The sequence below is a fragment of the Ranitomeya imitator genome, chromosome 8 (genome assembly GCF_032444005.1).
Source record: "Ranitomeya imitator isolate aRanImi1 chromosome 8, aRanImi1.pri, whole genome shotgun sequence".
Taxonomy (NCBI): Eukaryota; Metazoa; Chordata; class Amphibia; order Anura; family Dendrobatidae; genus Ranitomeya; species Ranitomeya imitator.
In genome coordinates, this window is record NC_091289.1 from 194,441,308 (window position 1) to 194,914,613 (window position 473,306).

The 473,306-nt window shown below is 46.7% G+C and overlaps 4 protein-coding genes and 1 long non-coding RNA gene across 10 annotated transcripts; 2 read left to right on the forward strand and 3 right to left on the reverse strand.

The window, feature by feature from the left end:
• Positions 1 to 7,890: 7,890 nt before the first annotated feature.
• ST6GALNAC5 (ST6 N-acetylgalactosaminide alpha-2,6-sialyltransferase 5) lies at positions 7,891 to 132,714 on the forward strand. The gene is made up of 5 exons (XM_069738307.1): positions 7,891 to 8,133; positions 9,435 to 9,632; positions 94,793 to 95,202; positions 124,282 to 124,389; positions 131,822 to 132,714. Exons 1-5 carry the CDS (start codon positions 8,119 to 8,121, stop codon positions 132,051 to 132,053), a joined length of 963 nt encoding a protein of 320 aa, XP_069594408.1. The 5' UTR covers positions 7,891 to 8,118; the 3' UTR covers positions 132,054 to 132,714.
• On the reverse strand, positions 106,352 to 230,220 carry PIGK (phosphatidylinositol glycan anchor biosynthesis class K). Of its 2 annotated transcripts, none has more exons than XM_069738305.1 (11): positions 230,080 to 230,220; positions 225,994 to 226,047; positions 223,770 to 223,861; positions 216,748 to 216,883; positions 206,529 to 206,640; positions 205,954 to 206,050; positions 202,557 to 202,674; positions 201,817 to 201,927; positions 196,571 to 196,743; positions 176,980 to 177,058; positions 106,352 to 106,754 (listed from the first exon to the last, which is right to left on the reverse strand). In XM_069738305.1, the coding sequence occupies exons 1-11, from the start codon at positions 230,158 to 230,160 to the stop codon at positions 106,719 to 106,721; spliced, it is 1,089 nt and encodes a 362-aa protein (XP_069594406.1). In that variant the 5' UTR covers positions 230,161 to 230,220; the 3' UTR covers positions 106,352 to 106,718. The 2 variants fall into 2 exon arrangements, with proteins under 2 accessions (XP_069594406.1, XP_069594405.1); XM_069738304.1 differs by lacking the exon at positions 106,352 to 106,754 and adding an exon at positions 140,184 to 141,255 and having other exon boundaries at positions 230,080 to 230,214.
• Positions 230,221 to 230,253: 33 nt separating this feature from the next.
• Positions 230,254 to 391,688, forward strand: AK5 (adenylate kinase 5). Of its 2 annotated transcripts, XM_069738313.1 has the most exons (16): positions 230,254 to 230,379; positions 232,754 to 232,810; positions 234,522 to 234,638; positions 270,242 to 270,428; positions 270,749 to 270,916; positions 278,201 to 278,370; positions 278,459 to 278,572; positions 294,549 to 294,740; positions 338,519 to 338,609; positions 343,562 to 343,638; positions 355,790 to 355,832; positions 357,096 to 357,131; positions 380,647 to 380,810; positions 384,771 to 384,887; positions 385,547 to 385,738; positions 390,113 to 391,688. In XM_069738313.1, exons 3-16 carry the CDS (start codon positions 234,621 to 234,623, stop codon positions 390,179 to 390,181), a joined length of 1,638 nt encoding a protein of 545 aa, XP_069594414.1. In that variant the 5' UTR covers positions 230,254 to 230,379; positions 232,754 to 232,810; positions 234,522 to 234,620; the 3' UTR covers positions 390,182 to 391,688. The 2 variants fall into 2 exon arrangements, with proteins under 2 accessions (XP_069594414.1, XP_069594413.1); XM_069738312.1 differs by lacking the exons at positions 230,254 to 230,379; positions 232,754 to 232,810; positions 234,522 to 234,638 and adding an exon at positions 240,031 to 240,552.
• On the reverse strand, positions 318,773 to 353,019 carry LOC138648489 (uncharacterized). Its single transcript, XR_011315112.1, has 3 exons — positions 352,901 to 353,019; positions 352,210 to 352,298; positions 318,773 to 318,833 (listed from the first exon to the last, which is right to left on the reverse strand). It is a non-coding gene; the product is annotated as an uncharacterized lncRNA (long non-coding RNA).
• Positions 391,689 to 391,804: 116 nt separating the features above from the next.
• Positions 391,805 to 427,881, reverse strand: ZZZ3 (zinc finger ZZ-type containing 3). 4 transcript variants are annotated; one of them, XM_069738308.1, is made up of 12 exons: positions 427,794 to 427,881; positions 412,118 to 413,571; positions 401,159 to 401,297; positions 399,549 to 399,696; positions 399,285 to 399,394; positions 398,649 to 398,717; positions 398,281 to 398,382; positions 397,694 to 397,789; positions 397,031 to 397,180; positions 396,731 to 396,865; positions 395,345 to 395,445; positions 391,805 to 393,099 (listed from the first exon to the last, which is right to left on the reverse strand). In XM_069738308.1, the coding sequence occupies exons 2-12, from the start codon at positions 413,518 to 413,520 to the stop codon at positions 392,955 to 392,957; spliced, it is 2,598 nt and encodes an 865-aa protein (XP_069594409.1). In that variant the 5' UTR covers positions 413,521 to 413,571; positions 427,794 to 427,881; the 3' UTR covers positions 391,805 to 392,954. The 4 variants fall into 4 exon arrangements, with proteins under 4 accessions (XP_069594409.1, XP_069594410.1, XP_069594411.1 ...); XM_069738309.1 differs by lacking the exon at positions 427,794 to 427,881 and adding an exon at positions 416,803 to 416,865; XM_069738310.1 differs by lacking the exon at positions 427,794 to 427,881 and adding an exon at positions 416,408 to 416,497.
• Between the last annotated feature and the right edge of the window lie 45,425 nt (positions 427,882 to 473,306).

Genomic DNA, 473,306 nt, shown 5'->3' on the forward strand with positions numbered 1-473,306 from the left:
GCACGGCTGGCACTCTGGCTGACAGGCGGGCACGGCTGGGACACAGGCAGGCAGACGGGTACAACAGAGACACTGGCGGACATGGCTGGCTCTCTGGTAGGCAGGCGGGTACGGCTGGAACATAGGAAGAACCGGTAGGGACCGGTCTGCAGGCAGGTATGAGAAACAGGTTGGAACCTGTTCACACAGGAAGACCAAGTAACAAGTAGAAGGGGGAACTAAGAGAAGAGAAGGAGAAGGCAGAGCCAAGGGCGGAGCCAAGAGCGGAGACGCTGGAGGCGGAGCCAAGAGCGGAGACGCTGGAGGCAGAGCCAAGAGCGGAGACGCTGGAGGCAGAGCCAAGAGCGGAGACGGAGCCAGATAGTACCGCAAAGAGCGGAGCCAGATAGAACCGCAAAGAGCGGAGCCACAGAGCAAAGCCAGAGAGTGCGAAGCAAGGTCTGAGTGCAGAGCCGCAAGAGTGCGGAGTGTAAGCAGACAGAAAACACAAGGAAAGACAAAGCAGGGAAGGAAGCCACAGACAAGGAGACCGAGAAAAGACAAAGTACAGACAAGGCAATAGAACAAGACACAGGGACAAAGACACAGGGACCAGGATATTCTGCCTCCTGGAGGGCGAACTACAAGATCAAGGCAAAAGCACAGAGAAAAGCCCAGAGGGAGTAACTCAGAGCAAAGCCAGGCAAACTCAGCAGCTAAACACTAACTGAGCTAACACATTGCACAGGCCCAGAGCACAGGGTGGAGCTGCACTATATACAGGAGGCCTCTTGGTAATTGGTCAGAAACTGATTAGACAGGTGCACCTGATTCCTATAAGAACCAGAGTTCAGGCGCCGGCCCCCTATACACATAGCCATGAGGCATGCAGAGAGCAGAGACACAGAACATGGAGCTGGCATTAAAGAGAAACCACATCATGGCCTGGAGCAGTGGGTAAGATAGTGTGAGAGATGTGAGGCCATGCTACGATGCCAGCAGAGTTGTTACACTGAAGCGGTTTCCATTTAGAAAAACTCAATTTTTTTTTTCACTCCTCCAAAAAACTCCATGTGAAGATTATCTGGTTATGATCTGCAGATATCGTGATAGTGAGAGAAGTTTTGTTACAACTTCTAAGGGTAGGTCCGCACGGTCAGTATTGGGCAGCGCTTTGGACGCAGCACATGTCCGCTCCGTCTGAAGCGCTGCTGGCTATTGAATGCAGGTGAATCCTCTTGTCATTGAACCGTGCGGAATCAGCGCGTCCTATACATTGTAAGGGTGACCTTTATCTTGAAGAGACTGAGCGTCTCCTCAACATAAATTGACATGCTGCAGTCTGGAAAGACGAGCCGCATGTCCGTCTCCGCAGGAAAGCCACGGGCGCCAATGCATGCATAGTGGACATGCAACATCTATGCTGTAACAGTATGCTGTAACATCTGGATGCTGCAGATTGGACGCTGCGGATGCATGCAGCATCCAGCCCACAGCGTTTGCTGACCGTGGGAACATACCCTAACAATGAGGCCACAGGACAAGTGGTGATACAGTCACATGCAGGTCCTGCAGACACAAGCCTGGTTGTGACAGTGTGCTTTTTAATTACATGTTGTTTAGCAGGGTCATTACATAAAAACCTCACTGTCTCACCCTGGAAAAATCCGACCAGTCACAGGATCTGCAAGTGACGTCTTTAATCGAGTTTTGCTACGTGAAGATGTTTCATCAAAAGGTGTTTTTCCTGAAACGTCGTCATTGTCATCTTTTAGGCCATTTTTGTGGCGTCTTTGCTGCCGGTGTCTTCTTTTATTTTGACTTTTGTATATAAACCAGAGGAGTCCGGTCGTGGCTTTTGGAAACATGAAGCAGTTAATAGCGAGTCGTCCTTATATTTCATGGCTTCATCCTTTGGTATTTTTTACTGAGAGATGTTTTTGGCAATATAAAAAGTCACGGATCAAACAAGCCCGCTGAAATCAATGGGTCAGTAATAAGCAGATACCACCCAGATGGCACTTCTCGGCTGCTGACGACACTCGGATGACAAACAGAAGAAGCTTGGGAATGATTTTTGTTTTCTTTTTTTTTTGCATAGTTGAAAAACTTTGTAAGAAATGGACACACAGACCAACAATGGATGAAAATCTGTTCCAAGACACCGACGTTCAATTGTTTTGTTCTTCTTCTGTGCAAAATGATCAATGTCAGAATGGGTTCTAGGGTCAAAATTCACAGGACTGGTTTTATTCTAGTATACAAAAAAATAATGGACGGCTTATTATAGGTGTATTGGATCTGGGTTTCTTCTATGTGTTTTTGGTTCTTTGTTGTGTATCTATCTGTTTTTCTCGCTTGAAAAAAAAACTGTTTAAGGTTTCCAAAGATTAAGTGTGATATCTACATGAATCAAAACTGGACTTGTGTCCATTGATCCGGGAAAGACCTAGGCGTGCGAAAAAGCCCATGGACTATAATGGGTTTATGTTATATCTATGCGTGCAAAAAAAGAGAACAACACGTGACAATCAGAAGTCCATGGAGCCAAACACAAGCTGAAAATCATTAACAAAAGGTTAAACAAATATCATTCGCGCCCGTGGTCTGGACGCTCCTCTATGCAGTGGTTTTCCTTGTTTTTATTGGGATGTGCACATTGTGGATTCATAATGAAGGCGGCAAAACCACGAAGGAAGGAAGGAAAACCCATGGAATAAAGAACCACGTGTGCAACAAAACATAATGGCCCCAATTCATCATTGCTGTTACGCCAGTTTTCTGGTTTGCTCCTTTTTAGTGGCTTTAGTACTTGCCCCCATATTCTCTATACGTTTTTCACCGCATTTTAAATTCTTTTCTTCCCCAGATGTTTTGGACAGATTCCTGAAATGCAATTTTTACCAAATGTCGCATATTTTATGCATCTCACTGCAGCCCACCTGCCCCACCGTGGAGTTCAGCTCATGGGGGAGTTTTCAATTTAGAGCGTTTTTGTAATTTGTTAGAGGATTTGCAACTTTTGATGCAGAAAAAATAAAAAAAAGGAAAGAGAGGGAACCGGTTGTGTGACCCTGGCCTCTATCAGGAAAATAGGGTCGATTGTGCTAATTGCGTTTTGCTCACAGTTTGATGACCGTGAGATACGATTTTCTCGGATGTGGAGAATAAAAAATGATTCTCCATCTCCTCCATTCTGTTGGATGTCGTCTGAGTGTGGTCTGATTATTTCCATGAACCTTACAGACAGGAATGAGTGCGATCCGACGATCAGATACAACCTGTGAATGCTGCAATAATTTCCACGGACCGACCTGCGCGGAGGAAATGATCGGACATGTGCACGACCCCATAGAATAACATGGGGATCAATGCGATCTGTCAAAACGATGGGTGGCACGCGTCTGATTATTACGGTCGTTTGCACCAGCCTTATAGACAAAAGTAAATAGCATTCTTAATTTTGGGCCATTTCATGAACCACGTGCGCCATTTTTAATAATCTAACAGCAGTCAATATCACAGGACAAAAAAGACACGTGACGTCAATAAATTGCAAACAACAAATCGGGGTCATCATGATTTACACCTCAGATCCCTCACCATACCGTACCCTCTTATTACACCCGTCATTCTCTCGGGTCGCCCCCAGTTTTGGCTTACAGTCATCTCACCATTAGGTCATTTGTGGAATCGCCAACATTCAGAAAGTGTCTGCGCCCCTCAGTGCCATACGGCGTCCATGTAAGCTAATGTGTGTGTGGAAATGTAGACAGAAAGCAGAGATACAGGGGGTACAGAAAGTATTCAGACCCCTTCAAATTTTTCACTCTGTTTCATTGCAGCCAATTGGTAAATTCTAAAAAAAAATTTCTCATTAATGTTCACTCTGCACCCCATCTTGACTGAAAACAAACCAAATAAAGACATTTTTGCAACTTTATTAAAAATGCAAAACTGAAATCTCCCATGGTCATAAGTCTTCAGCCCTTTGCTCAGTATTGAGTAGAAGCCCCTTTTGAGCTCGTACAGCCATGAGTCTTCTTAGGAATGATGCAACAAGTGTTTCACCCCTGGATTTGGGGATCCTCAGCCATTCTTCCTTGCAGATCCTCTCCAGTTCCGTCAGGTTGGATGGTGAACGTTGGTGGACGCCATTTTCAGGTCTCTCCAGAGATGCTCCATTGGGTTTAGGTCAGGGCTCTGGCTGGGTCGGTCAGGAATGGTCACAGAGTTGTTCTGAAGCCGCTCCTTTGTTATTTTAGCTTTGTGCTTAGGGTCATTGTCTTGTTGGAAGGTGAACCTTCGACCAAGTCTGAGGTCCAGAAAACTCTGGAAGACGTTTTCATCCAGGATATCTCTGTACTTGGCCTCATTCATATTTCCTTCAATGACAACCAGTCGTTCTGTCCCTGCAGCTGAAGAACACCCCCATAGCATGATGCTGCCTCCACCATGTTTCACTGTTGGGATGGTATTGGGCAGGTGATGAGCAGTGCCTGGTTTTCTCCAAACATACCGCTTAGAATTATCACCATAAAGGTCTATCTTCATCTTATCAGCTAGAGAATCTTATTTCTGATAGTCTGGGAGTCCTTCATGTGGTTTTTAGCAAACTATGCGGGCTTTCATATGTCTTGCACTGATCAGAGGCTTCCGTCGGGCCACTCTGCCATAAAGGCTCCCCCGGAAGAAGGCACCACAGAGGTCCAGGTATTCTCCAGGTAATTATTACTATTTTGCTGCTACTTTTTCTTTTGCTCTGCACTTTCTCTCCTTGATGTGGTATACAGCCCTCTTGGACACTTGTTATACTTTTTTGATCTGGTTATTTTCCAGGTTACATTAACAGATCTGTTATATTGCACTTGTGCATTTGCACTTTTCTGAGCTAAATTGTTAATTTGTTATATACCTGTCGGCTACCTGACTCTGACTGTGGTCCCACCCTTTTTGGCTTACCTCTGTTTTATCCCTATTTATTGTTAGCTTAAGGCCAGTTTCACACGTCCATGTCTCCGGTACGTGAGGTGACAGTTTCCTCACGTACCGGAGCCACTGACAACGTAGACACATAAAAATCACTGCATCTGTTCAGATGTCAGTGATTTTTTGCGGACCGTGTCTCCGTGTGCCAAACACGGAGACATGTCAGTGTTCATGGGACCGCACGTATTACACGGACCCATTAAAATCAATGGGTCCGTGTAAAACACGTACCGCACACGGACGTTGTCCGTGTGCAGTCCGTGTGCCGTGCAGGGGACAGCGCTACATTAAGCGCTGTCCCCCCCACTGGTGCTGCGATTCATATCTTCCCTGCAGCAGCGTTTGCTGCAGAGAAAATGTGAATAATAGTGTTTAAAATAAAGATCTATGTGTCCCCATAGGGGTGGAGCCGCATATTCATTACTGTAATTGGCGGCCCCACGTGACCGCATACAGGAGAAGATGCGGCCAGTCCAGGAAGCAGCGACAGCCAACGAGGGAGGCGGGTGAGTATTTTCAGAACAGCGGGGGGCGCACAGAAGGTGGGAGGGCGGGGGACACATAGATCTTTATTTTAAACACTATTATTCACATTTTCTCTGCAGCAAACGCTGCTGCAGGGAAGATATGAATCGCGGATTCAGCACGATGCAGGGGACAGCGCTAAACTTTAGCGCTGTCTCCTGCACGGTGCGTGTGGTACCCAGTGGGCACACGGGCGCTGCACGTGTGCCACACTGATGTGCCACGTGAGCACACGGACACGGATAACTCCAGTACCGATTTTATACGGTACTGGAATTATCTGGACATGTGAAACTGGCCTTAGGCTGTGTGCACACGTTGCTGTATTTTCGCGTTTTTTCCCGATAAAAATGCTATAAAACCGCAAAAAAAGCATATAATAAGCATCCCATCATTTAGAATGAATTCCGCATGTTTTGTGCACATGATGCGTTTTTTTCCGCGAAAAAAACACATCGCGGTAAAAAACGCAGCATGTTCATTAATTTTGTGTTTTTTTTTTTGCGGATTTCCCACTACAAAATGCATTGGGAAATGTCTGGGGAAAAAAAAACGCATCAAAAACGCATGCAGATTTCTTGCAGAAAATTTCAGGTTATTCTCAGGAATTTTCTGCGAGAAATCCTGAAGGTGTGCACATAGCCTTATGGTTTTATATATTTTGGTTTCAATAAAGTTCTATATTTTATTATTACTTGGTTCTTCCTTGGTGCTTCTTCTTGTATGATTTTCATTAATTTTGGCACTGAACCTACTTTACCTATCCTTGCACTTACACATTGAGTTGTGGCCTTTATATAGGCTTTGCTCTCTGCCATAAAGGCCTGACTGGTGGAGGCTGCGGTGATAGGTGACTTTGTGGAGCTTTCTCCCATCTCCCTACTGCATCTCTGGAGCTCAGCCGCAGTGATCTTGGGGATCTTCTTCACCTCTCACCAAGGCTCTTCTCCCACGATTGCTCAGTTTGGCTGGACGGCCGGGTCTAGGAAGACTTCTGGAGGTCCCAAACTTCTTCCATTTAAGGATTATGGAGGCCACTGTGCTCTTAGGATAAGTTCACACAGGACTTTTTTGCTGTGTATTTTTGCTGCGTTTTTTATGCTAAATTAGGTGCGTATTTGGTGCGTTTTTTGGGTAAGTTCACACAGGACTTTTTTGCTTCATATTTTTGCTGCTTTTTTATGCTAATTTTCAGCTGCTTTTTACAGTACCAGCAAAGCCTATGAGCTTTAGGAACCTTTAGTGCTGTAGAAATCCTGTTGTAACCTTGGCCAGATCTGTGCCTTGCCACAATTCTGTCTCTGAGCTCCTTGGCCGGTTCCTTTGACCTCATGATTCTCCTTTGGTCTGACATGCACTATGAGCTGTGAGGTTTTATATAGACAGGCGTGCGCCGCTCCAAATCAAGTCCTATCAGTTTAATTACACACAGCTGGACTCCAATGAAGGAGCAGAACCATCTCAAGGAGGATCACAAGGAAATGGACAGAAAGTGACTTACATATTATTGTCTGAGCAAAGGGTCTGAATACTTATGACCATGTGATATTTCAGTTTTCCTTTTTTAATAAATTTGCAAAAATTTCTACAGTTCTGTTTTTTTTCAGTCAAGATGGGGTGCAGAGTGTACATTAAGGCTATGTGCACACGTTGCGGATTGGGGTGCAGAAATTTCTGCACAAAATCCACATCTCCTGGCAGAAAACGCAGGTGCGGATTTTGTGCGGATTTGATGCGGATTTTGTGCAGATTTTCTGTATTTTAACCCCTGCAGATTTCTATAATGGAAGGGGTCAAAAACGCTGCAGTTCCGCACAAAAGAAGTGACATGCTTCTTCTTTTGATCCGCAGCGGTTTTCATATGAATTTTTCCGCACCATTAGCACAGCATTTTTTTTTCTATTGATTTACATTGTACTGTAAATCACTTTGCGGATCTGCAGCGTTTCTGCGGGAAAAAACCGCTGCTGATCCGCAGTAAATCCGCATCGTGTGCACACAGCCTAATGAGAAAAAAATGAACTGTTTTGAATTTACCAAATGGCTGCAATGAAACAGAGTGAAAAATTTAAAGGGGTCTGAATACTGTCCGTACCCGCTGTATATATAACAAACACAGAAATAAATCATACTGATACAAAGGAAATAAACCAATGTACATGTAAAGGCGACACAAGAAAGAATAGACTAATATTGATGTTTAGAAATTCAGACATAGTAACTAATCTATTCACATTTACATGCAAATATCTCTTCTTCTTGGTGTAGAGGTGATCAGTCCATGTTGACACAGCAGCCCTGGTACTACAACTCTCAGCAGCCTCTCCTGTATGGCCGGCACTAGGACCCCGCGGGCGCCGGCTGGCAGCAGCGCTGGGATCAGACAGCACAGGGTCCAGTTTGAATGTGTCTGTGATCAGAGCAGCAGCAGCAGCTCGGGCTGAGGGCTGCTGTGCCCACTGTGCCCCCTGCTCTGCCTGTGCCCCCTGCCCACTGTGCCCCCTCCCCAGCTGCCGCCTGCAGGAGATGTCACAGCATCTGCACAATGGCAGCAGACAGGACCACGGAGCCGGCTGGATGCCTCCAGTAGCTGAGGACGCCTGATCTGCTGGTACAAGGCACACGATGAAGACTCTGCTGGTAAGTCACTACTGCACTCAATCCTCTGCTGCCCGGAGGGTGCTGCTCTGTGGGTGCTGGGTGCTACCCTATGGTTGCAGGTGCTGCCTTATGGGTGAAGGTAGCTACCCTGTGGATGCTGTCCAGAGGGTGCTACCCTGAGGGTGCTGCCTGGAGGGTGCCGGGTGCTACCCTGAGGGTGCTGCTCTGTGGGTGCTGCCTGGAGGGTGCTGCTATCTGGGTGCTAGGTGCTGCCTGGAGGGTGCCGGATGCTACCCTGTGGGCTCTAGGTGCTGCCCTGAGGGGACTGCTCTGTGGGTGCTGCTCTGTGGGTGCTGTGTGCTGCTCTGTGGGTGCAGGGTGCTGCCCTATGGGTGCAGGGTGCTGCCTTATGGGTACAGGTAGCTACCCTGAGGGTGCTACATTGTGGGTGCAGGGTGCTGCCCTGTAGGTGTTGGGTGCTGCCTGGCAGGAGCATTGGCCACAGCTGTTTCATGGCCAAACCTTTCCAGGACCCCTTGTGAGTGCAGACAGTGGGGGGCCGTGTACTGTCTGAGGGGGGATATATAGAATAGTAGCCTCTATGCTGCATCCACTTACAAGATCTCCCAGGTAAAGCCCTGAAAGATTTGCTGATACTTGTAGTTCCACCTCAGCTCCAGACATGTTTGCCTCTTGGTGTCCAGATGTATATAAAACTTGTGTGACTACTATGGTGCAAATTACCCCCGGGCTGTCGGCGACCAAAGTGCAGTCACTTTCCGTGGGAAGTTCACCTGGGAGTTGTAGTACCATGCACCTAAAATGTTGGATAACTTTTCAGTGGATTTACGATGCTTATAGATGGGGGTCACTCTTACTGGGGTCTAATCCTCATAAAGGGGGTACACAGAAGAGATACAAAGTTTTCAAATCTTCACTTTTTTTTTCTTAATACTGGACACTGTTGTCTTATATGAAGCCATAATTGTGGATTTAATATTGGGGTCCCCGACTGCAGATCACTTTCTATTGTAGGGTATTGGGGGGTTTAGAGTTTGACTTCGTAAAGGGGCAGATTTCTGGCTCCCGGCGTTGATGGGCAACAGGAATTAGGAAAGACATTAGAGATAGCCATAGTTGTGGTGGTCCTCCATGAGAACATGTTGCAATAATTCTTTCTGGCCCCCAGATTAGGTGGCCGCCCCCAGTAGGGGGTTTAATAGCATGGTGTGTATCGGAGCCATGTGCCCGTGTGTACAGCTGCCCTGTAGGTGCCCGGTGTTACGCCCGTAGCATCAGTCTGTACATAATAGCAGCTAACAGTGCTTCTTCTGTTGCAGCGCCATGGGCTGGCAGTATTGCTAGCGCTCAGCACCATGTGTACCAGTCTGGTGATCATGTACAGCAGTATGGGCAGCGTGAAAGAACAGAACCCTCCACAGTCATCAGCAGCCACGGGGAAAGAGGGCAGGATGAGCAGCAAGGAGGGCACCCCGAGCCCTGTGCTGGAGGGGTACATCAGCGTCTCAGACCACAAGGTAAGGAGGAGATACACTTATCCCAGGCTGGCAGTCTGCCAGGCGGCATCTTTATGTGCTGCTCGCATAGTGATTAATGACCCTCGCTGGCACTCTCCAGCTGGGGGGGGGCACTGCCGCCTCGATAGGCGCTGTATAACAATATTGATTAGAGATCTGACACGCAGAGAAACTTGTATATTGGCAGCACCAGTCACGGGTGCCACGTTAGGATCTCGCATTTATCGGAGCCACTGGCCTTTATCTGGGAGGCAAATGCTGCATTAAATCTCAGCATTACTGAAGCCGCTTAATCTCCCAGACAGAGAGCGGTGCAAAAAAAAAGCAACAGGGATCTTCTCTGCGATATAATTCTGTCGCTCACCATTATTTGATTTTCCCCACCTCCCTCTGCTCCGTGACCCCAGGGACCACCCACACTTCTTATTCACTATGACAGCCTTCTGTTCAGACGAAAAGGGGACATTCTTGGTGTGAGCGCAAATCTCCACTTTTTTTTGATACTTTGTTTTTGGAGCAATAAATGTAGCATTTGATGATTGCTTGGAAGCGGGGATTGTGTGCGGCCGTCATCTATCGCAAGGCGCCGAGCACTAATGTATGGAGTCAGTGTCGGACTGGAGCACCTTGGGCCCACCAGAGAAGATCATTCCCACACTATGTAGCTACATAGAAATAAATACAAGACCACCAATTGTGAGGTAAAACACGCTAATATCAAGGTATAATATAAGGTAGTATACGTCTTAATTATGTACCATGGGTTGGAGTAGCCAACTCATAGAATATAAAGTAGGCCCCCATAGGGTACAATGCATCCCCCTCATAGTATATAAAGTAGCCCCCTCATAGAATATAATGCAGCCCCCATAGAATATAATGTACCCCCCATAGAATATAATGCAACCCCCTCATAAGGTATAATACAGCCCCCCAGAATGTAATGTAGCCCCCTCAGAGTGTAATGCAGCCCCTCCATAGAATTTAATGTAGCCCCACTCATATAGTATAATGCAGCCCCCCACAGAATATAATGTATCCCCCTCAGAGTATCATGCTGCACCCCTCATAAGGTATAATGCAGCTCCCCCCATAGGATATAATGCAGCCCTCCCTCATAGGGTATAATGCAGCCCCCTCATAGGGTATAATGCAGCTCCCCCCAAGGGAATAGTGCAGCTCCCCAATAGGGAATAAGGCTTCCCCCATCATAGGGTACAATGCATTTCCCCCCATAGGGTATAATGCTGCCCCCCATAGAGTATAATGTATCTCCCCCATAGGGAATAATGCTGCCCCCCTCATAGGGTATAATGTAGATCCCCCCCAGGGAATACTGCTGCCTCCATGGGGTATAATGTAGCTCCCCCATAGTGAATAATGCTGCCCCCCTTATAGGGTACAATGAAGGTACCCCCATAGTGAATAATCCTGCCCCCCTCATAAGGTACAATGCAGCTCCCCCCATAGGGTATAATGTATCTCCCCCATAGGTAATAATGCTGCCCCCTCATAGGGAATAATGCTGCCCCCCTCATAGGGTATAATGTAGATCCCCCATAGGGAATACTGCTGCCCCCCATGGGGTGTAATGTAGCTCCCCCCATAGTGAATAATGCTGCCCCCCATGGGGTATAATGTAGCTCCCCCTTAGGGAAAAATGATGCTGCCCTTATAGGGTACAATGCAGCTACTCCCATAGGGAATAATGTTGCCCCCTCATAAGGTACAATGTAGCTCCCCCCATAGGGTATAATGTATCTCCCCCATAGGGAATACTGCTGACCCCCATGGGGTATAATGTAGCTCCCCCCATAGTGAATAATGCTGCCCCCCTTATAGGGTACAATGAAGGTACCCCCATAGGGAATAATGCTGCCCCCCTCATAAGGTACAATGCAGCTCCCCCCATAGGGTATAATGTATCTCCCCCATAAGGAATAATGCTGCCCCCGTCATAGGCTATAATGTTGCCCCCTCATAGGGAATACTGCTGCCCCCCATGAAGTATAATGTAGCTCCCCCATAGTGAATAATGCTGCCCCCCATGGGGTATAATGTAGATCCCCCCCCCAGGGAAAAATGATGCTGCCCTTATAGGGTACAATGCAGCTACCCCCATAGGGAATAATGTTGCCCCCTCATAAGGTACAATGTAGCTCCCCCCATAGAGTATAATGCATCTCTCCCCATAGGGAATAATGCTGCCCCCCTCATAGGCTATAATGCTGCCCCCTCATAGGGAATAATTCTGACCCCATAGAGAATAGCACTGCCCCCCTCATAGGGTATAATGCTGCCCCCCTCATTCCGGCGGCAGCTCTGCTCCGATGTCAGGAGCTGTGCTGCAGTCGGCCTCGCACACAGCAGGTATGTGATGAAGTGACGTCATCTCCCACCCACATTGTGTCAGAGGCGAGGGTAATGATGGGAGAGGGAGTGTCATCTGACGCTCTCTCATCCATTAATGCGTGCTGGGGGCCGGCACTGGCGACGGGTCCCCCTGCCTTACGGCCACGTGGGCTGGCGGCCATTGAGGGGGCGGGCCCTGGTCTGCGGAGCCTGATAGTGGGCAGTGTTAGCTGCAGCATGCGGCAAACGCTGCCCGCTATTATAGTTAAATGAAGTCACTCCTCTCCACGCCCATGGTTGTGTGGGGAAGCGTGAATATTCATTTCACTTTAGCAGCAGGAACAAGCTTAGGCTTCCTGTCACCCGCTGCTGCTCCGCTGGCATCGGGGGCCCTATAGCAGACACCCCACTCTGGGGCCCCTGGAGCAGCGGGGGCCCTAGGCAGCTGCTGGCCCTGTATGCCAGCAGGTGTCGGCCTGGGCCCACCGGGGAATCTTCCGGTTCTCCGGTGGCCCAGTCCGACCCTATGTGGAGTATTCTGAGTCATGGCGAACCTTCTCCTTTCGGAGTGGGATGTGATAGACCACATCTGTGTGCACTGATGTTATGTGGCACTGTTCACATTTTTCAGAGCACTTGGGTAAAGAGACCACGATCTCGGGCTTTCAATCAACAATTCCAGGTCATTGTGGAGTATAAAACACAGGTGTAAACGTATTAACAAGAACGAACAATAGTTTGTAGGTTGATACATTTGTTGCAATATCTCCTAAGCCACGCCCTTTTTACAGAAGAATCTTCAATATGGCGGAAGCCGACAGCTTGGAGAAACTTCTGCTTTATGGTTTCATATGACATCGTGTTCTAAATTGTTATTGGCTGAATTCATTATATTTACAGATTTTTGTTTACTTAAAGATTAAGACAGAAATGTAATACGTTTAAAGGTGTGATTTCATAAAGAGACCTTATAGTGAGTTTCTACTGAGAATCCAATGATTGCTATACGTTCATCAGAAGAAATGTTTAGCGATCAGCCAAATCGCTGGAGGAAGCTACAATCAGCTATTTAATTCTCTTACAGCGACCAGTACAGGTGGAAGGTGGTATTACATGTGTCCCTTTTACATAGATGGTCTTGGAGAGACTTTTCCTGGTGTCTGCCCATTCTGGCTCCTAGAAGGGTCTCCAATCAGCTACAGGGCATGCAACTGGGTTTTTGTAATGAGACCGCTCGTTATAAATGAGCGTCCTCGTCATAGATGATTTCAGTTGATGAAAATGGCTGATTCCACATAAACAAATGTTCATTGTCCGTGTAATTTTTTGGGGATAATCAGCCACATTTACCGTACTTTGATTTTTTTTTTTCTGCATTGGGTGTCAAACGGCCAATTCTGAAGTTTTACTTTTACTAGCAGCTTATGGGAAATTCCACTTAAATGTTAAGTCATAGACCTGTCAGAAGATATTTTTGTATTGGGTCCATTAGCGGGGGCCAAAGTGCTCACAAGCCTTCTGATTATTTTCTTTCTAAATTCGCTATACGGTTCCAGAGATATCGGCCTTTTTACTGCTAATAATTTTGGTCTTTACTAATAGGGCAGTGCTCACAGGATCCTCGGGGGCTGTCTTCAGGCTGCTCTGCTTTATTACCCTGGCATGCCCCTTCTAAAGACCATACAAATGACACCAGCATATATAAAGGCCCATATCTCAGGAATTGTATGACGGATTTAAAAAAAAAAGCAAGGAAAACCCAATGCCCGGAAAAGTCAGGGGAACAGCAGGAATAGAATAAGATCATAAACTGGACCCTTCTGACATGATGACAAATCCCCTTTGTAAAGAGACAAATGGGTGAGAAAGAGATTGAGATAGTCAACAGTCCTAGAGAAAGACTTGGAGGTCCAGACTATATTGTGACTTGTCTATATGATGTCAGTTATCAGAGCAGTGGAGATCCATACTGAGTAAACACATGTTTGTTCCTCCTGTCCGCCCCTCGCTTCCTTTCTTTGTTGCCTTAATTTCCTTGCTTCCACAACATCCTTTTTCACCATCTTCCCTGCTTTACTTATTTGGGTCCTTCCTTCCTTATAAATTTTTCATTGTAAAATTTTAAAAAAGAAACATGTAACAAAATTAAAAACAGCATATCCCACAGCCACCCCCATTTCCGTAGATGACCATATCTGGTTGCTGACCCTTCACATAAAATGTGACATATATTAGTAACGATATACAGAAAAGTCACATTATACAGCAGTAATTGACTAACTATAGAATATATGAAATATAAGATATTCATGTATCTGAATATATATGAGGCAAAGATAAGAGAACTCCTCTGAAACCCTGCAATGTCTTTTATGAACTAAATCCTAGTTAGCGAGAAGGAGACTTATTGACATACAGTAACACACTCTCCAAACTCGCCATCTTTTGACCAAGCACTTCTCTTCTTATATACTCCAAGCTCTGATTTCACTCTATTAATTCATGCCCAACCATTTTTTCACCAACTTTCGTACTTTACTTATTTTACTCCTTCCATCCAACTGTGCATCCCTTCCTTCCTTCCTTCCTTCCTTCTTTCATTCCTTCCTATTTTCCTCTAGTAACTCACTTCCCTTTCCTTCATTACTTCCTCCAGTTCCTCACTTCCCTTTTCTTCATTCCTTCCTTTTTCCTTCATTCCTTCCTTTTTCCTTCCTTCCTCTAGTACCTCACTTCCCTTTCCTTCCTGCCTTCTTTTTCCCTTTCCTTCCTTCCATCCTTCCTATTTATAGTCCTTCACTTCCCTTCTGATTTCTTTTCACTTCTCTCCCTTCACCCTCCCTTCTTTTACTTCAAACTTCTATCTCTCACTTACTTTCCTCCCGTCCCTCACTTCTCGTTCCTTTATTACTTCCTCCAGTTCCTCACTTCCCTTTCTTTCATAACTTCCTCCAGTTCCTCACTTCCCTTTTCTTCATTCCTTCCTTTTTCCTTCCTTCCTCAAGTACCTCACTTCCCTTTCCTTCCTGCCTCCTTTTTTTCCCTTTCCTTCCTTCCATCCTTCCTTTTTATAGCCATTCACTTCCCTTCTTATTTCTTTTCACTTCTCTCCCTTCACCCTCCCTTCTTTTATTTCAAACTTCTATCTCTCACTTACTTTCCTCCCGTCCCTCACTTCTCGTTCCTTTATTACTTCCTCCAGTTCCTCACTTCCCTTTCCTTCAGATCTTCCTTCTTTCTTTCCTTCAATCACTCACTTCCCTTTCTTTCATAACTTCCTCTAGTTCCTCACTTCCCTTTTCTTCATGCCTTCCTTCTTTCTTTCCTTCCTCCAGTGCCTCTCATCCCTTTCTTTCCTGCCTTATTTTTTCCATTTTCCCGCCTTCCATCCTTCCTTCCTACAGTCCTTCACTTCCCTTTTCTTCTTTCTTTTCACTTCTCTCCTTTCACCCTTTCCTTCTTTTTTCAAGCTTCTATCTCTCACTTACCTTCCTTCTGTTCCTCAATTCCCTTTCCTTCCTCCCTTCTTTTTTCCTCCAGTCGTTCACTTGCTTTTCCCTCCTGCCATTCTTCTTTCCTCCAGTCCTTCACTTATTTCCTTCCTTTCTCTTCTTTCTGTTCCCCCTCCCTTTCTTTATTCCGAACTTCTATCTCTCAGGGTATGTTTCCACGACATACTCCTTGAGTTTTTGCTGCGGATCGGACGCTGCGTACAGCCGCAGCATCCGATCCGCAGCGTCCAGATGCTACAGCATAGTGGAGGGGACTTTATGAAATCCCATCTTCACTATGCGTACAAACACGCAGGTGTTAGACCTGCGTAACCGGACATGTGGCGCGTCTTTATAGACTGCAGCATGTCTATTTATCTTGCGGAGACACTCAGTCTCTGCAAGATAAATAACACAGTCTATGTATAGGATGCGGTGATTCCGCATGTGTTCAATGAACACATGCGGAATCACTGCGCCTACAAAAGGGGGCTGGGCTTTGGGTGGAGAGGGGTATCTGCTGCGTCCAAAGCGCTGCCAATACGCCCCGTGGACACATAGCCTCACTTCCCTCCTTTCCGTCCTTCCTTCCATCCCTAACTTACCGTTACTTCTTTTTCATTTCCCTCCTCTCCCCTCCGCACTCTGTGTTTTTCAGAGTTTCCTTTGTTCTTTGCTTTTTCTCTTCTTTCTTCTCCATCTTTTTCTCCCTCCATCCTTCCTTCTCTCTGAGGTGTAGGAGCTTTGCTTGTAGCCCATTACCGGCTGTTGCTTCTGTTCTGTTAGCAGCTTCCTCTCCGATCGGGTTCGTGTTTCCTTTATACACTTTGTTTGGAAGTTACATTGTAGCTACTTATGAGTAAATAGATCATATTCTGTAACATTCGCCAGCACTTTTGACAATTCACATCCATTAATCCTGAAAGCAGAAAAGTGCTGTAACCTGCTGAGACCTGAGGCTGAGCCCGAGCTGAATGCAGGAAACAGACAAGGGGGAAGTATGGCTTAGAAAAAATGTAAAAAAAAGAGATAAAAAGAAATATAAAAATGTGGTTGAATCCAGCAAACACACAATGGAGCAGCAATGTCCTTGTACTATAAAGCAAAGACTCAGCGCTCTGTAATTTAGGACCCATCTTCAATAGCCTATAGCAGGGTCGGGGTCGGGACCCCTGCGGTGAATGGGTGGGGTTCAGCTGCTGCCGCCCCCTGGTACAATACTCAATGGCATGGTTGTCCCATGGATAAATGGACACATTATTATGCTAATTCTATTTTTGAAGGTTGCTGTTTGTAGCTTATGGGGCATTTTTCCATATCTTTTAATTACTGTAAGAAAAACTTCCCAAAATACAAACTTTTCTGCAACAAGAATTACTCTTTGGTGTGAAGCCTCTTTGGAGCAGCGCAGGGATCAATACAGAATCTATTACCTACCCAAGGGAATACCTATAGACTCCATAGTGAAAAGCCACTCTCAGGTTGATTAAAGCCTTAATACTCTATTACGGCGATTCCCATCAGTTGGTGCGGGATTGTGGCTGTGAATCACTGCGCTGCCCCCGTGGTTGATGGCGCGGGCTCGGCTGCTGGACACGTGTTTTACAGTGACCGGTCAATGTGAAGGTGAATATTTACAATAAGACGCTTCCCAGTTTGTACAGTGAGATCTATCATTTTGGGGATTGTCGGGGCGCAGGTCGGGAGTCTGGCCGTGTTACACGTGACCCGTGCAGTCAGGTTCTTCCTACGTTCACTCCACTTTTATAATTTAGAGAATTGCATAAAGGGCAGTGACCTTCACTGAAAATTGGATGCGAGTGCAGCAGGCGTTTGGCGTCCAGGCCCCTGTTGCTGACGAATCCACTTTCCAACAATCTGATTCTCTTTTAGTTGAAATGAAACAATAGATAAAGACGAAATTGCTAAATACAGAGAAGAAGCTTCTAGAATTATCTGATAAAGACAAGTGTGACATTCAGGAGTGAGTAAAGGAGAAGAACCAGATGGCTTCCAATACAGTATAGTCTTAATTTTCCATCATACGCTTTTTTCTCCTCCTATTTAATGTATTTTAAAGCAGATCTGTTTCTACCTTCCACAACACAAACTGAGCACATTAGATAAATGGCTATATTAGACCTGGTGAGGCTGGAGTACTTACTACGAATGTTTGTGTCAGGATGGCTGTATTATCCTTATGTTAACATGAGTATTGTGTGTCCAGTTACATCTCATTTTAGTACCAGTCATGAAACATTTAAAAAAAAAAGGATTGTAAAGCCATTCTGACCTAGATTGTTTCAAGGTAGGTATTTTTTTTTATTATTATTTTTAACCCATTCTGAGCATTTTCAGTCTTTTTTTTACTTTGAAATTGTAGGATTTTAGGGGAATAGAAAAACTCCATATCCCCCACTTGTCTCCATACCGCCATAGACCAATCATTAAAATTCTGGCTATTTGTAGCCACCACTAGAGGGAGCCCCAACTAAAGTCAACAATCTGTATGCATTAAACTCCAATGCTCCCTCTAGTGGTGGCTGCAGGAATCGAAAATGTTATTAGAGAGAATTTAGAGTTCGGTAACAATAAAGCAGAACTCCAGCTTCTCATCATATATAATGGAATTAATCCGGACAGAATTTTAGACCTAAAAATGACAGCGCTCACGTGGATATGAATTTAAAGGGATCCTATATACTAGAGGAATATGGAGGGAGGGGGTTGTTTTTGCTCACTTTGATTTGTAGTTGAGGAGCCCGGTAAGTGATTTTGCATTTTGATTAGGAAATAGCTCTCTCTGATGATCAGGTCCTCAGGATTCATGTGTAATTATAATAGTATTTGTTCCGTCCACTTATCCCCGATTTGTAGCTTTATCGTTCTCCACTTGCAGCAGTGTCCAGATCACGTACTGTTACTTTACATTTATGTGATTGTTTGTATCTGCGGAATGTATCAGGTTATGGTTGGGATATTTCATTATTACGAGCTCCGGTCAGAATGACGATGATTTACACAAGAGCAGAAGGAACAAAACAAAGACGTTGGTTCAGGTTTATCGGTCAGCGACTAATGGATGGCGGTACGTGACGTTGTAACGTGATGATTTTCGGCATTGTTTCTCAGGATTGTTATTTAGTTCATCACTGGACGGATTCCCGTAGTCGTAAAATGATGTGATGTGGAACATTAGGCCGATGTGAGATGAAGACGCTTCTGGCAGCAGTTTTCTGATTATAGCGGAAGAGTCTGCGGATTGTGACACCGGAGCCGGCGCCCGCAGAGATCGAGCTTACAAACATAGTGATCAAGGACGGAAACGCATCAGCCGCTCCCGGCGAGCGCGCGCTTTACTCTACCGCTCGAGACAGTTCTGCAGAGTTTATTGTGAAGGAAAAACTCCAGATGTAGCAGTGCTGATTGTGTTCTTGGGTGCTGTTATTCTAACTACAAAAAAGTGATGGATTATTCAAACTTTAGGACATAGTCACTTCCAGGACTCTTATTTCATTCCTGCTTCTCTAACGTATTCCTTTTTGTTTTTGTTTTTTTAAGCCACCATATTTTTCCAGACATAAGTGACTTTTTATCTCCGGCTAGTTTTTATGGTCTTTACAAAGGAGGTTTTTACCCTAGGCATTACACACTTGTGTTGCAGGTGGTTGGACAGAGGGTTGTGGACCCCCAAACTGTTTTGTTGCTACTTTCGCACCCATGTAGATGCTGCTGCAATTGGCATCTAAATGGTTAAATGGCAGCTCTTCGAATTCGCTCCCAACTTGTGACATACATATACAGTGCCTACAAGTAGTATTCAACCCCCTGCAGATTTAGCAGGTTTACACATTTGGAATTAACTTGGCATTGTGACATTTGGACTGTAGATCAGCCTGGAAGTGTGAAATGCACTGCAGCAAAAAAGAATGTTATTTCTTTGTTTATTTTTTTAAAAAATTGTGAAAAGTCTTTTCAGAGGGTCATTTATTATTCAACCCCTCAACCCACCAGAATTCTGTTTGGTTCCCCTAAAGTATTAAGAAGTAGTTCAGGCACAAAGAACAATGAGCTTCACATGTTTGGATTAATTATCTCTTTTTCCAGCCTTTTCTGACTATTTAAGACCCTCCCCAAACTTGTGAACAGCACTCATACATGGTCAACATGGGAAAGACAAATGAGCATTCCAAGGCCATCAGAGACAAGATCGTGGAGGGTCACAAGGCTGGCAAGGGGTACAAAACCCTTTCCACGGAGTTGGGCCTACCTGTCTCCACTGTTGGGAGCATCATCCGGAAGTGGAAGGCTTATGGAACTACTGTTAGCCTTCAACGGCCTGGACAGCCTTTGAAAGTTTCCTCCCGTGCCGAGGCCAAGCTTGTCCGAAGAGTCAAGGCTAACCCAAGGACAAGAAGGAAGGAGCTCCGGGAAGATCTCATGGCAGTGGGGACATTGGTTTCAGTCAATACCATAAGTAACGTACTCCACCGCAATGGTCTCTGTTCCAGACGAACCCGTAAGGTACCTTTACTTTCAAAGCGTCATGCAAGGCTCGTCTAAAGTTTGCTCATGATCACTTGGAGGACTCTGAGACTGACTGGTTCAAGGTTCTCTGGTCTGATGAGACCAAGATCGAGATCTTTGGTGCCAACCACACACGTGACGTTTGGAGACTGGATGGCACTGCATACGACCCCAAGAATACCATCCCTACAGTCAAGCATGGTGGTGGCAGCATCATGCTGTGGGGCTGTTTCTCAGCCAAGGTGCCTGGCCATCTGGTCCGCATCCATGAGAAGATGGATAGCACGGCCTACCTGGAGATTTTGGCCAAGAACCTCCGCTCCTCCATCAAGGATCTTAAGGTGGGTCGTCATTTCCTCTTCCAACAAGACAACGACCCAAAGCACACAGTCAAGAAAACCAAGGCCTGGTTCAAGAGGCAAAAAATCAAGGTGTTGCAGTGGCCTAGTCAGTCTCCTGACCTTAACCCAATTGAAAACTTGTGGAAGGAGCTCAAGATTAAAGTCCACATGAGACACCCAAAGAACCTAGATAACTTGGAGAAGATCTGCATGGAGGAGTGGGCCAAGATAACTCCAGAGACCTGTGCCGGCCTGATCAGGTCTTATAAAAGACCATTATTAGCTGTAATTGCAAACAAAGGTTATTCCACAAAATATTAAAACCTAGGGGTTGAATAATAATTGACCCACACTTTTATGTTTAAAATTTATAAAAATTTAACTGAGCCACAAAACTTTTTGGTTTGTAAGATTTATGCATCTGTTAATAAATCCTGCTCTTGTTTGAAGTTTGAAGGCTCTAACTTATTTGCATCTTATTAAACCTGCTAAATCTGCAGGGGGTTGAATACTACTTGTAGGCACTGTACATCTTGGTGCAGGTGGGTGTTAAAGGAGTTCTCCGGCCAAGAAAAATCTTGAAAAATCAGTTGGTTAAAGAAAGAATACTTCTCACCTTTTTACCGATCCCTTGTTGCCCCTGATCTGATGGTTCTCAGATACACATACAGATGTGTCCAGCCTTTTACGTGTTGTACATTATCACAACGTGCTATCAAAACCCCTTAACATCACAACCACTGGGCGGCCACATACAGGCACATATAGCATAAACCTGTCCCAACAGAATTAGAATGGGTGTCGTAGAGCTAAATGAAAATCCATACAGACCTCTCCAGGGAGGGGACATGTCCCCCTCATATTGAACATGTGGGAAGAGAGAAAGAACTTACACTTCAACCTCCATGGAAGTATAACTCCACATTGAACATTTGGGATTAATTATAGCTGGGGAGAGAAAAACTAATTATAATTAGAGAAGAGAAAGAGAGCTGATACTTCAATTTCCATCTAAGTGGGAGCCTCCTGCAGTGACCAGGTAATTGCAGCAGGGAGATGTGTTAAGGAAAAAACATCAAGTCTGAGATTTCTTAATGCAGTGGCAGGGAAGTACGTACACTTCCAAACCAAAGAGCTTCCTCCGATCAAAGCCCTGATGAAAGACTCTTCTTAGATTTTTTAGAGCCAGCGGTCAGTGATGAATATTGGGGTTTGCATCGATCCGGTATTTAGAGGAAATATATTTTCAGCATTATAGTAAAGGGGCGAACATAGCCCATTCACTCACATCACCATAAGGCCATTCTAACCCCCTCCAACTTAATATCTACCGATAGTGCTATCCAGGCCATGTTTCATCTCTATAGACAGATAAAATCGCGATAGGAAACGCAACGACCATATCTTCTGCCTGGGACCTACAGGGACGAAGCTATCCTGTAAGTTGGGGATGTCATGGAATTCTCAAGGCCGAGTACATCCCACAACCAGCCCCATGAGAGCTCTGCAATGGGAGGTATGTGCGCATAACCTTGAGCTAATAAAAATGAGTTTGGGTGTTTCTCAGTCGGAGTGGTTCCCTCCATAAACATGCGAACCATTCCTGCAACATCCAGTTTAGTACTTCTCTTCATTATACCTTTTTATTCTATGTGATTGTATATATCATATTGTTTTGTTCTCATTTTGTATCATCTTGTATATTTTTATAAATGCTGTCTATCTTTTTGGGTTAAATATATAAAATGTAATAGCTTCATTCCTCTTGTTCTGTAAACCACACCCCTGAAGCCATACCCTACCTGTAATGGGTGTCCAATCAGCTAATAGTTATTTTGTTATTGTGTAGTTGGCAGTGACCGTACTGGGGGTATATAAATATACTTCATGCTTTAGAATCGGAGGTGTACAGTATATACAATATGCTTACTGTTAGTTCCCCAATATCCAACCTAGCAGTGGAAGCAGCCACGGCCTCGTCGATCACTCATCATTCAGTTGTGTACACATAGGGGCAGTATTATAGTAGTTATATTATTGTACATAGGGGGCAGTATTATAGTAATTATATTCTTGTACATAGGAGCAGTATTATAGTAGTTACATTCTTGTACATAGGAGCAGTATTATAGTAGTTATATTCTTGTATATAGGAGCAGTATTATAGTAGTTATATTCTTGTACATAGGAGCAGTATTATAGTAGTTATATTCTTGTACATAGGGGCAGTATTACAGTAGTTATATTCTTGTACATAGGGGCAGTATTATAGTAGTTATATTCTTGTACATAGGGGCAGTATTACAGTAGTTATATTCTTGTACATAGGAGCAGTATTATAGTAGTTACAATGCTTTACGTTGGGGATAGGATTACATTTTGTTAATTAGTGTGCCGACTTCTTATAAAAATGACAGCAGATCAGGGTTGTCACTTTTCTTCCTTCATTTCTTGCATAAAGTACCATGCTCAGCAGTGAGCAAAAATAAGCCTAGAAGAAAAGGTCTAGATCAGATGATTATAACTCAAAAATATTTCACGGATCCGCACATTCCTAAACCAAGAATCCGCAAAGACCCTAGTCCATGCCCTCATCATCTCCCGTCTTGACTACTGTAACCTCCTGCTCTGTGGCCTCCCCTCTAACACTCTCGCACCCCTCCAATCTATTCTAAACTCTACTGCCCGACTAATCCACCTGTGCCCCCGCTATTCCCCGGCCTCTCCCCTCTGTCAATCCCTGCACTGGCTCCCCATCACCCAGAGACTCCAGTACAAAAGCCTAACCATGACATACAAAGCCATCCACAACCTGTCTCCTCCATACATCTGTGACCTCGTCTCCCGGTACTCTCCTGCACGCAACCTCTGATCCTCACAAGATCTCCTTCTCTACTCCCCTCTTATCTCCTCTTCCCACAATCGCATACAAGATTTCTCTCGCATATCACCCCTACTCTGGAATTCTCTACCACAACATATCAGACTCTCGCCTACCATCGAAACCTTCAAAAAGAACCTGAAGACCCACCTCTCTCTCTCGCGGGCAGGGTCCTCTCTCCTCCTGTACCAGTTGTGACTTGTATTGTTCAAGATTATTGTACTTGTTTGTTATGTATACCCCTCCTCACATGTAAAGCGCCATGGAATAAATGGCGCTATAATAATAAATAATAATAATAATAATAATTATAAAGGTTGAGAAAGAAAAAGCAAAAATGGAGATGCCCTTGGCAAAAAAATTGTGATTTTGTAAAACTTTGACAGTTATTTTGGCCGTAAGTAGATGGTGGGCAGCTTACTCGCACTCGCGCCTTGGTTAGCGTCGCCATCAGTACTGATGAAGAAAGAAAAGAAGCGATTCGGGAAGGTTACGCTCTTCTTGTGAAATTCACTTATGTGATAAATGAAGAAAACCACTCGCCTCTTTACAGCACATGGCGGGTCACTGCCTCATGCGTATACTGTACGACAATGTATCAAATCTATAAATCTATATATATTTGCATATAGATGAAAGACAAACTTGGGTTCATGTGGGGCGTTACTGGTGCAGCAGGAACCTGCGCCATTACATCATCCCCAAACCACAGCCAAAAATTAGTGCTAGTATAGTTGGGCTTAAAAGGGTTTTTCTAACTGTTGCCACTTAATGATCAACTGATCGACACTGATCTTTCAATTTTACACTGCAGCGGCCCCTAATGGAAATATTAAGTATTACATGCCAGTCATTCAGATAACCATGTGGAACGTTTGTTATCCGGGTTTGCCGCTTTTGGAGGGTCAAGCTGAGCTGAGTATCCTATTTTTTTCTTTTGTAACCCTTTTCCTGTCCTAAAGTGAATCAAGCAAAATGGCGCATTTATGCTTAATTTAATAAAAAAAAAAAAAAATATATATATATATATATATATATATATATATATATATATTTTTTTTTTTTTTTTTTTTTTTTTTTTGTAAGTCACAGCTTCATCTCCCGTCAGAAAGGGGTTTTGAATAATTCTGAGGTCTTGGAAATGATGAGGGGTAGTGTTCATTGGAAAGGTAGGGGTGTGAATACTTTATTTATTTTTTTTAGGCATTGTATACCTTTCAGGTCTGTGATGGGCCATGTCAAAGCCAGCAATTACAAAATATAGAGAAAAGCAGCAGGAAGATGATGGCGCTAGGTAAATAGGAGATGTCGCCGGGTGTAATTGGGCACTTACACACCCAGCAGGAGCGTATTGATTAGAAGATTGGAGCTGGGAAGGTCTGTCAAAAAAATTCCTGGGGTCCATTGTGTATTCATGAACAATGCAATGAAGCGTCAACATCTCCGAGGAAGGAACAGAAGTCCCAGCCACCACTTGTGTCTTGGATTCATCACACTCCTCTCTAATTATTGTCGGCCTTTTCTCTTTTTCGTAGTTGTTTTTGACCCGTTTCCAGCTCACACCAGGGGCGCGCTGCCAGAAAACGCTGCATCCAAGAGAGTTGACAATTTGCGACTTTGCAGTTGATGCACACAAATAACACGGCGTTAATTATTCATTGTCATCAGAGCAAAAGAGCTGAACGGATATTAAATGTAAGGAGAAGCTAAAGCATTAAAGGGGAGCTCCACCTGTGATGGAGTCAGCAGAGCTGGTCTCGGGGGGGGGGGCTGCAGTTCCGCTTCTGTAGTGTGTCCGCCTTAATGCACTTTTATTACTTATTGTATGGGTAGATTGCGCCATTAGACTAGTGGTGGACGACTTTTGGCACCGATGCTCCGATTTTTGGAGCAGAAAATGAGCAGAAACTCAAAATCCCCCAAATCTTTCACTCCAAAAACTCAGCAAAAATACTCAAGACTTACCGTAACTTTCATTTGTGCGAATTCCTTTTATCCCCTATCTATTGGATAGTCTGCTCGATACCCACAATGGACCTGATGTGCTTGTTGGCTTCACTATTTCTGCATTAGACCCTTCTTGCAGTTTCGGTCATTTCCATCGGACTCCATGATGAAAACCTACCGGACCCTATTAAGGTCACTAGGAGCATCGGCCGCTGATTGTTTCCGACCTCCAGCATCAGTTCTGATATTCTGTTCTGTGTTTGATAATGCAGGTGTGAATGCGGCCCCTGTGCTTTTCCCTATGACAGTTCTGATTGACGGCCCCATCATGATTAGCAGAGGTTTGGTTTCCATAGTTGTGAGGAATGGGACGACTCCGATGACCCAGAATCAGCCGATCGGCCCCGGGTTACATTTCTGTAACTGCAGACTTTGGGGTTGGCAGCTTCATCTGTCGTTACTTTGTGGGATACAATGTGCACCTTGTGGCGCCGCTGATCATTCTGATAGTTACGCCAGGAAATCAATATCAATCTGAATGTTGGAAAGATCAATTTGCTTCTTGTTTGTACAAAGTCCTGCGGGGCCGAGTGTCCGGAGCCGGTAACACAAGATGTCATTTCATTATCCGTTGTCAGAGCTCAGACGTTGGAGTGTAAGTTCTCCGGATGCAGAGACGCAGCTGTCATGTCTGTGCAGAATAATAATAGTAATAATGGCTCCGAAAATGTTCATTTCATTGGGGTCTGTGAATTTTACCCAGGTTATATCCACTGCACGTATACGATGATCTAACTGACGTCCAGGGTTATAGATGATCTTAGTGGCTGATGGATCGGTGAAACTCTCCTACAACAACTCAAAAATTCTGTTATAAATTATTTAAAACCAGTTTCCTAAACTAGACAATGTATCTCCGATGTTCAGCCGCGGCTGCATGTTTCTCCATCCTGGAACCTAACATTGATGATTGCAGCAATTTGCTGGTGCCGCCAGCATTGGGAAGTGTAGTGCCCCATTAGGGCAAGCAAAGTGCGCATTTGTAATAAAAGGGACGGTGGAGCTTATTACGTCTCCATTATCGCATGATATGAGTTTGATGGGGTCTGTTAGGGCGTAATGACACCCATATTCCCACAGTCCGCCCCGTGACTGATGCTGTCATAGCCCTTTAAATACAATTACATTACTCGGACGCCGAGCCTCCGAGGGTTTATTGGCTCCTCTGTGTTTTTCTATTTAGAACGTGTTATTACCTCCATCTAAATGTGATAGAAAGTATTGTGCGAGCCTCGGCCGCGATGCCGAATGAGAATGTGCCGTATTCTGCCCATGGCGACACGAAGGTCAGCAGCAAACACAATAATAGTAATTAGGTTGACACCGAACATCAATTTTAAGTGTATTATCCAAAGAGGAGCGAGTCGGTGACAAGTGTACCCGGGTAACGCGCATTTATTGAATGAAGGGAACACTTACGGCAGAAGCCCCTCCACATCCAACGTGACGGAGGAGCCGGACGTGGGGAGAAGCCGCGGACATTATGGCAGCGATTATTTTTAGACCTTCATATTCCTGCACCAGAGTCTTTGTTCTGTATATCGCTGCCAAAAAAAAACCTGGAACGGCAGAAAGAAATCAGCTCCGCGGCTCATTCATAGTAATGACTCGAAATGGATTTCTGAAGTAATGATTAATTAAATCTCTCATCCTGCCGATGCATCTCCTATGTATTTTTTAAATTATGGAAACTTGGTGAACTCTTTCACATTAAGTGTTATTCCCAAAATAACCAAATTATCCTCTTTTTAGGCTACGTTCACATTTGCGTTGCTGGGCGCAACGACGGCGACGCAACGCAACCAACAATGCAAATACACAACGCAGCGTTTTGCGACGCATGCGTTGTCACAGGATCGTACAGAGCAGGATTTCGGCGCAGGAAAAATGCTGCAAGTAGCGTTTTCTGCGCGCTCTCTGTGTGTCATTATGACGCATGCATCGCAAAATGCAATACAGCGCATACCGGCGCGTGTCCATGTGCCCCCCTTGTTAAAGATAGGGGCGCATGACGCATGCGTCGTTATGCGTCGCCGACGCTGCGCCCAACACCGCAAATGTGAACGTAGCCTTCATGAGTAGGGAATAACTTAATGATCCCCAGGGGTCTGACTGCTGCGACCCCCAAGGATCCTGAGATTGGGGATCTAGAACACTGAGAATGGGGCTCAAGGTGCGCATGCTCAATATATGCCCGATTCATGGACTATGGGACTCTGTGGCAATGTAGAGCCCAGTGATGTACATGATGGGGGATGTCCAGAGACTCCACAGTAACAGGATTGTAGTAGAGCCCAGCATTGTAGCAGAGAGGAGTATGTTCGTAGGCTTTTGGAAGGACTAACTAATGATGTCCGTTAGAATTTGTGTTAACCAATTCTTGGGACACGGTCCATCGGCCACATCTGTGATACGTGGCATTTGGATGGAAGCTATAAGGATCAGTCCTGCCTCCAGGTATCTGTAGCATTTATATTATTGTTATGGCGTGATGTAATTTCGTGCAAGGCTGGGTAATCATAAGAAGAGCCGCGGATTCCGTCAGGAGGAGCAGCTCTCTGGGCTCCCACCCGGGAACCACAGATTAAGGACGTGGCTGCTGGACCGAGTTCAGGGATTGATTTGTAGTGGCTTAGATGTCTATTACCTAAATACTCAGGCAGCATACCGGGAACTGAGCATGCCAGTAAGGCGTAGAAGTATGACTTCAGAGGTGGGCATCAGGTCATCATGATTAACCTGACAAATAGGACCAGAGAAAGCCACTAGGGGGGAAAGACCGAGAGGCTGGAGCCGGGAAAGGTGGGAAACAAAGGGGCTGTCTGTGGAACCTCCAGAGATAAGTGAGGGTCCTGCACAGATGACCCCTGTAATATCTCAGAATCCTCGAATACGAGGAATTCCATCATATTTATATCTGATTTCTATTCTCTCCAGCACAGAGCAAGGTAAATGCAGCTGAGGTGTCGGAGTATATGGAGATGAACCATCACGTGGTGACAGTGACACGAAGCACCACATTAATCGGAGTTCTGCTCTGCAGGATGATACTGTATCATCAGACAACATTTTCATGGTGACAGGTTCCATGTATGAGTCCACTCCAGCTTTACGGAGAAGATGTCTTCTCCTCTGATCATCAAAAAACCCAGACAATGCTGAAATGAGATTCGCCCTATTCTTACTTTGTGTCCACTTTTAGCCATAGGATTAATCTCCCGGATGGAGCAATATTCCTGGGCAGTTTATCCTTCCATGCTGGATACACTCTATGCGGCACTTCGTGTAATGGACCTGAAGCTTTGTTAAATATCACGTTACATTGTTACATTTTCTTACAATAATTGAAATTTGTGATTTGGCTTAAAAGTAGCGATAATCAAATATGTTTCATAGACTGATCAGTATTTTGGGGTTGGTTGGAGGCCACCAGTCTATTAAGAGGTTGGTTCATCTATGTCTTATTAGAGGGGGACTAGTCAGCACATTTGGACCTGTGTAATTCCTTTTTCCCCCTAAGGTGGTGCTGCATTCTCCAGGTTCCCCTGCAGATTACCAGTGATCGCTCGGGTCCCTTCTGACGAACAGCGGATGTCATCTGATCAAATTCTCACATCGTCCGATTCTGTAGGAGTCGGATTAACCAGACTTTATTTTGGAGAGATTTTGTGTTTCGCCGTTCTTCCTTTTTTTATTTTTTATCTCGTTTACTGTTGTAAATGAAACAGACGGAAAATGTAGAAAATTTCAGCTCCATTAAATTAGGATGTGCATTTGGAGACAGTTTACCAACAGCAAGATGAGGGATCGTAACCCGCAACGCTGAACGAGCAGTAATTAAGATTCCGGCGCGGTGCTCAGACGTACCACTATTCACTTAGCACCGCGGTAATTGCCGCAGCAGAGGCGCTAAAATCTCGTCATTAGACTGATTCATCGGGTGTTTTATTAAATCATTCTGCTCGGTTTCATTGATGGCGACATTTTATTTTCCGTTGGTTTCCTATTTGTCACTCGGTTACGTGTTTATGAGTTGCACTCCGATATTATGTATTGGAGGCTGGAATGTAGCAAAGAATCCTGTATCTGAGTGCGGAAACATTTGCAGTAAACTTATATTGTGTGAGGAATGAAGTAACTATGTAAAGTCTTCCAAACTCTTCTACCGTTTATTGTATGCAGCTCCCATGACAGACCTATATGTCTCTATGGTTATATACTAAGAGCCAAGCATGTAGTATGATCCTGCAGTAGTGGCTCATAGGCTTCAATGCAGAATTGCCAACAGGGACCACATCAGTCCCCTGGTCTTTAATATTATTGGTCTTTACTAGGGTTGAGCGAAACGGGTCGAACATTTTCAAAAGTCGCCGACTTTTGGCTAAGTCGGGGTTTCATGAAACCCGATCCGACCCCTGTGCGGGGTCGGCCATGCGGTACGCGACTTTCACGCCAAAGTCGCGTTTCAATGACGCGAAAAGCGCCATTTCTCAGCCAATGAAGGTAAACGCAGAGTGTGGGCAGCGTGATGACATAGGTCCTGGTCCCCACCATCTTAGAGAAGGGCATTGCAGTGATTGGCTTGCTGTCTGCGACGTCACAGGGGCTATAAAGAGGCGTTCCCGCCGACCGCCATCTTACTGCTGCTGATCTGAGCTTAGGGAGAGGTTGCTGCCGCTTTGTCAGAAGCAGGGATAGCGTTAGGCAGGGTCCATTAACCACAAAACCGCTTGTGCTGCAGCGATTTGCACTGTCCAACACCACCCTCGGTGTGCAGGGACAGTGGAAGTTTTTTTTTTTTTTTTTTTCCCCTCAGCGCTGTAGCTCATTGGGCTGCCCTAGAAGGCTCCCTGATAGCTGCATTGCTGTGTGTACGCCGCTGTGCAAACCAACTGCTTTTTTCAAAGCACAAATCCTCTTGTTCCTTCCTTTCTGCACAGCTATCTTTTTTGTTTGTCCACACTTTTTATTTCATTTGTGCATCAGTCCACTCCTTATTGCTGCCTGCCATACCTGGCTGAGATTACTGCAGGCAGGGAGATAGTAGCTGCCTGCCATACCTGGCTGAGATTACTGCAGGGAGATAGTAATTGTAGGACATTCCCTGTTTTTTTTTTTTTTTTTTTTTTGGTGGGAGATTAAGATTGGCAATTTGGCATTTCTGCTAGAGTGCCATCCCTGTGTGTGCCATCGCTCTCACATAGTGGGCCATAGAAAGCCTTTTCATTTTTCTGTATTTTTTTTTGTGGGGTGTATAAATTCTCCCTGATAAAAATACAGTGGGAGATTAATATTGGCCTTTGGGCTTGTGTGCCAGTCCTGAGTGTGCCATCTCTCTCACAAATAGTGGGCCATAGAAAGCCTATTTATTTTTTTTTTTGGTTTTATAAATTCTCCCTGAAAAAAAGGGAGATTAATATTGGCCTCTGGGCTTGTGTGCCAGTCCTGAGCGTGCCATCTGTGCCAGCCCTGAGCGTGCCATCTCTCTCACAAATAGTGGGCCATAGAAAGCCTATTTAATTTTTTTTTTTGTTTTATAAATTTTCCCTGAAAAAAGGGAGATTAATATTGGCCTCTGGGCTTGTGTGCCAGTTGTGAGCGTGCCATCTGTGCCAGTCCTGAGCGTGCCATCTCTCTCACAAATAGTGGGCCATAGAAAGCCTATTTAAATATTTTTTTGGTTTTATAAATTCTCCCAGAAAAAAAGGGAGATTAATATTGGCCTCTGGGCTTGTGTGCCAGTCCTGAGCGTGCCATCTGTGCCAGCCAGCCCTGAGCGTGCCATCTCTCTCACAAATAGTGGGCCATAGAAAGCCTATTTAATTTTTTTTTTTGTTTTATCAATTTTCCCTGAAAAAAGGGAGATTAATATTGGCCTCTGGGCTTGTGTGCCAGTTGTGAGCGTGCCATCTGTGCCAGTCCTGAGCGTGCCATCTCTCTCACAAATAGTGGGCCATAGAAAGCCTATTTAAATATTTTTTTGGTTTTATAAATTCTCCCAGAAAAAAAGGGAGATTAATATTGGCCTCTGGGCTTCTGTGCCAGTCCTGAGCGTGCCATCTGTGCCAGTCCTGAGCGTCCCATCTCTCTCACAAATAGTGGGCCATAGAAAGCCTATTTTATTTTTTTTTTGGGTTTCAGAAATTCTCCCTGGAAAAAAAAAGGGAGATTAATATTGCCCTTTGGGCTTGTGTGCCAGTACTAAGCGTTCCATCTCTCTCTCTCTCTCAGTCAGTGGGCCATAGAACGCATATTTTTGGTTTTATTTGTTTTCTAAATTCTCCCTGAAAAAATCATTTTATTTTATTTGGTTTCTAAATTCTTCCTGATAAAATCATATTTTTTTTATTATTTTTATTTCTAAAGTCTCCCTGAAAAAAAAAAAAAAAAAACAACCAAAAAAACAGTGGGAGATTAATATTGGCCTTTCTGCTTGTGTGCCAGTCTTGACTCCTGGGTGTGCCATCTCTCTCTCTCTCTCTCTCTCTCTCTCTCTCCAATTGTGGTCCATAGAAAGCCTATATTTTTTTTCCTTGATTTGGGTTCTAAAATCTACCAGAGAAAATAACTACATCAATCATTGGTAGAAAAATATTGGCCTCTGGGTTTGTGTGCCACTCCTGACTCCTGTGTGCGTCATCTCTCAGTCAGTGGGCCATAGAACGCCTATTTTTGGTTTTATTTGTTTTCTAAATTCTCCCTGAAAAAATCATTTTATTTTATTTGGTTTCTAAATTCTTCCTGATAAAATCATATTTTTTTTATTATTTTTTTTTCTAAAGTCTCCCTGAAAAAAAAAAAAAAAAACAGTGGGAGATTAATATTGGCCTTTCTGCTTGTGTGCCAGTCTTGACTCCTGGGTGCGTCATCTCTCAGTCAGTGGGCCATAGAACGCCTATTTTTGGTTTTATTTGTTTTATAAATTCTCCCTGAAAAAATCATTTTATTTTATTTGGTTTCTAAATTCTTCCTGATAAAATCATATTTTTTTTATTATTTTTTTTTCTAAAGTCTCCCTGAAAAAAAAAAAAAAAAAAAACAACCAAAAAAAACAGTGGGAGATTAATATTGGCCTTTCTGCTTGTGTGCCAGTCTTGACTCCTGGGTGTGCCATCTCTCTCTCTCTCTCTCTCTCTCTCTCTCTCTCTCTCTCCAATTGTGGTCCATAGAAAGCCTATATTTTTTTTCCTTGATTTGGGTTCTAAAATCTACCAGAGAAAATAACTACATCAATCATTGGTAGAAAAATATTGGCCTCTGGGTTTGTGTGCCACTCCTGACTCCTGTGTGCGTCATCTCTCAGTCAGTGGGCCATAGAACGCCTATTTTTGTTTTTATTTGTTTTATAAATTCTCCCTGAAAAAATCATTTTATTTTATTTGGTTTCTAAATTCTTCCTGATAAAATCATATTTTTTTTATTATTTTTTTTTCTAAAGTCTCCCTGAAAAAAAAAACAAAAAAAAAAAACAAAAAAAAAACAGTGGGAGATTAATATTGGCCTTTCTGCTTGTGTGCCAGTCTTGACTCCTGGGTGTGCCATCTCTCTCTCTCTCTCTCTCCAATTGTGGTCCATAGAAAGCCTACATTTTTTTTCCTTGATTTGGGTTCCAAAATCTACCAGAGAAAATAACTCCATCAATCATTGGTAGAAAAATATTGGCCTCTGGGCTTGTGTGCCACTCCTGATTCCTGTGTGCGTCATCTCTCACTCAGTGGCCCATAGAAAGCATATAGTTTGTTACATTTGTTTTCTAAATTCTCCCTGCAAAAATCTATTTTTTTTTTTTTGGGGGGTTTCTAAAGTGTTCCTGAAAAAAATAAAAATAAAAAAAAAATAATAGTGTGACATTAATATTAACATTTGTGCTTCAGTGACAGTCCTGCGTGTGGGGCATCTCTCTAATTTGCAGCCACCAAAAACAGAGTGTGTAACATTGGGCCTGATTTTCGCTGTGGTCTCACCAACCTGTAAAGGGGTAGCTAAATCATACTGAAGTTATAGCTCACCGTGTAAGTTGTGTGACTGCAACAAATAACGTTAGTTTGGTTACGTTTTTAAAACAATGAGGAAGTCTAGTGGAAGAGGTCGTGGCCGGGGGCGTTCATTGTCAGCTGGTAATGAGGGTAGTGGTAGTGGTGGAGCATCAGGTGGTCGTGGGGGAAAAAATATTGCACCTAAGTCTGGAGCTGTGGAGCCAGGTTCGTCGTCCGGCTACACAAGGCCTCGAACGCTCCCTTTTCTGGGATTAGGAAAACCGCTTTTAAAGCCGGAGCAGCAAGAGCAAGTTTTGGCTTATCTTGCTGACTCAGCCTCTAGCTCTTTTGCCTCATCTCGTGAAACTGGTAAAAGTAAAAGCAGCGCGTCGTTAGTGGATGTTCACGGTCAGGGACAAGTCACTTCCTTGTCCTCTTCAGCAAAAACAACAACAGAGAAGAATGCAGCAGGCGACACAACGGGTTACTCCATGGAGCTCTTTACACATACCGTCCCTGGCTTAGAAAGTGAAGCAGTTAACAGTCCATGCCCATTACAAATTGAATCTGACATGGAGTGCACTGACGCACAGCCACAGCCAGACTACTATGCTGGTCCTTTGACTCAGACCACAACATTGCCCTCGCAGGGTGCTGATCAAGAATCAGACCCTGATGAGACTATGTTGCCCCATCACGAACGCTATACCACCGAACGACACGGTGACACAGACGAAGTTGCGCAGGAGGTACAAGAAGAGTTATTAGATGACCCAGTTCTTGACCCCGATTGGCAGCCATTGGGGGAACAGGGTGCAGGCGGCAGCAGTTCTGAAGCAGAGGAGGAGGAGGGGCCGCAGCAGGCATCAACATCGCCACAGGTTCCATCTGCCGGGCCCGTATCTTGCCCAAAACGCGTGGCAAAGCCAAAACCTGGTGGAGGACAGCGTGGCCATCCGGTTAAAGCTCAGTCTGCAATGCCTGAAAAGGTATCCGATGCTAGAAAGAGTGCAGTCTGGCATTTTTTTAAACAACATCCAATTGATCAGCGCAAAGTCATCTGTCAAAAATGTTCTACTTCCTTAAGCAGAGGTCAGAATCTGAAAAGTCTCAATACTAGTTGCATGCATAGACATTTAACCACCATGCATTTGAAAGCTTGGACTAACTACCAAACGTCCCTTAAGGTTGTTGCACCCTCGGCCAATGAAGCTAGTCATCAACGCAACATCCCTTCCGGCAGTGTAGGACCACCATTTAGCGCACCACCTGCTGTATCTGTGCAGGTATCTTTGCCAGGCCAAAGCAGTCAGGGTCAGGGAATCACCAGTTTCGTAGTAGGAAACACTGCATCTAGGGCACCGGCGGCAACAATACCATCTCCCACCGTCTCTCAGTCTGCCATGTCCACCGGCACCCCCGCTAGTTCCACGATCTCCAGCTCTCCAGTCCAGCTCACCCTACATGAGACTATGGTTAGAAAAAGGAAATACTTAGCCTCGCATCCGCGTACACAGGGTTTGAACGCCCACATAGCTAGACTAATCTCGTTAGAGATGATGCCCTACCGGTTAGTTGAAAGCGAAGCTTTCAAAGACCTGATGGACTACGCTGTACCACGCTACGAGCTACCCAGTCGACACTTTTTTTCCAGAAAAGCCATCCCAGCCCTCCACCAGCATGTTAAAGAGCGCATCGTCCATGCACTCAGGCAATCTGTGAGCACAAAGGTGCACCTGACAACAGATGCATGGACCAGTAGGCATGGCCAGGGACGTTACGTGTCCATCACGGCACACTGGGTAAATGTGGTGGATTCAGGGTCCACAGGGGACAGCAAGTTTGGGACAGTTCTGCCTAGCCCACGGTCTAGTAAACAGTTGTCTGTAGCCGTTCGCACCCCCTCCTCCTCCTCCTCCTCGTCCTCCTGCAGAAGCAAGAGCTCGTCCACAGACCGCAGTCGCACAAACACTCCATCCGCACCTGCCACTGTTGCACACCAGGTCTCCCATTATGGGGCAGCTACTGGCATACGTCAGCAGGCTGTATTGGCTATGAAGTGTTTGGGCGACAATAGACACACCGCGGAAGTTCTGTCCGAGTTCTTGCAGCAAGAAACGCAGTCGTGGCTGGGCACTGTAGATCTTGAGGCAGGCAAGGTAGTGAGTGATAACGGAAGGAATTTCATGGCTGCCATCTCCCTTTCCCAACTGAAACACATTCCTTGCCTGGCTCACACCTTAAACCTGGTGGTGCAGTGCTTCCTGAAAAGTTATCCGGGGTTATCCGACCTGCTCCTCAAAGTGCGTGGACTTTGCGCACATATCCGCCGTTCGCCTGTACACTCCAGCCGTATGCAGACCTATCAGCGTTCTTTGAACCTTCCCCAGCATCGCCTAATCATAGACGTTGCAACAAGGTGGAACTCAACACTGCACATGCTTCAGAGACTGTGCGAACAGAGGCGGGCTGTTATGTTTTTGTGGGAGGATACACATACACGGGCAGGCAGTAGGATGGCAGACATGGAGTTGTCAGGTGTGCAGTGGTCGAAGATTCAAGACATGTGTCAAGTCCTTCAGTGTTTTGAGGAATGCACACGGCTGGTTAGTGCAGACAACGCCATAATAAGCATGAGCATCCCCCTAATGCGTCTGCTGATGCAAAGTTTGACGCACATAAAGGATCAGGCGTCTGCACCAGAGGAAGAGGAAAGCCTTGATGACAGTCAGCGATTGTCTGGTCAGGGCAGTGTACATGACGAGGTACCGGGCGAAGAGGAGGTGGAGGATGAGGAGGATGATGGGGATGAGTATATTTTTAATGAGGAAGCTTTCCCGGGGGCACGGGAAATTGGTGGCGTGGCAAGGCCGGGTTCTGGTTTTTTGAGGGACACAAGTGACGTAGATTTGCCTGCAACTGCCCCTCAACCAAGCACAACCGCAGATTTGACAACGGGAACTTTGGCCCACATGGCGGATTATGCCTTGCGTATCCTCAAAAGGGACACACGCATTACAAAAATGATGAACGATGACGATTACTGGTTGGCCTGCCTCCTTGATCCTCGCTATAAAGGCAAATTGCAAAATATTATGCCACATGAGAACTTGGAACTAATATTAGCAACAAAACAATCAACTCTTGTTGACCGTTTGCTTCTGGCATTCCCTGCACACAGCGCCCGTGATCGTTCTCACACGAGCTCCAGGGGCCAGCAGACCAGAGGTGTTAGAGGGGCAGAAATCAGAAGTGGCGTTGGACAGAGGGGTTTTCTGACCAGGTTGTGGAGTGATTTTTCTATGACCGCAGACAGGACAGGTACTGCAGCATCAATTCAAAGTGACAGGAGACAACATTTGTCCAGTATGGTTACAAACTATTTTTCATCCCTTATCGACGTTCTCCCTCAACCGTCATTCCCATTTGATTACTGGGCATCCAAATTAGACACCTGGCCAGAATTGGCAGAATATGCATTGCAGGAGCTTGCTTGCCCGGCAGCTAGTGTCCTATCAGAAAGAGTATTCAGTGCTGCAGGTTCAATACTAACAGAAAAAAGGACTCGTCTGGCTACCCAAAATGTAGATGATCTAACCTTCATTAAAATGAACCACAACTGGATTTCAAAATCTTTTGCCCCACCCTGCCCGGCTGACACCTAGCTTTCCTATGAAAAGGTCTTGCCTGTGGACTATTCTGAATGACTTTTCCAATCTCGTAATTTTCTTCACCTGATTGTCCAGCATACGACATGTTTCCACCTCACGAAATGGCCAAACTCCCCACACGGGGCCGTGCTATCGCCACTTTGCGCTTGGACCCTTGAGAGTGCTGTTTGTCTGAAGAGGTGGGTGTGGCCGCTTTTGGTCGACGGCACTGCCACTGGGTCCCTCATAGTACAATAAAGTGTCTCTGGCGGTGGTGGTGCGCACCCAACGTCAGACACACCGTTGTAATATGAGGGGCCCTGTGCCTGTACCGCCGGCCACAAGACAGTTCCCCCCCCCAGCTCAAACAGTGCTCTACCACTAGCAAAATTATCTCTCACAGCTTCACCAATGTGTAGTCTAGCCGCTGACATCCTTCAATGCCTGGCACTGACAATACCATTGTTTTGACATTTTTGTTATGTTAGGCCTTCGAAGCCTGTCTGCGGTCCCTTCTTTCTACAACTACTACACTGACCAGGCCACTGCTGGCCGTGTTACCCTGGAACCAATTTAAAAGTGCCTACAGTCAGCCCAATTTTGTTATGTTAGGCCTTCGAAGACTGTCTGCCGTCACTCCTTCCACTAGACTTCCACTGACCATACACTGCTGCCCATGTACCCCTGGAACCAATTTAAAGTGCCTACAGCCAGCCCAATTTTGTTATGTTAGGCCTTCGAAGCCTGTCTGCGGTCACTCCTTCCACTAGACTTCCACTGACCAGACCACTGCTGCCCGTGTACCCCTGGAACCAATTTAAAAGTGCCTACAGCCAGCCCAAGTTTGTTATGTTAGGCCTTGGAAGCCTGTCTGCGGTCACTCCTTCCACTAGACTTCCACTGACCAGACCACTGCTGCCCGTGTACCCCTGGAACCAATTTAAAAGTGCCTACAGCCAGCCCAAGTTTGTTATGTTAGGCCTTGGAAGCCTGTCTGCGGTCACTCCTTCCACTAGACTTCCACTGACCAGACCACTGCTGCCCGTGTACCCCTGGAACCAATTTAAAAGTGCCTACAGCCAGCCCAAGTTTGTTATGTTAGGCCTTGGAAGCCTGTCTGCGGTCACTCCTTCCACTAGACTTCCACTGACCAGACCACTGCTGCCCGTGTACCCCTGGAACCAATTTAAAAGTGCCTACAGCCAGCCCAAGTTTGTTATGTTAGGCCTTGGAAGCCTGTCTGCGGTCACTCCTTCCACTAGACTTCCACTGACCAGACCACTGCTGCCCGTGTACCCCTGGAACCAATTTAAAAGTGCCTACAGCCAGCCCAAGTTTGTTATGTTAGGCCTTCTAAGCCTGTCTGCGGTCCATTCTTTCAACTACTACTACACTGACCAGGTCACTGCTGCCCGTGTACCCCTGGAACCAATTTAAAATTGCCTACAGCCAGCCCAATTTTTTTATTTTAGGCCTTCGATGCCTGTCTGCGGTCCATTCTTTCAACTACTACTACACTGACCAGGTCACTGCTGCCCGTGTACCCCTGGAACCAATTTAAAATTGCCTACAGCCATGTGTTATTATTTTAGGCCTTCGATGCCTGTCTGCGGTCACTCCTTCCACTAGGCCTCCACTGACCACACCACTGCTGTCCGTGTACCCCTGGAACCAATTTAAAATTGCCTACAGCCATGTGTTATTATTTTAGGCCTTCGATGCCTGTCTGCGGTCACTCCTTCCACTAGGCCTCCACTGACCACACCACTGCTGCCCGTGTACCCCTGGAACCAATTTAAAATTGCCTACAGCCAGCCCAATTTTTTTATTTTAGGCCTTCGATGCCTGTCTGCGGTCCATTCTTTCAACTACTACTACACTGACCAGGTCACTGCTGTCCGTGTACCCCTGGAACCAATTTAAAATTGCCTACAGCCATGTGTTATTATTTTAGGCCTTCGATGCCTGTCTGCGGTCACTCCTTCCACTAGGCCTCCACTGACCACACCACTGCTGTCCGTGTACCCCTGGAACCAATTTAAAATTGCCTACAGCCATGTGTTATTATTTTAGGCCTTCGATGCCTGTCTGCGGTCACTCCTTCCACTAGGCCTCCACTGACCACACCACTGCTGTCCGTGTACCCCTGGAACCAATTTAAAATTGCCTACAGCCAGCCCAATTTTTTTATTTTAGGCCTTCGATGCCTGTCTGCGGTCCATTCTTTCAACTACTACTACACTGACCAGGTCACTGCTGTCCGTGTACCCCTGGAACCAATTTAAAATTGCCTACAGCCATGTGTTATTATTTTAGGCCTTCGATGCCTGTCTGCGGTCACTCCTTCCACTAGGCCTCCACTGACCACACCACTGCTGCCCGTGTACCCCTGGAACCAATTTAAAATTGCCTACAGCCATGTGTTATTATTTTAGGCCTTCGATGCCTGTCTGCGGTCACTCCTTCCACTAGGCCTCCACTGACCACACCACTGCTGCCCGTGTACCCCTGGAACCAATTTAAAATTGCCTACAGCCAGCCCAATTTTTTTATTTTAGGCCTTCGATGCCTGTCTGCGGTCCATTCTTTCAACTACTACTACACTGACCAGGTCACTGCTGCCCGTGTACCCCTGGAACCAATTTAAAATTGCCTACAGCCATGTGTTATTATTTTAGGCCTTCGATGCCTGTCTGCGGTCACTCCTTCCACTAGGCCTCCACTGACCACACCACTGCTGTCCGTGTACCCCTGGAACCAATTTAAAATTGCCTACAGCCATGTGTTATTATTTTAGGCCTTCGATGCCTGTCTGCGGTCACTCCTTCCACTAGGCCTCCACTGACCACACCACTGCTGCCCGTGTACCCCTGGAACCAATTTAAAATTGCCTACAGCCAGCCCAATTTTTTTATTTTAGGCCTTCGATGCCTGTCTGCGGTCCATTCTTTCAACTACTACTACACTGACCAGGTCACTGCTGTCCGTGTACCCCTGGAACCAATTTAAAATTGCCTACAGCCATGTGTTATTATTTTAGGCCTTCGATGCCTGTCTGCGGTCACTCCTTCCACTAGGCCTCCACTGACCACACCACTGCTGTCCGTGTACCCCTGGAACCAATTTAAAATTGCCTACAGCCATGTGTTATTATTTTAGGCCTTCGATGCCTGTCTGCGGTCACTCCTTCCACTAGGCCTCCACTGACCACACCACTGCTGTCCGTGTACCCCTGGAACCAATTTAAAATTGCCTACAGCCAGCCCAATTTTTTTATTTTAGGCCTTCGATGCCTGTCTGCGGTCCATTCTTTCAACTACTACTACACTGACCAGGTCACTGCTGTCCGTGTACCCCTGGAACCAATTTAAAATTGCCTACAGCCATGTGTTATTATTTTAGGCCTTCGATGCCTGTCTGCGGTCACTCCTTCCACTAGGCCTCCACTGACCACACCACTGCTGCCCGTGTACCCCTGGAACCAATTTAAAATTGCCTACAGCCATGTGTTATTATTTTAGGCCTTCGATGCCTGTCTGCGGTCACTCCTTCCACTAGGCCTCCACTGACCACACCACTGCTGCCCGTGTACCCCTGGAACCAATTTAAAATTGCCTACAGCCAGCCCAATTTTTTTATTTTAGGCCTTCGATGCCTGTCTGCGGTCCATTCTTTCAACTACTACTACACTGACCAGGTCACTGCTGCCCGTGTACCCCTGGAACCAATTTAAAATTGCCTACAGCCATGTGTTATTATTTTAGGCCTTCGATGCCTGTCTGCGGTCACTCCTTCCACTAGGCCTCCACTGACCACACCACTGCTGTCCGTGTACCCCTGGAACCAATTTAAAATTGCCTACAGCCATGTGTTATTATTTTAGGCCTTCGATGCCTGTCTGCGGTCACTCCTTCCACTAGGCCTCCACTGACCACACCACTGCTGCCCGTGTACCCCTGGAACCAATTTAAAATTGCCTACAGCCAGCCCAATTTTTTTATTTTAGGCCTTCGATGCCTGTCTGCGGTCCATTCTTTCAACTACTACTACACTGACCAGGTCACTGCTGTCCGTGTACCCCTGGAACCAATTTAAAATTGCCTACAGCCATGTGTTATTATTTTAGGCCTTCGATGCCTGTCTGCGGTCACTCCTTCCACTAGGCCTCCACTGACCACACCACTGCTGTCCGTGTACCCCTGGAACCAATTTAAAATTGCCTACAGCCATGTGTTATTATTTTAGGCCTTCGATGCCTGTCTGCGGTCACTCCTTCCACTAGGCCTCCACTGACCACACCACTGCTGTCCGTGTACCCCTGGAACCAATTTAAAATTGCCTACAGCCAGCCCAATTTTTTTATTTTAGGCCTTCGATGCCTGTCTGCGGTCCATTCTTTCAACTACTACTACACTGACCAGGTCACTGCTGTCCGTGTACCCCTGGAACCAATTTAAAATTGCCTACAGCCATGTGTTATTATTTTAGGCCTTCGATGCCTGTCTGCGGTCACTCCTTCCACTAGGCCTCCACTGACCACACCACTGCTGCCCGTGTACCCCTGGAACCAATTTAAAATTGCCTACAGCCAGCCCAATTTTTTTATTTTAGGCCTTCGATGCCTGTCTGCGGTCCATTCTTTCAACTACTACTACACTGACCAGGTCACTGCTGCCCGTGTACCCCTGGAACCAATTTAAAATTGCCTACAGCCATGTGTTATTATTTTAGGCCTTCGATGCCTGTCTGCGGTCACTCCTTCCACTAGGCCTCCACTGACCACACCACTGCTGTCCGTGTACCCCTGGAACCAATTTAAAATTGCCTACAGCCATGTGTTATTATTTTAGGCCTTCGATGCCTGTCTGCGGTCCATTCTTTCAACTACTACTACACTGACCAGGGCACTGCTGGCCGTGTACCCCTGGAACCAACATCAGAAAATATAAAAATAAGTATTTTGCTTATAAAAAAGAAAATACTGGTGAGATATCAAATGCAGACATTTTAACATTAAAAACAAACACACAACTCTAATCTGGTACAGTACTAAAAATGGCCACCAGCTACAATTACTTTCTCCTGCAAGTAGTTAACTGAAAGTTTTTTTAAATTGAAAACACACATATGGCATCCACCGAGTGTTGTCCTGTCGCGTCTTCTTTATATTATTGCCGAGAAGATGCAAAATAATGAAAATAATAAAATCATTAATTACCAAAATAATAGAGAAAGTCAACACCACATTGCAAATAAACATTCATTCCAAATAAAGAAGCAGGGCGCGTCCGAGGGTGAGTATATACCTAATAAGAATATAATCACCCTCGGACGCGCAATGCTTATTTCCAACAGCCTTCCTTCCTAAGAATCAGCCCTTCCGTCGTGTAGAGAGACGTTGTGTTACACTCCAAGGTGTTCCCCAGGTTGCCTTTCCTGAGCTTCGATCTTCCGGCTCTCGTTTAGTAGTTCTTGGAAACTACTCTGCATTAGGCCTTCAAATTGGGTATGGGGTGTAGAGAGATGGTGTGTTCCACTCCAAGGTGTTCCCCAGGTTGCCTTTCCTGAGCTTCGATCTTCCGGCTCTCGTTTAGTAGTTGTTGGAAACTACGCTGCATTAGGCCTTCAAATTGGGTATGGGGTGTAGCGAGAGGGTGTGTTACACTCCAAGGTGTTCCCCAGGTTGCCTTTCCTGAGCTTCGATCTTCCGGCTCTCGTTTAGTAGTTCTTGGAAACTACACTGCATTAGGCCTTCAAATTGGGTATGGGGTGTAGAGAGAGGGTGTGTTACACTCCAAGGTGTTCCCCAGGTTGCCTTTCCTGAGCTTCGATATTCCGGCTCTCGTTTAGTAGTTGTCGGAAACTACGCTGCATTAGGCCTACAAATTGGGTATGGGGCGTAGAGAGAGGGTGTGTTACACTCCAAGGTGTTCCCCAGGTTGCCTTTCCTGAGCTTCGATATTCCGGCTCTCGTTTAGTAGTTGTCGGAAACTACGCTGCATTAGGCCTACAAATTGGGTATGGGGTGTAGAGAGAGGGTGTGTTACACTCCAAGGTGTTCCCCAGGTTGCCTTTCCTGAGCTTCGATCTTCATGCTCTCGTTTAGTAGTTGTCGGAAACTACGCTGCATTAGGCCTACAAATTGGGTATGGGGTGTAGAGAGAGGGTTTGTTACACTCCAAGGTGTTCCCCAGGTTGCCTTTCCTGAGCTTCGATCTTCCGGCTCTCGTTTAGTAGTTGTTGGAAACTACGCTGCATTAGGCCTTCAAATTGGGTATGGGGTGTAGCGAGAGGGTGTGTTACACTCCAAGGTGTTCCCCAGGTTGCCTTTCCTGAGCTTCGATCTTCCGGCTCTCGTTTAGTAGTTCTTGGAAACTACACTGCATTAGGCCTTCAAATTGGGTATGGGGTGTAGAGAGAGGGTGTGTTACACTCTAAGGTGTTCCCCAGGTTTCCTTGCCATTGCTTCGGTCTTCCGACTCTCGTTTAGTAGTTGTAGAAAAGTACACTGCATTAGGCCATACAAAATGGGTATGGGGTGGAGAGAGATGGTGTGTTACACTCCAAGGTGTTCCCCAGGTTGCCTTTCCTGAGCTTCTATCTTCAGGCTCTCATTAAATTGTGGTTAAATGGAACAACTGCATTTGGCGTACTAGTTGGTTTGGGGCCTACTATCGGTGTCTGCCACTCCTTGCTGTTCTCCTCCACTGAACAAAGCTGTGCCGCCTGTTTACTACGGTTGCCAATTTTGAACTGCATTTCGACTACTTACTGATTTGGCCCTACTCTCTGTGTCAGCCTCTCATTCCAGTTGTCCTCCACTGCAATGCCCCCTGGTTATTCCTGTGTTACCAATTTTGAACTGCATTTAGCCCACTTTCTTCTTTGGGCCTATATCTGTGTTTCCACTTCATCGTGCCCATTGCCCAGCCAGTGATAGATGAGTCTGCTGGTACATTGACCCATAACGCAACATTCCCCGTGCACGCTACACAACAACATTGTGACCCTGCTGAAAGTCAGGTTGCTCTTCCCGCATACCATACCACCTTACACGGGGACAAAGAGGAAGGTGCAGATGAAAGTGCAGGTTCCTTCATCAGGTGGGGGGAGGAATACTAGTTGGCGACGTCACTGGCACAGGGCCTCTCATAGTACGCAAAAGTGTTGCTGCCGGTGGGAGGCGCCCCCGCCGTGCAAACACACCGCTGTACTTTGAGGGGCCCTGTGCCAGTGCCAATGCCAACGAGTGGGCCCCCCCTGCTTGCTCAGGTTCACAGCACTTGCAAAGTTGAAATACTTACCTCTCCCTGCTCCACTGCCGTGACGTGGTCCAGATTTCCTGGGCCCACTAATTACTTGAACCAGCCCTACCCCCCACAACTTTAGCCAAATGACCCCCAATTTCAAATGCCTTCCAATTATTATAAGGTAAATTACGCTTGACAAGCTTCATTAAGAAGAATGGATGGTTTTGACATTAAAATGGGCACTCTAGGTGTTTTCCTGGCCCCCACTCACTGCCGACTATGCTGCCCCATTGACTTGCATTGGGTTTCGTGTTTCGGTCGATCCCGACTTTACGTCATAATCGGCCGATTTCACTCGACCCGACTTTGGACATAGTCGGGTTTCGCAAAACCCGGCTCGACTCTAAAAAGGTCAAGGTCGCTCAACTCTAGTCTTTACAACTGGTCCTTCTGAGCCCGAGCCCACGCGCATCTGCAACCCGTGACCTGTGCAGAGCTCATTGTGCAGGGAGGAGGAGGAGGTTCGCTTTGACCTCGCAGATTGTGAATGATGAATCCTATGTTATTTATATATACATGTTACCTGTCATGGTAATCCTGCCTGTGATGATAATGAGGCTTCTGAAAATTGACTTCAATAGAAAAGATAGGGTCAGCCTAATTTGGAGCTTCGTGGTCAGAACGAAAGCTGCAAGGTGTCAGGAATCTTTTTATTTCCTTTATACAATAGATAATTTTCTGATTCCACATTCTCTTTAAGGCTATGTGCACACGTTGCGGAATGGGGTGCAGAATTTTCTGCAAAAAATCCACATCTCCTGGCAGAATCCACAGTTGCAGATTTGCCGCGGATTTTATGCAGATTTTGTGCGGTTTTTATGCGGAATTTGAGGATTTTGTGCAGATTTTGTGCGGTTTTTACCCCTGTGGATTTCTATAATGGAAGGCTGCAGAAACGCTGCAGATCCGCACAAATGAAGTGACATGCACTTCTTTTAAATCCGCAGCGTTTCCGCACTGATTTTTCCGCACCATCTTGCACAGCTTTTTTTTTTTGCATTGTACTGTAAATCACAGTGCGGATCTGCAGCGTTTTTGCGTGGAAAAATCTGCTGCGGATCCGCACTAAATCCAAATCATGTGCACACAGCCTTAAGGGGAAACATCTCTGTAAGAAGGCTTTTTATGCAGTGAAATAGGTTTTCTGTGGATCTTGCTGAAATCATTCCCCCAGTTAATTACGGGATGGTTTTGGGACTTCACCTGAGAGTCTGATCAGCACATGACCAGGACAGATTCTCCCTCTCAGTAACTAAGCAATGACAGCAAGCAGAGATCTTACACCTGAATATCTCCCACCTGTTACTGAAATAACATAAACTCGTGGATACCCTGCACATTGGGACAAAGGGAATGTGTCACTTAGATTTACTAATCACAACCAGATACTGATGCATATCTTTTTTTCTGATGTTTTTATATTTTGTACATCATGGGGGAGGGGTCACCATCTCATCTTAGCCAATAGGAATGTGTTCTCTGGAGGTGTGAGATTGTTGTGAGCATGCTCCGTGACCTGCACAGAGGCCATTGTGCAGGGTGGGTGTGCAGGTGAGCTATCACATCATCTGTTATCTTCTATGTGAGAGTGTTTATGGTTTGCTTGGTGACCTGTGTAGAAGCCATTGTGCAGGGAGGGGAAAAGGGGAGCTGTAACCATCAGTAATAGACTTTTATGGGCATACTCGGTGACCTATGCAGCGGTCATTGTGAATGGTGGATCCTGTGTTATCTACTGTATATAGAGGCGTTATCATTCATTGTACAGGAGGAGGAGGTGAGCTGTGACATCACCTATTGTGAATGGTGGATCCTGTGTTGTCTACTGTATATAGAGGTATTATCAGTCATTGTACAGGAGGAGGAGGTGAGCTGTGACATCACCTATTGTGAATGGTGGATCCTGTGTTGTCTACTGTATATAGAGGTGTTATCAGTCATTGTACAGGAGGAGGAGGAGGTGAGCTGTGATATCACCTATTGTGAATGGTGATACAGGAGGAGGAGGAGGAGGTGAGCTGTGATATCACCTATTGTGAGTGGAGGATCCTGTGTTTTGTACTGTATATAGAGATGTTATCAGTCATTGTACAGGAGGAGGTGAGCTGTGACATCGCCTATTATGAATGGTGGATCCTGTTATCTACTGTATATAGAGATGTTATCAGTCATTGTACAGGAGGAGGAGGTGAGCTGTGATATCACCTATTGTGAATGGTGGGTCCTATGCTATATACTGGTGTTATCAGTCATCTTATTCATGTCTGTGATGATGAGACTGATCAGAAATGATCTTAACACAAGGAGGGTCTGTCTATTAGGCTCATTGTCTACAGGGAAAGCTAATATGATTTCATGATTTTTTTTACATATATATTTTTTTACATATTGTAGTTTATGACTTGGGAAAATTAGAAAAGTAAAAATACTAAACATTCTTAAAGGATAAGTTTAATTTTGTGACATATTTTATGCATAACGATTGATGCTTCACACTTCAGAGCAGTGTTTTTACCAATCAGTGGAAGTCTCAAAACTCACACAGACACCGATCAGCTAAACTATGCAGCACCTGTTACATAAAAAAAGGTTTACACATTGATAAAAACTTTATTCAGATTTTTGTCCAGATTGGAAGGGGATCTTAATTCCTGGAACCGTGGTTTGTCCGGGTTAACATCCTCAAAATGACTGTATTGCCTAGTCGTCTATATTTACTACAAACTATCCCGATATATATCCCATCCTCTTTCTGGATGAGGGTCCAACATAAATTCAGTCAATTTGTTTGGTCTGCGGGACGCCCAAGAATTCGTAGTACTGTTTTGGTGCTTCCAAATGATTTAGGGGTGTAGGTTTGCTGGACTGCCGAAAATACTATCTGGTGTCCGCCCATGCAAGAATCTTAGATATTCTGCCCTGCAGAGAATCCAGACTGTGGGTATGTATGGCCTACGAGTCTTGTCATACATCAGTTTCCACTCTACCATGGACTTGGCCTATTTTGGCCTGAAATAACATCCCTATTCCATTTTTGTTTCAGGCAAACACTGAAAACTGTCCACATTCCCAGTATAATAATAATAAATAATAATCTTTATTTTTATATAGCGCTAACATATTCCGCAGCGCTTTACAGTTTTGCACACATTATCACCACTGTCCCCGATGGGGCTCACAATCTAGAATCCCTATCAGTATGTCTTTGGAAATAAAGGGAATTCTAATTGACCTATTAGGACCTTTTATCCCCAATAACGGATAACCCAACATTCCCATCCGGTGTCTCCTCAAGCCTTTTTCTGGGTAGCTCCAAGAGGAAACTCCATGCGTCTTTATCCTGTGGCCCCTGGGGGTGCATTGCTTCCCCTCCTCAACTATTCTAGGTGATCGTCCACAGATTATATTCTTTTGAATATATTCAACTAGGGCATTTTTTTTCTCTACATTTGCCAATCATTTAGAATGGGTGCGCCCGCTTTCTTCATTTTAATCCCTATATATGGCTTCCACTAACCCTGTACACACAATCTACGATATCTATAAGCTTCTGTTGGATAGTGATCCGGATATGCTTCCCCCTTATTGTAAGGCCGTGGGAAAGGGAGCTCCATCCATCCTTTACAAGAGAACGATGGTATAAATGTTTCCATCTCTCTCACTAAAGCTCAGGAAACTAGTTATAAAATGGTATCTAGATGTATCGTGTTCCTTCGGTTTTACATAAATGGTTTTCGGCAGTATCCAACCTGTGCTGGCGATGTGGGGCCCATGTGGGTTCGATGTTGCCTATATGGTGGGCATTCCCGGCCTTGGCGGGCTTCTGGGAAGATGTTCTTAAAGTGATTGAAGACATGACGGGGGTGTCAATCCCTAAAAGCCCGGAAGCAATTCTACTATTTGTTTCCCATGCCTAAGAACGCTGTTAAGAAATCGTTATTGAGGCCCCTTCTTCAGGCCGCTAAGGTGGTAATTCCACGACACTGGAAGTCCTTAGACCCGCCATCGCTGGAGGAATGGTTCGGGGAGGTGGCGGGAGTTCACCGGATGGAATCCCTGGTAGCCCATACACACGAGGCAGCTAACACGGTGGCTGCAAAATGGTTTCATTGGGAATCTTTCTTATCCTCATCGATGTACCAAAGTATCCCAAGATAATTGCTACCTTATCCTTCTACCATATTTGATATGCCGGTATCAGTACATACTCCGTCTGCCTTAGTGATTTGTCCTCATGGTCCCTATAAACATTTCTTCTCTTTTCCTTCGTGTTATTTAGTTTAACAGGTTGTCAATTGTCTTTTGCAAACTACTGTTGATACCGTGTGGAGTTGTTTGTTTTCATGTAACTAAACAATTCTGTATTTTAGTAGTTACTATGCCATATGGTGTGTGCGTATGAACCTGTTGATATGTTTGTTTTTGTTGTGTATTATAAAACAATACAAATTTTGAATAAGAAAAAACTTTATTCAAACTTGGGGTCATCAGACTTGTCCATTTCACAGTCCCTCCTAGTTTCCCCATAGTCTGCCCCCTGAGTTCTCGGCACTGCCCTTATGGTGGGACACGTGTATCCCCTCCGTCCTTCGCGCCTCCATGAACGTCTTGTAACGATCCGTGAAAGTGGGAAATGACAAAGCATCAGGCGCACGCGGATTATATCATGAACTTCAGTATCGCGCTGAGACGCTTCTTCTCATAATCCATCTTGTGCGGCTGGTTGTATAATCGTCCTACACGAGCGGCGAGATTCACTTGCCAGTTTTATCTTCCTCGTACTCTGGACTGACTCTGCTGTGATGGATAAAATCATTGGGAAACTGACATTGTATGGAAAAAAAAATCTGCAACATATAAATATGGAATAAGACTATTAGTGCACGATGTCTCCGCATCCCATTATTATGGCATAAAGGATCTGCAGGACGGGTAATTTCCAGACACAATGACAAGCATTAGCGCGGCTTATATGTGCCGCTAAGTGTTCCCGAGTCTTTTCAATCCGTCTCTGGCACAAGGGGAAAAAAAGGTAAGAAATTTCCCTTTGTGCTGTTCTTCTTTGATCTATGTAATTATGCAATTGCTTTTGAAAGCGTGCCATCATCCGGTGCCGCCCAGAAAGTTGTCAGAGTTGGCTTCTGTTTGTGTCTCTGCATGAGCTGAAAGAGAGAGCAGGGAATCGCCAGATGTGAAGGATCTGCCGAAAGTGAGCGTCCAGATGTGAGAGCGTCCAGATGTGAGAGCGTCCAGATGTGAGAGCGTCCAGATGTGAGTGCGTCCAGATGTGAGTGCGTCCAGATGTGAGTGCGTCCAGATGTGAGTGCGTCCAGAATCATACTGTTATCTACTATATATAGAGATGTTATCAGTCATTGTAGAGGAGGAGGAGGTGAGCTGTGACATCACCTATTGTGAATGTTGGATCCTGTGTTATCAGCTGTATATAGAGGTGTTATCAGTCATTGTACAGGAGAAGGTGGTGAGCTGTGACATCACCTATTGTGAATGCTGGATCCTGTGTTATCTACTATACCATTGTGCTCAAAAGTTTACATACCCTGGCAGAATTTTTGCTTTCTTGGCCTTTTTTCAGAGAATATGAATGATGATACCAAAACTTTTCCTCTACTCATGGTTAGTGGTTGGGTGAAGCCATTTATTCTCAGACTACTGTGTGTTCTCTTTTTAAATCATAATGACAACCCAAAACATCCAGATGACCCTGATCAAAAGTTCACATTCCCTGGTGATTTTGGCCTGATAACATGCACAGAAGTTGACACAAATGGATGTGAATGGCTACTAAGGGTAACATCCTCACCTGTGACCTGTTTGCTTGTAATCAGTGTGTGTGCATAAAAGCTGAGTGAGGGATCCAGACAGACTCTTCCATCTTTCATCCGGCCACTGACGTTTCCGGATTATGAGTCATGGGGAAAGCAAAAGAATTGTCAGCGGATCTACGGGAAAAGGTAGTTGAACTGTATAAAACAGGAAAGGGATTAAAAAAAATATAGGTTTTGGATGGCTTTTTATGTCATTGTGATGGTTTTGAACTGGAGTCTCTGGGCTTTAGGAAGCCAGTGAAGGGCTTGGCATAGGGGAGAGGCTGGGGAATAGTGGGGACACAGGTAGATTAGTCGGGCAGCAGAGTGTAGGATGGATTGGAGTCGTGCCAGAGGGGAGTACAGAGAGTAGGAGGTTGCAATAGTTAAGGCGGGAGATAAGGGCATACACTACTGTTTTTGTGGTGTGGCGGTCTAGGAATGCGTGGATCCGGGAAATATTTTTGAGCTTGAGATGGCAGGAGGAGGCAAGGGCTTGGATATGTGGCTTGAAAGAGAGGGCAGAGTCGAGGATCACCCCGAGGCACTGGGCGTGTGGGACTGGGGAAAGTGAGCAGCCATTGACATTGATGGATAGGTCTGGTGGAGGGGCAGAGTGAGATGGGGGAAAGATGATGATTTCTGTTTTGTCCATGTTCAGTTGTAGAAAGCGAGCAGAAAAGAACAAAAGAAGGCTGAAATAGCAGACAGACAGTGCAGGATTTTGGTGGGTAAGAGGTGAGGTCAGGTCCGGATAGGTAGATCTGCGTGTCATCGGCGTAGAGATGGTACTGCATACCGTGGGATTCTATGAGCTGTCCAAGGCCGAAGGTGTAGATGGAGAAGAGTAGGGGTCCTACAACAGAGCCTTGAGGAACACCGACTGACAAGGGGCGAAGTGAGAAGGTGGTGTGGGGGAGGGAGACACTGAATGTTCGGTCTGTCAGATATGACGAGATCCAGGATAGGGCCAAGTCTGTAATGCCAAGAGATGAGAGGATCTGTAGCAGAAGGGAGTGGTCCACAGTGTCGAAGGCAGAAGACAGGTCCAGGAGAAGGAGGACAGAGTAGTGTCGCTTGCTCCTGGCAGCTAATAGGTCATTGGTGACTTTAGTTAGGGCAGTTTCAGTTGCATGGTGGGGACGGAAGCCAGATTTTTACCGATCAAAGAGGGAGCAGGAGGAAAGGTGGGAGGACAGTTCAAGATGGACCTGTTGCTCCAGTAATTTGGAGGCATAGGGGAGAAGAGATATCGGGCGATAGCTGGACACAGATGATGGGTCGAGGGAGGGCTTTTTGAGGATGGGTGTGATCTTGGCATGCTTGAAGGATGAGGGGAAGACACCTGTTGTGAGTAAGAGGTGGGTTAGGGTTGGGATGAAGACTGTGGAAAGGTTAGGGATAAGGTGGGAATGGGAGCGGGTCGAGCGTGCTGGTGGTGAGGTGTGATCTTGACAGGAGGGTGGAGAGCTGATCTTCTGTCATGGTTGAGCAGCTAAGAGGGGCAATGGGCGCTGTGGGCCAAAGCTTTCTCTGATCGTATCGATCTTCTGTTTAAAGAAAGAGGCAAAGTCTTCAGCAGAAATGAGAGGGTGGTGCAGGGGGACGGAGTAGAGAATTGAAAGTGTTGAAAAGCTGTTTAGGGTTGTGAGATAGGGAGGATATGAGAGATGAGAAGTAAGTTTGTTTTGTGGCAGTGAGCATGGACTTGAAGCTGGCGAGGGACTGCTTGTACGCAGAGAAGTGGTCGGCAGAGCGGGATCACTTCCATCTCTGCTCAGCGATCCTGGAAGCCCGTCTCAGTTTTTTGGTCGGGTTGGTCGGCCAGGGCTGCCTGTTGAGTGTACGAGTTTTGCTATGCATGAGCGGGGCGGCCGAATTGAGTGTTACTGTTATTGTGGTGTTATAAAAAGTGGCGGCGGCATCTGTCATGAAGGAAGGCTATGTCTGTAAAAGGGAGATGGGACTCAGAGAGTGATTGTAAGTTGAAATGTTTGAGATTTCTGTGACGGTGAGTTTGTGGAGTGGGGGTTGCACACTAGGAGAGGAGAGGGAAGAGAATGGCAGTAGGTTGTGGTCAGATGGGGAGGGGTGAGTTAGTGAGATTAGTAAGGGAGCAGAGGCGGGTGAAGATGAGGTCCAACGTGTGGCCATCTTTGTGAGTGGCCTCAGAGGACCATTGAGTGAGGCCAAAGGAGGCAGTGAGGGATAACATTTTAGAGGCAGCTGAGGTGGAAGTGTCAATGGAGATATTGAAATCACCCATGAAGATAGTGGGGATGTCAGCAGAGAGGAAATGAAGTAGCCAGGTGGTGAAATGGTCGAGAAAGGTGGAGATGGCTAGTTCTGGGGGGTGGTAGATGACAGCCAGCTGGAGGTTGTCTGAGCAGGTGTTCCTTTCGGCTCTTCTCTGACGACTTGAGGACCACGCCCACTTGGCTATAAAGGCTAGATGTATGCACAATAAGGAATAGAAAAGAACAGGAACAAAAGAAAAAAAATCTGATTCAGTAGAACAGCTGCATTTTCACCAGGTGAATCAAAATTCATATTTCTGGTAATTCCTCTGGAAAACCTTCACATGGGAAATAAAACATTGCATGCAATTCATTGATGTTTGAGCTGCTGAGTTCTCCAGAGACAGAAACGTTGCGGCCACTCTCCATTCTGGCTTTGGTCCTTAATGAGGACCTCTCACTGTTTATTAAGAATACCCTAATAAAATATTTAATAACGTGACTTTTTTTTAATTATTATTATAAACCGCAAATCCCATTTAAGAGTCTCAGGGGGCAACGAACCGTTATAAGGAACTTTTCACATTCGACTACAAGGTCCTCACGTCCCGTGGATAATCTATTATTCCCTTTCTTTGCGAGAAATTCACTTGGAGGAACTTTCAGTAAATGGATCCTTTTGTGCTGCCTTCGCTTCCTATAGCCGTGACTCTGTAGATGATGGTAGTTGTCAAACTGTCACCTATCATTACTTCTAAAGTTCCATGACACGGGGAAAGATCTGCGCAGGTGACCCCCTCCTCTCGCCATTACGGCAAAAAATTACATTTCAATGCCAAGTTTGAAAGTAGAAGTGCTTACCATAGCAACAGCACGGCGGACCCCGAATGACCCGCAAAAATTTGCCAAAACTTGTATTTTTTTTTCAAGGTTACCTTTAAAGTTTCCCCTGGACGTCAATATGTCCTATGTTATAAAACACACATTTGTCAATTTTTTTTTTTTTTCCTAGCCGTCAGTGTGTTGGAAGTTAATTTATAGCCCCACGGGGACTTTTTAGGATCTGTCAGGATGTGAAACAATTGCGGGGCCGTATCTGAGTGGAAATTTAACGGCCCCAATTCCAAATACTCATTTTCCTGTCTTAAACAATTTGTGCAAACTGTGCAGTGAAGCCTCAGCGGGGACGAGTACTGATGGGCCGGGCAGCGCAAGGTCATCTCTCTCCGCAAAGGATCACACTCCGCAGAAAATGTTTTCTGTAAAGTGTTTCCAATAGAATTTAGATTGTGTAAGTTGTCGAGTTTGATAGATAATATAATCATTACTGCCGCAATCTCACCACTATCCAGCGCTCTGTCATTAAAGTGGATTTTCCACCTGTCGTTCTTATAACACTGGAGCGATGGCATTTCCGAAAGCTGAGATGTTCGCTGACTTTAGAATGAAAAAGTAGCAAATAGTTGTATACTAATGGGTAACTTTCATTAAAACCATAGTGGTGTTGAGACCGCAACAAGCTGGAATATGGGACAGGAATAATGAGGTAGGGTATTCATATAAAGTACGTAATATACTGCACATACGGGAAAACAGAGAACGACCACAGAAGAAAATAAATTGATCATAAAATATATAAAAAGATAAAGATAAAGGGGTATGATAAAAGTAATAGTGTTGTGGTCCCTATATAGATTATATAAGATATAGAAGACAAGTGGGTGATCAGTTTGTAAGAAGAGGTAATATTATAAATGAAGAATAAGTACACTGCATGTATCAGAAGAGAGACATACCACAAAGGGGAGAGCAACACATGAATAGGGACCTAAAGACTCAGATGTACGTTTCGCCCTTGGCTTTCTCAAGGAGTGTCTCAAGTTTCGCCCTTGGCTTTCTCAAGGAGTGTCTCAAGTTTCGCCCTTGGCTTTCTCAAGGAGTGTCTCAAGTTTCGCCCTTGGCTTTCTCAAGCTGGAATATAGTGTAGATGCACGAATTGCCAATGTGGGATGATCTCTTTTCCCAAGCTAAATCCAACAAAAATAAAGGTGGCTTCAGCATCCACAATTGCTCAGAAGGTAAAGAAGCATCAAGGTCTTGTATTTCTTGCGTTATGGTGGAGGTCCTTTATGGCACATTTAACACTAAAAAAAAGTAACATTTTTGCTAAAAGAAAATACATTAACTGCCAACATAAGTTTGCCGAAATAACTTGATGGCACTGCCACATGTTTTTTGTTAACTCTTTATGAAAATCCAAAAAGACGTTGACTTCAGGATCTAATAATGACCAAATTGTTTATTATGGCATCGCAAATCCAAAAACTGCGGCAACGTTTACACCTCTGGGTTATCATCAAGCTTGAGAAAACTCGCATCTATACTAGGGACGGAAACGCTGCTGCTGTTTCAGTGTTTATATAAAATGTTCTCCCAAAAACACTCGGGTCTCCGCAATTGTCAGCGCCAGTGTTAGCGAGTCTCTGCTTATAAAAAGTGGATGGATGATAAGTCCGACTCCTGCGGTCACCTCCCCATTTTCTTCCACAATGTTAAAGGACTTGTAGTGATATCAACAAGTTTTTCGTGACCAATCTGATATTGTCTGTCAATGGATTTTTTTAAGCAAAAATAATTTAAAAAAATAGCAATAGTAAGAAAATACAAGACCTTGGTGCTTCTTTCAGTCTTCCGGTTCCTGATTGGTGGAAGAGGCTGCTTTAGGGTCATGTGGAGCCCCCGAGGAGTGGGCGGAGGTACTACGAGGTCTTAGGGAATGGCAACGTTTGATTATGAATAAGTTTTCAAAAACCTCACTGCGTGGGGGCCGGGAGGGGAACATTGTCACGTCACTTCTTTCGGGAAGATTCCTTGTAGAATCTACTTCAAAATTGATACTGTCAAGTCAAAAAACTGCAAAAACACCATGTGGAAAAATACTCTTAAAAAATGATTTAGAGAGAAAAAAAACTGCGTTTCCTGAATTGGGTTACTCTTTGTCACTTGGGAAAGCGCATCCGATTTTTCTGCCTCTGAACAAACCGTTTTTAAGTTTCAACGTGCTTATTCCTTTGTTCCTATGGGAAATAAGAAGTGCTCTGTAGCATCGGGGGAGTTTGTAAAGACAAATGAATTGTTCGTCTGACATCTGCTTAAAGGGGTTGTTGCATAAATATCATTTATGTCACTACAGTACAGGGGGTAAATTAATGATCGCAGGGGGTTTGACTTCTGAGACCACCATGGATCATAAGGACACAGTTGCAAACTTCCCTGTGTAAATGGAAAGATCTATGGGTTGCATATGCTCACTACAGCTCCATTAGCACAGGGACCCCTTTTCTCAGGATTAGTAGGATTCTTCAGCAGGCGGACTGTGCAATCCTACATTTATCTCTTATCCTGTGGAGCCGACACAGATCTTGATCCCTATGGCCCATTCTCCGTACAGCATCATGATGTATGTGTGGGCAATATAAGTGGGCTACAATAACCCCACTGACTGCAGCCAACATAAGACGACTGAGTGTGCAGATGAGCAAACACTCAGTAAATCTACCCCAAGTCATTATACCAGGACCTTCACCGATCGTGGCAAATGTAATTTGCCTTTGCTAATTGGACCCGTGGGATGAGGCCAAACGGATGACTCAGGCGGTAGGTGCGGGCGGCGACTGCAAGATAGAATAATTTTTATGTATTTCTTTTTTTTTAAAAAAATGTCATTTACCGTCGATAGAAGTCTCAGTGATGGCTGCGCCCCGTAAGTGAAGTCTGTACGGGAAGCATGGACGGGTTAAGGTCATTAATTGTATTCCTGATTACATTGTGGCCATCCAGACAGTTGTTGTTTTCCAATGCATCGCACGATGTGAATAATAATTTTACGTGTCGACGCAGGAAGCTACTTTTGAAAATTATTTCCTGAAGATAAAAACCTTGATGGGATATTTATCCTGGACATGGCAGTGATTTGAGATTCCCTTCATGGTTATACAAAAAGCAGCAGAGAAGGGGGATTCTCCTGGGGGGTCAGGATATCCGGTTATGGATGGGGGTGTACAATCTTCTCGAAGTCTCAGTAAACTTCTTTTGAAATTCCGTTGAGCAGCTGAAAAGCTCTAAGGAAATCACTGAGAATTTGTCTACATGTCAATCAGGTATTGTGAGTAATTACCTGAATGTCTGGATCGTCGGAGGCTTCATCATCTTCATGATGGCTCATTGTTGACAGGTTTCAGATCTTCAGAAAATGAAGCCTTAACCGAGAACACCATGGGTGATGTCCTCGTAGCCGTCGGGATGACCATGACGGTTGAATTGACTTACGTTGCGAACTTGGTGGACACTGGACCAGTGCCAGGGGCCTGCAGGTCTAAAATGTCCTAAAAGGACAAAGCAACCGATCCTACTACTAACAACATATGGGAGACATGGTCTATGTAAGATATTGCTTACCTAAGTAGTCATTAGCACCTGCTGTAGTTATTGGATGGCAAGTGATGTCTTTGTTACTTTGCCCCTGCTATATGTGAGTATTGGTCTTTACCGTTGGCTCTGTTCTTACTGGGCTCTTACTGCGAAAGCTCCTCTGCCACCAATATGTAACCATTAGTGATGTGTGAACATGCTCGGATAAAGCAATCCCTGCATGTGTTGCAGCTGTCGAACTGCCGTGAGACATGCAGACGCGGGGACTCGGACATATTCTTCGATCACGTCGAAGACACTCTGTTAGCACCTGAGCATGCTTGAATAACAACTTATCCGAGCATGTTCGATCATCACTACTAGTAAGTAACCATCATCGTGACCTTGGCATCATCCTGCAGTAAAGTCCATGCCTCCTTGCAGGAGTTCAGGGTAAGTACCCTGTAATCCCTTAGATTTCTTTCCAGTCCATCCACCACCAAACAGATTATGCATGGTGCCTTGCGTGGAGTTCTACCATTGAGGGTGCTAGTATTTGCTGCTGGTCGAGTAGCTCTCCAGACCAGGAGGACGCCAACTAGCAAACCAAAAATGGAAAAAGACCAGATTTGGTTGGCAATGCCAGTCACAAATCCATACATACTTTTTTTTTGGCCTCACCTCTTCTTTTTTTCCCATGATTCACGTCTTTGGATAGAACGGACCTCTTTGTCGTGTGCTCTCAAATAGAAGTATAGGTAGCTCCCGGGAAGGTCATATCATTAGTTTTTTTTTAATTCTTAGGGATTGTCCAGTTGATCAGTGTATTTGGTGGTGTTGTGATGCCCTTCTTGACCTTCACTTTTGTCTTTTTTTATGGAATGGTCCTAGAGCATACTTCGGAATGGTCCCAGGAGAGTGGCCATAAAAGAATTGGAGCTTGTGAAAGCCCACCCATTAGTGGGGGGTTCTGTATGGTTTGGGCCATATTGGGGTGGGGGTTAAATGTCCCAATTTTGCCTAATGGATTATTAGTGCACCAATTATACAGCCACCGATGGTTAACTTCCAAGTAGACATGCCTGGGATGAAGAGCTAGTAGTTGTCCGAAGTTCCTGCTGCCCAAGTGCCTCCACGTAAAGAGTAACTGAACTCTAATTTTTTAAATTTATTTTTAATAATTTTGTCCAAAACGGAAAGGTATGAAACTTTGTAAATCACATTTTTTACATTTTTGTAAAAAAAAAAAGGAAACATTTGCAACCTCAGCTTGGGAATACTGGAGTGCAGATGATGGCAGTGATGGGTCACCTCACCACCTGTGTAAAACTCTGGGTTAATCTGCAGCAGGGTACTGTTCTGATAATAACAACACTCAGAGGAGGAGACAGATGCTGACCCATCACCACCATCATCTGTAGTCCAGAGGAGTAGGTTCTGATAGCCGTGCAACTGAAGGCAGGGAAATAGACTATGGGATGTAACCGCTTACCTTAAATTATTTATTTTTACTAGAATGAAGACAAATCCCATAATGGTAAAGTAATTTGCAAAGTTTCATAACTTTCCATGATGGACCCAAATATTAAGGCTATGTGCACACGTTGCAGATTATTTGCAGTTTTTTAGCGTTTTTGCGCTATAAAAACGCTATAAAACCGCAAATAATCTGCATACCTTAAGCATCCTATCATTTTTAATGAAATCCGCAACTTCTGTGCACATGATGTGCGTTTTTCCGCATGAAAAACGCATTGCGGAAAAATAATGAACCTGCTCATTAATTTTGCGTTTTTTTTCGCGGTTTTCCCACTGTCTAATGCATTGGGAAATGTCCGGAAAAAACGCGCAAAAACCGCGCAAAAAAACGCATGCGGATTTCATGCGGAAATCTGGCAGAAATGTCCGGATTTTCACAGGAATTTTCTGCATGAATTCCTGAACGTGTGCACATAGCCTAAATGAAATTTTTAGGACGATTCCAGTACTTTGTAGGTGGTGGGCCCCAGAGCAGACTTGTCGTTGGATCCCATAGTCATTGCCATTATATTGAATTACAAATCGATGCCCAGAACGCTCCCCTCGTTGTATCCTTCCGGTATCCTTCACCTTCAGGACCGTCTCGTGAAACTGATGTCTCGCTGTTCTCTTATTTGCAGACATAAATCTCCCACCAAGACCACTAGTTCTTAATTGACCGCCCTCTATACTTTGCAAGAATCCACATCGTCCGGGAAAACCGCTTAAGAGACTGAGATGTTTCAGAGCACGGACCCCGCTGGGTTACTTCTCCAGGGGGCAGTTAGTAGAGAGGGAAGATAGTCCCAAAGTGAACATCTAAAACAAATCTCTCTCCTGGAAATACCGCACTTTCTATTTCAGGCGGAGGACGAGGTGCTGACCTTTCAAAGCTGCTCTCAAATATATAGAATATATTTTAATTCCCGGCCACCTTTAATCTTCCAGGAGAGCAGTCACGTATTATTGATCTTGAGTTTCATAAAAATCCGTGTTATCCTTTTTCATAAGATCCGGCGCTGCAGACGTCTTCTCCACATACAGGAATGTATTCACCGGTGGATTTCTTATTAACCTCTCCCTATGACAAGACAATGAGGTTTGGAGGGTTTATAAATTACATCACCAAAGGCAGCCAGGGATTTGAGGAATATTTTATTTCTAGATATATTGTGTCTTGTGTAGTTTTTTTACATTCAGCTAATAGAAATAATATATTTTATTGTGATTTTTCTTTAGAGTTTTTCTCTAGACCACCAGGGACATGTAAATCTCTGTACGACTTGAGGCAAAGGGATCTTTAGACCACCTGAGGCATATTAGTCCTTAAACCACCAGGGACTTTTGGCTTATTAGACCTTATCTGAACCACATGGAGTGTGTGAATCTTCAGACCACCAGGATCATCTGGATAACTGAACCACATGGAGTGTAGGAATCTTCGGACCACCAGGATCATCTGTATAACTGAACCACATGGAGTGTGTGAATCTTCAGACCACCAGGGGCATCTGGATAAGTGAACCACATGGAGATTGTGAATCTTCAGACCACCAGGGGCATCTGGATAACTGAACCACATGGAGATTGTGAATCTTCAGACCACCGGGGGCATCTGGATAACTGAACCACATGGAGTGTGTGAATCTTCAGACCACCAGGATCATCTGTATATCTGAACCACATGGAGATTGTGAACCTTCAGACCATCAGGGGCATCTGGATATCTGAACCACATGGAGTGTAGGAATCTTCAGACCACCAGGATCATCTGGATAACTGAACCACATGGAGTGTAGGAATCTTCAGACCACCAGGGGCATCTGGATAACTGAACCACATGGAGATTGTGAATCTTCAGACCACCAGGATCATCTGTATAACTGAACCACATGGAGTGTGTGAATCTTCAGACCACCAGGGGCATCTGGATAACTGAACCACATGGAGATTGTGAACCTTCAGACCATCAGGGGCATCTGGGTATCTGAACCACATGGAGTGTAGGAATCTTCAGACCACCAGGATCATCTGGATATCTGAACCACATGGAGTGTAGGAATCTTCAGACCACCAGGATCATCTGGATAACTGAACCACATGAAATATGTGAATCTTCAGACCACCAGGGGCATCTGTATAACTGAACCACATGAAATATGTGAATCTTCAGACCACCAGGGGCATCTGTATAACTGAACCACATGGAGTGTGTGAACCTTCAGACCACCAGGTGCATTTACTGGTTTCTACAATTTAGTTCCCCATTTGGTGACTTGTAACGTGGCTCGATGCATTCATCTTCATGCACTTTTCTGTTATACATGGAACATTATCATACACTTCTTCCTCCCCTCCTGGAGTCACTATCGCTTTCCACTTCACTTAGTCCTTCTGCCTCAAGACAGCCCAGCACGCTCTCCCGGGAGCCACCTTGACAATAATAGCGGCACTAAAGTCCAGCAAGCAACAGTCCAATACTTCCTTCCATGGTTCCACATCCTTCTCCTCTTAGGGGAGTTTTCTATGCCTATATGGCGGCTACTTATCTTTCTGCTTTATTTATTTATTTTACTTCAAGGGGAAATGTAGCAACACTTCCACCTCTGTAGAGCTGTCTACTGGTTCTATGCTCCGTTCCTTGTTGCCTAGTGTCCACCATAGCCTCGGATTTATCATTCAGGAGGCTTCTTGTACTTGGCACCACCTCATCACAGTTTTTTGCACTTGTTTTGGTGTGTGATCAGTTCATATCCCGATTCCTCGATTGTCCATGACTTGTCTAATTTTCCTTGTTTTTCCAACAATCCAGCCACTCTGATAATCAAACATGTAGTTCCAACACCAAACTACAACATCTCGAAGAATTTCACAAGACCAGACTAAGAAGCCTTAGCAGAGAAGATCAGTGAGAATTTCTAGCCTGGGATTTTATTGTTTCATGGTAACTTTTCCCGACACTCGAGAGCCGACCTGTCATGGCAGCTTCTAGCCGTCAGCAGACAGAAAACTTCTTCTTTTCATTTTTATGAAATCTGACATTTCAAACACGAATGCTCGGAATTAAAAGGCAATATTTCACTTTCTTCATCTTCTCACAGAGTGTTAGAAATTAGCTGAAAGTGTTGATGTTCTGTGTGGGAATATTGATTCAGACGTGTTTCTTCAGGCACGTGTGAGAAGAAATCTGCCAAGAAAGATAAGATTCGGCACTAATACCATTCTCAGAAATCTTGATATACAAAGTACTATTCTGGTGCAACAAAAAGTTGTGAAGGACGGATCAGTTTAGCACCGTTCCTGTGCAGACCGAGTTTTATGGGGCAGCTAAAAAAAACCAACAAGTTTTCTAGTGAAAACTACTGCAAGAAATGCTCCTTCTTTGGGAAGGTTTTAAATGTTCTTGATTCCTGAATCCTTTTGGAAGTTTTCTTTTTTTTTTTTCCCTGGAGAGTTCCTTCGAGCCTTTTAATTGGTCAGTGCCTATTTTGGAGCAGATTTCTTCAGGATCTGCTTCAATGAAGTGTCAGGCACTATCTTTTTTTTAAATCCAAAGTGAGAAAGAAGCACAACATATGCGAAGCCAAGAATAGCTGATTCTATCCAGTATTTTTGTAGCGTTGTTTTGTTTTTGTGTGGATCTGCTATTAAATATATCTATTAAAAATCCTGTTTGCATATAAACTATTGTTTCTAAAGTGGCAGTGATCCCCCGGCTTTACCTACCGGTACATCTGAATTCGCTGAAGATTTGATAACCTTTTTGAGTCCTTAAGGCCTCCTCGTTTAATGTGAGAATCTCAGAAGTTCTGGGAGAGTTGGCGGACGTGTTGTAGGGGAGTAAGCCTTTTATGGTGGTTCTCTGTTTTTCTACTTTCTACGGTTTTGTAGTCTTGATGGAAACTGAAGTCATTAGTGCCATAGTGATATTTTGGGATGTAGCTCTAGAGTTTAGGTTAATGGATAATGTTCCTCTGGATATTTGAAGACCACACACACCTTGGCTGATAGACTCATTGGAAGTATCTTCAGATGTAGCCAACAATAGTCCAATAAGTTGCTCCATTGTACCACAGCCATCAGTTTGTACACGCTGAAAGGGCCAAACAGTTTTCATAAAAACCGTAATACCCTGACCATCTCTTGATACATCATGGTTTTTTCATGAAGTCTTCTTCCAGTCTTCCATGTTGCTTAGGTCAATTTCAAGGTTGATGTTTGTTCCTAAAGTGCTATATTGATGGAAATTGACATAACACGGTGGACTGGTCTGGATCCGATCACTGTTTCACCCAAGGTTTATCATCCGGAACTGAACATAGTCATGGACTCCATGTTGGGAGCTCTATCTGTACTGTAGACTTCTAATTCCTGATTTCTCGGGTGACTTATTGGCCGCTCTCCGCTGGGTGAAAATCATTAAGCTAACACGAGGTTCAAATTACCTGTACGACTTTGATAAATCGAGAAAAAAACTAATTAGCCGAGGCAGGTGAACAATGGCGCGCGCTCAAAGTATAACCGGGAGTAATTGATCTATTTGTAGTGACCATTTTTCAAATGAAACAAGAAGAATCAACAGTCGTGGCGGCAAATCCCGATGCTCCAATCTGTGCGTGTAAAGGGGAAAAAGCAAAGGAGGTGGGAAAAAATACAGAAGAGCGAAAAAATAGGAATGAGAGGACATGACGAGCTCATTAATTAGCACTTTCTGTCCAAATTATATCCTTGGATTAGGGAGCCATTTGCTTTGTAGAGTAAGGTGGTGAGGTTGATATAGGAAAGAGGAAGCTTAAGATGTTGTGATCTCCTCTTTACAGTTCTTACAACACTAGCAAATAAGGGTACGAAGAAAGAAAGATCACAGAATGAAAATCGTGCGAAAAAAGTTCAAAGTCTCCTTGCCCCTGAGAGTCAAGGGTGTGGAAGCATCAACCAGCACCAGGAAGCGGACTTTACCGAGTAACCAAAGTTTTTCTTAATTATTGATCATCCTTTGTAAAGTTCTGAATGTTTCTAATTCAATTTATTACCTAATCTTGCTCCCTTCTTTAACTAGGCGCTGAAAGTGCTGGTTTATCTGCCTAGTTCATTCCGTCTTAGCAGCTGATTTGAACTACAGGTTTAGCACAGACTTATTTATGGCAAGCGATCACTCATTTTAAAAGTAGTTGCTGCCACACTTACTGGACTCTGATCATGTCCAGACCTGTAGGTGAGCGCAGTATCAGACCAACTGAAATGTCATGAATAAAAAGTCTCTAAAACTGTTTCGTTTTCTGGAAATGTGTTTGGCGAGATAGCCACAGATTCCCTTCAAGGAATAATCTACTGATATAAGCACCCACCCCCAAACAGCATATACGATCGTGCAGGTCTTTGAAAGATAACTTCATCGACCCCTGTATATCTTCTAATTGCTGGTGCTTTCCCAAGAAATTAGCATTTTAAGCCACATGTAAATGAGTTGCTAAGTGCTCTGGGTGTGACAGAGCACTTCTCAAGCTTCTGCCTCACTAGGTTGCTTCTCTGCCCAGTTCCAGCCTCTTTAGCTCGATTAATACAGTAGCTTACTGTCTGTGTGACATCAGGTGCCAGGCAACGGAATCAGACCATGAGCGATCGATCAAGCTAAAGAGGCTGCTGCTGGGCAGGGAATCGACTTCAGAAGACGGAGACTGTTTAAGTGCTCTGTCACACCCAGAGCACGTAATGCATCATCTGAATATGAATGAAAATGCTGATTTATCAGTAATGCAGCAACAGATAGAAGATATAAAGGTGTCACTGGATTTGGCTTTCAAAGACCTGCATGCCCATATGTATGTGTGGTTTAGGGGTGTTGAATTTACTGCTTTGCATTCTCTTCTTCTGGTTATTCCTCCTGGAAATGTATGACTAAATAGACAACCATTCTCCTTGTCACTAGGGTGGGTGTGTCACTAGCGCTGATTGGACACTTTAGTAATTCTCCTCATTGAATAGTAACATCCTGCTGTCAATTTATTCATGTTTTTTCCAGGAGGAATAGCACAGGAATGGCACACTGCAGGAATAGATACTCCAGAATTGTTCTGTTTAGTGAGGCGGACCTGTCAGGAGAGCTGCCCGGTCCTCATCTAGATGTGTATCCCCCTCCCCCGCTCTTAATTATATATGAGGTCCTCTATAATGAACAGGAGTTTCTACGTTTGTTGTCGCGGACTGTACATTACTCAATATTTTTTTTATTTTTTTTTAAACTCGTTTTATTGAAGGATTCCACAATATAAGATAACAAACATATAATATCATAGCATCAAAGTAATCCACATCTCAAAATTAAATTGGCATAGATATGACAGAATAGCTTCAATAATAAAATATATAAGCAAACAAACAAATAGAACATAACACTCAGTATAATACATTTTACCAAGAACTGCACTTCCTAATCAACGGGTCTTCAACAAGCGGTTTTAAATTCGCATCAAGTCAGGTTATTATAGACATTTGTTAGTTCTCCCACACAGATCATCACATTCCCCACCTAGAATAGGTATACACATCAGGGGGGACTATATCGCGAGATTGAAGAGGCCATAGCGCCAGGGGTCAGGGGCGTCCACGGCGAGTCACACCACCTTTCCCAAATCTTCTGAAACTTCTGAGGACATCCTCTGTTTCTATATAGTATGTTTTCATAAGGAATTATATCATTCATAAGCTTCTTCCATTGATTAATCGAGGGAGATTTCCCTCCCATCCACCTCAATACTATCGCTTTCCTAGCCAAAAATACAGCCTCCCTAAGAAATATTCTATCATGGTGGGCCCACATCTCTTCATCCACGGCCCCTAGAATACACAATTCCGGTCCAGATTCGATCGGTTATCCCCATTATCTGCTCCAATGTATCTACAACCTCACACCAATATCTCCGTATAATCCTACAGTTCCAAATGAGGGGCCAGAAGTCGGCCCCGGATTCCCCACATCTGTGACAATTATCAGTCGCCCCTCTACCAAGTTTATGTAGTCTACTTGGGGTCATGTAGGATTGGTGAAGAATATACAACTGTATTAGTTTATTATTCGCAGCAGGTGATACCAACGTATTTGCCTCCAGGATATCACTCCATTGCTCATCAGTAATAGATGGAATTAAATGTCTCCATTCACTCTCTACAGCGAGCTGAGCGGATGCGATTTTAGAGTTTAACAAAAATGTATAAAGGGCGGATATTACTCCTGTGGGTCCCTGGGTCGATAGTGTTCCTATCAGAGGGTATTTAGATATTCTCATTCTAGGATACGGGAACTGGTACATTATGGCATGTCTTAGTTGCAAATATCTATAAAAATCTTTATGGGAAAATTCCGAACCTGACCTCCGCCCCATCCAAGAATGGAGATCATGAGTTCGGACCCCCCAATATCAGTGTCTGACCCCACAAATTCTCCGCCTCCAAAATCTTGTAGAAATCCTTCCCAGAAAGCGAGAGCCGTTATGTTAGAGGAACGACTCCACATTAATGTCTATGGATGTAGGATGGGAGGTGAGGAAAGCTCCCGGAGGTGGAGGTGGGGGCATGATGGCCGTATTGCCTATCTTCCTTGGACCGTTATCACATTATTACACTTTTCTCTCCATTTTTAAGTATTCTCCGATTTTTCAGCTCATTGATCCATGAAGAGGGTGGGATCCGGTTACTTCAGGTCACAATAATGTTATAAAGCGATTAGTACCGGCCCCGGCGCCATCATCCTGTCTTGCAGGATTATTTCTGAGTGCAAAACAATTTTGAACATTAAGAAATCGTCTTCTCGGATAATTATAGGAAAAGTGAGCGACAACCAATATGGCCGTGACGGCATCCCTACAGGGGTTCACGCGCGGCCTTCTCGTACTCTTGAGCTCCAGCGCGTCACAATAAACAGAAACCCTCAAGTAAGTAACGTAGATAAATCTGACCCCAAATAACAGGAGCCTCCTGCCTTAATAACGTCATTAGTTCCCAGCGGGTTGACGGCCAAATAGCGCACAAATATCTGCTCACAAGGTATGCGGTGGCGGGTCAGCGGTGCGGACGCCCTCGCAGTATAATACACGGCCGCGAGCGCTTTATGTCAACGACTCGGGACAATGCAACTTGAAATCTCTTTTTTTGGAGCCAAAATTATTCTTCTCTTCAGGAGCCGAAGCTCATTTACTTTAAGGCCCATGTACGCGGCCATTTCAGTAATTGCTGTTCTTTATAGAGAAATACCAAAGATTAACCCTGAGCGTTGTGGATTTGCGTGATAGTTGTGGAACGACAGAGCTGAGTATGTAAACTGACATCTTGGATTAGGGAGAGATGAGTAACATGAAGATAAACGTTCTCCTCTCGTTTTATCCCAAGGTGGGTCAAGAACCTGGATTTAAAGGGGTTGTCCTCCCCTGGGCACAGTGGTTGTTTTCACTTAAATGCATGAATTTGGGACTAGAAAAATCATATTTGCAATTTGGTAAAAATAAAAATGTTGCATTATTTGGCTTTTGCACATTCAACTTTGATGTGGTCTGTGGACATAAATCGGCCGAGAGGAGCTCAGAAAAGACAGATGAAGAATTAGAAGCTCTCCTGTTGGACTGTGCCAGCGAGCTCACTGACAGATTCTCAGATAACTTACTGTGCAGCTAGTAATAGTACAGGACGTGCAAACGTTTTAATAAAGACCAACTAAAAAATATTTTTAGCCAAAAAAAAAAATTGTTACCAAAAGGAGGACAAACCCTTTAAGCTATTCTTGCTAATTTTTTTGATCAGGAGACTAGAAAAAGTCCCTGCAAGCAAATTGCTGTTTCAACTCCTCGTTGTGAAGCCACAACTTTCCATGCCACGTTTCTCGCCACCTTGAATGAGAAAAACGCTACTATGGGAGGTTTTAAGCAGTTTTGCTTGGGCCCAGGAAATTTGCTGACTCTTCTGGAAGTCCTGGAGGCTTCCCCTTATACCGGGAGAGTTAGCGAGTAAGATAAGCTGGCCGTGAACATTAATGTCCACCAAATGCTCCCAACCAAGGCGTCCCCACTTTTCCCCTGAGGGCAGAAGTCGGGGAAACAAGGTTCATGCATGGTGGATGTCATCACCATGGTGGATGTCATCACCAATCCCTTTGTTTTTGGACCCTGCCAGAGACGTCTTGCAGCTTTTCGGAATACATGTACGCTGAGATATATGGTGTATGGGGGTGTTTGGGGAAAATAATGCTGATTACCATCCAGTTGGAATGGAGATGAGGGTCGTCCATATTACATAAAGCTGCTGGTGTGGATAGGACGCCAGAAGAAGGATGCACAAGGTTGCAGATGGTGGACTATCTGCAACCGGAGGCTGCCCTAAGTTTACATGTCATCGTGTTGAGACGTGATTATTAACAATTTGCATAATATAGTTTAATGCACAATAGTCCCCTCTGAGGGCACGTCTCGCCACCATTCGCACAAGTTCTCCTCTCCACTTAGCCGTTAAGTCCCAGAAACCATTTTGCAATCCATTTATTGAGCTGGCGGATTCGAGCCATCCACGGAAAGAATGTGCAAATTGCAGGATGAAGGCGGCCGGTGCATATTCCTCCAGGCTTCATATCAATGAGAATAATTGTGTCTCTGTCATCCAGAACCTCGGCTTCCAATCTTTATATCTTCACATGCAGAAGGCAATTGCTCTACCTAACAGGATCATTGTGTGATCTCTGTCTCGCCGTGTCAGTCAGCCGCACAACTCCGTCGTACCAACTATTTTGTTTTTTTTTCTTATGTCAGAAGCAAAAAGAGATTTGTGTGATGAGTGGAGTCTGCGTCCGTGCGCTATTAGTTCATGGCTTCTCTAGACAAAATTGTGAAGGGTTTATTCCTGCGCGCCATATCTGCTGCGGAATCTCCTCTGCTAATTCCTCAGCGGCGGATACATAACCTGTTCTGAAGTTTGCAACTTCATAAGCAGAAATTAAAGGGAATTCACCCGTAGGATTTATCCCATCAATCCGCCCCCAGTGCTGCATCTGCCTCACAGAAAGCCCGAAAGTCGTCCTTCCCTATCACCGGAATCCATCAAGGCAATCTTATTAAAATCGTTATTTAATAACGTCACTCAGCATTATATAATGTTCCTCCACTTCGCACGGGGGGGGGGGGGGGGGGTTGGGGTTGGGAGGGAGGGGCGGGCTGGAGGTTGCCTCGTCCTGGATCAATCACAGCAAATCTGCAGGAAGGATATATATCTTGGTACCATGTTAGCCAGTAGATAGAAAAATATGTAGAATTGAGAGTCCTCAGTGGTTGATACCTTTTAATGGCTAACTGAAAAGATGGTAACAAATTGCAAGCTTTTGAGACTACACAGGTCTCTTCATCAGGCAAAGACTAAAAGAAATTCTGAAGAATCACATATTTATGCTCAACACAGCACAAAAAAAAATAAAAAAATAAACCATGGATAAGACAGGTGACATGAAGCAGAATTACCATGACTGATAAACAGTTATGTCCATAAATATTGGACCAGTTCTTAGATAAGGAATGTTTTATTGTCCTCTGATTGGGGTCTGGTTCTGTTGTGATGACCCCTCATAGTCTGAGGGGCAAGTTCCTTAATTGATGTAAAAAGACATAAATCCATGCGACACATTCATTCCTGCAGTAAGACTGTCAAAGGTCGTCATCAGCTTATATTCCCAGACTCTTCTGTCTCTCTGAGATTTGAAGTTACCTTTTAACACAAGTAATTTCATGTCCATAATGTTAAGATTTGGGAGACAAAAATGTATGGCCACAGGTAGATCCATTCTTTTTTTCTCTTATTGTGTGGCGATGAGAACTCATTCTTGTTCTCAGCTTTTGCCCTGTCTTCCCCACATACAGACCCCCAGTTGGACATTTAGTACAAATAATTAGGTACACCACATTAGAAGTGACGCAGCTGAAAGTACCTGGTATCTTGTAGAAAGTACCTGGTATCTTGTAGTCCTGATGTGAATTGGGGATCTTTATCTTGTCCGTGGTCATTATAAATGGACAGGTTTTACATTTTTTCTGATTGCAAGGAAAGAGAACAGGGAGCTTTTGTCAATGATGCTTCTTAGATTTTGGGGCTGCCTAAAACACAGTAGTGGGGGGTCTGGAAAAATGGATTGTAATTGGGCATCTTTTTGTAGTAAAGGTTGTAATTTCCGTGCAGCTTTCCTTAGCACCTCCAGATTGGATTGTAGGTAACTACTAGAGGCACCCGGTTATTTTCTTCTTTAGCTTTGTAATGTAGCAGGTGATTCCTTGATATTCTGGTGGCTCTTGTGATCTGGTTTTCAATTGTTCTTGGATGGTAGCCCTGATTCAAAAAGGTCTTTCTGAGGCGACCAAGGTGTTCATCCCTATCCATTGGGTTGGAACATATACGATTGTATCTGATGGCTTGGCTGTAGACAATAGAGTTTCTTATGTGTTTTGGATGGAAACTGTCCCATTTAAGGTATGTTGGACGGTCGATTGGCTTCTGATACAGGGATGTCTCTATTTTATTGTTCTGCAGCTTAATGATGGTGTCCAAAAAGTTAGTCAGTACAGGAGTAGTTGAGTGTCAAGTTGATGGTAGGATGAAATTGATTAAACTGGTCATGGAACGTCTTTAGCTGTGGCTCAGACTCCGTCCAGATGATTAAAATGTCATCAATGTAGCGGTAGTACGCCAGAGGCCTGATGAGACATGAGGACAAAAAGTTGCTTTCAAGCTTGGAATAAGCTTGGAATAAGATAAAAATAAGAATAAGAGAAAAAAAGAATGGATCTACCTGTGGCAATACATTTTTGTCTCCCAAATCATAACATTATGGACATGAAATTACTTGTGTTAAAAGGTAGCTTCAAATCTAAGAGAGACAGAAGAGTCTGGGAATATAAGCTGATGACGACCTTTGACAGTCTTACTGCAGGAATGAATGTGTCGCATGGATTTATGTCTTTTTACATCAGCTAAGGAACTTTCCCCTCAGACTATGAGGGGTCATCACAACAGAACCAGACCCCAATCAGAGGACAATAAAACATTCCTTATCTAAGAACTGGTCCAATATTTATGGACATAACTGTATGGACATAACTGAATTACTCATGGTAATTCTGCTTCGTCACCTGTCTTATCCATGGTTTGTTTTTTGTTTTTTTTCTGTGCTATGTTGTGCATAAATATGTGATTCTTCAGAATTTCTTTTAGTCTCTGCCTGATGAAGAGACCTGTGTAGTCTGGAAAGCTGCAATTTGTTACCATCTTTTCAGTTAGCAATTAAAAGGTATCAACCACTGAGGACTCTCAATTCTACATATTTTTCTAGCAAATCTGCAGTAATTACATTGAAGGGGGCTTCATTGACGTCTGAGCAACTTCCCATTATCCTGCTATAGGAAAAAGCATCTACTGCGCATACACAAGATCTCCAGGGCTCATCCCGCGGACAGGTTCTCTAGCGGGTAATCCCCAATCCATAAAATAGTGTATAGTTTACTGATCGCTGGGGGTCCAAGCATTGCACCCCGCAGTAATCCCGAGAACTGAGTGCTGCAAAGTCCCATCGTGAATGGAGTGAAGATGCACAAGCTCAACCCCTGCTCCTCTCATTGTCTATGGGACTGACGAGTAAAGCGCTGTTTCCTGCAGTCCCATAGATGGTCAATAAGCGGAGGTCAAGCTTGTGCATCTCTGCGCCATTCAGGGTGGGATTTTATAGAGCACATTCTTAGGATTGATGGGGACCCCAGTAATCAAATTCCCAATGATCTGTAAGATATCCAGTATCCTAGGGATTAGAGATAAGATTTGAGTCTGAGAATACCCCTTTAAAACTCCTGATCCCCAGGGAGCAGACGTGGGTGACACGAGCTCCCTGGATTTCTACACTTGGGGACCCCATAACCGTGTCAAAGCCCCGGGGAACCCGGCGATTGTGAGCCCTGGGAGTCTCCAAACAGACTCAGCCTAACTTCAGCGCCGAGAGAAGGCGCCGGCGGGAGCACGCAGCACCACAGCCGGACGGCGCCATCACAGATCCCTCCTGCAGCCCGGCAGTGAGGGAACCCCTGCAGCGGAGGAGCGGCACACAGCAGAGCCCCAGAGCGGTCACGGAGCAGTGAGGCAAGGAGGGGGATCGCGGCGCTGAGCGGCTGGTCCGGTGAGTCGGGGAGCAGTGGCGGCGCGGGGGGAGACCGCGCACACACCAGCAGGCAGCGCACAGAGGTAACGGCGGTCCGGACCACTCACCCAGGAGAGACTACCACGCCGCCCGTGCCTATCGTCCCCTCACTCCCACCTCCTCTGCCCGAGCCCTGCCGGACGTAGGTGAAGAGTCACGATTCCCCTGACCGCTGTCACCAATTGGTCAGGATTCCCACCGTGACCGTCACCCCTACGTCACGGATTGAGGTGACTTTAGGCCAACAGACGGCTATCACATGTGCAGGGGGGCTTATCTTAGTTATCCCTCCACTCCACGATGTGATGAAAAACCACACACAAGGCTATTGACCTCTTAGTTTACAGCAGGGGCTTATTCTAGGTATCCCACTGCTTTCAATATACCACAGACTGCAGGGATTTATGTATATCCCGCTTACAGTTCCACTTAACACTTGCAGCTCTCTGGCGCCCCCCTTACTCTCAGGTCAGATTAGGTACTGCACCCTGGGTAATTAGTCGCCAGAAAGGCTGCCTGCTATGTACTGGCTATTGGGCACACTGCAGCGACGCGATAACTACTCCCACTCAGGCAGGAACAATAATTAGCAATGCCGCAGTCGCTTCAGCATAACCCCCAAAAGTCAGCACACTCTCGCTGCCACCAGCTTCGATTAACCCCTTCCCGACCTTTGACGCCACGTAGGCGTCATGAAAGTCGGTGCCATTCCGACCCATGACGCCTATGCGGCGTCATGGAAAGATCGCGTCCCTGCAGATCGGGTGAAAGGGTTAACTCCCATTTCACCCGATCTGCAGGGACAGGGGGAGTGGTAGTTTAGCCCAGGGGGGGTGGCTTCACCCCCTCGTGGCTACGATCGCTCTGATTGGCTGTTGAAAGTGAAACTGCCAATCAGAGCGATTTGTAATATTTCACCCATTATAACGGGTGAAATATTACAATCCAGCCATGGCCGATGCTGAAATATCATCGGCCATGGCTGGAAATACTAGTGTGCCCCCACCCCACCCCTCCGATCGCCCCCCCACCCCCCCCGATCTGGCCGGTACACTGCTCCGGCTCCCCTCCGTCCAGTGCTCCACTCCCCCCCGTGCTCGTGTCCGCTCCCCCCGTGCTCCAATCACCCCCCCGTGCTCCAATCACCCCCCCTGCACTCCGATCCACCCCCCCCGTGCTCCGTTCCACCCCCCCGTGCTCCATTCCAGCCCCCCCGTGCTCCGTTCCACGCCCCCGCGCTCCGTTCCACCCCTCCCGCGCTCCGATTCCCCCCCCGTGCTCCGATCCCCCCCCCCGTGGTCCCCCCCCACCCTATCATACTTACCGATCCAGCCGTGGTCCCGTCCGTCTTCTCCCGGGCGCCGCCATCTTCCAAAATGGCGGGCGCATGCGCAGTGCGCCCGCCGAATCTGCCGGCCGGCAGATTCGTTCCAAAGTGCATTTTGATCACTGAGATATAATCTATCTCAGTGATCAAAATAAAAAAAATAATAAATGACCCCCCCCCCCTTTGTCACCCCCATAGGTAGGGACAATAAAAAAATAAAGAATTTTTTTTTTTCCACTAATGTTAGAATAGGGTTAGGGTTAGGGGTAGGGTTAAGGTTAGGGTTAAGGTTAGGGCTAGGGGTAGGGTTAGGGGTAGGGTTAGGGCTAGGGTTAGGGCTAGGGTTAGGGTTAGGAATGTGCACACGTATTCTGGTCCTCTGCGGATTTTTCCGCTGCGGATTTGATAAATCCGCAGTGCTAAACCGCTGCGGATTTATGGCGGATTTACCGCGTTTTTTTCTGCGCATTTCACTGCGGTTTTACAATTGCGATTTTCTATTGGAGCAGTTGTAAAACCGCTGCGGAATCCGCACAAAGAAGTGACATGCTGCGGAATGTAAACCGCTGCGTTTCCGTGCAGTTTTTCCGCAGCATGTGTACAGCGATTTTTGTTTCCCATAGGTTTACATTGAACTGTACACTCATGGGAAACTGCTGCGGATCCGCAGCGTGTGCACATACCTTTAGAATTAGGCTATGTGCACACGGTGCGGATTTGGCTGCGGATCCGCAGCAGTGTTCCATCAGGTTTACAGTACCATGTAAACATATGAAAAACCAAATCCGCTGTGCCCATGGTGCGGAAAATACCGCGCGGGAACGCTGTGTTGTATTTTCCGCAGCATGTCAATTCTTTGTGCGGATTCCGCAGCGTTTTACACCTGTTCCTCAATAGGAATCCGCAGGTGAAATCTGGACAAAAAACACTGGAAATCCGCAGGTAAAACGCAGTGCCTTTTACCCGCAGATTTTTCAAAAATGGTGCGGAAATATCTCACACGAATCCGCAACGTGGGCACATAGCCTTAGGGTTAGGGTTGGAATTAGGGTTGTGGTTAGGGTTAGGGGTGTGTTGGGGTTAGTGTTGTGGTTAGGGGTGTGTTGGGGTTAGGGTTGTGATTAGGATTATGGCTACAGTTGGGATTAGGGTTAGGGGTGTGTTGGGGTTAGTGTTGGAGTTAGAATTGAGGGGTTACCACTGTTTAGGCACATCAGGGGTCTCCAAACGCAACATGGCGCCACCATTGATTCCAGCCAATCTTGTATTCAAAAAGTCAAATGGTGCTCCCTCACTTCCGAGCCCTGACGTGTGCCCAAACAGTGGTTTACCCCCACATATGGGGTACCAGCATACTCAGGACAAACTGCGCAACAATTACTGAGGTCCAATTTCTCCTGTTACCCTTGTGAATCTAAAAAAATGCTTGCTAAAACATAATTTTTGAGGAAAGAAAAATGATTTTTTATTTTCACGGCTCTGCGTTGTAAACGTCTGTGAAGCACTTGGGGGTTCAAAGTGCTCACCACATATCTAGATAAGTTCCTTGGGGGGTCTAGTTTCTAAAATGGGGTCACTTGTGGGGGGTCTCTACTGTTTAGGCACACCAGGGGCTCTGCAAACGCAACGTGACACCCGCAGACCATTCCATCAAAGTCTGCATTTCAAAAGTCACTACTTCCCTTCTGAGCCCCGACGTGTGCCCAAACAGTGGTTTACCCCCACATATGGGGTATCAGCGTACTCAGGAGAAACTGGACAACAACTTTTGGGGTCCAATTTCTCCTGTAACCCTTGGGAAAATAAAAAATTCTGGGCTAAATAATTATTTTTGAGGAAAGAAAACGTATTTATTATTTTCACGGCTCTGCATTATAAACTTCTATGAAGCACTTGGGGGTTCAAAGTGCTCACCACACATCTAGATAAGTTCCTTTCAGGGTCTAGTTTCCAAAATGGGGTCACTTGTGGGGGGTTTCTACTGTTTAGGCACATCAGGGGCTCTGCAAACGCAACGTGACGCCCGCAGAGCATTCCATCAAAGTCTGCATTTCAAAACGTCACTACTTCAATTCCAAGCCCCGGCATGTGCCCAAACAGTAGTTTACCCCCACATATGGGGTATCACCGTACTCAGGAGAAACTGGACAACAACTTTTGGGGTCAAATTTCTCCTGTTACCCTTGGGAAAATTAAAAAATTCTGGGCTAAATAATTATTTTTGAGGAAAGAAAACGTATTTATTATTTTCACGGCTCTGCATTATAAACTTCTATGAAGCACTTGGGGGTTCAAAGTGCTCACCACACATCTAGATAAGTTCCTTTGGGGGTCTAGTTTCCAAAATGGGGTCACTTGTGGGGGGTTTCTACTGTTAAGCCACATCAGGGGCTCTGCAAACGCAACGTGACGCCCACAGAGCATTCCATCAAAGTCTGCATTTCAAAACGTCACTACTTCACTTCCGAGCCCCGGCATGTGCCCAAACAGTGATTTACCCCCACATATGGGGTATCAGCGTACTCAGGAGAAACTGGACAACAACTTTTGGGGTCAAATTTCTCCTGTTACCCTTGGGAAAATAAAAAATTGCAGGCTAAAAGATGATTTTTGAGAAAATAATTTTTTTTTTTTATTTTCATGGCTCTGCGTTATAAACTTCTGTGAAGCACTTGGGGGTTCAAAGTCCTCACCACACATCTAGATTAGTTCCTTTGGGGGTCTAGTTTCCAAAATGGTGTCATTTCTGGGGGATCTCCAATGTTTAAGCACACAGGGGCTCTCCAAACGTGACATGGTGTCCGCTAATGATTGGAGCTAATTTTCCATTTAAAAAGCCAAATGGTGTGCCATCCCTTCCGAGCCCTGCCGTGCGCCCAAACAGTGGTTTACCCCCACATATGGGGTATCAGCGTACTCAGGACAAACTGGACAACAATATTTGGGGTCCAATTTCTCCCATTATCCTTGGCAAAATAGGAAATTCCAGGCTAAAAAATCATTTTTGAGGAAAGAAAAATTATTTTTTATTTTCATGGCTCTGCGTTATAAACTTCTGTGAAGCACCTGGGGGTTTAAAGTGCTCAATATGCATCTAGATAAGTTCCTTGGGGGGTCTAGTTTCCAAAATGGGGTCACTTGTGGGGGAGCTCCAATGTTTAGGCACACAGGGGGCTCTCCAAACGCGACATGGTGTCCGCTAACAATTGGAGCTAATTTTCCATTCAAAAAGTCAAATGGCGCGCCTTCCCTTCCGAGCCCTGCCGTGTGCCCAAACAGTGGTTTACCCCCACATATGAGGTATCGGCGTACTCGGGAGAAATTGCCCAACAAATTTTATGATCCATTTTATCCTACTGCCCATGTGAAAATGAAAAAATTGAGGCGAAAATAATTTTTTTGTGAAAAAAAAGTACTTTTTCATTTTTACAGATCAATTTGTGAAGCACCTGAGGGTTTAAAGTGCTCACTAGGCATCTAAATAAGTTCCTTGGGGGGTCTAGTTTCCAAAATGGGGTCACTTGTGGGGGAGCGCCAATGTTTAGGCACACAGGAGCTATCCAAACGCGACATGGTGTCCGCTAACGATGGAAATAATTTTTCATTCAAAAAGTCAAATGGCGCTCCTTCCCTTCCGAGCCTTACCATGTGCCCAAACAGTGGTTTACCCCCACATGTGAGGTATTGGTGTACTCAGGAGAAATTGCCCAACACATTTTAGGATCCATTTTATCCTGTTGCCCATGTGAAAATGAAAAAATTGAGGCTAAAAGAATTTTTTTGTGAAAAAAAAGTACTTTTTCATTTTTACGGATCAATTTGTGAAGCACCTGGGGGTTCAAAGTGCTCACTATGCATCTAGATAAGTTCCTTGGGGCATCTAGTTTCCAAAATGGGGTCACTTGTGGGGGAGCTCCAATTTTTAGGCACACGGGGGCTCTCCAAACGTGACATGGTGTCCGCTAAAGAGTGGAGCCAATTTTTGATTCAAAAAGTCAAATGGCGCTCCTTCCCTTCCAAGCCCTGCCGTGCGCCCAAACAGTGGTTTACCCCCACATATGAGGTATCAGCGTACTCAGGACAAATTGGACAACAACTTTCGTGGTTCAGTTTCTCCTTTTACCATTGGGAAAATAAAAAAATTGTTGCTAAAAGATAATTTTTGTGACTAAAAAGTTAAATGTTCATTTTTTCCTTCCATGTTGCTTCTGCTGCTGTGAAGCACCTGAAGGGTTAATAAACTTCTTGAATGTGGTTTTGAGTACCTTGAGGGGTGCAGTTTTTAGAATGGTGTCACTTTTGGGTATTTTCAGCCATATAGACCCCTCAAACTGACTTCAAATGTGAGGTGGTCCCTAAAAAAAATGGTTTTGTAAATTTCGTTGTAAAAATGACAAATCGCTGGTCAAATTTTAACCCTTATAACTTCCTAACAAAAAAAAATTTTGTTTCCAAAATTGTGCTGATGTAAAGTAAACATGTGGGAAATGTTATTTATTAACTATTTTGTGTCACATATCTCTCTGGTTTAACAGAATAAAAATTCAAAATGTGAAAATTGCGAAATTTTCAAAATTTTCGCCAAATTTCCGTGTTTATCACAAATAAATGCAGAATTTATTGACCTAAATTTACCACTAACATGAAGCCCAATATGTCACGAAAAAACAATCTCAGAACCGCTAGGATCCGTTGAAGTGTTCCTGAGTTATTACCTCATAAAGGGACACTGGTCAGAATTGCAAAAAACGGCAAGGTCTTTAAGGTCAAAATAGGCTGGGTCTTGAAGGGGTTAAACGGGTCCGAAGCTAACCCAACACAACAGTAACAGTAGCGTATTTCTCTTCAGAAGACTTAGGGTACGGTTTCATCCCAAACCTCACCACAATCTTTATCCCAACCCTAACCCATCTCTTCAACCTATCACTAACAACTGGTGTTTTCCCCTCAAGCTTTAAACATGCCTCCATCACACCTGTCCTCAAAAAGCCCTCTCTTGACCCATCCTCTGTATCTAGCTATCGCCCTATATCACTTCTCCCCTATGCCTCCAAACTACTGGAACAACACGTTTACCTTGAACTGTCCTCCCATCTCTCTTCTTGCTCCCTCTTTGACCGCCTACAATCTGGCTTCCTGTCACACCACTCCACCGAAACTGCCCTAACTAAAGTCACCAATGACCTCTTAACCGCCAAGAGCAAGCGACACTAGTCTGTCCTCCTCCTCCTCGACCTGTCAGCTGCCTTTGACACAGTGGACCATTCCCTATTATTACAAACCCTCTCGTCCCTTGGCATCGCAGACTTGGCCCTATCCTGGATCTCATCATACCTAACAGACCGGACATTCAGCGTCTCCCACTCACACACCACCTCCTCACCTCGCCCCCTATCTGTCGGAGTCCCACAAGGTTCAGTCCTTGGGCCCCTTCTCTTCTCCATTTACACCTTTGGCCTGGGACAGCTCATAGAATCTCATGGCTTTCAGTATCACCTCTATGCTGACGACACACAGATCTACATCTCTGGACCAGATATCGCCTCCCTTCTAACCAGAATCCCTCAATGTCTGTCCACTATTTCATTCTTCTTCTCCGCTAGATTTCTGAAACTTAACATGGACAAAACAGAATTCATCATCTTTCCCCCATCTCACGCGACCCCCCCAACGAACCTATCCATTACAGTAAATGGCTGCCCACTCTCCCCAGTCCCACAAGCTCGCTGCCTCGGGGTAATCCTTGACGCTGATCTCTCCTTCAAACCACATATCCAAGCCCTTTCCACTTCCTGCCGACTTCAACTCAAAAATATTTCACGAATCCGTTCATTCCTCAACCATGAATCTGCAAAAACCTCTCGCCTTGACTACTGCAACCTCCTGCTCTGTGGCCTCCCCTCTAACACTCTCGCACCCCTCCAATCTATTCTAAACTCTGCTGCCCGACTAATCCACCTGTCCCCCCGCTACTCCCCAGCCTCTCCCCTCTGTCAATCCCTTCACTGGCTCCCCATTACCCAGAGACTCCACTACAAAACCCTAACCATGACGTACAAAGCCATCCACAACCTGTCTCCTCCATACATCTGTGACCTCGTCTCCTGGTACTTACCTACCCGCAACCTCCGATCCTCACAAGATCTCCTACTCTACTCCCCTCTTATCTCCTCTTCCCTCAATCGTATACAAGATTTCTCTCGCGTATCACCCCTACTCTGGAACCCTCTACCACAACACATCAGACTCTCGCCTACCATCGAAACCTTCAAAAAGAACCTGAAGACCCACCTCTTCAGACAAGCCTACAACCTGCAGTTACCACCGATCGACCAAACCGCTGCATGACCATCTCTACCCTCACCTACTGTATTCTCACCCATCCCTTGTAGATTGTGAGCCTTCGCGGGCAGGGTCCTCATTCCTCCTGTACCAGTTATGACTTGTATTGTTTAAGATTATTGTACTTGTTTTCATTATGTATACCCCTCCTCACATGTAAAGCGCCATGGAACAAATGGCGCTATAACAATAAATAATAATAATAATAATAATAATAATAAAGAGCGGAGGCTTGCGGGACATTATAGCAGGAGCAGTCCCTGTTCTTCCTCCCCCACCCTTGAGCCTGTATTTTGGCGCCAATCGCCGCCATTAAAAGCAGGAGCGGGAACAGCTCCTCCACAGTGACGTCACACAGCCCTGGGAGCAGCATCGGTCTGGAGAGATTATACTGCGCCGCCAGAGCCCTGGTTTAACCCCTGAACAGCTAACCAGAGAGGATACTGGCGGTGAGAGGTAAAGATCTTATCATCCCAGAGGGCTCACGGGTCTGCCATTGTCCAGCAGCTACGGAACTATCACGCCGGTATCTATTAACCCCGGCGTTCCCACGCTTCATCTCCCGCTCCTCTGCAAAAGGTAACCAGGCACCTTCCACCTTCCTCTGCGGGGGTGAGCGGGCTCGGGAGGGAAGAGAACCCTGCGATCACCGGGAACACGATCATCGGCAGTAGGGGCGATAAGTTCCCCTCCAGGAGACACTAGTAGTTGGGTCACAAGCCATATAAGACCTGAGGCCTGTAGAGCACTGCTGACGCCCTTAAAACGCGGCACCTCTTAGCTGCAGAAAGCAGCAGGCTGCAACTTATAACTGGGGCTGATAAAATTAAGCTTGGTAACATTAGCTTTCAGACTGCACTACTACCCCTCACATATAACCTGTCCCGCAACTAAGTGAAGTGAATTAGGTGATAAGACTGTATTGACGGGGCGCATGCGCGGGGTCCAGCAATGACATATATGTTGTGCTGAGCTCTGCTACCCGTCGGACCCCATTTAACCCTTTCCAGCGACCGGAGCACAGTAAATATTCTCCCTGCCCGGGGACAGCGTATCTTTGAGAGTGAGACGATCTGCAATGCCAAAAAAGGGAAGCACGACACAGCCAGCAGGCCGCACCATTTCAGATCTACTTATGAGCGGCACCCCATCCAAAATGGCTGCAGCAGCTAATCCTCCAATAACCTCTGCAACCCAAGGCGACGGGAGCGCAGAGCAGGATGACATTTCCCCACAATCGGATGCGATGATCTCAACGGCTGCCCTCACGAGATCACTGCAGGAGACCTTTAGAGAGGAACTCAGAACCGCTATGCAGGGTATCTCATCCCAGTTACAAGATTTAGCCCAGCGCACAAACAACCTGGAGGAAATAATGGAGGCTGTCTCAGATGCGCTAGAGGAAGATCAGGAAACTTTCAAGCTACAGGCTGACCGCATTTCTGAGCTAGAATTAAAATGTGAGGACTATGAGAATAGATCTAGAAGGAGCAACATACGAATTAGGGGCCTTCCTGAACATGTTGTTGCCCTTAAAGATACAGCAACAGCCCTTTTCACGGCCCTTTTACCGGACCTGGACCCGACCCTTCTCCATATTACAAGAATACACAGGGCACTGGGCAAGCCGCGGTCTAATGATATGCCAAGAGATGTAATACTAAAAATGCATTATGAGGAGACACGCGATCAGATCTTGCTGGCAGCTAGAAACCACCCTATCTTACCCGGCCTACCAGACTCGGTACACATCTACGCGGACATTGCACCCTCCACACTGGCCAGGAGAAGGGCCCTCAGGTCAATTACGGCCTCGCTACAAGAAGCTCAGGTTAAATATAGGTGGGGCTTCCCATTTGCCCTTATCTTCACCTTCAAATCCCAACTCTATACCTGCCGGTCACTAGAGGAGGGAACTCAGGCCCTAATTAGGGCTGGTATCGCACTATCCTCAGAGACATCCTCACTCCCACAGAGAAAGCCCAGGCCTGTAAGGGAATGGAAGAATACCCCCAGAACAAGAAGTCAAAACACTCAAGTCACTTGACTCGCATAACCCAGGGCTTGACATCCTCAAAATTCTCTCTGAGTCCCTGGGTTCTGTTGTGGGACCAGATGTCGGTTCTGACCAGCTCTGAAACTGGGTCACTTACCTAGCAGCTAATGCTCGGTCTATTTACAGTTGTACTATTTATTATTATATTTTCAAGCATCCTAATCCTTATTCCTTTCCGCCTATCCCTCCCCCCTTTTCCTTTCCCCTCTTTATCTCTCCCCCCCTCTTTCCTCTCTTCCCTTTACTATAAAGTCAATCTCAGATGATTCAAGGGTTGGGGTCCTCGGGGTCGCAACATGCTGCCCAAACTCGGTGAATCTTGGTGTCCTTCTTAATATGGGACTCCAGATCGCCGCATCTTGTGGGCTCAATGCCCTTTGGAAAATTTATGTCATGTTCTGCGTCAATGTCTTCCCCCTGTTTGTCTCTTCCCTTTTGTTTCCACATAGAGATTATTGCTGTGGTGGTGAATTTGTGGGTCGGGGTCGGGTGGAGGAAGATGGTTTGCCTCTTATTAGCAGTGTACACTTAATTACCAGAAATGAGCAGTACTTAACCTATCTCGGCATTAATCTAACCTCCCATAGGTCGACTTTATTTAAATGGAACTATGCCCCCTTAATTGGAAATCTCAAATCAGACCTCTCCAGATGGTCATCTATGTCCCTATCCTGGTTGGGTAGACTTCACGCCATTGAGATGATCTCCTTACCACGTTTTCTGTATATTTTCCGCTCTTTGCCCATTCCTTTACCCTCCAAAACGTTACTAGATATACATAACACGATCTCCAAATTTATATGGCAGGGGAAAAGACCTAGGATAAGACTAAAAACCATGTTTATTAATAGAAGACGAGGAGGTATGTCTCTGCCCAACTTCAATTTATACTATAGAGCGGCTCAATTAGCTCAACTAATAAGTGCCAACGCGGACAAACATAACACACCCAGATGGGTGAATCTCGAATCTCACCTCCTGACCCCATTCTCCCTACCAGGCCTCATGTGGTCTTTGCAGAAACTCCCGAGGGGGCTCCACACATCAGCTCCATTCACAGCACATTCCCTGATGCTATGGAGAAAGGAAAGATTTAAACACTCTCTACAATCCAAAACTTCCTTAATGACGCATATTTTTCATAACCCAGCTTTTCTTCCAGGGTTGGAACCTCGCCCTCTCCACTGGTGGATATCTAGGGGTTTAATTACCCTCAAAAATCTTACATCGCCTTTTAACATCCTACTCACCAAGCAAGAGTTTATCCAAAAGCACTCCCCACCAAATTCTGAAATTTTACATATCATCCAAATCTTTCATTTTGCTGAACAAATTTTAGGACATGGTGTCACTCACCGCTCATCAGGTTATGAGCAAATGTGTTTGTATGACCCATTGGGCAAGGGAGCTATCTCTTTTATATACTCAACCCTAAATGCAATATCAGAGGAAGTAAAACTCCAATATATGATTCAATGGGAAAGAGACTTTAATAAGATAATGTCCCCATTGGAGTGGCAAAAATGCTGCTGCTCTCTCTCCAAGGGTAGTCTCCAAACCTCATTAGTTGAAACATCCATCAAGCTCCTACATAGGACATATTTGGTCCCGAGCAAATTACATGCCATCTACCCAAATATGTCGGATCGGTGTTTCAGGGGGTGTGGAGCCCTGGGCGACTTGAAGCACACGTGGTGGGATTGTCCGGTTGTTTCCACTCTTTGGTTAAAGATTAAATCTATTGTAGAGGAGCTTTATGGTGGGACGATTCAGTTAGATGCAACGGTGTTCCTGTTGGGGGCCAAACACTCGGGCTTCTCCAACAAACTCCATAATCTAGTCAACCAGCTGTTCCTCGCCACCAAGCTACACATTGCAACAAAATGGAAAACAACTACCCTATCTTTTTCCTCAGTAATCGACAAAATGAACACCATCATGCTATTTGAACGAATACAAGCTACAAGAGACGACGCATGGGAGCCATACTATCAAATATGGAGGCCGTGGATCGAAAGGAACTCTAGTAGTAATCTCGACCAAGTTTTATCATTATCACTATGAGACCAACTTAATGCCAGATTAACCATATGGACCCGCCCTTTATACCCGACTATTGATGATGCTCTGATACAGTAATGGATCTCTTACCCCCCTCCCCCTTGTCTTTCTCGACCACTTGTCTTTGTCTGCGTGTATAAATGTATTGTCTAAATGTTCCCAAGGGTAATTTAGAATTTGATTATGCTTCTGTATATTCCCCTGCGCGGGATATTGTTGTGTATCTTTCTTGGTTTTTCTTTGAAAAATAAAAACAAGTTGAAACTAAAACTCCTGATCCCCAATGCATAGTCTTCTGCCATACTAGAAATTTATTTTTAATGTTCTACCGTCGCTGCAGATGCTGAACTCAGGATTTAGAAAGATTCTGTAATGGGAAGTGACATGTAAATCACATCAGTGGATAAACGAGTTCGATCGGACAGAAAGTCATTAACCCGTAGATCTGATTCTCGAGAACATGTCACATTCTAGCATCGCTGTTTGGGGAAATATTCCCGTGGGAATACAGAGACTCTCGATAACACTTGAGTAGGCTGGAGGACGAGTTAGAGGGTCACATCATAATTTCCATTTTGTCAGAATATTCCATACTCCTTATTAAGCCTTCATGCAGCATAGATACCGCGGTGGAGCACAGTCCATTGTGACAGATCAAAGCAAAGTTTCCAAAAATGTTGAGTTGGGGATTATTTTTGGGTTTGTGTTTTGGAGCCGTCTCTATGGAGTGCATTCGACCACTATCCAAACCTTTTCTGACTTAAAAACTGTGGTGGTAAATTTATATTGTCATACCCAGGACTGAGTATAGGTAGTTAGGAGGGGAATACGTACCAGAGGGGTTTGGGGGATGGTGAAGACCAGAAGTGGCCTGGCGTCCTGGAACATTTGTGGACTTAGATCGTCTACTGTCTTCTGCCATCATCTACTGACCAGGAACCCGTTCAGGCTGCAGCGTAGGACATGGAGGTGGATTTTATTACTTGCCCCTCTTTGAGATTCTCTGGCTCCTCCACAGTAGTTATTCAGCCCCAGATTGTGTTTCCAGTATTTCCATCCACGTGTCTCCAGCAGTCTGTAAAATCAGTGTGGTCAGGAAGGGTCTTTTGTATCATGGAGGGTGAAGGTCTGTGCACGGCAGTCTCCATCAGTCCTATAGACAAAGAGCGGACTTCACCGCCTGTGACCACAGCACTATTGTAACATGGCACTGACACCGGTTCTTGACGGTGACAGTCCATGGTGTGTAAGTGTGATGATTGCAGGGTAAGTCCCTGCAGCACAGTGGTGGAAGCCCATAGACGGCGTGAGGTGCCTGCGGAGTCTCTGTGGTCTTTTGCGTTGCAAGGAATCAAGTGTCGGTCCACATTGGGTAAGGATGTGGTGAAAATGACCTGTAGCCACTCAGCCACATCACACAAAGTCTCTGCCCACGCCTCGGCTCCACGCCGGTGTCCTATTTCCAGGGAGAGATTCAGGGTTCTTCGCTGCTATCTCACGGTGTCACACACGACTCTCCCAGACTGTGAGAAACACATCAGTATAAAGACTGGGCCCCTTCTGCAACCTGCAGCATGCCATTCACCAGCCCCTGGTCCACCCATGTACAAGCAAAAGCACCCTGTAGCTTCTAAGGAGCAGATGGCGACACCTCACATATGTAATCGGGGACTCATGCTGGCGGTAGGGAACCCGATGACAGACCTGTATTTGGAGGACATCTCAAGCCTATAGTGACGTGAGAGACCCTGACGTGGCATCAGTTTAGCTGGTATCTTTTATCTAGTGCAACTGTTGATGGACAGACATGGACATATCGCCACCTTCTGATATCGCGTATGTAGCCTCAGGTTGTGATCGCTCAGACTTGTACCATCAGTGTGTGACAGGGGGCGAGGTGACATGTGAAGTGACGGGGTGAGGTGACGTGGCGAGGTGACGTGAAGGGATGGGGTGAGGTGACATGTGAAGTGACGGAGTGAGGTGACGTGAAGGGACGGGGTGAGGTGACATGTGAGGTGACGTGACGAGGTGACGTGATGAGTGAGGTATTGTGTGTGAAGTGACGGCAAGGTGAGGTGAGTTGACATGTGAAGTGACGGGGTGAGGTGACGTGTGAAGTGACGGGGTGAGGTGATGTGTGATGGGTGAGGTGACGGGGTGAGGTGACGTGTGATGGGCGAGGTGACGTGTGAAGTGACGGGGTGAGGTGAGGTGACGGGATGAGGTGACGTGTGATGGGCGAGGTGACGCGTGAAGTGACGGGGTAAGGTAACGTGTGATGGGCGAGGTGACGTGTGAAGTGACGGGGTGAGGTGACGTGTGATGGGCGAGGTGACGCGTGAAGTGACGGGGTGAGGTGATGTGTGAAGTGACGGGGTGAGGTGACATGTGATGGGTGAGGTGACATGTGAAGTGACGGGGTGAGGTGATGGGTGAGGTGATATGTGAAGTGACGGGGTGAGGTGACGTGTGATGGGTGAGGTGACGTGAAGTGACGGGGTGAGGTGACGTGTCACCGGCAATCATTATTTAGGATATAATGACTATCTACAGCTAATCAGAGGACGTGACGACTCCGGCTGATAAATTCATATTTTCCTCCTGGTTTATTCTTCCGCAGAGCTGGTTGTCATGACGACGCGGCGTTGTTTCTCCGGAGTCTCTGTGTGGAGATGGCGTCCTGAGGAGTGTCGGTGGCCGCCCCATCCACATTCACCTCACAGCAGTAGTGGCCCCTCGTGACGCGAGCGCTCCGGTACCTGATGGACCGTGACATAGCGCTGCAGCGTCCATCTGTGCAGTCGCCTCATTTCTCCACAGACACAAACCTCCTCCTTTATCTACAAAACGGAAACTTTACATTTATTATTTCTGATGTTTTTTTCCTCACGCAAAAAACAATCTCCTGTTCTGGAGGAAGTTGTTTCGTTAGACGGATCTGATATCTCGCACCCGTCCAGTCACGAGGGGATAAATGTTTCCCAAAATGATCCAATCCATAGAATAACTCTGACTTTCACCCTTCCGCTTCTTTGGGCCTTACACATTTTTTTTTAGGTTTTTTCATTATTGTGCTCCGGGGAGCAATTTTTGAAGTTTTACTTTTCGTGTTCACCACATGGTAGAAATGACGTCGCCTTTATTCTGCGCGTCCTTCCCATTACAGCGATGCTAGTGAGACTTTACCTCTGGCATGGACATCCAGGACTGGCGGCCATTGTCACTCCTCCGGCTGTGGCCTCTGGTGGCCGCTTTCATAATGGATGTAGGGATCCTATTTTTAACAGTCATGACGCCCAAACAGCCATAAAAAAGTCAGCGCTCCTTAATTTTAGAACTTTTGTATATTGTCTATATTAAAAAATCTACCATATTTTTTTTCTTCAGCTACAATGCAGAGCTATGTGTCTCCATGGTAACAGACTACAAACAAAACCCTATGTAGTCGTACTAAATGTTATCTATTAGTAGGGTAAGAAGAAGGAGGGAAATGGGAGAGAGTAAAAGGATCAGACCACACAGGCTTGATTTGTAGTCTGTTACCATGATGATACATCAGATTGCTTAGGAGCTGTATACACCAAACGGTAGAAACCAGTGAATTGAGGCTGTTTGCAAAAAAAGTTCAGTTTTTTTTATATTGGACAATAAAAATTCGTAATGAAGGTGGACATGGTTTTTAGAGCAGTTCAGCAGCACGGACTCGCTTGGTGTAACTTTGATCCGATTACTTTTAAGGCCGTATCAAGATGGCGTTTTTATTTTAACGGTTTGCATCATTATTCAATTAAGACGGTGACGTTCCCCTCCGAAGGAAACAATAGAAAGTCGATTCACATTGATTTAATTTCACTTGCAATTTGCTTTCCTACTTCAGTTGAGACAAACCCGTAGGTTAGGACCGGTGCCAGCCACATTGTGGGCACGGTGCTGTACCGATCAATACGGAGCTGTGTGATTAGATGCCAGCACATTATTTGCTGGAGTTTTGTTCTCCAAGGACCTCGTTTGGCCGCTGATTACAGCCTCTGCTTCTGAAATTCCCAGAACTGTTTCCCTTTTTGCAAACAAGTTAGACCCCCGAGTGGTAATCGCCTCCTCATAATACAAGTAAAAGCTAATAAATGCCTTTTGTAATTTACTTAGAGATTTTCTTCACCTACTTACATCATGTGCAACATTTTGTGCTGGTACATTTTTTTAATGTACCTTTACTACAGTCGGGACTTAGTTTTTTCTGATACAAAATTCCAAATCTTCTGCTTGCTCTTCATGAAAAATATTAAAATCTGATCTTCCTGCAGCCACCACTAGGGGGAGCTCACTGTATAGCCTGTATGCAGGGAGCTCCACCTAGAGGTGATTATAGCAACTGCCTTGTAAATCCCACTTTTAGGCAATTTGGAGTCTGAGCATAAAATCCAGACCCCACATTTACAGTGGGAAACAGAAAGTGATCAACCGCACTGTGTACAATTATAGAAGCGTCTCTCCCGTCCTCATGGATGAATCTGCATTAAGGTGGCGGATGGCTAAAGTTGTACCTTGAGTCTTATGCTTCTTGTTTCTTCTTCTCCTAGCAGAACTTATCACTTCTTAAATAGCTAAAAACATGGAATCAGAATTGCATCAGCCCATACCTCCTGACAGTCACCACTGGGGGGGCGCTTACTACTTATAGGTGTGATTGAAGAAACAGCCGCACTCAAAATATGGGTTTTTAAATACATAACATAGATGAAATTTATTGAAGTCACGACAGTAATATTAAAGTGTCAAGGTAAAGTTTCGACCCCGTAGTGGGTCTTTATCAAACCTCACTTTAAGGTAGAGGTAATTATAGGGAGAAGAGTCCGGAGCGAGGAGATGCCTGTGCTGAAGCACATGACCACAGGCGTCTCCTCGCTCCGGACCCGTGGTCCCTCCCCGTGCTCATCACCACAGGCGTCTCCTCGCTCTGGACCCATGGTCCCTCCCCGTGCTCATCACCACAGGCATCTCCTCGCTCCGGACCCATGGTCCCTCCCCGTGCTCATCACCACAGGTGTCTCTTCGCTCCGGACCCGTGGTCCCTCCCCGTGCTCATCACCACAAGCATCTCCTCGCTCCGGACCCATGGTCCCTCCCCGTGCTCATCACCACAGGCGTCTCTTCGCTCCGGACCCGTGGTCCCTCCCCGTCCTCATCACCACAGGCGTCTCCTCGATCCGGACCCGTGGTCCCTCCCCGTCCTCATCACCACAGGCGTCTCCTCGATCCGGACCCGTGGTCCCTCCCCATGCTCATCACCACAGGCGTCTCTTCGCTCCGGACCAGTGGTCCCTCCCTGTGCTTTGCCAGACTCTCTTATTCAATATCAATAGCTCTCTTTAGGAGCCCCTACATTTTTTCCACTGTGGTGTCTTCTCCCTCTACCTTAAAGTGAGATTTGATAAAGACCAACTACGGGGTCGAAACGTTACCTCGACACTTTAATATTACAGTGGTGACTTCAATAAATTTCATCTATGTTATGCATTTGAAAACCCACATTTTGAGTGCGGCTGTTTCTTCAATCATTTGATTCGACTGGATCCACTCCAGTTTTAGCCTGCACCTGCCTATTTTTAACAGAGTGCACACCATTTTCCTATAATTGCTACTTATAGGGGCACTTACTTCTTACAGGTATATATAGTGATCACTAGGGGGCACTTACTTCTTACAGGTAAATATAGTCACAACTAGGGGGCACTTACTTGTTACAGGTATATATAGTCACCACTAGGGGGCACTTACTTCTTACAGGTATATAGTCACCACTAGGGGGCACTTACTTCTCACAGGTATATGTAGCCACCACTAGGGGGCACTTACTTCTTAAAGGTATATAGTCACCACTAGGGGGCACTTACTTCTTACAAGTATATATAATCACCACTAGGGGGCACTTACTTCTTACAAGTATATATAGTCACCACTAGGGGGCACTTACTTCTTACAGGTATATATAGTCACCACTAGGGGGCACTTACTTCTTACAGGTAAATATAGTCACAACTAGGGGGCACTTACTTGTTACATGTATATATAGTCACCACTAGGGGGCACTTACTTCTTACAGGTATATAGTCACCACTAGGGGGCACTTACTTCTTTCAGGTATATATAGCCACCACTAGGAGGCACTTACTTCTTAAAGGTATATAGTCACCACTAGGGGGCACTTACTTCTTACAAGTATATATAATCACCACTAGGGGGCACTTACTTCTTACAAGTATATATAGTCACCACTAGGGGGCACTTACTACTTACAGGTATATATAGTCACCACTAGGGGGCACTTACTTCTTACAGGTATATATAGTCACCACAAGGGGGCACTTACTTCTTACAGGTATATATAGTCACCACTAGGGGGCACTTACTTCTTACAGGTATATATAGTCACCACTAGGGGGCACTTACTTCTTACAGGTATATATAGTCACCACTAGGGGGCACTTACTTCTTACAGGTATATATAGTCACCACAAGGGGGCACTTACTTCTTACAGGTATATATAGTCACCACTAGGGGGCACTTACTTCTTAAAGGTATATAGTCACCACTAGGGGGCACTTCTTACAAGTATATATAGTCACCACTTGGGGGCACTTACTTCTTACAGGTATATATAGTCACCACTAGGGGGCACTTACGTCTTACAGGTATATATAGTCACCACTAGGGGGCACTTACTTCTTACAGGTATATATGGTCACCACAAGGGGGCACTTACTTCTTACAGGTATATAGTCACCACTAGGGGGCACTTACTTCTTACAAGTATATATAGTCACCACTAGGGGGCACTTACTTCTTACAGGTATATATAGTCACCACTAGGGGGCACTTACTTCTTACAAGTATATATAGTCACCACTAGGGGGCACTTCTTACAAGTATATATAGTCACCACTAGGGGGCACTTCTTACAAGTATATATAGTCACCACTAGGGGGCACTTTTTCATTATACAATAAGACATATTATTAGGTTATAACACCAAAGAGCTTAATCCTCTTTGTTTTTGAGCTTGACGGGTGGTCACAAAAGTTGGACCCCCACAGCTCATAATATAATAAATCCCAGCGATATGCCTAATCATTGTAATAACATACACCTTTAAGATGAAATTGATATAGACATAGACAGCCCTTTTAATCGCTTTATCTAGATTTCGATCACACATCAAACTGAGCCTGATATTCCTCCTGTCGGTGTGTAGCGGGTGTCGGCACAAGGATCGGCCCTGTTGTCGTTCAGTAGGACTGATCATTGGCGCTTCTGCTCAGGCTCCATGTTGCTTATTTCCGTTGCACATTTTATTTTCCCAGCGCTAATAATAATCCGTCTGGATTTCTTCCATGCATGTGGACGAGGTTATGGGACCTTGCATGAGGATGGACATCGGCTCCGATGAGTGTGAACGGGGCCTTATGTCTGTACGTTCCGCTCACAGATCCACGACGGCCGCCGCAGATTCAAGAAACTTCAGGAAAGAGCAAAAGTGAAGTTGAGTATTTATCGATTTGTCCGTTTCCTCAAAGGGAAATTATATTGGACTGAAACCATTGCAAACATTTAGCCCAATAAAAGCTGGGAATTAGATCCTGTGTTGAGCGCGGCCGCCGGTGACAGCAGAGCAGGGATCAGGGCAGGCGCGTCCGGCGTCATTGATCTCTTGCAGGAGGCCTGATGAACACCGAGACGTTCTGGTTACAGGTCCGTCTCTAAACCAGACGGCACTGACCCAATGGCCGCTGCTCAGAGACCCCCATCCTCCATCATAATGATCTGTCGGTGCACATTAGCCGTGTGTTGCACATTAGTCGTGTATTTCACCTTGCGCTCACGCGTTTCTCTTGGCTGATTGCTGCCGCTGCTTTGACCATTACTCTGGTTGATGGCTTTAGGTTATTTTTGTGTCCTAACTCCCACTCCAATAGGGCCGTGATTGATACTGATCTTTCTCTGCGGACACTTTTATTGGGAGCAGAACAGAACGGGGCTCGGTAAATCTGAGCTTTATAGGTGCTTACGGCTTACAGGACCGTCATCCATCTTTTGTAGGGGCGGCGGAGGGAAGGTCGTTACCCTACAGTCCTCACTATTGGAAAGAAGAATAAGATACAATGGCCCCGGCTGCTGGGATCACACGAGGGTTCAATCGATGTCCCCGGACTGGTGGCAGCTTATTAACAAGGTTTATAACGCTCCTGAGTCAGCCGGGAATTGGCACGGACAAAGCCGGAAATGACAGAACGATGGAAAGTCAATCAACTGAGGGCAAAGTGCTCATGTGTCTGGGGTAGAAGCACGTTAGGTGGACCTGACATTAATGCGTGACCGCAGTCATGCATGTCGTCAGGCGCACGAACGCGACTCATGGCTGTCACGGTGCTCTGTCCCTTTATAAATTCCCAATCTTCCTCCTCATTGGGTTGTGCAAAACTGCATTCAGATGGAGCTTATCTTAATTATATGGGTCCAATGTAAGGGCATTTGTAATGTTTCTAAGCATTATCGGCACAAGCCCCCACCCCAAGAATCAAAAAATTCATTTCCCTGTTTTTCTCCTCCATACAGCCCTGACCACCAAGACAACTTCTTCCAATCCAGACATCTCTTTACATAAAAGCCCCCACAAAGTAAAATTACTATTTTATGTCTGTCTCTGTGCCCCCAAAAGTAATATACTATCATTGAATCTCTATATTGTAACAGCACCCCCTCTATGCCCCCTTACAGTAATAATACCCCCTTTGTGCCCCACAATAAAAGTGTCATCACAAACTAATAATGGCAATTTTGTGTCCCATCTTACCGTACTCTGGAGGAACTAGTTTCCTATGTGGTGGACGTGGCTCCCTGTTCTTCCATAGTATTTGTGGGTATCTACATTACCGAGGTATCCCGGTGCCACAGATATCCCTGGTTCCCGGACCGCCATTACCGCAGATGTAAGGTTCGTCAGCCCTATGCTGGAATGGAAAATCTGCGCCCCCCTATAAACTGCATGGGATGCGGCTCTGCGTGGTTTGGAGTAACCCCTTGTATTACTGGTTTCTTTGAAATGCATGAATGGCCCCTGAATTTAGCATTTGGTTCCCACAGATGTAACAGCTTCGGTCACTAATATGTAATGTGAAGTAGGTTGAATCAAAGCAAATAGCCCGGCTCAAAAGATTTGTCTGAGATTAGAAAATAGTGTTTTATTTCCGCTAGAAATGGCGCCTCTCCTAATCATGGCAGCATTTGGTATTGCAGCTTGGCTCTTAATAATACCAGATGAGGGCGCTGTTTCTATGGGAAAAGAAATGACTTGTTCTTTTGTTAGAAATCCCAATTGTTCCGATGATCGTTCGTCTCACAGAGATCTCCCCCAAACACTTTGCTTTCTGCCCAGATCACAGTTGCCATTTTTCTCACTCTCGTACGTTACCATCGCCCCTCGATATTGGTGAATCCCGCTATGGATGTGGCTCGAGTGATTTTTTTTTTTTGGTAGAAATCCTCTCTTCCTTTCTTGAAGTGTCGCTTCTTCCCGACTTCCCCCTGTGACTCGACAACAAATAAAAATTAGTGTCTCTCCGTGTCGTACGAGTCTGTTCATTAGCGAAGATGTCAAGAGTCTTCCTTGCAAATGAAAACGGGGAGACGATTCTGTGTACGATGCTGATTGCAGCGGCTGCGACAGAAGTAAAGGAAATGGTTTAATTGCAGGATTTTCTTGAAGACGCCAGAAACGACTTGAAAGTGACATTTTTTGTGAGAGCCGCGATGTCGGGGATAATTGGACTCTCGTTGGATTGATGGGGATTCTCGGCTTTTTCTTAGAAGCTGATCTGATTATTTTTGGCTTCGTCTTAGATGAGAATTAAGAATGTGTCGGCAAACAAGGACTGATGTGAATGCGCGTTATGTCCGGACCCGCGATCGGCACAGATAATGGTGGCGTTAGGCCGAGGTCTGGTGTCCGGAAATCATCCGTCCAAATCGGATCCCGCAGTAATCCGTTATCTCGGTGGGACAGACACAACTTTTTTTTGTCTTTCTATAAAACACATTGTTGCTGGATCTTTTTTTTTTCACCCTGAAGTCTATGGAAATGGATCACTTCAACAGTCGTCCATTATTCTTCCTTTTTGCCACAGGTCTCGGTTGTGTTTTTTTTTTGGCTTACTGAATCTGTCTCAGGCTGGTTTCACATTTGCGTTTTTTGCCACTGCGTTTTAGCGCAAAAAAAGCATGCGTTTTTTTTTCTATACTTAACATTAAAAACGCATGCGTTTTTTGCATGCGTTTTGCCGCGTTTTGACGATGCATGCGTCGTTTCTATTCTTGCGTTTTGTTGCGGAAATGCAACCTGTAGTAATTTCTAGCGGCGTTTTTTTGCCGCAAAAAAAGTATTGCTGTCTATGTAAAGGCATGCGTTTTTAAGCACATGCGTTTGCATGCGTTTTTAAACGCATGCGTTTCAATAGAAAAACACAAGAATACACACTGATAAGTCACCCCCCAACCCTAACCCTAGGGATCCTCACCCTAACCCTAGGGATCCTAACCCTAAGGGTTAGGATCCTAACCCTAAGGGTTAAGATCCCTAGGGTTAGGGTGAGGATCCCTAGGGTTAGGGTTAGGATCCCTAGGGTTAGGATTCCTAGGGTTAGGGTTAGGATCCCTAGAGTTACTAGGGATCCTAACCCTAGGGATCCTAACCCTAACCCTAGGGATCCTAACCCTAACCCTAGCTATTTCTGTTTATAGTGGGTTTTCTAGTTGATTTTGATGATTGGCAGCTGTCACACTCTTCTCATCATGCGTTTCAAAAACGACACTGGGTCAGTTGGACCGTTCTAGGCTATATCACGAGGATAACTAGCGATTCGAGATGAGCGATTATTTTGAAATCTGAATTTGACAGTTTTGTCAAATTACTTCCAAAGATTTGATTTGCTCCGAATCACAAGTAATGTAAATACCCTGCAAAGATGCATGTAACACTCTGAGGTTTACTAGGACTGTATCAACCCCTTTCAAGCTTCAACCCAGCCTTAATAATGTCAGTGATTTCCACATATCTGGATATGGGTAAATGGACGGTAACCTGTCCTGTCACACTCTCTGTATAGTTTATTCAGTGTTTTATGGCTTTCTCTTCCTATCTGCATGGCTGAGTGGTGACGTCCTCTTACTATCCAGATTCACCACAAAATGTCTGCTGCATTCCCTGCCTCGGCTTTTATACAGGCTGTCATAGTCGCTCTTGATTGGAAATAGATTTCATGGTCAATTTAATTGTATAATATGTCCCAGTATTCAAGGGTCTGTCTCCGTAGCGGGTCGGTCCCTCTAGTTTTTGCAACCGAGATCTATGTGTCTGATGCCGACTCCACAGGGGATAAATGTATTTTTCATTTTAGTTGAAACTTTATTGGGGAGGAAGATTATTCGCCTTTATAATAATTTGTGTGTTCCTAATACCCGGGGGACATTTCTGTTACCTCAATTACAGGGTGCAGTTTTGGAGCTTTGAGATCCGAGCGCTTTCCCTGCGGATTTACGTTTTACTATTTGTTTTCACTGCTGCAATCTTTTCTTTCCACAGCCCCTGAGAATGCACTGCAAGAGTTGTGCACTGGTCACCAGCTCGGGACACCTGCTGGGCAGTAAACTGGGGCATCAGATTGACCAGACGGAGTGTGTGATCCGCATGAACGATGCCCCCACCCGGGGCTACGGACAGGATGTGGGCAACAAGACCAGCCTGCGAGTGATCGCGCACTCCAGCATTCAGCGGATACTCCGGAGCCGCAACGAACTTCTGAACATGAGCCAAGGCACCGTCTTCATATTCTGGGGGCCCAGCAGCTACATGAGACGAGACGGCAAAGGATTAGTTTACAACAACCTGCAGCTCATCAGCAAGATACTACCTCGACTAAAAGTCCACATCATCACCCGCCACAAGATGCTGCATTTTGATGAACTGTTCAAGAAAGAGACCGGAAAAGACAGGTAGGAAAATTGTGGAAAAAGAAAATATTGTTTTGTTTGACATTATTATTTATTTTTGTTGTTGTCGTGTTGGGAATAGGATTTTATGTCAGGTCAGGACACATCAGGCCCAACGTCATAGGTGGTCATTGTAACCAGCTTTAAACTTTACATAAATCAATAGTACAAGTGAATGCAAGAAACTTGCTGAAGATAACACAGGTTGGCAACTCACTGAGGAATCAGATTACAGCTGCCTATTTAAGTTTATGTAGAGAGGACGGGAGTGAAACTATGCTGCTGCTTTCCGGTAAGTGTTTTATCCACCGGGGTGCTGGATTCATAGCTGCACTGCTCAGCATTGCTGTATAATGTCCTCCACGTTGCAGGTATCAAGCGTTTTATTTAACCCCAGAGCTGGATTCACATTTGTACTGCTCAATATTTATGACTAATGTCCTCCATGCTGATGTTCTCTAGTAAATATTTTATCTTACCCCAAATCTGGATTCACAGCTACTCCATAGTACTGCTATATGTCATTATCCCATGCTGATGCTCACAAGTGTTTTATTTAACCCCAGAGTTGGATTCAGATCTGTACTGCTCAGTATTTCTGTATAATGACCTCCATTCTGCTGAAGATTTTGAGCATGTACCATATAGATCACAAAGAACAGGAATCCCACTGGTCTGTGTGTGCTGTGTATGCGAGGCACCAAAATAGCTCACCTCCACCCACCAGCCCAGAAACAGCCGAAAACTGGAGGGGGAAACTGGTGAAAGTGCAGGATACAAGTAATATCGCATTCAAACAGTCCCTCACTACTTTCAAGACCACACTCGCCACAGCAAAACAAACCTACTTCTCATCTCTCATATCCTCTCTGTCTCACAACCCTAAACAGTTATTCAACACCTTCAACTCTCTCCTCCGTCTCCCAGCACCTCCTCCCTCCCCACTCATCTCAGCTGAAGACTTTGCCTCATTTTTCAAGCAGAAGATTGAGAACATCAGAGACAATTTTAGTCGACAACCCCCAGAGCCCTTCCTCCCAATTACGCAGCCCTCCACCTCCAAAAACCAACTTCTCCACCATCACAGAAGATCGACTCTCCACTCTACTCTCAAGATCGCATCTCACCACCTGTGCACTTGACCCGATCCCATCCCACTTCATCCCAAACCTCACCACAGTCTTCATCCCAACCCTAACCCATCTCTTCAACCTATCACTAACAACTGGTGTTTTCCCTAAAGCTTTAAACATGCCTCCATCACACCTATCCTCAAAAAGCCCTGTCTTGACCCATCCTCTGTATCTAGCTATCGCCCTATATCACTTCTCCCCTATGCCTCCAAGCTACTGGAACAACACACCTACCTTGAGCTGTCCTCCCATCTCTCTTCCTGATCCCTCTTCGACCGCTTACAATCTGGCTTCCGGTCACACCACTCCACTGAAACTGCCCTAACTAAGGTCACCAATGACCTATTAACCGCCAAGAGCAAGCGACACTACTTTATCCTCCTCCTCCTCGACCTGTCGGCTGCCTTTGACACAGTGGACCATTCCCTATTATTACAGACCCTCTCATCCCTTGACATCACAGACTTGGCCCTATCCTGGATCTCATCATACCTAACTGACCCAACATTCAGCGTCTCCCACTCACACACCACCTCCTCACCTCGCCCCCCATCTGTCGGAGTCCCACAAGGTTCAGTCCTTGGGCCCCTGCTCTTCTCCATTTACACCTTTGGCCTGGGACAGCTCATAGAATCTCATGGCTTTCAGTATCATCTCTATGCTGATGACACACAGATCTACATCTCTGGACCAGATATCACCTCCCTACTAACCAGAATCCCTCAATGTCTGTCCACTATTTCATCCTTCTTCTCCGCTAGATTTCTGAAACTTAACATGGACAAAACAGAATTCATCATCTTTCCCCCATCTCACGTGACCCCCCCAACGAACCTATCCATTACAGTAAATGGCTGCCCACTCTCCCCAGTCCCACAAGCTCGCTGTCTCGGGGTAATCCTTGACACTGATATCTCCATAAAACCACTTATCCAAGCCCTTTCCACTTCCTGCCGACTTCAACTCAAAAATATTTCACGGATCCGTACATTCCTCAACCAAGAATCTGCAAAAACCCTAGCCCATGCCCTCATCATCACCTGCCTCGACTACTGTAACCTCCTGCTCTGTGGCCTCCCCTCTAACACTCTCGCACCCCTCCAATCTATTCTAAACTCTGCTGCCCGACTAATCCACCTGTCCCCCCGCTATTCCCCGGCCTCTCCCCTCTGTCAATCCCTTCACTGGCTCCCCATTGCCCAGAGACTCCACTACAAAACCCTAACCATGACGTACAAAGCCATCCACAACCTGTCTCCTCCATACATAGTAACATAGTAACATAGTTAGTAAGGCCGAAAAAAGACATTTGTCCATCCAGTTCAGCCTATATTCCATCATAATAAATACCCAGATCTACGTCCTTCTACAGAACCTAATAATTGTATGATACAATATTGTTCTGCTCCAGGAAGACATCCAGGCCTCTCTTGAACCCCTCGACTGAGTTCGCCATCACCACCTCCTCAGGCAAGCAATTCCAGATTCTCACTGCCCTAACAGTAAAGAATCCTCTTCTATGTTGGTGGAAAAACCTTCTCTCCTCCAGACGCAAAGAATGCCCCCTTGTGCCCGTCACCTTCCTTGGTATAAACAGATCCTCAGCGAGATATTTGTATTGTCCCCTTATATACTTATACATGGTTATTAGATCGCCCCTCAGTCGTCTTTTTTCTAGACTAAATAATCCTAATTTCGCTAATCTATCTGGGTATTGTAGTTCTCCCATCCCCTTTATTAATTTTGTTGCCCTCCTTTGTACTCTCTCTAGTTCCATTATATCCTTCCTGAGCACCGGTGCCCAAAACTGGACACAGTACTCCATGTGCGGTCTAACTAGGGATTTGTACAGAGGCAGTATAATGCTCTCATCATGTGTATCCAGACCTCTTTTAATGCACCCCATGATCCTGTTTGCCTTGGCAGCTGCTGCCTGGCACTGGCTGCTCCAGGTAAGTTTATCATTAACTAGGATCCCCAAGTCCTTCTCCCTGTCAGATTTACCCAGTGGTTTCCCGTTCAGTGTGTAATGGTGATATTGATTCCCTCTTCCCATGTGTATAACCTTACATTTATCATTGTTAAACCTCATCTGCCACCTTTCAGCCCAAGTTTCCAACTTATCCAGATCCATCTGTAGCAGAATACTATCTTCTCTTGTATTAACTGCTTTACATAGTTTTGTATCATCTGCAAATATCGATATTTTACTGTGTAAACCTTCTACCAGATCATTAATGAATATGTTGAAGAGAACAGGTCCCAATACTGACCCCTGCGGTACCCCACTGGTCACAGCGACCCAGTTAGAGACTATACCATTTATAACCACCCTCTGCTTTCTATCACTAAGCCAGTTACTAACCCATTTACACACAATTTCCCCCAGACCAAGCATTCTCATTTTGTGTACCAACCTCTTGTGCGGCACGGTATCAAACGCTTTGGAAAAATCGAGATATACCACGTCCAATGACTCACCGTGGTCCAGCCTATAGCTTACCTCTTCATAAAAACTGATTAGATTGGTTTGACAGGAGCGATTTCTCATAAACCCATGCTGATATGGAGTTAAACAGTTATTCTCATTGAGATAATCCAGAATAACATCCCTCAGAAACCCTTCAAATATTTTACCAACAATAGAGGTTAGACTTACTGGCCTATAATTTCCAGGTTCACTTTTAGAGCCCTTTTTGAATATTGGCACCACATTTGCTATGCGCCAATCCTGCGGAACAGACCCTGTCGCTATAGAGTCCCTAAAAATAAGAAATAATGGTTTATCTATTACATTACTTAGTTCTCTTAGTACTCGTGGGTGTATGCCATCCGGACCCGGAGATTTATCTATTTTAATCTTATTTAGCCGGTTTCGCACCTCTTCTTGGGTTAGATTGGTGACCCTTAATATAGGGTTTTCATTGTTTCTTGGGATTTCACCTAGCATTTCATTTTCCACCGTGAATACCGTGGAGAAGAAGGTGTTTAATATGTTAGCTTTTTCCTCGTCATCTACAACCATTCTTTCCTCACTATTTTTTAAGGGGCCTACATTTTCAGTTTTTATTCTTTTACTATTGATATAGTTGAAGAACAGTTTGGGATTAGTTTTACTCTCCTTAGCAATGTGCTTCTCTGTTTCCTTTTTGGCAGCTTTAATTAGTTTTTTAGATAAAGTATTTTTCTCCCTATAGTTTTTTAGAGCTTCAATGGTGCCATCCTGCTTTAGTAGTGCAAATGCTTTCTTTTTACTGTTAATTGCCTGTCTTACTTCTTTGTTTAGCCACATTGGGTTTTTCCTATTTCTAGTCCTTTTATTCCCACAAGGTATAAACCGCTTACACTGCCTATTTAGGATGTTCTTAAACATTTCCCATTTATTATCTGTATTCTCATTTCTGAGGATATTGTCCCAGTCTACCAGATTAAGGGCATCTCTAAGCTGTTCAAACTTTGCCTTCCTAAAGTTCAATGTTTTTGTGACTCCCTGACAAGTCCCCCTAGTGAAAGACAGGTGAAACTGCACAATATTGTGGTCGCTATTTCCTAAATGCCCAACCACCTGCAGATTTGTTATTCTGTCAGGTCTATTAGATAGTATTAGGTCTAAAAGTGCTACTCCTCTGGTTGGATTCTGCACCAATTGAGAAAGATAATTTTTCTTGGTTATTAGCAGAAACCTGTTGCCTTTATGGGTTTCACAGGTTTCTGTTTCCCAGTTAATATCCGGGTAGTTAAAGTCCCCCATAACCAGGACCTCATTATGGGTTGCAGCTTCATCTATCTGCTTTAGAAGTAGACTTTCCATGCTTTCTGTTATATTTGGGGGTTTGTAACAGACCCCAATGAGAATTTTGTTACCATTTTTCCCTCCATGAATTTCAACCCATATGGACTCGACATCCTCATTCCCTTCGCTAATATCCTCCCTTAAAGTGGACTTTAGACAAGACTTTACATAGAGACAAACCCCTCCTCCTCTCCGATTTTTACGATCCTTTCTAAACAGACTGTAACCCTGTAAGTTAACTGCCCAGTCATAGCTTTCATCTAACCATGTCTCGGTTATTCCCACTATGTCAAAGTTACCTGTAGATATTTCTGCTTCTAGTTCTTCCATCTTGTTTGTCAGGCTTCTGGCGTTTGCGAGCATGCAGTTTAGAGGATTTTGTTTTGTTCCAATCTCCTCACTGTGGATTGTTTTAGAAATGTTCTTACCTCCCTTCTGAGTATGTTTTCCTGGGTCGTCTTTGTTCGAGTCTAATGTTTTTCTTCCCGTCCCCTCTTCTTCTAGTTTAACGCCCTCCTGATGAGTGTAGCGAGTCTTCTGGCGAATGTGTGTTTCCCAGGTTTCTTGAGGTGTAGTCCGTCTCTGGCGAGGAGTCCATCATACCAGTAATTCACACCGTGGTCCAGGAATCCAAATCCTTGTTGTCTGCACCATCGTCTTAGCCAGTTGTTTGCATCAAGGATCCTGTTCCATCTCCTGGTGCCATGCCCGTCTACTGGAAGGATAGAAGAAAAAACTACCTGTGCATCCAGTTCCTTTACTTTCTTCCCCAACTCTTCAAAGTCCTTGCAGATTGTCGGTAGGTCTTTCCTTGCCGTGTCATTGGTGCCAACATGTATCAGAAGAAATGGGTGGACGTCCTTGGAGCTGAAGAGCTTTGGTATCCTATCGGTCACATCCTTGATCATCGCACCTGGAAGGCAGCATACTTCTCTTGCAGTTATGTCCGGTCTGCAGATGGCTGCTTCTGTGCCTCTCAGTAGTGAGTCTCCCACCACCACCACTCTTCGTTGCTTCTTGGCTGTATCTGTGACCTCGTCTCCCGGTACTTCCCTACACGCAACCTCCGATCCTCACAAGATCTCCTTCTCTACTCCCCTCTTATCTCCTCTTCCCACAATCGTATACAAGATTTCTCTCGTGCATCCCCCCTACTCTGGAACCCTCTACCGCAACACATCAGACTCTCACCTACCATCGAAACCTTCAAAAAGAACCTGAAGACCCACCTCTTCCGACAAGCCTACAACCTGCAGTAACCACCGATCGACCAAACCGCTGCATGACCAGCTCTACCCTCACCTACTGTATTCTCACCCATCCCTTGTAGATTGAGAGCCCTCGCGGGCAGGGTCCTCATTCCTCCTGTACCAGTTATGACTTGTATTGTTTAAGATTATTGTACTTGTTTTCATTATGTATACCCCTCCTCACATGTACAGCGCCATGGAATAAATGGCGCTATAATAATAAATAATAATAATAATATAATAGCCATAAATATATATATTCCTCATGTACACACACAGGGCAATATGTTCTTAAAAATCATCCGAAACTACCCGCATGCTTTAAATAAAGCTTAAAGGGGTGGTTCAGGTTTGGGACAAAAGTCTGAAATCACCCTTATAGGGCATATAGTCATGGGCTGTCTTTATGAGAAAACCCCTTTAAGTCTATATCCAGCGTGTGCAGCTACTTTGTAATTCTCTAATTTATAGTGTGTTACTATGGAAATATATAAGTTCAGATAGGAGCTGCATGCGCAGAATAACAGCACAGATTTTGTAATCTCAATTTACAAACTTTCTTAGTTATTAATTTCAGTTACACCTGGCAAGTAAAACAAGATGGTTGTCATTATAGGGTTACTAGATGGTGGCCCGATTCTAAGACATCGGGTATTCTAGAATATGCATATCATAGTAACATAGTAACATAGTTAGTAAGGCTGAAAAAAGACATTTGTCCATCCAGTTCAGCCTATATTCCATCATAATAAATCCCCAGATCTACGTCCTTCTACAGAACCTAATAATTGAAAAATCCGATAAAAAAATGTACACAAGAACCAAAGATATAGAAATGTAAATTTTATTGAAAAGACAACAAAAAAAAACAAAAAATACAAAAGTACAAAAAATACCAACATGTAGGCATTAGAAAGTGGGAAACCAAGATATGGCATAGGGACCCACCATGTTATCAACAAGAGGTACTATTCAGGAGCCAAATAAACCAATATATTGCACATGATTGCTCTCTAAGTCCAGTGAAAACGTCTCTTAAACATGAGACACTAATAGAAAGGGTACCAATATTAATGTGCAAATAATTACCTCTGGTGGGTGCCAACGCCTGCCCCTACGCACGTTTCGGCAAACAGCCTTCTTCTGGGGGTGGCATCATACCAGTAAGAGTAAGGTTATATAGTTTCCAACAACCAATCACAGATGACATAACGAATGAACAATAAACAATACAACCTAACAAACCCTCTCTATGGCTAAGAACCCGCCGGGACTTGATACTGCATTCATTAAAACTCACTAGGGGAGGTGTGGAATAGCATCTGTGTGCACACCAATAATAGAGCTAGACTGCATGTCATAATTAGGTATCCGCCCATCCACCATCACATACCATGGGAATGGGTAGTACCTTATAAGACTAAAGGCCAATCGAACAGCAAGAGGTGTGTCCACAACCTAGATCATAACAAAATACGCCCCCATAAGCAAATAGTGCTTATCACGCTATGGAGAAATAACAGAGACAGGGAGAATACATAAAGTAGTGCTGCAGATATTAACGGCGCAGACCGCCCCGTCCGATGAGGAGAGAAACAACGAGGAGCGCGTCAGTGTCGGCGATCCGGTCACGAACCGGACCCCGCCTACCATGGCAGGCGTCAGGTCACATGACCGGAGCGCCGAGTAAAAAGACACGCCCCGCGATGCTCCCATACCGCAACGACGCCTGCGCACTATGAACAACGCTAAAAAGATATATTGCGAAAATGCCCTTACAACATATACACTAACAGTCGTATCCCAATCACTCACAGTCATGCCGCTAAAAATACAAAGTGAACACAGTGCTGAGTGGCATATAATAGAAATATAAGTACCGTGCTACTATAAACGTAACAAATATCTAAAAGTCTTATAGTACGGGTAAGGGGCATAGACCGTACTGTGCTGGGAGCTAGGGGTGACCGGATCGCCGACACTGACGCGCTCCTCGTTGTTTCTCTCCTCATCGGACGGGGCGGTCTGCGCCGTTAATATCTGCAGCACTACTTTATGTATTCTCCCTGTCTCTGTTATTTCTCCATAGCGTGATAAGCACTATTTGCTTATGGGGGCGTATTTTGTTATGATCTAGGTTGTGGACACACCTCTTGCTGTTCGATTGGCCTTTAGTCTTATAAGGTACTACCCATTCCCATGGTATGTGATGGTGGATGGGCGGATACCTAATTACGACATGCAGTCTAGCTCTATTATTGGTGTGCACACAGATGCTATTCCACACCTCCCCTAGTGAGTTTTAATGAATGCAGTATCAAGTCCCGGCGGGTTCTTAGCCATAGAGAGGGTTTGTTAGGTTGTATTGTTTATTGTTCATTCGTTATGTCATCTGTGATTGGTTGTTGGAAACTATATAACCTTACTCTTACTGGTATGATGCCACCCCCAGAAGAAGGCTGTTTGCCGAAACGTGCGTAGGGGCAGGCGTTGGCACCCACCAGAGGTAATTATTTGCACATTAATATTGGTACCCTTTCTATTAGTGTCTCATGTTTAAGAGACGTTTTCACTGGACTTAGAGAGCAATCATGTGCAATATATTGGTTTATTTGGCTCCTGTATAGTACCTCTTGTTGATAACATGGTGGGTCCCTGTGCCATATTTTGGTTTCCCACTTTCTAATGCCTACATGTTGGTATTTTTTGTACTTTTGTATTTTTTGTTTTTTTTGTTGTCTTTTCAATAAAATTTACATTTTTATATCTTTGGTTCTTGTGTACATTTTTTTATCGGATTTTTCATGAGGTTTTTGTACTGAACCGTTATTTAGTCCATTTTCGTTAAATAGGTTTTGGTTTCTACTTAGTTTATTTAGCTTTTTGCTTTATGTATAGACATTCCTATTTTTTTGATTCAACCCTTTTGCTTTCAGAACCTAATAATTGTAGGATACAATATTGTTCTGCTCCAGGAAGACATCCAGGCCTCTCTTGAACCCCTCGACTGAGTTCGCCATCACCACCTCCTCAGGCAAGCAATTCCAGATTCTCACTGCCCTAACAGTAAAGAATCCTCTTCTATGTTGGTGGAAAAACCTTCTCTCCTCCAGACGCAAAGAATGTCCACGTAGTATATTGCCCAGCCACGTAGTATATTGCCCAGTCACGTAGTATATTGCCCAGTCACGTAGTATATTGCCCAGCCACGTAGTATATTGCCCAGTCATGTAGTATATTGCCCAGTCACGTAGTATATTGTCCAGTCACGTAGTATATTGCCCAGCCACGTAGTATATTGCCCAGCCACGGAGTATATTTCACAGCGACGGAGTATATTGCACAGCCACGTAGTATATTGCCCAGTCATGTAGTATATTGCCCAGTCATGTAGTATATTGCCCAGTCACGTAGTATATTGCACAGCCACGTAGTATATTGCCCAGCCATGTAGTATATTGCCCAGTCACGTAGTATATTGCCCAGTCACGTAGTATATTGCACAGCCACGTAGTATATTGCCCAGTCATGTAGTATATTGCCCAGTCACGTAGTATATTGTCCAGTCACGTAGTATATTGCCCAGCCACGTAGTATATTGCCCAGCCACGTAGTATATTTCACAGCGACGGAGTATATTGCACAGCCACGTAGTATATTGCCCAGTCACGTAGTATATTGCCCAGCCATGTAGTATATTGCCCAGCCACGTAGTATATTGCACAGCCACGTAGTATATTGCACAGCGATGTAGTATATTGCACAGCGACGGAGTATATTGCCCAGCCACAGAGTATATTGCACAGCGACGGAGTATACAGCATAGAGCCATGTAGTATACAGACTTAAAATAAAAAATAAACATATACTCACCCTCCGTTGAAGTCCTGGCCCTGTGTGCGGTGCACGCGGCAGCTTCCGGTCCCAGGGTTGGTATGGGCGCAGGACCTGTGATGAGATCGCGGTCACATGACCGTGCCGTCATGGCAGGTCCTTGTCGCATACCATCTTTGCCACCGGAGCCTGCCGCTTGCATGGACTGGTCACCGGAGCGTCGCGAGGAGCGGGAAAGGCGGGGGAAAGTGAGTATATGATGATTTTTTTATTTTTTTTATTATTTTTAACATTAGATCTTTTTACTATTGAGGCTGCATAGGCAGCATCAATCGTAAAAAGTTGGTCACACAGGGTTAATAGCAGCGTTAATGGAGTGCGTTACACCGCGGCATAACGCGGTCCAATAGCGCTGCCATTAACCCTGTGTGAGCGCCGACTGGAGGGGAGTACGGAGCGGGCACTGACTGCGGGGAGGAAGGAGCGGCCATGTTACCGCTGGACTGCGCCCGTCGCTGATTGGTTGTGGGCGTTTTGCCACGACCAATCAGCGACTTGGATTCCATGACAGACAGAGGCCGCGACCAATTTATATCTGTGACAGAAAGAAAGACAGACGGAAGGACAGAAAGACGGAAGTAACCCTTAGACAATTATATGGTAGATAAGAGATGAAAATGAGAAAGCAAAAATGTGAATGGTTTTCCTAAAGCAGCGCCACTCCTGTCTGTAGGATTGGTCTGGTATTACAGTTTTGCTCCATTAAAGTGATTTGGGCTGAGCTGTGATGTCACATACAACCCATGGACAGGGGTGGTGCTGTTTTTGGAAATCAGACACCAGGTTTTTCTAATTGTGTGCGGCCCTTTAAAGATATTTGAAGGATTTTCCCAGGTTGATGGTTTCAGTCCATGAATATCACCCATAGTCCTTAGTAAAGAATGTGTCTAGATGAAAAAACTGATACAATCCTGCCCAGTCATGTGATACAATCGTGAACGCCCCGCACCGTGAAGTTGAGCGATGATTGCGGTGATCGTTGATGATCAGTCCTGGATCTTTTTCCAGCCAAGAGCTGAGATCCTCCAGAAGTCGCGGGGTTAAACAATCTTCCAAAGAAGCAAAGGAAAGTGACAAAATTATCGGAAACAATTTTACTCGTCAGAATTGATAATGAGCAACAGAATGAAGCAACACGAGACTGGTGTGACCCTCGTGCAGCCCGTCGCCCGTCAGTCACCGAGAAGCGCTGATTTTTCATCCGTTTTAGATTTACGCCGAGTCTTGATTTACATTAATATTCAAGTGGAATTCGCAGGACGGGATTTTAATTATTGAAACAGAAAGTTTCGCATTCAGGCATCTCTATATCGGGGAGGTTTCCGGATGGATACATCTATTAAGATTTGCTGTTTATTAGGCTCAGCGTTCAGTTTATGTTAATTATGGTGATGCCAGATGGGCACCGAGGAACGATCGCCCCGAGATCCCAGGGTCCGTTCTTAGAAATCATCCTTCCTCCGTCGTCTTAAAGGAAAACTGACCCTGAAATAAACAATAAATAAAGAAATCTGGTTACACACTGATTCTAAAATCATGCAGAGAATGTGTCCGATTAAGTAACAGTTAGTGCCCGATTCATTATTGCGTTTGCACCTTTAATTGTCCATTTATTTATTTTTTTTGTGGGGGGGGGGGTGTCTGTTTTTAATTTGTTCGTTATTGTTCTCTTAACCGTCACCTTCTTATCTTTTACATGTTCTCTTGGATATATTTTTTATGTTCTGTATTCTTGGCCAGATTTGAGGTTTCCAGATGTTTTCAGCTGAATCATCGATTGAAACTTTTTAAAAAGTTACAAAACTTATGTCTGAAATGTTTGGTTAAAGTTTCCGACATTTTAGCAGAACATCCGGCTGTTTGCTGCAGAATGATGGAAATGGCCAGAATGAAAAGCATTTTTGATTTTGTGCAATTTGTTGATGGTTTTTGCGAAGGAAAGAAAAAAGAAAACCTAAATTAAAACCACAAGACAAAAACAGAAAATGCACTTAAAAAAAATCAAAACAAAACCGCAAATGATGAATTAAGCCCTTAGACTTCTAGAGATCCCACAGAAAACAAAGGGGTTAATGTCCACCTGGTCTGTCCCATCTTCAGCTGGTGGCTCAGTAAGCCCTGTCCCCTTCTTAGCCAAGGAGGTGGGACTTAACATTTTGTCGCACACAGTACAGATGGGGGAGGATACTGCTGTGGTCCGTTATCTTACAGCCGCACCCAGGACAGGGAGAAGAAAGCACATGCCACCTGTCTTTGATATGTAATCTTCACCACTCACCCCTTTATGTGGAAGTGGCCCCCTTTATGCTCCTCCTCTCCTTTATTTATTTTAATTGAAAACATAATATAAATAAAGGAAAAGGAGGAGCTTAAATGACGGCTCCGATCAGGAGCAGCGCTGATCATGTCCCTTAGACAACTGACGGCCAAGTTCACAAATCCGATGCTTGTACACATGTCCTGGGGGCACCTCTCTGGGGGACCTCATCAGCACCGGTCACCTCCCCATGTGGAAGTGTCACGGAGGTAACTCTTTAAGAAGGGAAATGCAGGATTTTTTTTGTGTTTTGTTTTTTGAACAGTGGAGATGTCGAGGCTTAGAAAACTGTTATGTAGGCAATCCAGTGACACAGTGTGCCAGCAATCAGAGCACATACAGTGATCTGACAATAACCCAAAAATAATAGAACGAGCTCTGAGACGTGGAATCTCTGTAGACCGCAATACCTGAACCTATCCTAAACACAACTAAAGGCAGCTGTGGATTGCGCCTGACAATACCTATGCAACTCGGCACAGCCTGAGGAACTGACTAGCCTGAAGATAGAAATACAAGCCTGACTTGCCTCAGAGAAATACCCCAAAGGAAAAGGCAGCCCCCCACATATAATGACTGTTAGCAAGATGAAAAGACAAAACGTAGGGATGAAATAGATTCAGCAAAGTGAGGCCCGATATTCTAGATAGAGCGAGGATAGCAAAGAGAACTTTGCAGTCTACAAAAAACCCTAAAGCAAAAAACCACGCAAAGGGGGCAAAAAGACCCACCGTGCCGAACTAACGGCACGGCGGTACACCCTTTGCGTCTCAGAGCTTCCAGCAAAACGAATTGACAAGCTGGACAGAAAAAGTAGCAACAAAAGCAAAGAAGCACTTATCTAAGCAGAGCAGCAGGCCACAGGAAAGATCCAAAGCACAGATCCAACACTGGAACATTGACAAGGAGCAAGGAAGACAGAATCAGGCGGAGTTAAATAACAAAGCAGCCAACGAGCTCACCAGAACACCTGAGGGAGGAAGCTCAGAAGCTGCAGTACCACTTGTGACCACAGGAGTGAATTCAGCCACAGAATTCACAACAGTACCCCCCCCCCCCCCTTGAGGAGGGGTCACCGAACCCTCACCAGAGCCCCCAGGCCGACCAGGATGAGCCACATGAAAGGCACGAACAAGATCTGGAGCATGGACATCAGAGGCAAAAACCCAGGAATTATCTTCCTGAGCATAACCCTTCCATTTAACCAGATACTGGAGTTTCCGTCTAGAAACACGAGAATCCAAAATTTTCTCCACAATATACTCCAATTCCCCCTCCACCAAAACCGGGGCAGGAGGCTCAACAGATGGAACCATAGGTGCCACGTATCTCCGCAACAACGACCTATGGAATACATTATGTATGGAAAAGGAGTCTGGGAGGGTCAGACGAAAAGACACAGGATTGAGAATCTCAGAAATCCTATACGGACCAATAAAACGAGGTTTAAATTTAGGAGAGGAAACCTTCATAGGAATATGACGAGAAGATAACCAAACCAGATCCCCAACACGAAGTCGGGGACCCACACGGCGTCTGCGATTAGCGAAAAGTTGAGCCTTCTCCTGGGACAAGGTCAAATTGTCCACTACCTGTGTCCAGATCTGCTGCAACCTGTCCACCACAGAATCCACACCAGGACAGTCCGAAGACTCAACCTGTCCTGAAGAGAAACGAGGATGGAACCCAGAATTGCAGAAAAATGGAGAGACCAAGGTAGCCGAGCTGGCCCGATTATTAAGGGCGAACTCAGCCAACGGCAAAAAGGACACCCAGTCATCCTGATCAGCAGAAACAAAACATCTCAGATATGTTTCCAAGGTCTGATTGGTTCGTTCGGTCTGGTCATTAGTCTGAGGATGGAAAGCCGAGGAAAAAGATAGGTTAATGCCCATCCTACCACAAAAGGCTCGCCAAAACCTTGAAACAAACTAGGAACCTCTGTCAGAAACAATATTCTCAGGAATGCCATGCAAACGAACCACATGCTGGAAGAACAAAGGCACCAAATCAGAGGAGGAAGGCAATTTAACCAAGGGCACCAGATGGACCATTTTAGAAAAGCGATCACAGACCACCCAAATGACTGACATCTTTTGAGAAACGGGAAGGTCAGAAATGAAATCCATCGAAATATGTGTCCAAGGCCTCTTTGGGACCGGCAAGGGCAAAAGCAACCCACTGGCACGTGAACAGCAGGGCTTAGCCCTAGCACAAATCCCACAGGACTGCACAAAAGTACGTACATCCCGTGACAGAGATGGCCACCAGAAGGATCTAGCCACTAACTCTCTGGTACCAAAGATTCCAGGATGACCAGCCAACACCGAACAATGAAGTTCAGAGATAACTTTACTAGTCCACCTATCAGGGACGAACAGTTTCTCCGCCGGACAACGATCAGGTTTATTCGCCTGAAATTTTTGTAACACTCGCCGCAAATCAGGGGAGGTGGCAGACACAATGACTCCTTCCTTGAGGATACTCGCCGGCTCAGATGAACCCGGAGAGTCGGGCACAAAACTCCTAGACAGAGCATCCGCCTTCACATTTTTTGAGCCCGGAAGGTACGAAATCACAAAATCGAAGCGGGCAAAAAATAACGACCAACGGGCCTGTCTAGGATTCAAGCGCTTGGCAGACTCGAGATAAGTAAGGTTCTTATGATCAGTCAATACCACCACGCGATGCTTAGCTCCTTCAAGCCAATGACGCCATTCCTCGAATGCCCACTTCATGGCCAGCAACTCTCGGTTGCCCACATCATAATTACGCTCAGCAGCCGAAAACTTCCTGGAAAAGAAAGCACATGGTTTCAACACTGAGCAACCAGAACCTCTCTGTGACAAAACCGCCCCTGCTCCAATCTCAGAAGCATCAACCTCGACCTGGAACGGAAGAGAAACATCTGGTTGACACAACACAGGGGCAGAACAAAAACGATGCTTCAACTCCTGAAAAGCTTCCACAGCAGCAGAAGACCAATTAACCAAATCAGCACCCTTCTTGGTCAAATCGGTCAATGGTTTGGCAATGCTAGAAAAATTACAGATGAAGCGACGATAAAAATTAGCAAAGCCCAGGAACTTTTGCAGACTTTCCGAGATGTCGGCTGAGTCCAATCATGGATGGCTTGGACCTTAACAGGATCCATCTCGATAGTAGAAGGGGAAAAGATGAACCCCAAAAATGAAACTTTCTGCACACCGAAGAGACACTTTGATCCCTTCACAAACAAGGAATTAGCACGCAGGACCTGGAAAACCATTCTGACCTGCTTCACATGAGAGTCCCAATCATCTGAGAAGATCAAAATGTCATCCAAGTAAACAATCAGGAATTTATCCAGATACTCACGGAAGATGTCATGCATAAAAGACTGAAACACAGATGGAGCATTGGCAAGTCCGAACGGCATCACTAGATACTCAAAATGACCCTCGGGCGTATTAAATGCAGTTTTCCATTCATCTCCTTGCCTGATTCTCACCAGATTATACGCACCACGAAGATCTATCTTAGTGAACCAACTAGCCCCCTTAATCCGAGCAAACAAGTCAGATAACAATGGCAAGGGATACTGAAATTTAACAGTGATCTTATTAAGAAGGCGGTAATCAATACATGGTCTCAGCGAACCATCCTTCTTGGCTACAAAAAAGAACCCTGCTCCCAGTGGTGATGACGATGACGGGCGAATATGCCCCTTCTCCAGGGATTCCTTCACATAACTGCGCATAGCGGCGTGTTCAGGCACGGATAAATTAAATAATCGACCTTTAGGGAATTTACTACCAGGAATCAAATTGATAGCACAATCACAATCCCTATGCGGAGGTAGGGCATCGGACTTGGGCTCTTCAAATACATCCTGATAATCAGACAAGAACTCTGGGACCTCAGAAGGAGTGGATGACGAAATAGACAAAAATGGAACATCACCATGTACCCCCTGACAACCCCAGCTGGACACCGACATAGAGTTCCAATCCAATACTGGATTATGGGTTTGTAGCCATGGCAACCCCAACACGACCACATCATGCAGATTATGTAGCACCAGAAAGCGAATAACTTCCTGATGTGCAGGAGCCATGCACATGGTCAGCTGGGTCCAGTACTGAGGTTTATTCTTGGCCAAAGGTGTAGCATCAATTCCTCTCAACGGAATAGGACACCGCAAAGGCTCCAAGAAAAACCCACAACGTTTAGCATAATCCAAATCCATCAGATTCAGGGCAGCGCCTGAATCCACAAACGCCATGACAGAATACGATGACAAAGAGCATATCAAGGTAATGGACAGAAGGAATTTGGATTGTACAGTACCAATGACGGCAGACCTATCGAACCGCTTAGTGCGCTTAGGACAATCAGAAATAGCATGAGTGGAATCACCACAGTAGAAACACAGACCATTCAGACGTCTGTGTTCTTGCCGTTCAACTCTGGTCATAGTCCTATCGCACTGCATAGGCTCAGGTTTAATCTTAGACAATACCGCCAAATGGTGCACAGATTTACGCTCGCGCAAGCGTCGACCGATCTGAATGGCCAAAGACATAGACTCATTCAAACCAGCAGGCATAGGAAATCCCACCATGACATCCTTAAGAGCCTCAGAGAGACCCTTTCTGAACAAAGCTGCCAGCGCAGATTCATTCCACAGAGTGAGTACTGACCACTTCCTAAATTTCTGACAATATACTTCTATATCATCCTGACCCTGGCACAAAGCCAGCAAATTTTTCTCAGCCTGATCCACTGAATTAGGCTCATCGTAAAGTAATCCGAGCGCCAGGAAAAACGCATTGACATTACTCAATGCAGGGTCTCCTGGCGCAAGAGAAAATGCCCAGTCCTGAGGGTCGCCGCGCAAAAAAGAAATAATAATCAAAACCTGTTGAATAGGATTACCAGAAGAATGAGGTTTCAAGGCCAGAAATAGCTTACAATTATTTTTGAAATTAAGAAACTTAGTTCTATCACCAAAAAACAAATCAGGAATAGGAATTCTTGGTTCTAACATAGATTTCCGATCAATAGTATCTTGAATCCTTTGTACATTTGTAACGAGATTATCCATTGAAGAGCACAGACCCTGATTATCCATGTCCACACCTGTGTCCTGAAACACCCAAATGTCTAGGGGAAAAAAAAGACTGAACACAGAGCTGAGAAAAAAAAAATGTCAGAACTTCTTTTTTCCCTCTATTGAGAATCATTAGTTAGGCTCCTTGTACTGTTATGTAGGCAATCCAGTAACACAGTGTGCCAGTAATCAGAGCACATACAGTGATCTGACAATAACCCAAAAATAATAGAACGAGCTCTGAGACGTGGAATCTCTGTAGACCGCAATACCTGAACCTATCCTAAACACAACTAAAGGCAGCTGTGGATTGCGCCTGACAATACCTATGCAACTCGGCACAGCCTGAGGAACTGACTAGCCTGAAGATAGAAATACAAGCCTGACTTGCCTCAGAGAAATACCCCAAAGGAAAAGGCAGCCCCCCACATATAATGACTGTTAGCAAGATGAAAAGACAAAACGTAGGGATGAAATAGATTCAGCAAAGTGAGGCCCGATATTCTAGATAGAGCGAGGATAGCAAAGAGAACTTTGCAGTCTACAAAAAACCCTAAAGCAAAAAACCACGCAAAGGGGGCAAAAAGACCCACCGTGCCGAACTAACGGCACGGCGGTACACCCTTTGCATCTCAGAGCTTCCAGCAAAACGAATTGACAAGCTGGACAGAAAAAGTAGCAACAAAAGCAAAGAAGCACTTATCTAAGCAGAGCAGCAGGCCACAGGAAAGATCCAAGCACAGATCCAACACTGGAACATTGACAAGGAGCAAGGAAGACAGAATCAGGCGGAGTTAAATAACAAAGCAGCCAACGAGCTCACCAGAACACCTGAGAGAGGAAGCTCAGAAGCTGCAGTACCACTTGTGACCACAGGAGTGAATTCAGCCACAGAATTCACAACAGAAAACCCATTTAAATACCCTATACAAGGTTGTCGCCTTTCATCTACCATGCACAATTCTCTCTTTGGAGGACCCCACGTGTCCGTGCAAAACAAGGACGAGCTTTGGACGTCAATGAGAACAGCGCAATGCCTCATCTTCCCTATGGGGGCGCTGCAGGAAAGCTGAGCACTTGCTGCCAGGCTCCCCCGGCCGATCACTGGGCTTCTCACTAGCAGGAGAACCTGTAATTGGATCATGATTCTGAGACGTTCTTTCCTTTTCCTTTCTGTTTTTTTATATCCACAAACTAAAAAGTAAATCTTACATTCTGTACACAATGCATGTAATTAATGTAAATGTGGGAAGAAAACATAATCACCAGGATTCTCAAGCCAATAATCTGGAAAGGAAGAAATCTAATTTCAAGGTGACGTTATATTATTGTACCTTGATATAAAGTGGTATCGGATGTTTGCTCTGTGGATTATACTTATTGGATCTGAAGCCGAGGACGTCGCTTACCTGAGGCCGGAAATGACCGGTGACTGGACACCTGTTTGGCTACTTTCACAATAGCGTCGGATTCGGCCCGTTGCAGTGCGTCGGGCCGAGATTCCGACGCTAGCGTTCGACACAACGGGTGCAGTGGATGCATTTCTCCGGCGCATCCGCTGCCCCATTGTGAGGTGCGGTGGAGGTGGGGGCGGAGTCCGCCACAACACGGCGCAACCGTCGCACGACGGTTGCGACGTGTGTCAATACGTCGCAATGCGTCGGTAATGTTACTCTATGGGGCAAAAACGCATCCTGCAAACAACTTTGCAGGATGCGTTTTTTCCCCTAAACGACGCATCGCGACGTATTAAAAAAAACGCCAGTGTGAAAGTAGCCTTTGCTGATGGTCATTTAGTAGCCAAATCACGACCACGCTACTGATCTATAGTAGATCGAGCTGTGCAGATATTGTTTCATTGTTCCTGGCAGCACATGTCCTGTTCACGTCGAGCAATAATCTTTCTCGGCAGCACATTGCTCAATGTGAACAGGACATGTGCTGCCGAGAAAGATTATTTTTAAGCAAGCTCAGAAATGATTTTCTTGATAAACGTGTGTTTTGCTTGTTTGTCGGGTGATCGCCTGCCTGCTTACACTCCCAGATTATCGAGAAATGAGCGCTGCTGGGAATGTTCGTTTACTACAGCCTGCCAGTGTAAAGGGGGTCGTCTACCCTTTGGGGGCATTTTTGTTTTATACTTGAATTCATCTAATTGGGATTAAAAATAAGCCTTGCAAATGGGTTTTATTAAAGCTTTTGCACCTTTTTGCTTTCTTTAACTTTTGTGCTGCACGGTCTATAACTTTTATCTGTCTTTTCTTTGAACTTTGATGTGTTCTGTAGGAATAAATAAGCCGAATGTGCAAAGAATGTGTCAAATCAAAGCGCCAAATGTTTAAAGAAACTCAATTGCAATAATGAATTTTCATCCCTAAATTGATGCATTTAAGTAAGAAAAAAAGTGTCCCTAAAACGGAGAATCCCTTTAAGATGAACGAAGCCCAAATGACGTGGAAAGTAGAAATCTATCGTCTTCAGGAGGGATGATGATATCTTCTGCTAACGTGAAACGCGTCGGCACAGATGAGTGATTCGGGTGAACGCTCTCGTTGCGGATTTCCATGACTGATGTGAGACTAATAAGAACGAGGGGAAAAAACGGAGGCGATGTAATAACCGGGGAGGAGTATAGACACGAGGGTCCCGTGCATTGTTAGATGTCTGGAGGCCATTCTCCCGCTCAGTGACCATCCCGGTTATGGTGGTCTCCTCCGCTGCCTTTGACTCCCGGCATCTTCATCATCTCTTTATTCTCGTAGTGTAACCAAACCCATCGCTCTGCTGCCGATAAATCGATGCACGATAATATTTATACTCCTGTTAGGAGCGACCAGCGGAGACGAGACTTGAAAAACGATGCCTGATAGTTTCTCCCATCGTATATGTGTATTCGTGGCATTAGATGTGAACGCTGGGGGAAATAAATCAGGCGGAAACATTAGGAAAAAAGTGTCCCAATATTTGACAGGTTCCATGTGATTTGCATCTTAGGAGATGGAAAGGAAAAGCGAATTTCTAAACATTTTACTAGCTCCTGAGCTGTGAAATGGCGCCACTCCCAGCTGTAGGCTGAGACTGGTAGTGCAGCTGACGAGATTGCCATTCCCAAACAGGTTGGTAAAAACTAAAGGGTCATTCTCGTTAAATTGATGCTTTGGGGAATGTAAGGAAACGTTCACAAATCGGGTTTACCGTCGGCAGATCTGATAGTATTTGCTTCCGGATCTGCAGATGAAAATCCGTTGTGCTGCGGACCTGCAGGGTGACGAGCTGCCGAATAGCGAGCAGATTATCCTGAAGCTTTGGGGCTGTTTTTTTTCACCTTCTAGAACCTTGCACGCCACTTTGTTTTTTGCTTTGTTTTCCTCCTCGAGGGTGCATTTCTTTTTTTTGGGGGTGTAAACAAAAATTGGCACTTGCATGCACGCCAAAATCCATGTCCAATCCTGAACATGTGAACAGATCCTAAGGTGGGGAACTTAAAGGGGTTGTCTACTTTTGGAAATGTATTTTCTTTTAGGGAGCTCAGCATTATTGGATTTGAGTGTGCTGACTGCGTCTCTCGCTCTGGAGGTGCCGGCATGCCCATGCATCACATTCATCTCTATGAGCTGCGTGTAATGCTCCATGTCGTCTGTGGGGGCGCTGCAGGGAAATTGAGACACTGCTGGATTGTTGTTAATTGACAAGGGGGAGGGGCACCTTCTAATAGAATGAGCGGAAGGCGCTTATGAAGGCTCCACGATGTAGTCTGAGGAACGTTCTAGCGATTATAAATAGGAACATGAAACCCGCCCCCATACCACCTGGAAACCTCTACTTAGGGGTGCGGGGATTGTGTAGACGTCTCCCCTCTTTTCACATCACAATATTAATTTTCTAACACGGTCTCTGAAAAATTGGGACAATTCGGGCAAATTTGGAACAGTTGACGGTGCATTATATCAAAGTTGGAATGCATGGAGCTGTATGCGGGGATATTGTGGGGTCTGTATTGTTACTTTGTAACTCTGGGGTCCTGAGTTTGTATCTGAGAGTATGTGAGGAAACGGACAGGAGAAGCCCCGATGCCAGAACAATGCATGGGCCCTTTGCACATCCAATAGCTCCTCATCATGCAAGCTTCCACCTGTCTTGGAGGTAGAGGTGGCCCCGTTACCTTTTGGGCTCCTCTTCCCGCACCGATCGGTCCCAACTCCCTGTCATTAGATACATTTCTGTGGGACTTGATTGATCTTCTGATCTTCGCCCGGATTCCCCGCCATGCACTCGTCCATCGGCTGTGCAGATTTGTTTTCCGAGGGACCAGAACTTTGCCGTTCTCCTGCGTGTCCCATAGTAATGTGTGACAATGATTACGCAGCATCACGTTGTACGGATCTCGGCTCTGAGTGCACAGATTACCTGGCGGATCGCTGAGGCCGGCGCTGCACCGCGCAGTCTCCCACCCAATTAATGGCTAAATTATTCTGTTCGAACATGAAAGAAAAAAATTCATTAATATTTCCAGAATTATGTCCTGAGCAAAGCAGAGCTGCGCCCCCGGGGTTCCGCTAATTTACAGCAGGGTGCACTGACTTTTCTATGAGACTGATATGGCAAGATAATGCATGTGTAATCTCATTAATCCGTCACAATCGCTGATCCGGTTCTCATGCGATCCTGGCGCTCAGCTAATTGGAAACTCGACTCTACAACAGCGGGCGGCGAGCTCTTAAGGGGGCAGATAATTAGATATTATGAAAAGCTTTACGTTTCTCTTATATATTTAATGTATTAACTCCTTGCAGTATCCAAAATTTCTGCTTATTATCTTTTAAAAGAAAGTTTTATTGTAGTTTGCCCCATAAAATACACTCTATGTAGGAAATTATGTGCCACTTCCAGGGGCCACAGGTTTTACCCCAGGGGCGTTGGGGCCAATTTATATATTTTAATATCATAAACTATCCTAAAATTATGAATCTTTATTAATACATAGAACCTACACGTTGGTTCACACCACAAAAGGGACAAAAAAAATGTGCTCAAAACTCAACACTCAGTTTAAAAATGGGGTATGCTATGTATCCCTAGTGAGTACTACACTCACAGCCTGCCTATCTGTGGAGGTTGGCACCCTACAGGGGAACGTACTGGCGCCCCCACTCCGCGGTGGCTGTCCCTGGATAACTGATGTACCCTACGATAGCCTCGGGACACCCACTACCCACAGCCTAGGGCCCACTGCAGGCTAGACAGAGATACTCCTACACTAAGGGAACACTAGATCCCCACAGAATAAAAACACATGTGCGCATTTATGGGTGACACTGCTCTATTGGTTCAGCCATAGTTAGTGGGATCTGCCACATCTGGCAGAATGTACCTATATAAGACTGTGCCCCAATAAGTACTCCCCAGTAATACGTAAATATCTGTTTGCCTTATGTGTTCTTCACATGTGTTTTTATTCTGTGGGGATCTAGTGTTCCCTTAGTGTAGGAGTATCTCTGTCTAGCCTGCAGTGGGCCCTAGGCTGTGGGTAGTGGGTGTCCCGAGGCTATCGTAGGGTACATCAGTTATCCAGGGACAGCCACCGCGGAGTGGGGGCGCCAGTACGTTCCCCTGTAGGGTGCCAACCTCCACAGATAGGCAGGCTGTGAGTGTAGTACTCACTAGGGATACATAGCATACCCCATTTTTAAACTGAGTGTTGAGTTTTGAGCACATTTTTTTTGTGATTTTTGTCCCTTTTGTGGTGTGAACCAACGTGTAGGTTCTATGTATTAATAAAGATTCATAATTTTAGGATAGTTTATGATATTAAAGTTGAGATCCTAATTGGTATTACATTGTTTTCTAAAAATTTGGGTAATTTATATACCCCAGGGATTGTGGGGCTGAGTGTAAAAACAGAATTCCGTGATTGCCGTGCGGTCCAGGACTATTCTCCATATAATATCACTCTAGTTTTGCTCATGTGCTGGATGCACAGCTGCACTGCTCGTTCGAGGACACTGCTCTGATAGCTGCACTATGATTAGCCATGCAGCCGTGTGTCCATCGCATGATCAGGATGGAGTAATATCCGATGGTAGAAAGCCATGAAACCACCTTTAGAATGACAAAAAGTAGACATCCTGAAAACTGAGGAATTGATACAGAACAAGTCCTTGTTCTAGTCCCTGAGCACCGAGTGTCTCAGAGCGTTACAGGGAAATACTGGGGAGGTAGCAAGTGCTGAGCCAGCGTCAATGCTCCCCTGTCCTGAGGGACGTGGCAGGAGGACCCCACCGATCAGTAAGTGGATTCATTCTGGAAATTTTTCAGTCAATGTTCGCATTGACGGGTATTTTACGCCCTGAAAATACGGTAAGTAAGATGTGTGCTGGCGGGGTCTGTGGACATCACACTTCTGCCCCACATTCAGCAATTGGTATAAAAAGCTTCTCATGGGGTTCTGTTGACCTGATGGACACCACAAGAGCTCATTTTTTGCATTATTATCCATTGTGCAGCAATATGACAACATTACATTCCTCCTTTCATGGCAACCTGTGAGCTTCCAGCCCCTCTGAATCGCATCCGAGCGCCACCCTAGTTCTGCAATCTTCTCCTTCTCGTGGCTTTCAGATACCTAAATACTTTTTATTCATATGCAATGCAAATGACTTGGGACTAGTCCAGCGGGGGCGTTGATTTCCCCAGACTAGTCCTGCCCCTCATCTTGTTAGCACGACATCCCAAACATGACTGACTGGATTTTCAAGAGTGACATGAATGTCAGCTCCTTACAAATCTTGGGCACGTACGCAGTCTTCTGCCTCCCTGGAATTGAAGCCAGGTGTACGCTCCCCCGCTCCATCGGCGCATGCCCAGCGAGGTTGAAGGCCGCAACGGGCCAATGGTGACATCTCTCTTGCAACTCATCCCAGTTGGGTAGAGGACTAGTCCAGGTAATCGGCGCCCCACTGAACTAGTCCTGAGTCATTTGGCGGTAGAGACACGTTGGTGGATTTGCCGGGCTGGGGCTGCTGACCGTTCCCCTTTTCAGTTTTATAGGAAACTAGATGGTGGCCCGATTCTAACGCATCGGGTATTCTAGAATATATATGTATGTATATAGCAGCCACATCGTATATAGCACAGGCCACGTAGTATATAGGAGCCATGTAGTATATAGCAGACAAATACTACGTGGTCTGTGCTATATACTATGTGGCTGCTATATACATACATATTGTAGAATACCCGATGCGTTAATACAGGCCACGCAATATATAACAGTGGCCACACAGTATATAACGCAGCCACGTACTATATAACAGCCCACGCAGTATATAGCAGCCACGCAGTATATAACACAGGCGACATAGTATATAACACAGGCCACACAGTATATAACACTGGCCAAGTAATATATAGCACAGCCCATGCAGTATATAACACTGGCCACGTAATATATAGCACAGCCCATGCAGTATATAGCAGCCATGTAGCATATAACAGTGGCCACGTAGTATATAGCACGCAGTATAGAACATAGCCCATGTAGTATATAGCACAGCCACGTAGTATATAACACTGCCCACATAGTATATAACACTGCCTACATAGTATATAACACTGCCTATGTAGTATATAGCACAGCCGCGTAGTATATAACACTGCCCACATAGTATATAACATTGCCTATGTAGTATATAGCAGCCACACGGTATCTAACACAGCCCACGTAGTATACAGCAATGTGGGCACCATATCCCTGTTAAAAAAATAATTAAAATAAAAAAGTTATATACTCACCCCTGGGATCCAGCGAAGCTCCGGCGATACACGCGCGGCTGCCGCCATCTTCCGTTCACAGGATGCATTGCGAAATTACCCAGATGACTTAGCGGTCTTGCGAAACCGCTAAGTCTTCTGGGTAATTTCGCAATGCATCGCCGGGAATGGAAGATGGCGGCAGGCGCGTGCAGCTCGGCGGACTACGGAGGGTGAGTATAGCAGGTTTTTTGTTTTTTTATTATTTTTAACATTACATTTTATTTACTATTGATGCCGCATAGGCAGCATCAATAGTAAAAAGTTGGAGACACACAGGGTTAATAGCGGCGGTAACGGAGTGCGTTACCCGCGGCATAACGTGGTCCGTTACCGCCAGCATTAACCCTGTGTGAGCGGTGACTGGAGGGGAGTATGCGGGCGACAAGCACTGACTGCGGGGAGGAAGGAGCGGCCATTTTCCTGGACTGTGCCCGTCGCTGATTGGTCGTGGCTGTTTTGCCGCGACCAATCAGCGACTTGGATATCCATGACAGACAGAGGCCGCGACCAATGAATATCCGTAACAGACAGGTGGCAGTGACCCTTAGACAATAATATAGTTGATTATCGCTGATTGTTGATTCTTGCTGTCTTGACTTCCATCTTGGCTGGTTTACCTGCGGCCAGTCCTGACCCCGCAGCCTGCTCTCCACCCGTGACTGGCGGTTGCTAGCCTCACCCTTGCTCCGTCCAACCACCTGTCCTGACTCGCGCCTTGAAACAGCAAATTCGGAATGATTCCTATCTACGGGTCGGCCGGTGCTAGCGGATACTGCACAAGGGGTTGCAACCTGGCAAATTGCCTTTGGGGCGCTCACACTTTTTCTACCCTTACTCCATGGCGGCGGAGAGCAGTCTGTAGAACCACAAATCCCAGCAGATATCGGCCTTTACAGCTGCAGTGTATAATCTGTGAATTATTCTGTGTGTAATCTCGCAGTAATACTTGTCTTTATCTCTCGAGCACAGAGCATTTCCGTGGATATAGACACTAATGTGGAGAAAATTCCTTCCATGCGGAGTAATCACAGTCTTCAGGCCATTCGCTAATTCAGGGGTTTTCATTTGAACGTCGTGTTTTTATTCCGTCTCCCTATAATTTGGACGGCAATGGCGGCATGTGGGGTGTAATATCATTAGAGGGAAGAACTGGCATGTTACCATCCCCCGCACTCGCAGCTATCAGCACTTGTCCGAGCAGCAATCAGGCTTCTGGAGGGTTTCTGGAATTGCGTCATTCTCAATAAGGGCAAGAAAATACCGCACATGTATGATAACGCCACGTGGGGTGACGTCCAAACGGCAGAAGGTGAAAATGATATTCCAACCGGTCGCAGAGACATGAGAAGTGCCGCGAGGGATCTCCGACCTCCACTGATTTCTTGAATGAAAAGGATTGATCTTCAGAATTAAATCATCAGGCTTCCAACAAATATTTCATAAATCCATAGTAGAGGTGAACATAGTACATTTTGTAATATATCTTATAAAAGAAATCTGCTTCTTTCTCCACTTATGAGCCACTTCCTCAACTCACCACAGATTACAGCCATCTATTGATGTGGGGTCGAAAGGAGTAAAAAGAGAAAAAAGCAGGGAGACACACAAATAAAGCCGGTGGTTGATAGTAAATGTTTTATCTCATCTAGTGCTGGATTCACTGTTGCACTGCTCAGTACTTCTGTATGATGTCCTTCATGCTGCTGTTTTCTAGTAAATGTTTTATCTTGCCCAGTACTGGATTTAATGTTATTGTTCAGCATTACTGTAAAATGTCTTCCATGATGCTGCTTTCTAGTGAGTGTTTTATCTGTGCTGTGCTGAAATCACAGCTACCATGCTTATTACTGTGGTGTTAAGTCTAACAAGTCATTGCCGCTTTTTAAAAGTGTTTCATCTCATGCCAGAGCTAGATTGACAGCGCTCAGTACTGCTGTATTATGTCCTCCATGCTGCTGCATAGTGACAGGAGAGCAGGAATCCTTCATGTCTTTATGTGCTGTGTATGGGAAACATCATAGCAGCAAGTCTCCACTCACCAGCTCAGAGACGACTGAAAATTAGGGATAGAGCCTGCAGAGCGGAAACTGTTGTAAAATGCTGGCTACAAGTCATATAATGGTGTTATATGTCCACACAGGACGGCTGACTCTGATGCTTTCTAATACTGTAAATCTGACTCTGCCTGCTACTATTGGTGTGGACGGCACTTTGTCAGTATCCAGCCTATTGCAGAACATCAGGGGTTTCATCCTTTTATAGAAACATCTGATACTGAAGATTACAGACAGCACCAAATGCAAATTTCTCTATCGGAAGGTGATTTGGACTGATTTTCTCAATAAAACGATCGCCTAATTTTAGCAAGAAGCTGAATGGGCTGAAGCATCATGTTACTGGGAGAACTTAGAACCAATATCAAAGTGAACATAAAGCGATGATAACAAAATTAGTAAAAAAGTATAATTTTATTGAAAAAAATAAAAATAAAAAATACACAAAGGAAAACAACCAACAGTACTACACCAAATTACAAAGAATATATTGAATGAGGAGACCAGATCCATATAATATAAAAAATACTAGAAAAATATATGACCCTCCAAAGTGCAAAAATAGATGGCACCAGATAGGCCATCTATCTCAATAAAGTGCACATGCATACATAATAAGTGGTCTAACCTAGACCAAACAAGTGCATAAAACTCTGGAAAAATACTAGTACCAGTGTGAAGATGATCTGTGACCCTCAAGGACTCCGACTCCAACGTACGTTTCGCCTAAGTGGCTTTTTCAAGGAGAACTTGCAGCAAAGGCAGTGTCCTTGGAAGGAAGCAGGATGGGGCACCTATTGAAATGCATGGTTGGCCATTGTGTGCATAGGCTAGTAATAAGGTCCCTGATTTTATCATTGTGAATATGGCATTTGGCTTTGAGTTCTATGATAAGTAGCATGGACTTTTATAGGGTCTCGTAGGTGGGGTTGCGGGACTGAACTGCTTTCAATGTTTGGTTTAATAGCAGTTACTGAGAGCCACCACTAGGGGGAGCACACTGCAAACATTTCTGTAGCTCCAGGTATAACTCATGTACTTGGCTCCCTCTAGTGGTGGCTGCTGGCATCCAGAATTCTGTCTTGTATAAAGTCAGACTCTGCCCCCCGTACAGAACAAGGTCAATAGTACAAAAATCTGATCTAATTGAGAAGCGACGCTCATTCTGTGCTTCGTTATGAGGCCCTATATTATTATATGCGCTTTCCCTGATGTTGAGATAGACACAACCTTACACACTATATGGGAACGGATAATGGATGTCAGAAAAGCCTTTTAATGGAAATGTCGGCTGCACTGATATTCTCTGATACATATGGAAAGTTGTCACTTGTTTTATCATTTTGCTAACATTTATGTCAAATTTTTGACCTAAAAATGGAGATAGGTGACAGCAGAGTATAGACGTGGATATATTAGTGTCATCGTACATCTCCACATGCTACAATGTGAGTATCTGATAGGATTTTCCAAATATGTCTACGAAGTGCTGCAAATTATGGAAAATGTATCAATGGCAAAAGTAAAATAATGTAGAAGTTCAGTGCAAGCACCAGGATGCGGCTTTATTCTTGGCAGAACAGCGGCATTATTATCAGCCGAGGACGTGGATTCTCCCATCTGCATCGTACCAGTGCCGAGGTCTGAACACGGCTTTTGTCTCGTCCACAGTAATGATGAGCGGTGATTTATATAATCCCATATTCACTGTCATACATCTGCGTCTTCTCCTTACAGGAAGGTTTCCAACACGTGGCTGAGCACCGGATGGTTCACCATGTCCATTGCGCTAGAACTCTGCGATACAATCAATGTGTACGGGATGGTGCCGCCAGATTTCTGCAGGTAAATCTCCTGTCTGGGAAATGTAATATTCTAGATATCGATCTGGACAAAATTCAACTTCGATGCAAAAATCCTTTATTCCCCATTAATAATAAGTGAAATATAGCTGTGTGTAAGTGTTGGGAACACGGTGGGGGTAGTAGTAGTAGGATGATGTTGGGGTTGATGGGAAGAGTGGAAGGAAACTCATCATTGCTGCATCATAAACCTGATGAGGGTGATGTTCTTGATTTTAAATCCTTTCTCTCTTAAATTTTCAAAGTAATTTGATAGTTAAAATTGTCTCCACCACCTAACGGGACTGACCGCTCCTCAGTGTCCCTCCTCCCTGTTGCTTCTTAATCTTTGCTCACCTAGCCAGACTGACCGCTCCTCAGTGTCCCTCCTCCCTGTTGCTTCTTAATCTTTGCTCACCTAGATGGACTGATTGCTCCTCAGTGTCCCTCCTCCCTGTTGCTGCGTAATCTTTGCTCACCTAGACGGACCGACTGCTCATCAGTGTTTCTCCTCCCTGTTGCTGTGTAATCTTTGCTCACCTAGCCAGACTGACTGCTCCTCAGTGTCCCTCCTCCCTGTTGCTGCGTAATTTTTGCTCACCTAGCCAGACTGACTGCTCCTCAGTGTCCCTCCTCCCTGTTGCTGCGTAATCTTTGCTCACCTAGCCAGACTGACTGCTCCTCAGTGTCCCTCCTCCCTGTTGCTGCGTAATCTTTGCTCACCTAGACGGACCGACTGCTCATCAGTGTCCCTCCTCCCTGTTGCTCTGTAATCTTTGCTCACCTAGCCAGACTGACTGCTCCTCAGTGTCCCTCCTCCCTGTTGCTGCGTAATTTTTGCTCATCTAGCCAGACTGATTGCTCCTCAGTGTCCCTCCTCCCTATTGCTGCGTAATCTTTGCTCACCTAGCCAGACTGACTCCTCTCTGCTAGTGTGAGTGACATCCATGTCGCTCCCTGTTGCTGCTAAATCTTCACTTACATAGTCTTATTGATAGCTGCTTGTACATCCCTCCTCCCAGTTTAGATCTCACTGCTACAAGCTGCAGCTGTCAGTCAGAATGGGTGGGCAGCATGACACCCACCCAGCCTGAATGGCATCAATTCAATATTACTTGCAGCTTGTTACTATGTGACCTCTCAGCAGGGAGGAGGTACATTGAATAGCTGTTGGGCTGGGTGGATGGAGACCGAGTACACTTGGGTTTATGAACTTATCCCTTTTACAGCAGGACCCATAAAATGCTGATTATGCAGCCATTCTGACATGGATTTTCACAAAAAGTACACCAGCCTCATCATGTCCAACAGTCTATTTAACAATGTATGCTGTTTGTATCATGAAATCCGGGGACACATTGATTTCAAAGGAGTTGTTCCAGCTTTGAAATAAACCTGAAAGCACGAACTTATGCTAAAAATAAACACCCGATCAATGTCTCCACACTCCTTCGCTTTCCACCAAGTTTTCTTTATTTTGCTGCACTAATGAGATGCTGTACATACCAGTCAGCGCTGCAGTCAATCACTCGCTGAGACCAGCTATTGGCTGCAGGGGTCACTTGGATATTCAATATGTCATTAATGCAGGAATGTGAACTCAGACAGGTGCGGACCGCGGGAGCAAATTTAAGGCGAGTTATGATTATTTTTTTCATTTAAGCAAATATTAAAGGTCCTGAAACCCCTTTTAATGTGGGTGAAAATGTTACCTGCTGCCAGTTGGCACACATGAACATTGTGTGCTGCCATCTGGTGGCAGAAATGAAGACTAGCCTGGAGACAAATGCCAAGCTGATACCTGGTGCTGCCTGGGGAGATTAATCGTCAGGTGATTACTTTTATTTTTTTTTAAGTATTTGGCTTACACTTCTATTTATGACAATAGACATTGTGTAAATGTACCAAAGTTTATCACATGATACATATTGATGAACGCCGAGTTATTAATTCCTTGCAAAAAAAAAACCAATGTAGCAACTTTTTTAAAAAGTTGCAAATAATTAATGCCATTTGCCCAGCAGGAAAAATTTACATAAATTCCACAAAAAGGCAAACGTTGTAATTAAAGGTTTAACCCTTCGATCACCACAGATGCACTTTTTTGCAGTGGTCATCAATGGACCTTATGCCGCTGTCACCTTTTTACAGCAGCGCTTTCAGAATAAGATCGATCTGCAAAAAGCACTAAAGTTTCACAGCCAATGTCGTCCCCAATGTAAAAACAACCAAAAAAAAACCTACAAATTGTAAAAATATAATGCGTTTTCTACTCTTAACAATAGTCGGGTAACACAATTGTTACATTTTTTATTACTTAGTATTGTATGTAACTATGTATAACTTTACATTTATACATTGTATGTCTGATGCCATAAAAAAGCAAAACTGTCCCCGTGTGTACATTGGGGTCTGTAGTTTTGCAAATAATGTGTTAAAGGTTTATTCTCCTACATTCTTCTGAAAAAAATAACAACACAACCATTATAAATCAAAACTGTCCTGGAGTGCAGGGAAAGGGTTAATTAAAACTAGTTGAAAAATATAGAAAAAACCTCTATAGTGGTAAAAAATAAAGTATCATCTGAAAATTGCAGCTCTGAAAAGAATCTGGAGCAGTTGCAAACCTTGTCGATAAGTGATCTGGACTCCGATCAGAATTTTACCTCTCGGCCGCTTCGCTTTGATCCTTATATTTTCATTTTCCACCACGGTTTCTGCAGCCGGAGCGCGGTGATAGGTTTCTGCAGCAGAGGCCGAGGTCTCAAAATGACATTGATCAAAAAGGACCAAATCAATGTATGACTTATTCCGCTCCTGTGAGTCATTAGACCGGGGGCTGCACACACTTCCATTTCCTCCATAACTTGCACTAGATTGGTTTCCCATCGACTGAAGGCGGTGTAATCATTGTCCGGCCGCCATCTGAGCCGTCATGATCTCTGTATTAATCCTTATTTAGGACGCTTCCTCGCCAAGATTAGACTTTAATGGTTGTCAACTATAAGTATTAATTAGGATAGAACCAATTCAGTTTAATCACCGCCATGGAACTAAGTGGAAATCTTATCTGTTCATACGAAGGACGTCTCAAAGGTATAAGACCTAATGGTGTGAAGTCAATGAAGCAGCGGACGAGCGGCGCGGGGAGAGATGAGGATGTAATACATCTACCAATACATCCTAGTGGGAGGACGGACGCATTGACCTGTTGTCTAGGACCGGCCCCGATGCATGGGGCATGGACAACCGATTGGGATATTGGTACATCTACAATACCATTTGATTTATATTCATTCAAAATGCAAAAATATATTCTTTTTTTTTTCACTTTTTCTGCCACATATCATCATAACCGAACCTATAAATTAGTGGTGGCTATTACTGCTATTCGCTGTTTAACCCTGCACATTCACTTAGGGCTGTGGCTGCGTATTACGGTCCTTTGCTGATAAGACCTGCGTCCATACAATCAGCAGGAAAAGCAGCTGCGTTCTTTGTGATTAACTGGTTAAATATTTTTTTTTTTTAAATCACATCATATTTATGATGATTTTGAGTTATTAAATCTGATTTTTATCAACACTGCTTTAAAAAAATAAATAAAATCTGCCAGTTGCCCTTGGAATCTGACAGCGATGCAGCGCCAGTCTGATGTCAGACATGTGATGTACAATGTCACGGTCATCTGACCTCCCATGATGCTCTGCTTTCTTTGGACCGGAAATTGTCAGAATTTCCTATTTTATGATTAGGTCAAAATCTCTCTTTTCTCACCCTCTATGATACTAGTTCCGAGCACTGTTTGGATTATATATAATTGGTTCGTTATTAGGTTTTCTAATTTTTCAGTGGATATTTTACATCAGGTCGAGCACATTTCTGAGCTCACTTTTCTGCCGGCAGTAGTTGCAGGAGTACCTATAGCTAACACCTCCCTCTCTGCCTGCGGTAGTTGCAGGAGTATCTATAGCTAACACCTCCTTATTACTGTCTGCGGTAGTTGCTGGAGTATCTATAGCTAACACCTCCTTATTACTGCCTGCGGTAGTTGCTGGAGTACCTATAGCTAACACCTCCTTATTACTGTCTGCGGTAGTTGCAGGAGTACTCATAGCTAACACCTCCTTATTACTGTCTGCGGTAGTTGCAGGAGTATTCATAGCTAACACCTCCTTATTACTGTCTGAGGTAGTTGCAGGAGTACTCATAGCTAACACCTCCTTATTACTGTCTGCGGTAGTTGCAGGAGTACCTATAGCTAACACCTCCTTATTACTGTCTGTGGTAGTTGCAGGAGTACCTATAGCAATCTCCTCCTTATTACCGACTGCGGTAGTTGCAGGACTACCTATAGCTAACACCTCCTTATTACCGACTGCGGTAGTTGCAGGAGTACCTATAGCTAACACCTCCTTATTACTGTCTGCGGTAGTTGCAGGAGTACCTATAGCTAACACCTCCTTATTACCGTCTGCGGTAGTTGCAGGAGTACCCATAGCTAACACGTCCTTATTACTGTCTGCGGTAGTTGCAGGAGTACCTATAGCTAACACCTCCTTATTACCGACTGCGGTAGTTGCAGGAGTACCTATAGCTAACACCTCCTTATTACCGTCTGCGGTAGTTGCAGGAGTACCCATAGCTAACACGTCCTTATTACTGTCTGCGGTAGTTGCAGGAGTACTCATAGCTAACACCTCCTTATTACTGTCTACGGTAGTTGCCGGAGTACCAATAGCTAACTCCTTATTACTGTCTGCGGTAGTTGCAGGAGTACCTATAGCTATCTCCTCCTTATTACTGTCTGCGGTAGTTGCAGGAGTACCTATAGCTATCTCCTCCTTATTACTGTCTGCGGTAGTTGCAGGAGTACCTATAGCTAACTCCTCCTTATTACTGTCTGCGGTAGTTGCAGGAGTACCTATACCTAACTTCTCCTTATTACCGGCTGCGGTAGTTGCTGGAGTACCTATAGCTAACTCCTTATTACTGCCTGCGGTAGTTGCAGGAGTACCTATATCTAACTCCTCCTTATTACTGTCTGCGGTAGTTGCTGGAGTACCTATAGCTAACTCCTTATTACTGCCTGCGGTAGTTGCAGGAGTACCTATATCTAACTCCTCCTTATTACTGCCTGCGGTAGTTGCTGGAGTACCTATAGCTAACTCCTTATTACTGTCTGCAGTAGTTGCAGGAGTACCTATAGCTAACTCCTCCTTATTACTGTCTGCGGTAGTTGCTGGAGTACCTGTAGCTAACACCTCCTTATTACTGCCTGCGGTAGTTGCAGGAGTACATATAGCTAACTCCTCCTTATTACTGCCTGCGGTAATTGCTGGAGCACCTATAGCTAACTCCTCCTTATTACTGTCTGTGGTAGTTGCAGGAGTACCTATAGCTATCTCCTCCTTATTACCGACTGCGGTAGTTGCAGGAGTACCTATAGCTAACACCTCCTTATTACCGACTGCGGTAGTTGCAGGAGTACCTATAGCTAACACCTCCTTATTACCGTCTGCGGTAGTTGCAGGAGTACCCATAGCTAACACGTCCTTATTACTGTCTGCGGTAGTTGCAGGAGTACCTATAGCTAACTCCTCCTTATTACTGTCTGCGGTAGTTGCAGGAGTACCTATACCTAACTTCTCCTGATTACCGGCTGTGGTAGTTGCTGGAGTACCTATAGCTAACTCCTTATTACTGCCTGCGGTAGTTGCTGGAGTACCTATAGCTAACTGCTTATTAGTCTACGGTAGTTGCAGGAGTACCTATAGCTAACAACTCCTTATTACTGTCTGCGGTAGTTGCTGGAGTACCTATAGCTAACTCCTTATTACTGTCTGCGGTAGTTGCAGGAGTACCTATATCTAACTCCTCCTTATTACTGCCTGCGGTAGTTGCTGGAGTACCTATAGCTATCTCCTTATTACTGTCTGCGGTAGTTGCAGGAGTACATATAGCTAACTCCTCCTTATTACTGCCTGCGGTAATTGCTGGAGCACCTATAGCTAACGCCTCCTTATGCAGTAGTTGCAGGAGTACCTATAGCTAACTCCTCCTTATTACTGCCTGCGGTAGTTGCTGGAGTACCTATAGCTATCTCCTTATTACTGTCTGCGGTAGTTGCAGGAGTACATATAGCTAACTCCTCCTTATTACTGCCTGCGGTAATTGCTGGAGCACCTATAGCTAACGCCTCCTTATGCAGTAGTTGCAGGAGTACCTATAGCTAACTCCTCCTTATTACTATCTGTGGTAGTTGCAGGAGTACCTATAGCTAACTCCTCCTTATTACTGTCTGCGGTAGTTGCAGGAGTATCTATATGTAACTCCTTATTACTGTCTGCGGTAGTTGCCAGAGTACCGATAGCTAGCACCTCCTTATTACTGCCTGCGGTAGTTGCTGGAGTACCTATAGCAAACTCCTCCTTATTACTGCCTGCGGTAGTTGCAGGAGTACCTATAGCTAACTCCTCCTTATTACTGTCTGCGGTAGTTGCAGGAGTACCTATAGCTAACTCCTCCTTATTACTGTCTGCGGTAGTTGCAGGAGTACCTATAGCTAACACCTCCTTATTACTGTCTGCGGTAGTTGCAGGAGTACCTATAGCTAACTCCTCCTTATTACTGTCTGCGGTAGTTGCAGGAGTACCTATAGCTAACACCTCCTTATTACTGTCTGCGGTAGTTGCAGGAGTACCTATAGCTAACACCTCCTTATTACTGTCTGCGGTAGTTGCAGGAGTACCTATAGCTAACTCCTCCTTATTACTGCCTGCTGTGGCTTCTTACATGCCTGTAGGCCACGTCTCCCTTCCTGCAGTAGTTGCCAGAGTCCCTCCTTCCTGCCTACACTGTGTATGATTACTGATTCTTTTCCTCAGACTGTATTTTCATATACCGTTTTTATCATATACATTTTATTTTGCTTTTTTACTTTCTTTTTTTTAATTTTTTTTACTACAACTGAATTTATCTTTGCATTTCATATTGTGAATTCCTTAGGATCCGGTGTTGCATTTGCTTCCTGCTTAGGATTCCGTGTGTGAATAGGCTCCACTTCTGTCTTAATATGCTGCTATATGCCTGACTGGCCGGATATTCATCACTCGCTGCAGATATTGATTCAGGATGTAAATTTTTAGGTTCCAGATTATGATTACAGTTCAATATTATTATACAGCTGGACGGCCGTCTTCCCGAGGCGTGTACGTCAATATATCATCTTTCCCTGAGGAAAATGGGGGGAAATGGCACAAAGCCCCCCTGGTCTGGAGCTTGGTAGAGTGGTGGGGGTAACCCAGCTGGGACCTCTAACGGTTAGCACTTATCCAGTGGAGTACCCCTATAATCTACGGTTTGTCTTTTGACCACCTTTGTATTGATTGATCATGAGGTTTCCAGGCATTTGACGTTCCTGTTCTTCTCCGCAGGGCTGCCAACCACACGTCCGTACCTTACCATTACTATGAACCTCTGGGACCAGATGAGTGTACCATGTACATCTCCCACGAACGAGGCCGTAAAGGAAGCCATCACCGCTTTATCACCGAGAAGAGAGTTTTTGCCAACTGGGCACGGACCTTTAATATTCATTTCTTTCAACCGGACTGGAAACCAGGATCCCATTCTGGAAGACATGGACCACCAAAGCCGATGTTCTGAGGAGTCTTACAAAAATAGAGCTGTCACCCAGACCTGCGTGAAGGCGGCCATGATGAACCAAGGCTGTCAGTGCACCTAGAACCAGGGCCGCTGTAGTCAGTGGTGCGTCGTGTAGTCCGAGATAATTCACCAAAACTAAACAGACCGTAATGTAAGAATCTGGCTGCCCACAGAATAGGTGAAGACTGAAAAGCTCAGCACTAGGTAGATTCAGCCCAACACACAGACAGATCAGGCTGCCGGCAGCCACCACTAGGGGGAGCTCACTGCAGACATCACATGCAAAAAAATAAGTGAACCCTTTGGAAGTATGTGAAGTGCATACTAATACGATAAGATACGGTCTGACTGCGCTTCTTTATAATTGTGACTTGGAAAACAATCTGATAATATGGACAATTAATGTTTTTTTTTAATTTTTATTTTTTTTAGAATTAATGTATTTTAACCCCTTAGGGATGCAGTAATTTTTTGTGCTTTTTTTATCTCCTTCCATGAACCTTTTCTCATTTTCCATACACCCAGCCATAGGCGGACTTGTTTTTGGAAGACAGCTTGCAGTTTTGAATCACTTTTTATAATCCTGAAAAAGGAGGAACAAATTCCAAGTGCAGTTTGAGGGTGAAAAAAAAATAAAATCACCTCGGTTCGTTTTTTTTTTAATTATTGTGATCATTCTGTGGTAACAATGTCCAGGTCCTACGATTCTCCAGGTCAGTGCGATTACGGCGATACCAGACTTGGATGATATGTAATATTTTCCTGGTTTAATTATATATATATATATGTGTGTGTGTATATATATGTGTGTATGTGCGTATGTATGTGTGTATGTATATATATATATATATATGTGTGTATATATATATATATATATATATATATTTATATATATATATATATATATATATATACATATATATATATATATACATATATATATATATACATACACACATACATACGCACATACACACATATATATACACACACACATATATCTATCTATATATATATATATATATACACACACACACACATATATCTATATATGTATATACACATTTTGTTTAGTTGAACTTTGGTTTATGTCGAAATTTTCCACATATTTAATATACTTTGATTTTAAAATTTTAGATTTTTTTTATTTTTTTGCAAAATGATTGCTTGTTCTGTATACTCCGATCCTAAAGCAATCTCCTTCACCAACAAGATGGCGGTGATGGGGGGGCTTCATTCTGCTCCTCGTGCCCATTTGGACTTCCACCCATTAGAATGTGACAATCAGAGATGGTCATAGCCTGTTCCCACCCTGTAACCTGATGTACGACGTGCATATACGTCTGGTGTCAGGAATATGTTAATTGACCTAACTTGTAGTTCATAGTCAAGGGACCTTTCTAACAAGTAGGGACTGTCCAAAGCAGGAAGACCACCGACTAGTGACGAATGCAGAAATGGAGCGGATTCCAAAGACTTCACTTACTGTTTCTGTACATTAAACTCGGTCATCCAGTATGCAGTAGGCTCCTGAGCTCCCCCTAGTGGAGGATGCAAGCAGTCAGATTTTTAGGCCATGTTCATGCCTCAAATTTACAGCAATTTCCACAAGTAAAAGGGGTTTTCAAAATCCCATTAGGAAAAAAAATCCACATGAAAATGAAATCATGGTGCAAATTTTAAATCTCCACCTTGCTCATTCTTGTGTGGATTTTCCCCTAATCAATGCTGTGTAATAGAGTAAAATTAATTTGGCAAGAAACACATGTGGATAATTGGATCTGTGGATTTGTTCCCAATTTTTCACCAATTTTCTGCAGTGTGAACAATTCCGTATTAGAATTTATGTTGGACTGTGGGGGAGGCTGCAGCCGTACGGCATCATCCACAGATGGTACTGAACGTCTGAATGCTCTGGTTTTTTTTTCTGGATTTTCTCACTTCAGCTTGAAAAACAGCAGAAGAAAATGCATTTATAAATGTAACAAATAAGACCGCCTCCAAAAATGACTGTGAAAACATTGAAAAAAGAAATGGGGTGTGAAGGAAGGAATATAAGCGCCGACTCCATATAAATAGTGATGTGGTATTTGATGTGTCCTGACCAGTGCCTAGTTGGGCGGCCTCCCTCGCTGGGTGGCCTCGCTCTCCCTGGTTGGGCTTCCTCCCTGGTTGGGCGGCCTCCCTCGCCCTGGCTGGGTGGCCTCGCTCTCCCTGGCTGGGCTTCCTCCCTCGCCCTGGCTGGGCTTCCTCTCTCGCCCTGGTTGGGCGGCCTCCCTCGCCCTGGCTGGGCTTCCTCCCTCGCCCTGGCTGGGTGGCCTCGCTCTCCCTGGTTGGGCGGCCTCCCTCGCCCTGGCTGGGTGGCCTCGCTCTCCCTGGCTGGGCTTCCTCCCTCGCCCTGGCTGGGCTTCCTCCCTCGCCCTGGCTGGGCTTCCTCCCTCGCCCTGGCTGGGCTTCCTCTCTCGCCCTGGTTGGGCGGCCTCCCTCGCCCTGGCTGGGCTTCCTCCCTCGCCCTGGCTGGGTGGCCTCGCTCTCCCTGGTTGGGCTTCCTCCCTCGCCCTGGTTGGGCGGCCTCCCTCACCCTGGCTGGGTGGCCTCGCTCGCCCTGGCTGGGCTTCCTCCCTCGCCCTGGCTGGGCTTCCTCCCTCGCCCTGGCTGGACTTCCTCCCTCGCCCTGGCTGGGTGGCCTCGCTCTCCCTGGTTGGGCTTCCTCCCTCGCCCTGGCTGGGTGGCCTCCCTCGCCCTGGCTGGGCGGCCTCCCTCGCCCTGGTTGGGCACTACATGAAAGCACTTTCCTGTAGCTGGAGCCAAGTTTATCTTGCAAACATTGGATGATCGAAGCAAAACCCGGAAATTGTGTAACAAACATGGACCCCGGCTGGTGATGACGGCATTAACCATCCAGAACTCCTGTAAATATCCCGATGGCCGAGACGTTTAATCCAGGACTTTTATAACAAGTCATTTCTTACTTATTGCGGCACTTTCTCGTAGATACGGCTGTTCGATTTCACAGAATTGTTTTTCAGTTGTGACTTTTTTTCATAATATATTTTGTTTACTGTAATCTTCTGATCCTTCTGTAAATAAATTGCGGATATTTTCTCTACTCGTCATAAATGCATCTTAATGTAAATTACCAACTGTTGTCACACGGAATATTAATTAGTTCACATGAAAGGGTAGTATATACTATACATGGTGGCCGAAATGCAGATTTCAGGGGCCCCAGGCCCCATACATACAGTAGTGTTCAAAATAATAGTGTGTTCACAAACGTGAGATATCGCAATCTCTTAGTTTATAATTCCAGCACTGGGAACATTGCACACTGTTCTCTAATTCAAAACAAAGAGAAATGTAGATAATTTTTAACTACTGTATTTTTTGGATTATAATATGCACTTTTCCCCAAAAATTTTTTTTGGGGAAATAGGGGTGCGTCATAATGCAGATATACCTTATCGGCACGCCGCTGCGGGTGTCCAATGCTGCTACTGCGCTGTGGCTGGCGGTTTTGCGGGGGGATCTGCCGACATTTTGTGAAAGGCCAGAGCACCCACAGCTCCGTGGTTTCCTTTGCGGTGGACTCCGGGGGCGGCACATGCACAGATGGAGATCTCAGCACCAAGATCTCGGGAGTTCAGATGTCTGCTGCTGCGCTGCATCCGGTACTGCATCTGATGCTGTTGTCTGGTGGTGCTGCGCTGCGTCCGATGCTGCTGTGCTGCACCCGATGCTGTTGCTGTGTCTGGTGCTGCTGCGTCGAGTGGTGCTGCGCTGTGGCCGGTGCTGCTGCATCTGGTGGTGCTGCACCGATGCTACTACCATGCTGCGTCCAGAGCTGGTGCTGTGCTGTGGCTGGTGCTGCTGCGCTGCATCCGGCGCTGCACCCAGCACTCCTGCATTGAGTCCAATTATGCTGCTTTGTCCAGTGCTGCTGCGCTGCATCTGGTTCTGCTGCACTGCGTCCGATGCTGCGCTGCCTTCAGCGCTGCTGCAGTGTCCGGTGGTGCTGCTGCACTGCATTCGGGACCACGTCCGATGGTGCTGCGCCTGGCGCTGCTCCGCTTCATCTGACGCTTCTGCGCTGCTTCCGCATCCAGTGCTGCTGCGCTGTGTCTGGAACTGCTGCCACTGCACCCGGCGCTGCTGCGCTGCATCTGGTGCTGCTGTGTCCAGTGGTATTGCTGCGTCCGGTTCAGCTGCACTGTGCCCAGTGCTGCTGCGCTGCATCCGATGCTGCTGCTGTCTGGTGGTGTAGCTGCATCCGATGCTGCTGCTGTCTGGTGGTGCAGCTGCATCCGATGCTGCTGCTGTGTCCGGTGGTGCTATGCTTCACCCTGTGCTGCTGCGCTACCTCCAGTGCTGCTGCTGTGCTGCATCCGGCGGTGCCGCTGCTGCGTCCGGTGCTGATGGTGCTGCTGCGTCTGTTGCTGCTGTGTCCGGTGGTGCTGCTGCACCCAATGCTACTGCGTTTGGTGCTGATGCAAGGCACTGCGTTTGGTGCTGATGCAAGGCACTGCGTTAGGTGCTGATGCAAGGCACTGCGTTCGGTGCTGATGCAAGGCACTGCGTTCGGTGCTGATGCAAGGCACTGCGTTCGGTGCTGATGCAAGGCACTGCGTTCGGTGCTGATGCAAGGCACTGCGTTCGGTGCTGATGCAAGGCACTGCGTTCGGTGCTGATGCAAGGCACTGCGTTCGGTGCTGCTGCAGCACTGCGTTCGGTGCTGCATCCTATGTTGCGCTGCTACAGCGCTGCGTCTTGAACTGCTGCTGCGCTGCCTTCGGTGATGCTGCTCGGCCCGCTGATGCTGCGCTGCATCCGATGCTGCTGTACTGCGTCCAGTGCTGCTGCGCTTTGCCAGGTGCTGCTGCGCTTTGCCAGGTGCTGCTGCTGCGTCCGGTGCTGCCGCTCTGCTGTGTCCGGTGCTGCTTCTGTCTGGTGCTGCTGCGCTGCATCTGATGATACTGCTGTGTCCAGTGCTGCTGCTCTGCATCTGATGATACTGCTGTGCCCGGTGGTTCTGCTGCATCTGGTTCAGCTGCTGCTGCTGCCCAGTGTTGCTGCTACGTCCGTGCTGCTGTGTCCAATGGTGGTGCTATTGCGTCCGGTTCAGCTGTGCTGCATCCGGTGCTGCTGCGCGTCGTCCAATAATGCTGCTGTGTCCAGTGGTGCTGTTGCTGCGCTTCACCAGGTGCTGCTGCTGCGCCTGGTGCTGCTGTGCTACGTCCAGTGCTACTGCTGTGCTGCATTCGGTGCTGCTGCGCTGCGTCCCACGCTGCATCGCGTCCGATGATGCTGCTATAGAGAAAAAAACACCAAGAGCACAGCTATGGTATAGAACAATAAGATATCCCAAACGGGGTGCAAACAGTGGTAAAAAGTCGAATGTTAAGATTAAGGAAAGTACCACTGTAAAAATGCACACCACGCAGAGCATACGAATATCAAAACAGAGAAATTTCCTCCTAGTATACCCTGGTGGGGTACATCTCTTGGGCAGGATATCAGGCTTAGCATTAGCAGTCCCATGAGCCATTAGATGTGTAGGTTTTTGTTCGGACTGTGTACTGCATATACATATTCTTGTGTGGATTTCATTGATATGGACTAGGTCTTTTTGTGGTTTCATTTTTAAATATGGTTTAACATGTATGTGATGTGCTAATAAAAATTTCTCGGTTTTTGATATTCGTATACTCTGCGTGGTGTGCATTTTTACGATGATGCTGCTATATCCAGTGCTGCTGCATCTGGTTCTGCTGCACTGCGTCTGGTGCTGCGCTGCCTTCAGTGCTGCTGCAGTGTCCGGTGGTGCTGCTGCACTGCATTTGGTGCTGCGTCCGATGCTGCTGCGCTGCTCCGCTTCATCTGACGCTGCTGCAGCGCTGTTTTGTGCCCGACACTGCTGCGCTGCCTCCGATGCTGCTGCTGTGTCCAGTGGTTCTGCTGCGTTCGGTTCAGCTGCATTGCGTCCAGTGCTGCTGTGTCTGGTGTTGCTGCTGCTTCGTCCAGTTCAGATGCTGCTGCATCCGGTGGTGCTACGCTTTGCCCTGTGCTGCTGTGCCACCTCCAGTGCTGCTGCGGTGCTGCTTCCGGTGGTGCTGGTGCATTGCGTCCAGTGCTACTGCACTGCGTCTGGTGCTGATGCAGCACTGCGTTCGGTGCTGCTGCTTCCGAAGCTGCTCCGCTGTCAGGTACTGCATCCTATGATGTTGCTGCGCTGCTTCCGCTGCTGCACTGCGTGCGGTGCTGCTGCATCCGGTTCAGCTGCTGCGCCCAGTGCTGCTGCGCTGTGTCCGGTGGTGGTGGCTCTCGGTTAGAGAGGTAGGAGCAGAACCAGGAGAGAACGGTGTCCTTGAGGCCGATGGAGCGGAGCATAGTTAGGAGGAGCTGATGATCCACAGTGTCGAGGGTGGTTATAAATGGTATAGTCTCTAACTGGGTCGCTGTGACCAGTGGGGTACCGCAGGGGTCAGTATTGGGACCTGTTCTCTTCAACATATTCATTAATGATCTGGTAGAAGGTTTACACAGTAAAATATCGATATTTGCAGATGATACAAAACTATGTAAAGCAGTTAATACAAGAGAAGATAGTATTCTGCTACAGATGGATCTGGATAAGTTGGAAACTTGGGCTGAAAGGTGGCAGATGAGGTTTAACAATGATAAATGTAAGGTTATACACATGGGAAGAGGGAATCAATATCACCATTACACACTGAACGGGAAACCACTGGGTAAATCTGACAGGGAGAAGGACTTGGGGATCCTAGTTAATGATAAACTTACCTGGAGCAGCCAGTGCCAGGCAGCAGCTGCCAAGGCAAACAGGATCATGGGGTGCATTAAAAGAGGTCTGGATACACATGATGAGAGCATTATACTGCCTCTGTACAAATCCCTAGTTAGACCGCACATGGAGTACTGTGTCCAGTTTTGGGCACCGGTGCTCAGGAAGGATATAATGGAACTAGAGAGAGTACAGAGGAGGGCAACAAAATTAATAAAGGGGATGGGAGTAGTACAATACCCAGATAGATTAGCGAAATTAGGATTATTTAGTCTAGAAAAAAGACGACTGAGGGGCGATCTAATAACCATGTATAAGTATATAAGGGGACAATACAAATATCTCGCTGAGGATCTGTTTATACCAAGGAAGGTGACGGGCACAAGGGGGCATTCTTTGCGTCTGGAGGAGAGAAGGTTTTTCCACCAACATAGAAGAGGATTCTTTACTGTTAGGGCAGTGAGAATCTGGAATTGCTTGCCTGAGGAGGTGGTGATGGCGAACTCAGTCGAGGGGTTCAAGAGAGGCCTGGATGTCTTCCTGGAGCAGAACAATATTGTATCATACAATTATTAGGTTCTGTAGAAGGACGTAGATCTGGGGTTTAATTATGATGGAATATAGGCTGAACTGGATGGACAAATGTCTTTTTTCAGCCTTACTATGTTACTATGAATGCGGCAGAGAGATCCAAGAGAATTAGCATGGAGTAGTGACCATTAGATTTAGCTGTTAGATCATTAGAGACTTTAGTGAGGGCAGTTTCAGTAGAGTGTAAAGAGCGGAAACCAGATTAAAGAGGGTCGAGAAGAGAGTTATCTGAGAGATAGCGGGTAAGACGGGAGTGGACCATAAAAACATGGCTGTCTGAATGAGGTCTAAGTTGTCTTCAGAAAAAGTGAACTGATTTTAGTTTTAAATAATATCCACCAAGGCCTAGGGGTGAGCGGACCCATAGAACTTCAGGTTCTGGTACCTGACCCAAACCTTATTCCAAAGCGCTGTTCAGATACCAGAACTGTACACAAACTTGAACCAGAATCCCACTGAAAACTATGGGAACCCGAACTTTTGAGCTGGAAAACTCTCTCCTCCTGGGACTCTGACCATTGCCACAGTCTTCCGGGAGAAGTCAGTGTTTGGCTTACAGAACCGGACACGAACTCTCCGGTACGAGCCCCAAACTGTCAAGTTCAGGTTCGCTCATCTCTACCAAGATGACACAATTCAGGCCCTGTCACCTGGGTGGTGTCATTGTTTGGTACACTCCTTGTAAGAATAAACCCTAGACACACACGTACATTTATAAAATTGCAAAAAACACAGAATAAACGTAATCCCAGTTTATTTTACCACCACCAGAAGAAACACGAGGTGGAACACCAGAGCCAATGACGAGACATTACGGTAAGCAATATGGAAGCGCCTGCCCCGAGCTGCCCGCGGGAGCTGCTGCCCCGGATCATGAATTCGTACAGCGGCACTTTGCTGCCCTTGGGTTGTGTCCTTGCAGATTCAGCATCTTTCACCTGGTCTTCTTACAGACTGCACTGTTTGCACCAGAAAACCCTCATATTTCCAGAGGAGAGCACTAAAAGCAAACAGGAGCAGTAAAAATGCTTGAGGAGGCAAAACGCGCTGGACATTGGAGTTTGATGAGCAGCGAATAAATCAACTGAGGTTTTCCACGGGCGGCTAAGTCTTGCTTTAAATTCTAATTGCGCACCAGTTCCTAGATACATAATTACCTCGGGTTCTGGATTGATCCGAAATGCTGTACTTAGCATGATAAATCAATATTTCTATTTTTGTTTCTGCTGAGAAAGCTCTGGATACACTGTGCCAACAGCGTGGAAATGTACAGAAAGGCATAAAATACGGCTTTGGCACGAGAGCGACTTTCAGCTCGACGGTCTCCAGCACCTATAAAACCTTTTAATTGACTTATTTATAAATTAAGATGGGGGCGGATTTCTTACATTTATCCTTTATATTATGACTGTACACAATAAATTATGGTTTGCTGCCAGGGAAAGTATCACTAAAAGCGACCGTTCTATAGTCTGATCGAGTGGTCATCACTTCCAAGTAGGGTGCCACCCATTAGTTTCCGGGTGTTCGAGACTTCTCAGCCCAGAGCTTAGGTGGTCTTACGACTTATCTTTTTCTCTTTTCTCTTGGGTTTTGTCCTCAAGGTAATCTTATATTAGAAAGCAGCAGAGTAGACCATGGCCAGGATCTCAGTGCCGAGTCCGCCTGGGCCCCCGTGGTCGTTGTGCTCCTCTAGAACACGTGCTTCATGTGTTTAATGCCGTAGGTTCTGAAGAAGACGAGAAGAATCAGCGCCCAGAGGCCAAGGATAAACCCTCCAGGCGGGTGCCATTCCTTTGGTTTTGGTTTCTGGAAAACAAAAGAAACGCCATTTTAATACATTATTAGGCAGAATGCCATCTGTGTGGTCAGATCTTTCCTGAAGGTCGCAGTCCAGCGTGGTGGTTCTCACCTTCTGCACCGGCGCACTGGGCTTGTATGGGACAATGGCCAAAGGCGTGGAGGTTGCGCCCCATGGATTTGTATTTGCAGTTTCCTCTCATATTGAAAACATAAAGATTTGTGACTTAGGAAATTGCCCCTCGTTTGTTCCATATATCGATAATTAGAGATTAGTGACCCTGCTGAAAACAGGGACTGACGCGTGCAATGACAATGTCTGTACACTGCTGCACAATATGGAGGAGCTGTCTAAGCAGAGAGAAGAAAGATGCATGTGTGGGTTGTGTCAAAACCATCCATCATCCCTGAAGTCAGAACCTCAAGGTTCCGAGATGCTGAGATCTAGGATGCTGTTTGTTGCGGACTTCACAGAGCTGCCACACATTGCAAAATGGTGACTTTGCAGAGGGAATAACAAAAAATAGACCAAGATTGCAAAAAAACAAAACAAAAAAAAACGCACACAATCATGAGTTACCATTCTGCTAAAAAGAAAATAATCATCTAGGAAGTATGAAGGCAAACAGCATCCTGGATCTCTGATAAGTACATCTTGGGGAGAAGTTCATTAAAACTTCCTGTGAAATGATTGGTCGTTGTCGTTTCAACAAACTTTGCAAAATTCAATAATAAAAGCAAATATAAGAAACTTTATAACCTATTAGGGAAATCTGTATCTTTCTCCACTTACGAGCCACTACTCCCTCCCTCTCCTGAACTCATTGCTAAAATACAAAAGCACGATTAGTGAGGGATCAGATTACACCCTAGTGGAGGGGAGGAGCAGGAGGAATGAGCTGAGAGAGAAAGAGAATAGAAATCGATGCTCTGTGTGTTTCACGCCAGTGCTGGTCTCACAGCTACAATGCTTAGTACTGCTATAAAACATCCACCATATTGCTGATTTTTACGAAGTCTTTTCTCACACCTCAGAACTATATAAACAACACTTGTCTGTTATATAATGCTCTTCATGCTGTTGCAGCTTTTTATGAAGACTCGGAGATTTATTCACATGTGCACTGCTCAGTACTGCTGTGTAAGGTCCTACATGCTACCAATGCTTTTTACTGAATGTTTCAGCTGACTTCATAACTGGATTCACAGGTACACTGCTGTGTAACATCCTCAATGCTGCAGCAGCTTTCTACTATTTTTTTTATCTAGCCTCACAGAAGTATTCACAAGTACACTGCTAAGTACTACTGTATAATGCCCTCCATGCTACTAATGCTTTTTAATTAATGTTTTAGTTCACCCCAGCACTGGATTCACAGGTACCCTTCTGTATATTGGTTGCAGTTTTCTACTAATTGTTTTATCTAATCCCAGAGAAGTGTTCCTGCAAGGTCAGGTTCCCTACTTATCCCATGCATTAAAGGGAGTATCTGTGGATGGTGCCAGCACACATCCGTGCTGCATATAACCCCAGAGAAGTATTCACAAGTACACTGCTCAGTACTGCTGCATACTGTGATCCATGCTGTGGCTTATGAACATGTTCTACATAGATATCAGTGATTCCTGCTCTCCTGTCTCTACGTGTGCCTGTACTGGAGACTTCATAGCAGCTAGTCAAAATTGAAAATTTGAGAAAAGTGAAAAAAGGAAGGATACAAGTCATATAATGGCCATAAATGGTGTAATGACTCATGTATACATGACAGCGTCTTCTGAAAGGTTATAATAAAATGCTGATATGTTTTACAGATTGGCTGGCGTAACCCTTTACCATCAATTACTATTGTGTTTTCTAGGGCGGACCAGCTCCGTGCGCTCAACACTCGATTGTTCCTCCCGTTACTTTTACATTGAGATTAAGTTCTCTGGTTCCATTAGGGTTATTATGAAAATTCAGCGTTCCACCTCTTCAGTTTAATGGGTTCTGCAGACTGAAGCGTTGAGCTAATGAAATTTCACTGTGCAGAAGCAAACAAGGTGAAGTCTGCACTTAGCCCAGAAATCTCCCTGTAATTATTAATTCCGCAAAAAAAACAAAGAAAAAAAAAAGTTGCCGTTTATTCACTAAATCTCCTCATATTTGAGTCATCAGTTGAAGATGGATGGAGATCATTAAATACATCAATCCATCCCAGGGAAAACAAATTCGACTTTTTCTTAGGACATGAAATGTGATGAAAGAAGCGTTTGACAGATTAATGACGAGACGAGAAAACAGAAGGGAAGACGCTTAACTCATCAGTCTGGGTTACATCTACTCAGCGGCAGCGGGGATTGTGTCATGGACGACCTTATAGTCATTCATGGTCTACCACAGATTATTAAGAACACCCCCCCTCTTCAAAAAATATATATCTTGGTCATGAACAGTCTCATTGTGTGACCTTTCTGACATTTTGTACCTTGAATAGTTCATTATGGAGAAGTCTTCACTGGAGAAAATTATCTTCTATTTATGCGCTCAATGCCAGTCTGCTGCATCAACAGCTAACAAGAAAGCGTCTCGTTGGAAAAGGCACAAGTTCATAATTAAAAAAAAAAAAAAAGGAGGGGAAAAAATTAAAAATTATGGAAGATCTGACTGATAAAGATTTAACAGGGAGTAAAAACCGCTAATGGCTGAAAGGATGGGTAAAAATGGCCTCTGCAAAAAAAATAAAATAAAAAAAATAATGTGAAAAAGGATTCTTTTTGTGGGCCCCGATAAAACAAGTCTGGAACTGCTTAATATTTGATCTTCTAGGCACTGGGTCACTGCCAGGGGTGTTTGACAACAACTTTTTCCCCTATTGGGAAGAAATAAGCATAAAGATTTGGAGCACCGTGGTCTGACGTCCATGTTGGTACTTCATGGTATCCGAATCAGGGTCTGTTACCTGAATGCTGGCACCCTGAGTGCCTCTGGCATTTACATGGTTACTCCAACATCATGAGCAGTGTAACTGTGAATCCAGCACTGGGGTGAAATAAAACACTTAATAGAAAGCAGCAGAATAAAGACTTTATATGACGCAGCGGGACCTTGTAGATGCCAACGACAAAGTTTGCAGGACCCGGGGGTCTGGCTGCCACGGAGTATCGACATGAATGCCAGAACGGGGTCCTTCAAATCTTTTCTTCTCATCACTACACAACACATGAAAGTGTGGATGAGCCAAGAGTTCGTATGAGCGAAAATAGAGATAGCTGTGGGACTTTTACCATTGGACGGAAAGCAAACTGATATCTTATGGTGCTGACCAGCACATCATCTACATTGGGTTGTACTATTGCCAAACCCTCTAGAACCTGGGTGCAGAATGACAAAGATGGACACCGCATCCCAACCATCAGCAGAAGGCGTCCATCAGGTGAAACGAGTCACATCTACTCCTCTATTAATCAAGAGCCATGTAAGGAGCGATTCTTACGGTAAAGGAGGCTTCATCCAGACAGGCGCCATATCATCACAACTCCAGACTCGCCTCAATCGGACGCACACGGATGGGCCTTTATGCCGGGGTCTCACGTGAATAAAAGTCTAGGCTCAGACTCATCAGCTCTGCAGAAACCCCTCGTCTAAACTCCAGTAATGACCCTACTGTCTGCAGACGGCAGCGTTCGCTCTCATCAATCGTTCCTCGGAGACAGATTCGCACTAAGAGCTGACGACAGAGAGGCCTGTACAGGGAAAGTGTCACCAGAAGGCGGCCGGATGGTTACGTCACAATGTTGGGTTACGTGTATTGTAAAAACTATTTAGGCTATTTTTTCATGTTATAATCTAAATTAAAAATCAACATTTAGTGAACTTGCAATTTTCACATTAGTCTAATAAAGCCCCAGTGTCCAATTTCCTGTCTTTCCATGAAGAGTTTTCAGCAGGTTCCTTATCAGCAAAGGTACGATCACAACAGATAAAATATCTCTATATACAGCTGATAACACAGGATCCACCCTTCACAATAGGTGATGTCACAGCTCACCTCCTGCTCCTGTACAATGACTGATAACACCTGTATATACAGTAGATAACACAGGATCCACCATACACAATAGGTGATGTCACAGCTCACCTCCTCCTCTGTACAATGACTGATAACACCTCTATATACAGTAGATAACACAGGATCCACCATACCCAATAGGTGATATCACAGCTCACCTCCTCCTCCTGTACAATGACTGATAACACCTCTATATACAGTAGATAACACAGGATCCACCCTTCACAATAGGTGATGTCACAGCTCACCTCCTCCTCCTGTACAATGACTGATAACACCTGTATATACAGTAGATAACACAGGATCCACCATACACAATAGGTGATGTCACAGCTCACCTCCTCCTCTGTACAATGACTGATAACACCTCTATATACAGTAGATAACACAGGATCCACCATACCCAATAGGTGATAATAGCTCACCTCCTCCTCCTGTACAATGACTGATAACACCTCTATATACAGTAGATAACACAGGATCCACCATACAAAATAGGTGATGTCACAGCTTACCTCCTCCTCCTGTACAATGACTGATAACACCTCTATATACAGTAAATAACACAGGATCCACCATACACAATAGGTGATATCACAGCTCACCTCCTCCTCCTGTACAATGACTGATAACACCTCTATATACAGTAGATAACACAGGATCCACCATACACAATAGGTGATGTCACAGCTCACCTCCTCCTCTGTACAATGACTGATAACACCTGTATATACAGTAGATAACACAGGATCCACCATTCACAATAGGTGATGTCACAGCTCACCTCCTCCTCCTGTACAATGACTGATAACACCTCCATATACAGTAGATAACACAGGATCCACCATACAAAACAGGTGATGTCACAGCTCACCTCCTCCTCCTGTACAATGACTGATAACACCTCATTAGGGCAGAGCTGTAATCTGTGCTCAGAGTTTGGTTCCCGTACCTCCGGGGAGTCGGTGGTAGTTGGGTACACCCCTTTCTTACAATTGGTGGAGGCTGCAGCTCCCTCCCCTTTCTCAACAGCAGCTCCGCCCTCACAGACTGTCCGCCATGTGTATCCACCCGCACAGGCTGGGAAGGACATCAGTGCAAGGAGACCTCACGGCAAGGGGGCGGAATAATAACCCACCAGTGAGAATGAGAAAATGATGTACAGGACACAACCCTCGGTAAGGGAAGCCTGGCCAATCATGGGGGGGAACAGAAACGGCACACAAATATGACCCTGCTCCTGCCAGTGTCACACTACTGACCTAACGCATCGTGGTAAGGATGGCGTGACTATACGTGATATGCCACGGTGAGAAGGTAGACAGATGGCGGATGACGCTGGTGCAGACAGTACGGTGCACTAACACTGCCGTGCTCTGTGACATCATATGTTGGAGTGACATCATACATTCACTGCCATCAGGTCTATAGACTTATCCTTGTGCTTTGTGTTATCAAATAATCTCCAGAATTTGGCTCCATCTCTGCCCGGCGACCCCGCACAGCACCAGGCATAACGTACAGTAGACCATCGGCTGCCCACCACGTTACCCTGACTACGCTCTCCGGCACTGCAGAGTCCTCCGGCGCTGACGCTGTGATCCGTGTCTCACTCCTCTTTGATGTCTGCAGTGAATCGGTCACTGGTTCAAATGAATGGGAAAGCTTCAAAATGAAAACCTGCGAGACAAGCTGCAGCCTGCGACCGAGCCGCTACTGTACAAAGATACAGTCACCGAACATACCCGCCGAGGAACAGCAACAACAGACTCCACAGAAAGAGGACCAAAGCCGCTCACTAAGAAGAGACGAAGGTATAAGGCATAAATTACATTCTGGAAACAGTAACACATGGGCACTACATTAGTACATAATACAGGAATACATCCTGTATTATACTCCAGAGCTGCACTCACTGTTCTACTGGTGTATTCACTGTGTACATACATTACATTACCGATCCTGAGTTACATCCTGTATTATACCCCAGAGCTGCATTCACTGTTCTGCTGGTGCAGTCACTGTGTACATACATTACATTACTGATCCTGAGTTTCCACCTGTATTATACTCCAGAGCTGCACTCACTATTCTGCTGGTGCAGTCACTGTGTAAGAAGGAACATAAACCAGCTCACCCATGATTCAGCAACCAAACCTCGGGAGCACGAACCCGCTGTGTCCAGGCGTGCAAGATCCAAAAAAAGAGAAATGTCCAGCTTCACCGAGTCCGTAAAAAGGCGATTTCTTTATTAAACTTTAAACATGGAGGATACAGACTTCAGCACAACCATATGGGTAAGAATCTCAACGCGTTTCTGGAGACTAGGCTCCCTTAATCATGACACTGTGTACATACATTACATTACTGATCCTGAGTTACATCCTGCATTATACTCCAGAGCTGCACTCACTATTCTGCTGGTGCAGTCACTATGTACATACATTACATTACTGATCCTGAGTTACATCCTGCATTATACTCCAGAGCTGCACTCACTATTCTGCTGGTGCAGTCACTGTGTACATACATTACTGATCCTGAGTTACATCCTGCATTATACTCCAGAGCTGCACTCACTATTCTGCTGGTGCAGTCACTGTGTACATACATTACTGATCCTGAGTTACATCCTGCATTATACTCCAGAGCTGCACTCACTATTCTGCTGGTGCAGTCACTGTGTACATACATTACATTACTGATCCCGAGTTACATCTTGTATTATACTCCAGAGCTGCACTCACTATTCTGCTGGTGCAGACACTGTGTACATACATTACATTACTGATCCCGAGTTACATCCTGTATTATACCCCAGAGCTGCACTCACTATTCTGCTGGTGCAGTCACTGTGTACATACATTACATTACTGATCCTGAGTTACATCCTGTATTATACCCCAGAGCTGCACTCACTATTCTGCTGGTGCAGTCACTGTGTACATACATTACATTACTGATCCTGAGTTACATCCTGTATTATACCCCAGAGCTGCACTCACTATTCTGCTGGTGCAGTCACTGTGTACATACATTACATTACTGATCCTGAGTTACATCCTGTATTATACTCCAGAGCTGCACTCACTATTCTGCTGGTGCTGTGTACATACACTAGATTCCTTATTTCAGCACTGTATGGCGGTATTGTATGATACATTACAGTGCTACCATATGACCTGAGCGCTGCATGATGCAGGTAAGTTGTGATTCTGGGTATTCGGGGCCTCGTCCGACCCCAGACGCTCCACAGTGCAATGTATTTAATGTGCCGCTCCAATAATCGGCCTTTTTGGCGTCTGATGCCGGGGTTGCAGTAGTCAGTGAAGCTTGGGAGCGCCATCCATCACGGCGGCAGTGGAAGCCTCTGCGCTCATTACCCTAAGCCAAGCTAAGACTTCGGCTAATGACTTAAAAAAATGCCTTTTCCTCCCTATAAATATTCATTTTTTATGTGGACGGAGTAGATTACGGAGAATGGGCACACGGCCCAGCTTTTCTTCCACTCCTGTGTGGGATTCAGGATTACGTCTCCATGGAGCGCGATCATTTACACTAGATCAGGTCTTTATATAAATGCAGAGCGACAACTGTGCTGCAACACATCAACGCACTACAAATGCCAGCAAACTATGAAAAGGGGCATTCTGATAACATAGCAAGGTGAAGTTGTAGGATAGCTCAGAAACCCTACACGGCACCTTAAAGGGGTTGTCTCATCTTCTTAAATGGGTAAAATTGCAAAGTGTTTGTGAAAACAAGCAATTTTTCAGATTATTATTAACACTCCTCTCTGCTCTCCAGACCAGAGGGATCTTTACTGGTACAGTTTACTGCCCGTAGTCTAAGGCTATGTCCACACGTTGCGGATTTGACGCTGCGGATCTCCAGCTGTTTTCCATGCAGTGTACAGTACCATGTAAACCTATGGAAAACAAAATCCTCAGTGCACGTGCTGCAGAAAATATCGTGTGGAAACGCTGCGGTTTATTTTCTGCAGCATGTCAATTCTTTGTGCGGATTCCGCGGCGGTTTACACCTGCTCCATAATAGGAAACCACAGGTGTAAAAACGCAGGTGAAATCCGCACAAAATCCGCAGAAAAATCCGCACTGGAACCCGCAACGTGTGCACATACCCTTAGTCACCGGCCACCACTGCAGTCCATCAGCGGTTGGTGGCCGGTCTCCTAAACAAGGATAGCGCTTACAAGCCCTTTTTTACGCAGCTTGTCAGCGCTGCTCTGAAGTTGGACAGTTAGCTGGATACTGTCAGGTTGAGTGCGGAGGCAAAGATACCTGTGCTAGCAGCATTGGAGAGCAAAGTTTGGGGGTCAACCATGGGACTGGTCTGAACTGTCAATCATTACAATCGCAGCATCCCCTGCAGGAAGGTGGGAGGGAGGGGAGCGGCGCCTCCTGAAGACCAGGGGAGCGGCGACTCCCGAAGACCAGGGGAGCGGCGACTCCCGAAGACAAGGGGAGCGGCGACTCCCGAAGACAAGGGGAGCGGCGACTCCCGAAGACAAGGGGAGCGGCGACTCCCGAAGACAAGGGGAGCGGCGACTCCCGAAGACAAGGGGAGCGGCGACTCCCGAAGACAAGGGGAGCGGCGACTCCCGAAGACAAGGGGAGCGGCGACTCCCGAAGACAAGGGGAGCGGCGACTCCCGAAGACAAGGGGAGCGGCGACTCCCGAAGACAAGGGGAGCGGCGACTCCCGAAGACAAGGGGAGCGGCGACTCCCGAAGACAAGGGGAGCGGCGACTCCCGAAGACAAGGGGAGCGGCGACTCCCGAAGACAAGGGGAGCGGCGACTCCCGAAGACAAGGGGAGCGGCGACTCCCGAAGACAAGGGGAGCGGCGACTCCCGAAGACAAGGGGAGCGGCGACTCCCGAAGACAAGGGGAGCGGCGACTCCCGAAGACCAGGGGAGCGGCGACTCCCGAAGACCAGGGGAGCGGCGACTCCCGAAGACCAGGGGAGCGGCGACTCCCGAAGACCAGGGGAGCGGCGACTCCCGAAGACAAGGGGAGCGGCGACTCCCGAAGACAAGGGGAGCGGCGACTCCCGAAGACAAGGGGAGCGGCGACTCCCGAAGACAAGGGGAGCGGCGACTCCCGAAGACCAGGGGAGCGGCGACTCCCGAAGACCAGGGGAGCGGCGACTCCCGAAGACAAGGGGAGCGGCGACTCCCGAAGACAAGGGGAGCGGCGACTCCCGAAGACAAAGGGAGCGGCGACTCCCGAAGACAAGGGGAGCGGCGACTCCCGAAGACAAGGGGAGCGGCGCCTCCCGAAGACAAGGGGAGCGGCGACTCCCGAAGACCAGGGGAGCGGCGACTCCTGAAGACAAGAGGAGCGGCGACTCCCGAAGACCAGGGGAGCGGCGCCTCCTGAAGGAAGGGGAGCGGCGACTCCTGAAGACAGAGCATGGAGCAAACCCTTGTGTATCAGCAATGGGGAAAGGAGAGGATACATCTATATTACAGTCTAAGGGAATGAAGACATAACGCTGCATATGGGACAGATGCCGCATACGTCTGTGGTTAGAATGCAGCTGCTGTTGTTCTCTTATATCAGCCATTTCAGACTCATGGAGGGATGACCCTCACAGCTCACAAAGGTAATGCAGCACTTGGGCACTTCTGGCGCAGACCGTCCAGGCCCCCGGAGAAGCATCAATGTGTCCTTCATTGGTACAGAAGTGGCAGCGCATTTCAATAGTGTCAGGATCGGCTTCAAAATTACACAACTCCAGTGTTGTGGACGGTATGACGTCTGCATTTTTTAGTGTTATTTTTATATTAATTATTTGCTGTAATTTTAACAAACTTTAACATATAAGTGAATATAAGAAACTCTGAAATATATATTACCATAGAAAACAGGTTTTTCATTCTCCACATACAAACCTTTTTTCCCACTGCCACCTGACCACATTCATTCTGAAACCCTGCAAACATTCATCATGATCAAAACAAGGAGCATTGCCAGAGTACAGCTGCCTATTGTCGTCTATGAAGGAAGCCACAGAGGCAGAGTGAAAAAGAGAAGCACAGACATGCAGATGGTGCAGGTACTTGCTGGTAAATGTTTATATGTAGAGCTGGATTCACAGCTGAAGTGCTCAGTACTGTGGCTGGATTCACAGCTACACTGCTTACTACTGCTGAATGAGGTCTTCCAATCCTTTATTTTTTAACATCTAGTACATAGGGACACAAGAATCCCTTATGTCTGTATGTACTGTGTATAGAAGCTATGTTAGGAGCTAATCTCTACCCGCTAATTCAGAAACAACTGAAAATTAGAGCCTGCAGAGAAAAAAACTGGTGAAAAGTACAAGTCGTGTAACAACAGCCAGGAAGGGTGTTTATTCATCCTGCACACAGACAGGACAGTTTATTCTGAAAATTCACCTGAAACTATAGGTAAACTTTAAACATGAGGGCAGGACATGCATGCCTAGCTTGCTCTTCTGACAGGCAGGGGACATCAGATGACCACTGCAACCAATCAACAGAATAGACGTTCTGCCCATGTGGATGAAGAAGCTGCAGCCGCTGATTGCCTGCAGCCATGATAGAAGAGATACGAGGAGCCCAAAGACGGATGCAGGCAGAAGAACGGAGAAGCTTTGCTATTCCGGTAAGTAACATAGTAACATAGTAACATAGTTAGTAAGGCCGAAAAAAGACATTTGTCCATCCAGTTCAGCCTATATTCCATCATAATAAATCCCCAGATCTACGTCCTTCTACAGAACCTAATAATTGTATGATACAATATTGTTCTGCTCCAGGAAGACATCCAGGCCTCTCTTGAACCCCTCGACTGAGTTCGCCATCACCACCTCCTCAGGCAAGCAATTCCAGATTCTCACTGCCCTAACAGTAAAGAATCCTCTTCTATGTTGGTGGAAAAACCTTCTCTCCTCCAGACGCAAAGAATGCCCCCTTGTGCCCGTCACCTTCCTTGGTATAAACAGATCCTCAGCGAGATATTTGTATTGTCCCCTTATATACTTATACATGGTTATTAGATCGCCCCTCAGTCGTCTTTTTTCTAGACTAAATAATCCTAATTTCGCTAATCTATCTGGGTATTGTAGTTCTCCCATCCCCTTTATTAATTTTGTTGCCCTCCTTTGTACTCTCTCTAGTTCCATTATATCCTTCCTGAGCACCGGTGCCCAAAACTGGACACAGTACTCCATGTGCGGTCTAACTAGGGATTTGTACAGAGGCAGTATAATGCTCTCATCATGTGTATCCAGACCTCTTTTAATGCACCCCATGATCCTGTTTGCCTTGGCAGCTGCTGCCTGGCACTGGCTGCTCCAGGTAAGTTTATCATTAACTAGGATCCCCAAGTCCTTCTCCCTGTCAGATTTACCCAGTGGTTTCCCGTTCAGTGTGTAATGGTGATATTGATTCCCTCTTCCCATGTGTATAACCTTACATTTATCATTGTTAAACCTCATCTGCCACCTTTCAGCCCAAGTTTACAACTTATCCAGATCCATCTGTAGCAGAATACTATCTTTTCTTGTATTAACTGCTTTACATAGTTTTGTATCATCTGCAAATATCGATATTTTACTGTGTAAACCTTCTACCAGATCATTAATGAATATGTTGAAGAGAACAGGTCCCAATACTGACCCCTGCGGTACCCCACTGGTCACAGCGACCCAGTTAGAGACTATACCATTTATAACCACCCTCTGCTTTCTATCACTAAGCCAGTTACTAACCCATTTACACACATTTTCCCCCAGACCAAGCATTCTCATTTTGTGTACCAACCTCTTGTGCGGCACGGTATCAAACGCTTTGGAAAAATCGAGATATACCACGTCCAATGACTCACCGTGGTCCAGTCTATAGCTTACCTCTTCATAAAAACTGATTAGATTGGTTTGACAGGAGCGATTTCTCATAAACCCATGCTGATATGGAGTTAAACAGTTATTCTCATTGAGATAATCCAGAATAACATCCCTCAGAAACCCTTCAAATATTTTACCAACAATAGAGGTTAGACTTACTGGCCTATAATTTCCAGGTTCACTTTTAGAGCCCTTTTTGAATATTGGCACCACATTTGCTATGCGCCAGTCCTGCGGAACAGACCCTGTCGCTATAGAGTCCCTAAAAATAAGAAATAATGGTTTATCTATTACATTACTTAGTTCTCTTAGTACTCGTGGGTGTATGCCATCCGGACCCGGAGATTTATCTATTTTAATCTTATTTAGCCGGTTTCGCACCTATTCTTGGGTTAGATTGGTGACCCTTAATATAGGGTTTTCATTGTTTCTTGGGATTTCACCTAGCATTTCATTTTCCACCGTGAATACCGTGGAGAAGAAGGTGTTTAATATGTTAGCTTTTTCCTCGTCATCTACAACCATTCTTTCCTCACTATTTTTTAAGGGGCCTACATTTTCAGTTTTTATTCTTTTACTATTGATATAGTTGAAGAACAGTTTGGGATTAGTTTTACTCTCCTTAGCAATGTGCTTCTCTGTTTCCTTTTTGGCAGCTTTAATTAGTTTTTTAGATAAAGTATTTTTCTCCCTATAGTTTTTTAGAGCTTCAATGGTGCCATCCTGCTTTAGTAGTGCAAATGCTTTCTTTTTACTGTTAATTGCCTGTCTGACTTCTTTGTTTAGCCACATTGGGTTTTTCCTATTTCTAGTCCTTTTATTCCCACAAGGTATAAACCGCTTACACTGCCTATTTAGGATGTTCTTAAACATTTCCCATTTATTATCTGTATTCTCATTTCTGAGGATATTGTCCCAGTCTACCAGATTAAGGGCATCTCTAAGCTGGTCAAACTTTGCCTTCCTAAAGTTCAGTGTTTTTGTGACTCCCTGACAAGTCCCCCTAGTGAAAGACAGGTGAAACTGTACAATATTGTGGTCGCTATTTCCTAGATGCCCAACCACCTGCAGATTTGTTATTCTGTCAGGTCTATTAGATAGTATTAGGTCTAAAAGTGCTGCTCCTCTGGTTGGATTCTGCACCAATTGTGAAAGATAATTTTTCTTGGTTATTAGCAGAAACCTGTTGCCTTTATGGGTTTCACAGGTTTCTGTTTCCCAGTTAATATCCGGGTAGTTAAAGTCCCCCATAACCAGGACCTCATTATGGGGGACATTGTGAATATTGTTTTTTTTTTGGTTTGTTTAGAAGCATCTAGGGCCGATACCTACAATTTTTAAAAGGATCAAAGTTCTCCTTTAAGAGAAGACGACTTGAGTTTTCCTGAATTCCTTTTTACAGTCTATCTGACATTTGTTTGAGGAGCCGCGTGCTCTTTAATGAACTGATCACATCTCCAGGCCCGAGCGAAGAGCGCAGATTGCAAATACATTTTTAAATTATAAAATCAATTTTTTGTCTTCAGAAGAAAAAAAAAACCACAACTGAATCAACAGAAGAGCTTCGCTCTCTCTCCAGAACGGGGGAATTGTAGTTAGATCGATATTACTGAATTACTAACATTAAAAAACAAATAAGGGAAAGTTCCCCCGGTGAGCGGAGAACAGCGGCGCAGCACAAACCAGATCTAATTTCTTTGCACATATCAAAAGGAGAAACATTTTTAGCATAAATTGAAGTCTTAGAACACGACGCGAGCGCCGCACCGTAATTACTATATATTATATTCCGGCAGCAGGTTTATTCGACAGGACAGAAATCGACCTTCATTTTAATTAGAGCGAGTTTACTGCGTGAAGGGGAGGGGGCCAAAATCAAATTTACTCATTAAACAGGTCTCCGTCAGATCTCCGGATTTTATCAATATTTACTTTTCTCATAAAACGGCAATTCTGGGGCATCGGTTCCTCTGTTATTCCTCCTGGAAGTCAAGAAAAAAAGTCAGCACTTGCCGGACAATGGCTAAGAGGGTAGTGCCGTTCTCTACTGATAAGACCAATAGTCGTAGCACTTTTGGAATAGGAATAGTGCCACATTTTTCTGTAAATATGAAAACTAATGTATGGTATCAGCGATATCAGTGGCATCTGTTCCTCACCCCCGTCGTTCAGCAGCTTTGTTGCCGCTTTAGTGCATACTAAAAAAAAGGCGTCTGCAGCCGCAGCATCTCTATGAATGTGAATGATGACATGCACTAAAGTGGGGGAAGGATGGGGCATCAAGAACAATATGTCTGATCACAGCACCCAGCATAGCAGCCACATCACAGAAAACTAGTGCATTCACTAATTCAGAAAAACTACGCACGTACACATCCCAAACATTCCCGCCTGTACTAAAGTAACACACAGAACTTTGTGCAAAGACAGTATAAATAGTCAGCATCATAGTACAAGTGAGAAGAAACTCAGAATAACAAACTATTTTTCTCCATCTATGAGCCACTTCTATCACTATCATCTCCTAAACTCAGCATTTACAGCTCCTTACTAAATCTCCGGAGAGGGGAGGGGATGGAGAAAAGTAAGAGAAAACGCACAGACAGTGCCGCTTTAAAGTAATGGTATATTTCACCCCAGTCCTAGATTGATCACTACATTTCTCAGCAGTGCTATACAATTTCCTCCATGCTGGTGCTTTCTAGTAAGTAAGTGTTTTATGTCACTTGAGTGCTGTATTCACAGCAACACTGCTTAATACTGTTGTATAAAGTCCTCCATGTGGCTTATGAATGAGCTACATAGAGACAGGACAGCAGGAATCCCTCATGCCTGTGTGTGCTGTGTATAGGAGGCATCATCATGGCTGTGACCATCCACTAACTTGAAGACAACTGAAAATTATGATGTCTGCAGAATACATGTCACATAAGGGGCAGATAGTGTAATCCTTCATGTGGATACACGACAGCTTTTTCTGAAAAGTAAAGGAATGGGCAGGTTCCCTTGTAAGTGGTGGTCTCATAGGTGTCCACATATGAGGGTCACAGAGGGGGTCCCGGCTTGCAGGGACGCTGTGGCACACCTAGCATGTATATGTTTTACATGAGTGGTTGGATGTGATCCTACATTAGCCGGCAGCGGCCTCTGTAGGAGGCAGACATGGTGATAACCGCTGTTTGCTAAATTAGACAAGTCGGCCCCTTAAGAGCGACACTCCCTTTAAGTTTATGTAACCTTAAAAGTTTCATTTTATAGTGCAGAATATTTAATAATCTGGTGCCTATTAGACCCTACTGATGCCAGATTAAAGGAATATTACTATATTTGGTCACTGTGTGGGAAATACACAGGAAGAAGAATATTTTTAGGCATCAAAGCCTGGAATAAACTCTCCCAGGTCCCGGTGTACATAATTAGGCTCATGTAGAGCCATCGCCTAAAGGCCTACAATACACTTCAGCGTAAAACGTGACAAATATGCAGTGTACAAAGCGTCAAGAGGATGCCCAAGGGGTTAACAGCAGGAGGCTGAGAGATTAATCATCCCATAGCAGGAACACACAGCCCCATGTACAGCGGTGCTGGAGAACAAGGACGCGCTGCTGGAGAATACGGATGTCATGCTGGAGAACAAGGACGCGCTGCTGGAGAATACGGATGTCATGCTGGAGAACAAGGACGCGCTGCTGGAAAACAAGGACGCGCTGCTGGAGAACACGGACGCGCTGCTGGAGAACACGGACGCGCTGCTGGAGAACACGGACGCGCTGCTGGAGAACACGGACGCGCTGCTGGAGAACAAGGACGCGCTGCTGGAGAACAAGGACGCGCTGCTGGAGAACAAGGACGCGCTGCTGGAGAATACGGATGTCATGCTGGAGAACAAGGACGCGCTGCTGGAGAATACGGATGTCATGCTGGAGAACAAGGACGCGCTGCTGGAGAATACGGATGTCATGCTGGAGAACAAGGACGCGCTGCTGGAAAACAAGGACGCGCTGCTGGAGAACACGGACGCGCTGCTGGAGAACACGGACGCGCTGCTGGAGAACACGGACGCGCTGCTGGAGAACAAGGACGCGCTGCTGGAGAACAAGGACGCGCTGCTGGAGAACAAGGACGCGCTGCTGGAGAACAAGGACGCGCTGCTGGAGAATACGGATGTCATGCTGGAGAACACGGACGCGCTGCTGGAGAACACGGACGCGCTGCTGGAGAACAAGGACGCGCTGCTGGAGAATACGGACGCGCTGCTGGAGAACAAGGATGCGCTGCTGGAGAATAAGGACGCGCTGCTGGAGAACACGGACGCGCTGCTGGAGAACAAGGACGCGCTGCTGGAGAACAAGGACACGCTGCTGGAGAATACGGACGCGCTGCTGGAGAACAAGGACGCGCTGCTGGAGAACAAGGACGCGCTGCTGGAGAACAAGGACGCGCTGCTGGAGAACAAGGACGCGCTGCTGGAGAACAAGGACGCGCTGCTGGAGAACAAGGACGCGCTGCTGGAGAACACGGACGCGCTGCTGGAGAACACGGACGCGCTGCTGGAGAACACGGACGCGCTGCTGGAGAACAAGGACGCGCTGCTGGAGAACAAGGACGCGCTGCTGGAGAACAAGGACGCGCTGCTGGAGAATACGGATGTCATGCTGGAGAACACGGACGCGCTGCTGGAGAACACGGACGCGCTGCTGGAGAACAAGGATGTGCTGCTGCACTGCTCACTCCAATGTATGGAGCATTGATCCAAGTCCCCTTATATAGTGCTGTCTTCTGATGCACGGCTCCGCAATGTATTATGTGCATGTAGCGATGTATCAGCCGCCACCACCTTAATCTTGTACGGAGATATATCCCACGCTGGCGGGATCTTACTGATTATGCCAAAAAGTGCTGCTCCTGCAGAATTATTATTATTATTATTATTGTGAAATATTTATGTGCTGGGACCCGGGGAGCAAACAGGAATCACAGGACTCAATGTATCAAAGTTTAATGTTCATTATTCCAAGTTTACTTTAAGATTTTGTGAAAAAGGATTCCTCAACATCTGTACTAGGCATCGCAGAGGGGCCTAAAAAAAGAAAAAATTGTGATTGGGGGCCACATCCCCCCACTAATTGTAGCAGCAAGGTGAACAGAACTTGAAAAGTAAAAAGATTGTGTCTCTTGAACACAGTATGCAACGTTGTCACAGTGCAGGGAGAACGCACGCGGCGAAAACAGAGCTGGGCGAAAGCAAGCGGCAACGTCACAGTGCAGGGAGAAAGCACGCTGCAACGTCACAGTGCAGGGAGAAAGCACGCGGCGAAATCACAGTGCAGGGAGAAAGCAAGCGGCAACGTCACAGTGCAGGGAGAAAGCACGCGGCGAAATCACAGTGCAGGGAGAAAGCACGCGGCGAAATCACAGTGCAGGGAGAAAGCAAGCGGCAACGTCACAGTGCAGGGAGAAAGCACGCGGCGAAATCGCAGTGCAGGGAGAACGCACGCGGCGAAATCACAGTGCAGGGAGAACGCACGCGGCGAAATCACAGTGCAGGGAGAAAGCAAGCGGCAACGTCACAGTGCAGGGAGAAAGCACGCGGCGAAATCACAGTGCAGGGAGAACGCACGCGGCGAAATCACAGTGCAGGGAGAACGCACGCGGCAACGTCACAGTGCAGGGAGAAAGCACGCGGCGAAATCACAGTGCAGGGAGAACGCACGCGGCGAAATCACAGTGCAGGGAGAACGCACGCGGCAACGTCACAGTGCAGGGAGAAAGCACGCGGCAACGTCACAGTGCAGGGAGAAAGCACGCGGCAACGTCACAGTGCAGGGAGAAAGCACGCGGCGAAATCACAGTGCAGGGAGAACGCACGCGGCGAAATCACAGTGCAGGGAGAAAGCAAGCGGCAACGTCACAGTGCAGGGAGAAAGCACGCGGCGAAATCACAGTGCAGGGAGAACGCACGCGGCGAAATCACAGTGCAGGGAGAACGCACGCGGCAACGTCACAGTGCAGGGAGAAAGCACGCGGCGAAATCACAGTGCAGGGAGAAAGCACTTGTTGTGTTCCTATGCAGTTGGCGGCAAGCAAAACAATGCATCCACATACATCCGCATGTCCTGTGTACCCAATGTTAAAGATAGGTACGCAGGACACATGCAGAAGTATGCAGAAGTAGGCGGAGCATAGGCAGGGCTTAACAGAGGACGTACGCAGCCCTCCGCAAGGCAAATGTGAACTTAGCCTAAGTGATTAATACTTTGCAGTTAGTAAACTACAGCAGCACTTTGACAAGTGACACATCCCTGAATTCTGAGCTTCAGCCTCTATCTCCTGCTGTCCTCAGATTACATAGTAAAACCTGCTGACAGATTCCTCTTAAGACATCGACATCTGACCTCTATCAAATGCAGCTGATAATATATGTAACAAGTGTCTTCGTCTCTCCGCTTGTATTCAGATGCCGGCTGTGTGGACGCGCTGTCATCCGGTGACGGGTGGATCCTCGGGAACGTTCTCCGGGCCATCAGAACAGATGAATGTTCCTATAAGAAGCTTTATAAGTAACATTTAACACGGTGGAAACTCCAGATAATCAGCAGTGAAATGTCAAGTGCACCCGAGAAGCCGGTAAACGCTGCTACCTGCATAATGTGGAGGCCGCGGGAGGCACCAAGGACCTGACTCCACATCTCCTGAGCGGGTGGATAAATATTTGGGCAGATAAAACATAACTAACTCTATCCTTCCTGATTCCTGACCCCGGGACACCAGGACCCGACATTTTCTTGCAGCACAACACGTTAGGAGCAGATAAGATCTGTGCAAATCAAAAGTCAATTAAAAAGCCTCCATCTACACGCTGATCGGAGGCAGGATCTGCAATCTCCGGCCTGTGGAGCAGCAGTAATTAAAAACTAGGCTCAGATAACGATGTCGTGCGCATTAAAGGGCCGGCGACCGCGCAACACCCGTCACCCCGTACCGAGGAGAAGACGACAGCAGCACTTAGGGAGGGTTCACTGCCTGGGTTTCCTTTAGTGAAAGTTGTGAATTTCAAGAGTCCACTACTAATATATAAGAGTTTGTAGCAAATATTCTCTATATAATTCATAGGCGAGCGCAGGTTTACAATAAAATAAAGAATAAAAAGTCACCTTCACCTGTTAAAGTCCTGGACAATCCCTTTAAATCTACAGCAGATAAATAAAATTCACATCAACCTCGCGCACAATTTCTCCATCGAATTGCATCAGATTTTCTGTGGAACATTTCTGCTGCAGGTCCAATAGACACAGACTCATGGGGAATCACGATCTGACGGATATAAGTAGTGACCAGATTTGACCAATCTCATCCACCATTATTTGCCAGAACTGGAGCCGATTCTCACCGCTGGTTTTAACAATTTCACTGTAGAACGGGAGAAATCTGCAAAGAAGATTAAAGCAAATTCTAGGGCGGATTCAGCGGGAAGGTGGCGCCCAATATGGCGGAAACATTTTACCACCGGTGTTACAATCGATTAATAAATACTGCGGATTGTGAATGTGCCCGAGCAGATCTGTGCAGACGCCACGTGACGCGTAGCTCACCTACTGATGCAGATGGCAGCGGGTTTGGACAACCCCTTTAAGGCAGCCTATTGATTTCAATGACAACGCTGGCATCTTTAACGTCTTTATGGTTACACGCTGGGGCCTTCTGTACAAACCATAGAGCCCCGTTGTGGCGTCTGCATTGTTGGCGATACGTGCTGCGGAGGAGCAGCGCCGGAGCTGCACAGTTCTCTCTTTTGCAGAGGGCGAAGTTCGGACCCATGTCCGCAGCATAAAGCGACGCGCTGCCAATCTCCAGCTCGCTCCTGTGTCTCAGCTGCGGATTTTTTTGCCTGAGATTTCCTATAATCTCATTCTCTAGGCTGCAGATAAAAAGCAGCGAAAACTTTTCTGTACTTTTGCACTGAATGAACTTAGCCTTAAAAAAAAAAAAAAAAAAAAAAAAAAAAATGAACATGTCGGCGGTTTGAAGACATAAGCACTTTATGAAGGTCTCTGCTGGGATAAATAACCTTCCCTCTAATGGAGGACATTTGCATGCGAACGCTTTCTCCGCTCTCGGCAGGTTAAGCACTCGGCGTTTACGGCCACATTTGCTGCTCAGGAGACCGGAGACGCCTGCTCTCCGCTGATTACGGGAGCGCGCGTGTTCGGCTGATGCGCTGCCTCTAAGCTGGCGGCGTAGATGGACCTGTGCGCGGCCGCCGGAAACGCTGCTAGAGAGCAAGACTTAATCCTGGACGCCATATTAACGTCACCTTGTGAAGAGGAGTAAGGCTGTGTGCACACGTTGCAGATTTACCTGTGGAATTTTCTGTGCAGATTCTGAATTTCTTGGCAGAAAACGCAGGTCAGAATCTGCTCCTAAAAAAACCCTCAAATATTCCGCTGCGCCCCAAGAGCGCTCACAAAACATCATCCATCATGTTCAGATCAGAAAACAGATGTCAGAAACAAAAGCTCATTAATTAAGGAACATTAATTACACAAATAACGCCGCCGCACATCAAAGAGCCAGAAAAAGGAAGATCCAGGATCACCTGCTGCTCGGAGCGCATTAGAAATGACGTCCAACTGTACAGGAACAAACCGCTGGGTAGAAAAGGTTTCCGGCCTCTGTGCAGGGAGGGAGGTGAGCTGTGACCAGCACCCATTACCTTCAATGGAAGACTGTGTGCATGCTCTGTAACATGCATTTAGGTCTCTGAGCAGGGAGGGGGAAGGTGAGCTGTGACGAGAACCTACTACCTTCAATGGAAGGCTATTGTGTGCATGTTCTGTAACATGCACTTAGGTCTCTGAGCAGGGAGGGAGGAAGGTGAGCTGTGATCAGCACCCACTACCTTCAATGGAAGACTATTGTGTGCATGTTCTTTAACATGCAATTGGGTCTCTGAGCAGGGAGGGAGGAAGGTGAGCTCTGACCAGCACCCATTACCTTCAATGGAAGACTGTGTGTGCATGCTCTGTAACATGCACTTGGGTCTCTGAGCAGGGAGGGAGGGAGGGAGGAAGGTGAGCTGTGACCAGCACCTACTACCTTCAATGGAAGACTGTGTGTGCATGCTCTGTAACATGCACTTGGGTCTCCGAGCAGGGAGGGAGGGAGGGAGGAAGGTGAGCTGTGACCAGCACCCATTACCTTCAATGGAAGACTGTGTGTGCATGCTCTGTAACATGCACTTGGGTCTCCGAGCAGGGAGGGAGGGAGGAAGGTGAGCTGTGACCAGCACCTACTACCTTCAATGGAAGACCGTGTGCGCATGCTCTGTAACATGCACTTGGGTATCTGAGCAGGGAGGGAGGAAGGTGACCATCATCATTATCCCCCACTGGAGTGTGTTGTGAGCATGCTCTGTGATCTGTGCAGATTTCATTGCACAAGGAGGGGAGATGAGCTGTGATTGGCTATGATCTTCAGTTGCACTGTATTGTGGGCATGCCCTGATCTGTGCAAATGTGATTGTGCAGGGAGGTGGAGCGGGTGTGCTGTGATCACTGCCTATTATCCTCTATTGGAGCGTGTTGTGGGCATGATCTGTGCACAGGTATATGGGCAGAGAAGAGGAGGAGATTCTTTTTGTAATGCTGTGATCCTTTGTTGTCTGCATCCAGTTCTTATTTTTTTTAGGTGATGTCTGGCTCCATGAGATGAAAATTAAACTTCGGTCTTTGCTTCCAGTATATACTGCACAAGCTAAACAGTGATATGGACAGAACAGCCTGTAGTGAGGGCTCAGGGACGGAAACTGACTTTTTTTTTTTAAATATCAAGACAATAAAAGTATAAAAAAAAATTCTAAAAAAAAAAAGAATCTATAATATCAACTATTATTGTTAAACTTATTTATTTTTATCTATTTTTTTAAAGGTGGGCATCTCACAGACACATCCTGTAAGGACAGGAATCCCAAGGCGTCTGTGGAATATTCCCCTGTCGGGGGCACCGGATCCCCACTAACCAGCAGTGCCGAACTTCTTATGACCCAGTCTCTTTAGAAATAACAAGTGTACATGTTTGCCCCTTGAAAGTGCGGATGACATCTCCATAATGCGGACACCCAGCGGTGTGAGTGCGCGGCTCTTGACACTTGTTTTATCGCGTTCTGCGGCAGAAATAGACATTAATTACAGTGTTCTCCGGGACACGACCATTTTAGAACGTGCGACTCGTGGAGGCAAAATTGAAAAATTAACATAATAGGCTTTTGACACTTTCCTGCTTAAGCAAAAATTAATTCTATCTCCCAATTTCGGTGCAAAGTCTTTCTAATTTCTCTAATCTGAAGTCCCCGTGGGAGGGAGCGCGATGCTTTCAAGCAGCTCTTCCTTTTTTTTTTTAATTATGTGCTTTATTTGATGGAAGACGGAATCACTAAGCCTCCCTTTGTGCTTCTTTCAGGCGTCCTCACTGGAAATATAAGTTAATTTAAAGCAAATGAAGTTTTTAGACAGAATATATTATGTTACATAAAAGGATAGCATTTGTACAGAAACTATTTTTCTTTCATGCACCTTCCCTGGTTCGTCGTCCCAGAGACGTTTTTTTTTCTGGAAACGTCAGCGCTTACGGCTCAGTTGGGACGAGACGGTTCTAGATGCAAAAGGGGTGAAACATTGTGTCAGCGCATTGAGGAGCAACGGACCGACGTCTGCAGCATCGGCTGATCGTGCTCGTCGGCCGCAGCGTTTCTCTTACCACATTACACACGGGGACGCTGTATCTGCGGACGAACGCTGTAAGTTTAGCGGAGTGTCACCGATCAGTAAGGATTACCAGATGAGTGTGCAGCATTCACACAAACGCACTCCCGATAGTTCAGTCACAAGACGCACGGTGGGGCAGTGATACGTATGAGAAAATACGGTTATTTTTAATAGTACATAAGACTGCTTTCCCAGCGCACACGTGATCACGAAATCAGCGTTACCATAAGCTTAGTATTAATGTCTCTTCTAAAGAGGGGGTGCGCTAGCATATTCTACAAGGGCTGTTCAGGAGCGCATCGCTCCTCGTCCTCCCAGCTTCCTCCTTGCTGGGGGGCAGCACGCTCCTGAATGATTGACAGGACCCGTGGTATGGTTGTGCTGTAGGTCTGAACTGTGCGCACACCCATGCCACAAGCCTCATGCTTTTCCTCTGTAACATGGGAGCAGGGCAGGGATCACTGGAGCCACCAAGATCCCGCCAGATTCAGAGGAGCACTTCTAGGCTGTATGGCAAACAGCTTCTAAGTGCCGCCCTTTAGCATGGGAGACCGGCCACTGCTGATAGACTGCAGAGGTGGCCAGGAACTGAGGCAACGAGCACTAAACTAAAGGATTCAAAATCCCTCTGTTCTTTAGAACAAATATAATTTCTAATAAGAGGTAAATATATAAGCATTTTGCTTTCTGTTTTTTTTTTTCTTCTTATAAGCAATTTTACCCATTTAGGATTATGAAGGAAGCACAGCCCGGCAATGAAGCCAGGACAGGTGAGCAATGCTCAATGAGTGTAGGAGCAGATGGAACCTGCTGCCGAGGAAGAAGAAAGCAGAGTCCAGCTCTGGAGCCAGGACAGGAGAGCAATGCCAACAAGCGTAGGAGCTGATGGAACCTGCTGCCGAGGAAGAAGAAAGAGTCCAGCTCTGGAGCCAGGACAGGAGAGCAATGCCAACAAGCGTAGGAGCTGATGGAACCTGCTGCCGAGGAAGAAGAAAGAGTCCAGCTCTGGAGCCAGGACAGGAGAGCAATGCTCAATGAGTGTAGGAGCAGATGGAACCTGCTGCCGAGGAAGAAGAAAGCAGGGTCCAGCTCTGGAGCCAGGACAGGAGAGCAATGCCAACAAGCGTAGGAGCTGATGGAACCTGCTGCCGAGGAAGAAGAAAGAGTCCAGCTCTGGAGCCAGGACAGGAGAGCAATGCTCAATGAGCGTAGGAGCAGATGGAACCTGCTGCCGAGGAACGAGAAAGAGTCCAGCTCTGGAGCCAGGACAGGAGAGCAATGCTCAATGAGTGTAGGAGCAGATGGAACCTGCTGCCGAGGAAGAAGAAAGCAGGGTCCAGCTCTGGAGCCAGGACAGGAGAGCAATGATCAATGAGTGTAGGAGCAGATGGAACCTGCTGCCGAGGAAGAAGAAAGAGTCCAGCTCTGGAGCCAGGACAGGAGAGCAATGCTCAATGAGTGTAGGAGCAGATGGAACCTGCTGCCGAGGAAGAAGAAAGCATGGTCCAGCTCTGGAGCCAGGACAGGAGAGCAATGCCAACAAGCGTAGGAGCTGATGGAACCTGCTGCCGAGGAAGAAGAAAGAGTCCAGCTCTGGAGCCAGGACAGGAGAGCAATGCTCAATGAGCGTAGGAGCAGATGGAACCTGCTGCCGAGGAAGAAGAAAGCATGGTCCAGCTCTGGAGCCAGGACAGGTGAGCAATGATCAATGAGTGTAGGAGCTGATGGAACCTGCTGCCGAGGAAGAAGAAAGCATGGTCCAGCTCTGGAGCCAGGACAGGTGAGCAATGATCAATGAGTGTAGGAGCAGATGGAACCTGCTGCCGAGGAAGAAGAAAGCAGGGTCCAGCTCTGGAGCCAGGACAGGTGAGCAATGATCAATGAGTGTAGGAGCTGATGGAACCTGCTGCAGAGGAAGAAGAAAGAGTCCAGCTCTGGAGCCAGGACAGGAGAGCAATGCCAACGAGCGTAGGAGCTGATGGAACCTGCTGCCGAGGAAGAAGAAAGCATGGTCCAGCTATGGAGCCAGGACAGGTGAGCAATACGCAACAAGCGTAGGAGCTGATGGAACGTGTGGGCAGGGAAGGAGGACACAGCCCGGCAATGAAGCTAGGACAGGTGAGCAATGCCCAATGAGCATAGGAGCAGATGGAACCTGCTGCCGAGGAAGAAGAAAGCAGAGTCCAGCTATGGAGCCAGGACAGGATAGCAATGCCAACAAGCGTAGGAGCAGATGGAACGTGCTGCCGAGGAAGAAGGAAGCAGGGTCCAGCTCTGGAGCCAGGACAGGAGAGGAATGCCAACGAGCGTAGGAGCTGATGGAACATGTCGGCAGGGAAGGAGGAAGCAGAAGTCCAGCGATGGAGACAGGAGAGGCGAGCAACGGCCAACAAGCGTAGGAGCAGACAGAATCTGCAGGTGAGGAAGGAGAGCACAGCAATAGAGCTGGGACATATGAGCACTGCCCAGCGAGCATAGGAGCAGATGGAACTTACCACCTAGAAAGGAGGAAAGAATGAAGAGCCCTGTGCTAGCGCCACGACATGTAAGTAAACGCCTACATTTCTACAACAGCTCCTGAATACCTAGAAAAGCTGTAACTGGGCCCAGTCCACTCTGGCCAAGGTGTGAGGTTTCCAATGTAGGATCAGGAAATGTCTGCAGCAGAAGCGGTAATTGCAGCTGTAGTTGTTGTCGCCAAACTTTCCCAGAAACAGACATGCGAATACCATTATTCAAATGTAGCAAAAGAAAGGCTTTCCCCCCCCAACTCTTTGAAGAAGTCAAGTCTATATTAGCATATGTTGTTGCTGCAGTCACTTTATCTCTGCACGGCGCAGGTTTTGTAAGTCACCAGTGCAGGATTGTAAGTGAGAGCAGCGTAATGAAGCACGCGGTTATTAGTTCATTACGCTAAATATACGGCTTTGACATTTCATGCGAGCGACACATGGAAAGGTTACCCGACGTTTTCCTCTTCGTGGTGATGGCTTCTGGGGAACCGTTCCGTGAAGATCCTATTTACTTATTCCTGGCTACCCGCAAACTATTTCATCGCTCGCACTTGTTGGGAGCGTATCGACTCCATGCCTCCAACACGGTGTAATTCATTTAGTCGGAGTCCGGCGAAGAGACAGAATTGTTAATGTGTCATTTACAGCTCTGAGACATGGAGGACGGGGCCGGGGACACAAGAAACACTCCATGTCTGAAATCACAGGTAAATGACAAAAATAAAGTGTCTGCTAAGGGGGAACTCTGCGGTCGAAAACGTCATATTTCCAAATGAAATTCAAGTAAATGTATCCATCACTCGCATTACTCATCTTCTACGGGTTCCAGGATTCAGGGGATTTTCTCCTCCGCTCACGGCTGAAGGTAAATTCTGAACATTACAGAATCATGGCTGCTACAACAACAGCGCCTCCCCAGTCTGCAGGCTGTGTGTGGTACTGCTAAACAGTGGTACATGTGGACGCGACCTATCAGGGAACAAGGACTTCTACTCCTGCCTCTTCCTCTCCAGAAATAGGCGACAACTGAAAACGACAGACTGCAGTAAACAGAGCAGTTTCCCTTTAGGTACGTGTCCCTTTAATTAGAACACAAAGCTAAAAAAAAAAAAAAAAACACATAGAACAAAATGAGGCATTATCCACCAGTAAACAATCCGTCCTGCCATAGCCAGAAATTGTCCAAGGGTAGATCGAACTATCCTCAATGACAATGAATATCCAAAGGGCATCCAGCCCGACTGCAGCTCCTGATAAGTCCCATTATCTCTGCTCATCAAGCGCAGCACATTGGCCCACGGCCACCAATGAAGTTAATTAACCTAATTCCCCAACCTTTCCCTGCATCTACTAAAGAACCAAAAAAGCTCAAAGGGAAAGTCTGAAAGTGGAGACTGCAGTAATACTGAGATTATGGGGCAGATACGACATCACAAGCGACACACATGACCGCGGCGCAGAGCGACCCATGTAACACCAGAACCGCTCCGACAGCCAATCACATCCGGAATGACCCGAGGAATGGATACAATGTCCACGATGACTGACGAGGGTTAGTGCAAATGTCCGAGGAGCAAGATCACCCTTAATAGGCATCTTAGACACATATTATTACACAAAACTGATCTTTATCAACAGTAACTTCTATTACATCCTGTATTATACTCCAGAGCTGCACTCACTATTCTGCTGGTGCAGTCACTGTGTACATACATTACATTACTGATCCCGAGTTACATCCTGTATTATACTCCAGAGCTGCACTCACTATTCTGCTGGTGCAGTCACTGTGTACATACATTACATTACTGATCCTGAGTTACATCCTGTATTATACTCCAGAGCTGCACTCACTATTCTGCTGGTGCAGTCACTGTGTACATACATTACTGATCCTGAGTTACATCCTGTATTATACTCCAGAGCTGCACTCACTATTCTGCTGGTGCAGTCACTGTGTACATACATTACTGATCCTGAGTTACATCCTGTATTATACTCCAGAGCTGCACTCACTATTCTGCTGGTGCAGTCACTGTGTACATACATTACATTACTGATCCCGAGTTACATCCTGTATTATACTCCAGAGCTGCACTCACTATTCTGCTGGTGCAGTCACTGTGTACATACATTACTGATCCTGAGTTACATCCTGTATTATACTCCAGAGCTGCACTCACTATTCTGCTGGTGCAGTCACTGTGTACATACATTACATTACTGATCCTGAGTTACATCCTGTATTATACTCAAGAGCTGCACTCACTATTCTGCTGGTGCAGTCACTGTGTACATACATTACATTACTGATCCTGAGTTACATCCTGTATTATACCCCAGAGCTGCACTCCCTATTCTGCTGGTGCAGTCACTGTGTACATACATTACTGATCCTGAGTTACCTCCTGTATTATACTCCAGAGCTGCACTCACTATTCTGCTGGTGCAGTCACTGTGTACATACATTACTGATCCTGAGTTACCTCCTGTATTATACTCCAGAGCTGCACTCACTATTCTGCTGGTGCAGTCACTGTGTACATACATTACATTGCTGATCCTGAGTTACCTCCTTTACCTCCTATATTATACCCCAGAGCTGCACTCCCTATTCTGCTGGTGCAGTCACTGTGTACATACGTTACATTACTGATCCGGAGTTACATCCTGTATTATACTCCAGAGCTGCACTCACTATTCTGCTGGTGCAGTCACTGTGTACATACATTACATTACTGATCATGTGCTGATACTGGGTTACATCCATAACTGCCGTGACACTACAACTCCCAGCACACCCTGCCAGCCGCAGGCTCTCTGCCTTCCATATAAAGCAGCTGGTGTTATTCCCCCGGTATCAGAGTTGGGCCATCAGTAAATCACTGCAGAACAATGGCCGTGGTGTGATGTTCCCTCCCGTGACCGTTTCATATTTATTCCTGCTATTTGCTGCACTGTGGTGGGCTCGTATATCACGCCATATCTCTCCTAGGTGTGAGGTGCCCACTCCTGGCATTAATACAAGTTGACTCTGTTCTGCCTTTAAATCACATTTTTCTATGGTGATCGCACGGATGACTTATTGTGCCGCTCTCCGCTCTCCATAAATCACAAGAATTGCTCAAAAGCTGCTTAAATAGGGAACGGGACAATTTGTGCTGCACGGAAGAGACTGGAGATTGCAATAACGATATATTTATGTCCTGTACAAAAGCCTTGTATTACAATGAGCGCGACAGCATCAGACAAAGGGCGGAAAGTGTTGTATCAGTCATTGCACAGGAGGAGGAGGTGAGCTGTGACATCACCTATTGTGAATGGTGGATCCTGTGTTATCTACTGTATATAGAGGTGTTATCAGTCATTGTACAGGAGGAGGTGAGCTGTGACATCACCTATTGTAAATGGAGGATCCTGTGTTATCTACTGTATATAGAGGTGTTATCAGTCATTGTACAGGAGGAGGAGGTGAGCTGTGTCATCACCTATTGTGAATGGTGGATCCTGTGTTATCTACTGTATATAGAGGTGTTATCAGTCATTGTACAGGAGGGGGAGGAGGAGAGCTGTGACATCACCTATTGTGAATAGTGAATCCTGTTATCTACTGTATATAGAGGTGTTATCAGTCATTGTACAGGAGGAGGATGAGGTGTGCTGTGACATCATCTATTATGAATGGTGGATCCTGTGTTATCTACTGTATATAGAGGAGTTATCAGTCATTGTACAGGAGGAAGAGGTGAGCTGTGATTTCCACCTACTGTGAATGGTGGATCCTGTGTTATCTACTGTATATAGAGGTGTTATCAGTCATTGCACAGGAGGAGGAGGTGAGCTGTGATATCCACCTATTGTGAATGGTGGATCCTGTGTTAACACCTCTATATACAGTAGATATCAGTCACTGTACAGGAGGAGGAGGTGAGCTGTGACATAACCTATTGTGAATGGTGGATCCTGTGTTATCTACTGTATATAGACGTGTTATCAGTCATTGTACAGGTGGAGGAGGTGAGCTGTGACATCACCTATTTTGAATGGTGGATCCTGTGTTATCTACTGTATATAGAGGTGTCCTCAGTCATTGTACAGGAGAAGGAGGAGGAGGTGAGCTGTGACATCACCTATTTTGAATGGTGGATCCTGTGTTATCTACTGTATAAAGAGGTGTTATCAGTCATTGTACAGGAGGGAGGTGAGCTGTGACATCACCTATTGTGAATGGTGATCCTGTCTTATCTACTGTACATAGAGGTGTTATCAGTCATTGTACAGGAGGAGGAGGAGGAGGTGAGCTGTGACATCACCTATTTTGAATGGTGGATCCTGTGTTATCTACTGTATAAAGAGGTGTTATCAGTCATTGTACAGGAGGGAGGTGAGCTGTGACATCACCTATTGTGAATGGTGATCCTGTCTTATCTACTGTATATAGAGGTGTTATCAGTCATTGTACAGGAGGAGGAGGTGAGCTGTATCATCACCTATTGTGAATGGTGGATCCTGTGTTATCTACTGTATATAGAGGTGTTATCAGTCATTGTACAGGAGGAGGAGGTGAGCTGTGTCATCACCTATTGTGAATGCTGGATCCTGTGTTATCTACTGCAGTGTTTTTCAACCAGTGTGCCGCGACACATGGTCGGGTGTGCCGCGGGGGAACGGGAGTCAGCTGTTCTCTGTGCCGACTGTCAAGCTGACAGCCGGCACAGAGAAGCTGCAGCGCGCCGGCTCCCGGAGATCAATTGTACTCGCAGACATCTACCAGCCGCGAGTACAATTGAGGCTCTGACCGCTGGGTCAGAGCGACGCCAGCAGCGTGATCAAGTCATGTGATCACGCTGCTGACGTCACTATCCGGCACAGGAGAAAGAAGAGACTTGGTGGTAAGTGCTCCTGTGCTGTGGAGCTGAAGACACCGAAGATTCAGCGTGGGGTGGGTTTATGGGGAGTATGTGGGGGGATTTATTAAGTGTGTGGGGGGATTTATTAAGTGTGTGGGGGGATTTATTAAGTGTGTGGGGGGATTTATTAAGTGTGTGGGGGGATTTATTAAGTGTGTGGGGGGATTTATTAAGTGTGTGGGGGGATTTATTAAGTGTGTGGGGGGATTTATTAAGTGTGTGGGGGGATTTATTAAGTGTGGGGGGGGATTTATTAAGTGTGGGGGGATATTTATTCAGTGTGGGGGGATATTTATTCAGTGTGGGGGGGGATTTATTAAGTGTGGGGGGGGAATTATTCAGTGTGGGGGGGGGATTTATTCAGTGTGGGGGGGGAATTATTCAGTGTGGGGGGGGATTTATTCAGTGTGTGGGGGGGATTTATTCAGTGTGGGGGGATTTATTCAGTGTGGGGGGGGATTATTCAGTGTGGGGGGGGATTTATTCAGTGTGGGGGGGAATTATTCAGTGTGGGGGGGGATTTATTCAGTGTGGGGGGGGGAATTATTCAGTGTGGGGGGGGGAATTATTCAGTGTGTGGGGGGGATTTATTCAGTGTGGGGGGGGATTTATTCAGTGAGTGGGGGGATTTATTCAGTGAGTGGGGGGATTTATTCAGTGTGTGGGGGGGATTTATTCAGTGTGTGGGGGGGATTTATTCAGTGTGTGGGGGGATTTATTCAGTGTGTGGGGGGGATTTATTCAGTGTGTGGGGGGATTTATTCAGTGAGTGGGGGGATTTATTCAGTGTGTGGGGGGATTTATTCAGTGTGTGGGGGGGATTTATTCAGTGTGTGGGGGGGATTTATTCAGTGAGTGGGGGGATTTATTCAGTGTGTGGGGGGATTTATTCAGTGTGTACGTGGGGGGGGGGGGCTGGAATTTATTTAGCATGTGTGGGGCAGGGTGCATTTATTCTGTGTGGAAGGGGATGGATTTATTCTATCGGAAGGGCAGTGGATATATTCTGTGGGGGTGAGTGGGGAGATGGGGGTGGACACAGTAGCGAGGGGAAAAATGTGTGCTGACAGTACTGGGAGCAACGGTGATGGGATGTGTGAGGACAGTATGGGGAGTCGGGGGAATGTGTGAGGAGGAAATATGGAGAGAGCAAAGGGGTATGTTAGCGGGGGGGGATGTACAGGAGGAGGCTATTAGAAATGTGTGCAGACAGTATGGGGGGATGAAAGTGTGAGTGGACACATAATAGATACTGAGTAGTGTGAGGGTAACAGCCAGGAGGAGACAGTATGCCAAGTAGGAGGAGTGTAATGAAGGGGCACAGTAGAGAGACTGGGCTCTCTATGAGGGACACAGTATGAGAAGGCAGTGTGAAGTATGGAAAAGAGAGAGAGGGCAGTGTGGATGGCATGTACCATAAGAGGGACAGTGAGGGTCATATTATGTGCTGGGAATAAAGTGAGGGGCAATTATTTACTCAGGGGCTCAGCCTAGGGCAGATATTGTTATTCCGGAGCATTATAATAACACTGCTGTCTTTAAGGGTGTTGTGTCGGGATGTGCTGCAGAAGACAGGAGAAGATGGAAGTCTGCAGAAACGAGCTCTGCCGGTGGATGAGAAGAGTCATCATGGCATCTGGACGAGGTGAAGATGAAAAGAAAGAGGCGACTCCACAAACAACGTCATCTATCAGGTACCTGGATGTAAATGTGGTTTTTTTGTGATACTAATTCTCATTTTTATTTGTTAGGAACATTAAAGGGGATGTCCAAGGTTGTGATGAGTCTGCAGTCCTACTATGTGACTGCAGACTTCTGAATTCTCACAGTGCGCACTGCTATCATAATTCTCTGATGTTGGCGATTTACATACATGCGGTCACGTGCTGACTAGACATGTGTGGCCTCATTCAATGAAAATGAATTGACTGAGGCCGGACACGTCTAGTTAGAATGTGGCCAGAAGTATCCAAATCACATACTTGTGCTGTCATGACCGTCCACTCTGGCCACCGGCAAGGGAGAATCCTGAAAGTGTGCAGTGCTTGCGCTGTGAGAATTCAGAAGCCTGCAGTCACATAGAATGACTGCAGACTTTCATCTCAAACCTGGACGCACCATTTTGTGCCATTTTGGTTGGTGGTGTGCCTCGGGATTTTTTTAAGTATAAAAAGTGTGCCGCGGCTCAAAAAAGGTTGAAAATCACTGATCTACTGTATATAGAGGTGTTATCAGTCATTGTACAGGAGGAGGAGGTGGTGAGCTGGAGTGGGCTACAGGACGGCCAAGAACAAGAGGACTTGGGTCCTGCCAGTGCTGCTGCTGCCGTTCCTTCATCCTCATCAGATGAGGAGTTTGATTTTGACAAGTATTTGGACGACATGGAGCAGGCAAAGCGTTCCTGCAGGGAAAAAGATTCCACTCCCATAGAAAACAGATTGACCATATTTCAGCAACATGTTTCACTTGCTCTCAAAGAAGTAGAAGAGTTCAATCAAAACTGACTGTGCACGAGGCGATTCCTCTACACCCTGAAATTGTTAGAGATGTCGCCCATGTGGTCACTGCTTTACCACAAACCTAAGTTAGTGTAGAGAGGTCGTTCTCCAGCCTTAAAATCATTAGGTCAGATGTGAGGTCATGTATGGAGGAGGATCTGATGGAGGCGATACGATTTCTCAGAACAAATTCATAGACTGCACAAATGTTATTTAGTACGTTTTTGTTGAAAACTTTTTTTTAACACTTACTGCAGAGTGTGTAATAAATTGTAAATATGAAGGTTTTTTGTTCTAAAGTTGTATTCCAATAAATATATTGTATGTTCTATCTAAATGGCTTGATTATTGTATCATAATAATGATTAAAAGCCTGATGTTACCATTTTACCACAGTAAATTAAACATGAGACATGTATGAGGGAGTCGGAGTCATGGAAATTGAGGAGTCGGAGTTGGAGATTTAACCTTACCGACCCCACAGCCCTTGCCATGAACAACACATCCATTAGCCATCTACAGTCTTCCATTCTACTGGATCCGGCAAGAAAAAAACCCCTGATTATTATAAACTAGATGGTGTCCGGATTCTAAATCATCGGGTATTCTAGAATATGTATGTATATAGCAGCCACATAGTATATAGCACAGGCCACGACATATTGTAAAATACCCGATGCGTTAATACAGGCCACGCAGTATATAACACAGGCCAAACAGTATATAACACAGGCCAAAAAAGTATATAACACAGGCCAAAAAAGTATATAACACAGGCCAAACAGTATATAACACAGGCCAAACAGTATATAACACAGGCCAAACAGTATATAACACAGGCCAAACAGTATATAACACAGGCCAAACAGTATATAACACAGGCCAAACAGTATATAACACAGGCCAAACAGTATATAACACAGGCCAAACAGTATATAACACAGGCCAAACAGTATATAACACAGGCCAAACAGTATATAACACAGGCCAAACAGTATATAACACAGGCCAAACAGTATATAACACAGGCCAAACAGTATATAACACAGGCCAAACAGTATATAACACAGGCCAAACAGTATATAACACAGGCCAAACAGTATATAACACAGGCCAAACAGTATATAACACAGGCCAAACAGTATATAACACAGGCCAAACAGTATATAACACAGGCCAAACAGTATATAACACAGGCCAAACAGTATATAACACAGGCCAAACAGTATATAACACAGGCCAAACAGTATATAACACAGCCCAAACAGTATATAACACAGGCCAAACAGTATATAACACAGGCCAAACAGTATATAACATTGCCCACAGAACAACAATGTTAAAGAAATGCATCCAGCAGAGATGAGTTTTTGAAAAACGGACTAAAAAGTTGTGTCGGCAAAACTTTTTTGCCAACAGATTGCTGCTGGATCTGTTCTAACAGATCATTACTGGACATGTGAGCATAGCCTTATACGAGTCAGAGTGAAAATAGAAAAAATTACAGGATTTTTTTTTTTAATATAGACAGCAATGTGGGGAAAAAAAAAGTTAAATATAGCGCTCCATCGTATAAAAGTCTGGAGAGGATCCTACGCTTTACAGGTAATATACAAAGAGCTTAAATAACACAAGAAAGATACACATGATACATCAGTAGAACAAAAAGTTCTGTACATGCCACAGCGGTTGCTATGGAAATGGGATTAAATGAAGCGATATCTGGCGAGATGTATCTCCAACAAAAATGACAAGTTTAGCTCGTGTAGAACAGGATATTTCACTGCTCGTCGCTGTACAGTCCGGGCTCTGAAGCCGCCAACAAAGGAACAAGAACTGGAAACCGTTATACGGCCCAGATGTGCTAGAAGCGTCCGCATACATGGAGTGTGCACGGAGGAGGACGACACGTCAGGAGGCAGACAGGTCGGGTCATACACTAATCACATTATGGGATGTCAGGAGGCAGACAGGTCGGGTCATACACTGATCACATTATGGGATGTCAGGAGGCAGACAGGTCGGGTCATACACTGAGCACATTATGGGATGTCAGGAGGCAGACAGGTCGGGTCATACACTGATCACATTATGGGATGTCAGGAAGCAGACAGGTGGGGTCATACACTGAGCACATTATGGGATGTCAGGAGGCAGACAGGTCGGGTCATACACTGAGCACATTATGGGATGTCAGGAGGCAGACAGGTCGGGTCATACACTGAGCACATTATGGGATGTCAGGAGGCAGACAGGTCGGGTCATACACTGATCACATTATGGGATGTCAGGAGGCAGACAGGTGGGGTCATACACTGATCACATTATGGGATGTCAGGAGGCAGACAGGTGGGGTCATACACTGAGCACATTATGGGATGTCAGGAGGCAGACAGGTCGGGTCATACACTGAGCACATTATGGGATGTCAGGAGACAGAGACAGGTGGGGTCACACACTGATCACATTATGGGATGTCAGGAGACAGACAGGTGGGGTCACACACTGATCACATTATGGGATGTCAGGAGACACAGGTGGGGTCATACACTGATCACATTATGGGATGTCAGCATACATACAGACAGGTGGGGTCACACACTGATCACATTATGGGATGTCAGCATACATACAGACAGGTGGGGTCACACACTGATCACATTACGGAATGTCAGGAGACAGACAGGTCGGGTCATACACTGAGCACATTATGGGATGTCAGGAGACAGACAGGTCGGGTCATACACTGATCACATTATGGCATGTCAGGAGACAGAGACAGGTGGGGTCACACACTGATCAGGGGCCATGATTATGTTCCTTCCTTTGATTTTCGGGGCGATTGTTCCTACTGCCTGAGTTGATCAATGATTCTCATTTCCATTGACCGGTGATTATGAATTACACATTATCAATCCGGAAAGTTTATTTTTTAACTTGAATTTTTTGGGCATCAAAATCCAATGTGGGATTTTTATGTTCCTTGAATACGTTTTCGGAGTTGTGCACTTCGTATCCAAGATATAAAAACTGTGAATAAAATTTACGGACCAGAAACTGGGAAAAGCGATTTCCAAATGCAGATTGGCGGACAATGAAGTCTTACCTGGTGTATAATGTCGGCCACGGACAGTTGGTTGGCGTATGCCACCAGCTCGGTCATCGCAGACTCCACGGGGAAATCTCTGTAATAAAAAGAAAAGACAGAAATAAAACCGTGAAACTTAAGGCACAGGACAAGTTGCGTTAAACAGGGTGGTCCGGTCACGTCTGCAGCAGCGTCACAGCCTGGCCAAGCAGCACCTGGGCTTATCTGTCACCGCGTCCCCTTTAAGGGTAAATTCACAAACCCATCTGTTGCAGTAATTTCTGTCGTTGCTCTATTCATCTGCACTGGGTTTACAAAAAACTATGTAACTGCTGCAGAAATGACCCCATTCAGATGAATACAAAAGATCTTCAGTCGCAGAACTTAATTCATCTGCCATGTGTGAATAGTCCCTAAATAATAAAATAGTCACAGTGCCATCCGGAATACTCAGCCTTTATTCCTTCCTACAATACGATCCGCTAAAAGCAGCAAATAAAACACTAAAAATAGAATATAAAACACTCGACTGCTGGTGTCCACGGATTAACAATTAGCAGCCGGCGAGCGTGCGGTCACTACACACGACACGCTCCCCCGCGAGGCTCGAACATGGCCGTGGGCATTTCACAAGTCACTAAGTAACAGCTGGTTATTGGGAACAATGTCACAAGTCATCAACGCTGCAAAGAAGCTGCAACAACAGTATAAGAAACAATATAAAAATACATCACAATAATAACAATATCCACGGCAGCATTCTGGTATATAACAGTAGTAAGAGGGGATGTATGCACAGCACAGGATATACTATATACAACACAGGGCATACAACGTATACAGGGATCTCCCCCTAGTGGTGGCTGCAGACAGGATCTTATCATGTATCTCTGTATACAGGGAGCTCCCCCTAGTGGTGGCTACAGACAGGATCTTATCATGTGTCTCTGTATACAGGGAGCTCCCCCTAGTGGTGGCTGCAGACAGGATCTTATCATGTATCTCTGTATACAGGGAGCTCCCCCTAGTGGTGACTGCAGACAGGATCTTGTGTATCTCTGTATACAGGGAGCTCCCCCTAGTGGTGGCTACAGACAGGATCTTATGTATCTGTATACAGGGAGCTCCCCCTAGTGGTGGCTGCAGACAGGATCTTATCATGTATCTCTGTATACAGGGAGCTCCCCCTAGTGGTGACTGCAGACAGGATCTTATGTATCTCTGTATACAGGGAGCTCCCCCTAGTGGTGGCTGCAGACAGGATCTTATCATGTATCTCTGTATACAGGGAGCTCCCCCTAGTGGTGACTGCAGACAGGTTCTTATCATGTATCTCTGTATACAGGGAGCTCCCCCTAGTGGTGGCTGCAGACAGGATCTTATGTATCTCTGTATACAGGGAGCTCCCCCTAGTGGTGACTGCAGACAGGATCTTGTGTATCTCTGTATACAGGGAGCTCCCCCTAGTGGTGGCTACAGACAGGATCTTATGTATCTGTATACAGGGAGCTCCCCCTAGTGGTGGCTGCAGACAGGATCTTATCATGTATCTCTGTATACAGGGAGCTCCCCCTAGTGGTGACTGCAGACAGGATCTTATGTATCTCTGTATACAGGGAGCTCCCCCTAGTGGTGGCTGCAGACAGGATCTTATCATGTATCTCTGTATACAGGGAGCTCCCCCTAGTGGTGACTGCAGACAGGTTCTTATCATGTATCTCTGTATACAGGGAGCTCCCCCTAGTGGTGGCTGCAGACAGGATCTTATGTATCTCTGTATACAGGGATCTCCCCCTAGTGATGGCTGCAGACAGGATCTTATCATGTATCTCTGTATACAGGGAGCTCCCCCTAGTGGTGGCTGCAGACAGGATCTTATGTATCTCTGTATACAGGGAGCTCCCCCTAGTGGTGGCTGCAGACAGGATCTTATCATGTATCTCTGTATACAGGGAGCTCCCCCTAGTGGTGGCTGCAGACAGAATATTATCATGTATCTCTGTATACAGGGAGCTCCCCCTAGTGGTGGCTGCAGATAGGATCTTACCATGTATCTCTGTATACAGGGAGCTCCCCCTAGTGGTGGCTGCAGACAGGATCTTATCATGTATCTCTGTATACAGGGAGCTCCCCATAGTGGTGGCTGCAGACAGAATATTATCATGTATCTCTGTATACAGGGAGCTCCCCCTAGTGGTGGCTGCAGATAGGATCTTACCATGTATCTCTGTATACAGGGAGCTCCCCCTAGTGGTGGCTGCAAACAGGATCTTATCATGTATCTCTGTATACAGGGAGCTCCCCCTAGTGGTGACTGCAGACAGGATCTTATGTATATCTGCACACAGGGAGCTCCCCCTAGTGGTGGCTGCAGACAGGATCTTATGTATATCTGTATACAGGGAGCTCCCCCTAGTGGTGGCTGCAGACAGGAGCTTATTTTGTTAATCTAATATAATTAGTATACCACGTTAGTGCATTTCTGTTTTTGGAGGGTTGGAAGGATAAAGGAGACTGTGTGACAGGCTGAATTACTGCAAGTAGACACTTAATCGTCTGTAGGCGAAGCTCAGGAACCTGACACCTGGATTTTCAACAACTCAATCCATAGTGAAGTAGTTTATCATCGCAGACACTTGAACACTCCAGAAAACACAAGTATCCCCCAAGAATCAATTTATCCAGTGATATATCCGCCAAGGTTCAGCTTATCCTATAGGCACCCGGCTCGCGTTCTGTTTGCTCTCGCGTCTGTGCATGGAGCCTAATTAAAACCAGACATATTCACATAAACAGCCTCATTAAATCGTGTGCTTGAAAGCAAACCACGTCAATAAAAGTGAATAAATTCATCCCTTATGGTTTATTAGAAGAGCAGCAGACAGGGGGGCACATTCATACAGCTACAATTTATTACCGCCGTATGGGCCACGGGGTTTTATGCTGATTTTGTTCTATTTTACGTGAACACTAATTTAAATGTTCTGAAGTGCAATTGTGTAACTTTTGGAAGGACCAGGATAGTTAATGTCAAACTCATACATGGAAGTAATTCAAGAGCTTCTATAGAATGGAAATATTAGGGTCAAGGATTGCTGAGGGGACATACTGGGGCAGCAATGTACCGGTCAGACTTAGGCATGCATGCGATTTAGAGCCAGGGTCCAGAGGAGGCTTGGACCACGTTCCATCACACTGTCCCAGTGTTTACCTGCAGTCACCACTAGGGGGAGCTCACTACATAAGGATTTGTGCCATTGAGATCAGCACTAGCTGTACAGATCCTCTTAGCTCCCCCTAGTGGTGACCAAAAGCTGCCAGAATGGCGTCATGTGAAAGCATCTGTAACCAAAACGATTCAATTAAGCTCAAATTATCAAGCGTTCAAAGTACCACATCTTTTCCCAGTATCATATGGCAGGGGATATACAATAAGTTTGTCGGCCAGTCCTGCTATAATCAGAAGGTTTGGACAACGTTTCTCAATATGGTGAACGTTCGTGCACCTTCCGCAGCTGTCAGACAAATGCTTGTGACCTCCACATACACATGAACGCTTGGTAAAGGCAAACGTGCATGTGTTTTCAGTGGGTAGAGGGAAAGAGCCTCTGCCAGGCAGCTGTTGGCAGCTTTTCATTCTTATTGGGGTTAGAAACTACTGGAAACGGACACCCTAAAATAAAAAATAACGTATCTCCGGCACCGGTTCTGCTGCGCCAATGTCAGCACTGTGTCCCTGCATAACAGTCAGCAGCCGCTGATCGGCTGCAGCGTTCAATATTCCATCAGAGCAGAAGTTACTGAATGCTGGAGCTGATCCAGCCACTAATCGGCCACTAGGAAGAAGACCACGCCGACATTGGAGGAACAGAGCCGGCCCAAGAGGTCAGCAGGACCAGGTACGAGGACTCGGGACTGGTACATCCTCCAATGGAGACTGTTGGAAGGACAGTGCTGGAGCGGGGGGTGGATATTGGAGGTAAATATGCCTTTTTTACATTATAAGCATCCCTGGAAACTACTAACTTTTAAAGACAACCCCTTTAACGTAGCCATACACATTAAACGTTGATCGTTAGAAAAACCCCTTTAACACGTGAGTGATGAACATGACTACACATAGGTCTGTTTAGAAGCTGTGCACACAGAAGCATATGAAGATTCTTATGTCTCCATGGTGACAGACTACATGTTACTTCTGTGTGTAGTCTGATCCTGCAGTCGCATACTACCTCTGTCCTGAGACTTTAGGGGTCTCTGCTGCTTGTTCACAGAAGGTCAGAGTCACGTACATAAGTAGTATATAGCAGTGAGGAGACTTGTGCAACGTCTTGTGTAAATTATGAGAAAGGGTAGAAAGAAGGTAAGAGGATACGGGGAACACCCACTGAGCACTGAACTTGCAGCTCCACAAGCAGGAAGAGCAGCCGAAACCTGGCTCCAGGCATAGAACCATGGCAAAGAAGCAGATACATGTCATGTACATGAACGTCTACATTAACTGGACTCCTTAGCGCCCCTCGCCACTGTATGGTGACATTCAGGTATGTCCAATTGATCCTGAATTGTTCTGCGGGATGACGATTTAGCCTTATGTGGCGTCTTTAGCCTTATGTAATTATTTCCATCTCTCCTTGTAACACTCAGATTGATTTGATTTCGAGAAAAAAATTGCACTTTTTAGATGTGAAATCTTAAAAAGCCTCCGACTGATCTCATTGCCTTGTGTTATTTTATTAATGGAAGCCGCCATCATTGAAATGTATTAGGCGGTTAAAAAACAGGAATACCAGGAGGGGTTTCTATCTGCGCTAAAGCCTCGTTGTGTCTGATAAATATTTGCTGTAGCAGGAAAGTCTGAGAACTGCAAACGAAATATGAGCTAATTACACAAAGATCTTCCGGACAGAATGGAAAAACCCTGGCGGCTTCCTATCATGTGTATCTGCAATACCATGTGCCGCCTCATGGACAAGTGGCGCTGTTTATCTAACCCATTAAGGCCACGTGCACACGTTCGGAAAAATCCGCAGAGGAATCCGCGACTGATTTCGGTAAATTTGATAACCCGCACTGTGGATTTACCGTGATTTTTTTTTAGCGGATTTTGTGTGGATTGCACCTGCAGATTCCTATTATGGAGCAGGTGTAAACCGCTGCGGAATTCACACAAAGAATTGAGATTCTGCGGAATAAACAACGCTACGTTTCCGTGCGTTTTTTTTCCGCAGCATGTGCACTGCGGATTTTGTTTTCCATAGGTTTACATGGTACTGTACGCTGTATGGAAAACAGCTGCGAATCCGCAGCGGCCAATCCGCTGTGGATCCGCAACGTGTGCAGATCCTCCTGTAACAGTTGTGACTTCTATTGTTTAAGATTATTGTACTTGTTTTTATTATGTATACCCCTCCTCACATGTAAAGCGCCATGCAATAAATGGCGTTATAACAATAAATAATAATAATACCCTTAATATAAGGAATTGCACTGCCATTTTTTTTTCTTAAATGCATATATTTTGGGCTACAAAATATTTTTCCATTTGGATTTCATTAAAAAATTTTTTATACCGTTTGGCTTTTAGTTTCCCTGATTACTGCTATTGCTGGCTGCAGAATTAGTTAACTGAGAATCCATCAGTGAGCTTGTGCTAATAGAGATTGTGTTGGTTTGGCTCTCTTGGCTGCACACGGAGATAGACACAGGTACACTGTCTCTTTAAATCTTCCTCTGGTTTATTATAAACATGCGGCATAAACCAGTGTGAAGTGAAAATAAACAGGCAAAATAGGAAAACAAAACAACATGGTCTCCAGTCTCTGTACCACGGGGATCTGCCCGCTCAGGATATCACAGCCAGGTTCAGTACGGGTTAATACAAACAGTTCTCTGGAGCGGCCATCTCCAGACACACTGAACGACTCAGAAGGCCGACTATTTACCTTCTAAACCCCACCCTGGGGAGGAGATAAGGTGAACAGCCTCCCTCCTGCTCATGAGCTGTTCACCTAAAAGCCTAGCCCTTCAAATGACCAATTAACCCCTCTCAGCACTTGGGTGCTGGAGCCAACTTCTAGGTTTCAGATCACTGAAGCCAGCAGCCTCAGTGACACATCTCTCCCCTCCAGTACTTTGCCAGTGATTTTGTCACAAGAGTTAATATCTGTTTGATCTGTGTCTGAGCTCCTCTATGGTTTATGACCACAGATCACAGAGCGGAGCTGAACTTTGATGTGTTCAGAAATCATTCATTTCACTCCTTCAGCAGCTAAAGGGAAACCCAGAGCTTGGAAAAGCCATCAGGTGCAACAATTAATAGAAACTTTTAAATTTACCCCAATAATCCATGCATTTAAGTAAAATATATATAAAAAAAAAAAAATTAGGTGTCCTTTAAAAATTCATCTTTGCTTCCATTTCCTGAGCAGCAGGATCCAGTTACTTGTGAGCAGCCAGGCACAAAAATATTGCCACATTACCAAAAGTCCTAAATGAAGAATTAGCTGAAAATGATTGCATTAGATATACCACAACCACATTGTCAGGCAAATAAAAAAAAAAAAAAAGAACAAGGACTGAAAAAAAAAAAATGGTATAAAATGGCATAAAAGTCTTAATTTAATTTGGGACAAAATAATAAAAAATACAAACTTTTCTATAAAAAAAAAAAGTGCACAAAACAAATGACGCATTGGGCCAATAAGCAGATATTTCCGGTCTTCTGTAGCGGTACTTTGTATCACCTTATCTTGAGTTATGTTTCCACAGTCAGGAAACCTTCAGTATTCGCTGCGGATTGGACGCTGCATACATCCGCAGCGTCCTGATGTTACAGCATAGTGGTAGGGATTTTATGAAATCCTGTTTCCACTATGTGCGCACGGCTGCATCCGGCGGCCCTGCGTAACCGGACATGTGGCGCGTCTTTCCAGACCGCAGCATGTCTATTTATCTTGCCGAGAGGCTCCGTCTCCACAAGATAAATAACACAGTCTATGAATACGATGCGGTGATTCCGGATGTGTTCAATGAATACATCCAGAATCACCGTGCGTACAACAGGGGGTGGCGCTTTGGGCGGAGCGGGGTATCTGCTGCATCCAAAGCGCAGGGATTCCTGACCGTGGAAACATACCCTAACAGCTTTATAAACCAGAGCAGCATTCACAACTCTGCAGGCTGAATGGTGCAATGAAAATCTATCTGCATCAGAGTTGTAAGAAGGAAGCTGCCTTAACTATTGGCACATGCGGTCAGCCAGCGTCATAGTGCTGATACCATGCAGACATTGGAAGCTTTTGTCTTTGCATCATCACTTGCGTCAGGGTCCGGGCTTTGCTCCTTAAAGGGTCAGTGAGCTGCTCCCATCACTGATGATGCACCCATCGGGCACAAGCCGGAAGTGCAGCTGCCGGGAGGGTTGGTGAAATGAGAAGCGCGGGGAAGGAGGGGTTCTGGTACCCAACCTGAAGTTCGGGTGTCTCTCTAACGCACTGTCCGGCATGAACCCTAAAGTTTTACGTTTGGGTTCGCACATCTCTAATAATTACATCTGCACGACCATTTTGTAGGGTTATCCCCACACTTGCATTATTCTTACACAGTACAGTATCGGCGTATCTATAGTAAGCAGGAGGATTCTTTATTGTACTTTTGTCTTATTTCCTCTCCATTTTCCCTACGAACATACAGTGACACATAACCAGTGCCGTCCTCATGTTATGGGCTAGATCTACGTTCCCAGCAGCACCCGGCTTCTTCCGAGTGCTCCAGGCCCCTCACTCTGCTCTCCTAGATCACACTACTAAATGGTGTGAGCTGCCTGTAACATTCCACATTCTATATGTATAGACCATGTATCAGTTTTTAATAGATCAATGCATTAAGAGATTTTATTCCCTCTTTTTCAAACACGTGCTCATTATTGTTCACGTTATTTCTTGTTGCTGACTTTCAGTATCTGTTTGCAGACACTGCTGTGCAGAATCTAGTCGTCCGGTCGTGTTGTGAGCGGGCATTGCGGTGTATGAGTATTCGCTTTTGCAACTAGTATGTGCACAGTGGTTTCTATATAAGAAGGGCAAAGCTTCAGCGCAGGAGCGTGCAATACATTCTGGTGCCTTCGCTTATAGTGGGTATCATATCTTTTTGGATTCTACTGGGACAACACATATCGGTGGATGTTGGACATATGGTGAGCTTTGTTTTGTTGGTGGTCAGAGGAACTTACGCAAATCGCTTGTTATTTCTTTATCTTTTCTCCATTTTCCTTGAAGATCAGTCATTACTAACTTGTATGCTACTGCCATAAAACACATCCAGGGCTTAGATTGCCCCTGATGAAGCCACTGCTGGTGGCGAAACGCTTATGGTTTCAGTTCCGTGCCCTTCCAGACGCATTATATGCATTTATGTCATCTACTTGGCGTCCTATCTAATTTTCTGCTGAAATTCGCCATCGGTCCGCCTCTGTACCTGTCTAGTCATACAACACTGTTTTTTTTCTACATGTAATTTTACTGTTTTCAGTTTTTTTTTACTTCTGGTATTTTTCTTATTTTACATATGGATTTATCCGGAATGTAGGACCATTGATTTTGAGGAGTGTAGAACGCCCTGTGGTCCATTTTATATTGGACCTGGGCGAGCTGTTGTACACACTACTGAGTCTTTTCATGTCAGTGTTGCTTTTCTACATCTTAATACAGATTTATTCTTTTCTGTTCAGGATCTGCGGTTCTGGTTTGGATGGGTCTTTCCTGTTGTATAGTTTGTGTACTTTCTTTACTTGTTCTCACATTTTCTATATTCCTTCGTACAGGGGTTGTGCACATCTGTTTGAGGCCGGGTGCAGACTAGTATTCGATATTGACGATGTTTTATTCTGGAGGATAAAATGTTTGGTCGCTATAAAAGCTGCAGAAAGCGACATTTCTGCCGAGCAGCCTCCTCGCTGCTCTTGTACTTGAACCTCCCGCTGTCATGAAACATATTCGGCCACTTGAGTTCACTCGCTGCAGAGCTGAGCACTGCTCCTGGTTCTGCTCCTGGTTTCTTCTTAGAGAAAAGCGAGATGTATTTGCGACAATCTGAGGGCATAAAGCTTCTCGAGTGATCAGAATGGGTTTATAGATGCGGGAGAATGGTCTCAGCACTGCAGACATGTCCGCACTTCACATTCCCAGTGGATTCATATCCAGTCCAACAAAGCAAATATTGTATCGCAGAGACGGATTTCATCTGCGCCAGTAATCATATTCTACAGAGAGAGTACAAAGGAGGGCAACAAAATTAATAAAGGGGATGGGAGAACTACAATACCCAGATAGATTAGCGAAATTAGGATTATTTAGTCTAGTAAAAAGACGACTGAGGGGCGATCTAATAACCATGTATAAGTATATAAGGGGACAATACAAATATCTCGCTGAGGATCTGTTTATACCAAGGAAGGTGACGGGCACAAGGGGGCATTCTTTGCGTCTGGAGGAGAGAAGGTTTTTCCACCAACATAGAAGAGGATTCTTTACTGTTAGGGCAGTGAGAATCTGGAATTGCTTGCCTGAGGAGGTGGTGATGGCGAACTCAGTCGAGGGGTTCAAGAGAAGCCTGGATGTCTTCCTGGAGCAGAACAATATTGTATCATACAATTATTAGGTTCTGTAGAAGGACGTAGATCTGGGTATTTATTATGATGGAATATAGGCTGAACTGGATGGACAAATGTCTTTTTTCGGCCTTACTAACTATGTTACTATGTAATTTTCATCAGCTGCTAATCCTTCATATCTGAATGTGCTCGGCCCATCTCTATTCTGGAACTCAATATTTAGAGTCTACAGATTGATGAGGGTCAGGAAAATGTGGGGGAAGATTGGGCTGTGGTTACATTGAAGCAAGAAATCATTTATGTTTTAAATAACAATCTGCAGTCACCACTAGGGGGAGCTCCCTGTGTACAGAGATACATGATAAGATCCTGTCTGCAGCCACCACTAGGGGGAGATCCCTGTATACAGAGATACATGATAAGATCCTGTCTGCAGTCACCACTAGGGGGAGCTCCCTGTATACAGATATACATGATAAGATCCTGTCTGCAGCCACAACTAGGGGGAGCTCCCTGTATACAGAGATACATGATAAGATCCTGTCTGCAGACACCACTAGGGGGAGCTCCCTGTATACAGAGATACATGATAAGATCCTGTCTGCAGTCACCACTAGGGGGAGCTCCCTGTATACAGAGATACATGATAAGATACTGTCTGCAGTCACCACTAGGGGGAGCTCCCTGTATACAGATATACATGATAAGATACTGTCTGCAGTCACCACTAGGGGGAGATCCCTATATACAGAGATACATGATAAGATCCTGTCTGCAGCCACCACTAGGGGGAGCTCCCTGTATACAGATATACATGATAAGATCCTGTCTGCAGCCACCACTAGGGGGAGCTCCCTGTATACAGAGATACATGATAAGAACCTGTCTGCAGTCACCACTAGGGGGAGATCCCTATATACAGAGATACATGATAAGATCCTGTCTGCAGCCACCACTAGGGGGAGCTCCCTGTATACAGATATACATGATAAGATCCTGTCTGCAGCCACCACTAGGGGGAGCTCCCTGTATACAGATATACATGATAAGATACTGTCTGCAGTCACCACTAGGGGGAGATCCCTATATACAGAGATACATGATAAGATCCTGTCTGCAGTCACCACTAGGGGGAGCTCCCTGTATACAGAGATACATGATAAGATCCTGTCTGCAGTCACCACTAGGGGGAGCTCCCTGTATACAGAGATATATGATAAGATCCTGTCTGCAGCCACCACTAGGGGGAGCTCCCTGTATACAGAGATACATGTTAAGATCCTGTCTGCAGACACCACTAGGGGGAGCTCCCTGTGTACAGAGATACATGATAAGATCCTGTCTGCAGCCACCACTAGGGGGAGATCCCTGTATACAGAGATACATGATAAGATCCTGTCTGCAGCCACAACTAGGGGGAGCTCCCTGTATACAGATATACATGATAAGATCCTGTCTGCAGCCACAACTAGGGGGAGCTCCCTGTATACAGAGATACATGATAAGATCCTGTCTGCAGACACCACTAGGGGGAGCTCCCTGTATACAGAGATACATGATAAGATCCTGTCTGCAGTCACCACTAGGGGGAGCTCCCTGTACACAGAGATACATGATAAGATCCTGTCTGCAGTCACCACTAGGGGGAGCTCCCTGTATACAGAGATACATGATAAGATACTGTCTGCAGTCACCACTAGGGGGAGCTCCCTGTATACAGATATACATGATAAGATCCTGTCTGCAGACACCACTAGGGGGAGCTCCCTGTATACAGAGATACATGATAAGATCCTGTCTGCAGTCACCACTAGGGGGAGCTCCCTGTATACAGAGATACATGATAAGATACTGTCTGCAGTCACCACTAGGGGGAGCTCCCTGTATACAGAGATACATGATAAGATACTGTCTGCAGTCACCACTAGGGGGAGATCCCTATATACAGAGATACATGATAAGATCCTGTCTGCAGCCACCACTAGGGGGAGCTCCCTGTATACAGATATACATGATAAGATCCTGTCTGCAGCCACCACTAGGGGGAGCTCCCTGTATACAGAGATACATGATAAGATCCTGCCTGCAGTCACCACTAGGGGGAGCTCCCTGTATACAGATATACATGATAAGATACTGTCTGCAGTCACCACTAGGGGGAGATCCCTATATACAGAGATACATGATAAGATCCTGTCTGCAGTCACCACTAGGGGGAGCTCCCTGTATACAGAGATACATGATAAGATCCTGTCTGCAGTCACCACTAGGGGGAGCTCCCTGTATACAGAGATACATGTTAAGATCCTGTCTGCAGACACCACTAGGGGGAGCTCCCTGTGTACAGAGATACATGATAAGATCCTGTCTGCAGTCACCACTAGGGGGAGCTCCCTGTATACAGAGAGATATGATAAGATCCTGTCTGCAGTCACCACTAGGGGGAGCTCCCTGTATACACTTCTTCTCCACGGTATTCACGGTGGAAAATGAAATGCTAGGTGAAATCCCAAGAAACAATGAAAACCCTATATTAAGGGTCACCAATCTAACCCAAGAAGAGGTGCGAAACCGGCTAAATAAGATTAAAATAGATAAATCTCCGGGTCCGGATGGCATACACCCACGAGTACTAAGAGAACTAAGTAATGTAATAGATAAACCATTATTTCTTATTTTTAGTGACTCTATAGCGACAGGGTCTGTTCCGCAGGACTGGCGCATAGCAAATGTGGTGCCAATATTCAAAAAGGGCTCTAAAAGTGAACCTGGAAATTATAGGCCAGTAAGTCTAACCTCTATTGTTGGTAAAATATTTGAAGGGTTTCTGAGGGATGTTATTCTGGATTATCTCAATGAGAATAACTGTTTAACTCCATATCAGCATGGGTTTATGAGAAATCGCTCCTGTCAAACCAATCTAATCAGTTTTTATGAAGAGGTAAGCTATAGGCTGGACCACGGTGAGTCATTGGACGTGGTATATCTCGATTTTTCCAAAGCGTTTGATACCGTGCCGCACAAGAGGTTGGTACACAAAATGAGAATGCTTGGTCTGGGGGAAAATGTGTGTAAATGGGTTAGTAACTGGCTTAGTGATAGAAAGCAGAGGGTGGTTATAAATGGTATAGTCTCTAACTGGGTCGCTGTGACCAGTGGGGTACCGCAGGGGTCAGTATTGGGACCTGTTCTCTTCAACATATTCATTAATGATCTGGTAGAAGGTTTACACAGTAAAATATCGATATTTGCAGATGATACAAAACTATGTAAAGCAGTTAATACAAGAGAAGATAGTATTCTGCTACAGATGGATCTGGATAAGTTGGAAACTTGGGCTGAAAGGTGGCAGATGAGGTTTAACAATGATAAATGTAAGGTTATACACATGGGAAGAGGGAATCAATATCACCATTACACACTGAACGGGAAACCACTGGGTAAATCTGACAGGGAGAAGGACTTGGGGATCCTAGTTAATGATAAACTTACCTGGAGCAGCCAGTGCCAGGCAGCAGCTGCCAAGGCAAACAGGATCATGGGGTGCATTAAAAGAGGTCTGGATACACATGATGAGAGCATTATACTGCCTCTGTACAAATCCCTAGTTAGACCGCACATGGAGTACTGTGTCCAGTTTTGGGCACCGGTGCTCAGGAAGGATATAATGGAACTAGAGAGAGTACAAAGGAGGGCAACAAAATTAATAAAGGGGATGGGAGAACTACAATACCCAGATAGATTAGCGAAATTAGGATTATTTAGTCTAGAAAAAAGACGACTGAGGGGCGATCTAATAACCATGTATAAGTATATAAGGGGACAATACAAATATCTCGCTGAGGATCTGTTTATACCAAGGAAGGTGACGGGCACAAGGGGGCATTCTTTGCGTCTGGAGGAGAGAAGGTTTTTCCACCAACATAGAAGAGGATTCTTTACTGTTAGGGCAGTGAGAATCTGGAATTGCTTGCCTGAGGAGGTGGTGATGGCGAACTCAGTCGAGGGGTTCAAGAGAGGCCTGGATGTCTTCCTGGAGCAGAACAATATTGTATCATACAATTATTAGGTTCTGTAGAAGGACGTAGATCTGGGGATTTATTATGATGGAATATAGGCTGAACTGGATGGACAAATGTCTTTTTTCGGCCTTACTAACTATGTTACTATGTTACTCGCCGTCTGTAGCCGTATATCGTTGTCTGTAGCCGTATGTCGTCGTCTGTCGCTATCTGTAGTCACGGATTACGAGGTCGATGGAGCAGTCTCCAGCTGTAGTCGCCAACATGAGGGCAGCTCACAGCGTTGTAGCCATCAGCCGCCATCTCAACTCCACATAGGACAGATTATCGGGAAGATAATGGTCATAGATGGGGGTCACATCGACCCCCACAGCTTCTATCACATGAGGTCAGCCCCAATTGGTGGTAGTAATATTATATACGCTGCTCACCTCTGGTGTCCTCTGGTGTCCATTGCACTAGGAGATACAGCTCATGCACAAAAGTGGCGCTGGTGGACCAAAGCGCAGAGTTGCCTCCTTTGCCACCTAAACATGGTCACTGGTAGAGTTCTTAAGGTCTTCTATGGCCAGGACATTGCCTTACTGACCACCACCAGGTGGCACTAGAGAGAGAGGCAGCTATATAAGAGCAGGGTCTGGTGTCTGGGGGTCAGCAAAGTGCAGCATGTAGAGCCCTGGGGAGGATGCATGCAGAACTGACTGCACGGGTCAATGGACGCTGCAGATTGCTGCGCACTTACACCACTGGCTCTGCTCGCTGGATGGAGAGCTCAGTCCCGGGACAGGTGAAGGGCCCACACCCCTCACACATTAATGCCGTATCCTGTGGATAGAGGGGACACTAGAGACGCAGTCACTATAGGATGATATAATAATATGGCGATAACCTAACTGCTGATCTGGTGAATTACAAAGACAAACTGCTAAGGTCCGATCCAACAAGTCCTATAAGGTGTGAATATGGAAGAACACGGATAATGTGTTAGTGGTGCGCCCCCTACAGGTCAAAGTCAGAAATGCAGGACCAAACAACGGTGTAACTAGAGAAGAACCGAGTCCGATCTGCAGATGCAGGAGAACAGGGCGTCTCACGGACCGGACACACGGATCAGTCTTTAAAACTGCTATCTGCACAGATCTACGAAATCCTATATGTCCAAGAATAAAACACGGAAACACACGGGCCTGTAGAACAGATGTGTGAATGCGGCCTTAGGCCGCCGTCACACTATCAGTATTTGGTCAGTATTTTACATCAGTATTTGTAGCCAAAACCAGGAGTGAGTGATAAATACAGAAGTGGTGCAGATGTGTCTATTATACTTTTCCTCTATTTATTCCACTCCTGGTTTTGGCTACAAATACTGATGTAAAATACTGACCGAATACTGATAGTGTGATGGCAGCCTTAGACTGTACGGCAGGATGTATAATCGGATTTATATGGTTCACACGTTTTTTAGTGGAAGGTTGTGCGGTCGTCAGTGGTGTAACATGGCGGAGGGGCGTACAGGGCGCCAAATCTTATGGAAGTGCAACATCTCTAACATACTTACATAAAATCAGAATAATAACATAGTAACATAACATAGTAACATAGTTAGTAAGGCCGAAAAAAGACATTTGTCCATCCAGTTCAGCCTATATTCCATCATAATAAATAAATCCCCAGATCTACGTCCTTCTACAGAACCTAATAATTGTATGATACAATATTGTTCTGCTCCAGGAAGACATCCAGGCCTCTCTTGAACCCCTCGACTGAGTTCGCCATCACCACCTCCTCAGGCAAGCAATTCCAGATTCTCACTGCCCTAACAGTAAAGAATCCTCTTCTATGTTGGTGGAAAAACCTTCTCTCCTCCAGACGCAAAGAATGCCCCCTTGTGCCCGTCACCTTCCTTGGTATAAACAGATCCTCAGCGAGATATTTGTATTGTCCCCTTATATACTTATACATGGTTATTAGATCGCCCCTCAGTCGTCTTTTTTCTAGACTAAATAATCCTAATTTCGCTAATCTATCTGGGTATTGTAGTTCTCCCATCCCCTTTATTAATTTTGTTGCCCTCCTTTGTACTCTCTCTAGTTCCATTATATCCTTCCTGAGCACCGGTGCCCAAAACTGGACACAGTACTCCATGTGCGGTCTAACTAGGGATTTGTACAGAGGCAGTATAATGCTCTCATCATGTGTATCCAGACCTCTTTTAATGCACCCCATGATCCTGTTTGCCCAACTGCACAACTTTATTTTTTTTTTCTCCTGAAACTAAACAAAATGTTTACAGATAAAAATAGATGGAAAGAGGGAAACTATGACTATAATATTCTTAAAATTTGAATAAATATGACTGTGGTGTAAGGCGTTCAGCACTGGATTGGTGGAAAAGACTCAAAACACTAGTGTCGTCCTGTGCCGGCAGCCTGCACTGCCCCACTAGTGGGCTCACTGGTACGTGCAAGACTGTAATGCACCACCAGAGGGCGCACAGTAACAATGATGGGAAATGTCTCGATCTCCCCGATATTCAGTGCATCACAGGATAAATTATTATTATTTATATAGCACCAGTAATTCCATGGTGCTGTACTTGTGAAAAGGGGTTACATACAGGGTTATAGATATCGTTAACAGTAAGTAAATTTACAGTGACAGACTGGTACGGATAAATAATAATAATAATTTTTATTTATATAGCGCCAACATATTCCGCAGCGCTTTACAAATTATAGAGGGGACTTGTACAGACAATAGACATTACAGCATAACAGAAATACAGTTCAAAACAGATACCAGGAGGAGTGAGGGCCCTGCTGCTCGCAAGTTACAGACTATGAGGAAAAGGGGAGACACGAGAGGTGGATGGTAACAATTGCTTTAGTTATTCGGACCGGCCATAGTGTAAGGCTCAGGTGTTCATGTAAAGCTGCATGAACCAGTTACCTGCCTAAGTATGTAGCAGTACAGACACAGAGGGCTAATACTGCATAAAGTGAATGAGAACATGATGCGAGGAACCTTTTTTTTTTTTATTATAAATAGGCCACACAGGGATCGTTAGGTTAATACATTGAGGCGGTAGGCCAGTCTGAACAAATGAGTTTTTAGGGCACGCTTAAAACTGTGGGGATTGGGGATTAATCGTATTAACCTAGGTAGTGCATTCCAAAGAATCGGCGCAGCACGTGTAAAGTCTTGGAGATGGGAGTGGGAGGTTCTGATTATTGAGGATGCTAACCTGAGGTCATCAGCGGAGCGGAGGGCACGGGTAGGGTGGTAGACTGATACCAGAGAGGAGATGTAGGGTGGTGCTGAGCCATGGAGTGCTTTGTGGATGAGGGTAGTAGTTTTGTACTGGATTCTGGAGTGGATGGGTAGCCAGTGTAATGACAGGCACAGGGTAGAGGCATCGGTGTAACGGTTGGTGAGGAATATGATCCTGGCTGCAGCATTCAGGACAGATTGGAGCGGGGAGAGTTTGGTAAGAGGGAGGCCGATTAGTAGAGAGTTACAATAGTCCAGACGAGAATGAATAAGTGAAACAGTCAGAGTTTTTGCAGAGTCGAAAGTAAGAAAAGGGTGAATTCTAGAAATGTTTTTGAGATGCAGGTAAGAAGAGCGAGCCAGTGATCGGATGTGGGGGGTGAATGAAAGGTCAGAATCAAGGATGACCCCAAGGCAGCGGGCATGTTGCTTTGGAGTAATGGTGGAACCGCACACGGAGATGGCAATGTCAGGCAAAGGTAGGTTAGTAGAGGGAGAGAACACGAGGAGTTCAGTTTTTGACAGGTTTAGTTTCAGATAGAGGGAGGACATGATGTTAGAGACAGCGGTAAGACAATCACTGGTGTTTTCTAAAAAGGTCGGTGTGATATCAGGAGCAGAAGTCTATAATTGGGTGTCGTCAGCATAAAATGATGGACGGCTGCAGATTGTGTCCATGGAGAAAACCGACAGCACTTGTGCAGTCTGACTTCTGTCTTAGAGGCGCAATGGGTTTATTTTTGACTCCTTATTAAAGTCTGACGTGGTTTTTTTTTTTTTATCTTCCATCCTCACATTCCAGGAGGTTGGTTGTTTCATTGTCTACGCACACGTGGCCTTATGCAATTATTATTATTATTATTTTTTTTTTTTTTACTGGACGGGTTATATTTGTCAGTGGCAGCATTTTGAAGTACGTATAATTTATTACTAAACTTGAACTTTTCGTGGGTAGAAATAAAATAATAAAAAAAAAGTAAAATTCTGGAGTCTTTTTTCAGGTTTTAGGCTATTCAGGCATTACCTAGATTCTGTAATTTTTTATGTTTTGCTACTTATGTACAAGAAAATCACTTTCTAACAAGACTATCCCCCCATCATGGTCTGAGAGTCGTGTCGTTCTCATTTATCGGCTTGCAGTGAGACGTATGGTCCATCAGGAAGCCGAGCCACTCGCTGGACTATATAGAAACACAAACATGGCAGTCATGGGGGGCCATCAGACCCTGACAGCCATAGTAATCCACTGGCACCCATAACAATGGAGGGGATTGCGCTATGGGTGATCAAATGGGTGCGAGGGCTCGTCACAGCGTCACGTCAGCATCTAAATGGTTAAACTGGTCCCAGTAAAAAGTGACGACCGGCTGCAGAGCCTTGTATTGCCAGGTCACAATGGTGGCGCTGCTAGAAGAAAACTTAAAAGACACCGCGCTACATGAGCATTGTGCCCTCTTCATGCGCAATCATTGGGGGGCTCAGAAGTTGGACCCCCATCTGTCAAAGTGAGAGCATATACAAGCTGAACCATCTCTTCATAACATGGAAATCCCAGAGTCTATTTTTTCCTGCAGCTCAGTGTCTTCTAGTCTTTCACAAGATTAAACCTTCTGCAAGCAAATGCTTATAATGAATGCACAATGTCAGATGTGATCCATACAGTCTGAATCCTGACGACCTTCGCAGCGCAGCTTTCCTCTGAGGATGATCGGCAGGTTTCCAGGTGTGATGAGACCCTGCGGGCGCCTCTAACGTTACCTCTGGCAGGTAAACCCGTTGTATATGTTATAGCGCCACCAGAGATGAAATCTCATTCACAAGCTGCAGGTAAACTCCAGTGTAGATGACCCTGCAGTGCAGACACCTCACAATGTGGATTTATGCAGGGAAATCTGCCCCAATAAAAGGTACATTAAGCCACGGCAGGTTCACTATGGATATGACCCATACAGACAAGCCTTAAATGCAGAGGCAACAAGTTGCAAACTTATTTCTATTAAGATTTTGCAAATCCAAGTTGAATCTGGGCCAAAATACATGATTTTAACATAAAATGCTCCCTGTAATTTGCAAAATACCCTTTTGTGAGATGCAAAGTCAAATATCTTAATTCCTTTCTATATGGATCCATTCATGCTGCTATTGAGAATTTATCATCTCACCTTTCTTTGGTAAATGCAATACAGTAATCCACCACAAGAGGGCGCACAGAACCAATGTAACTGATGGTGAAGTCCAGCGTCTCTTTCTCCCCCATATTCGGTAATGACCGCCGCACATCGCCGTTTACATCTATGTATAAATACTTGGATTTTCACTGATCCCGTTGTTCATGAATCTGACTGTACATCACTTCTGTGTTCTGGAGCCTCAATTCCTATTTCTAGGGTACAAACTACTTGGTGTGATTTTTTTTATGCTCATGCAATCCCCACCACATGGCGCATATTTTGCCGCAGATTATTGGACATCCTCAGTCTAATATTTTAGACTGCAAACTTTCTCCACTTAGGATTTTGCAGCAAATCTGCATCTAAATCCACCTGCTGATTTTAATGCAGATTTTCAACAAGGAATAAAATTGCAAAGTATAAAATTATTTCACGGCAAGAATAGAGCGGCCTATGAAGAAAAAATGCCTAAATATACCAGAACCCACCGTTAACATGACAGACCCTGTTAGTGAAATGGGATGCAGGCGTACCTCGGCTTCGCGGCCTCCGGATGGGGCTGGAGCGTTACGGTTTTCTCGGTGAGCTCCACTTTCCTCACGCTGCCGAAGAAATCAGTAATAAGAACAGTCTGCGGGTCTCTCTGGAAGAGGTTGGTGCGATGGCCCGGCGTAGAAACACACTGGCTCTTCGGGCAGACTTGGAACTACAAAGAGAAAAACAGCATAAAAAAAAAAGACATCAAAAGATGGAAACATCAGCAAACAACAATGACCACTGGGACACAGAAAGCTCATAGTTCTAGAACTTTATTAAAAAAAAGTTTTTACCAAGCTACAGTTCACCTATGTCACCACCAGGGGGCGCTGTTGTACTGTTTAACAGGAGAATTTGATGGTGGAGATTGGAGCTGCAGGTCAGATCGCAAAAAGATTTATACAAACATTGGTTGTAAAACACAATGCTGGGAGCTTTTTGTAATGATCCATCCAAGTCTTGTAGCGATAAAGGGTTTCTCTGCTGCTATATATATATATATATATATATATATATATATATATATATATATATATATATATATATATATATCCATTATTAACCTAAGTGAATGTAGTAGACCACTTTTAGAAAGAAAAAAAAGTTGCAAATTATGAGGTTTCATTTGTATACAAATTTGCAACTTGTTCTACAGTCTCCAAATTCACAATCAATAATTTAGCGATTGAAATGCATCAAACAAATACAAATAAAAAGTATGCAACTTTGCAAGAGAACATCTTGATTAAATCTCCCGTGAGCCTTGATAACCACAAGCTCCATCCGATCCCTCCGTACGATCCGCCCGCCACCCACATTCAGTAGGACAGATAACTGCACCGTGTGTTTGCAGTCTGCTACTATGAAGACACATACGTCTGCACGGGAGCTGCGGACAGAAAACATCAGCAGATTTTTTATTTGCGATTATTTGCTTCATTCTATATTTTAGATGCATTGGAGCGGAATGATCGCGCTGGTGGAAAGGAGAAGACGACCCTTAATATCCGGACCCCCCACCAATGACAAACTAGCGGGCACAATGGTCAGAGTCCGGGGGACACTGGGGCAGTGATCCACTCCACAGGCATTTTATGGAGATTTTAATACGACCAACCTAGGACGTAAAGTACCAGCCACAACTTTTGTTTGGACATGTAAAATGTTATGTCAGCAGAACTACTCTCACTGCGCAATGTGTCTCATCGCCGCTCAGTTGTGACCATCTCTCCGACCAGCCGTCCCCCTCATGTTCTCCTGTACTAACAGGTAGTCAGACTCATGTGCACCTACAAACTGACGCCACCAATCAGATCCCTCCAAGCAGCTCTCAAACTCCTCGCCTCCTGCCGAGCTCTGCCCCTGTATGTACCCAGCAGCTGACAGAGAGAAACCCATCACAAGCAGGAGGCAAAAGCTGCATCACACTCAGTAAACAGACCCAGGACAGCAGCTCTCACCAAATTATCACTTACTGCAATAACACAGGAAGAACAAAAGCAATGTGAGGAGATTCTGCCACACTGTCACTATTACATATGAGCAAGAAAGTGATCATAATAACAATCTTTATTTATATAGCGCCAACATATTCTGCAGCGCTTTACAGTTTAGTAGTTCATACACAACAGTTATAAGTAACAACGTTCAAAATAATTCGATAATTAAAGCAAAATAAGCCGCCCCTGCTCGTGAGAGATTACAATCTACAATGGTGGGGGAGACCAGGTACAGGGGCTTATTTACAATGATGGTGCAGCCATCCTGACGGAGTGGGGGATAAACGCTGCATGAGGTGGTCATCAGCCAGTATTTGTGGTGCTATTGGGTGCGGTGGAGTTTGATGGCGGATTATTCTCAGATAGTGAATGGGCCACACACACACACACGGACTTTGATTAGGAACGTGATAGGCCGCTCTGAACAGATGTGTTTTGACGGCACCCCAAAAACTATGTAAGTTGTGGATAGTCCTAATATCTTGGGGTAGAGCATTCCAGAGGATTGGCGCAGCACAGGAGAAGTCTTGGAGTCGGGAGTGGGAGGTACGGATTAGTGCAGAGGTTAGTGGAAAGTCATTTGCAGAGCGCAGTGGTCTGTTAGGCCGATAGACAAATGAGGGAGGAGATGTAAGGGGGGCCGCACTGCGGAGAGCTTTATGGGTGAGAACAAGTACTTTGAATTGTATCCTGTAATGAATGGGCAGCCAGTGTAACGACTGGTGAAGAGCGGACGCGTCCGAGTAACGATTAGCCAGTAGGACGACCTGGCTGCTGCACTAAGGAAGGACTGGAGAGGGGAAAGTCGAGTGAGGGGGAGGCCAATTAATAGAGCGTTGCAGTAGTCCAGGCGGGAGTGGATCAGGGCGACAGTGAGGGTTTTTGTTGTTTCCATGGTGAGAAAAGGGCGGATTCTAGAGATGTTCTTTAGGTGTAAGCGGCACGAGCGGGCAAGAGATTGTATATGGGAGGTGAAGGAGAGATCGGAGTCAAACATAACACCCAGACAGCGCGCCTGCTGCCGGGGTGTTATTATGGTGCCACCCACGGAGAGGGAAATGTCAGATTTAGGGAGGTTAGTAGATGGTGGGAGCAGAAGAAGTTCAGTTTTGGAGAGGTTGAGTTTCAGATAGAGAGCGGACATGATGTTGGAGACTGCGGACAGACAGTCAGTGGCATTCTGTAGTACAGCGGAGGTAAGGTCAGGGGATGACGTGTATAGTTGTGTCATCGGCATAAAGATGGTACTGAAAGCCAAATCTGCTGATGGTTTGTCCAATTGGGGCTGTGTAGAGAGAGAACAGAAGGGGGCCAAGGACTGAGCCCTGAGGTACCCCGACAGCGAGAGGAAGAGGAGATGAAGTGGAGCCAGAGAACAGAACACTGAAGGAGCGGTCAGAAAGATAGGAGGAGAACCAGGAGAGAGCAGTGTCCTTAATGCCTAGTGACTGGAGCCTAGAAAGAAGGAGAGGGTGGTCAACAGTGTCGAAAGCTGCAGAAAGATCGAGGAGAATGAGCAGAGAGTGGTCACCGTTACATTTTGATGAGACTCCACGTTGCTATTATATAGGAGCAAGTGCAATGTGATGAGACTCCGCCCGCTATTATATAGGAGCAAGTGCAATGTGATGAGACTCCGCCCCACTATTACACAGGAGCAAGTGCAAAGTGATGAGACTCCGCAAGCTATTACACAGGAGCAAGTGCAATGTGATGAGACTCCGCAAGCTATTATATAGGAGCAAGTGCAATGTGATGAGACTCCGCCCCTCTATTACACAGGAGCAAGTGCAATGTGATGAGACTCCGCCCCTCTATTACACAGGAGCAAGTGCAATGTGATGAGACTCCGCCCCTCTATTACACAGGAGCAAGTGCAATGTGATGAGACTCCGCCCCTCTATTACACAGGAGCAAGTGCAATGTGATGAGACTCCGCCCCTCTATTACACAGGAGCAAGTGCAATGTGATGAGACTCCGCCCCTCTATTACACAGGAGCAAGTGCAATGTGAGGAGACTCTGCCCCGCTATTACACAGGAGCAAGTGCAATGTGAGGAGATTCCGCCCCGCTATTACACAGGAGCAAGTGCAATGTGATGAGGCTAGACAGACATCTGGCAGTCTTTTCTCTAAATGTGACTGAACCCAAATATTCCGGGTGTTTTCTGGTTTATTTACGGCCAGGTGCTTACACAGCGGTCACTTGGGCTCTGCAGGCCTCACAGTTTAGACCACTGATATATATTCAGCTTTATCCCCTAACCTTCCTCTAAATCACAGATGACGTGTTCATGGCCGGGCGCCCGGACTAAGTTGTCACTTTATTCTTAATAGTCGTTCCAAAATCCTAGATGAAGTAAAGCTGCAGATTTACGGGCAGATCTGAGCGGCGGTACAGACCTGATGCCCCTCGCAGGGGTCGTAAATACTTAAAGCCATAAATGACCTTTTGCTCCGGACATGCTCATTGTTAGTTATTGGGGGCTGTACGGTGAGGGTCCACTGTGGGAATCCGCTTAGAAGATTAATGGTGGTTTGATCGTTTGATATCTCTTTTTATTTGACAGCGCTCGGCAGGATGTCTCGCCAGGCGCTGGGGGTCTCTTTTCTTCCCCGCCATGTTCAAAGGCTGACAGCTAAGAGCAGTTTCTCTATGCCGTCTCATGTGCAGCACTGAGGTGCGTCCCCCGCTTTTATCTCCGCTCCTCGCCTCTTCCTGCATCAGGAGGTAAAGTCAATGTGTTTAAGAAGAATAAATGAGCAGCGTACAGTCAGCAGCAGGGGCTGGAGACGGGACGGCCCGGTACTGATTCTGGGGGTGTAATGGAGTACCACCCACCATCCTGATGACCAGTTTTGGCATATCCGTTCACTTCCACCATAGACCTGACTGTATCACATTGTGCCGTTCCTCAGAATTACACGTTTGCTTATATTTTTTTTGCCATTAATTGATCTATGAATCCCGTAAAATAAACTACAAATAATAAAGCATTCATGTAGAACGAGGTCAGGGAGACAGAAGAGCCGGCGCCTGTTTACACCTCCGCCTGCAATTCTCGCATTGGCATTTCATTAGAGATCTGCGAGATAACATAAAACCTGTCTGTGTGGGCTGCGAAATCTGCCCGAGCCAAGCGGGTGCACAGCGGCGGCCTCGACAGATCGGCAGAGGCGACAGGAGCCCGTGTCATCGTACCGCAGACACCGCCGCAGCATCGGTTAACCCCTTCAGCAAAGAAATCGGATGGGAACAAGAGAGCGCAAAAGATCTCTAGAAAGTTTTTACTCTGAACCGATGTCATTGTCAAGATTCACAGCAAACTTATCGCCCACGATAGCCAAATAATGGCCCAAGTCTTGTATCCAACTTTGCAAGAAATCCACCTTCAAATGCAAAAAGACTCATAGTAACCCTCCCGAATTGCTCAGATTATATAGGGGATCCCCAAAAGGGTCATCATTGTCAAAGTCCAATGATTAAGTTTTTTCCTTTCATGGAATAACTGCGGTGTAATAAATGTCTGACGCATCCATTCCTGAAGCCAAAGGAGAGACCCACCAATGTCCGGCCACGAGTCAGCGGCCGGGGACCCCTATTTTAACGATAGGTGGTAAGATTCCAGCAACTATTCGATATCTATGACATATACCGATCTGTAACACAATGAATAGCAAAATCCCAATATCAGAATCAGGCTGGATCTCCGGTCACAGAGCAGAAGTGGTGCGGATCTTACCAGGTCGTTCATGTTGTTCTGACTGGCCGGGTGGATTTCTTCCAAAAATTCCAAAACGTAGAAAGTGTATCGGTCCATGAGGTGAACCCCGATGGCCATATCTGGCTGGTGCTAAAGATACACAAAAAAAATTAATTAAAAATGATAGGAGAAAAATATATATCAGTTGTCAAAGTGCACAGTCCACAGGATAGGCGATGACTTACTGATCGGTGGAGGACCGACCGCAGGGATCAGCAATAATCGGCAGATCGGGGAACTTTAATCCCAGTTACAAAATGGTGAGTCAGGTCCGACGTCCTGAACACCGCCCAGTTCATTCTCTATGGGGCTGTCGGAAAAAGAGTGCAGCGCTGGGCAGCAGACAGGGAATGAACGGAGCAACAATTGAGCATGCTCACTGCCGCTCCACCCCGCTGGGGATAACCGTTCCTAGTTCTTCTGATTGGTGCAGGTCCGAGCGGTCAGCCCCCCACAACCTCTTACTGTGACCCTGCACCCCCAACAACCATCGGTTTTATGTGTGTAAATCAGTGAGCATCGCCAATATAAGGGACACAGAGCAATCCTACAGCGGATTCTCCAAGACTCCAACATATCTACACTACCCAGCGGTGGTGCAGGAACATAGACTGCTCGCAATACAAAGCATAAGTCTAATTCAGGAGTCTCGGGAAGTCGGGAGAGCGGCCCGGAGGCACCTATAGCGCCATATAGAGAGGGGGAGGGGAGGTACTCACAGACAGAGAGTCTTCTCCAACCTGACTGCTGGCGAGGGCGATGATATTAGGAGAGTAAAACCTCTCGTACATGGAGGCTCCCTGACACGTATCGATTATAAACAGCAATTCATTGTACCTGAAAAGAAGAGCAGAGATCAGTATAGGAGAGCGGAAGATACCACAAATACTGCGCCATCCTCCTGTACAGAGGGGCAAGGTCACATTTCGGGGGTCAACACGCTGGCACATTACAGAACTGCATTAAGGTGGTGTCCGGACCGATGACCGCTGACAGACGTATGCTCCTGTGCTGACACGTCCCCGGCCCACCCATCGCTGATCTCCGTTCCCTTGACTCCTGCTATTCATACTGACACCAAGCATTAGTGGAGCCGGGGGACCGATTCACAAATGGGACCCCCACTGATCCCAAAAATGGGAGACCCTCGTATGAGCAGAGCAGTGCAGCATGGCTGACAAACAGTCCATTAACTTCTATGGGATTGACAAAACGGCCATCTCTACCATAGAAGTGAACGGAGCAGTGGTCACGTCCGAAGCACCGTAACATTCCCACAGGGAACGGATTTTGGGCATCAGTGGGGTCCCAGCAATTATACATTTAGCATCTGTCCTGAGATTTATGTGAATGTAAGTTCCCAGGAGGAATGCTGGATATAAACGTATAACCTTCACATAATGTGTACACTACAAGTACAAGTCATGAGGGATGGGGCAGAGGATAGAATGGAGTCATCCATCCTGGGTATTAGTGGGATAACCTCTCTAAGTTCACAGTGTTTTCCCTTCTTTTCCGTAGAACGGGCCATAGATATATGACAGATGCGGAGTTCCCGTGCGGCTCTCCATTCATTTCTACCGGAGCACGTGCCTTCTGCAATTTTCTGAGCTCCCATAGGAATAAATGGAGACAACTTTTCACGCACGTCCATATTCCTACTGAGAGGGGCGACTGGCGGACCCCGTTTTGAGGCCGATTCTGTCCCAGTGCTGGGACCACCATCTATCATGATTTTATGGCACAACTTGTGTATATGGCACATTGTACAAGGTGGGAGAAAACTTTTATTGCTGACATTTTAATTAGGTGATTTTCCCATCTGTCTCATTTAGTTACGGTTTTGTTTTCATCTCTGCTGGCTGTCAGTGAATTAGGATTATTGAAGGTCAGAGCTTTAAATTTGCCACAATTGTATCCAATGTAGAACACAATAAGGGAGGTGAAAACCTGCACTTACACATTGTTGCAAACTATCAGAGGAAGTAACAGGATTTTCCTAAACAGGATACAATTGTATCCTCACATTAAATTAATGGGAACCTGGTTACACATTGTTTCATTTCTATGCCTTTTCTGAGAAGAGAACCGCAAGAGTGAGCTAAAGGAGCAATGTACTGCAGGATGGGGCTCTATAGAAGCGGAAAAGAAAATATACAGCAGAATAGCGCTCTGTATAGAGGGGTCAAGAGGAGAGATACCGCAGGATGGGCTCTGTATAGAGGGGCCGAGAAGATAGATACCACAGGATGGGGCTCTTTATAGAAGCTGAAAAGAAAATATACAGCAGAATAGTGCTCTGTATAGAGGGGCTGAGAAGATAGATACCGCAGGATGGGGCTCTTTATAGGAAGAAAATATACAGCAGAATAGCGCTCTGTATAGAGGGATCAAGAGGAGAGATACTGCAGGATAGTCTCTGTATAGAGGGGCTGAGAAGATGGATGCCGCAGGATGGGGCTCTTTTTAGGAAGAAAATATACAGCAGAATAGCGCTCTGAATAGAGGGATCAAGAAGAGAGATACTACAGGATGGGCTCTGTATAGAGGGGCCAAAAGGAGAGATACTACAGGATGGGGCTCTGTATAGAGGGGCCGAGAAGAAAGATACTGCAGGATGAGGCTTTGTATAGAGGGGCAGAGAAGAGATACCACAGGATGGGGCTCTTTATAGGAGCTGTAAAGAAAATATACAGCAGAATAGCGCTCTGTATAGAGGGGCCAAGAGGAGAGATACCACGGGATTGGGCTCTGTATAGAGGGGCCAAGAGGAGAGATACCACGGGATTGGGCTCTGTATAGAGGGGCAGAGAAGAGATACCGTAGGATAGAGCTCTGTATAGAGAGGCTAAGAGGAAAGATAATACAGGATGGGGCTGTAATCAGGAGCTTAATAAAAAAAAAAAAAGATGCTGCAGGATAGGGCCTTGTATAGAGTAGCAAAAAGAAGAGATATGCAGGATGGGGCTATAAACATCCTGCAGGTGAGGGCTTAGGATAGAGTAGCTGAGAGAAGATATACTGAAGAATGGGGCTCTGTATAGAGTCGTTCAAATGAAAGATATACTGCAGGATGTGGCCTTGTATATACAGGAGCTCAGAGGAGAGATATACTCAAAGAGGGGGCTCTGTATACAGGGGATGAGGAAAGATATACTTAAAAATGGGACTGTATACAGGGGCCAAGAACAGAGATACACTGTATGAACTTGTATAATAGGAGCAAACAAAAGATATATTGCAGAATGGAGCTTTGCATAGAGCATAGAGGGCCTAACATTAAACGATTTGTTGTCTTCTGCTGAGAAACCACTGATGTGAAACAGCAAATGCCACTCTACTAATAAAAGAGTATAATCTTCTGCCATATGCATCAGTAACAGGACAAGGCGAAAACTAGAACATTTAAAAATAAAAAATGTGAATAATAATAATTAAAAAAAAACACAAATAAAACAGATTTTCTGAAACATTCCCTTTAATAAAAAAAAAAAAAGGGGGGGGGGAGACAACATAGTTCCATCCAGAACATGTTAGCGATCCGCTTAATGTTTCTATGACAACCTCGGATTCAATTATCATTCTCACGAGGACGGTGAAGGTACAGAAATAGCATCTGTTCACATTGTGACCACATGTAACAATGGATGGTGCAGTCTCCGTGCATCTCAGCCAGTGAATCTAATCCGGACCTGGACACTTCATATAGAAATAATGGAATCTGGCAGGAAGGGGAATCTGCCGATTCTTTACATTAATGTTTAAAGGGGTCTTGTGTTTTAAAGGGGTTTTCTGGGCTCTAGGCACATTTACTCTACGTGCGGATACGTGTTTGTCATTATTGCTGCAGGTAATAAATCCCTTTTTGATGACACAATCTATCGCTGTGCTCCAGACACCGACCTGTCCATGGTAATAACCCCGACGGTGCACACCAGCTCCGTCACTGCTGCATTTTGTTGGATTTGAATTATTTGTGTGCAAAATGAAAAGTGCAATAACATTTATTGGAAAAGAGATTATGTTTTAATAAAACTATCCTCAGCAGCCGCTCCGGGAGGTGAGGAGCGCGAGCTGCGAGGAGGTTATTACGCCTTTATTTTATTTTTTTTATACCTTCTTTTCTGCCACATTTGTTCGAAAGCATCTGCCAGCTCCACGTTGGTAATCTCTTCAGAATCTTGGAATTTCAGGAAACCGTTTCCTCCGTGTCCTGCGAGAGCCCAAAAATCGTGATGTAAGAGGGACAGACAAGGAAAACAGAGGACATGGCACAAGTCACACTGCAGCTAAGAGTCTCTGCGACCGATGGGATTCACCAGCTGACTGCTCGCTGTTCAGGGGCAGCATAGTAGAACAAGCAACACAAAAAATGGCACCATTTAATAGACGGAAGCGGACAACACTGCGGACACTTTGCTAATGAATACACCGGAGTCAGGGACCCCTCTTACCCCCTCCTCGCTCTGATTGCTGGGTGCTGTGTATGCAAACACAACGGAGGCCATCACCCTCATAGCGGACTCCTAAACAAAGTGTCCAGAGTATTCTCCAACCAATTTAATTAGCAAAACAACAAAACATTTTTTGAGCCTTTTTAGCCAATAGGAAAGCAAGACCCGTCTTACACTATGCTGCATTACCTAGGAGAGGGACCTATAGTAGTAAAGACCTTAGTAAAAAGCTATTACCAGTCATGTAGATGAGAATATTACTCCGATCATCAGAGAGGAGCCGCTTTAGTCGAGGTGTGCTGGGTGGCAATCTGCCGGTCAAGACTCTCAGAAAATTTTCGACAGTCACCTACACAAAAAAAAAAAAAAAAAAAAAAACAGATAAACTTCCAGGAAGGAGACACATGATATGATTCTATATGCAGTCACCACTAGGGGGAGCTCCCTGTATACAGAGATACATGATAAGATTCTGTCTGCAGTCACCACTAGGGGGAGCTCCCTGTATACAGAGATACATGATAAGATCCTGTCTGCAGCCACCACTAGGGGGAGCTCCCTGTATACAGAGATATATAAGATCCTGTCTGCAGTCACCACTAGGGGAGCTCCCTGTATACAGAGATACATGATAAGATCCTGTCTGCAGTCACCACTAGGGGGAGCTCCCTGTATACAGAGATACATGATAAGATCCTGTCTGCAGTCACCACTAGGGGGAGCTCCCTGTATACAGAGATACATGATAAGATTCTGTCTGCAGTCACCACTAGCGGGAGCTCCCTGTATACAGAGATACATGATAAGATCCTGTCTGCAGCCACCACTAGGGGGAGCTCCCTGTATACAGAGATATATAAGATCCTGTCTGCAGTCACCACTAGGGGGAGCTCCCTGTATACAGAGATACATGATAAGATTCTGTCTGCAGTCACCACTAGGGGGAGCTCCCTGTATACAGAGATACATGATAAGATCCTGTCTGCAGCCACCACTAGGGGGAGCTCCCTGTATACAGAGATATATAAGATCCTGTCTGCAGTCACCACTAGGGGAGCTCCCTGTATACAGAGATACATGATAAGATCCTGTCTGCAGTCACCACTAGAGGGGAGCTCCCTGTATACAGAGATACATGATAAGATCCTGTCTGCAGTCACCACTAGGGGGAGCTCCCTGTATACAGAGATACATGATAAGATTCTGTCTGCAGTCACCACTAGGGGGAGCTCCCTGTATACAGAGATACATAAGATCCTGTCTGCAGTCACCACTGGGGGAGCTCCCTGTATACAGAGATATATGATAAGACCCTGTCTGCAGTCACCACTAGGGGAGCTCCCTGTATACAGAGATACATGATAAGATCCTGTCTGCAGCCACCACTAGGGGGAGCTCCCTGTATACAGAGATACATGATAAGATCGTGTCTGCAGCCACCACTAGGGGGAGCTCCCTGTATACAGAGATATATGATAAGACCCTGTCTGCAGACTCCACTAGGGGGAGCTCCCTGTATACAGAGATACATGATAAGACCCTGTCTGCAGCCACCACTAGGGGGAGCTCCCTGTATACAGAGATACATGATAAGATTCTGTCTGCAGACTCCACTAGGGGGAGCTCCCTGTATACAGAGATACATGATAAGATCCTGTCTGCAGCCACCACTAGGGGGAGCTCCCTGTATACAGAGATACATGATAAGATCCTGTCTACAGTCACCACTAGGGGGAGCTCCCTGTATACAGAGATACATGATAAGATCCTGTCTGCAGCCACCACTAGGGGGAGCTCCCTGTATACAGAGATACATGATAAGATCCTGTCTGCAGTCACCACTAGGGGGAGCTCCCTGTATACAGAGATACATGATAAAATCCTGTCTGCAGCCACCACTAGGGGGAGCTCCCTGTATACAGAGATACATGATAAGATCCTGTCTGCAGCCACCACTAGGGGGAGCTCCCTGTATACAGAGATACATGATAAGATCCTGTCTACAGTCACCACTAGGGGGAGCTCCCTGTATACAGAGATACATGATAAGATTCTGTCTGCAGTCACCACTAGGGGGAGCTCCCTGTATACAGAGATACATGATAAGATCCTGTCTGCAGCCACCACTAGGGGGAGCTCCCTGTATACAGAGATACATGATAAGATCCTGTCTGCAACCACCACTAGGGGGAGCTCCCTGTATACAGAGATACATGATAAGATCCTGTCTGCAGTCACCACTAGGGGAAGCTCCCTGTATACAGAGATACATGATAAGATTCTGTCTGCAGTCACCACTAGGGGGAGCTCCCTGTATACAGAGATACATGATAAGATTCTGTCTGCAATTACCACTAGGGGGAGCTCCCTGTATAGAGATACATGATAAGATCCTGTCTACAGCCACCACTAGGGGGAGCTCCCTGTATACAGAGATACATGATAAGATCCTGTCTGCAGTCACCACTAGGGGGAGCTCCCTGTATACAGAGATACATGATAAGATTCTGTCTGCAGTCACCACTAGGGGGAGCTCCCTGTATACAGAGATACATGATAAGATTCTGTCTGCAGTCACCACTAGGGGGAGCTCCCTGTATACAGAGATACATGATAAGATCCTGTCTGCAGTCACCACTAGGGGGAGCTCCCTCTATACAGAGATACATGATAAGATCCTGTCTGCAGTCACCACTAGGGGGAGCTCCCTGTATACAGAGATACACGATAAGATTCTGTCTGCAGCCACCACTAGGGGGAGCTCCCTGTATACAGAGATACATGATAAGATTCTGTCTGCAATTACCACTAGGGGGAGCTCCCTGTATAGAGATACATGATAAGATCCTGTCTGCAGCCACCACTAGGGGGAGCTCCCTCTATACAGAGATACATGATAAGATCCTGTCTGCAGCCACCACTAGGGGGAGATCCCTGTACACAGAGATACATGATAAGATCCTGTCTGCAGCCACCACTAGGGGGAGCTCCCTCTATACAGAGATACATGATAAGATCCTGTCTGCAGTCACCACTAGGGGGAGCTCCCTGTATACAGAGATACATGATAAGATTATGTCTGCAGTCACCACTAGGGGGAGCTCCCTGTATACAGAGATACATGATAAGATTCTGTCTGCAATTACCACTAGGGGGAGCTCCCTGTATAGAGATACATGATAAGATCCTGTCTGCAGCCACCACTAGGGGGAGCTCCCTCTATACAGAGATACATGATAAGATCCTGTCTGCAGCCACCACTAGGGGGAGATCCCTGTACACAGAGATACATGATAAGATCCTGTCTGCAGCCACCACTAGGGGGAGCTCCCTATATACAGAGATACATGATAAGATCCTGTCTGCAGCCACCACTAGGGGGAGCTCCCTGTACACAGAGATACATGATAAGATCCTGTCTGCAGCCACCACTAGGGGGAGCTCCCTGTATACAGAGATACATGATAAGATTCTGTCTGCAGCCACCACTAGGGGGAGCTCCCTGTATACAGAGATACATGATAAGATCCTGTCTGCAGCCACCACTAGGGGGAGATCCCTGTACACAGAGATACATGATAAGATCCTGTCTGCAGCCACCACTAGGGGGAGCTCCCTGTATACAGAGATACATGATAAGATCCTGTCTGCAGCCACCACTAGGGGGAGCTCCCTGTATACAGAGATACATGATAAGATCCTGTCTGCAGTCACCACTAGGGGGAGCTCCCTGTATACAGAGATACATGATAAGATTCTGTCTGCAATTACCACTAGGGGGAGCTCCCTGTATAGAGATACATGATAAGATCCTGTCTACAGCCACCACTAGGGGGAGCTCCCTGTATACAGAGATACATGATAAGATCCTGTCTGCAGTCACCACTAGGGGGAGCTCCCTGTATACAGAGATACATGATAAGATTCTGTCTGCAGTCACCACTAGGGGGAGCTCCCTGTATACAGAGATACATGATAAGATTCTGTCTGCAGTCACCACTAGGGGGAGCTCCCTGTATACAGAGATACATGATAAGATCCTGTCTGCAGTCACCACTAGGGGGAGCTCCCTCTATACAGAGATACATGATAAGATCCTGTCTGCAGTCACCACTAGGGGGAGCTCCCTGTATACAGAGATACACGATAAGATTCTGTCTGCAGCCACCACTAGGGGGAGCTCCCTGTATACAGAGATACATGATAAGATTCTGTCTGCAATTACCACTAGGGGGAGCTCCCTGTATAGAGATACATGATAAGATCCTGTCTGCAGCCACCACTAGGGGGAGCTCCCTCTATACAGAGATACATGATAAGATCCTGTCTGCAGCCACCACTAGGGGGAGATCCCTGTACACAGAGATACATGATAAGATCCTGTCTGCAGCCACCACTAGGGGGAGCTCCCTATATACAGAGATACATGATAAGATCCTGTCTGCAGCCACCACTAGGGGGAGCTCCCTGTACACAGAGATACATGATAAGATCCTGTCTGCAGCCACCACTAGGGGGAGCTCCCTCTATACAGAGATACATGATAAGATCCTGTCTGCAGTCACCACTAGGGGGAGCTCCCTGTATACAGAGATACACGATAAGATTCTGTCTGCAGCCACCACTAGGGGGAGCTCCCTGTATACAGAGATACATGATAAGATTCTGTCTGCAATTACCACTAGGGGGAGCTCCCTGTATAGAGATACATGATAAGATCCTGTCTGCAGCCACCACTAGGGGGAGCTCCCTCTATACAGAGATACATGATAAGATCCTGTCTGCAGCCACCACTAGGGGGAGATCCCTGTACACAGAGATACATGATAAGATCCTGTCTGCAGCCACCACTAGGGGGAGCTCCCTATATACAGAGATACATGATAAGATCCTGTCTGCAGCCACCACTAGGGGGAGCTCCCTGTACACAGAGATACATGATAAGATCCTGTCTGCAGCCACCACTAGGGGGAGCTCCCTGTATACAGAGATACATGATAAGATTCTGTCTGCAGCCACCACTAGGGGGAGCTCCCTGTATACAGAGATACATGATAAGATCCTGTCTGCAGCCACCACTAGGGGGAGCTCCCTGTATACAGAGATACATGATAAGATCCTGTCTGCAGCCACCACTAGGGGGAGATCCCTGTACACAGAGATACATGATAAGATCCTGTCTGCAGCCACCACTAGGGGGAGCTCCCTGTATACAGAGATACATGATAAGATCCTGTCTGCAGCCACCACTAGGGGGAGCTCCCTGTATACAGAGATACATGATAAGATCCTGTCTGCAGCCACCACTAGGGGGAGCTCCCTGTATACAGAGATACATGATAAGATCCTGTCTGTAGTCACCACTAGGGGGAGCACCCTCTATACAGAGATACATGATAAGATCCTGTCTGCAGTCACCACTAGGGGGAGCTCCCTGTATACAGAGATACATGATAAGATCCTGTCTGCGGCCACCACTAGGGGGAGCTCCCTGTATACAGAGATACATGATAAGATCCTGTCTGCAGCCACCACTAGGGGGAGCTCCCTGTATACAAAGATACATGATAAGATCCTGTCTGTAGTCACCACTAGGGGGAGCACCCTCTATACAGAGATACATGATAAGATCCTGTCTGCAGTCACCACTAGGGGGAGCTCCCTGTATACAGAGATACATGATAAGATCCTGTCTGCGGCCACCACTAGGGGGAGCTCCCTGTATACAGAGATACATGATAAGATCCTGTCTGCAGCCACCACTAGGGGGAGCTCCCTGTATACAGAGATACATGATAAGATCCTGTCTGCAGCCACCACTAGGGGGAGCTCCCTGTATACAGAGATACATGATAAGATCCTGTCTGCAGCCACCACTAGGGGGAGCTCCCTGTATACAGAGATACATGATAAGATCCTGTCTGCAGTCACCACTAGGGGGAGCTCCCTGTATACAGAGATACATGATAAGATCCTGTCTGCAGCCACCACTAGGGGGAGCTCCCTGTATACAGAGATACATGATAAGATCCTGTCTGCAGCCACCACTAGGGGGAGCTCCCTGTATACAGAGATACATGATAAGATCCTGTCTGCAGCCACCACTAGGGGGAGCTCCCTGTATACAGAGATACATGATAAGATCCTGTATGCAGCCACCACACATCCTAGCGATACAAAATAATTTTGAAAGTTAGGCATACCCTTTAAAGAAAAATCGAAGCCTCGGACTTTACTCACCCTCCTCAGGTCCAGCGTGGGGTCTCTCCCTCGGCCCCCGGTGTCTGCTATTGTCCGCAGGCTAACGTCACACTGACAGCGCTGCAGCCAATAACTGAGCTCAGCGGCTTTGCAGGAGTTGATGGATTGCGCTGCTCAGAGCCCGTCAGCGCTGCAGACAATAAGGCACTGGCAGCAGCGGCAGAGACTCAGCTCTGGATTTGGAGAGCGAGGAAAAAAAGCATTGAGAGATTAAAAATAAATGACACGCCAGGTGGGGGGAGAGGGGATTTGGAAAACCAGTAAACCCCTTTAATAAGTAACTTTACTTGATTATTACATTTGAGAATGATTGCACTGCACTTGACACAGTGTGTCAGATTCCATTCTTTGAGGATGACCTCCCTATAAATACATGGATTTTTTTATACATATATGTTAGCCACCTTAGGGAGAGACCCAAGTTGGGCTAAATGTAGCGGGACGAAAGAGACCGAAAAGCCCTCTACTTAAAGGAAATACATAGTGGATGCTTTCCTGAAACGGAAAGTACTTGCAAGCAGCATAATACAAAGAATAGCAGGTTTACCCAGAATCCTTTGCAGTAGGCGGAGCTATGCAAATCATCTCTTTCCACCCCAGTCTAATCCACAGCGCTTGGAACCGCCAAGCGTGCAATGCTGCGGATTAGTTTCTAACTTTACACAGCCAACCAATTCCTACCTGTGAACACGTGTTTCGGGCTTTAGGCCCTCATCAGCACAGGGCTGGAATTGGTTGGCTGTATGGAGTGGGGCTCGGTGAGCAAGCGATACATATATACTAGCCACCTTAGGGAGAGACCCAAGTTGGGCTAAATGTAGCGGGACTATGGATTTTTTTTATATAATTTTTGCAATTGAGTGCCATAAGGAATTTTGCACTTTTTGTTTTCAATAGTTTCTGTTGACGGAGGATCCATCAGTGAGCTCTGTGCTGACTGACAACTACATAAAAGTTCAGCTCAGCTCCGATGTGGTCTGCGGTGATAAATCAGTAGAAGGATTTCACTAAAAGGGAAGGAAAAAAACAACCTTTTCATCAGTGCAAGTTTACTGACGGATTCTCAGTTGGCTCATTTTACATCCAGCAATAGAAAGAAAAACAGAAAGCCTGTATCAACTAAACGCTGCAAAATTGTTAATGAAACCCAATTGCAAAAAAATATTTTTGGCCCAAAATACGTGCATTTAAGTAAAAAGAAAATCCCCTCAAGGCGTCCATAGCATTTTAATTGCTATTTAGATAGAGGTTAATAGAAAAACATAACACGAGAAGCTAATCTCTCTGTCCGGCACCTGGACTAATGGGTGTGACTCCAGGGAAGGAACGAGCAGAGGGGTCTGCGCCTGCAGAACCGGTGACCCCCAGGACCACATTATGCACCACTTCTATGGAGGGCGGTAGGCCAGGACGCTCATGGCGGCCCACGACGGCCCTCCAGCACAGAGTTGAAGAATGTGTCAGTCACGGACGTCTCATATCGAAGCTTCGCGCTGCAATTGCTGCACATACAATTACACACAGATGAGAAAGGCGTCAGATGCAGAAATCAGCGAGTCAGGGACGGGGTGGGCGTCCTCACTGTCACTTTTGCCATTTTCAAAAGAAAGCAAACAATGTGGGAGGGAAGAGGTTTATTTTTCCATTGCATTAATAGTGCTGAAGTTTTCACCTCTCGCTGTGTGGGGGGAGGAGGATTAGTAAAAGAAAGTTGAGTAAATCGGATTTTCGGCAACGCTCGTCACACGTGGATAAGAGGCTTTAGAAGATTTGGTGCAATGGAGAACACAGGAGGTGAGGACACCACCCACCCGCACTTATCCCAGGGACACGGCCCCAACAGGAGGAACAACTCTACTCCGATAATACCGAGCAGATTAAGGAAATCACTTAAAGGGATATTCCCCATGTTAAGAAGTCCTGGGGGATGCAGCATCGGGTTCTGGCGTCTGTTTGTCGATGATTGTCTGGATTTCTATTATATGCACAGATTGTCTTGCACAATAGACAGAGATGAAATCATCCCACTACATATAGATCATACAGGTCTGATAGGAGAGATGGCGTCCCAGGAGCACGGCACCATCCCAGCCAATGGCTCCACGTTGCATCTTTCTGCAGATAACTTGGCTGTGACCCGTCTGTGCCAGCAAAACGGTGAACAAGGTGCACTGCTTGATCAGCAATGCAGGAGATCGGTGGAAGTCTAACATATGGCGGCTCAAAAAAAAAAATTCTTCTCATTGTGTAGTGGTCGTTCTACTGAAGTGAATAGGAGCTGAACTGCAGTGACGGGGAGCGGGCGCTACACTGTGACAGAGCTGCATTATCATGGCTGTGAACAGCTTCTACATCCAGAGCAGAAAACAGCTCATCAGTGGAGGTACCAGCTGTTGGACCCCATGGATCTGATATTTATGACCTATCCTAAACATCAGGCATTAATATCCCCCATACCTGGACACCCCCATTAAAGGGAACCTTTCATGTGATTCACGCAGCCTGAAACACGAGAAGAGTCAGAATCCGGCTGCGTTATTTCAGCCAGGTAAGTTTTATTCAGAGAAAATAAGGTCAGCTGAGGGCTGCGTGTCTCGGAGACTAGTCCAAGCAGCCGGTCTCAGGCGACTTCTCTCTGCCCTGCTCCGCTAGACTGAGCATTATCTCCCTGTGTGAATAGAGACCGGTCAGTCCAGCGAAGCAGTTCGGGCAGGATCCATAAATGACTGGCCTCTTCAACTAGTCACTGAGGCACAGTCCACGGAGGAATTTACAAAGTGTTTTCTCTGAAATGCTGCAGCGTAAACCGTACACAGCGGCAATAATGCAGCCAGGCTCCGGTTCTTGCTGCCTGTGGTTTGGGCAACGTGAATCAGATGAAAGGATCCCTTTTTGTATCGTATCCACCTGTCCTGTCCAGTAATCAGATGTGGTGAAGTATATCGTGGCACAGCTGCGTCGGTGCTCAAGATAGGTTTCCCACACTAGTAAACATATAATAGGTAAATAACTTGGCACTCAACTTGTGAATGGTGATGATATTAAGAAATGGATTTTTATTACTTGAATAGCAGTCCAGATTAAACGTTTCGGTCAAACATTAGACCTTCTTCAGTAAACCGACGGCTTATATGACGGCAAGTGTAGAATATCACGTTGATGCACACCACTCGCCCATCTTATATTGGAGCGGACTTTACAAGTGTGCCCACTCTATGAGGACTCCTAAGGAGCTCTAATCAATAGACTTCACACCATAACTCCAGCATTTTATGCCAGAATATAAGAGATCCAGACTCTTTCTTTTCTATGCTATTACATTGGGTATCACCCTATCTCCTGAAACTACAGTGAAGATACCCAGCTTCTTGCTCACGTTGAGCTACCTATACTAGGGAATTCATTTCACCTTAGAGGTCCGTTTGAAACCACATCATAGGACCTAGTCTACATCCAGTGATATTCTACACTTGCCGTCATATAAGCAGTCGGTTTACTGAAGAAGGTCTAATGTTTGACCGAAACATTTAATCTGGACTGCTATTCAAGTAATAAAAATCCATTTCTTAATATCATCACCATTCACAAGTTGAGTGCCAAGTTATTTACCCATTACCTATTACAGTAATCAGATGTGGACTTTTCCAGCACAAATCCACACAAAGTCCACAGCATGTCCAAGATGTGCAGAGATGAAGTTGGGAGCAGCACTCCTTACTGTGGGGCAGCAAAAAGCAACAACATGTGCAAGATAAGGAACAGGATGATCGAGGCCCGGGAGGTGCAGCAAAGTGCATGACTTCAGTGCAGTGTCCACGCCCACTTGTCTTTTCCCAGTGCATTAGCATACAGTCAGTGACGTGAATTTTAGTGATGTTGCTGTACCTAATAAAACGGACACAAAAGGACATGCAATGAGGCCCCACGATGGCTCCGGGAGCTCGTCAAGCCCCGCAGCGGCTCTGGTATCGTGGGCTCGTCAAGCCCCGCGGCGGTATCGTGGGCTCGTCAAGCCCCGCGGCGGTATCGTGGGCTCGTCAAACCCCGCGGCGGTATCGTGGGCTCCTCAAGCCCCGCGGCGGTATCGTGGGCTCCTCAAGCCCCGCGGCGAGTCAAGGTGGTAAAACGACCTGAAAGTTTCCCTACAATAAAAAGACAAGTGTCCGCTCCAATCCCAGAACAATGTGATCTTTACCTCGTATCCCCTGTAGTCGACCTCCACGTTATCTCCATAGACATTCAGCTCCATGTTTTTGTGGCTGAACACGGTCGCTGGTTTCGGATTCCTGGGGTTACACGCCATGTCATCAGCAAGCATTAGGATGATGTGGCTGTAATAGGCAAAAAGAGAGAGCGTCATCCAAATATGCCAACACATACATCTTACAGGACAACCAGCCTGCATATTAAGGGAATGTAACAAGAAAGAAGAGGAAGCGAAGGACTACAAGGTCCAGCCCTGGAGACAACAGCCTCTCCATTATCAACACTAACAGAAGCTTCTATATCCGTTGCCTGCTCGTTAAGCATTCAGAATTTTTGATTATTGCACATGATGATTATTCTTGAGAACTGGCATTTTTACCCCTTGAACGGGATTCTATATTTGCTCCATAGAAGTTGGAGCTATATTTCTGGCACACAGCACCAAACCCCTTGTGAAGGTCAATAAATTCTGTGAACCTGCATCAACCACAAGAGGGAGCTCTGGAGCAGATTGTATACTCTTCATGCACTGCACTCAGTACCACAGTCAGCCATTTACTATGTATAGAAGGGGAATTTGGAGCTTTGTATCAGAAACAATTCTCTGAGCAGTATACAGAGTTATAGAAATGAGTTTTGGACTTAATGACATGATATTAAGGTGGACAACATTCTCTTTTTAAGCCATGTTGGAGAGCAATCAAGGCACACGTTATTGTGAATGGTGTAATGGCTTTTCCCACATCCACCATGTCTGGAGTCCTCTGGACAGGACAACAGAAGAAAAGAACAGAACAAAGTAAATATCTTCTAACCTTCCCGTCTCACAAAGAACATAATTCAAACACCAATCCAGCCGCTGCAACCACCGCACACAGAAAACGTAGATTAATCTAACAGGTCAGCTTATAAAATATACATAAAAAATGAGACTTAAAGAGAATGTATTAAAGAGAACATATTGTGAGGATTGTCATCCTGGGAACGAGGCCGTTACACGTTTCTTATCCCGTTCACCTGCACAATAAAGTGTCTGGAAGGCGAAATCACAAAAGGTAGGACGTTACTTTCTAATAGTAATTACCGTAAAGCAGATTTGGTACATTGGCCAGTGATTGGGCGGGCGGGCTAGTAAAGACTGTGGTGAACCAGGCACTTGGAGGAATATTCCCAGTGCCGTCACAGTATATGGCGAGGATGTGCCACCACCATCATCCGCAGGATCCAGGGACACAAGAGGTGCAGTGTCAGCATCGCACCCGTCTAAGATTTCCCTGCAGAGCAGCGCTCCCGACCTCCCGGGTGTGCAGAGACCTGCAGGGTGGCAGAGTGACCAGGCTGTGCTGCACTTTTGGAAAAAAAAGAAAAAAAGAAGGTTTGCACTCACCCAGCCTGGTAAAACAATGAAGTATTTATTAGGACATGTGCCAAATGGACAAGGAGATCATGTTGACCACAGGATTCAATCCTCTGGTCAACATGATCTCCTTGTCCATTTGGCACATGTCCTAATAAAGACTTCATTGTTTTACCGGGCTGGGTGAGTGCAAACCTTTTTTTTCTGGATTTCATGCACTTTTTTGGTTATGCACCCTGGGCGCCCGTATGTGGAGTAGTTGGTATTGGTACTGGCATAGCAGCATAGGACACGCTGATAGATGATCACGTAAGGCAGCAGTGCGGGTATTTTTTTCTTTTTTTTCACTGTGCTGCACTTTTCCCTGCAGAGCAGCGCTCCCAACCTCCGGGGTGTGCAGAGGCCTGCAGGGTGGCAGTGTGACCGGGCTGTGCCTCATTCTTTCCTGCACAGTAGGGATCCCGACCTCCTGGGTGTGCAGAGAAATCGGCAGTGCCACTTTTCACCTGAAGGGCACCAGAGCGACCCTATAAAAGACTCAAGTTATACAGAGGCAAAGATGAAAAAAGTCGCTTAGAAGATGCAGCCGAGGTCTCAGGGGCCATAACATTGGCTGCACCCAGCAATATAATGCTCCGATAGGTATTAGCGAGCGGGTCAATGGACATCATCTGCAGATATGAACATGGCAGCATTGGTATCTGGCGCATGCCCTGCCATCCTACCTCCAAAAAACAAGCACAGGTTAACTAACATCCTATGAAAAGTCTACAGGATTTACCCCAATTAGAAGGCTATGGCGTACCCTGTGGAGGCATCAGCTGCATCTATAGGATAACGACTGATGCGGTTATTACTGATTGGGATTTACACCTCTCCTTTGAGTGACTACATAGTGGGGTTGTCCATTATGTAGATCAGTGGTCCCCAACCTTTCTGGCCTTGAGAGCCACATTCAGCTTAGCGAGAGGGTCGCGAGCCACATTCTGCACTGATAGAGGGTCGCGAGCCACATCTAGCTCCCACCCCCTTCATAGTAGTGTCAAGCAAAGCCCCCATTACAGGTATAATGATAACCAAAGCTTTTCCACAGAAATCACTCCAGAGCAGTACACTGAGATTCAGGGGTTCCCACAATACCCCCATTCAGTATTCTCCCAACACACTGTCACATCCAGCTTTGAAACCTCCTCTAACAGGTAGTATAAACCTCCAGCGTACCATACCTAAAACATCCCAAAACCTCCAAGACCAGTAAATGTGCATCCAGATCTGCAATTCTGTGCAGGGCTACTAAAAGAACTCACCATTTTGAGATGTGGTCTTCATACCTGTTTGATAGACCTGGACCTAATGCATCAAGCTGGCAGACAGTCGCGAGCCACAATTCATGGGGCCACGAGCCACATGTGGCTCCCGAGCTACGGGTTGGGGAGCCCTGATGTAGATGATCTATGCTCAGGTCCGACACCTCTGGCAGGAGCTGGGTGTGCACAGTGCCGCACACAGTGTTGTGGCCATTCTCAGTACTGCAGCTGCAGAACGGCCACTGCACAGTGTGTGGCACTGTGCTGGTCAGCTCTGCACCATGTGCGCTGCTTCTGCTCGGCCTCCTGGACTATGGACATAAAAGCTGCGGTCATCAATGGTTGCCTTCTGTTAAGATCTATGGAAATTTGAAGGTATGTTCATATGTGGGGGAAAGAGACGTGTATGGATTCTGTCGCAGAAATACAAAGATAATTAAAAAAAATAAATAAAATCCACGAGCATCACATGCCAATCCTGCTGCTGTTTTTACTTTAAGCATCTGCAAAAGTGCAAAATCTGCCGTGAAAATCTGTGCAAAGAATTACACATGAAGCAGATTTAATAATCCACAGAGGACGGATTTCTGTGTGGAAATTATCTGCACCATGCAGACGAGATTCTGAATCCCACTTACTTTGCTGCTGCTGTAACCCGCTGCGGACTTTCTGCCTCCGAATCCCCTAATCTGCAGTGTGTGAGCATTGTGGTTCCTGCAGCGGCTGAAATAGTCGGCACTCGTCCTACGTTGGAGGGTCCCTACTGTTAAAAGGGGTCAATTTATGAAAACAACCCCAGTGTATATACCCTGGCGGGGCATCAGGAGGTCATCACACAAGGTGGTCCTGAGCTCATGATCCCCCTCTATGAGCAATTCACAATCTAGAAGACGTCTGACGTTATACGAATGGCTGCCATATAATACTGCATTCTGCTTGCAGCGGCTGCTACAGTAAAAATTCCAATCTGTCTGCACTTTCCCAAGGCAAAAAATTGGCTGTTTGTGGGGGTACCAGGAGACATTTTCTAAAAAAGGAATGTCTCTGATAGAACAATGCCTTTAACAAAGCTTCATCCGGGCAGCTGCTTTTCCATAGGTTCATCGGCCGCGGTCAGGGCAGGACCTGCCAGGCTGCGGTCAGGGCAGGACCTGCCAGGCTGCGGTCAGGGCAGGACCTGCCAGGCTGCGGTCAGGGCAGGACCTGCCAGGCTGCGGTCAGGGCAGGACCTGCCAGGCTGCGGTCAGGGCAGGACCTGCCAGGCTGCGGTCAGGGCAGGATCTGCCAGGCTGCGGTTAGGGCAGGATCTGCCAGGCTGCGGTCAGGGCAGGACCTGCCAGGCTGCGGTCAGGGCAGGACCTGCCAGGCTGCAGTCAGGGCAGGACCTGTCAGGCTGCGGTCAGGGCAGGACCTGTCAGGCTGCGGCCCCTCGATGCCGGCAGCGAGCCGATGGAGGACGCGTCAGGCATTTGATCTGGTAAGACTTAGAAATGAAAACACCGTACATAAGTAACACGCGTCCTCAGGAGTCGGCTGCCAGATTCTGAGTCACCTTTCATGTGAATACCCGGGGGAAGAGAAGCAAACTCTTTTCATCTGTTGATTTGCGGATAATAAAAAGGAATGTACTGTACTTTCTGTTCCAAAAATTATTCCACAGCAACACAAACCTTAAAAAAAGGTGTTTCCGGCATTTATGTGACCGCCGGTGACTTTGGCTGTGGCCCCCATGTATTTTCTCCTCTTTTACATCCATTTATCTCCTTGCGGCTCATAATGTGCAGATAAATGGAATCTCAAGGTGACATTAGAATAGGAAATTGCTAATAAAGCGCCGTCTTCTACACGGACATCACTCGTATCTGTGCAGGATCACGGCTTGGCATGCATTAGGGCCACGGCCACCAAACAGACTCACTGGCTGCAGCCAAACTACAATCCCCAGCATGCCCTGCTTCACCATAGCATGTTCAGAAGCAGGGGCGGGCTGGGCCAGGTGGCAAAGGGGCATGTGCCCCCCCCCCGGAATCAGAAGGCAGATGTGCAAGCAAGCAGCAATGGAGGAAATACATTTCCCAGACTCCAGGCAACACTATAGCACGGCCATATATATCTCCTATTACCTACTATATAGACATCTATGGAGCTTGGCTAGGAGCATTGTTTAATTAACCCCTTGCCTCCCCCAGGAAGTAACCGTACGCCCTAGGGAATGTCCTAGTGCATGGCTTGGGGGCTCTCTTACATAGCCGGCAACGGCCTCTAGTGATTGGACTTAGCTCTGATCTCTGCTGTTTAGCCAATGTAGCTTAGCTGGGAAGGACAGGGTTAAATTCCAGCTCTGCAGAAAAAAAAAAATCCCGAAACCAACTAAACTCTATTATCACTTAAATGGTTCCCTCCTGGTGGGGTGTCTGTGTTTTGCCTGCAAATTGCCCCTCCTGCTAAACTAGTGCAAGTGATCAAAGGATCGCAGGTTCATGTGAAAAATCCAGTAGTTAAAAGAAAAGCTTTTATAAATACTGTATTTAAAAAGCAGAAAAGTTTGAATCGTTCCCGCTTTTGTTCAGTCCAAAAATAGAAAAGATTAAAATATAATATTTGGTACTACCGTGAGCATAAAAGTCTGAGCTATTAAAATATATAATTATTTAATCCATAATGTAAAACATCAGAATTGATGCTTTTTGGTCACCACACCAACCCCTAAAAAATGCAGTAAAAAGCAATCAATACGCTGTATGCACCCGTAAACGGTACCAAGAAAAGCATCAGTTCACAGAGCAAAAAACCCTCGCACAGCTCCATCCACGGGAAAAAAAAAAGTTACAGATCTCACGAAACACCAATAAATCAAATTTTTGGGGTACAAATTTCTGAATTTATTTTAACCACTAAAATATATTAAAGATAAAAAAAACACAAGTTGGAATCACCACAATCACACTGCGGTACCAAGTCTTTATCGCAGAATAACAAAACCCCAAAACAAGGGCTAACCTGCAATTTACCAATTTCATTGCACTTTTTGTTGTTTTTCAGTAAATTGTATTGTAAAACAAACGGTGTCAAAACTACAAGTGAAAAAAAACACAAGCCCTCATACGGCCAAGAGGTCGGCTCTTGGAAGACAACGTGGGAGAAAGAAAGTGCAAAAATAAAAACTGTCTTTATCCTTAGGGGATTAAAGGAGTTTTCTGTATATTTTAGAGCTCTACCTTATTCCATTCATCCAGCAATCCCCAGAGCAGGGCTTTGCAGTGTGAATGGGGCCGAGGTGTTGGCCGTCTCCAGTCCATTCATTCCCTACGGGACAGCGGAGTATAGCGATTACCCTGTAGAGAATGAAAGGAGCACAGAGGTGCAGGATCGGCTGCCACTACATTCAGATGGGGATTACTCCTTTAAGGAAGGGAGATAAACAGCTGCTGCAGAACACCTCTGGAACAGAAAGAAAGGATCAGAAAGGTTAAGATCTGACCAGTGATAGGGGTCATTGATATCATCTGGATGATTATGACCAGTGTAAAGCAGATCTGTCTCCAGGATATGACGCCCTATTAATTAGCTCATGAATACAGCCAGCTCCCTCGATTATTTTTTTTATCAGTCGTTTTTGGCACCAAATTCTCACTCCAGGAATAAAGTAGTTGAAGCATCCAAAAGAACGTGTGGAGGCTTCATGTCTTATTTCCAGCAATAACTTGTGCCAGCTTTGTTAGAAAAAAAAAAAATGCACAAAATTGAAAAAGCTGAAAAATGAAAATATAGACGGCAGCACTATTTATCCAGTGCATGGCTGCGCTCGTGTGTTTTTTTTTATCTTTCGCTCTACTGTCACCTGTCAGTAACCACAAGGTGTCAGATAGATGGGAGTCCGGCTCCCCACCAGCTGCCATATCCAGGAAGAGAATAAATGGCGGTGGTAATGTAGGTGCACACCAGGACCCCCATGCTGGAGATAGGTGGGACCCGGCAGGAAATATCATAGATTTATGGCATACGCTGTGGTTAAATATCGAAAGCAGGGCTGATGATGGATCTGACCAGGACCCGAGGAAAGAAAAGAGTCCACATGTCCTTAATTTCAGAGGATGAAGCCAGAAAACATTCACTGGAACCAGTGGGGATTGGTTCTCACATATTATTCGGCCCTATATCATTAAGAAATTAGTAAGAATATTGAAAAGAACATTGTATTGCAATATTGCCCGCTGAAATAAGAGACAATCGCAACCCAGAGGTGATATATCCATCACTGTATACACATTACCATTACCTACAAAGACAGCATAGGTTTTAGTGACAAATGATGTATATGCAGAGAAATGATAAGCTCGCTCTCACCTGTCGGGGATTCCAAGTCTCTTTACACTTCTGTACACGGAAAGAGTATTTGCCACATGTCGGTAATTGAACCAAAATCGAGAAGTACAAACCTGAGAAAGAACAATAGTGCCAAGGATTAGCAATACCACAAATATAAGCAGCAAGAGCCCAATATGTAGAATACAAGAACCCTGATACTATACATCAAGTGATTGATTCAGCACATTGTAGAGCACCGAGGCTCCGCCGCCGGCACCGAGGCACCACCGCCGCCGGCAAGGACTGACAGCAGCCCTGCTCTTAGTAACCTGATGTTTACCCTGGTTACCGGCATCGTTGGTCGCTGGAGAGCTGTCTGTGTGACAGCTCTCCAGCGACCAAACAGCGACGCTGCAGCGATCGACATCGTTATCGGTATCGCTGCAGCGTCGCTCAGTGTGAAGGTACCTTTACACAATCTGTTTGGTCGCAGAGAGGATGGAGTGAAAGTTCTCTGAGGGATCAGATTGCAGCTGCCCATTAGGTCTATGGAAATTGGAGAGCCGAGTGAAAAAGAGGCAATCACAAGCAGATCTGCGCTGCTGCTTTCTAGTAATTGTTTTATATCACCTCAGCGCTACATTTTCAGCAGCACTTAGTACTGCTGTATGATTTCCTGCATGCTGCTGCTTCTGTAGAAAGAATAATGGTATGCACTCTGATCAAAATAATTTGAGGTGCTGGTAAGACAGACCCGAAGGCCCAAAGAGTCATATAACCAAAAAGCCGCTCTCATACTCTATCACATCGGACTGTACAGAACCCTGGGTGCAGCGGTCACAGCGGGAGCCAAGACATCCAGCATCCCCCACTACCTCAGTGCATCCTACTATACTGGGCATATATGCACTCTGGCTCAAGGACAATACAGGTCCGTCACGTCCAGTCCTGTCTTACCAGTAAGGGTGTGTGGACTCATTAACTCCCCTCCCCCCCACATCTATTGCACCATTTTGAATTCCATACGGAAGTACTGCAGCTCCAAACCGTAACAGGCTCAGCTTATGCGTTACAACGCCACTATTTGCCATTTGCTTTCATCTCTATGCACTTTATTGCTGATGACACCTTAGGATTTACGTTAAAAAGAATGCCCACCTGCTTTCCTTTTCTGCCATTTGTATACGCACTTCTGGAAAACCAAGTAACCCCATGAATAAGACCCTGGTGAGTCGAAACGTTGGGTTTGGTCTAATCTGAATTTATTGTGCTTCATTCTATTTCATGGCAACTTTTTTTTTGTAATAAACTTGTTGAACACTTTTTGCATCATATAGAGTCTGAGTGTGCGGTAATTTTTTGGTTATATACTGCTGCTTTTGAACATGTGCTACATAGAGAAAGGATTCCCACATATCTGTGTGCGCCGTGTATGGGAGATATCACAGCAGCTAGTCTTTGCCCCAAATAACGGCATTCAGTGCAGCTTACTACAGTTTTTTTTCCTTCAATATAGGTGCAGCATTGGTTTATATAGTTTTATAGGTAACAATATAGATCGGTATTGCAGCCATTTCCATCTCAAAATCTCATCATCTACATAGCGTGCCCTAAGCTCCTAAAGAAAGAGACATGATTAGTTACTGCATGGGAACCTGCACATGATGGCTGTGGGTGCAATACCAGTGAATTGCAAGGATGAATGATGGGGCTCCCGGACCAGTCCGGTTACACAAGGGGTTGAACACTGTTTTTTCACTTGTGATAATGCAATGATTGAAAATGTTCTGTGGCGCTCAAAAAGAGGAGCGCTTAATAGGTAAGTAATGCTTCTTATATTAAAACAACTTTTTGAAATTCCCAGACAAAACACCAAAAAACAGGCAAAGATGCTTACCTGTCTAAATAGGCCTCAATACAAATGCACAAGCAGGGTGCAGCGGACCCAAACAAAATAGAAAGTGCACAGGTGCAATACCTAATGAAACAGCCAGCCTTCAATAAGGGTTTGGCCGTGTGGTACACCAATGCACTAAGATAAAATACTCTGTATGTGGCGTGTTCACAAAATTCCCAGACAAGCCAAATTTAAAGGATTGTTCCCAATTTGACAACACCATCCACTCCAGCAACTCTGTGCCAACAGAGGGGATCCTGAGTGATTGGCATGACATAAGAAAATGGCGGAGACGGTCCCTTTAAGCATGTGTAAAGATCTACAACATCATAGCCTCAATGAAAGCAAGAAAAACATAACACTTACCAAAACTGCCCAGTTATTTGTGTGTCCGCTTCTGAAGAAGTGTTCCGCCTTATTCTAGAAATACAAGACAATACAGGAAAGTTACATCACCAAAACCATTTAGAGTTCAGCAATTTCAAGAGGCGCCTGCAGGTTAACAGAGAATTTCTACCATTAGTTAATAATAAATGAATCTCCCTTCGAATGGAAGTAATCACAAATCTAGACACTAGCGGACCCACAAGGCTACCAGTCAATCACCCCAGGTCCGGCTCCTAGACCGCTGCAGTGGAAGTTGTGGACATTCAGTCACATCCTCAGCAGGAGAAAGGTGCAATTCCATGTCAGGGTCAGGCATCAAGATAAATGGCCGCCGATCTAATACAAGAACAGCTCGTACTGTGGATGCTCAACTAGAGTTATTATTTCCTCTGGCTTATAGAAGGGGAGTTTGAGTGGAGGACCCCTTTATGATATCCTTATGCCCTATAGACAGGGCTTACCGTACTTTATGACACTATTCCATCAAAATAGAGCGCTCTCATAAAATGTATACAGTGAGCCTGCATTAGCTGTGATGGAGAAGGAGGTTGGCTTAGCTACTGAACAGTCAGCCCCCTTCATCACGCGACGCCAAGTGCTTTGGAGTCAGCAAGCAAAGGTTCCAACCCCTTCACAAATGGCCAAAAAATAGTAATACATTTACTGAAGTCAAAGAGTGACATCACTGTATCATTTTATTTTTTATAAACAGGGACATTAGATAATAGGACCTAAATTAAAGTGATTAACATTTATAAAATTGTCTAAGGACTGACAAAAATAATAATTTTACCAAAATAATAAAAAACTATAAAATTATATTCTTTTTTCTCTTTAGCTAGAGTTGAAATCGTTACCTTTTTATCAACTCTAATAAATAATAAACTACGGTAGTTCAGACTCCACAGCCCTGGTACAAACACAAAAAAAAAGAAGCACAGGGAGCCCTCTGCCTGTGACACGATGACTGAGGAAGAGGAGAGTCCAGCACCTGCAGGGGTCCAGACAAGGATGAATAGTGCAAATTTGATAAAGGATATTTCTATTTTTTTTTTTTTTACATTTGAAGTACAATATATAGATGGTTTCAGATAGGAGGACTTCAATAATGACCACTAATAAACATTGTCACAGAAATTGGCTCAGCAAGTCAGTCGTATCCAGAAATAAAGCCTCCGGGTTATAAGCTCGGATTTTTAGAATTCACTGTAACACCGGCTGATCATCCAGAATTTCTGAAGTCAGATCTGTGTCAGTCATCTCATAGATGGGGGCAGATAGTTCAACTGCACTGTCAACAATTCAGATGAAAAGCAAACTAATAACAGTAATAATAATAATTATTAGTTCTACAGGAACAGAGTTGCTGTATGCTAGCAGCTGGTGAATAAAGGGGTGGGTTAAAGGGTTATTAGCAACAAAGTAAGCGGGTTAGGGACCCCCAACAATTGGGCTCTGCATAGCCACATCCTGAATGGAGCACATACTTGCCGCCGCTCCATTGATTCTCTATGGGAATACTGGAAATAGCGGCTCGCTGCACTTGGCTTTCTCCAGCAGTCCTGTAAACAGGGAACGGAACGGAGCAGAGGCTGAGCGCATGCACCTCTGATTCACTCAGAATGGGATCAGAGACTTATTCTTGACATCATGGGGTCCAAGTGGTCAGAGCCCCGTCCCCCACTATACACTGGAGAAGCCTGGATGTGCAGGGAACGCTCTGATTTTAGAATATATCGACTGCCAGCAGATTGGGGGCAGACTACAGTCACTGTCCCATTCATCTGCAGAATTATAAGCACCTCCTGAAAATAAATAAAACCTTGAGAAGAACCGAATAAATGCACCAAATCCACCAGACGCATCTTGACCATCGGCAGATTTTTTATCCCCCCCGACACAAAGGTTGAGTTGCTGCCCACAGTCCTGCATGTACAGACCTGGGCCAAGCTGCAGTGGCCTGTTGGGGGTCCCTCCGGCACTGAGCCCCCAGCCCATTCACCTGTCCTGAGGCCACAAACCTCTCCTCTGTTCTGATATTTTGTTACAATGTATAAATCCAGAGTTGATAGTGAACTAGACACAAGTGTAACAAACCCTCAGCTGTAAAAACAACCAAAAGCTGGAGGGCACTATTGCTAGGGATCTCCCATTACATGCTAAATAAATGTGACACAAGCAAGCAAAAGAAAAGTAGCATGGATACAACAGGGATGACCTAAAGAAAAAATATTACAAAAAATGTAAACTTTATTAAATAATAATACACAACACTGCAAAAGTTAAAATTGCAAACCGCAAGCAAGACTAAACATTGACCTATAATAGGGTCATGCCCCTGCCACACCTCAGTAATATGAAAAACAACAACCCCCACATCAAGCCACATACAAGTCAGTGTCAAAACTGACCCCCAAAAACATGCCAAGATAGAACAAAGTCACGCTGTATAAATAACGCAACTAAGCAATAAGGCACGACTCCATAGACCGTAATGGTAAATGGACAGACAGTAAGAAATAATAAATAATCCACTCCTCAGATGAGCAATATTAACAGATTTCGTTTGTGAGACTTGGTATGTTGTTAACAGAAAAATGTCTGCTAAAAAAAAGCCCCCAGAATACAGAAGCAGTAGAAGCTCATATCAGGGCTGTGGAGTCGGAGTTAGTTTTGGTTGGAGTCGGTAGAAATGTACCGACTCCAGCTTTAAAAAAAATGTATTAATAATTCATAATTGAACTTTCATATGAATTTTATAAATGTTACTCAAATATATATGTTCTATCAAACTATGAACAACAGTGATAAGCAAATAAGAACACATCCAGTACATTTCAGCAGAATTTTTCATGTGCACTAAAAGAAATTGAGAAATTTGACCGTTCATCAAAAATAGCAGTGCAACAAGCGATTCCTCTGTATCCTGACATTGTCAGAGATGTTGCCCGAGTGGTCACTGCTTTGCCACCAACCCAAGTTAGTATAGAGAGGTCGTTCTCTGCTCTCAAAATAATTAGATCAGATTTGAGGGCATCCATGAAGGAGGATCTGACGGAGGCAATACTTTTTCTGAGGACAAATTTATAGATTTCTTCTTATTAACTGCATAACAGTGTTTATTGCATATTTACTTACAAGAGTTTAGAAAAGTTTAGCAAATAAATTTTATATGTTCTAATTGTATTCTAATAAATATAGTTTTTGCTCTAAGTGGTCTAATTACTTATATGATGGTGAGAAACTGAATAAGCACCATGTTAATATTTGACAACAACAGTAAATTTATTGTTACGAATTGGCCATTTATGAAGGAGTCGCCACTGTGGCTTACCAACTCCACAGCCCTGGCTCATATCATCTAAGCCTAGTGCATAAACAGCCCCTATAGAAAGAAACGATAATCCATTGATAAGGCATGTAATCAGAGCAAACCTGCACATATCAGAAGAGGCTTGTGTCATATAAATGGGAGGCAAAGGGGAAAGCCCGTACAACCTGGGCCTGTGGATGGAATCTGCGCAAAGCGATGCCGCTATGGAACATCGGTGCGACAAGACATAAGAAACATGAGGGAGGCAGGGGCACTGAAATGCCCAACGCGTGTCGCCAGAAAGCCTGGCTTCTTCAGGGGCTGAGTCGCTGCCCACAGTCCTGTGTGGCCTGTTGGGGGTCCCTCCGGCACTGAGCCCCCCGCCCATACACCTGACCTGAGGCCGGGAGCACAGGCTTCTCCTCTGCTCTGGTATTTTGTTACAATGTATAAACCCGGAGCTGATAGTGAACTGGACACAAGTGTAACAAACCCTCAGCTGTGAGACGTGTGAGGTCTGCACTATGCAGATAGCTATATTCCCAGTCACACATCCCCTTTAATTATAGGGGTTGTCCATGTTTGGGGGGCTGACCTCGTGCCGCTGCCACCTGGGTGGTTACTTTGGGCACCAGCACCCCCATGTCAGGCACCGTGTGATGTCTGCACAATGAATGGCCGGGACCCGCTCTGTCTGTCTGTCTGTCACCTCACAGCGGCACACATTACATATAATGGCGGCCTCCTCTCACCTCCGCATACTGAGCGCTCACTCCGAGGACAAGCAGCAGCGCACACAGCAGCGCCCGGCACCCGCAGCTGAGCGCCGCCATCTTCTCTCCTGGCTCCTAGGTGACAGGAGGCACTTCCGCGTCACGTGACTCGCTGAATACGTCACGTGACTTGTTGTCAAGCTACTACCCAGCGCAGTGCATGCCGGGTAAGGAAGCTGATATCGATGCTTGTGACTCTTGGTCAGGACTCAGGAGGCGTCAGAGGAACAACTAGTCCCAGAATAGAATATGAACCTTTACTTCACCTGTAAAAATATGGTCAGTTTCATATGAGCGACGCGTGAAAAACAGGACAGGAATTAGTGTGGTTACTCCCCAGCAACCAATCGGATATAGGCTTTCATTTTATAATTTTCTGAATAGGAATAAAAAATGTAATTGGGTTGGCTGTAATGAAGCTGTTTCCACTAACAACCAATTATATCTAGGCTTTCATGGTGGGTTCTGCTGTATGAGAAATGTTTTCTGGTTGGCTGTTAGGGGCAGCAGCTTCATTGTATCCAATCAGATTGCAGCATTGGTTTTGTCATTAGTTGTATAAGAATGAGAGCTGTAATCTGATTGGCTGTAATCTGGTTGCTAGGGGAAGTAGCTCCTTTGTCTTTCTGCCAGTATGTGTCCATGGGCGCTCGCTGGAGATACTAATGATCAATGGCCGATGGGCACTTTGACGGCACCTCTTCAGTTTGGGGTTTGCAGCATCCATTAGGCACCAACAACTAACCTGATCTCTGTGATGGAAAAGTCACACCTTGCAACCAAAAGTCTTAACAGGTTTTGATTTTTCATGACTGTAAGCACAGGGACTCCCAAGAATCCAGACCCCTCTGTCCCCCTCCTTCAGACCCCTGTGTCCCCCTCCTCCATACCCCTGTGTCCCCCTCCTCTATACCCCTGTGTCCCCCTCCTCTATACCCCTGTGTCCCCCTCCTCCATACCCCTGTGTCCCCCTCCTTCAGACCCCTCTGCCCCTCCTCCTCCAGACCCCTCTACCCCCTCCTCCTCCAGACCCCTCTGCCCCCCTCCAGACCACTCTGCCCCATCCTCCAGACCCCCATGTCCCCCTCCTCCTCCAGACCCCTCTGTCCCCTCCTACTCTAGACCCCTCTGTCCTCCTCCTCTAGGCCCCTCTGTCCTCCTCCTCCGGACCCCTCTGTCCCCCTTCTTCATACCCCTCTGTCCCCCTCCTTCGTACCCCTCTGTCCCCCTCCTCCAGACCCCTCCTCCTCTAGACCCCTCTGTCCTCCTCTAGACCCCTCTGGCCTCCTCTAGACTTCTCTGTCCTCCTCTAGACTTCTCTGTCCTCCTCTAGACCCCTCTGTCCTCCTCTAGACCCCTCTGTCCTCCTCCGGACCCCTATGTCCCCCTCCTTCGTACACCTCTGTCCCCCTCCTTCGGACCCCTCTGTCCCCCTCCTCCAGATGCCTCTGTCCCCCTTCTCAGGACCCCTCTGTCCCCCTCCTCCAGACCCCTCTGTCCCCCTTCTCCAGATTCCTCTGTTCCCCCCCTCTGGACCCCTCTGTTCCCCCCCTCTGGACCCCTCTGTCCCCCTTCTCCGGACCCCTCTGTCCCCCTCCTCCAGATTCCTCTGTCCCCCTCCTCCAGACCCCTATGTCCCCCTCCTCCGGACCCCTGTGTCCCCCTCCTTCATACCCTTCTGTCCCCCTCCTTCATACACCTCTGTCCCCCTCCTTCGGACCCCTCTGTCCCCCTCCTCCGGACCCCTCTGCCCCCCTCCTCCGGACCCCTCTGTCCCTCTCCTCCAGACCCCTCTGTCCCCCTCCTCCAGATTCCTCTGTCCCCCATCCAGGCCCCTCTGTCCCCCCCCCCCTCTGGACCCCTCTGTCCCCCATCCAGGCCCCTCTGTCCCCCCCCCTCCGGACCCCTCTGTCCCCCTCTTCCGGACCCCTCTGTCCCCCCCCTCCGGACCCCTCTGTCCCCCCCCCTCAGGACCCCTCTGTCCCCCTCCTCAGGACCCCTCTGTCCCCCTCCTCCGGACCCCTCTGTCCCCCTCCTCCAGACACATAAAGCAGTAAATAATTTCCAATGGGATTACAGGATTGGGCATAATGAAATCCATATTACTTATCAGTCCCATCCCCCTCAATCAGCAGGTCAGGTTAACTTTCTTCTAAAGTCGTGGCCATCGACCTTTGCCTGTTGAAATACTACAAGTCCCCTCATTCCCGGACAGCCTATAGATCCACCAGTTCTAGGTATCTGGGCTTCTTACATCGTTCCTGTCCACAGTCCTGAAATCTCACATTACTGTAAATGATTGCTGCCATCACTGACTGCTCCATACAAATGGGGGCGTTATAGAAAGGGCTGAGACCACCGATATACACAGCGGCCCCAGTGCAATGATTTCGGTCCTATGTACCTTAATCTGGAGGCTTCATGGTCATTTATCGGGAAATTGACCACTAATATGAGGGGTGTAAAGCGGCCGCTTCCCGTGATGTTATCTGAGCTTTCCCTGGCAGTCGTAGGTGAAGGAAGCAAATGTCAATGCTGAAAAGCAGAGATAAGATCTGCAGTCAGATGGATGGGGGAAACTCATTTTATTGCAGAATTTTATGTTATTATTTTTTTATTTTATGTTTAATTAATTAAATTCTCAATTCTGTAGATGATTATGAGAACCAAGAGAAGAAAAAAACAACAAACTGGTCAAGATAAATGTGATGTAAGTCATAAATTCTTTATTAATCGGACGCATTTACTTTTACGGTACAGTGTTGCAGACATGCTCTGTGCAGGGGTTATTATGCAGGGAGGGAGAGGAAGGGAGCAGCGACATCACATAGTCTTCTAAGGGAGAGTGTTGCAGACATGCTCTGTGCAGAGGTTATTATGCAGGGAAGGATAGGGGGTAAGCTGTGACATCACATAGTCTTCTAAGGGAGAGTGTTGCAGACATGCTCTGTGCAGAGGTTATTATGCAGGGAAGGATAGGGGGTAAGCTGTGACATCACATAGTCTTCTAAGGGAGAGTGTTGCAGACATGCTCTGTGCAGAGGTTATTATGCAGGGAAGGATAGGAGGTAAGCTGTGACATCACATAGTCTTCTAAGGGAGAGTGTTGCAAGCATGCTCTGCAGAGGTTATTATGCAGGGAGGCGGAGGAGGGGATCTGTGACATCACATAGTCTTCTAAGAGAGTGTTGCAGACATGCTCTGTGCAGAGGTTATTATGCCGGGATGGGGAGGAGGTAAGCTGTGACATCACATAGTCTTCTAAGGGAGAGTGTTGCAGGCATGCACTGTGCAGAGGTTATTATGCCGGGATGGGGAGGAGGTAAGCTGTGACATCACATAGTCTTCTAAGGGAGAGTGTTGCAAGCATGCTCTGTGGAGAGGTTATTATGCAGGGAGGGAGAGGAGCTGAGCTGCAGCATCACCTATTATCTTTTATGGGAGATGGTTGTGGGCATGCTCAGTAATCTACAGTCATTATCATCTGAACTAAACAAAAGTCTAGGAAACCTTGGAATAAGCGGCCAAAAAAAACAACCCAATTATATAAAGGCCAGGGGCTCCAATAGCAAATATAGCTCAGACAAAATCGAGGAGTCGTACATCCATCAACTATATAAAATTCCAACTTTTATTAGAATGACACGAAACCTTGGAATAAGCGGCCAAAAAAAACAACCCAATTATATAAAGGCCAGGGGCTCCAATAGCAAATATAGCTCAGACAAAATCGAGGAGTCGTACATCCATCAACTATATAAAATTCCAACTTTTATTAGAATGACACAAAACAATAATTATCAGAGTAATGATGAAATCCGATTCAGAGGTGAAGACTTGACCATGAACAATGTGGTACAATGCACTACGGAGGGGCGAAAGCTGCAAAAAAGCCAAAAATAAGTCCATGCCAGAGATTAAACACATAGTGATAGACATAACTGAAAGAAGGACTGAAATGACCAATGATCAGGGAGTAATGTAAAAATTCAAAGCCGCAGTGTACGGTCACAGAACTGTTTATTACCCAATGCTCCCTGTGCTGCACAACGTGTATAACCCGACCCCTGAGGAAGCCGTGAAACGCCTGTCGGATTTGTACACGCACGTGGTGCACAGGGAGCAATGGGTCAGCGACATTCTCTGACACAGTGGAATTGGATTTAGGTTTCTTGATAAATAATGTTATTTTCATGCACTGTTACTATTTATTCACTGCAGGGTATTTGCTTATTTTGTTTTTATCTTCGGTTTTGTCCAATTATAATAAACCGTGTTAATAAGCCATAAATCTCGGATAATATCCAGTTTGGGTTTAGCGGTTTTGTCTCTTCTTTGCCTTTCGTGTCTTCTCTTTCTCAGTCTTTCGCTGTCTCGTCGGATATTCCTCACACCTGTCTCTTCTACTCCTGTGTCTCCAGGTAAATCGTCAGCTAGCGGCGATCCGTCTCCTCTGAACAGAATAATGGGTCCGCTGCAGTGAAGCACCGAGGCTACGGGCCGGACGGTCCTGGGGCTTTATGGATACAACATCACGGGTAACGCCAGCTTTTAAGAATATATAGGAGATATTGCAAGTTCCGCTGTTTCCGTATCCGCCTTAATTTCTATATGGGTTATGGAACAGGCATAGCTCCGTATTCTCAGCTTCTTTTGTAGCTTTACATCCAGTGGTCGGGAGCCTGGACCGAGGGGTCACTGCTTCAGCCACGAAAGGCCGAGATAAGAAGAATCTTCTAAGATCCACATCCATTTTCTATAGCTTTCAGCTGACTTCTATCTCTCCCAATTCCTCCATACAAATACCAATATTCTTTATTCTAAAACTTTCTTTATTATAAAGTTTTCATCAAGTGAAAGGCCCCCATAGACACTAGGTAGCTGTTGGGCAAAGGTCATTCAGCTCTTGGCTATCCCTCCTGATTCCCCCCGCTTCCAGACTCCTCTGTCCTCCTCTGTTCTCCTCTATTCTCCTCTGTTTTCCTCCCCCAGGCTCCCCTGTTCTCCTCCCCCAGGCTCCCCTGTCCTTCTCCCCCAGGCTCCTCTGGTTTCCTCCCCCAGGCTCCTCTGGTTTCCTCCCCCAGGCTCTTCTGGTTTCCTCCCCCAGGCTCTTCTGGTTTCCTCCCCCAGGCTCTTCTGGTTTCCTCCCCCAGGCTCCTCTGTCCTCCTCCCCCAGGCTCCTTTGTCCTCCCCCAGGCTCCTCTGTGCTCCTCCCCCAGGTTCCTCTGTCCTCCTCCCCCAGGTTCCTGTGTCCTCCTCCCGCAGGTTCCTCTGTCCTCCTCCCCCAGGTTCCTCTGTCCTCCTCCCCCAGGTTCCTCTGTCCTCCTCCCCCAGGCTCCTCTGTCCTCCTCCCCCAGGCTCCTCTGTTTTCTTCCCCCATGCTCCTCTGTCCTCCTCCCCAAGGCTCCTCTGTTTTCTTCCTCCATGCTCCTCTGTCCTTTTCCAGGCTCCTCTGTTTTCCTCCCCTAAGGCTCCTCTGTTTTCCTCCCCTAAGGCTCCTCTGTCCTCAACCCCCATGCTCCTCTGTCCTCCTCCCCCAGGCTCCTCTGTTTTCTTCCTCCATGCTCCTCTGTCCTTTTCCAGGCTCCTCTGTTTTCCTCCCCTAAGGCTCCTCTGTTTTCCTCCCCTAAGGCTCCTCTGTCCTCCTCCCCCAGGCTCCTCTGTCCTCCTCCCCCAGGCTCCTCTGTCCTCCTCTCCCAGGCTTCTCTATCATCGTCTTGTCTCCAGGGAGATCTATGGGATTGGCCATTGGAAATCCCAATCCTGAATCTGTCTGTTCCGCGATATTATTTGTCGGGGGAGAGTCCGGAGACCCCCATACACACCAGACTGTCTGCTGATCCCGCTAACATCGGTGGGGTCAGCTGACTTTAGTCTATCCTGTCAGCCCCGTTACTGTCTCCGCCATAGATGACTGAAGTGAGAATAATGATCTTTTCGGGTTCCCATGGACCTTGGATAACTCTGCACCGGCCGCTATTTGTGACCTCCGTCCCTCTGCCATCTTAATGAGTGAAGCTGATGGAGAGGCGGCCGGGGTAACGCTGCTCTTCTCCCACTGAGCCGGCAGTTGCCTTGGCAGTGGAGCCGCTCTGTGCATCTCGCAGCTTGGCTCAGACAAAGCCTCCTCCGATCCATTCTCCTCACTGCCAGCGATGAATCAATGCAGGATCATCCTCTGTGGATCCCTCCTAGAGCACGTGGCAGATCTGACTAATGAGCCTTCCATCTTCTTCTAGAGTAAAGTCTCATTTCCAGCTCCAATATCAGATGCCGCTCCTGTTTCTTCTCATTTCGGGACGTGGAGAGTTATTTGGGGCATTAATTTCCTGCCGCTAAGTGTTGTCAATCCCAGTGACAGCAGAAGGTTATGGGACGTCCTGCTGAGATGCCTCGTCTGGGGGGCCTGTCTAAAATCCTGGTTGGGGGCCACACAAGCTTCTTTTCCTCATACCATCCCCTCTATAGGTATGCATGAAGAGTCATAGTCACAAAAGCTCCTCGTCACCTCTAGTATAACATGTCTATCTGGACATAATCTACATGAAGTAGCTATAGAGGGGGCACAGGTAAAAGGTGCCACTGGCCCTGATGCATATTAGGGCCCAATGAGATATCACTGGTATTGTACTTTTACATACGATATGGCAAAAAGATTTGGGTCACATGTCTTAATCATTGATTTCCAGTCTCTCCCATTGTCCCCAGTGTATAACCTCCAGCCCCATCGTCCGCAGTGTATAGCCTCCGGTCTCATCATCCCTGGTGTATAACCTCTGGATCTGTCATTCCTGGTGTATAACCTCTGGCCCTATTGTCCCCTGGTATTTAACCTCCAGCCCCATCACTCCCAGTGTATAATCTCCGGGCCCGTTACTCCAAGTGTATAATCTCCGTGCCCGTTACTCCCAAGTGTATGCAGCACTCTTGGTTTCCCTTATGTGATCTATATACAGCAGTCTTGGTGTCTATTTTCTGATGTATATACAGCAGTCTTCATATATCCTTTATGATGTATATACGGCAGTCTTGCTGTCTCCTATTTGATGTACATACAGCAGTGTTAGTGTCTCCTATGTGATGGGTATACAGCAGTCTCGGTCTCCTATGTAATGTATACAGCAGTATCGTGTCTCATGTGATGTATACACAGCAGTCTTGATGTCCCTTATTTAATGTATGTACAGCAGTCTTGGTCTCTCGTGTGATATATAACAGAATCGTGTCTCGTATGCGATGTTTCTACAGCAGTCTTAGTGTCTCCTATGTAATGTATGTACAGCAGTCTTGATCTCTCCTATGTGATTATATATGGCACAATCGTGTCTCCTATGTGATGTATATACAGCAGTCTTGGTGTCTCCTATGTGATGTATATACAGCAGTCTTGGTGTCTCCTATGTGATGGGTATACAGCAGTCTCAGTGTCTCCTATGTAATGTATGTACAGCAGTCTTGGTCTCTCCTATGTGATATATATGGCACAATCGTGTCTCATATGTGATGTTTATCCAGCAGAATCGTGTCTCCTATGTGATGTATATTCAGCAGTCTTGGTGTCTCCTATGTGATGCATATATAGCAGTCTTGGTGTCTCCTATGTGATGCATATACAGCAGTCTCGGTGTCTCCTATGTGATGTATATTCAGCAGTCTTGGTGTCTCCTATGTGATGTATATACAGCAGTCTTGGTGTCTCCTATGTGATGTATATTCAGCAGTCTTGGTGTCTCCTATATGATGTATATACAGCAGTCTTGGTGTCTCCTATATGATGTATATACAGCAGTCTTGGTGTCTCCTATGTGATGTATATACAGCAGTCTTGGTGTCTCCTATGTGATGTATATACAGCAGTCTTGGTGTCTCCTATGTGATGTATATACAGCAGTCTCAGTGTCTCCTATGTAATGTATGTACAGCAGTCTCGTACCTCCTATGAGATATATACTGCAGATCTCCCACTGCTTCTCGCTGTGATGAGACCTGCAGTGTAATATACATCTGTGTTCGGTACAACCGACTGCTGCGATCAGTTCTTTACAACACTTCTAATCGCAAAGAGTCGCCTGCGCTCCTGACAGATGCAACCTGGAAAAACAGTTGTAAGCAGCAACATGAGTCCCAGCAAACATCACTCGTCTCACCACAGAGAAGCAGCCGTCACATTTAGGGGGGAGGTCATTAAATGTTTGACCAAATACAGCAAGATACATTTCAAGTTGATAATTTTCTACGGCCGCAAATAATGGTATAAAGATCCAAATGGTTCATGGCAGAAAAAAGGTTCCAGCCCCGTGTCCTGGAGGTAGTGATTGTGCTCCGCTTTCATTATTCAGTACGTGGATAAACGCTCCTTGACGGATCTTCTCGTCCACTGCCCGATATAACCTGAGCAGAATAAACCTTATGGACAGATGAGACGCCGAAGATACCTGCTACCAATTAAGATTGGAACTGAAAGGGTCAGCGGCAGATGATAGGAACGTGGTTCATGAAGGAGGAGGGAAGGGGTGTAATATATCCTGAAATAGCTCTTAAAGAGTGTACGCTGCTTTAATTTTTTTTTTCATAAACCAATATTACTTGTGAAAGCAAGAAACTTTGTATTATATTTCATCAGAAAAATCAGCTTCTTTCTCTTGCTGGACCCATTGTTCATACCTGATAGGAGCAGAGCAGTGACCCCCGATAGCAGCAGATCAGTGACCCCCAATTAGGGCAGAGAATTGACCCCCGATGGGGGCAGAGCAGTGACCCCCGATAGGGATAGAGCAGTGACCCCCGATAGGGACAGGACAGTGACCCCCGATAGGGGCAGAGCATTGACCCCCGATGGGGGCAGAGCATTGACCCCCGATGGGGCAGAGCAGTGACCCCCGATAGGGGCAGAGCAGTGACCCCCGATGGGGCAGAGCAGTGACCCCCGATAGGGGCAGAGCATTGACCCCCGATGGGGCAGAGCAGTGACCCCCGATAGGGGCAGAGCAGTGACCCCCGATAGGGGCAGTGCAGTGACCCCCGATAGGGGCAGAGCAGTGACCCCCGATAGGGGCAGTGCAGTGACCCCCGATGGGGGCAGAGCAGTGACCCCCGATAGGGACAGGACAGTGACCCCCGATAGGGGCAGTGCATTGACCCCCGATGGGGGCAGAGCATTGACCCCCGAAGGGGCAGATCAGTGACCCCCGATAGGGGCAGTGCAGTGACCCCCGATAGGGGCAGAGCAGTGACCCCCCGATAGGGGCAGTGCAGTGACCCCCCGATAGGGGCAGAGCAGTGACCCCCCTGATAGGGGCAGGACAGTGACCCCCGATAGGGGCAGAGCAGTGACCCCCGATAGGGGCAGTGCAGTGACCCCCCGATAGGGGCAGTGCAGTGACCCCCCGATAGGGGCAGAGCAGTGACCCCCCGATAGGGGCAGTGCAGTGACCCCTGATAGGGGCAGAGCATTGACCCCCGATAGGGGCAGTGCAGTGACCCCCGATAGGGGCAGTGCAGTGACCCCCGATAGGGGCAGAGCAGTGACCCCCCTGATAGGGGCAGGACAGTGACCCCCGATAGGGGCAGAGCAGTGACCCCCGATAGGGGCAGAGCAGTGACCCTCGATAGGGACAGGACAGTGACCCCCGATAGGGACAGGACAGTGACCCCCGATAGGGGCAGAGCAGTTAGCCCCGATAGGGACAGGACAGTGACCCCCGATAGGGGCACAGCAGTGACCCCCGATAGGGGCAGAGCAGTGACCCCCGATAGGGGCAATGCAGTGACCCCCGATAGGGGCAGAGCAGTGACCCCCGATAGGGGCAGTGCAGTGACCCCCGATAGGGGCAGAGCAGTGACCCTCGATAGGGCAGAGCAGTGACCCCCGATAGGGCAGTGCAGTGACCCCTGATAGGGGCAGCACAATGTACATGAGCCATCCTTAGTGGAATAGTTCTTGGCTTGTCGTTGGAATAGCTCTTGGCTGCTCCTAATCGTCTTGCCATGCCAGTGTATGGACGTGGAGGAGCTTTCCCCGGAGAGGGCAGGGACCTGGCACATCCTGGGTCTGGGGAGCCTGTGTGATCAGTGGCTCAGCTGCTGTTCAGCTGCTTACATTGCAGGCAGTGCACATTGTGTGGATGAGGACGGCAGGCGGCAGCCCCTGTGTGCAGTCATTGGGCTGGTGCTGGTGCTGACACTGGGAGGATTGTGAGTCAGGGAGGGCTGTGTCACTGGGACGAGGGGAGGACTGGCAGCTGAGCGCTGGGATGTCTGTGCACTGATCTGAAGAGCCGACAGTTCATGGTCATTGATGCCTGGACACTGGTGACACCGAGCTGAAGACTTGTGGCGGGGACAGTAGAGGACTCCTCATCATCACCATCATCATCATCACTGTGTGCAGACATGAGCAGCACTGACCCCAAGGAATACCTGGCCAGGAGGGAGATCCCGCAGCTCTTCGAGGTAAGGATCTCCTGTGTCTGCAGCCATTGTCTGTCCCATTAGTACATAATATTGCATTACACAGGATCGTGCTCCTGCCCTGGAGCATTATAAGGTATTGTGCGCTTCTATTATAATCCCACAGTGTGACACAGCGCTGCAAATGTATCAAGTCTGGTGCCCAATTCTGCATATTATATCATGCCAGTATCTGCCACATTGTATCCCGGGTGGCATCTCTGTGCCAATATACACGACTTGGCAGCACTATGACAATGTAGTTTATCTAGTACCAGTATAACAATGTAGCCCAACTAAAGTACCGGTGTACAGTACCGCTATGAAAGTGTAGTGTCCTATATAATACCACTAGGATAGTGTAGCTTCCTATATAATACTGTTATGATAGTGTAGCTTTCTTTATATAGTACCGCTATGATGGTGTAGTGTCCTGTATAATACCACTATGATAATGTGGTATACTATGTTATACCACTATGATAGTGTAGTGTCCTATATAATACCGCTATGATAATGTAGTGTCCTATATTATACCGCTATGATAGTGTAGTGTCCTATATAATACTGCTATGATAGTGTAGTGTCCTATATAATACTGCTATGATAGTGTAGTGTCCTATACAATACCGCTATGATAGTGTAGTGTACTATATAATACTGCTATGATAGTGTAGTGTCCTATATAATACCACTATGATAGTGTAGTGTCCTATATAATACCGCTATGATAGTGTAGTGTCCTATATAATACTGCTATGATAGTGTAGTGTCCTATATAATACCGCTATGATAGTGTAGTGTCCTATATAATACCACTATGATAGTGTAGTGTCCTATACAATACCGCTATGATAGTGTAGTGTCCTATATAATACTGCTATGATAGTGTAGTGTCCTATATAATACCACTATGATAGTGTAGTGTCCTATATAATACCGCTATGATAGTGTAGTGTCCTATATAATACCGCTATGATAGTGTAGTGTCCTATATAATACAGCTATGATAGTGTAGTGTCCTATATAATACCGCTATGATAGTGTAGTGTCCTATATAATACTGCTATGATAGTGTAGTGTCCTATATAATACTGCTACGATAGTGTAGTGTCCTATATAATACTGCTATGATTGTGTAGCTTCCTATATATAGTACCGCTAGGATAGTGCATCTTCCTATATATATAGTACCGCTAGGATAGTGTAGCTTCCTATATAGTACTGCTATGATAGTGTAGCTTTCTATATAGTACCGTAGGATAGAGTAGCTTCCTATACATACTGTAGCACCGCTATGACAGTGTAGCTTTCTACATATAGCACCGCTATGATAGTGTAGCTTCCTATATAGTACCACTATGATAGTGTAGCTTCCTATATAGTAGCACTAGGATAGTGTAGCTTCCTAGATATAGTACCGCTATGATAGTGTAGTGTCCTATATAATACTGCTATGATAGTGTAGTGTCCTATATAATACTGCTATGATTGTGTAGCTTCCTATATATAGTACTGCTAGGATAGTGCATCTTCCTATATATATAGTACCGCTATGATAGTGTAGCTTCCTATATATATAGTACCGATAGGATAGTGTAGCTTCCTATATATATAGTACCGCTAGGATATTGTAGCTTCCTATATAGTACCGCTATGATAGTGTAGCTTCCTATATAGTACTGTAGGATAGAGTAGCTTCCTATACATATTGTAGTACCGCTATGACAGTGTAGCTTCCTATATATAGCACCGCTATGATAGTGTAGCTTCCTATATATATATAGTACCACTAGGATAGTGTAGCTTCCTATATATAGCACCGCTATGATATTGTAGCTTCCTATATATATACTACCACTAGGATAGTGTAGCTTCCTATAGATAGTACCGCTATGATATTGTAGTTTCCTGTATATAGTACCGCTAGGATACTGTAGCTTCCTATATATAATACCGCTAGGATATTGTAGTTTCCTGTATATAGTACCGCTAGGATATTGTAGTTTCCTGTATATAGTACCGCTAGGATAGTGTAGCTTCCTATATTGTACCGCTAGGATAGTGTAGCTTCCTATATATATATATATATAGTACGGCTAGGATAGTGTAGCTTCCTACATATAGTACCGCTAGGATAGTGTAGCTTCCTATAGATAGTACCGCTGGGATAGTGTAGCTTCCTATATATATAGTACCGCTGGGATAGTGTAGCTTCCTATATATATAGTACCGCTAGGATAGTGTAGCTTCCTATAGATAGTACCGCTGGGATAGTGTAGCTTCCTATAGATAGTACCGCTAGGATAGTGCAGCTTCCTATATATATAGTACTGCTGGGATAGTCTAGCTTTTTATAGTACCGCTGGGAAAGTGTAGTTTCCTATATATATAGTACCGCTATATGCTGTCTTCCTTGTACTTTTGTAACAATGTATCAGTTACAGAATCAATGTAGCTGAACTCCTGGTAAATAGCTATCATGTACCCGTGTCTCCTTCTAGTAAATCCCCTGCAGCTGTAGATTTCCGCTTCATGTTGGATAGATTAATACCAGAGTAATCCTTGTGCCATAGTGAGCGGCGGTTGCCAGTGCAGTGTGATGCGCCATCTGATGCCGTCGTTGTACACATTTATACATCTGCTCCACATTGTGCGCAGCCGGCGTCCGTGCCCACCACATTCTGCCTTACCTGCCTGAGCAGGATCCATCTCCGCGTGATGCGTCGTCCTCTGCGCGGGTGGAAGACGGGATCATTAGGAAACAACATGTTTGTCTTTGGTGTTCCCAGTTTCTCCCTGTGATTGTGGTTTATTGTGTGCAGAGCATTAAATCCCCAGTGTCCACAATGAGTGCGGTGCCAGGATCCCGGGACGTACCGGTGTGCCCGTGGTGCTCCATCATTATTGGAAATCACTAGCACCGAGGCCGGGACGCCATTCGTGGCAATATCAGGGGTCCTGGGCACTAGAGGTTAGTACTGACCCCGTGTGTGGAGTCAGGGAGGAATCGTTCCCCATGTATCTAGGATGGTGAGAAAGCTGGCAACTCCCGCTGGAGCTCTGATGACAATATTGTTGTCACCATCTTTCCCAAGATCCGATATAACTAAGAAATTTCGGAATGTTTAAGACTAAGTTCACTTGTGGCTTTTTTTATGCTTTTTTTTTTTTTTGCATGAAAACCGCAGGCTACAGTCAGAAAACTGCAGCGGAGATTACATGCATTTTTTGTGATCTCAATGGGGAAAAACTTCAGTAAAAACTTCAGTAAAAACTGAAAGAATCAACATTTTGCTTTTTTTTTCTTGGTCTTAAAAGCGGCAGACAAAAAAATGCAATGTGCAAATGAGATTTTTGGAAATATTTTTTCATTTTGCCGTTATTATAAAATGTTTTTTTTTTCCACTAAAAAAATCATGCGGAGAAAATTACATTGATCGTATTACATGCAAACAAGTCATGATACTCTAAAAAGTTTGAAAAGTTAAGGTTTGGGGAGAGACCCTGTTCCTGATAGAGTGACCCCAGAATTTATGTTCTTGGCATAAATGTGCGACAGGCAGGTCCTACATATGGGCCCAGTACTGATCTGCAGAACAGGGGTCCCTCCGATCCATACAAGGGGCATCAATGGGCCACCATATTACAGGGGCATTACTTCTGGGGAAGAATATTTCCAGAATACGATGAGACTTCAGTCCAAGGGAAATCCCTTCTTACCTCTCTAATCTCTTACACTGCCATGTGTGCAGAATTATAGCTCTTTTATATGGAGGCGTAATACCGCCATGTAGTGACCATGTTGGATAACACAACTTTCCAGGAATCAGATATAACTAAAGGAGGAAATCTGAAATATAACAAATTACTAAAATAAATCTTATTTTCCTTACTTTTGTGAACTTTTTGACTTCTACTGGTTATCATTGCTTCCTATAACCGCCATAGAATACACTTGGCTGTAATGTAGGACCCTATGTGTTATCGGTCCTGGTGTAACACATCTTATATCTGTATAATACCCTCGGTAATAATAACAGCAGCTTACGATAACTTATCCGGCTGCAGACTCCCCTCCCTGGGGGATGAGTATAATTCTGTCCTGTAGTCACATACTGTCACATTATAACGCCATCTGTGGCCGTGGTGCGGTAAATATAACGGAATAACTCGTCCGTATCATTAAGTCCATTCTGTGCCACAAATATCGCGTACCTCGCCCATTCTCCATGGTGAATAGACTAATGGGGCCTCATTGTCGGCTTTCTATTACCCAGAGCTGTAAATAGCCGCAGCGGCGGATTCTTTACCCGGTTCTTAAAAATTCTACCTATCTTTTGATCTCTCTTCTTGACTCGCTTTCACGAATGTAGGAGCAAAGTAAAGATTTCTCTACTTAATTGCAAGTTTTGAGCCCGGATCAATGCGTCAGTGAGGTCAATGTATCTGTGCGATGTAATTACAGAGGGCGCGGTCCATCCGAGACATGGAGCCCGAGGGGCCCCAACTAACCTTCCTCAGGAGTGCACTGCCATGAGTGATAGTGATGATGTTAGTTGGGCGTCTTCTTGGAAGTTGAAGATTAAATTATCTTTAAAAGGGCTAAAAAATGGGCCAATGCAAAAGTTTGGGCACCCTTGTAGACTTGTGTGCTCAGATAACTTTGACCTTAACTTTTGACCTTAATTAGCCTGTTAAGGTTATGGCTTGTTCACTACCCCCGCTTGACTCCAAAAGACCTTCAGAAGGATTTGGCAGACTGTGGAGTTGTGGTACATTGTTCTACTGTTCAGAGACGCCTGCACAATAATAATAATTTTTATTTATATAGTGCCAACATATTCCGCAGCACTTTACAATTAAGCGGGGACATGTACAGACAATAAATTCGCTACGAGTTAAGACAATTTAACCAGTGACATTAGGGCTGAGGTCCCTGCTCGCAAGCTTACAATCTACAAGGAAATGGGGGGACACAATAGGTGAAAAGTGATTGTTATTTCAGGTCTGGCAATTATAATAAATAGTGATTTTCATATAAAGCTGCATGATCCGGTCATCAGCCCGTGTGTTTAAGTGCAATAGTCAAGTATCAAGTGCAGTTATCGTGTGCATAGAGGGTGTGGAGACAGATGAATAGTAGGGGGCAGATTCAGAATAATATTTGGAAGGAGGGAACAGGACAAAGTTAGTTTACTGAGTAGTTGATGTGGTCGGCTTGTTTGAAGAGATGGGTTTTTAAAGCGCGCTTGAATAGGTCGGGGTTAGGTATCAGTCTGATCGTCTGGGGAAGAGCATTCCAGAGAGCTGGCGCAGCACGAGAGAAGTCTTGGAAACGGAGGTGCGAGGTTTGGATTACGGGGGATGTTTGTCTTAGGTCATTTGTAGAACGGAGGGCACGTGTAGGGTGATAGACGGAGATGAGAGAGGAGATATAAGGCGGTGCAGAACTGTGGAGAGCTTTGTGGGTGAGAGAGATGAGTTTATACTGGACCCTGTAGCGATTGGGTAGCCAGTGTAATGACTGGCACAAGATGGAGGCATCGGTGAAGCGGCTGGACAGAAATATGACTCTGGCTGCCGCATTCAAGATGGATTGCAGAGGAGAAAGTTTGGTAAGAGGGAGACCGATCAGAAGAGAGTTGCAGTAGTCCAGACGGGAATGAATAAGAGCGACAGTAAGAGTCTTAGCAGTTTCAAAGGTGAGAAAAGGTCGGATTCTGGAGATGTTTTTAAGATGCAGGTGACAGGAGCGAGTGAGTGATCGGATATAGGGAGTAAAGAAAAGTTTGGTGTCGAATATGACCCCAAGACAGCGGGCATGCTGCTTGGGCGTTATGGTTGAACCCTTCAGGGTAATTTCGATGTTGGGTAGAGTGAGGTTAGTAGAAGGGAGAAACACAAGAAGTTCCGTTTTGGAGAGATTTAGTTTCAGATAGAGGGAGGACATGATGTTAGAGACAGCAGACAGACAATCCTTGGTATTTTGAATTAGGGTAGGGGTGATGTCGGGGGAAGAAGTGTATAATTGGGTGTCGTCAGCATAGAGATGATACTGGAACCCAAATCTGCTGATTGTTTGTCCAATAGGGGCAGTATATAGAGAGAAGAGGAGGGGGCCCAGGACTGAGCTCTGCAGAACCCCGATAGTAAGGGGACGAGGAGAGGAAGAGGAGCCGGCAAAAGATACAGTGAAGGAGCGGTCAGAGAGGTAGGAGGAGAACCAGGAGAGGGCTGTGTCCTTGAGGCCTATGGAGAAGAGCATAGTGAGGAGGAGCTGGTGATCCACAGTATCAAATGCGGCAGAGAGATCCAGGAGAATCAGCAGAGAGCAATGACCTTTGGATTTAGCTGTTATTAGGTCATTAGAGACTTTAGTGAGGGCAGTTTCAGTGGAGGGTAAGTAGCGGAAACCAGATTGTAAGGGGTCAAGAAGAGCGTTATCCGAGAGATAGCAGATTAGATGGGAGTGGACCAAGCGTTCCAGGAGTTTAGAGATGAAGGAAAGGTTAGAGACAGGTCTGTAGTTAGTGCAGTTCTGGTCCAGGGATGGCTTTTTAAGTAAAGGGGTTATGATGGCATGTTTAAATGAGGAGGGAAAGATACCTGAAGAAAGAGGTTAAATATTTTAGTCAGGTGAGTGGTGACCACTGGTGAGAGAGACTGCAGGAGAGGTGAAGGAATGGGGTCACTATTGCAGGTTGTAGGCCGGGCAGAAGTGAGGAGCTTGGAAACCTTTTCTGAAACAGGCTCAAAGATGTCTAGTGAGCTTGAGGTGCGGCAGGGAAGGGGATCCAGGCACTGAGAAGATTGGGCTGAGATATCCTGATGGATGTGGTTGATTTTTCTAGGAAATAAGTGGCCAGATCCTCACCGCTGAGGTTGGTGATGGGGGCCTGTACTTTAGGTTTCAGGAGGGACTTTAAGGTTTCAAAAAGTCATTTTGGGTTGTTAGATAGTGAAGTGATGAGTGTGGTGAAGTAGGATTGTTTGGCCAGTTGAAGGGCAGAGTTATAGGTTTTGAGCATGAACTTATAGTGGATGAAGTCTTCTGCTAAGAGAGATTTTCTCCACTGCCGCTCTGCACACCTTGAGCAACGCTGAAGAAAGCGTGTTTGCATAGTGCGCCAGGGCTGCCGTTGTCTGTGTCGGGCCTTTCTGCGTGTAGAAGGTGCTGCTTCATCTAGGGCATTCTTCAGTGTATTATTGAAGTGTGACAATGCTAAGTCTGGACAGGAGAGTGAGGAGATGGGGGCTAAAGATGTGTGGAGGTTGTCCATAAGCTGCTGGGTATTAATGGTACGTGTATTCCGATAAGTGTGGTAAGTGGGGGTGTCCCAGGTGAGGAGACATTCTTGACAGAGAAGGAAAGAAGGTTGTGGTCCAAGAGCGGGAGTAAAGTCATGCAGCAAGCCGGGACGAGAGAAAACCAGGTCCAGAGTATTCCCGTCCTCATGTGTAGGAGAATTAGTAGACTGTGAGAGGCGGAATGAAGAAGTTAGAGAAAGAAGATGAGAGGCAGATTGGGAGAGGGGATCATTGATCGGGATGTTAAAGTCTGCCATGATGAGGGCGGGGATGTCACAGGATAGAAAGTGAGTAAGCCAGGTGGCAAAGTGGTCTAGAAACTGGCGGGAGGACCCTGGAGGGCGATAAACAACCACCACTCGCACGGAAAAGGGCTTAAAGAATCTGACGGCGTGGACTTCAAAGGAAGGAAATGTAAGTGAGGGAACCGGGGGGATGACCTGGAAAGCATATTGTGATGAAAGGAGCAAACCAACATCTCCAACCTGCCTGTTCTCAGGTCTGGTGGTATGTGAAAATTTTAGCCCACCAAACGAGAGAGCGGCAGCGACGGTGGTGTCTGAATGCTGGATCCAGGTTTCTGTAATAGATAGAAGGTTAAGGGAATTAGACAGGAAGAAATCGTGAATGTAAGTAAGTTTGTTACACACAGACCGTGCATTCCAGAGAGCACAGTGGAAAGCCATAGGAGAAGGCATGCACTGAATGTTAATAAGATTAGCAGGGTTTCTATATGCAGCTGGAGGAGAGTAATGTATACTGGTGGAGGGAGGCCCAGGGTTGGGGGAGACGTCGCCTGCAACTAGTAAAAGGAGAAAAAAACAGAGCTGGTGGTGGGATTATTTGTATGAGCATTTTGAGTGCTGCATGGAGGTATTGGATGCTTGGAGTGGGTAAGAAATGTCAGTAGAGCCTGTTGTGAATTCTGTGGATGAGTTCACTTCTGTGGTCACAAGTGGTATTGCAGTCTCTGGGCTTCCTCCCTCAGGTGTTTTGGTGAGCTCGTTGGCTGCCTTGCTATTTAGCTCCACCTGAGTCTGTCTTCCTTGCTCCTTGTCAATGTTCCAGTGTTGGATCTGAGCTTCTGCATCTTTCCTTGGGCCTGCTGCTCTGCTAGATAAGTGCTTCTAGTTTGTTTTCTGTTTTTTCTGTCCAGCTTGCTATTAACTTTTGCTGGAAGCTCTGAGAAGCAAAGGGGTGCACCGCCGTGCTGTTAGTTCGGCACGGTGGGTCTTTTTGCCCCTTTGCGTGGTTTTCGTTTTAGGGTTTTTTGTAGACTGCATAGTTCTCTTTGCTATCCTCGCTCTGTCTAGAATATCGGGCCTCACTTTGCTGAATCTATTTCATTCCTACGTTTGTCTTTTCATCTTGCTAACAGTCATTATATGTGGGGGGCTGCCTATTCCTTTGGGGTATTTCTCTGAGGTAAGTCAGGCTTGTATTTCTATCTTCAGGCTAGTCAGCTCCTCAGGCAGTGCCGAGTTGCATAGGTAGTTGTTAGGCGCAATCCACTGCTGCTTATAGTTGTGTGAGGATAGATTAGGTACTGCAGTCTACAGAGATTCCACGTCTCAGAGCTTGTCCTATTGTTTTTGGTTATTGCCAGATCTCTGTATGTGCGCTGATTACTGCACGCTGTGTTGCCTGATTGCCGGCCATAACAGTACAAGGAGCCACACCAATGATTCCCAATAGAGGGAAAAAAGAAATCCTGACATCATTTTTTTTTCTTAGCTCTGTCTTCAGTCTTTTTTTTCCCCTAGACATTAGAGTGCTTCAGGACACAGCTGTGGACATGGATATTCAGGCTCTGTGCTCCTCAATGGATAATCTCGTTGTAAATGTACAAAAGATTCAAGATACTATTGATCAGAAATCGATGCTAGAACCAAGAATTCCGATTCCTGATTTGTTTTTTGGTGACAGAACTAAGTTCCTGAGCTTCAGAAATAATTGTAAGCTATTTTTGGCCTTGAAACCTCATTCTTCTGGTAATCCTACTCAACAGGTTTTGATTATTATTTCTTTTTTGCGCGGCGACCCACAGGACTGGGCGTTTTCTCTTGCGCCAGGAGACCCTGCATTGAGTAGTGTCGATGCGTTTTTCCTGGCGCTCGGATTGCTTTACGATGAGCCTAATTCAGTGGATCAGGCTGAGAAAAATCTGCTGGCTTTATGCCAGGGTCAGGATGATATAGAAGTATATTGTCAGAAATTTAGAAAGTGGTCAGTACTCACTCTGTGGAATGAATCTGCACTAGCGGCTTTGTTCAGAAAGGGTCTCTCTGAAGCTCTTAAGGATGTAATGGTGGGATTTCCTATGCCTGCTGGTTTGAATGAGTCCATGTCCTTGGCCATTCAGATCGGTCGTCGCTTGCGCGAGCGTAAATCTGTGCACCATCTGGCGGTATTGTCTGAGAGTAAACCTGAGCCTATGCAGTGCGATAGGACTATGACTAAAGTAGAACGGCAAGAACACAGACGTCTGAACAGACTGTGTTTCTATTGTGGTGATTCTACTCATGCTATTTCTAATTGTCCTAAACGCACTAGGCGGTTCGATAGCTCTGCCGTTATTGGTACTGTACAGTCTAAATTCCTTTTGTCCATTACCTTAATGTGCTCTTTGTCATCGTATTCTGTCATGGCGTTTGTGGATTCAGGCGCTGCCCTGAATCTGATGGATTTGGATTATGCTAAACGTTGTGGATTTTTCTTGGAGCCTTTGCGGTGTCCTATTCCGTTGAGAGGAATTGATGCTACACCTTTGGCCAAGAATAAGCCTCAGTACTGGGCCCAGCTGACCATGTGCATGGCTCCTGCACATCAGGAAGTTATTCGCTTTCTGGTACTGCATAATTTGCATGATGTGGTCGTGTTGGGGTTGCCATGGCTACAAACCCATAATCCAGTATTGGATTGGAACTCTATGTCGGTAACCAGCTGGGGTTGTCAGGGAGTACATGGTGATGTTCCATTTTTGTCTATTTCGTCATCCATTCCTTCTGACATCCCAGAGTTCTTGTCGGACTTTCAGGATGTATTTGAAGAGTCCAAGTCTGATGCCCTACCTCCGCATAGGAATTGTGATTGTGCTATCGATTTGATTCCTGGTAGTAAATTCCCTAAGGGTCGTTTATTTAATTTGTCCGTACCTGAACACACCGCTATGCGCAGTTATGTGAAGGAGTCCCTGGAGAAGGGACATATTCGCCCATCGTCGTCACCATTGGGAGCAGGGTTCTTTTTGTAGCCAAGAAGGATGGTTCGCTAAGACCGTGTATTGATTACCGCCTTCTTAATAAGATCACTGTTAAGTTTCAGTATCCCTTGCCATTGATTTCTGACTTGTTTGCTCGGATTAAGGGGGCTAGTTGGTTCACCAAGATAGATCTTCGTGGTGCGTATAATCTGGTGAGAATCAGGCAAGGAGATGAATGGAAAACGGCATTTAATACGCCCGAGGGTCATTTTGAGTATCTGGTGATGCCGTTTGGACTTGCCAATGCTCCATCTGTTTTTCAGTCTTTTATGCATGACATTTTCCGTGAGTATCTGGATAAATTCTTGATTGTTTACTTGGATGACATTTTGATCTTCTCTGATGATTGGGAGTCTCATGTGAAGCAAGTCAGAATGGTTTTCCAGGTACTGCGTGCTAATTCCTTGTTCGTGAAGGGATCAAAGTGTCTCTTCGGTGTGCAGAAAGTTTCATTTTTGGGGTTCATCTTTTCCCCTTCTACTATCGAGATGGATCCGGTTAAGGTTCAGGCCATCCAGGATTGGACTCAGCCGACATCTCTAAAAAGTCTGCAGAAATTCCTGGGCTTTGCTAATTTTTATCGTCGCTTCATCTGTAATTTTTCTAGCATTGCCAGACCATTGACCGATTTGACCAAGAAGGGTGCTGATTTGGTTAATTGGTCTTCTGCTGCCGTGGAAGCTTTTCAGGAGTTGAAGCGTCGTTTCTGCTGTGCCCCTGTGTTGTGTCAACCTGATGTTTCTCTTCCGTTCCAGGTCGAGGTTGATGCTTCTGAGATTGGTGCAGGGGCGGTTTTGTCACAGAGAGGTTCTGGTTGCTCAGTGTTCAAACCATGTGCTTTCTTTTCCAGGAAATTTTCTGCTGCTGAGCGTAATTATGATGTGGGCAACCGAGAGTTGCTGGCCATGAAGTGGGCATTCGAGGAGTGGCGTCATTGGCTTGAGGGTGCTAAGCATCGCGTGGTGGTTTTGACTGATCATAAGAACCTTACTTATCTTGAGTCTGCCAAGCGCTTGAATCCTAGACAGGCCCGTTGGTCGTTATTTTTTGCTCGTTTTGATTTTGTGGTTTCATACCTTCCGGGCTCTAAAAATGTGAAGGCGGATGCTCTGTCTAGGAGTTTTGTGCCCGACTCTCCGGGGTTATCTGAGCCGGCGAGTATCCTCAAGGAAGGAGTCATTGTGTCTGCCATCTCCCCTGATTTGCGGAGAGTGTTGCAGAAATTTCAGGCTAATAAACCTGATCGTTGTCCGGCCGAGAAACTGTTCGTCCCTGATAGGTGGACTAGTAAAGTTATCTCTGAACTTCATTGTTCGGTGCTGGCCGGTCATCCAGGAATCTTTGGTACCAGGGAGTTGGTTGCTAGATCCTTCTGGTGGCCATCTCTGTCACGGGATGTGCGAGCTTTTGTGCAGTCCTGTGGAATTTGTGCTAGGGCTAAGCCCTGCTGTTCACGTGCCAGTGGGTTGCTTTTGCCCTTGCCGGTCCCGAAGAGGCCTTGGACACATATTTCGATGGATTTCATTTCTGACCTTCCCGTTTCTCAAAAAATGTCGGTCATTTGGGTGGTCTGTGATCGTTTTTCTAAAATGGTCCATCTGGTGCCCTTGGTTAAATTGCCTTCCTCCTCTGATTTGGTGCCTTTGTTCTTCCAGCATGTGGTTCGTTTACATGGCATTCCTGAGAATATTGTTTCTGACAGAGGTTCCCAGTTTGTCTCGAGGTTCTGGCGAGCCTTTTGTGGTAGGATGGGCATTGACCTATCTTTCTCCTCGGCCTTCCATCCTCAGACTAATGGCCAGACCGAACGAACCAATCAGACCTTGGAAACATATCTGAGATGTTTTGTTTCCGCTGACCAGGACGATTGGGTGTCATTTTTGCCGTTGGCTGAGTTCGCCCTTAATAATCGGGCCAGCTCGGCTACCTTGGTCTCTCCATTTTTCTGCAATTCTGGGTTCCATCCTCGTTTCTCTTCAGGACAGGTTGAGTCTTCGGACTGTCCTGGTGTGGATTCTGTGGTGGACAGGTTGCAGCAGATCTGGACTCAGGTGGTGGACAATTTGACCTTGTCCCAGGAGAAGGCTCAGCTTTTCGCTAATCGCAGACGCCGTGTGGGACCCCGACTTCGTGTTGGGGATCTGGTTTGGTTATCTTCTCGTCATATTCCTATGAAGGTTTCCTCTCCTAAATTTAAACCTCGTTTTATTGGTCCGTATAGGATTTCTGAGATTCTCAATCCGGTGTCTTTTCGTCTGACCCTCCCAGACTCCTTTTCCATACATAATGTATTCCATAGGTCGTTGTTGAGGAGATACGTGGCACCTATGGTTCCATCTGTGGAGCCTCCTGCCCCTGTTTTGGTGGAGGGGGAATTGGAGTATATTGTGGAGAAGATTTTGGATTCTCGTGTCTCTAGACGGAAACTCCAGTATCTGGTCAAATGGAAGGGTTATGCTCAGGAAGATAATTCCTGGGTTTTTGCCTCTGATGTCCATGCCCCAGATCTTGTTCGTGCCTTTCATGTGGCTCATCCTGGTCGGCCTGGGGGTTCTGGTGAGGGTTCGGTGACCCCTCCTCAAGGGGGGGGTACTGTTGTGAATTCTGTGGATGAGTTCACTTCTGTGGTCACAAGTGGTATTGCAGTCTCTGGGCTTCCTCCCTCAGGTGTTTTGGTGAGCTCGTTGGCTGCCTTGCTATTTAGCTCCACCTGAGTCTGTCTTCCTTGCTCCTTGTCAATGTTCCAGTGTTGGATCTGAGCTTCTGCATCTTTCCTTGGGCCTGCTGCTCTGCTAGATAAGTGCTTCTAGTTTGTTTTCTGTTTTTTCTGTCCAGCTTGCTATTAACTTTTGCTGGAAGCTCTGAGAAGCAAAGGGGTGCACCGCCGTGCTGTTAGTTCGGCACGGTGGGTCTTTTTGCCCCTTTGCGTGGTTTTCGTTTTAGGGTTTTTTGTAGACTGCATAGTTCTCTTTGCTATCCTCGCTCTGTCTAGAATATCGGGCCTCACTTTGCTGAATCTATTTCATTCCTACGTTTGTCTTTTCATCTTGCTAACAGTCATTATATGTGGGGGGCTGCCTATTCCTTTGGGGTATTTCTCTGAGGTAAGTCAGGCTTGTATTTCTATCTTCAGGCTAGTCAGCTCCTCAGGCAGTGCCGAGTTGCATAGGTAGTTGTTAGGCGCAATCCACTGCTGCTTATAGTTGTGTGAGGATAGATTAGGTACTGCAGTCTACAGAGATTCCACGTCTCAGAGCTTGTCCTATTGTTTTTGGTTATTGCCAGATCTCTGTATGTGCGCTGATTACTGCACGCTGTGTTGCCTGATTGCCGGCCATAACAAGAGCCTCAGAGTTATACATGGGAGAGGGGGAAGGGAGGGGTGGATATGGAGAGAGTGCACAGAATGTGTTAAATACAAACACAAATATGGCTTTCATGAAAGAGTCATCAGAAGAAAACCTCTCCTGCGTCCTCACCATAAAATTGAGAAGTGTGCAAAAGAACATCTAAACAAGCATGATTCATTTTGAGGACAAACCTTGTGGACCAATGAGGGTAAGGTGGAAAAAAAGGACACAGAATTTCAGGAAAAGAGCATTTCGCCGACCATTAAGCATGTGTGTGGATCAATCATGCTTTGGGGTTGTGTTGCAGCGAATGGTACGGGGAACATTTCACAGGTAGAAGGAAGAATGGACTTAATGAAATTTCAACAAATTCTTGATACAAACATAACACATCTGTAAAAAAGCTGAAGGTGGAGAGAGGAAGAGGATGGCTTCTACACATGGATAAAAATCCTAAACACACTTCAAAATCAACAATAGACGACCTCAAAAGGCGCAAGCTGAAGGTTTTACAATGGCCCTCACAGTCCCCTGATGTGAACATCATTGAAAATCTGTGTCTAGACCTCAAAATAGCAGAGGAGGCAAGACGCCCCAGGAATCTCACAGAACTGGAAGAATTCTCCAAGGAATTCAGGATGAAAATCCCTCAAAACAAGAACTGAAAAACTTGTCTGGCTACATAAAGCATTTACAAGCTGTTATACTTGCAACAGAGGGCGCTACTAGGTACTAACCATGCAGGGTGCGCAGATTTTTGCATTGGACCATTTTCCTTTTTGCAATTTTTTAAATGTAAAAGATGAAAATATATACGTTATATATTTTTACCTAAAAAACAAAGGGAATGTGTCATCTGTAACTTTAGGCCTTTTAGATCATTTCGGCTTCCTCTTGCTTCACTGTTCACAATAACAGTAATTTTGATCAGGGGTGCCCAAACTTGGACATTCACGTTGCCCATTTTTTTTAGGCCACCCATTCCCTATAGCGGCCAGGTTCGGTCTGGAAATTGTATAAGACTAGGATGTCTTTCCTTATGAAGCCCATCAGTCTGCAAAATAAAAAAAAAAAAAAACAGCCTCGTGACTAGTCCCAGAGAACATAATGCGCCCGTGCGCTGTCAGGTCTCTACGACACAGACAACTGACGAGTTTACTGAGGATTCTCCGTAGATTTCATCCGATACAAGTAGTAAAATCCACATTTAAAAGCGACGTATTTCCACATCAAATGAGCTTGCTAGATTTCCTGCATGAAAAATTTACAAAAACCTCATCCTGAAAATCCCAAAGGTAAAGTCTCAGATCTGCTGTGTGTAAATCAGCTCTGAAGGTTTCTCCAAGAACGGATACGGATATAAGTAAGAATACGCCGCTACGGAGGCGGTCAAAGGCTGCAATACAAATTGGGCTGTTTGAAAATCTGCCCCACAGGTCGGTGTTATACATTCTGCATCTTGTGGATTAGACCCTTCTGTCATCTCCGTCCACCCTGATTTTTTTTTTTTTGTGCGTGTGCAAACACGAATGAAAAATGCAGCATTTCGGTTATATGAGCGTTTACATGGACGTATTTAGAGGCCGTGCTTTTATAGTTTAAAGGGTTTCCAGGATTTATGGAAAGTGCAACAATTGGGTTTAATAAAAAAAGAAACTACACTATATTTCCCCCTGCTCCAGCACCCAGTTAGCAATCCCATGACCGCTGCAGCTAGTCTCTGGCCTCAGTGGTGATGCGCCGTACATGCAGGCATCATCACTGAGGCAGCGGTCTTGTAAATTATATGCGGTATGTGGTCGCTGCAGGAAGTAAGCTAAGCGAGGACCACCAGAGACGCAAGCTAGACCTGCAGGGAATTGAAGATTTCTTTAATTGCCCTTTTCCAGTTTTTGTCTAGTTTTTCAGTAATTTGAAATATTCCGTTACATTTCCACACCGTTCCTCTTACCCGGCGTCTCAGGAACCTTTCGCAGTATTTTTCATGACGGTCGATACTGCGATGTTACTTACTAATAAGGCCCTGTAGGCATATCTTTCCAGACAGCAGGGATCCGGCGCTGATGTAGCTCCGCGCCTCCGGCGGATGACATCTGAGAGGAAGGCAGGATTTAATCACAGTTCTCATGCTGAAGAATGGAAATATACTGTCAGGTAAATCAGGTAATATCTGACCATGCTGCCAGTCATTTCGAGCCTGAAACTGTGTAAACTCTACAAAAGTTTCATGAAGTGAACATCCAACTTTTACCATCATCTACTTATCAGGCCCATCAATCTATTCTGATTAGTTACTTAACATTTGTCCATATGAGTTCTGCATAGAAATAGAAGTAGAAAAAGTCAGAGAAGTGAAGAGATACACTTAGTCCTGTGCTGCTGCTAGTAAATGTTGTATCTCACCCCAGTGCTGGATTCACAGCTACGCAGCTCAATATGTCCTTGCTGCTGCAACTTTCTAGTAAGTAGTTTGTCTCACCACAGAGGTGGATTCACAGGTACTTTGCTCGGCAATGCTATATAATGTTCTCCTTGCTGCTCCAGCTTTCTAGTAAGTACCGTAGTTTGTCTCAACAGAGCTGGATTCACAGTTACTCTGCTCAGCAGTGTCATCTAATGTCCTCCATGCTGAGGTAGCATATGAACATGTGTTATACCCCAGGCATAAAGTCGCACCAGCCCCGATGCACAGTGCAATGTAGCTGCAGGGGTCAGTATTGGGACCTGTTCTCTTCAACATATTCATTAATGATCTGGTAGAAGGTTTACACAGTAAAATATCGATATTTGCAGATGATACAAAACTATGTAAAGCAGTTAATACAAGAGAAGATAGTATTCTGCTACAGATGGATCTGGATAAGTTGGAAACTTGGGCTGAAAGGTGGCAGATGAGGTTTAACAATGATAAATGTAAGGTTATACACATGGGAAGAAGGAATCAATATCACCATTACACACTGAACGGGAAACCACTGGGTAAATCTGACAGGGAGAAGGACTTGGGGATCCTAGTTAATGATAAACTTACCTGGAGCAGCCAGTGCCAGGCAGCAGCTGCCAAGGCAAACAGGATCATGGGGTGCATTAAAAGAGGTCTGGATACACATGATGAGAGCATTATACTGCCTCTGTACAAATCCCTAGTTAGACCGCACATGGAGTACTGTGTCCAGTTTTGGGCACCGGTGCTCAGGAAGGATATAATGGAACTAGAGAGAGTACAAAGGAGGGCAACAAAATTAATAAAGGGGATGGGAGAACTACAATACCCAGATAGATTAGCGAAATTAGGATTATTTAGTCTAGAAAAAAGACGACTGAGGGGCGATCTAATAACCATGTATAAGTATATAAGGGGACAATACAAATATCTCGCTGAGGATCTGTTTATACCAAGGAAGGTGACGGGCACAAGGGGGCATTCTTTGCGTCTGGAGGAGAGAAGGTTTTTCCACCAACATAGAAGAGGATTCTTTACTGTTAGGGCAGTGAGAATCTGGAATTGCTTGCCTGAGGAGGTGGTGATGGCGAACTCAGTCGAGGGGTTCAAGAGGGGCCTGGATGTCTTCCTGGAGCAGAACAATATTGTATCATACAATTATTAGGTTCTGTAGAAGGACGTAGATCTGGGGATTTATTATGATGGAATATAGGCTGAACTGGATGGACAAATGTCTTTTTTCGGCCTTACTAACTATGTTACTATGTTACTATGTTACAATAAGGATGAGGGTAAAAAAGTGGTCCCACAGCCGTGGAAAACCTGAGAGAACCACAGACAACACAGCGCAAAGGTAACCCAAGAGTGACCTAATGATGATGGAAAATAACCTGAACAGCCAGTGGAAGGAACAAGGCAAAATGGCAGGAGGACCCAACGCGTATCGCGGTTGCTAAGACCGCTTCGTCAGGGGAAGTAACTTACCAGTGCCAGCGGCGCCCTTTTATATTAAGATACACGGTCCTGAGTGGGCACTGGTGTGTGGCTGTTACCGGCCAGAAACGGAGAGGCCGGAAGTGAATCACAGGGGGAGGTAAGATTCACCAGCACAGTTGCGCGTGCGCAGGGAGCGGAAAAGTGCACGAAGAGGGCAGACGTCTCTGCCCACATTGTTCTATTGCGTATGCGCCGATCAGAGACCGGCGGTCCGCAAAAGAACAAGAAAATAGTGAGTGCGGGAACAAGAACTCTTGAGAGGGGACCAAATGGCGCCATATTAGATACGTATATAGAGGTTGGTAGCCAAGTAAAGAAGGTAAGTATAATGAAATAGCCCTGTTTAGAGGACAAAAGAATCTGAAAGGAAAGTCATGATTAAATTGGAAACGAACAGCCAAATAATATTAGATGAAAAAACCAAACTATGTGCACAAAAATAAAGAGTGCAAGAGAATAAATAAAAAAATCTAATAAGATAAATGAACAAACAAATAAACCAAACCAATCTATATGAAAAAATATATAAAGAAAAAAATATACCGTACATGATGTGCAAAAAAGTAAAGAGAAATAGAAAACAAAAAAACAATATACATCCAAAAGCCTATGATGAACAGCTTTGCAACAATAATAAAGGCCACAAACACATTTATTTCCCCCACCATAAATCTTCCCTTTTCGATGTGGGCAAAACTTTAAAACATTGTCGCGTTTCCCATCTGGATCATTGGACAGATCTGTGTTCACCTTGTATTTATACCTAGTAATTAGGTCACCCCTAAGGCTTGTTTTGATGGACCTTTTACACTTCACAGTCACCCGTTAACCCAGAAATGTCACCTCTGATATGTGCTCTTCACTCTGAGCTGCAGTGAGATACCTTCTCCACAACACTGTCACATCCGCACATCGCCAACCGAGACAAAGCAAGTGCAGAATCAAGTTTCCAAGGTCACTCAGCTGTCTTCATAGAAAAGACAGCATGGTGTGGGAAATCTGCAAATGTAAGAGAATGGATCATTTAATCTGTGCATGCCGAAAATGTGAAATTACCATCGCTGAAAAGACAGAAAACTGAGGATGTCAGTACAAAAATAGATAAAGTCGCTATGGAGCTGTAAGCACTTCGTGAGCCGCCTTATGGTGCATACATACAACATCCTATCCTTTCAAAGCAGTGCTTCTGGGGTACAATATCACAGTGATCTGACACCAAAAGCAACATGCAGCAACTTATATATATTCATAATCATGGTGTCATGTCTGTAATTTGCATGCCTCCTCAGCGCCGTCCTACTCACTGCGCTAATCGCTGTGCTCCACCCAGTGTCAGGCCATCGCACTGAACTGCCTCTTGCAGCACTCCCATATCTGCTGCATTCCCCTGTTGCTGCAGAGCCTCCTCACAGCTATAGGGAGGCCCAGCCAGACTCTGCAAGAATTTAACCCGCAGTGTCCTGCAGAGTTTTGCTTCCCTGGCCTATCCATCAAGGGGATATATTAGGCCCCTCCTCCCTCCACACCTTGACTGAACTTAGATCCTAGTTGCAATGCATTTCTATTATCCTGTCAAGGTGCATTATATTTTTGTCTCTCCTGTTAGCGACACTGCTTGTTTCCGCGTCTTGAAGAATCTTTCCACTTCTGACCTCGACTTTGTAACTTGATCCTATGCTGCCTGCCCTGTCCTCGGACTGTCTGACTCTGTCTGTGCCCACTGTGCTTCGTCTTTTGCTTCCGCCCCTTAGGTTAGCTGCTGTAAGTCCTGGGACTGCCCTGAAGTGGTACCTGATGACTACCCTAACGGCCCGAGCCTAACCTCATCATCAGAGGCTCTAGCGAAGACCAGGTAGTCACTTAGTCACTGCCTTCCAGGGTAAGCACTGCCAGTGGTGCAGTGGGTCCACATGGATTCTCTAGGAAATCTGCCACAGTGATCCAAAATGGTACAGGACATATATGCACTAATACTGAGCCGTGTAACTGTGAATCCAACATTTAAATGAAATAAATTGCTAGAAGCGGTAGCACGATCTGCCTGTGTCTGCCAGGTCTCTCGCTGCTCCTCACTTCTCCTCCTCCCTCCACTCTCCATATTGTGTGTAGTTTTTACCAAGAAGGATTTGAGTATTTCAGAGTGAAAGTTGAGTTTCGTAGGAGAAGTAGTGGAGGCTCATAAGAGGAGAAAGAAGCAGATTTCAAAGTCTCTTGAACTATTGATTTATGCAAAATTTGTTGAAACATCATCACCATTTCCGCAGTTATACCAGGCACTACTTTAGCTTCCTTTGTCTCACAGTATTACTTACTGTATGCAGGTGAGACTTTTCTGCACATTTGCTTGTCTTTTAGTTGGTTACATTATCAGCCCGGCATTGTTATGTAGACAAGATGTAAGGATGGGCAGAATATGGTTACCAACATAACCCAGACCTGGGCGATACTGGTAATAATGGAGGATCGACACTTGTAATGACTGCTCAGAAGTGACATCGCTAATGATGGGGGTAGAGAAGGTGAGGACGCGACGTGTGCACCCACTGCAAACACCAAGGAGGAAAGAAGTAGAGAAACCAAAGAAGATGCGAGAATGGTGCCGGAGTCATGTTTGGAATCTAAACGCAAATATGTATGTTTTTATTATTAAAGGTTATCTCTGATCCTCAGCTTTACGCCTGGCATTCCTCTGCTGACAATTACCTTTCAGTAAAAGCTTTTTAATTTTCTGGATGACAGCAACACTGACAATCCTTCCCACCAAGACGACATGGCCTTGAGCGGTATTGTTGAGTTGGCCGGCGTGCGTTGTGTCGTGTTCGTGTTGTGCTGTTTCGGTTGAGTGCATCGGGTTCTTTGCTGTTGGTTCTGTATATAATAGTGAACAATGCAAGCCGCACTTTATGGTATATGTCAGCATCGATTTATAGCAGGGAAAGGTATATAAACATGATTGATGCAGGAGCTATTGTGCACAGGTTCATTGAGGTCACTTGTCATCGGTGCTGGACGCAGACCTAGGCGGGTCTGGGGAAGAAAGCAAAAGCTAGGAAACGTTGGCACCTTTTGATCGGGTGCAAAAAATAATAGAGATTGTTCGTTAAGTGTGAGACTGAGAGCAGTCATCCAGGGGTGCTCGGCCTGGAGAAAGCGCAAAGCGAGGCCAAGAGAAACGCTCAAAACTGCTGTGCCATTAAACCACCACGGAGAGGTCGATGGAGAGAGTAAGGCCGGGATCACACACACGCGAGATACGGCCGAGTCTCGCATGTGAAAACCCAGCTCTGGTGCTGGCACTCCGGAGCGGAGCGTGCAGCTCCATGTATTGCTGTGCGGTTCCACGCTCCGCTCCGGAGTGCCGGCGCCAGAGCTGGGTCTTCACCTGCGAGACTCGGCCGTATCTCGCGTATGTGTGATCCCGGCCTAATGGTAATGGTGAGATGGAAATTTCATTCTCCAGCATTGATGCAGTAATTGAGCCCAACCAAGTATGAAGTCCATTTACTGAACATACATTTCAGTAGGACAACATTTCAGATTTTACAATGATTTTTTCAGCCTGGTGTTATAAAGTATTCTAATTTACTGACATAATGACTTTTGGGTTTTCATTGGCTGTCGGCCATAATCATCAACATTAACAGAAATAAACACGTGAAATAGATCACTCTGTGTAATGACTCTATATATGAGATTCACTTTTTGTATTGAATTGAAGAACTGAAATAAATTAACTTTTTGATGATATTCTAATTTTATGAGAAGCACCTGTAGCTCACGGTGTTCCGCTATGTTGGTAAAGTTATAGACACTGGGCAAGTAGACTCCCTGACGTAACCCGCAGCGTGTGATCGCTCCAGCTTGCCCTACACCTGCCGGTGGTGAGATGATTGCCTCAGGCTGCACTCACAGTCTTTATTACTATATGTGACGTAGAAAAGGGAGACTGTGGTCTTCAGAGGCAACGTGTGTTGTGTATTGTTAGGCTATGTCTGTTATTGAAGAAATTCGCTTAAGGTTCGTGTGAAAGAGACATTTACTGTTTAATTGCAACTGCAAACCTCAGTGCCTCCTCGTAACTTAACCACCAAGCCCAGTGCCTCCTAATAGCATAACCGCCAACCTCAGTTCCTCCTAGTAACCACCAAGCCCAGTGCCTCCTAATAGCATAACTGCCAACCTCAGTTCCTCCTAGTAACAACCAAGCCCAGTGCCTCCTAACAGCATATCCATCAAACTCAGTGCTTACTAGTAGCCTAACCGCCAAGCTCACTGCCTTCTAATAGCAAAGCGTCAAGGTCAGTGCCTCCTAATAGCAAACCCACCAAGCTCAGCTCTACCTAGTAGCTTAGCCACCAAGCTCAGTGCTTCCTAATAGCTCAACTACCAAGCTCAGTGCCTCCTTGTAGCGTAAGCGGTAAGCTCAGTGCCTTTTGGTAGCATATCACGAAGCTCAGTACCTCCTAGTAGCATAGCCACTAAGCTCAGTGCATCCTAATAGCATAGCCATCAAGCTCAGTGCCTACTAGTAGTGCAACAGCCAAGCTCAGTAACTTCTAATAGTGCAGCTGTCAAGCTCAGTGCCTCCTAGTAGCATAGATATCAAGCTCAGTTCCTTCTAGTAGGGTAACTGCCAAGCTTAGCGTCTCCTAGTAGCGTAACAGCAAAGCTCAGTGTCACCTAGTCGTGTAACTGCCAAGATCAATGTCCCCTAGTAGCGTAATGGCTAAGCACAAAGTCGTTTAGTGGTGAAACCACCAAGCTCAGTGCCTCCTAATAGCGAAACCACCAAGCTTAGTGCTTCCTAGTAGTGAAACCACCAAGCTCAGTGCCTCCTTCTATTGCAGTGTTCCCCAAGTCCGGTCCTCAAGAGCCACCAACAGGTCATGTTTTCAGTATTTCCTTAGTATTGCACAGGTGATAATTGCATTACCTGCACAGGCAATAATTCAATCACCTGTGCAATACTAAGGAAATCCTGAAAACATGACCTGTTGGTGGCTCTTGAGGAGCGGAGTTGGGGAACACTGTTCTAGTGTAATCGTAACGTCACTGCCTTCTAGTAGCATAACTGTTATGATCCGGTGACCTAGGAGCTGCATGAGAACATTCACTGGAGAAAGTGGCCACTGTACTGACCGCAAACCTGAACTTAACACCGCTACTAGAAGTAGCCGTGGAGTGTACCTAACACACCTAGACACCTCGTCATAGCCGGAGGACTAAATACCCCTAAAGATGGAAATCGGAATACTGTCTTGCCTTAGAGAAAATCCCCAAAGGATAGACAGCCCCCCACAAATATTGGCGGTGAGTCGGAGAGGAAAAAACATACACAGGCAGAAAAAACAGGATCTAGCACAGGAGGCCTCTCTAGCTAGATAGGACAGGATAGGACAGAGTTCTGTGCGGTCAGTATTAAAACCCTTCAAAAAATCCACAGCAGAATATACAAAAAACTTCCTACATCTAACTAAAGATGTAGGAGCGTATATCTGCAACTCCAGTGAAACCAATCAGACTGAGAAAACACAGACACAGTCTAATCTGGACAAAAGAAAAACAAACGAACAGTACTGAAAATAAGCACACTGCATGTGTTCCACAGGAAAAGAAACAGACACTTATCTTTGCTGAACTGGTAGATAAGCAGGAGAGGCCAGGCAGAGATCCAACACTTCCAGAGAAACATTGACAACTGGAAAGGGCTAAAGGATCCTGCGCACCTAAATATCCCAGTCAGAATTGTAATTATCCGATACACCTGTCCAGGACTGCGAGTCAGAGACAGCTGCATTCCCACCAACAACCACTGGAGGGAACCCAAGAGCAGAATTCACAACACAAAACCACCAAGCACAGTGCCTCCTAGTAGTGTAACCACCAAGCTCAGTGCCTCCTAGTAGTATAACCACCAAGCTCAGTGCCTCCTAGTAGTGTAACCAGCAAGCACAGTGCATCCTAGTAGTGTAACCACCAAGCTCAGTGCATCCTAGTAGTGTAACCATCAAGCTCAGTGCATCCTAGTAGTGTAACCACCAAGCACAGTGCATCCTAGTAGTGTAACCACCAAGCACAGTGCCTCCTAGTAGTGTAACCACCAAGCTCAGTGCATCCTAGTAGTGTAACCACCAAGCACAGTGCATCCTAGTAGTGTAACCACCAAGCACAGTGCCTCCTAGTAGTGTAACCACCAAGCTCAGTGCATTCGAATTGCATAACCCCCAAGCTCAGTGCTTCCACGCACCATAACTGCCAAGATCAGTGCATCCAAGCAGTGTAACCATCAAGCTCAGTTTTTCTTTGTAGAATAACCGCCAAGCACAGGGTCTACATTCTGCTCTGTATCCATTCAACTCGTACTTGATCTGAAAGACTGGAATCACTTAAATCAGGTGCCTGATTTAGGATCAAAGCCATATACAGTTTCTTACACGCTCATGCATAGCTACACACACAGACTGCATGTTTAATTAACTTTTTTTTTATATAAAAAACACAGATAAAATCTACTAAGATTAAGATCTAAAAGTGCAAAATATATTCTAGAGCTCTAAAATTAATAAGTAAGAAAGTTGCATATTTTCTTGATTCACTTGATCGGATTACTATTCCACAAAAAAATAACAAAAATATCTTAAAAAAAAAAAAGGGAAAAGTTCCCGTATTCACTATGAGCTTTGCACATGAATTTCTTCTTGTCACAGAACTCTTTTTATTTCAGCACAGTAGATACAAAAGGTTCTCCACTCCAATTATAAAAGACTTGATTTAGATGTATTCATAGAATTAAATATAATCGTCTCTCTTGCTGTTTTTTTTTTTTATAAAATGGAGCTTATTCTTTGTGTGAACAGCATGATGAATATAAGTTGATTTTTCTTTCAAACAAAAAAGTTATTCACTTTAGGCCGTCCCGCCCCTTTAAGAGAACAAAACTGCTGAGTGTCTGGCAGTATAGTTTATACATGCATTAGAAACTCATGTATGTGCTCATGAACGGATAAAGGCAGCAGGAACTCGTGTATGCGCAGATACTGGCAGCAGAAACTCGTGTATATGCAGATACTGGCAGCAGAAACTCGTGTATATGCAGATACTGGCAGCAGAAACTCGTGTATATGCAAATACTGGCAGCAGAAACTCGTGTATACGCAAATACTGGCAGCAGAAACTCGTGTATATGCAGATACTGGCAGCAGAAACTCGTGTATACGCAAATACTGGCAGCAGAAACTCGTGTATGCGCAGATACTGGCAGCAGAAACTCGTGTATATGCAGATACTGGCAGCAGAAACTCGTGTATGCGCAGATACTGGCAGCAGAAACTCGTGTATATGCAGATACTGGCAGCAGAAACTCGTGTATATGCAAATACTGGCAGCAGAAACTCGTGTATACGCAAATACTGGCAGCAGAAACTCGTGTATATGCAGATACTGGCAGCAGAAACTCGTGTATGCGCAGATACTGGCAGCAGAAACTCGTGTATGCGCAGATACTGGCAGCAGAAACTCGTGTATATGCAGATACTGGCAGCAGAAACTCGTGTATATGCAGATACTGGCAGCAGAAACTCGTGTATGAGCAGATACTGGCAGCAGAAACTCGTGTATGTGCAGATACTGGCAGCAGAAACTCGTGTATATGCAGATACTGGCAGCAGAAACTCGTGTATATGCAGATACTGGCAGCAGAAACTCGTGTATACGCAGATACTGGCAGCAGAAACTCGTGTATACGCAGATACTGGCAGCAGAAACTCGTGTATGAGCAGATACTGGCAGCAGAAACTCGTGTATGAGCAGATACTGGCAGCAGAAACTCGTGTATGCGCAGATACTGGCAGCAGAAACTCGTGTATGCGCAGATACTGGCAGCAGAAACTCGTGTATGCGCAGATACTGGCAGCAGAAACTCGTGTATATGCAGATACTGGCAGCAGAAACTCGTGTATATGCAGATACTGGCAGCAGAAACTCGTGTATGAGCAGATACTGGCAGCAGAAACTCGTGTATGAGCAGATACTGGCAGCAGAAACTCGTGTATGTGCAGATACTGGCAGCAGAAACTCGTGTATATGCAGATACTGGCAGCAGAAACTCGTGTATATGCAGATACTGGCAGCAGAAACTCGTGTATGTGCAGATACTGGCAGCAGAAACTCGTGTATATGCAGATACTGGCAGCAGAAACTCGTGTATATGCAGATACTGGCAGCAGAAACTCGTGTATATGCAGATACTGGCAGCAGAAACTCGTGTATATGCAGATACTGGCAGCAGAAACTCGTGTATGAGCAGATACTGGCAGCAGAAACTCGTGTATACGCAGATACTGGCAGCAGAAACTCGTGTATACGCAGATACTGGCAGCAGAAACTCGTGTATGAGCAGATACTGGCAGCAGAAACTCGTGTATGAGCAGATACTGGCAGCAAAAACTCGTGTATGAGCAGATTCTGGCAGCAGAAACTCGGGTATACGCAAATACTGGCAGCAGAAACTTGTGTATGCGCAGATACTGGCAGGAAAAACTCGTGTATGAGCAGATACTGGCAGCAGAAACTCGTGTATGAGCAGATACTGGCAGCAGAAACTCGTGTATACGCAGATACTGGCAGCAGAAACTCGTGTATGAGCAGATACTGGCAGCAAAAACTCGTGTATGAGCAGATTCTGGCAGCAGAAACTCGGGTATACGCAAATACTGGCAGCAGAAACTTGTGTATGCGCAGATACTGGCAGGAAAAACTCGTGTATGTGCAGGTACTGGCAGCAGAAACTTGCACATGAGCAAATACTGGCAGGAAAAACTCGTGTATGTGCAGACACTAGCAGCAGAAACTCGCATTTGTCCAGATACTGGCAGCAGAATCTCGCGTATGCACAGATACTGGCAGCAGAAACTCGCGTATGCACAGATACTGGCAGCAGAAACTCGCGTATGCACAGATACTGGCAGCAGAAACTCGCGTATGCACAGATATTGGCAGCAGAAACTGTTGTATATGCAAATACTGGCTGCAGAAACTTGTGTATGTGCAGATACTGGCAGGAAAAACTCGTGTATGCGCAGATACTGTTAGCAGAAACTTGCGCATGAGCAAATACTGGCAGGAAAAACTTGTGCATGTCGAGACACAAGCAGCAGAAACTCCCATTTGTCCAGATGCTAACAGCAGAATCTCGCGTATGCACAGATACTGGCAGCAGAAACTTGTGTATGTGCAGATACTGGCAGCATGGCAGCAGAAACTCGTGTATACACAAATACTGGCAGCAGAAACTTGTGTATGCGCAGATACTGGCAGCAGAAACTCGTGTATACGCAAATACTAGCAGCAGAAACTTGTGTATGCGCAGATACTGGCAGCAGAAACTTGCGCGTGAGCAAATACTGGCAGGAAAACTCATGCATGTCGAGACACTAGCAGCACATTTGTCCAGATGCTAACAGCAGAAACTCGCGTATGCACAGATACTGGGAGCAGAAACTCGCGTATGCACAGATACTGGCAGCAGAAACTCGCGTATGCACAGATACTGGGAGCAGAAACTCGTGTATGAGCAGATACTGGCAGCAGAAACTCGTGTATGCGCAGATACTGGCAGCAGAAACTCGTGTATGCGCAGATACTGGCAGCAGAAACTCGTGTATGCGCAGATACTGGCAGCAGAAACTCGTGTATATGCAGATACTGGCAGCAGAAACTCGTGTATATGCAGATACTGGCAGCAGAAACTCGTGTATGAGCAGATACTGGCAGCAGAAACTCGTGTATGAGCAGATACTGGCAGCAGAAACTCGTGTATGTGAAGATACTGGCAGCAGAAACTCGTGTATATGCAGATACTGGCAGCAGAAACTCGTGTATATGCAGATACTGGCAGCAGAAACTCGTGTATGTGCAGATACTGGCAGCAGAAACTCGTGTATATGCAGATACTGGCAGCAGAAACTCGTGTATATGCAGATACTGGCAGCAGAAACTCGTGTATATGCAGATACTGGCAGCAGAAACTCGTGTATATGCAGATACTGGCAGCAGAAACTCGTGTATGAGCAGATACTGGCAGCAGAAACTCGTGTATACGCAGATACTGGCAGCAGAAACTCGTGTATACGCAGATACTGGCAGCAGAAACTCGTGTATGAGCAGATACTGGCAGCAGAAACTCGTGTATGAGCAGATACTGGCAGCAGAAACTCGTGTATGAGCAGATACTGGCAGCAAAAACTCGTGTATGAGCAGATTCTGGCAGCAGAAACTCGGGTATACGCAAATACTGGCAGCAGAAACTTGTGTATGCGCAGATACTGGCAGGAAAAACTCGTGTATGAGCAGATACTGGCAGCAGAAACTCGTGTATGAGCAGATACTGGCAGCAGAAACTCGTGTATACGCAGATACTGGCAGCAGAAACTCGTGTATGAGCAGATACTGGCAGCAAAAACTCGTGTATGAGCAGATTCTGGCAGCAGAAACTCGGGTATACGCAAATACTGGCAGCAGAAACTTGTGTATGCGCAGATACTGGCAGGAAAAACTCGTGTATGTGCAGGTACTGGCAGCAGAAACTTGCACATGAGCAAATACTGGCAGGAAAAACTCGTGTATGTGCAGACACTAGCAGCAGAAACTCGCATTTGTCCAGATACTGGCAGCAGAATCTCGCGTATGCACAGATACTGGCAGCAGAAACTCGCGTATGCACAGATACTGGCAGCAGAAACTCGCGTATGCACAGATACTGGCAGCAGAAACTCGCGTATGCACAGATATTGGCAGCAGAAACTGTTGTATATGCAAATACTGGCTGCAGAAACTTGTGTATGTGCAGATACTGGCAGGAAAAACTCGTGTATGCGCAGATACTGTTAGCAGAAACTTGCGCATGAGCAAATACTGGCAGGAAAAACTTGTGCATGTCGAGACACAAGCAGCAGAAACTCCCATTTGTCCAGATGCTAACAGCAGAATCTCGCGTATACACAAATACTGGCAGCAGAAACTTGTGTATGCGCAGATACTGGCAGCAGAAACTCGTGTATACGCAAATACTAGCAGCAGAAACTTGTGTATGCGCAGATACTGGCAGCAGAAACTTGCGCGTGAGCAAATACTGGCAGGAAAACTCATGCATGTCGAGACACTAGCAGCACATTTGTCCAGATGCTAACAGCAGAAACTCGCGTATGCACAGATACTGGGAGCAGAAACTCGCGTATGCACAGATACTGGCAGCAGAAACTCGCGTATGCACAGATACTGGGAGCAGAAACTCGCGTATGCACAGATAGTGGGAGCAGAAACTTGCGCATGAGCAAATACTGGCAGGAAAAACTCATGCATGTCGAGACACTAGCAGCAGAAACTCGCATTTGTCCAGATGCTAACAGCAGAAACTCGCGTATGCACAGATACTGGGAGCAGAAACTCGCGTATGCACAGATACTGGCAGCGGAATCTCGCGCATGCTTAGCAGTTCATGCTTTGGGAATTCGCACGTATTTCATATTGGAACGATTCACTGTCTTTGTATCTCAGACTTTCTAAGCAGACGGTCCTTTCCCTTTATGAATTAAGTATTTTCATCACTGAATCTTATGGCCGTCCTTCCTGGATAGTAATTTTTGCCTCCTATCATCATCATAAATTCCATCAATGTGAAGATTCATTTTTTTCTCTCTTTTTTTATAATCACATTATCTCACATTTTGTGTGTTAATCTTCATAGTATAGAAGCGCCAATATTTGCAGATTATCATGGAGGCATGTAACGTGATCAGTGTTCACGCTAAATATCTTATCCCAACTATTCAGGGGCTTCTGAATGGATTAATGTACTACAGACCCGAGGATCCAGTGGATTACTTGGAAAACTGTCTACAAAAAGTAAGGGAATTGGGAGGATCGGAAAAAGTCAAGTGGGACACGTTTGTGGGACCAGACAAAAGAAATTTACCCCCGCTCAATGGTGGACAAGCGCGAAGGACGTTCCTCAGAAATGGTGAGTAATAGGCTAAGGTTTAACCTCGGTTTCCATTTGGGAATAACATTTTCTGGATTCCAACCCAAAAATGCAGCAGGTAGCAACATTTAGATTAATGTGCCAAATCTGAATTTTTACTTTGCAAATCCACAGCAGATTCTGAAGCAGATTTTTGCGGAGTACATACCTTGAGGCGGGTGTCAATAGAGCTCTGCACAGGGCACCGTTAGGCAGAAAAACTGCGCTGTTCTGAGAACTTTACACAGGTTTCTTTTACAGTATTTTGTGTGTTCGGGACATACCGTATATACTCATTCACTATTGTTCTCTTTTCTCAGTGTTGCCAGAAAGTTGTAATTTTCCTTATCGGCGGTATGACCGGCTGCCTCCTATTCACCAGTTCTCCATAGAAAGTGACACTGACCTCTCCGAGACGGCGGAGCTCATTGAAGAATATGAAGTTTTCGACCCCTCGAGACCGCACCCCAAAATCATTCTGGTGATCGGTACGTGAGCGCCTTTTCCACTTGAAGTTTTGGGGTTTATCAGAGATTTTGTTTTGTTTTAAATGAACGTGGTTTAAATGAGAAAAATATTTTTTTTCTAATCTAGAAAATGTTTTTTTTTTTCTGGAGATTGCTGAGGCTGTCTGTTGCTCTGGAGGACCCAACATGTTCATCTGTTACATGGACATCCCTTTGATTTCCATAAACACAGTGTAGTGCTTCATCTTTCCTGCGGGGGTGATGTAGGCAAACTCAACACTTGTTACTACGCCCTCCCACAAGGAACTTACTAAGGAGGTGATCAGAGGAACCACTGCGCTTCAATCTCGTCTACGTGACGCCACCCGAGGTCCTCGTCACTCGTCTAGATCTAAGTTGGGCGGTGACTGCTGCCTCCTGGCAGGACGAGGCCTAATCCTATTACACTGTGTAGATTGCTCTAATTTAATGACATCTCACACAACTATTCTGGTTCCACTTTAATCAAATGATATATGTGTGCGAAATTATCCTAAAAGCAGCTGCAATTAGTGCAAAATTCTCAGTTTCCCTCATTGAAGAAGCACAAAGCTGAACATAGAAATTATAGACACATCACTATATCTCTGCAGTGGATTTTTCTATAATTCATTGTTTTGTGTAGATATTTTCGTAGATTATTGCATGATCCAGGACACCCGTATAGGCAGTCAGGCTCCGTCATCAGGCTGCAACATGCAGCCAAAACCGTGGACAATGGACGCAGGATTTTTGCTCCTCTACTGTTATGTTGATGACCTATTCCAAGGATAGGTCATCAGTATCAGATCTGTGGGGGTCCAACATCTGGCACCCCCACTGATCAGTTGTTCTCAGTGCTGTTAGGGTACTACCCTCTGTAAATGTGCACCTCCCACACAGTGAGGATCTGATCTGCAGTACCCAGAGATAGGTCATCAATAAATAAGTCCAGTTCAGCCCCCTTAAAACCAGATAGTGTTATCTTAGTGATACTTTAATATTAGCTTTTTTATCTTACGTTTTCTAAATGTAGCTTTAACTTAGAGGTTTACTGCAGCCTTATCTGCCATAGGGATCAATAGTCTAGAGATAATCACTGTCTTCTATGGGAGAATGTAGTGGGCGGTACCTGTGCAGAGCTTAGTGTGCAGGGAGGCAGAGGAGAAGAGCTATAACCATCATCTATTATCTTCTGTGGGAGAATGTAGTGAGCATGCTCTGTGACCTGTACAGACCTTATTCTGCAGGGAGGCAGAGGAGAAGAGCTATAACCATCATCTATTATGGAGAATGTAGTGAGCATGCTCTGTGACCTGTACAGACCTTATTCTGCAGGGAGGCAGAGGAGAAGAGCTATAACCATCATCTATTATGGAGAATGTAATGGGCATTCTCTGTGACCTTCGCATAGCTTACTGTGCAGGCAGGCAGAGGAGAAGAGATATAACCATCATATATTATCTTCTATGGGAGAATGTAATGAGCATGCTGTTTGACCTGTGCAGAGCTTATTGTGCAGGGAGGCAGAGAAGAATAGCAATAACCATCATCTATTATCTTCTATGGGATAATGTAGTGGGCATGCTCTGTGACCTGTACAGACCTTATTGTGCAGGGAGGCAGAGGAGAAGAGATATAACCATCATCTATTATCTTCTATGGGAGAATATAGTGAGCATGCTCTATGACCTGTGCAGAGCTTACTGTGCAGGGAATCAGAGGAGAAGAGCAATAACCATTATTTATTATCTTCTATGGGAGAATGTAATGGGCATGCTCTATGACCTGTGCAGAGCTTACTGTGCAGGGAGGCAGAGGACAAAAGCCATAACCATCATCTATTATCTTCTATGGGAGAATGTAGTGGGCATGCTCTGTGACCTGTACAGACCTTATTGTGCAGGGAGGCAGAGGAGAATAGCAATAACCATCATCTATTATCTTCTATGGGATAATGTAGTGGGCATGCTCTGTGACCTGTACAGACCTTATTGTGCAGGGAGGCAGAGGAGAAGAGATATAACCATCATCTATTATCTTCTATGGGAAAATGTAATGGGCATGCTCTATGACCTGTACAGAGCTTACTGTGCAGGGAGGCAGAGGACAAGAGCTGTAACCATCATCTATTATCTTCTAAGAGAGTGTGTAGTGGGTATGCTCTTTGACCTGTGCAGAGGTCATTATGCAGAAAGGGGAGGAGATGAGATGTGATATCACCTGTTGTGAATGGTGAATCCAGAGATATATGTATAATATATATATATATATATAATTTTAACATTAAACTTGATAGTTTGCTGTTGGCCGGGGTTGTCACTGATTTTGATATCAGGGCCATTTTACTGTAGTGATGGCGGTTTTTGCAAACTAGCACTCTATCATTGTCTATGGGGCTGCCTGTGGCAATAACTTGCAAAAGTTAGGACAACCCCTTGATAGCGACTGCCCACTCAGAAACAGGTCTTGCCCGTGTGCCCTATATGAATATGGAAGTCATAAAGGGGTTTCCATATGTCGCCTAGAGAGAGAAATGAATGCTTTTAAGGACGCATTGTCTATGGAGCCACCACCAGGTAAAGGGGTAGTCTTATATAGAACACCCCTTTAAGTCTTTCTTCGCGCAAGAATCTTTCATTTCCATATTAATTCTGTACTTACGAGTAACCACTGACGACCCATGTGGATAGGTTTGCAGCGTCGAGAGAAAACAAATAAAGTGTTGGTGTGAACGTCCTCACCATAAGGCTCAGGTATAGGAACCGCTGCCAACACACACAGCTCTGTAATCCCCCAGACCGGGTGTGTAAAGTTCTGCTGCATTAAACCATCAAAGCACAAAAAGTATCTGAACCCTGTAAATGTTTAATCAGCAGCAATTAAAAAGTTCCTGACACATCAATGTGAGAATCGCCCTTGTGCCACCGCTGCTAATTAAATATGAGTGCACAGCGGGAGCCTGCCTGCCCCGGGTCAGGGCGCCCTGGTCGCTCACAGAAGGTTTCGCACATCACTTTCTTCTGTGACCACAGTGGCGGATCCTGCTGTGAAGACATTTGTGTGGATCAGCAGAGCAGATGGAAGATTTATGCAACTTTTTGTATGATGTATTTAATACTGAATATTTTTAGGAGTGTGTTGATTTTGTGTGAGGCAGTGACCTGTCCGCTCATCATTTATTTTAGTGGGGAAATGGCTGTTTGATTAAATGCAGTGACATATAAAGGATGGGGATAGTCATCCGTATGGCAAATCAAATGATGGTAATGATGACAACAGCAGAAGATGAGTGTGCTCCTTTTGTGGGAGACAGTGACCTGTCCCCACCCATTTGATTATGTTAAAGAGAGAGGGCTGCATGTGACGGGGACAGTGACATTGAATAGGCATAGATAAAAGCCAATGTCCTCAATAATATGTGCCAAAAAGCAGCAGAGGATGAGTGTGCTGACCTTGTGGGAGGCAGTACCCTGTTCATTCATATGATTGCCCGGTCTGACAAATGTAGCATGTATTATACAGTGTGCGACAGAGCAGGTAATGGAAAGTATGACTGCAGCAGTAGAGGAGTGTACAGACTTTGTAGGATCAGTGACCTGTGATTTTATCAGAAAATATGTGAAAGAGGCAACATTGTGAAATCAAGAGGAGGGAAAACACCTAGATTGTGGAGATTGTAGCAGCAGCAGGAGATGAGTGTGTTGACCTTGTGAAAGACAATGACCTGTCCAGTGAAGTGATTGTCTAACACTAGATTTGGCAGCACAGTGCCAGGAAGAGTCAGCGGTTAGTATAAACATGAAGGTAAATATTGACGGTTGTGACAGCAGTGGAAGGAGAGTATGCTGATCTTGCAGGAGGCAGTGACCTGTCTGATTATGTAATTTTGTCAGTGAACTCAGGATTTTTGCGACAGCGGCAGTGCCATGTTGTGAGAAGAGGAAAGTCACAGAATAGAAGCATTATGCATTATGGAGCAGCACAAGCGCAGAGTATTTCGGAGTCTGAGTGCGCTGATCACGGGGGATACAGTGACTTGTCCGCTCACGTCTCTGTTAATGAAGGCAGAAGTGAACGTGACCACACATTGTGCTTAATTAATTTCTTGATATTGAAGTCTCGTTTGACATCGGGTAATTAGCCGAGTCCAAATTGATTTAGTCATAAAGCTACCGATTAAGACTTGAGCAAATGCTCGGAGCTGGATGACGTCTCCTGAGGAAGCCGCACAAACCACAGCGCAGGTGATTGTGGAAAAACGCAGTAAAATCCGATCAGCCGTGCGAGGACGGCAAATAAGAGGACAAGAAACGGCTTATGATAGCAAGGATCCTCCAAGATGGTGAACGAGGAAAGGTTTTACTCCAGAAATTGGATTATGGCCCAAACTTCCCCATGTTACACCATCTGCAAACTTTTCTATCTGCAAATTGACTTATTGCAGATTTTAGGTTAAAGGGGTTTTCCATCTCGTACATTTTCAGCAATATTTAGATAATTAGTAGTGCTCCACTATATCCGGCAGTCCCATAGACAATGAGTGGAGCGGAGGTCAGGCATTTGCATCTCCACAACATGCAGGACTGGGTGGCAGAGTCCAGATCCCGGGATCTTCAGCCCCGTTCTCAGGATCGCTGCAAGGTCCCAGCAGTCAGACTGTCAGCGATCTATACGTTATCCCCTGTCCTCTGACTTTGGGAAGGTTTTGTATGAAATGTAAATTTCATATCCAGCTTCATCACCTCCATTAGTCCCGGACTAGACGGCGAGATATGTTCAATGTCACAGAAGTGATTCAGGTGATGTAGAGCGATGTATGCATTAACCGATCTCATGGATGGGTGTCGTGCTGCACATTGTGTGGCTCATATAAATCGTGTGCATCGCCGGTACCCTGGGACGCAGGGAATTTAAATGGGTCCGTCAGGTGGTTCATGCTGCCAAAATCGCAGCCAGGTGTATTATTGTAGCAAATGACGATGAAGATCCACCTCCGCCACCCGGCCGGCTCACCCCAGCACCACTATATGTGATTGACTGATCTCTCCACATGTCACAGCGCAGGTTGTTGTTTTTTTTATTACATTTTATTACTTTTTTAATATGACTTTTTTTCTATTTTTTTTTTATCTGGCACATCCCTTTTATGCAGATTTATATGGATATTGCAGATAAATGCAGGCCCAAGCTCAGTCCATGGAAGCAGGGTCCTACTAAAATTTTGTCTATTTTTTACATAAAAGTGCCCATTTAAGCTTTGACCTCCTGTAATGGAACAGAGCTTTTATTCCATGAGGGAGCTGTTAATCAAGCTGGGTAGATGGAGTTTCAGTAGCAGCAGGGAGGAGGCTTATTGAGGAGCTCAGTGTGTGGAGAAGTGTCTCTGACCACCTAGCCTGACTGTCAGCTCCTCAGTGTCCCTCCTCCCTGCTGCTGAATCTCTGACCGCCTAGCCTGACTGTCAGCTCCTCAGTGTCCCTCCTCCCTGCTGCTGAGACTCTGTCCACCTAGCCTGACTGTCAGCTCCTCAGTGTCCCTCCTCCCTGCTGCTGAGACTCTGACCACCTAGCCTGTCAGCTCCTCAGTGTCCCTCCTCCCTGCTGCTGAGACTCTGTCCACCTAGCCTGACTGACAACTCCTCAGTGTCCTTCCTCTCTGCTGCTGAGACTCAGTCCACCTAGCCTGACTGTCAGCTCATCAGTGTCCCTCCTCTCTGCTTCTGAATCTCTGACCACTTAGCCTGACTGTTAGCTCCTCAGTGTCCCTCCTCCCTGCTGCTGAATCTCTGACCACCTAGCCTGTCAGCTCCTCAGTGTCCCTCCTCCCTGCTGCTGCCAATTCTCCACCTACCAAGCCTGATTGACAGCTTCTTCGTTTCCCTCCTCAGGGTCCTTCCTCCCTGCTGCTGAGACTCTGACCACCTAGCCTGACTGTCAGCTCCTCAGTGTCCCTCCTCCCTGCTGCTGAGACTCTGTCCACCTAGCCTGACTGACAGCTCCTCAGTGTCCCTCCTTCCTGCTGCTGAATCTCTGACCACCTAGCCTGACTGACAACTCCTCAGTGTCCTTCCTCCCTGCTGCTGAGACTCAGTCCACCTAGCCTGACTGACAGCTCCTCAGTGTCCTTCCTCCCTGCTGCTGAATCTCTGACCACCTAGCCTGACTGTCAGCTCATCAGTGTCCCTCCTCCCTGCTGCTGAGACTCTGACCACCTAGCCTGACTGACTGCTCCTCAGTGTCCTTCCTCCCTGCTGCTGAATCTCTGACCACCTAGCCTGACTGTCAGCTCCTCAGTGTCCTTCCTCCCTGCTGCTGAATCTCTGACCACCTAGCCTGACTGACAGCTCCCCAGTGTCCCTCCTCTCTGCTTCTGAATCTCTGACCACCTAGCCTGACTGTCAGCTCCTCTGTGTCCCTCCTCCCTGCTGCTGAATCTCTGACCACCTAGCCTGACTGTCAGCTCCTCAGTGTCCCTCCTCCCTGCTGCTGCCAATTCTCCACCTACCAAGCCTGATTGACAGCTTCTTAGTTTCCCTCCTCCCTACTGAATCAGGCCAGTTGGATGAAGATTCAGCAGCAGGGAGGAGGGACACTGAGGAGCTGTCAATCAGACTGGCTGGGTGGAGATTATACAGCCATTTTGGCATGAATTATTACAGTAAGTACACCAGTTTCATCAGGTGTAAGAGATCTATTTAATAAAGTATGCAGGATGTGTTTCTTATTATCACGTTGGGTGCACGGGGCTTGTTCTGGATCACACATATACAGACAAATCCTATTGTACACAGGTATTACCTGGCATTGCCCTTAGGGTACCGTCACACAGTGGCATTTTGATCGCTACGACGGCACGATTCGTGACGTTCCAGCGATATATCCGTGACGTTCCAGCGATCTCGCTGTGTCTGACACGCTCCTGCGATCAGGGACCCCGCTGAGAATCGTACGTCGTAGCAGATCGTTTGAAGCTTTCTTTCGTCGTCTAGTGTCCCGCTGTGGCAGCATGATCGCATGGTGTAACAAAGGTGTGCACGATATTGTATACGATGTGCGCATAGTAACCAACGGCTTCTACATCGCACATACGTCATGAAATTATCGCTCCAGCGTCGTACATTGCAAAGTGTGACAGCAGTCTACGACGCTGGAGCGATATTGTTACGATGCTGGAGCGTCACGGATCGTGCCGTCGTACCGACTATTTGCCCATCAGTTTCTGCAAGTTATAATCCTTCTTATTTGAGTGTTTAATTGTAATCTAATGAGTATTTGTTACTTTTAGGTGGTCCCGGAAGCGGTAAAGGGACCCAGAGCCTGAAAATTGCAGAACGCTATGGATTTGAATACATATCAGTGGGCGAACTGCTGAGAAAAAAGATTCACAACACGAGTAGTAACAGAAAATGGAGCCTAATCGCGAAGATAATAACCACGGGCGAATTAGCCCCCCAGGTACGGCCGCAGCCCCTCGGCCGCTCCATACCCCTAAGGCATTCCCCGCACCATTCACATTTCCTTTCTCTCCTCCGCTCTCTTATAGGAAACCACAATCACTGAAATTAAACAGACATTAATGCAAATTCCAGACTCGGAGGGCATCGTTATAGACGGATTTCCCCGGGACGTGGCTCAGGCGCTGTCCTTTGAGGATCAGGTAAGGACCTTTCTCATCCGCTTATTCTGGAGGGATCTAATTTGTGATGTGAGATTCGCTGCAGGAAACAATCAGGTTCTGCTCTGATAATCGCTTTACCAACAGGGAGAGGCGAGATTAATCTTCCCTTAATGATGTTTCCTTTTGTGGCCTGAGTTATTGAATCGCGGGTAATAGGCTGATTGTAACATTGCCAGCGAGGGTCCCTAAAGAATGAGGCGTGAGATAAGTAGCGGACGTGCATCACATGCCAAGAGAAGTCAGTCAGTGCGGAGCTGTCATATGCAGAAAAATGACATTTCAAGGTGCGATCTCTGGTTGTTATTACTCTCTGTCCCAGGCACATATTTTGGATCTGATACTACAGGGAAGGGACACTTTTCTGAATTAAAAATTCACATAAATCAATAGTACAAGTGAACATAAGACACTTCATAATGTATTTTATCAGAGAAATCTGCCTCCGTGAAGATGGAGTAGAGGGAGAGAGAGAGGCTCAAAGATACTAAAAATCGGCAGCACAGGGTGTAATTATTTATGCCTGTTCAGTGCTAGTTTCACAGTTACACTGCACAGTACTTATGTAGAATGTCCTCCATACTTCTGTTGATCTCCGCTCTCAGCAGTGTTGTATTCACCACCACACTGCTCAGTACTGCAGTATTAGCCTACAGCCTGCAGTGATCCTTAGTCTGCTGAACCGCCGCACGACCAGCTCTACCCTCTCCATGTCTATTGTGCTTGTTTATATTTGCCCCTTTCATGTGTAAAGTGCTATGGCAAAAATGGCGCTATAAATATGTAAAATAATAATAATGTCCTGCATGCTGTAGCTTCTTTGTAGTGTTATCGTAGATTGTGATAACTCGCGGGCAGGGTCCTCTCTCCTTCTGTGCCAGTCATGACTTTTATTGTTTAAGGTTACTGTCCTTGTATTTTATTATGTATACCCCTCCTCACATGTAAAGCACCTTGGAATAAATGGCGCTATAATAAATAATAATAATATATCACTCCAGAGTTGTGTTCACAGCTACACCGCTCAGTAGTGCTATATAATGTACTCCATGCTGCTGCTTTCTAGTATGTGTTATATGTAGTTCCAGTGCTTTATTCACAGCTACAATGCTCAGTATTGCTATATAATATACTCCAGGCTGCTGCTTTTTAGTAAGTGTTTTATTTTGCCACAGTGCTGGATTCACACCTACACTGCTCAGTACTGCCGTATAATGCACTGCATGCTGCAGCTTCCTAGTAATTATTTTATGTAACTCAAGAGCTGGGTTCACAGCTACACTGCTCAGTATTGCTGCATACTGTTTTCTAGTATCCTATTGTTTCTGAACACTTGCTACATAGAGACAGAAGAGCAGTAATCTCTCATATTATGTCTCACCTGGTGATGACTGATGTAGCAGAGGTGGGACAGAAATGACTGGGAGGATTGGCAGAATTGCTGCAGTATCTGATGTAGCAGAGCGGAGCTTGTAGTGATGGTACAGTGTAGCAGCAAGACAGAAGAGATGGGGCCAGGAGACGTATCAGTTACATAATACCTGCATTTCTGCAGAAACGATAAGTGACAAATTCAGCTCTACTACACCAGTATACAGAGCCAAGGCTGCATGTGTAATAAGCCCCTGTATTATTGCAGGAGGATGTGGCTTTTTAGTTTTGCTATTTGGACTGGATAACCCCTTTATGTGCGTGTAATCTATAATGAGGACATATGGATTCATGTGCAACATCTGCTCCTGTAACAATGGGCACTTCCATATTGTCAGCTAACAAGCGAAGGAGCTAATTGTGACATTATTAACGGTAATTTAATGCGGAGCAGAACTCCTGACTGCGGCCAAGAGCGAAATAAGCCGAGTCATGTGGGCGAGTGAGGAGGAGACGGGCACCTGTCGGACGGATTGTTGGTGTTTTCATGATGCCAGCCCACAATAATGATGGCTGCTCCGCACTCCGCACCCGTCTGTCTTCACCAGGCGGAGGTCACTTACCGCCAGTGACCGGCACCGATCCTCATCCCAACAGGCGGGTGCCCACTAAAGTAAAGGTACCTTCACACATAACGATATTGTTAACGATATCGTTGCTATTTGTGACGTAGCAACGATATCGTTAATGAAATCGTTCTGTGTGACAGCGACCAACGATCAGGCCCCTGCTGGGAGATCGTTGGTCGCTGAAGAAAGTCCAGAACTTTATTTCGTCGCTGGACTCCCTGGAGACATCGCTGGATCGGCGTGTGTGACACCGATCCAGCGATGTCTTCACTGGTAACCAGGGTAAACATCGGGTAACTAAGCGCAGGGCCGCGCTTAGTAACCCGATGTTTACCCTGGTTACCATGCTAAAAGTAAAAAAAAACAAACACTACATACTTACCTACAGCTGTCTGTCCTCCAGCGCTGTGCTCTGCTCTCCTCCTGTACTGTCTGTGAGCCGGAAAGCAGAGCGGTGACGTCACCGCTCTGCTTTCCGGCTCCCAGACAGTACAGGAGGAGAGCAGAGAAGCAGAGCGCAGCGCTGGAGGACAGACGGCGGTAGGTAAGTATGTAGTGTTGGTTTTTTTTTACTTTTAGCATGGTAACCTGGGTAAACATCGGGTTACTAAGCGCGGCCCTGCGCTTAGTTACCCGATGTTTACCCTGGTTACCGACATCGTTGGTCGCTGGAGAGCGGTCTGTGTGACAGCTCTCCAGCGACCAAACAGCGACGCTGCAGCGATCCGGATCGTTGTCGGTATCGCTGCAGCGTCGCTAAATGTGAAGGGGCCTTAATGCATCGCTCTCATCTCAGCCTCCAGGGATGTGCCAGGAATCTCAAGACTTCAAATCTCAAGATCAAAGGGACATTGTGGGAATTGGGGAGATAATGTGTCCGCCGCTCTGAGCCAGATTGTCATCAGGCCACTAAATATTTGCAATCATTTCCTTTCCTGGATGTGGAAAGTTGTTGAACGTGTGAAGAATCTGATGGATTTTCAATTTGCTCTTTTTCTATGAGAAGCCTGCAGACCGAGGGCTGCCGGATAACACGCAGGGGGAGAGCTGATAGCATTGGACTTAGGATATTCATGTGGACAAGAACACATTTTAGTGGAAGACGAATGCAAGACAGTAAGACGTGCTAAAATACCCAAGATTAAATAATGCTGTGATAGCAGTCTGATATACTAGGGGCCACTAAAATACCCAAGATTAAATAATGCTGTGATAGCAGTCTGATATACTGGGGGCCATTGTAGGGATTGTCCAGTCATTTATAAATGAAAACCTGTGTTACTGTCACGAGGGTGTTACGTCCCCCTGGAAAATCTGGAGCTAGAAGGTCACATAGGGTAATGAATTGCAGGTCTTCTTTAGAGATGGTGTGATTAATGTCCTATTTTAAATGGATTTCCTTTCCTTCAGTGCTGAGAGGGTTAAGGACTCTTTCCTTGCTGGCTGAGACCATACAGCCTGGTTGTTCTCAGTTGCAACTGCTTATCATTTACTCCTTCTATATATACACGGGCTCTGGGCGTTTAGTCCTTGCAGGTGAAAGATTTGTCTTCCTGTGCTGAGTGCTAAAGCTGATTGGTTGGAGTGGAGCTGTAGCAGAAGTGTTCTGTGGTTTGCTGTAGTATGTGTGTGTTCATCTCCTGGTCCCTTTTCCCATTTAGTTTATTCCTCCCTGTCCCTATCCTCCTCCCTTTTGCATGATAGAGGTTTTCTGTTATCCCTGATTTGTCTTTTTGTCTTGTTTCCCTTATATTTCTGTCCCAAACCTCATGAGATGGGGAGTGGACAGAGTAGGGTTTAACAGGACCCATTGCAAGGTCGGAGACCCAGGCCTTTCTACCTTCAAGAGTACTCCTCGGGACAGGGATAGTTAGGGTCCCAGTTCCAAGGACAGTTTGAGGCCCCTCTTCCATATCGAAGACCGTTACAGCGTGACAGTTATATAGTAACTAGATGGTGGCCCGATTCTAACGCATCGGGTTTTCTAGAATATGCATGTCCACGTAGTATATTGCACAGCCCACGTAGTATATTGCCCAGCCACGTAGTATATTGCCCAGCCACGTAGTATATTGCACAGCCCACGTAGTATATTGCCCAGTCACGTAGTATATTGCCCAGCCACGTAGTATATTGCCCAGTGACGTAGTATATTGCCCAGCCACGTAGTATATTGCCCAGCCACGTATTGCCCAGCCACATAGTATATAGCACAGCCCACGTAGTACGGTATATTGCCCAGTCACGTAGTATATTGCCCAGCCACATAGTATATTGGCCAGTCACGTAGTATATTGCCCTGCCACATAGTATATTGGCCAGTCACGTAGTATATTGCCCAGCCACGTAGTATATTGCCCAGCCACGTAGTATATTGCCCAGCCACATAGTATATTGCCCAGTCACGTAGTATATTGCCCAGTCACGTAGTATATTGCCCAGTCACATAGTATATTGCCCAGCACAGGGCCACGTAGTATAGAGACTTAAAAAAAAATAAATAATGATATACTCACCTATAGCCCGTTGAAGTCCTCCTATACTCACCCTCCGCCGCCTTTGCCGCTCCTCGCCACGCTCCCGGGACCGCTCCATTGCAAGCGGCAGCTTCCGGTCCTAGGGCTGGTGTGAGCAGGACCTATGATGACGTCGCGGTCACATGACCGTGACGTCACGGCAGGTTCTTGCCACAGACCAGCCCTGGGACCGGAAGCTGCCGCTTGCAATGGAGCGGTCCCGGGAGCGTGGCGAGGAGCGAGAAAGGCGGCGGAGGGTGAGTATAGCAGGTTTTTGGTTTTTTTATTATTTTTAACATGACCTATTTTTACTATTGATGCTGCATAGGCAGCATCAATAATAATAATAATAATAATAATAAATAATAATTTTTATTTATATAGCGCCAACATATTCCGCATCAATAGTAAATAGTTGGGGAAACACAGGGCTAATAGCAGCGGTAACGGAGTGCGTTACACCGTGGGCCGTTACCGCTGCCATTAACCCTGTGTGAGCGGGATTACGGAGCAGGCGCCGGGCAGTGAGTGCAGGGGAGTAGGGGAGGGACTAATCGGACTGTGGCCGTCGCTGATTGGTTGCGGCAGCCATGACAGGCAGCTGCCGAGACCAATCAGCGAACGAATAACCATGACAGACAGACGGAAGTACCCCTTAGACAATTATGTATATAGATATGTGTAGGTCTGCCTCATTTTTAAGCTACATCCCCTCATTTGGAAAGCGTTGGGTGCTATCCACGTTGTGCACACGTCCATATTTTGTCATCATATGGAAAAGCTTGGGACCAGAAACATCCCACCGCCTTCTTCATTGAAGCACACTATGCCTCCCCGCTGCCCCTGCGCTATCAGCAACTCAGCGGAGGCATCATGCTGTGTGATTCAGTGGATAAGAAGAGGGACTTATCTGGTCACAGGCCTCTCCACCTGCCAGCTTCTTATGGACGAGGGTGTTTAGACGGCATAAATAGTGCTCACCTACTACACAAAATAGTACAAAATCTACATACTACAGGGAAGCACTTTTATTTATCAGAGAAATCTGCTTCTCTTTCCTCTAATATGCATTTTCTTCACCCAGCCTCTTCCTGAATGGACCATTGCTCTACAAACATCAGCTTAAAACCACCTTAGCCAAAACAAGAAAGACTGCTCACTCACTGAGGGATCAGATTACAACGGACTATAATGTCTATAGCGTTGCTACTTGTGTTTTATCTTGCCCCGTAGTTGGATTCACAGGTACACTGCTCAGTACAGTTGCATAATGTTCTCTAAGCTGCTGCTTTCCAGTTATTTTATTTTGCCTCAGTGCAGGATTCACGGCTACACTGTCCCACACTGTTGTATAACATCTTCCATGATGCTGCTGCTTTCCAATAAGTGTTTTATTTCACTCTAGTCTGGATTCACACCTACATTGCGTAGTACTGCTGTATATTGTTCTCTACGATGCAGCATTAGAGTTAGTGTGTTACATCCTCCAGAAATGGATTCAGAGGTACACTTTTCTGTACTGCTCTGTATTGTTGTTCATGCTGTTGCTTTCTAGTGTTTGGTTTTTTTTTTCACATCAGAGTTGGATTCACATCCACACTGCTCAGAACTGCTGTATACTGACCTCCATGATGCTTCTCATGAACATTTGCTACATAGAGACAAGAGAGCAGTAATCTCTCATTTCTAAATATGCTGTGTTTGGGAGAAATCATAGCAACTATGGATTTCCTTCCAAAACTTATCACAGAAAATCCCGACCAGTTATGGCACATGTTAACCCTTTATATTATCAGCTCCAAATTTGCCAGATTGGCCTTTGATTGGCTGCAAAATGGGCAGCACAAATCTGCATAAAAAAATTAACCATGTGTATTTGGTCTGCTTGGTCATTATGTTACAGATTAATTCCATTGACATTAATTAGGAAATTAAAATCTGCAGTCACATCTGCTAGTGATGTAATGTTGCTACAAATTAGCCGGCAAAAATCCACAAGTTCAGATTTCCCTGCGGGCTGTTTGCAGATTTGCTGCGGTAATCATCCTGTACTGATCCACCTCGGCTGGGCCGGCCCTCGCTCATCAGTCGTGTATATATTATGGACACATTTCCAGTAATCGCCCGTGTTCTCTTTTGTTTGCCACTTGGTAAACCATGGAGGAACGGTGATTTCTATCTCTGCTCCTCAGCGTCATTTCCCTGCATGTGGCTCCTGTCTATTTGCTGCTCAGAGCTGTCAGCAGGATGTCCGCTTTATAGAAGACGGTATTCATGCTCTGAAATTACTTTGCCCGAGAGCTTCTTCCTGGGTGGAAAAGCCTTAAAGGCTATAGGCACTATTCAAGTGGAAAAATAATTTTACGTATGCTATTGGTTACTATTAGTTAACGCAATTTCAGTACGTTTTAGTCTGCAATGTTTAATTTCAGACCCCCTATTGTCCAGTTTGCAGACTGATACAAAATGTAATATTTTGAGTTGTGTGTTTGTATGTCTGTCCAATAAATGAAGGCTGGAGGTGATGTATATGTGTCTTTCCCAGTAATATAGGCTGGATGTGAGGTCAGTGTCTTTCTCCGAGTAATATAGGCTGAATGTGAGCTGTGTGTCTCTCCCAGTAATATATGCTGGATCTGAGGTCTGTGTGTCTCTCCCAGTAATATAGGCTGGATGTGAGCTCTGTGTGTCTCTCCCAGTAATATAGGCTGGATCTGAGGTCTGTGTGTCTCTCCCAGTAATATAGGCTGGATGTGAGGTCTGTGTGTCTCTCCCAGTAATATAGGCTGGATGTGAGATCTGTGTGTCTCTCCCAGTAATATAGACTTGACGTGAGGTCTATGTGTCTTCCAGTAATATAGGCTGGATGTGAGGTCTGTGTGTCTCTCCCAGTAACATAGGCTGGATGTGAGGTCTGTGTGTCTCTCCCAGTAACATAGGCTGGATGTGAGGTCTGTGTGTATCTCCCAGTAATATAGGCTGGATGTGAGGACTGTGTGTCTCTCCCAGTAATATAGACTTGACGTGAGGTCTATGTGTCTTCCAGTAATATAGGCTGGATGTGAGGTCTGTGTGTCTCTCCCAGTAACATAGGCTGGATGTGAGGTCTGTGTGTCTCTCCCAGTAACATAGGCTGGATGTGAGGTCTGTGTGTCTCTCCCAGTAATATAGGCTGGATGTGAGGTCTGTGTGTCTCTCCCAGTAATATAGGCTGGATGTGAGGTCTGTGTGTCTCTCCCAGTAATATAGGCTGGATGTGAGGACTGTGTGTCTCTCCCAGTAATATAGGCTGGATGTGAGGTCTGTGTGTCTCTCCCAGTAATATAGGCTGGATGTGAGGTCTCTGTGTCTCTCCCAGTAATATAGGCTGGTTGTGAGGTCTGTGCATCTCTCCCAGTAATATAGTCTGGATGTGAGGTCTGTGTGTCTCTCCCAGTAATATAGGCTGGATGTGAGGTCTGTGCGTCTCTCCCAGTAATATAGGCTGGTTGTGAGGTCTGTGCATCTCTCCCAGTAATATAGTCTGGATGTGAGGTCTGTGTGTCTCTCCCAGTAATATAGTCTGGATGTGAGGTCTGTGCGTCTCTCCCAGTAATATAGTCTGGATGTGAGGTCTGTGTGTCTCTCCCAGTAATATAGGTTGGATGTGAGGTCTGTGTGTCTCTCCCAGTAATATAGGCTGGATGTGAGCTCTGTGTGTCTCTCCCAGTAATATAGGCTGGATGTGAGGTCTGTGTCTCTCCCATTAATATAGGCTGGATGTGAGGTCTGTGTGTCTCTCCCAGTAACATATTTCAAAAAACCTGATCTGCACATCCAAACATAGACACAGTGTGAACAGGTGCTGAACCCAGAGTCGCCAACTCGTATATAATCAAACAAATAGGGCAGCACACTGCAGCGCCAAAACATGTAAACTTGAAAACACGAAATTTTTTTAAACTGCATTACTGCACTAGAAATATGAAAAATGAGAGCTTTTAGCGCATAAAAATGGCCAATTTTATGTGTACCTCGTAGCCACGTTACGGCATCTCTCTTATACGAGGTCCTACTCTAAACCTACCTCTCTGAGAATAAACGTCTCCATCTGAATGGGTACATGTGAAACCTCTCCTTGGACTCAAATTCTCTCTCACTGTGGAGGGGTATTGGACCAACTATAATTAAAACACCTGAAGCTAGGAGGCAGGGAGTGCACGATCAGAAGGCTAGAGAATACATTTCAAAAAACCTGATCTGCACATCCAAACATAGACACAGTGTGAACAGGTGCTGAACCCAGAGTCGCCAACTCGTATATAATCAAACAAATAGGGCAGCACACTGCAGCGCCAAAACATGTAAACTTGAAAACACGAAATTTTTTTAAACTGCATTACTGCACTAGAAATATGAAAAATGAGAGCTTTTAGCGCATAAAAATGGCCAATTTTATGTGTACCTCGTAGCCACGTTACGGCATCTCTCTTATACGAGGTCCTACTCTAAACCTACCTCTCTGAGAATAAACGTCTCCATCTGAATGGGTACATGTGAAACCTCTCCTTGGACTCAAATTCTCTCTCACTGTGGAGGGGTATTGGACCAACTATAATTAAAACACCTGAAGCTAGGAGGCAGGGAGTGCACGATCAGAAGGCTAGAGAATACATTTCAAAAAACCTGATCTGCACATCCAAACATAGACACAGTGTGAACAGGTGCTGAACCCAGAGTCGCCAACTCGTATATAATCAAACAAATAGGGCAGCACACTGCAGCGCCAAAACATGTAAACTTGAAAACACGAAATTTTTTTAAACTGCATTACTGCACTAGAAATATGAAAAATGAGAGCTTTTAGCGCATAAAAATGGCCAATTTTATGTGTACCTCGTAGCCACGTTACGGCATCTCTCTTATACGAGGTCCTACTCTAAACCTACCTCTCTGAGAATAAACGTCTCCATCTGAATGGGTACATGTGAAACCTCTCCTTGGACTCAAATTCTCTCTCACTGTGGAGGGGTATTGGACCAACTATAATTAAAACACCTGAAGCTAGGAGGCAGGGAGTGCACGATCAGAAGGCTAGAGAATACATTTCAAAAAACCTGATCTGCACATCCAAACATAGACACAGTGTGAACAGGTGCTGAACCCAGAGTCGCCAACTCGTATATAATCAAACAAATAGGGCAGCACACTGCAGCGCCAAAACATGTAAACTTGAAAACACGAAATTTTTTTAAACTGCATTACTGCACTAGAAATATGAAAAATGAGAGCTTTTAGCGCATAAAAATGGCCAATTTTATGTGTACCTCGTAGCCACGTTACGGCATCTCTCTTATACGAGGTCCTACTCTAAACCTACCTCTCTGAGAATAAACGTCTCCATCTGAATGGGTACATGTGAAACCTCTCCTTGGACTCAAATTCTCTCTCACTGTGGAGGGGTATTGGACCAACTATAATTAAAACACCTGAAGCTAGGAGGCAGGGAGTGCACGATCAGAAGGCTAGAGAATACATTTCAAAAAACCTGATCTGCACATCCAAACATAGACACAGTGTGAACAGGTGCTGAACCCAGAGTCGCCAACTCGTATATAATCAAACAAATAGGGCAGCACACTGCAGCGCCAAAACATGTAAACTTGAAAACACGAAATTTTTTTAAACTGCATTACTGCACTAGAAATATGAAAAATGAGAGCTTTTAGCGCATAAAAATGGCCAATTTTATGTGTACCTCGTAGCCACGTTACGGCATCTCTCTTATACGAGGTCCTACTCTAAACCTACCTCTCTGAGAATAAACGTCTCCATCTGAATGGGTACATGTGAAACCTCTCCTTGGACTCAAATTCTCTCTCACTGTGGAGGGGTATTGGACCAACTATAATTAAAACGCCTGAAGCTAGGAGGCAGGGAGTGCACGATCAGAAGGCTAGAGAATACATTTCAAAAAACCTGATCTGCACATCCAAACATAGACACAGTGTGAACAGGTGCTGAACCCAGAGTCGCCAACTCGTATATAATCAAACAAATTGGCCATTTTTATGCGCTAAAAGCTCTCATTTTTCATATTTCTAGTGCAGTAATGCAGTTTAAAAAAATTTCGTGTTTTCAAGTTTACATGTTTTGGCGCTGCAGTGTGCTGCCCTATTTGTTTGATTATATACGAGTTGGCGACTCTGGGTTCAGCACCTGTTCACACTGTGTCTATGTTTGGATGTGCAGATCAGGTTTTTTGAAATGTATTCTCTAGCCTTCTGATCGTGCACTCCCTGCCTCCTAGCTTCAGGTGTTTTAATTATAGTTGGTCCAATACCCCTCCACAGTGAGAGAGAATTTGAGTCCAAGGAGAGGTTTCACATGTACCCATTCAGATGGAGACGTTTATTCTCAGAGAGGTAGGTTTAGAGTAGGACCTCGTATAAGAGAGATGCCGTAACGTGGCTACGAGGTACACATAAAATTGGCCATTTTTATGCGCTAAAAGCTCTCATTTTTCATATTTCTAGTGCAGTAATGCAGTTTAAAAAAATTTCGTGTTTTCAAGTTTACATGTTTTGGCGCTGCAGTGTGCTGCCCTATTTGTTTGATTATATACGAGTTGGCGACTCTGGGTTCAGCACCTGTTCACACTGTGTCTATGTTTGGATGTGCAGATCAGGTTTTTTGAAATGTATTCTCTAGCCTTCTGATCGTGCACTCCCTGCCTCCTAGCTTCAGGTGTTTTAATTATAGTTGGTCCAATACCCCTCCACAGTGAGAGAGAATTTGAGTCCAAGGAGAGGTTTCACATGTACCCATTCAGATGGAGACGTTTATTCTCAGAGAGGTAGGTTTAGAGTAGGACCTCGTATAAGAGAGATGCCGTAACGTGGCTACGAGGTACACATAAAATTGGCCATTTTTATGCGCTAAAAGCTCTCATTTTTCATATTTCTAGTGCAGTAATGCAGTTTAAAAAAATTTCGTGTTTTCAAGTTTACATGTTTTGGCGCTGCAGTGTGCTGCCCTATTTGTTTGATTATATACGAGTTGGCGACTCTGGGTTCAGCACCTGTTCACACTGTGTCTATGTTTGGATGTGCAGATCAGGTTTTTTGAAATGTATTCTCTAGCCTTCTGATCGTGCACTCCCTGCCTCCTAGCTTCAGGTGTTTTAATTATAGTTGGTCCAATACCCCTCCACAGTGAGAGAGAATTTGAGTCCAAGGAGAGGTTTCACATGTACCCATTCAGATGGAGACGTTTATTCTCAGAGAGGTAGGTTTAGAGTAGGACCTCGTATAAGAGAGATGCCGTAACGTGGCTACGAGGTACACATAAAATTGGCCATTTTTATGCGCTAAAAGCTCTCATTTTTCATATTTCTAGTGCAGTAATGCAGTTTAAAAAAATTTCGTGTTTTCAAGTTTACATGTTTTGGCGCTGCAGTGTGCTGCCCTATTTGTTTGATTATATACGAGTTGGCGACTCTGGGTTCAGCACCTGTTCACACTGTGTCTATGTTTGGATGTGCAGATCAGGTTTTTTGAAATGTATTCTCTAGCCTTCTGATCGTGCACTCCCTGCCTCCTAGCTTCAGGTGTTTTAATTATAGTTGGTCCAATACCCCTCCACAGTGAGAGAGAATTTGAGTCCAAGGAGAGGTTTCACATGTACCCATTCAGATGGAGACGTTTATTCTCAGAGAGGTAGGTTTAGAGTAGGACCTCGTATAAGAGAGATGCCGTAACGTGGCTACGAGGTACACATAAAATTGGCCATTTTTATGCGCTAAAAGCTCTCATTTTTCATATTTCTAGTGCAGTAATGCAGTTTAAAAAAATTTCGTGTTTTCAAGTTTACATGTTTTGGCGCTGCAGTGTGCTGCCCTATTTGTTTGATTATATACGAGTTGGCGACTCTGGGTTCAGCACCTGTTCACACTGTGTCTATGTTTGGATGTGCAGATCAGGTTTTTTGAAATGTATTCTCTAGCCTTCTGATCGTGCACTCCCTGCCTCCTAGCTTCAGGTGTTTTAATTATAGTTGGTCCAATACCCCTCCACAGTGAGAGAGAATTTGAGTCCAAGGAGAGGTTTCACATGTACCCATTCAGATGGAGACGTTTATTCTCAGAGAGGTAGGTTTAGAGTAGGACCTCGTATAAGAGAGATGCCGTAACGTGGCTACGAGGTACACATAAAATTGGCCATTTTTATGCGCTAAAAGCTCTCATTTTTCATATTTCTAGTGCAGTAATGCAGTTTAAAAAAATTTCGTGTTTTCAAGTTTACATGTTTTGGCGCTGCAGTGTGCTGCCCTATTTGTTTGATTATATACGAGTTGGCGACTCTGGGTTCAGCACCTGTTCACACTGTGTCTATGTTTGGATGTGCAGATCAGGTTTTTTGAAATGTATTCTCTAGCCTTCTGATCGTGCACTCCCTGCCTCCTAGCTTCAGGTGTTTTAATTATAGTTGGTCCAATACCCCTCCACAGTGAGAGAGAATTTGAGTCCAAGGAGAGGTTTCACATGTACCCATTCAGATGGAGACGTTTATTCTCAGAGAGGTAGGTTTAGAGTAGGACCTCGTATAAGAGAGATGCCGTAACGTGGCTACGAGGTACACATAAAATTGGCCATTTTTATGCGCTAAAAGCTCTCATTTTTCATATTTCTAGTGCAGTAATGCAGTTTAAAAAAATTTCGTGTTTTCAAGTTTACATGTTTTGGCGCTGCAGTGTGCTGCCCTATTTGTTTGATTATATACGAGTTGGCGACTCTGGGTTCAGCACCTGTTCACACTGTGTCTATGTTTGGATGTGCAGATCAGGTTTTTTGAAATGTATTCTCTAGCCTTCTGATCGTGCACTCCCTGCCTCCTAGCTTCAGGTGTTTTAATTATAGTTGGTCCAATACCCCTCCACAGTGAGAGAGAATTTGAGTCCAAGGAGAGGTTTCACATGTACCCATTCAGATGGAGACGTTTATTCTCAGAGAGGTAGGTTTAGAGTAGGACCTCGTATAAGAGAGATGCCGTAACGTGGCTACGAGGTACACATAAAATTGGCCATTTTTATGCGCTAAAAGCTCTCATTTTTCATATTTCTAGTGCAGTAATGCAGTTTAAAAAAATTTCGTGTTTTCAAGTTTACATGTTTTGGCGCTGCAGTGTGCTGCCCTATTTGTTTGATTATCTCCCAGTAACATAGGCTGGATGTGAGGTCTGTGCGTCTCTCCCAGTAATATAGTCTGGATGTGAGGTCTGTGTGTCTCTCCCAGTAATATAGGTTGGATGTGAGGTCTGTGTGTCTCTCCCAGTAATACAGGCTGGATGTGAGCTCTGTGTGTCTCTCCCATTAATATAGGCTGGATGTGAGGTCTGTGTGTCTCTCCCAGTAACATAGGCTGGATGTGAGGTCTGTGGGTCTCTCCCAGTAATATAGGCTGGATGTGAGGTCTGTTTCTCTCTCAGTAATATAGGCTGGATGTGAGGTCTGTGTGTCTCTCCCAGTAACATAGGCTGGATGTGAGATCTGTGTGTCTCTCCCAGTAATATAGTCTGGATGTGAGGTCTGTGTGTCTCTCCCAGTAATATAGGTTGGATGTGAGGTCTGTGTGTCTCTCCCAGTAACATAGGCTGGATGTGAGGACTCTGTCTTCCCTTTCTATATTGCGGATATCTGTCCTTCCCTGCTACTTTCACTAACACTGAGAGAAGACAGCAGAGCATTGATAGAGCTGTCATTAGCAGGACCTTTAATAGATGTTCATCAGTTATTGCAGCGCACTCGGCTTCGTACTGAACTGCCACAGGAAAATGGTAGAAAATTTTACTAAAGACTATTCGGAAAGTTTCATAGCTTTTACATTTAGAAAGCAAATGAACAATTTATAAAAAAAGTCTGTGTGAAAGCGATAGCCTTTAAAACTCTGATTCTGAAGATGAAAAACAACAAGTATCTTGAGGACACGGTGGCCCTGACAGCGCCCAGACCTCACAAGTGTCCATACAGCATGTCTTCTCTCCGGCGGGGGAGGTTGGTAATTGCACAGTGTGTTAAGTGTGCAGAATTCATCACTGCTCTTCCTATGGACAATCAGGACATTTTGGAAAATAATATCTGAATACGGAGCAATTGACACCACTGGAATCTATGAACACAGATAATTGATTGATGATACATATTACTGCACTTATTGGACAACATCAGATTGGTCCCAACTATTGTGTTCTTTTATCTGCCAGATCCACAGTTGGAGATAATGCGGTTTTGTGGAGCACAGACGGTCTGTGAAGGGGCCACAGTATATGTTGGAGCACAAATGATTGTTCCTTTAACATGTACCTGTTGTTTCTAGTGATTTTTTCAGAGTAAGCTGTAATGTGTGCTCATGAGGCATAACCCTATTCTTCACCATTTATATGACTCGTATCATTGTTCAGCAATTTTCCCGTTTACAGACTCTCTCTAATTTTCAGTTGTCTCTCAGCTAGTGGGAGAAGACTAGGCAATATGTCTTCCATACACAGCACACACAGACATGAGGGCTTCTTTCTCTCTTGTCTCTTTTTAGTAAATGTTCAGAAGGAGCAACACAAAGGTGAGATAAACACTTACTAGAAAGCTGCAGCATTACACAGCAGTACTGAGCAGTGTAGCTGTGAATTTAGTACTAGGATGAGAAAAACAATTTACTAGAAAGCTGTGGCATTACACAGCTGTACTGAGCAGTGTAGCTGGGAATTTAGTACTAGGGTGAAAAAAACACTTTACTAGAAAGCTGTGGCATTATGCACCAGTACTGAGCAGTGTAGCTGTGAATTTATTACTAGGGTGAGAAAAACAGTTTACTAGAAAACTGGGGCATTATGCATGAGTACTGAGCAGTGTAGCTGGGAATTTGGCATTTGGGTGAAACAAACATTTTCCAATCTGTTTGTGTCTTGCATTTTGTCTTCTATCTCTCAGCTCCTCTCCTTTCTTCACTCTCCCCTTTTCGTAGACTTCAATAGGAAACTGTAATCTGATCCCTTAGTACATTGGGAATCCATTTTAATTTTGACCAAGATTATTTATTTTTTAGCGTGAATGATGAATTCAGGAGATGGTGAGAAGAGAAGTGGCTCATGAGTGGAGAAAGAAGCAGATTTCTCTGATGTTATGAAGCTTCTTTTATGACCTTGTTGTTAGGATACAGTTTGTTAAATAAGACCGTGACCTTTACTGTTTTGCTAGATTTCTGGGGCTTTGTACGACCATAATTCCCATTTATGATACTGGGAATCCACTGCTAGCAGATACAATAGTGGGATCCATTGGGCTCCATAGCGCCACCCTGTGGCTGTGCTCCCTGACAGGACAGTGTCCGTGATCACACTTGGATTTCACTTATATATTGTTTCTTTTCCTCTCCGTTTCTCCATTTCTTCTTGTCTTGTTTCCCCTCAGATCTGTACTCCGGATCTCGTGGTTTTTCTTGCTTGTGCCAATCACAAACTGAAAGAACGGCTGCTGAAACGCGCGGAGCAGCAAGGGCGTCCGGACGACAACCTGAAGGCTATCCAGCGGAGATTAATGAACTTCAAGCAGAACGCAGCCCCGCTGGTCAACTACTTCCAGGAGAAGGGTCTCATCATCACGGTAAGGAGCGGCGCACAATGTCAGGAAGCTGCCTAGAAAGCACTGTACAATTTTGTCGTGGTCACCCAGTGATTGGGGAGGATTGATTTTTCTGGAACTTCCTGCAGACTTTTACTTCACAGGATCCTCCGTCACCGTCATCATTACTTGTCACTACTGTGCACTAAGTGTAAGGAGACGTGTGGGGCCACGCCAGCCATTATGGCCCCTATGTGTGAGATGGCACCACAGTGTAAGTGAGCGCTATGGAAGCAGCAGCATCACAATACTGGACTTGTGTTTAAATATTCCTCACGGGATAATCCAAAGCAAGACCCACGTGCACGCTTAGCTGAAGTGAGCGTGCACGCGTGTGGTGTCAGGAGCGGCAGCTGTCGGCAGAGTGAGACTTTCACAGATCTCTATAGGGCGGCCGCACTTACAAGGGGAATGCTAACAACTTATATCAATACTTCCAGGAGGAATAACAGAGGAACGGCATAGACTTCTGAAAAAAGATATCAGAATATGGAAAAAGCGATTAGATACTAAAGCGATGATGGCAGGAAGGATGACGGGTCCTCTTAAAGGTGTTGTCTCCCCGGACGATGGCAGGAGGGATGACAGGTCCTCTTAAAGGTGTTGTCTCCCCGGACGATGGCAGGAGGGATGACGGGTCCTCTTAAAGGTGTTGTCTCCCCGGACGATGGCCGGAGGGATGACGGGTCCTCTTAAAGGTGTTGTCTCCCCGGACGATGGCAGGAGGGATGACAGGTCCTCTTAAAGGTGTTGTCTCCCCGGACGATGGCCGGAGGGATGACGGGTCCTCTTAAAGGTGTTGTCTCCCCGGACGATGGCAGGAGGGATGACGGGTCCTCTTAAAGGTGTTGTCTCCCCGGACGATGGCAGGAGGGATGACGGGTCCTCTTAAAGGTGTTGTCTTCCCGGACGATGGCAGGAGGGATGACAGGTCCTCTTAAAGGTGTTGTCTCCCCGGACGATGGCAGGAGGGATGACGGGTCCTCTTAAAGGTGTTGTCTTCCCGGACGATGGCAGGAGGGATGACGGGTCCTCTTAAAGGTGTTGTCTCCCCGGACGATGGCAGGAGGGATGACAGGTCCTCTTAAAGGTGTTGTCTCCCCGGACGATGGCCGGAGGGATGACGGGTCCTCTTAAAGGTGTTGTCTCCCCGGACGATGGCAGGAGGGATGACGGGTCCTCTTAAAGGTGTTGTCTCCCCGGACGATGGCAGGAGGGATGACGGGTCCTCTTAAAGGTGTTGTCTCCCCGGACGATGGCAGGAGGGATGACAGGTCCTCTTAAAGGTGTTGTCTTCCCGGACGATGGCAGGAGGGATGACAGGTCCTCTTAAAGGTGTTGTCTCCCCGGACGATGGCAGGAGGGATGACGGGTCCTCTTAAAGGTGTTGTCTCCCCGGACGATGGCAGGAGGGATGACGGGTCCTCTTAAAGGTGTTGTCTCCCTGGACGATGGCAGGAGGGATGACGGGTCCTCTTAAAGGTGTTGTCTCCCCGGACGATGGCAGGAGGGATGACGGGTCCTCTTAAAGGTGTTGTCTCCCCGGACGATGGCAGGAGAGATGACAGGTCCTCTTAAAGGTGTTGTCTCCCCGGACGATGGCAGGAGGAATGACGGGTCCTCTTAAAGGTGTTGTCTCCCCGGACGATGGCAAGAGGGATGATGAGTCCTCTTAAAGGTGTTGTCTCCCCGGACGATAGTCGGAGGGATGACGGGTCCTCTTAAAGGTGTTGTCTCTCCGGATGATGGCAGGAAGGATGATGGGTCCTCTTAAAGGTGTTGTCTCTCCGGATGATGGCAGGAAGGATGATGAGTCCTCTTAAAGGTGTTGTCTCCCCGGACGATGGCAGGAGGGATGATGGGTCCTCTTAAAGGTGTTGTCTCCCCAGACGATGGCAGGAGGGATGATGGGTCCTCTTAAAGGTGTTGTCTCCCCGGACTATGGCAGGAGGGATGACGGGTCCTCTTAAAGGTGTTGTCTCCCCGGATGATGGCAGGAAGGATGATGAGTCCTCTTAAAGGTGTTGTCTCCCCGGACGATGGCAGGAGGGTTGACGGGTCCTCTTAAAGGTGTTGTCTCCCCGGACGATGGCAGGAGGGATGATGGGTCCTCTTAAAGGTGTTGTCTCCCCGGACTATGGCAGGAGGGATGACGGGTCCTCTTAAAGGTGTTGGCTCCCCTCACCTCTGGCTCACAAGGCATAAGGGGCTGCGAGGATGACATTATTATCCTCCCACCTTTTACCATAGGGAGGGTCTGACCTTCCGTGCTTCACACTGAGGGGGCTTGCGGACTGCACCAGTAGAGACCAGAGCCGCCCTCGTTTCGTATCCCAGTTTGCAGATGTAATATCGGTGTGACCCGGTAAGGGCTGAATCGGAGGAATATTAATTCTTTATTATCCATGTAATTAAAATGACCTCGCAGTCGTTCGATTCTTCGACCCATTAATGGGATTTGGGGGGGCATCAGTCGGTCTTCGCCGAGGTCGGCAGATGGAAGGAGATTCATTCTTCTGGAAAACTTTTAATTGCTTTTTTTTTTTCTCCCCGGTGACGCACTTGCAGCTGAGTTCGCCTTGTGTGATGTGATTTTGTGTGATTCATTTGCGCTATTCTTCCTCGCCATCTGCTGTGTGGGGATCTTTTAAAAATAAAGTTCGGCTCCTCAGATTCACAGTCCTACAGTAAATGCAGTTTGCTGATTTTCTTTTCTTTGATTCTGTAAAGGATTTTTACGCCGATTAAAGATTTTGTCAGCGCCGAGTTATCAAGGGCAACCAGTTACACTGCAGTTATAGCGGTGCCGCCCCTGGAATTGGGAATATTGTCAAATTCTGCAATTGGGGCGCTAACATCCTTACATGTGTGTGTATATACAGTCATGGCTGAAAGTGTTGGCACCCTTTTAAACTGTGCCAGAAAATGAAATAATTTTCCCAGAAAATTATTGCACTTTCACATGTTTCGTTATTCACAGGTTTATTTACTTTGTGTGTATTCGAACAACACAAAAAAAACAGAGAAAAAATAGGCAAATTGTACAGAATTTCACATAAAAGTGCAAAAATGGTCTGGACAAAATTGTTGGCACCCTCAACTTAATATTTGATTGCACCCTTTGGAATAAATAACGGCGATCAATCGCTTCCGATGACAATCAACAAGCTTCTTACACCTCTCAGCTGGATTCTTGGACGACTCTTCTTACAAACTGCTCCCGATCTCTCATATGTGAAGGCGTCTTCCACCAACAGTAATTTTTAGATCTCTCCATAGGTGATCAATGTGTTTTAGATCCGGGCGCATTGCTGCCACTTCAGAACTCTCCAGCACTTTGTTTCCATCCATTTCTCAGTGCTTCTTGTTTGGGGTCATTGTCTTGCTAGTAGACCCTTGATCTAGGATGCAAATCCAGCTTTCTGACACTGGGCACTACATTGCGACCCAAAATGGTAATCTTCAGATTTCATGAAGTTAAGGCACCCAGTGCCAAGGGCAGCAAAACACCCCCAAAACATACTTGAACCTCCACCATATTTGACTGTAGGTAGTGTTCTTTTCTTTGTAGGCCTCATTGTGTTTTCCATGAACAGTAAATTGATACTTTGCCAAAAAGTTCAATCTTGGTTTCATCTGTTCACCAGTCCCTTTCCCAGTAGGATTGTGGCTTACTCACGCACATTTTGGCAAACTGTATTCTATCTTTTTAATGTCTGTGTCAGCAGTGCGGTCCTCCCTGTTATCCTGTCATAGTGTTTCAGTTCATTAACATGTGAACGGATAGTTTCACTGACTTTCTGACATTGATGCATCCTGAGCCTGCAGGACAGCTGGAATTTCTTTGCACCTTGATTGAGCCTTATCCACCATCAGGACTATCCTGTGTTGCAGGGAGATTACAGAGCCATGGGTTGTTAACCTCTTGATTACGTTGTGCACCGTGGACAACAAAACATCAAGATCTCAGGAGATGGACACCTACGGTATGTGATACTGGAGCTGCACCTGTGGTACGTGAACCCTGACACCGCATCTATGGCACTAGAACCCTGAAGCCGAACCTGCGGTACCTGTGTCTGACACCGCTCCGGCTGTACCTGACCCTCACAAACTGAATCCTGAAGTCACTCTGGCGGTACCTGATCCTGAACATACACCTGCGGTGTCCAAACCTGTAAACATTCCGGCGGTACTTGATCCATTGATCCAGCACCAGTGTCTGTCCAGGTTAGCAGGCGTACTGTCAGAGCCTGTTTCACTATCCGACTCCTGTCCTGACTGGCTACTCCGAGCACAGAAGATGAGAAGATCCCTTTAACAACAAAATCTAAAAAAAAAAAATTAAATATATACAAAATAGAAAAAAAACACACAATTATTTTCTTACTTTTATCCTTGTGGCTCTTGGAATCTTAACTCCACATGGACAGAAAAAGGAGCCAACGACAGGTGTGAATGAGGCCCGAGTCTACGCCGGCCCCTTATGTCCAGCTTTCTCTAGATTCCTGCACAGCTTCTATTCACGTAGCGGTATTGTTTGCCTTCATGTTGCTCTGTCTTCTTGGGATGAAGTTATCCCTCTTGGTCAAATTTACATACGTTTTTCCAAAATCCTTTTGCCCCAGACTTTGTTGTTCTCCCAGCTTGTCATGCACCTCCCTTGTTATTTTTTGTTTTTCCAACATTATTTTTTCCAACAAGATTTGTTTTGATTTTTGCTTTTTTTTTTTCGACTTGTGAAGCTGCAGAGTCTTACAGTACAGCAAGCTTTACAGGGGACTGTATAATGCGTTCCTTCATGCGGAAAAGCTCAGCTTAGAAAAAGCAAGAAAGCTCGACTCCAGATGATGCTCTAAAGAAGCTCCTCGTGTCATCTGGCGGATGTTGTGAGAAAGGTCTGGTCCAAGAATGGGCGAAGATGCCAAAGGAATTAATGATTTACGGTTTTCTATTCATTAATTGAGTTAAATACTTTGAATAGAAATGCAGGATCGGACGTGTGGAATGGGTTGATAATTCTGCACCTGCTTTGATGAATCCACATTTATTTATTGCCTGCTGGCCATGTCCCGGGATGTCATTCGCTCCATGCACCTTCCCATGTGGAGGTGAGCAGTTCTCTAAAGTTTATGTCCAACTTAACTTGCTCTAATGCATTAAAAATATTAAAGAAAAATCTGTAATTTAGCATTTTTTGTAAATCTATCGTTTTATCAATATGAATACTTGGAGAGCTAAGGAATGACTTAAAGTAACAAAGGGCACAGAAACACCACTGAAAAAAAAAACATTAAACAGTTACAAATTAATCAGTGAACCATCTGAAAAACCCAATAACTGCAGTAATGTTCAAAATAGTATGTAGAATATGACCATAGATATGCAGTTGTACACCCATGAGTGCTCTGGGAGCTTAGGAAGTACTCGAATAGAATATCGGTAATTGCATTAGCTGTTGCTCAAGATGAAAATAACATCTCCCTAGGACATTTATACAACCTGAGCTGAATGAGGAGCCCTCCAATTAATGCAATTTTTATTTTTGGATCTGCTTTAGTCAAAATGATTTGCCCACCCTCTGAAACCTTCTATTAGTTTTTACAGAGCCTATTACAATTAAAGATTTTATTTTGCATGTAAAACATTGATACAATGAAGAGGGGGTTTTCCACTTTAGACCTCTTTAGTTATTTGTGTGGAAGATGCAGCATTCAAAACAAAACGTAGAGCATAGGTATGTAATTTTACACCTATGAATACTTGGAGAGCTTAGTAACTTAAAGTAGTAAAGGTGACAGAAATGCCAAAGTGGAAACATTAAACAGTTACAATTAAATTAGTGAACCATCTCAGAAACCTTGAGTCCTTCACAACACACTTGCAGCCATTGTTGCTTTTCACTAAAAGCCTGAAGTCTTAATTATGGATCTCCTCTAATTTCACTCATTCCCAACTTTAATTTTTTTTATTTATTTATTTTCAGCAGCCCCTTTAAACTGGGTTGATACTGCAGGGCCTGTCCATCTGGGGCACAAAAGGCTTTTAACCGCCCATTTAGCAATGTTGAGATGCAAATATTAACATTTTAGCATTGAAGTGTGCACGCTGCTGAGAATGTGTAATTAGTATGCAAAGAAAAAATATTGTCAGCAACAGAAACTTGCACACACTCTACATAGTGAATATGTAATTGCCATCAAGTGCCAGAAATCTCACCAAATATTTCATGTGTAGAAAGGTTACTCAAGGAAAAAGCTCAGGAATAATCAGCGTTACTTCTTGTACTTAGGATTTAGTGAGCTCCTTCCAAACCTTTACAAACCGTATTGATTCCGATTCTCTGAGCGTTTATTTTATCAGAAATTACTGAGCTTGACAGTTTCCATTTCTACATGAAGTTTATTCAGTGGATAGAAATAGTTTCCACTTCTGAAGTTTGTTTATTAAGAACTGATGTATGGCACAAAGCAATATGTAGAAAATGAACGTATATATATATATATATATATATATATATATATATATATATATATATATATATATATATATATATATATATATATATATATATATATAGAAAATTATACACCCTTGCATACTTGGGGAGCTTGGGAACTTCTCAAATTGAAGGTCTGTAACATCAATAGAAAACTAATTGTCAGATTTCATCAGACATTAATTCACCAAAGTGTACACCACTATAGAAAATAGATATAAGTAATAAGGAAAGGGGAAAAGAAGAATAAAGTATGTGAATAAATTAAAATATAACTTTTTTTTTTCTAATATAAAAAATGGTAATAAAATATCATACACCCAATTGAGAGTAGTGTATATTGGATCGCTACTGTGTGTATATTATATTATAAATTAGACAGTTGTGATCTACTAGTCCCGGTGGTGTGCCCTGGACTGTATATATGAGTATTTTTCAATAAGTTCCTGACCAATGTCCCTTATAATTGAAATGTCAGGGTTTAAATATGACAGATTTAATGAATAATATAGGCCTAGGGTCATATCAATTGAGTGACTACGAGAGAGGGTTATCACTCATGTTGGGTGTTCAGAGTCTTAAAGGGAACCTGTCAAGGGAAGAAACAGCGATGTCACCACGCCCACCTGACCTGACCAGCCTGATTGACAGGCGAAAACGGTGACTTTGGTAATGTATTTCGCAGCATAGGTGGGGAATCAGGGTACACTACATACACTATTGTAACGCACAGCGCAGGCCCTATTTAACAGTATTTTTATCTCAATCTGAAAAAACGGGGTGACAGGTTCCCTTTAATAGAATGAATGTCTGAGCAAAACACCTACTAGGGTTATAATGGCCTGAGAGGATACTCTGAAAGCGTCACAGCGCTTTAGACCGGTATTCCGGCGAAACGCGCGTCAGGGACACATATGTGCCAGGTGTAAAACTAGGGTCAGACTCATGCTCCCAAGAGAGGGGGTTTAGCAACACAGTCATAGTGGGTGGGCTACAGCCTCGGCATCTACCGGCACTCTATCATATAGTGTGCCTGCTCATCCATACTGAGTGCTCTGTAATGCATTTGTAGTTGGATTTGTTTTAGCCTTCCCATTTGTTTTAGCCTTCCCTTATTTTTTTCTTTTGTGGACAATTGTTTTTTTAAAAAGGACATCCGAAAAAAGGCACCTTGATTGTAACTTGTAATGGATCCATGAACGGAGAAACCTGATATAAAAGCCCTGAATCACAGTTTTTTTTTTTTTTTTTTTTACCCCTTTGATGGAATTCCATTTTGTTGGTTCTGTTACTTTTATCTTGTCAGAACATATTGCTCTTGATATTATCTTTTGTAAATGAAAAAGTTATTGCAGTCTAGAAGAATATTCTGAAGTTCATTTCCAACAACTGCAGTAGTGTTCAAAACAAAATATAGAAAATGAATGTAGAAAAAGTAATTTTACACCCATGAGTGCTCTGGGAGCTTAGGAACTACTCAAATAGATTGTCAGTAATTACATTAACTGTTTTTTCAAGATGAAAATAGCATCTGTCTAGGACATTTGTGCAACCTGAGATGGCTGAGGAGCCCTCCACTTAATGCAATGAGAGTAAAAGTTTCCTTTTTGGATCTGCTTTAGCTAAAATGATTTACTTATCTTCTCAAACCTGGTGTTAGTTTTATATTCACAGAACCTACGCAGCTAGAGATTTTATTTTGCATATGAAAAAGTTGATGCATTGTAGAGAAAGATTTTCCACTTTAAACATGTTTAGTTATTGGTGTGGCAGACATAATGAGCAAAATGATATGTAGAACATAGGTATGTTATTTTACACCTATGGATATTTGGGGAGCTTAGGAACTACTCCAATAGAAAGCCCTTAATGTCATTAACTGTTACTCTATGAGGAGCCAACTTATTGGTAGCAAATTATTTTTGTTGGCTACTTCTTTCAAATATTGTTACATTTCATTTTAGCCTGGTTTTAACTAGTAGTATGGTCATTATTATCACTGGTATATAACTTGCACGCTTTTTGGGGGCATTTATTTATATGCCGCAGCCTCTCAATAGAGGGGATTTAGGTGAATTGTAAATAATGCTCTTCCTCCATCTAGATGTATTTTCTCTGCAATATGTTAATGGGTTAACTTTAGTTTCCAACTTTATCTGCTTGTGATGTGAGTTACAGATCTAGCCTGATAATGCTAAGAATCCTTTGTGAACATTTCCATCAGATGAAAGATCTTGTCTGATTATCGTCAGGAGCCCACGCTGTATCAGCTGTCAGCCTCCCAGAGCGGATCCATTACTGAATTTCCCTACAATAGGGCAATTATTGGGATAGGAGATTATTCTGTCCTGTTTAGAATGGTTGACGTCAAACAGAAGTGGATTTCCGGGTGCAATTCTTCTTGTAAATATTTTATTCTGGGTCTCGTCCAATTCACCTATCTATTAGTGGTGACTGCAAGATTCCCGGAAGTCCATCAGAACAAGCAGCCCTGTCCCTTTCCCTCTATCCTCAAGACTGTGGCTAAGAGCGAGTTAAAGGGGATGTCCAAATTTACAAGAAAAGCAAACTCTCACAATACAATGAAATAATAAATAATGAAATGATACCTCCCCTTACCGATTTACCCCAACATTCCCATCCAATTACTTTATTACTCCGCTGCTGGTCTGGACAGACGTGATCCACCAGCGAGTGATTGGCTGTAGCAGTCACATGTGCGTTGGGGGCGAGCCGGAAGTCCAGAGCCCAGAGGACCCTGGAAGTGTTGGGACTGGATCACTGGGGGATCAGTAAGGTGTTTTTATTACTTTATTGTTTATTATTTTACCGCATTATAAGAATTTTTCACATCTAATCTTATAGTTGTTGGCTATCCCCTCTCAATTCCAAGTCTTCCCTTGTTGCTGCTGAGAACAATGGACGGTTTCACAGGTTTGACTTCACCTGGAATAGCCCTTAAAGTTTTTTTTTTTTTTTTTTTAATGGAAATCACTTTGGAATTAATATACAGAATTTGTGACTGTTCTGGGGGTAACAAAGAATTCTGCAATTTGAGAACAGAGATACAGGAATCCTCCCAGTGATCCGGTACATATACAATGTTAGCTATGAGATTGCTGCCAGCGTCCCGAATGTAATATAATCCGCTGGAATTGGAGGCATAAATCATGGCGGCCACTTGTCTGACTGCATTAGTGACCTTTTTACTGCCTTCTTCTGTCCAGTTGTTTTCCTTTAATTTTTGCCTTTTATGTGTGTACGGCTTTTACAGCTGCATTATCGTGCGTCATTCCTAAAACGTTGTGATAGCTAACCGATTTCTGCAATCTAACATACCAGTTAGTGGGGGATCGCCCGTCCTCTGGGATCTGATGGTCTCATGATGACTTGTATGACTGACTCATAGCTGGCGGGTGACTAATCAGGACCAAGCAGTGATGCCAGTGATATGGATTCCGTTTTGTGCAGAATGTCACATTATCACATAGGTTCAACAGTTCTTTGTGGTGTTTTATTTTTAGTCTAAATAGGTCTAACTAACATTTTTTTTCCCCCCAAGATGCAAAGTGATTTAGATTTTTGCTGCCTGTAACCACCACTAGGGGGAGCTTGAGAGCGGACTGCAGACAGGTTCAGTGCTGAATTGAATGGGAGCTGCAGAAACGTGCAGGGATCAGGTTCCCGCTCACAGCAGCTGTATACAAAGCTGCAGGCAGAGATTGTAGGAAGTAAAAATACATTTTAAATGACATCTACTCTTGTTGAATTCAATACAGGGAAACTATGCGCTCATTAATTTTTGCTCTAGATCAGAAGTGATCTTTGTTGTGTCCGGAGATGCTTCCAATAGGTTGCGCCATAAATATGACTGCTCAGTTCATAAGATAAACTGACCCCTATATGTCGACCAGGAAGGGGGCTGTTATGGCTGGCAATCAGGCAACACAGCGTGCAGTAATCAGCGCACATACAGAGATCTGGCAATAACCAAAAACAATAGGACGAGCTCTGAGACGTGGAATCTCTGTAGACTGCAGTACCTGATCTATCCTCACACAACTATAAGCAGCAGTGGATTGCGCCTATCAACTACCTATGCAACTCGACACTGCCTGAGGAGCTGACTAGCCTGAAGATAGAAATACAAGCCTGACTTACCTCAGAGAAATACCCCAAAGGAATAGGCAGCCCCCCACATATAATGACTGTTAGCAAGATGAAAAGACAAACGTAGGAATGAAATAGATTCAGCAAAGTGAGGCCCGATATTCTAGACAGAGCGAGGATAGCAAAGAGAACTATGCAGTCTACAAAAAACCCTAAAACGAAAACCACGCAAAGGGGCAAAAAGACCCACCGTGCCGAACTAACAGCACGGCGGTGCACCCCTTTGCTTCTCAGAGCTTCCAGCAAAAGTTAATAGCAAGCTGGACAGAAAAAACAGAAAACAAACTAGAAGCACTTATCTAGCAGAGCAGCAGGCCCAAGGAAAGATGCAGTAGCTCAGATCCAACACTGGAACATTGACAAGGAGCAAGGAAGACAGACTCAGGTGGAGCTAAATAGCAAGGCAGCCAACGAGCTCACCAAAACACCTGAGGGAGGAAGCCCAGAGACTGCAATACCACTTGTGACCACAGAAGTGAACTCAGCCACAGAATTCACAACAGTACCCCCCCCTTGAGGAGGGGTCACCGAACCCTCACCAGAACCCCCAGGCCGACCAGGATGAGCCACATGAAAGGCACGAACAAGATCTGGGGCATGGACATCAGAGGCAAAAACCCAGGAATTATCTTCCTGAGCATAACCCTTCCATTTGACCAGATACTGGAGTTTCCGTCTAGAGACACGAGAATCCAAAATCTTCTCCACAATATACTCCAATTCCCCCTCCACCAAAACAGGGGCAGGAGGCTCCACAGATGGAACCATAGGTGCCACGTATCTCCTCAACAACGACCTATGGAATACATTATGTATGGAAAAGGAGTCTGGGAGGGTCAGACGAAAAGACACCGGATTGAGAATCTCAGAAATCCTATACGGACCAATAAAACGAGGTTTAAATTTAGGAGAGGAAACCTTCATAGGAATATGACGAGAAGATAACCAAACCAGATCCCCAACACGAAGTCGGGGTCCCACACGGCGTCTGCGATTAGCGAAAAGCTGAGCCTTCTCCTGGGACAAGGTCAAATTGTCCACTACCTGAGTCCAGATCTGCTGCAACCTGTCCACCACATAATCCACACCAGGACAGTCCGAAGACTCAACCTGTCCTGAAGAGAAACGAGGATGGAACCCAGAATTGCAGAAAAATGGAGAGACCAAGGTAGCCGAGCTGGCCCGATTATTAAGGGCGAACTCAGCCAACGGCAAAAATGACACCCAATCATCCTGGTCAGCGGAAACAAAACATCTCAGATATGTTTCCAAGGTCTGATTGGTTCGTTTGGTCTGGCCATTAGTCTGAGGATGGAAGGCCGAGGAGAAAGATAGGTCAATGCCCATCCTACCACAAAAGGCTCGCCAGAACCTCGAGACAAACTGGGAACCTCTGTCAGAAACAATATTCTCAGGAATGCCATGTAAACGAACCACATGCTGGAAGAACAAAGGCACCAAATCAGAGGAGGAAGGCAATTTAACCAAGGGCACCAGATGGACCATTTTAGAAAAGCGATCACAGACCACCCAAATGACCGACATTTTTTGAGAAACGGGAAGGTCAGAAATGAAATCCATCGAAATATGTGTCCAAGGCCTCTTCGGGACCGGCAAGGGCAAAAGCAACCCACTGGCACGTGAACAGCAGGGCTTAGCCCTAGCACAAATTCCACAGGACTGCACAAAAGCACGCACATCCCGTGACAGAGATGGCCACCAGAAGGATCTAGCAACCAACTCCCTGGTACCAAAGATTCCTGGATGACCGGCCAGCACCGAACAATGAAGTTCAGAGATAACTTTACTAGTCCACCTATCAGGGACGAACAGTTTCTCGGCCGGACAACGATCAGGTTTATTAGCCTGAAATTTCTGCAACAGTCTCCGCAAATCAGGGGAGATGGCAGACACAATGACTCCTTCCTTGAGGATACTCGCCGGCTCAGATAACCCCGGAGAGTCGGGCACAAAACTCCTAGACAGAGCATCCGCCTTCACATTTTTAGAGCCCGGAAGGTATGAAATCACAAAATCAAAACGAGCAAAAAATAACGACCAACGGGCCTGTCTAGGATTCAAGCGCTTGGCAGACTCAAGATAAGTAAGGTTCTTATGATCAGTCAAAACCACCACGCGATGCTTAGCACCCTCAAGCCAATGACGCCACTCCTCGAATGCCCACTTCATGGCCAGCAACTCTCGGTTGCCCACATCATAATTACGCTCAGCAGCAGAAAATTTCCTGGAAAAGAAAGCACATGGTTTGAACACTGAGCAACCAGAACCTCTCTGTGACAAAACCGCCCCTGCACCAATCTCAGAAGCATCAACCTCGACCTGGAACGGAAGAGAAACATCAGGTTGACACAACACAGGGGCACAGCAAAAACGACGCTTCAACTCCTGAAAAGCTTCCACGGCAGCAGAAGACCAATTAACCAAATCAGCACCCTTCTTGGTCAAATCGGTCAATGGTCTGGCAATGCTAGAAAAATTACAGATGAAGCGACGATAAAAATTAGCAAAGCCCAGGAATTTCTGCAGACTTTTTAGAGATGTCGGCTGAGTCCAATCCTGGATGGCCTGAACCTTAACCGGATCCATCTCGATAGTAGAAGGGGAAAAGATGAACCCCAAAAATGAAACTTTCTGCACACCGAAGAGACACTTTGATCCCTTCACGAACAAGGAATTAGCACGCAGTACCTGGAAAACCATTCTGACTTGCTTCACATGAGACTCCCAATCATCTGAGAAGATCAAAATGTCATCCAAGTAAACAATCAAGAATTTATCCAGATACTCACGGAAAATGTCATGCATAAAAGACTGAAAAACAGATGGAGCATTGGCAAGTCCGAACGGCATCACCAGATACTCAAAATGACCCTCGGGCGTATTAAATGCCGTTTTCCATTCATCTCCCTGCCTGATTCTCACCAGATTATACGCACCACGAAGATCAATCTTAGTAAACCAACTAGCCCCCTTAATCCGAGCAAACAAGTCAGAAATCAATGGCAAGGGATACTGAAACTTAACAGTGATCTTATTAAGAAGGCGGTAATCAATACACGGTCTTAGCGAACCATCCTTCTTGGCTACAAAAAAGAACCCTGCTCCCAATGGTGACGACGATGGGCGAATATGTCCCTTCTCCAGGGACTCCTTCACATAACTGCGCATAGCTGTGTGTTCAGGTACGGACAAATTAAATAAACGACCCTTAGGGAATTTACTACCAGGAATCAAATCGATAGCACAATCACAATTCCTATGCGGAGGTAGGGCATCAGACTTGGACTCTTCAAATACATCCTGAAAGTCCGACAAGAACTCTGGGATGTCAGAAGAAATGGATGACGAAATAGACAAAAATGGAACATCACCATGTACTCCCTGACAACCCCAGCTGGTTACCGACATAGAGTTCCAATCCAATACTGGATTATGGGTTTGTAGCCATGGCAACCCCAACACGACCACATCATGCAAATTATGCAGTACCAAAAAGCGAATAACTTCCTGATGTGCAGGAGCCATGCACATGGTCAGCTGGGCCCAGTACTGAGGCTTATTCTTGGCCAAAGGTGTAGCATCAATTCCTCTCAGCGGAATAGGACACCGCAAAGGCTCCAAGAAAAATCCACAACGCCTAGCATAATCCAAATCCATCAGATTCAGGGCAGCGCCTGAATCCACAAACGCCATGACAGAATATGATGACAAAGAGCACATTAAGGTAATGGACAAAAGGAATTTGGACTGTACAGTACCAATAACGGCAGAGCTATCGAACCGCCTAGTGCGTTTAGGACAATTAGAAATAGCATGAGTAGAATCACCACAATAGAAACACAGTCTGTTCAGACGTCTGTGTTCGTGCCGTTCTACTTTAGTCATAGTCCTGTCGCACTGCATAGGCTCAGGCTTACTCTCAGACAATACCGCCAGATGGTGCACAGATTTACGCTCGCGCAAGCGACGACCGATCTGAATGGCCAAGGACATAGACTCATTCAAACCAGCAGGCATAGGAAATCCCACCATTACATCCTTAAGAGCTTCAGAGAGACCCTTTCTGAACAAAGCCGCTAGTGCAGATTCATTCCACAGAGTGAGTACTGACCATTTCCTAAATTTCTGACAATATACTTCTACATCATCCTGACCCTGGCATAAAGCCAGCAGATTTTTCTCAGCTTGATCCACTGAATTAGGCTCATCGTAAAGCAATCCCAGCGCCTGGAAAAATGCATCAACATTACTCAATGCAGAATCTCCTGGTGCAAGAGAAAACGCCCAGTCCTGTGGGTCGCCGCGCAAAAAAGAAATAATAATCAAAACCTGTTGAATAGGATTACCAGAAGAATGAGGTTTCAAGGCCAAAAATAGCTTACAATTATTTCTGAAGCTCAGGAACTTAGTTCTGTCACCAAAAAAACAAATCAGGAATCGGAATTCTTGGTTCTAGCATCGATTTCTGATCAATAGTATCTTGAATCTTTTGTACATTTACAACGAGATTATCCATTGAGGAGCACAGAGTCTGAATATCCATGTCCACAGCTGTGTCCTGAAGCACTCTAATGTCTAGGGGAAAAAAAAGACTGAAGACAGAGCTAAGAAAAAAAAATGATGTCAGGATTTCTTTTTTCCCTCTATTGGAAATCATTGGAGGGCTCCTTGTACTGTTATGGCTGGCAATCAGGCAACACAGCGTGCAGTAATCAGCGCACATACAGAGATCTGGCAATAACCAAAAACAATAGGACGAGCTCTGAGACGTGGAATCTCTGTAGACTGCAGTACCTGATCTATCCTCACACAACTATAAGCAGCAGTGGATTGCGCCTATCAACTACCTATGCAACTCGGCACTGCCTGAGGAGCTGACTAGCCTGAAGATAGAAATACAAGCCTGACTTACCTCAGAGAAATACCCCAAAGGAATAGGCAGCCCCCCACATATAATGACTGTTAGCAAGATGAAAAGACAAACGTAGGAATGAAATAGATTCAGCAAAGTGAGGCCCGATATTCTAGACAGAGCGAGGATAGCAAAGAGAACTATGCAGTCTACAAAAAACCCTAAAACGAAAACCACGCAAAGGGGCAAAAAGACCCACCGTGCCGAACTAACAGCACGGCGGTGCACCCCTTTGCTTCTCAGAGCTTCCAGCAAAAGTTAATAGCAAGCTGGACAGAAAAAACAGAAAACAAACTAGAAGCACTTATCTAGCAGAGCAGCAGACCCAAGGAAAGATGCAGTAGCTCAGATCCAACACTGGAACATTGACAAGGAGCAAGGAAGACAGACTCAGGTGGAGCTAAATAGCAAGGCAGCCAACGAGCTCACCAAAACACCTGAGGGAGGAAGCCCAGAGACTGCAATACCACTTGTGACCACAGAAGTGAACTCAGCCACAGAATTCACAACAGGGGGCTGGCTTGGACTTTAAAATAAGCTCTGAGCCCACCACCTTTCCCGTCATAGCCTATGCGTGGGGCCTGGTTAGCTTATGAAATGAGCCGTCTCCACACCCTGCAATGAGGACGTACCAACATGGAAAACGCTCTCCTGTGCCTGTGTAGAGGATTGAGCGTACTCGACCACTTATTAAAAGTACCGAACCTACACTAGTATCCTAACCTTCAATATAGAGTGTATATGAACAGAGAAATCAATTAATACCCGTACAAAAAAAATAGATAAAAATATATTTGTGTTATTGACATCGATTAAAAACAATTTACAAAAATCAATCACATAAAATAACACAAAAACCAGGTGAGCACCGACACCGCACTCCTGGATATATAAGCAAAACAATACAAAATAATTAATATCTAAGCATTGAAGCCGGATACTCATAAAAGAAAAAATTAAAGCACCCAAGGTCATCAAAGATTAGTGAAAAAGGCAGAGGGTGTAAGTACATACAGAGTGGTATCCATAGCACACCACCTATAAGAAAGGCACCCAATGCTTGTTTCGCATCAAGCTTCGTCAAGGGGAAGCTAATATTATGTTTACAGCATTGAGGACCTCGGACTTTCTGATTTCTTCTTTTATGATTATCCGGCTTCAATGCTTGGATATTAATTACTTTCTTCTTTATTGTTTTGCTCGTACATCTAGAAGTGCGGTGTCAGTGCTCACCTAATTGTGTTACTTTATGTCTCTGATTTTGTGTCTTTCAATTGTTTTTAATCATTCTCAACAATACGAGTATATTTTATCTATTTTTTGAGCTTTGCATATTTTTTTTGTACAGAATATTCAGAATCTTTTTAATCCAGTTCCCTAGATGGCGGAAGCTATTTGATCCTTGGTTCGCTTGCGTTGACCTGTCCGGCCGCCCATGAATGGTTTTGATCCCTGGTCTGCTTGCGTTGACCTTTTCCTGCCACCTATGAATGGTTTTGATCCCTGGTCCGCTTGCGTCGACCTGTCCGTGCCGCCCATGAATGGTTTTGATCCCTGGTCCGCTTGCGTTGACCTGTTCGTGCCACCCATGAATGGTTTTGATCCCTAGTCTGCTTGCGTTGACCTGTCCGTGCCGCCCATGAATGGTTTTGATCCCTGGTCCGCTTGCGTTGACCTGTTCGTGCCACCCATGAATGGTTTTGATCCCTGGTCCGCTTGCGTTGACCTGTTCGTGCCACCTATTAATGGTTTTGATCCCTGGTCCGCTTGCGTTGACCTGTCCGTGCCGCCCATGAATGGTTTTGATTCCTGGTCCGCTTGCGTTGACCTGTCCGTGCCGCCCATGAATGGTTTTGATCCCTGGTCCGCTTGCGTTGACCTGTCCATGCCGCCCATGAATGGTTTTGATCCCTGGTCCGATTGCGTTGACCTGTCCGTGCCGCCCATGAATGGTTTTGATCCCTGGTCCACTTGCGTTGACCTGTCCGTGCCACCCATGAATGGTTTTGATCCGTGGTCCACTTGCGTTGACCTGTCCGTGCCGCCCATGAATGGTTTTGATCGCTGGTCCGCTTGCGTTGACCTGTCCGTGCCGCCCATGAATGGTTTTGATCGCTGGTCCGCTTGCGTTGACCTGTCCGTGCCTCCCATGAACGGTTTTGTCCCTGAGACATATAATTGGCCATCGTAGATTGTTCTGAGACGGATGAATTATCCTGAGCGGCTTCTACGCTGCAGCTCCGGGCAGACTGCCTCCTGTCTCAGGACATTGCTGAATATTACAAGATTAGGATTACTCTCCTTTTTTTTTCTTTTTTGTCCTTTCTGTGAGTTTTTCTTGTTATCCGTGTTTGGTGGAGGAGCAGCATTGTGTTTGCATTGCACTCGCCTCCCCTCATCCCCCGCATGAACTGCAGGTAGTGATCTCTCGACAACTGTCCTGTGTCATTTTACAGGCTGCGCACTGGCAGCGTTCATCACCTCTGCTCCCGTACTGTTCCCGAAAATTATTTGAATACAATTAAAAAGTGTAAGGAGGTTTATGTACTGCAGCGTATTCCACATTAGATGGAGTCATCTGTGGCTTTAAGAAAAGAAAAGAAAGATGGAGAAACTAACTGGACATATTTGCCTTGATTTACGTTTACACAACCGTATTTTTGGTCTGGATACTTTCCTTGGGAATAAAAACTGACTTCACTCGGACCAGTGTTAATTAGTAGGACTGTACAGATGACCTTTTTTTCATGCGGACCAAATGGCTGCATAAGAATAATCGCAGCTTGCACTTAGTGTTCTCCATATTTTGGATGATTCTCATCCATTTAAGTTTATGAGTGTGAAAATAAAAATCAGAATTTATTTGGAAAACCTGTGGATTTGTTCACACGTGGTGGAAGCTCTGCAGGGTTTCTGGCCAAATTCGCGGCTTTAGAGAAGAAGCAAAGTGACAGACAAATCCACCGCAGCGATGAGTAGAGTGAACGGCGTGGAAAATCTGTAGGAAGATCCGCAGCAAATTCTCATGTAATAACCGCAGATTTTGACACGGATTTCTAGCGGCTCTGCAGTGGAGCAGTGGGCACGTGTGACGGTGTCGCTGGGGGTTTCTCGCGCAGTGAATGTGCTGTGGATTTCGGCTGCGTTTTACTAATGAAAGCAGATTATAAGTGAGATATCAGGAAAGAGAAAATCCGCAGCATAATTATCACCAAATAAAACCCACCGCATGTCAATTTAATGGGGGCGGCGTGTAACGGAACCACATAATCTACAGCAAACTCTTCTATACTATTGACCGCTGCAGTATTTCTATTCCAGAGCTTAAGTCTGGTGTGAACGTGGCCTTAATGTCCTGAAACACGAATAATAAAACAACCAATCATGTCTAAATGGCATTCTCTGTTATTACAGGAGGCCGGGATCTGGAAACAATCCGCTACATAGTATCATCAGGAATATTCCAGGACTTTGTATCAGTGCGTGATGGATACAATTATCGATCACATCCGCGTGATGATTTGTGCAGAACGTCTCCACTGGGATGGAAATGAGCTCAGCTGCGCCTCCTGCCAGCTGTAAATGAGTTTCTTTGCATTAGGAAGATTCCAGGTAGCAATTAGCGGTAATTAGCTGTATGGCTCCTGCAGACGCCTGGAAGCTCATTTCCTTCACGAAGAGGGAAGCCTCCGCCTGCGACTGTGGAGGACGAGAAGCTCAGAAGATCTGCGGAGGCTGCAGAATCATCCTCTGCTGGACGCCAGCCGTCACCTCGTACTGTCCAGGTGATGCTCGGTGACAGTGATGAGGATCCACCAACCCAGAAACCACAGCCCCGTCTGGGACGCCATCCCTCAATGGCCGAAATATGGGTATTTGGGGCCGTCTTCTGCTCCTTTGGAGATGTGCACACGGAGGGTTTTGGCTTCACAAAAATGCCTGAAAAATAGCTTAAAAAAAGCTTGAAAGTCGCTTCTTATTCATTGTTAATATACGACTGCTCTGCTGTTCACATTTTCAGTCTTTTCCAATGTTTTTTTTTTCTGCTTTTGGGTTTTGAAGAAAGACCTAATTGGAAAAAGGAAAGTGCATGTCAGTTCTGGGAACCTGTCATCAGGATGTTATATCCTCACTAATAATAATGGCCCTTTAATGCTGATTACATCTTTACCTTCTTGGTAGGATTACAGAAATCCCTCATTTACATCATGCGCTATTGATCTGCAGGCTCAGTGGGGCGATCACCGTCCTGGCAGTGCTCCTGCCTCACCCCCTAATTCCCCGACCATCCGCGGCCTCTGGTCCATGATAGACCGGTCCCTCTTGTCTCCGAGATCTGCCCCCATGGCCGGCATTTTGTGCAGGTGCTGTCATTGCCCGGTGTCATCTCCTCAGACGGGAAGGTGCATGCACAGCAATCTCCTGATGACATTGCATATGCCGGACTATCGATCTTCCAACCCTTCTGATGATCACTTTCCTTTAAAGCGACATTTGATGAGATTTGCTTTTAACTTGGCCCAAATCAGAAGGCAGCAAAAAATATCTTCAAAACTTCTTTACATAAAAGGGGAGAGACCTGTCAATCAAGCTGGTCTGGTTGGGGGTCAGTCGGAGGCGCCTCTCTCCTCGTACTCCCCTTGTTTTCCAAGCTGTGTAATTTCTGATTTTTAAGGATCATTGGTCTACACAGATAATGCTGTCGCTGGCATATTGGATGCAGTCAGTCTCCTTCTCTACCAGATGCGTTTTGAGGGCATGTTGTGAATTTTGGCATTTAGAAGTTTGGATTTCAGCATTCCTTGGCAACATCTAATTGGAAAGGGATGTTTATTCTCCAGCAGCACTTACGGCCTAATAATATATTACCTTCAATGTATAAACAGTAAGCTGCTCAATTGCCCGCAAAAGGCGGCCAGAATGTTATCACTAAAAGTGTAACTGCAGCTTCAGACAGCATCCTACAGGTCAGAAATTGTGATCGGTGGCGGTCCGAGTGCTGCAACCTGATCTGGTGAAGGAGCAGAGGCTGAAGATGGATCTCATAGACCCTCAGAGAGGAGCCACATGATGGAGCAGAGGCTGAAGATGGATCTCATAGACCCTCAGAGAGGAGCCACATGGTGAAGGAGCAGAGGCTGAAGATGGATCTCACAGACCCTCAGAGAGGAGCCACATGGTGAAGGAGCAGAGTCTGAAGATGGATCTCACAGACCCTTGGAGAGGAGCCACATGGTGAAGGAGCAGAGTCTGAAGATGGATCTCACAGACCCTCAGAGAGGAGCCACATGGTGAAGGAGCAGAGGCTGAAGATGGATCTCACAGACCCTCAGAGAGGAGCCACATGGTGAAGGAGCAGAGTCTGAAGATGGATCTCACAGACCCTCAGAGAGGAGCCACATGGTGAAGGAGCAGAGTCTGAAGATGGATCTCACAGACCCTCAGAGAGGAGCCACATGGTGAAGGAGCAGAGGCTGAAGATGGATCTTACAGACCCTCAGAGAGGAGCCAAATGGTGAAGGAGCAGAGTCTGAAGATGGATCTCACAGACCCTCAGAGAGGAGCCACATGGTGAAGGAGCAGAGTCTGAAGATGGATCTCACAGACCCTTGGAGAGGAGCCACATGGTGAAGGAGCAGAGGCTGAAGATGCATCTCACAGACCCTCAGAGAGGAGCCACATGGTGAAGGAGCAGAGTCTGAAGATGGATCTCACAGATCCTCAGAGAGGAGCCACATGGTGAAGGAGCAGAGTCTGAAGATGGATCTCACAGACCCTTGGAGAGGAGCCACATGGTGAAGGAGCAGAGTCTGAAGATGGATCTCACAGACCCTCAGAGAGGAGCCACATGGTGAAGGAGCAGAGGCTGAAGATGGATCTCACAGACCCTCAGAGAGGAGCCACATGGTGAAGGAGCAGAGTCTGAAGATGGATCTCACAGACCCTCAGAGAGGAGCCACATGGTGAAGGAGCAGAGTCTGAAGATGGATCTCACAGACCCTCAGAGAGGAGCCACATGGTGAAGGAGCAGAGGCTGAAGATGGATCTTACAGACCCTCAGAGAGGAGCCAAATGGTGAAGGAGCAGAGTCTGAAGATGGATCTCACAGACCCTCAGAGAGGAGCCACATGGTGAAGGAGCAGAGTCTGAAGATGGATCTCACAGACCCTCAGAGAGGAGCCACATGGTGAAGGAGCAGAGTCTGAAGATGGATCTCACAGACCCTCAGAGAGGAGCCACATGGTGAAGGAGCAGAGTCTGAAGATGGATCTCACAGACCCTCAGAGAGGAGCCACATGGTGAAGGAGCAGAGGCTGAAGATGGATCTTACAGACCCTCAGAGAGGAGCCAAATGGTGAAGGAGCAGAGTCTGAAGATGGATCTCACAGACCCTCAGAGAGGAGCCACATGGTGAAGGAGCAGAGTCTGAAGATGGATCTCACAGACCCTTGGAGAGGAGCCACATGGTGAAGGAGCAGAGGCTGAAGATGCATCTCACAGACCCTCGGAGAGGAGCCACATAGTGAAGGAGCAGAGGCTGAAGATGGATCTCAGAGAGGAGCCACATGGTGAAGGAGCAGATGCTGAAGATGGATCTCACAGACCCTTGGAGAGGAGCCACATGGTGAAGGAGCAGAGTCTGAAGATGGATCTCACAGATCCTCAGAGAGGAGCCACATGGTGAAGGAGCAGAGGCTGAAGATGGATCTCACAGACCATTGGAGAGGAGCCTCATCCCCATTGATCAAAACTCCTCACTTGTCTCTGCAACACATCAAAAAGTTTTCTGAAAGTAAAGTTACACTTTAAAAGTTAGGTTAGAAAATAGTTCTCTGACATCCAGCAAGGCATATTAAAGAGGTTGCCCTTTTTAAATGCTCTTTTAGGGTATTATGAGTGAAAAGAGTGTGATCCACACTCTGTATTTGTACCCATTAGCCAGAGCGTCTTGGAAGCTTGGATGAGCGGGTCTGTCCATGCATGCATCCATGCGTCCATGCATCCTCCCATTGATTTGACTGGATGCTGTGTAACACTTCGTCTTCCTTTTGGGGGCGCTGCAGGGATGTTGAACCTTTGCTGCCAGGATTCTCTACAGATCATAGGAGGTTCTAACAGTGGCACATCCTGTGGTCAGTTTATCATTAGAGGGACCTTTCTAATGAAAAGGCATTTTCCAAAGTTGACAACCCCATTTAAGGAATTAATTAGCTCAGAATTTGTACCTAAATATCATTTGCATATGAATAATTATGGTAAGGACACTAAGGGACTGCGAGGGGTGCACTTATAAAACTTTCTGGTGCTGGCTCATGTTCCATCATCATTATGGACAACTCTGATCAGCTTACCCCTGATAGAAAGTTTATGAGAACATTGTAAAACTTTTCCGGGAATTTCTAATTTTCCCGTATATAAACCCCCCACCCAGCTACACTAGTGGATGGGAAGCTATTAATCGCTACATTGTATTTTTATCATCCTCATTACCTTCTAACAAGGTGGTGCAGCAATCTTACAAGTGTCCAATTATAATGATACAAATCCGCTATAACAATACCATTTACATAATGTCCTCCCAACAGGCCCGTTCACAGGACGTCGTTATCTCTGCCCTACATAACGGTTGGATCATTATTCAGAAATCGATATTCATAAAACAAATATTTAATTGTTGTGTACAGGGCCCCGCGCTCCTGAGAACTCTCGCCCCTCGCGGACGGCAATAGATGAACTCCCAGGGTAAAATACTAAAGAGCGAGCTAATTACTGGAAGCACAACCAAACCACTTTGATCCTTTGCCTCTGCATCATTAATAAATATTCTTATACGATCACTAACGAGGGCTGATTACCATGTCTAATTATAGGACTGGCGGTGAAAGACGGAGGAGATGTGCTAATGATCGTTATATAATTGCCCGTATGCTCGGGCCCGATAACGTGCAGGAATGTTTCTGCCGTAATTGGCCGAATCTGTTCTCGATAGAAGGACGGGTCAGCTCGCGGGGTTTATTTCATGGCTCTGAAAAGCTTATTATTTTTTAACTTGACAGTACGAAGAATTCGGCTTGTCTCCCGGGGTCTCCGTGTAAAAACTTCACCCGCTTACAATGATTGTACATTTACAAGAGACTTATAGGCGCCCTTCGGGCATTCGTTTGACGCACTTTGGAAGCTGGAAGCGGCTCCATGTTTTCGGTTTTTATTATTGTAAAGCGACACGAGAGATAAAATGTAAACGCTCTCCAAGGATGTGACCGGAAACGCTGCTTTCTTTGGAGACTTTTTTTTGGAGTCTTGTGATCTTGTGCCCATAAAAAGTGGCATCAGATATAGGGCAGATTTACTTAGGAGGAATGTGCCGACAGCGGCCGCAGTTCGGATGGAGACATCTGTCTTAGTGACCCTTTTTAAAAGAAGTAGAAAGCATGGTAGATGTTATTTCTATCCTTTTGTATAGCAAAGTTGCCTGAAAGACACAAACCGAAAAAAAAACACTTTTAGCCTCCATCTGTGCTCAGCCTAATCCTAATAGAGAGGAGCAAGACCCTGGTGCCTCAGATTCTATGGCGGCTGGACCGGAGCCTCACCTCCTTACTAAAATTCCATGCCGGCTTGGCACAACTACTTGTGTGCGTCACACCACAACTAAGACGTCGCACCAGGCCGAATAATCGAAGAGACACCGGGGACGCTGGCAGGGATGAGGCGGATCGCGCGGCTCCCATCCAGCGGTGCCGCGGTTCTGCATATCAATTTACTCATCTCTACTGTTTAATAATAGATTAGACACTCGGAAAAAGTTCTTCATGATACAACCGGCACATCTTTAGTCACTTTTGTCTATCTTACTTTTAAACCATTTTTTTTTTCACCAAAATTTTGGTGCATTTTATGCTACACCCCTTCTCCGCTAAGCCATGCCTCGTCAACGAGCGCAGCGCAAAAAGTCATTAAAACGCTTCATAAATGTGACGTGCCGCACACGTGCCAGAGTTTTGCCTCATTTTGAGTTGTAAATCGGCTACAAAGCGTTCGCTCTTAAAAGGGCAGAGTGAGTATTCCAATGATTAAAAATAACGAAGTAAACGAACTAAGAAATATTCTAGTGTTCCTTGTTGGTCTTTGTTAACTTCCCTTTGCTGATGATGTCCTGTATATCCATGTGACCCCTTCAGCCAATCACTGCTTCAGCAGGGAAGGCTAGCATGCACCTCCCGAGACCACTGTGGACAGTGATTGGCTGCAGCAGTCATGTGGATGTACATGATGTCATCCGTGCAGGAAAGTGAACAAAGGCTGGTGTAGACCACCAATGGAAAACTGGGGATTGAATAGGTCATTTTTTATATTGTTTTTATATCTCAACAACACCTTTTGGATTCTGACATCTTAAAAGTTAATTTTATTTTTCACATTAATTGTTATTGCAAAGCTTTGACTCCACCCTTTGTATCCTTTCATTATCCTATAAAAGCATGCAGACTGGTTTATAAGGTTGGATGGATCCAAAACATTTTTGCAGTCGAGTCCACACCTGGGCAGGTGATATATGTCGATTTGTCAGTAATTGGGTTCAGGAGTTTTATTTTTTGGGCTCCTTGGATTTATGGCGCTCTGGTATAATGTTTGGTTTCATGCCTTTCTCCTCCGACCTCAGAGGTGACGATTACTAACAGCGGTCAATTATAAATGTCCACACTCCATCGTCGGAGGACACTGGAAAGTCTGGTGCAGACAGCGACAGGTCCAGAAAGTTTTGACACTTGATTGGGAATGATCAGACGAGGAAAGAACTTTGTCATTTGTTGCAAGGGATTAGTATCGTCTTTATCAGGAGTAAAATGAAACATTGTCATCACTGTTCCCCAAGAATGAAATTCCTTTGTCACTTCTTGTAATTCCGCACGATCGCTAACTAATGACTTGAAAAGTGGCCGGGTTTCTGCAGAGCAGTACAATATCGTAAAGGTCACTGACGATCTGCCGTAATGGAAAGCTGACCTTATTACTGCAAATACTTCAGCAGGTTAAAGAGGGGAAAGTATTCTAATACAGCAGTAGAGAAATGCCGTCGTCTCGTCTGACAGGTCCCTCCAGGTGTCCTGTAAATTACTTTAGTTATTAGTAGGTGCCGTTTTCAGATTCTTAGGTTCTGGGGGTCAAGATTGGGGCTGCGTGATTCTGTCACTAACCTGTAGCTACAAAGATGCCTTTGTCAGGGATGGTTTGATCTATGATGTGCATCATGGTTGATAAGCAGGCGGGATAGTAATTTGTGAGTTTGGCAATGTTTCGAGATTGCAGCAACAAGTATTTTCATTTTGCCCTCCGTCCACAGTATGCCTTTTATGCTGCCTAGCCTTTGGTTGCAAAGAGTAATCTCCAATGGTGTTATGTAATTTTCCCCTTCGCAGGCATTATCTTTCATTTTCATTAGTCTCTGGTCTAATGGATAAAGACCAGCAGCTATGAAGTCTCCCATACACAGCACAGAACACTTACATGCGGGATTTCTGCTTATTTCTCTACATAGCAGATGTTCAGAAGTAGTAGCAGTATGGAATACATTATACAGTAGTTTTGAGCAGTATAGCTGTGAATCCAGCTCCAGGTTGAGTTGAACACTTGCTAGAAAGCCAAAGCATAGAGGGCATATAGCAACAGTGAGCAATGTAAGTGTGAATCCAGCGCTGGACTGAGATGCACGCTTACTAGAAAATAGCATGGAGAATATTTACAGCTGTACTGAGCAGTGTAGTTGTAAATCCAGCACTGGGGGCTGAGTTTGACACTTAGTAGAAAGCATCATGAAGAGCATATACAGCTGTGCTTGACAGTGTAGTTGTGAATCCAGCACTGTGGGGTGAGATTGACACTCAGTAGAATGCAACATGGAGAATATACAGTGCCTTGAGAAAGTATTCGCCCCCTGGAACTTTCCAATCTTTTCTCACATATCATACTTCAAACATAAAGGTACCAAATGTAAATTTTTGGTGAAGAATCAACAATAAGTGGAACACAATTGTGAAGTTGAATGAAATTTATTGGTTATTTTAAATTTTTTAGGAAATTCAAAAACTGAAAAGTGGGGGGTGCAATATTATTCGGCCCCTTTACTTTCAGTGCAGAAGTTCATTGTGGATCTCTGAATGATCCAATGTTGTCCTAAATGACTAATGATGATAAATATAATCCACCTGTGTGTGATCAAGTCTCCGTATAAATGCACCTGCTCTGTGATAGTCTCAGGGTTCTGTGTGAAGCACAGAGAGCATCATGAAGACCAAGGAACACAACAGGCAGCTCCGTGATACTGTTGTGGAGAAGTTTAAAGCCGATTTGGATACAAAATGATTTCCAAAACTTTGAACATCCCAAGGAGCACTGTGCAAGCGATCATATTGAAATGGAAGGAGTATCATACCACTGCAAATCTACCAAGACCCGGCCGTCCCTCTAAACTTTCATCTCAAACAAGGAGAAGACGGATCAGAGATGAAGCCAAGAGGCCCATGATCACTGGATGAAGTGCAGAGATCTACAGCTGAGGTGGGACAGTCTGTCCATAGGACAACAATCAGTCGTACACTGCACAAATCTGACCTTTATGGAAGAGTGGCGAGAAGAAAGCCATTTCTCAAAGATATCCATAAAATGTGTAATTTAAAGTTTGTAACAAGCCACCTGGGAGACACCAAACATGTGGAAGAAGGTGCTCTGGTCAGAGGAAACCAAAATTGAACTTTTTAGCAACAATGCCAAACGATATGTTTGGCGTAATGGCAACACAGTGCATCACCCTGAACACACCATCCCCACTGTCAAACATGGTGGTGGCAGCATCATGGTATGGGTCTGCTTTTCTTCAGGAGGGATGAGGAAGATGATTAAAATTGATGGGAAGATGGATGGAGCCAAATACAGGACCATTCTTGAAGAAAACCTCTTGGAGTCTGCAAAAGACCTGAGACTGGGACGGAGATTTGTCTTCCAAAAAGACAATGATCCCAAACATAAAGCAAAATCTACAATGGAATGGTTCACAAATAACCATATCCAGTGTTAGAATGGCCAAGTCCAAGTCCAGACCTCAATCCAATCGAGAATCTGTGGAAAGAGCTGAAAACTGCTGTTCACAAACGATCTCCATCCAACCTCACTGAGCTCGAGCTGTTTGCCAAGGAAGAACGGGCGAGAATTTCAGTCTCTCGATGTACGAAACTGATAGAGACAAACCCCAAGCGACTTGTAATCGCAGCAAAAGGTGGCGCAACAAAGTATTAAGTTAAAGGGGCCGAATAATATTGCACGCCCCACTTTTCAGTTTTCGAATTTCCCCAAAATTTTGTTCAACTTCACAATTGTGTTGTTGATTCTTCACCAAAAATTTACATTTGGTATCTTTATGTTTGAAGCATGATATGTGGGAAAAGCTTGAAAAGTTCCAGGGGGCCGAATACTTTCGCAAGGCACTGTATACTGCTGTACTTGGCTGTGTAGCTGTGAATCCAGCACTGGCATGAGATGAAGACTTATTTGAAAGCAGTAGCATAAAGGACATTATGCAGAAGGTACAGAGTAGTGTAGCAATGAAGCCAACTTTAGGGTGTGATAAAACACTTACTAGAAAGTAATAAGATAGGTCTGAGATAGGTCTGCTCCTTCCCATCCCCATAGAGTTAAGTAGGCAGCAGCAATCTATTCTCTCAGAGAGCTGGCTGTCTCTCTCATCTTGAGCAGGACGGATATTTAGCTGTTTTCAGAGTGAGATGTGGGGAGAAGTGGCTCATAAGTGTAAATTGAAGCAGATTTCTCTTGTAAACTATATTTCACGTTTCGTATAATTGCTTGTACTATTTAATTATGCAACATTTGTAAAATACAAGTGACCATTGAAAGAAGCTTTGGAAATGGGGGTCGGCTGGAGGAGTAATGAGGCAGCGGAGCGTCCGGCCGACACCCTGCATCTTGTATGATGGGAAGTGACAGCGCAGCTTCAGCGAGGTGACACTGCAAAATGTCACAATGTCTCCTACATGTTGATGTGCCGATGACTCCGTTCTATGGAGAATCCCAGCTTATATGAAGGGAATCCATCACTCGGGGAGTTTTGTTGAAGTGCTGGTTTATATGAAAGCTGCAGGCGCATCTCTTACTGACGGACGACAGATCGATGGAGGAATTCTAGAATCTCTAGTTATCATACTCGGTCTTGGCAAACACTATCCTCCTCGTAAATCCTCTGATGCTGCAACGGCAAAGACCAAAGTGAGGAATGGATTCTAGATCCCCTGAATCCTCATCTCGTCAGGAACCGTGAAGTGGCCTACTATTCGCTGTCATACCGGGAGTGCTGCCCCATCAGTCTTTTCACAGAGCGCAGCATGCACGCTCTACTCCCCATGTATTCTCAATAATTCATACACAAGTCTCCCGACAATAGAACCGAAGGGGTATTTCACTCTGCGGATCGCTTGTCCCCCATTGTTATAGCGAATAGCAGGAGTCTCGGCACCGAGATACCAATCAGAGTGTCAGTTGTAAGCAATTTCCCTCTTCACAAATGAGTCTGTAGGTTTCATGCTATTCTCCTAGCACCTGGACAAGGACGAAAAAAAATGGCTGAAGGAGGGAAGTGATGGGCGACAGAGCTAATTCAAGAAACAACCTATAAAATAGCAATGCAGTATTCACAAAAACTGCGAGAAGAATCAGGAGGAAATCCCAAGACGTGAGCAATCCATAAGGTAGACGCCAAAATGGACACGTATGTATTGTAGGAATCATGGACTATGGCCAAGTCCGGTGCTGGGACTTGTGAAGCAGCTGAGCACTACAAGGACCTTTATTATTATTATTTTGCATTGCTTATATAGCGCTAATATGTTCCGCAGAGTTGTACATACATAATCATCGCTGTCACAATCTACATTCCCTATCAGTATCTGGGAGGAAACCGGAGAACCCGGAGGAAACCCACGCAAACACGGGGAGAACATACAAACTCCTTGCAGATGACGTCCTTTGTGGGATTTGAACCGAAAAGCGCTGCAAAGCAACAATGCTAACCACTGAACCACCATACAATGCTAGCCACTGATCAACCGTGGCATGAAATACACGGAGTTATTCAAAGCAACGTTGGTTCATCTCGCCACAGTGGATCCACTGGTGTCTCCAGCACAAAGGTGGGCACCAAAGTTCCAGCAGGAAACACCCCTCATTAGGAAGTGACTGCATTTCTAGGTTGATTCACAAATAACAAATTCGAGTTCCTATGTTCATTCAGTAAACGTTGCTCCGTCTTGATGATTTTGGTGAGATTGCGAGGCCATCTATTGTCTATGGGGTCACAAGACTTTTCCCAAATGTCAGGAGAAAGAAGAGCCGGGCCAGACATGTTGCCAGCCAGAGCCAGACAACTCAGCACATCCTTTGTCCCAGCGGGCGATGCGTCACTGGTGGAAGTAAATGGCAGCTACTTGTCTCTCTTTCCCCATTGAAAACTCGTCGCCTCCTTCCCGCCAGCCTAGCGGAGTGGGCTTAATGATGGTGGACTTCTAATAGCCATCAGCCACCGGAGTGTTTGGTCTGAAGATATCTTGGGAGCATGGAGATCTTTACCATGGGAAAAAAAGAATACGATGCAAAAGAAGTGGAAGGTCACAAGTAGTGGAGGTGGAAGGTCACAAATAGTGGAGGTGGCCTTCAGAATAAGTTCTTCTGGTCGGCCACAAAGTAACCCAAGTGGAGTCTGCACAATTCCTGGCAATGTAGAGAGTTGACTGCGAAATCTTCACCTTGCAAATTGCATTGTCTGTAACTGGAAACCAACCCCAACCGATCACTATTACTAAGAGAAATCTTTGGAATCTTATTTAGCCCCCACTTCTGATGAATCAGTTCTCGTATTGTTTCCAAATCTTCTAGACGTCATTAGATACGTTGTGTGAATGGATTAATACGAAAGAAGTGCCGATGGCGAGAAAGCTGAGGTTTAATGGCGGCCCCATCTCTGGGGAAAGCAGGAGAACAGAAGATCCAGGGACAGACACGTCTCGTCCTTCTCTCTGTAGGCTTCATTCTGATATTTCAGGTAATCTGGATTATGAAGAAAGAGTCAGTTATACTGAAGACCTCAGTGGTTTGTAGCAAGACTCAGATCTCAGATCTCAGCACCATGGACACCGTTGCACATTTCTGTTCACAGTATCATCATTGAGCTGTTGTTTTTTTGTGAGGGTGATTATCGGAGAATCCGAGAAAGAAAGGTTCAAATGTACAAATTCAGGTGTAGCTCTGGTAACAGTTGTATTCATGAAACCGTATCGTAGGCTGAAAAGGGGGGATGAATGATTGCAGGCTCAGATATGTAGCCTGCAACCATAGAGACGCATAAGTCTGCGTGAGAGCTGCATACAGTAAGTCAAATCAGAATTTTATTGATGACTATTTGGTAAGTTACTTGCATTTATTTTAGGTGCATTGGAGCAATAAAAAAAAAATTGGGTTAGCAAAAGTCTAGAATACAAGGCCTAAATCGACGATCTCCAGCCATTGGAAACCCTCAGACTGTCAGCGCAGTCAGTGAGTTGGAGCCTTAAGTTGAAGGAAAGGATTTGATGGTAGAAGACTTTGAAGTCAGATGTTCTCGTCTTGTGGGTCAGAAGTGTCAGGAATCGGGCCGGAAAGGACTGTGTGATAGATCACCATCCAGCTCCTTATTACACTAGGCTCTGAGCAATCTTCTCAGTGTGGATTCTTCTGCTGCATACTCTATGAAATACTCCATTACTGATTTGTGCGTTTGGAGTGCGGAGCGTTATGTCCTTCTTTCAGGACTTTCCAGTATCAGCCTGTGGCTACAAGGAGCACCGCTCTCTCCCTGGAGGACCCAGCGTGCCCGTACATTACACCTGCTGTCCACTGCTGGCATGGAGACAGTGTAATGCCTTATCTCACCTGTAGAGGCGCTGCTGGATTATGGCTCCCCTGGTGCCAGGTCCTGCACACTGTACATCTAATTGCTGGGGATATAAAAGAAACACAGGAGAAAACACCAGGTATATATATATATATATATATATATATATATATATATATACAATATTACCACTGAATAGTGGATATACCCTATGCACAGTACCACTACTATACCCAGTCACCACCTGACGAAGGAACTCTTGGGTCCGAAACGCGCGTCGGGGTGCACATCCTCACACATTTTGGCGGTCCTGGTGATATCCCCCCAGTCTTTAATAGTAAGTAGTATCTGTTCATTCATATATTCATCACTGTCCTGAATGGATAGTACATGGTGTATCTGGCATACCTCATTATAACTAGCACGCTGCACTTTTCTTTTATAACATTAGCTATATGTGAGCTTTCACAATTAATATTGTTTACTAGCACAGTGCACTTTCCTATAGGGTCCTCCCACTTTTATTTACACTTAGCACGTTTTGGCCAGTTAGATCTGTATGTGCTAGTCATTCTGTGGACAGATATAGATATATTTTTTAACATACTCTTTCAATATAATTTTTAACATATATTGCTTGCCTTTTACCTACTGGGGTATCCAGATCATATAGTGTTATATCTTATTACATTTTTTTGACCTGCCCATTTGATTTATAGTTGAGGTTTTTATGTGCCCATAAATTAATACAAGTACACATGTATTATATATGTAGATATATATATATATATATTTTTTTTTTATATTCTATGTAATATTTTAATTTTTATTTTTGTCTTGGCTGCTGTTGCACAACAATAAAATTATATATTTTAATATTCCCTGCTATCTTTTGTATCCGTTGGTCTGATCCATATTTTGGTGTATGCTATCTAATTGCTGGGGAGCACAGCAGAGGGACATCCTGAATAAAAGAGATTGTCCAAACTGGATAGCCCCTTCAATCATTGATTGACCATTGTGTCTGTCGCCTTACAAGACTGTCAGATCGCTGCGGGAATTCCCATGTAGATTCATTTACTGCGGCTTGGAGCATTACCCTGCAAGTATTCAAGTTAACTGAGGTCCTTGAAATACTTTCCGACACATATCGGAGAGTCCTGAGTGTGCGCCCCGGCCCCCCTGAAATCTATATATTCTTCAGGCGCGTGCACAAGAGGATTTATCCTCAGATGGCGCTTTCTAAAAAAAAACTATTCACCTACAATGTGAACTACTAGTAATATTGCAGTATTGCAGCGGCCATTTTTACCATGGTGGAAATGAACATGTACATGACATCTACGCTGTCCAGAAAACATTTAATGAACTTCCTTTGATGAGTTTGTTGTTGGCGTGGCGGCACTCGTCACTGAGGGTAGAGCAGTTGCATCCCCCGCGCTGTTGATCCCTCGCTTTGTTGTTTCCCCGCACTATTGATCCCCCGCACTGTCGATCCCTCTGCGCTGTCGATCCCTCTGCACTGTCGATCCTTCCGCGCTGTCGATCCCCCGCGCTGTCGTTCCCCCGCGCTGTCGTTCCCCCGCACTGTCGATCCCCCGCACTGTCATTCCCCCTTGCTGTTGTTCCCCCGCGCTATCGATCCCCCACACTGTCGATCCCTCCGCTCTGTTGATCCCCTGTGCTGTCAATCCCCCGCACTGTTGATCCCTCCACGCTGTCTATCCCCCGCGCTGTTGATCCCCCTCGCTGTTGATCCCCCGCACTGTTGATCCCCCGCACTGTTGATCCCCTGCACTGTCGTTCCCCCTCACTGTTGTTCGCCCGCGCTGTCGTTCCCCCGCGCTATCGATCCCCCGCACTGTCAATCCCTCCGCTCTGTCTATCCCCCGCGCTGTCAATCCCCCGCACTGTTGATCCCTCCGCGCTGTCGATCCCCTGCGCTGTCTATCCCCCGCGCTGTCGATCCCCTGCGCTGTCGATCCCCCGCGCTGTCTATCCCTCGCGCTGTTGATCCCCCGCGCTGTCGATCCCCCGTGCTGTCGATCCCCCGTGCTGTCGATCCCCCGCGCTGTCTGTCCCTCGCGCTGTTGATCCCCCGCGCTGTCTATCCCCCGCGCTGTCGATCCCCCGTGCTGTCGATCCCCCGCGCTGTCTATCCCTCGCGCTGTCGATCCCCCGCGCTGTCGATCCCCCGTGCTGTCGATCCCCCGTGCTGTCAATCCCCCGCACTGTCGATCTGCTCTTATTCCCCAGAGCATATGGATATTCTATAATTAAGGGTATGGTGGAGAGCTTGACATTAACATTTATTAAATTATTATCACGCTGTCGGCGTCTCGCTGTAGCTGGTTCTCGGAATATACGGTAGTTTTTCTTGAATTAACCCCTTAATTCTATCTGTACCCAGAAAAACATGACTGATTATTCCCAAAAACGACATGGCCGTAAATCCAGCGCAAACTGCTTCGTGGTCATCACCAGCCCCAGGTGCCAGGAAGCCATCAGTCTTCCATTCAAGGATGACTGAGAACGGTAATTGGCTGCAGTGGTCATGTGACTAGAACAGAGCGGATGTTCAGAGCTGACGACGCTCCATTCTATTCACCTGACCGCTGCAGCCAATCACAGACCTCAGCAATCCTGTGACAAGAACAGTGATGTTGTAGCTTCCTATAAAGACGACCTTCCGCTGGATTTTTTAATTCAACCTGAATCCCTCATCCAAATGTCGCGGCTCCACTGATTCTGGAACCGTTTTTCTTCTGTGCCCCCCATTCCAATATTATGCCCCCTGGTAATAAATGGTACAAATGCGATCTGACAAGTGATTTTGCCGATAAATGCCACGAAAATTGTTTCTTTCTTTTCTCGTAACTAATAATGTCCGAAGGTTTGTAGTTATTACTGTGCTGATAATACGGCGAGGTGTATTATGCTGTTCTGCAGCAGCTGAGGTGTATTATGCTGTTCTGCAGCAGCTGAGGTGTATTGTGATGTTCTGCAGCAGCTCAGGTGTATTGTGATGTTCTGCAGCAGCTGAGGTGTATTGTGATGTTCTGCAGCAGATGAGGTGTATTATGCTGTTCTGCAGCAGCTGAGGTGTATTATGCTGTTCTGCAGCAGCTGAGGTGTATTGTGATGTTCTGCAGCAGATGAGGTGTATGATGAGGTTCTGCAGCAGCTGAGGTGTATTATGATGTTCTGCAGCAGGTCAGGTGTATTGTGGTGTTCTGCAGCAGCCCAGGTGTATTGTGATGATCTGCAGCAGCTGAGGTGTATTATGATGTTCTGCAGCAGCTGAGGTGTCTTGTGATGTTCTGCAGCAGCTGAGATGCTCTATACATATACTATAGATAATCTGTTGTTTTCCTGGTATTTTCTGTGATATTCTCTTTGTATCTTACTTTAGCACGCAGCCTGGTTACAATGTATCAAGGTCTCTTCTAGTTGCTGGTTTCTATGGTGACAGCAGATTAGTTTATGCAGTTATTAACAAGCAATGAACTATTTCAACCAGTACATTATTCACAGAACCAATGCTGCCCCCCATCATCCCGCTCTTAGGGGTACTAATGGGTGGGTGGAATTTGGTCGTGTCCATGTAAAGGGTCAGGGACCAAATCTAAACAATTAGGTGGGTCAGATTATAACTACAGATTGTGTGTTGGACACTGGATGATTTTTGGAGGATCAATTTGGCCCTGAAAACAGATCCATTTTGCTCGATCATGTCCTTAATTAGGATCTAAATGTTTCTTGATGATCCAGGGAAGATACATCACAGTAATGGAAACCGTCCGTTGTTATTATTAGCTAGAAATGTTGTCCTGTGGCCCGGGGTCTGCAGCAGTTTACAGGGGTCTTCTTTAGTTTAACAGTTCATGGTGGCTACAGACAGACCTGTCACATCTTGTTCTGTAGATACATGGAATGTTCAGATGTGAGATGAATACATGAAATAATTACTTACTGTATCTGTATGTTCTCTGCCTCGATAGCGAACCATTGTGGTGTAAAGTCACAGTTCGGTCTGAAATGTTTTTTAATGACCTCAGTAATATGCAGCTATAGATAATAGTTGCATTACAGGGAAGATGGGGGGTTACAAACGTGAATGCTGCATCCAGGCTTTCCCAAAGCGTACCTGTCAAAATAAGCTATCGAGTGCATGTAGGAAGAACACTATTTCACACCATTAAATGTCTTGTATCCTGTATTTTTCATCCGTTCTATCTTTAATTTGGGACCAGTTGAAATTATGTCCCCCCATACATATAACACTCAGACATGATAGATTTTTCCTCTCCTTTCTCTTTATAAACATACACACAGAAGCAACAGCATGGATGACATTAAAACACCAGTACTAAGCAGAATAGCTGTGAATCCTGCACTGGAGTGAGATTAAATACTTATTAGATTGTGTGCAGTAGTAATGAACAGTGTAGCTGTGAATCCGGAATTTGGATAAGATATAGCACTTAGTTGAAAGCAGCAGCAGCATGGAAGACATTATACAGTAGTATTAATCAGTGTTGCTGTGAATCCAGCACTGATGTGTGATAAAACACTTTCTAGAAATTAGCAGCATATGGGACATTATAGAGTACAGCTTTACATGTCTAGTGTAGCTGTGAATCCAGCACTGAGGTGAGATAAACACTTACTAGAAAGTAGCAGCCCTTCCTGTGAGTCTCCTGCCTACCTCTCATTCTGCTCCTGCTTTCTTTATAAATTTCATAGACCGTTGTATTATGGCACCTCAGTGGGCAGGCACGCCATACATTCCCCTAAGAACGCTGATGTAAATAGTTAATTTCAGAAACTTTCTGGGCTGGTGAACTTGTCGCTTCTTGTTTTCTACTCGGAGTAATTCTGATCCAGATGCTCCGTTGGTGATGGCGGATAGTCTGGAGGACTGATGCATGTTGTGCTGCCTTGTACTCGTCCCCAGAGATCGGATCCTGGGGATTTTCTATCGGGCGGTGTCTCAGGATTTCGGCAGAGGTTCGCTGCATTGTTCTCACCTCCACCCATTCATAATGCACTTGACATAATTCTGCTCCATTTACCAGTAAAGATGATGAATGGATTCATTGCTGGTGGTAAAAATAAAAGCCTGACCGAATACCGGGTTGTTATATTCAGGGCACAGTCTCGCCCCTCGGGGGGATCTGCGGCTTTAGGAGACATGATCCGAGTCATACACTTGATTCTATTTATATGAGACGACGGCTCATTGTAAGATCGATAGGACAAGGGGTTCATGCTGCGGAGGATTGGCGCTCCGCTCGCTAATCTTCTGCGCTTGTATCAATACACAACGTTATTGATTGTCACCGGGGTCTCGTGGGTCTCATTGAATATTTTCACGTGGTTTGGATATAGAAAGTAGGTTTTCCAGCTCACAATTTTCTTTCTGCTGTTATAATCAATGTAGAATCTTTGACCTTTTGACTATATAAAGAATGCAGTACTGTAATAAGCTCTAGAACCGCAAATCAGACGCTTCTAGGACCCCCAGTGAAGACCCTAGACCACAGATGGAGCATCCAAGAGCAGAGGAATATAGATATGGTGTATAGTTTTATGGGAAAAGATTTATTAACTTTATAAAGTATTCACTGAGATCTCTGCTCTCTATGATTAGGAGTCCAGTGGGTGGTCTTCAGTGACGGACAGCCCCCTTTTTAGCTTTTTAGAGGAGGAGGTGAACCAAGCCAAGGATGCTTCCACTTGATGAGAATGAGGATCCATAAGTAAAATACTAATTATGTTATTGTAAAGACTCTGGCATAGAGTGCGTCACATTTGACACATAAAAAACATATAAAGTTCTATAAAAACCATGAGAAACACAACGAATTTAGGGTGTATAGCCTTCACATAGCCTTACCCAGAGGATGGCAATCCCATAGCCCTAAGTTATCTGACAAGCCAAAAGCATGCAGAGAAAAGAGGAGACCTTATACCAAAAATCAAAATGTGACATCCCAGGTCTTACTCAGGCCATAGGGGCAGAGCTATAGGGGTCCGGTGTCGGCAGGGGTCCTTCTTGCCATAAGCTGAAAAAAAACCTTTTCTGACCTAAATACTTGGTTGTATCCAGTCTACGCAATGCTATAAGCTGATACAATGTATAATTATACGTACAATGTATCTGACTGTCAGACCATAAGGTCTGAACATGGATCAGGTGTTGGATGCCGATGGACACATCTGTTCTGGCCTCATCCGCTCAGAGCTCGGCGAGTTATTTCTAGGGGAGTCAGGCTGAAGGCTTCTTATCTTCATAATGATCCTTCATAAGGGACATGATATGAAAATAGAAAAGGAACATACAATCACTGTCGGCCATCTCTTCTCCCCATCGTAAGAAACTTATTACATTGTCCGAGTACGTCATAACGAAGTAGCGAAATCCTGGTGGACACCAGTTCAATCGACGTCATGTAGATCTGATGATTCCTCCTGAGAACGATTAATTCCCATTAAGTGTCACCCGATCCTTGTGCCGCTGCACAGATTCAGTCCCTTACTCCAGGTAATGTAATGATTTTCTTCATTGACACTAAGGTAAAATCTCCATGGAAAGAAAGGGAAGGAATATCCATGGCAGGTTTTATGAGAGACATCTGGGGCATCTCGTTGGCCGGCAGTCTGGGGGCATCTCGTTGGCCGGCAGTCTGGGGCATCTCGTTGGCAGGCAGTCTGGGGCATCTCGTTGGCAGGCAGTCTGGGGGCATCTCGTTGGCAGGCAGTCTGGGGCATCTCGTTGGCAGGCTGTCTGGGACATCTTGTTGGCAGCAGTCTGGGGAATCTCGTTGGCCGGCAGTCTGGGGGCATCTCGTTGGCAGGCAGTCTGGGGGCATCTCGTTGGCAGGCAGTCTGGGGCATCTCGTTGGCAGGCAGTCTGGGGCATCTCGTTGGCAGGCAGTCTGGGGCATCTCGTTGGCAGGCAGTCTGGGACATCTCGTTGGCAGGCTGTCTGGGACATCTCGTTGGCGGCAGTCTGGGACATCTCGCTGGCAGGCAGTCTGTGACATTTCGTTGGTGGCAGTCTGGGACATCTCGTTGGCAGGCAGTCTGGGACATCTCGCTGGCAGGCAGTCTGGTACATCTTGTTGGCGGCAGTCTGGGGAATCTCGTTGGCTGGCAGTCTGGGACATCTCGTTGGCGGCAGTCTTGGGCATCTTATTGGCAGGCAGTCTGGGGCATCTCGTTGGCGGCAGTCTTGGGCATCTTATTGGCAGGCAGTCTGGGGCATCTCGTTGGCAGGCAGTCTGGGACATCTCGTTGGCAGGCTGTCTGGGACATCTCGTTGGCGGCAGTCTGGGACATCTCGCTGGCAGGCAGTCTGTGACATTTCGTTGGTGGCAGTCTGGGACATCTCGTTGGCAGGCAGTCTGGGACATCTCGCTGGCAGGCAGTCTGGTACATCTTGTTGGCGGCAGTCTGGGGAATCTCGTTGGCTGGCAGTCTGGGACATCTCGTTGGCGGCAGTCTTGGGCATCTTATTGGCAGGCAGTCTGGGGCATCTCGTTGGCGGCAGTCTTGGGCATCTTATTGGCAGGCAGTCTGGGGCATCTCGTTGGCAGGCAGTCTGAGACATCTCGCTGGCAGGCAGTCTGGGACATCTCGTTGGCAGGCAGTCTGGGACATCTCGCTGGCTTGCAGTCTGGAACATCTCATTGGCGGCAGTCTGGGGCATCTCGGCATGCAGTCTGGGACATCTCGTTAGCGGCAGACTGGGGCATCCCGTTGGTAGGCAGTCTGGGGCATCTCGTTGGCAGGCAGTCTGGGGCATCTCGTTGGCAGGCAGTCTGGGACATCTCGTTGGCAGGCAGTCTGAGACATCTCGCTGGCAGGCAGTCTCAGACATCTCGCTGGCAGGCAATCTGGGACATCTCGTTGGCAGGCAGTCTGGGACATCTCGTTGGGAGGCAGTCTGGGGCGTCATGTTGGCAGGCAGGCTGGGGCATCTCGTTGGCAGGCAGGCTGGGGCATCTCGTTGGCAGGCAGGCTGGGGCATCTCGTTGGCAGGCAGTCTGGGACATCTCGTTGGCGGCAGTCTGGGGCATCTCATTGGCAGTCAGTCTGGGGCGTCATGTTGGCAGGCAGTCTGGGGGCATCTCGTTGGCGGCAGTCTGGGATGTGTCTTTGTTGTAGGCATCAGGATGAAGTTGCACCTTGGTGGCAGCCACCCTGCAGGCACCGCTATGGTAGAGGTCTTTGTTTCCAGGCCATGTGGTCAGGGGGGGGGGGGTAATAGAAGTAGTGTGTAGGAACATCTTTTGGGAAACTTATTGGAGGCTTGTGGCTGGAATAGACAATTGAAGAGAACCTGTCATTTGCTACAGATGTGTCACCTTTTCTATAACTGGTGTACATGCCGCTGTTCTCCTGAATCCGGAGTCATGGCCTCCTCTTCGGCCGGTGTGCACGTATAGCTTTTGTTAGGTTCTCGTTAAGAGCTTGCAATAATAAACATTTGGTTGCGCATATATTTTGGGGTTGTGTTAGATTTAAAAAAAAAAAACCTGTCTGCTTTCATCCAGAACCGGTGACCTTAAAGAGGTTGTATGAAATAAGAAACGCACGTCTTACTTATTGCAGAAACAGTGCCTCTCCTGGCCATGGCGGAGTCTGGTATTGCAGCCCACAATGAGCTTCTGTCCTCAGAGAGCCCTCTACGGTTACTCTTCCCATCTGGGGGAACCTTTCTTTTCCAGTATTTTGGCCTTGTGTAAAACTCATTTTGGTGACGTTGTTTTCGTGTTTGGAGCCTCGTGTGATATGAGGAATATTACAGTTTCTGCCTCCAGGCGCGGAAACTTGATGGAGTAAAGTCTGAGCAGTAATCCAGAGCTTTTACCTTGTCAGTCAAGTGTTTGTGGGATAATGGGGGATTTGGTCTGAAGCCGCTGCCGGGATTAAGTGCTCGGCGCGTCACAACCCCACGCTGTATACAGAGGTATTCTATGTATAAGGCTCACGCTGGCTGATCTAAGGCAGATGCTTCACTTGCCTCATGGCTGAAGGTGCGATATTAAGGCACTAATGGTATTTATCTGTAGGTTTGAAGCAGAAATCAGGAAAAAGAAAGTTATTTATGTGTCTGAATGTCATTGAAATGAAGGAAACGCTAAAGACCCTACACATGAGATGATGGGACCAACAGCTGATATGATGGGACCAACAGCTGAGATGACTGGGACCAACAGCTGAGATGACTGGGACCAACAGCTGAGATGATGGGACCAACAGCTGTGATGACTGGGACCAACAGCTGAGATGATGGGACCAACAGCTGAGATGACTGGGACCAACAGCTGAGATGATGGGACCAACAGCTGAGATGATGGGACCAACAGCTGAGATGATGGGACCAACAGCTGAGATGATGGGACCAACAGCTATCTCTTTTGAGACCCCTCATACACAGGAATATCCGAACACTCCTGCATTCTGTATCACAAAACCACTGCTGGACTCCTCCAGACTTTTGTATCTTCCTCCTCCCCTCCAGACTCTTCTGTCCTCCTCCCGCCAGACTCCCCTGTCCTCCACCCTCCAGATTCTTCTGTCCTCCTCCCTCCAGACTCTTCTGTCCTCCTCCCTCCAGACTCTTGTCCTCCTCCCTCCAGACTCCTCTGTCCTCCTCACTCCACACTTTTGTCCTTCTCCCTCCAGACTCTTGTCCTCCTCCCTCCAGACTCCTCTGTCCTCCTCACTCCACACTTTTGTCCTTCTCCCTCCAGACTCTTGTCCTCCTCCCTCCAGACTCCTCTGTCCTCCTCACTCCACACTTTTGTCCTCCTCCCTCCAGACTCCTCTGTCCTCCTCCTTCTACTCCCTCCAGACTCTTCTCCTCCTTCTGCTCCGTCTAGACTCCTCTGTTCTCCTCCCTCCACACTCCTTTGTCCTTCTCCCTCCAGACTCCTCTGTCCTCCTCTTCTTTCCAGGTTTCTGTGTACTCCTCCCTTCAGACTCCTCTGTCGGCCTCTTCTCTTCTGGCTTCTGTATCCTTTTCCCTCCAGATTCCTCTGTCCTCTTCCTCCTCCCTCCAGACTCCGCTGTCTTCCTCCTCTCTCCAGGCTCCTGTGTACTCCTCCCTCCAGACTCCTCTTCATCTCCTATTCTTTCCAGGCTCCTCTGTCCTCCTCCCTCCAGACTCCTCTGTCCTCTTCTCTCCAGGCTCCTGTGTACTCCTCCCTCCAGACTCCTCGGTCCTCCTCCCTCCAGACTCTTCTGTCCTCTTCCCTCCAGACTCCTCTGTCCTCCTCCCTCCAGACTCCTCTGTCCTCCTCCCTCCAGACTCCTCTGTCCTCCTCCCTCCAGACTCCTCTGTCCTCCTCCCTCCAGACTCCTTTGTCCTCCTCCCTCCAGACTCCTCTGTCCTCCTCCCTCCAGACTCCTCTGTCCTCCTCCCTCCAGACTCCTCTGTCCTCCTCCCTCCAGACTCCTCTGTCCTCCTCCCTCCAGACTCCTCTGTACTCCTCCCTCCAGACTCCTCTGTCCTCCTCCCTCCAGACCCCTCTGTCCTCCTCCCTCCAGACTCCTCTGTCCTCCTCCCTCCAGACTCCTCTGTCCTCCTCCCTCCAGACTCCTCTGTCCTCCTCCCTCCAGACTCCTCTGTCCTCCTCCCTCCAGACTCCTCTGTCCTCCTCCCTCCAGACTCCTCTGTCCTCCTCCCTCTAGACTCCTCTGTCCTCCTCCATCTAGACTCCTCTGTCCTCCTTCCACCAGACTCCTCTGTCCTCCTCCCTCCAGACTCCTTTGTCCTCCTCCCTCCAGACTCCTCTGTCCTCCTCCCTCCAGACTCCTCTGTCCTCCTCCTCCCTCCAGACTCCTCTGTCCTCCTCCTAGATACTTCTGACACTTTTTGGGTTGTGCCTTCTCCGGTGTTGGCTGAACCCTTCCACGCTCCCCTACACCCATACTTGCCTTCCACATACAGAGAGGAGACGTAGCTGTCAGACGTGTCTGTGGAGGATTTTCTCTGCTGAGGGTCTTCTTTTCCCCCATATCTGGAATTGTAGAAGTGTTAGATCCCTCCATGCACATTAGGAAATGATCACGTCCGGCTGACATTAATATTATGTGTGGTTCGTTTTTCCTCTACGTCTGCTCTTTTTTTTTGCCATTTTGTAGTCAAGTTTTTGTACTTGTCAAGTCCCCTGGGAAAAAGGAAACCTCTGTAGATACCGAGAGGCGCTAGGAAAACTGAATCCCAACATCAGGGTTTCTTCTGGCCCGGCTGCACTCGGGGGGCAGCGCTCCTGCACTCGGGGGCAGCGCTCCTGCACTCGGGGGGCAGCTCTCCTGCACTCGGGGGGCAGCGCTCCTGCACTCGGGGGGCAGCGCTCCTGCACTCGGGGGGCAGCTCTCCTGCACTCGGGGGGCAGCTCTCCTGCACTCGGGGGGCAGCTCTCCTGCACTCGGGGGGCAGCGCTCCTGCACTCGGGGGGCAGCGCTCCTGCACTCGGGGGGCAGCGCTCCTGCACTCGGGGGGCAGCGCTCCTGCACTCGGGGGGCAGCGCTCCTGCACTCGGGGGGCAGCGCTCCTGCACTCGGGGGGCAGCGCTCCTGCACTCGGGGGCAGCGCTCCTGCACTCGGGGGGCAGCGCTCCTGCACTCGGGGGCAGCGCTCCTGCACTCGGGGGGCAGCTCTCCTGCACTCGGGGGGCAGCTCTCCTGCACTCGGGGGGCAGCTCTCCTGCACTCGGGGGGCAGCTCTCCTGCACTCGGGGGGCAGCTCTCCTGCACTCGGGGGGCAGCGCTCCTGCACTCGGGGGGCAGCGCTCCTGCACTCAGGGGGCAGCTCTCCGGCCCTCCCAGATGCCAGTTTCAGAAAGTAGGGGTAACATCCTGCTTCTATAGACCACGTGAGCCGCAACGGTGGCCTCACTGGGCATAAAGTGACCTCTCAACTGATAGAAATGTCATTTTTTGATCAGACGACCCAAAGAAGCTTTTTGCCTTCACCTTTCCCCATCCACAGTCACAGCAGCCATACCTTCATGTTCCCATAAACGTCACTATAGACGGTTGTTTTTTTGTGAGATGCGTTGTCGTTTGTTTTAGGCGCCATTTCACCATTCACTAACAGAAGCATTACTTTTATATTCACTTTTATTAGGAGTTAATTGGAGAATCAAACGTTTCCTAGAATCGCACTCGGCTGTAATTCATGGTCTTCTCTCGCTGCTTCTTTCCAGTTTGACGCGGACAGGGACGAGGAAGACGTCTTCTTCGACATCAGTGCGGCCGTTGACAATAAGTTATTTCCAGCTAAGGAACCTGTAGCCGGTGAGTAAATCAGATTGATTATTTTATCACTGCAAATGTTTTATTAATTGATTTATTAATTGCTGTAAAATGATATTATGAATCGATAATCATGGATCTGTTTTGTTATTATTTGAAGGGGACGTTTGGGAAGAATGTCAGGTTTTGTGTCATATGGTCTAATAGCATTCATCCACTGTACAGCAGACTGCCTCTCTGTGCTGCACTGACTTGTGCATTGCAAAATAAACAGCGCAATGGAGCAGGGATGCAAGAGGAAGATGTGCTGTCATTTAGAGGCTGTGTGCACATTGAAGGCTGATAACGGCAATGTATGAGTGAACCACCGCCCAAAAACACTTTTTTATTGTGATTTTTATATATTTAATAACAGTCCATGCTGCTGTTTGCTAGTAAGTGTTTATCTCACTCCAGTTCTGGATTCACAGAAACACTGCTCAGTACTTCTGTATAATATACTCCATGCTGCTGTTTACTAGTAAGTATTTATCTCATTCCAGTGCTGTATTCACAGTGATAAGTGCTTCTGCAGAATGTACTCCTTCTGCTGTTTACCAGTAAGTGTTTTTATCACTTCCGTGCTGGAATCACAGATACACCCCTCAATACTGCAGTATATTGTCATCCATACTGCTGTTTACTAGTAAGTGTTTATCTCACTCCAGTTCTGGATTCACAGAAACACTGCTCAATACTTAAATATACTCCATGCTGCTGTTTACTAGTAAGTATGTATGCCACTCCAGTGTTGTATTCACGCTGCTAAGTGCTTCTGCAGAATGTACTCCATGCTGCTGTTTACTAGTAAGTGTTTTTATCACTTCAGTGCTGGAATCATAGATACACTGCTCCGTACTGCCATATAATGTCATCCATGTTGATGTTTGCTAGTAAGTGTTTATCTCCTTCTAGTGCTGGAATCACAGATACATTTCTCAGTATTGCAGTAAACTGTCATTCATGCTGCTTTATAGTAGTAAGTGTTTATCTCACTCCAGTGCTGGAATCACAGATACACCGCTCAGTACTGCAGTATAATGTCATCCATGTTAATGTTTGCTAGTACATGTTTACCTTACTCTAGTGCTGGAATCACAGATACATTTCTCAGTACTGCAGTAAACTGTCATTCATGCTGCTTTTTACTAGTAAGTGTTTATCTCACTCCAGTGCTGGAATCACAGAGACACTGCTCAGTACTGCTGTATTATGTCCTTCATGGTGTTGCACTTGTAAATAAAACTGCATAGTATGCATGGACATGAGGGGGTAGAGCCTGCAGAGGGGAAAACTCCTGGAAAGTGCAGGATACAAGTCATATAATGGTCAGAATTTGTGTTATTAATGTACACACTTTCTGAAAAGTCGCCTAAAGTGACAAATGCAGTTTAATCCTAGCACGCGAGCCTGGGACTTGTAGTGCTCAAGTAAAGCCTGGATCACATTCCGGCACGCCCAGTAATCTGGCATGGTGGTGAAGCCCGCTTTGCGCTGGATACACGTCCTTGTGAGAAGATCACTCTGTGACACTTTACTGACGCTCCCCGGTTGGCGGCATTGATCGCCGGCTCCGCCATCCATGACATCCTTTCTGCAGCACATGAACAATGCGAGATACCACACAGGAGGCGAAATCTGCATTATTATTTTAGCATTCAGCTCTGAAGGTTTGTAACCTTGGTTGTCAGGAGCAACCATGAAAACCGACAATCCAGACGGAACATTGCTCCATTAACCCTTTCCTGGCAATTCGTATGATGGAATAAATAAATGAACCTCCGCTTGGTCACCTACCTGAGACACGTCCACCTGTTGTTAAACTACAACTCCCAGCATGCACTGAGGATAGGGGTCAGAGGGCCCTTGAAACCATCAAAACTCAGTAATAAACAAACCTAAAAAAATTCCAACCAGCTTAAAGGGATTGTCCAAGGAAAGTAAGTAATTTAATGGTTGGTGGCGGTCTGACCACTAGTATCCACAATGAGTGGCAGACCGGTCATTGATACACTCGTTACAATGTAGCAGCAGAGCATGCGACCGACCATTGCACCATTCTGTGTCTACGGAGCTGCCGGAAAAGCCAACACTCGGCATGGAGTGGTGGTCGTCTGACGCACCGCCGCTCTATTCTAAAAGTGCCCCATTCTGCTGCTCGGTGGGAGTACCAGCATTGGGACCCCCTTACCCAGTCCCTTCTGGTCTCGACTAACTGGAACTGCCCACTGCCGCCAATGCCGGACTGGTAGAGCATTGCCAACCATTTATGATGTGTCAAGACAGGAAAGTAGAGGCCATCAAGGAGCGAGTATTCATCGGTTTGTGGGCTGCTGGCGGGGAGGGTATTTCCAATGTTCCTAGTTTTATTTAATCCATTCTGAACTCCACTATTTCATTAAATCCATCTTATCTAAAATTCTGCAAAAACCTGGTAAGGACGATCCCTTCCAAAAAGGTGATTGATAATGAGCTGATCATAACATGTTTTCTATTCTGACCAACTGATCAGCCATGAAGAAACCAGGCGGTAAGCGTTCAGTTTCCCTGCAGCGCCCCCGCAGGAGAAATGAAGCATTGCACAGTGTCCATTTGCATCAATGGCTGCCTGTGTTATACAGGACAGGACCAAAATTCCCAATAGAGTGCAGAATAATTGGTTTTCGAGAGCAGACAACACGTCCGGTTATTTACGGCCCCGCTCTGGTGTACAATACAAGAGTAGATGAGGTTCTGAGGATGTGGAGGACTCACGTCGTGATGAACGAGGTCCATCCTTCAATGACCCGGAGCTCTCCGCAGACTGTGCTCCCGCCTGGCGCTGACCTTGTATATCGATTGTGGTCAGTTCATGATGATGATTCATTGCAGAAGTTTTATTATAACAACTATAAGATAATAAAACAGCAACGACGTGACCTCCCTGGATCCTCGGGTCCATCGTGTCATCTGAGGACAGTCGTGATTCCTAAGGCAGACACATTGTATTAATAATTTACCTGGTGGATTGTAAATCTTGGTAAGTAGTGAAGCCTGCGCCATCTAGAAGAAGGATGTCCTCAACGGCCAGAGATGATGGACCCGTAGGTCAAAGATCCGGTCATTAAATAATATTACATATGTGAAGGATCGGGCTCTGGAATTGCAAACATATTTTAGTGCAGAAAGTGCTAGAATTGAAGAAGAGGTTTTCTGAGATTAGTAAAAAAAAAGTTCACGCTGCCCCATGGTCTCCATCGGTGGCACATGGCCCTGCAGCCACCAGAGTGGACCCTGTGGACAGTATCTTGCTGTGACTGGAGTGGGCGATCACCAGGAATAGGTTTGGTGTTCTTATGACTTGACCTCCAGAGAAAAAGATTAATTATTGAGGTTGGGGTGAGCAGGGGCAGTAAAGGGTCCCAATGCAAACATTATGAGTAGGACCATTGCCCTGGTAATAAGTGCTCACTTTCTTTACAGCACCCCCCGCAGGGGAAATGAAGCATTACACGGTGCCCGTGAGTCTCCTCTTGGTTTTGTCCTCGATGCCCTGGTTGTATAGTCTGACTGCGTTCGTGCCTCCGCATCATGGCACGGCGCCATTGTGCATCCCCCACGCTCCTTCTCTTTACCACGGATCTGACGATGGAACGTATAATCTGCACGTGAATTTCCTTGGCGCATTCTCCTGTTGTGCTTTATTGCAGGATATAATTATGGATGAGGAAATAACCGTTTATTGCTCTGGTTGTCGCTGCGGCCTGTTGGGCAGACGGCGTCGCCTCGTTGGCATCTGATAAATGTTAATAAGTTTTCCCGCTCGTCTGAATCCGTCATACGCGACGCTAATTGTTACTTTATAACGGTATCAGCCTCCCAATAGCGACTGTGTGAGAAATGAGTGCGTGCGGGGAAAATAATTAGAAATTAATCATCGCGCAGGATGTGGAGGAGAAGACGGAGCACAGGAACTTGGTAAAGTTTTTGCACCAGGTTTTTTGCTAAAGAGGTTTGCAGGCATTGTCTAGAGAGATCTATCAGTAGGCCGATCTGCTTTGCTCTGGTTCGCCCTCTTCTGCACAGGTTCCCCACAACTCTAACATTAATCAAGCTTCACTATGGAGACCATGAACCCACCAACCATTCATGCTAACCTAAGGATTGTGCTGGAGAACTCCTCAACTGTCTTAGATGACATTGCTGGGAGGACAAAGAGGAAGGTGCAGAATACAAAACAACGCTTAATGTATCCTGACGTTTAAAGGGAATCTGTCACCAGGTTTTTGCTATGGAATCTAAGAGCAGCATGATGTAGGGGCTGAGACCCTGATTCCGGGGATGTGTCACTTACTGGGCTGCTTGCTGCAGTTTTGATACAATTTCTGTTGTAGATATAGCGGTGTTCAGAATGTTGAGCTGTGTATAACCCCACCCACATTCCTGATTGGCTGCTTCCACTGCCCATTGTCAGCAAGCTACCAGTCAGTGGTGGGGGCGGGGTTACACAGATTAGTGGACTGCCTGGCACGTGACACCTAGTCCTGCAGTGATGATCTCCTGCTGATTTGTATTGAAACTATAGCAAGCTGCTCAGCAAGTGACACATCCCTGGAATCAGGGTCTCTGCCTCTACATTTTGCTGCCATCATATTAAATAGCAAAAACTGCTGACAGATTCCCTTTAATTAGGAGGGTCTGAAACAATCATGGAGAGGCACCGCCTGTTGTATGACACGTAATGGAGGTCACACAAGGAAGAAGTTATGTAGGTGCTGGACCACCTGAACTCACACGCTATGTGGGCAAGTTGTGACTGCAGTATGTGGGGGTTTATCCGCCCCTTATTTTCCCCAATTATAGATTATATTGGTAACATTTTTACTAGACTGTCCCTTCATATAAATGAGTGTAAACCGCCACTATGTGCAATGAATAATGCTGCAACATTGACCTCATGTTTGTTCTGTCTACAGGACCCAGCGAGCTCGACCTCAGCCTGATTCTAGACATCGGGGAAGGAGCCGAGGCCACAGCACCGTTCGACGACCAGGTAAGAACAGTTTTGCTCTTTCGCCTCCTATAATTGTACACTACATGTAGATTTGGATTAGTTTTTCTTGTGTTTTTCTCCATTATTCCCCTTGGTAATGTATGAGTAAGTTGACATTTAGGCGTTACCATTCACCTTGGTAATTGATCGGGTTGTTAAGTTGTCTGCCACTGTCCTTCCTGCACACGTGTAGTATCATTATCTGAGAGATCATGTGTGTTCTTCACACCTGCAGCAAGTGTTTTGATTTCCTGCAGTGCCCCCACAGGAGAATGTAAGTATTACAGCCTCGTTATCCGCCTTAATGGGCTGTCAGTGTCTTGCATGGATGTGCAGGGTCCTCCAGAGATAGAGATGGACTTTGTGGCCCCTCTGACTTTTGGTGGACCCACTTCTAATAACTCAGACACTTTGTAGCTTCTGTTCTCAGGCTAATTAGTGGAGGCTCCTAATGAGGGTCTCATTAACTCAATAGGGTATGTCTGTCGTGCAGAATTGACACATGACTGCAAAACACTTTTAGGACTGGAGTAAGGACTGATGTTGCCGAGCACTGGAAACATTCGGACGGACGAGGCTCTGTTCTTGGGTTCGGTGTGAATATTCAGCCTATATTCTTAAATGTAGTCATGATTTTTGCAGCCCCACCTGCCAAGGCTGAATCTAGACATTAAGGAAGAGAAGACTTATTTCCCATCGCCTGTTACATTTGAAAATGAGGAAATGTTGTAACAAATTTTCTTACTATTTATGAAGGGTTTGCAGGTCCTCCTCCCTCCAATATAATATGGGTGCAGAAGAGGGAAAACGCACGATGGCGCGAGTCTCGTCTGCAGAAACGGTCCGGACAGTGAAGTCTTGTACATGTTCACTGGGCGCCTTGTGCTCCTCCACCTGCAGCCAAATTATCTCTGGGAAATTGTTAATAAAATGGCTTCAACCAGTCGGTAAACACAACCATAGTCTAATAAGGGTGCTTTCACATCGGGTCTAGTACGCGCTCAGTGCCATTGTCGGGGGCTTGTGTCCAAACCCTCGCTCCTTCTCTGCAAAACAGAATTCGGATGTAGGCGCCGGCGGGGCCACAGACTATAATGGTGTCAGCATAGCGAGCGTGCGCTCTGCCGTGCTTCATTTTCGGGAGTGTACGCCTACTGGAGGAGGACGCTCACACATAGTAGTAGACTTCATCTGAGTGTCTGGAGCCCAATAAATAATACCGCTTATCGTACGCACCACTTACCGCTACACTATCAGTCCAGCAGATTACTAAAGTGAATCGCCTAACCAAGCAGTACAGACAGGGGATGAGAAAGAGGCGACCGGGAGGAGAAATCCCGTCCTCCGCGCTTCATCGAGAGACAATGACACAAGAAGGGGAGAAGGAGAGGGGTTTAGTTCTGTTCTTCATTGACATGGACTAGTCTCTGAGCAGCCGGTGGATGCGGCAGTGCTGGATGGTCACACTCACTGCGCAAACTCATAGGGTCCCAGGCCTCCTGGGTGGTCCCACCTGCATGACCCTCTAGGAGTAGTCCGTACAGCACCGAGTGGCACGGTGGGCACCTCCTGGGTACAGAGTCTTATCTACCAGGCCCTGTGCCAAGCGGCGATCCTAAAAGATGTTTCCTCCACCATGAACAGTAGCGGGCTATGCATTATGTGAAGGGAGGAGGACATTAGATCCAGAGGCCATGGTGCCACTCTGCTGTCTCCTAGACAGCCAGAAGACGAGCTCCGCACAGTGGGTTTCATCCCCGGTGTTCCTCCATCTACAGCCATATTGCGTCCAGGGAGAAGGATATAAACCAGGGGCCATGGCTTCACACATGGCAAAAATGGTGCAGGAAATCCATGCACTAGTTCTTTCTGGCTTTCCAGAGGAGTCTGGAGACCAGCGCATGTGCAGTGGGTATAGTCTGCATGCGCGCCAATTATGCATGCAGAGGACCGTCCGGGGAGCGCTCCCAAACTCAACAGAGCCGCACACTTTTCAGAGTGTTTATTCCAATCTCCCCTTCGCCATCTTGGCTCAGACTTTGTCCAAAATTTACTAACATTATTTCCAAAACTTTGGAACAGACCCGCCGAATTTGGGACAGTTGGTCACTGAGCATCCGAGATTGCGGATGGATGTCTCGTCATGAGCAGATGGAGCAGAGGCAGGTGTGACGTCGCCGATTGCAAACACGGCACAGAACTAAGGCTTCTATCACATTTCCGTCAGTAGTCAGCCGTCACAAAGCGTCGGCGCGACGTACCGATGGACGTTTGGGAAATAGTGGCAGCGGATGCAGTGTTTCAACGGTCCGCTGTCTGGAATGCTAAAGTCTAAAATCCCGGGGAGGAGCAGACGACGGTCCGCCAAAATGCACAGGATCCAGTGCATGACGGACATAACGTGTGCCCATACGTCGCTAATACAAGTCAATGGGAAAAAACAGGATCCTGCATGCAAATTTGCAGGATCCTGTTTTTTCAGAAACCGACGTATTTCGACGTGTGGAGAAAGACGGAAGTGTGAAAGAAGCCTTATAAAAATACTGAATCCTTCAGTCGCCTTTACAGTGATGAACACTCGCTTTCCGTTATTACGGGGATTTATTTTGCATTCTTTTTAGGCACCACAGACTTTACCAATGTTCATTTTTAGGATAGAAATATTCACCGCACTCATCAGCCGCACAGATTCTAAATTATTAAGGCTTCACTTGCCTAGATATTTAATTTTAGATCAATTACGACTTTCCCTTTTACCGGGAGCTTTTTATAGGTCTGCCTAGTTGGCCTTGTTTTAGTCTAAAAATTCAAGTTTAATTAACTGATTAAAGGATTTATTTTTTACATTTTTTTTCCTACTTGCACTGACTATAGAACATGCAACTTCCCAAATTCTGCAGGTCTGTTAACAGTACCTGCGAGATGAGGAGTAAAGCAGTTACCATGGCAACCTGCGTCCGGACGGAGAAGAGTTAACTCTGTCACATGAGATCTTTCCCCCCCCCGCACTGAAGGACTCTGCTTGTTTGCAGTTTCCCCACGATGTGGGAGAATGGCCCGAGGGGGCGGTGACGGGGCGAGAGGTATGTGTCGGCTCTCGTCTGCCGAATCGGACTCTCCGAAAATGTGCAGTCATAATTGGATGAGTTTGGTTATAATTCTGGCGGGGTATTAACCCTACGATCAGTTACACATCAGATTGTGGCCATACAGAGTGCGGCAGTCAGTGGTGAAGAGACTGCGCGTTCCGGGTTGGTCCACCCTTAATCCGCGGCTATGCTGCACTGTGGCGGATGTAGCCTCTGCTCATGGCCGGCGACTCATGGCTATATACTAGTGTAACTCTAGGCTGAAATGTTATCAACTTTTTGGGTCCGTTAGTACCGTATGGTCCAGAAACTCTGGTGCGCCTGATACTGCGATCGTTACACCGCTGGACTGGGGAGCTGTATCACATTACTTTCCTTTCTTTATCAATGTGATAGTGGGAGTTGTAGTTCCATAACGCCTGGAGAGCCAAAGATTGGAGAGCACTTGTCTGTATGGTACATCAGCCGCAGTACAGCATCATGGTAACATATGGACCGCAGTACAGCATCGTGGTAACACATCGACCGCAGTACAGCATCGTGGTAACACATCGACCGCAGTACAGCATCGTGGTAACACATCGACCACAGTACAGCATCGTGGTAACACATCAACCGCAGTACAGCATCGTGATAACACATCGACCGCAGTACAGCATCGTGGTAACACATCGACCGCAGTACAGCATCGTGGTAACACATCGACCGCAGTACAGCATCGTGGTAACACATCAGCTGTAGTACAGCATCGTGGTAACACATCGGCCGCAGTGCAGCATCGTGGTAACACATCGGCCACAGTACAGCATCGTGGTAACACATCAGCTGTAGTACAGCATCGTGGTAACACATCGCCCACAGTGTAGCATCGTGGTAACACATCGACCGCAGTACAGCATCTTGGTAACACATCGCCCACAGTGTAGCATCGTGGTAACATATGGACCGCAGTACAGCATCGTGGTAACACATCGACCGCAGTACAGCATCGTGGTAACACATCGACCGCAGTACAGCATCGTGGTAACACATCGACCGCAGTACAGCATCGTGGTAACACATCGACCGCAGTACAGCATCGTGGTAACACATCGGCCGCAGTACAGCATCGTGGTAACACATCGGCCGCAGTACAGCATCGTGGTAACATATTGACCGCAGTACAGCATCGTGGTAACATATTGACCACAGTGCAGCATCGTGGTAACACATCGGCCGCAGTACAGCATCGTGGTAACATATTGACCGCAGTACAGCATCGTGGCAACACATCAAGTGCAGTACAGCATCGTGGCAACACATCAGCCACAGTACAGCATCGTGGCAACACATCGACCGCAGTACAGCATCGTGGCAACACGTCGGCCACAGTACAGCATCGTGGTAACACATCGACCGCAGTACAGCATTGTGGTAACATATTGACCGCAGTACAGCATCGTGGCAACATATCGACCACAGTACAGCATCGTGGCAACACATCGGCCACAGTACAGCATCGTGGTAACACATCGACCGCAGTACAGCATTGTGGTAACACACCAGCTGCAGTAAAGCATTGTGGCAACACATCGACCGCAGTACAGCATCGTGGTAACATATCGACCGCAATGTTGCATCGTGATAACATATCGCCCACAGTGTAGCATCTTGGTAACACATCAGCTGTAGTGCAGCATCGTGGTAACACACCGGCCGCAGTGCAGCATTGTAGTAACACGTCGCCCACAGTGTAGCATCGTGGTAACACATCAGCTGTAGTGCAGCATCGTGGTAACACACCGGCCACAGTGTAGCATTGTGGTAACACATAGGCTGCAGTGTAAAATCGCGGTAACACGTCAGCCACAGTGTTGCATCTTGGTAACACATCATCAGCAGTAAAGCATAGTGGTAACACATTGGCCGCAGTAAAGCGTAGTGGCAACACATCGTCCACAGTAAAACATAGTGGTAACACATCGGCCGCAGTAAAGCATAGTGGTAACACATCGGCAGCAGTATAGCATCGTTGTAACACGTCGGCCACAGTGTAGCATCGTGGTAACCGGTCGACCACAGTGTGGCATCATGGTAACACATCGTCTGCAGTAAAGCATAGTGGTAACACATCAGCCGCAGTATAGCATCGTGGTAACAGGTTGGCCACAGTGTGGCATCATCGTAACACATCGTCTGCAGTAAAGCATTGTGGTAACACATTGTCCGCTGTAAAGCATCATGGTAACACATCGGTTGCAGTATAGCATAGTGGTAACACATTGGCCACAGTGCAGCATTGTGGTAAGACATCAGTCCCAGTAAAGCATAGTGGTAACACATTGGCCGCAGTAAAGCATAGTGGTAACACATCGACCGCAGTAAAGCATAGTAGTAACACATCGGCCTCAGTAAAGCATAGTAGTAACACATTGATTGCAGTATAGCATAGTGGTAACACATTGGTCACAGTGTAGCCAGGCCTTTACCTGTCCTACACTCACAGATGGCCCCGGGCCGCTCACTCTGTCGGGTTTCACTGCTTGTTTCCGCCTTTCGGTACTTTCCTGCTTTTCCATATAAATGAGCGTGTTACGTGGGAGTAAATCCCCGAGGAGGCGATGGATCGAGGATTTTGTTGTCAGAATGGAGCAGAATTGCGTCTTGTGTCGGGGATGAGAGGGACACGAGCGTTACTGAACACAGTGGTCAGAAATGAGATGACAGTATAAGTGTCTGTGGTGTAATTGTTCCCGTCCTCGGGGCGATGCGCAGGGAGCGAGGCGGTTACATGACTGCTGTCTCCCATGTCTGGTACACAACGAGACGTTTCTTACCTCTTCTCGGGATTTACCTTTGGGGGGACGGGCTCTTCTTAGGGGGGGTCTTTTTGGCAATTCTCCATGGGAAAAACTATTCAAATTAACTTGTTCCTATAAGAAGGGTAGCGGTCTGCCATTGCTGCCCCCGGGGGGTAACTACCTGGGGGAGTCAGAGCCCACAGCCCTTCTGAAAGCCTCTCATTCATCATCTGGACAGCGCCCCCCGTGTTATTCAGCTCAAACTGCAATTATTTCTGATATAAGGGAAAGTTCATTTTCATCTTATTCCATTTTCCCGGTTCCTGAACAATACAATAATATATTTTTCTGCCGGCGCTGAGCTTTGTGGAGCAGCAGGTCGCCACTTAAGTCTGCTTGTGCAGATGTAAATGATATTTGCAACCCCTGGCCTCGGATCTATCCCGAGCGCTACGTGCTCCTGCAGCCGGTGAATTTATTAGAACTGCTTAATTCTGCAGTGAGAGAGAAAGAGGAACGGCTGGAATATCACGGCCGACGTTCTATGGAACTTGGCATCTGCCTCCGCTGGAAGTCAGACTGGGCGGAAATACAATACTCCGTGATCTGCCACATGGGGCACCCTACCGTGCTGGAGTCACCCTACGGTTCTGGGTTCACCCTACCGTGCTGGAGTCACCCTACCATTCTGGGGACACCCTACCGTGCTGGAGGCACCCTACCATTCTGGGACACCCTAGCGTTCTGGAGGCACCCTACCATTTTGGGGGCACCCTACGGTTCTGGGGGCATCCTACGGTTCTGGGGGCACTCTACCGTGCTGGAGGCACCCTATCGTTCTGGGGGCAACCTACTGTTCTGGGGACACCCTACCGTTCTGGGGGCACCCTACCTTTCTGGGGGCACCCTACCTTTCTGGGGACACCATTCAGTTCTGGGGGCACCCTACAGTTCTGGGGGCACCCTACCGTTCTGGGGACACCCTACGATTCTGGGTTCACCCTACCGTGCTGGAGTCACCCTACCATTCTGGGGACACCCTACTGTACTGGAGGCACCCTACCATTCTGGGACACCTTAGCATTCTGGGGGCACCCTACCGTTTTGGGGGCACCCTACGGTTCTGGAGGCACCCTTCGGTTCTGGGGGCACCCTTCGGTTCTGGGGGCAACCTACTGTTCTGGGGACACCCTACCGTTCTGGGGGCACCCTACGGTTCTGGAGGCACCCTACTGTGCTGGAGGCTCTTCCATTCTGGGGACACCCTACAGTTCTGGGGGCACCCTAGAGTTCTGGTGGCACCCTACCATTCTGGGGGCATCCTACCATGCTGGAGGCACCCTACCGTTCTGGGGGCACCCTACGGCTCTGGAGGCACCCTAGCGTTCTGGGGACACCCTACGGTTCTGGGGGCACCCTACCGTTCTGGGGACACCCTACATTTCTGGAGGCACCCTACCGTTTTGGGGGCACACTACCGTTCTGGGGACACCCTACCCATCTGGGGGCACCCTACCTTTCTGGGGACACCATACAGTTCTGGGGGCACCCTACAGTTCTGGGGGCACTCTACCGTTCTGGGTACACCCTACAGTTCTGGGGACACCCAACCATTCTGGGGACACCCTATTGTTCTGGGGGCATCTTACCGTGCTGGGGACACCCTACCTTTCTGGGGACACCATACAGTTCTGGGGGCACCCTACCAATCTGGGGACACCCTACCATTGTGGGGGCACCCTATTGTGCTGGGGGCACCCTACCGTGCTGGGGACACCCTACCCTTCTGGGGGCACCCTACCGTGCTGGGGTCACCCTACCGTTCTGGGGACACCATACAGTTCTGGAGGCACCCTAGTGTTCTGGGGGCACCCTACCGTTCTGGGGACACCCTACCATTCTGGGGACACCCTATTGTTCTGGGGGCACCCTACCCTGCTGGGGGCACCCTACCGTGCTGGGGACACCCTACCGTTCTGGGGACACCATACAGTTCTGGAAGCACCCTAGTGTTCTGGGGGCACCCTACCGTTCTGGGGACACCCTACAGTTCTGGGGACACCCTACCATTCTGGGGACACCCTATTGTTCTGGGGGCACCTTACCGTGCTGGAGACACCCTACCTTTCTGGGGACACCATACAGTTCTGGGGGCACCCTACCGTTCTGGGGACACCCTACAGTTCTGGGGACACCCTACCATTCTGGGGACACCCTATTGTTCTGGGGGCACCCTACCGTGCTGGGGGCACCCTACCCTGCTGGGGGCACCCTCCCCTTCTGGGGGCACCCTACCGTGCTGGGGGCACCCTACCGTTCTGGGGACACCATACAGTTCTGGAGGCACCCTACCATTCTGGGGACACCCTATTGTTCTGGGGGCACCCTACCGTGCTGGGGGCACCCTACCCTGCTGGGGGCACCCTACGGTGCTGGGGGCACCCTACCATTCTAGGGGCAGAGCAGAGAATCTGGCTTCCTTACTGAATGTGTGTAATGGTGGGAAGGTGGAGGAGCTCAGGTCGCAGTAGCGGCGGATGCACATCTGTCTGAGGTTATGTGTGACATAGCGCCTCCTCTCTATTCATTTCTATGTAGTTTAGCTGTAATACTAGACACAGCCCACAGAAGGAGCGGCCATGTACAACCCCTTTAAATACTCTCCTTATGCTCGGCATCCTATTTATGCAGTTCCCTGTTACCTCAAAGTCTCCGACGTTCCCGAGATGACGACTCTCCAAATGTATAGTTGTAATTGCAAAAGGCCCAACTAGGGAGAAAGCTGAAGAAACTGGAGATGGAAGAAAATGAAAAGACGTTTTTTTAAAGACGACCTGTCACAATCTATAAATATATCATTTACCTGGTGTAAACGCCGTTGTTCTCCTGAATCTGTCGATATTTTTCTTTTCTTCCTGCACCTCTCCATTCCTGAGATATGGCCTCCTTTTTCCTTTGTATAAATCTAGTCAATTTAGCCAAGAGGGTGCGGTCTTCTCTAGAACCACGCCCAATTGGAAAGACTATATTTACATACCAGGAAGAAGGGGCCATATCTCAGGAACGGAGAAGAGCAGGAAGAAAATAAAAACATCTCCGGATTCAGGAGAACAGCGGCATTTACACCAGGTACAAAAATACATATTTATTGCAAGTGACCGGTCTTAAAAAGGTGGTCTTCGCCTGGACTATTCTTGTTAAAGAGGTTGTGCTGCTAAAGCAGAGCACCCTTATTCACTGAAAATCCAAAAATAAGTATCAGGGGTCGTCTTAACAATTCAACACTCAATTATGCTGATCATCCTGAGCCTCCTGCTTCATGAGCAGTATGCCATAACTACAGAATGGCAGAACTATTGTATGATTTGATAAGACTACTCCTTTATTACTTACGTTTTAACATTTGTCAACGTCTTCGAGATCTTGGATTGCTGCCGGTGAAATGGTTTTAGTTCTCTCCCGCGGCATCGGGGGGAGTAGAAGCCGCAGAGCGAGGAGTCGTCTGTTCAGTGATTGCACCTGGATGACATCAATCCTAACCACATTGTCATTTTCCGGACCATTGGAATATCTGATAGTCCAGAAGATCTGCAAATCCTGCATGTGACGTGTCTTGTGGCTTTTCTCAGCGCGGCGTAGCACAAGGATATATTTATTACCAATGTTCCAACTCTTTACGAGAAATGTGCGAATTTTCTGCCAGATGGTGACTATATTTAGGGAGGGTTCGGGAATGGAGCCATAAAATCTCTTAGCATTTATTACCTTCTTCCAAAATGGATTGATGTGCGGCCGCCGCCAAGAGACGAGCAGATAATCCGGATCAGCCTGGTGACATTTGTACAATTCCTCCGTCCCATCTGGCAGGAATGTGTCCGTCTGAGTCTTGTCTGCCTTTCACATCGCCTTTGTCCTGGGGCCGCGGGTTTAACTTCTGCTCTATTGTCACCCTGTCAGGTTGAACATGATGCCTGAAATGCAGGCGGACGGTTATAGGGCAGGAGATGAGCAGATTAATACATAGTGTTGTGCGAAAAGATTCAGGATCACTTTTATGACTACTCTTTCTATGTTTAAGAGTCCAGTGGGCGGTCCTACTCAGTGATTGACATCTAGATCTCTATGGCACTGCACAGCTGTCAATCACTGGGTTACAGGTTTAGCACCATCAATCTGAGGAATACGAAAAGGATTTGTTCTCTATAGAGGACTTTGATCCAAGAAATCCTCTTACAAATATCTACCTATTTTTTGGTGGGGGTAATTAGCTTCTCTGTGGGGTATTACTCCTTCCCCATTCCTTTCCCTTTTCTTTAATTTTCTTTTCCCTTTGTTTTCCCTTTTACTTTTCCTTCTCCTTGTCATTTCCTTCTCTATTCCCCTTGCTTTACTTTTCCCTTTCCCTTCCCCATCCTCATCCTTCTCTTTATCTTTCTTTTCCTCCCCCTTTACATTTCCTTCCCTTCTTCTCCTGCCTTTTCTTTTCACCTTTCCTTCCCCATCCCTTTCCTTCCCTTTTACTTTATCTTTCCATTTCTTCCCCCTTCCCCTTCCCTTTCCCTTTCTTTCCCTTTTCTTTCCTTATTTTCCCCCCTTCGTTTCCCCTTTCCTTCCCTTTTACTTTATCTTTCCCATTTCTTTCTCCTTCCCTTTCCATCTCTTTCGCTTTCCCTTTCTTTTCCTTTTCTATTCCTTTTCTTCTCTTCTTTTTCTTCTCCACTTTCTTTCCCCATCCTTTTCCTTCCCCTTCCCTTCCTGTTCCCCTGCCCTTTCATTTCCTTCCCTTTCCCTTTCTTTTTTCTTCCCCCTTTACATTTCCTTACCTTCTTCTCCTTCCTTTTCTTTTCACTTTTCCTTCCCCATCTCTTTCCTTCCCTTTTACTTAATCTTTCCCTTTTCTTTCTCCTTCCCCTTCCCTTTCCCTTTTCTTACCTTCTTTTCCTTTTCCACTTTCTTTCCCCATCCTTCCCCTTCCCATGCCCTTTCCTTCCCTTTTACGTAATCTTTCCCTTTTCTTTCTCCTTCCCCTTCCCTTTCCCTTTTCTTACCTTCTTTTCCTTTTCCACTTTCTTTCCCCATCCTTCCCCTTCCCATGCCCTTTCCTTCCCTTTTACGTAATCTTTCCCTTTTCTTTCTCCTTCCCCTTCCCTTTTCTTACCTTCTTTTCCTTTTCCACTTTCTTTCCCCATCCTTCCCCTTCCCATGCCCTTTCCTTCCCTTTTACGTAATCTTTCCCTTTTCTTTCTCCTTCCCCTTCCCTTTCCCTTTTCTTACCTTCTTTTCCTTTTCCACTTTCTTTCCCCATCCTTCCCCTTCCCATGCCCTTTCCTTCCCTTTTACGTAATCTTTCCCTTTTCTTTCTCCTTCCCCTTCCCTTTCCCTTTTCTTACCTTCTTTTCCTTTTCCACTTTCTTTCCCCATCCTTCCCCTTCCCATGCCCTTTCATTTCCTTCCCTTTCTCTTTCTTTTCTTTTTCCTTTTTTCTCTATTTTCAGTTACTGTTGCGGTTTCTGGGCACTTGCAGGAAACAATGAGCCATGAAAAAACAGAAGCTGCAGGCTTCAACACTAGTTGGTTAAAGGGGATGTTCCGCTAAATATATTCAGGATAGGTGATAAGTGTATGATCACCGGGACCCAGCTTAGCCTGAGAACAAGGGTCCCGAAGTTCCATGTGTCACAGGAGCGATGGTGTACATGGCTAACCACTGCCCCATTCACTTCTATGGGACTGGCAGACATCACCCATCAATCCCATAAGAATGAATGCATGCTAAGTACCACTAGATTCACACAGGGTACTATGTGAGCCCCCATTATATGGAGTGATGAGGGGGTCCGATCAGTTGGACCCCTGAACAATTGTACATTTATCACTGATCCTGTGGATACAAGCACAGTATTTCTACTCCTGATCTATTGACTTTACAGCTTTCTATGTTAAAGGGAGTGTGGCACAACCATTTATCTAATTCGGTGCCATATTTTCCCTTTTTTGTATCTAAAGTACAGTACTTCATATATGATTACTCCGTGGTATGGTGAGATCACAGAAGTGACGGGGACGATACTGTGGCCATCTCCCCTCCATCTTCTCCTCCACCTTGGACAATTGTCGCCTTTCTTTCATATTTCGCATTAGCACATGGTTCCTGTGTCACATTGTATCCATTTCTACTCTAACTTTCATTCCCTCCGGTTGTAAATCTGTGTATGATTGTGGCTGATTGCCGGAATTTCCATATTAAAATGTCATTTTTTTCCTTTTATTTCTGCTTCCCAGAATGAGGATATTGTGCGCAGTTTTGGAGATGATTATCTGAGAGGTAAGTTCTCAGCCGAAATCTTCGACCGCTTCAAATGTAATTTCTCAGCTGAGTCAAATCAATTAGGAGGTTTCGAGTAGCATTGAAAACAAATGGTGGCGGAGATTAAATGGGGGCGTTTTATTAAAAAATGACAAAGTATTGGAATCCGGTTTTATTTATTTGTATTTTTTTTTTTAAATGTACTGGTTTTTTTTTGTTAATATTCATGTGACTGGGAACATACAAAACAAATGAGCAGTTCTCACACTGGCCACTAGAAGGAGCGATGAGCCGGCACTTCCTGCTCTCTGTATCAGACTGGTCAGCTTTACTGTGTATACAGGAATAGGATGAGCAGAGTCATGTCATAGTTATCATAGTTATTTTTAGGGGCTGTTCACACTGTGATCCCTCCAAAAAAATGCAATAAATACTGTAGATAAAATGGTATAAATAAAAAGGATAGCTCACCATGTGAAAAACAAGCCCTCACACAGTTCCGTCTGTGGAAAACTAATAAAAAAGTTACAAGTCTCAGAAAACAAGACAAAACCAAATCATTATTATTTTAAAGTTCTGATTTTTTTTTGTTGTAACAATTAAAATATGAAAATAAAAACCTTTAGTTTAGTATCGCATTAACCGTACTGATCTGGGGAATCATTTTGTCCGGTCGTTTTTACCACGTAATGGACACATTAGAAACAAACTCCCCCAAAAAACAAAGACAGAATTACACTTTTTTTTCACTGCACTTGGGAGCATTTTTTCTCTTTTCAGTGCATTTTATGGCAAATTGAATGGTGTCATTGAAAACATCCCATCCAACAAAAAGACCCTTGTACGGTGATGTCGAGGGAAAAATAAAAAGTCACGGTTCTTGGAAGAAGGGGAGGAAAAAAATTGAAAGTGGAAAAAAAAATACCTGGTTCATAAGGGGTTAAAGGCAAACACTAATTACAATGAGCACAGAATAAAGACAAATTAGGCGTCAGTAATGTAAAACACAGGGACAGAATAAAGACCCCCCCTATGGTGAAGGGGAGCAGGATGCTGCAAGGACCCGACATGCCAGGGACCACTCAGGAAGACCCCACTATTGTAATAGCACATGGTATGTGGGGGCCCATAGTAGGTATTAGGGCCTGAGAGCTCCAGGTAGGGCTATGGAAACAGCCGAGGGCAGAAGAGCACGGACCGATGAAACACAAGCACGTGAGGCCGGCCGTGGCGCCGCTAATAGTCATTGATTCTTATGGTTCTTGTTTGTTTGTTTTACAGAAGAACTGAAGAAGACAAAAGTCATCTATGTGATGGGTGAGTTCCCCTAAATGTCGTATTAATCTGGAGGTCGAGGTCACACGTCAAATGCGTGATGTGGATTTAATGCCCGGATTTTGGTGCAGGAGATCCTCCGCACAATACCAGCGAAGAGCAGGAGAAATCACCAAGTCTCGCCTACGGCTTGTGGGCCGGTCTGCGCGGTGGATTTGTAGATCTGCAGATTCACTCATTTCTTTGTGCGGATTTCACCCATTGAAATCAAAAGGATGAAATTGCACCATTTACGTTTAGTCAGTTGTGTATTCCGCTTCTCAGACCTGACTCCCATATTATGTCCGCTGGAGTTCTGGCCAAGGCCGAGCCCCACTGGCCACACGTCATCTGTGTATCCCGCACCCATTCCAGTCCTTTGTATAGCGTATAGCAATCTATAACCGCCCTGCAGTATCTGGGAATGGACGCCGAGCTTTGTGCATCGTGTGAACTTCTCCTTATCTTGTCAGTTGTGTATTCTGCATCTCAGACCTGACTCCCATATTATGTACACTGGAGTCCTGGCCAAGGCCGAGCCCCACTGGCCACACGTCATCTGTGTTTCCTGCACCCATTCCAGTCCACTGTATAGCGTATAGCAATCTATAACCGCCCTGCAGTATCTGGGAATGGACGCCGAGCTTTGTGCATCGTGTGAACTTCTCCTTATCTTGTCAGTTGTGTATTCTGCATCTCAGACCTGACTCCCATATTATGTACACTGGAGTCCTGGCCAAGGCCGAGCCCCACTGGCCACACGTCATCTGTGTTTCCTGCACCCATTCCAGTCCACTGTATAGCGTATAGCAATCTATAACCGCCCTGCAGTATCTGGGAATGGACGCCGAGCTTTGTGCATCGTGTGAACTTCTCCTTATCTTGTCAGTTGTGTATTCTGCATCTCAGACCTGACTCCCATATTATGTCCGCTGGAGTCCTGGCCAAGACCGAGCCCCACTGGCCACACGTCATCTGTGTATCCCGCACCCATTCCAGTCCACTGTATAGCGTATAGCAATCTATAACCGCCCTGCAGTATCTGGGAATGGACGCCGAGCTTTGTGCATCGTGTGAACTTCTCCTTATCTTGTCAGTTGTGTATTCTGCATCTCAGACCTGACTCCCATATTATGTACACTGGAGTCCTGGCCAAGGCCGAGCCCCACTGGCCACACGTCATCTGTGTTTCCTGCACCCATTCCAGTCCACTGTATAGCGTATAGCAATCTATAACCGCTCTGCAGCATCTGGGAATGGACGCCGAGCTTTGTGCATTCTTAGTGCTATGATGTGCGGTGAATGCGAGGACTGTCAGCACTTAACCTGCAGGATACAGAGGACTTGGCGATTGTTTTCCCTACTCACATTGTACATGTGCAAACATGACGTCATAGTGCAACATCGTGCACAAGCCCTATAGAGCTCGTAACCAGGTCACAATCACACCGTGCATGCCCTGCACATATGGTGCCGGCAATGTGCATAAACCTGTGCAGCACCAACAGGAGGATCCGGAATGTCGCAGGGTGAGTGCCGGAGGTTTATGGTCGTTGCTGTAGTTTTCGGTGCACTCGTTTTTTTTACACGTGGCTCATCTTCCGCTCCACAGTAAATGCCGCAGCATGAAAATAGATTATTAAAGCATCCATCATCTCATTATTATTTCATGAAAATCAGTCCAGGGAGATTCAGGACTTTATGTTATACTTGTTGGAAGTTTCCATTCTGTTGCAGTTTTGTGCCGTGTTGGGAATAAATCACGGATAAATATTCCGATGTGGCGCAGGTCACGCGGAGTATGCGCTATTCCCGCGGGGATATGCGACATGCAGAACGGTTGTTATATCTTTATAATGAGTTACAACAGCCATAAACAATATCAGCAGCGGGATCTGATGAGCAAAGTAACGAGAAGACACCGGGGGTTATTGTACCGGGGGGTACGTGATGGAGAATGGGGCGCCATGGGGGTCCGAAGAAAGTGACTGCTTGATTTATTACCCTGGTGGCTCCTATTACAGGACAGTACCAAAATCATAAATAGAATCAAGGAATCAACATCAAAGAAGTGAACATATATTCCCTTCAAAACATATCTTATTTAATAATGCAATGATTAAAGAACACCTGCTTTTGTTGTGACGGCTGCTTTTTTCATCATGGCATCTGATATCATTATAGTGACCTCCTGATGAACCGTTACAGCGGGGAAACGCGTCGGGGGGCATTCTACACACGATACGTGAACCTTTGTTTGGGCATTTTTCGTATCTGTATATTTTGCCTATAATCCATAATAATCCGGGCAGCTATTATTGATTTGCCATTGGTGATTTCGTTGGAACGCTGATCAGTGTGTGGAATGATAATCTAGCATTATCTTTATCTTTCCTGTTCTACGTTATACCTGCATGCTTTGTATACTGTATTATATCGTTTCCTGCTATTTTTTTCATCTCTTTCCTATATTATTATTGTTTTCCCACCTGTATTGGTAGGATGAGATAGGGGAGTGAGGGATCGTCTTCGTTGAGTGGGGGCGCCAAACTCGTTATTAAGGTGCCAACCTCCACAGTTAGGCTTATTGCAGGGTTATTGTAGACTTTGTTTGGTTGGTTTATTATTGGTATTTTACCAGATTTTTAACTGGGTAGGTGTTTTTTTAACATTGGATTATTAAATAAAGTATGTTTTAAGCAAGTTTTCCCCCCTACAGAGGATAGAGAGGTCTGTAATTTTTATCGTAGATGCACTTCACCTGTGAGAGACAGAATCTAAAAATAAAGTCCAGAAAATCACATTCTATGATTTTTACATAATTAATTTGCATTTTATTGCATGAAATAAGTATTTGATACAATAGAAATCAGAACTTAATATTTGGTGCAGAAACCTTTGTTTGTAATTACAGAGGTCGGACGTTTCCTGTAGTTCTTGCCCAGGTTCGCACACACTGCAGCAGGGATTTTGGCCCCCTCCTCCATACAGATCTGCTCCAGATCTTTCAGATTTCGGGGCTGTCGCTGGGTAACATTGAGTTTCAGCTCCTCCAAAGATTTTCTATTGGGTTCAGGTCTGGAGACTGGCTAGGCCACTCCAGGACGTTGAAATGCTTCTTATGGAGTCTCTCCTTAGTTACTCTGGCTGTGATTTGTGTCATTGTCATGCTGGAAGACCCAGCCATGAGCCATCTTCAGTGCTTTACTGAGGGAAGGAGGTTGTTGTCCAAAATCTCGTGATACGTGACCCCATCCATCCTCCCTTCAATACGGTTTAGTCGTCCTTTTCCTTTCCAGAAAAGCACCCCAAATTATGATGTTTCCTCCACCATGCTTTACGGTTGGGATGGTCCTTTTGGGATTGTACTCATCCTTCTTCCTCCAAACACAGCGAGTGGAGTTGATACCAAAAAGTTCTATTTTTGTCTCATCTGACCACATGACTTCTCCGTTTCTCCTCTGGATCAGCCAGATGGTCATTGGCAAACTTTAAACAGGCCTGGACATGTGTTGATGTGAGCCAGGGGACCTTGCATGCCCTGCAGGATTTTAATCTATGACGGCATAGTGTGTTACTAAGGCCGGGGTTACACTTGCGAGTGCAAAGCGAGAAACTCGCACGAGTCTCACATCAATACCCGGCACTACCGCCGGCACTCGGTAATGGAGCGTTCAGCTGCATAGAAGTACATGCAGCCACATGCTCCAGTCCCGAGTGATGGCGGTAGTGCCGGGTATTGATGTGAGACTCGTGCGAGTTTCTCGCATTGCACTCGCAAGTGTGACCCCGGCCTTATAGTAATGTTTCAGACTGGGGTTCCAGCTCTCTTCAGGTCATTGACCAAGTTCTCCCGTGTAGTTTTGGGCTGACTCCTGACCTTTCTCAGAATCCTCCTTACCCCATGAGGCGAGATCTTGCATGGAGCCTCAGACCAAGGAAGATTGACAGTCATCTTGTGTTTCTTCCATTCTCTAATAATTGTGCCAACAGTTGTTTCCTTCTCACCATGCTGCTTGCCTATTATCCTGTAGCCCATCCCGGCCTTGTCCCTGGTGTCCTTAGACAACTCTTTGGTCTTGGCCATGGTGGAGAGGTTGGAGTGTGTGGACAGGTGTCATTTATGCAGGTAACAAGATCAAACCAGCAATTAATGCAGGTAATGAGTGCAGAGTAGGAGGCTTCTTAAAGAAAAACTAACAGGTCTGTGAGAGACAGAATTCTTGCTGGTTGGTCGGTGATCAAATACTTACTTCAAGCAATAAAATGCAATTAAATCATGTAAAAATCCTACAATGTGATTTTCTAGATTTTATTTTTAAGTTCTGTCTCTCACAAGTGAACCTGCGATAAAAATGACAGCGCTCTCCGTTCTTTGTAGGAGGGAAAACTTGCAAAAGAGGCAGAGTATCAAATCCTTATTTTCCCCACTGTATCTGTCTGTCCTCTGTGCACAGAACCTTTTACTTTCATTGATCCCCTGAATGATCCTTTCCCCTTTAAGACGCCTTTAAAATAGTTTTGTTCCGTTTCTAGTTGTAACATTTTCTATTTTCTTACGTTTCTTTTTCATGTAATTTTGATGAAATCGGGGGAAAGTGACAGCAATCACTTTTTAGGTCAAGTCGCAGCGATATTGAATAATGGATGTTGTGATTTTTGTACCTTTTCTTCAAATTCGTTTTGCTTTAAAATGCAAGAAGAAGATAGACGATAATTGTAGGTAGAAGAGCCGGCAGATGGCGGAGCGGAAAATAAGCTTGTGGGGATTATATTTAGAGTTTTTCCCTGAACAGATACAGGATTAGTGCAGCGATTGGGGGAGGGGTGTGAGCGGCACAGATAGGCATAGGAGGACCCATCATGGCCTCCACTGTGGGCAAAAAGACTAAATCACTGGATAAAGTACCGTCCCCCATCTTTTGTTTACTATGCCTTCTATTTCAATATCTCGCCATTTTCATGACCTCTGCTCGCTGTCAGTGAATTAGATTTTTTTTTCTAACATCCCACGATTGAAAACTTCACATCTGAGATTGATACAAATGTATCTACTGATACTCTAGAATAGACAATCCTCTGTGATCTGAAGAGGCTGAACCCCGAGGTGATACATTGTATCTGCACCAGTACATTAAGGACAGGAGAGCGATATGTCCCACAGTAATGGTACAGGGGGTAATGCCGATGTGAATAGTGCTAGCATGGGGGTTTATTAGTGATGGGGTCCCCTCCAATCCAGGGGTGCAGCACTGATCTCCAGCTCCCTTCCTGACAATGTTCATTTTTGCATTTTTTTTTCCTATTGAAATCAAAGCGACTTAACATCAAAGCAAAAACAGTACCAAAAACGCAACAAAAAAATGTCCAGTTTTTACATTGGTTTTCTGGACATAAACTGCATTTTTCATGCAGAAACAAAAAAAAACGAAAACCTGAAAACGCTATGTGGGAACAAAAAGGGCTCAAAAGTTTCTGTTCTCAGACAACAAGCAGACGTCTGAAAATAAAATGGCGCTGAAACATTATGTACGCCAGGGGTGTCAAACTGCATTCCTCGAGGGCTGCAAACAGGTCATGTTTTCAGGATTTCCTTGTACTGCACAGGTGATAATTTAATCACCTACACAAATAATGAGTTGGTGATTAAATTATCACCTGTACAGTACAAGGAAATCCTGAAAACATGACCTGTTTGCAGCCCTCGAGGAATGCAGCTTGACACCACTGAAGTACGCTACAAAGATGCAACGTTTTCCATTACCGACACTGCTGGTAAGAGAAACAATAGACACAATGCCATAGGTGACTTCAGGATATTGACGGCTGATTCCAAGTGTTGTCCGGAAGAATTCTGAACGCTGCTCTGAATGTGACAAGTGCATACAGGATCAGCGTATAAGGAGATCCCAGATCAAGGTCTTAACTTTGAAAGGATTGTTGAGGACGACTCTGAAGACGATTTTCACTTTTGTACAATCCATCTTCTCTCCTTGCGACCCCTCACTGTGAGCGGATGATAGATCGCTGCTCGGCTCCACTCCGCCACCGCGGCTTCTGGAATTAGGAATTACAGAGACACAAACGGAAATTGTCTATAAAGGAACCTTCAAAAGAGGAGACACATAGAGAACGGGATGTGCAGAGCATCGTGCCTGAGCGGCTATAGGCGACATCTCTACAGCGATCAGTCATTGACTATTGGATTGTACACAAGTAACAAAGACCAGAAATACTAATGGCGTCCGTCCTCCATGTCCTGCATCGACCCCGACATTTATACTGCAGATACAGAGTCTGATTCCTTTCTTGCTTGTATTATACCATGCTCTAATCTTTATTAATATTTCCCTGCGACTAATTGGTGTGGACCCTAATTAGAGACACCTATAGATCCTTCTCACAACAGTGAGTGCAGCTCTGGGGTATAATACAGGATGTAACTCAGGATCAGTAATGTAATGTATGTACAAAGTGACTGCCCCAGCAGAATAGTGAGTGCAGCTCTGGAGTATAATACAGGAGGTAACTCAGGATCAGTAATGTAATGTATGTACAAAGTGACTGCCCCAGCAGAATAGTGAGTGCAGCTCTGGAGTATAATACAGGATGTAACTCAGGATCAGTAATGTAATGTATGTACACAGTGACTGCACCAGCAGAATAGTGAGTGCAGCTCTGGGGTATAATACAGGAGGTAACTCAGGATCAGTAATGTATGTACAAAGTGACTGCCCCAGCAGAATAGTGAGTGCAGCTCTGGGGTGTAATACAGGAGGAAACTCAGGATCAGTAATGTAATGTATGTACACACTGACTGCACCAGCAGTATAGTGAGTGCAGCTCCGGAGTATAATACAGGAGGTAACTCAGGATCAGTAATGTAATGTATGTACACAGTGACTGCACCAGCAGAATAGTGAGTGCAGCTCTGGAGTATAATACAGGAGGTAACTCAGGATCAGTAATGTAATGTTTGTACATAGTGACTGCACCAGCAGAATAGTGAGTGCAGCTCCGGAGTATAATACAGGATGTAACTCAGGATCAGTAATGTAATGTATGTACAAAGTGACTGCCCCAGCAGAATAGTGAGTGCAGCTCTGGGGTATAATACAGGAGGAAACTGAGGATCAGTAATGTATGTACAAAGTGACTGCCCCAGCAGAATAGTGAGTGCAGCTCTGGGGTATAATACAGGAGCAAACTCAGGATCAGTAATGTAATGTATGTACACACTGACTGCACCAGCAGAATAGTGAGTGCAGCTCCGGAGTATAATACAGGAGGTAACTCAGGATCAGTAATGTAATGTATGTACATAGTAACTGCACCAGCAGAATAGTGAGTGCAGCTCTGAGGTATAATACAGGATGTAACTCAGGATCAGTAATGTATGTGCACAGTGACTGCACCAGCAGAATAGTGAGTGCAGCTCTGGGGTATAATACAGGAGGTAACTCAGGATCAGTAATGTAATGTATGTACACAGTGACTGCACCAGCAGCATAGTGAGTGCAGCTCTGGGGTATAATACAGGATGTAACTCAGGATCAGTAATGTAATGTATGTACACAGTGACTGCACCAGCAGAATAGTGAGTGCAGCTCTGGGGTATAATACAGGATGTAACTCAGGATCAGTAATGTAATGTATGTACACAGTGACTGCACCAGCAGAATAGTGAGTGCAGCTCTGGGGTATAATACAGGATATAACTCAGGATCAGTAATGTAATGCGTGTACACAGTGACTGCAGCAGCAGAATAGCGAGTGCAGCTCTGGGGTATAATACAGGATATAACTCAGGATCAGTAATGTAATGTATGTACACAGTGTCTGTACCAGCAGCATAGTGAGTGCAGCTCTGGAGTATAATACAGGAGGTAACTCAGGATCAGTAATGTAATGCATGTACACAGTGACTGCACCAGCAGAATAGCGAGTGCAGCTCTGGGGTATAATACAGGATATAACTCAGGATCAGTAATGTAATGTATGTACACAGTGACTGCACCAGCAGAATAGTGAGTGCAGCTCTGGGGTATAATACAGGATGTAACTCAGGATCAGTAATGTAATGTACCGTATGTACACAGTGACTGCACTAGCAGAATAGTGAGTGCAGCTCTGGAGTATAATACAGGATGTAACTCAGGATCAGTAATGTAATGTATGTACACAGTGACTGCACCAGCAGAATAGTGAGTGCAGCTCTGGAGTATAATACAGGATGTAACTCAGGATCAGTAATGTAATGTATGTACAGTGACTGCACCAGCAGAATAGTGAGTGCAGCTCTGGGGTATAATACAGGATATAACTCAGGATCAGTAATGTAATGTATGTACAGTGACTGCACCAGCAGAATAGCGAGTGCAGCTCTGAGGTATAATACAGGATATAACTCAGGATCAGTAATGTAATGTATGTACACAGTGACTGCACCAGCAGAATAGTGAGTGCAGCTCTGGAGTATAATACAGGATGTAACTCAGGATAAGTAATGTAATGTATGTACACAGTGACTGCACCAGCAGAATAGTGAGTGCAGCTCTGGAGTATAATACAGGATGTAACTCGGGATCAGTAATGTAATGTATGTACACAGTGACTGCACCAGCAGAATAGTGAGTGCAGCTCTGGAGTATAATACAGGATGTAACTCAGGATCAGTAATGTAATGTATGTACACAGTGACTGCACCAGCAGAATAGTGAGTGCAGCTCTGGAGTATAATACAGGATGTAACTCAGGATCAGTAATGTAATGTATGTACAGTGACTGCACCAGCAGAATAGTGAGTGCAGCTCTGGGGTATAATACAGGATATAACTCAGGATCAGTAATGTAATGTATGTACACAGTGACTGCACCAGCAGAATAGTGAGTGCAGCTCTGGAGTATAATACAGGATGTAACTCAGGATCAGTAATGTAATGTATGTACAGTGACTGCACCAGCAGAATAGTGAGTGCAGCTCTGGGGTATTATACAGGATATAACTCAGGATCAGTAATGTAATGTATGTACACAGTGACTGCACCAGCAGAATAGCGAGTGCAGCTCTGGGGTATAATACAGGATATAACTCAGGATCAGTAATGTAATGTATGTACACAGTGACTGCACCAGCAGAATAGTGAGTGCAGCTCTGGAGTATAATACAGGATGTAACTCAGGATCAGTAATGTAATGTATGTACAGTGACTGCACCAGCAGAATAGTGAGTGCAGCTCTGGGGTATAATACAGGATATAACTCAGGATCAGTAATGTAATGTATGTACAGTGACTGCACCAGCAGAATAGCGAGTGCAGCTCTGGGGTATAATACAGGATATAACTCAGGATCAGTAATGTAATGTATGTACACAGTGACTGCACCAGCAGAATAGTGAGTGCAGCTCTGGAGTATAATACAGGATGTAACTCAGGATAAGTAATGTAATGTATGTACACAGTGACTGCACCAGCAGAATAGTGAGTGCAGCTCTGGAGTATAATACAGGATGTAACTCGGGATCAGTAATGTAATGTATGTACACAGTGACTGCACCAGCAGAATAGTGAGTGCAGCTCTGGAGTATAATACAGGATGTAACTCAGGATCAGTAATGTAATGTATGTACACAGTGACTGCACCAGCAGAATAGTGAGTGCAGCTCTGGAGTATAATACAGGATGTAACTCAGGATCAGTAATGTAATGTATGTACAGTGACTGCACCAGCAGAATAGTGAGTGCAGCTCTGGGGTATAATACAGGATATAACTCAGGATCAGTAATGTAATGTATGTACACAGTGACTGCACCAGCAGAATAGCGAGTGCAGCTCTGGGGTATAATACAGGATATAACTCAGGATCAGTAATGTAATGTATGTACACAGTGACTGCACCAGCAGAATAGTGAGTGCAGCTCTGGAGTATAATACAGGATGTAACTCAGGATCAGTAATGTAATGTATGTACACAGTGACTGCACCAGCAGAATAGTGAGTGCAGCTCTGGAGTATAATACAGGATGTAACTCAGGATCAGTAATGTAATGTATGTACACAGTGACTGCATCAGCAGAATAGTGAGTGCAGCTCTGGGGTATAATACAGGATGTTACTCAGGATCAGTAATGTAATGTATGTACACAGTGACTGCACCAGCAGAATAGTGAGTGCGGCTCTGGAGGATAAGTAATGTATGTACACAGTGACTGCACCAGCAGAATAGTGAGTGCAGCTCTGGAGTATAATACAGATGTAATTAAGGATCAGTAATGTAATGTATGTACACAGTGACTGCACCAGCAGAATAGTGAGTGCAGCTCTGGAGTATAATACAGATGTAATTAAGGATCAGTAATGTAATGTATGTACACAGTGACTGCACCAGCAGAATAGTGAGTGCAGCTCTGGGGTATAATACAGGATGTAACTCAGGATCAGTAATGTAATGTATGTACACAGTGACTGCACCAGCAGAATAGTGAGTGCAGCTCTGGAGTATAATACAGGATGTAACTCAGGATAAGTAATGTAATGTATGTACACAGTGACTGAACCAGCAGAATAGTGAGTGCAGCTCTGGAGTATAATACAGGATGTAACTCGGGATCAGTAATGTAATGTATGTACACAGTGACTGCACCAGCAGAATAGTGAGTGCAGCTCTGGAGTATAATACAGGATGTAACTCGGGATCAGTAATGTATGTACACAGTGACTGCACCAGCAGAATAGTGAGTGCAGCTATAGAGTGAAATATTGAATCTAACACACGATCACTTCCATATTAGCTCCTCAAGCTCATAAAAATCACGGATGCATCAAATTCTTTTTGTGTACAGTGAAAACAGTGGTCAGTTTATTTTTTTACATTTTTTTTATTGTAGAGTTATCTGCTTATTTGTGATGTGCCATAATGCTCGCATGAATTGCACGTAGCTTGTGGTGAAGTTCTCGGCAGGTGTCGGAAAGAGAATTATATCGGTTTCCGGGCCGTGAAGTGACTATTATTCTCTTAGACAGAGCAGTGAATGGTGATATAACGACTATTGATCTGTGTGGGGAAAGGTCAGAGAGAAATCTAATAGGACTGGAGGAAGGAACGCTGCAATAAAGGCAACTGTAACTGTAACAGAACTGTTACTACCAAGTATTGATGTGCTGTAGATCTGCTCTGATTCCACAAGTTACAATGTTAACCCCTTTGGGATGGAGCCCATTGTTGTGTTGTTTTGGTTTTTATTCATCCCAATCTAGGAGCCTTTTTTTTAGTCCTCTGTTGATAGTTTACAATTTTTTATTTTTTTTTGCTTTTTGAGCCGATTCTAAAACTTTATATGCATTTGGTCACTTTTCACGGGATCTCCCAACGTGCATCATCCAGAGAGATATCAATAGATGTGAAGGCAGTCGCCTGTCTGGTCAACCTCACAGAGATGGGAGAATCTTTCTGGAATACTTTGTTTCATTCATAAAAAGAAGGAGTGCAATGGCCAAGATGTCTAGAAGTTGTGAAGGACAGAAATCTGCAAAGTCAAGAACTTGAACGAGGAGGTGGACAAATCATTGTCAAAGTCTACAACCAAAAGACGCTTTCATTAATGTAAATCCTGCTGGTTTATCTCAGGATACGACCTCTGGTAACCACTCAGGAACGGGAAGAAAACGTTTAAAAAAATGAAGAGTCTAGGGATGAATGATCTACGGGAAGGGTGGGGGAAGTAAAGGAGGCATCGCGCGCATTTCTGTACATGATGTACATACAGTACAGACCAAAAGTTTGGACACACCTTCTCATTTAAAGATTTTTCTGAATTTTCATGACTATGAAAATTGTACATTCACACTGAAGGCATCAAAACTATGAATTAACACATGTGGAATTATATACTTAACAAAAAAGTGTGAAACAACTGAAATTATGTCTTATATTCTAGGTTCTTCAAAGTAGCCACCTTTTGCTTTGATGACTGCTTTGCACACTCTTGGCATTCTCTTGATGAGCTTCAAGAGGTAGTCACCAGGAATGGTTTTCACTTCACAGGTGCGCCCTGTCAGGTTTAATAAGTGGGATTTCTTGCCTTATAAATGGGGTTGGGACCATCAGTTGTGTTGTGCAGAAGTCTGGTGGATACACAGCTGATAGTCCTACGGAATAGACTGTTAGAATTTGTATTATGGCAAGAAAAAAGCAGCTAAGTAAAGAAAAACGAGTGGCCATCATTACTTTAAGAAATGAAGGTCAGTCAGTCCAAAAAATTGGGCAAACTTTGAAAGTGTCCCCAAGTGCCGTGGCAAAAACCATCAAGCGCTACAAAGAAACCGACTCACATGAGGACCGCCCCAGGAAAGGAAGACCAAGAGTCACCTCTGCTTCTGAGGATAAGTTTATCTGAGTCACCAGACTCAGAAATCGCAGGTTACCAGCAGCTCAGATTAGAGACCAGGTCAATGCCACACAGAGTTCTAGCAGCAGACACATCTCTACAACAACTGTTAAGAGGAGACTTTGTGCAGCCGGCCTTCATGGGAAAATAGCTGCTAGGAAACCACTGCTAAGGACAGGCAACAAGCAGAAGAGACTTGTTTGGGCTAAAGAACACAAGGAATGGACATTAGACCAGTGGAAATCTGTGCTTTGGTCTGATGAGTCCAAATTTGAGATCTTTGGTTCCAACCACCATGTCTTTGTGCGACGCAGAAAAGGTGAACGGATGGACTCTACATGCCTGGTTCTCACCGTGAAGCACGGAGGAGGAGGTGTGATGGTGTGGGGGGCTTTGCTGGTGACACTGTTGGGGATTTATTAAAAATTGAAGGCATACTGAACCAGCATGGCTACCACAGCATCTTGCAGTGGCATGCTATTCCATCCAGTTTGCGTTTAGTTGGACCATCATTTATTTTTCAACAGGACAATGACCCCAAACACACCTCCAGGCTGTGTAAGGGCTATTTGACCAAGAAGGAGAGTGATGGGTGCTACGCCGGATGACCTGGCCTTCACAGTCACCAGACCTGAACCCAATAGAGATGGTTTGGGGTGAGCTGGACGCAGAGTGAAGGCAAAAGGGCCAACAAGTGCTGAGAATCTCTGGGAACTCCTCCAGGATTGTTGGCAGACCATTCCCGGTGACTACCTCTTGAAGCTCATCAAGAGAATGCCAAGAGTGTGCAAAGAAGTCATCAAAGCAAAAGGTGGCTACTTTGAAGGACCTAGAATATAAGACATAATTTCAGTTGTTTCACACTTTTTTGTTAAGTATATAATTCCACATGTGTTAATTCATAGTTTTGATGCCTTCAGTGTGAATGTACAAGTTTCATAGTCATGAAAATACAGAAAAATCTTTAAATGAGAAGGTGTGTCCAAACTTTGGTCTGTACTGTACATTTCAGCAGGATGTGGACCCTTCAACCCTCAATATGCTGACTAAACCAAGGAGCGGAGAAGTTTTTACCGACTTCACATTAGAAAACACGATCTTTTCACCACCATTTTGTGCCTTTTTGCTGACTTGGGTTTCTTTTTCAATGTGTGCAGGATTTTACAGGAGGGGTAAGTATTTCTGAGATGATCATCAGGACAGATGACATGATATTGATTTTCCTTAGGTTTCCATGTCTCACAAGGCAATGGACGTCTCCCTAGCTATGCCTCTGATGTGGGGAGACCCGATGGGGATTTTAGGCTCCATTTCTAGTACCTGTACTATGAGGATGGACACTGCTCAGTGTATGTGGGACACAACGTGTCCGACCACTGACAAGTCAAGAAGAAAACCTGTGACTGCTGGCTGTATTCCCAAGCATTTCATTTGCCAGACAAAAATAGGAAACCTCCCCATCGAATACTGAATATAGATTCTAACAGATTCTCAAGGCGAAGAAACTAATATAATTTTGTACCAGTGCCAGGGGCCTGGGCTACAGATCTTAGTAATTGAGGATTCTTTCCAGTTACTGCATTTTATAATTGGAATTTTCTTTTTTGTTTTTAATAGAAACATCAATATAGATTTGTGAATATCAATTTACCTCCTACGAGGAGCGTGCCTAATGCAGAATGTTCTCAGCTTGCCATCAAGTTGTTTTGTTTTTTTCCTTATGGATCCAGATTTAGCAGTATTGAAGATTATTTTATGCAAAATGTTTAATTCAGTGGACGACTTGAATCCTATATGATGACGATGACTGTGAGGACCCTGGTATCCATCCAACCACCTAAGAGGGTCTAGGAAGAAAAGTCAGATGTCACACGATCTGTTCCAGTACTTTGGCCAGTCTATGGACTTCCCAACACTCTTGCTAAGTTGACATTTTATTGTGTCGTCAAAGACTCAACTCAGATTGGAGAACTTACTAAATTGCTGCATGGTCGTCCACCTTGGTGGAAGCTTTTAAAAAAAGGACCATCCAACTCTCTACCAATTGTAGATGTCAGGAGATGGAAGGACCTGTTATGTTAGATTATAAAATTCCTGTCATGGCTCTGTTGTCGGGTGTCCCGGGACCAGGGGCTCCTTCCCTGTCCCTAACAAGAGGGGCACCCTAACTCGCCCTGTTCCCAGGATTACTTCTTAAGGTGAAGACACCAGGGCCACGTCCCTTGCCTTAGCTCCTGAATCTGCCCTCAGTCTGTACCCTTCCCTCACCCAGGAAAGAAAGGAGTAGTAGTGTACTGTAATACATCGGGGAGTGGAGGATGGGGTTAAACCAAAGTAGGAGAAGAAAGGGAATTATCACACACTCAATAGAGAAGTCCATGTATGGGTAATTATTCGTCTGCACACTGGTAAATGGGTCAGATCATTCTTGACTTAAGCATAAGGTGAAGAAAACACTATTTAGCGCCGAGTATAAAAGAATCACATTTTTACTTTCCTATTATTATTTTTTTACCAAATGAGAATTACATATATAATTTAGTTATGATGAGCGAACTATTAATGGCGTGTTCATAACACAGCGCTCATAGGACTGTGACTGGTCACAAATGTTTACATCCATTGGTTATATTATGTCCCACACTCCAATCACATCCAAAGCTGCATTCAGAATTACTTTGGCTTCCTATTAGCTCTGAGGCTGCAGCACCAAACCAGAAGTCTCGACATTATTAGAGAATTTCGTCTTTCCATGAGCTATCCAGCTTTAGTGTAATGTAACAAGTGGCGAGGGCTTCCGGACTGCTTACATTACAACACTATGAAGGGGCTCCAGGATATGAAAGAAAACATCCCGAGGTGCAGGGCACTGGATTAGTGTAACGTAGCAAGAGTCCCTCCAGAACAAAGCCTTGTTTAAGCTCATGACACTGGAATCACTGGACAAATCACTGTGTACAGGCAAACCTGCAGAGTAGACATCAGGTAGGGCCAACTCAGCACCCGCTGCAATCAATCCATGCCTTAAGACCTTACAGGCAGCCACCAGCTCCATGACCAGCCTCTTACCAACAAGATAGCTCGAGAAACAGTTACCACATTGTAGCCTAGACGTATGGCATCTCCAACTCCACACACAAGGCAGCTGCCGACCCTACTATAGACCCAAATCTTTGCCAGTGATGCTGTGATTAGAGCATCTTACACCACACTATCGAGCTGTGACCTATAATTCCCACTGCCCAGTTCAGTATTGTCATTGCACCCAATGACTGCAGATCTTAGTGATAGAACTTACTAAAACTGCTGTTGAAACTGGGAAAGCCTGGATAAAGTATATACTTTCTGAGACTGATTGAGACAATGATCCAGCCTGAGACTACTGCTGAGACTGGGAAAGCTGGAGTACAGCACAGTGATGATCCATCCTGAGACTCCTGCTGAGACTGGGAAAGCTGGAGTACAGCTCAGTGATGATCCATTCTAAGACTACTGCTAAGACTGAGAATGCTGGAGTACAGCCCAATAGTGATCTATCCTGAGACTGGTGCTGAGACTGGGAAAGCTGGAATCCAGCTTAGTAATCATCCATTCTACGACTACTGCTAAGGCCTGGGTCACACTTGTGAGTGCAATGTGAGAAAATCGCGCGAGTCTCTCGCTTCAATACCCGGCACTACTGCCGGCACTCAGGACCGGAGAGTTCAGCTGCATAGAAATACAGTCCCTTACGAAAGTATTCGGCTCCCTGGAACTTTTCAACCTTTTCCCACATATCATGCTTCAAACATAAAGATACCAAATGTAATTTTTTGGAGAAGAATCAACATCAACTGGAAGACAATTGTGAAATTGAACAAAATTTATTGGTTATTTAAAATTTTTATGGAAATTCAAAAACTGAAAAGTGGGGCGTGCAATATTATTCGTCCCCTTTAACTTAATACTTTGTTGCGCCAGTTTTGTGCATCGAGAGACTAAAATTCTTGCCCGTTCTTCCTTGGCAAACCGCTCGAGCTCAGTGAGGTTTGATGGAGGTCGTTTGTGAACAGCAGTTCTCAGCTCTTTCCACAGATTCTCGATTGGATTGGGGTCTGGACTGTGACTTGGCCATTCTAACACCTGACAAACCAAATAATATCCCAAACTGGACCATGAAGGAACTACATAGAGAACACCAAGAGAGAGCCAAAACCTTCACAAAAAGGGCCAACAACTATGTATAAAAATACAAACTTTATTGAATATGCATAAAATAAGTAAAAACAAGACAGTGGTCACCAGTGCAGCAGCAAGGGTGGGACTCACTCGGGGACAACCGCAATACAAACAGCATACATGAAAAAAATAATAAACAATAACAAAATCTCCAAACAGTATAGAGACTAACCAACTATACAATATAGGTGAACATGCAACAAATATATATATTTTAATAAAGTGCAATGATATACATAATAAACAGCACTAGTATGTGCTAACGTAGGCAAAGGAAATAAATAACTAATTCATTAAAGAGCAATACATGTAGCCATAGTATAGGTAGAAGGTATAGTTACCATGGAGGAGCACCCGGGGACCCACCACACCCGACGCGCGTTTCGCAATGAAATGCTTCGTCCAGGGGTGGTTGGGTACTGGCCAGAGGGTGATTATAAAGAGGTCATGACCAATGAGGGGAAAGAAAAGTAATAAAAACAAGTACCAGCACCTGGGAGAGAGGCGTCCTGATAATAGCAATGTGAGCGCGTCCGCACGATTCAAACGGAAGTGGAAATGACAACGCCGAACCGGAACAAAGCTACCGCGCAAGCGCAGAGAACCTAGCAACCGTTGGCATGACACTAATGTTGGTATAGGCACTTACATAGACAGCGTCCTAAGAGTATCCAGCGCAACACGAACATGTAAGCATGAAGGGGCCGGAACCGGAAGTGACGGCACCGACTAATCTGAAAACTAGAGCGCAGCCGCATAGCACATAACAACCGTTGCCATAATAAGCGGAGGCTGCATAGCATGAAGTGAAGATACAAAGCGGACGTGACCACAAATGCAGACAACACACGCAGACATATATAAAAGACATGAAAGTACAAACATATAAGGGCAGCAGACAACAAGTAATAACATACAAAATGACTGACATAGCATATCCCACTGAAACAAAGTGTGTAAAACCATGATACAATATAAAAGGAACGCACTAAAGCGTATGTAAGACCTAAACAAAAAAGACATGAAACAGATAACAAGCAGATGTACACACCTGGGATAACAGGGGAACACCTGCAGTATCTATAAAATCACACCATATGCAATAAATACAAGGGTACCGAGTGATTGAAAGAGTGAAACCAAATTGAAAGAGTGGAACCATATTGGTATCCACACAAAAAAATAAAGTGTGAATATATATATATATCAAGTAAGAATATGGCAATGAAACAATAAAAGAGTAAATAATGGCAAAAAGAAAAGAAAAATAAAGTGTGTGGGTGAAAACGTGTAACATAACCATAACAAAATGACAACATCAAGGGAGCCAATTTAGTTGCTAGAGTGTCTCGCAGTATTAATATTGAAGTATCAAGGGACCAGACGTAGCTTGATGTGGTAATTCCAAAAAGTATCCAGAAAGTCCCAAGAGAAGGAAGCCAAAATCAACAATCCCAGGACAGAAGGTACACTGGACATGACCATAATCAAATAATAAACCTAAGAAAAAAGAAAAAAGAAAGGAAAATGACTAAAAAAATATAAAAAATATAAAAACAACTTTATTAAAACGGAACCAGATAAAAAACAACCAACAGAAAACAGCATTAGCATACAGATCTGCTACTACGTAAATACCCAAACAATGTTATTATACTGGTAGAAAAGGAACAAAACTATTGTGGTCATTAAGGCCATACGGTGTTATGGTATTTAATTTATGTATCCACTTTGATTCACGTTGGGCCAAAAGTCTTTTCCAATTTCCGCCACGAGGACCAATGAAAATACGGTCAATACCCTTAACCATTAGTCCAGTGGGATCACACATGTGGAAAGACTTGAAATGGCGAGGTATGGGTTTGAGATTATGAATATCTTCCTCTGTGGCGGCCTTTTCAATATCTAAGATATGTTCACGCACCCGACGACGGAGTTCGCGTGTAGTCATACCCACATAAATCAAGCCACAAGGGCAAGTGGCATGGTAGACTACTGCTTTCGTTGTACACGTGATAGTGTGGGTGATAACATAATCCTTATCCATGGTAGAGTTGCAAAAGCCTGTGGATTCGCTGATATTTTTACAGGCCACACACTTACCACAACGAGTACAACCCCATTTGGGGCCTTTGGAGCCAAAGATATATTTTTGTCATGGACCACTGTAGTAACTGTGAACCAGTTGATCCCTTAGGTTCTGTGACCTCCTAAAGGTAATTTCTGGAGTGTCACCAATACATTTAGAAATGGCATCGTCAAGCTGCAAAATATGCCAGTGTCTGGCGATGATGTCCCTAATTTCCTGACTTCTGGAGTTATAGTCCAGAACACATCGTACCTGGTCCTGTTGTCCGATGATCCTTTTTTGTTGCAAAAGGTCAATCCTCCTACTCCGAAAGGCTCGCTGGTATGATCTGCAAATGGTCCTCTTTCCGTATCCTCTGTCCTTAAACCGTTGAGAGAGATCAAAAGCCTGCTTTTCAAAAAGGATATCGTTAGAACAAATTTTTTTGGCACGCAGATATTGGCCAGTCGGAATGTTTCTGATCAGGTGTCGAGGATGTTGAGAGGAGGCGTGCAAGACTGAATTGGCAGAAGTACTCTTTCGGTAGAGGTCGGTTTGTAAAAAACCATCACCATCCACAAAAATCGAAATGTCCAAAAAATCGATAGAACTAGTGCTATGTTTGTACGTAAGATTAATATTTTTGGAGTTGTTATTGAGAACAGTGAAAAAAGCATCTAGTTCATCACATGTACCCTGCCAGATCATAAGCACATCATCAATGTACCTCCACCAGGAAACAACTCTGGTACTCAACTGGTGGGGGGACACCTGGAAGATCTCCCGTTCCCAAAAACCCAGAAAAAGGTTCGCATATGAGGGCGCACAAGACGCCCCCGTAGCGGTACCTTGTATTTGGAGGAAAAATGAGTCGCGATACATGAAAAAATTGTGTGTTAAAATAAACCTCAGAGCCTTAATGAGGAAGACACACAGATTTTGGTGAAGGCCACTATGATTGAGAAAAAACATAGTCGCTGCCAGGCCCTCTGTATGATGAATCGATGTATACAACGACTCAACGTCGCATGTAACCAAAATCATATTGGATTCTAACTGAATCCCATCAAGTTTCCTCAAAGTATCTGTAGTGTCTTTAAGATACGAAGGTAGGGTTTCTACCAAAGATTTTAAATGGTAGTCAACAAATTTTGAAATGGGGTCGGAGATGTTATTAGTCCCAGAGACAATAGGCCTACCTGGAGGTATCAGAGGATTTTTGTGAATCTTAGGAAGGAGATAGATGCTTGCAACCGTTGGTTCGTCAATCCAGAGACCCTCCATCTGTTTGACCGTCAAAACGTCACTGTCCACAGCCTCCTGCAGCAGGGCTCGCAGCTCATCTCTATATTTAGATAGGGGATTGAATGTTAATTTCTGGTAACAAGATGTATTTTTCAGTTGTTGCATCATTTCTTTTTCGTAGGCGGCGGCTGACCACACCACCACATTCCCACCTTTATCAGATGGTTTAATCACCACCCCCTGAATACTCTTCAGTTCCCTAAGAGCCAATCTTTCATCTTTAGTAAGATTGTCACCTCTAATAGTCTCCGGGACCCTGCTCACCTCATTCATAACCGATTTAATAAACAGATCAAGGACAGGAACAGTATTGGTTTGAGGAAACCTCTAACACCTGGATACGTTTATTTGTGAACCATTCCATTGTAGATTTCGCTTTATGTTTGGGATCATTGTCATGTTGGAAGACAAATCTTTTGCAGACTCCAACAGGTTTTCTTCAAGAATGGTCCTGTATTTGGCTCCATCCATCTTCCCATCAATTTTAACCATCTTCCCTGTCCCTGCTGAAGAAAAGCAGGCCCAAACCATGATGCTGCCACCACCATGTTTGACACTGGGGATGGTGTGTTCAGGGTGTTGAACTGTGTTACCTTTACGCCAAACATATCGTTTGGCATTGTTGCCAGAAAGTTTGATTTTGGTGTCATCTGACCAGAGCACCTTCTTCCACATGTATGGTCTGTCTCCCAGGTGGCTTGTTGCAAACTTTAAACAACACTTTTTATGGATATCTTTGAGAAATGGCTTTCTTGCCACTCTTCCATAAAGGTCAGATTTGTACAGTGTACGACTGATTGTTGTCCTATGGACAGACTGTCCCACCTCAGCTGTAGATCTCTGCAGTTCACCCAGAGTGATCATGGGCCTCAGTCTCCTCCTTGTTTGAGATGAAAGTTTAGAGGGACGGCCGGGTCTTGGTAGATTTGCAGTGGTATGATACTCCTTCCATTTCAATATGATCGCTGGCACAGTGCTCCTTGGGATGTTGAAAGTTTTGGAAATCATTTTGTATCCAAATCGGCTTTAAACTTCTCCACAACAGTATCACGGACCTGCCTGTTGTGTTCCTTGGTCTTCATGATGCTTTCTGTGCTTCAAACAGAACCCTGAGACTATCACAGAGCAGGTGCATTTATACGGAGACTTGATCACACACAGGTGGATTATATTTATCATCATTAGGCATTTAGGACAACATTGGATCATTCAGAGATCCACAATAAACTTCGGGAGTGAGTTTGCTGCACTGAAAATAAAGGGGCCGAATATGGCACACCCCACTTTTCAGTTTTTGATTTTCAATAAAAATTTTAAATAACCAATAAATTTCATTCAACTGCACAATTGTGTTCCAGTTGATGTTAATTCTTCATAAAAAAATTTACATTTGGTATCTTTATGTTTGAAGCATGATATGTGGGAAAAGGTAGAAAAGTTCCAGGGAGCCGAATACTTTCGCAAGGCACTGTATATACAGCTGCATGCTCCGGTCCCGAGTGCCGGGTATTGTGGCAAGAGACTCCATCGAGTTTCTTGCTGTGCACTCGCAAGTGTGACCCCGGCCTAAGACTGGGAAAGCTGGAATACAGCTCAGTAATGATCCATCCTGAGACTGATGCTGAGACTGGGAAAGCTCGAGTACAGCTCAGTAATGATCCATCCTGAGACTGATGCTGAGACTGGGAAAGCTGGAGTACAGCTCAGTAATGATCCATCCTGAGACTGATGCTGAGACTGGGAAAGCTGGAGTACAGCCCAGTAATGATCCATCCTGAGACTGCTGCTGAGACTGGGAAAGGTGCAGTACAGCTCAGTAATGATCCATCCTGAGACTGATGCTGAGACTGGGAAAGCTGGAGAACAGCTCAGTAATGATCCATCCTGAGACTGATGCTGAGACTGGGAAAGCTGGAGTACAGCTCAGTAATGATCCATCCTGAGACTGATGCTGAGACTGGGAAAGCTGGAGAACAGCTCAGTAATGATCCAACCTGAGACTGATGCTGAGACTGGGAAAGCTGCAGTACAGCTCAGTAATGATCCATCCTGAGACTGATGCTGAGACTGGGAAAGCTGGAGAACAGCTCAGTAATGATCCAACCTGAGACTGATGCTGAGACTGGGAAAGCTGGAGTACAGCTCAGTAGTATTGATCCATCCTGAGACTGATGCTGAGACTGGGAAAGCTGGAGTACAGCTCAGTAGTATTGATCCATCCTGAGACTGATGCTGAGACTGGGAAAGCTGCAGTACAGCTCAGTAATGATCCATCCTGAGACTGATGCTGGGACTGGGAAAGCTGGAGAACAGCTCAGTAATGATCCAACCTGAGACTGATGCTGAGACTGGGAAAGCTGGAGTACAGCTCAGTAGTATTGATCCATCCTGAGACTGATGCTGAGACTGGGAAAGCTGGAGTACAGCTCAGTAGTATTGATCCATCCTGAGACTGATGCTGAGACTGGGAAAGCTGCAGTACAGCTCAGTAATGATCCATCCTGAGACTGATGCTGAGACTGGGAAAGCTGGAGAACAGCTCAGTAGTATTGATCCATCCTGAGACTGGGAAAGCTGGAGTACAGATCAGTAATGACATTTTCTCAGACACTGTAGAACCTGGGTTACCTCAGTGTAAATAAATATTCTGTGACTGAGTAGAAGCTGGACTTCTCTGCATCCTGTAGACCTACCATCCCATTATAGAAATTCTTAAACTGCCACTTCCATGTCATTGCTGACTGCTGTTGCCATAGTAACATGTGGCACTGGGATTGTTACTTTTGCACCATATGTCACCATGGTGCTATAACACTGACACATTGTGTCTTCATACAGATGACATGCCGCCATCTACTTGTGGGGACAGTGAAAGGCAAAGCGTGTCTGTGTTAAGCCATGTTCACTTACGAGTTACGACATAAATCTCCAATAGATGCACGTCCTGCCTCCAGGACTCGCATATAATTCAAGCTGCAGTGGCAGAATATTTTATATTTCATTTTTATAAACAGTTGATATAAAAAATAAACAGTTAAAAAATGTAAAATAAATATATTTTTGAATATTAAGAAAACCTCCCCTTTCTGATGGATTTGTCCCTTTTAGCGTCTGTGCAGCTTGTACTCCACGAGCAGTAAATGAATTTTCCTATACAAATCCATTCATCATTGAATTTTTAGAAATGGTGGAATCGATAACCAACAGCAGAGATAATGTTACTTTGTGGCCGATAGTCATGCACATATTATGCTTGTGCGGATCGTATCTTATACTCCAGATGCACAATATGACATGAAGATCAGACTACAAAGAGTTTGTTTGTTGTCTGTTACCAGGGAAACACATAGATCTGCATGGAATCCGTGTACAGAAAATTATTTGTGCAGAATACATTGGCTGTTTTTCCTTTGGAGCCATTTGTTTTCTGAGCTGGACATTGCCTTTAGGATGAGGCCGTAGACATCATTGCAGGAGTTGATTGTAGTCTTGTGGTCGGTTCGTCACTAATAGTTTTTTCATGCTTTTTGTATGATAGGTGGACCCGCATCTGGAAAAGGAACCCAGTGTGAGAAACTATCGCAGAAATACAACCTGACGTACTTGTCCATCGCTGACCTCCTACAGAGCGACCTCGCAGCGGCCTCCGAGAGGAGTAAACTGATAAAGGATCTGATGCAGCACGGGAACCCGGTGTCAATAGTAAGTAGAAGCTGCTTTGTAAGATGGATGGGGGAAAAAAATCGCAAACCCCAGACCTTGCTTCATCTTTACTCCAGGGGACTTCTGCAGACAGGGTTCTGACGCCCCTCATTTTCAGCAGGCTCCTGACACCCCTCTTTTTCAGCAGGGTCCTGACGCCCCTCTTTTTCAGCAGGGTCCTGAAGCCCCTCTTTTTCAGCAGGGTCCTGACGCCCCTCTTTTTCAGCAGGGTCCTGACGCCCCTCTTTTTCAGCAGGGTCCTGACGCCCCTCTTTTTCAGCAGGGTCCTGACGCCCCTCTTTTTCAGCAGGGTCCTGACGCCCCTCTTTTTCAGCAGGGTCCTGACACCCCTTGTTTTCAGCAGGGTCCTGATGCCCCTCTTTTTCAGCAGGGTCCTGATGCCCTTCTTTTTCAGCAGGCTCCTGACGCCCCTGTTTTTCAGCAGGGTCCTGATGCCCCTCTTTTCAGCAGGGTCCAGATGCCCCTCTTATTCAGCAGGGTCCTGACGCCTCTCTTTTTCAGCAGGGTCCTGACGCCCCTCTTTTTCAGCAGGGTCCTGACATCCCTCTTTTTCAACAGCCTCTTGGGCTTTTGACTATTGGCTTTTATGTTTTCTTTGCTCTTTTGAGATTCTCGCCTCAAAAATATCAAACGTTTCACGTCCAATTTCAGACAACCCCATTATACAGGTATAAAGGCCACACTTGATCCCGTGCAGGATCATCTCGCTCACGTAGAAGGAAATCATAACAAACCTCATTATAACAGAGGAGACCATTATAACCGCACGATCCAGAGGCGAGAGAGTGGAAGGAAAAGGTGATTATCATCCAGTCCTAACCTGCAAGGTCCCACCTGGAAGACATGAAACACATAACTGCAGAAAGGTTACACAGATAGCAGATCGTTCTCACCAGCCGCAGCGGATGGCGCTTGTGGCTTTTCTTACCTTCCCGTCTTGAACATCTTTGTATTCCCCTAACAGCAGAGAGATGTAACCCTGAAATACTGCAGCCATGATAATGACAGAACAAGCAGTAGTACATGGCGGACGTGGCAGAAGATATCAGAGATGTCTCCAAGGAAATATTCAGTCCAGAATAACAAGACCAACGTGGCTCAGGCTGCATCATCCCATGTCGGGGCACTCAATGTACTTCTCCGATCTATGTGACCTTTGCTTTTGCAAATTTTCCTTTTTAAAGGTTGTTTTTTTTTCTAATTCTTTTGAAAAGTCATCAGAGGACAAGTATCCGCTCCAGCTTTATCCGTGCTGTAAAGAATATAGGATGTTATGGTGCAGAGAGTGGAAAGCCGCAATCCCCTGTGGTGGTGGATGTCACACAGAGCGGCCTCACTGCTTGTCAGTTACCAGGAACAGCAGAATCGTACGGCCGGGAACATCGTGCTCATCGCATTCAGCTTCTTCTCCTGCCCTGACCATACGATCAGTACAGGGCAGAGAGTCAGCGAATTGTGCAGCGATCAGTAACCCAAAAAGCTTCTGCTCCGTTCCTGCACAGTGCAGCCTCCCAACAAACAGCCTCCATAACCAGAACCTGCCTCCATAACCAGAACCAGCCTCCATAACCAGAACCTGCCTCCATAACCAGAACCAGCCTCCATAACCAGAACCTGCCTCCATAACCAGAACCTGCCTCCATAACCAAAACCTGCCTCCATAACCAGAACCTGCCTCCATAACCAGAACCTGCCTCCATAACCAGAACCTGCCTCCATAACCAGAACCTGCCTCCATAAACAGAACCAGCCTCTATAACCAGAACCTGCCTCCATAACCAGAACCTGCCTCCATAACCAGAACCTGCCTCCATAACCAAAACCTGCCTCCATAACCAGAACCTGCCTCCATAACCAGAACCTGCCTCCATAACCAGAACCTGCCTCCATAAACAGAACCAGCCTCTATAACCAGAACCTGCCTCCATAACCAGAACCTGCCTCCATAACCAGAACCTGCCTCCATAACCAGAACCTGCCTCCATAACCAAAACCTGCCTCCATAACCAGAACCTGCCTCCATAACCAGAACCTGCCTCCATAACCAGAACCTGCCTCCATAAACAGAACCAGCCTCCATAACTAGAACCTGCCTCCATAAACAGAACCTGCCTCCATAACCAAAACCTGCCTCCATAACCAGAACCTGTCTCCATAAACAGAACCAGCCTCTATAACCAGAACCTGCCTCCATAACCAGAACCTGCCTCCATAACCAAAACCTGCCTCCATAACCAGAACCTGCCTCCATAACCAAAACCTGCCTCCATAACTAGAACCTGCCTCCATAAACAGAACCTGCCTCCATAACCACAACCTGCCTCCATAACCAGAACCTGCCTCCATAACCAGAACCTGCCTCCATAACCAGAACTTGCCTCCATAACCAGAACCTGCCTCCATAAACAGAGCCTGCCTCCATAACCAAAACCTGCCTCCATAACCAGAACCTGCCTCCATAAACAGAACCAGCCTCTATAACCAGAACCTGCCTCCATAACCAGAACCAGCCTCCATAACCAGAACCTGCCTCCATCCCCCCCGAGAGAGTCCCAATAAACCATCCAGATCGTTCTGATCAGTAATGGCGAGCACTTTCAGAACAGACCTGTGTCTTTGAGGGGGGATTTCTTTGATTTTTCTGACGTCCTGGTGGTCTCCCCATTTACTGTGACTGTGCCCCTCCGACATTTTAGTTATGGGCGAATGTGCGATATGAGGCCGACCCTGCCGCAGAGCGTCTCCTTCAGTCCACATTTCTCTAGTCACCTTATAAAAGTACAGTTGTGCTCAAAATTTTACATACCCCGGCAGAATTTTTGCTTTCTTGGCCTTTTTTCAGAGAATATGAATGATGACGTCAAAACTTTCCCTCCACTCGTGGTTAGTGGTTAGGTGAAGCCATTTATTGTCAGACTACAGTGTTCTCTTTATAAATCATAATGAGAACCCAAAACATCCGGTGACATATAATCTTCAAAATGTCGGTGATTGCTCTGTAAATATCCTTTGTGGATCACATCCGTGTTTCTGACATTGAAATCTCTTAAGGAAACACATTCTTGTCATATTGTCACCAAAGGCTGAGCGTGCGGCCACCATTACACCTTTGGGGTGACGCCCGGCTGCCCCGGACCCCTGTAGTGGTAATCCATGTAGTGGTGCTGGGTATTAGGATACGATGTACAGATGGAGGGCTCGCTTTGTACCTCTCTGCGGAGAACCCCCCGACATGTTGATTACCTGCTGCCCCCATGGAGACAAATACCAGTCTGATGAGAGAAGATCATTTTATATATCGCTGTCAGTCAATTGTCTGCAGCAGGTTTCTGTGTTTTTCTTGGTGGATTCTGAAGGTGCAATGAGTGAGCGATATTGGAGATCGGCCCCTCCAGTGATCGCCCTGCTGCTTCCTGCGCTATCCATGAGTCAGCCCACCTCTGTGCCCCATTCATAGCTCTCCATCGGGGGCTTCCGTCTAAGTCTCCAAAAACCCCTGCAGAATTCAAAGATACCCCGGAAGGAGCCATGGAATTATAGGAGGCAAATGGAATCCAAAAGATGGAGCTGTGGCCCCCGTGTGACCCCTTAATGGCGATATTCGTCTTTATAGCCGGACACAACGGCGTAATAGACAACAGTGATGTCTCCGGCTTAAAGGATGGAGGAAAAGTCAAGCGGATCCTGAAGTTTCATCTTTTGGATTTTATTTGCCTCCAATAAATCTCCGGCTCCATCAGATTGTTGCCTCAATTCTGTTTTTTTTGTGCCCCCGATGGAGTAATGAACCGGACAAAGCTCCCGGCCACAGACAGGGGGGATTATCGTAGAGGCGCCATTCATCAAACCCTTCTCCGCTACATGTTGTGCGCTGCGATATGTGAAGACCAGATCCATGTTGGGAATATCCAGCCATCGCGTCTTATTTCTCGATAACAGGAGATCATTCTGGAGATTCTGAAGGACGCAGTCAGTTCCTCTCTGGGAAGCACCAAAGGATTCGTGCTGGGCGCCTTCCCCTGTGAGGTCCGACAGGCTGAAGAGCTTGAATGCAAGGTCAGTGCTTGGCTCTATGAAGTGGGAAGAGTCGGGCAAAGCGGTGCAGAATTGGTGCCTCTGATAGTCCATGTCCCCCTACCAGCCTGAGAATACCAGCCACCAGCTGTCAGCTTTACCAAGGCTGGTTGTCAGAAATGGGTGGATCCCACGCCGTTATTTTTAATTATTTATTTAAATATTTTTTTTAAAAAAACAGCGTGGGGACCCCTCTATTCTTGATAACCAGCCTTGTTGAAGCTGACAGCTGATGGTTGAGGCCCCCAGCTGTGAGTTCTGCCTGGCTGGTTATAGAAAATAAAGAGGAACCCACTCCTTTTTTTTTTTTTCAATTATTTGCAGCGCAGGAGCCAACTGATGAACACGCCCATCTGCTGCTCCTGCTGTCCCTGTTATTAGCGGCAGCAGGTGTAGGCTGATGGGAGTAACAAATCTCTGAACACCTCCTTACACAAGGTAGTTTCCATTTTTGTTAGTGTCAGGTCACTGTATATTGTGTATGCCGCCACATACTGTACATGCTACATAGACCGTGAGTGCATGTCTGTATGTGACCCACCGACCAGAAGACTCAACCCCATAACTCAATTATACCAGTCTATGGTGCAATTTTCCATCCTCCATTCCTTACTTGTATTTGCTTTTTTTTCACTTACCAGCTTTGTGCCCCGAATCTTGTCCTGTACCTGGATTGTTCTGCTGAAATCATGACCACACGAGTCGTTGGGAGAAGTAAAGTCAGTCATCGGAATGAAGTTGCCACCGAAAATGTAAAGAGGAGGTTACAGATGTTCTACCAGGCGATGGAGCCCTTACTTACATATTATAAGACCAAGGGCCTTCTGTGTAAGGTAAATTATACCGCTATACTCTAACCGTTATAGTAGTCATATTCTTGTACATAGGAGCAGTATTATAGTAGTTATATTCTTGTACATAGGAGCAGTATTATAGTAGTTATATTCCTGTACATTGGGGCAGTATTATAGTAGTTATATTCTTATACATAGGAGCAGTATTATAGTAGTTATATTCTTGTACATAGGAGCAGTATTATAGTAGTTATATTCTTGTACATAGGGGCAGTATTATAGTAGTTATATTCTTGTACATAGGGAGCAGTATTATAGTAGTTATATTCTTATACATAGGAGCAGTATTATAGTAGTTATATTCTTGTACATAGGAGCAGTATTATAGTAGTTATATTCCTGTACATAGGAGCAGTATTATAGTAGTTATATTCTTGTACATAGGAGCAGTATTATAGTAGTTATATTCTTGTACATTGGAGCAGTATTATAGTAGTTATATTCTTGTACATAGGGGCAGTATTATAGTAGTTATATTCTTGTACAAAGAGGGCAGTATTATAGTACGGTAGTTATATTCTTGTACATAGGAGCAGTATTATAGTAGTTATATTCTTGTACATTGGAGCAGTATTATAGTAGTTATATTCCTGTACATAGGGGCAGTATTATAGTAGTTATTTTCTTGTACATAGCAGCAGTATTATAGTAGTTATATTCTTGTACATAGGAGCAGTATTATAGTAGTTATATTCTTGTACATAGGGACAGTATTATAGTAGTTATATTCTTGTACATAGGGACAGTATTATAGTAGTTATATTCTTGTACATAGGGGCAGTATTATAGTAGTTATATTCTTGTACATAGGGGCAGTATTATAGTAGTTATATTCTTGTACATAGGAGCAGTATTATAGTAGTTATATTCTTGTACATAGGGACAGTATTATAGTAGTTATATTCTTGTACATAGGGACAGTATTATAGTAGTTATATTCTTGTACATAGGGGCAGTATTATAGTAGTTATATTCTTGTACATAGGGGCAGTATTATAGTAGTTATATTCTTGTACATAGGAGCAGTATTATAGTAGTTATATTCTTGTACATAGGGACAGTATTATAGTAGTTATATTCTTGTACATAGGGGCAGTATTATAGTAGTTATATTCTTGTACATAGGAGCAGTATTATAGTAGTTATATTCTTGTACATAGGGACAGTATTATAGTAGTTATATTCTTGTATATAGGGGCAGTATTATAGTAGTTATATTCTTGTACATAGGAGCAGTATTATAGTAGTTATATTCTTGTACATAGGGACAGTATTATAGTAGTTATATTCTTGTACATAGGGACAGTATTATAGTAGTTATATTCTTGTACATAGGGGCAGTATTATAGTAGTTATATTCTTGTACATAGGAGCAGTATTATAGTAGTTATATTCTTGTACATAGGAGCAGTATTATAGTAGTTATATTCTTGTACATAGGAGCAGTATTATAGTAGTTATATTCTTGTACATAGGTGGCGGTAGTATTTTAGCAGACCTGTTCTGTTGTTACAGTGTTGTAGCAGTTGTTGTTCCGATACATTTTTCTTTTTGGTATGAAATGTGACAACTCCTTTTGGGAACAGGAATCTTATTAATCCCTCCCCATCCCTCACTGCTCTTCGCAGCTCATTATGGAAGATAAATAAATCTGCGGTTTATTGTAACTGTGTGAATACCAGTGCTGAGGGGATCGGTCCGGGCAATGGCTGATAACATTACTGGTGATGTAGATATTGAAAAGCTTCACAGAGGGAAAGAAAATCTCATAGGAAATCCCAACCACGAAGCCATGGCAACAGCACCCCCTACTGGACGGGGTTGGATTAAGAATGATAAATGTACATTTATCTTAAAATTGGTAATTTTTGGTGTTTTTATTACTTTTCACAAGAATCAGTTCTGCTGAAAAAGTCTCAGATCTCCGGTACAATGTAGTGTAAAATACGGCAATGCTTCATCTGCTCCTCACAACTCCTGAACCTTTTATTTAGAAAATATTTCTCCTGCCAAGAAAATCCGCCGTGAAAGGTAATGGTCTTATCCGTCTGCCAAGTGCAGCCTCTGATCAGGAGATCATCTCTGAAATTCGCCGACTCGCCGGGAGCATCTGGGACTTTGAACAATTCAATTTTCATTTATTTTATTTTTTTACACATTTTTCTCATGTATTTCCGCCAGCTTGTCCTTGGAGATCGAGGAGAAATTTCTGGACATCAGAGGAATAATAATGACGGTGATTGAGAATATATAGTTGGAATCGCTCTCTTATAATTGATACTTTAGTTAAAGGGGAAGTCCAGAAACTGATACAGAACCGTGGTCTATCCGTCGGCGGGCCTGAGGGGCGGAGCATCCACAGATTCAAACAATACCAAATATGGGCATCAAGCTCCACCCCCTCTGCGGGATATTATACAATGTATCACTTTTTCCTGAACTATTCCTTTATGATAAAGCAAAAACGTTTGCGCTCCCTCCTAGATTTACAGATCTCCGAATATTTTCTGACTACTCCATTTAGTAGTGATGTCATGAAAATTTCCAATGAAGCAAAATATTAAAACATTCCTCATTTAAGTTTTACTTTTTTGAAAAATTGCATTTTAAATTGTGTTAGTTCTGGAGTTTCAGGATTAGAAACTAAAAAATACTTACTGCTTTTTTTTTTGTACAAACAGCGCCACTCGTCTTCCTGTGGTTGAGCCTGGTATTGCAGGTCGTGCTCATCATATGCCACGGTGACACCAAAACGAGTATTTTTTGCAGAGAAGTAGCTAAATCCGCGCTGACTTGACTGGATGGACAAATGTCTTTTTTCGGCCTTACTAACTATGTTACTATGACTTGGTTTTTACGAAGGACTGTTTGAAGGCTGGTGGTCACGTTTTGGCTTTAACCTCCTCATCTTTCCCCACGCCGACCTAGCTTTTTAGGGTAAAACTTTAGGGAGTCGGTCTTCTATATACTAAAGTTTTATCTTCTTGTAACTTTAAAAAGAAAGAAAAACTCCCAAAAGCTAATCTCGCCCTGTACGGGCTCGTACAGAGGAGTGTGTAATACGGGTGCGGACCACGTACAGCAGGGGTGTCAAACTGCATTCCTTGATGGCTGCAAACAGGTCATGTTTTCAGGATTTCCTTGTACTGCGCAGGTGATAATTTAATCACCTACACAAATAATGAGTTGGTGATTAAATTATCACCTGTGCAGTACAAGGAAATCCTGAAAACATGACCTGTTTGCAGCCATCAAGGAATGCAGTTTGACACCTCTGACGTGCAGATCGACACGGACCAATATCAGTCTATGGGTCCGTTTAGAATGATGACCCCTGTCACCCAGATCGGGAGTCACAGCGCGCTATTCTATAGTTCAGAGATTCCTCAATTTAAGTCTTCAGGTGCATAGAAGAAAATCGGACCCATGCGGATCATCAGCATTGCATCTTGCAATAATTGATTGCGGAAACTGGAGTAACTCTTGTATATCAGTAAATATCATCTTATGGATCTAAAATGCGTCGGTGACCCGGATGGGAATAAGGCGATTTCACCCTCTCATCTGACGCCGATTGCTGTCCTGTGATTTTCACCTTGGACGTCTCACAACTGAGCCGGGCAGATGCCACCACGCATCAGTGTCGCAGGCACAACATCAGCGATCCTTTACTATATTTTTATAACCTAAAAGGTCAGTGCAGACCTGGAAATGATCGGCACAGACAGGTCCATCAGCCAGAAAGATGGCGCAGCCGGACGGCAGCAACAATCAGAAATCTGGGGAACGGGATTTTTGTTTTCCGATTGGTAAATAAGAACAGATTACGAAATTTAAGTCATCAATATTAGATCGGTGGGGGGTTGGTGCCCACATTAATCAGTGATTTCCTACGGCAAGTAGCAGTAAACAGAGAATCCTTCAGTGAGCTCTTTCTGATTGGGGTTTTGTCTGTCTTTTTCCAAGGTCCTTTTAGCCAATTTATGATCACAAAATTCAGCTCATCTGATGTGATCTGTGATTACAAATCAGCTGAGAACTTAGGAGAATACAGATATAACAAGTTATACGAAGTCTTTCACTGGGACGAGCTCACTGACAGATTCTCCGATAACTCGTTCTGCAGACAGCAGATTATAGCCTCTACGGTTCACGAAGTGTTCAGCGAAAAGAAAATGGGCAAAATATCTGAATTTAAGTGGAATGATTCCTGGTGTCCATGACGGGGTCAGACGCCCCCAGTGGGTGAATCTGAAGGTACGAGGATTAGTGGAGGCGACGGCGTGTAACGTCACTGCGGCTGATTTTATTACAAATTACGTTGATTTAATAGAAATCCTTTTCTCTTCCTAGATTAATGCGGAGAGGTCTCCAGAGCAGGTTTTCCTTCAGGTCTGCACAGCAGTGGACGCCATTTTCTGAGGATCCCAGCGACGGACCAGGAGTTGGCAGCAACGTGTCCATCTTGTATATTTACCACCAGTGCATGCAGTCTATGGCGACAGATCGGCGATCCCTACCGTCCATTCTACACACCCGTCACATGGAGGCGCACACAAGGGCATCTGTCTGTTACATGGAAAATGGAGATTTGTTAAGGGGGTGGTTGGAGCCCTTTAAGATGTGCCATTTTTTTTTTTTTTTTTTAGCAGCATCCATGTGCAAATGTGCACCAGTGAAGAAGTGGCTTATGTACATAAGTTGCAGCACAATTTCATGCCCCGTGCATCATTTCTTTCCTAACTCCATGCATCCTACATTACTGAGAAAACTCTTTGCACTTTTCGATAGGGGCAATCCGTTTGATATTTTGTCACTCTCCTGTTTATTTTCACTCACACCCTCCCCCAAAAATTGCACTATGAGACAAAGGTAAAATGCACGAGCCGCGTGGGTGGATTTTATAGCCGGGTGCATTGCTGAGTTGCACTCCGTGTCCCTGCATGAAGCCGGCCTAAGTGGTTCCTGGAATGGAGGGAACACTCCAGCGAGGATTCCAGGCTGAGGATGATGGGGGAGCGAACCGATTCCTATTAATTAATGCAGTGATTGGCAGAAGCTGCCGGTGTCCCGCTGACGTCTTCAGTTAGTTTTACACATCCCCTACTTAAGTGTGGATCGGATGAGACGTCTTCCTGCAACGTGATCCAGATCTGCGGCGAAAGCAGAGACCGAGGAACACAAAGCTCCGCTGAAGCGCAGGCAGTGGGCAATCGCTCCTCCAGACACCGCTGTCCGCGGATCGGCACCACTTTCTGGGGTTCTACCCTACTGGGATATCGGTAGGACTCAAGCCAGGGAGTTAAAGCCTCTATAAGACTACAACTCCCAGAATGCCCTGATAGCCACAGACATGATGGAAGTTGTAGTTTTGTAAGAGTTCTCTGCTGCTTACAAGTATATAGTTGCTGGCATTAAAGCCGCCATTGCTTGTCTTCGTTTTTTAGCTTCCGTACAACACCCGCATGCTCAGCTTCATGCCTATGAGGCCGTCACGTTCAGGTCGGTCCGAGCAGATTGCGAACGCCCAGATCAGCGCTTCTTGGGATCGGCGGAGGTCCTAGTGATCAGCTGATGCCGCCATCGTATTATATCCCATGTTTTACCGACCGACGGTCCTGCTGCAAATCTGAATTGTTATTATTATAGCGCCATTTATTCCATGGCGCTTTTCATGTGACTAAATCCTTCGCTGGATGGGATCCAAGACGCTGTCGGGTCCGCACCGCCGCTCTCTTTTATAACGTATTTGTACGCCGCTTCCGGCCGGGAAGTTTCCATTCACTTTATAGTTTTCTTGGTGATATCATCGCTCTCGCAGTGAATTTATTATCTCCTCGCATGACTAAAGCCAAGAGACCGAAAACCACGACGATTGTTAGAAAAATAAATCAAAAATGTCTAAACATGAAATAAAATGTAAATGCTGTGTGGTAAGAATTTTTTGCAGCCGGGGCTTCAGCCGTTGACTTTTGCTTTATTTTTTGTTTTCCTCCATTGGTTTCGGGCGAGACCCTAAAAATGACAACTTTCTGTACAAACATATAGTACCCACACAGTTTATTTTATTTTTTTTTTTTACAGTCCTCCTGACATTTGAGTTAAGAACATGATTTACACAGAAGGGGGAAGAAAAAAAAATACAAAATGTCTACTGTCCCTGCCGGAGAGTTTATCACAGATCCGTAGTCCATGAGTCTATAGGACGCCGTCTATAAGGGTCCGTAGCGGATGAAGCTCCTCCATATAGATCTATGTAACAACTTGCTTAAATATTAATAAAAAATACAATCTTTTATGGATTTTGTGCGACTACAAAAAGAGGAAAAAAAAAAAAAAGACAATACATAAAGGATTTACAATAGGCGGGTGTTTTTTTTTTTAATGTTTTTTTCCCCTGTCCTTGGGTGGACAGCATTGAAGGTCGAGGCAGACGGCTGTGTATTTTTTTTTTGTTTTCTAGGAAGGACCTAAGAAAGTGTTAGACTTTACACAGTAACTACGAGTGGCACTTTTTTCACTATATTTTGTACACGTCACATGATCATCTGAACATTACATTTAAAAAATAGATCTGAGTGAAAATTTCCTTTGACATTCACTCACGCACGCACACGGACAAACGCACAGACACCAGCTGGTTACAGAAGCAGCCGCAGTCCCCAATCTGTAGTGCCCGATTGTAGGTCCTCATCTTCCACATCAAAGCAGCTCAAAGTGAAGCGGAGACTGGAATTAATCCATACGGGGGTCCGAGGGGTCAAAGTCAACTTATTAACAGTAGCGTCTTCTTAGCGAACACTGTGATTGGTTAAAACCTTCTCAAAATGTCAGTTTCTGTGCAAAAAAAAAAAGGAATTTAAAAAAAATATTTCACAAAACTGCAAGCTAGTAAACTGGTTTAATATAAATAGTTCACATTTTGACCATTTTTTTTTCTTCTTCGGAAGCCTTTGGGGGAAAAAAAAAAAGTCCGAGTCCGTAACGTGCAGTGTGATTCTGTGTTGTGGCCAGCAGGGGGCAGGGTCCCCGGGGAGGTCACTATGCGCCCGTGGAATGTTCTGCTGAGGTCGGTGGATGGAGCTGGATTTCCACGCAGGTATCATGCGGTGAGAGCAGCCGTTCAGAGAGCGGTAACTTCTGCTCCGCGACCCGTCGCCATTACCGAGCTGAGGAGATTTTTGGCCGGATCACGTCATCTGTTTGCTGGAAAATAGTTTGGGTCCAGGTAATTGTAACTGGTGCTGTGCGGCATGCAGTAATCGCGGTCCAGGAATGTCTCCGCTTTATACACCGGCTCCAGGTGATGGTCCTCCTTGTGACTTTGTGTTTCAAATAAACTAAGGGGAAAAAAACAAAACAAAAGTCATTGATTTCCATAATAAAATATTCTATCCGTATCTGCAAAAGCTGAGTGTCCACCAATGTGCGGACCACCAATGTGCAGACCACCAGAGGCCTCACTGGAAACTGCCGTACTGCCGGACACTTGGGTTGCCCCCGTAAGGGCATTGCTGTGCAATCTAGGCCACAAGTTCACAGCACGGGGACACACGTCCATGTAACGAGGCCCAGTGGAGGTGCCAGGACTGGAGGAGGCAACTTATTCACACGTCCATGTAACGAGGCCAGGACTGGATGAGGCCACGTATTCACACCACAGGGACACACGTCCATGTAACGAGGCCCGGTCGAGGTGCCAGGACTGGAGGAGGCCACGTATTCACACCACAGGGACACATGTCCATGTAACAAGGCTTGGCTGAGGTGCCAGGACTGGATGAGGCCACGTATTCACACCACAGGGACACACGTCCATGTCACGAGGCCCGGTCGAGGTGCCAGGACTGGGGGAGGCCACGTATTCACACCACGGGGACACACGTCCATGTCACGAGGCCCGGTCGAGGTGCCAGGACTGGGGGAGGCCACGTATTCACACCACAGGGACACACGTCCATGTCACGAGGCCCGGTCGAGGTGCCAGGACTGGGGGAGGCCACGTATTCACACCACGGGGACACACGTCCATGTAACGTGGCCAGGACTGGATGAGGCCAAGTATTCACACCACGGGGTCACACGTCCATGTAACGAGGCCCGGTGGAGGTGCCAGGACTGGGGGAGGCCACGTATTCACACCAGAGGGACACACGTCCATGTAACAAGGCCGGGTCGAGGTGCCAGGACTGGATGAGGCCACGTATTCACACCACGGGGACACACGTCCATGTAACGAGGCCAGGACTGGATGAGGCCACGTATTCACACCACAGGGTCACACGTCCATGTAACGAGGCCCGGTCGAGGTGCGAGGACTGGATGATGCCACGTATTTACACACATCCATGTAACGAGGCCCGGTGAAGGTGCCAGGACTGGATGAGGCCACGTATTCACCCCACAGGGTCACACGTCCATGTAACGAGGCCCGGTCGAGGTGCGAGGACTGGATGATGCCACGTATTTACACACATCCATGTAACGAGGCCCGGTGAAGGTGCCAGGACTGGATGAGGCCACGTATTCACCCCACAGGGTCACACGTCCATGTAACGAGGCCCGGTCGAGGTGCCAGGACTGGATGATGCCACGTATTTACACACATCCATGTAACGAGGCCCGGTGGAGGTGCCAGGACTGGATGAGGCCACGTGTGCACAGCTCCTGCTATTCATTTAAATGGGCGCACAGGAACATGTGTGTGGCCCTCGGACCGACCCCAATGGCACAAGAAGGGGCCCTGACCTCATGGAAGATGCGAATGGACATTGATGGCATAATTTTAAGTTTATTTATAAACCAGAATCTCGTGCAAATCCGTTTTCCCAAAATGTTAAAGGAAAACATTGTTTTAATTTTTTTCCCAAAGTCAATATTACAGATAAAAACAAAAACTTAGTAAAACATCTGAGTAGCGGGAAGCGCTGGATTCACAGATGACAGAACTTAGCCGGGAACTGAGAGTTTCCAGAATAAAGGATCAGTCCAGGAGGAGGAAGCAGCAGAGTTCTGTACTCAGACGCGTTAACAAGCTTTATTTTCACATGTATTATTGATTAAGAAAAAAGTAACTTACAGTGACGGTTCCTCCATGTCACCCCGTACACGTGGGCTGGCGGAAATACTCCGTGATCTTGGGGGTCAGAGCCCCATATTGAATGGAGCCGATGCTTCGCCTACCCGACCTCTGCTCCGCTCATAGTCCATGGGGCGGGCGGAGGAAGGGGACTGCTGCCCTTAGACATTTTAGCATTTTTGGGAATAACCCTTTATGCCCCGTTTTCTATAAGGTAAAAAACTCCAGATGTGGCGGACATGGCGCAACGATCAATTACGTTTCAATGTGCACCACGTAATGCCGCCCACAGTGGCCACCTGTATCAGTGGGACGCCACGGGAAGTCATCGAAGTGGCCGAGGTATTCGGCAATCACAAAGTTTCCAAAGGGAATTTGCACTAATCTATATACAGTTATCAGGATGCAACTGGAGCAACACAGCAGCCGATTATCGCATTGTGAAACACAACTGGGTCCAGATGTAAAATTGCACCAGTCCTTCCCCTCCCCCCATCTGCACTCACCAGTCAGAGCAGGAGTCACAGAAATCCACAGCCATCTGCAGCGGGCAATCCTGACAATGCCACCGAATACCCTGGATTGGTTCAATACCACAATTATCACACTGTAATAGAAAAGGGAGAAGAGATTGTGGATTTCACTGATCCTGAGTTACATCCTGTGTTATACCCCAGAGCTGCACTCACTATTCTGCTGGTGCTGTCACTGTGTACATACATTACATTACTGATCCTGTGTTACATCCTGTATTATACTCCAGAGCTGCACTCACTATTCTGCTGGTGCTGTCACTGTGTACATACATTACATAGTAACATAGTAACATAGTTAGTAAGGCCGAAAAAAGACATTTGTCCATCCAGTTCAGCCTATATTCCATCATAATAAATCCCCAGATCTACGTCCTTCTACAGAACCTAATAATTGTATGATACAATATTGTTCTGCTCCAGGAAGACATCCAGGCCTCTCTTGAACCCCTCGACTGAGTTCGCCATCACCACCTCCTCAGGCAAGCAATTCCAGATTCTCACTGCCCTAACAGTAAAGAATCCTCTTCTATGTTGGTGGAAAAACCTTCTCTCCTCCAGACGCAAAGAATGCCCCCTTGTGCCCGTCACCTTCCTTGGTATAAACAGATCCTCATTACATTACTGATCCTGAGTTACATCCTGTATTATACCCCAGAGCTGCACTCACTATTCTGCTGGTGCAGTCACTGTGTACATGCATTACTGATCCTGAGTTACATCCTGTATTATACTCCAGAGCTGCACTCACTATTCTGCTGGTGCAGTCACTGTGTACATGCATTACTGATCCTGAGTTACATCCTGTATTATACTCCAGAGCTGCACTCACTATTCTGCTGGTGCAGTCACTGTGTACATGCATTACTGATCCTGAGTTACATCCTGTATTATACTCCAGAGCTGCACTCACTATTCTGCTGGTGCAGTCACTGTGTACATACATTACATTACTGATCCTGAGTTACATCCTGTATTATACTCCAGAGCTGCACTCACTATTCTGCTGGTGCAGTCAGTGTGTACATACATTACATTACTGATACGGAGTTACATCCTGTATTATACCCCAGAGCTGCACTCACTATTCTGCTGTCGGCACCGAGTCTCCCGAGGCTAGCGTGGCATGATGCCATATGAGCCCTGCAGACAATCAGAGGAACTGATGGGCTGCAGCACTCACTTCCCCGGACATCTGGGGCTCGTCTGAAGGAAGTGAGTGCAGAAGCTCCAAGTGGCGGCTGATTGGCTGCAGGTGCACATGGCGTGATATCGTGCGAGCCTCAGGAGCCCGGCGTCACTAACACGAGGAGCGTGTGACGACTGCGGCCCGGGGACCGAGTACAGGACGGCTCTCACCTTGAAGCCGAGGTGCTGCACGAAGCCGCTCGCCGCCTCCATCTCTTGGAGCCTTTGCTTCTTTAATCTCTTAAGTTCAAGTAGTTCTTTATATTCCGCAAGTCCCCGGAAAGAAGTGGGAATAGATTCCTCATCCTGAGAAAGAGAAGAACAAAGTCACCAAACTACAAAGGCCGTCTCCAGCTGCCAGGAACTAGAACTCCCAGCATGTGCCAATACCCCCATAACGCTGGGAGTTGTAGGTCAGAGTCTGCGCCAAGTATTCACCGAACAGGGAAAAGGTTCATGAAGCCTCATTACCGAGATGTCGTCGTCCTCGGCTGCATCGAGGTTATGACAGCTGGAGTGGTCGTCGTCCTCTTCCATAAACACTGGAGGCTCATGGGAAGTCATGAAGGTGGAGGGTTTAAACAGATGCTTGTTGAGAACGTGCTGCCGCTTGCTTGATGCCTGGGAGCAGAACACAAGGAATCATGTGAAGGCCAATGGGAGTAGTAGTACCAGGTGTTATTCATCAAAGCATCATATACACATCTCCAAAATTACTGAAACAACGGGGAAAGCAACAAGATGCCGGCATCCAGCTGAAAAGGACAGTGGCGCTACGCCGTCATCCAGCTGAAAAGGACTGTGGCGCCACGCTGGCATCCAGCTGAAAAGGACAGTGGCGCCACGTCGGCATCCAGCTGAAAAGAACAGTATCACTTAACTGTCATCCAACCAAAAGGACAGTAGTGCTACGCTGGCATCCAACTGAAAAGGACAGCAGCTTAAAGCCTGGAGTGTTTTTATTGATATTGTAAACAGCAGGAGAGTTGATCGTGATACTTCACAAAACGTCTCCGCCATGTCCTGTCCAGCTGGATGCCAGGCTTTATATATTGTCCCGTATATGAGCGACATTCCTCAAAGTGTAACAAAACCAGTCCACTCAGGATACACGATAGTAAAGGCTGCGCTCACCTTCTTAGAATACATGTAAAGGTTCGGGGTCCGCCCTGGCACTGGGATTCCGGCTTTGGTCAATTTTATAAAATACTTCTGCACTCGGCTGGCGACCTATGAACGCAGGAAAACAGCGGAGGACAAATCAGAGGTCGCACACGCAAAGCCACGAATGTTACACCGGCAAAAATACCGTAAATCAAAAATTTACACAAAAATGTTCAGTTCTGCAGAAGCCACAAGATACGGAGAAAGAAAAAAGTCATTGGAGTAAAATGCGCCAATTCCTCCACCTACAGCGCTGAGCGCAGCTCCAGATTTCTGGCAAAATTTGTAACAATTTCCGTTTGCTTGATCCTCGCGAGTCGCCATAAACGAGCTAATGGCTCCCGATCTCCGAGTACGATGGTCGTGGTCTGAGGATGAAGGTGCAGCGATTCCTTCAGAGCAGCGCTCCGGCCTCCGCAGGGATCTGTGGCCGGGAGCAGCGATGCTCTTCATCCTCGTCGCTCCCCGCTGAGGACACATCTTTTATAAAGTCATCATACCCCTTTATACCCCGGCACGGCGGCCATGATGCAGATCGGACCCCGTCCGGCACTCACCTGCTTGGCCGTGCGGTTTCCCAACTCATCCGCAATCTTCTGCCACCTCTTTGACTCAATCTCTTCTGGTGGAAATTTGAGGAGAAGCTGCTCCAGTTTTTTCTAAACAAGCAAAATGTGAGTAAGCGAGACGTCTGGCGGAAAATCGGCCTCGTGCCCCCCGCTGCTTAGGAAAACCGCGATGTGGACCCCCTCGAGCTCGGACGGGTCCAACAGTGATTGGGGCAAAAATAAATATAAACCCACCCTCTAATAAAAACGCGTCGGTGTTGTGCTCCAGAGCTGCAATCACAATTCTGCAGATTTCAGAGTGGAGATCTCCCAGCATTCCTCACGTGCTATGAGGGTCTCCCTTCCCCCCGTGTTACCTGCTCCTCTATAGTCCACAGCTGATTAAAGGTCCCAGGTTTGGAGTCCATGCACAACCGACCTCTTATCTGAAAAGAGCAGAATGGTAAGGGGTTAACAGGCTGCCAAATAATTCCGGTTTGTAGAGACACCATTATGGGGCAGAACGAGCTTGGGACCCTCACCACCACGCTGGTGCCGCAGATGAGCGCTGGACCTTGTTAGAATACAAGGACGGCCATGCACCTGAATGACATCTGAATTTTCCTCTACAAAATCAGCCGTTTGCCCGGGGCTCTCAGGAGTCGACCCCCAAACGTTATAGTTACTCCGTACAGGTGACCAGGCAGTTATCAGAAGACGCCATGTCACCTGTCCCGCTAATCTATGGCAGCGGCAGTGAGCGGAGCAGGACTATCCCTTTAAGAGCTGGTCTGCGATGGGAACATAGTGGTAAAGGGCGACAGACCGGAGCCTGCTCTGCTGACATCTAGTGGCCGATCTGCAGAACTACAGCATCTGCAATGGACCAGAATATCCCTGATACTAAATGGGAGAAACAGGCGACGATCTTATTACTCTACAAATATTCTGCCAAAAGATCCACCCCATAAATCACTACGTCCACCCCTGGCGCGTACACCGCCCCCGATCACCTGGACGCTGCTGGCGGAGCTCTCCCGACTGTCGCTCTGGGGCAGCACCGAGTACGATGTGGATTCTCCGTCCTGGTCGCTCGCTCGCTGAGGACTGCTGTGTAACCCGACTGCAACAACAAACGCCGGCTTGTCAGGGACAGAAGATTTTTACTTCTTAGTTTTTTTTTTCTTTTCTATCCGAGTGTGACTGATGTCGGGCTCAGGGAGCTGCTAGTTGAGCGATTTCCCGGTACGTCCCTCCTAACTTTGGGGGGCACCGACCTTTATCAAAGATGAGCTTCACCCTCCGCGAGTTCCTCTTTCTGTTCCTGAACTCTCGCTCGAAGTTTCCCAGCGTCGTCGTGTACTGGTCCCAGGAGATCTCTGGTAACTGGACGATCCTTTGGGGCCGCGGGATCCCAACGTCAACCTGAAGAAAAGGACGATTCGTTATTATGGGGTAATTATCGGGGGGTCCTGGAGATCCGGCTCTTATCTCACAGGGGTACAATCACTTTTCCACACCGTCATGGTAATAGGGTTACGGCGTCTCCTGTTTAAAGGGCGACACTATGGTCTATGGGCTCATGGACATAAGAGGCAGCTCGCAGCCGTCTCCCCCAGACCCAAGTACAAATACCACCGTGGTGGACATGTGCAAGACCACCATGTCGTTCAACAAGAACATGGGACCCCCAAGGCTGCCAGTCGTTGGATCTCCCCCGCTGAAGCTGCCAGTCGTCGTCAGACAAGGGCCGCCAGTGCACGGACCCCACTTCCTTGAACGCTGGGGGTTCTGCAGTGACCGGACTCTCATCCTTTACCCTGCGGAGACTTCCATCTTTATCTACAGATATTCCGGCAGTGTTCTCATGGGGACGTCATCTCCTCCGCTGCCCGTAATTGAAAGCACGGTCGGGTTAATAGTCAAAAGAACAATAGAAACGTGGTCTCCAGCCGCTGACACTACATCTCCCAGCATGCCCCCACACGGACCAGTGTAAGGGGAGATGTAGTCTTACCACCGCCGGCCGGAGAACGCACAGTCACAACTCTCACACTAAATTCTTGGGTCTCATCAGCCGTCAGGTCACACAGAGACGACAGCAGAGCCGGCTGGTATCCATGCATGCTCATCACCACGGCAGTATCAATTACCATAGCAACCAGTAAAAAAAGGAACGTGCGGCTCAACCTATAGCTCTTAAAGGGGTTGTCTCCAATTACAAGTTATCAGGGGATAATGTTATATATATAAAAAAAAAATACCTGCATTACTAAGTAGAAATTTGGGCACCGGGTAGATTAAACCACGGGATTGCATCATCGTCTCCCACAAATATGAGAATCTGCGCCCAAACCCGACCTGCAAGAAAACGCTGCACCGTGCCAGAGCGCAGCCCCGATCACGCACCGCCTCGGTAGGGCAGCCCCGGTCACGCACCGCCTCGGTAGGGCAGCCCCGGTCACGCACCGCCTCGGTAGGGCAGCCCCGGTCACGCACCGCCTCGGTAGGGCAGCCCCGGTCACGCACCGCCTCGGTAGGGCAGCCCCGGTCACGCACCGCCTCGGTAGGGCAGCCCCGGTCACGCACCGCCTCGGTAGGGCAGCCCCGGTCACGCACCGCCTCGGTAGGGCAGCCCCGGTCACGCACCGCCTCGGTAGGGCAGCCCCGGTCACGCACCGCCTCGGTAGGGCAGCCCCGGTCACGCACCGCCTCGGTAGGGCAGCAGCTGAGACCCGAGCTCTCTCCGAAATAAAAATAAATAATACTACGACATGGAAAGTCGGGTCTTTGGGGGATGCACCACTGAGCTTGCAGTGTTGCTCCACTTAACCCGGCAGGTGCCAGCATTTTCATGTAGGAAGCGTCGAGGCACTCAGCTCCATACCTTCTCTTGAAGTTTTTCCACAAATCCTATGGGATCGGTCACGGCGTCACTCTGGTGCTGCGATAACCTCTCCATATCTAGCACGGCCTGCGAGCGCTGCGCCTCCAGCACGGAAATCGTCTGTAAGAGCCTCTGATAACTGCGGGGACAGATGTGACAGTCAGTGACGATGACGAGACGCGACCAAAGATCTGCTGGGGGGATGGAGGGCCAAGAAGCGGCCAAGAATCTGCGCGGGGGGTAGAGGCGTGACCCAGGATCTGCGGGGGGGGGGGGGGGGGGGGGTTAGAGGGCATAGCCGTGACCAAGCATCTGCGCCTGCCCACCCACATCCATATGCAGCGGCGTCACATTCACATACGCAGAGGCACAAAATTACAAACTTCCAGCCAACCTGGATATTAAAGAAATGTCTACACGTGAGAAAGTTTTTCCTCATCATCAAATAGAAAAATGAATATAAAGGGAGCGGCCCAGACACAAAGTACGATGAACAGATCTTAGAATAAAATATTGGAATAATATAATCTGTTAAACAACAGCAGTAAAGATGACCTAATATAAATATCTAACAACAAAGGATAAAAAACCTTGAATAATACAAGTAATAAAGTATGATGGGGGGAAAAAGTGACCCCAAAACAAAGTATAATACCCCCACTGTGAATTCATTCACATTCACAGTATGATGACCCTACTGTAATCCCCACACAGCCCTCCATACAGTATAATGGCCCCACACAGCCCTCCATACAGTATAATGGCCCCACACAGCCCTCCATACAGTGTAATGGCCCCACACAACCCTCCATACAGTGTAATGGCCCCACACAACCCTCCATACAGTGTAATGGCCCCACACAGCCTTCCATACAGTGTAATGACCCCACACAACCCTCCATACAGTATAATGGTCCCACACAGCTCTCTATACAGTAATGGCCCCACACATCCCTCCATACAGTGTAATGGCCCCACACAGCCCTCCATACAGTATAATGGCCCCAAACAACCCTCCATACAGTGTAATGGCCCCACACAGCCCTCCATACAGTGTAATGGCCCCAAACAACCCTCCATACATTGTAATGGCCCCACACAGCCCTCCATACAGTATAATGGCCCCAAACAACCCTCCATACAGTGTAATGGCCCCAAACAACCCTCCATACAGTGTAATGGCCCCACACAGCCCTCCATACAGTGTAATGGCCCCACACAACCCTCCATACAGTGTAATGGCCCCACACAACCCTCCATACAGTGTAATGGCCCCACACAGCTCTATACAGTAATGGCCCCACACATCCCTCCATACAGTGTAATGGCCCCACACAGCCCTCCATACAGTATAGTGGCCCCAAACAACCCTCCATACAGTGTAATGGCCCCACACAGCCCTCCATACAGTATAACAGGCCCCACACAGCCCCCCATACAGTGTAATGGCCCCACACAGCCCTCCATACAGTGTAATAGCCTCACACAGCCCTCCATATAGTATAATGGCCACAAACAGCCCTCCATACAGTGTAATGGCCCCACACAACCCTCCATACAGTGTAATGGCCCCACACAACCCTCCATACAGTATAATGGTCCCACACAGCTCTCTATACAGTAATGGCCCCACACATCCCTCCATACAGTGTAATGGCCCCACACAGCCCTCCATACAGTATAGTGGCCCCAAACAACCCTCCATACAGTGTAATGGCCCCACACAGCCCTCCATACAGTATAACAGGCCCCACACAGCCCCCCATACAGTGTAATGGCCCCACACAGCCCTCCATACAGTGTAATAGCCTCACACAGACCTCCATACAGTGTAATGGCCCCACACAGCCCTCCATATAGTATAATGGCCACAAACAGCCCTCCATACAGTGTAATGGCCCCACAAACAGCCCTCCATACAGTGTAATGGCCCCACAAAGTCCAGAATGCTCATACAGTTGAAAGTACGATGCTGGGCGCGGGGCCCGCCTGGCATTGAGGGACACATGTCTGTTCTGTCCCTGATCTCAGCTCTTAGTGGAGATGAATCTGTGCTGCACTTTACGTCCATGCCAGTAGTGACCTGTGCTGTGGAGTCGGGAGTCAGGGAAATCGAGTCGCAGGTTTGGCTTACCGAGTCCACAGTCCGGGTGTACAGGAAAGTGATCAAGCACAACTATCAATCACGGGCCCCAGGAGGTAGAGAATGTGGCCCCCCCACCCCATGTCTGTCCAGGATTGTACCAACTCTGGGACACCTCTAGTCAGAAACCAGCATGTTGATTGTCCCTTCAGTTCTGTCAGCGTCCGCACTGATTGGAGAATGTGGACCCCCCAATCTGGTAACGCCCAATTATTATTTCTACATTTCCAGGAGGAGAAACAGAGGAAAGGCACAATGAATAAACCACACTAAAGAGTTATAAAAGTTTTTTCCAAGATGGTTATTGGGGAATACACAGATCTAATAAGACAGACTTCAGGGCCGGACCCTCGTAAGCTGCACCAGGAGCCGAGAGATGCGGCCGCCGCGCTATAATTCTAATCTAATTCTTAAATGTGGCAGAATTTTCTCATTTTCACATTATTTTTTTAGTCTGCAGCCTGATAATGAGTCGTCCCTGCAGGATTTCAGCACGTGCCCTTCCTCAAGCAGCCACCAGGTGGCACCATAATCAATGGCCAGCTTTCTAGTTAACCCCTTCCAGACCAGTTGATATTTGCTGGTGGCCGCAAACATGAGACAACAAGCAGGGGGTCCGCTTCTGTCCTGGGTCTCATTAGGCCTTTCTAATTTCGAGTGTCAGCGTGTGATCTGTGCAGTTTGTGATGGGAGCTGCCCGACTGCTAACCGCTAGGCCGGCCCAATGACGGGGAGCTGACGACTGCTAACCGCTAGGCCGGCCCAATGACGGGGAGCTGACGACTGCTAACCGCTAGGCCGGCCCAATGACGGGGAGCCGACGACTGCTAACCGCTAGGCTGGCCCAATGATGGGGAGCCGACGACTGCTAACCGCTAGGCCGGCCCAATGACGGGGAGCTGACGACTGCTAACCGCTAGGCCGGCCCAATGACGGGGAGCTGACGACTGCTAACCGCTAGGCTGGCCCAATGACGGGGAGCTGACGACTGCTAACCGCCAGGCCGGCCCAATGATGGGGAGCCGACGACTGCTAACCGCCAGGCCGGCCCAATGATGGGGAGCCGACGACTGCTAACCGCTAGGCCGGCCCAATGACGGGGAGCTGACGACTGTTAACCGCCATGCCGGCCCGATGACGGGGAGCTGACGACTGCTAACCGCTAGGCCGGCCCAATGACGGGGAGCTGACGACTGCTAACCGCTAGGCTGGCCCAATGACGGGGAGCTGACGACTGCTAACCGCTAGGCCGGCCCAATGATGGGGAGCCGACGACTGCTAACCGCTAGGCCGGCCCAATGACGGGGAGCTGACGACTGCTAACCGCCATGCCGGCCCGATGACGGGGAGCTGACGACTGCTAACCGCTAGGCCGGCCCAATGACGGGGAGCTGACGACTGCTAACCGCTAGGCCGGCCCAATGACGGGGAGCTGACGACTGCTAACCGCCAGGCCGGCCTAATGACGGGGAGCTGCCAGACTGCTAACTGCTAGGCCGGCCAGCTCAGATACTGAAATGACTGATGGCGCCCTCCTCAAACACAAAAAGCGGCAACAGACCTTCAGGACCCCAGAAATAAGCTGAGGATTAGGGGGTCTTCCTTTCAAATACAATGTTATATTAATTTATGGGTGGGCCCTTAAATTAACCCTTTGTATTGTCTAACAGTTAGGGCACAATGCGCATTTTTTGTGCAACAAACTGCAAATAGCGATGTGAACCGGAGCAGGAGTTCGGGTGTTGAGGGGTTAGGGGGGCGGCACATGATAAACTTGTGGTGGAGCTGCGTACATCAGACCTAGCGATAGACAGCAGTGGTATAACAGCGCCATCTAGTGACCACTGCAGAGATGGCCGTCAGTATTACATCTCTGGGCGGATCTCCGGGGAGCTCCGCACAATCAAACACGACCGCTGCTGACAGTCACAAAGCAGGACCCCTCCTCCCCCCAACCCTTCTGCTAGTGAAGGGTAACACCCAGTTGACAAATTCATCATCTATATTTCCACCAGGAATAACACAGGAACGGCACAATCCAGACTTCCATGAAGAGTTCTTATGACATGTGAAACAGACGGATTACCCGATGGATCGGCCGCAGCCACAGAAGAATAAATCCTACATCCGGGAGGAGCAACAACCTCAATGTCCACGTAACAGCCCCGAATACTCACATGGGTTACTGCGAGGAAGAAGAGGATTCTGACCCTCTGTAAGCGACGATCGCATGATCAATGGTGGAAAACCTCGAGAACGGGGCGCTGCCCTCTAGTGGTCGGTCATGTCCAACCCTCCAGGGATTTCCTGCACCTCATGACATGCGGCCGCAGAGCTGAATGATTCGGGGGTCCCAATCCACATATTTCATGCTGAATAACGCTGGACATATGCACTCAAAAAATTAAAAATTTGTTTTTACTTAAATGCATTAATTTTTTGCAATAGTATATGCAGTCTATGTACAGTGATACATAGAGGATGAGCTCACTGACCGGTCACTGGTCCCTCATTCTCCAGTCTATGTACAGTGGTACACACAGGATGAGCTCACTGACCGATCACTGGTCCCTCATTCTCCAGTCTATGTACAGTGGTACACACAGGATGAGCTCACTGACCGATCACTGGTCCCTCATTCTCCAGTCTATGTACAGTGGTACACACAGGATGAGCTCACTGACCGATCACTGGTCCCTCATTCTCCAGTCTATGTACAGTGGTACACACAGGATGAGCTCACTGACCGGTCCCTTGTTCTCCAGTCTATGTACTATTTAGACCTAATACTATCTAATAGACCTGACAGAATAACAAATCTGCAGGTGGTTGGGCATCTAGGAAATAGCGACCACAATATTGTGCAGTTTCACCTGTCTTTCACTAGGGGGACTTGTCAGGGAGTCACAAAAACATTGAACTTTAGGAAGGCAAAGTTTGAACAGCTTAGAGATGCCCTTAATCTGGTAGACTGGGACAATATCCTCAGAAATGAGAATACAGATAATAAATGGGAAATGTTTAAGAACATCCTAAATAGGCAGTGTAAGCGGTTTATACCTTGTGGGAATAAAAGGACTAGAAATAGGAAAAACCCAATGTGGCTAAACAAAGAAGTAAGACAGGCAATTAACAGTAAAAAGAAAGCATTTGCACTACTAAAGCAGGATGGCACCATTGAAGCTCTAAAAAACTATAGGGAGAAAAATACTTTATCTAAAAAACTAATTAAAGCTGCCAAAAAGGAAACAGAGAAGCACATTGCTAAGGAGAGTAAAACTAATCCCAAACTGTTCTTCAACTATATCAATAGTAAAAGAATAAAAACTGAAAATGTAGGCCCCTTAAAAAATAGTGAGGAAAGAATGGTTGTAGATGACGAGGAAAAAGCTAACATATTAAACACCTTCTTCTCCACGGTATTCACGGTGGAAAATGAAATGCTAGGTGAAATCCCAAGAAACAATGAAAACCCTATATTAAGGGTCACCAATCTAACCCAAGAAGAGGTGCGAAACCGGCTAAATAAGATTAAAATAGATAAATCTCCGGGTCCGGATGGCATACACCCACGAGTACTAAGAGAACTAAGTAATGTAATAGATAAACCATTATTTCTTATTTTTAGTGACTCTATAGCGACAGGGTCTGTTCCGCAGGATTGGCGCATAGCAAATGTGGTGCCAATATTCAAAAAGGGCTCTAAAAGTGAACCTGGAAATTATAGGCCAGTAAGTCTAACCTCTATTGTTGGTAAAATATTTGAAGGGTTTCTGAGGGATGTTATTCTGGATTATCTCAATGAGAATAACTGTTTAACTCCATATCAGCATGGGTTTATGAGAAATCGCTCCTGTCAAACCAATCTAATCAGTTTTTATGAAGAGGTAAGCTATAGGCTGGACCACGGTGAGTCATTGGACGTGGTATATCTCGATTTTTCCAAAGCGTTTGATACCGTGCCGCACAAGAGGTTGGTACACAAAATGAGAATGCTTGGTCTGGGGGAAAATGTGTGTAAATGGGTTAGTAACTGGCTTAGTGATAGAAAGCAGAGGGTGGTTATAAATGGTATAGTCTCTAACTGGGTCGCTGTGACCAGTGGGGTACCGCAGGGGTCAGTATTGGGACCTGTTCTCTTCAACATATTCATTAATGATCTGGTAGAAGGTTTACACAGTAAAATATCGATATTTGCAGATGATACAAAACTATGTAAAGCAGTTAATACAAGAGAAGATAGTATTCTGCTACAGATGGATCTGGATAAGTTGGAAACTTGGGCTGAAAGGTGGCAGATGAGGTTTAACAATGATAAATGTAAGGTTATACACATGGGAAGAGGGAATCAATATCACCATTACACACTGAACGGGAAACCACTGGGTAAATCTGACAGGGAGAAGGACTTGGGGATCCTAGTTAATGATAAACTTACCTGGAGCAGCCAGTGCCAGGCAGCAGCTGCCAAGGCAAACAGGATCATGGGGTGCATTAAAAGAGGTCTGGATACACATGATGAGAGCATTATACTGCCTCTGTACAAATCCCTAGTTAGACCGCACATGGAGTACTGTGTCCAGTTTTGGGCACCGGTGCTCAGGAAGGATATAATGGAACTAGAGAGAGTACAAAGGATGGCAACAAAATTAATAAAGGGGATGGGAGAACTACAATACCCAGATAGATTAGCGAAATTAGGATTATTTAGTCTAGAAAAAAGACGACTGAGGGGCGATCTAATAACCATGTATAAGTATATAAGGGGACAATACAAATATCTCGCTGAGGATCTGTTTATACCAAGGAAGGTGACGGGCACAAGGGGGCATTCTTTGCGTCTGGAGGAGAGAAGGTTTTTCCACCAACATAGAAGAGGATTCTTTACTGTTAGGGCAGTGAGAATCTGGAATTGCTTGCCTGAGGAGGTGGTGATGGCGAACTCAGTCGAGGGGTTCAAGAGAGGCCTGGATGTCTTCCTGGAGCAGAACAATATTGTATCATACAATTATTAGGTTCTGTAGAAGGACGTAGATCTGGGTATTTATTATGATGGAATATAGGCTGAACTGGATGGACAAATGTCTTTTTTCGGCCTTACTAACTATGTTACTATGTTACTATGTTACAGTGATACACAGAGGATGAGCTCACTGACCGATCACTGGTCCCTCGTTCTCCAGTCTATGTACAGTGGTACACAGAGGATGAGCTCACTGACCGGTCACTGGTCCCTCATTCTCCAGTCTATGTACAGTGGTACACACAGGATGAGCTCACTGACCGGTCACTGGTCCCTCATTCTCCAGTCTATGTACAGTGGTACACACAGGATGAGCTCACTGAGCGGTCCCTTGTTCTCCAGTCTATGTACAGTGATACACACAGGATGAGCTCACTGACCGATCACTGGTCCCTCGTTCTCCAGTCTATGTACAGTGATACACAGAGGATGAGCTCACTGACCGATCACTGGTCCCTCGTTCTCCAGTCTATGTACAGTGGTACACACAGGATGAGCTCACTGACCGATCACTGGTCCCTCGTTCTCCAGTCTATGTACAGTGGTACACACAGGATGAGCTCACTGACCGATCACTGGTCCCTCGTTCTCCAGTCTATGTACAGTGATACACAGAGGATGAGCTCACTGACCTATCACTGGTCCCTCGTTCTCCAGTCTATGTACAGTGATACACAGAGGATGAGCTCACTGACCGATCACTGGTCCCTCGTTCTCCAGTCTATGTACAGTGATACACAGAGGATGAGCTCACTGACCGATCACTGGTCCCTCGTTCTCCAGTCTATGTACAGTGGTACACAGAGGATGAGCTCACTGACCGATCACTGGTCCCTCGTTCTCCAGTCTATGTACAGTGGTACACAGAGGATGAGCTCACTGACCGGTCACTGGTCCCTCGTTCTCCAGTCTATGTACAGTGATACACAGAGAATGAGTTCACTGACAGGACACTAGTCACTCATTCTGCAGACCCCAATCAGTTGTAACATGAAAATCTCAGGCAGATGAGTGAGAATGGAGGGACTCGCTGTGATGGCACCTGTTGGGGGTGTCAGTCAAGAGTAACAGGGTCATGGGTGCCCGGCTGCCTGTTCTGATCCCCCACTCGATGCAGAAAGATGACGTTTTACTTAGAAAAGCAATGAGGCACGGCGGCCATCACCAACCACCTACAGCTGCGGCAACAGATCCAGTTTATAGACTTAGACCTTAAAGGGAATCTGTCACCTCAAAAATCTTATATAAGGCCACCGGCATTAGGGGCTTATCTACAGCATTCTGGAATGCATTCTGTAATGCTGTAGATAAGCCCCCGATGTTACCTGAAAGATGAGAAAAACAAGTTAGATCATACTCACCCGGGGGGCGGTCCCGCTGCGGTTCAGGTCCAATGGACGTTGCAGTCCGGTCCGGGGCCTCCCATCTTCTTACGATGATGTCCTCTTCTCGTCTTCCTGCAGCGGCTCCGCGCAGGCGTACTAATCTGTCCTGTTGAGGGCAGAGCAAAGTACTGCAGTGTGCAGGGAAAGGTCAGAGAGGCCCGGCACCTGCGCACTGCAGTACTTTGCTCTGCCCTCAACAGGACAGATCAGTATACCTGTGCCGGAGCCGCAGCGTGAAGACAAGAAGAGGACGTCATCATATGAAGATGGGAGGCCCGGACCGGACCGCCCAGGTGAGTATAATATAACCTCTTTTTCTCATCTTTTACGATACATCGGGGGCTTATCTACAGCATTACAGAATGCATTACAGAATGCTGGAGATAAGCCCCTGATACCGGTGGCCTTATCTCATATACGATTTTTGGGGTGACAGACTCCCTTTAAAGGGACATTTGCATCTTCATAGAGGGACATTACTGGATGGGGCTGGTAAGTACAAGCAGTTTTGTCATTTTCAACTTCTTAAAATTTGCAGCCGTTCTTCAGATATTAACACTTGTTTACAGCTTGTTGCTTAGGAGACCGACCACCGCTTCTGTCCAGCTTGTAAGCACTGCACAGAACCTGTTCGAGACCAGAAGGTAACAGCACTCCGGCTCCTGTCAGCTTCAAAACAGGGGTCAGAAGCTGAATACAGAAGAGCTTGTAAGTGTTGAAGATGTTCTGCCATCCAGCAACGGTGGTCGGTTTCCATGACGACCTGTAAACAAAAGTGTGAATATCTCAAAAATAGAAAATTTCAACAAGCAGAAAAGTGCAAAATTGCTTTTATTCACCAGCAATATCTATCTATGAACAGGAGAAAAAACAATTTAAATAAGAGGCCAACTAGTAAGAAGAAATTACCACCTAACCACTGGATAGCAGATAACATGCTGATCTGTGGGGTCTTCAGAGCCGGGACCCCACAGCCGGAACCCACACTGGCCGCGATAGTGCCGAAAGAGAGACACGACCACCGCTCCGGTCAGAGGACTCAGAACGTGGGTAGGAAAGATCTAATAGCTGGATGTTCTAAAGGACAGAAATGTCCAAGACAGACGGGAGAATTTACTAAATGAAATTCTGACCACACAATTGGTAACAATCCAGAAAAGAAAGAAGAACTGGCAGCATTTAATGAGACCAGAGTGGATGAACTTAGAACTTAATCACTTGTTAAAAAGGACAAAAGAAATGTAGATCAAATGGAAAGAAGGGGCATATCTAATAAAGAATATACTGCTGTCTGCAGGGAGTAGAAGAGATAAAGCCAGTAAGTGAGGCTTGTAAGGGAAACCAAAAGTAGCAAAGAAGGATTTGGGGGGGGGGGGTATGTCAAAAGCAAAAAGTAAAAGATGTTATATGATTTTTACAGGATGAAATGGGAGAAGTGGTAAAAAATGAGAAACCGAACTTTTAAATTCCTATTTTGCATCTTGAACAATGGGCAGCGACTAATAGAATGGTATTTTAACAGGGAGAAATGCAAGATTCTACATCTGGGCAAAAAAAAAACGAAAATTACATCTATAGAATGGGAGGAATAGGGCTAAGCAACAGCATGTGTGAAAAAGACTTGGGTATACTAATAGATCACAGACTGCACATGAGTCATCAGTGTGATGCAGCAGCAAAAGAATTCAAACACAGCTCTAGGATGTAGCAACAGAAGCATAGAGTCTAGATCACGTGAAGTAGCTACTCCCCTCTACTTCTCCTTGGTCAGGCCTCATCTGGAATACTGGGTCCAGTTCTGGGCACATTTAAAAAAAAAAAAAAAAAAGACATTGAAAAACTGGAGCAAGATCAGAGGAGAGCGACCAAGATGGTGAGCGGACTGCAAAGTATGTCCTACGAGGAACGGTTAGAGGATCTGGGAATGTTTAGCTGCAAAAAAGAAGGATAAGAGCAGACTTAATAGCTGTCTACAAATATCTGAAGTGCCGTCACAGTGTAGAGGGATCATCATTATTCTCATCTGCACATGGAAACACGAGAAGCAATGGGATAAAACTGAAAGGAGAAGATACAGATTAGATATTAGAAGAATCGTTTTGACAGTAAAGGTGATCAATGAGTGGAACAGGCAGCCATGAGAGGTGGCGAGTTCTCCTTCAATGGAAGTCTTCACACAGAGGCTGGACAGACATCTGTCTGAGATGGTTTAGTGAATACTGAATTAAGCAGAGGGTTGGACGTGATGACCCAGGAGGACCCTTCCAATTCTAACATTCTAGGATTCTATGGCTCCTATAGACACTTATGGGAAAGATTGAAACTTTGCAAACAAATGACCGCTCCCATCACCGCCCTAGGCGGCGTAACCGGGAAGCGTCAGACAAGGTTACCATGGTTACACGTACTCTTTGTTGTGTTTCAACGCCACGTGATCGGACTCGAAGTAATACACGTCGGGTTCTTCGTCCTCATCCTCAGCGGGCTGCACACCGCCGCTGTCCTTGGTGGATGGGGCAGCACATTCTGCAACAGAGGTCGGACAGGGGGGTTTGTCCTGTGAACACTTTACGGCGCAGCTTTGCTTTTGGTCACCGCGACCGACCTCTTCAGGATCCACCCCAGAGCCATTCTCGGCACAGAGTCCGGCGGTCTCGCCCTCCTCCACCTGCCCGTTCTCTCCACACAGAGGTGGGCTGTCTTTCACAGGCGCCAGCTTCCTAGGGGAAGTTCTTAAAGTATATCTATGTTCTTGAGTGTCTGAGAAGCAAATCTCCGAGGAGGCGAGGGGCTCGGACCCCGACGAACCGGACGCACACTCCGCCGGCTCCTCCTGAGCGGGGTTGGGAGATTTGGGATCCTTGGCGACACCGTCCCCTACCACGTCCAGCTCCTCCTCAAGGTCTCGTCCGGTGGACAGCGGCTCGGTGCACGGTGCGCCCGCCGTCGCCTCATTGGTCTGGTTTAGGCAGTTATGAAGTGTTTGGTGGTCCGGTCGGTCGGCCCGCCCCTCGGAGTGTGTGCAAGGCACGGTGTGGTCTGGGAACTCATCCTTTTTGCTGAGCACGGGGCACGGAGTTAACAAGCTCCCATTCTCGGACACGATTAACTCCTTGGGGGGCGGGAACACGCCCGTGCTGTTTTGTCGCCCGCCCGACGGACCATTATTACAGTTTACAGCAGCAGTCTCATTGTCAATACCATTAACGGCCTGATGGTTAAACACGTCGCCATCAGGGGGCGCTTTCCTCACGTCCAGCTCAGGGACGCTTTTGATTTCCCTTTGGTTACTATCATCCAGTAGAAGACAGCGATGAGTTCGCTTAGGACGGGGGGTCTCTGCCTCATGGTCAGACTCAGAGGTCCTCCTCTCTGGGGGCTCCCTCTGAAATGTACTGGACAATTCCTCCTCCTCCTCTGCGCTGCCAGGCTCCTCCGATCGCAGGTAACGTCGGATTTTTTTCAGCACGGGCGACAGCGGTCCACTCGACTTTTTGTCGCTGTTTTCCACGCTGTCTTTCTGGTTATAGTCCTTTTCTGAAACAGACAGTCCCCGCTTCCTCGGGCTCACCCAAGACTCCCGAGGGGCCGATGGCTTCACGTCACCGCCGCCCTTGAGGATGTTTCCCTTTTGGATAGGAGCAGGTTCGGGCCTTTTCTTAGGAGACCTTGATCTTAGAAGTGCCGGGGGGATGTCGTCGTCCGCGTGAACGATGCTGCGGTTCCTCAGTGTGCGCCCACAGAAGCTCTCGTCCACTCCGTTGAAGCCCACGGTAGATCTTGTGACGCGAGTCGATCGAGAAGCAGCCATGCTATGGATCACCCCGACAGTGAGACCGACATGATCCTCTCATTGGGAAACCTGCAACACAGAGACAAATTAGTCCAGTCTGAATGATCGGGGGTCACATTGTGGGAAAAATATACAAGAAATATAATATATAACCAGCAACAGCCAGTGACACGAACAGGGGTGGAAGAAGCATCGGACACATCAATTTTCTAACCAACTCTAATTCTAAAGATGCTATTGACATGAAATTCTAACCAGATGTTGGTAGCAACCCATCCATTCCACACAGGCAAAGAAATCAAGAGATGTCTACAAATTAACTTATGTCTAAGAATGAGAAATGACACAGGGAAAAAGTATGAACACACGACTAAGGAGAGAAGCAAAACGCCCTGGAAAGTCCTGACACCCCCTGAAATATTTCAGTAATTAGAAAGGAATCCTGACACTTAGAAACAAATAATATCAGATGGTTCAACTGATGGCCTATAAAAAGGTGTCTCATTACCGAGGTGCCACAGAACCATCTGGTGATGGGTAAGAACCAGCAAGATGTCTCAAGACCTTCCCAACCTTATTGTTGCAAAGATCCCGAAGGCATTGGTTACAGAAGTATTTCTGAACTACTGAAGGCTCCAGTGAGCGCTGCTGGGGCCATAATCCAGAAGAGGAAAGATCATTTCACCATAACACAGCCATGACCAAGTGCTCACCAGCAAGATGTCAGACAAAGGAGTGAAAAGAATTATCAGAAGAGTTGTCCAAGAACCAAGGACCAACTGTGGAGACCTACAGAAAGACCCGGAATCAGCAGATACAATGGTTTCTAAGAAAACTAAACAACGCACTCAACCCCCATGGCCTGTATGCACGCTCACCACGCGACCTCCATGGCCTGTATGCACGCTCACCACGCGACCTCCATGGCCCGCACGCACGCTCACCACGCGACCTCCATGGCCCGCATGCACGCTCACCACGCGACCTCCATGGCCTGTATGCACGCTCACCACGCGACCTCCATGGCCCGCACGCACGCTCACCACGCGACCTCCATGGCCCGCATGCTCGCAAGCTCCGTGGCCTGTACACACGCTCACCACTCAAGACTCCACTGCTGAACAAAAAAAGCATGTTCAACAGCGTTTAAAGTTTTCTCCACAGAACACCATACCAACAGTGCAGCGTGAAGGTGGGAACATCGGGGGGGGCAGGCTTTCAGCATACGACACTGACAAACTTCACACGTCCCGCCGCTACACCACAACCCCCAGCACGCCCCTCCGCTACTACACAACCTCCAGCACGCCGTACCGCTACTGCACCGCAACCACCAGCATGCCCACAGCTACTACACCGCAACCCCCAGCACGCCCCTCCGCTACTGCACCGCAACCCCCAGCACGCCGTATCGCTACTGCACCACAACCCCCAGCACGCCCCTCCACTACTGCACCACAACCCCCAGCACGCCCCTCCGCTACTGCACCACAACCTTCAGCACGCCCCTCCGCTACTACACCGCAACCCCCAGCACGCCGTATCGCTACTGCACCGCAACCCCCAGCACGCCCCTCCACTACTGCACCACAACCCCCAGCATGCCTGCCCCTCCGCTACTGCACCACAACCTTCAGCACGCCCCTCCGCTACTACACCGCAACCCCCAGCACGCCGTATCGCTACTGCACCGCAACCCCCAGCACGCCCCACCGCTACTACACCGCAACCCCCAGCACGCCGTATCGCTACTGCACCGCAACTACAGCACAGCCCTTCGCTACTGCACCACAACCCCAGCACACCTTCCTGCTACAGCACTGCAATCCCCACCGCTACCCCCCAGCACGCCGTACTGCTACTACACCACAACCCCCAGCATACCTTCCTGCTACAGCACCACAACCCCCAGCATACCTTCCTGCTACAGCACCACAACCCCCAGCATACCTTCCTGCTACAGCACCACAACCCCCAGCATACCTTCCTGCTACAGCACCACAACCCCCAGCATACCTTCCTGCTACAGCACCACAACCCCCAGCATACCTTCCTGCTACAGCACCACAACCCCCAGCATACCTTCCTGCTACAGCACCACAACCCCCAGCATACCTTCCTGCTACAGCACCACAACCCCCAGCATACCTTCCTGCTACAGCACCACAACCCCCAGCATACCTTCCTGCTACAGCACCACAACCCCCAGCATACCTTCCTGCTACAGCACCACAACCCCCAGCATACCTTCCTGCTACAGCACCACAACCCCCAGCATACCTTCCTGCTACAGCACCACAACCCCCAACATACCTTCCTGCTACAGCACCACAACCCCCAGCATACCTTCCTGCTACAGCACCACAACCCCCAGCATACCTTCCTGCTACAGCACCACAACCCCCAGCATACCTTCCTGCTACAGCACCACAACCCCCAGCATACCTTCCTGCTACAGCACCACAACCCCCAGCATACCTTCCTGCTACAGCACCACAACCCCCAGCATACCTTCCTGCTACAGCACCACAACCCCCAACATACCTTCCTGCTACAGCACCACAACCCCCAGCATACCTTCCTGCTACAGCACCACAACCCCCAACATACCTTCCTGCTACAGCACCACAACCCCCAGCATACCTTCCTGCTACAGCACCACAACCCCCAGCATACCTTCCTGCTACAGCACCACAACCCCCAGCACACCTTCCTGCTACAGCACCACAACCCCCAGCATACCTTCCTGCTACAGCACCACAACCCCCAGCATACCTTCCTGCTACAGCACCACAACCCCCAGCACGCCCCGCCGCTACTGCACCACAACTCCAAGCATGCAATGCTACTAGTGCACCACAACTCCCAGCATGCCCTACCACACCACTGTTAAACCACAACTTACAGTGAGCGGCATGCTGGGAGTTGTAGTGTTGATGACCTTCTGCAATCACTTATCTCTTTACATTAGGGCTCCTGGTGCCGCACTACAACTCCCAGCCAATCTCATGCTGACATCCCTGCTGTGAGCCGCAGCTGCACTGGGGTCTCTCCATCAGCTCCTGCACCCCCCACCTCTGGGACCCTCAACTTTCCGAGCTCCTCCCACCCCCATGTCCACAGCACAAGCTCCGCCCAAATGCTGCAGGCCACGCCCCTCCATCCCGCTCGCCCTCCGCCGGGCAGCAGCAGCACTTAGTCCCGGCTTCCAGCCGCTCCCGCCCCCCTACAGCGCCACAGGCGGCCCCCCGCGGTGTCCGCGAACACACGCTCCTCCCCGGCACCGGTCCCGCTCCTCACCTCCCTCCTCTCTCCCCCGGACATAGCTTCCTATCACATTCCCGCGAGAGGAGAGAATTCTCGCGAGAGCAGCCGAGCGCACCAACAGCTCCGCCCTGACTCCACCCCTTGCCCTAAAGATTCAATGCAGCTGTAGAAAGCTCCGCCTATTAAGTAGGCGTGACCAATGGCATTTCAAGTAGTCAACAGGCGCAGCCACAACCTGCAGCCGACTCCTCCCCCACTGCGGCTCAGCGCCGAACTACCCGGAGAGGCGCTAACAGGTGGGCGGCGCCAACTACGCCCATATCAACAATCGCTCGGTGAAAGAGGGGTGTGTCTCACAGACCCCGCCCCTTCCGGAGCCGCAGCCGAATAAGATGGAGAAGCGAGAGTCTAGAAACACGCTGCACCTGAACACGTGACCGACACGGCCGAGACAGACGGACACGGGCAGGCAGTGAGCAGGTGGAGCAGACCAGGGAGCAGTGCGCAGGTGGAGGAGACCAGGGAGCAGTGCGCAGGTGGAGGAGACCAGGGAGCAGTGCGCAGGGGGAGCAGACCAGGGAGCAGTGCGCAGGGGGAGCAGACCAGGGAGCAGTGCGCAGGTGGAGCAGACCAGGGAGCAGTGCGCAGGTGGAGGAGACCAGGGAGCAGTGCGCAGGGGGAGCAGACCAGGGAGCAGTGCGCAGGTGGAGCAGACCAGGGAGCAGTGAGCAGGGGGAGCAGACCAGGGAGCAGTGCGCAGGTGGAGCAGACCAGGGAGCAGGGCGCAGGTGGAGCAGACCAGGGAGCAGTGCGCAGGGGGAGGAGACCAGGGAGCAGTGCGCAGGGGGAGCAGACCAGGGAGCAGTGCGCAGGGGGAGCAGACCAGGGAGCAGTGCGCAGGTGGAGCAGACCAGGGAGCAGTGCGCAGGTGGAGCAGACCAGGGAGCAGTGCGCAGGTGGAGCAGACCAGGGAGCAGTGCGCAGGTGGAGCAGACCAGGGAGCAGGGCGCAGGTGGAGCAGACCAGGGAGCAGTGCGCAGGTGGAGCAGACCAGGGAGCAGTGCGCAGGTGGAGCAGACCAGGGAGCAGTGCGCAGGTGGAGCAGACCAGGGAGCAGTGCGCAGGTGGAGCAGACTAGGGAGCAGTGCGCAGATTAGGGCACAATGTAAGTTTGACAGTGGCATTTAGCAGGTTAACAGCTGCAGGTGGATTGCGATTCCTCCCGCTGCTGTTAGCGGCATATGTCAGCGGTTCAAAACAGCTGCCATGTGCTGGGAAAGCTGTGGGCTCATCGCCAGGACCCACATCAAAGGGAGAGTGTTTGACATAGTCATATTATAACGCCCCATGTCGGAAAGGGGTTAATAGTCTCCATGGGAAACTAGAAGCTGCGATTATCCCAGGGCTTGTGTGTCACATAGCAGAGCTTCAGCCCTGCTCACTTGCTAGGGGCACCACTTACAGCACTCCAACATTGACAACTAGAGGTCTGCTGGCAGCCCGCGGTCATGTGACACAGATGCTGATCGGGATTAGTGATGCGCTTCCAGCGCAATCACATTAAATGCTGCCGTCAGATTGACATTTAACATGTTAACAGCCATGGGTGGATCGCCGGAGCCAACCTTAGATATAACTATACATCTAAGGTGGGAAAGGGGTTAAAAAGGGGGATACCACCCCAATAAAAAAAAAAGTTGTAGGGTCCCCCTATAATTAGCAACCAGCAAATGCTATGCAGATAGATGTGGGCTGATATTAATAGCCTAGGAAGGGGCCATAGATATCCCCCCAGTCTAATGACAGCTCTCAGCCTCCCCAGAAAAGGCGCATCTATAAGATGCGCCAGTTCTGGCACTTAGCCTTGCTCTTCCCACTTACCCTGTAGCGGTGGCAAGTGGAGTGATAGTATTGGGGTTGAGGTCACCTTTGTATTGTCAGGTGACAACAAGCCCAGGGGTTAGTGATGGAGAGGTGTCTATAAGGCACCCCCATTACTAACCCCATAGTCAAATTGTGGGAAAAAATAAACACCCAGAATAAAGTTCTTTATTTGAAAGAAAAACACTTTTAAGGAATCGAAATTAAAACAAAATCACGTCATCGCTCATTCCACTGAAGCCTCTGTCTCCTGTAACAGAATTAACAAGGCTAAGAGCTGATGTTTTTAGCCTGGGGTGGCGTACAGTATCCATGGACCCTTCCTAGCCTATTAATATTAGTTCGCAGCTGTCTGCGTAGCCTTTGCTGGTTATTAGTTATAAGGGGACCCTTTGTCATTTTTTGGGGGGTCCCTCATTTTAAGAACCAATAAAAGCTACATATATAGCTGTGAGTGGATATTCATAGCCTGGGAAGCTCCATCGGTATTCCCCCCTTCCCAGGCTATAAACAACTTCCCCCAACTGTCCGCTTTTCCTTTGCTGATCAATAACATTTTGGGGGATCCGATGCCACTTTTTTCCCCCCAGAAAATAACGTGTTAATAAAATACATGTACTGTAAACTCTGCAAGTGTCTGGTCAGAAAAGGGGCGGAGCAGGCCAAAGGGGCGGAGCAGGCCAAAGGGACAGCGCTCACTGACAACTATTAGGCTGCCGTCACACTATCATTATTTGGTCAGTATTTTACATCAGTATTTGTAGCCAAAACCAGGAGTGGGTGATAAATACAGAAGTGGTGCAGATGTTTCTATTATACTTTTCCTCTATTTGCTCCACTCCTGGTTTTGGCTACAAATACTGATGTAAAATACTGACCGAATACTGATAGTGTGATGGCAGCATTAGGCAACAACAAAGCATAGCAAAAAGCAATAATGCCATCTGTGTAATGAGGAGCACCGCCATCATCATACACAGCTACAATACTGCATACACCACCATCATACATGCCACAATACTGCATATACCGCCATCATCATAAACAGCAACAAAACTGCATACAATACCATCATACACCGCTACAATACTGCATACTCCGCCATCATACACCGCTACAATACTGCATACACCGCCATCATACACAGCTACAATACTGCATACACCACCATCATACATGCCACAATACTGCATATACCGCCATCATCATAAACAGCAACAAAACTGCATACAATACCATCATACACCGCTACAATACTGCATACTCCGCCATCATACACCGCTACAATACTGCATACACCGCCATCATACACTGCATACACCACCATCACACACTGCTACAATTTGTTTAATTCATCATGGAATAAAACATTTAAGAAATTTTTATCAGGAGATATAGTATCTGTGTATATATATATATATATATATATATATATATATATATACACACACTATAGATGGTGGCCCGATTGTAACGCATCGGGTATTCTAGAATATGTATGTATATAGCAGCCACATACTATATAGCACAGGCCACGTAGTATATAGGAGCCATGTAGTATATAGCATACAAATAGTATGTGGCCTGTGCTATATAGTATGTGGCTGCTATATACATTCATACTGTAGAATACCCGATGCGTTGTAAATAACGCAGCATCTAACACAGGCCACGTACTATATAGCACTGGCCACGTACTATATAGCACTGGCCACGTACTATATAGCACTGGCCACGTACTATATAGCACTGGCCACGTACTATATAGCACTGGCCACGTACTATATAGCACTGGCCACGTACTATATAGCACTGGCCACGTACTATATAGCACTGGCCACGTACTATATAGCACTGGCCACGTAGTATATAGCAGCCATGTAGTATACGGTACTGCCCACGTAGTATATAGCAGCCATGTAGTATACGGTACTGCCCACGTAGTATATAGCAGCCATGTAGTATACGGTACTGTCCACGTAGTATACAGCAGCCATGTAGTATACGGTACTGCCCACGTAGTATACAGCAGCCATGTAGTATACAGTACTGCCCACGTAGTATATAGCAGCCATGTAGTATACAGTACTGCCCACGTAGTATATAGCAGCCATGTAGTATACAGTACTGCCCACGTAGTATATAGCAGCCATGTAGTATACAGTACTGCCCACGTAGTATATAGCAGCCATGCAGTATATAGTACTCTGTATTTTGTATGTAACCCCTTTCTCATGTACAGCACCATGGAATTAATGGTGCTATATAAATAAATAATAATAGTATATATAAACACACACACACACTAGATGGTGGCCCGATTCTAACGCATCGTGTATTCTAGAATATGTATGTAGTTTATTAATGAAGATTTCAGAATAATGCAATTTATACACAGGATTTGACAGGCCGGGCGCGACCAATTAGCAAAGCGTGGTTCAAATCCCGCGCCAATTCGCGGCCGGACTGCGACTGTCGCTGATTGGTCGTGCCCGGCCGGCCGCAAACAATCAGTGAAGCCAGGGCCGGCTCCTGGTTTTTTAGGGCCCCAGGTGAAAAAGTCACACAGCTCACCCAGCATATAACACGGTGCAGCACGGTGGCGCATTGGTTAGCACAGCAGCGCTGGGGTCCTGGGCTCTAATCCCACCCAGGACAACATCTGCAAAGTGTTTGCATGGGTTTCCTCTGGGTTCTCCGGTTTCCTCCCACATTCCAAAGACATACTGATAGGGAATTTAGATTGTGAGCCCCATCGGGGACAGCGATGATAATGTGTGCAAACTGTAAAGCGCTGCGGAATATGTTAGCGCTATATAAAAATAAAGATTTATTTATTTATAACACAGACCACGCAGCATATAGCAATGTGAGCACCATATTCCTGTTAAAAAAAGATTGAAATAAAAAATAGTTACATCCTCACCTCCCGGCAGCCCCCGGATCCAGCCCAGGCCTTTAGCGATGCTCCTCGCGACGCTCCTGTCCCAAGAATGCATTGCGGCAATAACCCGTGATGATGTAGCAGTCTCACGAGACCGCCACGTCTTCTGGGGTCATTGCCGCAATGCATTCTTGGGACAGGAGCGTCGCGAGGAGCGGGAAAGGCTACGAATATAATTTTTTAAGATTATTTTTAACATTATGATTTTACTACAGATGCTGCATAGTGACGCGGGATTTCCGTTACAGACAGACAGACGAAAGTGGACCTTAGATATAGATCTACTATATAATTGTCTAAGGGTCACTTCCGTCTGTCCTTCTGTCTGTCACGGATATTCATTGGTCGCGGCCTCTGTCTGTCATGGAATCCAAGTCGCTGATTGGTCGTGGCAATGGTTGTGGGCGTTTTGCCACGACCAATCAGTGACGGGCGCAGTCCGGCGGCAACATGGCGGCTCCTTCCTCCCTGCATTCAGTGCCCGCTCCATACTCCCCTCCAGTCAGCACTCACACAGGGTTAATGCCAGCGTTACCGGACCGTGGTGTAACGCACTCCATTAACGCTGCTATTAACCCTGCGTGACCAACTTTTTACTATTGATGATGCCTATGCAGCCTCAATAGTAAAAAGATCTAATGTTAAAAATAATAAAAAAAACTGCTATACTCACGCTCCGTTGTCCGCCGAGCCGCTCGCGCCTGCCGCCATCTTCCGTTCCCGGTGATACATTGCGAAGAAGAGGGGACGGGAAGAAAAACATTAGACTTGAACAAAGACGACCCAGGAAAACATACTCAGAAGGGAGGTAAGAACATTTCTAAAGCAATCCACAGCGAGGAGATTGGAACAAAACAAAATCCTCTGAACTGCATGCTCGCAAACGCCAGAAGCCTGACAAACAAGATGGAAGAACTAGAAGCAGAAATATCTACAGGTAACTTTGACATAGTGGGAATAACCGAGACATGGTTAGATGAAAGCTATGACTGGGCAGTTAACTTACAGGGTTACAGTCTGTTTAGAAAGGATCGTAAAAATCGGAGAGGAGGAGGGGTTTGTCTCTATGTAAAGTCTTGTCTAAAGTCCACTTTAAGGGAGGATATTAGCGAAGGAAATGAGGATGTCGAGTCCATATGGGTCGAAATTCATGGAGGGAAAAATGGTAACAAAATTCTCATTGGGGTCTGTTACAAACCCCCAAATATAACAGAAACCATGGAAAGTCTACTTCTAAAGCAGATAGATGAAGCTGCAACCCATAATGAGGTCCTGGTTATGGGCGACTTTAACTACCCGGATATTAACTGGGAAACAGAAACCTGTGAAACCCATAAAGGCAACAGGTTTCTGCTAATAACCAAGAAAAATTATCTTTCACAATTGGTGCAGAATCCAACCAGACGAGCAGCACTTTTAGACCTAATACTATCTAATAGACCTGACAGAATAACAAATCTGCAGGTGGTTGGGCATCTAGGAAATAGCGACCACAATATTGTGCAGTTTCACCTGTCTTTCACTAGGGGGACTTGTCAGGGAGTCACAAAAATATTGAACTTTAGGAAGGCAAAGTTTGACCAGCTTAGAGATGCCCTTAATCTGGTAGACTGGGACAATATCCTCAGAAATGAGAATACAGATAATAAATGGGAAATGTTTAAGAACATCCTAAATAGGCAGTGTAAGCGGTTTATACCTTGTGGGAATAAAAGGACTAGAAATAGGAAAAACCCAATGTGGCTAAACAAAGAAGTAAGACAGGCAATTAACAGTAAAAAGAAAGCATTTGCACTACTAAAGCAGGATGGCACCATTGAAGCTCTAAAAAACTATAGGGAGAAAAATACTTTATCTAAAAAACTAATTAAAGCTGCCAAAAAGGAAACAGAGAAGCACATTGCTAAGGAGAGTAAAACTAATCCCAAACTGTTCTTCAACTATATCAATAGTAAAAGAATAAAAACTGAAAATGTAGGCCCCTTAAAAAATAGTGAGGAAAGAATGGTTGTAGATGACGAGGAAAAAGCTAACATATTAAACACCTTCTTCTCCACGGTATTCACGGTGGAAAATGAAATGCTAGGTGAAATCCCAAGAAACAATGAAAACCCTATATTAAGGGTCACCAATCTAACCCAAGAAGAGGTGCGAAACCGGCTAAATAAGATTAAAATAGATAAATCTCCGGGTCCGGATGGCATACACCCACGAGTACTAAGAGAACTAAGTAATGTAATAGATAAACCATTATTTCTTATTTTTAGTGACTCTATAGCGACAGGGTCTGTTCCGCAGGACTGGCGCATAGCAAATGTGGTGCCAATATTCAAAAAGGGCTCTAAAAGTGAACCTGGAAATTATAGGCCAGTAAGTCTAACCTCTATTGTTGGTAAAATATTTGAAGGGTTTCTGAGGGATGTTATTCTGGATTATCTCAATGAGAATAACTGTTTAACTCCATATCAGCATGGGTTTATGAGAAATCGCTCCTGTCAAACCAATCTAATCAGTTTTTATGAAGAGGTAAGCTATAGGCTGGACCACGGTGAGTCATTGGACGTGGTATATCTCGATTTTTCCAAAGCGTTTGATACCGTGCCGCACAAGAGGTTGGTACACAAAATGAGAATGCTTGGTCTGGGGGAAAATGTGTGTAAATGGGTTAGTAACTGGCTTAGTGATAGAAAGCAGAGGGTGGTTATAAATGGTATAGTCTCTAACTGGGTCGCTGTGACCAGTGGGGTACCGCAGGGGTCAGTATTGGGACCTGTTCTCTTCAACATATTCATTAATGATCTGGTAGAAGGTTTACACAGTAAAATATCGATATTTGCAGATGATACAAAACTATGTAAAGCAGTTAATACAAGAGAAGATAGTATTCTGCTACAGATGGATCTGGATAAGTTGGAAACTTGGGCTGAAAGGTGGCAGATGAGGTTTAACAATGATAAATGTAAGGTTATACACATGGGAAGAGGGAATCAATATCACCATTACACACTGAACGGGAAACCACTGGGTAAATCTGACAGGGAGAAGGACTTGGGGATCCTAGTTAATGATAAACTTACCTGGAGCAGCCAGTGCCAGGCAGCAGCTGCCAAGGCAAACAGGATCATGGGGTGCATTAAAAGAGGTCTGGATACACATGATGAGAGCATTATACTGCCTCTGTACAAATCCCTAGTTAGACCGCACATGGAGTACTGTGTCCAGTTTTGGGCACCGGTGCTCAGGAAGGATATAATGGAACTAGAGAGAGTACAAAGGAGGGCAACAAAATTAATAAAGGGGATGGGAGAACTACAATACCCAGATAGATTAGCGAAATTAGGATTATTTCGTCTAGAAAAAAAGACGACTGAGGGGCGATCTAATAACCATGTATAAGTATATAAGGGGACAATACAAATATCTCGCTGAGGATCTGTTTATACCAAGGAAGGTGACGGGCACAAGGGGGCATTCTTTGCGTCTGGAGGAGAGAAGGTTTTTCCACCAACATAGAAGAGGATTCTTTACTGTTAGGGCAGTGAGAATCTGGAATTGCTTGCCTGAGGAGGTGGTGATGGCGAACTCAGTCGAGGGGTTCAAGAGAGGCCTGGATGTCTTCCTGGAGCAGAACAATATTGTATCATACAATTATTAGGTTCTGTAGAAGGACGTAGATCTGGGTATTTATTATGATGGAATATAGGCTGAACTGGATGGACAAATGTCTTTTTTCGGCCTTACTAACTATGTTACTATGAAATTACCCAGAAGACTTAGTGGTCTCGTGAGACCGCTAAGTCATCTGGGTAATTTCGCAATGCATCCTGGGAACGGAAGATGGCGGCAGCAGCGCGCGTATCGCCGGAGCTCCGCTGGATCCCAGGTGGTGAGTATATAACAATTTTTTTTTTTTTTTTTTTACAGGGATATGGTGCCCACACTGCTGTATACTACGTGAGCTGTGTTATATACCGCGTGGCTGCTATTTACTACATAGGCAGTGTTATATACTACGTGGGCTGTGTTATGTACTGCATGGGCTGTGCTATATAATACGTGGCCACTGTTATATACTGCGTGGCCTGTATTAACGCATCGGGTATTCTACAATATGTATTTATGTGTATATATATAGCAGCCACATAGTATATAGCACAGGCCACGTAGTATTTGCCTGCTATATACATAAATACATATTCTAGAATACCCAATGCGTTAGAATCGGGCCACCATCTAGTGTATGTATGTATGTATGTATGTATGTATATTCAATTACTACACGAAACGTTCAGATAATTTCTGTGCAGACAGGACTGTTGGAACTGGTGAGACGGCATAACATTTTCTCCTTTTTATAAACCGCCATCATACACCCCTATAATACTGAATACACACACTGCTATAACACACAGCGCCATCACTATACATACACACATCATTAAATACTGCACACACCACCATCAATGTACACCACACACCGCGCACACCGCCATTATTACACACTGCCATTATTACACACACCACCATAATTACACACCGCCATAACACTGCGCACACCGCCATTATTACACACACCACCATAATTACACACCGCCATAACACTGCGTACACCGCCATTATTACACACACCGCCATAACACTGCGCACACCACCATTATTACACACACCACCATTATTACACACCGCCATTATTACAGACACAGGCATTATTACACACCACCATAATTACACACCGCCATAACACTGCACACCGCCATTATTACACACCGCCATTATTACACACACCACCATAATTACACACCGCCATAACACTGCGCACACCGCCATTATTACACACCGCCATAACACTGCGCACACCGCCATAATTACACACCGCCATAACACTGCGTACACCGCCATTATTACACAAACCGCCATAACACTGCGCACACCACCATTATTACACACACCACCATTATTACACACCGCCATTATTACAGACACAGGCATTATTACACACCGCCATAATTACACACCGCCATAACACTGCACACCGCCATTATTACACACCGCCATAACACTGCGCACACCGCCATTATTACACACACCGCCATAACACGGCGCACACCGCCATTATTACACACACCACCATTATTACACACACCGCCATAACACTGCACACACCGCCATTATTACACACACCACCATTATTACACACCGCCATTATTACACACCGCCATTATTACAGACACCGCCATTATTACACACACCGCCATTATTACACACACCGCCATTATTACACACACCGCCATTATTACACACACCGCCATAACACTGCACACACCGCCATTATTACACACACCACCATTATTACACACCGCCATAACACTGCACACACCGCCATAACACTGCGCACACCGCCATTAATACACACCGCCATAACACTGCACACACCGCCATAACACTGCGCACACCGCCATTAATACACACCGCCATAACACTGCACACACCGCCATTATTACACACACCGCCATTAATACACACCACCATAACACTGCACACACCGCCATTAATACACACCGCCATAACACTGCACACACCGCCATTAATACACACCGCCATAACACTGCACACACCGCCATTACTACACACCGCCATAACACTGCGCACACCGCCATTAATACACACCGCCATAACACCGCACACACCGCCATAACACTGCGCACACCGCCATTAATACACACACCGCCATTAATACACACCGCCATAACACTGCACACACCGCCATAACACTGCGCACACCGCCATTAATACACACACCGCCATTAATACACACCGCCATAACACTGCACACACCGCCATTAATACACACCGCCATAACACTGCACACACCACCATTATTACACACCGCCATTATGACACACCGCCATAACACCGCACACACCGCCATTATTACACACACCACCATTATTACACACCGCCATAACACCGCACACACCACCATTATTACACACCGCCATAACACCGCACACACCACCATTATTACACACCGCTATAACACTGCGCACACTGCTGCCTTTGCACCACACACACGGTTATTATACAATATCCACTGCTATTATACTGGAGATTATAACGCCTCCTCCGGGAGAAGCACAGCTCGCTGCTAGGACACACGGAGCGGTTCCGGGGCGGTGCTCTCAAGCTGCCGGTGTCTCACCTGTGTGGAGCCCGTTATCCGCCGGATCCTCCTCAGGGAACCCGAGCCTCAGACGCAGCACACCGGAAGCCGCCTCCACGCCGACGCCACTTCCGCTCCGAGCCAGACGACACCTGGTGGCAACAGGAGGAACTGCACCAATGTGATAAAAGGGAGCACCGTGTTATATAGAGGAGAGCGCGGTGAGATAGAAGAGGGAGCACCGTGTTATATAGAGGAGAGCGGGGTGCGATAGAAGAGGGGGCGCCGTGTTATATAGAGGAGAGCGCGGTGAGATAGAAGAGGGGGCACCGTGTTATATAGAGGAGAGCGCGGTGAGATAGAAGAGGGGGCACCGTGTTATATAGAGGAGAGCGCGGTGTTATATAGAGGAGAGCGGGGGGTGAGATAGAAGAGGGGGCACCGTGTTATATAGAGGAGAGCGGGGGGTGAGATAGAAGAGGGGGCACCGTGTTATATAGAGGAGAGCGGGGGGTGAGATAGAAGAGGGGGCACCGTGTTATATAGAGGAGAGCGGGGGGTGAGATAGAAGAGGGGGCACCGTGTTATATAGAGGAGAGCGCGGTGAGATAGAAGAGGGGGCGCCGTGTTATATAGAGGAGAGCGGGGTGAGATAGAAGAGGGGGCACCGTGTTATATAGAGGAGAGCGGGGGGTGAGATAGAAGAGGGAGAGCCGTGTTATATAGAGGAGAGCACGGTGAGATAGAAGAGGGGGCACCGTGTTATATAGAGGAGAGCGCGGTGAGATAGAAGAGGGGGCTCCGTGTTATATAGAGGAGAGCGGAGGGTGAGATAGAAGAGGGGGCTCCGTGTTATATAGAGGAGAGCGCGGTGAGATAGAAGAGGGGGCGCCGTGTTATATAGAGGAGAGCGGGGGGTGAGATAGAAGAGGGGGCACCGTGTTATATAGAGGAGAGCGCGGTGAGATAGAAGAGGGGCGCCGTGTTATATAGAGGAGAGCGGGGGGTGAGATAGAAGAGGGGGCTCCGTGTTATATAGAGGAGAGCGCGGTGAGATAGAAGAGGGGGCGCCGTGTTATATAGAGGAGAGCGGGGGGTGAGATAGAAGAGGGGGCTCCGTGTTATATAGAGGAGAGCGGGGTGAGATAGAAGAGGGGGCACCGTGTTATATAGAGGAGAGCGGGGGGTGAGATAGAAGAGGGGGCGCCGTGTTATATAGAGGAGAGCGCGGTGCGATAGAAGAGGGGGCACCGTGTTATATAGAGGAGAGCGCGGTGAGATAGAAGAGGGGGCGCCGTGTTATATAGAGGAGAGCGGGGGGTGAGATAGAAGAGGGGGCTCCGTGTTATATAGAGGAGAGCGGGGTGAGATAGAAGAGGGGGCTCCGTGTTATATAGAGGAGAGCGTGGTGAGATAGAAGAGGGAGCACCGTGTTATATAGAGGAGAGCGGGGGGTGAGATAGAAGAGGGGGCGCCGTGTTATATAGAGGAGAGCGGAGGGTGAGATAGAAGAGGGGGCTCCGTGTTATATAGAGGAGAGCGCGGTGAGATAGAAGAGGGGGCGCCGTGTTATATAGAGGAGAGCGGGGGGTGAGATAGAAGAGGGGGCTCCGTGTTATATAGAGGAGAGCGCGGTGAGATAGAAGAGGGGGCGCCGTGTTATATAGAGGAGAGCGGGGGGTGAGATAGAAGAGGGGGCTCCGTGTTATATAGAGGAGAGCGGGGTGAGATAGAAGAGGGGGCACCGTGTTATATAGAGGAGAGCGCGGTGAGATAGAAGAGGGGGCACCGTGTTATATAGAGGAGAGCGGGGGGTGATAGAAGAGGGGGCGCCGTGTTATATAGAGGAGAGCGCGGTGAGATAGAAGAGGGGGCGCCGTGTTATATAGAGGAGAGCGGGGGGTGAGATAGAAGAGGGGGCACCGTGTTATATAGAGGAGAGCGGTGAGATAGAAGAGGGGGCGCCGTGTTATATAGAGGAGAGCGGGGGGTGAGATAGAAGAGGGGGCACCGTGATATATAGAGGAGAGCGCGGTGAGATAGAAGAGGGGGCTCCGTGTTATATAGAGGAGAGCGCGGTGAGATAGAAGAGGGGGCTCCGTGTTATATAGAGGAGAGCGGAGGGTGAGATAGAAGAGAGGGCACCGTGTTATATAGAGGAGAGCGGGGTGAGATAGAAGAGGGGGCACCGTGTTATATAGAGGAGAGCGGGGTGAGATAGAAGAGGGGGCTCCGTGTTATATAGAGGAGAACGCGGTGAGATAGAAGAGGGGGCACCGTGTTATATAGAGGAGAGAGCGGTGAGATAGAAGAGGGGGCACCGTGTTATATAGAGGAGAGCGGGGTGAGATAGAAGAGGGGGCTCCGTGTTATATAGAGGAGAACGCGGTGAGATAGAAGAGGGGGCGCCGTGTTATATAGAGGAGAGAGCGGTGAGATAGAAGAGGGAGCACCGTGTTATATAGAGGAGAGAGCGGTGAGATAGAAGAGGGGGCTCCGTGTTATATAGAGGAGAGCGCGGTGCGATAGAAGAGGGGGCGCCGTGTTATATAGAGGAGAGCGGGGTGAGATAGAAGAGGGAGCGCCGTGTTATATAGAGGAGAGCGGGGGGTGAGATAGAAGAGGGGGCACCGTGTTATATAGAGGAGAGCGGGGGGTGAGATAGAAGAGGGGGCACCGTGTTATATAGAGGAGAGCGGGGTGAGATAGAAGAGGGGGCGCCGTGTTATATAGAGGAGAGCGGGGGGTGAGATAGAAGAGGGGGCACCGTGTTATATAGAGGAGAGCGCGGTGAGATAGAAGAGGGAGCTCCGTGTTATATAGAGGAGAGCGCGGTGAGATAGAAGAGGCGGCTCCGTGTTATATAGAGGAGAGCGGGGTGCGATAGAAGAGGGGGCGCCGTGTTATATAGAGGAGAGAGCGGTGAGATAGAAGAGGGAGCACCGTGTTATATAGAGGAGAGCGCGGTGAGATAGAAGAGGGAGCACCGTGTTATATAGAGGAGAGCGCGGTGAGATAGAAGAGGGAGCGCCGTGTTATATAGAGGAGAGCGCGGTGAGATAGAAGAGGGGGCGCCGTGTTATATAGAGGAGAGCGGGGGGTGAGATAGAAGAGGGCACCGTGTTATATAGAGGAGAGCGGGGTGAGATAGAAGAGGGAGCGCCGTGTTATATAGAGGAGAGCGGGGGGTGAGATAGAAGAGGGGGCACCGTGTTATATAGAGGAGAGCGGGGGGTGAGATAGAAGAGGGGGCACCGTGTTATATAGAGGAGAGCGGGGTGAGATAGAAGAGGGGGCGCCGTGTTATATAGAGGAGAGCGGGGGGTGAGATAGAAGAGGGGGCACCGTGTTATATAGAGGAGAGCGCGGTGAGATAGAAGAGGGAGCTCCGTGTTATATAGAGGAGAGCGCGGTGAGATAGAAGAGGGGGCACCGTGTTATATAGAGGAGAGCGCGGTGAGATAAAAGAGGGGGCACCGTGTTATATAGAGGAGAGCGCGGTGAGATAAAAGAGGGGGCACCATGTTATATAGAGGAGAGCGTGGTGAGATAGAAGAGGGGCTCCGTGTTATATAGAGGAGAGCGCGGTGCGATAGAAGAGGGGGCACCGTGTTATATAGAGGAGAGCGCGGTGAGATAGAAGAGGGGGCGCCGTGTTATATAGAGGAGAGCGTGGTGCGATAGAAGAGGGGGCTCCGTGTTATATAGAGGAGAGCACGGTGAGATAGAAGAGGGGGCACCGTGTTATATAGAGGAGAGCGCGGTGAGATAGAAGAGGGGGCTCCGTGTTATATAGAGGAGAGCGCGGTGAGATAGAAGAGGGGGCACCGTGTTATATAGAGGAGAACGCGGTGAGATAGAAGAGGGGGCACCGTGTTATATAGAGGAGAGCGCGGTGCGATAGAAGAGGGGGCTCCGTGTTATATAGAGGAGAGCACGGTGAGATAGAAGAGGGGGCACCGTGTTATATAGAGGAGAGCGCGGTGAGATAGAAGAGGGGGCTCCGTGTTATATAGAGGAGAGCGCGGTGCGATAGAAGAGGGAGCTCCGTGTTATATAGAGGAGAGCGCGGTGCGATAGAAGAGGGGGCTCCGTGTTATATAGAGGAGAGCGCGGTGCGATAGAAGAGGGGGCTCCGTGTTATATAGAGGAGAGCGCGGTGAGATAGAAGAGGGGGCACCGTGTTATATAGAGGAGAGCGCGGTGCGATAGAAGAGGGGGCTCCGTGTTATATAGAGGAGAGCGGGGGGTGCGATAGAAGAGGGGGCACCGTGTTATATATAGGAGAGTGCGGTGCGATAGAAGAGGGGGCACCGTGTTATATAGAGGAGAGCGCGGTGAGATAGAAGAGGGAGCACCGTGTTATATAGAGGAGAGCGCGGTGAGATAGAAGAGGGAGCTCCGTGTTATATAGAGGAGAGCGCGGTGAGATAGAAGAGGGGGCACCGTGTTATATAGAGGAGAGCGCGGTGAGATAAAAGAGGGGGCACCGTGTTATATAGAGGAGAGCGCGGTGAGATAAAAGAGGGGGCACCATGTTATATAGAGGAGAGCGTGGTGAGATAGAAGAGGGGCTCCGTGTTATATAGAGGAGAGCGCGGTGCGATAGAAGAGGGGGCACCGTGTTATATAGAGGAGAGCGCGGTGAGATAGAAGAGGGGGCGCCGTGTTATATAGAGGAGAGCGTGGTGCGATAGAAGAGGGGGCTCCGTGTTATATAGAGGAGAGCACGGTGAGATAGAAGAGGGGGCACCGTGTTATATAGAGGAGAGCGCGGTGAGATAGAAGAGGGAGCGCCGTGATATATAGAGGAGAGCGCGGTGAGATAGAAGAGGGGGCACCGTGTTATATAGAGGAGAGCGCGGTGAGATAGAAGAGGGGGCTCCGTGTTATATAGAGGAGAGCGCGGTGAGATAGAAGAGGGGGCACCGTGTTATATAGAGGAGAGCGCGGTGCGATAGAAGAGGGGGCTCCGTGTTATATAGAGGAGAGCGGGGGGTGAGATAGAAGAGGGGGCACCGTGTTATATATAGGAGAGCGCGGTGCGATAGAAGAGGGGGCACCGTGTTATATAGAGGAGAGCGCGGTGAGATAGAAGAGGAGGCTCCGTGTTATATAGAGGAGAGCGCGGTGAGATAGAAGAGGGGGCACCGTGTTATATAGAGGAGAGCGTGGTGAGATAGAAGAGGGGGCACCGTGTTATATAGAGGAGAGCGTGGTGAGATAGAAGAGGGGGCACCGTGTTATATAGAGGAGAGCACGGTGAGATAGAAGAGGGGGCACCGTGTTATATAGAGGAGAGCGCGGTGAGATAGAAGAGGGGGCTCCGTGTTATATAGAGGAGAGCGCGGTGAGATAGAAGAGGGGGCACCGTGTTATATAGAGGAGAGCGCGGTGCGATAGAAGAGGGGGCTCCGTGTTATATAGAGGAGAGCGGGGGGTGAGATAGAAGAGGGGGCACCGTGTTATATATAGGAGAGCGCGGTGCGATAGAAGAGGGGGCACCGTGTTATATAGAGGAGAGCGCGGTGAGATAGAAGAGGGGGCACCGTGTTATATAGAGGAGAGCGTGGTGAGATAGAAGAGGGGGCACCGTGTTATATAGAGGAGAGCGTGGTGAGATAGAAGAGGGGGCACCGTGTTATATAGAGGAGAGCGCGGTAAGATAGAAGAGGGGGCACCGTGTTATATAGAGGAGAGCGTGGTGCGATAGAAAAGGGGGCACCGTGTTATATAGAGGAGAGAGCGGTGCGATAGAAGAGGGGGCACCGTGTTATATAGAGGAGAGCGCGGTGAGATAGAAGAGGGAGCTCCGTGTTATATAGAGGAGAGCGCGGTGCGATAGAAGAGGGGGCACCATGTTATATAGAGGAGAGCGTGGTGAGATAGAAGAGGGGCTCCGTGTTATATAGAGGAGAGCGCGGTGCGATAGAAGAGGGTGCGCCGTGTTATATAGAGGAGAGCGGGGGGTGAGATAGAAGAGGGGGCACCGTGTTATATAGAGGAGAGCGCGGTGAGATAGAAGAGGGAGCACCGTGTTATATAGAGGAGAGAGCGGTGAGATAGAAGAGGGGGCACCGTGTTATATAGAGGAGAGCGCGGTGAGATAGAAGAGGGAGCACCGTGTTATATAGAGGAGAGCGCGGTGCGATAGAAGAGGGGGCACCGTGTTATATAGAGGAGAGCGCGGTGAGATAGAAGAGGGAGCACCGTGTTATATAGAGGAGAGCGGGGGGTGCGATAGAAGAGGGGGCACCGTGTTATATAGAGGAGAGCGCGGTGCGATAGAAGAGGGGGCACCGTGTTATATAGAGGAGAGAGCGGTGAGATAGAAGAGGGGGCTCCGTGTTATATAGAGGAGAGCGTGGTGAGATAGAAGAGGGGGCTCCGTGTTATATAGAGGAGAGCGCGGTGAGATAGAAGAGGGGGCTCCGTGTTATATAGAGGAGAGCGCGGTGCGATAGAAGAGGGGGCTCCGTGTTATATAGAGGAGAGCGCGGTGAGATAGAAGAGGGGGCTCCGTGTTATATAGAGGAGAGAGCGGTGAGATAGAAGAGGGGGCGCCGTGTTATATAGAGGAGAGCGTGGTGAGATAGAAGAGGGAGCACCGTGTTATATAGAGGAGAGCGTGGTGCGATAGAAGAGGGGGCTCCGTGTTATATAGAGGAGAGAGCGGTGAGATAGAAGAGGGGGCGCCGTGTTATATAGAGGAGAGCGCGGTGAGATAGAAGAGGGAGCACCGTGTTATATAGAGGAGAGCGGGGGGTGCGATAGAAGAGGGGGCACCGTGTTATATAGAGGAGAGCGCGGTGCGATAGAAGAGGGGGCACCGTGTTATATAGAGGAGAGCGCGGTGAGATAGAAGAGGGGGCACCGTGTTATATAGAGGAGAGCGCGGTGCGATAGAAGAGGGGGCGCCGTGTTATATAGAGGAGAGCGCGGTGAGATAGAAGAGGGGGCGCCGTGTTATATAGAGGAGAGCGCGGTGAGATAGAAGAGGGGGCACCGTGTTATATAGAGAAGAGCGCGGTGAGATAGAAGAGGGGGCTCCGTGTTATATAGAGGAGAGCGCGGTGAGATAGAAGAGGGGGCACCGTGTTATATAGAGGAGAGCGCGGTGCGATAGAAGAGGGGGCTCCGTGTTATATAGAGGAGAGCGGGGGGTGAGATAGAAGAGGGGGCACCGTGTTATATAGAGGAGAGCGTGGTGAGATAGAAGAGGGGGCACCGTGTTATATAGAGGAGAGCGCGGTGAGATAGAAGAGGGGGCACCGTGTTATATAGAGGAGAGCGTGGTGAGATAGAAGAGGGTGCACCGTGTTATATAGAGGAGAGCGCGGTGCGATAGAAGAGGGGGCTCCGTGTTATATAGAGGAGAGCGCGGTGAGATAGAAGAGGGGGCTCCGTGTTATATAGAGGAGAGAGCGGTGAGATAGAAGAGGGGGCACCGTGTTATATAGAGGAGAGCGGGGGGTGCGATAGAAGAGGGGGCACCGTGTTATATAGAGGAGAGCGCGGTGAGATAGAAGAGGGAGCTCCGTGTTATATAGAGGAGAGCGCGGTGAGATAGAAGAGGGGGCTCCGTGTTATATAGAAGAGAGCGCGGTGCGATAGAAGAGGGAGCACCGTGTTATATAGAGGAGAGCTCGGTGAGATAGAAGAGGGGGCACCGTGTTATATAGAGGAGAGCGGGGGGTGAGATAGAAGAGGGGGCTCCGTGTTATATAGAGGAGAGCGCGGTGAGATAGAAGAGGGGGCACCGTGTTATATAGAGGAGAGCGCGGTGCGATAGAAGAGGGGGCACCGTGTTATATAGAGGAGAGCGCAGTGCGATAGAAGAGGGGGCACCATGTTATATAGAGGAGAGCGCGGTGCGATAGAAGAGGGGGCTCCGTGTTATATAGAGGAGAGCGTGGTGAGATAGAAGAGGGGGCACCGTGTTATATAGAGGAGAGTGCGGTGAGATAGAAGAGGGGGCTCCGTGTTATATAGAGGAGAGCGCGGTGAGATAGAAGAGGGGGCACCGTGTTATATAGAGGAGAGTGCGGTGAGATAGAAGAGGGGGCCCCGTGTTATATAGAGGAGAGAGCGGTGAGATAGAAGAGGGGGCACCGTGTTATATAGAGGAGAGCGCGGTGCGATAGAAGAGGGGGCTCCGTGTTATATAGAGGAGAGCGTGGTGAGATAGAAGAGGGGGCTCCGTGTTATATAGAGGAGAGAGCGGTGAGATAGAAGAGGGGGCACCGTGTTATATAGAGGAGAGCGGGGGGTGCGATAGAAGAGGGGGCACCGTGTTATATAGAGGAGAGCGCGGTGAGATAGAAGAGGGAGCTCCGTGTTATATAGAGGAGAGCGCGGTGAGATAGAAGAGGGGGCACCGTGTTATATAGAGGAGAGCGCAGTGAGATAGAAGAGGGGGCTCCGTGTTATATAGAGGAGAGCGCGATGCGATAGAAGAGGGAGCACCGTGTTATATAGAGGAGAGCTCGGTGAGATAGAAGAGGGGGCACCGTGTTATATAGAGGAGAGCGGGGGGTGAGATAGAAGAGGGGGCTCCGTGTTATATAGAGGAGAGCGCGGTGAGATAGAAGAGGGGGCACCGTGTTATATAGAGGAGAGCGCGGTGCGATAGAAGAGGGGGCACCGTGTTATATAGAGGAGAGCGCACTGCGATAGAAGAGGGGGCACCGTGTTATATAGAGGAGAGCGCGGTGAGATAGAAGAGGGAGCACCGTGTTATATAGAGGAGAGCGGGGGGTGCGATAGAAGAGGGGGCACCGTGTTATATAGAGGAGAGCGCGGTGCGATAGAAGAGGGGGCACCGTGTTATATAGAGGAGAGAGCGGTGAGATAGAAGAGGGGGCTCCGTGTTATATAGAGGAGAGAGCGGTGAGATAGAAGAGGGGGCACCGTGTTATATAGAGGAGAGCGCGGTGAGATAGAAGAGGGAGCACCGTGTTATATAGAGGAGAGAGCGGTGAGATAGAAGAGGGAGCACCGTGTTATATAGAGGAGAGCGCGGTGCGATAGAAGAGGGGGCACCGTGTTATATAGAGGAGAGCGCGGTGAGATAGAAGAGGGGGCACCGTGTTATATAGAGGAGAGCGTGGTGCGATAGAAGAGGGGGCACCGTGTTATATAGAGGAGAGAGCGGTGAGATAGAAGAGGGGGCACCGTGTTATATAGAGGAGAGCGCGGTGTGATAGAAGAGGGGGCACCGTGTTATATAGAGGAGAGCGTGGTGAGATAGAAGAGGGGGCACCGTGTTATATAGAGGAGAGAGCGGTGAGATAGAAGAGGGTGCACCGTGTTATATAGAGGAGAGCGCGGTGAGATAGAAGAGGGAGCACCGTGTTATATAGAGGAGAGCGCGGTGCGATAGAAGAGGGGGCGCCGTGTTATATAGAGGAGAGCGCGGTGAGATAGAAGAGGGGGCGCCGTGTTATATAGAGGAGAGCGCGGTGCGATAGAAGAGGGAGCACCGTGTTATATAGAGGAGAGCGTGGTAAGATAAATGAGGGGGCTCCGTGTTATATAGAGGAGAGCGCGGTGAGATAGAAGAGGGGGCTCCGTGTTATATAGAGGAGAGCGCGGTGAGATAGAAGAGGGGGCTCCGTGTTATATAGAGGAGAGCGCGGTGAGATAGAAGAGGGGGCACCGTGTTATATAGAGGAGAGCGCGGTGAGATAGAAGAGGGGGCTCCGTGTTATATAGAGAAGAGCGGGGGGTGAGATAGAAGAGGGGGCTCCGTGTTATATAGAGGAGAGCGCGGTGAGATAGAAGAGAGGGCACCGTGTTATATAGAGGAGAGCGCGGTGCGATAGAAGAGGGGGCACCGTGTTATATAGAGGAGAGCGCGGTGCGATAGAAGAGGGGGCACCGTGTTATATAGAGGAGAGCGCGGTGCGATAGAAGAGGGAGCACCGTGTTATATAGAGGAGAGCGGGGGGTGCGATAGAAGAGGGGGCTCCGTGTTATATAGAGGAGAGCGCGGTGAGATAGAAGAGGGGGCACCGTGTTATATAGAGGAGAGCGCGGTGCGATAGAAGAGGGGGCACCGTGTTATATAGAGGAGAGCGCGGTGAGATAGAAGAGGGAGCACCGTGTTATATAGAGGAGAGCGCGGTGCGATAGAAGAGGGGGCGCCGTGTTATATAGAGGAGAGAGCGGTGAGATAGAAGAGGGGGCACCGTGTTATATAGAGGAGAGCGCGGTGTGATAGAAGAGGGGGCACCGTGTTATATAGAGGAGAGCGTGGTGAGATAGAAGAGGGGGCACCGTGTTATATAGAGGAGAGAGCGGTGAGATAGAAGAGGGGGCTCCGTGTTATATAGAGGAGAGCGGGGTGCGATAGAAGAGGGGGCACCGTGTTATATAGAGGAGAGCGCGGTGAGATAGAAGAGGGAGCACCGTGTTATATAGAGGAGAGCGCGGTGCGATAGAAGAGGGGGCGCCGTGTTATATAGAGGAGAGCGCGGTGAGATAGAAGAGGGGGCGCCGTGTTATATAGAGGAGAGCGCGGTGCGATAGAAGAGGGAGCACCGTGTTATATAGAGGAGAGCGTGGTAAGATAAATGAGGGGGCTCCGTGTTATATAGAGGAGAGCGCGGTGAGATAGAAGAGGGGGCTCCGTGTTATATAGAGGAGAGCGCGGTGAGATAGAAGAGGGGGCTCCGTGTTATATAGAGGAGAGCGCGGTGAGATAGAAGAGGGGGCACCGTGTTATATAGAGGAGAGAGCGGTGAGATAGAAGAGGGGGCACCGTGTTATATAGAGGAGAGAGCGGGGTGAGATAGAAGAGGGGGCTCCGTGTTATATAGAGGAGAGCGCGGTGCGATAGAAGAGGGGGCTCCGTGTTATATAGAGGAGAGAGCGGTGAGATAGAAGAGGGGGCTCCGTGTTATATAGAGGAGAGAGCGGTGAGATAGAAGAGGGGGCTCCGTGTTATATAGAGGAGAGCGGGGTGCGATAGAAGAGGGGGCTCCGTGTTATATAGAGGAGAGCGGGGGGTGAGATAGAAGAGGGGGCACCGTGTTATATAGAGGAGAGCGCGGTGAGATAGAAGAGGGAGCTCCGTGTTATATAGAGGAGAGCGCGGTGAGATAGAAGAGGGGGCACCGTGTTATATAGAGGAGAGCGCGGTGAGATAAAAGAGGGGGCACCGTGTTATATAGAGGAGAGCGCGGTGAGATAAAAGAGGGGGCACCATGTTATATAGAGGAGAGCGTGGTGAGATAGAAGAGGGGCTCCGTGTTATATAGAGGAGAGCGCGGTGCGATAGAAGAGGGGGCACCGTGTTATATAGAGGAGAGCGCGGTGAGATAGAAGAGGGGGCGCCGTGTTATATAGAGGAGAGCGCGGTGAGATAGAAGAGGGGGCACCGTGTTATATAGAGGAGAGCACGGTGAGATAGAAGAGGGGGCACCGTGTTATATAGAGGAGAGCGTGGTGCGATAGAAGAGGGGGCTCCGTGTTATATAGAGGAGAGCACGGTGAGATAGAAGAGGGGGCACCGTGTTATATAGAGGAGAGCGCGGTGAGATAGAAGAGGGGGCTCCGTGTTATATAGAGGAGAGCGCGGTGAGATAGAAGAGGGGGCACCGTGTTATATAGAGGAGAGCGCGGTGAGATAGAAGAGGGGGCACCGTGTTATATAGAGGAGAGCGCGGTGCGATAGAAGAGGGGGCTCCGTGTTATATAGAGGAGAGCACGGTGAGATAGAAGAGGGGGCACCGTGTTATATAGAGGAGAGCGCGGTGAGATAGAAGAGGGGGCACCGTGTTATATAGAGGAGAGCGCGGTGCGATAGAAGAGGGAGCATCGTGTTATATAGAGGAGAGCGCGGTGAGATAGAAGAGGGGGCACCGTGTTATATAGAGGAGAGCGCGGTGCGATAGAAGAGGGAGCATCGTGTTATATAGAGGAGAGCGGGGTGCGATAGAAGAGGGGGCTCCGTGTTATATAGAGGAGAGCGTGGTGCGATAGAAGAGGGGGCTCCGTGTTATATAGAGGAGAGCGCGGTGTGATAGAAGAGGGGGCTCCGTGTTATATAGAGGAGAGCGCGGTGAGATAGAAGAGGGGGCACCGTGTTATATAGAGGAGAGCGCGGTGCGATAGAAGAGGGGGCTCCGTGTTATATAGAGGAGAGCGGGGGGTGAGATAGAAGAGGGGGCACCGTGTTATATATAGGAGAGCGCGGTGCGATAGAAGAGGGGGCACCGTGTTATATAGAGGAGAGCGCGGTGAGATAGAAGAGGGAGCACCGTGTTATATAGAGGAGAGCGCGGTGAGATAGAAGAGGGAGCTCCGTGTTATATAGAGGAGAGCGCGGTGAGATAGAAGAGGGGGCACCGTGTTATATAGAGGAGAGCGCGGTGAGATAAAAGAGGGGGCACCGTGTTATATAGAGGAGAGCGCGGTGAGATAAAAGAGGGGGCACCATGTTATATAGAGGAGAGCGTGGTGAGATAGAAGAGGGGCTCCGTGTTATATAGAGGAGAGCGCGGTGCGATAGAAGAGGGGGCACCGTGTTATATAGAGGAGAGCGCGGTGAGATAGAAGAGGGGGCGCCGTGTTATATAGAGGAGAGCGTGGTGCGATAGAAGAGGGGGCTCCGTGTTATATAGAGGAGAGCACGGTGAGATAGAAGAGGGGGCACCGTGTTATATAGAGGAGAGCGCGGTGAGATAGAAGAGGGGGCACCGTGTTATATAGAGGAGAGCGCGGTGAGATAGAAGAGGGGGCTCCGTGTTATATAGAGGAGAGCGGGGTGAGATAGAAGAGGGGGCACCGTGTTATATAGAGGAGAGCGCGGTGAGATAGAAGAGGGGGCTCCGTGTTATATAGAGGAGAGCGCGGTGAGATAGAAGAGGGGGCACCGTGTTATATAGAGGAGAGCGCGGTGAGATAGAAGAGGGGGCTCCGTGTTATATAGAGGAGAGCACGGTGAGATAGAAGAGGGGGCACCGTGTTATATAGAGGAGAGCGCGGTGAGATAGAAGAGGGGGCTCCGTGTTATATAGAGGAGAGCGCGGTGAGATAGAAGAGGGGGCACCGTGTTATATAGAGGAGAGCGCGGTGCGATAGAAGAGGGGGCTCCGTGTTATATAGAGGAGAGCGGGGGGTGAGATAGAAGAGGGGGCACCGTGTTATATATAGGAGAGCGCGGTGCGATAGAAGAGGGGGCACCGTGTTATATAGAGGAGAGCGCGGTGAGATAGAAGAGGAGGCTCCGTGTTATATAGAGGAGAGCGCGGTGAGATAGAAGAGGGGGCACCGTGTTATATAGAGGAGAGCGTGGTGAGATAGAAGAGGGGGCACCGTGTTATATAGAGGAGAGCGTGGTGAGATAGAAGAGGGGGCACCGTTTTATATAGAGGAGAGCACGGTGAGATAGAAGAGGGGGCACCGTGTTATATAGAGGAGAGCGCGGTGAGATAGAAGAGGGGGCTCCGTGTTATATAGAGGAGAGCGCGGTGAGATAGAAGAGGGGGCACCGTGTTATATAGAGGAGAGCGCGGTGCGATAGAAGAGGGGGCTCCGTGTTATATAGAGGAGAGCGGGGGGTGAGATAGAAGAGGGGGCACCGTGTTATATATAGGAGAGCGCGGTGCGATAGAAGAGGGGGCACCGTGTTATATAGAGGAGAGCGCGGTGAGATAGAAGAGGGGGCACCGTGTTATATAGAGGAGAGCGTGGTGAGATAGAAGAGGGGGCACCGTGTTATATAGAGGAGAGCGTGGTGAGATAGAAGAGGGGGCACCGTGTTATATAGAGGAGAGCGCGGTAAGATAGAAGAGGGGGCACCGTGTTATATAGAGGAGAGCGTGGTGAGATAGAAGAGGGTGCACCGTGTTATATAGAGGAGATCGCGGTGCGATAGAAAAGGGGGCACCGTGTTATATAGAGGAGAGAGCGGTGCGATAGAAGAGGGGGCACCGTGTTATATAGAGGAGAGCGCGGTGAGATAGAAGAGGGTGCGCCGTGTTATATAGAGGAGAGCGGGGGGTGAGATAGAAGAGGGGGCACCGTGTTATATAGAGGAGAGCGCGGTGAGATAGAAGAGGGAGCACCGTGTTATATAGAGGAGAGAGCGGTGAGATAGAAGAGGGGGCACCGTGTTATATAGAGGAGAGCGCGGTGAGATAGAAGAGGGAGCACCGTGTTATATAGAGGAGAGCGCGGTGCGATAGAAGAGGGGGCACCGTGTTATATAGAGGAGAGCGCGGTGAGATAGAAGAGGGAGCACCGTGTTATATAGAGGAGAGCGGGGGGTGCGATAGAAGAGGGGGCACCGTGTTATATAGAGGAGAGCGCGGTGCGATAGAAGAGGGGGCACCGTGTTATATAGAGGAGAGAGCGGTGAGATAGAAGAGGGGGCTCCGTGTTATATAGAGGAGAGCGTGGTGAGATAGAAGAGGGGGCTCCGTGTTATATAGAGGAGAGCGCGGTGAGATAGAAGAGGGGGCTCCGTGTTATATAGAGGAGAGCGCGGTGCGATAGAAGAGGGGGCTCCGTGTTATATAGAGGAGAGCGCGGTGAGATAGAAGAGGGGGCTCCGTGTTATATAGAGGAGAGAGCGGTGAGATAGAAGAGGGGGCGCCGTGTTATATAGAGGAGAGCGTGGTGAGATAGAAGAGGGAGCACCGTGTTATATAGAGGAGAGCGTGGTGCGATAGAAGAGGGGGCTCCGTGTTATATAGAGGAGAGAGCGGTGAGATAGAAGAGGGGGCGCCGTGTTATATAGAGGAGAGCGCGGTGAGATAGAAGAGGGAGCACCGTGTTATATAGAGGAGAGCGGGGGGTGCGATAGAAGAGGGGGCACCGTGTTATATAGAGGAGAGCGCGGTGCGATAGAAGAGGGGGCACCGTGTTATATAGAGGAGAGCGCGGTGAGATAGAAGAGGGGGCACCGTGTTATATAGAGGAGAGCGCGGTGCGATAGAAGAGGGGGCGCCGTGTTATATAGAGGAGAGCGCGGTGAGATAGAAGAGGGGGCGCCGTGTTATATAGAGGAGAGCGCGGTGAGATAGAAGAGGGGGCACCGTGTTATATAGAGAAGAGCGCGGTGAGATAGAAGAGGGGGCTCCGTGTTATATAGAGGAGAGCGCGGTGAGATAGAAGAGGGGGCACCGTGTTATATAGAGGAGAGCGCGGTGCGATAGAAGAGGGGGCTCCGTGTTATATAGAGGAGAGCGGGGGGTGAGATAGAAGAGGGGGCACCGTGTTATATAGAGGAGAGCGTGGTGAGATAGAAGAGGGGGCACCGTGTTATATAGAGGAGAGCGCGGTGAGATAGAAGAGGGGGCACCGTGTTATATAGAGGAGAGCGTGGTGAGATAGAAGAGGGTGCACCGTGTTATATAGAGGAGAGCGCGGTGCGATAGAAGAGGGGGCTCCGTGTTATATAGAGGAGAGCGCGGTGAGATAGAAGAGGGGGCTCCGTGTTATATAGAGGAGAGCGGGGGGTGCGATAGAAGAGGGGGCACCGTGTTATATAGAGGAGAGCGCGGTGAGATAGAAGAGGGAGCTCCGTGTTATATAGAGGAGAGAGCGGTGAGATAGAAGAGGGGGCACCGTGTTATATAGAGGAGAGCGGGGGGTGCGATAGAAGAGGGGGCACCGTGTTATATAGAGGAGAGCGCGGTGAGATAGAAGAGGGAGCTCCGTGTTATATAGAGGAGAGCGCGGTGAGATAGAAGAGGGGGCTCCGTGTTATATAGAGGAGAGCGCGGTGCGATAGAAGAGGGAGCACCGTGTTATATAGAGGAGAGCTCGGTGAGATAGAAGAGGGGGCACCGTGTTATATAGAGGAGAGCGGGGGGTGAGATAGAAGAGGGGGCTCCGTGTTATATAGAGGAGAGCGCGGTGAGATAGAAGAGGGGGCACCGTGTTATATAGAGGAGAGCGCGGTGCGATAGAAGAGGGGGCACCGTGTTATATAGAGGAGAGCGCAGTGCGATAGAAGAGGGGGCACCGTGTTATATAGAGGAGAGCGCGGTGCGATAGAAGAGGGGGCTCCGTGTTATATAGAGGAGAGCGTGGTGTAATAGAAGAGGGGGCCCCGTGTTATATAGAGGAGAGAGCGGTGAGATAGAAGAGGGAGCACCGTGTTATATAGAGGAGAGAGCGGGGTGCGATAGAAGAGGGGGCCCCGTGTTATATAGAGGAGAGCGGGGTGCGATAGAAGAGGGGGCACCGTGTTATATAGAGGAGAGCGCGGTGCGATAGAAGAGGGGGCACCGTGTTATATAGAGGAGAGAGCGGGGTGCGATAGAAGAGGGGGCCCCGTGTTATATAGAGGAGAGCGGGGTGCGATAGAAGAGGGGGCACCGTGTTATATAGAGGAGAGCGCGGTGCGATAGAAGAGGGGGCTCCGTGTTATATAGAGGAGAGCGTGGTGAGATAGAAGAGGGGGCTCCGTGTTATATAGAGGAGAGAGCGGTGAGATAGAAGAGGGGGCACCGTGTTATATAGAGGAGAGCGGGGGGTGCGATAGAAGAGGGGGCACCGTGTTATATAGAGGAGAGCGCGGTGAGATAGAAGAGGGAGCTCCGTGTTATATAGAGGAGAGCGCGGTGAGATAGAAGAGGGGGCACCGTGTTATATAGAGGAGAGCGCAGTGAGATAGAAGAGGGGGCTCCGTGTTATATAGAGGAGAGCGCGATGCGATAGAAGAGGGAGCACCGTGTTATATAGAGGAGAGCTCGGTGAGATAGAAGAGGGGGCACCGTGTTATATAGAGGAGAGCGGGGGGTGAGATAGAAGAGGGGGCTCCGTGTTATATAGAGGAGAGCGCGGTGAGATAGAAGAGGGGGCACCGTGTTATATAGAGGAGAGCGCGGTGCGATAGAAGAGGGGGCACCGTGTTATATAGAGGAGAGCGCACTGCGATAGAAGAGGGGGCACCGTGTTATATAGAGGAGAGCGCGGTGAGATAGAAGAGGGAGCACCGTGTTATATAGAGGAGAGCGGGGGGTGCGATAGAAGAGGGGGCACCGTGTTATATAGAGGAGAGCGCGGTGCGATAGAAGAGGGGGCACCGTGTTATATAGAGGAGAGAGCGGTGAGATAGAAGAGGGGGCTCCGTGTTATATAGAGGAGAGAGCGGTGAGATAGAAGAGGGGGCACCGTGTTATATAGAGGAGAGCGCGGTGAGATAGAAGAGGGAGCACCGTGTTATATAGAGGAGAGCGCGGTGCGATAGAAGAGGGGGCACCGTGTTATATAGAGGAGAGCGCGGTGAGATAGAAGAGGGGGCACCGTGTTATATAGAGGAGAGCGTGGTGCGATAGAAGAGGGGGCACCGTGTTATATAGAGGAGAGAGCGGTGAGATAGAAGAGGGGGCACCGTGTTATATAGAGGAGAGCGTGGTGCGATAGAAGAGGGAGCACCGTGTTATATAGAGGAGAGCGCGGTGCGATAGAAGAGGGGGCACCGTGTTATATAGAGGAGAGCGCGGTGAGATAGAAGAGGGGGCACCGTGTTATATAGAGGAGAGCGTGGTGCGATAGAAGAGGGGGCACCGTGTTATATAGAGGAGAGCGCGGTGAGATAGAAGAGGGGGCGCCGTGTTATATAGAGGAGAGCGGGGGGTGAGATAGAAGAGGGCACCGTGTTATATAGAGGAGAGCGGGGTGAGATAGAAGAGGGAGCGCCGTGTTATATAGAGGAGAGCGGGGGGTGAGATAGAAGAGGGGGCACCGTGTTATATAGAGGAGAGCGGGGGGTGAGATAGAAGAGGGGGCACCGTGTTATATAGAGGAGAGCGGGGTGAGATAGAAGAGGGGGCGCCGTGTTATATAGAGGAGAGCGGGGGGTGAGATAGAAGAGGGGGCACCGTGTTATATAGAGGAGAGCGCGGTGAGATAGAAGAGGGAGCTCCGTGTTATATAGAGGAGAGCGCGGTGAGATAGAAGAGGGGGCACCGTGTTATATAGAGGAGAGCGCGGTGAGATAAAAGAGGGGGCACCGTGTTATATAGAGGAGAGCGCGGTGAGATAAAAGAGGGGGCACCATGTTATATAGAGGAGAGCGTGGTGAGATAGAAGAGGGGCTCCGTGTTATATAGAGGAGAGCGCGGTGCGATAGAAGAGGGGGCACCGTGTTATATAGAGGAGAGCGCGGTGAGATAGAAGAGGGGGCGCCGTGTTATATAGAGGAGAGCGTGGTGCGATAGAAGAGGGGGCTCCGTGTTATATAGAGGAGAGCACGGTGAGATAGAAGAGGGGGCACCGTGTTATATAGAGGAGAGCGCGGTGAGATAGAAGAGGGGGCTCCGTGTTATATAGAGGAGAGCGCGGTGAGATAGAAGAGGGGGCACCGTGTTATATAGAGGAGAACGCGGTGAGATAGAAGAGGGGGCACCGTGTTATATAGAGGAGAGCGCGGTGCGATAGAAGAGGGGGCTCCGTGTTATATAGAGGAGAGCACGGTGAGATAGAAGAGGGGGCACCGTGTTATATAGAGGAGAGCGCGGTGAGATAGAAGAGGGGGCTCCGTGTTATATAGAGGAGAGCGCGGTGAGATAGAAGAGGGGGCACCGTGTTATATAGAGGAGAGCGCGGTGCGATAGAAGAGGGGGCTCCGTGTTATATAGAGGAGAGCGGGGGGTGCGATAGAAGAGGGGGCACCGTGTTATATATAGGAGAGCGCGGTGCGATAGAAGAGGGGGCACCGTGTTATATAGAGGAGAGCGCGGTGAGATAGAAGAGGGAGCACCGTGTTATATAGAGGAGAGCGTGGTGAGATAGAAGAGGGAGCTCCGTGTTATATAGAGGAGAGCGCGGTGAGATAGAAGAGGGGGCACCGTGTTATATAGAGGAGAGCGCGGTGAGATAAAAGAGGGGGCACCGTGTTATATAGAGGAGAGCGCGGTGAGATAAAAGAGGGGGCACCATGTTATATAGAGGAGAGCGTGGTGAGATAGAAGAGGGGCTCCGTGTTATATAGAGGAGAGCGCGGTGCGATAGAAGAGGGGGCACCGTGTTATATAGAGGAGAGCGCGGTGAGATAGAAGAGGGGGCGCCGTGTTATATAGAGGAGAGCGTGGTGCGATAGAAGAGGGGGCTCCGTGTTATATAGAGGAGAGCACGGTGAGATAGAAGAGGGGGCACCGTGTTATATAGAGGAGAGCGCGGTGAGATAGAAGAGGGAGCGCCGTGATATATAGAGGAGAGCGCGGTGAGATAGAAGAGGGGGCACCGTGTTATATAGAGGAGAGCGCGGTGAGATAGAAGAGGGGGCTCCGTGTTATATAGAGGAGAGCGCGGTGAGATAGAAGAGGGGGCACCGTGTTATATAGAGGAGAGCGCGGTGCGATAGAAGAGGGGGCTCCGTGTTATATAGAGGAGAGCGGGGGGTGAGATAGAAGAGGGGGCACCGTGTTATATATAGGAGAGCGCGGTGCGATAGAAGAGGGGGCACCGTGTTATATAGAGGAGAGCGCGGTGAGATAGAAGAGGAGGCTCCGTGTTATATAGAGGAGAGCGCGGTGAGATAGAAGAGGGGGCACCGTGTTATATAGAGGAGAGCGCGGTGAGATAGAAGAGGGGGCACCGTGTTATATAGAGGAGAGCGTGGTGAGATAGAAGAGGGGGCACCGTGTTATATAGAGGAGAGCACGGTGAGATAGAAGAGGGGGCACCGTGTTATATAGAGGAGAGCGCGGTGAGATAGAAGAGGGGGCTCCGTGTTATATAGAGGAGAGCGCGGTGAGATAGAAGAGGGGGCACCGTGTTATATAGAGGAGAGCGCGGTGCGATAGAAGAGGGGGCTCCGTGTTATATAGAGGAGAGCGGGGGGTGAGATAGAAGAGGGGGCACCGTGTTATATATAGGAGAGCGCGGTGCGATAGAAGAGGGGGCACCGTGTTATATAGAGGAGAGCGCGGTGAGATAGAAGAGGGGGCACCGTGTTATATAGAGGAGAGCGTGGTGAGATAGAAGAGGGGGCACCGTGTTATATAGAGGAGAGCGTGGTGAGATAGAAGAGGGGGCACCGTGTTATATAGAGGAGAGCGCGGTAAGATAGAAGAGGGGGCACCGTGTTATATAGAGGAGAGCGTGGTGCGATAGAAAAGGGGGCACCGTGTTATATAGAGGAGAGAGCGGTGCGATAGAAGAGGGGGCACCGTGTTATATAGAGGAGAGCGCGGTGAGATAGAAGAGGGAGCTCCGTGTTATATAGAGGAGAGCGCGGTGCGATAGAAGAGGGGGCACCATGTTATATAGAGGAGAGCGTGGTGAGATAGAAGAGGGGCTCCGTGTTATATAGAGGAGAGCGCGGTGCGATAGAAGAGGGTGCGCCGTGTTATATAGAGGAGAGCGGGGGGTGAGATAGAAGAGGGGGCACCGTGTTATATAGAGGAGAGCGCGGTGAGATAGAAGAGGGAGCACCGTGTTATATAGAGGAGAGAGCGGTGAGATAGAAGAGGGGGCACCGTGTTATATAGAGGAGAGCGCGGTGAGATAGAAGAGGGAGCACCGTGTTATATAGAGGAGAGCGCGGTGCGATAGAAGAGGGGGCACCGTGTTATATAGAGGAGAGCGCGGTGAGATAGAAGAGGGAGCACCGTGTTATATAGAGGAGAGCGGGGGGTGCGATAGAAGAGGGGGCACCGTGTTATATAGAGGAGAGCGCGGTGCGATAGAAGAGGGGGCACCGTGTTATATAGAGGAGAGAGCGGTGAGATAGAAGAGGGGGCTCCGTGTTATATAGAGGAGAGCGTGGTGAGATAGAAGAGGGGGCTCCGTGTTATATAGAGGAGAGCGCGGTGAGATAGAAGAGGGGGCTCCGTGTTATATAGAGGAGAGCGCGGTGCGATAGAAGAGGGGGCTCCGTGTTATATAGAGGAGAGCGCGGTGAGATAGAAGAGGGGGCTCCGTGTTATATAGAGGAGAGAGCGGTGAGATAGAAGAGGGGGCGCCGTGTTATATAGAGGAGAGCGTGGTGAGATAGAAGAGGGAGCACCGTGTTATATAGAGGAGAGCGTGGTGCGATAGAAGAGGGGGCTCCGTGTTATATAGAGGAGAGAGCGGTGAGATAGAAGAGGGGGCGCCGTGTTATATAGAGGAGAGCGCGGTGAGATAGAAGAGGGAGCACCGTGTTATATAGAGGAGAGCGGGGGGTGCGATAGAAGAGGGGGCACCGTGTTATATAGAGGAGAGCGCGGTGCGATAGAAGAGGGGGCACCGTGTTATATAGAGGAGAGCGCGGTGAGATAGAAGAGGGGGCACCGTGTTATATAGAGGAGAGCGCGGTGCGATAGAAGAGGGGGCGCCGTGTTATATAGAGGAGAGCGCGGTGAGATAGAAGAGGGGGCGCCGTGTTATATAGAGGAGAGCGCGGTGAGATAGAAGAGGGGGCACCGTGTTATATAGAGAAGAGCGCGGTGAGATAGAAGAGGGGGCTCCGTGTTATATAGAGGAGAGCGCGGTGAGATAGAAGAGGGGGCACCGTGTTATATAGAGGAGAGCGCGGTGCGATAGAAGAGGGGGCTCCGTGTTATATAGAGGAGAGCGGGGGGTGAGATAGAAGAGGGGGCACCGTGTTATATAGAGGAGAGCGTGGTGAGATAGAAGAGGGGGCACCGTGTTATATAGAGGAGAGCGCGGTGAGATAGAAGAGGGGGCACCGTGTTATATAGAGGAGAGCGTGGTGAGATAGAAGAGGGTGCACCGTGTTATATAGAGGAGAGCGCGGTGCGATAGAAGAGGGGGCTCCGTGTTATATAGAGGAGAGCGCGGTGAGATAGAAGAGGGGGCTCCGTGTTATATAGAGGAGAGAGCGGTGAGATAGAAGAGGGGGCACCGTGTTATATAGAGGAGAGCGGGGGGTGCGATAGAAGAGGGGGCACCGTGTTATATAGAGGAGAGCGCGGTGAGATAGAAGAGGGAGCTCCGTGTTATATAGAGGAGAGCGCGGTGAGATAGAAGAGGGGGCTCCGTGTTATATAGAAGAGAGCGCGGTGCGATAGAAGAGGGAGCACCGTGTTATATAGAGGAGAGCTCGGTGAGATAGAAGAGGGGGCACCGTGTTATATAGAGGAGAGCGGGGGGTGAGATAGAAGAGGGGGCTCCGTGTTATATAGAGGAGAGCGCGGTGAGATAGAAGAGGGGGCACCGTGTTATATAGAGGAGAGCGCGGTGCGATAGAAGAGGGGGCACCGTGTTATATAGAGGAGAGCGCAGTGCGATAGAAGAGGGGGCACCATGTTATATAGAGGAGAGCGCGGTGCGATAGAAGAGGGGGCTCCGTGTTATATAGAGGAGAGCGTGGTGTAATAGAAGAGGGGGCCCCGTGTTATATAGAGGAGAGAGCGGTGAGATAGAAGAGGGGGCACCGTGTTATATAGAGGAGAGCGCGGTGCGATAGAAGAGGGGGCTCCGTGTTATATAGAGGAGAGCGTGGTGAGATAGAAGAGGGGGCTCCGTGTTATATAGAGGAGAGAGCGGTGAGATAGAAGAGGGGGCACCGTGTTATATAGAGGAGAGCGGGGGGTGCGATAGAAGAGGGGGCACCGTGTTATATAGAGGAGAGCGCGGTGAGATAGAAGAGGGAGCTCCGTGTTATATAGAGGAGAGCGCGGTGAGATAGAAGAGGGGGCACCGTGTTATATAGAGGAGAGCGCAGTGAGATAGAAGAGGGGGCTCCGTGTTATATAGAGGAGAGCGCGATGCGATAGAAGAGGGAGCACCGTGTTATATAGAGGAGAGCGGGGGGTGAGATAGAAGAGGGGGCTCCGTGTTATATAGAGGAGAGCGCGGTGAGATAGAAGAGGGGGCACCGTGTTATATAGAGGAGAGCGCGGTGCGATAGAAGAGGGGGCACCGTGTTATATAGAGGAGAGCGCACTGCGATAGAAGAGGGGGCACCGTGTTATATAGAGGAGAGCGCGGTGAGATAGAAGAGGGAGCACCGTGTTATATAGAGGAGAGCGGGGGGTGCGATAGAAGAGGGGGCACCGTGTTATATAGAGGAGAGCGCGGTGCGATAGAAGAGGGGGCACCGTGTTATATAGAGGAGAGAGCGGTGAGATAGAAGAGGGGGCTCCGTGTTATATAGAGGAGAGAGCGGTGAGATAGAAGAGGGGGCACCGTGTTATATAGAGGAGAGCGCGGTGAGATAGAAGAGGGAGCACCGTGTTATATAGAGGAGAGAGCGGTGAGATAGAAGAGGGAGCACCGTGTTATATAGAGGAGAGCGCGGTGCGATAGAAGAGGGGGCACCGTGTTATATAGAGGAGAGCGCGGTGAGATAGAAGAGGGGGCACCGTGTTATATAGAGGAGAGCGTGGTGCGATAGAAGAGGGGGCACCGTGTTATATAGAGGAGAGAGCGGTGAGATAGAAGAGGGGGCACCGTGTTATATAGAGGAGAGCGCGGTGTGATAGAAGAGGGGGCACCGTGTTATATAGAGGAGAGCGTGGTGAGATAGAAGAGGGGGCACCGTGTTATATAGAGGAGAGAGCGGTGAGATAGAAGAGGGTGCACCGTGTTATATAGAGGAGAGCGCGGTGAGATAGAAGAGGGAGCACCGTGTTATATAGAGGAGAGCGCGGTGCGATAGAAGAGGGGGCGCCGTGTTATATAGAGGAGAGCGCGGTGAGATAGAAGAGGGGGCGCCGTGTTATATAGAGGAGAGCGTGGTAAGATAAATGAGGGGGCTCCGTGTTATATAGAGGAGAGCGCGGTGAGATAGAAGAGGGGGCGCCGTGTTATATAGAGGAGAGCGCGGTGCGATAGAAGAGGGAGCACCGTGTTATATAGAGGAGAGCGTGGTGCGATAGAAGAGGGAGCACCGTGTTATATAGAGGAGAGCGGGGTGAGATAGAAGAGGGGGCTCCGTGTTATATAGAGGAGAGCGGGGTGCGATAGAAGAGGGGGCGCCGTGTTATATAGAGGAGAGCGCGGTGCGATAGAAGAGGGAGCACCGTGTTATATAGAGGAGAGCGTGGTAAGATAAATGAGGGGGCTCCGTGTTATATAGAGGAGAGCGCGGTGAGATAGAAGAGGGGGCTCCGTGTTATATAGAGGAGAGCGCGGTGAGATAGAAGAGGGGGCTCCGTGTTATATAGAGGAGAGCGCGGTGAGATAGAAGAGGGGGCACCGTGTTATATAGAGGAGAGCGCGGTGAGATAGAAGAGGGGGCTCCGTGTTATATAGAGAAGAGCGGGGGGTGAGATAGAAGAGGGGGCTCCGTGTTATATAGAGGAGAGCGCGGTGAGATAGAAGAGAGGGCACCGTGTTATATAGAGGAGAGCGCGGTGCGATAGAAGAGGGGGCACCGTGTTATATAGAGGAGAGCGCGGTGCGATAGAAGAGGGGGCACCGTGTTATATAGAGGAGAGCGCGGTGCGATAGAAGAGGGAGCACCGTGTTATATAGAGGAGAGCGGGGGGTGCGATAGAAGAGGGGGCTCCGTGTTATATAGAGGAGAGCGCGGTGAGATAGAAGAGGGGGCACCGTGTTATATAGAGGAGAGCGCGGTGCGATAGAAGAGGGGGCACCGTGTTATATAGAGGAGAGCGCGGTGAGATAGAAGAGGGAGCACCGTGTTATATAGAGGAGAGCGCGGTGCGATAGAAGAGGGGGCGCCGTGTTATATAGAGGAGAGAGCGGTGAGATAGAAGAGGGGGCACCGTGTTATATAGAGGAGAGCGCGGTGTGATAGAAGAGGGGGCACCGTGTTATATAGAGGAGAGCGTGGTGAGATAGAAGAGGGGGCACCGTGTTATATAGAGGAGAGAGCGGTGAGATAGAAGAGGGGGCTCCGTGTTATATAGAGGAGAGCGGGGTGCGATAGAAGAGGGGGCACCGTGTTATATAGAGGAGAGCGCGGTGAGATAGAAGAGGGAGCACCGTGTTATATAGAGGAGAGCGCGGTGCGATAGAAGAGGGGGCGCCGTGTTATATAGAGGAGAGCGCGGTGAGATAGAAGAGGGGGCGCCGTGTTATATAGAGGAGAGCGCGGTGCGATAGAAGAGGGAGCACCGTGTTATATAGAGGAGAGCGTGGTAAGATAAATGAGGGGGCTCCGTGTTATATAGAGGAGAGCGCGGTGAGATAGAAGAGGGGGCTCCGTGTTATATAGAGGAGAGCGCGGTGAGATAGAAGAGGGGGCTCCGTGTTATATAGAGGAGAGCGCGGTGAGATAGAAGAGGGGGCACCGTGTTATATAGAGGAGAGAGCGGTGAGATAGAAGAGGGGGCACCGTGTTATATAGAGGAGAGAGCGGGGTGAGATAGAAGAGGGGGCTCCGTGTTATATAGAGGAGAGCGCGGTGCGATAGAAGAGGGGGCTCCGTGTTATATAGAGGAGAGAGCGGTGAGATAGAAGAGGGGGCTCCGTGTTATATAGAGGAGAGAGCGGTGAGATAGAAGAGGGGGCTCCGTGTTATATAGAGGAGAGCGGGGTGCGATAGAAGAGGGGGCTCCGTGTTATATAGAGGAGAGCGGGGGGTGAGATAGAAGAGGGGGCACCGTGTTATATAGAGGAGAGCGCGGTGAGATAGAAGAGGGAGCTCCGTGTTATATAGAGGAGAGCGCGGTGAGATAGAAGAGGGGGCACCGTGTTATATAGAGGAGAGCGCGGTGAGATAAAAGAGGGGGCACCGTGTTATATAGAGGAGAGCGCGGTGAGATAAAAGAGGGGGCACCATGTTATATAGAGGAGAGCGTGGTGAGATAGAAGAGGGGCTCCGTGTTATATAGAGGAGAGCGCGGTGCGATAGAAGAGGGGGCACCGTGTTATATAGAGGAGAGCGCGGTGAGATAGAAGAGGGGGCGCCGTGTTATATAGAGGAGAGCGCGGTGAGATAGAAGAGGGGGCACCGTGTTATATAGAGGAGAGCACGGTGAGATAGAAGAGGGGGCACCGTGTTATATAGAGGAGAGCGTGGTGCGATAGAAGAGGGGGCTCCGTGTTATATAGAGGAGAGCACGGTGAGATAGAAGAGGGGGCACCGTGTTATATAGAGGAGAGCGCGGTGAGATAGAAGAGGGGGCTCCGTGTTATATAGAGGAGAGCGCGGTGAGATAGAAGAGGGGGCACCGTGTTATATAGAGGAGAGCGCGGTGAGATAGAAGAGGGGGCACCGTGTTATATAGAGGAGAGCGCGGTGCGATAGAAGAGGGGGCTCCGTGTTATATAGAGGAGAGCACGGTGAGATAGAAGAGGGGGCACCGTGTTATATAGAGGAGAGCGCGGTGAGATAGAAGAGGGGGCACCGTGTTATATAGAGGAGAGCGCGGTGCGATAGAAGAGGGAGCATCGTGTTATATAGAGGAGAGCGCGGTGAGATAGAAGAGGGGGCACCGTGTTATATAGAGGAGAGCGCGGTGCGATAGAAGAGGGAGCATCGTGTTATATAGAGGAGAGCGGGGTGCGATAGAAGAGGGGGCTCCGTGTTATATAGAGGAGAGCGTGGTGCGATAGAAGAGGGGGCTCCGTGTTATATAGAGGAGAGCGCGGTGTGATAGAAGAGGGGGCTCCGTGTTATATAGAGGAGAGCGCGGTGAGATAGAAGAGGGGGCACCGTGTTATATAGAGGAGAGCGCGGTGCGATAGAAGAGGGGGCTCCGTGTTATATAGAGGAGAGCGGGGGGTGAGATAGAAGAGGGGGCACCGTGTTATATATAGGAGAGCGCGGTGCGATAGAAGAGGGGGCACCGTGTTATATAGAGGAGAGCGCGGTGAGATAGAAGAGGGAGCACCGTGTTATATAGAGGAGAGCGCGGTGAGATAGAAGAGGGAGCTCCGTGTTATATAGAGGAGAGCGCGGTGAGATAGAAGAGGGGGCACCGTGTTATATAGAGGAGAGCGCGGTGAGATAAAAGAGGGGGCACCGTGTTATATAGAGGAGAGCGCGGTGAGATAAAAGAGGGGGCACCATGTTATATAGAGGAGAGCGTGGTGAGATAGAAGAGGGGCTCCGTGTTATATAGAGGAGAGCGCGGTGCGATAGAAGAGGGGGCACCGTGTTATATAGAGGAGAGCGCGGTGAGATAGAAGAGGGGGCGCCGTGTTATATAGAGGAGAGCGTGGTGCGATAGAAGAGGGGGCTCCGTGTTATATAGAGGAGAGCACGGTGAGATAGAAGAGGGGGCACCGTGTTATATAGAGGAGAGCGCGGTGAGATAGAAGAGGGGGCACCGTGTTATATAGAGGAGAGCGCGGTGAGATAGAAGAGGGGGCTCCGTGTTATATAGAGGAGAGCGGGGTGAGATAGAAGAGGGGGCACCGTGTTATATAGAGGAGAGCGCGGTGAGATAGAAGAGGGGGCTCCGTGTTATATAGAGGAGAGCGCGGTGAGATAGAAGAGGGGGCACCGTGTTATATAGAGGAGAGCGCGGTGAGATAGAAGAGGGGGCTCCGTGTTATATAGAGGAGAGCACGGTGAGATAGAAGAGGGGGCACCGTGTTATATAGAGGAGAGCGCGGTGAGATAGAAGAGGGGGCTCCGTGTTATATAGAGGAGAGCGCGGTGCGATAGAAGAGGGGGCTCCGTGTTATATAGAGGAGAGCGGGGGGTGAGATAGAAGAGGGGGCACCGTGTTATATAGAGGAGAGCGCGGTGAGATAGAAGAGGAGCGCCGTGTTATATAGAGGAGAGCGTGGTGAGATAGAAGAGGGGGCACCGTGTTATATAGAGGAGAGCGCGGTGAGATAGAAGAGGGGGCACCGTGTTATATATAGGAGAGCGCGGTGCGATAGAAGAGGGGGCACCGTGTTATATAGAGGAGAGCGCGGTGAGATAGAAGAGGAGGCTCCGTGTTATATAGAGGAGAGCGCGGTGAGATAGAAGAGGGGGCACCGTGTTATATAGAGGAGAGCGTGGTGAGATAGAAGAGGGGGCACCGTGTTATATAGAGGAGAGCGTGGTGAGATAGAAGAGGGGGCACCGTTTTATATAGAGGAGAGCACGGTGAGATAGAAGAGGGGGCACCGTGTTATATAGAGGAGAGCGCGGTGAGATAGAAGAGGGGGCTCCGTGTTATATAGAGGAGAGCGCGGTGAGATAGAAGAGGGGGCACCGTGTTATATAGAGGAGAGCGCGGTGCGATAGAAGAGGGGGCTCCGTGTTATATAGAGGAGAGCGGGGGGTGAGATAGAAGAGGGGGCACCGTGTTATATATAGGAGAGCGCGGTGCGATAGAAGAGGGGGCACCGTGTTATATAGAGGAGAGCGCGGTGAGATAGAAGAGGGGGCACCGTGTTATATAGAGGAGAGCGTGGTGAGATAGAAGAGGGGGCACCGTGTTATATAGAGGAGAGCGTGGTGAGATAGAAGAGGGGGCACCGTGTTATATAGAGGAGAGCGCGGTAAGATAGAAGAGGGGGCACCGTGTTATATAGAGGAGAGCGTGGTGAGATAGAAGAGGGTGCACCGTGTTATATAGAGGAGATCGCGGTGCGATAGAAAAGGGGGCACCGTGTTATATAGAGGAGAGAGCGGTGCGATAGAAGAGGGGGCACCGTGTTATATAGAGGAGAGCGCGGTGAGATAGAAGAGGGTGCGCCGTGTTATATAGAGGAGAGCGGGGGGTGAGATAGAAGAGGGGGCACCGTGTTATATAGAGGAGAGCGCGGTGAGATAGAAGAGGGAGCACCGTGTTATATAGAGGAGAGAGCGGTGAGATAGAAGAGGGGGCACCGTGTTATATAGAGGAGAGCGCGGTGAGATAGAAGAGGGAGCACCGTGTTATATAGAGGAGAGCGCGGTGCGATAGAAGAGGGGGCACCGTGTTATATAGAGGAGAGCGCGGTGAGATAGAAGAGGGAGCACCGTGTTATATAGAGGAGAGCGGGGGGTGCGATAGAAGAGGGGGCACCGTGTTATATAGAGGAGAGCGCGGTGCGATAGAAGAGGGGGCACCGTGTTATATAGAGGAGAGAGCGGTGAGATAGAAGAGGGGGCTCCGTGTTATATAGAGGAGAGCGGGGGGTGAGATAGAAGAGGGGGCACCGTGTTATATAGAGGAGAGCGCGGTGAGATAGAAGAGGGGGCTCCGTGTTATATAGAGGAGAGCGCGGTGCGATAGAAGAGGGGGCTCCGTGTTATATAGAGGAGAGCGCGGTGAGATAGAAGAGGGGGCTCCGTGTTATATAGAGGAGAGAGCGGTGAGATAGAAGAGGGGGCGCCGTGTTATATAGAGGAGAGCGTGGTGAGATAGAAGAGGGAGCACCGTGTTATATAGAGGAGAGCGTGGTGCGATAGAAGAGGGGGCTCCGTGTTATATAGAGGAGAGAGCGGTGAGATAGAAGAGGGGGCGCCGTGTTATATAGAGGAGAGCGCGGTGAGATAGAAGAGGGAGCACCGTGTTATATAGAGGAGAGCGGGGGGTGCGATAGAAGAGGGGGCACCGTGTTATATAGAGGAGAGCGCGGTGCGATAGAAGAGGGGGCACCGTGTTATATAGAGGAGAGCGCGGTGAGATAGAAGAGGGGGCACCGTGTTATATAGAGGAGAGCGCGGTGCGATAGAAGAGGGGGCGCCGTGTTATATAGAGGAGAGCGCGGTGAGATAGAAGAGGGGGCGCCGTGTTATATAGAGGAGAGCGCGGTGAGATAGAAGAGGGGGCACCGTGTTATATAGAGAAGAGCGCGGTGAGATAGAAGAGGGGGCTCCGTGTTATATAGAGGAGAGCGCGGTGAGATAGAAGAGGGGGCACCGTGTTATATAGAGGAGAGCGCGGTGCGATAGAAGAGGGGGCTCCGTGTTATATAGAGGAGAGCGGGGGGTGAGATAGAAGAGGGGGCACCGTGTTATATAGAGGAGAGCGTGGTGAGATAGAAGAGGGGGCACCGTGTTATATAGAGGAGAGCGCGGTGAGATAGAAGAGGGGGCACCGTGTTATATAGAGGAGAGCGTGGTGAGATAGAAGAGGGTGCACCGTGTTATATAGAGGAGAGCGCGGTGCGATAGAAGAGGGGGCTCCGTGTTATATAGAGGAGAGCGCGGTGAGATAGAAGAGGGGGCTCCGTGTTATATAGAGGAGAGCGGGGGGTGCGATAGAAGAGGGGGCACCGTGTTATATAGAGGAGAGCGCGGTGAGATAGAAGAGGGAGCTCCGTGTTATATAGAGGAGAGAGCGGTGAGATAGAAGAGGGGGCACCGTGTTATATAGAGGAGAGCGGGGGGTGCGATAGAAGAGGGGGCACCGTGTTATATAGAGGAGAGCGCGGTGAGATAGAAGAGGGAGCTCCGTGTTATATAGAGGAGAGCGCGGTGAGATAGAAGAGGGGGCTCCGTGTTATATAGAGGAGAGCGCGGTGCGATAGAAGAGGGAGCACCGTGTTATATAGAGGAGAGCTCGGTGAGATAGAAGAGGGGGCACCGTGTTATATAGAGGAGAGCGGGGGGTGAGATAGAAGAGGGGGCTCCGTGTTATATAGAGGAGAGCGCGGTGAGATAGAAGAGGGGGCACCGTGTTATATAGAGGAGAGCGCGGTGCGATAGAAGAGGGGGCACCGTGTTATATAGAGGAGAGCGCAGTGCGATAGAAGAGGGGGCACCGTGTTATATAGAGGAGAGCGCGGTGCGATAGAAGAGGGGGCTCCGTGTTATATAGAGGAGAGCGTGGTGTAATAGAAGAGGGGGCCCCGTGTTATATAGAGGAGAGAGCGGTGAGATAGAAGAGGGAGCACCGTGTTATATAGAGGAGAGAGCGGGGTGCGATAGAAGAGGGGGCCCCGTGTTATATAGAGGAGAGCGGGGTGCGATAGAAGAGGGGGCACCGTGTTATATAGAGGAGAGCGCGGTGCGATAGAAGAGGGGGCACCGTGTTATATAGAGGAGAGAGCGGGGTGCGATAGAAGAGGGGGCCCCGTGTTATATAGAGGAGAGCGGGGTGCGATAGAAGAGGGGGCACCGTGTTATATAGAGGAGAGCGCGGTGCGATAGAAGAGGGGGCTCCGTGTTATATAGAGGAGAGCGTGGTGAGATAGAAGAGGGGGCTCCGTGTTATATAGAGGAGAGAGCGGTGAGATAGAAGAGGGGGCACCGTGTTATATAGAGGAGAGCGGGGGGTGCGATAGAAGAGGGGGCACCGTGTTATATAGAGGAGAGCGCGGTGAGATAGAAGAGGGAGCTCCGTGTTATATAGAGGAGAGCGCGGTGAGATAGAAGAGGGGGCACCGTGTTATATAGAGGAGAGCGCAGTGAGATAGAAGAGGGGGCTCCGTGTTATATAGAGGAGAGCGCGATGCGATAGAAGAGGGAGCACCGTGTTATATAGAGGAGAGCTCGGTGAGATAGAAGAGGGGGCTCCGTGTTATATAGAGGAGAGCGCGGTGAGATAGAAGAGGGGGCTCCGTGTTATATAGAGGAGAGCGCGGTGCGATAGAAGAGGGGGCACCGTGTTATATAGAGGAGAGCGCACTGCGATAGAAGAGGGGGCACCGTGTTATATAGAGGAGAGCGCGGTGAGATAGAAGAGGGAGCACCGTGTTATATAGAGGAGAGCGGGGGGTGCGATAGAAGAGGGGGCACCGTGTTATATAGAGGAGAGCGCGGTGCGATAGAAGAGGGGGCACCGTGTTATATAGAGGAGAGAGCGGTGAGATAGAAGAGGGGGCTCCGTGTTATATAGAGGAGAGAGCGGTGAGATAGAAGAGGGGGCACCGTGTTATATAGAGGAGAGCGCGGTGAGATAGAAGAGGGAGCACCGTGTTATATAGAGGAGAGCGCGATGCGATAGAAGAGGGAGCACCGTGTTATATAGAGGAGAGCTCGGTGAGATAGAAGAGGGGGCACCGTGTTATATAGAGGAGAGCGGGGGGTGAGATAGAAGAGGGGGCTCCGTGTTATATAGAGGAGAGCGCGGTGAGATAGAAGAGGGGGCACCGTGTTATATAGAGGAGAGCGCGGTGCGATAGAAGAGGGGGCACCGTGTTATATAGAGGAGAGCGCACTGCGATAGAAGAGGGGGCACCGTGTTATATAGAGGAGAGCGCGGTGAGATAGAAGAGGGAGCACCGTGTTATATAGAGGAGAGCGGGGGGTGCGATAGAAGAGGGGGCACCGTGTTATATAGAGGAGAGCGCGGTGCGATAGAAGAGGGGGCACCGTGTTATATAGAGGAGAGAGCGGTGAGATAGAAGAGGGGGCTCCGTGTTATATAGAGGAGAGAGCGGTGAGATAGAAGAGGGGGCACCGTGTTATATAGAGGAGAGCGCGGTGAGATAGAAGAGGGAGCACCGTGTTATATAGAGGAGAGCGCGGTGCGATAGAAGAGGGGGCACCGTGTTATATAGAGGAGAGCGCGGTGAGATAGAAGAGGGGGCACCGTGTTATATAGAGGAGAGCGTGGTGCGATAGAAGAGGGGGCACCGTGTTATATAGAGGAGAGAGCGGTGAGATAGAAGAGGGGGCACCGTGTTATATAGAGGAGAGCGTGGTGCGATAGAAGAGGGGGCACCGTGTTATATAGAGGAGAGAGCGGTGAGATAGAAGAGGGGGCACCGTGTTATATAGAGGAGAGCGCGGTGTGATAGAAGAGGGGGCACCGTGTTATATAGAGGAGAGCGTGGTGAGATAGAAGAGAGGGCACCGTGTTATATAGAGGAGAGAGCGGTGAGATAGAAGAGGGTGCACCGTGTTATATAGAGGAGAGCGCGGTGAGATAGAAGAGGGAGCACCGTGTTATATAGAGGAGAGCGCGGTGCGATAGAAGAGGGGGCGCCGTGTTATATAGAGGAGAGCGCGGTGAGATAGAAGAGGGGGCGCCGTGTTATATAGAGGAGAGCGCGGTGCGATAGAAGAGGGAGCACCGTGTTATATAGAGGAGAGCGTGGTAAGATAAATGAGGGGGCTCCGTGTTATATAGAGGAGAGCGCGGTGAGATAGAAGAGGGGGCTCCGTGTTATATAGAGGAGAGCGCGGTGAGATAGAAGAGGGGGCTCCGTGTTATATAGAGGAGAGCGCGGTGAGATAGAAGAGGGGGCACCGTGTTATATAGAGGAGAGCGCGGTGAGATAGAAGAGGGGGCTCCGTGTTATATAGAGGAGAGCGGGGGGTGAGATAGAAGAGGGGGCTCCGTGTTATATAGAGGAGAGCGCGGTGAGATAGAAGAGGGGGCACCGTGTTATATAGAGGAGAGTGCGGTGAGATAGAAGAGGGGGCACCGTGTTATATAGAGGAGAGCGCGGTGAGATAGAAGAGGGAGCACCGTGTTATATAGAGGAGAGCGCGGTGAGATAGAAGAGGGGGCACCGTGTTATATAGAGGAGAGCGCGGTGCGATAGAAGAGGGGGCACCGTGTTATATAGAGGAGAGCGCGGTGCGATAGAAGAGGGGGCACCGTGTTATATAGAGGAGAGCGCGGTGCGATAGAAGAGGGAGCACCGTGTTATATAGAGGAGAGCGGGGGGTGCGATAGAAGAGGGGGCTCCGTGTTATATAGAGGAGAGCGCGGTGAGATAGAAGAGGGGGCACCGTGTTATATAGAGGAGAGCGCGGTGCGATAGAAGAGGGGGCACCGTGTTATATAGAGGAGAGCGGGGGTGCGATAGAAGAGGGGGCACCGTGTTATATAGAGGAGAGCGCGGTGAGATAGAAGAGGGGGCTCCGTGTTATATAGAGGAGAGCGCGGTGCGATAGAAGAGGGGGCACCGTGTTATATAGAGGAGAGAGCGGTGAGATAGAAGAGGGGGCTCCGTGTTATATAGAGGAGAGAGCGGTGAGATAGAAGAGGGGGCACCGTGTTATATAGAGGAGAGCGCGGTGCGATAGAAGAGGGGGCTCCGTGTTATATAGAGGAGAGAGCGGTGAGATAGAAGAGGGGGCTCCGTATTATATAGAGGAGAGAGCGGTGCGATAGAAGAGGGGGCTCCGTGTTATATAGAGGAGAGAGCGGTGCGATAGAAGAGGGGGCTCCGTGTTATATAGAGGAGAGCGCGGTGCGATAGAAGAGGGGGCACCGTGTTATATAGAGGAGAGAGCGATGCGATAGAAGAGGGGGCTCCGTGTTATATAGAGGAGAGCGCGGTGAGATAGAAGAGGGGGCACCGTGTTATATAGAGGAGAGCGCGGTGAGATAGAAGAGGGGGCGCTGTGTTATATAGAGGAGAGCGCGGTGCGATAGAAGAGGGGGCTCCGTGTTATATAGAGGAGAGCGCGGTGCGATAGAAGAGGGAGCACCGTGTTATATAGAGGAGAGCGCGGTGAGATAGAAGAGGGGGCTCCGTGTTATATAGAGGAGAGAGCGGTGAGATAGAAGAGGGGGCACCGTGTTATATAGAGGAGAGAGCGGGGTGAGATAGAAGAGGGGGCTCCGTGTTATATAGAGGAGAGCGCGGTGCGATAGAAGAGGGGGCTCCGTGTTATATAGAGGAGAGAGCGGTGAGATAGAAGAGGGGGCTCCGTATTATATAGAGGAGAGAGCGGTGAGATAGAAGAGGGGGCTCCGTGTTATATAGAGGAGAGCGGGGTGCGATAGAAGAGGGGGCTCCGTGTTATATAGAGGAGAGCGCGGTGCGATAGAAGAGGGGGCTCCGTGTTATATAGAGGAGAGCGCGGTGAGATAGAAGAGGGGGCTCCGTGTTATATAGAGGAGAGCGCGGTGCGATAGAAGAGGGGGCTCCGTGTTATATAGAGGAGAGCGTGGTGCGATAGAAGAGGGGGCTCCGTGTTATATAGAGGAGAGCGGGGTGAGATAGAAGAGGGGGCTCCGTGTTATATAGAGGAGAGCGCGGTGCGATAGAAGAGGGGGCTCCGTGTTATATAGAGGAGAGCGGGGTGAGATAGAAGAGGGGGCTCCGTGTTATATAGAGGAGAGCGGGGTGAGATAGAAGAGGGAGAGCCGTGATATATAGAGGAGAGCGGGGTGAGATAGAAGAGGGAGAGCCGTGTTATATAGAGGAGAGCGCGGTGAGATAGAAGAGGGGGCTCCGTGTTATATAGAGGAGAGCGCGGTGCGATAGAAGAGGGGGCGCCGTGTTATATAGAGGAGAGCGGGGTGAGATAGAAGAGGGAGAGCCGTGATATATAGAGGAGAGCGCGGTGAGATAGAAGAGGGGGCTCCGTGTTATATAGAGGAGAGCGGGGTGAGATAGAAGAGGGAGAGCCGTGATATATAGAGGAGAGCGCGGTGAGATAGAAGAGGGGGCTCCGTGTTATATAGAGGAGAGCGCGGTGCGATAGAAGAGGGGGCTCCGTGTTATATAGAGGAGAGCGTGGTGAGATAGAAGAGGGGGCTCCGTGTTATATAGAGGAGAGCGCGGTGAGATAGAAGAGGGGGCTCCGTGTTATATAGAGGAGAGCGCGGTGCGATAGAAGAGGGGGCACCGTGTTATATAGAGGAGAGCGCGGTGAGATAGAAGAGGGGGCACCGTGTTATATAGAGGAGAGCGTGGTGCGATAGAAGAGGGAGAGCCGTGATATATAGAGGAGAGCGCGGTGAGATAGAAGAGGGGGCACCGTGTTATATAGAGGAGAGCGCGGTGAGATAGAAGAGGGGGCACCGTGTTATATAGAGGAGAGCACGGTGAGATAGAAGAGGGGGCACCGTGTTATATAGAGGAGAGCGCGGTGAGATAGAAGAGGGGGCACCGTGTTATATAGAGGAGAGCGTGGTGCGATAGAAGAGGGAGCACCGTGTTATATAGAGGAGAGCGGGGTGCGATAGAAGAGGGGGCTCCGTGTTATATAGAGGAGAGAGCGGTGCGATAGAAGAGGGGGCACCGTGTTATATAGAGGAGAGCGGGGGGTGCGATAGAAGAGGGGGCTCCGTGTTATATAGAGGAGAGCGCGGTGCGATAGAAGAGGGGGCTCCGTGTTATATAGAGGAGAGCGCGGTGAGATAGAAGAGGGGGCTCCGTGTTATATAGAGGAGAGAGCGGTGCGATAGAAGAGGGGGCACCGTGTTATATAGAGGAGAGCGGGGGGTGCGATAGAAGAGGGGGCTCCGTGTTATATAGAGGAGAGCGCGGTGCGATAGAAGAGGGGGCTCCGTGTTATATAGAGGAGAGCGGGGTGAGATAGAAGAGGGGGCTCCGTGTTATATAGAGGAGAGCGCGGTGAGATAGAAGAGGGGGCACCGTGTTATATAGAGGAGAGCGTGGTGCGATAGAAGAGGGGGCGCCGTGTTATATAGAGGAGAGCGCGGTGCGATAGAAGAGGGGGCACCGTGTTATATAGAGGAGAGCGGGGGGTGCGATAGAAGAGGGGGCTCCGTGTTATATAGAGGAGAGCGCGGTGCGATAGAAGAGGGTGCGCCGTGTTATATAGAGGAGAGCACGGTGAGATAGAAGAGGGAGCGCCGTGTTATATAGAGGAGAGCGCGGTGCGATAGAAGAGGGGGCTCCGTGTTATATAGAGGAGAGCGCGGTGCGATAGAAGAGGGTGCGCCGTGTTATATAGAGGAGAGCACGGTGAGATAGAAGAGGGGGCTCCGTGTTATATAGAGAAGAGAGGGGTGAGATAGAAGAGGGGGCTCCGTGTTATATAGAGGAGAGCGCGGTGCGATAGAAGAGGGGGCTCCGTGTTATATAGAGGAGAGCGTGGTGTAATAGAAGAGGGGGCCCCGTGTTATATAGAGGAGAGAGCGGTGAGATAGAAGAGGGGGCACCGTGTTATATAGAGGAGATCGCGGTGCGATAGAAGAGGGGGCTCCGTGTTATATAGAGGAGAGCGCGGTGAGATAGAAGAGGGGGCTCAGTGTTATATAGAGGAGAGCGGGGGGTGAGATAGAAGAGGGGGCACCGTGTTATATATAGGAGAGCGCGGTGAGATAGAAGAGGGGGCACCGTGTTATATAGAGGAGAGCGCGGTGAGATAGAAGAGGGGGCACCGTGTTACAATACCCAGATAGATTAGCGAAATTAGGATTATTTAGTCTAGAAAAAAGACGACTGAGGGGCGATCTAATAACCATGTATAAGTATATAAGGGGACAATACAAATATCTCGCTGAGGATCTGTTTATACCAAGGAAGGTGACGGGCACAAGGGGGCATTCTTTGCGTCTGGAGGAGAGAAGGTTTTTCCACCAACATAGAAGAGGATTCTTTACTGTTAGGGCAGTGAGAATCTGGAATTGCTTGCCTGAGGAGGTGGTGATGGCGAACTCAGTCGAGGGGTTCAAGAGAGGCCTGGATGTCTTCCTGGAGCAGAACAATATTGTATCATACAATTATTAGGTTCTGTAGAAGGACGTAGATCTGGGGATTTATTATGATGGAATATAGGCTGAACTGGATGGACAAATGTCTTTTTTCGGCCTTACTAACTATGTTACTATGTTACTATGTTACTATGTTATATAGAGGAGAGCGCGGTGAGATAGAAGAGGGGGCTCCGTGTTATATAGAGGAGAGCGCGGTGAGATAGAAGAGGGGGCTCCGTGTTATATAGAGGAGAGCGCGGTGCGATAGAAGAGGGGGCACCGTGTTATATAGAGGAGAGCTCGGTGAGATAGAAGAGGGGGCACCGTGTTATATAGAGGAGAGCGCGGTGAGATAGAAGAGGGGGCACCGTGTTATATAGAGGAGAGCGCGGTGCGATAGAAGAGGGGGCACCGTGTTATATAGAGGAGAGCGCGGTGCGATAGAAGAGGGGGCACCGTGTTATATAGAGGAGAGCGCAGTGCGATAGAAGAGGGGGCACCGTGTTATATAGAGGAGAGCGCGGTGCGATAGAAGAGGGGGCTCCGTGTTATATAGAGGAGAGCGTGGTGTGATAGAAGAGGGGGCCCCGTGTTATATAGAGGAGAGAGCGGTGAGATAGAAGAGGGGGCACCGTGTTATATAGAGGAGAGCGCGGTGCGATAGAAGAGGGGGCTCCGTGTTATATAGAGGAGAGCGGGGGGTGATAGAAGAGGGGGCGCCGTGTTATATAGAGGAGAGCGCGGTGAGATAGAAGAGGGGGCTCCGTGTTATATAGAGGAGAGAGCGGTGAGATAGAAGAGGGGGCACCGTGTTATATAGAGGAGAGCGCGGTGAGATAGAAGAGGGGGCTCCGTGTTATATAGAGGAGAGCGCGGTGAGATAGAAGAGGGGGCACCGTGTTATATAGAGGAGAGCGCGGTGCGATAGAAGAGGGAGCACCGTGTTATATAGAGGAGAGCTCGGTGAGATAGAAGAGGGGGCACCGTGTTATATAGAGGAGAGCGGGGGGTGAGATAGAAGAGGGGGCTCCGTGTTATATAGAGGAGAGCGCGGTGAGATAGAAGAGGGGGCACCGTGTTATATAGAGGAGAGCGCGGTGCGATAGAAGAGGGAGCACCGTGTTATATAGAGGAGAGCTCGGTGAGATAGAAGAGGGGGCACCGTGTTATATAGAGGAGAGCGGGGGGTGAGATAGAAGAGGGGGCTCCGTGTTATATAGAGGAGAGCGCGGTGAGATAGAAGAGGGGGCACCGTGTTATATAGAGGAGAGCGCGGTGCGATAGAAGAGGGGGCACCGTGTTATATAGAGGAGAGCGCGGTGCGATAGAAGAGGGGGCACCGTGTTATATAGAGGAGAGCGCGGTGCGATAGAAGAGGGGGCTCCGTGTTATATAGAGGAGAGCGTGGTGTAATAGAAGAGGGGGCCCCGTGTTATATAGAGGAGAGAGCGGTGCGATAGAAGAGGGGGCACCGTGTTATATAGAGGAGAGCGCGGTGAGATAGAAGAGGGGGCTCCGTGTTATATAGAGGAGAGCGCGGTGCGATAGAAGAGGGGGCTCCGTGTGATATCGAGGAGAGCGGTTGGTGATAGAAGAGGGGGCGCCGTGTTATATAGAGGAGAGCGCGGTGAGATAGAAGAGGGGGCTCCGTGTTATATAGAGGAGAGAGCGGTGAGATAGAAGAGGGGGCACCGTATTATATAGAGGAGAGCGGGGGGTGCGATAGAAGAGGGGGCACCGTGTTATATAGAGGAGAGCGCGGTGAGATAGAAGAGGGGGCTCCGTGTTATATAGAGAGCGCGGTGAGATAGAAGAGGGGGCTCCGTGTTATATAGAGGAGAGAGCGGTGAGATAGAAGAGGGGGCTCCGTGTTATATAGAGGAGAGCGCGGTGAGATAGAAGAGGGGGCTCCGTGTTATATAGAGGAGAGCGCGGTGCGATAGAAGAGGGGGCACCGTGTTATATAGAGGAGAGCGCGGTGAGATAGAAGAGGGGGCTCCGTGTTATATAGAGGAGAGAGCGGTGAGATAGAAGAGGGGGCTCCGTGTTATATAGAGGAGAGCGCGGTGAGATAGAAGAGGGGGCTCCGTGTTATATAGAGGAGAGCGCGGTGAGATAGAAGAGGGGGCACCGTGTTATATAGAGGAGAGCTCGGTGAGATAGAAGAGGGGGCACCGTGTTATATAGAGGAGAGCGCGGTGAGATAGAAGAGGGGGCTCCGTGTTATATAGAGGAGAGAGCGGTGAGATAGAAGAGGGGGCTCCGTGTTATATAGAGGAGAGCGCGGTGCGATAGAAGAGGGAGCACCGTGTTATATAGAGGAGAGCTCGGTGAGATAGAAGAGGGGGCACCGTGTTATATAGAGGAGAGCGGGGGGTGAGATAGAAGAGGGGGCTCCGTGTTATATAGAGGAGAGCGCGGTGAGATAGAAGAGGGGGCACCGTGTTATATAGAGGAGAGCGCGGTGCGATAGAAGAGGGGGCACCGTGTTATATAGAGGAGAGCGCAGTGCGATAGAAGAGGGGGCACCGTGTTATATAGAGGAGAGCGCGGTGCGATAGAAGAGGGGGCTCCGTGTTATATAGAGGAGAGCGTGGTGTAATAGAAGAGGGGGCCCCGTGTTATATAGAGGAGAGAGCGGTGAGATAGAAGAGGGGGCACCGTGTTATATAGAGGAGAGCGCGGTGCGATAGAAGAGGGGGCTCCGTGTTATATAGAGGAGAGCGGGGGGTGATAGAAGAGGGGGCGCCGTGTTATATAGAGGAGAGCGCGGTGAGATAGAAGAGGGGGCTCCGTGTTATATAGAGGAGAGCGTGGTGAGATAGAAGAGGGGGCTCCGTGTTATATAGAGGAGAGCGCGGTGCGATAGAAGAGGGGGCTCCGTGTTATATAGAGGAGAGCGTGGTGAGATAGAAGAGGGGGCTCCGTGTTATATAGAGGAGAGCGCGGTGAGATAGAAGAGGGGGCACCGTGTTATATAGAGGAGAGCGGGGGGTGATAGAAGAGGGGGCGCCGTGTTATATAGAGGAGAGCGCGGTGAGATAGAAGAGGGGGCTCCGTGTTATATAGAGGAGAGAGCGGTGAGATAGAAGAGGGGGCACCGTATTATATAGAGGAGAGCGGGGGGTGCGATAGAAGAGGGGGCACCGTGTTATATAGAGGAGAGCGCGGTGAGATAGAAGAGGGGGCTCCGTGTTATATAGAGAGCGCGGTGAGATAGAAGAGGGGGCACCGTGTTATATAGAGGAGAGCGCGGTGAGATAGAAGAGGGGGCTCCGTGTTATATAGAGGAGAGCGCGGTGAGATAGAAGAGGGGGCTCCGTGTTATATAGAGGAGAGCGCGGTGCGATAGAAGAGGGAGCACCGTGTTATATAGAGGAGAGCTCGGTGAGATAGAAGAGGGGGCACCGTGTTTTATAGAGGAGAGCGGGGGGTGAGATAGAAGAGGGGGCTCCGTGTTATATAGAGGAGAGCGCGGTGAGATAGAAGAGGGGGCACGGTGTTATATAGAGGAGAGCGCGGTGCGATAGAAGAGGGGGCACCGTGTTATATAGAGGAGAGCGCAGTGCGATAGAAGAGGGGGCTCCGTGTTATATAGAGGAGAGCGTGGTGTAATAGAAGAGGGGGCCCCGTGTTATATAGAGGAGAGAGCGGGCGGTGAGATAGAAGAGGGGGCACCGTGTTATATAGAGGAGAGCGCGGTGCGATAGAAGAGGGGGCTCCGTGTTATATAGAGGAGAGCGCGGTGAGATAGAAGAGGGGGCTCCGTGTTATATAGAGGAGAGAGCGGTGAGATAGAAGAGGGGGCACCGTGTTATATAGAGGAGAGCGGGGGGTGCGATAGAAGAGGGGGCACCGTGTTATATAGAGGAGAGCGCGGTGAGATAGAAGAGGGAGCTCCGTGTTATATAGAGGAGAGCGCGGTGAGATAGAAGAGGGGGCTCCGTGTTATATAGAGGAGAGCGCGGTGCGATAGAAGAGGGAGCACCGTGTTATATAGAGGAGAGCTCGGTGAGATAGAAGAGGGGGCACCGTGTTATATAGAGGAGAGCGGGGGGTGAGATAGAAGAGGGGGCTCCGTGTTATATAGAGGAGAGCGCGGTGAGATAGAAGAGGGGGCACCGTGTTATATAGAGGAGAGCGCGGTGAGATAGAAGAGGGGGCACCGTGTTATATAGAGGAGAGCGCGGTGCGATAGAAGAGGGGGCACCGTGTTATATAGAGGAGAGCGCGGTGAGATAGAAGAGGGGGCACCGTGTTATATAGAGGAGAGCGCGGTGTGATAGAAGAGGGGGCACCGTGTTATATAGAGGAGAGCGTGGTGAGATAGAAGAGGGGGCACCGTGTTATATAGAGGAGAGAGCGGTGAGATAGAAGAGGGTGCACCGTGTTATATAGAGGAGAGCGCGGTGAGATAGAAGAGGGAGCACCGTGTTATATAGAGGAGAGCGGGGGGTGCGATAGAAGAGGGGGCTCCGTGTTATATAGAGGAGAGCGGGGTGAGATAGAAGAGGGGGCTCCGTGTTATATAGAGGAGAGCGCGGTGAGATAGAAGAGGGGGCACCGTGTTATATAGAGGAGAGCGGGGGGTGAGATAGAAGAGGGGGCACCGTGTTATATAGAGGAGAGCGCGGTGAGATAGAAGAGGGGGCACCGTGTTATATAGAGGAGAGCGCGGTGTGATAGAAGAGGGGGCACCGTGTTATATAGAGGAGAGCGCGGTGAGATAGAAGAGGGGGCACCGTGTTATATAGAGAGCGCGGTGAGATAGAAGAGGGGGCACCGTGTTATATAGAGGAGAGCGCGGTGAGATAGAAGAGGGGGCTCCGTGTTATATAGAGGAGAGCGCGGTGAGATAGAAGAGGGGGCTCCGTGTTATATAGAGGAGAGCGCGGTGCGATAGAAGAGGGAGCACCGTGTTATATAGAGGAGAGCGCGGTGCGATAGAAGAGGGGGCTCCGTGTTATATAGAGGAGAGCGCGGTGAGATAGAAGAGGGGGCGCTGTGTTATATAGAGGAGAGCGTGGTGCGATAGAAGAGGGAGCACCGTGTTATATAGAGGAGAGCGGGGTGCGATAGAAGAGGGAGAGCCGTGATATATAGAGGAGAGCGCGGTGAGATAGAAGAGGGGGCTCCGTGTTATATAGAGGAGAGAGCGGTGCGATAGAAGAGGGGGCACCGTGTTATATAGAGGAGAGCGGGGGGTGCGATAGAAGAGGGGGCTCCGTGTTATATAGAGGAGAGCGGGGGGTTCGATAGAAGAGGGGGCTCCGTGTTATATAGAGGAGAGCGCGGTGCGATAGAAGAGGGGGCTCCGTGTTATATAGAGGAGAGCGGGGTGAGATAGAAGAGGGGGCTCCGTGTTATATAGAGGAGAGCGCGGTGAGATAGAAGAGGGGGCACCGTGTTATATAGAGGAGAGCGTGGTGCGATAGAAGAGGGGGCTCCTTGTTATATAGAGGAGAGCGCGGTGCGATAGAAGAGGGGGCACCGTGTTATATAGAGGAGAGCGGGGGGTGCGATAGAAGAGGGGGCTCCGTGTTATATAGAGGAGAGCGCGGTGCGATAGAAGAGGGGGCTCCGTGTTATATAGAGGAGAGCGCGGTGCGATAGAAGAGGGGGCACCGTGTTATATAGAGGAGAGCGCGGTGCGATAGAAGAGGGGGCACCGTGTTATATAGAGGAGAGCGCGGTGAGATAGAAGAGGGGGCGCCGTGTTATATAGAGGAGAGCACGGTGAGATAGAAGAGGGGGCACCGTGTTATATAGAGAAGAGAGGGGTGAGATAGAAGAGGGGGCGCCGTGTTATATAGAGGAGATCGTGGTGAGATAGAAGAGGGGGCTCCGTGTTATATAGAGGAGAGCGGGGTGAGATAGAAGAGGGGGCGCCGTGTTATATAGAGGAGAGTGCGGTGAGATAGAAGAGGGAGCGCCGTGTTATATAGAGGAGAGCGTGGTGAGATAGAAGAGGGGGCACCGTGTTATATAGAGGAGAGCGTGGTGAGATAGAAGAGGGGGCACCGTGTTATATAGAGGAGAGTGCGGTGAGATAGAAGAGGGAGCGCCGTGTTATATAGAGGAGAGCGTGGTGAGATAGAAGAGGGGGCACCGTGTTATATAGAGGAGAGTGCGGTGAGATAGAAGAGGGAGCGCCGTGTTATATAGAGGAGAGCGTGGTGAGATAGAAGAGGGGGCACCGTGTTATATAGAGGAGAGCGGGGTGAGATAGAAGAGGGGGCGCCGTGTTATATAGAGGAGAGTGCGGTGAGATAGAAGAGGGAGCGCCGTGTTATATAGAGGAGAGCGTGGTGAGATAGAAGAGGGGGCGCCGTGTTATATAGAGGAGAGCGTGGTGAGATAGAAGAGGGGGCACCGTGTTATATAGAGGAGAGCGCGGTGTGATAGAAGAGGGGGCTCCGTGTTATATAGAGGAGAGCGCGGTGAGATAGAAGAGGGAGCGCCGTGTTATATAGAGGAGAGCGCGGTGAGATAGAAGAGGGGGCGCCGTGTTATATAGAGAAGAGCGCGGTGAGATAGAAGAGGGGGCTCCGTGTTATATAGAGGAGAGCGCGGTGAGATAGAAGAGGGGGCGCCGTGTTATATAGAGGAGAGCGCGGTGCGATAGAAGAGGGGGCTCCGTGTTATATAGAGAGCGCGGTGCGATAGAAGAGGGGGCTCCGTGTTATATAGAGGAGAGCGCGGTGCGATAGAAGAGGGGGCTCATTGTTATATAGAGGAGAGCGCGGTGAGATAGAAGAGGGGGCACCGTGTTATATAGAGGAGAGCGCGGTGAGATAGAAGAGGGAGCGCCGTGATATATAGAGGAGAGCGCGGTGAGATAGAAGAGGGGGCTCCGTGTTATATAGAGGAGAGCGCGGTGCGATAGAAGAGGGGGCTCATTGTTATATAGAGGAGAGCGCGGTGAGATAGAAGAGGGGGCACCGTGTTATATAGAGGAGAGCGCGGTGCGATAGAAGAGGGGGCTCCGTGTTATATAGAGGAGAGCGCGGTGAGATAGAAGAGGGCGCCGTGTTATATAGAGGAGAGCGCGGTGCGATAGAAGAGGGGGCTCCGTGTTATATAGAGGAGAGCGGGGTGCGATAGAAGAGGGGGCTCCGTGTTATATAGAGGAGAGCGCGGTGAGATAGAAGAGGGGGCACCGTGTTATATAGAGGAGAGCGCGGTGAGATAGAAGAGGGAGCTCCGTGTTATATAGAGAGCGCGGTGAGATAGAAGAGGGGGCACCGTGTTATATAGAGGAGAGCGCGGTGAGATAGAAGAGGGAGCTCCGTGTTATATAGAGAGCGCGGTGAGATAGAAGAGGGGGCACCGTGTTATATAGAGGAGAGCGCGGTGCGATAGAAGAGGGGGCACCGTGTTATATAGAGGAGAGCGCGGTGAGATAGAAGAGGGAGCGCCGTGATATATAGAGGAGAGCGCGGTGAGATAGAAGAGGGGGCTCCGTGTTATATAGAGGAGAGCGCGGTGCGATAGAAGAGGGGGCTCCGTGTTATATAGAGGAGAGCGGGGGGTGAGATAGAAGAGGGGGCTCCGTGTTATATAGAGGAGAGCGGGGGGTGAGATAGAAGAGGGGGCTCCGTGTTATATAGAGGAGAGCGCGGTGAGATAGAAGAGGGGGCTCCGTGTTATATAGAGGAGAGCGGGGGGTGAGATAGAAGAGGGGGCTCCGTGTTATATAGAGGAGAGCGGGGGGTGAGATAGAAGAGGGGGCTCCGTGTTATATAGAGGAGAGCGGGGGGTGAGATAGAAGAGGGGGCACCGTGTTATATAGAGGAGAGCGCGGTGCGATAGAAGAGGGGGCTCCGTGTTATATAGAGGAGAGCGCGGTGAGATAGAAGAGGGGGCGCCGTGTTATATAGAGGAGAGCGCGGTGAGATAGAAGAGGGGGCTCCGTGTTATATAGAGGAGATCGCGGTGCGATAGAAGAGGGGGCTCAGTGTTATATAGAGGAGAGCGTGATGCGATAGAAGAGGGCGCCATGTTATATAGAGGAGAGCGCGGTGCGATAGAAGAGGGGGCTCAGTGTTATATGGAGGAGAGCGCGGTGAGATAGAAGAGGGGGCGCCGTGTTATATAGAGGAGAGCGTGGTGAGATAGAAGAGGGGGCTCCGTGTTATATAGAGGAGATCGCGGTGCGATAGAAGAGGGGGCTCAGTGTTATATAGAGGAGAGCGCAATGCGATAAGAGGGGGGCGCCGTGTTATATAGAGGAGAGCGCAATGCGATAGAAGAGGGGGCGCCGTGTTATATAGAGGAGAGAGCGGTGCGATAGAAGAGGGGCGCCGTGTTATATAGAGGAAAGCTTGGTGCGATAGAAGAGGGGGCGCCGTATTATATAGGGGAGCACAATGTGATATTAATCAGGCACGCCGTGATAGGCTGGAGTCACACTAGCGTATAGCATCCTATATACTAATGACCCTCG

What these genes read in the sequence shown, in the direction of transcription:
- ST6GALNAC5 (XM_069738307.1), top strand. An exon ending in TCAGCGTCTCAGACCACAAG is followed by an intron (nt 9,633 to 94,792) that starts GTAAGGAGGAGA and finishes TTCTTTCCACAG; the next exon opens with CCCCTGAGAATGCACTGCAA. An exon ending in GTGCCGCCAGATTTCTGCAG is followed by an intron (nt 124,390 to 131,821) that starts GTAAATCTCCTG and finishes TCTTCTCCGCAG; the next exon opens with GGCTGCCAACCACACGTCCG.
- PIGK (XM_069738304.1), bottom strand. Translation starts at nt 230,160, where the DNA reads ATGGCGGCGCTCAGCTGCGGGTGCCGGGCGCTGCTGTGTGCGCTGCTG. An exon ending in AGACTTGGAATCCCCGACAG is followed by an intron (nt 216,884 to 223,769) that starts GTGAGAGCGAGC and finishes TGCCTATTACAG; the next exon opens with CCACATCATCCTAATGCTTG. An exon ending in CAAATGTGGCAGAAAAGAAG is followed by an intron (nt 202,675 to 205,953) that starts GTATAAAAAAAA and finishes TCTTCTTTTCAG; the next exon opens with GTACAATGAATTGCTGTTTA.
- AK5 (XM_069738312.1), top strand. Translation starts at nt 240,493, where the DNA reads ATGAGCAGCACTGACCCCAAGGAATACCTGGCCAGGAGGGAGATCCCG. An exon ending in CGCTGTCCTTTGAGGATCAG is followed by an intron (nt 278,573 to 294,548) that starts GTAAGGACCTTT and finishes GTTTCCCCTCAG; the next exon opens with ATCTGTACTCCGGATCTCGT. An exon ending in CAGCACCGTTCGACGACCAG is followed by an intron (nt 343,639 to 355,789) that starts GTAAGAACAGTT and finishes TCTGCTTCCCAG; the next exon opens with AATGAGGATATTGTGCGCAG.
- ZZZ3 (XM_069738308.1), bottom strand. Translation starts at nt 413,520, where the DNA reads ATGGCTGCTTCTCGATCGACTCGCGTCACAAGATCTACCGTGGGCTTC. An exon ending in CCGAGGACGACGACATCTCG is followed by an intron (nt 396,866 to 397,030) that starts GTAATGAGGCTT and finishes TCTCTTTCTCAG; the next exon opens with GATGAGGAATCTATTCCCAC. An exon ending in TGCAGCACCTCGGCTTCAAG is followed by an intron (nt 395,446 to 396,730) that starts GTGAGAGCCGTC and finishes TTTCTATTACAG; the next exon opens with TGTGATAATTGTGGTATTGA.